The following is a 576,716-nucleotide window of genomic DNA, read 5'->3' on the forward strand; positions in this document are numbered from 1 at the left end:
GTGGTCATAATAAAAAAAACTAGAGTCTGAAAACACACTTGTCTGCCAAGTGTTCAGCATAGTTCGTGTAGATGTGAAACATCTCCTTGAGAGTAAGCTGGCTGACACTCTTAGTGACTTTGGCACTGCAACATGTTCCATGTTAGAGTGCTTGCTACTTGGTAAGCAAAGAAATATTGGGGAGCAATTTAGGAACTTTTATTTTACAATGTATAAGAAATAGCCCTTCACCAACCATGGCATTTGAAATCAATGAAGCCTCACTGTGGTACTCTGCACAAGTTAGATTTCTCCCGTAAAGGAAAATTTTCTCCAGAGTTTCAAAAATGCTGCCTCATTTTTGACCGCTTTAATAACTCAGAGGATATATGTGCCCAGTTCAAACCATATGCTGCAGAACCTGTCGCAGAGAATCACAATCTTCAGGTGCACCAGTACTGGCATGGAAAGCTATGCCAGTGGTCAGAGTTAGCAAATTGTGTACTGGCTATTTTGGTGTTGCCTGTCTCAAGTGCCAATGTTGAGAGGGCCTTTTCACTGATAAAAGTGTACATGAGAAGGAAAGAGCGACGTGCATGATCAAATACTCACTGAAGAAGTATTGTATGGTGTACTACGATAGGTTTGGTTTGTGAAAATGCATTTGGACCTCATATAAACTATACTTACATTGTCTATATACCATGCACTATCAGTGCAGAAAGCAAGCAATAATAAAAGCAAAAAGTTCCATAAACACCGGAAAAACACTGTTTCTGTTGTTTTTAAAGGCGCAAAAATACGTAACCACTGATAACCACAGTTTTTTTAAGGTACTGAAATCACTGGAAAACACTGAAAAAACCCCACCAGAATTTACCCAAAATAGAAACTGAAAACAGGAAAGCCTAGATAAGTGCAATGTAACATCATGTAGAAATTGCACTAGACAAGCTGTAACCGTCACCTCGTAGATTAACTGACAAATCAATAGCAGTCTCAAATTTGAAGCAATCTACATATTCATCCATGTAAAGGTTCCCATTGTCTAGTGCAAGTCCTGTATTGTATACCAGTTCAATTTGCACAGTATATTACAAGGTGCCATGCATATGTGTAAATACCAGTAATCAAGGTGAGACAAACTCATCTGTAGTAAAATATCCTTAAATAATATGTCAACATCTATTTGTTGGTGCAGGTGTCCACTACTATGTTGAATGGCTGCACCTTAATTCAAATGACCATCCTCTACCATGTGAACCAGTGTATGCACTTAACATAGTGAATATTTATAAAGTATGTAGTAGTTCCTGCCATCATGCTAAAGAAAAATATGTACTACACTTTTTACATTGAAATATTGCTAGGAATTAGACAACGCAAGGCAGTTTGTCATACCGTTGTCCTGTAGCTAATGCCACAGTAAGAGTTTGTGCTTTTAACATAGCTTGTGTTTTTTATTATTGCCTGATTTTAATTTTGAATGCATGTAAAGCCCTTTTTATCCTGCTTAGTTGCACAGTCACACTTTGTCCAAACTGTTCTTACCTCTTAGTCTTCCCTGGTCTGCCGCGGCTTCACGCCGATTGTTTGGGGGAGGGAAGTCTTTTTTGCCAACACTTCCGGTGACACACTTCCGGCAGGGTTAGCGGTCCAGTTTCCAGCAGTACCTATTTAGACGGATGCTGGAATGGACAAGCAGCGGGCGTGCAACTGGCAGGCCAAAGGCACGCCTGAGGCAAGCCTGTCTGTGCCCGTCTGTGCCTGGACTGGGCTCAGGGCCAGAGATCGTGGTCCTTTTGCAAGAGAAACAACCCGATGCCAATATACCAGTGAACCTCTGCATGCTCTACGTCCCCCTGTACATCGTACCTGCAATAAACTAAGTATCTATGATAGAGCACACCGTAAAGTAATAATGCCACTGGTCCCATTCAAGATAAAAGATGATATCACAATTTCCTTCTGAATCCTCTATGACTCGCAGTGAGCTTCAAGTTGCCCTCATTAATGCAAGATCACTAGTGAAACACTAATACGAAATAGCAGACTTTATTCAAGATAATAAATTAGACTTACTCTTTGTAACTGAAACCTGGGGCGGAGATGCAACCGATCCCGATTTCAATATAGCAATTCCTCAAGGATTTGAAATCTTTAGACTTGATAGACCATTAAAAAGAGGTGGAGGTCTGGCTTTAATCTACCAGAGTGAGTTAAATACACATTGCTCAGACATCCCCTCCACAGATTGCGAGGCCTTTCTTTTTAAACTTTCACCTCCGAAGCAAAAGACGTTTAGAGGAATATTGATCTATGGTCCACCTGGTTCTAAAAACAAATTTCTGACCAGCTTCCATTCAATGTTAGAACTAGGTCTCAAATCCAACTATTTCACCATTTAGGAGATGTGAACTTTCATCTAGAATCAACAACAGATAAAGACACATCCGACCTTCTTGAAATGACAGCTGAACTAGGACTCAAACAACTGATAAAAGACCCTACACATCAAGCGGGTCATACGCTGGATGGCCTTATTACCAACAATCCTGCCATCTCCAATCTTTCTATACTTCCTCTAGTGTGGTCTGATCATCGCGCAGTATTTTTTAACTATAAGCTGTCCCCTTACAAAACCTCGATTATACCACATACTAAGGTACTCAGTAGACCCTTGCATAAAATTGATCCCACAGTATTAGCAACTCAGCTGACACAAAGCCAAGCTGACTTAAAAATAGACGTTGATTCCTCAGCCATAAACTACACTACATGGCTTGAATCTAATTTCGCAAAGCTAGCCTCCACGATTTTGGTGAATAAATACAGGGGGACACCATCGGCTCCTTGGTTTTCTGAGGGCTTAAGATTGGAAAAGCAATCATGCAGGAGGCAAGAGAGGATCTGGCGCAAAAACTATGATGAATCCGAAAAACATCGCTATATATGTATTCTTGCAAATTATAAAAAGAAGCTCATCAATGAAAAAAGTCAGTATCACACGCAACAAATTGAAAACGCTGGCAACTCCAGTAAAGAACTGTTTCGGGTCATAAAGAAACTCACCACAGTTACAAAAGACAGTTCTTCTAGTCACAACCAAGATTTTTGTAACTTGCTTGCCCAGACATTTAAAATCGGGAAACAATCAATGAGATGTTGCTCTTAGAATGCACTCCAACATCCATAAATCAAGTAGCTATGCTTCTTTCTGCTGCTAAATCTGGGTCCCCAGGTGACCCTTGCCCTGCTAAGATTTTAGAACTGGCAAATCAGTACATAACCCCCTACTTGTCATCAGTATTTAATCAAATGCTTATGCAGGGATCATTTCCTAGCATTTGGAAACAGGCCTGTATCCTCCCCCTTATTAAAAATCCAAACCTTGACATTAGCGATCCTGCTAACTACCGTCCCATTTCAAGACTCCCGCTTCCGGAAAAATTCATAGAGAAAATAATCAATGTAGAACTCTCTGCTGTTATTTTTGAAAATCAGCTATTAGACCACAGTCAGTTTGGGTTCAGAGCAAATCATAGCACTGAGACTGCATTGATAACAACTACGGAAGAAATACGAATTACATTAGACAGTGGAGGATCAGCGGCTCTTATTTTGCTGGATCTGTCTGCAGCGTTCGATACAGTGGACCATGGCCTATTGATCCACCGTCTGAACGCTATAGGGATTTGAGGAAAGGCTCTCACTCTAACATCCTTTCTGTGATGGAGATCCCAAACAGTACATTTAGGTCAGTTTAAATCCTTACTGTTTACTCTACCTTGTGGGATCCCTCCGGGCTCCTCGTTGAGCCCGACGCTTTTTAATATCTATGTTTCTGAACTCGCCCCGCTGATTAGAAGTTTTAACTTGAATCCAACATCCTACGCTGATGACACCCAGCTGGTGATTTCTACAGTAGATCAGGAAGTTAACCATTCTCTAAAACTACATGACTGCATGACTGCCCTGAGTAGCTGGATGAGCAAGCACTGCTTGAAACTGAATTCAAGCAAAACAGAGGTGTTACTGTTTGGTAACCTCTCTCCAGCTTGGTCTCCTGCCTGGTGGCCAGGTAACCTGGGCCCACCTCCTATTCCAGTAACGAAAGCCAAGAACCTTAGCTTTATCATGGATGAGAAACTCAACTTCGAGTCCGAAGTGTCTAAGGTTGTGTCCTCCTCCCTTTTCACCATCAAATCTTTGAGAAAGACCCTCCCCTTTATTCCTAGAAAAACCAGGAAAATTGTTGTATATTCGCTAGTCTTGTCCAAGCTGGACTATTGTAATGGCCTATATATGAATCTGCAGGCCAGATTACTTAGGAAGCTGCAGGCGGTACAGAATGCTGCTGCCAGATTGATCCTGGATGTTCCCAAATATCAGCCGATAGCAACAGGCATTCAGGATCTTCACTGGTTCCCGGTATGCTAACGAGTCAAATTTAAAGCACCCTGCATTGCTCAGAAGGCTCTACACAGAGAAGGTCCAAAATTTCTTTGGAATACATTTAGTTGGTACTTTCCAAGTAGATCTTTTTAATCAGCCGATGCCAGCTTGGTTACCACCGTTAGAATCAGAAAAACAAGCTGGGGTGGTAGGAGTTTCAGTCACAGTACAACCAGGCTGTGGAACTCTCTTCCACTATATCTTGGGCATACCCTCCCTTCTTGCATTCAGAAAACAACTCAAGACATGGCTTTTCAGAAATAAGCTATACCTCAGTCAGTATATTTATGATTCTGAAAGAGCCAAGAGACCTACAGGTATACGCACGCTATATAAGTTTCAATAACATAATATAACAATTAAACAATTGCAAATGAAAGTTAATGCCCACCTTGGCATTGCAAACTATGCTTCGTTTTGTGGAAGCGAGAGCAGAAAACCTCCTCTTGTGTCCATGAAGGGTAGCATGTTAGCAGCTCCCCTTGTCCAAAAGCAATGCCGGCTCCCGCAGGAGGCGGAGAACCTGCAGGGACCGCGGGGGCATTTGGGCTCCCCGCAGACCCAACGTGTGGTCAGGCCCCAGGGGCTGGGGTCCCCAGGGCCAATAGTGGATTGGGAAGGGGGGCCACGCAGCCCCCCCCCCCCGTACAATTCTTTTTTTTTTTATATAAAAAGGAGGCAATTCCCTGGGGATGGGATTTCCGGGGCCATTATTGGCCTCAGGAGGGGGGCCACACAGGTGGCCCCCCTCCAAAATCAGAAACAAATGCTGGCTAGGCCTGGGACATGGGGTCCCCGGGGCCAATAGTGGCCCAGGGAAGGGGGGCTATGTGGCCCCTCTCCCATATTTAAAAAAAAAAATATTGATTAGTACTAATTGAAAAAATAGAGTTAATGCCCCGGGGATGGGGTCCCTGGGGTGAATACTGAATAATGGAAGAGGGGCGTTTTTTCTTTCTTTCTACTTTGGAGCCGCGATCCCAACACGGCTCTCAGCGTGCCCCCCCCCCCGTGTAACGTCACGTTGGATTTGCAGATTGTCCTCAAATAAATAATTTAGTAGTATATAATTTAGAAGTTAGTGTTGCATTTGTGAAGTTGTTTTAAAGAGGTAGTGTGATTGAAGTTAATGATAAGATTAAAATTGATAGAGTTAGTAAAAATATATAAAATTAAAAATGTATTGTTAAAGTTGAAAAGTGTATTGTGTTGTTGTACATTGAATTCATGCTTTTGCAGATTCACGACTAGTGCGCAAATCCACAACAAAGAGTATGTATGTGTCAAAAAAAATAGATTCCCTATAATGTTATAGGGTGGCTCTAAAAAGAGCCCTGTTTTTATTTTGAGGGGTTTGTAGCTACATGTAAGTGCGGTTGCACAGCTTTAGGTTGTTGAGAAAGACTCTGTTTCCTTGATCTGTGAAGTGTACTCCATCACCTCTATAGATGTCATCCATATCAAAACGTAGATTGTTGTCATATATGGAGCCCATCCTATGGTCTCTGGGGTAAGCAGAAACAGCTTTATTGACTTCCTTGCTTTCTCAATCTGTGGACAGAATTGATTTGACCACTTCCATTTCTGTCTTTGGCATATATTAAAGTATACAAATACAATTTGAGGCAAAGGCTACATCAGTTGTGAGAAGGTGTCCTTTATTAGCATTTCCAAATCCACCCCAGTCAATGTGCCTAGGTCATTGTCACCAGAGTGCACACTCATGAGGTCAGGGGGTTGGAGATGCAAAAAGGTTTTAACCAAAGGCATCAATTGGTGCCACTTTAATCCTGTGCAATCCATTTAATATCCACATTTTGCAAAGCTAGGTCTTTGTCAATACCTCTGCGTTCAGCATACCTTTTGCACCAGAAAACATAGCTATGCCCAACAATCGCAACTGTAAGCATCTTGAAGGGATGTCTTGAAGTAATGAAAAGATGTCTGTAGCAGAGGTAGTCAGTTGGTAGAATGAGAGGTATCTAAAATGGTGGACAATATGCTGTTTTTAAAAAAAAGTAGATAATTGATTGGCTGTTTATGAACATTGTACACTCAAAAATAGGGTGCATGTTGCTTTCTTTAAAAGCATGTTTCGTATTGATGATTAAAAAATGTTTGAAAAGTACAGTAGATAGGTTAAGGTAACATTTTGTAAAAGTCAACCACACCTGCTGTTTGCATGTGTAACCTTGTGTGCTGAACTTGAAAATATGATGAACTTGTGACCGGCCTGTTCAGTTGAATGTTGCAGAAACTGTTACTATGGAAACTGGGAATAAGCAGAATGGGGGAAGGGTTGAATCTTAACTGTTGTTTTAAAATATGGAATTGTAATTTATATATAAGTGATATGTCATTAAAGTAAGATTTCCCAAGACAATATTGTGTTTAGAAGTGGGGTGTTCTTAAAAAAGAGTGCTATTATTATTAATGATATATTTTAGAACTCCCTTATGGATTTGCGGCTCCATCGCGATGGTGCACGGTGGAGTCGCAACTCTAGGAAATTCCAGAACCAGTTTGGGCACTTTTAGAAGTCAGTTGGTAAGGGTTAATATATCTAACCAATAGAAATGTGTTTTACAATTTGAAATTATGTAGGGAGTAAAGTGGTTTGTTACTTACATTTATTTGTATGGTGAAAGAGAGGGAAAGTTTGCCATTGCTGGTTGTACCTTGTTGAGAGTGGTGCATAACATTGATTGTGTGCATAAGAAAATCTTTTATGAGTTTTTGATATTTTATATTCTTCAAATCTGTTTGGAAGGTGAGTTATAAATTTGTGAGGTGTGTTAGGTATTAGCTTTATTTTTTAACTTTAAAAATTATTGAAGAACTGTGATGTTTGAAATATATTATTAAATGTAGAGATGTGTTTTGTAGTTTGTTTTATTGTACTTAAATGTTGTTTGAAATAGATTGTGTATAGTAATATGTGTATATTGGAAGATGGATTCATGATTATGGTAGTTTGTTTTAGTCTGTGGAAATTTACAATTGTAGTATACTACATAATTTTAGGTGTTGTTTTCAAATTGGAAGTGCCGTTTGTCAAGTTTTAAGGTGTGAATGAACTTGTGTTTGAAGTATGTCTCTACTTGTATATGTTTTTTCATATGTCTTATACATTTGAAGGTGCATGATGTATAACAAAGAGGTGTTGTTGCTTGTTATGTGGTAGGCTCAAGACTGTGAGTAGTAGTAGAATGGTGAAGATGCAGCACACAAATGTGATTTAAAAGATGTTAAAATGAGGTATTAGTGATTAGGCTCTAGAGAGGTACAGTTGAAATATGCCACATAATGTTTGGTGTTTGCTTGCAATTGGAAGTGTGTTCTGTGCAATTCTCATGTGTGCATAGTGTTGTGATTGAAAAAAGCCTCTACTAGGAGATATATTCTGATATGTGTTATGTAGCTGAAGATGCTAAATGTATAAAACACATGTATGCATCTATTTGTGCATGTCTTTTATATATGATGCTGCTAGTAAAAGGTACAGACATATGCATGCATGCTTTCAGGAATATGGTGAGACTTACAACAGGTACATGTGAAAGGTTTTTGCTTTGTATTTGGAAAGGTGTAACATTCTAAGTAGTTGTAGAATGGTAAAGCTGCATCACAGAAGTGAGGTTTATGACATGTTTCAAGAGAGATTAGTTATTAGACTAATTTGTATGAGTGTTTAGAAAGCTACATTTCAAATATACCCCATAATTTTCAGCGTCTGTTTGATATTTGGCCTTTGGGGGATTGAGTGACAAGGAGTGTTAAACCTCGTTCACCACAATTTTAGCGCTTATACTTTTGATGTCTATACGGTTCTTATTTTAACATTTGGAAAATTTAGAAAATTGTCAGTTTAAATCTTTCCTTTTCTACCCAGAGCAAGAAGTTAGCTGGAAACTGCTTTGGGTTACTCAAAACTCTTAGGAGATGTCTCCCGCTTCTCCACAGAGCAGCTAAGGAAACAGTGATTTGTCCTTGATACTTTCTCGGCTCGACTATGTAAATGCTCTGTACACCGGCTTGCCGGGCTACCTTCTTTGGAAACTACAGGCTATCCAGAATGCTGCTGCGAGACTAGTTTTTAACATCCCGATGAGAAGCAGTGTTCGGCAGCATCGGCGACTACTCCATTGGCTGCCTGTGGCTAATCGAGTCAAGTTTAAAGCATTGACCCTGGTCCATCGCGCTTTGCATGCCCTTGGTCCTACCTACCTTCGGAAGAGGTTTTTGTTTTACACCCCCGCCAGACACCTTCATTCATCATCTCAGTTCTTGGCCCATATCCCTCGCTTCCGGCTCACAAGAGTGTGGGGCAGCTCACTTGCTATAAGAGCTGCTATGGCCTGGAACTCACTTCCTCTGGCTCTCCGCAGTATTCAGGACTTCTGTCTATTAAAAAAAAACTGAAGACCTACCTTTTTGATTAATTTAACCTCACTCTCTCTCTCCCTAGGCTCGCGCCGGGAAACTCCTCGGAGTATCTGCGCACGGTTTAAGTTTAAATAACATAACATAACATTTGTAGTATAGTCTGTGAAGTTCTAAGCTGTGGATGGTTTTGTGACTGAGATATGTCTCTACATGCATATGTGTTATGGTACGTGGTATGCGTCTGAAGATGATAGACGTATAAAACACATATATAAATCTATCTGTAAATTTCTTTTATATATGATGCTGGTAGCAAAAGGTACACATATATGCATGCATGGATGCTTTCAGGAATATGGTGAGACTTACAGCAAAAACATGTGAAGGGTTGCTAGTTTATATTTGTCTAGGTCCAATACCATAAATAGTTGGAGAATGGTGAAGCTACAGCTCAAAAGTGTGGTTTAAAACATGGTGGCAGAGGAATTACTGATTAGGCTATATTGCATGAGTCTGTTGAAAGGTATGGTTGAAATATATCACATGATGTTAGGTGTCTATTTGAAATGAGAAGTGCAGCTTCTTTAGTTTTAAGATCTGCATGGTTTTGTGACTGAGTTATGGCTGGCAGATGTATTTTCATATGTGTTATGCATCTGAAGATGCTAGATTTATAAAATACAGGTATACATCTAGTTGTATGTTTCTTTTATATATGATGATACTAGGAAAAGGTACAGATATATGCATACATGCTTTTAGAAATGTGGGAAGATTTTCAACAAAGACAAGTGAACGGTTGCTGCTTTGCTGCTAGCTATGCTAATTTTCTGATTAGTAGTAGAATAGTAGAGCAGCAGCAGTAGAAAAGTGATGTTTAAGATATGTTGGGAGAGGACTTAGACATATGGTACTTTATAAGAGTCTGTGTAAAACTTCACTTGAACTATGCTGCATAAATCTAGGTGTGTATTTGAAATGTGAAGTGTAGTCTGTGAAGTTTTTTAAGGCCTTTATGGTCTTGTGAGTGTGGTTATGTTTCTGGTTGCACATGTATTCTGATAGGTGTTATGCCTTTGAAAATAGGTACAGACACAAACATGCATGCTTTTAGGAATATGGTTAGAGTTATGGTAGAGACGTGTGATAGATTGCTGCTTTATATTTGGCTAGGCCAAATATTCTGAGTATTCGTAGAATGGTGCAGCTGCAGCACAAAAGTGAGTTTTAAGACATGTTGGCAGAGGGATTAGTGATTAGGCTACTTTCTATGAGTCTGGGGAAACGTACACTTCAAGTACAATGTACAAATGTAGGTGTGTTTTTCAAATGTAAAGTGCAGTCTGCCAAGTTTTAAGTTCACGGTCTGCATGATCTTGTAATTGATGTATGTCTTTACTTGCACATGTATTTTGATATGTACTATGCATCTGAAGATTTTAGACGTATAAAATAAAGGTATACAACTATTTGTTTATTTCTTTTACATATCATGTTGATTTCTAAAGGTAGACAGATATGCATGCATGCTTTCAGGAGTATGGTGAGACTTATAGCTGAGTCATGTAATAGACTGCTGCTTTATTTTTGGCTAGGGCCAACATCCTAAGTAGTTGTATAATGGTGAAGCTGCAGCACAAAAGTGAGTATTAAGACATGTTTGTTAAGAAACAGATTAGTGATTATGCTAGTTTGTATGAGTGTGTGAAAAGGTACATTTAAAGTATGACACATAAATGTAGGTGTCTGTTTGAAATGTGAAGCGCAGTTTCTCCAGTTTTAAGGTGTGCATGTTCTTGTGATTGGTGTATGTCTCTACTTGCATATGTATTCTCATATGTGTTATGCATGTGAAGATTCAAGATGTATAAAAGAGAGATATATCTCTATTTTTATGTTTCTATTATATATGGTATCACTAGTGAAAGGTACAGATACATGCATATATGATTTCAGGAATATGGTGAGATTTATAACAGACTCATGTGAAGGTTTTATGCTTTACATATGGGTAGACCCAACACCCTGAGTAGTTACAGAATGGTGAAGCTGTAGCACAAAAGTGTTCACCATGTCATAAACCTCTCCTTTGTGCTGCAATTTCACTGTTCTGCTGCTACTCAGGATGAAGGGTGTAGTCAAATATAAAGCAGCAACCCGTCACATGTCTCAGCTGTAAGTCTCCAATCACCCAGCCACAACCCATGTACTTATATAATCAACCAGATACTACCCTTGCACTCCTCCAATCACCCAGGCACTACCATTGTACTCATGCAATCACCCAGGCACTACACCTGCACTCACGCAATCACCCAGGCATTACCTTGGCACTCATGCAATCACCTAGACATTACTCATGCACTCCTACAAACACTCACACATTACCCCTGCACTCATGCAATCACCCAGGAATTACCCAAGCACTCCTTCAATCACCCAGGCACTATGTATGCACTCATGCAATAACCCAGGCACTACCCATGTACTCCTCCAATCACCCAGGTACTACCCGTGCACTCATGCAATCACTCAGGTACTATCCATGCACTCATCCATGCACTCAGTCACTACTCCCGCACTCATTCCATTTACCCATGCACTTATAAAATCGCCCAGGCACTACCTATGCAATCAGCCAGTCACTATCAATCATCTCTTCCAATTACTCAGCCACTACCCTTGTACTCATACAATCACCCAGGCACTAATGCACTCTGCCAATTACCCAGGTACTACCACTACACTCATGCACTCCTTCAATTACCCAGACATTACCCCTGCACTCATGCAATCACCTAGGCAGTACCCATGCACTTTTTCAATCACTCAGGCAGAACCCATGAACTTATAAAATCACCCAGGCACTAACTATGCACTCCTCCAATCACCCAGGCACTACCCCTGCACTCCTCCAATCACTCAGGCAGTACTGATGCACTGATGTAATCACTCAGGCACTACCCATGCACTCAAACATGCATTCAGCCACTATCCCTGTACTATGCAATCACTCAAGGACTACCCATGCACTTCTCCAATCATCCAGGCACTACCCTTGCTCTCATGCAATCACCCAGGTGCTACCCATGCACTCTTTGAATCATTCAGGCACTACCCATACACTCCTCCAAGCATCAAGGCACCACCCATGCACTCTTCCAATCACACAGGCATTATCCCTGCACTCATGCAATCACCCAGGCATTACCTATGCACTTTTTAAATCACTGAGGCAGGACACATGCAGTCCTCCAATTTCCCAGGCACTACCCCTTCACTCATGTAATTACTCAGGTACTATCCATGCAGTTATCCATGCACTCAATTGGTACTTCTGCACACATTCCATTTACTGATGCACTCATAAAATCACCCAGGAAGTACCTTTGCACTCATGAAATCAGCCAGTCACTATCAATCCTCTCCTCCAATTACTCTGCCAGTATCCTTGCACTCATACAATCACCCAGGCACTACTGTTGCACTCATCCATTCAGGTAGGCACTACTTATGTGCTCACCGATGCATTCAGGGACTATTCATGCACTTATCCATGCACACGAGCTGTACTTTTGCACCCATGTAACCAGATAATCAGTAACCAATCTCTTCTCCAGTTATACAGACACTAGCCTTGCACTCATACAATCACCCAGGCAATACCCATGGAGTCATGCAATCACTGAGACACACGCATCTTATATCTTAGCTGTAAGTTTTCCATATTCCGGAAACCATTTATACATATGTCTGTACCTTTTGCTAGCAATATCACATATAAAAGTAATATACAAATATATAATTGTGTTTTATATATCTAGCATTTTCAGATGCATAATATGTATCAGAATACATGTGCAAGTAGAGATATACCTTAGTCACAACAACATGCAGACCTTACAACTTGACAGATTGCTCTTCACATTTGAAGCAGATAATGAAAATGATGTGGTATACTTGAAGTGTAGCTTTCTACAGACTCATACAAAGTAGTGTTATAACTAATCGTTGTGCTAATATGCCTTAAAACTCACTGTTGTGCTGCTGCTTCATCATTCTATGACAACATAGGTTGTTGGACCTAGCCAAATATAAAGCAGCAATACTTCAAATGTCTGTGCTGAAAGTCTCACCATCTTCCTAAAAGAATGCATATATATGTCTGTACTTTTTGTTAGTAACATCATATGTCAATGAAATATACAAATAGATGTATACCTGTGTTTTATATGTGTAGCATGTTGATATGTATAAGACATGTCACAATACATGTACAAGTGCATAGATATCTCAATTAGAAGACCAAGAAGATATTAAAACTTGAGAGAGTACACTTCATATTTCAAAGAGACACTTAGATTTATTTAGTGCACTTCAATTGAACTTTTCCAGCGACTCCTACAAGATACCAGAATCAGTAATTCCTCACCCAACATATCTTAAACATTACTTTTCTGGTGCTGCTGCTTTACCATTTTACTATTAGTTAGGTATTGAACATCCAAAAAACAAAGCAACAAAGCATTAAGAAGCTATAGTAGTGCAGAAAGAGGCAAGAGGGTTGCAGAAAGAGGCGAGAGAAGTGCAGAAAGAAGCAAGAGAGGTACAGAAAGAGGCAAGAGAAGTACAGAAAGAGGGAAGAGAGATGCAGAAAGAGGCAAGAGGGGTGCAGAAAGAGGCGAGAGAAGTGCAGAAAGAAGCAAGAGAGGTACAGAAAGAGGCAAGAGGGGTGCAGAAAGAGGCGAGAGAAGTGCAGAAAGAAGCAAGAGATGTACAGAAAGAGGCAAGAGAAGTACAGAAAGAGGGAAGGGAGTGCAGAAAGAGGCAACAGGGGTGCATTAAGAAGCAAGAGTAGTGTACAAAGAACCAACAGAGGTGCAGAAGGAAGACAAAGATGTGCCGAAAAAAGCAAGAGGGGTGCCACAATTTTCAAGAGAGGTGCAAAAAGAGAAAAGAGTAGTGCAGAAAGTATCAACAGAGGTGCAGAAACAGACAATAGGTGTGCAGAAAGAGGCAAGAAAAGTTCAGAAAGAAGCAACAGAGGTGCAGAAGGAGGTAAGAGAACTAAACAAACAGGCAAATCAGTTGCAGAAAGAGGCAAGAGAGGTCCAGAAAGAGAGAAGAGGAGTGCACAAAGAGGGAAGAGAAGTGGAAAAAGAAGCAACAGAGGTGTAGAAATAGGCAAGTGGGGTGTAGAAAGAGGCAAGAGAGTTGCATAAACCTACAACAGATGTGCATTAATAAGCAAGAGCAGTGCAGAAAGAACCAATAGAGGTGTAGAAGTAGGCAAGAGGGTTGCAGAAATGTGCAAGAGATGGGCAGAAAGAAGCAACACAGGTGCAAAAGGAGGGATGAGAACTACAGAAAGAGGCCAAAGAGTTGCAGAATCAGGCAAGAGAGGTGCAGAAAAAGGGAACAGGGGTGCAAAAAGAGACAAGAAAGGTAGAGAAAAAGTGAAGAAGGGTGCAGAAAGAGGCAAAGGGGTTGCAAAAAGAAGCAAGAGAGGTGCAGAAAGAAGAAAGAGAAGTACAAAAAGAAGGAACAGAGGTGCAAACAGAGGCCAGAGGGGTGCAGAAAGATGCAAGAAGGGTGCAGAAAAAGGGAAGAGGAGTGTAGAAGCAGGCAAGGGTGTGTAGAAAGAAACAAAAGAAGTGCAGAAAGAAGGAACAGAGGTACAGAAAGAGGCAAGAGGGTTACAGAAAGAAGGAAGAGGGGTGCAGAAAAAGGGAAGAGGTGTGCAGAAAGAAGCAATAGAGGTGCATAAAGAAACAGAAGAAGTGCAGAAAGAAGAAACAGAGGTGCAGAAAGAGGGAAGAGGGGTACAGATATAGAGAAAAGGGATGTTGAAGTGGCACGAGAGGTGCAAAAAGTAGGAAGAGAGGTTCAGAAAGAAGCAACAGTGGTGCTGAAAGAGGGATCAGGGGTGGAGAAAGAAATAAGAGAAGTGCAGAAACAAGCAAGAGATGCAGAAAGGGGTAAGAGGGATGGAGAAAAAGACAAGAGAAGTGCAGAAAGAAGAAACAGAAATGCAGAAAGGGGGAAGAGGAGTGGATAAAGAGGCAAGAGAAGTACAGAAAGAAGCAATAGAGGTGCAGAAAGAGGCAATAGGGGTATAGAAAGAGGCAAGAGGGGTGCACAAAGAGGCACAAAAGTGCCAAAAGAAGCAACATAGGGATAAAAAGAGGCAAGAGGGGTGCAGAAATAGGCAAGCGAGTTGCAGAAGGAGGAAAAAAAACTGAAGAAAGGGGGAAGAAGGGTGCAGAAAGAGGCAACAGGGGTACATAAAGAAACAAGAGAAGTACGGAAAGAAGCAACAAAGGTGCAGAAAGAGGCAAGAGTTTGGTATTGAATATAGCCAAAAACAAAGGAGCAACTCTTCACATGTTTCTGCTGTAAGTCTCACCATCTTCCTGAAACCATGCATGCATGAATCTGTACCTTTTGCTAGTGCACTATATATAAAAGAAACATACAAATAGATGTATACTTCTGTTTTATATGTAAAGCAGCTTCGAATGTATGACACATATGAGAATACATGTGCATGTAGAGACATACCTCAATCATAAGACCATGCAGACCTTAAAACTTGACAGACTACACTTTACATTTGATTTGGGTAGTACTAGAGAACTCCTTTAGTTTTTCTCAGTAATTTTGTTGTGGAGGTTGTAATATCTTCTAATTGTAGGAATTGTGCAGTATGTGACATAGCTTTGCAGTTCATTTAAAAGTATTTTCTTATTTTTAGATGAGAATATTTGAATATAATTATTTTAATAATATAAAATTATTTTTAGAAACTATTTAAACTTTTCTTTTTTTCAGATATTCACCATTGATCTTTTCTTGTCCTACTCAAAGATTGAGTATGACAAGAAAAGATCAAAAGCAAAGAAAAGAATAAAAACAGTACTATTTAAAGGAAAGAGAAGAGCAGAAATTAAATAATGTTCACGATGTGACATTGAAGAAAAGACTTCTGGTAAGAGAACTAAAGAATTTGTTAAAAGACTTTTAAAGAATGTAATTCATTTTCAAAATGGGTAAAAGAGAAAGAAAAGTTGCACAACCAATCAGAAGGAAACAAAAAAAGGACAAATTAATAGAATATCAGGTTATGAGAAAGCAATCTATGTTGAAAGAAGGAAGAAAGAATAAAAAGATATTAGGAAGAGAACATATAAAAGTAAAGTACTTAAAAATGTATTGAAAAATTGTAAAAAAATGTAAAGAAGATCAGCTTCTTACAAGAAAAAACAACAGATTGAAAGTGTAGTGGAAAAGGTTTTTGAATTGAAAACGAAATTGTTTATATTAGCATTGAAGAGAATGAAAACATTGAATAAAAAAATGCAATTTATGAAGGAAAAAAGAAAAAGACTGGTTAATAGAAGCAACTTTTGCAAAAAGATTTTGGGTGAATGGAAGCACACTTCTAGTACTGAACCTTTTTTAAATGAAGAAAGCTATTTTCAACAAAGTACATTAGTTCATGCAGTTGATAGAAGTGGTCATTGTTATGAGGTAAAAAATGGTTGTCCAATTGAAAAAGAAAAGATGGTTCTTAGAAATGTGGAAGAAGCAATAGCTGAAGAAGGGAGACGTACACAAGCTCCAGTGTATAAGTGGGATTGTAGTATTTGTAGTATATGACAGGAATCTATTGATATATTATAAATTTTCTTACAAGATTATTGCACAAACAGTGTTTAACAGAAGATTAAGATGTTGTAAGGACTAGATCCTTGTAAAGTGAGAAAATATACTAACTTGCAGGGTCCTTATCTGGCTTGTCTTTCTGGAAAAGTGTGTCAAAGTACTTTTCATCATTTAACAATGTTAGCAGTACATCATTCAGCAATGTGGAAGTTAGTAAGAAGATTGTACTATGTAAAACGTCCTGCATTATCTTTAAGTGAAATAAACACAGCTCTTTTGCATGGTTCAGTATCGGATGTAAAAAAAGTTTCTGATGATATTCAGTTTTTTTTCTTTGGTTCACAAGAAGAGTGTTGAGAAAGTGAGAGTTTGATAAGTGTAGGTGTTGAAGAAGAGGTGGAATATATTACTACTGAAAAGTTTGCAGAAGAAATTACAAAGTTTAAGGTACTTTCATGTGAAAAACCAAACTATATTTGTATTTGTTGTCAACGTACTCACTATAGAAGTCAAACTAGGAATGTTGATCTATATTTAAAAAGTAAAAAGGAAAACAATGATACGTGGGAGCAATTTGGTGCTTATTTGTGGGAGCAATTTGGTGCTTATTTGTTGGTGGACACTCACAAAATCCTGCTTCGCTGTAATCAGGTGTTGAAGCACAGCGGAGAGGCACTCAGCCTCTCTGGTGGGGTCCTATGATGAAGCATGTCACCTACCAGGTTGGTGAGTGAGGACCCTTCTAAAAACATGAATGATTCTCTTCTCTAGCCTTTGACAACTTGGCTTCACTCTTTTGTTGTTTATTTGCTCACTATGCTACATCATATATAACCAAATCTGAAAAGACGGAGTTGAAAGAAATGTTAAAACTAATATGTTGGATACGTACTTTCCTAAAAGGAGTCCACATCTGGAAAACATATGTCTCTATGAAGTACTGCAACATTACAGCTTTAAGAGAAATGTTACAGAAAATAAAAATGAAGAAGAATATGCAGTAATTGTATGTGATTGGTGTTGGGTAAAACATGCCAAAGGAAATCTTATTAACCACAGGAAACTCATTTGGGTAACTCCAGGGAGAAGGGAATTTTTATATTTAGCACTTCTGCAACTCTTCAAGCCTTGGTGTAGTAAAATGAAATTACTTGGAGAGTTTGACTGCTATGAAGATTCTTTCAATGCATGTAAAGATAGCATTCAATGCACAATTTTCCCAACGTATCTGCAAATGTTAAATGAAGACGTTGAACAAGAAACTACTATTGCAGCAGAAATAGCTAGAAACAGTTCTCAAGATAGTCAAAGTTCTGGTCCTGTAAGTCAAGATCCACTAGGACAACCAATTATTGAAAATGAAGCAGCAATAGCCATGAATGAAGTAGAAATGGCAATGCAACATGCACAACAGGATATTATTGAGTTGGGAAACTTGGAAGAAAAACTAAATAATGAACAAAAAGAAATATATCATCAAGTGACACAACAGATACAGCATGGTTTACTGCATGAAAAAAAAAGAATGCCAATGCACATCATTTAAACTTATTTGAATGTGTATCAGTGGACAAGCTGGAACAGGAAAAGGTTTCTTAATTAAAGTTTTGACTAGTTATCTACACAAAACTACTGAATCACATTTATCTTGTGTTGTAACAGCTTCAACTGGATTAGCAGCACACAACATTAAAGGGATTATGTTACATTGATTACTCATGCTACCAGTTGAACATGAAAATAAATTGGAATTATCACAAGTTATCTGGAGAAGCTTGTTATGAAGTTTCAAGAGTACTCAAGAAAATGAAACTTCTAATCATTGATGAGGTGGGCATGGTCTCAAATGTAATGCTTGCCTTTGTACAGTTAAGAATGCAACAGATTTGTTTAAAACAGATTATGATGTTCTATTTGGAGGAAAACATGTAATTCTATTCGGCGACCTACTACAACTTACTTCTGTAAAAGGACAACCTGTTTTTAAAACACTTGTCCATGAAGACACTAGGAAATCTTTAGGAAGTATTGGAAATGTCAACATTTGCTCTCATTTTATATAAAAAGAACTTATTAAGAATATGCGAAAAGCAAGTGATGAACATTATGGAAACATTCTTCAAGTTATAAGAATTAGTGTTTTGACAAAACATGGAAAAGAAGCTGTACAAAATCAGCTTTCAATGAACTTGTTTGCAAATGAAAACTTAGTACCTGAAATAATATACAAAACAATGGAGAAAAGAAGTCTATAGTTTGCCTAATGCCTACACTGCAAGAGTGTTCTATATTCAATCAAGAACTTTTGAAATTGGAAAATCAACCAATACTGAAAATGGAAGCTATTGATAAAATGGAACACGAAGGAGTTACTATTCTTCTCTCAGAGAAATGACAGTCAAAATTGGATTCTTTGGAAAAGTCGGTGTCTAAGATTGCAGGTTTAGGAAAGACTTTATATATATGTGTAAACTGTCGGATAATTTTACGGCATAATTTGAATGTAGAGGAAGGTTTAGTAAATGGAGCAATGGGAAAAGTTATTGATTTTGTAAATTTTCAGAACAGAGATGGAATTGAATTTTTGTAAATAAAATTTGATCAGATTGAAGAGGTAAAACAGATTGTACGTTGTACTGTTCGTTGTTTGCTTGTAAAAGACTTGTATGTTCGTAGAAAAGTTTCCTCTTTCTTTAGCATATGCAGTAACCATTCATAAATCTCAAGGTTTAACCTCTTCTGTGCCCATGACGAGATAGTCTCGTCATGGAGCACGGTCGCGCTGTGCCCATGACGAGAATTTCTCGTCATGAACCCCACCCGCGTGTGAAACGCCCGGCACAGGAGGGGGAAAGGGCGTGGCACCGAAGGGGTTAAGTGTGGACAGTGCTTTGGTAAATATTGGAAGTACACTGCTTAAGGAAGGCATGGCATATGTTGCATTGTCTCGAGTAAGAACATTATCTGTTTTGTATTTGATTGATCTTGATGAGAAAAAGATTAGTGCTGATGTAAATTGCTTAAGAGAGTACAATCGGTTAAGAAGACTTTATGCTCCTAAGTTAGGTGAATATCCCGTATATGAGAAACGTGAAGTGTGTCCAAAATGGAAAGGTGCAGAAACAGGCAGCAGAGGTGCAGAAAGAGGGAACAGGGGTGCAGAAAGAGGCAAGAGAGGTGCAGAAAGAGGGGTGCAAAAAGATGCAAGAGGGGTGTAAAAAGAAGCAAGTGAGGTGTCGAAAGAGGCAACAGTGGTGCAGAAAGAGACAAGAGAGGTGCAGAAAGAAGCAACAGAGGTGCAGAAAGAGGCAACAGAAGTACAGAAAGAGACAAGACAGGTACAGAAAGAGACAAGAGAGGTGCACAAAGAGGGAAGAGAGGTGTACAAAGAAGGAAGACAAGTGCAGAAAGGGGCAACAGAGGTGCAGAAACAAGCAAAAGAGGTGCAGAAAGAAGCAAGAGAAATGCAGAAAGAAGCAACAATGGTGCAGAAAGAGTCAAGAGGGTTGCAGAAAGTGGCAAGAGAAGTAAAGAAAGAAGCAACAGAAATGTAGAAAGAGGCAAAAGGAGTACAGAAAGAAGCAACATAAATGCAGAAATCCATCTGTTTCTGAGTATATACAATTTGCTGTACTGTTGTATCAATTTTTGCCTAAAATGAAAGCAAGAATATATTTTTAAAAACATTTCCCAATGGTAAAACAAACTAAAAATAACTTAAGATATTTTGGAGTCAAATGTAACATTATTTCCTCAGTACTGAAGTGGATTAGAAATGTATCACGCCCTATGAATCTTATGTTGTAGAAGTAATTTTAACATACCAAGAAATTAATATTGAATTCTTCAACAGCATACGTAAATACATGGGGCATGATACATTAATAAGCAACTTAACAACTGAATCCATAAAATAAATTTGAGCATTTGAAAAATACTTAAGTTGATTGAAGTAAGTGTTACCATTGTGAACTGCCCAAACAAAAGAAGCAGTCTTTCAGTTTATGCGAATATTAGTATAACATTGCAGTAAATATTAACACACACTGATTCATATTTTTATTTTTTTAAATAAAAATAAATTAGCTTTTTTTGCTCTGTAAACACAATGTACAAAGGAAGATTTGTTTTATAATAATTTCTCTGATATAAGTTTACTATTGAAAACAAGCAATCAGAACCATTCAGAGGTGTTAAACAGTTCCTGGAGACAAAATGGTTTCTGAAGATGTTCCCTGCATGCATGAGATAATGATACAATTAATCCAAAATTTGAAAGGCTTGAAGCAGGTGAAATATAAGTATTTGGAAACGTTTTGAGAAAAAAGTTCATGATCAGTTCTATTTACACATATACAATAAAACTATTGCATATGTCTTTTCAGCATCTTCAAGAGCAGGTGAATGGGACATCGGCCATTAAGGCAGGGAAGCAGCTGGCCACTGTGTTTCGGGTGGATTGACAACGGACACCGATGAACACAGTGGCATGGAGGGTGAGGGAACAGAGGCCACCACCTCATCAATATTTTCGGAGACCTCCACAAGTAACCAGTCCCTAGTTGTGATGGACCCTACTGGACCCCTACCAAATGCATCTTTGCCTGCCACCCAGAAGCCTATCTCCACCCTCCCTCTTGCTCCCATCTCATTCGGCCATACCCAACCCCCAAAAAGGATTGCAGTCTCCTTTGCCACAGACACCTTATCCCCTGCCCCTGTCACACCGGCTGCGCTGAATGAGGAAGCTATTGACTTCTTATGCAGCATCTCTGCAGGCCAGACCACGATAGCGAATGGCATCCAGGGGCTTCATTGCCAAATGGAACAAATGGTTGCATTTCTGGATGCCATCCACAGTTCAATGTCTGGCATGCAGAGGTCACTTGAAAAAATAGCCTCCTCTCTCACTGCGGCCTCCCAACCAGCCCAACCTTCTGCCCCAACTCAGGTCCCTTCCACAACCCAAATCCCAACTCCCAAATCCCACTCCAATCCCAAGCACACTCACTTCTTTACATGCACCCACTCCAACGCACACAAGCATCAGAATCACATACATACATAAATGCAAACACACAAAGAAACCCACACAGAACATACACACACCATTGACACTACAATCACAAGTACCACAACCACCACCACACCCACAACCACCACAACACCCACAACCACCACAACCACTATCACACCCACAACCACCACAACCACCACCACCACACACACAACCACCACCATACCCACAATCACTACCACACCCACAACTACCACAACAACCAGCACATCTACAAGCACCAGCACACCCACAAACACTACCACACCCATATCCACCACCACACCCACAAGCACCACAACCACATCAACACCTCAATAGCACACTTATCCAAACCAACACATTCACATAAAAGCACACCTACATGCAAAATAGCGCCAACCAAACTCAAATGCTCAAACTCACCAGCATACAAATCACCAGCCAAACCACACACATCCAAACATACACAACATACACCAGACCCACATGCAACTGCTAAACATACAGACGCATGAACCAAAACCACACCACCCCCTCAACAGTGTTCATTTCCAAACCAACAGATTCACACAAAAGCACACCTACACCCAAAACAACACCAGCGAATACCTAATATACACACTCACCCGGAAACCAAACACCTGCCAAAAACACACACATCCAAACATACACAATATACACCCGACCCACATGCAACTGCAAAACATACAGGCACATCGTCCACTCTAGCTCCCTCTACCTCCAAACCCCAATCCTCCCCCACCCCTCCTACCCATACTCCTCTCAAACTCACATTATCTGTCCCTAACCCCTGTGAAACCTACACCCACCCTGCCCAAGAATTATCCTTGAGGTGTCTTCTCTGTGCCTAATAGATGCCCCTGCCTGAGGAGGTTATCTTTTGGCAGTATATATACGCAGCATATTTTGGACAGCACTACAAAAGCCCGTTGTGAAGGGAAAGGTTTTAGGTTACCCTTTTATGTATTACATTAAATAAAATATATATCAGAGAAGTTTCTCATTAGTTAATAAAAATATATTTTCATTTGACAAAGTTTATCCTAACATTATTTTTCATGTGCAATCCGTGGATTCCTTGAAATGTTAAAGGTGAACATGTGAATTAAATATTTTTACTGACAGTTATGAGAGGAAATACAACAGTTGTTTGAGATTCCTAATTTGCAAAGTCCATACACTAGTAAAAAAAGATTTGAATTGTGGTGCAAGCATGCATCATGATAATGGACACTTACACCAAAAAAAGATTTAAAAGTGTTAATACAGGTGTGTTTATTTGAACTTGATAAGTGATATAAACAAACACATATGTGTTACACCTTAAAAAAATAAAGAGACAAAATGTATTTAAAAGCAGAAAATGGACTAGACAAGGGGAAAATGTACATTCATAAATATATTAAATGATTTAAGTTTAGAACTAACATTGATTTTACAGTTATTGAGAAAAAATATTTCATCTTGTCTAGTACAATTTCTACACTTTATTCAATGTATTCCAATAATGTGTAATGTATATGTTTATAATTTGATAGTTGACAAACAATTATTAAACAGACGTGCATGGACATTTTTTGATTTTTGTATTCATGTCAATTTTTGTGTAAGTCTCTATTATCATGAAGGCAGCTTGCACCAAATTTGAAAATTAAATTAAATTATTTAGGTGTGCTCCTTTAAATTTCTTAAATGACAACTTTACACACATATGCATTACACATTAGTAAAATATTGCTTGTAAGAGAGATTTACAAATGCATGAGTCCAGAGCTAATGTAAACAGGCAATTCAAAAAGAATCAAGTAAAAGAGAAACTTACCTTTGATTCTGGTGATGACGGAGTTGATTTGCTTCATGGTCAGGTAAAAGCATTAAAGGAAGGACTTGGACGATAGGGTTCATGTTGAACAAGGAAGTTCAAATTGAAAAAAAGGTAAGTTTCTACCTTATATACCTTTAACACCGCCAACTCAGGTGTGGAGTTTTTCCCTCCACAGTTACGTTGGCGGGAAGGCACATTGTGAATGGCCTGGTGAAAATATTGGCTGGACTGTTAGAGAACAGCCACGTTTGCCTAAGACACCGTAGACACGGGAGGTAAATTCTGACAAAGAAGGCAGCACTTGGACGGACTATTATCCCTACACCCACCGGCATCTAAATTGAGTGGGTGGACTGCCTAGTAGGCAGACGGAGAACCCAACAGAAAAGCGACGGTGTGACCAGATCCTCCAAGATCTAATTCAGGCCATTTCTTCTGATATTCATCAACAATAAGAGAACTGAAGTGGCACAAATAATTGCAAGTATTATATTTTGGCAACAGTTGCTTAATATAGTTGATCATATACACATGATAGGTGAATGTGTGTTACGGTGAAACAATGGGACTCAAAGGCTATACAACTAATAAATCCCCTTTAGATTTGTTAATCTCTCCAGGGTATTCCTTTCTTCTATATTTTCTTATTGATTTACTGCCTCTAGCTTTTTATTTTTTCTGGTTCCTCTATGTTGTTTGTAAGAGGAGAGAAGTGGTGTAAATCAAGGCCTCACAAACACGGTTGGAACATTTGTACTCTGTGCTCTGGACACTTGATGTTACACAGTGGTGGTCGCCATTGTGTAAGTATAGTTAGGACCAGGTTTCAATACAAAATTGTCTTTTTGGCTTGCTAATAACTCTGGCCCGTATGATGAATACTCATGAAACTTTCCAAAGAAACTTTAATCCACCTCACCTCCCTCCTGGATTGTTTCAGGGAAATCTGTCAAGTGCGGGCTGAAAAAAAGGAGAATTCCCAAAGCACATTTTTCCCATGTAATTTCTCACAGGAAATTTAGACACAGAGACAGCCAAAATGTTAAACAGAATTACACCAAATTTGGCAGAAAGTTAGATCTTGATCCAGAAAGCATGATTTTTGCGATTTGATGTAAATCTGTTCAGTAGTTTTTGAGAAATAAAGATTCTATATTTATAAACATCTAACAACGTGGTACTACCACGGTACTAATGCAGAATACTGTGGCAGAGTGACCTCAAAACATCCACTCTGATTGGCTGGCTACAACATGAAGAGAAAGTTGCGGCTGCCATTTTATTAGTCAGTGACTCAGTCCCAGTAATGTTAAAAACTAATAAAAAATAACCAACAAGGAGGCAGGGTAGGGGTTCCATGGGCCTTGGGGAAGGGGCTGTTTCAGAGGGAAACCCCTTGGGGTTAAATTAAAAAGATGTTGTTTCTGTGTTGAGGCAGTACTAGTGTATTACTGCTGCACTGAGCATGTGTGGTGCTTGTGTAATTTCATGGTAGTACCGGTGCAGAACACAAAAGAGGAAGGAGCCTTGGGGTGCTGCAGGCCAGCAATGGGGCTTGCCCGACCATGGGGAGCTGACCTCCCACAGGGCTGGGTGCATGGCAGAGCCTGCAGCCAGGCCCTACCACTAACACCACACTGTGCTCTGCCAAAGGCAGCACCCTGCAGGGGCTGGCTGCCTGCAGGTTTTAGTGCAGGGCCAGGCTGCAGGGCATGCCCTGTACCCAACACCATGCCACATGCAGTACGGTGTAGACCTATTTAGGTATCATAATAAGGTATTACTTTTGTTAGAAAAACCTAGAAATTCACTGAATAATCCAATGTGAAAGTTACGTTACAGTTCGGTATGATTAGAACATTTTAATATACATTAAAAAAACTCATAGGTAAAAATGTCAGTTAAAATATTACATTTTAATCTCAAATAACACTGAAATTGACCAGTTCTAGTTAACTGAAGTAAGTATAGCGTGCACCCTCACAATGCACTTCTTATTATGAGCTGAACAAAAGCAACCCCAGACAGGTTCCAACCAACATAGGGTTCATCAGTGAGGAGTAGCTTGAGTCCTATGGCACAGTGAATGCAGGACCCATGTTTGGGCATACCCGTCACACTTAGGGTGTCTACTGCAAAAACAACAAAGTAATAAGGAACGCTTGAATTAATCTCCGTGACTAGTGATCACTCTGGGTCACATTTCAGACCATACTTTTTCACCCACTGCATCATTTCAGACAGAGACTGCCTTTTGCAAATCTGTCTTGGTCCTGCTCCAGTAGAAACAGACTATTCCAAACTGTCAGGCCAGGTCCCTGCTAGATTGGAACACAAACAAGCCAAAATCGGTTTCGACCTACGTAGGTCTCATTACCTCCTCGTTAGTCTTACTCGCCACATGACTAACACAGTGAGCTTCAGCTCCACACCAGAACCCTCCAAAGCAAAAAAGTCAGCCTCCCATGCCTCCCATCCCTTCCCAATATGGCCGACCCATTACACCCATGACCCCTATAAGAGGCGGGCCGGACCATCCCATCAGCCTGCTATTTTTGTTCTGCGCACGTCTCTCCAGATGTGTCAGGTAAGTGGTGCCTGCAGTAGCAGGTACGTGGGTCTCTGGTTGGAGGTCCTGCTCTAGCGGACCCTAGGATCTTGGGCTCTTTTTCCCCCGTTCCCCCGGTGTACTGGCCGGTTGGGCCCTGCTACAGCGGGCCATGGGTTTACAGGGGGGGTGACCGGGGTATGGGCCTACTGGTTACATGCTTAGGCTCTTACTCTGTGGGCCTGGTCTTACACTGTCACTGTTTGCTCAGTCTGATGTGTAGCCTATGGTGCTCGCCATCCGTGGCACTGCGGCAGCTGTTGTTAGGACAATCCCTGATCTTGGATCACGATGGTATTTCCTTCAGTGTACGGTGTCGTTCTGGTCTTAGGTTCTTACTCTGCCTAGTGGGTGTTCAATCCCTGGTCTTTTGCTGTCACTGTGTGCTCGCTCTGCCATTTTGCTGAGCGACGCTCTGGCCTACTGCTTTGTTCGCGCCGCCCGCTGGCCCCTCGAGGCGTTGCGGCGGGTGGGGCTATGCTCGCGCCAGAGCCTGGCTTTCTTGGTATCGCCCGTCCCGTCGGATTCCGCAGAGATTTGTGGTATAACTGGCGGGAAACATGTCACACTTATGTACGGATGTATCGGTACGTATTGCCGCCGTGTTGCGCAGACTCTGCTGTGTCTCTGGTTCCGCTGTTGCCTGGGTGGTACTTTCCCGCCCTGCCTGGAAGTTGGAGTTTTTAACTATTCGACCTGTGCTTCTCGTTCGCTTCTGTTGCCGGGGTGGGTGCGCTTCCTCCCTGTCCCGTGGTCACACACCCGTTGCTCAGTCCGGGGTCGTGCAGGTTGCTGGTGTCCCTGGAGTGGCGTCGGTCCTCTCGCTTTCCTGCGCGTAACTTTCGGGTTGGCGATGTCTAGCTCGCGCGCATGCGCGCTGCTCCTTTTCGCTCTACGGCTTTCCCTGGTCTTGCGTGGTCACTGCTTGCTCTTTCTGGGGTGTAGGCGCTGGCGTTTCCTTCAGTTGCTGTCTGCATGTTTCCGGCCTGGGGCCGGGTCCGGTGGCTCGATGGTCCCTTGCGTGCCTCGCGGGGGTCTGGTTCCGCACTCTTGGTCACCGGTTCGGTTCCCGGGGGGGGGGTCCGCTCGGCCCTTCGTCCTTCTGAGGGTGAGTTGTGTGCCTTTGAGTTGGCCTGCTCCTGGGGCTTCTCGGTTTCCGTAGGCTTTGCTTCGCTTTGCTGGTACGCGTGTTCTGTCCTGGTGGTTGGGGGTGCTGGCTGGGTGCTTGACTCTTACTCCTCCAGTTTTGTATTTCCCTCTCTTGGCTGCTGTGCTATGCGGGTCAGCCGCCCCGTTGGATGCCTGCCTTCTCTCCCCGCTCCTGCGGCTCTCACCTCCCGCCTGCCTCTGGTAGGTGGTCGACTTCCTGCCCCGGTTGGTCCGGGGATCCCGGGGGGAGGCCCTGCTCTGTCGGACTCGCTTGCTGGTTCCCCCTCCTTCTGGCCCTCGCGGTCCTGCCCTGCGCTCCCCCCTCCCCCGCCACCTTGTACCTTGATGCCCTGCTATAGCGGGCTCTGGGGTTTGGGTTTTGCCATTTGGCTGCCCGTCTCTGTGGGGGCGGCTGTGGGCTTGTCTGTTTTTCCGGCTGTTGTGCCTGTGAGGGTCCCTCGGCCCCCTCTGTTTGTGGGTGTCCTGTTAGGGGCGCGGGCTCGGTTGGCTTTCGGCTTACCGACGGTGTCGGCGCTGTGTTTTGAGCCTTTCGACTCTGCTGTGCTTTTGGGCACTGGTATTTCCTTCGGTGGGGTTGGGACCTGTTTCGAACTGGGTCTGGCTTCGGGGGGTCGTCGTACGCTCTTCCGTGCTCTGCTTGTCCCTGCAATGGGGCCTTCCGGGTGATTTCTCGCTCTGGTTTTCTTCTGTGTTGGCCTCGGCGGGCTCCCTTGGTTTGTTCTCTCCACTTTTCCGCAGGGTGTCTTTGGCGCGTCTGTTGGTGGGCGCCTGTGGCGTTGGGTTGCGGGGCCTCAGCTTCGTGGTTTGGTGTGTTGTCTCTTTCCCCTTTGTCCCTTCCGGGCTTTGGCTCCCCGGTACTTTCGTCCTGTGGACTCCTGTTCCCGCCATTGTTGTGCGGGGTCTGTCCCTGGCGGTTGCTGGTTGGCCGTCCTCCGGGGGTTTCCGGGGGCTGTGGGGCCTTCAGCCTTACCACCCTGATTGCGCCTGGTCTTATCTGCTCTCAGCGGTTAAGCAAGGTCTGGCCTGGTTCGTACCCGGGTGGGAGTCCACCTGGGAATGCCAGGTGCTGTAGGCTATGGGGTCCTTCTTGGGCTCGCCCTGTCTTGTCCGGGTCTGCGGCTTTGCCGCTCCCTCCTCTTCCTGCTCCCTGTCTCAGCGGGCAGCTCTTACGCCCTTTTCCGGACGGCTTCCTGCTGTCTCCGTACTTCTCCTTGCTGCCTGGGGGTTGGGGTCTTTGTTGTGGTCCTTCTGTTCAGACCTGCTTGGTCGGGCTGGGGGTTCAGCGCCCACCTCTGGTGGGGTGAGCGTTCTGTCCTTTTTTCTGCTGGGTCGCTTTTGGCGGTCTCGCTTGTCCTTCTCTGATCGGATCCTGTCATGGGGTTTGGTTTGATCCCCTGGTTTTTCCTGTTGGGGTTGTCTGCCTTGGTAGGGGCCTTCCTCGTATTGTGTTTTGGGTCTTGTTGCCTGGCAGTTTTTCTCCTTCCGGTTGGTCTCGGTGCCTCTGGCCCTAACTTGGTGCGGTTTGCCCTGGGCCCTTCCCGCTCTCTGGTCTGGTGCGGCTGGGTGCATCCTTCCCTTTGGCGGCTTTTTGTTTCCCTGCGGGGCATGCTTGGGTTCCTGTACTGTGCTGGGTCAGTGGTTTTCCCTGTGGGCGGTTTTCCCGTCTGGCTTCTGTTTCCCGTTCCTTGGATTCTCTGGGGTTTTCCCCTGCCTTGCTGGCCCTGCCTCCTTGGGGTCGCGGTCCCTTCCAGGGGGGCCTTTGTGTGTCTGGGGTGTTTTTCCCCTTCTGTTTCTCTTCTGCGCCCCTTACCTTTCTTGCGGCTCTTGCCAGTTGTTTGTTTACGTCTGGTTCCGCTGCCCCGTTCCTCTGGTGGATTCGGCTCTTGCGGGTGGTGGTCTCCCTTGCGGGGTTGCTGTGTTTGTCGGACTGCGTCTCTCTTTCTGCTGCGACTTTTTTGTTGGGTCGCTGTGGTGGGGTTACCCTCTGTTCATTCGGTTCCCCTTTCTGGGTTATTGATGCCCTCTCGCTGTTGGGATGTCCTTTGGATCTGGGCCCTTTTTTCTGTGGCCTTTGGCTCCGTGCGGTCTGGTCCAGAGCCTTTCTCTGTCCCCCTTTGGCTTTTGCTTGGGGCTGGTTTCCTGGCGGCGCTTCGTGTCTCTGGGGTCCGGGTTTTGTCCTTCCCGGTGTCTTTCGTTCCCGGGCTGGTTTCTCCTGCTCGTGGTTGCCTCTCCCCTGGGTGGTCCTTCCGCTCATTCTGGCCTGTTGGGTTTTGCCCTCGTTCGTGGGCGTCCCCTTCTGGTCTGTTGGTTTCTTGTGAGTTTCCATGAAGCCGCTTGGCTTTGGTATGTGCTCACTGTGTTAGTCATGTGGCGAGGAAGACTAACGAGGAGGTAATGCCTCGATTACTTACCGGTAATCTTCATTACTCCGAGTATAGTCTTCCTCGCCACATGAGTTCCCATCCCTCCCTCCCTGTCTGGCTATCGGCTTCTTGTTTGTGCTTGGTGGTTTCAGGCTGATGGGATGGGCCGGCCCGCCTCTTATAGGGGTCATGGGTGTAATGGGTCGGCCATATTGGGAAGGGATGGGAGGCATGGGAGGCTGACTTTTTTGCTTTGGAGGGTTCTGGTGTGGAGCTGAAGCTCACTGTGTTAGTCATGTGGCGAGGAAGACTATACTCGGAGTAATGAAGATTACCGGTAAGTAATCGGGGCAATAGTGAGGAATAGTTTGAGTCCTATGGTACAGTGAGAAGGGAACCCATGTCAGGACATACCCATCGCACTGAGGGCATCTACTGAAAGAAAAATATGTGATGGAATGAATGCTTGAATTATTCTCAGCCACTGGTGACTAATCTGGGCTGTACAATTCTAGACAGAAACCCATCTTCATGGAATGACATTTGATTAGTTTCCCTTCATGAACCTTTCTGTAGGGGTGGGCGGAATTTGCGAAATTCACTTTCGCAAATTATCGCGAAAATGATAAAAATCTCCGCAAACACGCGGAAATATCGCGAAGATGCAGAAGTTTTTTTCCCGCCCGTTCGCGGTATTTTCTGTGTGGTTGCGGCTCGCCAACTTACCCATGCGGTTGCTCGCGGGCACGGCCATCTTGTTTTCACTTGTCTCGTGGTGCATGATCGCGAGAAGAAAGACGTGATCGCGCGACGAATGACATTACTGCGGGCGAGACAGCGCAAATGGCTACCAACAATCCAACGTCTCGTGGAGAACGCGACCAGATCGGGAAAACTTGTCGGCGAACGCGGGGATTTATGGAAGGCGATCATGCGCACGCGAGAATGTATTATTTGACAGCAAGCAAAAAATTTCCGGTAAAATGCGGATTGCGGAAATTTTGACATTTTTGCGCTCTCCGCGGAACGCGAAAATGTCAAATTATTGCAATTTCTGCAAGCGGAACGGAATTTTAGCCCAGGCCTACCTTTCTGTAGCAGAAGTAAGGAACAAAAATGCAAGGCGCCTGTCCCAGACTCGGTACTTTGTTGTGAAAGCATGCAACAATACAGTGTTCTTGCTTCCTTTGAACAAGCCTGGAGCCCGCAATCGAAAACGCTGACCCAAGGGGAGGAGCAGGGCTCCACTTTTTAATGGGAATAGAGTGCATCTGAAATTTCTCCAACACGGCAATGAGGAAGGGAGAGAGTGAGGAACTATATAACCACATACCCCCATACCAGGAGGGAAAGGTGGACAGGAAGGGATGATACGCACCAGAGGCTGCTTACCAATATAAAACATATCATCTCAGATACTGGAAGTTAAGCTGTAAGCTAGGCTGGTCTAGTGAATCATCCTCATTTCTGCCTAACAGCTCACATTGGAAAAGGGGAAGCATTCAAAGGATATGTGGAGAAAGAGAGAGAGGGAAGTCAAGATGGCCTATTGAATGCTCATTTTTACCTTTGGGTCAGGAACTTGCGTTGTATTGTGATTGATGAGGGAACACAGGCATGGCAAGAATAGTTCATTTTTGAACTGTGACAAAGGGACCAAGGAGCTGTATACAGGATGATTCATTCTTCAGAAAAAAGAAAGACTTTGAATGGAACTGATTTATTACCAGTGGTATAGACCCCAGTGAAGGTGTAGGAGACTATAAGAGAATGTAATTATCTTAACCGCTGGACTGGATTTTTGTGGGTCTCTTCTCTAACCCAGACTGTTGGCTTAGTCATGCAATAAAGTTCCTCTGTTGGGACCCACTGAGTCTCTCATTTGGCTGCATTAGAGTATAATATAATTTTCTGGTGCATCCCTTTTTTCATATTAAATGTACTCATTGTGAAGATACTGGCAGATAACACATGTTTAATCCAGTTTATGGTCATTTATGACCTAGCTATAGTATACGCATAGTATCAATTAATCACTTACCACTGTAGATGACACTTTCTGGAGATTTTTTACTATAGCATCATAATCTACACAAGGTTTACAGGATTTAAGAAGGAGGGTATGATTCACAGGATCTTCCTGCCAATAGTGTATGCCACTCTTCTCCTTCAATGCGTTTGGCAACATCTTTGGAGATCAGTATAACCTGCTGATTATTTAAAACAATGATGCTTTTTGAGAGGAGTGAATTAAAGGGACCACCCTGTAAATAATGTCAGAATAAATCTCAAAAAGCAAGCAGATGCAATCAAACAAGGAAACGTTTTTGGAGAGGAGTTGGCCTATTGGCTAGGGTGGTTGACCTTAAATCTGGGGAACTGGGATCGAGTCTTGGCAATGACGCTGAACATCCTGTGATTCTGGGCAAATCACGTAATCTCCCTGTGCCTAACAAAAACAAATTAATGTTTTTCTCATGTAATGCAACTGGTGCTATGTAGAGCGCTCTGGCACCCGATTTTGGTCAAGTTCGCACTATTTAAAACTCTGTAAAATAAAAAATAAATCTAGAATGTCTATAGTTGGTTGGGTTAAGAGAATTATTTTAACCTCTATACTGGATGACCTTTTTTGTCAAAACATAAGCATTATAGTCTAATAGAGATACAGCTTCTCTTTTTGGGAAGTCCCAACTCCTCCCTCCCTGAACTCAAGTCATGTCCGCTTTATTAATCCAAGCATTAGGGCTTCTAGAACAAACAATTTTTATAAACATACCCCAACTATCCCTCTCCCCCTCCCTTCCCTGGTGGTGGTGGGTTCTTCTTATATGTACAGCTTGACAGTCAGAAATTTGTCAGGTAGTAAGACGGCGCTCCCCTGTAGCTCGACTTGTTCGCTGTATCGCCAGGAAAGACCTTGTGTGTGTAGTGGCATAATCAGGCCTAGACCTTGACTAAGTTAGAACTGGAATAGGTGCATGGCTCATAAGGAGTGTGGGCATACTGCCGAAGCCCCAGAGAGAGAATGGAAACCAGCGGGCCCCATTTATATTAAAAGTTTTTGTATTCATCTCTAAAAATATCTGCTAATCTTTCCATGGTGAGTATTCTCCACAAGCGTGAGTGCCACAACGACAGGGCTGGCGCTTCTCTCTTTATCCAGGCTGCCGCTATTGTTGTTTTGGCCACTCCTAGACAGGCCCACATTATTGCCTTATCTGCTCTCGTCTGGTGTTCTAGGTCTATGTCTCTAATCCCAAAAGCACTCCCTCGATAGCTGTTGGCATGGGGTATCCCAGCATGTCTTTGATGTGTGTTAGGATTTCCTCCCAGAAAGTTTGAATCATAGGGCAGTCCCACCAGATGTGGAGCAAGTCACCAAGAAGGCCGCAACCCCGCCAGCAGAGATTGGAGGTTACTGGAAATATCTTTTTGAGTTTAGTGGGATAAAGGTACCAATCAAAAAGGGTCTTGTAATGGGCCTCCCTCAAGGCCACTGAATGATTGCTCTTGGCTATATCCAACCATAAGTATTTCCAATCCTCTTCTATGATGTCCCTCCCGACCACTTGTTCCCAAAACGTCATGTAGCGCGCCTGTGATGCATGTACTGTCGAGAGTAACAAAGTATAGATAGAGGAGATCGCCCCCTTCCTGGTGCCCACCTGCTATACAAACTGTTCTATCAGGGTTCATTCTCTGGTGGCGGCTTCCCTAATCTGAGGCTCGGATACCCAATGTTTAAGTTGGAGATATTGAAAGTGGTCGCTGCTTGAGACATGAAACTCTCTCTGGCAGCTCTCAAATGTAAGCACGTCAAAATTGTGAAAAAGGCTCGAGACCATTAGGCAGCTCCCCTCCCACCATGCGTCTAATGGGCCCTCTCACAGTGCTGATGGAAGTCTGGATTGAAGTGGATAGGGGTATATGGCGAAGGGAAGGATGTCCATCTCCCATCTCTTGTAACATCATCCCATACCTTGAGGGTGATTCGTGTCAGGGTGATAATGTATGCGTTGGCCAGCCTATCGTTTTTCTGCTTCCAGAGCACATCCCAAATCGACCAACCCACTATTGCCCTGTCCATGTGGAGCCAATGTTTGTCAGACTCCCTCATGGACCACTCTACCACCACCCTTAGTTGAGCTGCTTTGAAGTACAGGGAGAAGTCTGGTAACGCCACACCCCCCTCTTTCTTCGTGCATCCTAATGTGTGGAACAGAAGGCGAGCCCTCCCATTCTGTCATACAAATTTTGTTATAAGAGAGTGGAGCTTGGGCAAGAGGTCACGATCCAGGTCAACCAGGAGTGCCTGAAACAGATAGAGTTGCTTTGGGAGCATTGTCATTTTTATGGCGTTTAACCGACCGAGCCAAGAGAGGTACAGAGGTTTCCAGCGCCTGAGATCTTGTTGGAGTTGAGACAACAAGGTGGGGTAGTTGGCCTTATAGAGGTCCTCTATCCGTGAGGTGAGCTGGATACCCAAGTATTGAAGGAAGCGTTTGACCCACTAAAAAGGGTTCTGTCCCCGGAGCTGCTGGACTTCTCCTTCTTGGGTTGTGAGATTTAGGATAAAGGATTTTGATAGGTTGACGTTGAAGCCCATTACCATTTCAAATTCTCGAAGTTCTGCCTGCAATGTCTGTAGTGATGTGCCTGGAGCTGTAAGTGTCATCAGGATATCATCCGCGAAGAGCAAAGTCTTGTGTTCTATACTCCCAAATTGTATCCCTTTAATCTCTGGGTTGGCCCTGAACTGAAGTGCCAGAGGTTCGATGATCAAGGCAAACAGAAGAGCTGAAAGTGGGCAGCCCTGTCTCGTGCCTCTCCTCAGTGCAAATGGAAGTGACATAGACCCGTTGACCTGGACTCTTGAGTGTGGTTGCTTATAATTAGCTCTGATCATACATTCCATGGTAAGAAAGAGGAACGACCAATCCACCCTGTCAAAGGCCTTCTCGGCATCTAGGCCCATCAACATTGCCAGAATTTTACATTTGGAGATTTTTTCGATCAAATGTATATAGTCCGCCAAATATTGTCATGCGTCTGTCTCCCTTTTATGAAGACAGATTGATCAGGGTGGATTAGTGCAGGCATTGGGTTTTCTATTCTTGTGGCCAGTATTGCTGAGAATAGTTTAGCATCTGGGTTTAATAGGGGGCGCAAACCTGGGTATTTTTCAATGCCTTGGGAATAACGGAGACTACTGCCTCAGGCAAAGAATTCGATACATTGGAATCCTCCACTATTGCATTGAACAAAGAGGTGAGGTGGGGTATAAGCTCCGACGCCTGTATTTTATAAAAGTGTGCCATGGGCTTTGTGTGGCTTGAGTTTCGAATTTCCCTTTCCCTTTCCTACTTCTTCGGATGTGATCGGGCCATTTAGCTGGTCGCTCTCCGAGGGCGGGACTTGGCGTAGGTCTAGTGAATCTAGATAGAGTGTGTTCTGCCCTGTTTGTATAGATTGCTTTGATTTTCCCCTTCAGTGCACTGAGCTGTATTTGCAACATCCAAGAGGGCGCCTTCTTGTGGTCTCTCTCCACTTTCTCCAGCTCTGCCTCCAGCTCCACCCTTTCCTTAGCCCTCCGTTTATTCAATGTGGAATTTAATGCAATACATTTGCCTCTGAGGACCGCTTTAAATGCGTCCTATTGTTTTGGGGTGATGTGGCCTGGGGTTGATTTAATTCAAAGTAATCAGTAATTGTTGCTCTCAGATCATCCCGGAGAACCCTGTCCCTTGTTACCGAAATTGAAAAATACCATCTGTGTGTGCCTGCCCCGTTACATCCCCAAGACAGTCTGATTGTCACTAAATTATGGTCCGATATAGTGATTGGGAGTATCTTCACTGCCTGGAGGGAACTCAGTAGGGATTGACTTATAAAGATGTGATCCAACCTAGAATAAGTCAAATGTATGTGGGAGAATAAGGTGTAGTCTTTGGTGGTAGGGTATAGCATCCATCACGCGTCCCTCAGACCTAAGGCATGTTTTCTCTGTTTGATCCCTTTGGGGAAATTGCTTGTGGCCACCCTGTGGTGGTGAGTACTGTCCATCTCAGCATGCCAGATCAGATTAAAATCACCCATAGGAACCGTTTGACTCTCTGCAAACCCTCCTATCAGGTCTAGTAGGGAGGTCAAAAATGCTGGTTGCATCTGTATTAGGAGCTTATGTGGAGATGAATGTGCATAGTCTGCCTCTCAATTTCCCCTTTACCATGATTACCCTGCCCTCTCTGTCTGACTTTATGTCCTCAGGTTGGAATTTTGCCGTGCTACGAAATAAGAGTGTGACTCTGTTTAGAGCTGGCTGATGATCTATAGACGAATGGGTAGCTTTTGTGGCAAAAACATAACTCATCGTTTTTTTAAGGTGTTTTTCCTGCAGCTATAACACCTCAAACTGGTGGTCTGTCAGATACTTCCATACTTTTTGCCTTTTCTGGGGTGTATTTAGACCTTCTACATTCCATGAGGCTATTGATACCATCGTGTAGTCACCCACCCACTCCTCCTCTTATGCATCTCCCTTGTGACCTGCGGCCTCGCGCCCAAACCCCCCCATCATGGTCCACGACCAACCCTGCTGGCAATGGAGAGAGTCCCTGCCCTCCCATCCTACATGATTTGTCCAACAGTCCCCTGTGACCACCATCAGTTCCTCCCTAAATTAGAAAGAACAGGTAACCCAAGAAAACTTTAGCTTAGTAACCAACGGGTTCCCAGCAGATTCGGTCTTAAAGAATGAGATCATGGTATCGGGCGACTCAGTCAGTGCCTGCAACCCCGACTATCGATTGCTTTGTGCAAAGAAGACCAAATAGAGATTTATGTTAAACTATGGTCCATTGCATGAAGTCGGTTGTGAGAATTGTGCAGATGAGGCTCCGTCGACATTTCGCCCTTCATTGTGCATGTCCAGGGGTAATGCTGTCTCTCACAGTAACTTTCTGCGTCCTTTTAACTTCACTTTTGACTGGGCTTGCCTTTGGAGATCATGCGCCATTGGCAGAAGTTCCTTTTGTCGCACCCGGCCCTCTCGAAGGATCTTGGCTACCCTCAAAGTCAAGGACAGGGAGACCCAGAATGTGGAGACCTTCCTCCAGGGCAGAGATGTGGTGAGATTTGTTATTGAGTTCAAAGGCTAGACCAAAGGGGAAAGTTCATCTGTACCGTATGTTGTCTTCTCGGAGTTTAGTCGTTATCGGTCTGAGTTGTTGTCTGCGAACCAATGTAGAGGGAGCCAGATCCTGGAACAGTAGGCACTTGTACTCTTGAAAAGAGGTCTCTTCTTTTTCCTAGCGGCTCTCAGAATCGCTTCTTTTGTTTTAAAAGAGTGAAGTTTGACAAGAATGTCATGTGTACGTCGTCGATCACCCGACTGCTGGTTCCCCACGCGGTGTGCCCTGTCAATCTTGATCTTCATCTGGCACGGCCTCTAAATCTCAGCAAAAAGCACCTCAATGAAAGCCTCCAGATCTGGTTCCTCTGCGCCTTAATCTCGGTCCCTTATTTTAATGTTCTCCCTCTGGGACCTGTTTTCTAAATCTTCTGCCTTCAGGAGCACCTGTTGGAGTTGCGTCTGGAGATCCTGTTGTTTCTCATGTAGCTTCAGAGTGCGAGTGTCCAGCTCTTGAGTTTGGTCCTCTATCTCCAGGACCCTGGAGCCCACAGCATCCACATCATGCTGGAGGGTAGACATGCGCTTGGTGCGATCGGCCTTTAGCTTGTCCATAGATGTCCGTAAGTCTTGCTTGATCTCTGCGCACAGTTCAGATTGGAAGTCCCTGAGTGAGGTCAATAGGTCCTCGCTGGCGAGTGCCATTGTGCTTGCTTGCCCCCCTTCATCGTGGGCTTGTCTCCTCTCTGTTGGCGCGGAAAAGTTAGAGACCTTGTTGGCATCCTTTTTTGGTCGCATAGGGGCAGCGTTGTAGGCCTTTTTCACTTGGGCGGGCAATGCCCCATCCAAACGACGGCCTCTTTGTGTAGGCTATTGCTATGTAGTGGCCTTCTATCAGTGAGGAGGCAGCTCAGTAGTAACTCTCTCGGAATTCAGCCTGAGGCGGCCATCTTAGGAACAGGCGCGTAATGTGACTCTGGGTGTAACAAAGCGTTGCACAGCTGTCTTTTAATTTATGAATCACGAGTTATATGCGCCAACATAATTACCTTTGTTTCCTAACCCCATTCAAATTGCTGATTCTAGCTTCATATTATATCTCTGGTGTGGCCCCGGTCCGGGCGCCATCTTTGAAGCCAGGCACATCACTCAGAATGCAGCCCAGCTTTGGGCCCACTCACTCCCTGCCATGATGTGGATGAACTCAGCGGGGGGCCCCCACCGGACCACACCGGAGCAGCCACACGGGCCCCGCTCACCTCCTCAGCGCGTCAAAACAGGTAGGACTCAGCTTTAACGCGTGGCCATGCTCCAGGGCTGCACACCCCCCAGCTTGGGTGGTGCTTCGCCGCTAAGGGTAGCCTGTCGCCGCCCCCCCGTCGCCTTTGCGCTTCACTTGCCAGTGGATTATTTTCCCCGTTGCTCGTCTTCCTGGCCGGGGTACAGACGCCCAACCTCATTCATCTCTCCAGCTCCACGCAGGCAAGGCCTTTGGCGCCATTTTGGACTCTCGCTTTGCGCCGCCTCAGAAGATCATTAAAGTCTGCGATGTTTACGAGTCGGGTTTGGTCTCCCATGCTCCCGATGCCCTCACTCTACCTTCCGGACCAATGCTGGAGAGATTTGGCACTCTTGCTGTCATGTAGCAATGTCCGACAGCTACGCGGCTCCAAAGCTGGTGTAGCTGGTATGGATCACGTCCACCCAGCCATCTTGCCTGGCCACGCCCCCCTGGATGACCTTTTTTTTTTTTTATATATTTTTATTCTTACATTTTTCCATATACATACATCCCCTCCTTATCCACCCCCCACCCTATCCCGAACATTATTATTCTTTGTACACGCATGAATCAGGTAAACTTATAATAACATAAGCATTACATTATACTTCAACCGTCAAACAATTATATTATAGTATTTCAAGGGTTCACCATACCGGAGACTTTTTGGCCGTGTATTATCAGGGCCTTTCCATTACATTTCATAGTTTGAATTGTTTAAAACCTACTCTCGTGGCTCAAGGTTTTGCATCCACTGCAACAAGGGATGCCAGATTCCCAGCCCTTGTTTCTTTTTATTCCGCCCCTTCCTTCTATAGATGGCTATCTTGAGGTAAGACGCCAATAATTGGGCCCGCCACTGTTAAAAAAACGGTGTGTTTGGGTCCAACCAAACCGAAGCCAGACATATTCTAAGGATCGCCATAGATATAAATATCAACCCTTGCATGTTATTTGGTCGAATATTGCCGTCTATACCTAGCATTATTTCTCCTGTTGTAATTTCGATTCTTACATTGATGATTTCGGATAAAAAGCCGGAGATATCCCTGATCAGGCCTTGTAATGTGTCACAGGTTGCAAATATATGTATAATGTCGTGGGCATTCTGTACCTTTACCCGACCCCCATTTGGCTATCTTATTTGGTGTATAGTATAATTGAAAAAACGTTTTATAATATTGGGATTGCAATCTTGCAGACATTAGTATGGATTGAGATAGTTCGTATGATCTCACGCATGACTCTGTCGTAGTCCCCAGTTTTTCCTGCCATTTTGCGACAAATTTATTCATGTCATCGGGGAGTACGGTAACCAAGCTATCATAAATTTCACCGATCTTTATTGCTTTGTTCCCCTTTATTATTTCAACGGTCTGAATTCTCTGAAATTTTGAACGTCCGCCCCCTTTCTTTATCAAAAAATCTCTAACCTGAAGAAATTTTAAAAAGTCTCTATGTTCTAGCATGTACTCATTTCTTAAGTCTTCAAATGATTTGATCCCCGATGATGAATAGAAGCAACCAATTTGGGTGATCCCAGCATTTAGCCAGTTATTCATATAGGTATCATTAAAGATCTCTGGGAGATTACTGTTTTCCAATAAAGAAGTGTAATAGGAAAACCTTCCGATTCCAAGCAGTTTACGTATATTATTCCAGGCGATATGTATGCCTGCTAAGGTTTTGAATCGTACTCTTTTAAAGTAGCAGTTGTTTATATGTCGCCATAGGTACCCGCTAGCCTCATTACCCAAGATTAGCTCTTGTGGTGTTGGTATATCCCTGTTTGGCCTGTTGTCCCTATTAGAGATTAATAGTACTTTACAGTATTTCAGGATTGTGGCCCACCAATATACTCTGAGGTTGGGCAGGGCGAGGCCGCCTCATTCTTTCGGAAGAGAGATGTATCTAAGCGCCCTGCGCGGTCTTCTATATCCTCATATGAAGCGTGAAAACATGTTGTCTATGATTTTAGATGTTTGTGGTCTAAACTCCAAGCATATTGTCCTGAGAAAATATAAAAATTTTGGGAAGAAGAGCATCTTTATCACATTGCATCTACCTCCAATCGTTAAGTGCAGGTTATTTAATCTATTTAGGTCTTTTTCGGTTTGTTTTATAAGCGGATCTAGATTAATCTTCACCAGATTTTTCAGATTGGCCGTTATATTTACCCCCAGATAGATGGCACTCTCTACCACCCGATCGTCGTTGCCCACTGATTTATCATTAAGAACTATCTGGGTTTTATCCTGATTCAACTTATACCCGGATACCTTCCCAAAGTTTTTTGCCTCCTCTTCCATCGCATTCATTGCTGTGTCTGAGTCACTTGTAACCAGCGCAATATCATCTGCATAGGCTAAGGTCTTTGTGTCGCCATTTGGGGACTTTATTGGTGGGATTGCCGGATTATTTTCAAGTCTACGGATAAAGGAATCGATAAAAATTGCGAACAATAGGGGGGAGCATGGGCATCCCTGCCTTGTCCCTCTGGTTATATCTATTTTTCCTGATACTGCCCCATTCACCATTACTACTGCTTCTGGATTTATATATAACATTTGAATAGCTTGGATAAATGATTCCCCTATACCGCACTTCGACATTGCTGACCAAAGATATCGCCAGGAGACCCTATCAAAGGCTTTCTCTGCGTCTAATAATATAAGTGCCATAGGGTCTCCTGCTATCTCGGTAATGTCAAACAGTGTGATGACTCTCTGTACATGGTCGGTGGTAGATCTTCCCGGGATAAATCCATGTTGTCGGTTCGATACGATTTTGTGAATGATTGGTGCTAATCTGCTGGCAAGTAATTTTGCATATATTTTAGAGTCGCAATTTATTAGAGTGATAGGGCGATAGGATCCAAGTTCTACCGCGTCTTTATTTTTCTTCAAAATAACTACAATTTTTGCTCGAGCCCAGGATCCCGGAGGATGTCCTCCCTGAAAAATATGTTTGAACAAGTCACTTAAAATCCCTTTTAGTGATTTATGGAATTTAACATAAAACTCTGCTGGTATACCATCCAACCCGGCTGCCTTCCCTATAGCTAAGCTGTTTATTGACAGTAATATTTCCTCCCATAGTGGTGTTACATCCAGACTGTCTCGATCCTCTTGTGACAACTTTGGTTTTGATGTCTGATCGAGATATTCCTCAATCTCTTTCTGTTGAATATAGCTTTCCTCATATAATTCTTGGTAATAGCTCTTATCTCTTTGGGGTCAATTCTAAGGCCATATGTTGGGTCTCTAATCTCCCTAATCATATTGGCTGTAATTTGTTGTCTTGTACGCACTGCAAGTTGATGCCCCACTTGTTCGCTCAGCTCATACATATTCTCCCTTTTCATTGCAGCCTTACACATCGCCTTTTCCATAAATATGTCGATAATGTTATTTTTAGCCAACGCTACCCTACTCAGTGCCCCCTCGACATTCTGGCCTTCTTGTACCACCCTTATCAGTCCCTCCTCTACTTCAGCCAGCTTTTTTGACCTTTTTGACTTAAAGTTTGTAGTTCATTATTAGATAAGTTTAAGCTCATTGATAGTTTCAAAATTGGCATGTCTCTTTCCTAGATACTTCACTGTGAAATCACAATACCTTATTCCAAAACCAGTCATAAGTTATAATTTTGCCATATTTTTCTTGTATATTTGAAACTCTATTTTCTCTATTGATATCACTAAGAATTTTGTTTTTTTTGTAATTTGTGGATATATAAATCTTAATACGAGGCATGGCCCTCATGGTTTCTGACATATACTCTGAGGTTGAGTTCTGTCCTAAGAGATAGCCTACATTTATCCCACTGAAATTCTAAAGAAGGTCACCTGAAAATGATCTGGCGGGTTCTAGGTCCCTTAACATTGACTAGTATTTAAAATTCTGTTTTGTTTACTGATCATATACCATATTTTCCCATAATCTTCTATTACTCTTGGAAAATATTTTAAGATGGCAAGGACAAAATAAATATATAGATGCACATCAAGAACCTCAGAAAACAGGTCATAGTTTTCCTATGTATCATGTATTGTTAGGAACATTTCAGCATTCTTCAAATATATCTGCACAGAATGTTGTGCTCATCCATTTTCAGTATAAGGCATTTATGCCCCTTTAGAGATATATTGTCAAGTCATAGGAGAGCAAGCTACATTAGTCCTGTCAACAGAGTGTTCATTCATTTCATTTTTTTTCATTTAAAATCTTTATTCGATCTATTAAAAAAAGATCATTAAAGCCCAAATGCATCACATCAAACCATTTAAAAAGACCATAAAACAATTTACAATCATAAAAGTTTGGGTAACCTTTACAGTAATTCAAGTTAGCGTGCCCATCGACTTTCTTTTTCTCATGCAAGCTCACAGAAAAGATGCTACCGAGAAACAGATGTGCGAATTAGGTAAAGACTTCAGAAAATACAGGGTCACCCTGCATTGTTTAAAGTTTTGAAGTCTTAGGGTGGGTAAGATAAAAGTTTCTCTTTCTTTGTGGTACAGTTTGCAGAACAATACCAGGTGTTAATCAGTTTGGGGTGAGACATTATCACACGGACACGGGGTGCGGTTAGCATGCTTGAACTTCCTCTCTGGGAACCCGAGCATCAGGGGGATAAAATTGAGATGAAAGCGCACCAAGATAAATCTGTGTTGAGCCATAGTAATGCGCGAGAGGTAGAAATAGAGGTGCTCTCCTGCAGGTCTAGGCAGGACGAGGGCATTGGCGCTAGGCGCCTGTTGTTGACAAATCCTTCCCCTGCGAATAAAATCAGTCCTCTGCATGTATAGATCGGTCAATTTCTGTTTAGAAACGGTCCTACAGGAAGCTGGGTCTTTAAACAGCTCCTCCTGCCCGATTGCTCTTAGCTCAGCTTCTACATAACTGAGCCAACCGATCCAACTGCGACCCTCCAACCTGAGGAAATCGCCAATAATACGTTGGGTTAAATTAACCGTCGACCTCCGCCAGATGGAGAGCCACAGTAGGATCGGTGCCAGCCTGATGCAGTCAGACAAGTAAGGGAGTCGTAATTCAAGATGTAAGATGAAATTAGATGCTGTAGGTGGTAGTGAGACCCTAGACTTAAAAAATATGTCTTCCATTCTCTGCAATTTCTCGATGTGAGCCATCCCCCAGACTCCGGCCCCGTAGGTTACCGCCGCCTTTGTTTTGGCTAGGTAGATAGTTTTAACCGTGTCCACGGGGCTGGCACCCAGCTTCTTAATAAAGCCCCTTATCACTAGTAGGCTTCTTTCCGTGCCCAGGACTCTAGCAGCCACCAATTTCGACCAAGTTTGTTTGCTGTCGAACAGAACACCCAGGTATGCAAAGGAGTCGACTACTTCGATTTTTTTTAGAGGCTAAATGAAAATGAGGCACTTTGGCACCTCGGGTAGCTCCAGCTATGATGATAAAAGATTTAATTTCATTTACACGGAGGTCCAACGAGGCTATAAAGGCAGCATATGCAGTTAAAAGACTCTGAAGGGCTACGCCTGTCCTCGCTAGTAACACTGCATCATCAGCGTAAGCCAATAGTGGTAAGGGGGAATCATCAAATCTAGGGACGTCGAGAGTTGAGCCAGGTAGGGCCGCCTCCATCCCGTTGGTGTAGATAGAGATAAGAAACGGGGTGAGGACACAGCCCTAACTAACCCCATTCTCGATTTGCACACACGAGTGCATTCTCCATTTCAGCCGTATCTCACACAGGCCGTGGCGTTGGTATATAGCTGATAAATGAAATGAATGATTGGAGGATCAATACCCATTTCCACCATCATGGGCCATAACTTCTGATGGGACACGCAATCAAACGCAGCTGACAAGTCCATAAAGGCCATGTATAGCTTTCCGCCCTTGGCCTTTGTGTACTTGTCTATGCATAGCGAGAGATTTAGACATTGGTCCACCGTCCCCGTTCCCTTCTGGAAGCCATATTGTGCCTGCATTAAGATGTTTTGTTCCAGTGCCCATGCCTCCAGTCTGGCTAATAATAGCCGCCCCATTCATTTAGCTGTTGTGTCCAGAAGGGAGATGGGTCTATAGTTCTTTGGACAGGCCCTATCTCCCTTCTTAAAGATGGGAACTAGAACACTGTGTTTCCAGGAAGGGGGGGGGGGGGTCCCTCTATGGCTATGCTATTAAATAAGTTTGTTAGAAGTGGAACCCACATGTCTCCATTTACCTGAAAGAGGTCGATGGGGACCCCGTCAGGGCCTGGTGCTTTTCCCGGGACACAGGCTGCCAACCCTGTTCTTACTTCATGGATCGAAAAGGTCAAGAAGCTACCAGGAAGGGATCTTGGGGCGGGTTGCGTGCAATCTATAGTGGATTTTAAACTAAAAATGCCCTCAAAATGCTTTATCCACGCCTCTTCCCCTACATGGGTATCTAGTGACGGATCTTTTACGTCTTTAAAGTAGGGGCTGTTTATGATTTTCCAAAACTCCTGACTGTTCCCAAACCTGGCAGCTTGTTCAAGATACTCCCATGCCTTCTCCCTAATGTCCTTTATTCGTTTGGATCTCGCCTGCTTATACTCGCTTCTCAGTCGTCTTACCAGTGCCGGGTCTCTGGGATTGGATTTTAAAGCAGCTACTAAGGATCTCTTTGCTTTAGAGCAAGCTGTATCGAACCAGTGGCTCAGATGGAAGTCGTTAGCTGGTTTGGGACGGGTAAGTGCACCTTTTAGTTTAGTTAATAAGTTTCTAAACTGAGTGACTATTTTGGAAGGAGGGGAGTCCTCTGCCAGGCAGTATAAGATGTTATCACTTACTTGAGCTATTATGGAGTCGATCAGATTTAATTTAACAACCTGGGTCCATTTTAACTGCTAGCCATTTTTCCTGGCTAATGTGATGTCATCCACAACCTGCTGGTCGCTTTTCATTTTATTTGTAAGGGACAAATGGGAGTATAAGATAGCGTGATCACTATGGGAAGTAAACAGAGTAGCTACATGGTCTACTCTGTCCTGCGTGGCCAGAGACACTAAGACAAAGTCAATTGTTGACTCAGTATTGTTTCTCCTAAAAGTACTCTCCAATTGACCGATCCATGAGCCATTAATTACGCTCAGGTGCCTCGAAAAAAGTAATTGATTTAAAGTGTCACCATATTCAGTGTGTGAGAAGTGACAGAGAGGGTTGCCCTGATGGTCGTCCAGCCCACACACCATAGCCCCGTTATGCTTGCACAGGTGTATGTTGAAATCTTCCATCCAGATTAAGCTGCAAGTGGGCTTAAGGCAATCCAGCTTGTTGCTCAAATCTACTACTGGTCTCTTCATGTTACCCCCAAAATCGTTATCGTAAACATTAATTAAAATCCAGTAATCTTCCTTTATGAACTCCAATCATAACATTTGGAAGTAATTGTTCGGAGAGCCTAACTGCTTTATTTGAATCAGTAAGGTGTTAGAAATATTCGTTAATAAACCCCCTTTTGCTCTACCTGATGCAGAGGACACAGCCGGTGTATGATAGGTGCAATACCCATCAAAATACACTGGATCCTTGGCCCATGTCTCTTGGAAGCAAATGATATCCTGATTTGACCAGTAGTTTTGCCACTCGGCATTACCCTACTTGGAAACGATCCCTGCCACGTTCCACGATGCCAGATTTATCTTATTTCCGTCCACCATCCTCTGTGTAAAAAGGATCATGGAAGTTACCTGCAGAGCAGGGATTTCTTGCTCTGGGATAGAAGCCAGGGAATCACTCACTGGTAGTGGTCAATCGCACGCTTACAATCTGAGAGGGGGGCATATCTATTTGATAGACCAACCCCTTAGATGAGGTGTGCGTGACATAGTCAAGGTCTCGTGGGATGTTTATCTCTGGCCTCATCTCACCCCGCTGGACAAAACCAGGAAGAGGACCCTGCTTGCAACCCTTCCTGTAAAAATACTCCAGTTCCAGGGGAATTATCTGTGTGCTCCTAAGAGATGTCTTGTGTACATTTTTAAGAAGCGCACTTGCAAAGTGCGCCTGATTAAAATGTATTACCACGCAATCCCCTGCAAGGGATTTATTTGAATTGCCAACCCACCCCACTCTTCTTGCCATAATAATCTTATTTTCTACCTGGTAGCGCTCCGTGCTCTGGTCCATAAGATGGCTAGATAGCCAGTGCAAACATTTGTCCATTAACTGTGTGGTTGATTCACGTTGCTGATCCCATAGAGGAGGAACGTTTGCCAGGACCAGCACAAGGGGTGAGGCTGCCGGTGGGAGATGAAAGGGTTGGAGTTGATACATGGGCCCCTCTTCCCGAGGAGGAGCTTGGTTTACCGATAGAATAGGTCTCTGAATTAGTTTGCCCGGTCCTGTTGCAGCCCGTTGGTCATTTCTGCCCATGAACAAAGAATTTGGGGCACAAACATCCTGTTGGCCAATGGATGGTACGCTGGCTGGGGGAACAAAGACACTCTGCGCAGATGGCCATGGTGTTGCGCCCAAGGGCAATGAAGAGGTTGAGCCCCGACTAGGAGGCAGAGTGACTTTGGGCTTGTTTATGACTGCGGAGGGATGGTCAGCATTGGGGGCTGCCATGTTTTTGATGGGCTCGCCGGATATTAGCCTCTAGACTGGCTATTCTCTCCTCGATTTGAATCAACTTCAGTATGATGGGATCAAGTAGGGTGGACATGATTTTGGTTGCTTCCTGCCAAAAAGATTTGTCCGAAGTTATGTCATAGGGCTGGGTGCTGGCTGGAGGGTGCGGGCGGTTGTCGGATTATTTGCTGTGGTCGTTTTGACACGAGCTGCCCTCGGTTTTGTAGCTCGGGTGACTTTAGGTGCCTTGGGTTTCTCTCCCCCTCGAGCCCTGGATTGCCTTGTTGGCAGATTATCTGCAAGGTTGACGGGGGAAGATGACACGTCAATCCTCCCGTTTAGGACCGGGGATGGGTCGCTAGAAGGTGAAGGCAACCGTTGACCAGGTGAGAGATCATCAGATGGAGCTGATAAAATTAGTGAGGACTGCAAGATGATTTCTGGGGTGCGCGATAGAGATGAGCTGTTCGGGTGTAATAATGGTTCTATCGATAGGCGCCTCTCTGTTATTTCGATCTCATGGGAGAGAACACTTGCAGCTCTCAACAGAAACGCATCGAGAGTTGTAACTACTTTCCCTCCCCCTTCCTTCTCCAGTGGTGCCTTCCTTCTCCCCATAATGTCCCAATGCGCTGTTAAAGTAGATTTCAGAGGTGGGTGATTACCTTATGTCCAGGAGGCAGATGTTAGAGAAGGGGCCCGGCCCAGCCTCTTCCGGGCGATGACGAGCAAGGATGGGCCCACCCTTGGCCCGGGTTTTACCTCCTGGCGCTTCAAGATGATGAGAATAGCGATGGTCCTCAAGGGGGAAGCTGGAATCTGTAGTCCCCGTGACCAGGCATGCACAGGAGTCCAGGAGCCCAGAACAAGCGTTGCGGTCCCCTTCGGACCGATCAGGCAGCAGGTAGGGATTTATTTGTCAGCAGCAGCAGAAACAATGGGACCATTCTTTTCTGCATGATATTGCAATCACTAATATGCTTCATATATTGAATTTGTTAAAGTTTCCATGTCAAACTGTTCTGCTGAGCTGTACTTGATCCATAGGTTTCATTTATCAGTTCTCCTTTTTTAAGTTAACTATTGAAATATATTTGGAATATCGTATTCATGTTTTCCAAGTCCTTGTGTTTGCTTCACCAAATATAGCCTTTTAAAGTTAAAAAAAATGTTTCTGTTCCTGATCCTAATGATGGGGCAAATCTATGAGTGTTCTGTGGACATTACCATCTCAGATTTATTCAAGATATACAGGGCTATTTACATTATCACCTAGAAACTTCCTTTACTGTGATGTTAAAACACATCAGGGTGCCTTCAAATTATGCAGTTCTCAGCTTATGAATACCATTGTAATGAAGGTGTTATGCGAGTCTTCACTGACATTTTGGCACTAAAAGCATACACTATCATCAAACCTACCCAGATGGTGTCCACATTTTTAATGAAAGGAGTAGGGGGTAAAGGAGCTTAACTTAATGGATCCAAATACCTAAACTGTAAAATAAAACACACAATGACAAATGAATTATTAATTGAACACCAAATGAATTACAATTGAACACCAAGGGCCTCATTACGTTGCCAGACGGAAAGCCTCTGACCAGCAGTCGGATGCTTTCCGCCCGAAATGATAGGTTTACAGTCTTACCGCAGTATTAGGATGGCGGTGGTCAGAAGTAAACCTGTGGGGGGATTCCGACGTGGTTCTGATGGGCGCAAGGAGCCCATCGGTCCATATGACAGACTTCATAATCCCTTATTGACGGCTGCTCCGCCATCCGGATTATTATGTAGGCTTCCGACAGCCATTCAATGTAAGCTTTACCAACATGGAAAAAGTGTCGGCAAGCGACATTTGGTGCCCCTAACAGGGCCCCCTGGCCCTCCGCAATGGGGCTTGAGGGTAGGTGCCCCCTAAACATCCCTGCACCATGTGCAGGCACTGCATGGTGCCTGCCATGAGATACAGGGATGTTTCAAAGCCTCCATTTCTCAATGGAAGGCTATGCTGCTGGGCTTTTCTGCCAGCCACACAAGCTCCCATTGAGAAATGGAGGTTTGTGACTACACCATGGGCAGTCGCATCAAAATACTGTGGTCAGAACCGCTGACCTTAGGATGAAAATCTGCCCGACATCGTAGTAAGGCCCCAAGTTTTTTTAAAACAAAATCATTAATTTTCAAGTAAATGCCTGACCTGCAGTAACCCTTAAAATCTCAAACTATTCTATTATTGTAGGGGGGAGATGGTGGTAAAAAAATACTGCAATTATTAAAAAGTACATTGCAATATAGGAGGTTAACAAAATGGCACCAATAAGATGTATAGGGAGAAGAACAAAACACTACAAACATGAAAGAGTACATTACAGTTATGATGGAATAAAATACAGCTATATTATATTATATTATGTGAAGTGATGCCATGTTATGTTCTGTTCTGCTTTGTTATGTTATGTTATGTTATGTTATGTTTTCTGTAATTCGTTGGGGGAGATACAGAAATAAATAATAATGACAATAATTGATTAGTGTTTTTGTGGCTATATTTTTATTATAACTATTACAATTAATAGTTGTTGCAGTACTAGTAATATTACTTGTTCTTATTGCAGTGGCTAATGGGAGATTTCTGTGGATTCATGGTGCTATAAATAACTGGTTTTACTATGACAGAAGTCAACTGAACTTGTTTTGTAATTTCCAGATGAATATAAGGTTGAAAGAGCCTGCTAGAAAATGAATGTTACCAAATCTGATCTCTAATAACGTAATTCTTCTCTGGAACACCCATGTGGTATGGAGGTATTACACAAATCACATGTTTTCTCATTTGTGAAATTGAGGATGGAAGCAGAAAGCTAAGGCTACATTGAGTATAGGCCTATCCTGCAGTCTGTAGAAATAAGGGAGCAGCATACCTGAAACGCAAAACGTACCAGTTCTAATCCCAAATTATTATTTTTTATTACATATTGCAAAATATTGTTTAACTTGTTTGACAGTGCCTTGCATATGGAACTGAAAGCAAATGATTATGACAGGTAAATAAACCATATCTTAAAAGATCTTGGCACATAACAGCTTCTCTGACCCTCTACGAATACCTATAAAGGTTCCAAAAGTTCACATCCATGTAAGAAGCTTACTTCCACATATACACTTCATTTTCTTTTGAGAAACCAACCTGATTTGTCAAAAGACACACTCTTTGAACATAAATTTGCAGACTCAATGTGGCTCTTACAATTTCATGATACTTGTGAGAAAATACCCCTTTTTGTGAAATTGCCCACATTTATTGCTGGATTCTATTGCTGGTTTTTAGACTGTGCACACTAACACACTGCAGTACAGCCCACAGTGTATGTGTTATCATCCCTAAATACATCTAGATTTATCTCATCCCTGATTTGCTTATTCAACTTTTTTATAACGCCATCCTACATGGTGTAGAAACTGCACCCATAGCATAGAAATGTAAATTTCACCTGTGGAGTGTAACACTTATAGTGCCATTCTGCATGGTGACCTGTTAAAATAACCCTATTGGACAGAGAAGAAAAACTCCCTTTTAAATATTAGTAAGTCACTCCTATGTAGGCCTAGTAGCGTACATGGTAGTGTCCATTTAAAAGCGAGAGGTAGAAATTTAACATCCAAATGTTCTTTCAGTGGCTAGTATCCTAAAGCTATTTTTACTGTAGCAGGCCTAGCTGTCCTGTGTACAAAACCAGAGTACAGATTAAAATACTAATGCTGTATCTCAGGAATGGGAGCAGCTAGCAAACTAATTAAACAATTATATTAAATACTTATTAAAAATTCAATTAAGTGGTGAACTCGAGTTTGTAATAAATATTAAGGAAAAGTAACTTTTAGAAAGTTTCCTTTTCACTGTATTAGATTGCTGTAGACTAACTTGCATTGGATCTGCAGCTTCGACATTCCAGTGATCATCCTTGAATAAAAATGAAAAGGGTGTGGAATGCCTCCCATGAGCAAACAATTGGCTGACCTGAATGGGCAGATATTACTTTTCCGAACTCTACAGAATTTTCTGGGTAGGGGCTGTAGGCATCCTTTTTGACATTACAGTGTCAAATACTGCTTGAATGTCATATCTTGCATGACAGGTCTACTGAATTCACATCTTAAACTAGGGGTACGCTTGAAAGGGAGAGAGCAGGATGCCAAGACAATTCTTGTTTATCCACTGTCTAGTTGCTGATAGACCCTCCTTTTGTTCTACCAGATTTCTGTCTCTGGGTATACATATAACACTTGGAACATACTTGAAAGCGAGAGAAAAGGATGATAATTCATGTGTATCTACTGTCTGGGTGCCGGAGGATCCTGCATTTGCTGTGGGTACAGTGCCTGCTCTAAACTGGATTTAATTGTTAGACACTAGGATTAACATAGTACACTCCCTGCAAACACCCATCCTTTAAAGCCCATGTTTAGTGTGGGCGAAGACTTTTACTGTCTTCAAAATGTCCTGATTTTTTTTTTGGGTCTGTCTGCATTCAGACAAACCGTAACTACTGGAAAAATGGGTAGGGTTGGCCCCGGGAATGTTTACTCTATTAGTCAAGGAGGAGCCAGAAGTCCCCCCACCCACTAGTTTATGTCGGACATAAGTGTGGCTATTAGACATGACAGTCCTTGGGGTGGTATTCCTAAACAATGCTTGCCATAACTCCTCCGGTTTTGCTGGAATTTGTTTTTCTTGGCCATGTGTACTTTACCACTGCTATCCAGTGATAAAGTGTTTGTGCTCACTCCTTTAAACATAGTAAAATTATCTCTCACCCAAATTGACGCATTTAATTTAGATTTAAGTCCCTATTAAAGTGGTAATACCTGTGGCCAGGGCCTGCATATTAAATGCTACTAGTGGGCCTGCAGCACTTATATGCCACCCACTTAAGTAGCCATTTTAAAACATGTCTCAATCCTGTCATTACAGCCTGTGTGCAGTTTTAAACAGACATTTCAACCTGGCAAAATAAACCTTTTGTCACGCCAAACATTCCTTTTTGATACATACATGCAACCCATATGCAGTGTATTTCAAAAGTTGGACATGTACTTTTAAGTTTTACATGTCATGGCAGTGAAAAAAAATCTTACATTTGCTTTTCACTACTGCATGGCCTACCTATTCAATATGATAACATTGGGTTACCTTCTTACATAACATAACATACCTTTTGTTTGGGAACAAGAAGAAATGTCTTGTTTACACTAAAATAAATTGTAATTTAAGACCCTCTTTAATGGTACAGTTGGATTTTAAGTCACAATTCTGAAAACGCCACTTTTAGAAAATTGTTGCATTTTGATCATGTCAACATATCGGGCAACACTTTCTTTTTACAATCATGAGTAACAAACATTGTGATAAAGTACATAAACAAATAATGAAATAAAACAGTGAACATGTATAGCTATAGCGTGTCAAAACATAGCAAAACATATGAGACCAGTCCCTTACTACATTGGAAACACTAGGTGGAAAATTGTGCTTCAACTGAAAATGTCTTTTGTGATACTGCCAGTGTATTTGGCTCTGGTAGTTTTTTTAGGGGTTGTTGTCAAGAGGAGAGAAGGGTTGGTGCAAAGATTGTCTCGTGCATCAATCACGTTCCTCGTAAAGTAAAAAAAGAAAAGTGAAATACATCACATGGGCTTCTGAATTGAGGACTCAGGCTCGTTTTGGGTAGCAATTGTTTAAATGAGCTATCTAGATACTTTGTATGTTTAAAAATTGAAGTGGTCCAATCTAGGTAGCATAGGGACCCAAGCCTCCTTTGGTTTACAAACTTTTACAAAATTGGCATTTTCTTGTCCTAACTAGTGGGTAACTGCAACCTGTATCCTGGGTGACATGACTAAGTGTATTTTCCCAATTCTGAAAATGCCACATTCAAACAATTGCCATTTTCTTGCCCTAACCATTTGGTGCCTGTAGTCTTTAGCTTGGGTGACATGACTAGATGTAGTTTGCAGTTGGCATTTGTGTATTTCTTCAAGAAAGGGACACAGAGGGGGACTAGGTGTCGGCAGGATGGGCCACCCTGCCAGGATGGAAATGGTGGAGCTGTACACTGCCCCACTTACATTTTAAAGGAGCTGCCAGAGCACATTCACGAAGAACTCTACACCAGCCTTTTGGCAGCCCAGACATCCTGGGACCATGGCAGGGAGGACAGAAATCTCAGAACCATCTGTGGAGGTAAAACTCCAGACTTTTCTTCCACTTCAGAACTGGCACCACATATAAAACTAGGACCCTCAGACCAACTCCTCAATACACTCCTGGATCTGCAAATACTACAGTAGTACATCTCAGCTGCCAGAGGAGTGCCCTGCTACTCGAGGCTTGTCCTGCTCTTTGAGAAGGAAGCCTGGATCTGCTCCCTTCATCCCATGTAGAGTGACTCCAAGGGTCTGGTGGTTGACCTCCTTTTCTGAGCTACAGGGACACAATAAGCTCCAGAGGTCACCATGCACCTGCCCAGCTGGCCTGCTGCACTAGACCTACCTGGATCTGCGACTGGAACTGCTTGAGCCCTGCTGGTCTCTGCTGGAGGGAGTTTCTGATCCTAGAAGAGGTGCCTAACAAGGTTCTGGACATTTGGCTGGCTTCGGTTGAGCTCCTGCTGTGTACAGGAGAAACTCCTGAAATGTTATGCTCTTTGCAACCTGCCACACCCATCAATGTGAGAATGCACTTTGTGCTAAAGCATGAACAGAATGAGGTGACCATCAACTCGAAGGATCAGCAGCAGCTGTCCACGCAATATTGTGATGGCCATCTGTGACACCTGGCCTGCTCTTCATTGTAAAATGATGACCATCTGCAAAATTCTCACTGCTCCTCGCAGCCTTCTCCACGGCCAACTGGACTCTTTGTACTGGACTTTGAGAAGGTAACTTTTTCAGTGGGACTAACCTAGTTCCTGTATCCAGCCCATGCTCCATCACGTTTGGTCTGAATTTCTGACTTTCTCCCGGTCTAGCATGACCAGATAACCGCGAGTGGAACTTTGTGCTTTTGGGTGCTATACATACCTAAATATTTGAAATTGCTTATTTCCAGTTCTTCTAATTGGATTTTTGTTGTTTTGGTCTCAATTTATTCATTACATTTTGCTCTATTTGTCTAAAGTGGTGTGGGATTTTTTATGTTGTTTTTTCACTTTATTGCTGTTTGTGTGCTGCATAAATACTGTTAGAAATTGGGTTTCTGTTTGGCAGAAGTCTGCACCCTGTCCAAGCAAGAACCACAAACCTAGTTAGGATAAGTCACAAACAAACCCTAAATTAACCTGTGCTCACCCCCGGTAGCTTGGCACAGAGCAGTCAGGCTTAACTTAAGGGGAAATGTGTAAAGTATTTGTGCAACACTTCAAACAGTAAAACTGTAAAATACCACACCTGGTTAAGAAAACAGAGCTTAATTTAATGAACAAAACTAGACCAAGAGTACACACATCCAATATGTAGAACAGAAGTTATGAGTTTTAAAAGAATAAACTGAATGTAGTGCTTAAAAGCATAAAGCACCTACTGGGGTCGCACTAAACTGGGTTAAATCCAAATGTTCAGACCAACCACAATGGTGTGGAGGTCGGATACAGAGTCCAGGTTTGCCCGGGGCAAAAGTACCTTATTTGCATTGCCGATGGAGCAGAGATGTGAGGAGCAAAGGGGATGTACATCATCGTTGAACTGCAGGAGGAAGTTGAAGTGTTGGCTCCAAGCTACACAAAGTCGAAGATGCATCGGGTATGGAGGTAATGCGCCATGCAGTTGGTGATGCAGTGTCCTTGATCCTCGTGCTGATGTGTTGTTGAGGGAGATGCTCCGGTTTCAAGCAGCACAACTGCGTTGATGTTTGGATTTCTGCTGGAGCAGTACTTTATACCTACTTCCAAGGGCCCAGGACTGGATTGGTACAACTTGGCAAGGCAAGACTCACAAACAGTAGCGGCCTGTGGAGGGAGTGCTGCGGGCGGTGGGGCGGAGCGGGGGAGGAGCTGGGAGGGGGTAGTAAACTATGGAATACGGCCCAACGGAGGTAAGTTACCAAATAAATAAATAAAACACATTTTGTTGCGTGTGCTGCATCGCATTTGGCAATGCAGTGCGCACAATGAAATTAGTTTTATTAATTTATTTGTTTACTTACCTCCGTTGGGCTGTATTCCGTAGTTTACTACCCCTAGCCCTGCTCCTCCCCCGCCCTGCCCCTCCGCCCCACAGCACTCCCTCCAAGGGCCGCTACTGCTCACAAATGGCAGAGTCCAGGTGCTGTAGCAGGGTGGTTGGAAGTTTTTGATATCCCTGAGTTTTCAGAACAGCAGGCAAGCTAGCAAAGCCCTTGGAGTCACTCTGGGATCAAGTGGTGCAGGTCCAGTCCTTGTCACCCAGTCAAGGAGGCAACAGGCAGGTCCGCAGTGCAGAAAAGCAGTTCTTCCAGAGCAGCAGTCTAGCAGAGTGGCAGTCTTTTGTTAGCACAGCAGTACTTCTTCCTGGCAGAGTATCCACAGGTCCAGAAGTATACTAAGTTGGCAAGGTCAGAAGTCCAGTATTTTTACCCAGTGGTACCTTTGAAGTGGGGAAGACTTCAAATGGGGTCTTTAAAGTGTCAAAGGCTGCTGACAGGTCTAATAAAAGCAATGCTGATGTTTGTCCCTCATCCCCATACCAGCGCAGCTAATCTAGTGCTGACATTATGACAGTTGGAGTGCTCAGTTTATTCTTAAAAGTAAAAGCTCTAGTTCCCCTTCCTGGATTTTTGTCATTTTAGTGTCATTTTTTAAATTAGATTTTACTTTATTTTCCTAATTGCTTTTGAGATTTGTATTGTTTTGCATTTTGACTTTATTACTGTTTTGGTACTGCATTTATCTTTACCCATTGCCCTGAGTTAACCATGTCTGTTCTGCGCCATAGCTACCCTGAGGTTGGGCTCAGGCTAATTTAACTTTAAGGCTTCATCCTGACAAGGACTGTGATTATTCCTTGAATTTATCAGTCTTCCACCCAAAATAATAATCCAGTTTCATACATAAGCCTTATAGCCTACAATGTAGAGTGCATGGTATTTAAAAGTGGGACATATAGAAATGTAATGTTACCATGTCCCAATGCTGAAAAGGCCATAAAGCAATTATTTACTAGCTTTGCTATGTAGAAAATGTAATTACAAATATTTTACCTGGGAAATGAGATCAGCTAGAAAATAATTAAACCACAATTCTTAATAGTTATTAAAAATACATGTAAATGATGAAGTATGATTTTTTATAAATATTAGGAAAAATTAACTTTTAGAAGCTACCCTTTAATTGCCTGAACTGTCTGAATGCTAATTGGATTTAGCCTCTGCTAACTACCAGTCTGTACTCAGCCCATGAAGAGGTGTGAAAGAGGTGCAAACGTCCTCCCACAACCACAAAATAGGCTGACCTGAATGAGCAGAGATGACTCCTGTTAGCACAGTGAAATATACAGTGTGGGGGCTGTGCCCCTCCTGTTGACACCACAGTGTATAATCCTTCATGACAGGTCTGAATAAAGCATATGTAAACATTTTGAGACCTTCACAGGGAGCCAAGAGGATTTCAAGACAAGTCTTATGTAGGCCCTGTCTAGTTGCTGAAGGACCCTACATTTGTCCTACCAGACTTCTATCTCTGGGTATCTTATGGGTACTGCGCCTGCTTCAAATTGGATATTAGTATTAGATGTGGGTGGACACTAGTATGGCCACTCCTCATTTACACCACCAGCCTCAGAGCCCGAGTATAGCATGGATAAGGACCTTTGCCATCTTGGATTTGCCTTGCAACATTACATTGTTGGCCTAATTGTGGTAAACCAAACAGGAACTACTGAAAGGTAAGGAGGCCAGGGCCCGGGAACCTTTACTCTTTTGGTCAGGGAGAAACTGGAAGGGTCTTAGGGTGTCCCCCAGCCATGGGCTGGTGAACCCTACAAAGCTGAAAACTCATTGACCCTTTCTCGGAACACTATTGGGCTTGAGAAAGGATACCAACAGACTGAACCTGAAGCAATTGACATTTGTGATCTTTCAGAAGGACCTGAGGAGGTTTGACCTAATGCAGCTTGAAATCCAAGGATAGAAAGATTACCATGCATTATAAGGCTGATCCCCTCGGTAGACACAGGGACATAAAAAGGCTGAAAAGGACACTCTTATTAAGAATCCCAGTTTACCAGTGGCACGGGACCTGGATTGGATGTTGCTGTTGCACTCTGCCTGACACCATGAGCGTCTCTAAATGCTCCCCCTGAGGTCCCCCCGAAGTGCTTGGGGGGTTGGAAATATACTCCTGTGGTTGTTTGAACTCTAAAAAAAGTTTGGGAACTTTTTCAAAACGTATACTCTTGAGCTGCAGAACTGCCACAAAAAGTATCTGACTAGCAGTTCCATGGCGTTGGATGGAATTCCAGATTTTCCCACATAAATCAGAGTTTCTCCTCAGAAAAACAAGACCCTTTTCAGATTAGAACTTACATTTTTTCAAATGTCTATACTACCAGCCCTAGCGGAGCCAATCTATTTGGTATATCTGACCCATGCTCCATTGTGGTCGACCTCAAATTGCACCTAGGTCCCAGTCTACCATGGCCATATACTACCATTGTCGGTCTGAGCTTTTTGATGCTATTTTTACTTAATTCTCTAAAGTTTCATATCTCCGGTTTCCCTTATTGGATTTGTCATTTTGTTGTCATTTTGCTTCTGACTATAAACTTATTTATAAATTGGAGTGTTATTTTTATTGAATTTTGACAGCTTTTTACCTGTTTGGATACTTATAAATGCTTTTCCCTAAATTAAAATCTGACTGCTATATACCATAACTGAGCTCAGGCTTAAATTACAGATACCTTTGACGGGCTTAAGAAGTCAGTGACTTTATTACTTGTGGTGGATTGCCCTCCACCCCAATTAATATTTCACTATTTTACAATACGAAGCTGCTTGATGTTGTTGGGTGGTGAAATATAATCACATCTCACAAATATTCTTCAGGAGGCAGAATACCTCACCTCCATCGTAAGCCCTGACTAGTCCAACGCTCTTAAGGGCCTGACGGAAGGGATTCATTCACCATGAAATGAACAACGTAGGGAGCAGTTACACCGGTGATTTTTACACTTCTTGAGATTCGCAGAAATCCCTTGCCCATACAGGTAATTGAATGAAAATCATGGCTGTAGATGCCGTCATTTAAATTGATAGCTGTTCTGCCAGTGGCCAATCTGCCATTTTCCTGTTATCACTAAGGTACAAGATCACCGAAACTTGTTTCCGTTTTTTTTGTCATACAGAATTTGCATCTCAAGCGGGGAGACTCCTTCCCTTATGTCCTCAAAAATGTTGACCATGTTTGGGTGTTTTCACTCTCAATTGGCACATGTACTGTATACTTTTTGTACTAATTGTATGAGTGCAAATTTGGTGTCAACAACCTTTGAGGAGGTTTGCGAAGACACACAAAGTTGCAACATTCTGCAAGTTCCCCGGGAACGCCCATGTTTCCACCACTAACTCTAAATGTATGACAGCATAAAATCTGCCATGCCATTGGGATTTTTCCCAGTTGTAATTTCCATCTACAAGCATAATTGACCACAGGTTCTGATTATGTGACTCAAGATTTGCCGCTAGCACCCGCATTTATATTTTCCCCTTAGTGGTGCAAAAAGTGTGGTGGATCCAGACCATGGACAACAATTCAGAATCCTATTTTTTTTAAGACTGGCGTCCCAAACAATGCATATCAGGACTTTGCTGACATTTAAAGACATGACTTGTTGGGGGTTGGGTGTGGAATGTTTCTCTTATGGCATTATTTTCCCGGGTAATGGTGTAAATCTTTGGGGTCTTCATTATACTTTGCAGGAGCCCATTTTGCTTTGTTTTACGTCATTCATAGTGCGGTGGACTTTCGGCAGGGTGGAATCACACCTAAGGCACCGGACCTTTTACACAGTTATGTTTTGAGTGAGCTGAGGATGAAGTAGAAAGGTTGCTCCAGGCAAACATGGTATTTATTTTAGAATCAAATTTCCACCTGCGTTCTGCTTTAACCACACATAGGTTATGTGTGAAACGTCCAAGCTTTTTGAAAATGAAAGGGAATTAATTGCACAGTTTGGGAATATGCCATTGATTTGAAGCTTGAGTGAAGGATGGAGAGAAACGATTATTCAGAACAATTTTTATCTTTAAGCTTAATATTATATGTTTTAATATTTTTTTTTCTGATTAGCGTACATCCCAGAGATGCTGCAGCTTGGAAGTTAGAACGTGAATTGGGAATGATACTGAGTCCTCATGTAATTATTGCCAAACTCCTTTTGAGAAAACGCGGGGCGCGCACATGATCAGCAGCCGAGCGTTACAATTGAGCGTCCAAATAACGTTTCTAAACACATATGAAATTCAGGGGGGTCCCTGCGGGATGTGGCGCGAGAGCTCTGCTTGAATCCCCGGGGGATAATAATACACAAAGCGATGACAGGCTGCTGAGAGTGCCAGGGACCCAATGAGATAACGCGGGGGCGCTTTTAGCCGAGGCCGTGGCGCGTGCGCGTCATACGGGGCCCAGCAGGAAGCAGCAGCCACCTCCCTCTCGCCCCTCCCCCGCCCTCGCTTCCCAACCCCACCCAGAAGTGTGGCCGCCTTTGTGATTGTAATTGGCCCGTGTTTGTGAAGTGGGGCCTGTGTTTACTTATGGCTTGGAGCTTATGTTTACCAAGTCTGCTGGAGGCCAAGTGACATATCACCGAGGCTTAGTTCCTGCGAGCTCTCTCCCCGTGTCTTCGGGCGAGCCTCCCCTTCTCAGTATCCCTGTCTGCCTAATTCACGAGCTTCTGTGAAGCAAGCACAGGAGGGTACAAGGCCCACAGGGAGGAATTACACCTAATTACTCAAATAATTGCTAGGCTGTTGCCTTCTTAGTCACTGAAAATAATTTCCAGGTCTCTGGCTTTTATAGATAGTCTTCCAGAGGCAGAAGGACACAGCCCCCTTTTTAACTCAGCCCATTCAGTCACAAAATCAGAACACTTGAGCCTGCAAAATTAATAAGCACCACTTCCATTACATATATTTTAGGCTGTTGTTGCCGTGGCGATAAAGTCAGGGACATTGAATCTCCTCTGTTGAGCCATTGTTATCATCCCTGGCCATCTGCTGCAGAGGAGTGATATTCCATCTCATTTGCATGATGACTGATATATGGGAGGCTTGGAAGGACATATGCCACAGCAATCATGTGATGAAAATTAAAGTGAAAGTTTTGGGCCCAGAGCCGAAAAAGGGGGGAGAGAAAAAAAAAATCTGTGTACGCGCGCGAGGCTGTTGATGTGCAAATGTGAATCATATTGAAGAGCTCTGAATAGGGAGGTGTGACGTAAAGAGGGGACCCACGGGCAGGTGCTTATCTCCAGGCAGCCAAAGGCGCTGGATGTCATATCATGGGAACCACCTTTCAAAGACACAGTCCTCGCGCGCAGAGCAGCTCACCAGGGAACGGCAATGCAGGACTCGTGCGCGCACCAAAGTAAGTTCACTAACTTCAGTCTCCCCGCTTCACGCACACGCGCTGTTAGCAACACGTCCTCCCCGCGTTTGTGTTGTTGTTGTTGTTATTGTGCTCCCTTCGGGGCAAACGCTTTGATTCGTGCTGCCTGTGAAGAAAGTGATGCGCATCGCTTTGCTTTTGTGTTTGTTTGTTTGAAGCGCGAGGCAGCTTGCAGAGTGCGCATGTTTTCAAACTGAAATGCAAAAAAACCCTAGTTACATTTTAGTGAAATAAACCTCTTCGTTGAACGCTTTTGGTGTTTTTGAGGGCTGGCGGGCGCTGGGTGAGTGAATGATGGTTTTGTTTCTGCATCTGCGCTAGAACGCTTTCAAACCGAAAGGTCAGAGAGTAATTGCTTTTCCAATGCATCAGCTAAGCTTTTGTGATTCTGAATTTAAGATGTGGTAATTTGCAAACCAGGATATTTGATTTGCGCGTTCATCGGAGACATGTTTGAATTTGTTGGCAAACTTACTAAACTTAAAGGGCGCTCTTGTACCGACTCGGTTGGATTGCATTTTTTAGACGTTTTGTGTTTAGGTAATGTTTATTTCTTGATTTTTAAGAACGCTAAATGCTTGTGTTTTTGTGAATGCCACGTGTGTGTGCATACACATGTTGCATACATATTTAGATCAGGTGTGTGGATTTGGCATATTCGAAAGGCTCTGCTGGGGCGGGTGTTATAAACAAAGGAGAGTGTAGGGCAATATTTTGGTGTTTTCTGCCCTCCGCTGCCAAATTTGTGGGAGGCTTGCGTGGCCTCTAACGCTGTCACCATGCTCACTCAACCATTACATTGAAGGGAAAATTACATGCCCCTTGGCTTCTGGAAGCAACTCCATGGCCCAGATGTGCTTGACAGAAAGTAGAACCCTGCATCGCGCAGAGCATTGTGTTGGATTTGAAAACGCGTGAGCATGTTCGGGGGCAATCTCGCCATTTTATAAAGTTCTGGCCAATTGCAGGATTATTTGAGGACACTTTTGGGATGGTGCAGAATGGACTCTTCTTCTGCACATCTGTTTGGGGCGTCATCTCCAATGAGGCTGTGTGCCCTGAAAGGTGCTGTTTTGTTTTTCAGTGTTCCCTCTTTCTGAACCGATCTGCTCTTCGTTTCCTTTCACCCTGCCTCTGGCAGGTGCCCCCTCTCTGCTTTGTTTTCACTCCCAGTCGAGAGGCCAGCCCCAGAATCGGCGGGCTGCTAGAATAGGTGTGCCCAGAACTTTTCTTGTCTTACTCCTTTGAAGGAGAGGTTGCTCTGCTGCTACACACTGTCCAGGGGAAGTCTCCACTTCCACCTGGCCAAATGCCACTTTGGGAATGAAAGGAAATGTATTTGCTTTTTGATAAACAAACAAGTAAACACATCACGAAAGTGTCGTGATAATTATCCCCTTGGCAATGTCCGACTCTGCCTGTATTTTCGGGTCCTTGATGGTTTTATAATTGTTGGTGGTAAAATCACTGAAGAAAAGACCCTCTCTCAGGAATCAGTGCATCCCATTTGCACCATGTCTCTCATCACTCTGCACACTAAGATGTACAGTCACAAGTTGCGAACATGTACCTTTGCGGCCTGCTGGTATTATTTGTAGCTGTTTTCCTGCATGAAAAGAAGATTAGCTAAAGACAAGCACTGTGCTGAATTGGTGTATTTTGTGACATATTCAATTGCTTGCTACTTCCTAATGTTTAGCTTCGCCTGGCCTACATCCTTTCTATAGGGCTGGAATGTGTGTGTGTGTGTGTGTGTGAGCATGTGTGTGTTGTCTACCTGTGCACGTGCACTCCAGTGCACGTGTTAACAACTACTTTCTTGCCATTCTTGAAATATGTCTCCGAATGCATGTACACAGGTAAATGCTGTCATCGACACAGTCTTATAGCGCATTTCATCAATTCTTTTTTACTATGTATAGCACTCTGGCCTGGTAGGCATGGGTACCAGTGGGCAAATAATATTATTATGTAGGACCTGTTTCACAAAAATCAGAGTCAAACGATGGCAATGCGCTCTTGTATGATAACTCCTATGCTTGGAACAAATGTACACATTTTTTAATTCTCCAAACAAATACAGCAGTAATCTTGGAAAACTCTAACATTCACACTTTCTAAAAAATGTTTGCATGCATGATATTTATGTATTCGGGATATCCACAGGTAGAAATTGTCAGATGCTGACATGTAACGCAAAGTTCAACAGTTCTTGTAAGTTTAATGTTTCTCCTTAAGAGCAGTAATTTTCTATTTGGAGGAACCCCGTTCCTGACCCTCTCATCACATAAGGGGTGTTCACTTCAGTTCACCCCTGGAAATGGATTTACTCGTGACCTTGACAGCAGTAAATGTGGGAGTGTTTCCAGGGTGTGGAAGTTACATTGAAACTATTGCTAAATACCCATTGTAAGCTTCCACCACCTTTCACAGATGAAGCCACCCAGCGCCACCCATCATGCGACCCCTGCAACTAAATGTGCTGAGGTGGAAGTTCCACCACACTGATTCAATTTCCACATTCACAAATGAACTTGTATGTTGAAAAATCCATCAATCCTGGTTCTTTGAATCAGAAATAGAAGTTTCAATTTGCAAACTGAACTTTTTGCAATATAAGTTCAAATTAGGAGTGCAAAATGATTTATGAATCTAACCAGGTATGGTCAAAGTGTCCAACTCATGCTTATACTGTTAAGTGGTGGCTGGGGAAACTAGGCGCAACTCATGTAAAAGTAGAAGAATGTTATTTATGTCTCCCCTACAAATGTGACACCGCTTGCTATAATGTCTCTAATACTTATATTAAACCGTCTTCTACAAACTCCCAATTGAGCAGATAAGCGCAGAAGGATGAAGTTATTGGCCAGATTCACACAATATGCATGAAAAAGGAAGTTGTGATTATAACTAGCTTTTCTAGTTCCAGAGAATCATCTGTAAGTGTCCCCCTTATAAAGCCAGTCCAAAAAACCAACATAGATGATAAATCTTTGACCTAGTATTGTTAGTAAGCTTGTTTTGAGCCCTTAAAGAAATAGTTCTGATGACAGGAGGATGCACCACCCAACCTTAACTTTATAGTTTGTAACTATGTTTAGTTATTTTCCCGGAAGCTGCTTTATTATCAAGTAATGTAACATTTCAGGCTACGCTGCTGTCATTGGAAAGCAGAGTGAACGTGTTTGGAGCTCGTGCAAGGGTGCTCCGCGTGGCTCCGGCTTTCCCTGGGTCTGTGAGAGGACTGCAGCCGCCTGGTCCATGGCCGGAGCTGTCCAAGGTCCTTCATGGGTTTCCCGGTCTTTAGCGCTGCACTGTTTTCACACAGGAGCTGGTGCAGGGATCACGCTGCAACCCTTCGTGCTTTCCAGTGCTGTTTATTTATGCATTTCTGTATTTCTATGTTTTGATATTGTCAGCTAGCGGTGCTGGCGATCTATGCAGCATAAAAACATACACATTATTGCACAAAAGAGTATAAAAGTGTTCACTCATTGCAGCATTGGCTGAATTTCAGCTCAATGCATTGTTATCCAACATCTGAAAGTCATCATAAAGTTAAACGAAGCACTCTCTCCAAAATATTCAAATCAAAAACAATCGTGTGATCTCATTGGTTTAAAAAAAACTAAACAAAAAAAACAAGCACAACAAACTCCTTACATTTCTAAACAGAGCACTTTTAAATTCACGGTATATTTTTATTAATTTACTTATTCATAGGCCACAGTTCAGATTTGACATATTTACCATTCTGGCCTCTAAAGAAAACTACACGAGGCCTCTATTTTTCTATTCAAATTGCTTCTGCGGTGGAATATAATTCAGTCAAAAAAATAAAATACAATGAGCTGGGCTCACTGCTTCAGCTGAAGTGTCCTTAGTCGACCTGCACGCTGTGGTTAGCAAGCCATAAAGCACCCTAAACAACATGGCTGTTGGATATTAATCTGTAAAAAAAAAAACGAATAGTTCACCTCAAAGTTTAACATCATGAAATTCAAAATCCCAAGCGGTATATAAACATTAGAAGAAACTTTGGACTGCTAATCCTAGGAAATGAGTTTTATGGATTGTATTCAACAAGGCTTCAGAAATGGTTCCATCTGCTGCAGAGCAGCTGGTGAAAGGATAAATTTAATTCATTAATTCATTTGGAAAAAAAAGGCTCCAAGTAGTAAAGACTTCATTGCTCATAATGCGCATAGGTTGAAATCAACACTAAAGCCGGGTCCAAGCGATCATCTCTGATAATGAGCGGCGTTTTCGGCGCAGGTTCTGTTTTTGTGAAGCCCTTGACGGCATAATGAGGGCCAAGCCAGGCTTCCCAGCCAGTAGCCAGCCTTGTTTGTACTTCAGTCATTCAGGCAAAGTTGAAAGGGGCTCTGTTTGGTGACTGGTTGCGCTTCCTTTCTAGGAGATGCAACTGGCTGCTTGATGTAAACGTTTAGTGGCTACACGTCCGAGGGGGTTCTGGGTGAAATTTAAGTTTGCATAAGGGATTATTCACACTGTGCTGTATGTGTATGTCTTTTATTGAGCAGCAGAAGTGTTTGGAAATGGAGGCGTTGGCATTTTGTGACCTTGTAACCTACATGGAAACAGAGTGGGCCAGAGTCGTCCACTGCCGGGGCTCGCGTTCGACCTCATGGTCACAGGTTCCAATCCCAGCGGGTCCAGTCAGCCTTTCATCCATCTGAGGTCGATAAAATGAGTACCGTTGGGTAACAATAAACATCTGTTATTTATCAACAAGATGCCCACTGGTCAATGTGCACTTTACAAATACACATGTTATGTTAGTGGGTCTGCCCTTTCTGCAGTATATATATAGGTGCACACTCGAAATCGGGAAACCCATCAACTCTAAATCACTCCCAGAGTGCCCTAGTTTTGTGTGCAGTCATGGATGTATTTAATTATGTTTCCTTTTATGACATTCGTTTTTGCATTTTTACATACAGCATCTGATATTAAGAAAGGGTACTGTCTGAGCACATTATTTCCGGTCCTGACCCTAAATTTCCTTAAGATACTCACATCCACTCTTTTCCACCAGCCTCTTGAGTAAGCAAGTGCACCTGACTCGAGGCCATGAAAAACTTTCGAAACAACAACGAAATCTCTGACTACGCCTCTAACTTACAGAACATGATGTATTGTAAACTTATGACGTGTAACTCTTTCTTAAATCCGTGTCGTCACCCATGTCCTGTGTTTGAAATACTTGCACACCACTTGTGTTATCAGTATATCAGTGCCACTCCTGTTCATCAGCCCCAAAGCACAGGAAAAGATGTTCTTGTGTCCCGAAATGGTCTTTACCGTGGCATGTGGCGTTGTACAGCTCACAAAATAAACACCCATTTTCGTCATACTGAAAGCTTCAAAATAATATAACTCCGTGATGGAATTAAATGTGTTCTGCTTTATTTGTGTATTTGAATATTGAGTTTTATGTAGAAAGTCTGTCTCCTTATTTACACTTCAGAGCACAATCACACAGTGTAACAAACAAAATCAAGGAAGTAGGAAGGGGTACTGGCAAAACCTAGGTTGCAATGGGGGGCACATGGTCGCATTCAGCGCTAGAGGCGGTGAAGTCACTTAATTCATGATGAGAGCAAATTGTTTGCAACTTACAAGGCAGTTTAAGTGCTTTGAGTAGGTATGCCAAGTCCCCGTCCCTAACACCCTGATTTGAAAGCAGACTGCAGACCATCCACCCCCGGGATCTCCCCACACCCATGGGGTCTCCACCACCAGCATCCCCCTCGTGGCACAGATCACACACCAATACCGTCAGCAGATTAAATCATCCAGCCCCCCCTGGGCAGCTGGCAGCGCGTTGTCGGAGTGGCGAGCGGTTAAATAGACCACTTCGCCGCCACTTTTAAAGGGACAGGGTCCGGCACAAACTGGTTCCCTCGACCCAGAATTGCTTAATGCACTTCCGGGTCACAGCACCGGGAGGACCAATGCCTGTGCGCATTATGGGCTGGTGCCAGTTGCATCACCCACCACTGTCACCAGCCCGGCTACTTCCGGTGGGGACCGGTAAACCGCCATAGGCGTGGTGCTCCCGAGGCAGGGGGTGCCATGGCATTCTCAACGTGAGACTTTTTGTATATATTTTTTCGTTATATTGCACTATATTTCTTATAGTGTTTCTTTGCTTTCAATGCCTTTGAGGACTTGGAGAAACAGTCTCATTGCAGCATGGAATAGAAAGAACTCAACCAAAACAAAAATGTCAGTATAGGCCTGTATAATCTTCCCTGTCGACCAAGACTCGATTTACATCTGCTGCTTAAAGTTTCTCTAAAGTCAGGCCTCACTGAAAAGGCTCCTAGTGTCCAGAATAACAGACTGTTCAAGGAGAAGCTAGGGATAGTAGGTCTCATCCTTCTATAGACTTGCCGATAATGACATGCTTATCTACTTAACCACAAACTAAGGTATTTCTTACATCCATATATGATCACCACTGCACATGGCCCACAGTTACCTCAAGGTAGCAAGAGCAAACAGTGAGAAAGTGGTTTATTAGTTTGGGAGGATTATTGGCCACCACAAGTAATAAAGTTACTATCTTGTTAAGGAAAGTCAAAGATTTCAATAATTTAACCCAGAGCTCAACCCCTGGTAGCTGTGGCACAGAGTCTGGCTCAACTTTAAGAAAGTGTGTAAAGAGTTTAGAAGTATCAAAACAGTTAAAAAGTCAAAAACACAACAGAAAAACAACCTCTCCTATTTTTACATTTTGAGAAAATTTCTTCAAAATGACAAAAATTCAATAAGTGTAAGCAGAGATATGAATTTTTAAAGATTTATGTGAAAATAGCACCAAAAAGTGCAAAGCACCAATGGCACGCAAGAGTTGCGGTACACAAGGACCTAAGAATGATTTGCGGTGGACCACCATTGACCATAGGTCCGATACACCAAATAGATTGGCTTTGCTAGGGTCTGGAATTAGGAAACTTTGAAAAAGTTTCTAAGTCCCAATCTGAAAAGGATCTGTGATGTGTTTCTGAGAAAAAACTCTTCTGCACACGAGACAAACATTTAATTCACTCTGATGCCATGGAACCATTGGTTGGAGACTTTTTACAGTCTGTCCCAATGAAGTTCTGGGTTTCTGGAACAAAGGGTTTAAAAAGTTCATTACATTTTTGGGTGCCCGAACAACCACAGGTGTATGCTTCCAAGGCCCTCAGGATCTCACGAAAGGAGTTAAAGACTCTCAGGCTGTCAGACAGAGCTTAACAACAAAGTCTAGTCCAGGTCCAGTGCCGCTGGCCAGCTGGAATTATTCACAGGAATGTTCTCTTCCGTTTTCATTGTTCCTGAAGTCACCCAGGTGATCAGACTTATGATCCTTGGAGATCTTTGTATCCTTGGATTGTAAGTGGAAAAGGGCCCAACCTCCTCAGGCCCTTCTCAAAGGTAACAGATATCAAGTGCAACAGGTTCAGTCCAGCTGATATTCTTTCACAAGTCCTGTAGTGTTCTGATGAAGGTACCTTTGGGTGTCAAATTTATATCTAGTGGGTAGGTGTGAATCCTGGGCTAAGTTCCTGAGGCAGCCCTATACACTTTTTCAGTATTTTCTGTTTCTCTTACTTTAACAGGCCCAAAATGCCTTGGGTCAGGGCATATTAAAGGTGACAAAAGTCTACAACCGCACTCAGCTTGGGTTCTGAGGGCTGGTGGGGGTGTGAAAGTGTCATAGAGAAATCACCAGTGACCTCCCACATCTAACAAAAAATCCAGTTTAAAGCAGGAACTGTACCTACAACAAACCCAGAGACAGAAGTCCAGTAGAAAAAAAGCAGGGCCCTTCAGACACCAGACAGAGGACACGCAAGAATTGTCTTGACATCCTGGTCTCTCACTTTCAAATGCACCCAGAGTGTTACATGTGGCTCAACAGACCTTGTCATGCAGGATTTGACAGTGTGGTATCATCAGGGTTCCCACAGCCACCACCCAGAATATTTGGTAGAGTTCAGAGGAGTTCTCTCTCCCCATTCAGGACATCCTTTGATTTGATTCTGAGAGGCATTGCACACCATTTTCACACTTATTATCAAGCTTGAAAATAGGCTGGGAGCTGGCAGAGGCTTATGGTAATTAGCCTTCTGACAGTTTAGGCAGGTAAAGGGTAGCTTTCCAAAACTACTTGTCCTTAATAAGCATTAAAGATCCAACTTCACCATTGAATTGGAGTTTTAATAACTATTAAAAATAGTGGTTTAATTAATTTTCCAACTTGCCCCATTCCTGAGACGTCAGTATTAGTATTTTATTCTGCACTCTGGATTTTTACATAGGAAAGGTAGGCCTGACATACTAAAATAGCTTTTAGGGCCTTGTCTTTATAGGGACATGATTACATTAACTTTCTACGTGTCCAACTTTTAAATACCATGCACCCTCCCTTGTGTATATATATATATATATATGAATATATATATATATATATATATATATATATATATATATATATATATATATATATATATATATATATATATATATATATATATTCACTGAAAAAACCATAAGTTTCAGGGACGTTATAGGTAGCTGGACATTTCACTCTTACAAAACCATAGAAATTCCACCGTTATAGTTAGTTCAGATAACTATAACTCACGCACCCGCAATGCCCTGTGGCACGTTTTAAGTTGGGTGATAAAGTCTCCTTGAATCCGGAGGGTCCCTGAGGGCCAACTAGTCCACCAGCTACCTCCAGTTAGCGCCACAGAGTGTCGTTGCAGAGTAGTATAAAGAGGGGGCGTGGCCTTGGACCACCACTCTGCAACGCAGCTCCCTGGCGCTTACTAGAGCTACCTGGTGGGCTAGTTGGCCCCCAAGGACCTTAGGATTGAAGGGGACTTAATCTTGCAACTTAAAATGCGCCACAGGGTGCATTTGCACACTTTTCAAATCAGCCCACGCCCCCTCCCTGCACCACTGTGCAAATGCGTCCCCTAGTGCATTGTAAATTGGGGAATTAAATCCCCTTGAGTCCTGAGGGTCCCTGGGGTCCAACTAGCCCACCAGGTACCTCCAGTAAGCGCCACAGAGCTGGGTTGCAGAGAGGTGTAAAAAGGGGCATGGCCTCGGACCACCTCTCTGCAAGACAGGCCTGTGGTGCATACTGGAGGTACCTGGTGGGCTAGTTGGCCCCTAGGGACCCCCAGTATTGAAGGGGAATTAATTCCCCATCTTAAAATACACCACAGGGTGCGTTTGCAGAGTATTGCTGGGAGGGGGCGGGGCCTCCGGCACGATGCCGGTCTTTTTTTTATTTAATTTTTTTAGAAGGGGGTTGTGTGCCCCCCCTTCTTTTGTCGTTTTTTGGGCCCTGGGGACTCCATCCCCCAGGGCCTGACCCCTTTTAAAAAAAAAAAAAAAGTAAACAGGAAGGGGGCCGCGTAGATCCCTCTCCCATGGCCACATCCGGCCCCGGGGACCCCATCCCCCGGGGCATGGCCACATATATGTATTTATTTAAGGAGGGGGGCTGCGAGACCCCCATCCTGAGGCCTCTATTTGCCCTGGGAACCCCATCCCCCGGGGCCGGCCTTTATTTAAAAAAAACATTTTTGGAGGGGAGGGGGCCAAGTGGCCCCATCCCAGGCCACTTCTTGCCCCGGGGACCCCATACCCCGGGACTGGCCTTATCCGTTGGGGACCTTGGGGGAGCCCCAATACCCCCACTGTGCTGCCGGCTCCCCGCCTCCGGCATTGCTTTTCCACACGGGGAGCTGCTGACATTCATCTCCCTGTGTGGAAAAGCAATCTGCTTTGGATTTTGGAAAAAAGAGCAGGCTTCCCTTCTCTCGCTTCCAAAATACAAAGCAAGTTTGCTCTGCCATAGCAAACAGCAGTGTCCCGGGGGTGGGCACCCCGGGACACTGCAGGAGCAGGCCTTGGGGGATGGCGGTCCCCAGGGCCATGGAGGGCTCCAGGAGGGGGGCCACGTGGCCTTCCTCCCAATGTGATTGAAGCCCCGGGGAGGTGGTGGTCCCCGGGGCTCGGGGGTCCCTAACGGATCCCCGCATTTGCAGTATTAGTGCCTTGGGGAGGTGGCAGTCCAGGGGGCTGCGGGAGGGCTGAGTGCCCTCCCGCACAATATTTAAAGCAAGGCCCGAGGGATGGCAGTCCCCGGGGCTGCGGGAGGGCCACGCGCCTTCCCGCATATTATGAACATAGCCCCGGGGAGGTGGCAGTCCCCGGGGCTGTGGAGCCCCCGCATATATTTTTTGGCAATGCCCCCAAGACCTGGCCCACCCGGGGTCCTCAATTAAATTAAGCGCGGGAGCCCGCGCTTCATTTTTAAAAAGAATTTCAGTGGGATTCGTGTCCCCAGCACGAATTTTGCTGTTTTCTTTTTTAAAAAAATGTTTTTTTTGGCCCTGGGGGTCCTTTTTTTTTTTTGTCCACATGTTTGATCAGTATAAGAATGGAGAAGGAAGAGATAGCCTGTTTGGTTACTCACTGTCCACCAGAGAAGATACCCGCTCGCTCCACTTGGGAGGAGATGATAAACATCGCGGGATCGATCTCTTCAAAATTGGCTTACTCTTTTCTCCTTTTTATACAGGTTCTTTTTCAATTATCATGCCGGTATCACCAATCCTTCTTGGTTCATTTCCTAGCTGAATGAGAATATCCTTGTGGGACCCCCTGAGCAGGCCTGGGAGGTCAGGGTGTTTCTACCCTGCCTCCTTTTCTTGTTTTTCACCTTTGTTTTACTGTTTTCTTGTGACTCGGTTCTACCGAGTCACAAGATGGCTGCCAAAGCTTCCTTAGTTGTAGTGTTGGCAGCCAATCACAGTGAAGCTCGTGGTCAGGAGAGTTTACAAATCCACTGTGTCCCTATATATCAAAACGTTTATTTTTCAAAATTCTCAGCAACTACTGAACGGATTTACACCATTTAAAAAAAAGGACGCTTTCTGAACCTAGCACTACCTTTTTGCCTAATTTGGTGTAATTCCGTTTAGCAGTTCAGGCTGTAGCCTTGGCTAAAGTTTCCTATGGGAAATTGATCTACCGACCTCTATTTTTTGAATTTCTCAGGAACTGCTGAACGGATTTACACCATTTAACAAAAATGACTCTTTCTGAACCAAGGGCTACCTTTTAAAAAAATTTGTTGTAATTCCGTTCAGCAGTTCTGGCTGTAGCCGTGTCTAAAGTTTCCTATGGAAAATAACATGGAGAAAACACGTTTTGGCCCCCCCTTTTTCTCGGCCCCCGCTTGACGAATCACCCTGAAACTTTTAAGACTGGAGCTGACCGTAGCGCCCCACTAGTTTTGAAAATTTTGCGATGATTCGTCAAATGACGCTTAAGTTATTGAGAAAACAAAAAATGCTTTTCCTTTGGAAAATAGGTCCTAACTATAACTACCTACTGGCGAACACCAGTAGGTAATATATATATATATATATATCCGAGAGGGGAGAAGTTTGGAAAAGTGCAACGGCTTGGTTCTGCTGCAAAGTACCGCACCACCAGCAAGAGCACCATAACCACCCTACCTTGAACCAGCTTCGTGTGCCTCATGGAAACGATTTTGGGTGACGGACGCCGCCACATACTGAATGCAGCATGGTTCCTTTGCAGCCTCGAAAATAGGACTTTTTTGGGAGCAACACTGAAAGTAAAATGGGACCTTCCCTTGACACAGCAACAGACCTGGACACAACCCACTAGAGGGTCACTATTTTGATTAATCACGAACCACGAGTCCCAGCATTCAATAACAACACATCCATCTGGGTGTCCACCAGGGGCTCAGAAATCACATAAAATGCAATCATTTCCCTGTGGTCAGTGATTGATTTTTGTTGTCAAGGCTTACCTTTGAAAAAGTTCATGGTTGAACGAAACGCGTCAGGACTGCCTTGTTGCTGGCTGTCATTAAATATTAAATTAGCAGTGTTGCGAGTTCGACTTCGTCTGTCCGAGAGGGGAGAAGTTTGGAAATATATATATATATATATATGACACTTGTCGCCAGTAAGAAGGTTGTTCCTATGCCTTTTCTCTTAGACTGAGATGTTACACGATATTCACGTGTGCACCAGCATGCATGATTTTTATATTATGTTGATATTCATTGCAATAATTGTACAAATATCCTTTGAGGGATCGCGTTAGATCTGTGGTATTATCCAGTTGATATGCGCGGCGCGCTGTCATTTATTTAATGTACACGGGACTACTGACGACAACAGGATAGAACTTTATTGAGAGGTGGCAGTGAACAATGTCTTCATTAACAGACCCCACCATCATTGCTGTTCAGTCCCACGTTGCTGTTTATTATTCAATAACATTGCATGACACGCTTATATAATTTTCTGTTAGAGTGACATGTCATTTTGATTTTATAAGGAAATTATGTAATACACTATGTATCCAACAGCAATCTTGATTCTGATTACGAACTCGTGAGTGGTATGATTTTACTTACGATGTCCTCTTTTTATGTTCATTGATGTGTGTCGATATATACGCTGTCAGTTTCAGTGATGTCACTTACACGTGATCAAGCCAGACGGTGAAACACATTGTGTTAAATAAACAGCAGTTTTCCTGAAACCATTTCTGGTTCTTTTGATTCCTGAGAGCGTACCCATTGGAACAGGTATAATTACAATATATATATATATATAGCCAAGGTTGATGGAGTGGAGTTATATATAGTAAAACTTTTCTTACCTGCAGACTATTTTTGTCCTTGTTATTCTTGACATTACATTTTGTCTCCGAAGATGTTTGGTTCAGATATTCTTTCTAAACACTAAATACTATGGCCTTATAGAAATGTACATAAACCATTCAGGCATTAAGCAATTGCTACATGTTTTAGAGGCAGATCACATAAGCTGCCCACCGGACAGCAGTACCCCAGTGTGGAGAATCTAAAACCCAGCAACAAAATGTAACAAAAAATGGGAATGACCATGTAAATAGGGAAATGTTCTCAGTTGATCCATTTCTCGAGTTATCTACTCTAAAAATGTACAGGGGCAGAATGACTATTTTTTTTCATTTAACACAGTGCAGAAGCCAAGCTTGCTGTTCCACATTGAACAATCAGGGTGGGGGTAGGGGGGGGGGAGCTGTGCATTTGAGCACACTTTCAATCGATTTTTTGTTTTGAGAAATGAAAACATTTCCCCTTATTAATTCCTGCTTTAAGGAGGTGATAGTTTTTAACAGAAAGCCAGCCAGGCTGTCATGCTAGATCAGGCTTTGCTTTAAACCCTACAGGTATTAGTGCCGAGTCACTCAGGAAATGCATGAAAAATGCCTCTTGTTATAAAGTGATACAAAGCAGTGCAAAGCACTTTTTGCACGAAGAAAATGGCACTTTTACAGTACAAAATACATTTTGAGTTGGAGAGTAAAAACCAATAGTAAATAAAGGCCAGATCTATAAAGACACATATGTCAAGCAATGAACAAAGAGTCAGAACACATCACCCTAGTTTGAAATCCAACAAGTGTTGGCAAAACCAATAGGTCACTCCTTTGGGACCTATTGGGTTTTCCATTGGTTCTAGCCAATCTGTACAGCATCACCAATGGACAGTAGCATGGCTTTTAAACCAGAAAAAAAGCCATACACAGCCAGCCATGTCATTTTGTAGGTGCGCACACCAAGCATACAGGTGCCTACAAAATGTCATAAGTGCTTTTTTGCTGTTTGCCTATCTGAGTTGCATTGGAAAAATAGGTGCGTGGTGTTGGGGGGGTGTAAAGCAACCAAGGGATGCAGGTTTTGGGGAGCAATGTGGAGAGCATTGGTAGGTACATGAATGGGGAGCAAATGGAGAGAAAGAAGAAGATGGGGAGCAAATAGATGAGAAAGAGAGCGCAACGTAGAATTGTGAGGAGAAACATACAAGCAAAAAAGCAACGTGAAGGGTTCAATAAACATGTGGGCAGGGGAAGCAAACAGGCAGCAAAAGCACAGCAGGAGCAAGTGCAGCAGAGAGGGAAACTTAACAAGGGAAACAGCTGGAAAACACACGCACTCTCATATAGTGCTCAATTCAAACTATAAAAGTACGACTTGAAAACTGAGAGGTGGAAGGGCATAAATAATGGGTCTATGCTCCATGGGAGGGACAAACACAAGAACAGGCACTAAAGACTGCACACACTAACAAATTAGAAACAAAAAAATGAGAGTAAGAATGAAGCCAACCACTGGTAAGTAATGGGCTGGCTGTTTGCCCACTATTAGCTAACAATATGTATTGTAACAGATAGTGCATGAGCTTTCTTAGGCAAGACCAAAAATTAGCACCTTTTAAAGCATGATAACTAAACTGGATTTGCTCTTCAATGAAACCTCACTGGGTCAAATATGTAATGTTTCTGAATACACAAACACGGATCTTGAGTTGGGAATGTATAGATATCCCAAAAAGAACACAGAAAAATAATAACTTCACAATTCTTACCAAGAACCTAACGCTGCAAACCAAGATAAGGCTTTTTAACACCAACATAAAATCAGTCCTTCTGTATGGAGCAGAAACTTGGAGGACATCAGTGACCACCACTAACAAAGTCCAGAACTTCCTCAACATCTGTCAGAGGAAAATCTTCCAAATCTTCTGGCCAAACACCATTAGCAACAACAGCAGACTTTCCATCTCCATGCTCATGAAGAAATGATGAAAAGACGCTGGTACTGGATAGGTCACACCCTCCACAAGCCTGAATCAAATACCACAAAGAGAGCCCTGACCTGGAACCCTTGAGAGAAAGGGAACAGAGGAAAGCCACGAAACACCTGGCACTGAGGCCTAGAGGCTGACAGCAAGGAGATGGGTTACACCTGGAGTCAGATTGAAAGAAAAGCCCAGGTCGGAGATGGCTGGAGAGTCCTGATTTATGGACATAAGTAGACATTAGGCATAAGTATGTAAGTAAATAATTATTGCCTTGATCTTTGGCAAAGATCCTAGAGAGGTATGGAATGAGACAGTAGGTGGCTCTGATACAGTTAAAATCTGTGGATGTCAAGGAATGATTTAACTTTCACATTAGGTCTCTGAGCAGACTATCATTTACTAATTTTCCATGGCATACTATTGTGTTTGCAATACCTTCATCCCAGTACATGGGATGAGAAACAATGTGATTGTTTAAGAAATTGCAAATGCAATATGACAATAATGATAGGGCTGAAAATACATCTGACCAACTATATAAGTTGTAAGGTAAAAACCTTTAAATATAAATGAGGAGATCCACACCTCTTCCTAGAAAAAGAGATAAAAACCAACAGCCACAGCTCTTGCCAAGAATTTTGTGTCTAACCTAACCGCCACCAAAGAAGAATATAAACATATGAGACACCCAGCAACACCTCAGGGTGTGTACAGAAGAAACACTATTACTTCTTAATAGTGTTTCTTCTGTATACACCCTGAGGTGTTGCTGCCTTTCACTTCTTTAGCTGTAAGTACTCTGACTCTATGTTTTAGGTTGTTTGTGGAGCACTGGGTGTCTCATATTTTTATATTCTTCTTTGGTGGTGGTTAGGTTACACACATAATTATATGTGCGTCCTACAGGATAACGTAGCCGTACATTTGTTTGTTCTAGCCCTAGTGAAGTCTTTGGCTATCACCATTAGACAAAACACATGGTGGCAAGAACTGTTGCTGTTGGTTGTATCATTGAAGAACTGAAGTGTGTTGTGAGATCCAAAAAGTCTTAGCAAGATACAAGTTACAGAATAAAGATCAAGAACGAACACTTGAAAAAAACTATTGCATGGACTTATGCTTTGGATTTTATAGAATTTGCTCAGGAAATTGAATTTGTGTTCAGATTATAAGTGTGTGTAGGCTTGCACACACCAAATTGACAATGTGGGGTGGTCGTTGTTTTAATTTCCTTTGATGCAGTTTCAAATGAATTTATATTTCTGATTACGTAGTCACATAACCATGTGCACTTTACACCCCACTGCCCTTCAGTAACGTTCAATACCATAACATATCAAGGCACTTAGTTGAAGATAGAAGGATTTACCTAACATATTCGTAATTGCTCGAGGTGGATGAAATATAGATTAAAGTCTGGAGAATCCGAACAGTGAGGCCCTCAATAGTTGTTTTCGATAATCCCTAATTCCATGTGTTATAAACAGATTGAAATATCGATTGGCACACCTGATACAAGAGGTAATAAAGTTACCTTCCCTGTTTTTTTGTAGTGCAGGTGCATGCATTGGATGTTCATTGTGTGTTCTCATAAATATCTACAACTGACTCATTGAAAATATTAAATGCAGTTATTCTTAAGCAAGACAAGTCAAATTTCAATAATGCGGTGTTTTATTAAATACAACAACTGGCTGATTTTCAAAGCCCACAGTGCACATCTGAACTGTGCAAAATCCAAACAGGTGATGGGCACCCAGGCATAGCAAGAGCACATTCACAATAGGGACCTGCAAAGTGTGTACCAAGTGGTGGAATAGGTTAGGAAGTGCATGGCTCTAAATGCCAAATCACCCAGCCTTTCAGACGATGGGCCTCAAAGGATTTTCCTCTGACATGCTGACACTAGCAGCATCATTTAATTCTACATCTGATATAGGGAGATTGTATTATAGCATTGTATTTCAGCATTTCTGGGGAGAAGGTTACTAGGTGCAGCAAATCTTGTGTTTAGCATGAGCATTGCCACCTCAGGCACAGTCTAAGGAAGCAGATGTCACAATTTTCCCCTTGTCTGCTTTGCACATTTTCTTGCAAGGGGCCATGCAAGGAAAAGGTGGAACTAGCTCTGAGGCTGCACATGTGGTAACCTATCTCTATGTGACTAAGAAAAGTATGGATATATGGGATGACCAGCTCTTCTCACACCCACTTGCACTCTTGCACATTCCCTCCATCGGCAGTTCTTGATATGTTCATTGACAGACGTGTACAGACACTGATTTTGTCCAACTCAAATAAAAACTCTGAGGATTCAAGTCAAAACAGGTTTTTCACACCTTCATACATCCAAGGGACACAAAATATTATTTTCTGGGGCAAATTAACAGAATCAGAAATAGTGGTACTCAGCCTTGGTCATACTGGGTGGGTTTAGGCCATTATGTTGGAGTTTCTATGCAAGTACATCTAGTAGGACAGCTTTGTGAGCATACCTGGGTTGGGTCACCAGAAAGACTTCTGGGTATTCACCAACAAGCTGTAGGTAGATTACCAGCCCAAAGATGTTTGCTAACTGACTCCTCTTATGGACATGAGTGAATGTGTTTTTCAAAGTGAGAATGGAAAACTGTCACCCCCAAAATGATGGGTTTCCTGAGAAACGGAATTTTTTCCCATGGATAAATAATAAAAGACATAATAATTTTTCTGTTGCAATCACCCTGCTTGAAATTTATTCATGGCCAAATTTAAACCTGTTACATTTCCACGTCCAGAAATACCTGCGGATGTAGGTTCTTTCGGTAGTCTAGGAGCATTCTGGATTTCATGGAGTAGTCCTAAAATTCTTTGTGAAATCCTAAAAAGTCTGAAATCTTCGTCCAAAAACAAGAGTGACCCTATGGAAGCAAATTTGAAAATACGTTTGTTTATGCACAACAATATAACCAGAAGTTGCATGTGATTGTACAGTTATATTGCTGAATGCTGAAAGATTTGATCATTTGTACCACTATGAAGAAAAACAAGATTAAATAATGGTTGTGGTTAGTGCTGATCCCTGTGGCACCGTAACCTTGGTCCATGAACATTGAGAGACAAATGAAAATGAAATAATAAAATGTAATCTGATTTCTTTTTTGTTTTTTATCTTATCCATATAACTTGTTGTAGATACTTAAATTCTGAGTCGAAGTCACAGGAAATCTGCGACTCCTTTACCTTCAAGTAATTCTCTTTTCTCTGTAAATCGCATTTGAGAAAGATTTTATTGTAATGTTAGAATAATTGTTTCTCAATTCAGTGAGAAAAAAGGTGCACTGTCTGGTCTGGTGCAGGTATTTGGTATTGAATATAACCAAAGGTTATACAAACCCAAAATAACTATAATATTTGCTGTGTTTACATAAAGTGTTCGCTGAGAAATATTTTTAATATAAACAAATGTATGAAGGAAAAGGTAATAATTTACTGAACCTGTTTTGTCATTGTAAAAGTGCGGAAATTGGAAGGTGTTTCTTCGTTGCCCTTCTTTCTAAAATGATGAAACACCACCCACCGCACTCCTTTAACAAGTCCACTACTCTGCCTTTTTTCTTTTTTTCAAATTTTTGTGTATTTTTAGTTTCTGATATTTTAGCAATTTATTTATTTCAAGGAGTGCATTATATTTAAGAAAATTTAGAGCCTAAACAGAAAAAGAAGTATTTGCTAGCTCAGGGCAGTTTAGCACACATCATTGTGTAAAATGAAGGCCTGGGCAGAGTTCATGCGAAACTCAGTGAAGAGATCAAAAAACGTCACCACGCTACATGGCGTTCCTGAAGCGGCAGAGTGTGTTACATCGTGCCGTTTGCGCAGATTGTTAGCGTTGGGTGTTTGTCCTGTGATGTAAAATCAGTGCAAGCTGCACCACACTAGAGGGTGCTGCTTCTTTCATCCACTCAAGTATATATTCTGCTTGAGCGGCAGCTTCCTCAATGCGAACAGACGGTTCCTCAAGCCGAGCAGTAGTGACCATCCGCGACTGCACACGCTGAGAAATCTCGCCGGGAGGTGGTATGGAGTAAGATTTTCCTCACTCGGGCTTGCCAACTTAACGTTGGTGAGCGAAAGCGAGAGCGAGGAAAAAACTCAGCTCAACTCCACAGAGTTTTTTAGAACTGCACGCTACGGGGAGTGGGAAAATCTCTGCAAACTCCATGAGTGGAGCATAATTTCACGCCCAGGCCTAATAAAATGTACATTATTAAATAATATAGGTGGCTGGTGACACAGTGTGCTTGCTAGACTTAAGAATGATAGAAGGAAAGGAAAGTAATCGGTTTATGGCATGAGTGTGACTGGGGGCAGCTGATGGGTAATCGGATAACTAGAGGTCAGAGTAGGTAGATATTTAGATGTCTGAAATGCAGGAGTGATTGTGTTAGCCTAAAATGAATCGGGGTCTGGTTTCTTGGCTATGACTTCTATTTAGGTGATGCATAATATGTTAAATAGTAATGCTGATTAAGCACACAAACGTGTAAGTGTGGTTATAAGAATTTTTAATCTCAATGATTATCTAAGAAAAAAATGGTTTGCCGCTTTTAGACAGCTGGAAAGATGCCAACCTGGCCCATAGTGCCTCCATCATTGTGCATTAAAACAAGAGACGCTAGAGTTGCTTAAAAGTTAGATAGTGGGAATACAGGTTTCACATTTTTACTTTGCTTGGTTGCAACAAGGGTTTTTTGGGCTGTATTCATGATGTAGGCTTTAAAAAAACCTGTAAATTAACATGGACTACTAGTGACTAAGCACAGTTTGTAAGTAGGTGAAGTCAGTATTTATAGGTTTGACGCAAGCCTGGCCTGGCTACTTTAGATGAGGCAGCTAACACTGCTATACCACTAGATGATACCAGATGTTAGGGCTGCTGTGTTTTCCCTTTCCTTGGAAGATATTTTTTTTCAACTTAGAAATAGAAACTCATGCTATGTGGCAAATGGACCTTAAAGGAAACGTTTAACCAAGGCCCTGCAAAAGCCTGTGACATGCTGGTGACTGGATAAGGATCAATTTTGAGGTTTCTATGTTTCTGGTGGATGAAATGTTGCGTGAGAACTGTGTGTCATTGGTATTTTGACGGGTGATGAATCACCGGATATCTAGTAGGACACCCCAAGGCATCAAGAAGTGATTAAAGTTTAGCTCCATAGGGCATCAGAAGTGATATATGGGTGGTGGTTACACTATGTAATATCATGTTGTATCATATTATGTTGTGTTATGTTATGCTAGCCTATGTTATGTTTTGTTATTTGGTTTTTATAAGTGATTTTTCACCAGATGTAGCTTTTTCACATTGCCCCTTCACTCTAACAGAATAACCTAAAAACACTTGACCACTTTACACAAACCAGAATTTTCAGTGCGTAATACTTCCATAGTGCATCAATATGTTGCAAATCAGAACATACTTAATTTTCACTGAAAATCAACATTAACTGTCAGATGTCTAAGCTCAGTTGGCTCCAACATTTGTAAGGGTGGGATGCACACCGAGTCTTCTTTCTTTATCTAAACTTATCCTTGCTTTTCAAAGAGTGCGTGCAGATTGGTAAAGTGCCCTGCCCACGTGGCACCTTGGTAGTCAAACTGTAAAGGATGGGTGGTCATCTCGCCCCAACCAATCGCACAGCTAATGGCGCCGACATGGCGATCATAGATGTTTTCATATTAAACCATACTTTCTTCATTATTCATCATTTTTTACCATCATTTTAACCATCTTTTTTGTTTCAACTTCATACTTGAATCCACACTCGGAATTGTATGCCATTTTCCAAGTTTCTAATGTTTGCGCTGTGTCCATCCGGACCTCTTGCAAGAACAAGACTGATGCAGAATTCGTCCAAGGCGGTATATTTATTAAAAGAACACCCAATGCATTTCAGGCTACAAATGCCCTTCGTCAGGGGTCACTCTAAAAAACAACAATAAAAACAGTAACTATTACTTTCTAGACCAGCATCATGTTTTTCACTCAAACACTCACTGCGGGTTAATACCCATTTTTCCAAATATCGGAATACAGTATAACCCTCTCATATGCCACCACAATAAATCCTTCCATCATTATATCCACCATACTCAAAATAAACCAGTTTTTCAATGCTCTTTATCTGTTAATCACTCTGGTTCTACAAAACAATCTATTTTCCCTTCCTTCTCCCGACCTACGTGCCCAAGGTTGTATCGACAGGTCACTCGAACCTTTACCCCCTCCCCTAAACTCTTTCTTTCTTACTATTCCATCCTGCAACCATCTCCCTCTACCTCACTGATCATTGCTACTGACCCTGTACCTGCCGTGAGTGTTAAAAACCATTGAGCCTGCTCATTCTTCCCAGAAAGTGATTATTCACCCTTGATCCCTCCTCTATATAACCGTCATTAACCACCCGCCTACTTCCTGATTGGCCCTCTTTTCCCGCCATCAATGCTGCTTACGATATTATGTACAAATCAAAACACTGCATCTCCCATAAGGCAATACATTTATCAGAGTTAAAACTCAACCATCATTGTCACGTTACTCTCTGGCCCGCAGTAGATAATTAATAATCATTTTCAATACACTACATTGCTAAAACTGATCGTCATATAGTAGGTAAATCATAAAGTTTTTAAAGTTTGTTTCCATTTAATGCCTACATCGTCCTTTTTTTCAAATTAGAAGTAGAAACTCGTGCTATGTGGCAAATGGACCTTAAAGGAAACGTTTAACCAAGGCCCTGCAAAAGCCTGTGACATGCTGGTGACTGGATAAGGATCAATTTTGAGGTTTCTATGTTTCTGGTGGATGAATGTTGCGTGAGAACTGTGTGTCATTGGTATTTTGACGGGTGATGAATCACCGGATATTTAGTAGGACACCCCAAGGCATCAAGAAGTGATTAAAGTTTAGCTTCATAGGGCATTAGAAGTGATATATGGGTGTGGTTACACTATGTAATATCATGTTGTATCATATTATGTTGTGTTATGTTATGCTAGGCTATGTTATGTTTTGTTATTTGATTTTTATAAGTGATTTTTCACCAGATGTAGCTTTTTCACATTGCCCCTTCACTCTAACAGAATAACCTAAAAACACTTGACCACTTTACACAAACCAGAATTTTCAGTGCGTAATACTTCCATTGTGCATCAATATGTTGCAAATCAATGCATACTTAATTTTCACTGAAAATCAACATTAACTGTCAGATGTCTAAGCTCAGTTGGAACAACATATCAGACAGTGGCTTCTTTCCTAGATAATGGTCTGCCTATGTCTTTACTTTCCCTCCTAGGGACTACCACCAATACAACATGAGACAAGTCAAGATTACATAAGTGACAAGACATCTGAAACTTGTGAGCACAAATAGTGTTCCTTGATTAGTCACTACATTATGTTGTTATGTTATGTCATGTCATGTAATGCCATGTTATGTTATGTTACATTATATGAAGAACTGTACAGTGCATTATCACCCAGGAGGGTGATAGCCACACCAACGGCCTAGTGGGACTACTCGAAAAGCCAGGCCTTTAGCTTCTTGCAGAATTCAAGAAGTGAGGAATAGACTCATATAGTAGTAAGTAGTGGCAAGTCGTACCACAATTTTGTGTGGAACAAAGGTTTTTGAACACTATACATGGCTGGAGACACACCCAGCTTGGGCTAACTCTATCCAGGCATTCCATTCTGCAAGTGTTGCAGGAGTTGCTAGAATAAGTTAAGAGGTCAAGTTAAAAGCTTCTAGTTCAGCCTATACCTGCCAGTGGTTGCATTGGTTAAATTACAAATTATCGTGCTAAACAATATTTGTGACAAAAATATTGTTTACCACACTAATGTGTTCCTGTACTTATAGTGTAAAAGACAAAAAGTTCGAAGAAAAATATTGTGGGCAGTAATATCATCCAAAAACATGCAAAACGAATGTTTTTCCAATATATATACACCGTTTAAAGTAGTAAATGTTAAATATTATTATATATAACATTAATGTAATGTAAAATAAGTAGATTCCACTAATTATGTAATGATATATATAAATAAATATCTATGTAACACTCATTTATAAGTGTGTGTATTTATATAGCTATATACATATATATGTTAACACCTGATTAATGAAAATAATGATTTTACATTATATTCACTTTCATGTTTTCACCAATACATAAAATAGTGAATTATTAATATATAATATATATTAACATCAAAAACACATTTACTAAAAATAATATAAACATGAAAACAATGACAAAATAAAAACTAACAATATACATATAAATAAACAAATAATATTATAATTACTATTTCACCAATATTAGGAAAAGTGTTGGTCTCTGCAAGATTAGAAGTACTATTCCCAATCCAATTTAAGCAACAGTAATGAAAGTGTTGGACTTTGGAGAGGTTACATTTATTATTCCCACTCCAGCCTCAGAAATAGTTGGGAAAGTATTGGATTTCAGAGGGTTTACATTCCGAGCATGGAAGTGTTGGACTTCAGAGGGCTTAGATTTCCTATTCCTACTCCAGTTTAATCAACAGTAGGGAAAGTGCTGGACTTTTGAGTGATTACATTTACTATTTCCACTACAGTTTAAGCAACAGCAGGGAAAGAGTTGAATTTCAGAGTGTTTAGATTTATTATTCCCACCTTCTTCAGAGCAACAGTAGGCAAAGCGTTGGATTTTAGAGGGTTTATATTTAGTATTCTCACTGCAGTCAGAACAACAGTAGGGAGAGCAGTGCACCTTGGAGCAGTTAGATTTACTATTTGCATGCCAGTCTAAACAACAGTAGGGAAAATGTTGGATTTTGGATAGGCTAGACTTACTATTTATACTCTGGCAGGGAAAGTGTTGGACTTCACTTCGGGGGAGAGGGCTATATTTACTATTCCCACTCCAGTCTAAGCAACAGTAGGGAAAGCATTGGACCTTGAAGGGTTATATTTTCTAGTCACACTCCTGTCTAACCACCATTAGGAAAATTGTTGGACCATGGAGGGGTTCGATTTACTATTGCCACTCCAGTTTAAGCAGCCGTAGGGAAAGTGTTGGACTTTGGAAGGGTTAGATTTACTATTCCCACTGTAGTCTAAGCAACAGTAGGGAAGGTGTCTGACTTCAAAAGGATTGCATATATGAATACAAGTCCTATTAGTTTAGTAAAAATATTTGAACACTTAATATAAAACATTGTTAAATTACAGTATGTTTGTATATATATGTTTGTGTGTATATATTATATATATATATATGTGTGTGTGTGTAACAAAAATAGAAATCATATAAGTTAAAAAAGGAAGGAAAAAAAAAATTACATGCGATAATATCAACTTCCCTAACAATCAAATAAACAAATACATAAAAAACCAAATACTACTTAAGTAACAAATATCATTGCACAAGCAACATTTCACAAACACTGAGCATTAAATAAATTAAACATTTTGAGCACAATAATAAAGACAAAAAATTATCCATAGTTAATTACCAATAAATACATTGTGCATACATATCAAATGTTATAAAAACTAAAATACATATTAAAATAAATAAAACAGTAAAACCATTCCACAAAAATTTATCAATTAAGGCTCTTATTATGATGTCAGGTGGAAAGCCATCCGACAGCTCGCAGGGGCTTTCCACCCGACATCATAGGTTTCCATCCGACCAGCGTATTATGATACTGGCAGTTGGAGGGAAACCCACAGGGGAATTCTGTTCCGCTTCCGATGGGCTCACAGAGCCTGTGAGGGCAGGGGGTGGAATTGTAATCCCAAAATTGCAGCGGAGTCTGCCTAGGTTCCTCTGTTGGGATTACAATGTCACTTTCCGCCCGCCCTTCCATGGCGGTCCGCACGCCATGTAAAGGCAGGTTGAAAGTGACTTTGGGGGCCCCTAGCAGGTGGTCTGGGGGAACCTATAGCACCAGCCGAAACATCCCTGCACCATGTGGCAAGCACCACACGGTGCCTGCCACACATGAAGGGATGTTTGAAAACATCCTTTTTTCTATTGAAGCTTGTGTTGTGGCCCTTTTCCGGCCGCTGCACAAGCTACAATAGAAACATTTATGTTTCTGACTGCCCATAGGGTGGTCACATCTTAATCTTGCGGGTGGAACCACCCACTGATAGTCGGGTGGTTCCAATCCTGCTACGGTGTCGATACTGTACGATATTGTAATAGAGCCCTAAGTAATTAACATTATTAAAATTAGATAATATTTAAATAAAAATTATCAATAAATTAAGATGCATTTAATTTTATTTAACTCCCCACCTATTCCCCTAAAAATCCAGCAGCCCCAAACTAAAATATAACTTAAACAAATTTGTATTTATCAATTTACGAAATTCAACGTATTTAAAAATCAATTACAGAATTAATTAACAATTAAAAATTAATTAACAATATTTTTTAATTATGTACAACTCAACTTCCCACTCTTCCCACTATACCCCTGCAAGCCCAACAACCCACTTCTAAAATATAACTTAACTATTACTAATAATAAAAATAAAATTTCAATATAAGTTTACTTTCAAAATGTAATACAACTCTTAAAAAGTTACTTAATTGTAATCAATTAAAAAAATAATTAACAATAAAAACAAATTAACATTAAGTTTTAAAAATTTTATTTTAAATACCAGCCCTTCCTACCATCGTACAAACCCAAAAACCAGCTATTACACTAAAAACTACTAATAACAATTTTTTTAAATATAAAATCACTTAAAATTGCAAACTATATTTTATAAAACTCATAACAATTATACCACCATTAATAACACCTAAAATTGATATATTAACTAAAACACATTAAAATCATTAAAAAGCATATATTTTGTACAACTAAATTGCTGACAACAATATTAAAAACAATATTCCTGAAAATTATATTATTTACCAAAAATAATTGATATTCTTGACAACAATATTCTATACTATGATGTGTTTGAATCATAATATTTTTGTTCTGTTATTTATGTTTTGCAATATTTTAAACTTAATATTTTGTCCAAACAACCTTGTGTTACATTTATGTTATAAGAAAAATGAATACCAGAAAAAGGAGGCAATTTAGAGTATGGCACATGTAGAGCATTGGCCAAAATCAGTGGTCGCTCTCTCCACCCCACTTGTGGTTTGTTGCCCCATTTAGAGGTTGCGAACACATCTGGTTTCTGCCAGAGGAGCTTCACTTTTGTCTGCTAGTCATAACCTTTGGCTGACAGCCAATAAGCCACAGGGCCAATGGAATGGGAAAGGACGCCTCCTTTTGGTTGGGGCTGTGAGCATCCATTTGGACATTACAGTGTCAAATCCTGCTTGGCAGGTCTGTGAGTTTACATATAACACTAGGGCACATTGAAAAAGCACAGAGCAGGATACCAAGACAATTCGTAACAGGATTCTGTCTTTGGGTTTTACATATAACACTGGGACACAGGTGAAAGGTAGAAAACAAGATGTCAAGACAATTCTTGTGTATCTAATGTCTGGTTGCTAGAGCACCTAGCTTTTGTCCGACCATACTTTTGTCTCTGAGTTTACTGGGTAAACAGTGGCTGCTTCAAATCAGATTTTGATGTTAGATATGGGAGGACACTAGAATTGTTATAGTGCACTCACCACACACACCCTCTAGCTCTCAGAGCAGAGTATAGCCTGTCAGAAGTTTCTTAATATTGAAAATGCCCAAAGTGGGTATGGTTGACCCCAGGACCTTTACCGCATTGCTTAGGTTGTGCCCAGGAGTCTTTATCCCAGACTAGCTCTTGCCATTTGTAAATGTAGCCTCTCCAGGCAATCTCTTCAGAACACTATATGGGTCTGAGGATGAACATAAGAAGACTAGACCTTCTGTCTGTGACTTGAGAGGAGCCCTTTAGGACTGGGCCTGCTCCCTCTTGTACCCAGGACCAAGAAGTGGACTCCAATGGTCATAAGGCTGACATCCCTTTTCAAGCTCCAGGGGTACAACAAGCTACAAGTGCCCAGTTGACCATTGACAACTATCCCTGGACTGGGCCTCGCTGTTGGCTTCTGTCTGACACCCTGTAAGTCTCTAAGTACCTCCCCTGAAGTCCAGCGGGGCTTTAGAAGAGTATTCCTGTGGTGGAATGGAAGTTAAAGGACTAAATCAGAAAGTAAAATCTTTGACCAAAAATAACCTGACTGGTTTATCTGACCCACACTCTATTGCAGTCAGTCTCAAATCACACCTAGGTTCCGCTGTACTGCAACCATTGACTATCACTGGCACTATGGGGCTCATTATGAAGGCGGGCGGACATCAGTCCGACTGCCATCATAACGGTGATGGGACCGCCCGCCAGATGTGCGGCAGTCCCACCAGCCCAATTAGGATGCGCCCGCCACACTGGTGTGCGCATCCTGGCCTTTTCACATTGCGGACGGTGCTGCTGGCTGCAGCACTGTCCACAATGTGAAAAGGCCATGATGTGCATTTCCATGCACAACGTGGCTGCCACCACGCGGTGCCTGCCAGCTTGTGTATGGAAATGTAGGGGTACCATGGGTACCCCCCATAGCACCCCCCACCACAGAGGGGGCCCGCAACAGACCCCCAAAGCCAATCACCGGCTGTCTTTTTGCGGCGGGATATCCGCTGCAAAAAGACAGGTGGAAGGGCTCATCCTAATCACTACGGCGGTGCCACTGCAATGATGCCCTGGTTCAGCAAGGTGGGTGGAAAAGCACCGCCTTGCGGGACCATGGTGGACAGACTTTCCGTCCACCATAGAACCGATGTGATTCCCACCGCCATCCTAATTTTGCAGTGGATGAATCACATTGTGATGGCAGAAGGATCGCCACCGCCGGCCCGGCGATGGCGATCATCCCCCCATCATAATGAGCCCCTATGTCCTTCATGACGCTATTCCTACATAAAACCTTTAAAATTCTTGTCACTGTTTTCACTTATTGGATTTTTGGCATTTGGTGTAAGAAGTTGGGCTATGGGTTGGGGGGGGAGGTAAAACCCTACTCAAGCAGCAACCACAATTTCTCTCAGGGAGAAACACAAGCAAACCCCAAATTAACCTGTGCTTACCCCTGGGTAGCTTGGCACCAAAAGCAGTCAAGGCTTAGCTTAAAAAAGTATTTATGCAGTACTTCAAACAGTAATAAAGTGAAAAGATAACTCAAGAACAATTCCACACCAATTTAGAAAAAAATAGCAAATTTAAAACAATTATTTGACACCAAAATGACAAAAATCCAATCAGTAAAATGAGAGTTATTCATTTTTAAATCCTTAGTAAAAAATAGCACCTAAAAATTCAAAGTGTCAACCGAAGGCATCAAGTCATGCAAGATTTGGTCAAAGTTGAAAATATGTCTGACCGTGATGACACACGGTTCAGATATAAAAAGCACTTACCTTTCGAAGAATTTTCAAGAAAAATGTTTTGAGAAGGTAAGGTTCAGCGGGGCAAGGCTGCAGGTGGTATCCAAGAGGGAGAGTCATCATCAGAGAGCCTTAGGTCGAAGCACCAGTGAAGAGTTCTACGTTTTGACTTAGTCATTTTTATGGGAGTTTAAAACCCAAAATAACCTGTGCTCAACCCTCTGGCAGATTGGCACAGAGCAGTCAGGCTTAACTTAGAGGCATTGTGTAAAGTATTTATACAGCTCTTAAAACAGTAATAAAGTGAAAACACAACCCAAGAAAACTCCTACACCAATTTAGAAAATGAAATAAATTATATGACTCCAAAATTACAGAAACTCCAATCAGTAGAACCAGCAATTTTAAAGTGCAAATAGCACCTAACAGCACAAAACACCAACTTTTGTTATCTGGTTGCAATGGAAAGGAACCAAGTTAGTGTTGGTTTCAATGAAGCTTTGCGGGGATTTGTATCAGTTCCAGTGAACTGTGCTAGTCTTTGTGTCACTTTGCATTGGTTTAGATGGAGCTGGCAGCTGTGCGGCAAAGCTTTGCGGGGCTTTACAATGCTAGGCGTCAATTCTGATGAGGCTGGTAGCTGTGTGATGAGGCTTTGCTAGGCCTTGCATCGCTTCACATTGTTTCACGTTGATTCCAATGAGGACCACAGCTAGCTGCCAGAGCACCTTCAGGTCCACTTCCAGGGGTCCAAGACTGGAGCCTCCTTATCAGACACCTCAGGGACAAGACAGGCCTCCATCATCTTCAACCCAGCACCTGGACTTTGTCTGCTGTGAGTCTTGCCCCCTCCCCCCCCCAAATGGTGGGGAGGCACTGCTTGGGATGACGTCACAAGCAGCGGCCATATTGGATTGGTCATTTTTGTAAGCAAATGCCTACAAACAAGCGATAAAGTTAGAGTTTGAGCTGAAGCCTTCTTCTTAAGCCCATCACCTCGATTATACAGATCTGACATCTTGTTCCAGCAATTTACGGTACTGTTGAAAAAGGAGGTTGAGAGGGGATTTCTAGATTAACTGTTTTTGCAACAGCTGCAAATGCTATACTTACTTCAGTTTATTTATCTATTTATATCTTTTGTTTGAATTTCCTTGTCATTTCTCTATTTTTCACCTGTGTTCTTATGCCCCCCCCCCCCCGCAACACATCACACAACCACCTCCTTTCTTGGCTCATCCTGGTAAACCCACCATCCAATGGGATCAATAGTTTCACCTTTTTGAGAACCATCTTATTTCCATAGATTCTGGGGGTTACAGCCCTCAAAGGGAATTGGCACTCTTATTTGGCAGTTTGGGGCCTAATGCACAGCAAATATTTGATAATTTATCACCTATTGCTGCCCCTCAAGCTCCTGCTGGTGATAATTGGTATGTATATGTGGAGGCAATTGAAAGGTTAAAAAAATTATTTACAGAGGAACCCAATGTCATGCTTGAAAGGCACAACTTTGTAAGACGTAAACATCAACTTGATGAAGGGGTGGAAGAATATAAAGCCAACCTTAGGATTCTCACTGTCACTTGAGAATTTGGTGCAAATTTGTTATGTTATGTTAAAATAATTTATAAAGCATGCGTATACCCTTAGATGTCTTGGCGCTGGCCGAACTTAAGCATGCTGAATTATGACCATCTTAGTTATTGAAGAGCCAAATTCAACTGGTGACAAAGCTCCTTCCTCCCCGGTCACTTTTCTGACTCTGGGGATGGTAAGCACTCTGGACACAGAAGACCGCAGGGGTCTGTTGGTGATGTACCACTGGAAGTGGTGCCATAGGAATTCAGGTCTAACATAGTGCAGGGCTTTGTGAGCCAAGCAGAGGGCCTTGAATTTAGCCGCTTGTGGACCTGGAGCCAATGCAGCTTTCATATTCCAGGAACAATTGTGTGAAATTTTAGGAGGTCAAGGATCATTCTGGCTGCTGCGTTCTGGACTAGCTGGAGCCTTCTAACCAGTTTTTCTTGCAGGTTCATGTACAGGCCATTGCAATAGTCCAATTATGAGAGGACTAAAGCTTTCCTGGTCTTATCAGGAATGATGGGGAGATTTTCCCTGATCATCCTTAGGGTATGAAAGGAGGACGAAACCAGTGTGGAGACTTGTAGACCTTATTTGAGTTTATCATTAACAATGAAGCCCAGGTTTTTGGCTTTGGTCATAGGTATGGGTGGTGGGCCGAGTGTGTCAGGGCACCAGGCTGGGGACGAGGCAGGGAAGAAGTTTCCGAACAAAACTACTTCAGTTTTACCTGAGTTGAGTTTTAGATGGTGTTTACTCATCCATAGACTGATTGCTCCCATACAGTCCCGGAAACGTAGGGGACCTGAGGAGTCTTTGTCAATGGCTGTGACTACCAGTTGGGTATCATCAGCATATGATGTAAGATTCAGGTTAAAACTTTTGATTTGGGGAACCAGTTCTGATACATAAATATTAAAAAGGGTGGTGCTCAGCGAGGATCCCTTGGGATGCTGCATGGTCGTGTGAAAGGTGAGGATTCACACTGGCCCAAGGTCAGCGTTTGGTTCCTGTCTGAAAAGAAGGGCACTAGCAGGAAGCGGGCCTTGTCTTTTACCCCTATGGTGGTCAAACGGTGGATCAGGGTCTTATGGTGCACCGTATCAAAGGCAGGAGATAGGTCAAGAAGAATGGGGGTGGCCGGTACCCCTCTGTCTAAGGCAGCTCTTATTTCTTCTGTGGTGTTGATGAGGGCCGTTTCTGTGCTGTGTCCTGCTCTAAAGTTGAACTGGGTGGGGCCCAGCAGATGGTTATCTTGGATAAACTTTGACAGTTCTCAGTTCATGAACTTTTCAGCAATTTTACGAGGGGAATACAGGAGATGGGACGCTAATTATTAGGATCTGTAGGGCCAAGATTCAGCTATTTTATTAGTGGGAGAATGGGGGCTTGTTCACATCTGGTTGGGAACACCCCCGACGTGAACATTGTGTTTAAGGCGGCTGATAGGTTGGTGGAGATAAGTTCTGGTACTAGTTTCAGTAGCTTGTCGGGGGCATGGGTCATCAGGGGACCCTAACTTTGCTCCAAGCAGGAGAAAGGCTACTTGATTAGGAGAAGTGGGAGAAAATTCAGAGAGGGGGGTGGCCCTGATCTTTCTGAGGTCTCAGCTCTTTGGTGGCCTCAGAATGCAAAATATCAATTTATTGAAGATTTGGTCAACCTTGTCTTTGAAGGTGAAGGCCAGGGTATCACAAAATTGTTGGCTATGTGTGGTTGTGTTGTTTTTTGGGTCAGAGGTGAGCTTATTGACTACCTGAAACAATTTTTAATCATCTATGTGTAAAAAAGACTTTTTTTCTTTGATGATAAGGTTTTTGTATATGAGTGTTTTGCTTGGGCTACGTAATGCTTTCACCAGCACCTTTCATGCCTTCTGCAGGCTTCTGTCTCCTGTCTCAGGGCTTCGGAGAACCAGGGAGCAGATGTTCCTTTCTGTTGGAGTGCGAGGACATGGGTGGAGCTCATTTAAGGAAGGTGGTATTAAGCCAATTAGTGTAGTAGTTAGATCTAGTTCTGCGTCAGGAGGGAGGACAGGTTGATTCTGTGCCAAGAGTTGCGGTAGAAAGACAGTGCCTAGCTTGTGCCAGGCTCTGTGAGTAGTGGACTCAACTGACTCAGAAAAGTTGTATGTGTCAAAAGGCATAATGAGTTCAACAATTATGGTTTGGAGGGGAGGAGCCTAGCGCGCATCCAAGATGGTCGCGTGAGCACAGGGCTCCCCGGACCCTTTCTGCTCCTCGGAATATATCCTGAGACTATCCTGATTTGGTTTATGGAATCTGGGAGATGAAGACCAGCTGATCATATATCTCTTTTTAAAACTCTAATCGGACCTGGGAATCCTGAGTTGTCGTCGTCGGAACTTTTGGGACCCACCCGACGGAGGTGGCCGGGGTGAAGGTGACCCGTGGGGCCGGGCTGCAATTGAACAACAGCGGCCTCAGCGCGGTGCCAGTTGCCGATTCAGCACTTTCGGTTTCGGTTTTGGCCTTCAGGAGATCGGCTGGCGTGCGTGCATAAGGTGGCGAGGTGCCTCCTGGGCCTCTGCCCGAGGCTTGCTTCCATCTGCTACTGGCGGGCTTGACGCCTCCGACCCCTACATCGACAGTTTGTGGTCCTTTTGCTGGCGCCCGCACACCTCTTGATCGGAGGTCCCATTGAGAGACTGCGCTCGCATGGCGGGCAAAGGGGGTCCGGAGGGGCGCAGGACCAGGGCTTCCCTGCGCGGGGGAGCGGTCCAGAGCAACAACATGGACCGCTACACCCAGGGCAGGGGGTCCCCTGGCGCTGCTGGCCTCTCCCCGGATGCTGCAGGGGGAGGCACGACCGTCTCTGCGGAACTTTCCCTGCAGGACATTATGGGCGCCATCGAGGGCATCAGGGAAACCATCGCGACGCAATATGAGGCCCTGGCCCGTAAGATCGACACTGTCGCGATCGATGTCACCCTGATTCGGGCAGACCTCTCCAAAACCAACGAGAAGGTCCAGGCCCTTGATACACGGACCTCCACCCTGGGTGCGGAGGTGTCGGATCTGCGGGCCGCGCTTGGGGACATTAGAGTGGTCAACGATCATATGGCCCGGCGGCTTGAGGACTTCGAGGGACGGGCCCGACGCAACAACATCCGCATCATTGGTGTACCGGAGTCCTCCGACGGCCGCCCGGTGGACCTCGTGGTCGAGGAACTTATCCTGCAACAGCTGTCCCCGGTTGGCCTAAGCAAATTCTTCGCCGTGGAGCGGGCCCATCGAGTTCCGGGCGGCCGGCCGCGGCCGGGGGCCCCCCCGAGGCCTATCGTGGCTAAACTGTTCCACTACAGGGACCGCGACGCTATTCTGCAGGCTTCACGGACCCGTGGCCCGGTCCGCTACGAGAACTCGACCATCAATTTTTATCCGGACTTCACGCAACTGGTCCAGAAACAGCGGATGGCATTCCAAGGGGTGAAGCGCCGTCTCCGCGAGCTCGGCCTTAAGTATTCGATGATCTACCCGGCGAAACTCCGAGTGGAGCATGGAGAGCGGACAGCCTTTTTTGACTCTCCTGTGGCCGCAAGTGACTGGCTGGACTCGCTGCCGGACGGGGGTGGCCGGCCCGGGCCCTCTGGGGGCACCGCAGGTGACGGGTCCCCTTAGACTGACATTTGGTCCTTGCTTCTGCGGTTTTGCACTGTACAGTTGGGTCTTACTTCTTTTGCATACTGTGTCTTACCAGGACCCGTGAGGGGTGCGGGCGGGTTCGGGTCCCTTTCCTCCTCCGGGGTCTTTTTGTAGAATGGGGTTAGGGGGGCGACAGGCACACTGCAAGTTGGGGGGGGTCATTGGCCCGCAGGGGTGCAGGGTGGGGGGAGTTGGACTTGGGGTGGGGTTGGGGGGGAAGAGGGGTTGTTTTGTTGTGTGTTTTTTGTTTACAGGGCGAGGTATTGATTTTTGTCCATATTTGGGAACCGTGCTGCGGGCTGGGGGCCTCTTGATCTATTGGAGGGGATGGGGGGAGACGGGTTGAGGCTTATGTCATGGAACGTCAATGGGTTGGGGGACCGTATTAAGCGGGGTGTTGTACTGCAATATTTGCGTCGTGTGACTCCTGATGTGGTGTTTCTCCAGGAGACGCACTTGGTCGGCAATGTCTGCCATGCGATGAACAGGGGGGGATACCGCCTCGTAGCCCATTCTGGTTTCACAACTGGCTCCAGGGGGGTGGGCATTCTCCTGCGAACCTCCCTTCCGGTGGAGATCACGAGGATAGTCTCGGATGACAGAGGGCGCTATGTGTGTTTGATTGGGAGGTGGGAGGGGCAGCCCCTTACCCTGGTTTCAGTCTACGTCCCCCCGGGCCTCCAGAACTCCACCTTTACTGACTTGGGTCGAATGCTGCTTGACCTTCCGGATGGCCTCCTGCTCATGGGCGGGGACTTTAATTCTGTGGTTTCGGGTGAACTGGATCGTCACCCGCCAAGGACCCTCCCCGCTGCCCAGTCATGGCTGGGTGGGATGTTGGAGACCTTCGGCTTGGTGGATAGTTGGAGACTAATGCATCCGACCCAGTGTCAGTTCACCTTTCATTCGGGGGCGCATGGGAGTCTCTCCAGGTTAGACTACTTCCTTATGCCCGCGGCGCAGACTGGTCGGATTCGAGAGGTCAGACACCTGGCGCGTGGTATCTCCGACCATTCTCCGCTGTGGCTTCTCTTTGACACCGGGTCGCGGTCCGCAGGGCGGATAGCTCCTATTAACCCCTGGTACCTGCGGGACCCTGCGACTCGTGACAGCCTGGTTAAGGCCATGGACCAATACTTCAGTGAAAACGAGGGGTCGGTGTCGTCTGCGTTGTCCCTTTGGGAAGCCTTTAAAACTGTGATACGCGGACACGCCCTCGCCCAGATAGTGGTGGCCAAGAAGGTTAGGAGCGAGGCGGTGGTGAAGCTGGAGACTGACATCTCGGGGTTGGAGTCGGCCTTGGAGGCGAATGTTACTCCGGACGGGCTACATGCCCTTAGCCTGAAACAGTTCGAATATAGGTCCCTGGTCACTGACGCGGCCAAAACTATGTATAGGGAGCAGCAGGGCCGATTGTATGACGCGGGGGACAAGGCGGGAAAGTTGATTGCGTGGCTGGACAAAAAGGAGAGAGTGAATCGTGTGGTCCCCGAGTTGCGTGCTGCGGATGGTGTGTGTGTGACTGAGCCGGATGAGATTGTGGAATGTTTCGCGGACCACCTCCGGGCGGTGTACTCCCCGGTGACTGACAGGGATGAGGATGACTCTCGCCTCCTACTGAGAGATATAGCTCTGCCCGGCCTGTCCGTTGAGGACCGGGAGCGGCTGGACGCCCCCTTGTCGTCGAATGAAATAGCGACCGCGATCCGTTCCCTTCGCTCGGGCAAGGCTATGGGTCCTAACGGTCTGCCCATTGAACTATACAAATTGCGTCCTGATAAGCTTGCGCCCTTCCTCAGCCGCATGTTTCGCGACTCTCTAGCGGCGGGTTCCCTTCCGGCCGACCAGCGCTTGGCCACTATAGTCGTTATCCCCAAGGAGGGCAAGCCGCGAGACCGCTGTACTTCTTACCGGCCTATTTCACTGCTCAATGCGGAGCCTAAAATCCTGGCGAAAGTCCTGGCCAATCGATTGTTGAGTGTCGTGTGCGACCTTATTCATCCGGACCAATGCGGCTTTATCCCGCACCGTAACACCGCTCTTAACTTGCGGCGTCTTCACGGTGCCCTTGCCAGGGCGGAGTTCCTCTCCGAACCGGCCGTGCTGGTTTCTTTGGATGCCACGATGGCCTTTGACACTATTGAGTGGCCATTCCTCTGGGCCGTCTTGGATAAATTCGGCTTTGGAGAGGGATTTATTGGCTGGGTGAGGCTCCTTTACACGGGACCCATGGCTCAAGTGGTGGTAAATGGGCGGGTCTCTCGGCCCTTTGCCCTCGGCAGGGGCACGAGGCAGGGGTGCCCGTTGTCCCCGTTGCTTTTTGCTCTCGCCCTGGAGCCACTCGCTGCCTGGCTCCGTTGGGAGCCCTCGCTTAGAGGGATCCGGTGGGGCCCGGGCTTCGAAGATCGGGTCTCGCTGTATGCGGACGACATTCTCCTGTATCTCACCTCACCGCGGCAGTCACTCAACGTCCTCTTTGACGTTCTGACCTCCTTTGGGAACAATTCGGGTCTCACGATCAATTGGTCTAAATCCTGCGTTTATCCCATCTCTGGTGGTCCTCCTCTCCTGCCGCCTCGGCTCCCGATTCAAATATCTCTGAGCGGCTTTAAGTACCTGGGGATATACGTTTCGCTGGACCCGGTGGCTCGCTATGAGCAGAATCTCCTGCGTCCACTTCGGCGACTGCGGGAGGACACGGCCCGGTGGTGCAGGCTCCCCCTGTCCCCGCTGGGTCGGGCCGCGCTGTTTAAAATGATGTCCCTTCCCAGGTTCCTCTATGCACTCCAGAACTCCTTCGACGTTATCCCAGTGGCCTACTTTCGGGAGGTGGAGAGCCTGCAGGGGAGACTGGTGTGGGACGGGCGGGCGCGTATTGCTCTTGCCAAGCTCACTCTCCCCTGGTATGACGGGGGCATCGCGCTTCCTGACATCCGCAGGTACTATTGGGCCTCGCAGCTATCTGCCATTAACCACGCCACGTATGCGCCCGGCTTGAATCCGGCGTACGAGATGGAGAAGTTCCTGCTTCCCGGCGGGAACTACAACAGGGCACTTTATTCCCGCCTGGCTGGCCGGACCCTTACGGGTCCTACTAAGATTGCGGTGCGGACCTGGAGGGCTGCCACTGCGGCCATGGGCTGGAGTGAGCGATTAACATGTGCTACTCCCTTGTTTGCCTCCGACCGCCTGGGCAGCTTGTGGACCACGAAGGGGTTTGACCAGTGGGACACGATTGGTATCAGCAAAGTGGGAGACCTGTGGCATAAGGGCGCGGTAAAGACTTTCGCGGTGCTCCAGGCCGAATACGAGCTGACCGACAGGGAGTTCTTCCGCTACGCCCAGGTTCGACACGCCCTGCTCTCGGTCTTCGGGGAGGGGACCAAGATCCCTGTTTCCTCGCCCCTCGAGGACCGCATACTTGACGGCCATGTCCCTGATAGTACTATTTCTTTAATTTATAAAAAACTAATTAATCACCGGGCGGACCTTTTTGTGCGCCTTCGGGAGGCTTGGACTGGGGATGGGGTGGAATTGGACGACGAAGATTGGCAGTCTGCACTGTCGTCCCCCAAGGAGGTTGCCATTCCGGCTCGTCTCCGGTTGGTACAGCTCAAGATTCTCCACCGGGTGTATGTGACGGGTCCGCGCCTGGTCTCGATGGGATTTTCCGGCGACGGGCTCTGTAAGCGAGGGTGTGGGCTCAGCGCCACCTTTCTTCATATCCTTTGGGAGTGCCGCGAGGTGGCGGACTACTGGCGCCGGGTCCACACGGTTATGGGACAGGTCACTGGGGTTGTGCTGCTGCCGGAGGTGCGTCGCTGTGTCCTGAATGTGTGGGAGCCCAATGACTACAGCGCGGCTCAGACTCGGTGGGCGGCCCTAGGGAACATGATTGCCAAGAGGGACATAGCGCAACTTTGGGGCGCTCAACGGCCGCCCACCGTGTCAGTATGGAAGGAGAATATGGACTGGTGTATGTTTAGGGAGAAGACTGTGTATGTGGCCCGTGGCAAGCCGGGGGCATGGGGTAGAATTTGGGGGCAATGGAACGCGTATCGCGGAGGCATCTGTACGCCCCCCCTGGTAGACACTGATATCGCCATGTCCCCCTGACCCTTGATGGCTCCTGGCGCCTTTTGGGACAACTACATATTGACGTTCATCTCCCTTGACCCCCTCCCCCCCCCTCCGTCCCCGGCCTCCCGGTACTCCTCTCTTTAGCGGTTTGCTCAATTGTCCTGACTGGAGTTTCCCGGGGGGAGCCTGACCCGCACTGGTTTCCCTCATAACTCGCCTTTTGTTTTTATTGTTTGTCTTTTTGTTTTTGTGATTGTTGACTTACGCTTCCTGTTCCTCGAGAACTATCTGGAGCCACTGCGGGGCAGTGCCCTGGGAACTGATTGTAGCCTTGATATGTGTAGATTTCCTTCTGTACCTAGCGGCCGGCCCGGGTGGTTGTAGGCCCGTACTTGTAACCGAATTATTGCTCAATAAAAACTTTTATAAAAAAAAAAAAAAAAAAAAAAAAAAAACAATTATGGTTTGATGGTCAGACCAACTAAGTGGAAGCATTGTTTTGAGTCTGATAAAAGGATTGCTGGTAAAAAGGCCATCAAGGGTGTGACCAGTCAAGTGTGTAGAGTCCTTAATGTGTTGACTAAGTCCTAATGCTGGAGAAATTTCCATGAGGGATTTGTGTCTTTGTCATCATTGGCTTCCAATTGAAAATTTAAGTCACCAAGAATGATGAAGTTGTCGGATTGGAGACCAAAATCCAGTAGTGACTGAAAGTTATGCAGAAATTTTGTTTTTGCACCCAGGGAGTGAGATAAAAGTATGCCTTTAAAAGTTATCTGCTTATGGCAGCCTGATTTGATAACAAATGCCTCACAGTCGGTAGAGGGAACAGTAGTACAGTTAGCAGTATTCCAACTGCGGTATATCAGAGTGAGGCCTCCGCCTCTTTTTACCGGTATATCAAGTCTAAACAGCGAGTAGCCAAAATCTACAGCAGAAATTATTTTGTTTTTAATTGTGCATCTAAGAAAATCCAGGAGCGGTTGTTAAGCCGTCGCAACCCCACTCTTAGTGATGTTTTGGATTTAGCTAAGAGCATTGAAAGCTCCTTAATCTCATCTAAAGCATTGAACCCTGATGCCACAGTCAGCTTCCTTACTGAATCTACCCCTGGATAAGAGATTGACTCATTATGCACAGTGCAGGCCAAAGGGAAACCCCAAACACCTTAAGGAAACATAAGGAGAAATCGTACAGTATGCTACAGAGGTGGATGAAAGAACCATTTGAGCAATTTTCCAGGGTGTCCAGCTATAAACAAGCGTTGCCCTGGGTGCAAGAAACTAGAACATTTCCAAAGTAGTAGGACCCCTGTTCACATAATGTGAATGTGGAACTTAACTCTTGTATAGATTCTGTAAACAATGTAGTGTTAACTATTGAGTGAAATAGTATTGGTACATCTGGTAAAAGCTCCAAATGTGATGCTATTACTGACAATGTTTTATTGCAGGTCATGGCGGACTCTGGCTCGCCAATTACTGTCTTGAGAGATACCACTTTTCATGACAGGTGGAGTAATGATAAGTTACTCTTGCCCCCAGATATCTGCCCCAAAGCTTTTGGTGAAAAGCTCCTTGATTCATTTGGTTTCTTCATGGGAAAGGTTCAGTGCATGGGTAGAGAAACTGATACCAAGATTTATGTCGCCATCAAAGGTAAGGATATCATTGGTTGGCAAGATCTCACTAAAGATGGGTTTGTATCTTGTTCCCAGATCCAGCACTATGGTAGTTGTGGGTGAGTTTCCAGTGAGTTCAGTGTGTAGACTAGAGGAACTGATTGGCACGATTCTAACTAGACATACCAAACTATTTTGTGATCAGGTTGGCATGGTAAAGGGTTTTGTTCATCACATCAGACTTAAGCCTCTCACTCAGACATTCATACACAAGGTGAGGCAAGTTCCTTTGTCAGTTAGAGAGGAACTCAAGCTCACGGTAAAAGACTTGTGTGAACAAGGTATCATTGAACAGTGGAATCATCTCAATGGGTCACACCTATTGCCATTGCATGCAAAAAGTCAAGTGATATTAGGTTATGTGCTGACTTGTGCACATTAAATGCCAATATTTTGATTAACTGTCATCCGCTAACCAGGATACGTGAAATGCTGGCCAACCTGGGTAGTGCTAAATGGTATTACAATATTGATTTGAGATCGGCATACCACCAAATTCCCTTGGACAAGAATCACAAGTATTGATGGCTCTTGTGACCCCATTCTGTGCTTATATGTATTTGAGGCTACCATCTGGGTTGGCATCAGCTGTCAGCATCTTTCAGAAGCTAATGGATGTCCTTTTTGCCAATCTCAAAGCGGTACAAGCATACCATGATGGTATTCTTGTCTTAGGAGAAACTCTGGAACAACATAATTGTATTCTGGACAAGAATTTATCCATTCTCACTCAAAGGGGTATGACTGTCAGGAAGTGCACGTGCAAGTTTGCTACCAAGGAGGTAGATTACTTGGGTCATACCATCACTGGTTCAGGAATCAAATCCAAGTTCTCGCTGGGTAAGGCAATCAAAGATGCCACTGTGCCAACTGATGTTGGTGCTCTGCGTTCCTTTTTAGGTCTTGCAGAGTACTACACTTGGTTTGTATTGGGTTATGCAATAGCAGTAGAACCTCTCAGATCTCTGTTGCTTAAGGGGCAGAAGTTCATTTGGATGGTGGAAATGCAGACTGTGTTTGATAAAGTAAAGAGCTTGATTGTGAAGGCGCTAGCTCTGTCTGCTATCAGGCATGTCTGTGATCCCTGTGGATGCTAATCGCCGATGGTTACAAGCGATCTTAAGCAATTTGCTTCCAGGTCATTAAAAAAATATGAGCAACAGTATACCGAAATTGAACTGGAGGCACTGGCCTGCATTTGAGCTGTTCAAGAGTTTCAAATGTATGTCTGGGGCATCACTTTGAATTACATACTGATCACAAAGCCTTGGTTTACATTTTCACAGGTGGGGTTCATAAAAACGTATCTGCAAGACTAACTTGTTTGGTATCAAAGTTACATGAAAACACATTTGACACAAGTCATGTGGCAGGAGGGAAAAATGTTCAGGCAGATTGCCTTTCTCGCATGCCTTTGCTAGAACTGAATAAGAAAATGTAAATGGATGGTGGTGTGTGTTACTAACATTGATGCAGTTCAAGCCTGTGTAGATGGTGAGTCCACTTTTATGAATGAGGATTTGATGAATGTGTTCCAAGAGGATGAAGTTCTAAAGCAGGTCACTCTGTAAATAACTTAAGGTTGGCCAGAAATTAGATGTCTGCAGGTGATTTGAAGAATTATGCCCGGGTGGCTGGGGAACTGTCATTAGTTAACGGTGTGGTCTTAAGATGGGATTTATACATCCCTCCTCTCAGGTTATGTGAGTCTATCATTGCAAAAGCACATTAAGTTCACTTGGACACCACCAAGACTTCTATGCATATCAAGCAACATTACTGGTGGCCTGCTTTAGATTCCCAGGTCAGACAAATGATTGACAGGTGCCCAGAGTTTCTTCTCTCTGACAAACATTGGAAGACAAGCAAGGCGCTTTTGCACCCCGTTCCATACCCTTAAGCACCATGGGACAAATTGGGCATGGATTTTTCAGGACTATTTGTCTCACATCCTGGTGACATGACGTATGTTATTTTGTTAGTCGACTACTTTTCTTAGAGATTGTACTTTTCATTTGTCAATTCCCCTTCGTCAGGGCTTCAGTCAAATTTCTTGAACAAGTGTTTACCATTGAGGGGTCACCCAGATCTCTTCTCATGTATAATGGCTCACATTTTGTTTCAGATCAAATGTTCACATTTTTGAGTAAACATGATATTAAACAATTAAGAGATTTGTTGTCCTCACCATCATCTAATGCCTTGGTGGAAAGAGGAAATTAAATAATTAAGTAAGGGATGCAGACAGCTCTTGCAGCAAGAGTGGATGTGAAACCATTTTTAAAGCAATACGTCTGGGAGAACAACACAGCACCTCATTGTATCATGGGTGTCACTCCATTTCTTTTGTTAAGATGGCACAAAGATCATTCAGCTCTGCTCCCTACGTGGCTGAGAGACTGTGTTCCAGAGGATGTGGGAGAGAGTTCCTCTTTGCAAGAGAAGGTCCTGGCAAGTCAACAGTTAACAGTCAAGGATGAAACAATTTTTTGATAGGAACACAAATATTGAATTTGGTTTTGCTGTGAAAATCAGGTACTGATCAAAAACCAGGAATAGTCAAGAAAGGGGAGTCTACCTTTTCTTCTCCTGCAAGAATTGTGAGAGTTGGTAAGGTTTCAGTCCTTTTAGAAAGTAGAGGTTGGTTGAATAAACATAAAACTCACACTGCAACAAGCTAGTATCTTTAACTGCAGGAAAGCTTCTAGGTCTGTGTCAGATTGGACGCATTGGGTGCAGTTTGGTAAGGACACCAGGGAAGATATGCCTGGTGTTCAGGTTCAGGTTGAAAGCAGAAACTGGGTTCTCCAGGGTCCAGATGTTCAACACAATGCAGATTGCACAAGGTCACATGTCAGGAGACCCACTAAGTTCAAGGATTGTATAATGGAATGTGTAACATGCGTTGTTCCTGCTTGCAGGATTTTATTTCTTTTAAAGGTTTTTTTTCATTTTTTCATTTTGGGGGGAAGGTTTGCAGTGTATTGCAATGTTTGTGTATGTTGGTGCAGCTCGTGCGTTATGTACCACGCTCAAGCTGCACCTCTTCTTCAACCTTGTAGTTATTTGAATATTGTTATGGTTTGTAATGGGTCTGTGCTGCCAAGCTGAGTGACAGGCGAAGAGTCCAGTGAACGTGTTAGTTCATCCTGGGATTGAGTCGGCCTGTCATTGCCAGAGGTGGGCGAGTGATTGTGAATGAAGCTTCATCTTACCAGCAGTTTTCGTCCTCTTCATTCACCACAGAATTTTCCCCATATACCTAACAATAACATTTTAGGGCCTGTTTCTGGGCCTGTTCTATACCACTGCCTGTTGCTCCAGTACTTCCCTCTAGAACCTCTTTAGTGGGTGATAATGCCTCAGTATGCGTAAAAAGTACCCTCTAATCCACAATCCCCAAAGGCACTGTGTGTCCTGTCCCTTACCAAATTTGGCCATTTGTGCACTTGCATAGGTGACTTGATGTAATTTTTTATGTTGATCCAATTAAAACTCTGACCTTGCCATCATGTAGGAAAACCCACAAGCTTCCTCCCATTTCATACTTTCCTGCAGTCCCAGATCTGTCTCCCATTTCTTTTACAGTTTAGCTAGGTCATCTGGGATAATATTGAATTTTGATATCTTTGTGATATTTCTTTGCTCTGGAGTTTGGTCAACATAGTCTGCATTTAAGGGGAGAGCTACAATGGATTCAACTCAGGTCCTCAGTTTTACAACAGCATGTTGTAATTGTATACGCAGAAGCATCCGAGAGTTCACCAACTCATACACTGCGTGAAACACTTCAAACCTTTTCATGCTCCTCCTTTTCCATCAAACTTTGATCTCCCTATTAAATCCCACTTGCCAAATCCCTTCTGTCCAATAACTTCTGACATCGCTATCCTATCGAGGAGTATTGTACATCAATTTCCCTTTCAGCCCTATGGATTATGAGGCCATCTTCTACGCTTTCTATACTATCCACTTGGTTTCTAGCATATCTCCTTTCTCCCCGTTCCCATATAACATACTCTGGAACCTCCTAACTCCTATCATGTCTACCTATGTGGACAGAAGGCTCCCCCGCCTGTGCTGCAAAGCCCAGTCATTTATTACTAAGGCCTGTGACACCCAATAATACATCAAAATATTCTGTAGCTTAATATCCCATCATGTATCCCTATGGGTAATTTCAAGAGGGAAATCCTATTAGGTCCTCCATCCCACAGTAAGGAGCAGATCTGCCCTGCCAGACTATTGAAGAAATCAACTGAAACCTAAAATGGTATTTTTTGTAATATGTAGGGGAATCTATGTAGGTTAATCATTTTAAACAATGCTGCCTGGCCCTACAATGACAGCGGTAGTTTCATCCAGTGACCTACCTCATACTTAAACGTAGGGAGAGTAGCCATTAAATTATTTTCTGTAAATGTATCCCTCTTGTTAATTACATATATCTCCAAGTATTTAAGCCCTTGTTATCAAATATTACGAGGAATGTGATAGCTCACCTTTGGTCTCCAATTGATAAGATATTAAATCACAGACTTTGACCTATTCACCTTGAACCCAGAGCTTCTCCTGTACTACCAACCAATAGCTAACGGCCTACCCAGTGAGACCTCCAGATCTGTCAAATACAGAAGTAGGTTATCGGCATATAAAGAGATAAAATCTTTTCATCCTTTTGTGCCATCTAAGTCGTTTCCTATGGAACATGCCAGTGGTTTGATGGCCAGGGCAAATCAAATTGGGAACAGGGGACTGCCCTGTCTTGTGCCCCAACCAAATCGGAATGGCTAGGGATCTGGTCCCATCCACCCTTGCTCCCACTAATGGTTCATTGTATAGGAGTCTAATCCATTTGCAAAAGACAGTACAAAACCACATTTGTTCCAATATTGTGAATAGGAGCTGCCATTCAATAGAGACAAACAGATTTGAAGCATGCAGTGAGTCCCCTCTGGCCAGTTCCACATCCTTCCCAGCCATGCCCATGAAGCTATGCTGGGATCGCAGATCTAGCCTCATTGATCTATTGGGCATAAAGCCAGACTGGCAAGGCTCCATAAGTATGGACACCACTCCGCACAATGTATTTGCTAACATTTTTAACAATATTTTCACCTCTGAATTCAGTTGCATGATTGGTCTATATGACCAAGCAGTTCCTCCCCTTGTGTAGCACAAAAATAGTATCCATGCTAAGGTTGGGGGGGTCGAGTGTCTTGCTTTTTGGATGTCTAAAGAATATGAAGGATAGTCAAGCCAGTCACTCCAGCAGCCTTTTAAAAAGTTTCATGTGGAACCTGTTGTGGCCCAGGGTTTTAACACTGCTTAGCTGTGAGATCGCCATCTCCACTTTCTCCAAGGAGATGTCCTCTTCCAAACCAGCCCTATCTTCCATTTGCAACCTTGGGCCGGCAACTCTCTCACAAATCTTTCCCACTTCTCGCTGCGTCTGTTACTGTGGGTGGTATATTGCAACTCCAAATGTGTGGCAAACATCTTGACAATTCCTATATTATCTGTCCCTCTAAATTCCTGTTCATTCCTTATTTCTGTCACCTATCACGTTCCTGTGACATTAATTTTACATTTATTATCTATTGGATCGCTTTCTTTTATATGCTTTTTAAGGCTTCCTAAATTTCCAGTGTGTGAAAGGCCCTTCCTCCAAACTTCTAGTGGTGGAATGAACAGGCAAAAGAAAGTTGTGGTTCATAGACCTTAAAATTTTGGATGGAATAGCTTGGAAAGGTAGTCAGGTGATCTGCTCTGTAGAGCTATATGCTCTATTGTTTATAAGAAGCCAGTGGAGGGATTTTAAAATAAGTGTGATATGGTTATAGCACTCAAGCCAAATAGAACATAAGCAGCATGATTATGAATTCTTTGAAGTTTGAAAATGTATTGGGCAGTCCGATGTACAACCTGGTTAAAAGTCATAGCGAGAGATAACAACAGCAGGAATCATAGCAAGTATTTGGCATCATGCTTTTATGAGAGGAAGGATGCCTCTCAGTAAGGTGATGGCAAGCAGATTTTGGAGTGCGTTAATTTGGGGTAGCAGAGAAAGCTCACTGATAAACATAGTTTCCAGGTTTTGGGGTTTAAATCAAGGATTTTCAAACAGTTGGGCCCGCCCACTGTGGGGGGCTGTGGATGTATCTGTAGGAGGGCGCAAGTACATGCCCCAAATGGCATTTGAATCTCACAGCGTGGGTTTCACTGATGCATTTTTTATTTTGATGTTGTCATTGTAGGTTTTTGGGTTATTTTTAAAAGGAAGTGAGGCTTGTTCTCTATTTGGCTCGCTCTCAAGAGCTTGTAGAAAAATCTAAGGAAAATTGGCAAGCAAGTGACGGTGGGCAGTGAGGCTCAAGCATTGTGCTTTGAAATCACTTTCCAATATTTTTTTAGCTGTCTGCAGACTTTTCAGTCTGATTTTCACTACTTACACATACACTGTGGCATTTTGGGGATTTTGCATTTGTGTTAATGTACTGACCGCTGCAGTCTGCATGGATTGAGTGAAAGGGTGGCCGCTATGGATGGTGTTTAAAGGGGAATTATTCTTTGAAGTGGAATACATGTGAGTTTTTACTGGAGGGTGCTTTGCAAGGCTGTGGAGTTTACCAAATCTAAGTATGTTAACTGGTCAGTCGCATAGTAAGGGTGCCAGGGACCCTTAGGCAAGCAAGGAAAATAATCCCCTCACCACCCTGACTGCTGTGTTTGTAACAAAATAAAAGAAATTGTGATATTCACAGTTTAATGGGCCACTGAGCCCTCTGGATCCAGGTGTCGCAGCACCTGCTGCACCATTGATAGCTATACCCCTGTAACTGGTCCGAAGAATTTTCTTTGCATTCTGGGATTGTAGCCTTGTTTGGTTCACTATAAAACTGGGACAATACGTCTGAGAATGCAGATGAAAAACCTGGACTGGAGGTACTGTATAAGAATGTGTATCAGTAGGTGGTTGGAAATTTCAAGAGGACATATAGTCTAATCTTTCAAGACTGGATGTGTATTTTTAAAGGGGTACAGGCATGTAAAGCAGGGAACTGAACTTGTCTTTCAACAATAGGAGATACACCCGTTTTTCTATACGGGGTGGATGGAGATTTCCAGATGGAGGAGTGAATGGAGATTTCAGCAAGGAGCTACGAATGTGAGCTTTCAAGGAAGAGACTGATTATCAGGGTCAACCTGTGGCATTGATAAGCTGGGCCCACACCCAGGATGCCAACGTTCACAAGGGCACAAGAAGCAGTCTGTGATAAGACCTGCAAACAGTAGCACCCCTCTCGCTTCACTCCTGTTTAAACTGACTCTTTTGTTGGATGCTGAAGGCACCATTTTTAACACCACTTAAACCTCATTCCCAGATGTGGGCTTGTTGTAAAGGAAGATACAGAGTCCATCTGTTCATGTAGGTTACTTCTTTATTGGTAGCTTGGTTCCAGTACAGAAGATCAGGATGGTAGGAGAAGTGAGATGGTAGAAAGATAGCCCCACCAGGAGCAAGCTCCTTACAGCTCAGCCTGAGTACACCAACTGACAATCTCCCCTAGAGAGGCACCCAGGCATTCCATGATGTCATGCAACATTCCAACAGAGCAGTACAGTAGAGAAAAGCTAACAAGTAATCTACTACACATCCTCTTTCCTTAGGGAACAACAGAAGTAAAAGTAAAGACACATAAGATACCCCAATAAATGTTAGCAGGAAAGTGCAACAATGAGATACACATATCCACAGGTGTATTGCATGAGGTATCATGAATTTCACTGGCATGAACAGAAATGTTAAGATGTTAAACATTAAAATCGCAAACCACATTACTACACGCCCCATCCCCCTCCCTTAGGGAAGACACAGCAGCTTAGATAAAAAAACACTGCAACAAAGAAGGGCGGTCACCCACACAACCTCCCCATACTCAGGTACACCACAGGGTAGACACCCTGTTAAACAAAAGTGGGTGTAAAACACAGACCCTTGGGAGAAAACAACATCCCCAACAAAGGGATACAATAGTGGCTAGATACACTCTAGATAGCAAGAAAAGTACCACCACCACAACAAATATACTCAAGAGAGGACACACCCAGTAAAGAAACACGAGGTCCCTTGGTAGAAGACATGCTGACACATAAAGAGGCCTAAACACAGACGTAAAAAACTTACCACTCAAAGTTGTACAAGCGTGAAACCCTTGGCCACGAATTCCACGCAGGTAGACTTTGACCGGAGCATGGTGTCGACATGAAAGAAGACTCAAGATAACATTAGGAATCAACCAAAAAAAACTTCCCCAAGAAACACAACAGGGTACTAACCCCTGAAAACAAGACACCCTCCCCTAGATAGGGTACACCAAAGGGTACACACACCCAAGAAAACCGAAAACTAAAATAGAGGCATTAATAACCCCCACAACCACCCCCAAAGAGATGAGTACAGAAAGAGTCAAACACTTTACAAAACACCACAACTTCCCCTAGGTAGGGTACACCACAGGACAATCACCCTGGGAAACTGACGTGAGGCCTTGACTACCCAGATACACAACCTCCCCAAACTAGTTTAAGCCTAGAAGGGTACACCACAGAGTACTAACCCTGGAAAACTGAAAACTCAATTAGAGGCATTAATTACCCCCAAAGCGACAGGCACACCACACAATAAACGCACCAGAAGACAACACAACTTCCCCTTTGTAGGGTACACCGCAGGACAATCACCCTGGGAACTGACATGAGGCCTAGACTACCCACAAACAAAACCTCCCCTAACTAGTTTAAATATAGAAGGGTACACCACAGAGTAAGCCCCCTGGGAACTGACAGTGACAACCAACAAGCATAACCTCCCTTAACTAGTTTAAATCTAGAAGGTCCCCTAAATAGGGTACACAGTAGATAAACTGGTGAACTAACTGTCCGCTAGAGCCACTGTTATACACTGAGCACCCCTCACAAAAATGAAAATAAAAACAATGCAGGACATGCATAATGGGAACAGATGTTAAAATCACACAGCCCTAGTTGATCACCGGTGAGCGGTTTCTCACCCGAGAAACCTACAAGACCTCCCACAGCCACCAGCATACAATGAAGAACACTTGAGTCCCTTTGTTTCTTTTTGCTGAATTCGGCCGTTGAAATTAAGTGTCACAACATTCAAAGCTCCATTTAAGATCACACACTTGATCGTAAGTTCCTTTACCTCTTCGTAAATTGCACAGTGTCCTCCCCTTTCTGTGCCACTCTGCCGTTTGACCACGTGTGAGTCACAACGTAATGCCAACCAGGTAATTTTGTCCTCGAAACTTTATTGGCAACACGGTTGGCAAAAACGATTGCCAAGAGGAAGGAAAATTCACCAAACAGAAAAAGGCGGCACGCAACCCTGACGCTGTGCAGGGTGGCTCACGGCAGCAGCGTGCACCAAAGCGTCCACCGCAGACAGTCACTGGAAGGAGAGAGACATCACAGAAGCAAGCTTGCAGGCATGACTAGAACGGTAAGGTTGCACGCGTCGAGTGTATGCGCGTGATGAGGCTCGTGGGGTATTTGAAAGGCAGTGGTTAAACTGCCATGAAGCAAAAATGATGTCCAAACATCCCAAAACAACAACGTAAAGTGCCCACACTACGATAAAACGCAGCACCGATCCTTACTTCACCACACATGCGCGTCAGCACCGGTCCTTGCCTCTCCACACATGCACGTCAGCTCAATAAAGATACCACTTGTAGCACAACAACACACTACAAAACGCTGGGACCGCTAGTAGAGTACCCCGAGACACAGGATAGCTTGTCCCAGAATGCGCATGAGCTTACCAACGGAGTCGCTTTCTGGACGCTTTCCGATCTCCTGCAACACTGACATTTACTCTCGAGCAAGCTTGACAGGAGATCACGTCTATCTATCTGTTTTGGAGAGTGTCAAAACAGAGAAACTCTTAGCGCCCGTGAGAAGTGTAAGACACTGGAGAAGCCTCAGATGACAGCAGACTCAGTGATGAGAAAAGAAACGCCCAGGGTGCAGGCTTCTCATGTAGACTTATACAGAGCGTCAGCAAAACAATTCAACAAACTTGAGGATGAAGCTATACACCGTTGAAAACACTGTCGAAAACTCCCAGGTGACAGCTGACTAAACGCCCAGGCTGCAGGCTGTCCAGATGGAACAGGACACTGGTGGGGCTGGCCAGGGCGTTTCTTCCAACTTCCAATTGACGTTTTGAAAGTCCTTAAAGTCCTTTAAAAGCTTGTTCTTTAGTTCCTTTAGACCCTTTCTCCTGACTGCACGCTTAGGTTCAAAATCATCGCCAAAATGTTGTAAAGGATGATACAGAGTCCATCTGTTCATGTAGGTTACTTCTTTATTGGTAGCTTGGTTCCAGTACAGAAGATCAGGATGGTAGGAGAAGTGAGATGGTAGAAAGATAGCCCCACCAGGAGCAAGCTCCTTACAGCTCAGCCTGAGTACACCAACTGACAATCTCCCCTAGAGAGGCACCCAGGCATTCCATGATGTCATGCAACATTCCAACAGAGCAGTACAGTAGAGAAAAGCTAACAAGTAATCTACTACAGGGCTTTTAAGGAAGAGACTGACTATCAGGGCCCTACTGTGGCATGGATAAGCTAGGCGCACACCCAGGATGCCAACCTTCACAACAGCACAAGAAGCAGTCTGTGAGAAGACCTGCACCCCTCTCGCTTCACTCCTGTTTAAACTACTTTATCTCATTTGTTAGATGCTGAAGGCACCATTTTTAATACCACTTAAACCCCATTCCCTCCCCTCCCATCTCCTTCTCACCCTCTGCCTTTATGCAGCAACATGAATATAAACCTACTCTCGTAGAGAACTTCTAGATGTCAGGAAACTGGTCAGCTCATGCAATCACCCTCCATGTAATTTGCTTGAGGGCACGTTCTGCTGTAGAAGATGCGGCTTAAATTTCTGGGTCCTCACAGGCCCTCCTACTTCCCCCTCCCCACCCCGGCACACCATTAAACTCCTCAGCCTTAATTGTCGCTCCTTAACAAAGCATTTTGCTGAGGTTTACGATCTGCTGCATGACCCGATGTTCTCTTTCTTACAGAGACTTGGCTCTCAGCTGATATGGTGGATGAGCCAAGTTTGGTGTTTACCTGGGGCTTCAGCATTGCGACTCTCAACAGAGAGACGAGAGGCGGCGGTATCGCAGTTATTTTTAAATCCTGCTATAGATGCACCTTCGCAAAAGAGGTCTTGGTTGGCTGTGAGAGCGCACGTTTTGGGATCTCCTTCAACACCAGCTATACAATGTCCGGGTTACTGGTCTACCACCTGCCGGGGCCTTCTAAAGAGTTCAGGGCAGCACTCACTGATGCAGTAAGCTCTTTGGCTATCAGATCTGCCAACTTTAGCATTATTGGTGACTTGAACTTGCATTTGGATAATATACATGACCCTGAAATGGGTAATTTTTAGCAGACCTTGCTGCCCTCCAGCTAACTCAACTGGTTCTAGGCCGCACTCGTTGTGCAGGCCACTTGCTTGACCCAGTTTTTTCTAATCTTCTTGCCCTCACAGTTAATGCGCCTATCTCAATGAGTTGGTCCGATCACTATTTGGTACCCATGACACTCTCGGGGGTAGTGCCCTCTCAGAGGGTGGTCCAGAAGTTAATCCTTAAACGTCCCTAGCCTAAACTGGACATTGATCACTTTCATGCCCTCAGCCGGTCGGATGACCTTGATGCAGCCGATAAAGCTTTATCTGACTGGATTCTGCAGCCTCTTGACACACACATCCCTGCTAAGTGGTCTAAGAGTCACAATAGTAAATCCATCCCATGGTATAACAGTAAGCTCGCTACTATTCGGAAAGCATGCAAGAGGTTGGAACGGGCATGGAGACGGGACTACGACCTGGTCCTGAAGGGGCATTATCAGGCAGCCATCAAGAACTATCACAGGGCCATCCAGAAGGAAAGGGCTGCCTACTTCGCTGACAAAATCAGAAGCAGCAGCAATCCAGCTAAAATAATTTTTTCAATACTTAAAGTACTTAAAGCTGCAGGGTCATCTACAGCGTCTTTGATTTCGTCTGATCAGCAATGTGAGGATCTTGCCGTCTTCTTCATCAAGAAGGTGGAGAACATCTATAGGACCTTTCCCCCTACCTTGATTATATCAGGTCCCGTTCATAGACCCTCTCCTCCCCACACTCGCTGCCTTCCCTTCGACCTCCCAAGATGAGATGCGTATGTTATGTAGTAGGGTCAAATCAGGTTCTCCTGCAGACCCTCTGAAGCCTGAGCCATTTCTGACATCTCTGCCTTTGCTCCTGACACCTCTGTGTCAGCTGATTAATATGGCCGTGTCCATGGCGGCAGTCCCTAGGGCTTGGAAACAAGCCATGGTGGTCACTTTGTTAAAGAAGCCTACATAGGACACCGCCAAACCAGAGAACTTTCGCCCCATCTCTCTCCTGCCGTGGGTGTCCAAGATCACCGAGGCTTACATCAACTCCATTCTGACAGGATTCCTGGAACATAACAACACGCTCGACTCCTCTCAGAATGGGTTCAGCCCGGGTCACAGCATGGAGACTGCTCTCCTAGCTGTGACCGAGCACCTGAGGGAGGCTTCAGATGCTGGACGTACCTTGGCGCTGATAGATATCAGTGCCGCGTTCGACACGGTATCCCATCAGATCCTGCTGCAATGGTTGGAGGAGGCTGGGATTGAGGGCCCGGCCCTGGGATGGTTCGCCTCTTTTCTATCAGCGAGAACCTTCCAGGTGGCAGCCCCCCATTTCGCCTCTCTAATACTCACTATCAAACAAGGGGTTCCACAGGGCTCAGCGTTGAGCCCTATGCTATTCAACCTGTATGTCCAACCGTTAGCAGCAGTGGCCAGGAACTGAGGATGCACAGTAGTATCTTATGCATATGATACACAGTTGGTAGTAGCACTCTCTGATGACTCCATGCAGGATGCTCTTAAGTTCAGGAGCGATCTTGCAGCTGTTGCAGAGTGGATTACTGGGGGTTAACAAGGCTGAAATTCTAAATTTGCAGAGGGTTAAAAATGCGGCTGCTAGAACTCTTCTTGGCCTTCCTAGAACTTGTTCTATGACCAACGCCATCCACCGGCTACATAGGTTGCCGGTGGCGAAGCGCATTGAGTTCAAGTCCCTCTGCAACGCCTATAAAATTATAAATCTTTCCTCCCCAGGTATCCTGGCAAACCTGCTCTCACCCTGTACACCCACTCACTAACTACGATCTATGGGCCAGCATCTGGCAGCTGTGCCTCGGGGTGAGAAGGGTGCGTGCAGGAGGGTGCTCCTTCCACACCCTGGCTGCAAAACTTTGAAACTCTCTCCCTGTGTACATCAGTAGCATTGACAACTACCTGGCATTCAGCAAGGCGATTAAAACACACCTTTTCCCTTTACTATAGGTTCTGCCTTCTGTTAGCAGCCTCCCAACTTCTGCTTGCTAGCGCTGGGACGCCCCTTTGCTGGGGCAGCTGTGTGCTATACAAGACCCGTAATATAACATAACATAACATTCCTCCCACCAACAACTTGGCACCAGCGTGACAGAGCTGGGCTGTGCCTGAGTTGGGGATTGAGCTGAAATGTTTTTGTTTAGAGGCCAGTCACTACTATGAAGTAATCAGCATGGGACTAACCTGCAAACACAAAAGCTTAACCAGCATCTGAGGGCTTTTTATACAGGGCTATTAACAAGAAATCTAGATGGGATTTTGAACGAGCACTGGCAAAGCCAATAGATCTCTCCTATTCAAGTGCTATTGGCTTTGGCAATGTGGTTTTGCCATGTTTTACGCCAGGGTGCCTACTGTTCAGCATGGCTAAATGTTAGTGGCGTGGAGTGTCCTTGAGTAGAGTGGGGAGAGCAGAGTGTCGTAGACTGTGTTTGTTGGAGTAGAGTGGAGTAGGGGGAGTACAGTGTCGTAGAGTTGTGTAGGGGAAGTAGAGTGTCATAGAATTGAGTAGAGGAGAGTAGAGCTCAGTGGTTTAGTGGCCAAGAGTGTCGTAGAGTGCAGTGTCATAGAGTGCAGTGTTGTAGCATGGAGTGGCATAGAGTGGATTAGGATGGAGTGGATTGATGTAGTGGGGTAAATTGGACTAAAGTAGATTGGGGTGGATTGGATTGGAGGTAAAGTGGGTTGGATTGAGTGGAGTGAGGTGGATTTGATTAAAGTGAGGTGGGGCTGATTGAAATGGGGTGAGGTGAATTGATTGAGGTGGATTTGAGAGGGTTGGTTAGATTGGGTTCAGGTGAGGTGGATTTGGGGTGGGGTGGATTGGATTACAGTAGGGTGATTTGGAGTGGGGTGGATTAGAGTGGAGTGTAGAGAGTTTATTGGACTCGACTGGAGGTGGTGGATTGGTTTGAAGGGGATTGGATTGGAGTGGGGTGGATTGGTTTGGAGTAGGGTTGAGTGGGGTGGATTGGACTATAGAGTGGGGTGGGTTGAGTGGGATGGACTAGCATGGGTGGATTGGAGTGTGGTGTACTGGATGTATTGGATTGAGTTGGATGGACTGAACTGGGGTGGGAGGATTGAATTGGGATAGAGAGTGGTGGATTGGAGTAGAGTTGAGTGGATTGGGCTGCTGTGGAGTAGGGTGGATTGGAGTGGCAGGACTGGATGAGGTGGATTAGATTGGAATGAGGTGGATTGGAGTGTGGTGGAGTGCAGTGGGGTGGATTGGAGTGGAGTGGATTGAGTTGGAGTGGGGCAGACTAGAGAGGGGTGGACTGAAGTGGGGTTGAATGGAGTGAGGTGGAATGTACTAGGTGAATTGGATTAGCATGGGTTAGGGTAGGGTGGCATGGAGTGGAGTTGAGTAGATTGCATTTGAGTGGGGTTGATTGGATTGGACAGAGGTGGATTGGGTGGTGTGAACGAGAATGGGGTGGGTAGGATGGATTGGATTGAGGTGGATTGTACTGGGGTGGGGTGGACTGAGATGGGATGGATTGGAGTCGGGTAGATTGGGTTTGGCTGAATTGGGGTGGATTAGATTGGTGTGGGGTGGATTGGATTGAATTATGGTGGATTGGGTTTGAGAGGGCAGATTGGAGTTGGTGGCTTGTTTTGGATTGGAGTGGAAAAGATTAGTGTGGCAGATTGGAGTGGGGCATATTCATATGCATTGGAGTGGGGTGTATTGTGGTGGATTGGATTGGGGTGGATTGGGGAGGGAGTGGGGTGGATTGGATTGGTATGGTGTGGATTGGATTGGGAGGGGTGGATTATGGTGGATTGGAGTAGGCACCTTGTTTTGGAATAGGAGTGGGGTAGATTGGAGTGGGGCAGATTAGAGTTGGCCAGACTGTTTTGGATTGGAGTGGATGGATTGGAGTAGAGTAGACGAGAGTGGGGCAGATTAGAGTGGGGCAGACTGGAATGGGGCAGACTGGAGTGGGTCTGACTGGAGGGGGTCAGAATGGAGTTGGATAGATTGTTTTGGATTAGAGTGGGGTGAACTGGAGTGGGCAGATTGTTTGGATTGAAGTGGAGTGGATTAGAGCGAGGTGGATTGGAATGGGGCAGATTGTTTAGGATTGGAGTGAGGCACACTGTTTTGGATTGATGTGGAGCAGATTGGAGTGAGGTAGATTGATTTAGATTGGAGTGGGGCAGATTGTTTTGGATTGGAGTAAGGCACACTGTTTTGGATTGATGTGGAGCAGATTGGAGTGAGGCAGATTGTTTTAGATTTGAGTGGGGCAGATTGGAGTGGGGCAGATTGTTTTGGATTGGAGTAAGGCACACTGTTTTGGATTGATGTGGAGCAGATTGGAGCGTGGCAGATTGTTTTAGATTGGAGTTGGATAGATTGGAATGTGGAAAATTGTTGTGAATTAGAGTGGGGCAGATTGGAGTGAGACAGATGCTTTGGATTGGAGTGGGGCAGATTGGAGTGGGGCAGATTGTTTTGGATTGAAGTGAGGCACACTGTTTTGGATTGATGTGGAGCAGATTGGAGTGAGGCAGATTGTTTTAGATTGGAGTGGGGCAGATTGGAGTGGGGCAGATTGTTTTGGATTGGAGTGAGACACACTGTTTTGGATTGATGTGGAGCAGATTGGAGTGAGACAGATTGTTTTAGATTGATGTGCAGCAGATTGGAGTGAGGCAGATTGCTTTAGATTGGAGTTGGATAGATTGGAGTGTGGAAGATTGGAGTGGGGCAGATTGCTTTGGATTGGAATGGAGCAAATTGGAGTGGGGCAGACTGGACTGAGGCGAGTTGAAGTGGGGTGGGTTGGGAGGATTGGAGTGTAGTGGGTCGGAGTGGATTGGACAGAGATGAGTGGTTTGGATTGCAGTGGAGAGGATTGGATTGGTCTGGGTGGATTAGATTGAGTGGGACAGATTGGAGTGGAGCAGATTGGAGTGAGGTGGATTGGGGTGTTCTGCACACTTATGTGTTAAAGCATCATTTCAGAAATTACACATAAGAAACAGTGAAGCTTTGCAATAACATATACTTCATCTTTTCAGAACAGCGCCCAGGATCAAAAACAAAAGAAAACATGAGTGCAAAGTGAGAAAAGAAGACTTACCAAAATAAAAGAAAATTAACTATAGAAAATAAATTTCTGCAATTTTTTGTATCCTGCTGGGCACATTTTTGCCAGTCACACACCTTCTGTTTGCAGGGCACTACAAGTTAAAAAGAACAAAATAGTACCTCCATCGCATCAGGAGCAGCAGACAGGCACTGATTAAGTTGAATCAATGAGTGCTTGGTCCCTGTTCCAAAGAGAGAAACAAAAGGTTAAGCCTGCCTTGACGGAATACGAGGCTGTAAAGAAAAGTGCCACACAAGCTAGAAAATGGTAAGCACAGGGCAGGCTCCAAGCTCTTTTCTGTGGACAAGAGTGTCTCACAATCAAGCAGCATTTGCTAGCACATGCTCTCGCAGGCTCTATCCTAAAAAGGGTTAGGGATGAAGTATTAAAAAGGTGGCCTAAAGTGTGTATTGTAGAGAGGTTCCTGGATGGCCTTTGTAAAGTATGTCTGAATTGTGTTTTGGATAAGTGGATCTGGCTAGGTCTTTGCAATTGGGGTCTGGGAGGCAGATAGCAAAAGAAGCAGGAGTGTCTGGTGCAGGAAAGCATGGTGAGGCGGGAGGGCAGATTGGGGGGGAGTTGACAGACGAAGACGAGGGAAAATAGCATAAAAAAGAAAAACACTTACCTTGTGCTCACTGCATCACTGACGCGGCGATGCAGAGAGTGCAAGGTAAGTGTTTTTCTTTTCTTAAATGTTATTTTCCCTTGCCATCGCCTGCCGACTCCTCCCCACTCTGCCTCCCCCCTCCCCACCACACTTACCTGCACCGGCCACTCCTGGGAAGAAGTGAGGTAGATTGCAGAGGGTCTGGAGCAAACTTTGTTGAGGTTTCTAGTTAAGAGCTTTGCAATTTGAATTTGGGTGGAAATGTAAACTTTAAGTACAAGACTCTGTACAAAAGAGTCATGTCACCACTTTGCAGAGATATTCTTGATGCCATTTTGAGGGGGGTCCTGCATGTGGCTTGTCCCCCAGTGCATTTCCAAATGCTAATGATTTAGCAAACCTCCGAACCATTGGATGATCCACCCCCTTGGAAAGTATGGGGAGGGCCGCCTCCTGAATATGTTACTCGGGGGGCTTGACATAACAAAGTTTGAAGATCACTGGCTGAGAGACAGGTCGCATAGGGAAGCCAAGTTACTCCAGCCAAGAGAATGGTAGGTGCATTCTGTTGGCCCTCATAAGGAGAACATGTGATTACAATAGATACAGTGCTGTATGCTGAAAAATAAGATTTGAATACTGTTGACAGATTCATCCAAAGATCATTCAGTAACGAATATCAGAGAGATAGCTATGCATGACTGGAGAAGGGAGGAGAATGTCAGAATAGAGGTTGAGGTTATGGGGTTGTGTAAGAGGATGGTGGTGCAGTAGTAAATTGTAGTTGTTATGATTTTCTAGAAGAAAGTAGATTATTAGTTGGGGTGGATAGAAGCCCACCACTAGTAATGCCACTATTCTTGTTAAGTCCAGTAAAGATTTCAGTCATTTAAACCTGAGATCTAACCCTGATAGTTGTAACATAGAGCAGACATGTTTAATCTAAGAAAATATTTGAAGCGTTTAGAAGTACTAAATCATTTAAAAAGTCAAAAACACACTTCAAACCCCACTCTAATTTATCAAATTAGAGAGTATTTAAATGAACAAAATTACACCAAAAAGACAAAAACCCAATAAGGGTGATTGGATATATGATTTTTTTTAAGTTTTAAATAAAAAAGCGACAAAATATTCAAAGTGCCAAACATGGGCATCTAGTCAAGCTAGAACGGGTCAAAGTCAAAAGTTAACGCCAACCATTATGGGTCACTGGTCATATATAGGGGCCAGGGTCATACCGGTGGAAAGTTTATCTTCTGACTTAGAAACATTTAGAGAGAAAAAGTGGCTGTCGACCAGCCATCAGTGGGACAAGCTGCAAGCTAGATCTGAAGCAGGGCGCTACAAGAGCAGGTTGCTGAACATTGGGGTTCCAGTGCAATCATCAATGAAGGTGGGAAAGGTCTCAGTGGGTGGAGTCAGACGTACTTGCCCAGGAAGACTTCAAAATTGATCTGTTGATGCTCGGCTTCAGTCCTGGTGAAGCCCTGTATGTTTGGACTTTGAAACTTTTCTGGAAGTTGGATCTCCTTCCATGGGGCAAGCTGGTAAGTTGAGGCTGACCGGTGATTCAACGTCGATGGTTCTCTAGGCAAGTGGTTGGGAAAAAGTTTCAAATTCTCACTTCTTGCAGTTTGGGCATGGGGAAATAGTCCCTCTAACACCATCCCAGGGTCCAGGACCTGGGGGCACCACTTAGGGGTTCAGAGTCACTTCCACAGAAGCCATCATCAAGGTCTAGGTGTGGTCCAGTAAAAACCGGTCAGCTGCACTCCTTCAGGAAAGAGGGCTTCTTTCAGAATTTGTGTCCCTGTAGCTTAGCAGAAAGACCAACCACCCACTTGAGTCCACTTATTTGTCTTGGGTACAAGTGGGAGCACACCCAGACATTAGAGCTCTCCTCACAGGTCTCAACAGCATGCACAGTCTTACTTCTGCCTTCCACAGGCCCAACATAGTTCTGAAGAAGGTATCCATGGGTGCCACATTTATGCCTGGCACCAGCCTGTGCGTGGGGTGACCCATGGCTCCTCCCTAACCGATAGGGAAGAAATTCCCTGGGACAACCCTACCCACATTTTCAGCAGTTCCTGTGTGCTCTACTGCAAACAATCTGAGAGTGCCTCGCTCTCCCTAAATCCAACATGGCCGAACCTTTCTTCTCCTCTTCAGAGCTTCTGTGCCCATCCTAGAGTAGCCAGGGAAATAACCAACCCCTTCTCTGTGGTGACCCAAAACTGGTTCTGGGGTCAGCTCCTATCTCACTGGGACTGGAGCCTGGCTAGATAGGAAGACAAAAGTGAGTCAGGAACAGGTGTGACCTACATCTATCAATTACAGTGTGGGCCTCCTCTGAAGATATGTAAGGGGTTTGGCACAGCCCTAAGGCTATCCTGTTTAAAACCTCTCCCCTCAACCAAGGCCTTCATTTATCTCAGCTCTGGGAGCCAATTCACTCCTCATCAAGAAGCAATTCAGCTCATGGGTGACAGTTTGAAGCTCAGGCAATTGTGCTTCTATAGGCTTTAGGACGATTAAATGTGCCTTTTTTTAAATTGCATTTTTGAAAATATTTAGAGCAGATCTGACTTTATCAGTGGAATGGATATGTAATCAATATTTTTTAAAGTCCAAGAATGAACTTTTTTTTCTAGTTCTATGCGAAGGTAACATTGCTCACTATTATTAATTGTATACCATTGCTTTCCAATAGCACAGCTAATCCTATTACAGGGAAAATAGCTTTTTAGACACTGTCACTGTAAGGGCATGTTTAACATTATGTATTTACATGTCCTGCTTTTAAATATCATGCACCCTGTCTTATGGGCATTTAAAGCCTACTTAGGGGTGGTATATTAATATTTATATGGAGGGTAGGAGGGCCTGTCAAAAGGTGTAATTTTGACTGGTCGAATCTGTAGTTTAAACGTCTACAACCAGGTTACTGGTGGCAGGCCTGTTGTCACGTTTTGCATTGCCACTTTAGTGGTGGCACAAAATGCTGCAGTTCACTAGTGACATTTAACTTATGGGCACTAGTTACAGTTGGTGACATGTTAAGGACTTGTAGGTAAGCTAAATATGCCAATTAGGAGTATAGCCAATTTTGATATTTTTTAGGGGTCAGAGCACATGCACCGGGTGCTTTGTTAACAGAGCCCCAGTGCACAGTCTAAAACACGAACAGCAGCATTCCAAGAAAATGGGGGTGACCATATAAAACAGGCATTTTCTTACAGGTGTGATGCAAAATCTTTTGCTGATAGTTTTAAATGTGGTATCTGTGTGCATGGTGACAAAGTAAGTTATTGAATGTGCGTTTAGGTTTTTCGAGGTGAGGGTGTAGTCATGATATTTTGAAACCAAGTTGCTTTTGTCTGTTTATGGTAGAGGATAGTGCACCAGAACTTGCTTATAAAAAAATTAAAGATTAGCAGTAGTTGTATTCCTACACCTTTGTAAAGTGATGCTCGCTTATTCGTCTCCATTTGCGTATAGTAAGTGAAACTCAGGGTTGTGGACATGAGGTGGTTTGGGTGAAAGTAAGTAAATATTTACTGTCAAACAGTCCTCATACACAAAACTCAACAAGACTTGACAATATTGTCCCTAAAAACAATTATTTTTTTCAAGAAAATTGTCAAAACATCGTGGCAGAGAAATAAAACCATAAATGATATCAGCTTTCTGGAAATGTGCTTAGTGTGTTAAACTTTTGCCACACTGTGTTCAAATGAGATTATAGACACTCTTTGGAAAAATAAAATTTGGGTGAAATCAGAATGAACAAATATAGTACACTGTTTTATCAAAATCAAAGCAAATAACTGTTCCAGGTAGAAAATCAAAGTGCTCAGATGAAACATCCAAGTATGCAAATGTAATTGCACCAAACCTCTTTAAACAGGCATCCCAGTTCACCTATACAGATAATAACCTGCTGGAGCATGATAATCCCCTGTAATCGATGCACACAAAACAAGACTTGGAACATTTGAAAAGGTATCTGCGAAGCTCGGTTTCCTGAAAGAGTGAGTTCGGGAGAGCAGCTTGCGCTCTGTTCCCCTTTCCTGGTTGTGGCCTGCGGCCGAGTCTGTGGCGCTTCCAGTGCCCTCAGCCGCTCTCTGCGGTGGGTTTCTTGGATTTGCTACTGAAGGTCTCCTCATATCCTGTGGGCAGGGCCGGGAACTAGGATTTATGTTTTCCCCTTGTACGGCTGCATTGTTTACCCAGCTTTGGTTCGGTCCTGATCCTATTTTGTCCGTGCCTTTGAGGCGCTTCCCACAGTGTCAGCTGCTGACTGATAGTCGGAGAGGACGGCCTGGTGGCGGGAATGAAAGCGGCCTAGCGGTTGGTAAACAGAGATAAGGAGTAAATAGAGCGCAGGCAAAGGCAGATAGTTCTGCGGGAGCCCAGATTGCCGGCAGTCTGTTCGAGTGAGATGCAGAGCCCGTCCTTCTCCCAGATTAAATTAGTGTGCGAAATCTCCAGCGACCTCCTCTCCCCCTCCCCGTCCTCTTGCGCCAACTGAACAGCCCCTGCCGCGAAGTGCGCGTGTTACCCAGGGACGAGTTGGACAATGGAGCTCTCGCCGGTACTTATGGACAGCTGTCACGCTTCGGAGTGCTTTTCAGCCTGTCATTTTTCATAGGAGGGAAAGGGGCCTTTACCTTGTAACTGAAGAGCGGCAGAAAGGGTGGCGCCCACAAACAGACTTCCCAAACTGCCAATGTTCTTTGTTCCCGGAGAATGCTTCATTTATTAGTATATCACCGCTTTCAGGCGCAGTTTTCAGAGGGAGAAGCATGCTATCCCCTAGAAAGAAACACCATTGTTTATATCAGCTGCACGAAAAGTCGTCTGTGCGGAGCTGGGTGAGGAAAGCTTTACCTCCCGCGTTCAAGGCTCCCTGAAAACCAAGACATCTCTTACCTCTTCACATCATGCAAATATTTTGGCGTAAACAGCGAACCAGTATTTTTGTGAGACTTTCTGCAAATATATTCAGTATTTGACTGACTAAAGAGACCTCTGGGCACCTTAGGGGTCACTGTGCATCAGCACACAGTACCCAGAAAGCTCACGAGATTTGGCCTTTAGCAAATGACGCAGAGCCGACGAATTCGCGCAGAGTCGCTCGCCGGTGAAACAGTGTCCCTTCTCACCACACAGCTGACACAACTGCGGCCAAGCAGGCCACTCGTTTCATTCCCAACATGGCGCTCCGCGTGGCTGCACTCGAGGGCTAAGGCTAAAAGTCAAGCCTGGCAGTTAGGCCCGAGGGGTGAAATCTCCGCCTATTCAAGCGGTGAGCTCTGTTTTTGTTGACAACTAGGTCATGGTGAAGAGTCCGTTTCCTCAGCTCAGCTTAACGCTTCACACGGCACTCGAGGAAAGCCCCTGTTTCTAACAGCTATTGCATGAGTATGCTTCTGCAAGCGTTGTTGCCTTGCAAAAGTAAAGGCAAACAAGCTACTTTTATGAACATCTTTAAACAAGGGGCAGATTTACAAGCCTCTTGCAACACTGCCGCCATTGCGTCTCTTTTGTGACGCCACGGCAGCATAAAAATGCGGCCAATTTACGTGACGCATCTAGGAAGATGCGTCACGTTGTAAAGTCCTGCGTCACATTATACTTACGTCAGGTATAATGTATGCAGGGTGGGCGTTCCCACGCAGGAAAGCCTCGTAAAAGTGACGCAGTGAAATTTACAAGATTTCATTGCGTCACTTCTAGGATGCCACTGCATCTAAACGTAGTGTAGTGAGAATAGGCCTCAAAATGCATTGCTGGAGTTGCGTCGTGCTTGCGAGACGACTCCAGAAATGCGTGACTTTTGGGCTAACAGATGCGTGAGAATTTCTGACGCATCTGTCAATCCTTGCGCCATGGTGCGCTGTATTGTAAATATTATGCACCCTGGTGGCGCAGGGTATCGCAGGCTGGCGCAGGGAAACTGATGCTTCTCTACAGATTCGTCAGTTTCTTGTAAATCTGCCCCACAGTTTGCTACAATTATTTTCACTAGTGCAAATGCCTAAATGACCCATGAGTATTTTACAAAGTTTTCTTCTTTTTGTGCGCTTCTAGTATCTGCTCCTGGATAATGCTATGTCCTATTTTATCATTTCTCACAGAAGAGAACAATTTCTTTCATGCACTTGGAGGTGTTCATATATATCTCAAAGTTCATTTCCCATGAATGCTGTAATTGCACGTTTTTTTGTTGTTGTTGCAAAAACAACAGTTGATGGACAGAATGCAGAACAATGTCATACATTCACCCCAGTACAGAGATCTGGGCCTAAATCCATTGTTATTTTGCTCACCACGCCACCCCAGTTCAGACATGGTCATATGCAAATCAGTCTTGACCCTGTGCCTCATGGGAACAGTCCAGCCCGAACTGCCAAGCCATGTCTTCCCTGGACCGGAATCAAGCATCCTAGGACCGGTTTCGGGGTTTCACACCTCTTCAGCCAGGATAGCTTGACTCCAGTGGCATGGAGAGCACGGGACTCACGTCTGAACATACCCGTCCCACTCGGGGTGACAAATGCAAAAACAACAGTTGATGGACAGAATGCAGAACAATGTCATACATTCACCCCAGTACAGAGATCTGGGCCTAAATCCATCGTTATTTTGCTCACCACGCCACCCCAGTTCAGACATGGCCATATGCAAATCAGTCTTGACCCTGTGCCTCATGGGAACAGTCGAGCCCGAACTGCCAAGCCATGTCTTCCCTGGACCGGAATCAAGCATCCTAGGACCGGTTTCACCCCTCTTCAGCCTGGGGTGGCATGGTGAGCAAAAGAATGATGGATTTAACCCAGATCTCCTGACTGGGGGTGAATGTTTTGATTTGTTCTGCATTCCGTCCATCAATTTTGTGTCTTTTGCTTTCTCGCCCTAAGTGCACCGGGTATGCTCAGACGTGAGTCCTGGGCTCACTGTGCCACTGGAATCAAGCTATCCTGGCTGAAGAAGGGTGAAACCCCGAAACCGGTCCTAGGATGCTTGTTTCCGGTCCAGGGAGGACCTGGCTTGGCAGTTTGGGCTGGACTGTTCCCATGAGGCACAGGGTCAAGACTGATTTGCATATAGCCAGGTCTAAACTGGGGTGGCATGGTGAGCAAAAGAATGATGGATTTAACCCAGATCTCCTGACTGGGGTTGAATGTTTAGATTTGTTCTGCATTCCGTCTATCAATTTTGTGTCTTTTGCTTTTTGTTGTTGTTGACAGTAAATGCGATATAGGACAAAGTTCTAGAAATTGAAATTCCATTAACACGTATTCCCTGTTAATATCCTACTGTTGCATTTCTTAAATCGAAGGAGTGAAAACACAGTTCATGTGTGGCACATAATACTGGTCGTAGCCTGTCCTAAAGCACTACCAGCGATGATAAATACCGGAAATGAGACAGAGAGGTTATCTTTTTTTACTTAGGATCACACAGCTTATTTGTGAATGGAGAAGTAAGCACTATAGCTCTAGTCTTTTAAAATGAGTCCAAACCCTTCATCTCAGGTTTTCACTATGTCATTTGTGTAGCAAGCTTTGGCTTGCAGTGCATGCCTAGCCCTTTTACTGTGAGTGTGTTCTTGCGCGGAAAGGTCACTTCAGTTCCTTGAAGCTGGATGTATCCAGAATTGTGTGGACTGCACCAATAATAAACAAAACCACTAAAAATGGAATTGCCAGAAGGATACAGGACAAAGTTAATGAAACTACTTCAAGCCAAATTTCGTTTTATAGGTGCAAATATTTAATAGTTCCTGAGGCGTTATACAACCATCTATTTTGCAAATCGAAAAGGATAGGCTGGCTGTTTTACTGTACTCATCAAGCCCTCTTTATGGCTCTTGTGCAAGAGATATTGCGTGAGCCTGTTTATTTAATTAAAATTCTCTGCGATACTTCCAGAGGTCAGACTTCTTCAATGCAGCCCAAAGACACCGCCATCCTTCAGACAGCAAAGGCAACAATGTCCCTGTCATAAACACCGTAATTAGTAATGCGCATGATTCCATGCTCTTTTTGTAGATGTTACGCATGCTTCATGGTTGACAGCAACGTGCCTAACACTGACTTGTAATACAAGATGCAAATATGCAAACGCACACATGTAATGGACGATGTGATGCAAATACATAATAAGGCGTTTGAAGGACTACCCAATGAATAAAACATCTAAACAAGTCTTAGCTTTCGAGAATGTGAATGTAGGGTATAATTTAAAAATTAAACTGGTCACATTGTAAAATACTACTTTGGTGGGCTGTGTTACTTCCACCACCCAGTCCACGGAGATAACAAGATTTCCTTTATGTTTGTTTAGCTCACCTTTGGTAGATAGTCCACAATGGCTTTGAAATCCTTAGAGAAAATGTGGACAGTGAAACATTTGACAACTATACAGTTAAGAAAGATGGAAAAGGGCCAATCAAGAATAGGAAAAATTAAATATTTCAAAACCAAATAATTAAAAAAGAATAGGATGAAGGATTAAAACGTTATACCTAAACAACATTACTAAATGAAAAAAAATGCAACATCGAAAATAGAGGCCCACAAACAAAGACATAAAATTCACATTTCATTTAGCTAAAGCATCCACAGTTATGAATCAGCAGTTGAGATTGTATTGAGGTCTCACCTAGAAACAACTTTAGCTGTCTCACCAGCCATATGATTCCCAAAAAATCATAATAAATATACATGCCTATATATACACACTGTGAGACTTTTAGTCAGCCTTCTTCAACCATTGGTCTTTTCAAGTGTCATTCACATTTAGCTACCACTCACCAACGCCCTTAGGATGGGACAGAGGGTCAGCCCACTTCACCGATTGGTTTTCTTCACTGTGAATGACAGCATTTCTATCTTGCATATGTGCACATGAACCTAGGAAGTAACCCACTTTAATGCAAGGGCTGATAGGACAATCGCTGCTTTTATTTTATGTTCTTTTTATATTTAATTTTGGGTTATTTGTTTTACTTAAGGCCTGATTACAACATCGGTGGCCCATCCACTGGACCACCAATGCCGCGATCGGAAGACCACAGCAAAGCCCACGGTGTTCAGACCGCAGTATTCCTAGTAGAGTAGTCGGCGGTCCCATCCATGGCAGCATGGGTCCATCATCGAAATGGCCGCAGAAGATACTGCCGCAGTGCAGCGCCTTCTGCACATCTGTGCACTATATGCCATGCACCATGTCATGTATGGCACACAGTGCACACACGACAGTGCATGGAGAGGGGTGCACAACATGTGCCCCCATACACTACTTCCCAGGGAGAAATTGCCCCGGGGTCCTGTTTGGGGCCGCTTCCTTCCCTTTCAGCCATTCTTTTCATGGTGGGATTCCTAACATGATAAAGGTGTTTGGATAGGGAAGTCGTAATCCCAATGGCGGTGCCTGCCCTGGCACCACTTTCATTCACAGCAGCCTTTGCCTCTGTGTCACCGTCGGGATACGAGATCCTGGTAGTGCCAGCGGTGTTGCTGCGGGCAGGTGGTGATCCGACCGCCAAAGTTGTAATCAGGCAGTCAGACCACCACCATGGGTTTGACAGTCCTGGGACCGCCATATCCATAATAAGTAAGCCTGGGCAGAGTTCGCAGCGTTCTGCTACATGGAACTCCTTGAAGTGCAAAAATAACTCTGCCGCGCTACGCGGAGCTCCGCAAGCGGCGGAGTGCGTTGGATAAATGCTGTTCGCGATGATTTTTACTGCCAGGTGCTTGTCTGCACTGTGCAATCATCACGAGCAGCACCATGCACAGCACAAGCAGGCGCTGCTTCCTTTCTACCGCTCGAGTAGATTTTTACTCGACCGGTAGCTTTCTCAATGCGAACGGACAGTTTCTCAACGCGAGCGGTCGGGAGCATACATGACCACTGAGAAATCTGACCGCCTGCGTTGAGAAATCTCGCCGGGAGGTTGATTTTCCTGGCTCGCGTTTGCCAATTTGATGTTGTCGATCGCAAACAAGGAAAAATCTCACCAGGAGGTGGATTTTCCTCACTTGCACTCACCAACTTGACGTTGACGAACGCGAGTGAGGGAAAAACCTGAGATTTTCGGAACTCAGCGAGCTCCACGTAACGCAGAGTGCGGAAATCTCTGCAAAGTCCGCGAGCGGAGCAGAGTTCACTGTCCAGACTTAATAATAAGGCCTTTACTTTTTTGCAAACATATGCACACCACCTTTAGTGGCATTTCTACTTTCTAATGCACAATAGCCAAATACATTTTGAAGGGCACTGCAGCCCCTTCATCATGTAGTCTGGAGCTTGAGAGAAAAAAGCCACTGGTGTAATCTAATGTGAACAGCACCCAAGAGATTACTGCTTTAATCCCTTATGGTTGATTCAGTTCAGATCAACTACAGAGTCGCATATGGTTCAATATTGTCACCTCCTTATTTGATGAAAGAGATGATCACGCTGAACCTTATGCCACTCGGCCGAAATAAAAACTCTTCATCCATCTGGATGAACTGGAGCCAAGGTAAATTTAAGGAGGCCCAAATTAATTCCAAAACGGAGCATTTGGATTCCGCTTGAAATCATCTTAGAAAGCAGGATCTTATGACTGTTAGTGTCAAATGCTACTCAAAGCGCTGAGAAAATCAGTACTGAGCACTACCCCTTTTCAGCACTTTTCTCAGGAAACCACAACATTGTCTAAAAGAGGTTTGCTGCTTCGTAACTGTCTCAAACATGACTTAAGATGCCTATAATTGAATTGTTCTATATAAAGTATTAAATCTAACAGACTGCAACTACTCCAGTTGCTTGAAAGGAAATAGTAGGAATACAATTGGTCTGTAACTTGTGGACTTGCTTGAATCCCGTCAGTGTTTCACAATAGTGCAATCACTGCTTTATTTATAGCTCTTTAAACTATTTGTTCATCACAGAGGCAGGTATGATCGTACACAGACATACTTGAATTCTACAGTTTCTACAGATTTTAAATAGATCCTGTGCTTGATTTGGCAACACTACTAAAAAGCATTAGGCTACATAAAGTCTACATGCTGGTTTTGTTTTGGGAAATGAGACGCTGCCTCTATTCTCCACAAATTTAGTGACAATTTCACAACACATTGGATCAATTTTAGTTTTTAGGAAAGTGCTAGGTTTATCAAGTTTCCTGTAAATGAATAAAATAAATATAAGGGGGCAGAATGAGCACACCCAGCCCCGAAAGGGCATGTGGGGGGTCCCAATAGGACCCCCCGTTTACTGGCTGGCTATAACATGGACATGCTGTGGCAGCCATTACCATACTCTTAGACATGGTTCCCTTTGAAATGCATTGTGGTGAATGGCAGGTTTTGAGAGTCACAAAAAAGGAGCATGTTTAAAGGGTAATAACAGATTTTAGTTACAATATAAATCATTTGTTTGTATTATCATGCTAATTTTAGAAATTGTGGTGTGTTCTGAAGTAATTATACTGTTACAAATGCTGACCTTCTGCTGGGATTTCATGAATCATCTTTGAGAGAAAACTGTTTTCTAATGGTTTTCTCACAGAAGTTAAGGAAAATGCTCCAGAAGCTAAAATTAGGACATATTTTGCGGCGTAAAAAAGCACTTTCTTTCTCAGCCATGCAAGACTAAAGTCTGACATTCTCAGTAAAACATGTACTTCCATCAGGAGCAACCAGTTGGTTTTATGGTAAGACAGGAGTCTAGCATTAAACATTAACTAGTATTTACTACCACCAAGCAGCAAACAATTCCAAGATCCAAAGTAGAACAATACTTGAGTCATAATAAAGTACAGCAACATTCCACCTTCTCCCACTTATGTTTGCTGCTTCTGAGCAGATAAGTATATTCATTTGTGCATGTGTTAATGAAGGAATGGTATTAGTTGAAGTTTGTGAAGGGTGTAAATCCAATTAATGGATAAAGTATTTAGGTGTGATTTTATAGATTAGGTGGTGATTTGAGGTAAGTAAAGATATATTTCTTGTTTTAGATTAAAAGCAGTAAATATTTACATCTACACAAGTTTTTTTTTTTTAAATAATGAGATTATTATTTTTATTAATATTTAATATTTATAATTTTTACATTGGATTTGGGAGAAAAAAGGGTCAGAATCATGTGGTGGCGATCGGAAGATAAAACTGATTCAGTTTGAGGTGATATCTGAAAGGTGTTTCTCGTGCTGCCTCGAATCGTGTGGAGTGAGGGCACATACACAGGAAAAAACTTTCTACAGGATTTAAAGTGGGTGGCCATCTTTGATGTGAGCACGCACCCGCTTAGTCCCTATTTCTAAAGAAATTCGGCCTTGTAAGGCTTACCCGTTATAGGAAAGAATATTAAGCTTTGGAAACGTGATCAAGTGTTCATTAACCTGTGGATTTGAAGTATTGAGGAGCCTGTTTTTGTGGTGAAAACAGTGAGAGCTGCAAGGTGTGCCATTTATGAACTAGCAGTAGCCGAATATTTTATCTGAGCCCTAAAAATATTAAAAAAGCTATTTGGGTATAAGGAGAATATGTTTAGATACAGTGGTCAGGATGGTTGATGAGCAGGGAATAAGTGAGGAAGGTAGGTTAAGGGAGATTGTAAGGAAAGAGAATAAGGATTCGGTGGAAGAAACAATGAAATCCATATGTAAGAATAGAAAAAGAAGAAATACAGGAAATGATGAGGAAGAATTTTGATCATATTCCTAGGAGGGGGAATTAATGAATAAAGGTCCAGGAGGTAAGTGTCTAAAGAGAAAACAACACTTGGCAGTGAAGGGGGAGGCTGAGAGTTCAGGGAATGGAGTTCAGTGCAACTCACAAAGAAAGAGTGTCCTTAGCGACACATCAAGAAGGCAGGGTATCCCTGCAAATGATGGGGTATTGAAACATACCAACGCGAATGGGAGTACCAGAGAGTAGGATGAGTATATTTTGATTTGGAAACTTATAATTTATCGGGTTAGGAATTTGGAAAGTTGGATGGTTTAGAATTAGATTCTTAAAATATATATAGTATAGAATCAGGATGCTACTGGAGAATGAAGAGATAAATGGGATGCCGGTGGAACGCTCAAGGCCTGTAATTGGAAAAAGGAAACCATGACTCCTAATCTAGACCCAGAATTAATAACATATATTTTTAAGCTTGGAAGAGCATGCATTGAAACAATGCGAAGATAAGTAATTGCACGTTTTTGGTCCATTGGTGTGTATATTTGATTTGGTAGCGGAGGCGTATGTCAACGAAAGTGACATAAATATAGAACTCCTAAGGGGTTGAAGTTACAGGGCGATCTGTTTACTTGGGAATGCCAATGCAAGCTTAATTGCGGAAAGGCAAATGTGATGCACATCAGCCCAAAGCTTGGAGAGTTAGCGCAAAAAGTGTCCTGTCAAGAGGCTGAAAGTTTGCTATTTGGAGAAGGGATGGTAAAATTCCAGGGCAAATATGTATCCACTTTTACAGCCTTGGACAAAGCGAAAACATAATTGAGAAAAGTTTTTTAGTGGAGGACTTTTCTATGGTGGGGCCAGAAGGAGAGGGCAAACTTTTGGCCGGACAAATTACAGAACTCATTTTAATTAAGAAGGGGGACTGTACAGAGGAAGTGAGTCAGGAGGAGCTTTCTACCCTCAAAGGGGTAGAGGCGGAAGAAGGAAAATCTTGAGTGAGAGAGGTCAACAAACTACAAGTACGCAAGGTGAGTATGAATATTATTTACTGGTTTTATCCAGGGAAAGGTGGGAGAAGGTTACAACACCTCTCAAAGTAGTGAAACTTACTCACACAAGATCCATAGGTGGTTGCTGCAATACGAGGATATGTGATAAAGTTCGACAAGGACACTTTTCAGGAGAGAGAACCAATGGAGTTGGTGTTCAATCAAACTTAAAAACAAGTTATAGCAATAGAAAAAGGTCTTTTATTAGACAAATAGGATATTATGAAAATAATCGAAAAAGAAAAATGGTTTGTAAGTTCCCTTTGCTTGGTAGAGCAGAAAGACAAGGGTTGGAGACCGGTGGTAAATTTAAGAGATCTAATTCGCTATGTAACGTACAGACATTTCAAAATGGAGGGAGACCAATATTGAGAGGCGTTTTACAGGAATTGGATTGGATGGTGAAGCTAGATCTAAAAGATGCTTATTTTATGGTCCCAGTAGACAAGGAGTGTCAACGTTTTCTGCAGTTCAGGCGGGAAGGTAAATTGTGCCAGTTCAAATGGCTTCTGTTTTGGGCTTTTGTCAGCACTTTGGTGCTTCAAAAAAATTCTGAAACCTGTGGTGGATTTTTAATAAAAAGAGGGCATGAGGACGATTATCTACTTGGACGGCATTTGTATCATGAATCAGTGTGTGGAGATGTTGCAAAATCATTTGCCACTGGTGAAAGGTTTACTGGAGAGATTAGGTTTTTGGTCAACCAGGAGAAATCAATTGTACTACCAGCTCAAACTATGGAGTTTTGAGGGTTTGTAATAAACACAGTGAACGTTCTATTTCAGTTGCCAGAGACGAAGATAGTTATGATCAAGAAGGAGGTATGTCTGTTAATAAGAATGGAGGAGGGGGCTTTGAGAAACCTTTCTAGTGTAATTGGGCTTCTATCTTCTTCAATTCAGGCAGATTTTCCAGGTCCATTACACTACAGGACTTTGCAGCACTTAAAAGCGAATGGGTTAGCACAAGGTCTGTGGTATGCAGACAAGATATGGATGATGAGGAAGTGAAATTGGAACTGTCCTGGTTGTTGCGAAACCTGGACCCTTGGAATGGTCAAATCGTTTTTGGGACAGCTCACGATTTTGTTGTCGAATCAGATGCAAGCAATCTTGGATGGGGAGAAATTTGTCTAGATCAGGAAACTCAGGGAAAGTAGAGTGGGAAGGAAAAGATGGAACATATAATTATTTGGAGTTGACTGCAGGTCTGTTTGCTCTGCACAGTTTCAAGTACAAAATTCAGGGAAGTTCCATTTTATTGAAGATGGACAATGTAACAGCGGTAACTTCTATAAACAAGTTGGGAGGAAGCAGGTTAAAAAAATTGTCAGAGATTCTGAATGAGTTATGGGACTTTTGTCAGGAGAACATTATACATGTGTTATCCTTGTACTTGCCAGGGAAGGAGAATGCAGTTATGGATTGTAATTTTCACATTTTGAGAGATTCCAGCAATTGGATGTTACAGAGAGATTTCTTCCAAAGGATAGTCATGTCTATGTCCAATGGAAGTGGATTTATTTTAATCCCATTTGACATTTCAAAAGGAGAAGGATTCCAGCTGGTGCCCAGATAAATGGGCAATGGCAGTGGATGAGTTCACTTAGAATTAGAAGGATGTGGGAGGATATGCTTTCTCGCCATTTATCATGATACGGAGGGTGTTAGTCCAAGTTAGGAGACAGAAGTGTCAGATTGTGTTGGGGACTCCTTTTTAGGTAATGCAAGTTTGGTTTCTATCAGGGTTGGAGTTGGTTGTAGAACAACCTCTGTTGATTCAGTCACATAAAGGAATGCTGATAGATTTCGACGAAGAGGAACATCATATGGTAGAGTCAGGGTTGCTCAACCTTCTAGTCTCAGAGATATCAGGGGATCAGGAAGATTCCAAGGTCTTTCTGGGGAAGCCTCAGAATTGCTCAATAAATCATGTGCCCCATGAATAAAAAAGAGGTATAAACAGACAGGCAGACCAGGTATAGATTGATTGCCTTAACACCCAGAACAAGGCAAGGCTCATAGTGAGCGCGCGATAACTTACGACACATTTATTTTGAATCAACTGCAACTCAAGGGTGAGAGGGGGGAGGGAGAGTGTTTCATTTTAATAGTTAGATTAAGTATACCAGAGAGTACATGCTCAACTATACATGTATAATGCTGCTGAGATTCATGTACACTGAGACTGATTGAAAACCCAATAAAATCTGGTTAAAAAAAATGAAAAATAAAAATACATGGATTGTATGAATACATTGGTACGTGGAAAGGGATTTAGATCCTGTGCAGGCTGATGAGGTTGAGGTAGTTAATTTTTTGGCAGGATTATTTTCTAAAGGATTTTCATACAGGACTGTAAATTGTTACATCTGAGCAGTTGCAGCAGGTCATTGGCTGGTGCATGGTTCCGCTATTGGGGAAAGCCCTTTGATTTGCAGAGTATTAAAAGGAATTCGTCTGAAGAGACCTCCAAGTTTTGTTATGAAAGTGTTTGGGAAGTTAATGTGGTTCTAAGGATGTTTGAATCTTGGCTATTGAATCGCTATTTAGCAATAAAGGAATTGACATGGAAGTTAGCAACTATACTTTGTTTAATTCTCTTTAGGAGAGTGTCTGATGTTCATGCTTTGGATGTCACAAGTAGATTTTACCAACCAGAAGGAGTTGTTTTTAAAGTTTGTAAAAGAGCAAAGACTATGTCAGATTCAATTTTGTATCTCAAATTATAAAGTTATCTGAAATTTTGTGTGGTGGAATGCTTAGAAGAGTACGAGTCTGATGGTGTAAATCAATTGTTAATATTATATGTAAATCTTTTATGGCCGTGTGAACGAGTCTGTGGTGAACATTGAAAGGTTTAAGCCATAATCGGTGAGAGGCACTATGGCTTCTAAAGTCTTTACAGCAGGTGCGCGATTGGAGGTAAAAGTAGCTCATTGGTCAAATTCTGAGGTTTTTATGAAATGTTATTTTAAGCCTGTGGAACATGTTTCAAGCTACTCACATAGTGACTTTGAATATGCCTAATGCTAGCCTCCTGTCTTGCGCTAAAATGTTGATCCTCATAGCTTTAGTGAATAGAGAATCGTGATTTTATTAAAGACAAGGGGGCTAGCGTTATCCCACCCTTCCTACTCAGAAGAAATAGAAAAAGGGAGAAAGTGGATGGGTTTGGTAAACAGAGTATACATTTGTGCATTAATAAGGAATGATCAAATATTATAAGATATGCAAAACTTACTAATAATAGGGTTGTATTAAGGAGAAATATTTTTTTGTACTAAAGAAGCAAAATACGTTACTGGTTTAGTTTTGTTTCAGAAGCATGAGGAGCAATTTTTTTATTAATGGATACAGAGGAATATTGGTTAGATTACATCGGCACCAAAAGAGGGAGAAGATTAAATATTGCTGTGCTTTATGGACTATGTGTTCTAGAGTTTTATTATGACTCACATATTGTTTTACTTTAGATCTTTGAAGTGTTTGCTGGTAGGAGGTAACAAATAAAAGTTAATGCATAATGCTAGCCTCCTTGACTTTAATAAAATCACGATTCTCTGTTCCCTTATGCTAAGAGAATCTACATTCCCCTGTGTTCTACTGCAGCCTACCAGAGTGTTCTAAAGAACAACTAGAGAGCTCACAGTCTTACCTATGACAAAAGTGGAGCACACTTGAAGCCATCTTGCTTGAATCAAACTGGTAAAACTTAAAATATTTCATTTAGAAAGGAACACAATGAGGGGGTTCATTTTGTCATAGAAATTGTAGTTAATGCTGTGGAAATCAAAATTAGGGCATGTTTTAAGTGAATTCTCAAATGTCTTCCTCTTCTATTTCATTAAAACATTCTTACATGCAGATTGAAACATGCACTTTTAACACCAGCAGTAGGCAGACAGCTAAATCCCTGGTGATCAGTATCTTCACCAGAGTGCTCTAATGAGCAACTAGAATGCTAACATTTTGCACTTATGCCAAAAGTGCATTACATCTGAAGCAATCTTCATACAATTGAAGAGGAAAACGGAAAGCATTTTCACTGAGAATATTTCAGTAAATGATGAAATTAGGGATCTTAATTGCAAAAAAGTTTCCCAAAATGGCAACCAGAGACAAAAGAGCCCAAATGTAGCACAAATATTGCCCAAGTACAGTCCAATGACAGAAGTGTACAAAACAATTTAATTGTTTTGTAGTTCTATGTAGCACGGACTTGATCCGAAAGCAGTGGAGTGCTTTACGTGAGCATCAGTTACATTACACACGGACGCATTCCTTTTGTTTTCAGGCATGGGGAGATTAAGTGATTTGCCAAAAATCACAGAGTGTTGAACAAAAATCAAAACTTGAACCGGGTTCCCCAGTTGCAAAGTTGGCAGCTCTGGCCATAACGCCACATCTTCTCCCCTAAGTGCAACAAATAATCAAGTGATCAACTGGATAAAAAGACATAACTATAGCACTTTGTCAGTATTAGAGACCTTTTTGGGCTACTAACCATACCTTCTATGGGAAAAAGACCCCCTCATGTTAATAATTTCTAAAGGAAATGTTCAGGTATTACAGTTTTAATTACATCAAGATGACTTCAAGCGTGCCACACTTTTATAATAAATATAGCACATTAGCAATCTAGTTCTTCATTAGAACGCTGTGGGGAAACAGAGGTCAGGGGCATGGACTCGGACAATTGAGGACAGGGAGGAGGGGCAGAGGCAGCAAGTTGACCATGCTGGGCAGGTGAAAGGGGCAGCACCATGGACTATGGAGAACAGGTTAAAGGGGAGCAGGGACAACACACCCACCATGCAGGACAGACAAGAGTAGCTGTGGCAATACAACAGACCTCTGAGGGCAGAAGGGAGAGGCAGGGGCAGTACAACCATGCACACTAACCGACCCGATTCAGGCAGGAGACTCCTCATGTTTTTAAGGCCAAAAGGATTTTATTTTAGCCCTCTGCAGCCTAAAATCTTCTCTTTTTCAATGCAATCAATAGGGAAAATCAATTCCCCAGATTTTGTTCTCAAAATCTCCCTCTTACTACCTTCAAAATGTTGACATGTATGGTACATTGGACCTTGGGGGGCAGGGGGAATTGGGTAGGAACATGGACTTGGACAATAGAGGGCAGGAGGGAGGTGAGCAGGGGCACCAAACTGAACTTACAGGGCAGGAGCCAGGTGTTTCAGTAGTACAGTACACCACACAGGGCAAGTGGGAGGGTAGTGCAGCACAATGGACCATGAAGGCAAGGGGGGGCTAAGGGCCCACACATGGAAAACTGGGGACAGGGGTCAAGGGAGCAGGGCAGGAACGACACGCTGACCATGCAGGGCAGGCAGGATAGGCACTGGAAGTACAACACACCATGGAGAAAGCTGAAGAAACAGTCATCCTACCGGAAAGACCAGAAGAATTTCAGACCTATCTCCCTGCTCCCCTTCCCCGTCAAGGTCATCAAGAAGGCCATGAACACCCAACTCTCTGAGTACATCGAAATCAAACTCATCCAGGACTCCTCCCAATCCGGCCTCCAAAGCAACCACAGCACGGAGACCGCCCTCCTCTCTACCACCGATTACATCCGCTCCCTCCTCGACTGGGGAGAATCAGCAGCCCTAATTCCTCCTCGACATCATGGCCGCCTTCGATACCGTCTGTCACCGCACCCTAATCACAAGACTCCACAACGGCGGGATCCAGAATAAGGCCCTGGACTGCATCTGTTCCTTCCTCACCAGTAGAACACAGTGAGCCAGACTTCCCCCGCTCCTCTCAGAACCCACAGGGTTCAGCTGCAGAGTGCCTCAGAGCCCTCCCTGAGCACCGTGCTTTTCAACATCTACATGGTCCCGCTCGCAGCCATCATCAAGAACCATGGACTCAACATCGTTTTCTATGCTGCCGTCACCCAGCTGATTCTGTACCTCACCAACGAGCCCAACACCACCAGAAACAACTTTAACTACAGGATGAAGGCTGTCGCCACCTGGATGAGAGACAGCTGCCTCAAGCTCATCTCAGACAAGGCCAAAGTCCTCATCCTAGGGCCCAACACCTCTGCTTGGGATGACTTCTGGTGACCCGCCAAGCTAGAAACCCTCCCACAGCCACTGACCACGCAAAAAAACATGGCATCATACTGGCCTCTTCGCTCACCATGACCCACCAGATCAACACCATCACATCATCTTGCTTCCACACTCTTCACCTGCTTCAGAAAACCTTCAGATGGATCCCCACCGAGGCCAGGAAGACAGTCACCCACACACTCATCAGCAGCAGACTCAACTACGGCAACACACTCTACACAGGCACCACCCAGAAACTTCTCAGAAAACTTCAGATCGTGCAGAATGCCACAGCCAGACTGGTCCTCAACCTTCCCCACTGCAGCCACATCTCTGAACACCTACGAGAACTCCACTGGCTCCCAGTCAACAAAATAGTCACATTCAAACTCGTCACACATGTCTACAAAGCCCTCCATGATGCCAGACCAGCATACCTGAACCACCGCCTCCCATTCCACTCACCAGCCAGACAACTTTGCTCTGCCCAACCGGCCCTCGCCACCGTCCCTCAGATGCACAAAACCAGGATCGGAGGAAGATCCTTCTCCTACCTCTCTATCAAATCCTGAAACACCATGCCTCTCCACCTCAAGCTCTCCCTGTCTCTGACACAATTCAGGAAGGATCTCAAGACCTGGCTCCTTGAATGAACTAGAGTGCCCAGTTCGGTCGTGCAATATATTCCCAGTGCCTTGAGACCCTCACAGGTGAGTAGCCATGCTTAACAAGCACTGATTGATTGATTGATTGATTGGAGGGCAACGGGGAGACAATATTGGCATACACACAGACAACAGAGGGAAGGTGGGAGGGGGTCAAGGGAAGAAAGCTGACCGCACAGGGCATGTGGGAGGGTCGGTGGCAGCACAAATGTCCATGCACAGCAAGCAGGATGGTTAGTGGCAGCACAATGGCCATGGTGGGCAATAGGGAGGGGCAGGGCCATGCACAACAGGACATGAAGGGAAGAAGGGAGAGGTAGGGACTGGACACAGACAAGATTGAGTTGGGGAAGGAGGCACGTGCTTCACAACAGACCACAGAGGGTGGGAGGGAGGAGCAGTTGCAGCACAACAGAGCATGGAGGGCAGAAGGGAGTGGCAGCACAATGGACCGTGTAGGAGAAGAGGGAGGGGATAGGGTCATGGTACTCAGACACAGGAAGGCAGTGTGGAGGGAGCAAGGACAGATGGCAGTCGTCTGACCATGCTGAGCAGACAGGAGGGACAGTGGCAGCTCTACAGAACACTCAGAGTAGATAAAAGGGGCAGTGGCAGGTCCATGGAACACGGTGGGCAAAATGGAGGGAACAGGGGCATGCACACAGACATAGGAGGACAGGGGGAGGAGGGTAGGGGCAGCAAGATAGGCACAGAGGCTAAGCAAAAAGGCAATGATAGGGCATAGCCTCAGGAAATGGAAGGCAGGAGGAGTAGACATGGTCATCAAGCTAACTGGTGGGCAGTGGCAGCACATCTGACCATGCAGGGCAGGAGGGAGGGGGCAGGTGCATGGAGTTGGACAACAGAGGGAAGGGAGGAGGAGGGTCGGGGCAGAAAGCTAACTGTGCAAGACAGGAGGGAAGGACAATGGCAGAACAACTGCCACACAGGGTGGATGAGGGGAAGGGGTATGGGCTTAGACAATAGAGGGCAAGGAGTAGGGGATAGGGTCAACAAGCTTGGACGAGGGCAGCATGACAGACAGTGCCAGGCCAGGCACTGCACAGCCCCCCACCATGCATTTCAATTGTCATCTTACTTTACATTAAAAAAAGAGTAATTCACTGAAAATAACAAAGGTTAACATGACGTTATAGTTATGAATTGTAAGAATGTCTAACTTTATTGTAAAAACCCTTAGAAATTTACTGAAAAAACAAAGCTTAAACGGATGTTATAGGTAGGTGGAAATGTCAAGTAAAACTTTTTTTTAACCATCTTATTTAAATTTTGTGGCATCAGAGCACAGTTTATGCGTACAATTTGTACATATCAAGCCAGCATGATCCCACAATAATCACTGTACGTATGTAGTACAACAACAGCATTATCAGGAGTCATTGATTCATTAAATGAATAAACAGAACATAAAAACAATAAGCCATGACTACAGCCATACAGAAAAGGGCCCATAAACAAGGAAATGGCCCTCCTGTTCCCAGATCCACCTGACCCACATGCCCACCCCTTCACTCAGAAATCTCAGCACCTTAGGGGCATGATCCCACTCCATGCCACTCCCCTACACCGTGGCTCATACACAGGGGAGGAGAGATGTGGCTTTCCATAGTGCAATACCCTTTAATTAGCTATTCTAGCACCTCACTTCTGCACAGGGGGCTCCTTCCGGGGTGCATGTAAATCACCCAACAAGCCTTCCCAATCCTACTCAATGGGTGTCTTACTTAATCCTCAAGCCTCCTCCTACTGCAGCACCGCCGTCTCAGTGAGTGGATTGATGTGTCAGTGGTCTATGGGTGAGTAACTGGATATGTGAAAGGCAGTAGGTGAGTGTTGGAGTATATGAGTGACTATGACTGTATGTGTGAGTGATGGATTGTGATAGTAGCTGTATGGGTATGTGTGTGCTTGTGCCAGTGACTGTATAGGTGAGTAAGTGTGTGTTAGTATCTGTATGAATAAGTGAGGGGGTGTGTGTATAACTGTATAGGTTACTAAACGGCTGTGTGATTGACTCTGTAGGAGAGTGATTAGGTGTGTGAGTAGCTCTATGAGTGACTGACAGTGTGTTAGTGGGTATATGGGTATATGAGTGGATATATCAGTGGCTGTATGAGTGAGTTGGTGTATGAGTGGCTGTATGGATGACTGAGTGGATGTGTGTGTAGACTTATGAATCAGTGAGTGGGTGTGTAAGTACTGGTATGGGTGTGTTAATGGTTTTGAGAATGGTAGTGTGAAAGTTGAAGTTGGTGTACTAAAGATGATATGGGGTGTGAGTGGGTGCGGCAGAGATTCTGTGGATGATGTCATCAGTGATGTTATTTGAGATGTCTTCAGCGATGTCATCAGTGATGTCACTGACCATGTGATGAGGGATGTAATGTGTGAGGTCATAAGCAGTGCATTGAGAGAGGGTGAGCTAACTATATACTGCTGAATTTCACTAGTTTTGTACGAGTGAAACGTCAGCCTAACTATAATGTCCCTGTAACCTTTGTTTTTTCAGTGAATTTCTAAGGCTGTTTTCATTCTATTTCCTAACTATAACATCCCTGTAACCTTTGGTGTTTTTCAGTGAATTTCTAAGGTTTTTTTAAAGGCTAATTCCTAACTATAATGTCCCTATAACCTTTGTTTTTTTCAATGAATTTCTATGGTTAGTTAACTAGTAGTTACGTTTGCAGGGTGGTGGAGAAAGGGGCGGGGCCTCCGACCAACTCTCAGGAATTCCGCTGTGTAGGATTTACAGGAGGAACCAGGAGAGCTTCTTGGCCCCCAAGGTCCCTTAGGAGTAAAGTCGACTTCATCCCCCAACCAGTAGTGCACCAGGAGCTGTATTTGTATTGTGGTGGAGAAAGGGGTCGTGGCCTCCAAAGACCTCCTAGCAATCCCACTGTGTGGGACTTACTGGAGGTAACAGGATGTGTCAAGAATTCTGCTCTGGGTACTTGGACACTCTTCTTATAGATTTCAAGTGTTAATTGTGTCTACTATGACTAAAGATTCAAAGGAGAAGGAGTGGGTGGGAAAGACGACCACTGGGCATCAGGCCTTTAGGTGAAGATTTGCAAAGTTGGGCAGGCATTTATTGGTCAGTAGTCTGAAAATTAATTTGGAGGTGAGTCTATTGGTGTCATTGAACAGTGGCATAGACATTTGAACCAGCGATGCAGTAGGTTTATTCTAGGACATGTGCTTAGAAATGTCTGAGGCAGCAGAAATGTTAGACCCTCAGATTTCGTTGAAGTTAGGAGTGTGTAAAAAGGGTCACATGAAAAACATCCAGGATTTAAGTCATCTGAAGGAGCATTTACATAGAGGAACTTGGTCATTGAACTTGTATAGTGGCAGGTGATTGCTGTACGTGGTGTTTGTTAAGCCAATGAAAGTGAGCAATTTGGCTTCTAACCCTCTCAAAGGGGATATGTGCAATCAGCTGGTCTGGGACATGAATAATACAATAGATGAGTGCATAGGTAAGTGAACGTATATTACGAACAGCCTGTCAGGGGTGGAGGAAAAACAAATGAATCTGAAAAAATAGCTAAAAATGTAGACCTTTGTTAAGATCAATCAGATGCATTTCTATCCCGGAGAGACTGAGGAAATATGTACCAGCTTTTGGCTGCAGCAACTTAGAAGGTATTGTCTGTGTTCAATCTTCAAATGTAATGCTTTTAACTTTGGAGACACAGAGGATGGACTGATGGAAAGAACAGAAAAGTCCTTCTAGGCACATGCCACTTGAACTTGTAATCCAAAAAGTCATGGGTGTTAAAGTAGACAGTATTATGGAAGATGACCATTGCCTTAAAGATAATTCCTGCGCTGCATTGGGATTCCATACAGATATTTGGGAGCAGACATGATGTGCTCCTAACTTGACAGAACCATCAGGATATTACAGAGACAGTGGCAGAACCATTAGCTTGTAATCTGCATTGCACCGTCACAACAAATCGATGAAGAAATACACTTGCTTTATGATGCTGGAGCTAATGCTTCTCTTCCTGGCTCCATAATATCCTGATATTTAGGATTGTCTGGACATATCCTTAGGGTTGCTAGCATTGTTCCTGTCCTGATGAAGTACCCCAGGACAATTATTTTCAGGGATCAAAACGTTGACACACTCCATTGTTGCCTGTTACTAAATTGCTCTATTGTACAGTGAAATATATGTACATGAGTTATATGCTATTAGAAACAAATCATTAGTCAAGGGTGGATTATCTCTTGTAAATTTTGCCTGCGCACTGATATTCACTTTTATCACAAGCCACTTTCAATGTGCCATTTTCTTTGGAGCACCTATTTGGACATTTACTTATGCACTTTTCTTAAGTAATCAATGAATTAAACAACCAACATATATTGTATAGGCACTATTGTTTCAAAAAATTGCCAAGGGAGCATTGGTGTGTAACTCTCCAGGAGGGAACCTTTTTTGTATGTTGTATAGTAATTGTCCAAGTTCCCAGGTATACCGGGCAACCCCTTATTTGTTTGCAGTTTATTCAGAACTATCATGGATTTCATTAAGTGTTACCAAAAATGCACAATTCCTAGTATGACTAGTGTACCAAGGCATGCGATCATGCAGTAGCGTCGGAGTTCTGTTGTACAGGCACACAATGCTGTTCTTTACAAGGTTTTTATGTTCAGAAACATGATTACAAATTGCCATAAGGGGTGTTACTGATTAAAAATGTGAGTGAACTCTATGATTTTGCAAAGTTCCTCTAACCTGAAAGAACCTTCACTTTTTTCTCCTTACATGATCTGTTAGATATTAATTTGAAGAAAACAATGAACCAGTTGAAGGGGATGTTTGATCATCTATGCATCAGTGTCACTGCCACCATTAAAAGGAGGCTAGAATATTGTCAAAAAGCTTGCACAAGCTAACAAATTCCTTTTATGTGGATAAATATCCTTTGGTGGCTACAAAAAGGGTTAAATAGATTGCATCCAGTTGCATCTGCTTTCTAAATCCCTTACTTTAGTAGAAATTCAAATTTTGTGAAGATTATTCGTTTTATTGATGCATATAATTATAATCACAAGCCATCTGCTGATTTGGCAGGCATGGTTAAAATTCTCTAACTCTCATAACCTTTCAAGTACAGTGCCCGTGGGACTGTATTTCACTTTTATATTTTGGTAAACATGTAGGGACAAACAAGAGAGGTCAGCTGCCAAATGCTAGCGCTGTAATACAGCAAAAGCCGGGAGGAGTGGTCGGTTAGGGATGGGATAAGGGAAGAGATGTTAAAGGCAGAGCTCAGGTTTTCCATTTTGTCTTTGATTTCATGAGAGATTATCCTGGCTTCCATGATGCAGTCTCAGTTCGGATGCCTTCTTTCTCTGCGGGTTAAAGCTCTGCGTTTACGCTCCAGGGAATAGTTTGAGCACGTTTTAAAAAAAATATATTTGTCACAGCTAAATGAAACAGAGTGATTTTTCCTGTTACATATGAGTTGCAATTCCACAATTCTCAATTGATGAACTTCATAATTATTCTGCTACACAATGTGGTCAGTTACGATATTTTGATGTTCACCCTCATGTTCAAAGTGTGGCTGGAATTTACATTTTGATATGTTATATTGATTTGCTTAGTGCACCAATCACCCTAGAGGTTATCCAGGTTGGGCAGGGGTGCAGGTTTGTGGTCCCCAAGGTGCTTATACGAAGATCTAGGTCTTCAGCTTCTTGCGGAATTCAAGAAGTGAGGAGGAGGCTCCGATGTGTGGAGGATGGCCGTTCTATGTCTTGGGGACAATGTAGGAGAATGAGCGAACTCTAGTTTTGCTTTTGCAGATGCGGGGAATGTGTGCGAGTGAGAGTGAGGCAGAGCGTATGTGTCTAGTAGGTTGGTGAAAATCTATATAGCTGTTCTGGTATTCTAGTCTGTATTGTGTAGGGCTATATATGTATGCGTGAGAAGTATGAATTGGCTGTGTGAATAGGGAACTAGTGAAGGTAGCTGGGGTGCGGTGTGATGTGTGTGTGGTGTTGGACGTCAAGTATGAGGGCCCGATTCACAGAACAAACTTAAGACAAAATCCTAAACTTAGTACCATTTTAGTATTCACAGAATGCACTTACTACTTCTGGTATTCACAGAATGAACTTACTACTTTTGCGATTCACAGAATAAACTTACTACTTTTGCTATTCACAGAATGGATTTAAGACTACTAACTTTACGTCCGCACTCGGGCCGGAAATTCCGGCCCGGAGGCGGAGCTTCCAGCCCAGAGGCGGAGCTTCCGACCCAGAGGCGGGGCTTCTGGGCCGGAGGCGGGGCTTCTGGGCCGGAGGCGGAGCTTCCGGCCCAGAGGTGGAGATCTCCGCCACTGGCCGGAATCCCCACCTCGGGCCCGGAAGCTCCGCCTCTGGCCCAGAAGCCCCGCCTCCGGCCCGGAAGCTCCGCCTCTGGGCCGGAAGCTCCGCCTCCGGGCCGGAATTTCCGGCCCGAGTGCGGACGTAAAGTTAGTAGTCTTAAATCCATTCTGTGAATAGCAAAAGTAGTAAGTTTATTCTGTGAATCGCAAAAGTAGTAAGTTCATTCTGTGAATACCAGAAGTAGTAAGTGCATTCTGTGAATACCAAAATGGTACTAAGTTTAGGATTTTGTCTTAAGTTTGTTCTGTGAATCGGGCCCTGAGTCTTTCAGTTGTATTCTGGATTATCTTGAGTCTGTGTAGGAGTTGTGTGGAGATTCTGACAAATGGAATGTTGTAGTCTAGCCTGCTGGTGGTGAGTGCTTGAGTCCATCTAGTGTTCAGAGGCAAGGATTTGGAGATTTTTTGCAGCCTGCGTAGGATGTGGAAAAAGGAGGTGCACGCTGCTTGACTTGAGCTGTCTTGTTGAGCTTGTCATCTAGATGATCCCTAGATTGCTTGTGTGGGCTATGGGTGTGGCGGTTGATCCTAGGTCCGACAGCCACCAGATGGAGTCCCATGTGACGGTCTTGTTGCTAAAGACCAGTAATTTTGTCTTGTTGGAGTTCAGCTGCAGGCACTTGGTTTGATTCCATTCTGCTACCATGATCATGCAGTTAGTGAAGTTGGTTCTGGCGGTGGCTATTTAGTGCATCAAGGAGAGGATGAGTTGGGTGTCATCAGCATAGGATATGATGGTGATGTCTTGTGATCTGATGATGTTGGCAAGCTGTGTTATGTATATGTTGGAAAGGGTGGGGCTGAGGGACAATCCATGTGGGACTCTGCTTATCAGTTTTTTGGTCTCTGATGTGAAGGGTGGCAGCGGATCTATTTGAGAACAGATCCTTGTAGGACAATCTCGTAGTGTCTTCTGATGAGAGTATTTTTGGGAGACAGTGTTGAAGGTCACAGAGAGGTAGAGGAGGATGAGGGCTCACTGTTTCTCCTAAGCCTGGGATGATTTGAATTCATCGGAGACCGCGATGAGTACTGTTTGGGTGATTTGGTTCTTTCAGAATCTTGATTGAGTGTTGTCTAAAGATGGCATGATGCTCTAGTGACTGGAAGACATGCAGTATTTTTCTGGTGGCTAGTGCAGTAGGCTATATATTTCCTGCTTCCCTTACTATTCTAAGCTAGATAGCATGGTCACCTGCGTTATCCTATTCCTGCCTCAGCTGTTCAACATGACCATGCATCCCAACTACCCACTGTGGCAGCAGTATGGCATTGCCATGAGGCAGGAGTACATTGTTGATCATTCCAGAGCGTATCATGAGTGTGACAACCACAGATTGAGGATCCCCCTTGTGGTGCCTCGAAACCAAGAATCCTCTGTTGTTCCTCTGTCCCATTTTTGTCTAGTTTTTAAAAATGGTTTAGAGTGGTCCAACAGCTGCAGTTTGCTTCCAGATGACTCCTTCCTTGTTGCACACTTTTTTTTAACTTACCATCCAAGATTGGTGTCCACCATATTGGAATGATAAATCAAAAAATAGCCTAAACAGAGGGCCTAAGTACCTTCAAGGGATTTATTAAAGTACTTAGTTATGTAATTTTCAATTTAAATTGAGTGTAGGTTTTATCATTTACTTACTCATTATTTCTTTTGGTAGTTTATATTTTCACAGTGCAGATTTGTATAGTTATATATTAATCACATAAAGATACATCTTGAAAGAGTATATATCACACAACAAGAGATTGAAACAAATCAAAGCAAGAAAGAAGCAAAAAAAGCAGCAAAAACACAGCAAAAACACAGGTGTATATAAAAAATGAATGAGATGTATATTCTGATTTCATAAAGGGTACTCATATAGAAAGATTACAAACAAAGTGGAAGGAAACATTCAATTACTTGGAACTTCGCTGTAATAATTAGGTACTTTAATAAATCCCTTGAAGGCACATTTTACCTGTTCATTTAACTTTGCCCGAGCCCTCAAGGGTAGATTGGGTTGTCCATTATACCTACCACTAATTACAAGTACAGCAGTCCACAGGACTGCCGTACTCATGGTAGCGGTCCGACCACCGCCACACTACGGGTCTACCTGCAGTATTCTGAGTATGGCAGTCGGAATGCCACAAGACTACTGGCTCTGCCAAGAACAAGGATACCGCTGGGCCGGCGGCCTGCAACCAGCATGAATACGCTGGTGGTGCCGCTGCTGGCACTGCCGAGCATATCATGAGTTGCTTTTTCACTGCCCTTTTCATGGTGGTGAGCTTGCCATGAAAAAGGTGGTAGAGAAGCAACTAAGGGGGCCCTAAGAAGGTCCCCTGCTGGATCTAGGCCTGGGGCTACATGCAGGTGGCACAACATGGCACCCCCCCTTCCTGCATGGTGTGGCATGCATGACACACCATGCAGGAACATGCTGCAGGCGCTGTCACAGTGGCCAGTTGCATGTTAGGTTGAACTTACCCCAGCCCACCACCGTGAGGGCGGAGAGCGGTAGTGCGGCAGGAGAACAAGCAAAGTTGTAAAAAGGCCCTAATTCATGTACTACGCAGGGTATGCATCTTCATTCTGGGGCAAAACTGACTGCCACATCATTACATTTTCACACATGCATCATCATGCTGGGGCCACTGGTGATTCAACACGCATAGGTGAGCATGCAGGGTGACACATGCACGTGTATACGTCATCACACTGGGGAATTTTTTACTTTTGCAAATGATGTTAAGCAACAATAAAACCTTTCTTTTCATTTTTACAGATGCTGAAGAGCAATGCAAAAAATATTTGATAAAGCCAACAGACGAGACCTATTGGATTTGCCAATGATTGTTTTATGCTTGTCACATTGCAGTTACACATGCAAAGGAGGCCTGTGCAACATTAAATTGCAAAAATACTCATAGAATGTGCAATGATGTCATTTGAGATGTCATCTTTGGTATCATAAATGATGTCATTGAACATGTCATGAGTGATGTCATATGTGAGATCATTAGCACTACATGGCAGGGACGCAAGTTATAGTAAGTGCTGCTGATTATAACTGGTGAATTTCTGCATTTTGTTTAGTTCAAAACATTAATGTTGTCATTGACAAATTCACCTAACTATAACGGTACTTTAACCTTTAGTTATTTCAGTGAATATATATATATATTAGAACACAAAAGATGAGATGCAATTTTAAGTTACAGAGTTGTATCCACAACAATTGTTTGATGAAATATGCAGTAAGTCTATTTATTCTTGCAATTTCTTTCAACAATAGAAAAGCACACAGCCAACACGTTTCGCCCAACACATGGGCTTCGTCAGGGCTATGTGATTCTAGTAACTATAGTTGTACATTTGAAGATTGGTCATATCACACAGCGGACAGGAAATTGTGTACCACGCTATTCACACACCCCTAGGGTCACAAGACACCAACAACAAATAGGAGTCCAACTATCACAATGTCTTCACAAAGTCCTTTGTCCCATAATGTAGAGTGAATTTAAAATCGATAAGCTGGTCCCAATACAAAAGTTGCTGAGAGAGTATCCTACTTTGAGAACAAACTTGTTCATATAACTAATCTTATTCACATGAGTGACTAGTATTTACCCACCGGTCTTGAAGCTGGGCAATGGTTTGTTTGCTCATACGAGTAGCCTGTTCCCACAAGTGCAGGCTCTCTCGCAGCACAGGCTCTCTCGCAGCACAGATTATACACTCATCTGCATCCTCATTGCTTGTTTATTCTTTTTTTTAAATGGGAAAAAAAGCGCTCCACCCTGACTGTGATCCCCAGCATGGTGTGTTAGCGGCCCTATGATGAAGCATGAAACTATAAAGTGGGTCAGGGCAATCTTTAAAAAAAGCTTTGGCATTTCCAAAAGGTTTTAGTGTTTATTTGTTTATTTCCTTCTTTTGTTTCCTCCCTTTTATACATATATTGAACTATTTTATATAGAACAATCCCCAGCTTTCTTTCATTAGTAGCTGGTTTCTGTCCTTCTCTTCCAGTGAGGTCTACAGTCTGGGCAGAGAGAGTTAGGGAAGGCTCACTCTCTTGTCCCTTCTTGTTCAGTGTGGGTGTAGTAATTCTGACACCTGGAATGTGAAAGGGGCCATTTTCATGGTAGTGATAATGCTTAGTTTGAGCCGGTGGTTGCAGGTGGGGCCCACTGGTACTGTTAGTTGGGACCGGCATTTATTTTTCCTCAACAGCCAATGATCTATAGCTAAAGAGAGAAAAATAGAAGAGAGGCAAATGAGGAGAAAGAAAAAAGAGAGAAAAAAAAGAATGGAAAAGAGCATGTAACAGTGAGACAAAGAAGCATGAAGTATAAGGTGGTGGATTAAAGAGGCAGGAGGTGTAATCAGGACTATGCAGCCTTGGTATCCCACACTCCTACCTTTGATAGCACCTGGCACGGTCTTCTGAGCAAAACGTTTGGGCCCAGCACTTATTCTTTTACACATTAAGCACTGGGTGGTGACATTTGAAAAGTAAAGCTAAAAGTCAGAAACCCATAGGATTGTGGGTTTTCACAAAGTTCTTGCAGGTTGTTTCCTACCCTGGAAAGTAATTACTTTAAATAGCAGAAACAATTGTCACACAGTTGAGGAAGAAAAAGGTATAGCCTATTTTTGTTGTGGGTACATGGGAAGGGTTTTTTTGAATGGGAAAAAATGTTTCCCCCTTCTAGAAATGTGCTTTTGCTTATTTCCTCCATGTGAACCTGAGCAAGTATCTTCCAGGTGTAGGTTTTGCTGTTGTATGCAAAGTGAACATGAGCATGGCTGCATGTCTGTGATTTGTGTAGATTTGGAGGTGTACTCTTCTTTGAAACTGTGAATCCTCAAAAATACATAAGTGTACAAATCATGAACAAGGAACGCCGGAAGCCAAGTCGGGATCACTGTCCGCGACTGCGGGTATGGTACATATCCAAACATCAGTAAATGTTGGGATTTCCCTGTGGGACTATCAAATCAATAACGGTTATCATTCCTGTATGGATACAAGACTATTGTTTAAACATTGCGACGAAATAGGAACAGCAATATTATCTTGATACTCATCGGCAGATAGAATATAGACTTCAAAAGTGATTTAAGATATACGAGTACCATCTCTGAGGAATTTTTTGACGTGCAACTATCACCTGATACAATCTTGCCAGTGCCTACAATTGCCCTGAAGAAGTTCTGTCTTAGAATGAAACGCGTTGGCTGTGGCTTGTCAAAAAGACTCAATAAAGAAGCAACTCTATTTCTTCAATACGGACTGAATATTTTGAATTGTATAAAAAATAATGGGATAAGTGGTGCAGCTTTGAATTTGTTCTATTGTGATTTGTACCCTGTTGTTAAGGGTGGTGCCCTTGGACAGAGGGCACTTTTGGAGCATGCACACAGACTGACCTAATAGTGTATGAAGTACTGGTATTACTTTCATGGTTGGTGCCTTTTCAGGTGAATTGGTCCACTGTACAGTTGCATGTGTTTAAAAAATCATGAGCATAGGTTTACTATATAAAGAAATACACAATTTGAGTGAATGGGGCCGCTAGTGTTGTATGGTTCAACTTTATCCTAGCCCACTAATGTGCTTCTCCGTTCATTCCTCTAGTGTGCCCCATCTTGTTTTTGAGGGCATATTTGGAAGGGTGATTATTCTGGGACACCGCTTATCAATAGGTGAAAATGAAGGGACAGATAACTTACTTCTCATAGAGCGAATGACTCTTCGCACTAGAGTCCCCTTTTCCATGACAATTGTAGCTGCATTTCGAAAGGGAATCTTTTTATCATTGGATCTAACTACTCATAACTGCCAACTATAGAATTAACCCCATTTTCTGACCAAAAATCACTCTTTTGGAACACCACTGTGGGAAAATGTCCCCTGGAGGTTAATGCATTACCTCCAGTGCTTGTGGAAAATACAATATCTCGCTAAATTACCACATGTGCTGGTATTTTCGGTAGAATGCTGATTGTCACTGTCCATATTTCTACAGGAATAGAACATACAGTAACAGCTCCCAAAAAGCATGCGTTTGGAAAGGTGAAAAATATTTGAGAGTGACGCGGTGAAAATATTTCAGATTGGAAGACTGTTCAAAACATGACCAGACATTACGCTGAGTGTGGTCCCTTGGTCTAGAGAATGAGGAAAAGCCCTAATCTCATACCCAAAGAGAGGCTATCGAAATGACTGTCACTGACCTTCTCTGAGGTGGCAAAGCTTCACCTCAGCTGCGCAAACACCATAACGTCTGCGAGAATTAATAGTCGACGAGGAAACAATGTTCTAAAATGGCGGCTAGTTTTAGCATCCCAATTTTTTTTTAATCCTGTTATTTTGGAATTGGTTGACAAACCATGCTTACCACAGCGCTTTTGGCATCAGGATCACCCACCTGTCTCATGGAGGATGATTTGTGAGGAGATAAATATACTTTTCACAATAATTAACGCCACAAACCCCTGAACCTGTGGCAGCTGGGGACCTACGCATTTTTGTGCCAAAACCCCAACTGCTCGGTCTGTGCGGCGTCAGCTCTGAAGCCCGCTTTGCCGCGCTCTCCCAGAGTGCTGGAAGGAGGATTATATGGGGGCTATAAAATGCTTGAAATTTAAGGCAGTCTTAAACTTTCCCCCCCAGCCCTAAAGTGGGTGCGCTTCACACTCATAATAAAACAAGCTGAAACTGACAGAGCATTTTACTTTTTTTACATCGCTGTAAGGACAGTGATCCTTGGAAATAAGGGTACAGCTTCGTTAGTTTTCAAATTAAAAGCAAAAAAAATATGCTACTCTGGCTAGAAAGTGTTTGGGTGCCAGTTTTATGCTTTAGGTAGAGTTGACTAAATTGAATATTCAGTCACTCTTGGATGGCCTTGTGGCCTTCTGCAAGCAGCGGAGGCTGGAGATCAACCTTGACGAGACCAAGTATATGGTCTTAAATCTCTGCACAACAACCTGTCTGAATCCCACACTTAATGGTGAAAGTTTGGAGCATGTTCGAGTGTTTGAAACTTTTGGGAGAATCTTTCTGATCATTTTGACTGGTCATTCCATGTCCAGAAGTGTACAAGTAAGCTTGAGCAATATTGTGGGGATATCTTGAGGGTCCAGCATACATCTACATAACTTTCAATCATCCCCTGCAATGGAGATCTACAAATACCAAGCACTGGGGGCCTAATTGTATGGTGCTGAATTGTGGGACATCTCTGATGTTAGGCCCCCTGAAGTAGTAGAAAAATGGCTCATGAGGGATTTAAATACCCTCCCAGGTAGTACTCCCCTGTGCCCATTATGGCTAGACTATGGGATAAGGGGAGTCAATGACATAGTTGACTTGGAACCACTACTGTATTGGCTGAGATTGTGGTCAGCTCCTCAACGCAAATTGCTTCGAAGAGCTTTAGAAGAGGTAATGGGGCGGTTGGAGTCCAGTAAGATTTCTTGGTTTAGGGTGGTCAGGGATCGTCTGAGGCAGATTGTTTTGGTAACCTTTGGTTCACACCAGAAGATACTCTATTGGTATCTAAACAGGCATTGAAAAGAGCCTATTGGCACTATGTAGATCAAAACACTTTAAGTTACTCTAGGTTGGGCACCCTCAGTGCTTCCTTTTTCGAGTTTAACATTGTCTATTGCTTGGAACCATTCTTGGATGAGGTGGAGTCCCCCATGCTAGGAACCTGTACATTAAATTCCATCTGGGGACTTTACCAATTCATGCCTTTACTGCCAAATGGAGGTGTGGGATCACTGACTCTGATAGAACTTGTCAATTTTGTCCTGAAGTGATTGAAGTGGCTGAATATGTAGTTTTATTTTGCCCAGCCTGCCATGGACATAGGAAGAAGTGGATATTGCCAGTTTGTCGCAATTTAGGTCTGAGGAATTAATATACTGCATTTAGAATACTTAGAAGCAACACAAGGCAGTGTATTGTTTTCGCCGTTTCAAGGTACCGGATGTCTATGTGGAGGCAAAGACAGAAAAAGGTGTCCCCTTGATGCTTGTTATGCCTTTTAATGTTTTTTTAATAGCCTTCATTATGGTCATCGTATAACAAAGCATTTTTGCCAGATCTTTTACATGCTTTATATATTTTATCTTGATCTTTTTTACATATTGTTTTTATGTATTTCTGCATGTTCTTTTATGACCTTTTGGCCGAAATAAAGTTTGTTTGACTTTAAATATTCATTCAGATCCAACAAAAAATGAAAGAAACAGAAAGCGTTTTTCAAAGATTGTTTGGTAAACTGTTTTGCAAATTCTTCGTACAACAAATATCTCCAGTGTGTAAACAGAGTGTTAGCGCCTGTGTTTGTCCACAGTGAGAGCTGCAGATGCACAGAGCGCGGTTGTGTAATGACGGGAACAGCTGACTCATTAGGATGGAGCAGTGAAAGGTAATTAACCCTGGGAAAAGTACAGCTGCCATGCGAGCTGTTCCTTTCTGTAGGATCTGATTAGAAATTAGTGTTAAACCACTGATTCTTAAAAATAACTGTCATTGATAATTCACTTTCCCTCTCCGCTGTGGCTCACAAAAGGACCCCTAGAAGGTGCCTGTTAACAAAGATGGGTCACACCACTAGACAGGCTATTTTGTGATGAACACCTCTGAGTCGATAAAGATGGAAGACAGGTGGAAAGTCCTACAGGGCTTGCTTTTAAACACCTGAAGGACTATTTGTAGTTAATTAAACTAATACAAATGGATTTAAATGTAGAAAAAATGTGGTGTTGCAGAGGTTTTCACACACCTTTAGCACCACAGAGACCCAGCTACTGTTTGTGAATGTGCACAAAGTGGACGCTTTTTGGGTGTTCATACCATTTGCATGGGCCCTTTCTTACCTTCACAACTCACTTAGAAATACAGAAGTGTCCACAAATCTTGCACATTTTTCCACATTTGTGACCTCTATGAATAAAACTCCCCAGATGCAGACTTTGTGAATCAGGATCTTAGGGGTGTAATTGTCACTTTTTGGCACATATATTATACTCTCACAAGGATATGGTTTTGTGATCCTGACCATGTGTAATCGACATTTGATCACAGATACCTTTATTTTAATCTCAGCTTCAGCACTTGACCAGAAAAATCAAAAATATAATTCTGAACAAATCAATTTAGCTGCTTTAAAAATAAAAAATGTGTTTCATGTAATATATATCTAATTTTAACATCCCGCTGTTTGGTGATCCTGGCGCACATTACATTATCCTACCTGGCTTTCCGTTTCTGGTTTCTGTAATTCAGTCTCCACATACGCCATGTTGGTCCATGCCCAGTGAATAACATTCAAGAGGCTGATTCAATTAAAACTCTAAAAATTATTTTTGTTAATGTCGTTGTTAATAGGCATGTGTACAGAGCTGAACCTGCTATTAGTAGGGCATTGTGCCTCCTTTTGTTAGATCAGGGTGTGGCTTTTCGGACGTTTCCCTAGCAAACTGATGTTTGGGTAAATTATGTGGAGAAGTGAGGTCAGTAGTGTGGGTATGAGTCTTTAAAGAAGTTGGGAGATCTTTCGATTTCTGAAGGCAGAAAGCTGTTTCAAAATGCTTACAAACTGATTTGGACTAGTTCTTTTTTTTTATGTTTGAAAAGCTTTATTCAAGAAGGAATAAATACATAGGCATCAGCCACAAAATAAGAGAAAGATAAATGGAATAAATTACATTGAACAAGCTGATGTCATTAAAAGATAGACCAAAGCATTTTATAGAGTTTTAAGGAAAAATGGGAAGGGAAGAAGGGGAAGGAGGATCAGGAAAATCAAAAGGGGAAAAAGGGAAACTGCAAAAACATATTATATAATAAAAGATCCTAAAACCTTGCTATAAGGAAGGAATGAAAGCTGTAGGCAATACAACAATCAAAATGCTACATAGCAAACCCAATAGTGTCATAAACCAGTCAGATATTATTAAAGTAGGAGAAGGAGGAGTAACTCCCTCAAGGTGGTTTGAAGTTTTCCGAAGTGATGGCGGGAACATTCCTCGGGACCATCCGATCTAAGTATGTGGTAAGAGGTAGCCAAAAAAGATCCCTATTATGTGTAGGATTACAGAGGGAAGCAAAGGCAGTATCTAGTCTGTGAAAGTGACACAAGGAATTCCACCAGTGACGGATGGAAAGGTTAGACATGGTTTTCCAGTTAGAGGAAATGTGTTGAAAGGCGAGAGCAAGCATGAGGTCAAAAAGACCATGAGAACATAGAGGGAGATTTAAAGAATCAGATAAGCTGCCTAAAAAGAGAGTAGAAATTGAGTATGGAGAAGGGAGAGTGAAAATACGAGAGATATAGAGCCAGACAGAGTTCCAGAATTGAGAGACAGAGGGACATAAAAACAAGAGGTGAAAAAGATTAGCATTGGGGGCAGAACAAGTCCAACAACTAGAATCAGAAGAGGAAGAAAAACGGGCTAGAGAGAGTGGAGAGAGATATAGTCTGTGGTATAAGTAGAATAAAGATTGAGTAAGAGAGGCCGAACGAGAAATTTTTAAAGACCTAGACCAGAGTTTGTCCCACAAGGCGACGGACCAAGCACAACCCAGGTCTTCCTCCCAAGCAAGTTCTACCTTAGTTTTAAGGCGCTCTGGATTAGGGGATGAAAAGAATTTGTAAATGAGAGACGCCTTGGGTAAGGTTAAGAGAATTTTAAGAAGAGGTGCTTGGGAGAGTGAAGAAGGGGAGGGGGGAAGAGAGTAAAAAACCTCCAGGATAAGCGTCATCAAGGCAACAAACTTCTGCAAGAAGGAGCGCGGACAACGAAAGGTCATCTGAAACTGGGGAAAAGAACAAGGGGATGCTCCGTCAAAAAACTGGTTCACCCAAATGATGCCCAGCGATCTCCAAGACCTCCAGAAGATGGGTCTATTCCTTATAAGAATAAGGGAGTTATGCCAGACAGTGGAGTTCAAGAAGGACTCACGAGTAATAGGTGTAGGGTTGAAGAGTGGCTTTAGAAGAGAAGAAGTATGCTTGAATAAAGGAAGAGCCAAGTGCGGAACCCTAGCAGAGAAGCGAATAACCTCCCCAAAAGAAAAGGGAAGTAATAATATATGCTCGATGGAAAGCCAAAGAGGGGCAAAAGTAGAAGGGGCAGAAGCAAGCCATCTAGATGCCTGGCGAAGGGAAAAAGATTTATGATACAGGCGGAAATCTGGAAAGTTGACCCCACCATTGGCCTTTGATTTACGGAGTGAAGCCAAAGAGATTCTAGATCTTTTCTTGTTCCAAAGGAAGCGAGACAAACAAGAATCTATACGTTTAAAGAAAATTGCAGGGATGTGAACAGGTAGCATAGAGAGAACGTAAATTAAAATGGGGGCGATCATCATTTTGATGGAGTCTAATCTCCCCCACCAAGAAAGGAAAAGAGGATTCCAAGAAGAAAATAAACGTTCAATGCGGGACAAAACCGCTGACATATTAAGAGCAATTGAAGAAGAAATAGAGTTAGAAAACCATACTCCTAAATATTTAATTTTAGAGCCATTCCAAGCAAAGCCCGTGGGGGCAAAGGCATGAGGAGTGCAAAATTTCGTAAGGGGAAGAATTTCAGTTTTATCCGAATTGATTTTATAACCAGAAACCTGTGAGAAAGAGTCGAATTCGGAAAGCAATGGGGGAATAGATGTTTCTGGAGCGGAGATGAAAAGAAGAATATCATCTGCGTATGCAGATAGTTTCAGTTGCTTGTCACCGTAAGGAAAACCAGTGATGGCATTATTGTTACGGATAGACGACAAAAAGGGCTCAAGGGCAAGAACAAAAAGCAAGGGAGATAAAGGGCAACCTTGACGAACCCCTCGCTGAAGAGGGAAATACGAAGAAACTTGACCATTGACAAGAACTGAAGCCTTAGGGGCAGAGTATAACAAAGAAATAAGAGAGATGAAGCGAGGACCAAAGCCATGCCAGCGCAATGAAGCAAATAGGAAAGACCAGTCAACTCTATCAAAGGCTTTCTCTGCGTCAACCGAGATTGCCGCTAAGGGAATAGAAAGAGATGGAACTTTATTTAGTACATTAAGGAAGAGACGAGAGTTATCAGATGTCAACCGACCCTTCACAAATCCACACTGCTCCTTACCGATGAGATGGGGCATTAAGGGATCTAGGCGTAGAGCCAATACTTTGGCAAACAGCTTATAATCAACATTCACTAAAGAAATCGGACGGTAATTCTTACAGTATTTAGGGTCGCGACCATCTTTAGGGATAAGGCAGATGGTAGCTTCTTGAAAGGTACCTTCCGCTCTCCCCGATGAATGAAACGATTGAAAAAGAGACAGGAGTTTAGGAAGTAACAGATCAGAAAAATGTAAATAAAATTCAACTGAAAAACCATCAGGACCTGGAGTTTTGCCCTTGGTAAGAATAGCCAACGCCGTGGAGAGCTCATGTAAAGAAAGGTCAACTTCCAGATCCGGGAGATGAAGATGAGACGTCAAGGGTTTAGGAAGTTTATCTAGGTAGGCTTGGACAAGAGAGGGAGAGGGAGAAGACTCAGGTGTATAAAGGGTACGATAAAATAATTGAAATTGTTCAAGAATATCCTGAGCTTTATGCAATAAAGTATTATCAGAGGAGTAGATGGAGTCAATGAATGAACGTTCTTTGCGTGATTTGAGATAATTGGCTAAAAGCTTCCCAGCTTTGTTGCGACCACCATAAAACCGGGCAGAACTCCGAAGAAGCATTGACGAGGCATTATCGGTAGTTGATTTGTTAAAATCTAGTTTGGCACGAATAAGTTCCGGAGGAACGGAATTCTTAGAGGAAGAATAGAACTGGCGTTCCAGAGACTTAATATGAGCTAATGTGTCTCTCCGCTTCTGAAGAAAGCGTTTCTTTTTCTTGGAAACAAAATCAATGACAAATCCGCGTGCAGTGGCTTTAAAGGAGTCCCAGAGAAGATGGGGGGAAATATTAGAAACATCATTTAATAGAAAGAAATCAGTAGCAAAAGAGCGGAAGGAAGAGGAGAAAAGGGGATCAGTAAGTAAAGAGTTGTTAAAGCGCCAACGAGAGGATCTGGGAGGAGGGGAGAGAAGGTCAAGATCTGTTACAATAGGAGCATGATCAGAAATAAGTATAGGTTCAATAGAGGAAGACAGCAAATTTTGCGACAAGGAAAGAGAAAGAAAAATATAATCGAGACGAGAGAAAGAGGAGTGAGGGGGAGAGAAAAAGGAATAATCAAGAGTGTCAGGGTGCGAAAGCCTCCAAGAGTCAATGAGAGATGTTTGAGAAATGGTGTCGAGAAATTGTTTGTGGGGTTTGTGGGGTATGAAACGAACACTTGACTTACGATCAATAAAGGGGTCCACGATCTGGTTGCAATCGCCACCTAGAATGAAGAGGTCATCTTTATATTGAAAACATTTGCTAGTAATTAAAGGCCAAAAAAGTAAATCAGGTTGCGTAGGGCCATAAACATTAAACACAGTTAAAGGGATGGAATTAATTGACAATTTAGCTAGAATCCATCTACCATCAGAATCCGACTCTTGCGTTAAGACTTTACATACTAATTTTTTATGACATAGAATAACCACACCATTCTTCTTGTTGGTAGAAGGGGAAAATAGAACCGTACCCACCCACCCACGTTTTAATTTGAGGGACTCAGTCTCCGAAAGGTGCGTCTCTTGTAAGAGAACTATGTCAGGATTGTAAGTAGCAAGGTGGGAAAGAATTCTCTGGCGTTTGATAGGGTTAATAAAACCTTTCACATTCCAGGAAATTACTCTGAACTTAAACAGTGAATAACATTATCAGGAACAATATCTACAGCAATGGGCAAGAAGTGAAACATTTGGAAAAGATAGATATAGAAAAGAATAGAAACAAGAAAAGAAAGCTCAAGCAAGGTAAGGGAAATGAAGAGTAAAAAAAAGTAAGAATAAAGAAGGGAAGAGAGGGGAAAGGTGAGGAGAAGAAAATACAAGAAGAGACAGTACAAATCCATAAAGGACGACTGAAAATAACATACCTGAGGGGAACACGAAGAGGATATCGGGGCAGTGGATGACGCAACAATACAAGGATGACCTCCCGAAACCAGGAGGACAATCCGACCGCACCAGGACGGAATGGAAAACACGACTCACATGAGGGAAGAGGGAAATACCTTAGTCGATCTGGGCAGGGAAAACAAACACAAGCATAAATGAATAAAAAGCACTGATGAGAACAAGGGCACGTAAATAGAAGTATAAACAATAAACAATGGAATGTAGACAGCCCAAAAATGTGGGCAATAATAAGAATGGAAAAAACAAAGGTTACGCAAAAGAGAGCAACCAGTAGGGTTAATCAAGGACAATGAAAGAACATAACAAAAAGCTCTTAAGAGTAAAACAGAATGAGAAAAACCAACATCATAACAAGCCATGGCAATGCAGAAACATTATCAGGAACACCCTGTAAGAAAAAAGGAGAGGAGCGTTCAGCCACTAGTAGAGGTGGAAGTATCCATGCCAACGTTGGACTGTATGTGAATAAAGTTTTTAAGCTCCGCAGGATCTTGAAAAGTCCAAGTCTTATTCTGATGAGTGACCTTGAAGGTACAAGGATGGAAAAGACCAAATCTGGCACCAAGAGCACGCAAGGGTGCACGCAGGCTCAAAAATTCCTTCCTTCTTGCTGCGGTAGCATTGGAAACATCCTGAGCAAGGAAAACTCTCTGGCCCAACCAGGAAACTTGGCGCTTGGCTCTAGCTGCGGAGAGGACAAGGAGCAGGTCAGTGAACTTCAGAAAGAGAATGATAACACCTCGAGGTTTAGTTGCAGTTGATAGGCGAGGACCAAGCCTGTGAGCCCTCTGAATGGTGAGAGAGGTGGTAGGAGGCATGTCCAGAAGTTTCGGAAGGAAAGTAGAGAAGAACGAGACGGGGTCATCGCTCTCCAAGGATTCTGGCAAACCATAAATGCGCAGGTTGTTCCTTCTATTCCGGTTTTCTAAATCCTCGGTATGCTGCTGCAAAGCAAGAACAGATTTCTCCAATGAGGTGATACGTTGAGAGTGAGATTGAATCAACGAAGTCTGAAGTTCCACCACCGACACTCTGCTCTCGATAGTTGACCATCTCTCTTCAAAAAGTTGCATCTTGCTATTGGTTTCCTCAATGAACGGACGTAAAGCCCGTATTTCTTCAAGAATTAACTCCATGGAGATAGGGGGTGACGGTGGATCCGGAGGAGGAGAGTCCTGTTTTAGACGCTTGGATGACGCAGTAGAAGAAGAGGATTTACTGGAGGTTGATTGTGTCAAGGGAGGACGACTGGACGACGTTGCCGCCATTGGATCTATAGAACTGGAAGAAGGATCAACTGATGAGGAGGAGGAAGGATGAGCCGCCGAAGAACCCTTTGAAGGTACGAAAACAAACTTCGGATTGCGAAGTTTGCCCATAGGTGCGCTCCAAACAAATCTCCACAAGTATCGCACTTCAGGGGAGCGTGCAACGCCGTCAACAGAGTATTAAAAGGCACATTAACGGGTTGCAACGATCCACTCAAAGACCCCACAGCCACCTCCACCTGCCACGCAGAAGAACCAAGGCATCCGAAGGAGTTGACGCAGAAAAAATAAAGTCACTGAGAACAGCGTCTGACCATAATCCTCAAACCGCAGTCAGGCCAAGGAAAGGATAAGAACTATACATCCTTGAAGGTTGACCATGAAGGATTACACATAAAAAGAAAAAGAAGAGAAAAAAAAAATAAGGTGTTATACAGTGTCTACCATGGTCGCAATCCAAGAATCCATGTTCGTGAGGAGAAATGTAGCTGCGTAGGAGTCATCGCGCCGAAATACAAAATGGCGGCCGCTATGAGGCGCTAACAAAACGGCATGAAAACGCAGCATTGAGGAGTCCCTGCGCGCTCATTTTAAGCTCACCATGTGCAGGACATGTTCCGATTACAGGAACCAGCAAGTAGCATGTAGCAACATCGCGTAAATCAACGCGAGGCGGAAGAAGGCATCCCGATGCGGCGGAGCCCCGGACTCAGGCGGCCATCTTGAACGGCGTCCAAGCCACGCCCCTCGATTTGGACTAGTTCTAATTGCATATTTATTTATGTGGTTAGTAGCTAAGTATGGGCAACCGTACTGTGTGCCTTGACAGCCAGTCAACTGCATGCTTGGTCTGGCTTAATGTGTGCTGTGTAAGGTGAGAAATAGTTTGTCTTGTTAGACTGTAAAGATTGTGTTTTTCCAAGGGAAGTTGAGTGCATAACAACATCTATATATTGGCCCCATCTGTCCTATCACACACTTATATGCACAACCCCATCCAATGTTCTCTGCTATGTGATTTTTATTTTGTATTACTGTGCATACTACTGTGAGCTTGTTGATACTAAAGGAAATGTATCTTTTCTGCATCATTATCCTAGATTTTTTGCCTTTTACTGAACCCTATATTTTTGCTGGTTATAAAAAGCTGTGCAATATTTCCCTGCTAACCAGTAGTAAAGTGCCTGTGCTCCCGCCATTAAACAGGGGTCAGGAAGTAAAATGCCACTAGTGGACTGCAGTACCTATTATGCCACTCCAGTGGAAAAATGGCTTTAGGCTTACCATATCAGTGTAAAATTGCAATTGGACCTGTCAAAATAAACTCCTTTACAGATCAAAACCTCCCTTTTAAATATTAATAAGTCATCCACATGTAGAACATGTAACCCTCAAGGCTGAGTGCATGGTAGTTAAAAGTAGGGCATGTAGAAATGTATTGTTAACATGTCTTTAATTTGACCAGCACTATTTATCGCGGTGTCAGGCCTAGCTGCCCTATGAAAAAACTCAGAGACCAGATTAAAATCCTAATACTGTATGCCGGGCATGAGACTAGCTTGAAAAATAGTTAAACAATAATTTGAATAGTTACAATTCAATGGTGAAGTCAGATTTTTAATAAATATAAAGGGAAAGTAACTTTTAGAAAGCTACATTTTCCTTGCCCGAAGTTACTGGAGGCTAATTTGCATTTCCTCTCCAGCTTCCCCCCAAGCATTTGAATTGGTATGAATGAGGTGTGAAATGAGGTTTGAAATTCCTCTCAGGGGCTACACAAAAAGGCTACTGTGATTGACAGGTTGACTTGAATTCACAAGAATGACTCCTTTGAGCTCAACAGAAGGGTGTCAAATCGGGCTTGAGTGTCAAATCCTGTTTAACAGATCTGCTGGGTTCACACCTAACACTTAGGGCACACTTGAAGGAAGGGAACAGGGCACCAAGACACTTCTTCTGTATCCATTGTCTGATTGCTGAAGAACCCTGCTTTTTCCTAACAGACTTCTGTCTTTGGGCTTATTATGTGTGCAATGGCTGCTTTAAACTGTATTTCAGTGTTAGATGTGGGAGGACACTAGGATTATGATAGATAGCACACTCCCCACATATCCAACCGAGCCCTCACAACCCATGTTTAGTGTGGCCGAAGACCTTCGCCATCTTATGAATGTACACAGTGGGTAGGGTTGACACAAGAAATTTAATGCCATTGATTAGCACATGCCAAGGAGTCACTCCTACCCAGTAGTTGGTTCTAGGCATAAATGTGGCATCTTCAGGCACCCACTTTAGAACACTGCTGGACATGAGGTAGGACAGAAGAGGCCTGGTTCTGCTGTCTATGACCTGAGAGGAGCCCTGAAGGCTGGTCCTGCTCCTTCTTATACAGAGGTCAAAGAAGTGGGCTCCAAGAGTCATAAGGCTGACCTCGTGTTCAAGCTCTTCAGATACAACAAGTTACATGAGGCCTTTCTTACAAATGCCAAGCTGACCAGTGGGAACTGTACCAGAGCTAGACTCTGCTGTTGGTCCCTGCCTGACCCACTGCGACTCTCTAAGTGCCTCCCCTGAGGGCCTTGAGGACTTTAGAATCATACTTCTACTGTGTATTGGGACTTAAAGAGCCCATCAAGGTGACAGTGGTCCGCCCACCGTATTTAGATGTTGCAGCAATAGACAGGAGACCGCTGTGGCAGTGGTCTTCTCTGCTGACTAACAGTACTCCACTGCCCTCATGCTGACAGGTTTGCACCAACCTAATTTAGATGGTTTCATTGTCCTGGCAATGGTGTCCTAATGGAGTGAGGCCACGATGATATGGAGACAGTTAAGTACTACTTATCATCAGCTCAATACACATATATGTGTGAATCTATCAATATGTATATGTAGGTAATGTGTAATGGATATGTTTTTACATATAGAATTGCACACCAACCACATATGCACATGTACACCCACAACCACCACAAAAGCCTACCTCTGAGCCTGGTGACAACGGGGTGGCTGAGCGTCATGATCGAATAGCAGCAGGACAGGATGGACCTGGACTTTAGCATTCAAGATGGAATCCTTGGTGGGACCCCAAAAAAAGGTGGACTTTCACCTCTTTTTCTTCCATTCCACCAACTCATGCTTGGAGTTTCCCCCGCCACAGTTGCCTCAGCAGAAAGGCACATAATAATCTTGATGGCCGGAATTTAGGTGGGACTCCCTCTGACATGAGCTTCTGCCTCTGATGCCGTCACATGGGAGAAAGATTCTGGCGAAAGCTGTGGGACTGCAACAGTCTTCCCTCCAGTTAGCAGCCAACATCTAAATCGAGTGGGCGGACCACCAAGGTAGTAGGAGGGAAGACTGCTGAAAAAGCAATGGTGGGACCAATCGTACCAAGATCTAAATCAGGCCCTAAGTCAGAATATAAAATCTTTGACCAGAATGAATCTAGTTGGTGTATCTGATCAACTCTCCATAGCGGCTAGCCTCAGATTGTGCATAGGTTCCAGTCTAACTTAACCATTGAGTATCACTGCACTTTGTGCTTTTCAGTGCTACTCTTACTTTAAAAGTTAAGTTCATATCTCTCTTTCCATTGTTGGATTTTTGTGACTTTGGAGTCATTTTGTTCATCGAATTTTACTCTATTTATTTCTAATTCAGATTGGGATTTTTATTGTTGTGCTTTTTAGATTTATTGCTGTTTTGGTACAACTTAAATACTTCACATATTACCCTAAGTTAAGCCTGTCTGTTTTTCTGTCTGTGCCTGAGCTAACATGGAGGTGAGCTCAGGTTAATTTATTGACTTTGATGGTTCTCCCTGATTCACCCTGACAAGGACTGCTAGATGTGTAGTCGCCCAGCACAAATAATAGTCCAAATTCATAAAATACCAAAGTACAGAAAATGCCTGATCTGCATTCAATAGGCATCCAGAATACTTTGTAATGCTTTGTGTTGTTTGTGTGTTTTTGCTTGGATAGTTGTTATGAGAGCAATGATACCCAACTATGTCCCTTATTAAAAGTAATGCAGGATTCCCATTTTGTAATCATGCATCTGGATGAACTGATGTTGCAGGCATCAGTACTTTCAGGATGTGTGAATATTCTACCATTTTGAGTTGCACTCCTGTAAAATGGAGAATAAAAGCAGTGTTGCTTGAATATGATTTTACCTTAAATGAATAAAAAGACAATAGAGGTGTGGCTAATCAGGAACAAGTTGGTTTAATTAAACACAGCAGAGAGTATCAACAGAGGCGTGTCTGAAGACAGTCTCAAAGTACAGAGGGTTTGGCCACACATATATACATTTTGTGAGTACGATAAAACACTTTGACGTTCTTTGAAAAGCATCTTAGTCATAAATAATAAGAAAACCATATGATAAGAAGGACACAGATGGCTCTCGACCTCGGGGAAAGCTAGTGTGGGCCAGTGTGTGCATGTCCAGATGTCAAGTGTGGAGAGCTCGTGATCACCTTGCGGGTGTGCATGTCATGTCTTGATTGGCTGAGTGTTCCTAACTACATGTGGCATCTAACTTTGTGGTATTTTGCGAACATGCACCTTTAGCCAAACATGTTTTATTGGGCCTAATCTCCTGGGGCCTGTTTGTGGTGTGACTATTTATCTGTGGGATTGATGCGGGTTTTTCCTGGGTGTGAGCTTGTCTGTGGGCTAATTGTAACCGCACCTGCTACCTACCAATCGGTAGGCTTGGGTTTGGGTTTCAGGGCCTGTCTGACCACGTATCTCTGACTTGAGATTGATGTAGAGGTCATCCCGGATAAATCCAACAGCAATGATAAAAGCTTGTGGGTGTGAGCACATGTAATATGGTCGGCATTGATATCATATTTACAGATATTCTCATTATTACACGTACAGTTACATCGTACATCAACATTGCATTCACCAAGATTGACGTCATTATGCAGGCATAAGTTATGGTATACATTGACATTGGATTTACTGGCATTGTCATCACTGTGCGTGCATAGTTTACAGCATACATTAACATTCCATTTACTGATATTGACATCATTGGGAATGCATAGATTACAGCGTACATCGATATTGCATTTATTGGTACTGCTGCTGCTATGCGCGCATATATCGGGGTGTACATTGCTGTCATATTTATCAATCTCAACAGCAGGAATTAGTTTTGTCAACCAACACCAGCGTTTTATAACTCAATTTTGGGATGTTTTTGTCCATATGCATTTCACTTACTTTTAGCAGGTGAGATGTCCATACGAAAAACCACAAGAGTGAGGTACACTTTCAGTTATTGTAATCTTCATTTGACAGGTGACTTCTGTGGCTAGCAAAATTAACATTACCCTCAAGCTATAGGGTGCATCAGTACTATGTTAGATACATGAGAGAAATTGTGCCTAATATTTCCTGTTGCATGAGTGAAAAAGGTGCCGTTTTATTCTGATCACAAAATTCTGCTGGGAGTATTTTTTTTCTATGGGTGAAGGGACAGGAAGACATCTATATAGCGCTAAGTTAGCCAGGGGGTGTCAGAGCAGTGTGTATGTGTATACCACAAGAGCATAATCACAGAAGTCCTAGTAACTCGGAACCTAACATAGGTAGTGCAAGTACATTACCAGATGGAATAGAAAATTATGCCAATGGTAAGATCCTGAGTGATCCCTTAGATTCGTGTTCAAGCTATATCAAATATAATATAGGATAAATTCTACAAGAGGAAGCACTCAATTTTTTTTAATCCAACATCCTGGGGTTCATGAATTATGCCACAGCCAATCTTCTGTATTGAGAATAGACAGAATACTTTAATGAATTGGCACAACAGTCATAACGGCAACAACAGCTCACCGTTATGGTTCAATCTGAACCAGAACTTCATCATGGCTGTAAAAGATATATATATATATATATTCACTGAAAAAACCATAGGTTTCACACATGTTATAGTTAGCTGGACATTTTACTGATAAAAAACCAATGAAATTCCCCCGTTATAGTTACTGTAGGCAACTATAACTCACGCGACCGTAATCCTCTGCTGATGCTAATACTGTATTTAGACACTTATTTGCCCATGTCTTCTTCCATTAAATTTTAGCTATACATATATTACAAATATTTTTTTTCCATAAAGACACATATGTCATCAGCAGAGGATTATGGTCGCGTGAGTTATAGTTGCCTACAGTAACTATAACGGGGGAATTTCATTGGTTTTTTATCAGTAAAATGTCCAGCTAACTATAACATGTGTGAAACCTATGGTTTTTTCAGTGAATTTGCAAGGTTTTTTAAATGCCAATTCCTAACTATAACGTGTGTGAAACCTATGGTTTTTTCAGTGAATTTGTACGGTTTTTTAAATGCTAAGTTACTTTACGCCATTTGTGGCGTGCGCGCCCACTTAACGCAGTTCGTTCCGTGAGCGCACGGTGCGCTTCGCGCACCGGGTGCCCACGTTACGCTAGATGGGCCATGAACGCACGATGCGCTTCGCGCACCGTGCGCACATGGAGGACATATGATGAGCATCGTTGTGACAGGTAAAATATATGTTTTGTTTTGATGTAATAAGCCATGCACTAATGGCGCCCTTCGGGCACCATTTGCACACGGGGTGGGGAGAATGTGGATTTTTTTTGTTATTATTTATTACCGTACGCGTATGGTAAGCGTAATCGGCGAAATTTTCGAAAAAATTAAAATTGCCTTTTTTCACTTGGGGGATCGTTGGGGACTCCCTCGACATGGCTAGGTGCTTGGGAGCTGTCTAAACAGCCCCTTTACATGTTTTTGCACTTTGTTTTTCAACCCCCTGTCAGAGTGCGAGAGAGAAAATGGCGGCCGCCGCTTCCTGGTTTCGACCGATTCGAATGTTTACTAAGATCTAACGGCCAATCAGAATCGCGCTCGCGCACGTCACCGTACGCGTACGGTAAGCGCACCGTAAGCGCACCGTAAGCTGGCTCAGATATATATATTGATTTAAAGGCTATTTTCTCAGAATCTACTGAACAGATTTACACCAAACCTACAAAAGGCACTTCCTTGACCTGAGGACTACCTCTCTGCCAAATTTCATTAAATTCTGTTCAGCCGTTCGGGCTGTAGCTCTGTCTAAAGGTCCTATGGAAAAATGCATGGGAAAAACGTGTTTTGGGACCCCCCTTTTATCTCAGCCCCCGCTTGACGAATATCCCCGAGACTTTCAGGGTAGGAGCGGAGCTCAACGCCCCACCTATTTTGAAAATTTTGCGAGGATTCGTTGACCGGCGCCAAAGTTATTCAAAATAGAATGTTGCGGATTTCCTATGGTAAGAGGGTCCTAACTATAACTATCTACTGGCGACCGTCAGTAGATAATATATATATATATATATATATATATATATATATATATATATATATATATATATATATATTCTGCTCCAAAGTTGTCCACCTGTAAGTAGCACTCGACCAGCAGCTTGAGTTATGTGTAGGTAGGGACGGGGATCCATTTGTAGGAGCCGCTCCGTAGTGGATTTGCAAGACGCGTTTCGAAGCTTCATATGCTTCTCTTCAGAGGCTTTAACGGAAACGGTGTGCACAACCGCTAACCCACTTCGCCATTTAACATATGACACACCCACCAATGGGAGGCTCAAATGAGACTGTGCATTATGGGAAGTGTAGTGCGGAAAGCACATAATCAAGTCCTATATGGACCCTGCAAGTGGGCCCGTCCTCGATCCTATGTACGGCTGCTGTTCCACTTTCGTGGCCCCCAAGACTTCCGGGGTGGTGCATACTCCGCGGCTGGACTGCCGCGTGTTATATTCTGCTCCAAAGTTGTCCACCTGTAAGTGGCACTCGACCAGCAGCTTGATTTATGTGTAGGTAGGGACGGGGATCCGCTTGTAGGAGCCGCTCCGTAGTGGATTTGCCTGACGCGTTTCGAAGCTCCATATGCTTCTCTTCAGAGGCTTTAATGGAAACGGTGTGCACAACCGCTAACCCACTTCGTCATTTAACATATGACACACCCACCAATGGGAGGCTCAAATGAGACTGTGCATTATGGGAAGTGTAATGCGGAAAGCAGATAATCAAGTCCTATATGGACCCTGCAAGTGGGCCCGTCCTCGATCCTATGTATGGCTGCTGTTCCACTTTCGTGGCCCCCAAGACTTCCGGGGTGGTGCATACTCCGCGGCTGGACGGCCGCGTGTTATATTCTGCTCCAAAGTTGTCCACCTGTAAGTAGTACTCGACCAGCAGCTTGATATATGTGTAGGTAGGGACGGGAATCCGCTTGTAGGAGCCCCTCTGTAGTGGATTTGCCTGACGCGATTCAAAGCTCCATATGCTTCTCTTCAGTGGACAACTTTGGAGCAGAATATATATATATATATATATATATATAAATTCACTTAAAAAACCATAGGTTTCACACAAGTTATAGTTAGCTGTACATTTCACTCGTAAAAGACCAATGAAATTCCACGTTATAGTTAGATCAGGTAACTATAACTTGCACGCCCACAATAAACTGCTGATGACGTCACATATTACATCACTCATGACATGGTCAGTGACATCACTCATGACATCAATGATGACATCTGAAATGACACATTGTGGATTGCGGTCGCGCAAGTTATAGTTACCTGATCTAACTATAACGTGGAATTTCATTGGTTTTTTACGAGTGAAATGTACAGCTAACTATAACTTGTGTGAAACCTATGGTTTTTTAAGTGAATTTGCAAGGTTTTTTAAATGCTAATTCCTAACTATAACGTGTGTGAAACCTATGGTTTTTTCAGTGAATTTGTACGGTTTTTTAAATGCTAAGTTATGTATTTATTTAAAAAAAAAATTCTGGTTTTTCACCGTGCACACACCTTAAGTCTGTCTTAAGTCTGTCTTAAGTTTGTCTTAAGACAAACTTAAAACAAAATCCTAACTTCTGTGAATACCAAAAGTAGTAAGTTTAGGATTTTGTCTTAAGTTATTTCTGTGAATCGGCCCCGTTGCCTCCAACCTACAAGTATTTCATACAAAACCAAGAGCAATGTGCAGTTTAAATGATTTTAAATTGTTAACCATAATTTATAAAAGTGTTATACCAAAACATCAAATGTAGGTCTAATTTGCAAATTTTGTTTTCTCTCCAATAAGAACCAAATTTTTTCCACTTTTTTGTAATTAGTTTTTTGAGGTATCCTTGAAAGGTACTAAATTGGTCAAGATTTCAAATTGGCCATAATTGTATCTATACAAATAGAGAATTATAATATCCTGTTACATGTATTACCGCATTTAGGACATTATAAAAATTTTAATGTATATGCACAAACAGAACCAAAAGGAAACCACTAAATGTTGGAATCATTTCACATATCTAAACACCCACTATATTTTACCAGTATAAATGGATCACTCATCCACATACAGTTTAAGCAAACGTCTAATCCCCAGGTGACCTAATTCCACAGCATAACAGCACTAATAAGTAACAGATTCTGAGTGCCACTATCGTACTATGAGGCACATGTTTTGACACAACTTCTCATTACGGCTTTCCTCTTTAAAACTGAAGTGCACCATGATGCTCATTCTACAAATACTACACCTACATCATTACTTGCACGAGATATTTAAATAGGTCTACAATAGCAAGCCAATATAGATAGTAAAGTAGGTGACCTCCCTAAATTTAAAATACCAGGTAAAAATGCGCCATTGTCCTTATTAAATATTTTTTCCGTGAGCATCTCACTCAATCTGTCTCAGACCACAACTTCATCACATAGGAATTCAATGCAGAGCATCTCATGTGGATACACTCATTCTTCACATATGACCTAAAATAAGAAGTGCATGATTTACTTGAACTGGTAGCTACACTTACTAATGTAATCACTTCCAAAATCCTACACCTTGATTATTATCTGAGAACACTATCATCATTGGATGTTTATTTCCCATTATAGCGTCCCAAGTTGGAGCGTCCTTCGAACACAAAAATCCAGTGGCTCACATAGCACATCCCATCCATTCCTCATATGTAACTTAATAAAAATCTTAACACTGTGTTCCATTCATATTGTAACTGGTCAAAATTAAACCTACATCTCCTTTTCCTATACCAACCTCAAGTCAAATTGGTAACATTTATCGGAGTCTCAGCAAGAGTCTATTTCTATTATTAATAGCGTCTTTGTATACTGTCATACATAATTCCCCTTCTGCAGCATATGTTAACATTCAACCATTCAAATCTCACAGGTACCACAATTCAACACGAATTTCAATCTAATCCAGGCGTGGACATCAGACAGTGTAGATGCTATAACTATGATAACTTTCCAAAATACTTGAAACTAAAAAATGAGTCATTGGCCCCAAAGATTAACCTAATTTGCCACTAATATTCATCCCTATCCATTCCATTCATGTGGGTATGTGCCACACTAAAATTGTCATTGGACAGGGAAATCCCTGAATAGCATTACATTTAATCCCATTCGTCGCTATGCGTTGCAGTCATATGGATATACGCCATCCTAAAATTGTCCTCAGTCCGGAAATTAACCGCTTACCACTATCATTCAAATCAACTGCATTCATAATCGTGTTGTCCTGAACCTGCAGATGCTGGATCTAACCGAGCAATCAATCAGATTCACAAATTACATTAAAGTTCAGCTATTAAATTCGTAGACATGTGTGCCATCTTATAGTGGTACCAATTATGAGTTTCCCCTGTGCATTTTGATTAGAATGTCAAATGTCTTACACCCTTTAACCCTCCGTAGTGGTTTTTTCGCAAGTTGGTGAACTCAAGTCACTTCGCAATTTACTCCTCATTCAGTCAATATAGTGACTGGAATAACTCAATATCGCATGGGCTCCGATTCTGACCTCTAAAACAATGTACTTCTTTCTTTTGAAATAGTTGTGTCCTACATCAAACTAATTACCCTCTTGCAACCACGATCAAAACTGATGGATCTTAGCTTGATTAATCATTAACAAAAAAATGGGTGCAGTAAAAGCGCTCATTGTTCTTTTCAGAAAGCTTGCAAGGCTGTTAGTTTTCATATTAATACAGTGAGCTGAATTGCGGTTTTGGAGCAATAATAGAAGGCTTGTCTGCTTGCAGTAGAAAGATGTTTATCAAATGCGCTTCTGGAGAAAGAGGAGTTTGCACAACTTGAATGAGATAGCTTCCATATGTAAATAGTGTGCAAAGTTCCTTTTCTGGAAGTAAATGCTTACAAAACAACCAAATAAACTATTAGGAGGAAAGAGCTTCGGGGCATATTATCAAGCACCGCGTTAAAGTTATCGCCGCTTTAGCGGCAGAAAACCGCCGCTAAAGCGGCGTTAATGGGCTTGAGAATATGCCGCAGAGAATTCCAATAGAAGCCCATGTTGACACCAGAACATGGGCTTCTATGGGAATTCTCAAGGGCATATTTTCAAGCCCATTATCGCCGCTTTAGCGGCAGTTTTCTGCCGCTAAAGCGGCAATAATTGTAACGCCGTTTCTTGATAATATGCCCCCATATAAGTACTGGCTCCAAAAGAGTGATATTTTTGCACCAATGACCAGGGCATCAGGGTATGACATCACAGACTGTCACACATATCTGCTTCAGGTAGTTGGGACCCAAAAGGCACGTTCCTCTCACAGCGTACCAAAGCAAATACAAGAACATTGCTTTAATATTTCTTCCAATTGAGTTGAAAAGCAAACATAAAGAGAAAAATATACTAACATGTTGTGTTGGATTTGGGTCATAAAAGTGACACAAACCAGCCAAAATATTTACAATTTTCTTTTCAGTGCAAAAACTGTTCTGCACTGGAAAGTTGCCTGAATGTAACGCAACGCAGCACTTTGAGTGGCTTTGCATTACCTTGCATCAGGGTGGCTGATGCAATCGATGGTACGTGGCAGTTCCCATGTAACTACCCTTAGTTCTTGATGCAAAGCCCTATCTACTAACTATAGTAGGCATGGTTTTACACCAAAAAATAACGCCTCTTTAACATTGGCATTAACTTGGAGAAATGCTTTTATTTCTGCAAACGTTTCCGAGTGTGCATGTGTGCGCCAATGTACAGCATACATCCACAGTAGGGAAAGTTTAAAAGACATCTAGGCATAGTGTTTTGTAGTGGAAGGGTAGCCATCCAGTACAAAACCTATGCTAGACATGACGCTGACACCTTTTTACTATGGTGCAAGGGTGTGTGTATGGTGCTCGGCAGCCTGATTGTGCGCCAGCACAAGGGAGAGACTTAGATAGTGCATATCTTAGAAGACAGGGCACTTTCCTGCTCTCTCCCTCTCAAGCATTGCAGCACCTCACAACAACTTTGGTTGCTGTCCTGTGTTGTGTGACACCATTGCTAATCTGCCCCCAAATGTCTCTAGAGTGGCTTAGTCACCTAAATTTACGAACATGCAAAAAGGCTCATATGACCTTTATTTTCTAAGGTCTATTTGTCTGTATTTCATAAATTGTTGGAAATATCTATTTTCTATATTATAAATAGGGTCCGTAGTTAGGAAATTTCAATTATCTCATCTGTAATTGTCTATGTAGTATAGTAGGTTTATGCCTATGATTGCATAAATATATACCTGAATGCTCAGGGATTCTAAAATATTTCATTGAGTATTTATGAAAATTACCTAAAGTCATAGGGACTGACTCACAAAGGTAAATTGAGACGAAAGTCTAACTTTATGAATTTTTGTATTCACAAAGAGCATTTAATACTCGTAAATGCCCTTTGTGAATACCGACAGTTGTAAAGTAAAGGGCATTCACAAAGGTGCACATGGAAATTATTTCGTTTTTAAGTGTTTTCTCTAGAAGGAAAGCTTAATTGGCTGCATTTCCCAGAAGTAGAAAGTACTAATGACAAATCTCATAGACACCTGGAAGGTCACAATGCCTGCTATGTCTTCATCGAAAAGCTAAACATCTGCTAATAATTGGGGGATGCATTGTACCCCAAACTATCATTTCCCCACCTATTTTAGAAGTGGGGATACTGAATGGGTTCTGATGATGAAGCTTCAGCTGCCTTTGTCTTTGGAAACAGTTGGCTGGAGGCCCTATAATATATATCACACCCTATTTGGTGCAGGCCATCCAATCCAAAGTTTCCTTGCTCATATCCTGCATTTGGGACATGGAGCAATCAGTCAGGAAAAAAAACTGCAGTGGCCCCCACATGCAAGGAAAAGCTTCCTGCATGTTATTGAAATGCATAACTAAACACAAACTGGATTCCATGATATGGTGTTCAGCCAGTATTGACATTTTGCCAAAAGTGTTCCTGTCACACAGAAAATAGCACTTTTCAGCAAAAACGAACCCAGCTGAACAAGTAGAGAAATTTAAATATTGCACCTACATGAGGACCTCCCTCAAACCGAACAATAAGCTGGTATATATCTCAGTTTTATGACCTTCACTGTCTGTTTAGGAATTTGTTCTCTCTGTAGCATTCTTCAGAAATGTACTTCTTCTGACACATCTGCTGAATTTCAAACTTAGCCAAAAACAATATTTCAGACACGGCAGGGACAATTGTATCAGGCATCTTTCCGTTTAGGTCACCTCGCGGTGGTTACATCGCTGTGTTTTCAATCTTTCTACTTTGGCTCTACATTGATTGGTGGTTTGTCGTTAACATGTCTTTCTGGCTTGTAAACATATTTAGCTTAAAAACCTAACATTTTCTTGGTGAATAAGCTTTCACTCCCTAGAGGTTGTTGGCCTTCATAAAAAGTGAGAACTTTATCTGATTATACACCAATTTTTAAGGACAAACTAATTCCGGTTATGCAAAATGCATGTGGGCCTATGATTCATGAATCCTTTCTCTTATTCTTCTTGCCTCTCATGTAGCATTTGATTTGTCCTCGTATTCCTCAGTGGCTAAGGCCATTATTTACCTCGGCTCTCTTCTTCCTGGACAATGTGGTACACAAAGGTATGACTGCCCCAAGGCAAACGTCTGCCTATCTGACTGATTTTTTGTCCAACTTAAATATTTGTGTAGCCCACATGCCCTTTAGGTGGTTTTGCTTCTGAATGTCTCTGACCTGTGAATCTATGGCATTCCTCTTGTGCCTTCCTTGCCAGGCTCTATGCCTTAATGGGGGTTGCTTGCAGACAGCCTGTGATACCTCATCCACCACATTATTTGGTTTTCATTCTGTGTTTTCCAGGGCCTAACTTGAGCTGATAGTTAGAGGGTGGGCCCACCGGCACTCATATCTGGGGACCAGCACTACATTTTTCTCACCAGAATTCGACCTAGAGGAAGAAAGGGAAAATCACACGAGGAGGAAAGAAGTAGGATAAAGACGGAAAATATGTGACATATGTAGAAAGCAGGAGCATGCAAGAGTGAGATTAAAGAGCAGGCAGTGTCTGGGGGTTGATTAAAGAGGCATGAGATGAAATCAAAACTACTAATTCTTGGTATTTGTTACGCCGATTCAGAGTTGCCAACTTCAGGCATATGAGCAAAACTTTGGACCTGTCACTTATTCTTTTATAGATTAAGCACAGATTTTTCTGCACATATATTCTCTTGATGTGAAACTGATCCCACTTAATGTAAGGCAGGCACACATGTTGACACGAAACGTCACAACCTTGTGAACGTATTAGGTCTGGCTTTAGAGTGTTTTTTTGTGTAATTGTCATATTATTAATTATTTTAGCCTGTCTGTATGGTTCCCAATTATAACTTACTTCCGAGTTATATTGAGTCACCTCAGAGAAGGAATTTAGAGGGCCATTTATATAGGTATGAGGCACAAATACTGTATTCTTGTATCAATATTAATACATGGTATTGTTTGTCACTTTTCATTATAATTGTTTAGTATGCCATAATAGTTTTTGCTCTTATTTCGTCTTATTCGTTTTTCAACCTTTGTGTACACTGTACAACACATTAGTGCAATGTTCTTTTACCCATGTCGGCTTTGCTCACGTTCAACAAAAATATATAATTAATAAATGACAATCTCTTGACTCTCTCCATATTATTTCAGGGTACTTTTGGGGCATTTGAATGTACAACCACAAAGACAATTTGGCGCCAAGTCTCAAAAGCAGTTATGAGTATGGGAAGTAGTAATACAGGCATATTCTTTTATTTATTGTCACATACTTCTGAATCGAACCCCACATTTACAACTCCTAATTAGTAAGTGCAGAGAGGGCATACCCCTTTCCAAGTGTACTATTTATATATGAATATTTTCTTTTTATTTCCTTTTTATTCACATTTTATACATTTAGTAGTCAGTTCACAAAAGCACGTAACAGTACGCATGGGGACATATTCTCAAGAACGTGTGATAATTCTCGCAAAATTTGCTTAACGCAACTTTGCACATCGCAGTCTATCGCAACAAAATAACACCGTGTTAACGTTGTATTCTCAACCCGGCGGCACCATGCGATATTCTTACGATAACATGTCAAATGCCCGCGTTAAAATTAACGCAACGCCGGAAAAAACGCGAAACACAAACGCGAAAAAAGTTGCAATGTGGTCAATTGCGATACAAAAATCGACGATAACAGGCTACAGGCCTGCAATTCCCACGTGTCATGCGGGAAAATGCACTATAAAAGCAGAACAACAAAAAAGGCACAAAAAAAATAAACTGCGTAGCACCATGGATGCACCCGGACGGAGTGCAGAGGACGACGCAAACCCCAAAAGCCCCACAGACCACCAGCAAGGAACCTCAGGGTCAGGGAAGGCCAAGGAGAAGAGAACAGGAAGCCGCGGTTCAGTAACAGGAAAACAGGATCATCGTTACGGAGGTGATAGAACACTACCAACAACTGTCCATCACCTCCAACGTGTCATTGGCAACAAAGACACAAATATGGCAGACCATCTTGGACCATGTGAATGCAGTTGCTGCATTGAGGAAGACAATGGAAGAGGTCAAAAGGCGCTGGAATGATGTGAAGGGATAAACCAAGAAGAAACTCGATACCAAAATGAAAGCAGCAATGCTCACTGGAGGTGGGGGTCCAGCTGTCCACCTGCAGCTGGATGACATGGAGAAAATGGTGGCCACAGTCTTCAGCCGGGATACGGTGCCAGGAGTTGGGGATCCGGACTCTGCTCAATATAGCCTGACACAACATCAAAAGGGTGAATCCCGACCAGGGACTGGGGGGACGGGGGGAGATTAGCACAATGGCACACATGCACAATTAAGTAGAGCACACTGCACACCCACAATGACTCAGGATCATGTCCCTGATCCCCGTGGCACACTGCAGCACACATTCAAACACCAAGTAGGCCCCCATACCCCATGTCCCCAAAGGGGTCCCACACCACAAATCACCAATCTCACCGCCTTCAACTGCACACGTGCGAAACCCAGGAAAGATGCATATTTTTGAGCCACACTGACACTGCAAGTGACACCGCATGACGTTTAGCATGGCTGCAGTCCAATCATCATGACATTGTGTACGTCACGACACTGAGGTGGCTGAGTGTGGACCACATCCAGAAAGGAGCAGGCCACACTTTGACACATCCACGTGCACAAACAACCACTGATATCAACAACACATCTGCGGACAAACCATGCCAAAGAGTCACAACTCGACCAAGAGCCCAATTCACCCAAGTCCGCTACATCTCAGCACTGTAGAATCACAGAACTCAAAGGCACACCGCCTGAAAGGGATGAGGGGCAGCTAAATCATAGCTGTAGGGTCGACTCACCCACAATACAGCACACACGCATAAGAATAAGAGCACCTCAACATTGACAACAATGTGGTACAAACTGTGACACTTTCACAACAGAACACAGGACACAACTGGTCCCGCATGTGTGTCCAAAATGGCCAATCACATCTGGCATAGCAGGATAATGTACAAGTACAACCTTACATCCGTGATGCAGTACAAATATCCACTGTCCCGCATCCAATAGGCATCTCCTCACAAACAGTAACAATGTACATTGTCATGCAGTCTGTATGTAAACTTCGCCAATGTGTCAACATACATGGAACACACTGTGAAACTGCATCTCCCCTTTACATTGCAGAGGGAGAATCAATACCTCCTGCAGGGCAGACCCTACATCACTTCAGTGATGATGGAGACGACCCCAGGACATCGACCTAGACGAACTCCAACGGTTCATGGACACCCTCTGCACCCCACCTCCAGTAGCAGGCCAGTCCAGCACCATCGAGGTGAGCCAACTCCCTGCACAGACCACACAGCATGAAGCACCCACAACCACGTCTGGCTCCCAGCACCTCACCGAAGAACACAAGGCATTCCAACGACGTGTCTTAGACTGTCAGAAGGAGCTGGCTGAACAGGTGCGGGTGGGTTTCAAACTCATGGCAGCCAAACTGGATGCCATACGTGGGTGTCTAAGTCCCATCAGGGACCACTTGCACTCCCTAACGGACACCCACAGTCCACCCCATGCCCTCCAACAATCCATGGCTGGTGTCAATGGAGTCATGACTCAGAGACAACAACTACTGTCTAGTCAGAGTGGCTACAGCAATGTCATCCGTAATTTGGGAAAAATAAGGAGGGTCATGGAGAACATGGAGCGGATGCTGGCGCAAAGAATGGCTACCACGGCTGCACACGAGAAAGCTTTAGATGGGATCTTCCATGCCCTGCAGATCCTCATCATGGGAGTGATGCCACAAGACATTGCGCAGAAGAATCCTGCTGCTACTTCTACATCCACATCTCCGGCCCTGATCTGTCAGTGTCACACAGTGCTGCAGACCAAACAACACCACCCACATGTGAGGCACATGAAACGTCAGAGGCCAAAGATGAGGATGAATCTGCCTTAGTGGTAAGTAGGAAGCAGTAGCATTCATCTCTCTGCATTCATGCCCTGGAATAACACTTTCCACTGTCCCCAGATACGTCCTGCAACACTAACCTTGCACATCGACATGGACCGCCATATATCGTTTGCAAAACAATGACACAGCAATCAGCCTGTAGACTGGACTCTTCCCCTTCCAAGTAACTTGACAATCCCTCAAGGACTCTGGCTGGCCCTCCACGTTGCAACATTGTAAAGTGTTGTCTGCATGGCCCAGTACTAAGACAGCTTCAACACTCCACAGAACATGAATAATACATTCTAATACACGCAGACGTTTCATGTCTATGATTAATCAACTATGAAAGCATGGACGAATGTAGGGGCAGTGATTCCCCATTGCGTCCATGTTGCTCATGTTGTGGGACTTGAGTCACAGGGTGCATCCCTGCACCATGGTGGTACATATCTGACCCCAAAAGAAGCCCTGTTGTCAATTGTAGGTAACAAATGACAGCCTATATGTAATGATTTGGGACACATGTGAAAACGCTGATGAGTGGGATTCCATACTATCTTTGACACACAGAAATGGCATTTCACATATGTGACTGTACAGAGGTGACACACCCAACATCTATTCTCAATTTTCGAGATTGTTAGCACTACATGTTGCACTTACACTTGTCAGAGTGATGTGCTTGTACAGAGGAGTGACATGCACTGAGGGAATATGTATTGGAATGAATTTATTTGAACATGCTGTGCCTGTGGTCATTTTGTGCTGTCCCATGATTGCTAAGGACTGTGACAATGTGACGTGCTCTTGTGAAGAAATTGTCAATGATGATGTTCCTACGGGCTATTCCTGCTGCAGCTGCAGTGGGCTGTGGTCCACCTGCCTCATCTTCCTCATCATCGTCCAGTGCATCTGGCACTTGTAGCCATGGGGCATTGGTGCATGCACATATGTTGTGCAACACACAACATGCAACAAATATCTTGCACACAATGTCTGGGCTGTACAGTAGCCTTCCACCTGTGATGTCCAGGCACCTGTAACGTGACTTCAACACGCCAATGTGCATTCCACGATGCCCCTGGTGCATTTGTGGGCCGCATTGTACTACCTCTGGGCTGTGTCTTTGGGGCTCGGAGGGGTGTCATCATCCAAGGGCAGAGTGCATATCCTTGGTCACCTGTGACAGTGCAAAGAGACATGAGTCAATAGTTGGTTCTGCATGATGTGTTGGCAGGCTCACTGGTTCATTGGTGTGTGATATGTGTGACTTAGTGATTCCTGTTTGAAATGTACAGCTTGTAGCAAATAAGCGGCATCAATGTGTATTACGCAGCCTCACTACTGCTCCTTGCTCCCCCCGAACCTATTTACTACTGTGCGCAGCGCGGTTGCATCACTTGCACTCCTACGGCACACCATTGTCATGTCTGTCTGCGTATGTCCACAAGCCTGAGAACGACACTGTGATGTAGTGCGTGGAGGGTGGGCGGCCACGTGTGTGCAGGCCTATGGTAAGGATGGGGCTGACACAGATGTAGAGTTCATGGCTGGCTGAACTCGCGATGCGGTGGAGGGTAGACCTTTGGCTTATGCTGCGGTAATAACGGCACACACAACAGTTGGCATGTATGATCCCTGACCCCGAGCGGGCTTGCGCTCCCTCATTTGCCCCTTCGGCCAAGCCTGCACCCAGGGGCATGCTACATTGCAACATTGTCCATTGTGGGACGGGTGGCGCCGACACTATGACAGAGACACACGCATGAGTTACTGCCTTGGCAAGGCCAAAATTTAACCATGCCCAGAGCCCCGGGTTGATGAACCACACCCCTACGCTGGACTGTCGTACGCTAGTTCACTCCGCTTACGCTCACAGGGGGGTACGACACAGCTACGTGTCCCAGGTCTACCCCACTGCCTGAGGTAACATGGTTGCGTCCGCTGTACACAGCACAATGTTATGTGGTAGGGCCTGTGGCCCTCATGCATACATAATGACCATACACACACACTCAGATAGTTTGTGGAACTGGCTATGGGCACGTGCTCCCGGACCCTTTTATTGCCAGGGTCACATGTCCAGTGACGCCTGTGCTGGATGGGTGTGGGGTGAGAGTAAGCCAGCCCTCAGGGAGTGGTTGGTGCTGGCAACAACTACAACAGTGATCAGACAATCAGAAGTTCAAAGTTCAAACAGCAAGGGTCTATGACTTGAGCTGCACGGAGTTAGTGGCCCCGGATGCACTGCGGCCAGCACAGGCACACCGCCACGGGACGGTGACTTGCGGTGCACTGAGGTAGGGCCATGAGAGCTGAGCGGGTCCTCGTCGAGGTCCAAGGTGGATGTAGACGAATTCTTTTTTGGGGACAGTCAAAGGTGTTCTTCCAGGGCATGATGCAGAGGGCAGAACCAAGCAGAAACAGGCATTAGAGAGGAGATGAATGCTACAGACTCATTCTTAACACCAAGTCAGTATCAGCTACATGATAATGAAGATAACCCCCAGGCCATATACTCAGATGCCACCAAAGTTGAACCAGAGAGTGTCCATGAATTTTGGGGCACAGAGTTAGTGGCAGGGGATGCAGTCTGCAATGAGGCCTGTACAATGATATAAACTCTGCCATAAATAAATCAAGGCTCAGTTCCAAATGTGTGACCTACTCGACGCAGTGTAGGCTGGAGGCAACGGTCAGCAGGGAACCACAGCCACGTGTCGTTGGCTTGCGATGCACAGAGTTAGTGGCACCAGAGCAGTTGTTGTTAGTGTTCGATCACCTCCGTAATGATGATCCTTTTTTCCTCTGGACTGAACCACATCTTCCACTTACTCATCTCTTTGCGTACAATGATATGAACTCTGCCATGAAGAAATCAAGACTCAGTTCCAAATGTGTGACCTACTCGAGCGCAGTGTAGGCCTGAGGCAGTAGTCAGCAAGGGACCACAGATAGGTTTTGTTCGAATGCTATGCACAGAGTCGATGGAACCACATCGAAGGGAGTACAGTGATATCAAACGTCCCATTAACATATGAACTCGGCCATCATGATATCAAGACTCAGTTCCAAATGTGTGACCTACTAGACCCTAGTGTAGGCCAGAGGCAGCAGTGGAGTACGTCAACGAGAAAGTAATGTGGAGGCCTGTGTCGCGGAGGCCAGCGATGGTCTGAGGAGGCTGCCAAAGTCGCGGGCCTCTGGCTTGGAGCTTGCACTGGCATGTGGTGGGCTGTCTTTGACACTCGGCAGGTGAGCAGTGAGGCCTGGGGTGGGCAAGATGAGTCTGGGGACCAGCGGCCTGGGGTGCAGCAGGCGCACATGATCGCAGGCAACATCGCTCACGGTGTTGGCCTTGTGGCGGGGTGAGAGGCGCCAACCTGACAGACACGTTGGTCATTCCGGAAGAGAACCACTCCCAGAGCAACATGCTTTTTAATCACACCCCTACGCTAGCCTGGCTTATGCCGGGCCAGCCCACTCACGCTTACAGGGGGGGACGTGGCAAGCTACATTTCCGTGATCTTCCCCACTGGCTGAGGTTATATGGTTGCGTCCACTGTCCACTGCACTCCAAACACCAGCAGTGTATGTCGACATGGATATGTCTGTGGTCTGCATACTGCAGTCTGTCCAGCACATCCACGCCACACTTGGCGTTGTGTACATTCTCATTCATGGGTCACTTGCCTCCTTCGCACATGTCTGGTTTCCACCTCTCCCCACAATATGCTATTGTGTGGCTGAGGTGCCATGCCATTGATGGCTTATGTACATGGCTAGCCCAGGTTACCACAGTAAGTTGTGCTGTCGTGTCTGGTAGGTGGGCATGTTGTTTGGCATGTTGTATGTGAGTTTGTAATGTGTGCATTCCCAGAGTTGTGAGTTGCATGATTTTGGAGTTGATTTGTGTGGTGTGTTCATTTGGTACTTACCAACAAGCAATGCATTTGCGTAGGTGCCAGCCTCAAAACGCTGGTTGATGATGGACTGTCGGAAGATGAAGGAATCATGCACACAGCCTGGGTAGTTGGCGACAACATTGGTGAAGAGTCCCCGGTGGTCCACTATTGCCTGCACATTGATGGAATGCGTGTGCTTTCTGTTGCGGTAATTGTGTGCAGTGTCGGCAGGGGGCACAAGTAGGATATGTGTGCAGTCGATTGCCCCCAACATGTGCGGGAGGCCAGCTATGGCGTAGAAGCCTTGCTTGGTCTCCAGTTGTTCCTGCACAGTGTGTGGGAAGAAAAAGTGCTGGGGTACCAAGCTGATGATGGCATCCAAGACAGGTGTGAGGGACTTTGAGAGGGCTAGCTGTGAGACTCCTCCGACTCTGGCAGTTGTAGGTTGGAAGGTACCAGAGGCCAGCAGGTGCAGCACAGCCAGCAGCTTTGTCTGCGGAGGGATGTTGGTTGTCCGCTGTGTTGGTACCGTCAGCCTGTGGGCAATGAGGGTCAGGATGTGGAGGATGGTCGTCCTTTTGAGCCTGTAGTGGGCAATGACATCCTCTGGTGTTAAGTCTGTGAGGCTGGTGTGTTTTCTGAAGGTCCGCTGTCTTTGTCTGCACTGCCTCTGTGGTAGTCCGGGGGGGGCAGGGGGTCCGGGGGGTGGCAGGCCTGGGGGTGGTGGCGGTGGGTGTTGTGGCCCTCTTGGGTGTCTGAGCAGCATGATCAGTAGCTCCATGGTATCTGTTGCTCTTCAGGTGTGGCTCTGGGATGGGCTCTCTTTCATACTGCAGGTAGTCATCCGACTTAACACCAGGTAGGAGCAGGTGTTAAATCCCTGCTGCTAATGCGCCTTATCGCATGTTTTGTGATCTTATCGCCGATCTGGCTGGTCGTTGAGAATGTTGCGAAGTGGTGTTGTTGCGGCTTTTTGCACGGAAACGCCTACTCTGCATATCATTAGCATTAGTTGCCGGGGTCATTTGTGGCGATGTTTTTTGCTGCTGCTATTGCAGGAAAACTGGTAATATCGGCTGTTAGCACCAGCTTGTGAATGGGGCGATAAATTTATTATCGCCACTTTGGCTGCGATAAAGTGCCGCTAACTCCTTGAGAATATGCCTCATAGTGTACTATAGCAGTACCACTTATCATACTCATAAATGTCTTTGTGAATCAGCCCCATAATATTTTGTCATTATTCAAAAAAAAAAGTCCAACACTCTTCCCTGTGCTAGCTACGAAGAGCAAAAGAGTTTTCATGTTTTCTTTTATCAATGTAATGTCGCTCAGATCGAACAGATGCCTGGGCCATAATGTATTGCTGGAAGATGGTATTTAAATCACTTGTTATCTGGCAACTAATCAAAATGTTATCATAATTACAATACTTTTTGCTATGCAGAAGAAGAGCTCATAGAATCTTATATTATGATCGCTATTAACAAACCACTACTTTTGTTCTAAATACAGCACAGCAGGCACATCATTTAAAAACAAAAATATACATTAATATATAAACGTTGGTACTTGCCCTCTTGATCGGTGTTCCTTGACAAAAAGTCGACAGGAGCTGAATAAGTTACACAATGGTTAAACAACACGTCATTTAACTTGGTATGTGGCATGTATTTCTTGCCATCACTCTCATGTATCAACAGATCTTCTGAACACTGCTACACTCATGGCAATGACTGGATTCTCTACCTTTCCCAGTCTTAATGCAGATGCAAGGTCTGATCTTTCTGAGTCTCTTCAAATTCTTAATGACTACTGGACAGACCATCTCTTGAACCCTCTACTGTCTCCCCTACCCGCCATTTTGAGGCATATCAAAGATTCCACAGCATTTCATAGGTATTTGAGACCATTCTTACAAAAATGTTTAGACGTTTTCTTAAATCTGTCTCCCAAATGATCAGTGTTACACCTGCCATCCTTAGTATTTTTCGCCCCTAACATTTGGCCTTCAAACCTCCTGTTTTGCTGACTTCCTTTTTTCTGGCCTTAGGACTCTGTACACTTTACCTCTGCTAACCAGTACTAAAGTGCTTGTGCTGTCTCCTTACAACATGGTAGAATTGGCTTATATCCAATTGGAATATTTAATCTACTTGTATGTCTAGTAAAGAGCCACTACTGGTGCCCAAGGCCTGTAAATAATTAAATGCTATTAGTGGGCCTGATACACTGATTCTTTGCAGTTTTAAATTGTCATTTCGACCTGGGAAGATAAACCATTTGCGAGGCCCAAACATTCTTTTTTAAAACATATAAGACATTCCTAGGGTTGGCCCTTGACAGCCCAGAGGGCAGGGTGCAGTATATTTAAAAAGTCGGGCGTGTACTCTTAAGTTTCACGAGTCCTAGTAGTGAAAAACTCTTGAATCCAGTTTTCACTGCTGCAAGGCCCACCTCTCCCATTAGACAACATTGGACTTAACTTATTACTTTTATTAAGCTGTAACTTCCAAATGAGAACAGCTAATAGGTTCATGTTTAATGTCTTTGGGACTGTAATGAAAAATCCCATCTTATTGTTAAGTCAGATTTTAAATTACATTTTTGACAATGGCACTTTTAGAAAGTTGCCATTTTCCTACCTTAGCCATTTATTGCCTGCAGCCTGTCTCTGAGTCACATGACGGGGTGTAGTTGGTCTTTGTGTATTTTTCCTACACAGCCACACAGAATAGAGAGCTTAGGTGTACCTGGGTGGGCCATCACTGGCAGGGTTGGGGGCGGAGCTCGACACAGCCTTACATACACTTGAATAGACTGTGTCCTGCCTGCACACAAAGGATTGTATACCCCTTGTAGATAGTTTGGAGCCAGGTGAGTCAGGAAATCTGTGCACTTCAAAGGGAAACCTCTTGAAGCTTCTCCAACTTCAAAGGCAGCCCCAGATATAAATATTGGACCTTAGACACCAACTCGTCAGTGCACTTCTGAACCTGTGCCGACTCTACTAGGAAAAAGGACTGCAATGCTGCTAAAAGTACTGCCACTCGGTTGGACTGCTGCCCTCATGGACTACTGCCTTGCTGGACTGCTGCCTTTTTGGATTACTGCTCTGCTGTCCTCCTGCCTTAATCAGAGGGAATGGTAACTGCACCTTCCCCCAGGACTCTCAGAGTGACTACATGGCCTAGTCTGCTGTTCTCCTATTCAGAGTCACAGGGGCATAACAGGCTCCCAACCACCTGAACCAGCACCCAGATATGGGGGAGTACACCCTTGACCCCCAAGCGGTGCCCCTCAGGTCCTGGGCCTTGGTGTGGCCTCAGTGGAGGTGAATTGAAGGACTGAAAAGGTAACTTTTCAGCAGGACTAACCTGGTCCCTGTATCTGACCCATGCTTCATCACGATCAACCTGAACTTTTGACTTTCACCCACTCTTGCATGACCATATAGCTGCGAGTGGTGCTATGGGATTTTGGCCATATTGTCACTTAAATCTTTAAAATTGTATATCTCCAGCTCTACTGATTTGATTTTTGTTGTTTTTGTCATGTTTATTACGTTCTGCTTTATTTTTCTAAATTGGTGTGGAAATTTTCTTGTGTTATATTTTCACTTTATTACTGTTTGAAGTGCTGCAGAAATATTTTACACATTGCCTCTAAGTTAAGACTAACTGCTCTGTTCCAATCTACCAGAGGACTGACCCCTAGTTAATTTGGTGTATGCTTGTGCCGCACCTTGGCAATGATCGTGGTTGCTGCTTGAGTAGAGTTTCACCACCCTACCCCCAACTAGTAACCCAATTCCTCACAATGGGAAATTCCAAAAACCTCATTCATCGCTACCATCACTTAGGTGTGATGATGGAAGGGGAGTGTTGCTATCACATCAATCCAAAAAGTCTATTTTCCCCAGCATTTCTGCCTGTTCTATTTAGAGTTACTACAAACAAAGCATGGTCAGGATTAAGGAGAAGTTCAGGCAATGGAATTTCCTGTGCTGGCATTTCATTTTGTTAAAAAAGTCACTGTTTCTGCAAAGTGTAAAGATGTGAGAACTGTAGGTCAACAGAGGATTATTGTGGGGCCTGGAGATCTGTATGCTAAGGGCAGAGGGCCTGCCACAGGTCATTCTCTCTATCCTCATGTTTACTGATTGTTGGACAATCTGGGCATTGCCAAGGAGAGTTTGTATGAAAAGAAGCCTTCTGCATTCATTAGTGTTCCTGGTCTTGAAGGAGACCAGAACAATGGAGACAATAAAGCACAAATGTAAAACCAGTTAATATGCTGTATGTAAATTTACTTACAAGAAAATAAACACAATTTCAAAAAGCCATCAACTCATAAAGAATAGGGACACATGTTGACGTAAAACTGTAGAATACGTCATGTATCCAAATGCAGCAATAGTTTCGAAATTTGAAATCAAAGATATAACATGTAAAAGCTCTATTTGAAAATCCAATGCCATAAATAGTAATTCAAGTTTAGAAGATATTCATTTTATTTCATTCTGGTAATCAAAGTTAATGCACTATCTATTGAAATGCCAGCAGAATGTCTCACATTACCCGTCACCAACACAGGGACTGTGAATAAGTGAATCATTGAATTGATTAAAATGTCTGCCAGTAACAACTGTTTTTAAATATCAGATCATATGTCTTATTTTGGGACTTGGATGTAACATAATTCTCTTGTGTAGACCTCCTACTTCTCTGGACAAATCTTCAAAATTTTGCTTCGGAAGAGAATATGCTTTGTAAGTTGTGTTTCAGTACAGTGTTCCCAGGGGATATTTTCCTATTAAATTACTATTTTGTGATATACCGTTTAAAGATGTCGACCTATGTCACCTTTTCCACCAGCAATCCTAATTACTGCTGAGGTAATAAAATAGAGCTGACAACACGGATGAGTAGGAATTTGCACTGCTTTGCTGATGACCGTTAAACTGTAATTTTAATTGTGATTTTTGTATGCCATGCATTAAATACTATTTCAATATTTCCCATTTCATTTGGTGGGTTTTAAGCCAGTAGGTATCCAGCCACTGAGTTCATAGATCTACAGCATTTCATTGTTGGTGTTTCCAGGAGAGGTAAGATGTTACCAGAGGCCTCAGTCTCAAACTGTCTACCTCTGCTCTGACGTTGCCCACTGGGGATTCCATACCTCTGGGCAGACCACAGACAACATGCATTCTCCTAAAGGAATTCACCCTAGTTTTACTTTGATTATAAATTGTAGGTCGTACTGGTCATCTTGATGTCTAAAACTGTATCCTACCCCTGCTATGTTTTTCCTTCTGAAATGTCATGCATGTTGATTGCAACCTTAAATTGAACTCCAGCTCAAGCAAAGTAGCCCTGATAGTGTTATGGTATTCAGTAAAAATATGGACAAACATGTCATCTGTGATCACTGCCTTTGTATGCTAGTATTGGATTCATTTTGTTAGATTTTTTTTGTTTTACTGCTCCTAATGCCAATGGAATTACATGGTTAAAACTTACCACAGCAATTGGAATGTAGTTTTGTTGGTGGGAGATGTGGACCTTCACACTGATTGGCAGTCTTTGCAACGTCGGGACGTGATACATGTATGGCCAGTAAATTGTAAACAGTGGGACAGAATATATAGATTACGTTTGCCTCAAACAGTTCTCTTCTGCCCTGTAAGGTTCTATGCACAATGCAGGCAGAATTGAACTGCTCACTCTTCACCTCATTGAGTTATTTGGGTTGTCTCAAATCGTCCAAGATGGAATCATCCATTTTTTCAATATCACATACCGCATAGACCAAGTAGTTCTGTACACTCAGTGGGCGCATCAGTGAAGAATGGTTTGTTATTGTACCGAGTTTGCAAAGTAATAGCTGTTTTGTCGGATGAGGGAATGACTATAATTTCAAATTAAACATGCCTATCTTCAACATGCCTATAATGTACGGCATCAAGGTTTCTTTTTGGTCTGCCAGAAAACCCTGGCAATTCACTGCTGGGACTGGAAAATATTAGGTGCCAATGGAAGGGTCCCAAAAGTTTGAAGATCAGAGGTTACTCTTATCCTCAAAACTAAAATGCCCACATCCTCCGCATTAAGCATAAATACCTAAATAAAATGCATTGACTGATTTATTTAACCCAGCAGTGATTAATTAGAATTCCAAAAGGTTATGTTAAATATTTAATAAGTGTTTTTGCAGTATACATTTATAGATTAATATGTCCAAATTAAGAGAACAATTTCTGGATATATCAATTTATTTTTCACATTTCTATTGGTATTTTTGGGGTGGCACCTTTTGGAAGCACACCTCTGTGGGAAAATAGAATGTCAATGAGCAACATTTCCAGTTCCTATGGGTAGTTTTTTATTTTCGTTAAACTTTCTGTTCAGTTGGTTTTATAGATTTGGGCTGGTTGATCCAATGATCGTTCCACCATAAGCAGTTGGTGTGTTGTTGCCACTGATAAGTGAACAAACTCATTAAAAATTATTGAAAACCAAATTTTTATATTTCAAAAATCCTCATGCACCACATGCAAAGTGATCTGTAACACAATGGGCAGAGATTTTGAACTGATTTTTGTTTGATAAGATGGGATCATAATTAGATGGACACATACTGGAAACAAGATTATTTATGGGAATCTTTCCACTCTTCATATGGAAAACTGCATGATGATGCAATCTTAATTAACAGGGGTATCATCTCTCTTTAATTTCACTGCTTCCTCTTTGATTGTTTCAATGTTTTTCAATATGTGAACGTGGTTCCATTTCATGTTAAAGCACATTTAAAATACAGCATGATTCGGAAAAAAATATATTAAAAACTAAAATATTTAATGACACTATCGGAAATAGCAAGTGAAAACGCATCACAAAAAGCATTCATGATTCAAGCTGGTCTACTCTATACCACTTTTACAGTCTTACGACATACTGTGTGAAATGCCTAATTAGACTGAACGCTTAGGGGAGGATTATGATACAGCTCAGAAGGCTCTGACTGAAGGTCAGAGCCTTCCGAGCTGCATCGTAATTGGCGCTTGGTTTCCTTTCCGACCGCCTCATTATGATGGAGGCGGTCAGAGAGGAAATTGGCCAGTCATTCCGGCTGGCTTCCGATGGGCTCAGAGAGCACTTCCGCCAGTCGGAATGCGGCAAGTAATCTCGAGGGTGGGTCTTTCCACTCTTGAGGTTACGATGACGGTTTCTGACATGGTTTGCATACTGGCCTGTCAGACATGGAAACTATGCCAGGAAGCGTCTTTGGGGGGCCCCCAGCTGGGCCCCCTTGGGTGCATGGCCTCCGGTTGGAGACCAAGGGGGCACCAGTTGATCCCTAAACCTTCTGACAGGCACCTTGGGGTGCCTGCCACGGGGTGCAGAGATGAACCGCACCTCCCAATTTAATATGGAAAGCATGCATTACAGCTGGTTTGTGGCCAGAATGAATGCTCCAATAGTAAAATATAGGAATGCGACCGATCAGTGTTTGGTCGCATCCTAATGGGGTGGTCGGGACCCCCGGCCGGTTGTTGGTCGGTTCTATGACCGATGCGGTGTCTGGTGGAAGAGATTCGGAATGGCCACCTCAGAAACTTTCTAGTAAATTTTGGACTGATCTAAGTGGGATGAGTGGGCTAAAAAAAAGACTTGGTGAAACCTACACATGCCACATCTTCATAGGTCTCAAACCATGGGTCACATTCATTAGAAGAACAGATATCTTTCAAAACCATGAAGAACGCAATGTGGAATCAGTGACCAGGCAATAACTATTATATGTTGTTTATAGAGAAATGTGAGGTCCATGCTGTCTACTTAAACTTCCAATGTGGAGAATCGGGCGCCTTTGTCTCAGCCAAATTGACAACATTGATAAAACTCTTTGAAGGCATAATAATTTCCATCAAAGTTTTTGTCATTATTTATGTTTGATAGTTAAATAGTGAATTTACCTTTTCATGCTAACATTTTTTTGCAATGAATATTTGACAATTCAGCTTGAAATAGTTTTGAATAATAATAATAATAATAAGTAAACAACAAAACAATACTACTAATACTAATAGTAATAATAACAAACGACAGTAAAATACTAAAAGTGATAATCAACATTGTTAATTAATAGCTTTCAAATATAGTATTATATGATTCAGAAATGGTGGATGTTTTCAAAAAATCAGCCTTTAACAAAATCTGCATTTTTCATAAATTAACCATTTGTGAGAAATGTGATCCCCAGTAGCATTTTGAAAGAATGATGTTGCCAATGGGGTAACAAAGTGAAAATATTGAACATGTTCCAATTTCTCATGTTCGCGAATTTATAGGGTTGGTAATTACACCGATTTTGTTTGCGAAAGACAATCATGCAATCTGAGCATAATGCTAGTATTTGACACAAGATCAGAGTTCACTATTTTTTTTTATAATCATTTTTTTTTAAATCATTTTGAAAAGCAAACAAACGAATTGACAGCACATCTGTTACAAGGTAAGGCAAAAAACAGATTTCAATTTTTAGAGTTATAGGAACTGTGGTATACAGACATCAAGACATTTGCATGAGATCTAATATTGTCATAAATTCGTAGGGCCCGATTCACAGAACTAACTTAAGACAAAATCCTAAACTTACTACCATTTTGGTATTCACAGAAGGCACTTACTCATTTTGGTATTCACAGAAGGCACTTACTCATTTCGGTATTCACAGAAGTTAGGAGTCCTAACTTTAGGACTCTTAAATGCCTTCTGTGAAAACCGAAAGCCTTAAAATTAGGATTTTTCTCAGTTTAGTAGTAGTATAGTTAGGACTCCTAACTTTAGGACTCCTAAATGCCTTCTGTGAATACTGAAAGTCTTAAAATTAGGATTTTTCTCAATTTAGTAGTCCTAAGTCTAAATTTAGGACTACTAAATTGAGAAAAATCCTAATTTTAAGACTTTCGGTATTCACAGAAGGCATTTAGGAGTCCTAAAGTTAGGAGTCCTAACTATACTACTACTAAACTGAGAAAAATCCTAATTTTAAGGCTTTCGGTATTCACAGAAGGCATTTAGGAGTCCTAAAGTTAGGAGTCCTAAATTTAGGACTACTAAATTGAGAAAAATCCTAATTTTAAGACTTTCGGTATTCACAGAAGGCATTTAGGAGTCCTAAAGTTAGGAGTCCTAACTATACTACTACTAAACTGAGAGAAATCCTAATTTTAAGACTTTCGGTATTCACAGAAGGCATTTAGGAGTCCTAAAGTTAGGACTCCTAACTTCTGTGAATACCGAAATGAGTAAGTGCCTTCTGTGAATACCAAAATGAGTAAGTGCCTTCTGTGAATACCAAAATGGTAGTAAGTTTAGGATTTTGTCTTAAGTTAGTTCTGTGAATCGGGCCCGTAGTCTTGGACTAAAATCCAAACCTTGCAGTTCCAACTACATGATTGTAACCAATGAGATTGCCAGTAATCACCATCTTCAAAGACCGAAGAAAAACAGGAGATACACTGAATGAAAAACAGTTTAGCTATGCAATGCCCTTTACTGCAGAATTTGCGCTTACTGACTACTAGTGTTTCAGGACACACACAAGGACAATAAAAAGATGCATATAATAAACAAAACTGTGACATCATTGTTTCTAAATACATAAGCAGGGGAATTCTTTAGAGGTTATTGCAAGTTCTGTGTCACTGTTTGCAACCACTATTGACTAATGTGCAACACAGTTTTAAAGAATATTGATATTTCAAAAGTAAGTCGATTTCTAGTGCAGTAGCATGTGTTCCCCAGAATGAAAGTGAGGGTTTTTAGCACCTGTGGAAAACCCAAAGTTACAGTGTATTTAAGGTTTGCTACGATTCGCAAATGCATGTTTGAATTACAATGTCTTCAATGTGACTCATTGAAACTTGCAAGAGAAAGTGTTAGAAAAGGTCCCCCCCATTATGATTTGCAAGAATAATCATCAATTATTTTTGACTACTATTGTGCTTGCAAACAATTGAAAGAATACCAACATCAGAATGCACACCATCCACAATGTAGTACAGCCAGAGGCTCAGGGACAGCATTCACTTTAGATCTTTAAATGACAAAGTAAAAATGTTTCAGAGAGCACAGACACAACAAAGCCTGGCAACTCTAACAAATTCTGCAAATTCTACAGACAAGAGATCACCTTGTCCAAGGCCACTTAAAAGAAGACATCCTTAATCAATCATCTAAATAGAAGTAGGGTACACTTGAAGGCAATCAAACACTTTGTAAACACCAAGCACAATATAGCATTAACAACACACCCGCACCCAACATCACCACAATAATTTTATTTCACCATCAAAAGGAATTGGACTACCCTTCATCTGTATTAAAGGTCTATGGGTAAGGCCTATTATCTATATCTGTAATAACTGTCAGATCCTGCTCCTTCTGAATGGAATTATTGAACCTCAAAAACCACTGTCCAATCACTCCCCTGTCTTTCTTGAGAAATATCATACAAATGGCTTCAGCGAGCCATCCTCACAAAAAGATGCAAAACAATGCAGTCTTTAAAAATCATCAGTCCAGATTCAAATCATAGTGGAGCATGGGAGCCACCATGATCCTATTGGCTGATGAGGCTCTTCAGATCTGTTGACAACCACAATCTATACAAAACCTTTAGTCTTGGAATGGTGTGCAATGGGATTGTCCTGCAACGTCTGCATTATATCTGTAGAACACGACTTAAATCTTCACTATGAGTTACTCAAGGTTTACAACGACTCCTGTCAGTCAACTTGTTATTCTTCAAGGCTTTATCCTAAAGCCATCTTCAACCTGCTGGAGTCCTAGAGGTTAGGAAGGACCAAAGGATTCAACAGTACGCAGATGACATCAAGCTCTAACTGAAGATCTCCTTTGACTACAACATCATTCATCTGATAGGCTGCCTCAACACCATTGAAAGATAGATATCCTTGACATAACTCAAGCTAAATCTCCATGGATGGATTCAGTACCATTGACCATATACAATATTAGATATTTTTCACTGCTAAAGAGTTTTCTCCATGCAGCAGTCCATCAAAGGTCTTAAAAAGATGGAGCTATAATACCGGTACTTCCAGAACTCCACCAGCTCTCACTACCAATTTGGATCGCATGCAAAGCCCATTGCATCATTTACATTTTAGCTGTATGAAATTGGGTTACTGGTTGAGGAGAGTGAACCCTACTCAAGAAGCAACCATAATTCTTGCCAGGGTGAAACACAAGCAAACCCCAAATTAACCTGTGTCCAACCCTGTGGTAGCTTGGTACAAGCAGTCAGGCTTTACTTGCAAGCAATGTGTAGAGTATTTATGCAGCACGCAACCAGCAATAAAGTGAAAACACAACACAAGTGAAATCCCATACCAATTTTTGAAATATTAAGTAACATTTAATAAATTAGTTGACAACAAAATGACAAAAATCCAACCAGTAGAACCATATATATGCAATTTTAAAGGGTTATGTAAGAATAGTGATTAAAAGCATAAAGCACAAACTATGCTTTTCTGGTTGCACCAGATTTGGACAAAGTCACAAGTTCAAGCTGAACGTGATGAAGCATGGGCCGTATACAGGAATCAAATGAGGCTTGCTGAACAAAGTACCTTAAATCCTGGTTGCGTTTGGAAAGCCCGTGTTGAGGATGCTTCACACAGCGGCAGTTCTGAAGACCTGACATGCAAGATCCTCCATCGAGGATGTGTCATGCAGCCGCAGTTTCACTGAACTTTGGGGCTGCAATGCGAGGGCCTGCATTGAGGAGGCGTTGAAGAGGCATTGCATAGCAGGGGTTCCAAACAGCTGTGAGGTTCTACATTGGGGATGCGTTGTGCAGCGGTGGTTCCAATGCTGAGCTAAGAGGAAATGTATCGCACTGTGTCGGTTCTGCTCAAAGACCATCGCTGGGATGGTAGAATATCACCTGGCCGACTTTCCAGGGTCCAGGATAGGGTGGTACCACATGGGGGCAGGACTCACAGCAAACAGAGTCCAGGTGCAGGATTCAAGGAAGTTGGAGACTTTTCTGTTACTGAGGCTCTGATCAGGAGGCCAGTCAAATAGCCCTTGGAGTCACTCTGGAGGTCCTGGGTTCAGGGTGCAAGTCCAGTTTTCTCTACTCAGGCAGCAGGACAGAAGAGTAGCAGGACAGCAGAGTAGAAGTCCCTCTTGAAGCAGAGCATCAGAGCAGTGCTTCTGAATCTTCTACAGGTCCAGAGGTGTACTGAAGATTTGGGTCTGACGGTCCACTATGTATATCTGGTGCCCACTTTGAAGTGGGAGAAGCTCCTAGAGCCTTCCTCCTACTGAGATCTCTGGAGTTTCTTGTCTCCCTGCCCTGGCCACTGGATGTCTGGGGGCATAAATTACTAGTGTGAATCCCTTTGTGAGTGTGCTGAGGCAGAGCCTTTGTGATGTGCAAATATGACAGGTGACAGCTCCTCCCCCTATCAAGTCAGAGATGGCCCATCCTAACAACACCTATTCTCCCCTTATTTCACTACTTGGGAATAATACACAAGGATCAACCGCCAGCTACACCCAGTCATGTGACCCAGGATACAGGTTGCAAGCGCCAAATAGTTGGGAAAAGAAAATGCCAACTTTCTAAAAGTGGCATTTTCAGAATTGTGACTTAATATTAGGGGTGAGCGTAAGTCACGTAGGGGGTCTACGCGGAGAGGCACGGAGATGGAATCAATCTCCGCACGCTCCGCATAGCTCCGCTATGCGCCGCTCGCCTCCAGCCTGCAGTATTAAAACTTACAAAACATTATAAATAACAATTTAAATCATCTTACCTCATCTGCAGCGCCACCGGGCTTCCCTTCGTCTCCATCGCGCATCTTCTGGGAAACTGCGCGGGCGCCCGCTCATGCTCAGTTTCCCAGAAGATGACGCGATGGAGACGGGGGGAGGCCCGGGGGCAGATAAGGTAAGGTGATTTAAATTATTATTTATAATGTTTGGTAAAGTTTTAATACTGCGTGCGGGAGGCGGGCGGGAGGCCAACTCCGTTCCGCCCTAGTGTACGGAGATTTGCCTGTTTCTCCGCCTACATCGCGGAAGGCAGAAGGGGCAAATCTCCGCACATTCCGTGGGCAGAACGGAGTTGTCCGCCCACCCTTACTTAATATCCAGCTTTACCATTAAAGAGGGTTTTGAATGGCAATTCTTTAGAGATCAAACTCAACATTCGTTCCTGCTCCCAATTAAAAGTTATCACTTATTAAATGTAATAAGGTAGCCACACTGCTATACAATGGAAGAGGCAGGCTTTGCAGTAGTGAAGAACGAATTTAAGAGTTGTTTTAGTACCAGGACATGTAAAAGTTAAAAGTATATGTCCAACATTTTAAATACACCACACCATACCCTGTGGGCTGTTTAGAGTCTACCCTAGGGGTCACTTATACGTATTAAAAGGGTAGGTATAGACCTGATAAAATGTTTAAGTGCTGCAGGCCCACTAGTAGCATTTGATTTACAGGCCCTAGGTACATGTAGTACCACTCCACTAGAGACTTACAGGCAAATTAAATATACTAATTAGGTGTAAGCCAATTTTACTCTGTTTAAGGGAGAGAGCACACGCACTTTAGCATGGGTTAGCAGTGGTAAAGTGTGCAGAGTCCTAAGGCCAGCAACAAAGAAGTCTGCAAAAATAGGAGGGTTAAAGGCAAAAAGGAAGTCAAGTTCTACAGTAGTCAACTTCAACACCCTACCATATTTGTTGGCCAAGCTGAAGATCTCAGATTGAACACACAAGATATGCAGTAGCAACATATCCAATGTGAGGTATAGACTGAAAAGAAAATACACCACTAATTCTCCTGCTACTCTCCAAAGTTGATATACTCCATCCCAGTTCAGATCTGATAGATTTCATCCTTTCTCTTAGAGGTCATAGGTTCGCAAAGTTGAAATGATTCAATGCTATATTGAAACTCAGCTCCACAAATTGAGCTTCACAGCATGGAAATTATCCTGACTTGTGGTAGCCAGTTGTAAAACTCAACACAGACCCTATCAAGTACCGCTGATCCAAAGAAGTTGGTCTTGATTCACTATGTAATCAACCACACAGTAATATTGATGGCACTTTGAAGTGCATCACTTGGTGGAAAACTGAATGTTTTAACAGGAAAATGCATTCTGTTAAGGGGAGCCATTGCTGTTATGAATGTGTCATGGGGCAGTTACTGGTGAAACCAAATTAATGTCCTACCTGATTTCTCAGAATCCCTTCAGAGCAGACAATAACAAAAATGTAAAAAATTAAATTGAGCTCCAAGAAGGGACCTGGTGCAGTTTCATCTAGAATTCAAATAGAACACAGCAGCTTATGTAGAGTCTTGGCTGAAGGGTGTCGGACTCATGACCAGATCTAATAATAAGGCAACAATGGGATCACATTGGGAAACAAGCATTGGCAAAGCCAATAGGTCTAGCTGTGGCTGTCAGGCTTTTTGGACTTTATCAATGCTTGTTTTTATGGCTTTTACAAAATTCTATTATTGGGGAAGCTACCAGATCCTCGTCATTTTAAACAACAAATTAGTTAAAAGGAAAAATATTTTCGGTCCATGAAAGCATACTTTGCCGTATTAGTCCCTGGAACTGAAGGGAATTACTTTGTGTGTAGATGTGCTCCTTGTGAAAAGCAGAATGCCATCACATACAGCGAATGTAGCCAAAGGCTAAAGTGAGCAGATCCATAGCCCCATGCTCTTTGCTTTAGTGGGCAGAAGAAACATGTTAATGCCATAATCACATACCAATGGATGTAGAAGGCTGACTGAAATCATCTATAAGTATATGTTACATACAATTTCAGGTGAAGCAGCCTTTACAATGTGGTTTTTACCACATTGTATCTTTACCATACATTTTTTACCACGCATGTTTTTAAAACGCATATGCTTTTATAACGTATGCCTTTACCATGCATTTAAGGTTACGCTCAGAGGTGTGGGGGGTCTACCCCCACAAATACATTGTTTATATATAAATATATATAAACATTGCGTGGTAAAGGCATAAGTAGTAAAAGCATATGCGATCTAAAAACATGCAGGGTAATAAATGTGTGGTAAAGGCATGCTGAGTATTTCCCAGCGTTGTTCCATCATACAACTCAATTTCAGTAAATTCAAAAGATCTTGGCTAACACCAGACCTTAACATGACAGCAACAACACCTGTCTGTCACTTAAATGATAATATAAATTAGAACATCAGATATAAGCCAGAACAAATAATGGAATACAAGATGCTATGAGAGATGCATTGCACTAGATGAGCATCATTGAAGAAAAGTGTTAAACATGAATATCTAATGTAAGTCATCAGATCATGGGATATATCCACCGAATAACAAGAACCGCATCATCTAATCTAAACTCCACAGCTACACAGGTTTACAAAAGTTAAAAAATTAGATCGGCTTTTCAGAAAGAGGAAGTATTAAGCCCTTCGCCGCGGCACGAATTTTGCCGCGGCGCTGGGGGGGTTCGGGGTGAGCGCGGCGCCGCCATGCTCTTGACGGAACCACTCCGTCATGAGCCACGGGCGTGCTGTGCTCATTACGGAGTGGTTCCATCACGACTCCGCCCACTTGCATTGTTCGCCCGCACAGGCGGGGAATCAGTGCCGCGTGGGCGGAGCTGTCACAACGGCCGCAGCATGACGGAACCACTCCGTCATGAGCACATGGTGCCCGTGGCTCATGACGGAGTGGTTCCGTCATGAGCAGGCAAGGGGTTAAAGAGCAGTTCTCTGATATCCTATAGACAAATAGTAACTTGAATTAGTAACTCCACTGCAGTTTGAGTTGCTATCAAGTCAGGAGTTTCAGGTTTATGTATTATCTATAAGGTTCATAAATTAGCATACACTAACTGCTTTTAAGCGTACATGTTGTTCAGCAGTAATGTTGAAACAAAAGCAAAACAATTGATAGAACAGTTGAATGTCATCAAGAGGTTGCTTTATCTGTTCATCCTATTGGCTCTCTTTGTTTTTTTTGTAGTAATGACAAAGCGATGAAAAGGAAAATGTGTATTGTTTTGGTATGTTATTTTATGTGTGTTTGTGAAGCACAATATCACCTTTGGGGGTATGCTGGTGCTGAGCAGGTGTATGAACCTAGCCCTGCCTATGGTAGGTTGGTTTATTGAATAGCCAGGTCTACAGTTTCTTGCAGAATTCAAGAAGCGAGGCGGAGGCCCTGATGTGGAGTGGGAGTTTGTGATTGTTTTAGTTTAGAATATTACTGGAAGAAATGGGATAGCAATGCTCTTCTGTTCATACATCATCATCATCAATGGGACTGGAACATACAATGAAATGATTTAAATTTACAGTGTGTGAAAGGCCTGCTCAAGTAGGAATGGACCATCATGAGCAGAAGATCCTAAGAAAGCAGGGGCATTCTTAAAGTGAGGATGCGAGTTCCAGAGCCAATCCAGAATTTAAATGATATCCATATTTGTTAAATTTGCAGACTGTAATTTAAAATGGCTCATTTTTATAGTCAATTGGTAGCCTGCAAATATGGCATCGCCGTACATGTTCTGATGCAAAGTTGATTTGCCACCGTTTAGTATTATTGGTGGCAATAGCTATTTGACCCGCATACTGATATGTTTCCAAAGTAAGCTCACCTTTAGCTTGTCACTATTTTTAGAAGCTGGTTATTTGTGATTGTTATCAATCAATTATACAATGCTAAACCCTCACGATTTTAAGGAAACTGTTTATTACAAAAATGTAAAGGCCCATCATTGGATCAGAGGTTATTCAATTCAACTTTCTATAGTCATAAGATACTGTGATTTTGGCCAAATGGCCCAACTGACTGCCCAACAATTCTGAAGTTACAAGACATAATTTCAAGGCTTTATATGGGCTGGGTCCCTCTGGTTCTCAGACTTGGTCGTGTTTGGAAATAGATATTGAAACGGGTCCCTTTCGGGTCCTGTATTCATGACTCTAACTTAACAGGCAAAATCCCTAATCTATTTCTGAGCACACTCTTAAATATACAGGTTATGCCCCTTTTAGGGTCCCCAATACATTTTTCATTCCACTTAAAACCTTGCAATATTTAATACTAAGGGGTCAATTATGAGTTTGGAGGTCCATGGACCACCACACTTATGGAGGCGCAGTGGTAGCGGACTCCTGACTGCTCAATTACAAGTCAGGAGGTCAGACCGCCACAGGACCACCAATGCTGCCAGGGAACCACCGTTCCCTGGAGGTGGCGCGATGGTCCAGAGGCAGAAATATGCTTGTCGGACCGCCTTGGTCCAGCCAAGCATATTATGAGTTCCCTCTCAGCCAGGATTTACATGGAGGTTCTTTCTCCATGTAAACCGTAGTGGAGAGGATACACATGGGGGCCCGACAGGGCCCCCTGGTGCCTCATGGCCTGGGTATGCACACATGAGGGCTCCTGTGTGCATACACACGAGTTTCTACATTGCATGGACTTTTCAGTCCATACAGTGCAGGAACTGTTTTTGGCATTCCCATTGTAGTGCCTGTTGTGAAAGGCACTGTCATGGGAACACCCAATAAAAGCCAGTCAGACATGAGTTTAACTCATAATTTGGCAGGAGGCCTCACCATGGGTTTGGCGGTGCGACGGCAGGGCAGACCTGGCGCCTCAACGCCAAGCACATAATCGGGCCCTAAGTGCAGCGGGACAAACTGACCATTGGATTCATCTGAAGGAAACCCAGGCTGGCTGGGCGGGTAAGAGGCGTTCATCCTGGCGAAGCCGCCTTGCAGTGCCAACAGCCCACTCCTCTAGTGCCGCATTGAAATATGTTTGCATCACTGACGCGGTAATGGCGCCGGCTGCGTTGCCTTCGCACCTCACTGGACGAGCCTGCCCCAATCGACAGCTTCCAAATGATATACCTTTCAGCTCCTCACCTTCAGCTTGTGCACATTCAAGGCAGCTGTGATTAACAGGACTTTTTTTGCAAAGTTTCTGTGTAGTTACAAGGGCAGCCTCAATCTTCCGTCAATTTTTCGCATTAACTATGATTATGCTTTTACGGTGAAAATGCATTTATTTTAAAGGTAACAATACCAACCAGGGGACGAGCTTATGTTTCATCTATATTTATCAGCACTCGCTGCGCATTTGTGTCTTCATTACCAGGAAATATTAAGGGACATTGTGCCATCTATTCCTGTTTACAGTTTATTATGCAGAGATAGGAAACACTTAGCATGTAAAATGAATGTAGAAATTATTCCTGGATAGAAACACGGACATTTCCCTCTCGTTGGCTCTTTCTCCTCCATCACCGGATCAGAGTGTAATTGTCAGTAATCAGGCCTGCTTGCTGCTGATAAAACCACTCTGAATGCTAGCAGCCTTCTTTGTGTGATGACTCAATTATTCCAGAAGTGCCTCATCAAATCTGCCCCATCAGCTGGGCTAATAAATAAGGAGAAGAAACTGGCCCCCCAAAGCAAATTATAAATCCATTTGCATTAACCATTTCTCTGGTCCATGGTCAGCCAAAAAGAAGCATGGCAGATTGTGTTAAGCTTATTTGAATATGTTTATAAGGTTTATAGCAGGATTCATGTTTATATTTTCTTTCTTTTCCTTTTTGGAAGAGTTGTTGGACACGTCGGTTGTCGCTGGCCTCTAAATGGAGCTCTGTTAATCTCAGCAGAGCCCCGAGCTCCCTTTGAAGCTTGCTTTAGAGCAGAGATAAGATGGGAGCCAGAATCTCTCGTTGTCTGCAAGGTGCAATGACATAGTGTGTGTAGAAGCAGGATGGGTTTAAGGAACTTTAAGTGCTTTTATGTCGACTTGTTACACTTCTTTATGCATTTAAAGTCATTCACTGCAGCTTCTATGGAGTCGAATCTCCAAAAAAGAAAGGTGTCGCGGACGTGGCATTACATACTCTTTGACCCCTTCCCCCAGTGACGTCACTGTGTTGACCTCTTTGACCATCCTTAGTCCAGCAACAGACTTCTACTCGCTGCTAAAGAGCTGGTGTGAGGATAACTGGTGAAAATAAGAGAGAGTAAACAGGGCTCTGAGAAGGCTATTTACATCCTGTTCCTGCTGCTGCCTTCATGGAACTAGAGCAGCGACAGGGGTTCCAAAGGTTGTCAGAGATGGCTCCAGCTACCCCTTTCTACCCCTTATTGATGTCCATAGCTGCTTCCAAGTATCTGTTGTTTTAGGAGACATTTAAGTCCACCACTTCCTTCTGTGGTAATGCACGGCTTTTCTGTGCTCCACAGGCATGAATTTGCATTTACGTTCCTCCAAGGCTTCATAAAAGGTGAGTGAGTGGGATTCCTTTTTTTCTTTTAAACAATCTTTTTTTGTGCTTTTTTGTTCATGGTAGGTACATCATTACACATGCAATAGCACATGACATGCTTTGCAGTGTAACTTTTTCCTCAGGGCCAGATTGGCCATAGCGGGCATCTGGCGTTTACCAGGGAGGCTGGAAGGGTTGAGCTGATATTGCGCTGGTGGGGGCCAGTTTTGTTACTGGGAGATGGTTTTGCAGCAGTGCTGCAATATCTGCCCCCAGCACTGCTTCACACTTGCCCCCCTGTTACCCCAGGGGAGGGTAGGAGCTGCTCTGGCAAAATTGCCAGGGCTGGTTTGGGTTCCCAGTCCGGCCCTGATTTTCGGCACCGAACAACATCCAGGGGTCACTAAAATTTGATGACTCATCAATTAAATCAGAAGACAGAAAGTCAAACAAAGGAACAATATGGAAGCTGTCCTAACTGTGAGTGGGATTTCTTTTGATGGAACATGCTTCAGAGTTGGTCTTACAGTGTATACCTGAAAGTCGGATAATTACATCCTAGATACAGAGAGCATGCACAAGTGCATAAATAAACTACTGAGACAATATTATAAGTCATATCTTTAGGGCTTTCTCGAATTTAATATGAACTTATTCTATACTGAGATTTCTGGAAGAGAGGTCCAAAACAATAGAGTCTACGTATGAAAAGATTTCACAATTTATACCGTTAAAAGAGGATCACCGGTAATCTGACATTATAATACCTCAGGATATAGTCAGGGAATCTAGATGTTGAGTATGTGCCGTGGAATATACACCATGAATCTTTGGGTAGAGAAAACGATTTTAAAGAGAACTATTTTGCCATCATGGAACACTGATAAGCAGCATGCTCATGGTTAATATGCTGTCTACCACCTGTCTGCATCAATGGCCATGCAGTTTTATTTTTTGCTAGCTGCAGTTACCAGGAATTCAATCCCCATGAAATATTATTAAAAATGATTACCAAGATGCAATTTTCGAGAGGGGATGGAGGTGATCATGACAACTGCTAGGAACAGCCAAGGATTATACGACACAGAGAAAGCAGCTGCGTGCTACATTGATATTAAGAGTAATGTAGCGCAAGAGTCACATAGTGCACTGAGCCCAAATGTGTGCCAAAATCCATGACTTTTACACAGAAATGAAATGCAAAGGCTACTTCGAAAACAGTAACTTCAGTGGTCATGGGTTTGGGTTCACCAAGATATTTTGCTTCTGGAGATCAGTTGTCTTGACAGAGAAGAGTTTCCAGTTTTTAGGCTGGGTTTCTGTTCTCTAACTCTCACCCCCGCATCCGACGTAGCAGTGCTGAGGTTGCTCCTTCTCCTACCTAGCAGCGAAGACATGGAACGAGCTACCCTTTCATCTTTCGAGCTTCCCATCTCTTCCAGAGTTCCCAAAGTCTGTGAACACCTGGCTATTTGACTAATCAACTGGACCCTGCCAGCGCCCAGATACTCTCGTGGGTGACGAGTAGTGCTCTACAAATCTACTGATTGATTGATTTATTGATAGACAGCTCTTCTATCTCTTCTGTAGTCAGTTCTTATTGTTTTTTTACTTCCTGTAGGATCTGAGAGCCACGGCATATGGGTGTGCAGCCTATGTGGAGTATACGTGGCCTTCCAACTGCTCATCAACGCTACTTATAACTGCATTAATGGGCTTTCAACTAAAATGTAATCTTTCCAGTACCAAAGACAGCATGATACCAGCTCTCCCACCAGGCAAATGTGACACTATTCCATCCAGAAACTGACTTCAGAACACAGTGCAAATCCTGTTATGGTCAAACTTGGATGAAGGTGGTGCTCTTCTCAACAGCCTCCCTGGACCCACGTTGGCACCTGTGAAAGGCATACTATATGCTGAGCCATTTCTCTTGCAATGTTTGAACAGGTTTCACCACATTCTGTTTCAAGTGTATTTAATATTTAAGCTAAAAAGCCATAAAAGTAACAAACTTATAGCTACACAATTAAACACAGATATGCATATTTAAAATAATGAACTGAGCAAATTTTTAGTCCAAAAATTATCAAGTATAAATATGAAAATATATCACCAATATCTCATTAATCTCTAAGACAACACAATGTTGACTGGGAAGATGGTAAGATAATAGTAGCTAAGTCAGGCCAGTGACAAAGAATCATGGCCTGGTTACAAAACCTTACATTATGATTCCATAATGGAGAATAGATCAATAACTACGAGGTTTGTGTACATAACAGCATGAAGTGATTCAATGTCTCTACTTCGCCCAAATCACAGGTACAAAGCTCTGTGCAATCATTGTTTGAGTGCCATTTTTATGTAGGTTAAGACTCGTAAGGTTCCCAGCCTGAATTTTAAGTAAAGACTTATTTTGCTCTCTAAGTGTATGATGTCCATGCACAGTTTATAATCTTTGTTTCCAGGTGAAGCGATAATAAGCTGCCTTTCCCTCCATTTTTTGGGCATAGCAGCCATGTATTTTCCAAGTAATGTGTTTTGATGATTGCAGCGCTATATTTGCTTATGAATCTCGGGGCATCCCAGTAGACTGCACAACCTATTGTTGTAAAAGTTTGCACAACATGGACCATCCATCTTATTTTTGGTGCACCTTCACTCCAGGACCGAGAAAACATCGCTGCTTTCCTCATATCATCAAGACTAGGTGCACCACCTACAGAGCCCATTATTAAGGTACCCTGAGATGTTTGGCTAAGAAACTAACCACCTAAGCAGCACAAGAGGAGCCAGGACATTACCAAACTGAAAACAGAGAAGTGCAAGAAGGAAAAATACACAGAGCAAACCGTCTCTAAAATAAACACATCTCGGATCTATGTAACATGCCAAGTGATAAAAGAACTGCTCAACCTCTCATAAAATAAAATAAAAATCTTAAAACAAATTTGTTTAAGAGGAATTACCTGATATCTGCCTTACTGTGAATGATCTTGAATTACACCTCGAGCTTCGATTTGCCTGGCACGGATTCCTTCAAGATGAAGCCAGTCTTCTGAAATTCCTTCCTACTGCATTGTCAAGCTGGAAAATAGCAACTTGAATCGATATCACAAAAGATTAGAGGACAATGCATTCCTTTATCACGCATGCCCTTACTACGCAATTTCGTGGTAAAGGCATGACTGGTAAAGGGATGTGTGGCAATGATCACACCCCATGTCCCCACCCTGATCCCTAAAAACTACCCTGAGCCCTAAACACTACCCTGACACCCCCCTGAGCCCTAAACACTACCCGAGCCCCTGAGCCCTAAACACTACCCTGACTCCCCCAAGCCCTAAACACTACTCAAGCCCTAAACACTACCCTGACACCCCTGAAACCTAAATAGGCTCCTACCCTGAATCCTAAACCCTACCCCAAACTTCCCTGAGCCCTAAACACTGCCCAACCCCCAAGCCCTAAAAACTACCTGTCCCCAAGCTCTAAAAATGACCCCGATCCCCTGACCCGAAACACTACCCCAACCCCTGAACCCAAACACTACCCCGATCCCCCCTGAGCCCTAAACAATGCCCCCCCCAGCCCCCAAAACTACCCGGACCCCCTGAGCCCTAAAAACCAGCCTGACCTCCCAGCCCTAAAACCTACCCCCAAACTTAAAAACTACCCCCACTCTGCAAAACCCGGCCCCAGCCCCACTTCCTCTCCCGATCCATCCTGTTCCTGGGCCCGCCCGTCCCATCATATAGACCGTGCACTGCCTTAACCACCCATATGCATGATTGAGGCATGAATGGTTGAGCTTGCTGGGAAATGGCACGCGTGGCTCTGCCCGCATTGTACAGATTGTTACCCCTGTCTAACACCTTCATGAAATTAAGGAATTGGAGCATAGTAACTCTGTTGTGATTGACGTATTACAAGTTAGTGTTATAAGAACAAATTCCTGTGACTTCATTTCCTGTTATCAGCTTCAAGATTAAGGATTTCTAAGGTCTTGGGTTTGGAGCTGGCATTCAGCTCCCCATGCCTACACATACATTTCACTCATAGTCATGTGGTATAGAGGTAAACTGGTGTCTTAACTGCACTAGAGTGGATAAACCAATGCTGGCTTTATCTGTATGGAGGCAAAACCTATGTGATACTCGTGGGAAACAAGGCCAGAATACAAAAACCATGCCTGTCAGCCACTCCTTTATGTATCTTCAATCAAGAATTGCCTCAGGGAAGCATTTGTATGTCTGACTGGAACACTGGCAGAATGGGCTGGGACAAAGGCTTGGTGGAAGGAGGCCATACCCTACTGTCACTAAGGTCTAAATTTGATCCATAGAGATCAGAATTTCAGGTCGAATACTCAGTCAATTTCCATTTATTTAATTGCAATATAGAATTCCAAGTACATAAGCGCCATCTTTAGCTAGGATTGTTCTCCTTCGGTTAGTTTGGCCCTTTTAAAAGACTGTGCTTTTGTCTATTTAGACAACACTGTCCAAAATAATATATGTAATAATTCTTGCATTCATGTGTTAATGTGTATTTATTCCATATTTAAATAACAGCATCTTTAGAAATGTTGAATTTCACATTTTCATATGTAATTTCATGTGCCTCTGAAAACAGTAATTATTTAGATATGTTGCATTTCACATTTTCATATGTCATTTCATGTGCTTCATGAAAACAGTAATTAACCATGTCAAATTCTGGTCAATCAAAGAAGCACCTCACTTGTAGTGCAGGGAGTATTATTTTTGTAAATGGAGGCAATACCGTAAAATAGATCCTGTTAAATCTTTCGGGTTATTTTTGGTTTCAGTAATGGGTTTACTTCCTCTAGCAGACATGCCTTTGTTACTTTAACAGTGTCACCAATATTTTTACTCATTTCGTGAAAAGCAGCTTTGTACTTTGTCTCATTATTCATCGTTCTCTCTTCAAATCAGTTACTCGTAACCGTGTGTGAGGTTGCATGTCACCCAATCAGGACAGTACTGGGCTCATAAAAACATTGAGTTCACTCCACTAAGAGATGCTCATTACTATTTAAACAAAACACACATTTTATTTCGGTCTCTTTCAAAACACACCATTGACTTTATATTAGAAATGTTAGGTAGCTTTCCCCTTGCATAATATTGGCCCTCCAATGGACTTTTGCTGTGAAAACCGTTGTTGCTTGTGTAGTATATATGCTGGTACTGGTGCTTAATTTGAGCCAGTGGAGCCCACCGGCACTCAGTTTTGGGGACTGGCACTTCCTTATTCCTTATCAAACACTGACCCGAAAACAAGAAAGCAAAAATATAAAAAAGGAGAACGAAGGAGAAAGATGACAGGAAACGCCACAAAGGGTGAAGGCAAGAACCTGCAACTATGTGGCATAGGGGCACGGTGTGTCCGGTAGTAGGTTAAAGAGGAATGAGGGGGATTAAAGACTACACATTTAGTGCACAAATATTTAACGTCACCATCCGAAGCTTCTGAGAAGAGTTTTGGCCACCATAATTTATTTATAAAGCACACGTTCACCCAGAAGGGTATCTTGAGGCTGAATAACAGATGTTTATTGTTACCAAACTGCATGGTACTCCTTTTATTGAGCTCAGAAGGATGAAAGGCCGAGTAGACCAATATTTCAACCTGTGACCATGAGGTCAAACACAGGCCCCTACAGTGGATGCATCAGTCCTAGGGGACCACCAGTTCTGGCATAACCCATCACTTACACTTTTACAAAGTAAGCACTAGCTAGTACAGGTTCTGAACTCGTCTTTGCTGACTTATAGTAGTTAAGACTGCATGTACAGGATCAACACAAGCACATCTGCTAAACATCTTTGGTTGTGTTGTTTTAGATGAATACAGATCTTCCACATATGGTTCAGCATTAATTGCAAGCCTTGCATTTTGTGCTGTGTGCACTTAATTTATAAAGCAGAAAGGGGTACAATGGTTCTTTTGGGGTCTTTAATGTACAATCTTAATCTTCAGGCACAGAAGAATTATGTCCAATAGGCATGTATTCATTAACAGGTCCTAGTAAATATCAATCACTTTCAACCTCTAATGACACACAGGCAAAACACAATCAAGTCATCAATGTATATTATTTCAATAGTCATACTTTCTAATAGGAAATGAAAAGAACCGGGCAATAGGGTGCTGCAAGTATAAACAAGGTGATGATGCAATGCTCAGGTGACTTAAATGTGTGGAAGGCGAACACCAGATTTGACACATTAGAAGCAATATACAGTGGCTAACAGAAATTGGAAATCCAGCAAGTGGGCATAAATCAAGTTAATTCCCACTCAATCCCCCTTTTACTGACAGTACAAAATAGTTAATAGTATAAATTTAGACCCCAGCAGCACAAGTTCATAGATAGTCATCAGGACAATGTCAATTGGGAGGTAGCATCCTTGTGACAATTGTAAGCAGCTGGTACAAACACTTGAGAAGAAGACATACATAAGGGGTAACTCAGAAGTAATTCCTGGTTGTGCCAGGAGCAATTCTAGTTTGTGAGAAATGTGAACACATAGGAGAAAAGCAGAAAGGCACTGTTTTGTATTGGTGGTGAAGTTTTGGCTTTATAGTAGGAGCAATTTTAATTTGCTGGCAATCAGAATGCAATTGTGAAGACCAAGAGAGCACTGGGTTGAATACAAATAAGTGGTGGAAAATAACATGAACTTGAGGCAGCCAAACTGTCACCTCTCAGACACCTTGTGCTGCTATGTGCTATGTCTCTCCTTGTGCAGAGCCAAAGGTTGGACGACAGTAATGAGCAGTCCCCTCCTTGGTCGTGCCAAACCAGTTCTGGGGGCAGCTTTCACCTACTGGGTTTGGTGCCTGCCGGACTGGTGGAACAAAAGATGGGGCCTGTGCAGGTGTTATCTGACATCTGCGTGTGACAGGAGAGGCCCCATTTAAAGTAAATTAATTACAGGGCACCTCCCATCTGGTCTTCCTGCCAGAAGAATGAAACACCTCACCACACCCAGGACATTCTCTCTTTCTAGGAGAGGGTTTAACACCTCATCAGGGCCATTCACCAGGTGGGTAATAGAGACTAATGTAAATTAGGCACATAAAAGGTAACTTTTTAAAGTCCCTTTTCCTTTATGCTTTAATAAAAGTCTGACTTCCCTATTAAGTTGCACTTTTAACAAATATTCAAAACAGTCCTGGAATTATTTTTCCAGCTGGCACCTGGCCTGAGAAAGCAGCATACATATTTAATATTGCTTCCAAGTGGTTCTTTATCGGTCAACATGCCTTCCTACAGTGAAAATCGCGTCTGGGGTCTATTCACTGTAAGGACATGTAAACTTTACATTTTTACATGTCCTACTTTTAAATACCATGCACCCTACCTTGTGAACTACAAGAACTGCATGGGATGACTTGTTATTTTTTAGTGGGGTGTTTTCTACTTTCAGAAAGGTTTATTTTGAGGGGTTGTGTTACGTATTAAAGCTGCAGCAGCCAACCCACAGTGGTAGTCTTGGAGTCATGGCTGTCTTGTCACACAGGTGGATGTCACACTAGTGCTGTAATTCATAGGTGACAGTTTACTTTCATGCCATGGGCGCTCCTCAGGCACTGATAGCCTGGAAATTTGCAGCAAATGGTTTTACCCTTAACTTATGAAAGAGAACTCCAACTCCACACCAACTCCATCTCTCGGTCAGCAGATCTTTGCCACCGTGTTAGCAGGGAGGCGAAATTTAAACTCAGCAACTTACAACAGTTTAAAGTTCAGTAACTGATGAGAGGGATGGTCAGTTTAAAAGTTTTATTTTTGCAACCATCCTTAATGAGCACCAAAAGAGCAGGTCATCCTGTACTTTAGAATGCGTCTTGTTACTCTGGCCTGGCTAATGCCATCTTGAAATTAATTTATTGGAGCATAATAACTCTGCTGTGATTGACGTTTACAAATTAGCTCTTCAAGAACAAATTCCTGTGACTTAATTCTTTGTTTTCAGCTTCAACATTAAGCATGTCTTAGGTCTTGCCTTTGGAGCTGGCATGTTGCTGCCCTTGGCTACACATACACTTTACTATTAGTCATTTGGTATAGAGGTAAACTGGTGTTTTAACTGCTTTAGAGTGGATAAACCAAGGCAAAACAATGTGATCCTCATGGGAAACAAGGCCAGACTAAAAAAAAAACATGTCTGTCCACCACTCCTTTATGGATCTCCAAGGAAGAATTGTCTCAGGGAACAAACATTTTTAAAAATCTAGGATCATATTTTGAATATATTCTAATTATTGCATGTTCAGTGTAGGCAGTACAAAGAAAATACCTGGTTTCAACTTACAAGCCCAAAAAACTGATTTACATGTTTCTTTCAGTCTTTCGGGGTGCCCTTGTAGGACCCCTGGGTAATTCCTATCTAGATTATAATGACCCTCAATACCTAAGGATAACTCAAGATAAAATTACACAATTTCCTAATACTTAAAAAGGTGTTTACCTTGTATTTGGCATTCAAAAGTCAACCTATGCATCAGAGGCCAAGCAGTATTTGTATTGGTTCAAGCTGCAGCCTGCATCACCTTTAAGTGCATCAGCATTTGTTTTTTTTAAATTCAAATTAGTCAAATATATCCAGTTACAGAAATGTGAAGAAAAATTGGTTAGAAGCAATAACAAAATGACCGCATACACAATAAAGGAAATAATCCCTATATTGATCTAAAAGGACCTAACATAACATGAAACCCATAAAGAGTTCTTTTAGGAAAAAAGCTAAGATTTGGAGCATCAGCAAATAGTCGCAAAAGAGAGAACTCCTCATTAAGAGAAGTTCCAGAAAACTCTGTTGAGTTCCCTTAAATTGCAGTAGCAACCATAAGTCCAAGAAAAAGGAAATTTAATCACACAGTAGCTTTTATTTGACATTGGGAAGTAAGTCTCCTCACAAAGTGCAAGAAAACTGTAGGAAACTGGCTCTGTATATGATATTGCTACTGGGTAGTAACTCCGTGTACAGAGTCCAGGGGATCCACAAAAGTGTACAGGGCTCAATGTAAAACCCAAAGTGCTCTGTGGTATTGTGGTCGAGCAGCCTTAAGCCCAACACAGAGGAGTATAGGATATTTATTGCACCCACAGGATCAATAATAGACACACGACTCAAGCAGGAAATCCAGATCAATTTTACAAAATTATACTTTGTTGGTATTTTTATTTTTAAGACCATGCCTTCATAAGAAGGTAAGTACGTTTTAAGTAAAGCTATGGTTCAGCCAACACGTGTTTGGTCGTGGGAAATATCCCAATTGACTTCTTCAGGGCTGACAATCAAATGGATGATATCAATCCCATTCTCTCCGCCGGTTCTACTTCCGTCCCGGCTGTGTGTAGATTTCTCTTTATATTATACCGTTACGATTGTCCTCCACGCTGTGGTGCTTCTAAATTTTGCCAGTATAACAAATCCGTGTTCGATTCTTTAGTTTCTAGTGGTACTCCCTCTGTGTTTAAGTAATGCCACTAGTTGCTTTCTGTAGCACTCCCTTCGTTATTATTTGCTGCCATAGGTGGATTTTCTATGCGAGTATGCGTCAAGTATCCATGCCGCTCCGTTCGTGTCTGCGGTGACCTGGAAGTGGGTACTGGCTTTTGGGCCTGGAGTTGTAGGCAACTCGGGTCGTGGGCTAAATAGGATCCCTAGAGGTCATGGGGGTCATCCAGCTGGAGGGCATTCTGTGGGCAGGGCAGAGTCGCCGCGCCACAAGTGCCAGTCCTCTACCTCTGCGTTTTTTGGGAGAACTTTGGTCACAGGAAGTCATGTCAACAGCAGCTTCAGTTCTCAGCTGTGGCAGTTCTTAGATTTCTTGTGCAGCAGGGAGTTGTGTCGACCGGGTCAGTTCTCCCTGTGGCAGTTCTCGGGGTTTGGTGCTTCTTGAACAGGTCCACCATCCTCAGAAGATTGGAGTCTTTATTGAAGGTAACAGTCCTCCCAGGAGTTTTGGAGGTGGAAGGGGGCATAAACCCATCCCTGATTGGAGGGGTCCAAAGTCCTCAAGATGGCGGGGACTGAAAAGTGTGCTTCGCCTCGCTTCCCCCACCTGAGGGGTGGAGTTGGCAGAGGTGGGCACATCTTCTATCTTTTTTAATTTTTTCCCCTGGTTTTCCCACCCAAGGTGCGAGTGTAAACCAGGATCTGCCATCTGCTGCTAGCAGCAGAGGCTGGGGGTCGCATTACTAAGGTGGCAGGCCTTTGAAGCTTTCCTTCTTCTAGCACTGGCCCATCCTGGGGGAAGAGGCATGACACCTCTGCCCAGGATGCGCATTCTGCTGCCAAAACAAAGTAAGCATTCTGTCCATAAATGTAGTAAACACCCAGAATTTTGTATCCTTGCAAAATTTGGCAAGATCCCCCTGTTAATTCAAATGTGTGGTCACAGCTACTAATTTCTACATGTCTAGTCCTTTTCAGTGTCTGTCTTCTGTTTAAGCAAATTTTCCCCGTTGGCTATCTAGTCTTAATGTTGCGTAAACCATTTTATTCCTGAATTTGTTTTCTTCCTTTCTCCAAGCATTCTTCAAAATGTCACTCTTTCTGTCACTAGTCTGGGTCATGTTGAAGTATCTTTCTTCCAAAGCCATTATGTAAGCTTTCTTTATTGGCTGCATTAAACAAGTTACATTATCTATGGGTCTATGGGGAAAGAAATTATACCAGACTGTATCCTTTTCCCTTGCTTGTGAGTGTAAGTTTATGCTTTCAACAAAAGGAACTTGAAAAAGTACTAGATCGTAATTAATATAGAAATACTCAAAATGTCCCAGTCTAAAAACTAACAACAGTAAGATGCTTCAAGAAATAGCATAAGATAAAGTCATGTGGTAGTAAGTTACTTTTTTGAAACCTGAATTGGGTAAACGTACAGAAACATCAATTCTTTGCATCCATTGCACTAGAGTATTTTTTGGACTAATCTAGAGTAAACATTAGTGGAATAATCATATTTCTTATAACTCACAAAGGAAAAACTAAATGTGTCCTCCCTACTATTGTAAGTTTGTAACTTAGTAATGTACTATTAGTACTATTGTGGTCATTATTGTTATTATGAAAATTGAACCCATAATATATTTACACTTATTTCTAATGCAACACATTCTCTTTGAGTCAGACCCAAACATGTATGTTTAGTAGCTTGTAGTAGGGTTTCAAGATGCAACTTCTTATAGTGTAGTTAATTTCTTCTTCACAGCAGTTTGATTTCTAAAAGACAATCCTTATTGCTACTCCGTGTTCTTCAAAAATGCTGACCCTATTTCTTCTGTAACGTTTTCTCGGGCCTAGGCTAATTTTCTGTAAAACAAAGAACTAAAAAAATAAATGTCTAGCAGGCACAGTTCAAAAATATTTCTTCAAATTTTACTGGCTTGAAGTCTTTTCTGTATTTTTTTCCCAAGAATCCTGCTACTTTATTTTTCAGGGAAGTTAAAATATTTCAGGATTCACATTGCACAGATCTTCCAATGTGACATTCAAGACAGTGTTCATGTAGTATGACCATTCAGGTGCTGAGTATCTGTGACAGGGCGCCCGTGCTCTCCTTGATCTTCTCTGAAAATGTTGATTCTGATCTATGTCAATTTCATCACTAGACTCAGTTGCTTCCGTATGGTCTCTGGGATTTGGGCTATTGAAGAATGTTTGTGCTCATAGCTCTGTGGCTACTCAGCTTGTCAATTTGCTCTTCATGTTCCAGTGCTTGTACCCTCGCCTGGGTTCTCTTCTCCTTCTTGCACCTCTTCAGTGGCATTTTCACTCTTTGATTCAATCTCTGATTATTGGTCATTAGAGATCTCAATACCACTCTGAGTCACTTTAGGTACTTGAACTTGTCTCCATCTTTTCTCATCTTCACCTCCGTCTTCCTCCTGTTGCTGAACTGGCAACTGTGCTGCTGGTCTCTCAACTGGTGGTGCAATCACCAAGGCTCTTCATTCAGAATCATTAAACAAATGGTGCTTCTTCTGGATTGCTTACTCTTTTGGTGTGAGAAGTGTGAATCCAGTTTGGAACTCCAGCACATTTAACAGCAGTGTGCACAGTCAGGATCACCTGGAAGAGGCCTTTCCATCTGGGTTTGAGACAAGCCTTCTGAACTTGCTTCTTAATCATGACCCTATCACCAGAATTGAGCTTGTGGAACTGTTCTTGATGCAGGTGTGATATGGCATCTGAGACCTGATGAGAGACAGAACGTACCACATCAGCCAATAGTTTTCAGTATTCTAATATCATATCATCTGTAATATTCAGGAGGGCATTTACAGGGGCAGCAGGTAAACTCATTGCCCTACCCATGAGTAGTTTATGGGGTGATAACCCCATCTTTCTGCCTGGGGTACTTCAAATCCTCAATACCAAAGTTAAATCATCTGGCCATTTTAGAAAACATAGAAGCACAAACTTTTGCCAATCTGGATTTGATATTATAATTTATCTGCTCAACTAGAAAGGATGCTTCTGGTTTGTAACTTCAAAGTAATCTTTGTTCAATCTGCAAGGCTGTGCAAATCATCTTCATCACTTCATTGTTGAATTGTGTTCCTCCATCTGACTTAAGAGAAATCTGCATGCCGAACCTTGGTATCAATTCTCATAGCAACAATTTAGCTATGGTTAGACCGTCATTTCAAATAGTTGGGTAGGCTTCCATCCATCTTAAGTAGATGCACACAATCAGCAGGATACATCTAAGCGTGTTATGTACAGGCATCTTGAGAAAATCTATCTGCAGCCTGTTAAAGGGACCACCTGGTCGCCTGATGTATTTTAAAGTAACATGAGTTCTCTTGCCTGCATTCAATTGTTGACATGTTACACACCGATGGCAACACAATTTCCTTCAGTCAGGCTTGCACGGCACATCATGAAAATAATAGAATATGTCATGAGCACCCTTTGCCTATGTATTCTTAACACAATTATGTGAAAATGTGGTTTTAAAAGAGAAAGTCTCTTTTCCCAAATCTGTTGGGATCAGACCCCTCTCCTCCAGCGGTTTTCCTTGACGGAGTTGGGCTTCCCTAATTCACTTGCTTGCAGCAATTCAGGCCAGGTATTTACAGCCCTGTCATTTTCAAAGATCAATGGCTGCCAATGGCAGTCCTGTCTTCAATCGATTTTTCAAATGCTGAAGAATAAAAGATGAATGCTCTCCTGTGGAAATCTGAGGTTCATACATGAGCATTAGCTGACACAAAACATGTGTTCTACAGGAAGCCAACCAACACATTTTTGTTTACCTTTTGGCAGCAACACATATTATATGAAAGCATAAACATATGTTGCAAAAACCGGTGCTTAAGTCATCTTGAAGCAACGAAGAAGGATCTTGCGATGGGCCGTTGTCTCTCCTCTTCGTTCCCATAGAAAGCATGCGATTTGATGTAAGGTTATCTGAAGACTGCTATACACAGTAGATACATTTGGTGAAGGTTCTACCGAGAAGCCTCAATAAGCATATTCTATTAGTTGTTCATAGGGCCACCATACAATAGACTAGTCAAATAAATGTAACATTTTCTATTCACAATGACCTGGTTAGATCATGGGAGACGTTTTCTACAACAAGCTTTAATTCTACTAAACATTTGATTTATTATTAACACCAAGCAGGTGACTTGCTTTAATACGATAAAATCATATGGTGTGAGACAAAAAAGAAATACATTTTCTTGGAACAGCACATTTTCCGACAATGACAAGTATTACAGTTAAATCCTGGAATAAATCAGTAGCTCTAAAAGGCATTTTTTATTAAAGAGAATTAGAAGGAGAGAAAAGAAGAAAAGAAATATGAGGCCTAGTCATGTAAGCGCGATGAAAATAGGAGCTTTCTGTCAACTAATATGCTGCACGTTTAAGAAATGCACATTTCTATGGTTTGTTCTTGTTAAGCATTCGCTACATTATTGTCATGGTGCATTTTAATGTTGGTGTTGGGTTAATGTCGTCTAGAATTTTCAGATTTTATTAGCACCATATACTATGGCCATAAAGAAACGTTAAATATGTCAATAAGAGTATAGCCAATTTTTACATGTTTTAGGGGTCAGTAGACATTCACTGAGGCCAGGCTACGAGTGTCCCAGTGCACAGAGTAAAAAAAACAGCAGCATAAGTACAAAACAAATGAGGGCAATCACACAAAAAGAGGTACTTTATCACAGCTGGGTAGCTACATACTCTGCAAGGTTGAACAGTAAATATTATTCTACACATGTTGGTGCATTCTCAATCCCAACATAGCCAATTGCAAAACATTTGCTTGATTTGAAATGTGGAACAAACATGGGAGACATGTTAGTCCAGAGCAAACTCAATAGGAATTTGACAAACCTAAGTCAGAAGACAATCTAGGGTTTACCTCCTGTGGTCGGCAATTGTCCGTATGGCAGATGCAGTCCGCCAATTTACAAGTTTAACAAACGAAATTGACTTAGGGTTTAGGTTTCCGTGGCAGCTCCACAAGCACACGAATGGTAATACAGAGAATGCCATTCATGTGATCACCAGTTAGTTAATACAGGAGAAAAATTTGCTTTCAAAGCTGGATTATGGCAATGCCATCTTCACAGGAACTCCAAGAAATCACCTTGCCCCCCTAAGAACAGTTGTCAACACAGCTGCCTGGCTCCTAACAGGTTTTAAATGGTTTGAGCACATCTCATTGGCCCCCAAGTACCTCAATTGGCTTCCCTTCGAAGGAAGAAGTATCTACAAGACTGCTTGCATCACCCACAAAGCCCTTCACGCACATAACCCAAACTATCCAGAGACAAAACTTTCAAGAGCAGGAGGAGCCAGGACTTTGAGAAGATTCAACTCACTTCTTCTCATGTCTCCCAAACTGAAAAATAAATCCTCCCAGACCTTCTCATTCTCTGAAAATGCACCTAAGATCTGGAACTCACTCCATAGAAACAGGGACATGTTAAGGATTATTGGGGCCTTGGGCCAAATTTATTTTGGGGGCCCCATTCGGAACAGCTTAGATTTTATGATCCAGTTTCAGCTCTTTCATACCCTCTTTGGACAATTTCAAAATGTGTGTACATCTGATATCCAGGGATAGTAATTAGTGCTTCCTGTATTGTAGCACAGCATAGCTCACTAATATACTGCAAATAATCTCTGTCACGCCCTTTCATTTCTCATATGTGAGGTCCTGTATTGATCTAAAAGAAGCTATTTATATGGATGTTGCATGAAACATTAACACATTTTGTCTGCAAAATGTCTGTAATGGATTCAAATATTAAAAATAAATGATAGAAAAACGCTATTTATATTACTCTGTTTAAAAATTGTTCATGGTCATCAGGGCAAGATTCTCTGCTGAAGAGAGCTGGGTGTATCAGGGGGCCCCTGAAAGGCTGGGGCCCTGGGCTAGAGCCCACTTTGCCCATGCCTTAAAGCATCTCTGCCTAGAGACATCCGGTGCAACCCCTCCTTTGCCTGCTTCAAACGGGACCTTAAGCACCTACTCCTCAACAAATACTTGAACAAGCACATAAACCGAGCTATGATCCCAAAGCTCACACCCAAACCAACTAGACCCATTGCAGCGGTCGATTGATTGTTGCAGCTGTCTACTATGTCATTACTTCATTTACTATGCTGTTTTGATGTCTGCTTATTGCACCTACCTTGACTGCCTAAATATTTTCTTTGACTGTGTATGTACTTCAATAAATCGATCTCACATTCTATGTAAAGCGCTCTGACACCTTCGGGTCTAACTAGTGCTATATAAAACCTATACATAAACCGCCACTCGAAAGACGTGGCATTTTCTAGAAAAAAGACACCATAAAAATGATATAAAATGGATGAGACCAGAGAATCTGACTGACCATATGGATCAGGGTATCATTAATAAACAACTTCTATTACAATGCAGCACACATAGAAAGTGGAAGCAAGGAGGAGAAATAGATATTTCTCCTCATTATGCCTTCCCTAAGGAGGCATTGCATTTTCGCGCATTTCCAGGTTAACTAGTGTTGCCATTTTTGGAAATACTCCAAAATCCATGGCTGGACGTTTGGGAACACCCACGCTACACCAATGGAACTCCTTCCTGGGGCAGAGGAGCACAAAGCAGCGATTTGCGATGTGTTGCGTTACTTTAGATTCCTCATGCCATGCAGGGCCACACAAGGTGGCCTTGCATGGCTTGATAAATCAAACTTAAAAGTTGTGTCGTCCTTCTGCCTCGTTGCATTGCTCAAGAGTGATGCATTTCTTTCATAAACATGCTACTGTGTTTCTATCTTTACAGTAAATTTCAATCTAAAAGAAACAAGGAGTTGGTTTGGTATAACTTTTATTATTTTCTGTATTTGTCGTGGCTTGCATTCATACCTACTTCCACACAGTGGCGTAACACAAAATGATGGTGCTCCCCTGCAGTAGGTAATGAGGGACTCCGATATCTCCTTTTTCGCACAGACATTCCTTGGTCTTGGACTCAATGGGGGCCCACTGAGCAATTGCCGCCCACCCCTACACTGCAGGAGCCTGCTTGAGAAACCAGAGTGATTTTCCTGAGTGTTTAACTAGTTCTAACTCCACGCCATTGCACGTATTCTGCAAGGTATTCAATGGTATGGCTTAGAGGGTGAGTGGGCCCCCTCCAAACACAAGAAAGTTTAGGGGCCTCCTTGCACTCTCGGGGCTGAGGGGGCCTCCATTACGCCCATGCTTCCATACACTCACTAAGGAAAGAGCAAAATAGTGTAGGAGTGGGTGATGTCAGGGATCCTTGTCCCCGATGAAAGCCAAATGACCTGTATCGGGCTTTAATTTGGTGGATGAAACATGTTGGCCCAAGGGTGAAAGGGACAACTGACATCCTCAGCATCCCAACATCTAACTGAATCATGTTTTAATCTTACGGTCAGAAACACCAATGCGAGTCCTTAGTTTACCTACAAGTCATTTTAGCAGCGCTCAAGTATGGAACTAATTATCAGAATCATCCATTTTTTGTTAATATGTGATAATCTCTCCGATAAAAGTTCCCTTATTGGAGCCCACCCAGACTTACCCGGAAATATTGCCTAGCTGAGAAGCCGACCCAATGATGCAGCCTGCTGTGGTGTTTCGGGCCCTAGGCCCACATGATGTATAAATAACTACACAGACACCCAGCAGTGTGGTACTGGAACTGGCCTCGAGCACGTGTACCCGGGCCCTTTTATTGACAGGCTCACGTCACTCGTGATGCCTGTGAGGAATGCGTGTGGGGTGCAAGTGTGCCCACTCCCATAGGGGAGTGGATATAAACTCTATGCCTGTCGAGACACTAGAACGTGTCTCGCAGGACATAACACCTGCCACCTACGTGAGTGAAAGTTTTTCTTCCCTGTAACAGAAAGTCACTAATGCACAATTCAATTGGGTCTCAAATTTAACAATAAGTCGTTCCAGTACTCTTCTTCATCATAGCACGTGCTATATAATAGTATATTGGTATAACATTGGTAACCCATAAAAACACGCAGGGACTCTGTGAAATGAGGCGGTAGGAAACGGTTAAAGCTGGAAAACTTGAAAAGTTTCGGTGTCATGAGAAGAAAGTGAGTAAAAGGAAAACATGTTTGGTCCCTCTGCACAAGGAAGAACACAGTGGGCAAAGCCGGGAAGCTTGGAGGGTGATTTGTGTCGCAAGGAGCTAGAAAATGGATAAACTTTGGAAAGACACCGAGGCTCTCTGCCATGAGGAAGTTGCATATGGGCATAATGAATGGCACAGTGGCTCTTTGTCTTGCATCAAATTCTCTGTCATTCACAAAGATATCCGCCCAGAAGTCGGTAGCACAAAATATGCACACTGCAGAAAATGTGCAACCCGAATGCTGTTAATGTATTAAATCTTCCACTATTGCCGCTACATTACTTACATACCGTACCTATCTTGCATATATTCTAAAATATTTTGGTGTAGTTGTTGCTGCGTGACCTGCAGACATAATAACAGCTCCGAGCCTCTGCTCCATTGCATTTATTCGCTCCTTCAAACGTGCACGCCCTCAAACCGCCTCTAAATAGGACAAAAAATGGAAGCACACACGTCACATCAAAGTGACTCTTTGTCGCACTGCTTTCACTTCGCTTAGAGACAGATTGGCTTTTGAGATGAATGTGCAGAGGTAAATAAAAAGTAATAGTATTCTCTTTATGCCTCGTGAGCACTTTCGTAAGTGGATCTCAGCTGTTCTGCCTCAACTCTGAGCCCCTTGGGAGCGGTGAGGCAGCAGATGGGGTTAGGGCAAAGGGTTGACGCGTTTGACAGCAAACGGCCTGGTTGCTGAGTGGGGGCTCGGAGCGTCAGGAAGCGATGGCGCTTCTCCCCCCGAGGACCATCTAACCACCGAAGAAGTTGAAAACAAGCCCTTTGAGAAATATTAAAAATAGCCAAAAATTGCAATTGTGCAGACATGCGCTGCTCTGTGGTTTTTCGGATGCTAATGAGTTTCACTTAAGGGAACATTGCTGACTCCCTCGTGGAGCAGCTCTCATTTGACAATTTTAGAGAAAGGGGTGAAAAGTAAAAACATTGCCAATAATTACGTATAATGGCAGAACAATGGATAGAAAACTACAAAGTGGCAGGAGGCACAGACGAAATTTGTTTACAAGTAGATACAATATAGGTGCCTTCAGTACCCCGCAGGAAACTGACAAACACATTTATTTCATATACATGGACATACTCAACTGGTCGATGTCACCAGCACATCTAGCTTGTTTACATAGTTAAAAAAATAGGTGTTCTCCGATTCACTGAATTTGCTACAGAGAAGCTTTGAAGATGTTCTCCTAAACATAAAAATAAACAACTGGAGATTTCGATAGAAATATATGCAGTCTCAAAAAAAGAGCAAACCGCCATGGCCCTCAGTATGAGTCTGCCAGGGTAACTATTCTCAAGGGGCGACCTCTGCGGCCAGTTCCATGTGGTCCAGCTTTCCCACACCTACAATTATCAGATTCAGAAATACCAAGCCTGAATTTACCCGAAGTCCCCAGAAGAAAGAACCAGCATCTTCTGGCCCTCCAAATTTCCGCATGTCATTTTAATTAGTGAGGTCTTTAACTTGATGCCTGCATTCTGGCGTGGGGATACGGTTCGAAATTGTTAATTCCAGGCCCAGTATCTCCTCCTCAAATTCCAGCCTACTCATTCTGGGGCCTATGTCTTTGAGTGAATTATCTTGGGGCATTATATTGTTGGAAATGCTTCTGTCCGCGGCCCCTGCAGGGGGCCAATCCAGCAGGGCAGCCCTTTAGTGCCATTTTGGGCACCGCCCACCTGCTCTAATCGTTGGGGGCTCCTGTAGGAGTCCTCTCGGTAGGTCGCCACTGTGGCATCAGATCCGGTGCGCCAGGTAGGGGGAGGGCATATAAGCCTCCCTCGCCTCTCCTTGCGGTCTCTGTTCACCAGCCACGCCGTCTCCCACCCTACCTCTTACCCGGCATCCTGACTGGTGGACAGGGTACTCTGAATGTTTTAATGTTTTCTTTTGTGTTGCAGGCGGAGTTACAGGGCGATCTGGAGGCAGACGGGTGCAGTAAGGGTACCTCTGCGCAGCACAGTAAGGGTGCCAGAGCCAAAGACCAGGAGCCTCAGGGCAGGTTCCTGGAAAACCGTGACGGCGCCCCGTTAGTCCTTCGGGCAGTTGGGGGCCTGACCAACCGGGGGGTTGCCCTGTTATGCTCAGCCCTAAAAAGGGCGTGAGTAGAAGAGACCAACCTGTCACGTAATCCGGAAGAGGATCATCAAAGGTACCAATGCCGGGGTGTCCCACAGTCAATGCTGGCTCATCAGGCGGGCGGGGGCAGCATAGGTTGGCACAGCTGCCCGCCCTTGGATCGCCAGTAAGATAACCCACATATTGCATACTCTTGTATGGAATAAACCTGCAGCAATATTTTGCCAGAAAAAAAGTTGTCTTGTGTATTTATTCATTCTTGCGTGCTCAGACCGGGGGTGGGAGGATGCCCCTTGCGCCACTTTTGCCTCACATTTAACATGGGAAAAGTGACGCAAAAGTGGTGCAAGGGGCTTGAAAATCAGCCCCATTGTAAACGCTTTTAAAATTGCTTCATTGAACATGACACAGCATTGTTCTGTACTGCATCTGTGTTTCTACACACTTTCAAAAGCAGTACTGGTGTTGTTTCGGTTTGTGATCAGAGTCAATGCATCCAGTGGTGCACGCTGGGTTACACGTTCTAGACCTTGATACCTTATATCTGACTGACACAATACATTCTAATCTTTTGAGACCACACAGCAGCGCTTGGGATGGGGCAGGTCCTATAGAAACAGACATGGAACTGGGTCCCTTCCGGACCCTATGACCCCATAACTTTACAAGACAAATGCGTTATCTCTTTAGCAAAAATGTGGGAAAGAACCATTAACGTAATAATAGTCATAGATGCAATCTGTTACATTTCACGTTTTGCTTCACTGTGCATAGTATATGTGACCTTATCTCCTAGTAGTATTTATTTTATCTACATTTTACTGTAGTTTTGATTTTTGAGGTGTCTTATGTGTTTTGTTTAACGGAGTTGTCTCTGGATGAATTCAGGGTGTGGATTGGTGTTCTTGATGAGTGTTGATTGAGAGCTCTGAAACTGAGGCTGATATCAGTACCAGTCACTGTGTCATAAAGGTATTCTGACTGCTCGTTTGTCCAATCCTTGACGTCTCAGCAGCATACACTAAGCAATGCTCTCATCAGTGGTGGCTGGCTTGTACTGAGGATGGTGGGGTATGGGGGCACACAAAAAATAAAATATTAAATAAATGTACTTACCTTCACAGCACGACCTCCTCCTCCCTCTGGTGTCTTCCAGGAAGCTACTGATGCAGGAAACTGCACTACTCAATCCTGGCTCAGCTCTCACAGGTTGAAAGCAGTGCCAGGATTGGATAGAGCAGAGTCTCCCAGCACTCCTAAGAGCATGGAGCCCTGCGCTTTCTAACTCAGCTGTCTAAGACAGCTGGGTTAGAGAACTTGAAAATGCATGTCTCGCCAGCCGTCCCAAGATGGCTGGCCAAAGAGATATTTGCATTTTAAAGCGCACAGTTCCCTGCTGCTGCCACTCGTCAGTGCTGGCCCTGCCCCGTTTTGCACTTAGATCGAGACGGGTTGCTGAAAAATAAAACAGTAATAAGTAAACTTAATTACCATTTTATTTTTCACCTCTGGGGCTTGTGGGATGATGCTCCTCTGCTCAAATGGAGGAGCCGCCCCTGGATAAGTTTGAATTATAATTACAATTCTCTCGGAAAATGTGTGAAAGGGGTAAACAGCAGTAGAAATATCGATATTGCTAAAGGAGAAGAAAATGTAGGATTTGTGTGTGGATGATGAAGTAGAGGAGATGATAAGGACATGCAGTCTGAGAGAAAGAAAAGGAGCGATGTGAGGATAGACAAAGTGGCAAACACGCTAATGGAGTGATGTGAGGAGAAAAGGGGTGTTACCGATTAATTTAGAGGAAAGTGGTGTGAAGAATGAGGTGTGTTACTCATTTATCTGATATTGAACAAAAATATGTGCTAACAATCATTTGTAAAGTCCAAATGTCTGGCCTGATTTAGGTGTATGTGTTTGGTGTGATACATTTGGATGCACTAACAGAAAGCCTGAAGCTCCACGTTACAGTACAAGTGGAATGCTCTGTCAACCACAGGATTCTAGTTCACATGATATACTCCACACCCATAATTAGATAGTCTGCACCTCTTGTAATGATCCCTAGATATGCTGACTAGGAAGACCTGCCAAACCAATGGTGACACTGTATGTCACACAATATCAGTTTCCTTCACATGGTCACCTAGTGAGGAGCTGATATCACCTGGTGGCAGAGAAGTTGAGCTAAAAACCGCTACACTGGGTAGATTTCTAGCTCATCTTTGGTGACTGCAAGCGGCCGATTTGCATTGAGGGATGTGAAAACACCCCAGGACATTTGAGATATGTGGGTTGGGAAAGCACAAAAATACCTCTCAGTGAATTCTCAGTGCGAAGCCCAACCTCCTCCAAGGCCCCGCCTTCATCTCAAAAGGTGAACAAAAATTACGTTTGCAGGCCTGAGTTGACCATGCCCTTTTCAGATATTCCCACCGTTTTGATCCCACTTAATGGCCTCCCACCCAGTCCCCTTCTTCAGAAGTGACAGCTTGTTCATAAACGTGCTCTTGAAAGTTACTGTAGCTTTAACCAATCTTTGTGCCAATTTTGGCAGTGAAATAAACGCCATCACTACCTTCAACATCCAGAATACTTATTTGGACTGACACGATGACAACCACCATTTTGACAAAACATGGCTGAGAAACTTAGCACTAATCGAAACAAGAAGAAGCCAAGATTTCATTACTGCCTTCATTTATGCAAAATGCAATTTCAAGCTAAAAATATGCTCTCATGTGAAGACTTGAGAATGCAACATGTGCTCAGCTGTATGACAACCTTTGCAGCTGGCGATGTGTCTGGCAGCACTGATGTGAAATCTCGATACATGTCACAGTTCATGATTTGTTTTGATTTCCTGACTTGCAAGATCTGAAAGCCAGACACTGGATAGGATGGAGGGTGGACCATATATGAGGCATGTGCCTTCTGCAGATTTACGTAAAATCCGATCAAACATCTAGACCAAAATCGAGTAACAAACCCTGAACATGCTCTTGTTTGTATCTGCTCCTACTGTGGTGCACATGTGCAGTAATTCCATGTTGGTGTATTATGACCATCAAACAACGCTGCCAAGGTCTAGTGGCAGCAAGCAACTGTAGCACTCGAACCCACTACTGATTCCCTTGTGGCTCAATAAACATATTTTTTACTTTTCAGAGTATAAGCTGCAGGACTATGTGTTGATGCAGAAAAAGAAGCTTGGAAACAGCGACCATTCGGGTTGTATTGACTCAACAAATCGTTATACCTGCCTAACCGAAAAGGTGAGGTTATTCATGTGTATCATGGTACATGCAGAAAAGTATATGTATGCTTCATTGTGTACAGCATTTTTACACATCTTGCCCTCTTTTGAAATCTTAGGGTCTGTTGTGTATCAGCTCTGTTTCTACTTTGCTTGTTTCGTAAACTCTGTATCTTGGGCTGGCCTGCTGTTTCCTCTTCATCCTCTTCAGTGTGTTGCCCTTCTGGGCTCTATTCCTGGCCCTGTACTTTTTGTTTGTAGTTCTACTGCCTCTCTCAGTGTATCATTTCTTCTTTTGGCCTTTCCAGTCATGTTTCTTGCTGATGTCTTCCAAGTACTTTCGCTTTCCTCGTTCATTTGTCATCAGAACTCTGCTCACGCTCACTAACTTCCTGTAATGTCATTCTACCCCCTAGTTTCTAGGAAAATGCTTCCTTTTCTGTTGCCTGTCCCTCAGTCTGTCTATACTTTGTCACCCCTCCCCCCACCATTCTGCATTCATCCTCGGACTTCTCTTTGATTTCTGTCCTCTTTTCTCTTCTCACGTCTCTTTAGTTCCATGCGCACAGACTCTACCGCAATCATAATCATTTTCACTGCAAACATTCCCAGGCACAGAAATTTCCACTTTCGCTTTCTGTATCAACCGACTCGAATGTTGTTACTCTGTTCTTCTGTGTCTTCATCTCACCTCCATTGATCCTTCACAAACCATGTTCTCCTCTTCTGTTTTCTCTTTCAACCTTCTTACAGTGTTTGTGCCTTTGTTTTAATTTCTTATGACTTGCTAACCTTCCACTGTAGGCTAAAATTCTTCTTCATCGGTGTAGTTTTCTAATGTATTCATGCTCTGCCTCCGTCTATTCTTCCTTGTCTTATAGTTCTTCAGTCCCCTTCCCTTGCTCTTCTTTCAAATCTGCCTTTGTCCATTTTCCTCGCACTGTACCCTTTTTCACTTCTGGTCTTGTTCTCTCTCTGACTCCCACATACTAAATTGCTCTGTCTCTACGTTCGACACGGCTACATAGTTTCTATCTCTTTCTTCACTACCATTTTCTACTTTCTTGCCCACAGCTTGGAACTGTGGTGTGTTCATTCAAGGTGTATATTCACGTTTCAGTGATTTTATTGTATTTGTTGTTGGCTAAGCGCTGTATAAATGAAATACAATGTGGCAAATATATTTATGTATGTCTTAGCTTACAATCTTGTACATCGCTAGATGTATATAGAATCATTTTTGGAATCTGAAATCATGTTTATAATAAACAAACTTTATTTTACAACACACATTCTGTTGCTTGAATAACAATAACACTGAATTATAGTTGAGTTCCATAGCAGCTGCACCTCTCCTGGGAAAGTGACAATATATGCTCTATCTTGCTCTTTATGTATAGATGCCGATATTTTGAAATCGGGTTATTAATGTGTATTCCTATGCTTAAACATATATTACACTAACTCTTAACCCCTTCGCTGCCAGGCCTTTTCCCCCTCCTGTGCCACGCCCTTTTTTGGGGTAGTGCGCGCTGAGGCCCCTGTAACTTTTTGACCACGTAAGGTATCCACGCCAAATTTGCGTCCTTTTCTTCCACCATCATGGGGATTCTGAAGGTACTCAGGGTTAGTGGATTCCCCTGGAGGGGTCACAGAAATGAGCCAAAATACAGCAAAATGTAGGTTTTTTGGGGGGGAAATGGGAAAAACTGGCTGCAAATGAAAGCATCTGGGTTTTTCCCTGCAAATGTTATCAAAAAAGGGTTTGTGGGGCTAAAATCACCATTTTCCCAGCTTTTAGGGGATACCAGACTTTTGTCAGAAACCCAAACTGTTTTACACAGTTTTGGCATTTTTCTGGGACATAGCCTATTTTTGCTATTTTTTGTGCTTTCAACCTCCTTCCAGTTAATGGTAGAAATGGGTACAAAAGCAATAATGGATCCTGGAAAGCTATACATTTTACAGAAGTAGATAAAATTATGAATTCAGCAAGGGGTCATTTGTGTAGATCCATCAAGGTTTCTTTATAGAAACTAACAGTTAAATATATAGGATAAATTGAAAATTTGTTGAAAAAAAGCGCCTTTTGTGTCAACGTTTTCACCTGTAACTACTTCTAATTTTAACAGCTCTTTGAAAGCAATCCGTTGCATCCGCTGGACATTACTGGTTGTGGGGATATATAGGACTTGTAGGTTCACCAAGAACCCGACGAACTCAGAGCCAAAAACTGAGCAGCAACTTGCAATGGTTTTTTATTATGTACCGGGTATATAGTAATTATTCTGTAAAAATGTGTACATGGAAAAATCGGTATGAAAGACACCTATGTATTTCTGAAATGGGAACGAAATATAGAGTTTAGAAACAGTAGATATTTGCACATTTCCGAAACTGGTATACTCATACTAGCATGAGATCTATCAGTCATTTTTTAGAATGACTTCTTTTTTACACAATGTCTTTCATTTGGAAGGCAGAAATGCATCGAAAGTCAATAGGTGATAACAGTTCCTTTACAAATCTGAATTACCCTAAGTCTCCCGATAAAAATGGTACCTCACCTGTAGGGGTAGGCATAGTGCCCACGACAGGAAATGGCTCAAAACCCAACGTGAACACACCACATTTTCACAATGCAAAATTACCCTTTTTTAGCAAAGTGCCTAGCTGTAGTTTTTTAACCCTAGCTCTGCCGGCACCTAGGGAAACCTAGCAAACCTATACATTTTCGAAAACTAGACACCCAGGGGAATCCAGGATGGGGTGACTTGACTGCCTTCCACCAGGTTCTGTTACCCAGAATCCCTTGCAAACCTAAAAAATTGCCAAATAAAACACCTTTTCCCCACATTTCTCTGGTGGAAAGTTCTGGAATTTGCGTGGATTCACAAATTTCCACCCACCCCGCGTTCCCCAAAGTCTTCCGAGAAAAATGGTACCTCACTTGTGTGGGTCAGCCTAGTGCCCGCGACAGGAAATGGTGCAAAACGTAAGGTGGACACACCTCAATTTCGCTGTGAAAAATGACCCTTTTTTGGCAAAGTGCCTAGCTGTGGTTTTTGAACCCTAGCCCTGCCGGCACCTAGGGAAACCTACCAAACCCACACATTTCTGAAAACTAGACACCAGGGGGATTCCAGGGAGGTATGGCTTGCGTGGATCCCCCAGCGTTTCCTTACCCAGAATGCCCTGCAAACCTCAAATTTAGCTGAACAAAATCACCTTTTTCACACATTTTTGTGTGGGAAAGTTGTGTCATCACCAGGCTCACACAAATTTCCTACCACCCAGCGTTCCCCCGGCTCTCCCGATAAAAACGGGGCCTCACTCGTGTAGGAGGCCCAAGTACCCGCGACAGGCAAGGGCCCAAAACATATTAAGGCGACATGAAAATTGCCTACCTCAAAACGACCTGGTTTTGCAAGAGGGGTCACCTGGGTTTTTGGCCCGGTGCTCGGCGGCCACCTAGGGGACCCTACCAAACCCACACATTTCTGAAAACTAGACACCAGGGGGATTCCAGAGAGGTATGGCTTGCGTGGATCCCCCAACGTTTCCTTACCCAGAATGCCCTGCAAACCTCAAATTTAGCTGAAAAAATCACCTTTTTCACACATTTATGTGTGGGAAAGTTGTGGCATCACCGGGCTGACACAAATTTCCTACCACCCAGCGTTCCCCCGGGTCTCCCGATAAAAACGGTGCCTCACTCGTGTGGGAGGCCCAAGTACCCGCGACAGGCAAGGGCCCAAAACGTATTTAGGCGACATTAAAATTGCCTACCTCAAAACGACCTGGTTTTGCAAGGGGGGTCACCTGGGTTTTTGGCCCGGTGCTCGGCGGCTACCTAGGGGAACCTACCAAACCCACACATTTCTGAAAACTAGATACCCAGGGGATTCCAGGGAGGTATGGCTTGCGTGGATCCCCCAACGTTTCCTTACCAAGAAGAATGCCCTGCAAACCTCAAATATAGCTGAAAAATTGTGTTGTAAGTTGTTATTTTAATAATGGTGAATATGTTTTATTACTTTTTTTAGGATGGATTTTTTTGGATTTGCAATATATTTTATTTTTTGTAGTATATATTATTTATTTCGGTGGGTTGTGGTGAAATAGGGTAGGGACATTTTAAAATATTTATTTTTTAATTGTTTACACTTTTTAAAAATATTAACTTGTTAATTAGATAATTTAATCATGGAAATAATATTTTGTACTTATTTAATTGATCATTTAAAAACATAGAGTATAGTATTTATTTGTTAATTGATTGGCTAAATACTTGAGGTAATTATTTAATTGGTTTTTATAATTTTTGGATATTATTAATTGTAATATTTTTATGTGTATTCCTATTTTTTTGTTTGTAGTTGTTGGAATTTTAGGGTAGTACAGAGTGAAGTATTTCAAATATCTTTTTACATCTTTTCATTGATATACATTTTTAATATACTTTCATGGAAAATGTGTATGTTGATTTTGTGTTATAGTTTTAAAAATATATATACAATTTATAATGTTAAAATATTTCTCATATGTTTATAGACATCTTTTATGTTTATTTATTTTATATATATGTAAGTTATGATGTATTACTTTAGTGTAGGAAAAATTAAATCTGAGCTTTCTAAATTTAAAATGTTTCCTACTGTTACTTGATTTGAGTGGGAACAGTAGTTCTGAACCATCCATAATCTGTTTCCTTACTGTTGATCAGTATGGATTGGGAATAGAAAATCTGACCAATACAAAGTCCAATACTTTCCCTACAGTTGAGTGCATTGGAGTTTGAATACTAAATCTAACCCCTCCAAAGTCTTACATTGTAGTAGGAATAGTAATTCTGAATTTTGCAAAGTCCAACACGTTACCTAATGTTGCTCAATTTTGGAGTGGGAATAGTACATCTGAACCCTCCAAAGTCTGACACTTTCCCTACGGTTGTGTGCTTTGAAATGGGAATAGTAATTCTGACCCCTCTAAAGTCAAACACTTTCCCTACTGCTGCTCAACTTGGAGTGGCAATAGTAAAACTGACCCCTCCAGAGTCTAACACTTTGCCTACTGTTGCTTATGTTTGAGAGGGCATAGTAAAACAAACCCTTCCAAAGACCAACACTTTTTCCAAATGTTGCTTATGTTGGAGTGGCAATAGCAAATCTGACCACTCCAATGTCCAGCACATTCCCTGCTGTTGCTCAGGTTGAAGTGGGAATAGTAAATCTAACCCCTTTAGTGTCCAACACTTCCCTTACAGTTCCTTATGTTGGAACAGGAATAGTAAATCGGAACCCTTCAAAATCCAAAACTTTCCATCATGTTGCTCATATTGGAGTAGGAATTGCGAATCTGACCTCTACAGAGCCCAGCACTTTCTTTCTGTTGCTTATTTGGGAGTTGGAATAGTTAAGCTGACCCCTCCAAAGTCCAACAGTTTTCCTTCTGTTGGCAAGGTTGGATTAGGAATGAAGAATTTGACACCTCTAAGTCTAATTTCTTATCTCATTTTTAAAATGTTTTCATATAAATGTTTTTATTTAAATTCAAAAAGTTAATTTAATGTATTTTTTTATTATTTATTTTTTGTAGTTTTTTATTTGAATACTATGGTATATGTTTAATTTTTTTAATCTAGTGTTTGTAATTAGAAGGTTAGATAATGTTATTAGTAGTTTTCTATTACTTAAGTTTAAATTACAGTTTTGTTTTACAAAATAGTATATTGTAATTGTTTTAAGGAGTAGATGTTTATTTTATTTTTATAATGTAGACTTTTTAATATGTTTTTATATTCTAAGTTTTTATTAAATGTAATAATTGTTCAAAGTTAATATTTGTTTTAACATTATTATAGTGTACAATGACTAAAATTTGATAAGCATGCCTATTTTTTGATGATATTGTAGTCTATAGTTTTGTTATCAACATTATTGACATGTAAAGTATGTAAAGTCGATATGTGTGTCCTCGATAATTTTGAGCAATATTTTTGTTGCTGGTATTTTTGTCAATTATATTTCATCTTGCAGTCCCATATCCAACATGTTTACTGGCTAAAAGGCAACCTGGGCGGAGTTTGCGGAGTTTGCGGAGTTTTGCGGAACTCTGTGAAGTGACAAAAAAACTCTGCGGAGTTCTGCAAGTGGCAGAGTGCAGCACGAACTGCCGTTTGTGCTGATCTTCCTGCCACTTCTACCAGAGTGTCAGCTCGCGCTCTCCTACTTACCATTGGCTAGTGCAGGCAAGGAAAAAACTCAGCTGCGTGGACGGAGCAGAGTTCACTGCCCAGGTCTAGCTAATGGACCCCTCCCACAGAGCACAGTGCCATTGCACCTGCAAAGCCTGTATTTTGTAATAGGTCTCCTCAGAAAATACATTATGAGTTGCTATTTCATTTGGAGCAGAAAATTCTAGTGATTCAGTGGTTATGTGGGAAAACACTCAAGTACCTATGGTTTCCTTTCATTCTACACATTACCAAAAATGTAAAGACGGATAGGTATTCTTTCTTGAAGTACCCTACAATATATTTTTAAAGAGTGTAAGTGAGGGAATCACTTGAATGTTTGTACATGATAGGAAGTTTATCTTACAAAGACATGCTTTATTATCTAAAACCCCAAAAATATTGTTTTAACCTTGACGGTCTTGGTATGCATTAAAACATGTATTGCAAAGTAACATTATCTTCTGTGTAGCTTGAGAAATATATTTTATCCACACTTGTAAATATTGTTTTTTTATGATGAAATTTACATTAAGCCATGAAATGATGCACCTGGGATAATCAATTTTCATGTGAAGTAGACGCTGGTAGTCAGAAATGTCTGATGACTATAACCAATGCTCTACTTTTTACACAGAGAAAATCTGGGTTATTAGTTGGTGTGTGTGAAATTTGCTTAGTTTGCAAAAATACGCACGATTACTTGAAATGCAAATTCATAATTTCTCGCTACATATTGGAGCAAAATGCATTCTAGCATGAATTGTTGGCACGGGGATGCATTTAAACAAGAGCACCAAAAATTACGGCTGCAGTTCTGTCCCTGTGCCTTCACAGTAAATGTTTTAAAATGCATTACAGCAAATTGCACTATTCCCTGTAAATGTTTACCACAATTGGTGCATAAGTACCCAATTCAGGAATTTCACGTAACAAGGGTAACACGAAATTTCTGAAATTGTGCAAATTATGTCAGTGTAATTTTAATTTCGCACAGACCTATGATTAGATGACCAGTGTCCAGCTAAATGTTTAAATCTACTTATGTACTAAAGGAAGTCACACGGTCTAGAATTTTAAGCATCTATGGTACTAAATTACAAACAAATCAGCTGACTGCTAAGTCCCTATAAAAAAGGAATTACACCCATGAAACTGGACATAGAAATTTGTACCGTTTATTTACTGTAGGGAACAGGTTCAGTGAAAATTGTCTTGTGTGCGACTGGTTCGAGTAGATAAAGTCCTGCAGGAGATATTCTCTTCTTGGACTTTGCTGGCCTCTTGCATAATTTTTTAGCACTCGGGCCTAATTTATGGCATTTTGATGTAGGGCAGCACAGCAAGGCACCTTACTGAGCTGCCCTCCACCAAAGTGAAAGGGCAGGAATGCACCGTATTTAGGCAATATGTTGCAGCCCTGTCCTTTCTGCCTGCGCTGGTCTAGCGCCAACGTAGGCACACTTGTGCCATGGTGCAAGAGTGTCTCCGTTGCAGACAGGATTGTTTTTGTGCAGGAAGGGGCAAATTCCTGCACAAAAACAATCCTAAGAGGTGTGTTCCTCTGTCTGTGTGTGCAGCAGAATGCGGCACACATGGAAAGAGGAAAAATTAGGAGAAATTAAGTTATTTATCTTGTTAAGCCTCACCTCGGGAGGCTTATGGATTTTGCATTTCCCCAGGTCCACATGTTTTTATAAATCTGGGGCAGCGTCAAATTCCATGGGTGTTTTGTGGGAAAACCAAATGTAAAGCCCATGTAATGCCTCTCGGGCACTGAGTAACGCGATGCAATGATTTGCTCTGCGTCACCTTATCATGATTTATGAGGCCACTCAAAGCCACACAGGGTGGCTTTGCATGGCTTCATGAATCTTTATGAGATCACTGCGTCACGCATGTCTCACTCTATGTGGTGCGAAAGTGATGCAGGGCTCTCTTCAATAAGCCCCTTGGTGTGCCCTCTCAGTCAGTGTTCACATGAAATACTCATAAGAAAATTATGTGGAGTTTAACACAGGTCTTCTACTGCATAACATAAGAATAAAAACATAGCTTGTTCCCAGCACATTGGCTTCGGTTTTGGGGTGTCTAAGAGGCAGCGGGTAGGGGTCGAGCAAGCCACATATGTGGTTTCCTCTCACAGACTTGCAGGACCAGTGCAGGGGTGTAACACACGCCACCACATCTCCCGCAATGCGGGGGTCCCCCAAGCTCCAGGGGGCCCCTTCAGCACTGCACTTCGGCTGGAGAGCTCCTGATACAGTCAGGCGGGGGCCCCTCCATGTACCTTGCAGGGGGGCCCCCTCAATTATCGTTAGGCCACTGGGCCAGTGCCAGGCCTGAGTAGGCCAGATCAACCATCTTGACTCTTTCTCAGTTCACTATAAGCTGAACGCTGGCAAGGTGGCAGAATTAAAGAGCGCGGAGCCTACTCATGCGCAACATGACAAAGAAACCGATAAGTGTGAGATCGGCTCTCCCAAAGGAAAGCCAGGAAATGTGTGACATATGAATGAATCACAAGCCAGCTCAGTGCATTTATAGCCTCTCTTCCTATGTGATCCAACAACGTCGCTAGCCTTCTGGGCGCCATGTTGTTTTCTGAGCAAGGACACAACGTGCGCGTTTGTTCTAAAAATATAATGCTGGCAGTTGCCGCTTAATTTCATAAAGCTGCGCCTCTGCCCTGCGATGCCTTGGTGAGGCAGACTAATAGAAATCCCTGGCACGCCTCACGCTCCTCTGGGAATAAGGGAATTATTAGTTGTACTCATTTGGCAACAGGGCACAGGCATATGGCTTTGGTTTATGTTCAGAGCTGCCAGTTGTGCAAAGTTGCGTGCATAACGTATATGACAGCAGTGACAACTCTGAAATCAGAGCCTAGAGTCCAAACCTGGCTATTGAAGCTGGGTGCAGGTTTAAGTCCTCTTTCTCTTCAGTGCATTCATTCATGGGTGATGATTTCACTAAACGGCTTTCTTGGAAGCATGTCATGCTGTGGACCCCATGAGCTATTGCATCCCAGATCTGAAAACACCGAATAACAAACTGCGCCTTTCTAACTGACTAACTTTGAACTTTGCATTTGGAAACTGGGGAAGTTAAAACACAACTCACTGCCTTATTAACTGTTTTGAATTAATAGATAAATTGTTTTAAGATATAGTATTTTATGATTTTGCTGAAGTTCACAAAAAGTGAAGAGAAGACTGTAATGAAACATGTTTGTGTACAATTTCATATGTATTAATGCTTACAACATATGCAAAAGCAACTGCTAACAGTTTTCCATCCAGGCCAGTCATGTTCCTATATAGAAAATGCTTCTCCTTACCCCACCAATTTTGAAGGTGCTCCATCCCCATTCCCTTTCTAGATACGGATATACTATTTTTTACATTTATTTTTATTATTTTCCAAAAAAGAACAGGGAGTGAAGCATACAATACATGTGGTACATTTAAAGGTCAAATAGACAATAATGTCCAGAAAGGAGAGCAAACAACATATTATACTGAGTCTGCATAGAAGTATACTTTTGCCCTAGACAGTAGTAAATGTCCAATCATATCCACAGTGAAAATGTGCCTTGGATATGTTGGTGAAAACCCAGGGCAAGATTTACAATTTTTTATCACAATGTAGTGGAGCAGCCAAACTTGCTGTGCTACGTGAGATAAGGGGCAAAACACAGCACACTGCCAAAACCACTACGATGGGTCAGCTGCTGGCGTCATCCTTGGAGTTCAAACAAGGTCACCTTGCATGAACCACAGCCCCGCAACATGCAGCAGAGGTGAGTGTGCACTGCCTAGCATATGTTTTGCACTGGAAGCATGCACTTTCAGTACCAATGGCTATTCTCACACAAACTCAGAAGGATCCCACACATTGAGTGTGTGTTGTGTACTGCGGCACATGAGCAATCCAGTGTCGATTTGAGAAATGAAGCAAAACCCAATCAGGCTATCTTAGTTGATTCGGCTTTGCATCAAAAACCTATGAGTATTTGCGTTGATCCTCCCCAGTAAAGCCCCAATAATATTTCCGCCATGTAAAGTATCGCAAAGCAGTACAAAGGGGTTTTGTGGTGACACAAATGCATCTTTCTAGTGAACAACTCTTTTTCTCTGGATAGTAAATACCCCTGTGAGTCTTTGTGATACTTTGCATCGATTTGAATTATTTTGCAGGGGCAAAGATTTAGTGAATCTGGACCCCAGAGTGTATCATATTTCAATGGCTTTCCTTGGATGGTATGACCACTCTCTGCCCCTGTAAGCAGATTTACTCCTATTTGAAATTACACCCCATGAGTGGCATATAATGTGTCAGTATTTGGAATTTTGACGTACGTTCAATTTTATTGATGCAAAAGTGAAAGGATACCTGTAAATCATGCCATTTCTGCACCTAAGGAGGAAATTAGCTGCCTACATGTCTGGTGAATCTGGCCTCCTGAGTCTGTGACTCTGCTCACCTCTACTGGCAGTTTGTTTATCACTGAAAATGGCACTGACCCCCTCATATGAATTGTTAGATGCCCCTATCCTGTCTCCACACCTCAAGAATATTAGGTACCATCCCTGAGGAGATTAAACCAGTGATTTCTCAATTCTCTGTGCGCTAGTGTTAACCATGCTATGTAAAACCTAGATGATTGGTAGAACTCTTTTCAGTATCTCTTCCAAAATATCTCATTTAATGATGCCAAGTTTACTAAGCCTCAGAGGGTTGGAATGTTGTTAGGCTAAGTATGTCCGATGCACTTTTGAAGGATGGGTAGTAAGTACTCCTTACATTTTGAACCATGTGAGAGAGCTCTTTGGGATAAATTTAGAATATTATTCGCAAGCACATTCTGATAATTCTGTGCTGAATATTTTGGAAATACTTTAGACCTTTTTTCATATAAGATTGGCATTAATCAGTCCTTTTCTCCATTAAGAGACCAGTCTTCAACAATTGAAGCACGCTTTGCCATTCAACCAGAACCCCTACCTATTCATCATCTTCTTAGCAGGTTCACCATCCGAGGTGGAGTCAAAGGCAATATTTACGTTTGATGCAAAACCCCCAAAATGAAAAATAAATGAAGATATGCAGAGGGCTTGACCTCATCCCATGCCATTATTAATCTCTATATACCCATGACCACATAGGCTTCTGAGACACATCCATTGCAAGTAACAACAGCAATGTTGTAAGGGGACATTGTTGCTGGTACATCTGTGTAAAAAGCACGGATAGGACTATGACATTAAAAAGATTGTCACCGGGTCAACGTCATATAGGGCAGCAACCATACTCACATATTATTTAAACTAAAAAGCTTTATAAATGTTGAAGAAAGGAACCATGATAGTTGATACAATGTATGTTCTCCATTCCATTTGTATTCATAATGAAATGGGAAGTGAACCTTGTGATAAACAAGAAGAGCCAGCTGTTGAAGAACCTCAATTGAGTGTGTGTGAAGGATTGTTTGAGTTATGTCACCACCAGGTTGTCTATGTCAATTGTGAAGTATATTGTTACACTTAGGAAAGACAAAATACATTACCCTATCTTTATGAATTGTTGTGTCAACCTAAGGTTATCTGGAGAGTTCCTGAAACTGCGGAGGAGCTGTTACCGCCTACCCAACAAATTCACCATGAACCAAATGAATATAGGACACCTACATTGTGTTACTTTTTATCTGGGACTACTGCATTTTACATTTTGTCCTTCATTTAAATTGCAAGTAGCCTATCTCACTTACATCCTGAATTAAGTTCATCAGCAGAAGTGTAAACTGCTCTGGTAACCTGGTAGTACTCAATATCAAATTCCACTTGTAGGGTACCTTCTGAGCATGTGCCAGAGAGTTGTTTTAATTGTAATGTGTACTGCTCTACTCTTGTTTTGTTTTTTCAAGACAAAATGTATGTTTTGATTTAACTGGGAGATTGCTTATGTGTGCATTATGGAAGTGGAAGAATGTATTATGAGTGGTTTGGTGCATTAAATTCATCTCCCAATTGCCCATTTTAACTTCACACACCGGATTTGCCATTATATTAAATATTCTTTTCATTCTCTTAGCTGGTCTGAATGTTCACTAGATTTGAATTATCACATATGTTAGGGCTGATATTCATAAGGAATTGATCTCAGGGCATGCCTTATGTGAGAGGAAATTTCTAGAAGCCAGTATATAGTCTAGACTTGAATATGAAGTAAACGGTGCTAGGAACTGCAGTTGCCAGGGTTTTCAATGATATGAATTTGACTGTGAACCTTTTCAAATAAACTTCAGTTAAATGTGTCCTCTAACAACTTGAAAGGAAGCTTTAGATAGATGATCCTATAAGGGATCATTGGTAAAGCAGAAATCTCATACTATAACAAACCATGCAGGACTCAAGGAGATAATACATATATTAAGACTTTCCATAAACTCTGGGGAGTCAGCTTTTAGGATAAATATTAATAATGTTGAACTTGGCGTCCTGATTCTTGATTGTTGCATTTATTTAAAGAAATTGACATTCTAGTTTTCCTCCCCACTGAATTTGAGACAATCATTGTGCTGAGTCAATTGTTTTTACTCTATCTCATTTATGTTTTCTTACCATATTAGTAATTAGCTTTCTAGTCACAGTATGAAGATTAACACCAACTATATCCAGCAACAAACATAGTTGAGGAAAATCTCTTTTATATGTATTCTTTTTAAACATTCATCATGAGAGTGCACAAACAGAGATGAGCTCACTCAGAACTGCAAAATCAGGACACACTTGTTAAAACAGTCTATTGAAAACAGGAATACAGATCCCACCCAAAGGTCCACGTTGAATACATATTCCCAACTTACAATTTACTTGGTTAATAACCAAGGTGGTCTCAAGGGATAAAAACCATGATGGATGGATCAAAGATACAATGTAGCGTGTTGAGAGCTTTATGCTTAAACAGAAAACCATTGAACAATTATTATTTCAGAGAGGCTACTATTCAACATTGTGATGTTTTTAAAGAAATGAACACTATTTTCATTCCAAAGTCAATTATTATGTCTCAGTGTCCACACAAGTACAAACAAAGAGGCCAGGCACTGTGATAACTCACAAATAAATTAGAGCCATATTCACAAGAACGTGTGATAACTACCGCAAGGGTAGCATAACACAACTTTCAATTTCGCAGCCTATTGCGGGAAAATAACCCTGTGTCAGCGTGGAATTCACAACAAGGTGGTACCATGCGATATGCACCAGATAACGTGGACAATGTCCGCAATATGACCACCCCGATGGAGAAAAAAAAAAAACACCAGAAAACCTGCGATGAGCCCTTCCGCAATGAGGAAAGCAGGGATAAGCAGCGGTAGGGCAGCAATACTCACGCGCAATGCATGAACAAGCACAAGAACATCATACTGAAAATGCCACTGAACAAAATACAGCAACAGTGGAGTACCACGGATGCATCCTGGCCTACTGCAGAGGACAATATACACACCACAACATCCAAGCACCGTGGAAGGACAGAACCGACAGGCACACCGCATGAAAGAGACCAGTGGCAGGCAAATCTGACCCGCTGGAGCAACACACCCACCGTGCAGCATACGCACATAAGCAGAAGTGCACCTCGACATTAACAACATCTTCTGCATTCTTAAACTGTTGTCATTCAAGATGGATGTCATCACCAGTTACCTCATATTGAATTTCTGGTTATCTAGACTTAACAGGTAGCACTGTATTTTTATCAACCAAATCATTATTCACCATATTTATTTCCAATTTTTTTATATAATTAAGGTAAACATGGTATGATTCTTGCAAAATGCATGTTGACATAGATTACAAATTTACACATTTGAGCCTGTTAGCTCCTGTAACAGCTTTGAAGGATTGTGAAAGAGTGATTGTTACAGTTCTCTGTTCTTTCAACACAACCATTCTATGTGCATTTAGATGTCATACAATTCTGTAAAATGGCTTAGCATTTGTTATGAGCATCTCTCCACGTTGAAAAAAAAGGGAGACCTTCAACATTTCAGGCATATTGGTGCATTATGAATTACATTGTTTTATAAAATGCATATACTTACAGAAACTGTTGCACGTAAAGTGTCTACTCCAAGCGTTGCTTTTAACATGAACTCAAGAGAGCTGGTCATCACTCTTCAGCTTGCATGGTTTCTGCCACTGTACCAATTCTTGGAAAAGTTATACATCTACATCATGCCTAAGGGCCTATGTAACAAGAAATAGCCTTTGTTATTATATGACCTATACATTTACAATCTGCTTTGGGTAGTAAATGTTATATGTGTATGGAAATTATAAGATATGTGTAGATTGTGACCCGTTCTAAGTTCATATCATAACCTGGGCTATCTTGTCCTTTCATGAATGTGATGAAAAGACATAGCCATTCTGAAAAGTTTACTTTAAGTCTTTTAACATGGTCCACACTGACAATGTGAGTTAGTAATATTTTGATGTCATTGAAATATGTTGTGGGTCTCTGTCTCCAAGCAATTCATGGGGCCTCTCCCTTGGCTGTTTAACCTTATTATGTGGGAGCTCATTAAAGTACAGTGATAATGGAACCAGAAAAACAGATGGGATCTTATCTGAAAGTTCACCCTTTCCTTATCTTGAAATTATAGCAAACTGAAGGAGAGTTTGGTGACCCAAAGAGCATTTTCATTTGATTTGGTGTCATCACTTTGAATTAATAATAGGCTGAAAACCTTGAAGACAGTAGAATAGAAGCATTGTGTTAGTTCTGATATGTGCCATTTGCCAATTTCTACAGCTGTATCGAGTTTTTCTTAATGCAATAAAATTAGCCATTTTAGATAAATGGTCTGTGGTTACCATGATGATACTATATCTTTGTTATTTATTTATTATTAGTTTTATAGAGCGTGTGATTACCTGAGGGAGTCCTGCTGCTTAGCATACTAATTCATTATATATACATAATGAAGAGGGCAAAAGCTAGAGACGCCTAAAAAAGGCACTTAGATAAATAGACTGTTTTTAAAGCCCTACAGAATTTTTAAATATTAGTTTACAACTTTAACCCAATTTCCAACGTGTTCGAGGCCAGCAGTGTGACCACAGAAAAGTCACGTCCTCCAAAACTGATATTTACGTTAAGCAGACAAGCGGTGGGCGAGCTAAGGAATCTAGCTGGAGTATGCTTTTCGAACATATCAGAGATGTAAGAGGTACAGGTTACTGGATGGATGGCCTTGTGACACATGCCATAAACCTACATCTCTTGTGTACTGGAAGCCAGTGAAGCTAGCTGAGATGGGACACCACACTATCAAACTTCATTATCCAAAATATCAATCTGGCAGCCGCATGCTGGGTCAACTGTAACCTCTAAGATAGGCTGAGAGTCCAGTATAAAGAGAATTGCAACAATGCAGCCTTCTAAGACTCTAGCAGCTGTCAGGAAAATTGGGGAATCAAAGGGAGGATTTTTTAAATTGCTTCATTATCAAGAAACATGTGGTTATTAACTTATTATTGTGGTGCTCACATGAGAGTTTACTATTGAATAGGACACTTAGATTACTGGCAGTAGGTACTGTGTTGGGGCACTCTCCTACCATGTGGGGCCACCACAACCTTGCCAGTTAGCCCCTGATACCATACTACCTCTGGTTAGACTTCTCATCTCCTCATTGCAGGAAGGTCTTATACCCCAAGCATGTAAACATGCTACGGCCCTTCCCTTTTGGAAGAAACCCAACCTGGATTCCACCAACTGGTCTAACTATACTCCTATCTCTCTTCTTCCCATCTTGTCTAAAATTCTTGAAAAGCATGTCTGTACCCTACTTTCTGCCTAGGTAGAGTCTCAGAATTATTTACATGACTCCCAATCAGGGTGTAGAATGGGGCACAGTACTGAGTCTGCACTCCTGGGAGTTATAGAACATATTAGAAAGCTCCTAGATAAGGGCGAAACAGCAGCGCTGAATTTACTTCATCTCAGCGTTGCCTTGGATACTGTGTCCAACAACAGTCACATGGAGAGGTTGGCTCATCTAGGGATCCAGGGATTAGCACTATATTGATTCCCTTCTTTTCTACATGACCATACCTTTCAGGTTTCTTCAGGCAGTTTCTCATCTGTGAGTCATGCTTTAACTTCTGGAGTTCTTCAGGGGTCGGCCTTGATCCCAGCACTTTTTAATATCGATGTGCTCCCTTTGCCCGATCTAGTGGAAAGCTGTGGTCTTACTTTATTCTCTTATGGAGATGGTACCGAAATCATCTTTTCCTTATCATTTGCTCAGGACCAAAGCTTCACGTCTTTGAACTCCTGTCTGGTGTGAGTAGCTTCATGGATGGATAACAACTCTCTCAAGCTGAATGGTGTAAAAATGGAGGTGTTGATCTTAGGGAAGACTCCAGTGCTATGGGACCCACAGCATTGGCTGTCTGCTCTGGGGGACACTCCCACTCCAGCTCTTAAAGTTAAGTACTTAGGCTTCTAGGTAGACTCCAAGCTCTCCATGAAGCTGCAGGTGGCTAAGGTCTCCGGGACCTGCTTCTCAACTTTGAACTGGCTGCAGAATTGTGTTTGGATGTTTCCTGCACCTACTCAAAGACCTTTTGTCCAGGCTCTTGTTGTGTTCCGCCTGGATTACGGTAACATGCTTTACATGGGGATCAACAAAGATTACATTAAACACTTGCAGGTGGTGCAAAATGCAGCTGTTAGGCGTATATATAGACTGCCAAAATATACCTTGGCTACTTCTCTTTGATGCTAGCTCCATTAGCTAAATGTGGAAAACGTGTCCATTTTAAGGCCTTGTGCTATGTCTTTAGAGCCAGGGCTGAGACTTTCCCCCACCACCTCAATGGCTTGATGAAATCGTATCTGCCCACTCGACATCTTCCTTCTAGAAATTCCCTCTCTTCACTATACCTAAAATCAAATTCACCCGCATGGGAGGTTGCTCCTTCACGTTCCTGGGCCCTAAGCTCTGGAATGCTCTGCCGGAGCATCTGAGATTCTGCACCTCACTGCTCTCCTCCCTCAGTCAACTTAAAATTTGGCTGTTCTGACTCCTTCTGAGTTGAGAGACTCTCTACTGTTGCTAAAAGCGCCGGGAAACCCTAAGCTTGAAGCTGTTTGCGCTTTATAAGTATTTAAACAATAATATTAAAGGTATTATTGATTATCTCTGAGTTGGCCACAGCATCATCACACACCACACACACAGACAACATCTGAGGCAAGTTTATGAAGCTGAACAAAGAACAAACAGATGTAAATACTACTGTTGCTCAGGCGGTCCGCTGCTCACATCACATATTTGTGGCCATCGTTTGAAATAAAATCTGCGCGTGTGGCAGATGGAACTGCATCTGAAAATAGGGGATAGCTTTTGTTCTATCATTAATAGATGCAGTGGGATATGGTGTGGGTTTTTATTTTAAAAGCATAACAAAGAATCACAAGTGCTATTACTTGCTTTTTTTTGTCTTGCAAGAGCTGCTATTAATTTTCTCATCACAGTTGCAGGTGAAAGAACGCACAATGGATAAATTGTATATATTGGTTTAACTGAACATAATATATAGTGTGTTCTGGAGTTGTTTGTCTCAATAGAGTATAGTAATCAAAAGTGATGAAGCTATTATGTGCAGGACCTTGGAGAGCGCAGAATGGCAGTAAAAGTGTGGCACATAAAAGGTTTATTAAAGGAAATTAAAGTCCATCATTGCCACACCTGCTCCCCTATTATAAGTCTATGGCAGGTCAGTGCCTTCAATCACAACTCGGCCTGGAAGAACGACGCCAGCTTCTTCATCACAATCGCAGTCACTCTGCATGCAGCCCACTCTCGGCCTTTCAGAGCGCTCGCCACCGCCGAGAATCATTTCCCCTTTATTTGACAAAAGCGCAGTTATTCTCATCCCCTTTCACGCCTAATTTCCATTTGCAGATCATGCAAACAAAGCCAGCTTCGCTCCTCGTAGAGCAGCCTCCGCCAGCTGTGGGCGGGATTCAGTGTCTGGGAGGCTGAGGTGAAAACTTAGCAGTATTATTGTCGTCTGCGCAGGCTGCCACACTTTTCGACGTGCGGTGGCCGTGGCCGGCATTTTGGGGCAGATTTACAATCCCCTTGCGCCACTTTTGCGTTAATTTTAAAATGGAAAAGTGACGCAAAAGTGGCGCAAGGGGCTTGTAAATATGCCCCTTTGTTTTTATTTACAGCGCATGCGCTGTGGGAATAAAAGCCTGATATGACTACGTCACGTGGAGATGATGAAACCAAATAGGTTTGAAGTTAACGCTGGCAAACATTGCCTTAATTCTAATGGACGCTTATAATGACCTACCCAGACAAATTACCCTGTGGTTAAGAAAATGTAGAGCTCACAGCAGCATGTGTAAACCATAACTACCACACATACTATGACCGAAATCATTGCGGTAGTGTTTAGATGCCGGCTGTGATCTCGTATAACACTAGTAAAGCGCTTATTATAATAATAGCGATATTATATTTACAAAAACATGCCGGTGTTGTAAGAGAGGGCCTACGTTTCGTCAAGGGGGCTATCTCTGTCTCAGGCAACCTACGGTTGCCAGGACGGCATTCAGGTCTCGAGGTAGCAGCTGATAGTTGCTGTGGAAAAAGATAAAAGTGTTTCCAGAGCGTAATAAAAGTGTGAGAAAAAAAGGGCGGCCGCGCAGCCGCGATTCAGAGTCCGAACCAGCAACAAAAGGCTTCATGAATAATTGAAGCGCTTAATGTGTGCAGCCTCTTACCCTGGTCTGTGGTGGTCCGTAACCAGCGCGCGGGCCTCCTAAACTTCAGACTGTGGTAATCGATTATAACCTCTGTAGTCACTGTGGTGCACGTATGCCTCAGCTTAACTAGAGTAAATAGAACATGCTTCTTTTTTTATGAATGTAAGATAAGCTGTGCACCCTAACCAAAATGCATTGCTTTTCATCTACAATATGAGGGCCTCATTTATGAAAAGTGTTGCATTGCTGCGGTAAAACAGGAATCCTGACGTATCTGTTGGCGCAAAAATGGTACATTGCTAGAGTGGTGTGTCTGGAAACAGGCGCAACTCCAGCAATGTGCCATTTCATATGGGGCAAGCCCCGTGTGAAAAGGCCTGCGTCACCTCTTACGCCTGCTTCAAGCAATAGATTTCACTGCAACACTTCTACGAGCCTTTTCTGCACCCGAACGCCAATCCTGCATACATTATACTTATCATAGGTATAATGTAGCACAGGGGTTTACAAAGTGACACATCTGCTTAGGTGCGTCTCTTTGTAAATATGGCGCAGTGTGGCACATTTTTTACTCCGCAGCACCATCACAAAAAGTGACGCAACGGCGGTGTAATGGCCTCATAAATAAGGCCTACACTTTCCAGTGTGAAATATTGCAGTGCCCGGTTCTCCAGCACTAAGGAAAAACCGAGACATTGTGGACATTTGTGAATGTTGTAGGTGCCCAAATGCGCATTCATTGAAATGAACTACCACCAGAAATCAGATCATTGCAAAATCACAGTTGCTTTATCTAACTTTTTTAAGTCCATCAATTTCGCCATTATCTCTTCTACAGTCTTTGCATTAGTGTTGCTGTTCACATCCTTAGCGCTAACACCTCTCCTATGTTCTCCATACTTTGAAGTGTTTGGTGACCCGAACCCAGCAATGCATACTACTGGCAAAACAGCCCTACAAAATCTCTGCTAACATAACATAATCATTAGCGTGGAAGGCCAGTGGCATAACAAAACTTGAGGGACCCCCCTGAAAAAGTACATTGCGCTCTCCGGCCAGGAGCCCGCTGCCCTTGCACAGTGTCGGAGGGGGCCCCCTCGAGCTATGGGGCTGCAGGTGTTATTGTTACGCCACTGTGGAAGACATCAGGGTAGCATAGATCACAGCCATAGATCAACACATAGGGCCCGATTCACAGATATACCGAAAGTCTTAAAATTAGGATTTTTCTCAATTTAGTAGTAGCAAAGTTAGGACTCCTAACTTTAGGACTCCTAAATGCCTTCTGTGAATACCGAAAGCCTTAAAATTAGGATTTTTCTCAGTTTAGTAGTAGTATAGTTAGGACTCCTAACTATAGGAACTCCTAAATGCCTTCTGTGAATACCGAAAGTCTTAAAATTAAGATTTTTCTCAATTTAGTAGTAGTAAAGTTAGGACTCCTAACTTTAGGACTCCTAAATGCCTTCTGTGAATACCGAAAGCCTTAAAATTAGGATTTTTCTCAGTTTAGTAGTAGTAAAGTTAGGAGTCCTAACTTTAGGACTCCTAAACTGAGAAAAATCCTAATTTTAAGACTTTCGGTATTCACAGAAGGCATTTAGGAGTCCTAAAGTTAGGACTCCTAACTTCTGTGAATACCGAAGTGAGTAAGTGTCTTCTGTGAATACCAAAATGAGTAAGTGCCTTCTGTGAATACGAAAATGGTAGTAAGTTTAGGATTTTGTATTAAGTTAGTTCTGTGAATCGGGCCCATACTGATTGGCGCCAGCTCATAAAGGCTGCCAATATGTGTGCAATGGCCAATCTTGTAAATTGGTTTTTCATAAACTAACAGATATTCTCTGCATGACAAATTAAGCTCTTACGCTGCATCCTGAGGCCCTGAAGTGATAGATATAAAAGAGAAACCAAGCAGCAGTTGCACCTAGAATTACACATATTTGGCTTATGTCATTAAATAAAAGTTCTAGTCCAAATGTAAGGCTCATGAAATAAGAACCTGTTACCATGTTGTGTCAGGACTGTTATTCCACTGGTCATGAATACTGTATTTTTAATTGCAGAGTTACCATGTACGGCATGTACCTCTTCAAGGGATACTTTCCCATTTGATATAGGTGCAGTTTATAACAAGTTACACTTTATCTCATATTTATGCCCGATCTTAATGCTGATTAAACATAAGATCTCCGAAATAGACTCTTCATATTCAGTTCTGTAGGGGAACCTAAAAACCCATTTGTTGGGACATCATAATTTAAAAAAATATCCTTCTTTTTCAAATGTGAGACACAATTCTCTCACCAGCAACATATTTACGCATATAATTTCAAATGTGTATTTCATTCAATGTGAATTTTCACATTGAGGTTTCTCATTTCATTTTTATGTTGGTACATTGAAGGATATGATAGTGACAACTCGGTCTTTGCAGTTAAAAGTGACTTCAGTACTTCTCAACAGAGGGTTGGAAACCGCAGAGAGTTAGGCGCACTCTCCTCTGATGTTCACATCTCTCTGGGACTGCTGTCCTTGTGTCCAGGATGACTGTCTGGTAGGTCAACACATTTCGACCCTTAATGGAACAAGGCTGCTCATGGGGTCCTTTTCTGGAAAGGTTTGTCCTCATGTGCCTCAGTCATATCATGATTGGATTATGTTAACTGAAGCATCTCCAGAGGTACAGTTTGATACACATTTGCTTCAGGAGGAGTGATTGGCTCACTGGCATAAAACACTGTATGAATTCAAAGGGCCCCAAAGTAATATATGTGTGGGTTTGAGATAGAACATGAAGATTTCATATGGGCCAATGAACTGCACTGTGCCATCTAAGGTGGCCCTCAGGTCCCCCTGAAGGACTGAGTGTGCCACTTGCATAGAACCATGGATCACTAGATGAGGGAATGCTCCCTGTCTGTTCTGTGAGTTGGCACATGACCTAACGACAACACTTTCTTTGTAATGTGGAGCATGCTCCCATGCTACAGTTGCCATATGCACTTTACTTATAACAATGTGGGTGGTAGCATGGGATTGCCCATGTACCACTCATGGGATGCTGCATCAGCTCAAAGTAACAAAAAGCACCCCAAAGCACAATTGTGTTGCTTTTTGGGCAACTTTCTGTTGCAAAAATATTTTGCACTGGAAAGTAAATAGTTTTGAAGGATTTGTAAAAAATTTTGTGACTTCATATCGGTGCAAAGTCTTGATAAACCTGCCCCAGACTTTCCTGAATATGGTGGAAGTTGACAACACTGTTACCAAGATACTTGTTTGCAAGATTACTGAGAGAAAACAACACAACTTCAATCTCTAGTCTAGGCTGTCAATGTAGTCTGCTCGTGTGGGAAGGCAGCATCCGCCACGTGCTCTGGCTAGTACATGTGCTACAGTACCTCTAACATGGATGTAGACTGATATTCTAACATGGATGTAGACAGATATTCTAACATGGATGTAGTCTGATATTGTGGCTCAGCTGAGTTTTTACACAAATTGCACTGGTAGCACATTTATCGTGTTACACTATAGTTCTGGTGTTGGCCGACAGCAGCCACTGGACACTCATGGGCGAATCAGAACACAAAGCTCTGTCTCTGTGAAAAAAGAAAAGATATTCGTGAAATAATCAGCTGTGCACATTTTGCTTTCAATCTCAACTGTCCCCAAACCTAGTTCTATAATTATGTGGCTGCACTAGTAATGAACGTATCTATTGCTTACATCACTGGGGCATTATTCAATGGCAGGGTAGGAGCTGGTTCACGTGATCAGACTGAAAGCGGGAAACACAGAGACAGCCACAATCGATCACTTATTACCTTTTTTAAAGCAAATGAGCTGAGTATGCAATTCCTATCCTGTCTCTGCACACTTTTGCCTGGGCACTTACATTCTGACCATGTCCTTGTTACACACACATATAGTATGAAGTTACAACAAGTAGCGTGGGTTACACACTCAATGTAAACCACACATGTACACCTCACGTTTATTGTGTCTGTGAATAGTGCATACTGCACGTGTACAAGACCATTTACAACCAGAAAAAAAGGTTTGTGAAAAGACCTGTGGGATATGTGGAAGTTCCAGTTGATGACGTTGCAATTCATGAGTTTTTTTGGGGGGGACCCAATTGGAACGCCCAAAAGGAGAGGAAGCCTTTGAGTTTCTTGCACAAATGCAGATAGGTGGAGGCATTTAGGACTTCTCAGATGCTGCACTTCAGTAGTGTGGATGGTGAAAAACTTAGACAGTGCGCATGCCAAATATTGTGTAATTAATATTGTTGATGAGGCATTTATCTCATTTGATAAGCATTGTGCATTCTGAAAGAGCTACCTAAGCAGCACCCTTCTAAGGGGGCTGAATACAGTTCAGTAATCCTCCAGCAAGAATGTTCTGTGGAACAAAAAGTTGACCTAATGTTGTTCTGCTTATGTTTCAGATGGATGCAACCTTTCAGGTAAAACTGCTCAGCACACGCTCAAAGGGAGCAAAGGGTAAGTTGGAAACAGGATGACAGACACTTCACACCATGCCACAACATGGTATTTTTATTTTGGAAATAGATTATTTTCGATAACAGACATGTACACTATGAATTACCGCTATTTACACAATTACTTCCGCATCGGTAACATTCCCCAAAGGTGTCCAAGTACATATTCAATTGAGACTTTGTGGTACCACTTGAAAACATTCCAAGTATGACTTACTTTGAGGTTGTCATCACTACCAGGACATTCAGATAATAGACACTTGATGTTACTTTAGTTCTCTACTTACTCCTAAACTTTTTCTACGAAATCATGAGACAATCTACGTGATCTAGTATCACAGGGCACAACATACAAACCTTCTGTGACAGCTAGGAGTGGTACTAGGCCTTTTCGAGTCCTCATAAACGTACCAATCTTAGTCTGGCAATGGGACAGTTCATAACTTCTGCTGAAGGGTGTTCTAGTGTATAGATGACAGTTTCGGGTATACTCTGTTTTATATGACAGTTTGCTTACGTCCACACATACAGAAAGGTTATACGTTGATAGCAAAGTCAGACAACTCTGTCCTCAGACCAAGATGTTATAACCAGTTTAAACTAAAATACAAATAAATCGATCAACACCTCTCAATACCAGATCGCAAGACAGAACAGGACAAGGAGGCCCATAAGTGGAATTGTCATCATTCTCAATGAATCCAAACAGTGCTCCTCCATCTTGAAAAGCACCACCAACAACATAGAACACTGGAGCTTCAAACTCTTCATCACCCTGAGCACCCTCGTCTACCACCCTCCTGGACCAGGCACCAACTTCGGCAGCACCATTGTGTACCATTGAGTTGGGTAACAATAAACATCTCTTATTCAGTGCCTTTCGACCCTTGGGTGATAAGTACCCTTTACAAATACACATGTTATGTTATGTTATATTATTGTGGGCTTTGTCCCCCCCGATCCTAGACTCTAGCACCTTGATCCTCCTCAGCAACCTCAACTACCACATGGAGGACCTCACCAATCCCAACATGGCCAACCACTTTGAGTACTAGTCCAACCTCAGACTTCCTAAGCGAGTGGAAAGCCCCACACACACCGTCAGATACCTACTGGACCCCAACTTCACCAGCTTCTGCAACATCACAGTAGACAAGCCCACATCAGCCTCCTAATCCAACCACTCCCTCGTCAACTCGAGCACACTCATCCCACACCACCGCAGAAACACCATCACCAAATCTTCAAGATGTTACTGGAACAAGATATCAGAAACATCCTGGTCTTTGGAGATCCTACACCACTGGCCTTGACACAACAGTAACCTTGCTGATTCGATCTCCACTGCCTGGATCACCACTTGTGCAGCCTCCTTCAAAGTCAACAAAGCCATGACTGCAAGCAAGCTTGTACACAGAATGGCTCAGGCTCACCAAAAGCCACTGCAAGCAACTTGAACGCAGATGGAGACAAAATCCGGACCACACTGACAAGAACACCTACAAAGCCCTCAGACTTTACCTGTCACAAACAAGAGCCACTAAATTCCTAGTGCCCACTGATAGCATCAACTTTAACACCAACAGCGACAAGGAAGTCTTTGCCATGGTGAAAGACTTGACCTCTCCAGCAGCAAGCTCCACCCATATACCACCCTCTGAGGACCTCTGCATTCAGCTGTCCCTGTTCTTCAGCAACAAGATCACCAGCATCTATGACAACTTCAAGCCCCAAATCAGATCCTCTACCCTTGCAGCCCTCCTGCCTATTTCAACCAACACTCAGAGGACCTCCATGACCACCTGACCCACCATCACCATTCAAGAAACCGCAATGATAATGTGGTCCAGACACTGAAGAGCACCCTCAAACCCCTGCTCTCACCACCTCTTCATGAATGGACTCAACCCCATCAGCGCAGCCCTAACTCAGATCCCGAATGACTCAATCATCACAGCCACCAACCAAGAGGCTTGAAAACTCAGCACAGTACTCCCCCTCCTCAGGAAACTCTCAGCAGACCCAAAGACACTAGCCAACTACTGGCATATCTTCCTGCTACCCTACTCGGCAAAAGTCATGAAAAGATGGTAAGGAAATGCCTAGTTATCCACCTTAATGACTATCACCTCCTCAATACCACTCACACTTCATTCAGGTCCAACCACTGTACAGAGACCACCCTTGTTGCCCGCATGGATGACACCAGGATGATCATGATGACACTGTGGCCCTCATCCTACTGCACCTTTCTGTAGCCTTCAACACCATCTCTCCCACCCCATCTGTTTCCAATGACTGCATGAAGCAGGCATCCAAGGACCTGCACGTAGCTGGATTTGCTCCTTCCTGACAGGCTGCACCCAGTTGGTCAACCTATCCTCCTTCACCTTGGACTCTGTCAACCTCATCTATGGAGTTCCACAAGGATCCTCATTCAGCCCACCGTGTTCAATGCCTACTTGACCCCACTCAACAGCCTCGTCTGCTCCCATGGGATCAACATCATATCTCACACATGATGCCAAACACCGAGTCCAAAGTCCCCACCTGCATATCCGATATTGCCAGATTGATGAAAACCTCCCTACAAGTCATGCAAAAATCCTCAGAATAATAATCAACAACCAACTTACCATGACTGGCCAATTGAATACAATCTCTATCTTCTGCTTCCACTCACTTAAATGGCTCCCCACCAACACTCTCAAGACCATCACCCAAGCCTTCATCATCAGCAAGCTGGATCACAACAACCGACTCTATGCTGTAATCTATGCTCACATGATCAGAAGACGCCAGACCATACAAACGTCAGTGGCCAGGCTCACCCTCAACCTCCCAGCCTGTACTCACATCACCCCACTCCTCTGGTTCCCAGTCGACAAATGAGCATTCTCCAAACTCCTCAGGCACACATACTGGCCCCATGTACCTCAACAACTGTATAACTTACCAGGTGGACTTCTACATGCACACACCCCTCCATATGCAGAGCCACATTTGGCTGTCATGCCTTCTACCTCAACATTACATCAGAGCTACCACCTCAGTTCTTCAATTCTGCAAGAAGCTGAAGACCTGGCTCCTCAGCTAGCCCCGGTCCTGGCTCAAGCAATACAGCTCCAGCTTCAGTGCCAGGATACCCTTCCTGGTGGGTTGTGTGCTGTACAAATATACATACATAACATAACACACCAGAGTCAGTATTAGAGCTGTCGCTAAAATTCTAAGTAAAATCTTCATCTCTAGTCAGTGAGCATATTTAATACCCTTCATAAAATTAAAATTAAAGTTTTTCAGGTTATATAATAGACAAAATGTGTGACTAAGGATAAGGGAATGCCATGTCATTATCAAGGCTATTTCAAAGAATACAAGTATCATAGAGAATATTATACATTATTTGCTCACTCTTTCCCACGTGCAGTATTGTCAGTCAGAAAAAGGTAATCATTTTTATTGTCCAAACTCATTTAGTGGAGGAAGAATACAGAAGCTGTGAAATTGCCTTTTGCTTTGTTGTGGTCACAATAATGTAACAATAAACAATATTAAATAGCTCTTTAGATGTTTTCTCTTGCCATACCTCATACTCACAGTTACATGTCTAAGCTTATTCTACTTTATTTTTATTTCATTGATTAAACAAATCTTGCAGTGTATGTGAGCAAGCAACTAGGTGGCCTGCTTCTCAGTTGAAGCACATTGCAAATAATTACAGGCACCGAGTTACAAATCCAAATACCTCGTAGAAAAGCTTCAAGAGATGGGGCATCATTATCACACGTTTTATCGATGAAATATAGCTTTGGTCGCCAATGTTGAAATCAGACTCTGTTAGTAACAAGGAAAGCATCCATATAGGGCCCAGCCCTTCTTGTATATATCTTGTATCAAGATCAATTCATTTCCCCCATCTTCTTCACACAGGGGATTCAGTTACGAACAATGAAGAGAGAAGATGTAAATACAGTACAAGTATATGTTATAAGAAGAAAGCAAAAGGATATCTCATAATGTTAGAATTATAGGGGTCCAATGTAAAAAAGTTGAGGTCTCAAAGAAGTCAGTGGTTTTTGTACAGAAACTGCTTTGCGACCCTACAATGGATGTGGTACAATGAAGGCGTGCCAAATGTACAATAACCATTTGGGAAGATTCACAGATACTTCGCAACTAATTATTATGAAGCAGGATTCTCATTGCAAATTCTACTCAACAGTCTAGAAATGTAGGTTTGAATGCTTGCAAGGGGTAGCAGACCTCCACCCCTGCATTTGTATTCACAAAATACATACTGTGTTTTGTTATGCAGCCCCTGTCCCTTACAAGGCCTAGGCTACAATAAAAAATAAAATAGCCATTCTGTGAATGGCACTGTGGGAACATGCAGAAGTTGCCGGAACCAACGTATACTCTCCGAAACTGACAACGCACATTCTCAAAGTGGAAGCTGTCCCTTATTGACAGCTTTCACTTCGTGGATGGCACCCACGTTTGGGTGTTGGTATTCAAATCAGTGAACTGTGAATGTGATTTGGAACGCCCCTTAAATGCTCCTTCTCCTTCTGAATCACAGTGAGTTGCAAAGTTCACATTGTGAGTCACAAAGCAATTTCTGATTTAAAATGCACCTTTTATAATCACAAGCCGACAAAAACTTATGTACACTGGGCCCGGGGCTATAATTTCCACATCACAATTGTGATTTGAAGTAGCGGTCACACAACATTGATAATTTCCTAGGATTTTGTAGATGGGGTGGCCCAAAAAAGGTGCAAGATTTTTTTGGGCCATCCCAGATTATCAGGAGGACCACTGATTATGAGATATTGTAAATAAACTTATCTTACATGGACATCTACAAATCAAGCAGAGGTCCAGCTCTCCAGGAGCCATATCATGAAAGGATGCACTGAAAAGAGAAGCAGGCTTTGTGCATCTGCAGTGTGTACAGTGAATTAATTCAACCCGATATTTCTGAGTTATTGCGTTCATGTAGACTACAAAGCTCAGAAACAGAGAGAGGCAAACCTAGCTCACTGCTTCTGAGCTGTACTGCCTGGGAATCAAACTCCAATTCTATAAATATCAGGTCAGATCAATTCACTTTACACACTGCAGGCACATAAAAATAGGCGTTGGTCTCTGCACTGAGCAAGAGCAGCCCATCTTTAGATGAGGCCCCTGGTTCTTCGTTTTCCCCTCAACTATAAATGATGTATGTGTATATTTCAATGTATTTCAAGCAGGTTAATTGCAAACATTTGTGATGGAAGTTTCATTTTGCCGCATGATGGAAATTATAACCAACTTCAATTTAGGTGAGAGAGTGAGCATTTTCAGGCGGGAAAGACTTTTGAAAAGTAAGAGGAAGGGATAAGAAAGCGGCTGAGGTCAGCAGGGTGATGGGAGTTTAACCAAAAGCATGAAGGGGCAAGACTAAGGGGCTGATTACGATGGCGAGCGGACTTGGTCCGCCCGCCATCCTAGCGGGGTTTGGGACCGCCCACCAGACATGCAGCGCTCCCACCACTGTGATTAGGATGCGCCCACCATCCTAGGCTTTTAACATTGCGGGCGGTGCTGCTGGCTGCAGCACTGCCCGCAATGTTAAAAGTGCTTGCACTGCATTTCCCTGCACTACGTGGCAGGCACCACGCGGTGCCTGCCACTTGGTGCATGGAAATGCAGGGGGATACCATGGGTACCCCCCAGTGCAGTGACACCTCCCAAACAAGGGGGACCGCAATGGGCCCCCAAACACAACCCCCGCCAGCCTTTCCATGGCGGCATCGCCGCCATGGAAATGCCTCTTTAAACCCACCTCCTAATTTGGTGGAGGGTGCCTGATAGGCACTGCCATAATATTAGTGGCCCTGCTCCGTCCGCCAGGCAATCTGTGTGATTGCCTTTGGCGGTAAAGCATCGAACGGACTTTGCGTCCACCGCTGTACCCACCGCCATCCCAATTTGGCGGTGGATAAATCACTATGTGATGCGGAAGGACCGCCACTGCCAGCGCGACGGTGGCGGTCCTTCCGCCATCATAATAACCACCGAAGTGAGGTCAGAAGGGGGGTGCCTGCATATTGTCTGCTTTCATTCCGAGCAGCAACATGCAGGCAAGGGGGCTTTGTTATTTTGAATTCTAGCTGAGCCCAAAAGAAAGGCCGAAATTAAGGTGCCATCAGGCCTCCTTTTGATTGGGTATACTGGCTGGGAGTTATCTGGAACCTCACACCTAGCTGCAAATACAATGGAGGGAAAACAAAGGATGCTCACATGTGGCTTGTTATTTCTAAGGAGAGGCATGGTTTGGACTTTGTTCAGTGCCTGTAAGAATTTCAAATGTATTGGTCTGTCCTACTATTTACACAAATATTTTAAATTAAACTATTTTGTTGAATTTCTTTTATAGTGCTACTCCCCCTAATCTAGGGTGTCGGAGCACTTTACTTCACACATTCACATTATACGTTGACAATTCTAATTGTAATCACATTTATATAGCACTCACCACCCCTGACAAGCCATAAACATGCTTTTCAGTGAGTAGCACACTACTCTGGAACCCAAAAAGGATTAGTGATTAATTATTATAGGGAAATGCTAATTAATTTGGTGGACATGTGACTCGGTGAGCTGGATGGAAAAGGATAATAGAGGGATAGAAGAGGAAAGGGTCTAGAAATTGTTTGTTTAGAGAATGTAGCAGGAGGAGGAGGTTTGGAATGAGTAAAGGAGAGATGGATGGGGAAGAGTCTCTAGAAGTGGATTAGGGAGAAAGATGATGACGTATTGAATGAGTCTAAGAGGAATACATTAGGGAAAAGTTTAGAAAGGCTTGTTTGGGAGATCTGGATAGTAAATATATGTTTGAGATGATGCAAGGAGGGTGGAAAGGGTTATTTTGGGGATCATAGTAGTAAAATGAGGTTTGGGATGAGTCAGAGAGTGGAAGTAAAGGATATATTGATAGAGGTATAGGGTGAGATATAGAGTAGTGCATTAGAGAGGCTAAATTAAATATGTTTTTGTAACAGTAGGAGTAAAGTAATAAATATATAGATACATAAGTACGTGAAAAGTATATTTGTATAAGGAAGGTAATACAACCATATTTAAGTTTTATTTAAGAAACTCTGACTTTCAAGTGTTGCTGTACTTTAAGCTAATTTATTTGTGTTTATATATTTATTTATTTTTCTTTTTTTCTGTGAATAATTGAATAGTGAAGCAATTGTAAATAAATAGATATGATAAAATTGACATATTGTGATAGATAAATAAACGGGGAACCATAAGTACCTAATTAAATGACATACAAAAACTATGCAGTGACCCATATACATGTTAAGCATAGAATAATATAAACATAAGTAATATGTACATTGGTTAAGCAGACCTAACAAATATTTATATATTTACAAACATAGTTATTATACACCTCTATACAAAGGAATACACACATCTAGATACATACACATAATCATATTAAATGCTTACATACACAGGTACATGCTGTGATTTATGTTTGAGTATGGTGATTATGTAGGAAAGAGGCAACAATTCAGTAGTCTTCTGAAGCTAAGATAGTTATCCGTGGATCTTATGTTTGGGGGTAAGGAGTCCTATAGTTTGGGTGCTTGAACTGAGAAGAATGTGCCACCTATGGTTTCTTGTATGGTGGGATTTTGAGGCGAGGTGCTAATCTTGAGCTGAGGTTCCTTTGTTGAAAGTATTTTATGATTTTATTCCTGATGAAGAGCATCCTTGTTCCAAGGCAATAAATCATTTGTGTGGAAATCAATGTGCAGGATGTGTTACATAGCTGTATGAGCGTTACAAAGTGTAGGAGTCAAATGTCCCTCATAGCTCACTGTGCTATATTAGAAGAATTACAATTTATGAACTGCGAGTGACAACAGGATTTCTGTGTTAAAAACAGTAACCCACTTACCCATCTCCATAAAATAAAATGTGTCATCTATGTGTCACATGATGTGTTTTGAAGGAGACCTTTTAACCCTCTATGCTACTTTGATTCATCACAGGGACTAGACAAAACACAGATTTCTCCAGAAAGTGCATTCAGTTTCCACTGTTCAGAAGTGCAGAAGGTCCATATTTTGCATCAGGTTTGTGTCACTTTTTTGGCACAACTCTGGCACAAAATCTAATTTTTTAAATATAGTAATGCACTCAAATGTACTCATGATAGACCTGCTAAACATATGTGTGAGGTCCTAAGATCTGATGTCTCTCTTCTTGTGATGTCACTCCTGGGAGTTCATAGGTTGTGATGCCACTTCCTGTGATGCCATATGCAATGTCACGCTCCGTGATGTCATGTGCTGTGATGTCATGGACTATACAGTCACTTGCATACTACCTAACTTGGTTAGTCCTCCCACTTCTTTTTTAGGACTTGTGCCCTGGGGATGACTACTCATAGCCTGCACTGAGATGGAGTGTGCATGGTGTTAGCAGATGGACATGTAAGCAGGACCAGGGTGTACTATGATACGATATGATAAGAGGTATTTATAATGTGCACTGTCACTAATGACTGATCATCCATGAGCTAGCTCAGTAACAAGTGTAAGGATCTGTCATGGAATGGACCAGGCAGTTGACACATAAGAAGTGTTGGAAAAGGGTGGGAGTGATTCTCTAAGCTGCAGTGTGGAACAACTAGAGTTTGCAAAAAACAAAGCAATGGGATTGGAAGAACATGTCTTGTGTCAGTTGGAAGTCACAAGGCTCTCTACATTCATACATGAATATGTCTGACCAAAATGTCAGTACTGATGCTGCTGTAATGACATTTGAACACATTGAATATTATGCTATGTAACAGCATCACATTTTTTGGGCATAAAAATACAGCAAAGAAGTGGCACATCATTTGTCTATCAACATGGATACTTATACCCTACAATATAATGTGATTGGGAAATTACTCTTAATTTCTATTTACATGACATAAATCCAATATCAAGATGTGATATTGAAGAAGAAGTATAAGAATGTGATGCACCATAGTTTCTCATCTTCGATGTGAGTGCATAATTTAATTACTCAAGGATCACTTCTCTGTAGGAATGGCAGTACACACCAATGGGGCAACCTTTTGCAAAATGGTCCTTCAGGATCAGGAAGAGCATGTGTAAAACATTATTTGTAGCCCTTCTTTACACTGGACCACACACATATTCTGACATACTTGATGAGAAGAAAATGGTTAACAACAGCACGTCTCCTCAAGCAAGATCAAAAAGACAGTTGTGAGAGAAGGTCACTTCAACTATAGTTGTCGGTATAATGGATGGTCCAAGCTAAGGGTCAAAATAGCAAGACTGGTATAGTGGTGGCCCAGAAGGGGCAAGTTCTAAAATTGTGAATGTGAAGTCTAGGTTGTTCACCCAACACAAATTGTTTTAACATTATTACATCAACCCCTAGTCGACCAACACATCTCTGTGTTTCAATAAGAAAATACGATTGGGCTATTAGTGACTGAATTCATTTTGGGGGAGGAGCTTCCTACTAAGAAATGGAGATATTAGGGCCCCCTCTATCGGATGACCTGTACTGTCTCCGAGGTCCCACATGCCCTTGCATTAAAGACACGCTATGCAGAAAGGGCATATGAAAAGTGTTAACAACCTTAATCTAAAAATCACAATTTTAGAGGGGCCAAGACTTCTTGGTACATAATATGTAATTGGTGAAGGTTTGTAGTAATTTGGTAGCAAAAGTAAAAGATGGCCTGTTGTTGGTTTTACAGTAAATATGGGGCCCTTTGACTCTAAGTTGCGTTTGTGTTTGCAGACTCATAGGCAAAAGCTGATGATCTATGAACACACGTTACTATAAAATGGTTATTAATATGTGTTACGTGTTCTTGTGGGGGAGGCTCGTATCCAAGTGTATGTGAACATCGAGTTAAGACCTGTGTGACCCATTGAGTAAAAATGTAGCCCAAATCTGGGTTCCACAGAAGTGGGACTCTAGGTAACTGGGATGCTTGAGGAGTGGAGGTTGACGTATGCCAAGAGAAAAGAGTCGAATGATTCCATATGTATCACTAATCCAGGTAAGTGGCATTACTCAGGATTTATTGCCTTACTAGATGGTCACATTGCCTGACGTAAGAACGATATTATTTCTACTGAGAACGACATTGCTTTCACTGTGCCCTGTAGTGGTAGAGGCAGAACGTCAAATGTGTTATGGTGGTGCCTTAAGATACCAAAGACCACAATGGCAATGCATATCCCCTAAATGTCTGAGTGGGGTGTACTATAATATCATCTATAACATTCCTTAAGTTGCATAATGATGCTACGTAGCCAAAAGACATGCTGATGGGAGCAACTACCTGCTCTCATCTCACCCAGCACTGACTCAGTGCTTTATCCCAGGTAACATGCTGTAACTGTGCACTATATTTTTGTCCAGGCAATTTCTACATCATCTGCTGCTAATACTTGTTTTTAATTGTTCCTTTCCATAGATCACTTAGTACTATTCTCTTTCTGTCACTCAGCAATTGGTTATTTTGCTCCTTTTCCCGCAGCTTATGTAATGTCTTGTCTCTACATGTGCTATTCTGATTAATTATTGACTTCCTCAAACTCTAGGAGATTATTCTGCATCTTGTCATCTCTATTAATTGTCTTTTTTCCCCGTATCACAATGTCCATCCTCACTCTTCCTGTATAGGCCCCTTGCTCTTCACCTACCTCGTGCACACATTACGACAGATTTCAAACATCCATTAATGCTGCCTCTTCCTTACCTAGATCATCTCATCTGTTTCAGGGCAGGGAAGTCAGGGACCCTTAGAAATGAAAGAAATCCAGGTGAGCAGTCAGGGCTAGAATTACATTGGATGTCACCTAGCAAGAATTGTGATACAAGTTTGTGAGGAGAAGAATCTTTGGATGTTAAATTCACTAAAGGCGCGAAACACATAATAAATCCTCCTATCGCATTTTTAATATTTGTGTTCAAGAGCACTGGGATATGGTCCATCTCCAGTCTGCAGCTCCAATAAAGACAAAGGGCTCAATTGTTTAGAAATTATTTTATCGTTTTTCATGTATCATCTGCCTACAATTTAACAAATAAGTATTTTAAGTCCTATACAACGCTTATTAAACTAAGCATTCCTCTTAATTTGCTTCAGACAGACATGTGCCATATACAAATTAAATAGCCTGTACGGTGAAGGCTCTATCTACACGCTGGGCCTAATTCACAAAGGTAAATGTATACTTTTGTGTAAGTTTATGGTTATTTGCAATTCACAAAGGATTTTTACGAGTAGTATTGTGGTGGAGACAATGCACATAAAAAGATTGGCAGTCGTATAGCCTTTGTGAATCAGGTGCACTGTTTGCGCACTGTTTAATACATTCATAAAATAAGGGTGCTTTAGCTAATTTATGAAACACACAACCATACACGAGCACACACACAAGGACCCAAACAGGCAGATGTACACACACGCGCCGCACACAATCTAGATCCTATTAACAAGGCCGCACTTTACAAGTGGAACATTTGAGGTTGTTTTCATAAGATGGGTCATGTTCCGGGCCACCTGTCAGCTCTGTAAACATGCTTTGCATCCCGGTGTGGGCAGGTATTGAAAAACACCAAGTTTTACTCAGCTGGGAATCAAATCAGCCATTTGCAAAGCAATGATGTCCAGCCCTTCTCAGCAAATAATAAATACATCCTAAGGTGTGCCGGTCCTCACAATAACACACAGAGCTAATACTATGCACTGAGTTAACACAATTCTAGTCTGGTAAAACTGCCAGTAAAAGAGGCGGTTCGAATGTGTTTGCAAGAAAGTCACCTGTGTTTTGAATGTACTGCTGTTGTGATTACAGATAGGCAGGTGCAGGCTGTGAAAGGCGCTGCCCTCGACATGTAAATTGATTCATTCTGCCCTCTGTTTTTGTTGACAGTGCAAGTGGACTCCATTGCAGAGAGGCTCAGGTAAGAACTGACGTCCTGTGTGCGCAGCTCTCCGAATCTCGCTTTGATAAATGCAAGCGTTGTAATGGCCGCGCGGACGTGCGCGGCGCAGAATGCTCTTAACGGACACATGCTCCTCAGGGTTTTTTTAAACTAGTGGGAGCAACGGGGGACTGTTTAATGTATTTATTTTTCAAGCCTGTGCCTGATGTGCGCACAGTACAGTAGTTTTCCGTTTTTTTCTGGTATTGCTACAGCCTCTGTCAGCTCTTACAGTCCAGTCGGACCCCTGTTAGCTCCGACTGCCCACGGATAGTATTAAACTAGCTCACGTTACAATGTGCACTGTGGAAATGGCTATGACGTATGCCGTCGAAGAAAAAAACTGGCAGACAACTGTGCTAAATATGGGGGAGTGTGGGTGGTAGATGATTTTAACTAGACCTTTACTGTCGTTTTTCGACTGTGATTACAGAATATTTATTAGAACTTTTTAAACCGGCTCCCAAGTTGTGGCTCTGTCAGAAGAATAGAAGCGACACTACTTGTCGGGCGTATATTGCCTCTCTTTAGGTTACAGCCCATGTTTTCAAGCCTCACAATGGTAGCTATGAACTCGTGTGTCGGACTAAAGTGTGTGTGTGTGTGGAGGGGGGGGTGCATGCGTGTGCGTGAGACAGTAGTGTTTATAGACATGTTTTCCAAAGATGATAATGTCAAATGTTTACATTGCGAGTGACTTTCCTGAACATTTGCTTTACATTGATTGTACTGTCTACTTTCTAAACCTTTGCAATTTGAATTCTTTTGTGTTTTCTACAATGCTTGTGGTGCGACGCAGCCATTTGTGAATTGGTATAGTCAGTGGAAGTATACATTATACCAGAGAGGTGCGCGGCAGTCTGAAGTCGATGTGGTGTGGCACAATCTTTGAGCAAGTCGGTGGGCTCAGGACTGTAGTTTGTGTTGCATAGGTAGGCTTTCAGCCCTCAGCAAAACTGTAGGAAGTTGTCTTCAAGCCTGAGGTTAAGGGGAATCAGATTCCACCCGGAAGAGCTCTGTCTGTGCAGAGAGCTCTCTCTCTCTCTACATCACTTAACTTGTTTGGGCAGATGGCAAGCCGATTGAGGGAAGCCCAAACTTGGTGTCTGGTCATCTGCCATGAAACACAATAGTTTGGCCTGTCGGGAAATCCACAGGGACCTTAATGTTATTGATTAGCAACCTTCAGTGTTGCCGTCAGTCCCTATTCACAGGGCTGCATTGAGTGAGATGATGAATATGGAGCAGGTAACCATGCAGCTCTTTGTCATGCAATGGCAGCATTCACAATCTTCCCCAAAGCGCTCAGCACCATTTTGACCACAATGATCCAATGGAAAGGCTGGTGTCAGCAGATGAATTGAAAATAGTAACACCAGGAAGTTAGGGGCTGATTTAGAGTTCGGTGGATAGGTCACTCCATCACAAACGTGATGAATATCACATCCGCCGTAATATAAGTCCATTATATCCAATGATACTTCTAATACAGCGATTTGTTCAGGACTAACCTGTTCACGGAAATCTAAATCAGGCTATTTGTGTTCTATCGGCAGGGTGTGAGACTCCAAACCTTCTACTATCCTGTCACAGGTTTAACATAAATTTATATATCACATGTTGTTGCACCCATGGACTCCATTGTACTATATCTTTCTGAGAGATCTGAGGTTTGGCAGTGGACGACAAGTTGATGTTGTTCCCTCACGGTTATTAAGAATGGCCTGGTTTCCTACGAGTGGCTATTTGGTATCTTGTTGTTTTTTATTAATTGGAAGTTAGGTTGCTTTCCTTCTTGACTCCATCTGCTGGTACTAAGCCTAAGTGGAAGGAACTGGGCTGCTTGGTCAGCCATGATCCATATGTAAAGTATCACATGAAAACTTTTCCTGCTTTTCAAAGTAAGAAGTTATACATCTTAGTAAATATCTTACACAACATTTTTCCTCTGTTCAAGTTGTAATGTGAATTTTCTCTACCGAATTTGGCATGTTTGTGTCTTTAGCCTATTCCCTTTGTGAGTTAAGCAAAGTTCAGATTTCAGAGCAAAGCTTTCTTCATTGAAAATTGTATTAACCACTTGTTTAGAGCAAACTACAAATGTATGGAAACCATGCATCTGATTCTCAGTGTCACCCTTGAAAACCTCAGCGGGGTCATATCATGAAAAAGGTGCTCTGACACACCTGTTCTTGATACATTGCACTAAAGTGCATACACTTGAACTCAAAAGTGTCCAAGTTAGTGCATGAGCTGCAGACAGCAGAGCTTGAAAACAAGGGTAGGCAGCCGCTGTGCTTTGCTGTCTGGAGGTCGTACACAGCCATCCCACCCTACTCCCTGCTGAGTGACATGCTGCTGTTACTCAGCAATGGCCCTGCCCCCATCCTCACGCTTTGTTCAGGGCTGAGCATGAAAAACAAAATGGTAATAAATTACCATTGTATGTTTAATCTCTGGGGCTTTGGGGGACTTTTAAGTGGCGTGACGCTGCTCCGCTCCAACAGAGGAGACTCCACTGCTATTGCTAAAGCTTTGCTTGAATGTATGTTTGACGGTGTCTATTCAGTTGTGTTATGTGAGTGTGAAAATACAAGTACAACTGAAAATTAAAGAAGGAAAATACATTCTTATTTTATCACTATGAATGTTTTATAATATAACTTATATTATAAAACATTCATAGTGATAAAATAAGAATGTATTAACTGTTCTGAGATACTTATATTATATAAGTATCTCAGAACAGTTAATATTGTTACTAATAGTAGTGATATGATTAATATTTTGGTTATTGTTGTTAATGCTGTTACAGCTTCTAAATTGTAATGGACCTTTTGCCTATCTAGGATTTAAAAAATATTTCGAACACACTTTTACTTTTTTTCCTCAAGCTTAGCAGCCCACCCTCCTCCCTGCTGAGTGACATGCTGCTGTCACTCAGCGCCTCCTCCCCACCCCCGTCTGATGCTCTGCTTAGGACGGGGCATGAAAAATAAAATGGTAATAAAATACAATTTTATTTTTTATCTCTGGGCTTTGGGGTGCTTTTAAGTGGGGCGACGCTCCTCCGCTCCAACGGAGAAGCCCCTGCTTTTATTAAAGTTAAAATGTTGGCTGTTTGCTTCTGGCGGTGCTTGATTGAATAGCATCAGTCTTCAGTTTTGTTCTGTCCCTAATGGATAGGCAAGTGTGTTTCTTTTGTACAGCAAATCTTTACATTAGCAGTTGGTATCATCTGGCCTGGGTATTTGCATATTGTTTTAAACGATAAGATTAAATTGACCATATGTTATCTCCCATGGCATTTAACGCATAAGGCCTCTAGGTCCAGCAAAATTATATTTTGTTTTTCCAGCTAACAAGCACTTATTATAAGAGTTGAGTTCAGAGGCCCACTGAATAGTAAAATCCAGCTGTTTATAGCCCTGATGGTGTCCTTGGCATTCGCTGGTATAAAAGCTGTGTCAGTAGGAAGGACTGTGAAGACAGGCCTTCAAACACTAACTTTTATGTACTCTTCCTTTGGTAATCTCTCAGCAAAGATATACATTCTGAGCTGTTTGCTATATAACTACATTGCATCACTAAAAGGTATCTAGCATACAAATGTGACTTATGCAAACAGCAAGAAATATTTTCAGAAGTGTCAATGCTAATTTTAATACTGCAAATTTCTACGTTTGCATTATATAGCCTTGTCTCCTGTATATAGTGCCAACATCTTCTACAGTTCCAAGTGTGGTGTAGTTTAATGTCACATGCCCTCTGCAGATCAGGTATATATTATAAAGTTTCACTTTTTAGGGAAATTGATAACTTTAGCAGCAACAGGGACTCCGTGAAAAACACATTACACTTGATAGGTTACTTTTCAATTCTTAACTCTTCTTTCATTTAGAACAAGCTACCTATCGTGTTATGCATGGGGTTATACAGTAAAAATAAAAAAGCTGCACAAGATCACCATTACAGGCAAGGCTCACACAAAAGAAAAAGGCTTAAATCTCCACATTGTAGACCAACAAGTATTATTTGCATAGATTTGCCCATTTTCAGGGATGCAAAGAGCCCAAAAAAGTACACTATGGAAATCTAGGCAAATCCTTGAGTCAAGGCGTTCTCGTGTGTACATGCAGGGAACTTGGTTGGGATCCACATTCTAAAAACTTGAACAAGTAGTTTATTTTTACTTTATTTCTAGATGGGAAGCGTTTTTTCATTGTAGAGAAACCCTTTGTTTACACTGTATAACAATACAAGATTTTCCCTATTCATTAAACCTAGTAAACTACTTGCCTTTCCCAGGGGTAATTTTTAACGATGAAAGGGCTTGCAAAATCTTTCTAAATACTACAAATCTTACATGTTTGTGGGTGCCCACATCTTTTTTTGCTGGGTAGCTCACCACAATGTCCCCTTTGCCAGTGATGGTTGGAAATGTACACTAACGGAAAGAAAATATCTCATCTGTAGGCAGAAATGTTTGCTATTCTTAGGGCTCAGGATCAGGACTTTCATAAATTTCAGAAGCTTTTTTGTGCTCATGATTTCCACCTTTGCCTGAATAAAACTCTTTCTGAACCAAGCCTTTCGCAAGGAAAATCAATCTAAACAGGTTCAGGTTCAGAAACAAGTTTATTTAGACATTTGTCCATAAACCATTCTAAAAAAACACACTTGACAATTAAAACATTTAAAAGGACCCCCCTCCTGGCTACCATAGCCCCAACCCACTACATTCCATCATTAAAATTCTGTTTAACAGATTGTAAAAATCAAGCAATTCCAACTGCCACATCTAAATAACGCATTTCAGACAATAACTCCGCAGCTTTATTCCTATGGATATCATCATATTTAAAAAACAGAGGTCTTAAAAACTTGATTCGATTTGCGAAATAAAAGATGCAGTCCATAAGAATATGCGTAAGGGTACATTTAACTTTCAAAGGGCAGGGGCAGAGATCACCCTAACCCTTAATATTTCATTTTTCAATCCTGGGTCTGGTAACTGTGATAAATAAGAGAAAACACTATCCTAGCCCAATGTAGCAAACGAGAAGCTAATGGATTATCTCGCCCTTAAATACAATAGGTCAATCGATTCAGACACTGTAGCAACAGATTCTCTCAGTGCTCGTTTGCCTGGAAAGGGGAGCCAAGATGTAACTGTACCACTATTTAAATGGAGGTTCCTAAGTGCGATCATTGTGGTTCTTACGGCCTTTGCCCACATCCTTTTACTGCATTCTAAACAGAACAATGTTACATTCAACAGAAACATAGAAGAAATGAGCAAAAGGCAGAAGAAAAAAATAAAGGTAATGGCTTGTTGGGCTAAACAAATATGGACTGGGAAGTGGCCCTGAATAACTGCCAATAGTGATGTCAGGTTAAGAGGAAGAGTCAAACATAAGTGTGATTCTTTCACCATATAAGTAAACATTTTGCTGAGCTTGGTAAAGCTGCTTGTCCCAAAGTCCACCGCCATTCCATAATATAGCCTTTCCATTAATTATTAAGTATAGAAACTCATATGAAAATTATATTATGTATGCTGCTATGCACAGAGATAAAAAAAGTTGTTTAATTTTCAGGCTGCAAATGCAAACGTATGATGGAGCTAGGAGAATCTGATATGATCCAAATTTACATTGGTTTTGCATACCACTATGAATTGTTGTTTCCTTTTAATAAAGGTTGTTGTAATCACAGAAAACACAAACAAGAGTATATATTCCACACTATTCTTAAATGTCCACAGCCGCGGCCCGTGGAGGGAGTTCCGTGGGGCGGTAAGGCGAGGCGGGGGAGGGGCAGGGTGGGGGGTTCTAAATTCCGGAATATGGATAATTACAGGTAAGTAAACAATTAAATAAATAAAACGAATTTCATAGCGCGCGCTGCATCGCATTTTGCGATGCAGCGTGCGCTATGAAATTCGTTTTATTTATTTAATTGTTTACTTACCTGCAATTATCCATATTCTGGTTTTTAGAACCCCCCACCCTGCCCCTCCCCCGCCCCGCCTTACTGCCCCACGGAACTCCCTCCAAGGGCCACGGCTGAATGTCCACCATATCATTACAATAAAGTATGTTTTGTTTTGGCAATTGAACTTTTAAGAGACAAATCTGTCATCAAAAGCACCTAATATAAGCCATTCATTTCAAAGTTACACAATACAATGCCTTATATCCGCTGTGATGTCACTGGAAAAAACACTGAAATATTAAGTTACCAGAAGCAATCCTAGACTTTAATGATCCCTCGATTCATTTGTAGTGCCTTTTACTGGACTTGGTCATTGCCAATATTGTTTTTAGAGATAAGTATTCTGAACACTTCATTACAATTTAAAGTTCTCCTGATGTTCATTTTGATGACCTGGGAGTAGTAATAAGAGGTTGGCGTTCATCTGGGTTAATGGACAAGGTTCTGTGAAGATGGACATCAATTAGTTGGTTTGTTCTAGTAATAAAAGGGGGTGGGTGGGGTGGGGAAGCAAGGAGGAGTTTGTACCCAGAATGCTGAAATCAAGCAATAAGTATATCCGAGCAGATTTGACCATATTCTTACTGCCCTCAAGTCTCTCTGCTGGTTACCTATTGCACTTCAGTGTCTCCTGCATTGCTAACCAAACAATGCATTGGACAAGGCCGGCCTTCATAAAATCTAAACTCAAACTGTAGTCAAAGTAGAAAACTCACATCCAGAATGTCTTTATTCACGACCATTTTCCCTTTTTTTTAAAGCTGCATTGATAGTACTCTCCTTCTCTGTCAAAAAATACAAGCTCTGGATCACTCTTGAAAACAGAAGATCAATAGTGATCTAGAATTCACAAACAATAATGACCTGGTTGGTCCCAAAATCATGATTCAATTGACTTTCAACAAGTGTACACAATGATTGATTCTCAGACTAAACATCCTACTCTTTTCTATAAGGAGCCTGTGAAGTCATTGCTATAAGTTTTCCTGCCGCTCCATGAGTAGGAAACAGTGACATTCCTCGGTGGCAAGTCTGGAGTACTACTCATAGTTGACATCTAAACCAACACTCTTTGTTGAATAAGCACAACAAATGGAGTGGCTATTTACTTATCCAAAAGAAATCGCTTATGAGACTAATTTAGGGGTCAGTATGTGCTATAGCAATGGTACAACTGGATTATTGTAACGGGCTATATCTTGGTATACCCGAGAGCAGTTACACAAGCTTCAGATGATCCAGAATGCTGCAGCAAGGCTCCTCCCGAGGATCCCAAAATTTCAATCAGTGAAAGAGCACCTTCAGAGTTTGGAATGGCTGCGAGTCTAGAGTTGTATTAAGTTCAAGGCTTTGTGTATCACATATAAGTCACTACACGGTACTGGTCCTCAGTTCTTGAGGCAGTCGCTGCACTGGTGCTCTCCAAACAGATGCCTTTGTTCAGAAGGGGCTAAACTGATACTCTCTCAGAGATTATTTTAAGTCTAATTGGGGTGGCAGAAGCTTTGCAGTGGGTGTCACAAAGCTCTGGAACACCCTCCCCATTACCAGCAGAAGTCTCCCCTCTCTGACATCTATCAGGAAGGCCATTAAGACCTGGCTGTTCTAAGAACAGTGCTCCAGCTCGCTGCTAGTCTATAAGCACCAAGACACCTTTGGTATTCGTGCGCTGTATAAATGTATAACATAACATAACATATGATATAATATAATAAGTTCAACCACGACTGAACACAAGTTAAGTTTTGGATAGTTGCAGAAAAGAACTGAGCCATCTTAGAAGTCACTTGCCCTGTGTGTGATATAGTCTCTATATAATTCTATATGGAGCTGAAAAATTTAGCAGGAAAGTATATACTTATTATGTTGATCCCATCAGAAGTATCGTAAGCACAAAACATCATAAGGTATAGTGGGAAAATATATTTAATATCCAAAGTGTCTATGCAAAAGAGATTCCTCTTATTAGAAAATACCCTCAAACACATTGTGGCATGCTTCATCATGCCGCAATATGTGACATGCTTCCAAAGAATACCTTCTAGTTGGAATGGGCTCAACCACTAACTGGGAGCTCTTGATATTATACTTAGGAATTAGAATTCTTGGTAAGTTGCTCTGGCAAGGTTAGAAAATATATGGTCAGAAGGTAATGGAGTTGAATTGATCATCCATCCTGAAAAGGCAATTAGTCAACCTGTCTTGGCCAATCTTATGTGTCGCAAAAGGTTGATGGCTTTCGCCAGGACCGTAAGATCTCTATATACTGTTCTACCTCTAGAATACGTCAGTATTTTATTTTATTGAATTATTTTATCAGAAAAATATTTTTCTTTCTCTTGAAAGGGGCAATAACTTTTATGAATGGGCACGATCATGAACTTTCCCCAGTACGAGATCTTCATGTTGCCATAATAACAAATCGGATGCTCATCTTAATGTATAAAGTGTCGCCTCATATATATGTATAAGCAATATTACAGCATCAATGGAATTACACTAATATATCCGTCTATAATGATTGCTGATATCTAGCCTCATAGGACATCCCAGTGCAGTTGGCTACAATGAAGGATGTCTAGCTGTTGTACCGTAGGGTTTCAGACTATTATTTAGGGGGCTTGCATAAGGTTGCGATCGATAGCAGATAAGAGGTTTGGAATAGTCATATCATGCTTGTTCCTTTCTTCTTTTGTGTAAATATAATATTTGCCTTCATGCTAAATAACCAGCACCAAGTATGGAACAAGGTGGCCTCATACTAGGAAAATTGATTAAATTAACCTTTCTAGGAGTACAGTTGGATCCAAGGAATATCATTGTGTAGACCTTAGGCATAGGTGCACAATCTATCGGTCCATCTTTATTTAAAATGAGTTTCTTAGGAATTTTCTGTGTAAGGCATCCCTGGTTTATCTATCGCTACTCAATGTAGATCGTTATCCGCATGTCCGAACTCCGGATAGTGACTAGTGAGTTGTGCCATTTTTGTTACATCTGCTCATTTATCCTGATTCCAGGCTTCATAAACAAGTTCGACTCAAACTGGCCTCAGACAAACAAACCAACAACCTTCTTGAAGTCACTAGTATGCTTAATTTTTGTGTGTGGTAAACAGAGAGAGAAGGAGGATTCCCGGCAGAGGAGCAGATTGGGATCCATGCCTATATTTTTCAATGCTGTTAGAAAATGCAATAATGGAAAAGCAGGTCACTGAAAAATGGAAGTATCTTATTCGTACCATATTCCTGTAAAAAAACAATATTGGCTGTTTCTAGTGGCAGCTTGGAATGAGAGAAATGAGGAATGTGACTGAAGACAAATTGCAAAAAGTAAAAACTTGCTCTAATGTCTTCTTTGCGGCTGCCTGTGAATTCCCGATTTGGTCAGTAAATCCTTGCAAAACACAACATACCTACAGTAGAAATGTATTCAGTTGTAATTATGCTGGATGGCACACCCAAAAACTCCTTTTTCTATAGAATAGGGTGCCACTCATCAGACTGTGGCAAACAGATGGCCCAAATGATATTCTGCTACACCACCAACAAAAGGCATGACTGCAAGGTCGTAATTTAGCTGCTCTTTGAAGCAACACATATTTTAACAGTTTAACTCACAGTGTGTGGAAGAAAGCATGTTAACCTCACTCAGGGTTACTTACAGGAGCCTTATCTGTCACCCTGATTGAAAAAGCATTGGGAAAGCTAATAGTTCTAGAATTGGTTTTGGCAAAGCTTCCTTTGTTTGTGAAGCATTGCCAAAAAGCCAAAATGTGTACCTCTATATGTAAAAGTACACTTTGCACCAGTAGTCTCTGGCAATGAAGGGGACCGCGGTGCAGCGGTGTACATTGAGCAAGAGCTGAATGACATCACTCACTGTCAGGTAAGTCAGTGGCGGAAGTGGACTGACCCTGTGCTCCATGCGGTATGCAGTGGTGGAGGGAATCAAAATGTGAACACCACCACAGCAGACCAATGGATAGAAAGGGCCTGCAGAAAGTCACTGTAGTAAGTATGTATAGTATATATATTTATTAAAAACAAAGGGCCTTGACCAATGCTGGATCTAAAAGGGAACACCATTTTCAATATGTACCTGTCTTCCCTGCATGGATACAAATGCTCCATACCTCTTCTTGCTGCTTGGCAGGTGGTACATCAGGAACCTATAGGAATTAGTCACTTCAGGTTACCAATCATACTGATCAGTGCTAAGTTTCTGCACCTTTTGTTCTGTACCACAGATGCTTGTGCAGTTATTTCAACACTAAAACTAGGGTTTGGATTTCTCAGCACCCAGTTACCTCTAAGAAAGCCTACTCTTGATCCAGGGTGTGTGGTTGAGACGCACGTCCTTTCTCGTGCTCCACATCAAGGTGCAACCTTAGCACTCAGTACCAAAGCCCTACCAGAGCCTAAAAGGTTTATCACGAATATTAGGAACTGGGCTAGTTCCAAGCAAGTAATGTTCAGATATTTGCGTCCAAAATACTACTAGCAAAAAGCATAAACGTGAAAAGATCTCCAACCCTGTAAAGGATACAGTGTCTCTGCATATTGTAACGTATCAGTAATGATTGAGGCTCCAATGTACAGCTTCCTCTGTTACTTTGTTGTGCTTGGCTGCTGCTGATGCGGCGTTTCCTATATTTTCTCCGGACTCGAGTTCATTGTCATGAAGGGTATCTGCTGTATTACGAAACACCTGCTGCATCCCTTCTTTCTGCATGACTGGGGCGCACAGTGAGTTAAAAAGCCATTTTGTACCAGCTCCACAAACACACGCCCAGCTTATTTCCTGCACTTAATAAACTCCTGGCTGTGCCTGGCTACTTGTATTCTTGCACCACTCTAGCTATGATCTTTTACAAGCTTTTTATTTACTCTGTCATTCTACACTTAGGGTGATCTGTTTTCTAACTCGAGGTGTCCAAAGCCACGAAACATTTGTCGGCGGTAATGACTGATTATATCAGGCTTCAGTAAACTCTTCAAAAAAGGAGGAAAGTCGTAGAGGTTCAGGTTCACAGAGTAAGTCTGAGGGCCTCTTCTAACCTTAACCAGGGTGGTAAACAAATATAAGAACAGAACAGCAAAGGACGCTATACGGAGTGGCAAATATAATGTTTTCAGTACCATGAAGAATAAAGAAGCCAATGTCACTAACCCATCACTCAGGATTATTGACAGGAAGGAGCTCCGGCTCGACTCACTCTTCTGATCTATACAGACACCCCCAAGCAGCACTGCCACCCCCTCCTTCGGAATCAGATCTGCAGCTGTTAATTCATTCGTAGTGGCTGCTCCAGCTACAATCACAACGACCCAGTGGCGTGGCTAGACCTACTGTCCACCGGGGCCGACCCTAAATTTGCCGCCCAGTGCAGGTAAGAGCGAAGAGGGGGATGGTGGCCGACGGACGACTTGTTCTCATGGGTTAGGGGGATGGTGGTAGCCGACAGACATGACATGCTCACATCTGCCACCCCCAAAAACAGTGCTCTCCAGGGCGATACCACCCCGTACCCGTGTAGCTACGACACTTTAACCACCTATCCATTCAAGACCTCTCTACTTCTCTCAAGCTCCGCAAGCTGGCTTCCCTGCAATCTGCAGCTTGTAAAGGGGGGGCTTAGAAACTAGAGGTAGGATTAATGGTGGTGTTTGCAGGAGCACTCAGGCAGTGCAAACAGCATAGGGAACAAGCTGCCAATGCATGGACAGACATATGCACACTCAAAAAAGCACGAGCAAAGCAGTCGCGTCCATGGAGCATGAAACATCACAAAAGGCATGAGGAATCTACAACAAACCACCAATCCATCTATACTTTATCTGCAGTACAATCATAACGGCCTGAGGTATCCAATGGAAACCGCCCAGTGTCCTTGCTGAAAGGCCCAAAGACCCTCTACACACACCTACTGCACACTTATTTACACTTTTGCAACATTGTTGGTATTTGAAAGCAGTCCTGTTTAAAAGTCATTCTCACACCAGTCGATCTTATTTTTCCTTTTATTAAATAAATAAATAATGGTATGTATCTAGATTTATCCCTAGAGTGTTTACCATCGGATTGTAAGCAAATAGGCATACCATTGCCCCAATATGGCTACCATGGGGGAGACTATATTTTTAAAATGCGTATTTTTACTGACTACATTTATCTGCATCATTATTTATTGAGGTAGCTCTTATTTTGACTTTTTGAAAATACATTTCTCTCTTATGTTTTATGTGGTTTGTTGTACCTCACATACACTTTATTTAGTGGTGCTATTTGTCTTCTACTCAGCATGTTCTTTTTATGTCTACAGTGCATTTAACTGTTCTATGGCCAAGAAGAGGAAACCTCATGAGCAGGGCGCTGGAGCTCCAGTGAACAAAAGGAAGTCCCTTCTAATGAAGCCTCGTCACTACAGCCCAAGCTCAGAATGTGAGGAGGACAGCGAGGATAAGGCGGGGCGAGAGTGCGGCAGCAGGACTGAAAAAGAGAGCTCCTCTGACACAGGTGCAGAGAAAATCTTGTGATGTGAAGATGGTTGTGTTAGGTATCATTACAGCTAGGAGTCATACCTGTCAACAAAAAACAGTTAGCCTAGACTGGCAATTTGCTTGTTGGTGCTTCACACAAAATTCCAAAATTGCATTGCACCAAGTTTATCACCTGTAGATGCCCTGAACCCATAGAGAACCCATTCATGCCTGGAACCACCATGCTCTGGGGGCAAAAAGAAACAAAGCTGGTGGTCTAGCCTTCACAGGGATAAGTTCCTGCATGAGAGAGACTGGAGAGAATTACAACATTTTTTGAACAAATGCTAAAATCTGACAAATACCATGTTCAGCTCGATATCCCAGCCAGCCAATCAGGAGCAGAGAGGTATGCCAAACACTGATAGAAACCTTAGGATGAGTACATGTCAAAAATGTCTAGTTTGATAGGTTTGCACACAGCCCAGTTGTGATACCTGCAACAAAATTACAGGTAGCTTTAATCAGCATTTCGCTTCCAGTTGCACTCCAAATTTCCAAAATACACTGCAGCCAGATTATTGTCTCTGGGCACCCAGAAGCCATAGAAAAGCCATGTCTGGTACCCCCACACCCAGGATTCCCAGGGGAGGGAAGTTAAGGGTCAAGCATAGGTGGGGATTTGTCCGTGTGCAAGGGAACCTCGAGAGAAACACCATGTTGGGGAAAATTGCAAGAAATCTGACAAATGTAATTTTCAGTTTGATTTCCTGCCAGCCAATCAGAGTGAAAGAGGTCCGACAACTGGCGATGGAGACTTTAGACTATGTTGATGTTAAAATGAAATGTTTGTGGTATATTTCTATGTTGGTCAGGGGTGACACTTGCAACCAAAAGATAGGTAGTCTAAACTGGCATTTCGCTTGAAATTGCTTTCCAAATCTCCAAAATGTACTGCACGCAGTTTATCACCTGTGAGTGCCCTAAACCCAAAGAAAACGGATACATGTCTGATATCTCAAACCAGGGGCGGCTCCTCCACTAGGGGGGAGGAGCATCCTCCGACTACTTTCTCGCAGTGTGAGAAGAAAAAACATAAAATGGTAATAAATGAAAGTTATTACCATTTTATGTTTGGTTGCGGGCGGGCTCTGCTCTGCAAGCACAGAGGGGAGGAGCTGTGTGCCCGCCCCCTCCCGTGTGCACAAGGACTGTTTGGTCGGCCCCCTGGGGCCGTCCAAAACAGTCATGCGCACTCTACCCTTCTCCATGCTGCATGGAGAAAATGGCCTCCCCATAAACCCCTGGCTGGGTGGCGTCCCGGCGTTGTGATTGGCTTAGGGGAGGGGCAGGCTGCCTGCTTCTGCATCCTGTTCCTGCTGGAGGCAGAAGAGCAGGAGCAGAGAAGACACAGGACCCAGCTAGCAGAAAGGTAAGTTCAATTTTTTTTAAATTATTTTCAAATTACCCCCCTCGCACAACCTCCCCGCACATTTCCCCCCCCGCCCTCCCACCCACAAGCCAATGCCGACCGTGATTGTCTCAAACTCTGAATACCCACTGGAACAAAGTTTGGGGTCAAGCCTTGGCATGGATATGTTTCTATATGATGTATACTGGAGATAATTACAATGTTGTTAGAAAAAGGTGCTCCAAATCTGAAAAACTTCAAGTACAGTGTGTTCTACTGACTAGCCAGCGATAGCAAGAGATGTCTGACTTGATTCAGTAGATTCCTTGTGTCCTACAGCATTTGAAAAGATACTGTTTTTATACTTTCCATGTAGTCCAGAGTTTGATATTTGTCATCAAATGGTCAATAGTTATAGGCAGTGATTCTGGCAAAATGTGCTTTGCGCTAACCCTACATTATGGATTGAGAAGACTTCACACTTTAGTTCAAAACACAAACATTTCCCTTATTAGCATTTCAGGATTTATGTTTTTTTATTTGTTAAAAGCAGCAAAATATTGAGCAAATACATTGAAAAAATGAAATTAACTCCTTATACGTCATTGTCCCTTCAGACTATAATGATATATGGATGTAGAGTCTGCACCAATACATAGCCCTAAATGTGTATAAAATATAGTTTGCATCAGTGTACAAAGAGACCGAACAGAAACATATATTTAAATACCATAAAGCTAACTTAAAAAAAAAATACCAGCACAGTGATGTGCAAACACCGTGTCAGTGAAAGGGTTAAATGTAGTTGTTTAAGAGAAACTAAGCACAATAAAAATGTCTGTTTTGCAGACAGTCATATATATTGTAACACATTTTTGAAAATACCAAAAAGACTATAGTCCTGATTATGTCTATAGGTGCTATTCATTGCACCTGATAAATAACAATACCACAAGGTATGTTCATAATGGGTGCAGTAAAAAGCACCTGTTATGAGTTTGTGGGGAATAACATGCGGTTTTGTTTTTAATGCACAAACATCTGAATGATACGGAAAATACTGTATGGTTTTACCCCGTTAAATCTTGGGAGGCTTGACATACTGAAATTTAACAAATGTTGAGGTATTTAATGTATCCAATAATCAGCAGATATGTTAAATACACTGCAACTCGAAATTCTGATCCGTGCACAAAAAGGGGTTTACGCATGAGTCCGAATAAATCGACAAGCTCGTAACCAGGCCCTGTCTATAGTTAAACAACAGGGAATGAAAAGGTTGTGCTACAGCAAAGTCAGCAATCTCACTAAAAAGCATTTTTATACATGTAAACAGAGGTTGGTTTAGATTACTTTAGGAGCAGCAAATATTATCTTGTCAATTTAAGGATACTTGGACAGCATAGGGCATGACCCTGGAAGGAAATGCACAGCCTTGCAAATACTGAAGATTTTGAGCTCCATAGGTATCTAAAATGTTAAGAATAATTTTTATAAGCTGCTTTCAAAATAACCAATTAATTATATAGAGAGCTGGTATTGATGTGCCAGTATTTCTTTTTGATAAAAAATATTGCTGGGCCAACTTAAGAATGCTGTATTGCGGCATGGGTTCAATAACTGCGTTCTTAGAGTATATTGTCCAGCAACAGGGTCAAGCTGTTTAGGTTGATGCAAAAGCAGTGTGATCTGCCAAACAAGGAAATATGGTGCTACTTTGTGTTAAGGGGCCCAGTGAATGGGTCTGTACATTGATCCTTAAAGCCTATTCTCAAACAAAAGAACTAAACATATAGTTTAATTTCCATTCTACAGCATACCAGAATATGGAAGAGTGCTGTAAGAGTGAACATTATTTTGTAGTACAAGCTACTACAAAAACAATCTTTGGACATCAGTTAGAATGTGAAAAACCAATAAGCTTGCTGAACGATGCTGGAGACACCATAAGTTGGGTCTATCGTATAAGATAAAGTGTTGTCTTGCTCAAGCGTGATGGAGTTTTGACATGATTTTCTGCTAGGGGTAGACGGGTAGCAAAATTTAAAAAAACTTCACCACACACTTCACCATGATAGTACAATCATGTCTGTGGGTGAAAAAGTACTATTGTTGAGTAAAAAAAAGTAACTTAAGCACTGACATCTAACAAAAAAAATAACAATGTGGGTTGACATGGGCCAAAGTACAGCTCTTAAGTGAGTGACTTTTCAACTGTAACACTTTAAGTAATACATGAAAAACATTAAGAGAATAATAAATTTAATTCCCTTTCAATCTTGTGTGAGAACTAAAACTGCCAAGAGTTGACACACGTTTGATTTTTTTATGTATTAATTTGTTGTTGTTATAAGCGAAGGGAAAATTCACTGGTTTGTGGAATGGGAAAGTCTCTGATTTGTTAAGCTAATTGACCACAGTTTTTTGTGACTGATGCATATCTATCAGATTTGTTGCCTGATATACTTTAAAAGCCTACAAGTATTAAACTATTAATGAAATTGTAAACAAATTAGTGCTTAGAATTCCAAACCATGTAGCAGTAGATAGATAGCTAGATATATCGATAGATATATCGATAGATAGATAGAGCGATAGATAGATAGAGCGATAGATAGATAGAGCGATAGAGCGATAGATAGATAGATAGATAGATAGATAGATAGATAGATAGATAGATAGATAGATAGATAGATAGATAGATAGATAGATAGATAGATAGATAGATAGATAGATAGATAGATAGATAGATAGATAGATAGATAGATAGATAGATAGATAGATAGATAGATAGATAGATAGATCATGTTGAATGTACTGTTTTCTTGCCTGTGCATTTGTCAAACTGTCAATGCTCAATATATTTTAGTAATCTCTCTTAACTGTAGGCAGTGTGCATGTCAACATTTGTTTGCTTGCTGTGGCGATCTATGTGATAGTAATGCCCTCATTACTAACCAGTAAACTTCATTACTCAAAGTACTAGTCTTCCTCATCTTAGTCCTTTTGTTTGCAAAGTGAGGACTCGATCACACCAGAAAATATTAGAACAAGAAAGACGGATGAAGAGTAGGTGTGGGTGATAAATTCCGCTTGGCAGCGGAGTTCGCAGAGTTTTTCCCACTTCGTGCTAAAGTTGTAATGCAGATTTCCAGCAAAACTCCGCCAACTGCCGCGTGGTGGAGTTTTTCCTCACGCACTACTAGCCAATGATAAGTTGGTGAGCTCAAGCGAGAATTGGTGTCCCCTAGTACAATTTTCGACTGCCAGGACTGCACTTTGCAAGATTTTCATAACATGAGCGGTACCGTTCGCAGTGAGAAAGCTGCTATTTGAGTAGAACATCTACCTGAGTTGCAGCAAAGATGCCGTGCTCTCTGGTGCCCGTGTGGTGCCGTTTTCCCTGATTTCGCAGTGCAGAACAAGCTCCTGGCACTAAAAATCAGTGCAAGCAGCAGCTCGAAGTGCTGATTTCTGCCCACTCACAGAACTTTGCGGAATCTCACAGAGTTTTCATGTAACTCCCTGGAAGTGAAACTCAATGAGTTCTTCCCACCCCTAATGAAGAGGTAGAAATGGTGTGAACAGCTCTTTGTCTCACTGAAAAGGGTTGCCTTAGCTCCGGATTAACTGGTGTAGTGGTATAGGCTAGATAGGGTTCTCCAAAGTTGGTCCAGGAAGGCTGGATCCCCATCAGATTATTAGCATATCCCATTTGGAAAAATGTAGTTATTTTAAAAAATCCGGCATGGTTCCGATCCGCCAGGACTGACATTGGGGAACCCGGTAGACAAAATCAAAATGGTGCATTTGCAACTCTAGGACTATCATGAAAAGCCACAAAGAAGTAAATATGACCAACAAGACAGTTCAATTTCCAAAAGATTAGTACCTCCACCTAACGCCAAAGACATAACACATCAAAGAAGCTACTCGGAGCTTTTCCTGATTCCTTGCAGGAGTAGTACAGCTAGTGCAGAGTTTTCATTTGCATTCTGGTATTTGTAGTGCTCACAACAGAACACATTTTAGTAATGGAATCCAAATGCAATGGAAAACCTGGAATGGGTGAGCCACTAATGCTTGGAATCGCCAAATGCAATGGAAAACCTGGAATGGGTGAGCCACTAATGCTTGGAATCGCCAAATGCAATGGGAAACCTGGAATGGGTGAGCCACTAATGCTTGGAATCGCCAAATGCAATGGAAAACCTGGAATGGGTGAGCCACTAATGCTTGGAATCACCAAATGCAATGGAAAACCTGGAATGGGTGAGCCACTAATGCTTTGAATCGTCAAATGCAATGGAAAACCTGGAATGGGTGAGCCACTAATGCTTGGAATCGCCAAATGCAATGGAAAACCTGGAATAGGTGAGCCACTAATGCTTGGAATCGCCAAATGCAATGGAAGACCTGGAATGGGTGAGCCAGTAATGCTTGGAATCGCCAAATGCAATGGGAAACCTGGAATGGGTGAGCCACTAATGCTTGGAATCGCCAAATGCAATGGAAAACCTGGAATGGGTGAGCCACTAATGCTTGGAATCGCCAAATGCAATGGAAGACCTGGAATGGGTGAGCCTCTAATGCTTGGAATCGCCAAATGCAATGGAAGACCTGGAATGGGTGAGCCACTAATGCTTGGAATCGCCAAATGCAATGGAAGACCTGGAATGGGTGAGCCACTAATGCTTGGAATCGCCAAATGCAATGGAAGACCTGGAATGGGTGAGCCACTAATGCTTGGAATCGCCAAATGCAATGGAAGACCTGGAATGGGTGAGCCACTAATGCTTGGAATCGCCAAATGCAATGGAAAACCTGGAATGGGTGAGCCTCTAATGCTTGGAATCACCAAATGCAATGGAAAACCTGGAATGGGTGAGCCTCTAATGCTTGGAATCACCAAATGCAATGGAAAACCTGGAATGGGTGAGCCACTAATGCTTGGAATCAGGAAATTTGCAAGCACATGATATTTATTTAAGAAATATAAGGAATCATCTTGATGTCACCCAATGTTGTTAAAATTGCTTTAAAGAAGGTGGGAGTTTAAATGTGTGATTTGTTCTAAACACATCCAATATGTCAGTCCATGGTTCAGACATTAGCCTGAGCTGTGCTAAAAATGTATAATGATGCAGGGCTTTTTTTGTGAGAAGCTACTTTTGAAGTTACTGATATTATGCGTCGTCCACTAACATGCTGCAAACGCTACAAACGCCTGCTTTGAAGGCAGAATGCAAAACGAAGGGCTGTTAAAAAACACAAATAAACAAAAAAAAAACAGTACAAAGCCTGGGGATGATGGCGGGTTAACACCGCACTTTTCACTCCGCCTTACATGTTATACTAGTCATCTTTTCGCTGTGTGAATCCCACTTTCCGAAGAATAATTAATAAATATTTTCTCCTAGAATATAACAAACAGATGATATAAACAATTATTGAAACTGGAATCCAAGCCCAAAAGGCCAGCACTTTGGCAGCGCTAAGGGGGGAATGTATTGTGGTGCACATGTGCATTTCTACCCCCCTGTTATCTGCACTTAATAGGAATATTTTAAACTATGTAGCTAAGCAACAGAGGTAATTGTTGCTGTCTAGGGCCTTTGTTGGGAACTCTCACATAGTCCAAATATGCATAATTAGGCATAATGTCTATAAATCATTATTGTACACATGTGGGCAGTTAAGTGGATTGAGAGAATAGTTGAGTGAATTGAGCGCATTCACGGAGAAATGCTTTTTATTTGTTTTGTGTTGTCCACGATACTTTAAAATTACCAAAGCCCTCCTCTTTCTCTTAATGGCACGCAGTGTTAGGGATGAAAACTACTTCGTCTGCTTTGCCAACTGGGAACTGGAGTTTCTCGGTGAGGGCGTCGCGAGCAGACATAGCGCCTCGTGAAAAAAAAACCACTCTCCTGTTTATCCAGTGTAGCTAGTTAAATGTTACATGTTTCTGTTCACACTGAAGGCAGCCCGGCATGATAATGCCTATAATATGTGTTATTAAAGGGGCTAGTGTTGTGACTGAATTCACCTCTTCATCCAAAAATGCTTTTAGTTACTATGACAATATTTACTAGCTCCTGGCACTCCTGAAATAATTTTGGGGAGATAATTAGTATAAAGAGCGACGAGGCCGGCTTTTTTTTGTCAGTGAGGGTAGGTTAGGGGCGGGGGCAGTTTTGAAAAATTGAGAGGAAGCACAAAAGATTAATTCACCTACCATGAAGCTGCACTGTGAAGTTTTTAGGTCTCGCCTGACCCAGCGCATGCGCTGGTCTGGCGACACTTATTGAGAGGCAGGGCCGGACTGGCCGTAGCGGGCACCGGGCAATCCCCCGTTGCGCCGCACGGGTGGGGGCCGGTTTTGGGCCCCTGGGGGCCGTGTTTGCAGCATAGCTGCAAAATCGGCCGTGTAACAAAATCGGCCGAAAACCGGCCCTGGCAAAGAGCTCGGCGGCACCCCCGCCCGGGGGGGGGGGGGCGCGAGGGGGCCGGCCGAGCACTTTGTCCGGCCCTGTTCAGAAGGCTCCAAAACGTGCTACCAGGCCAGCCTAGAGCTACAGTGCATGTGCGCGGGCTCGCGCGTCACGCTTTACCGCGATTACTTTCACTTTCGCGGCCTCTTTGATGTTTGATCGCAATCACTTTCGCGGCCGCATGGCCGCTTGGCATTGCCAATAGGTTATGCAACGGTTGCATGGCTAAACACTTATAAGGTCCCAAAGGCGAGACCTATTGGCTATGCCAATGCTTGTTATTTCCTGCTGCTCCCCCACACCCTCGGTAAGGAGGGTTATTAGCACACTATGCGCTGCTTGCATGTTTACACTGTTCTCTGAAAACCTATTCCTGCAGTTTACCTGGGAATGCCTCTAGGTGGCCAGTAATGTTTTAGAAACTTGCCATTTTTTACTGCATCAGTGAGAACGCTTCTCCGATGGATTTAAAGCGTTATTGTTGCCAGTTCTGAAAATTAGCCAACAAAAATCACAGTGATTGCTTCTTCAATGAAAACACCAAGAAGGCCACTCACAGAAATAGTAGTAATCCCGCCACCGTAGAAGTGCTCTTACTAATGGGTGCAGGTTCCTACTTGTTGGAATTCACAAACATTTCCAAAACTACACATGGAAAGCTGTGCCAAAAACAGGTTTCCAGATGTGTGAGGCAATGGCATTTGACACCATCGCTGCAATGTCAATCCCCCAATGCATAGAGTGTAGAATCAAGCATGGGCTAAAGGTGTTCACAATGCGTATTTCTTCTTTTTTTTTGTTTTACTATGGAGAAAATATATATGATCTGCGTTCCTCCAACCCTTTTCTGGAATAACACTCAGGCTGTTCCCAGTGTTGGCAAGGGTCGGAGCTGAGTTTGCGAATGTCCACAAACCTAAAGTTTGTGGGCACCACAGACTTACATGGTGCACGCTGCTTTGTTCCGACCACTTCTCCCCACCTGCATGGGAGATACTACTGCACTTTCTTCGCACTTGTGGCAAAAATATATAAAATATGCTACAGTAAACCTATTTGGCCCTGCCAGGATTTCTTGAGTGAATTCCCAGCACGTGTAAATGAAGGCAATTTCGGCCATAAACACACATTTATGGTCGAAAATGCTTTTGTCACATGCCCTCGATAGCTTTCATAGAACTATTACAGTATATAAAAGGAAATTCTAGGGTAGCTGTTACCTACATCTTTGACATCATACCTTTGTGAAACCTAATTAATAGCATGATGTGTGATGTCAAGCGGCCTGTAACTACTTTCCATTGACTCCAACTGGGTCTTCCCAGACTTAAATAGGTGGGGAAAATATATTATCATGGTGGAGGTGGCGTCAAACATCAAATACATTTAGTTTGCTCTAGGTCCACTTAAGCACCACTAGTGTCAAATTATGCATTCTATTACAAGAGGGAGGCATGGGCAGGAACTTAAAGTGTGCATTGTATTTTCTACCTTAGTAAAATGTGTTCATTGGAGTGCATCATCCCACAGGCCTAGTGGTTCAAGCAACACACTTATCCTCTTACGTGTAAATTGTATGTGTGTAGGTATGTATGTGGTATTTGTTGAGAAGAAGCCTGTAAATAAGACAGAAAAGTGATGTACACTGGCAAAGTCAAAGATACAGTCAATGAGTGATTAGAGGAGAAACTGTTCTCAAAGTGGAAGTGGGCTGTTATTTTTTCTTGATGGAGTATTCCTGATCCTGTGTGTACAGATGGAGATGACCTTTTCTCTTTTTTGTTTTTTTCACACTTCTCTGTCTTGAGTCTGATGGTGTCTTGGATGTATGTGTGTGCTGTGAGCCATTTGAGGCAATGAGTTTGAAAGCCGTATAGGCAGCGGTGCAGTTCGTATTAGCTTTATAGATAATGCAGTTAGTTTTGAAGATGGTGGGACCAACAAGGGTTGCCAATGGAGTTCCATTAGTGTTGAGGTGATGTGTTCTTATATCTGTAGGCCCTTAATGAGGCATCCTACAGTGTGTAGGATTCCCTGAAGAGGGGACAGTGTGGAATCTGGGAGGCTGTGGAGCAAGGTGGGGGCCAAAGCAGCATTACTGAAGTCAATATCTTGGAGGAACAGTTTTACTTTCTTTAGTACAGAGAAGGGTGCAAGGTCATTTAGATTTTCTTGATAATGTGTTCTTTGTGACTGATGCTCTTGGTTGGATGAATCACTTAGCCTATCCATATTTGTTGACAATTTTATTATTTATTTAAAAATGGTGTGAATCCATCAAGATGGTATAGGATTATTAATATAGCGAGGCTGCTATATTAGAGGTGATATTTCTGCGAATCAGATCATTACATTTGTATATGAGAAGCATTTCGTGGGCTGTACCTACCAGTTTAAAAACATACAAGTTGTATTTGGTCGTCCAAATCTCACTCTTGCTCTCTTCTTCCATTTCCGTCCCTTTCTCTTCTTTTCTTTCCTTATCACTCTCTGTCTTTCTCTCTATCTTATATGAGCAGGTTCTGTCTTTTTCACTCTGTCACTCCCACTTTCCCATTCTTTCTTCCCAGCTCTCTGTCTTTCATTCTCTCAATATCTCTTTCTTTATCTATGTCTTCCTTTCACCCCCTCTTTCTCTAAATTTGGCCATTCATTATTTGGAACTGCAATATCAAATGTAAGCGTTAAGGGGCTGATTACGATGGCGGTCAACACGCCACCAACAGGCTGTTGGTGGTGGGTTCACCACCATCATGATGCCATTTTCCACCCGCCATTTTATAATGGCGGGCGGTACCGTAGCAGTCAGAAACTCCGACCGCCACACATCCGTCAGGCTCTTTGAGCCTGCCGGTGCTGCAGAGGCCCTCTAATTCCCATAAATGGCGGCATGGCGGGTTCACCAGCCATGGAAAGGCTAGTGGGGATGGACTACGGGGGGCCAGTAGCGGGCCCCCCTTTCACCCGGGCACTTTGGTTTTGGTGCCTACCACGTAGTGCAGGAAAATGTAAAAATTGCATTGATAACATTGAGGTGGATGATGCAGGTGAACATTGAGGTGGACCTTCTGCAATGTTAAGTATGGCACTTGCCGCCGCCGTGGTGGCTGCCACATTAAGGCGGTGGCCTTGTTCGCGGGCGGTCCCCCTCCCCAAGACAATGGCGACAGACTAAAGTCATCGTAATCAGCCCCTAAATGATTTCCACATTCTAAAACTTAATTCATTTATTCATTCAGACTACTATGAAAAGTCTCTTTAGTGACGATTTAATGTAATAAATGTAAATAACGTGTACATATTTTGTATAACATACCTTATCCGTGAAGGACTGTTCTTCAGTTTAAAAAAATCACATACTAGTGCAGAAAGGGGGATTGTGAGTTTTCTCTCTGTCTCTTCTGTAATTTATGATCTGTTACCGCGTATTCACCAACTGCGCACTTTGAATAGCATCACACAGTGACAGCATTGCAGTGTCATAAAGCAGAACAGATGACTATTTTGACCTCTATGCAAATTTGATCGGCCCCAAATTAGATTAGATGTGTCAGAGTCTCTCTTTTATGTTATTCATTTATTATAATCTGTGCCTATAGCTTCAAGCATTCAGAATATTTTCCTATTAGCAGGCACTATGGAAGCTTGTATATTAACACTATTTGCATTTTTTAGAAAATGATGGGGCCGCACATTATAACAGGCACAACATTAGGCCACCAAGTAATGAGATATAATGGAATAAATGGAAAGGACCTGTTTTGTAATATATTGTCTCTCCTCTGGCTCAGCCGCCATGACATATCTATCAGAATGCAAACACAAAATGGATAGGTGCTGCTTAGGTACAGAGATGCCTTTGATGCTTAAGAAATGTTCATTGCCATTTTGATTGGGTTAAAAGTGTATAGAAAGAAATTGAAGCCTTCTTCAACAGAAGTTACACTAGGGCTTTTTTTTCTCTATTCCATATAGGAGGTACGCCCAGGTCGACGGAGGAGATACCAGGCTCAGAATCTGAGGAGATCAATGAGCTGAAATACACAGACAAGTATGCCTGCTACAAAGAGCTGGTGGCCAGTTCTTTAATGAATCTTGGCGGCTTACCGAAGGACACTCACCACTGCATGGTGTCTGACAATAACCCAAATGACAGTGGCATCCAGTCCTCCAAAACAGACAGTGAAGATGGAGATGAAAACTACAATGTTAAGACTTCCACAGGCCCAGACTGTGCTCATTCTTCCAATGGCTTGCCGTTCTCTTCCTCGGAGGACAACGAGAGCAACTCTGAGTACCTGGAGAACGGGTGGGACAGTTGCTCAAACATCTCAGATGAGAACAGCTTGAAGGAGCACAGGACTCATAAATACATTGTTGAGTGTAGGAAGGGGAGTGAAACGGATGCCCCTGAAATAAAAACTGAAGGAAGAGAAAATGGCCACCAAGAGACCACGTGTGCATCCCACGCGCCGGAAAGGAAAACAGAAGCTTTCCAAATTGAACCTTTTGACATGAGAGACCATAATCAGTTCCCTGACAGTGAGGACGATGATGACTGTCTGTCCGTAATGACTGAAGAATCAATTGAGCTGGAAAAAAAAAGAGGGAACTTAAGTTTGCTGGAACAAGCGATCGCTCTGCGGGGAGAGCAGGGCAATTTTTTCCACAGTACCTACAAACAGTTGGATAGGTTTCTTTTGGAGCATCTGGCTGGGGAAAGAAGAAACACCAAAGTGATTGACATTGGCAACCGACAACTTTATAACAACAAAAGTAAGTTGAAATTCATCTGTTAATGTTTATTGCAAAAAGCTTTGACATTTTCTGAAGTCTTCCAGGTTTTAAAAGTCAAAGAATATCACTCCACTGTACAAGGGATCATTCATATGCAATGTACTGACTATGTCCTTATACAAGCAAGTGAATCAATCTCATCACACACTTCTTCGTTGTGCCTTATAGCCCATCCTTTGGCTAACTTGCTCTTTCTCTTTCAATCCTGCTGCTCTTCCAATATTCTTTGTTGTATTCAGAAATATAAGCTTCTTCACAACACCGTATCTACTAATGAACAAGGACAGGGTGTGCCAGGAACATGTATTTATGTATTTCAACCTCTGTTTGAAAACAGAAACGGAGATGTGGCTCATACCAATTTGAAGCACTGTATATATACTGGACAATGCACAATAAACAGTATATGCCTCCTTTTCACGCATGCCTTCACTCCACATGCAATTACAACGCGGTCTTTACCATGACTGCGTTGTAACAACGCATACCATTACCCCGCAAGTTGGAACAACGACTTGTGGCGGGGGGCGCTGGAAGCTGGAATAGTATAATTTACTATCCCAACTCCAGGCTGTGCGGACAGTAGGGAAGGTGTTGGATTTTAAATCCAACACCTTCTCTCCCCTCCGCAAGTCATTGTTTCGACATGGCGGGCTAATGGTATGCGTTGTTAAAACACAGTAGTTGTAACAACCACTTTGTAATTGCATGCAGGGTGACGGCTTAGTTGTGAGGGCTGTTTACCCAATAAACAGGATTCACCCATGATCCATAAGCATGAGAGCATACTTAAAGATATTAACACTAGACCTTCTGGCACAATATCTGTGGAATCTCAGATACTGGCCATATTTTTTCAGATTTGCTCCAGACTAATTCAAGAAGGGCCCGTTACATGTTCAAGGCTTCCTATGAACCACGAAGCATGATCAAAAGCCTTAAGGTTGCACAACTCCTTATTTGCACCGTATATTGTATGCATGAGTTGTACTTGTTTGTAATGATCTGGATGTGAAAATGTGGACTGATGACGTTAAATACTAATATGTTTAGAAACAAATTGTGATTAGATTCACTTTTGTATTGCAGCAGCTGCAAAGTGCCTCTGATGCTCGACCTATGGCACAAAGAACACATTCCTTAAGCTGCTCATGCCTTGCATTGACTCACACATCTCACTTAGCTGCCATTTGCCCAAAGGGTTGAGGTTCTTTGCCTGTTCCATATTGCTTTTTATGTGTGATGTGCCATTTTTCTTAAAACAAAATAATTAAAATAATTATTCTAACTCCTCTAACCCATAAATACTCTGCTGCACTACCTCTATGAGGCCCAAGAACGTTTGAGCAGAGGGGAGTATGTCTCTACCATGGCACCTTGACATTAGAACACATTATAATTGACCATTAGTGGTGCAGAGAGCAAAGCTAATCTTTGGAAAAGACTAACAGCAACCTTGATTCTAAGATAACCTTACATAGAAGGAAGTATTGTTCAGACACTTCCTAATAATGCTATGAATGTCTAGTGGTGTACGTATACATAAGAAATTTAATACATGTTACGTATAATTTTGGTATTGCCTGCACACTTACGTTTTAACCCGCAGACTTCATAACATGTGATTATGCTAAGGGACGTTGTCACGTGATTCTACCAGAAGGTCCGAGGGACCGAACAAATATGTTGTTTTTGACTTTAATATGAAAAGAAAAAAAAGCCCTGGTTTATAAAGATCTCCTATCATTGCATAGTGTTTTTCTTAATATTATGTTTCACAGGAAGCCAGTGAGATTCTGCATGTGAAGGAACAAGTTGGTCCCATTTTTTGAGCCTGTCCCAAGATGTTCTGAAATGTTTAAAATGAATTGGTAAACGATAAAACTCTCTGGGCTGCGATCAAGAATGGAAATTGTTTCACTAAGACTTTCAGATTGCTACGGTTGCGTAGACGCTATATTTAGTGATGTCACTTGAGTAAGAAGCCTACCTTTTGAAAAACACAAATCTTTCATCTTGTGCACAGGATACTAAGGGGTGTAACCATTTTGGGTCTGGAAGAACTTGGATCAAGGCTGTTCTTTACCAATGAAACCGCTCTTTTCTCTCTTCTTTGATTGAAGTTCTGCTAGATTTCTCACATAGAAGTGCTTTTAACGTGCCATGAATCTGAAAGCAGATTAGGGGTGAACAAACCTAGCCTTATAGTGTTATTCAGGGGCACCAATCAAGCACCCAGCCATTGGCAAGAATGCTCCAATATGGAAGACGAAAATACTACTTCCATGTGTAGTCTAATCATGGCATTAATAGTGGCTGCTGCTCGGGGTACGAAGTGGTAAGGCAGCGGGGGGAGAGGTGAATACATATATAAGCATAGACACATAGACAAAAAAAGAAATAAAAAATATAAACTTTACTTACCTGCCTCAGCAGTCGCCGTATTGCTCCTCTCCAGATCCTCGACTCCAGGGCTGGTGCACCTTGCACAGGCTCCCAGATACCATTGCTGATGCTGAGAAGTGCTGGGATTGGTCTGAGCAGTCTGGTTTGCCGCTCAGACAGTGTCTGGGGGCCTGTGGCTTTTATCCAACCGGTTGTGCAACACAGTCGGTGAAGAAATGCTAAATGCACATTTCAGTATGGCCGGTCTGAGACAGCCGGCCACACCATCATGCGCACTTAGTAATGCCCATCACCCTTCCTCCCCACTGTTGTCATACATTGCCTGGTCCCGCCCCACCCTATGACCAGCACGGGTCTGGGCACCCTAAAAACTCAGACCTGTCCGCAGTGATAAACTGCAGTGGCACCACCACTTCATCTTTCACATCTCTGCTGTCTAAGTGCAGGAATGAGTGCATTTCTGCCCCGGGACAGCACTTTTTTTAGAAACAGGGTGAACTGTACTGGTCTTGCCAGCTGCCAAGTAGTGCATCTAAGTGCATGATGTGAGTCAGTTTGCATTGTATGAAGTATGCATTTCACCTCAGTCTGGGTGGACTTGTGAACAGCCACATGGTGATTTGGGCTGGGTTGTCCGGTGCTATGTAGATTACCTGATAGTGTCAATCCAGCTGCTACTGGCAGAGTAAGGTTTGAGGTGACCACCGTTACTCCCCCTATCTCTACAACAAAGTTGTTGTACTTCTGGTGGTTGTGCCTCCCATGGGTTTTGCACATCAGACTACTATCACCAGCAGTGCGAAATCAATATATTTTTTAAGTTGCATTGAGAATTGAAGTCTAATTGGCGTCCTGCATAACAAGCATCTCCAAACGTAAACATGCCGCCAGCCTCGAGAAGTGACACGCCTTTAAAGAAGTATCGAGACTTGAGGGATGTAAATGCGTCATATGCATTTCCAAATATAAAAACAGTAGAAGGGTATATAAAAAAAGCACATAGAATGGTTGTCGTCATCACGATCATCTCATACAAGCCGGTGTAACTTATTAGTATGGATCAAATTACAATCAGCCAATGATTTTGAAAATCATTATCAATACTTCACGAAAGGTTACAAGCAAACTCAATCGGGGTTTCAGCTAGACATTAATTTGATATAGACTGGGGGAGTATTTTGCACATTGATAGTTCGAAGATCCAGCAGAAAGTTGTAGAAATTTTCATAAATAGGCATAAAATAAACTGTACTTATTATAAGCGCAGTGTAGGCAGGTTTGAATTCTTAATATGGCAGCCCAGACCTCATCAGTTAATTTTCCAATGAGTTTATTATGAAACCAAAAGGCCAAATTACAGGAGTTTCAAGTTAATTTTCCAATCTCTGCATGATAATTTGGCACATACTAAAACAGGGTCATTAAATAAAGGCAGAACAGGTCTAGCCCATAACAACCACCAAAGTGTGCATTCAATGTCTACAGGCGATGGCTTATTCACACTGAACTCTGACTTGCAAGATTTACTACGCATGTTCAAATTGGAAGGCTTAAAGAAACAAACCTGCAGCCTGGCGCTTCCTGTCACACCATCACACCTCCTGCTGAGGATAACATGTAACTACAACTTGGTATTTATTCTGAAACACCGAGCAGGCCAAGAAACATGGCACTGCGGCGGCTGGACCCAAACATGTCAGCAGGAAGAAGGAAGTGATTGGCTCGACTAATCCCCCAAATCCAGCGACAGAAGAGGCGAGCAGCCTGGCTTCTGTTCTGGCCACCAACCTCTGGAGCAGCTGGGAAGGTTGTCATCAGCTGCTGCTCAGAATCACATGAAGCTGCGGCCTCAGTGGGCAAATCAGAAGGCCAGCCTCGAAGGCAAAATGAGTCTGTTTGGCATAAATACACAATGTCGGTTTACAGCGCGAGCTTTTAGCGTAGCACGTTTGTTTTGTGCTCTACTGAGAGGGGTTTAGGGCATAATATGGCTTAAGTTTCAAAGTAAAGATCTATAATTGTATAATCACAGCGCAATCATGTAATTACAGGTTCCCCAGCTGTGTAAAACACCTGAGCGAACAAATAGCGCCAAATCCCAAAAGCCTTGGAACACCAAGACATCCCCTCTCCTCCCTCTGCCCACAGCATCCACTCTTAATGCCAGTAAGAACCTTTCTCGAAGGAGTGCAATATATATGCGCTATAATTTGGACAACCTTGCAATATCACATAGGGCATGCAGTTGTACGTGAAAGGGGTTTAGCATTAAAAACCTAGCAGACAGAAAAAATAACGATAAACTTGTTTTCTTCTTACAAAGGCCTCCGAGTTCTTGCTGTACACATTTTCTTATCCCCAGACGCTACCCCAGGTGCCTTCAAATCTCTATTTCTTGAAAATCAACCATGTATCCACCTAACACACCCTTTGTCTGCTCTCCATGCACCAATTAGTGCTAAACTAGGGAAAGAGAGAAATAAAGAGAAGTGTTCGTAATTAAAAGATTTTTGCAGCAAATATATGGTTTTGCTTAAATGCACTTCTTAAACAAGGAATATTTTGAAGACAGGTTATAATCCTTGTTCTTAAATTTTAAATTATACTAGGTAGCTGAATAAAGTGAATAAAAAAACCTTCCCAGTTTTTGAACATTTTACACATAGAAAAAGAAATTAGGAACCTGTGTACCTAGGTATTTTGAGGTCCCAAAGCATGTGAATCACAAAAATATTGAGCTGTAAAAAACAACCTCTTTTGTGAGTTGAAAAAGCAATTCTGACACACAAAAGACCTTTCCCAGTCATGAACAGGAGGGTGCATTAGAGCGGCTTCCCCCTCCCATTTGTAAATCACATTGAAATGTATCAATGATTTGTGACCGCAAACCAGTGGTCAGTTACCAGCAGCTTCGTTGGCGTGACAATTAAAAAATTATTCACAAATGGGAAGGCGTCCTGTGGGAATCATATTAGGCACAGACCATGGCTGGGGAGACCACTTCATGTTCTCCCGGAATCCCCAACCCCTATGTCCTCCCAGCTAGTCGAAATACTTTTTTAAAAACAGTGTCTGTCCCTTTAAGAGAGAGTGTTGACACATTAGGAATTTGAAAACAAGAGTGGAGGTATGGTGCCCCTTGCAGGCGTTCTCCCCTGAATTTGGATCCGCTTGTATAAGGGGGTAAACTGAGACCAGCTTCATTAATATTAATGTTTTGTAACCTTCTACAAATACACATTTTGTAATGTGACTGATTTCAGCCGCGGTCGGTAGTGGGAGTAACTGCAGGGCGGTGACATGGGGAGGGGGAGGGGTAGGGTGGGGGGTAGTAAACTATGGATTACGGAGGTTTACAGGTAAGTTAACATATAAACTAATAAAATGAATTTCGTTGCGTGCACTGCATCGCATTTGGGGATGCAGTGCGTCATAAAGTCACACTCATGGTTGCCAAAATTGAAAGGAAGGCTACACTTTACTATGAGATACTTGAAATGTGCACATGTATTCCTTCAAATAAAATGTCTTTTATGCCTATTTGAGCCGTAAAAATTAACAAGCCTATTGAGGCTAAATTGCACTTCAGCATTTAATAATAGGAAAACGACACTCGTATTTAATTACAAAATAATATATCAGTGCACATTGTGATATACAGGTACAAAGAGACGTTGATGTTAAAGCAGCAGGAATACAAGATTATGTTTCCACACAAGAAAGATTAAAAGAGAAGATAACAGAAGATAAGAACTTGCACAATATCTCCAGAAGGAAGCAATAAGACATAATAAGTAGCATAGTGAGAGCTAAATACATTTGTCGTTCACATTAGCACAACTATAGCATTTAAATTTTATGTACATTTGTAGATGGCGGGCACTGACCATAGAGCAGTAGCACAATAGTAAGGCACATAGGATAGATAAACATTTGTAATAGGCAATCATTGTGTCAATCACCCTTACCTAGGGTACCTGGGCGCTTAGGGTGCTGTGTCTCCGTTGAAAAACCAGGCCTTGTGCTTCTTTCGGAAGTCCACCAGGGAGGGTGCTGTCTGGAGGTGGAGGGGCAGAACGTTCCAGGTCTTGGCCACAATGTAGGAGAAGGATGGGCCCCACTGTGTCTGTGAAGGATTCAGGGGGTGCAAGGTCAAGAGAGGAGGATCGCAGGTGTCTTGCGGATAGGTGGAAGTTCAGTTCGTGTAGTAGGAGGTCCTTGTTTCAGTGGTGTTTTGTATGGTCCAAAGTCTTTTGAGGAGCTGGGTGGAGATTCTGATGTAGAGAGCATTGCTGTAGTTGAGGCGGCTGGTAACGAGTGCCTGCATGACTGTCTTTCTGGTGTTGATTGGGATCCATCTGAGATTTTGCGAAGCATGCGAAGGGTGTGCAAGCAAGAGGAGGTGACTGCGTTGACTGGTCGTTTTGTGGTTGGTTGGTTGTCAAGGATGTTGCTAATGTTACGTGCATGGTCTGTCAGTGTGGGTGTTGTTCTGAGGTCCGCAGACCACCAACTATTGTCCCAAGTGGAGGTGTTCTTCCTGAAGATTAGTACTTCTGTTTTGTCAGAGCTGAGTTTGAGGCAGCTGGCCCTCATCCTTCTGGCTATGTTGGCCATGGCATTGCATATGATGGTTTTGGTGTTGCAGGGGTCCTTAGTGAGCGAGAGGATGAGTTGTGTATCATCAGCACAGGAGATTACGTTGAGTCCATGGGATTTGACAATGTCTGAGAGGGGGGTCATGTAGATATGGAACAGGGTGGGGCTGAGGGATGATCTTTGGGTTACACCGTAGATTATGTTGTTGAGTACGAGGTGAAGAGAGGCAGTTGGATGCTCTGTGTGGGTACTGAGAAGGAGGTGATTCACTTGAGGGAATTCTGCTGTTTGCCGATTTTCTTTTTTTTTTGTCCTCAATTTGCCAAATGTCTTGCCAGGTTAAACTCTAAACCCTCTAGGTCTTACAAAAGGGAACCAGATCATTGACCATTGGAGGAATAGGAAGAGTATTGGCCTGCAAGCATACTGCTGTTTCCATTTCCATTTCCTTAACAATCTGAGACTGCCCTAGGATAGAAGATAACATGGCCAACAGTATAGGTGGCATAATGATAGGACTCACGTTCCCTTCTCTCTCCACCTTACCAATGGAGCCCAGATTTTTTCTCTACTTCTTGGATCACATGCTATTTCCGATTCAGTTATATAAATAACATTTCTAAGACACTCAGAAATGAGTGGGGGATTTTCAGATTTCCACAACTTGCAAATCTCACACCTTGCCAATGGAACTACATAAAACAAGAACTTTGATTCAACCGTTGTAATCTGCACATCTTGATCCAAGGTAAGTCCAAAGAAAATTAAGCAAGGGTTTACTTTAATTTGTGTCCCGATAGTTTCTCCGAAAAAGTCACATATTGAGTTCCAAAATGGCGTTATTACTGGACATGACATAAATAAATGTATATCGTCGGCTGCTGTTAACGTGCACCTAGGGCAAGTGTAGGTATTACCAGGGATTTTGGAGAGCTTTGCTGGAGACCAATAAACTCTATGCGTAGTAGATAAGTGATTTCGTTTGAGTGATGCCGGCTTTACTACTTGTCTTAATATACTAAAGGAGTCACTCCACATTTGTATCAAATCCTCATCATCGAACTCTTCACCCCACAGTTTTAGAATTTCAGACTCGATCTCCACACTCATCTCTAAAAAAGCCCAATACCAGAAGGACGTTTCCTTTTTCTACTGACCAGTTCTCATTACTTGATCAAATTTGGATTCCTCCTCCTCTGCCCAGTCATGTGTTGCCCACCAGGAACTCAGTTGGTAGTATTTAAACCTCGTCAACATACCGTTAGTACAATTGAATAATGCTTCCCAACTCATCAAGTTTATGCCTACCTTAAGTTCTGCCCAATAACTAATCCCCCCCAGCTTCAGAGGCTGACTTAGCTGGTCCCTCAAGCATTCCGGGGTGCCTGGCGAATCCCAGATGGGTGCCCATGATGAAAAATATGGAACTCTCAGAGTTTTGCATACATACATCCATGTATATAATGCAGACTTCAAAATCTTGAGCCTCACCTGGTTAAAAAAACTTTGGGTTTCCGTATTTAAAGAGAAAGTGAGTCTGAGCTTGTGGGACATCAACTAACATCGCCTCGAAGAGTAAGTCTATCATTGATTTATCCGTTCTGTTGGCAAGCATGCGAACATTCCTAAACTGGATAGTGTAGCAGTAAACCAATATATCCGGTAGTGCCAACCCTCCAATTTCAAGCCTCCTACACAACTTTTTCCATGAAATCCTAGGGCCCTTTGTTGCCCAGATAAAACTTCTTATTTTCCCCTGAAGTTTTTTTATATCCTTCTTCTGGAAGACCAGCGGGATGGTGTTAAAAAGAAATGTCACCTTTCATTTCATTCATAGATATTCAAAGGAATGTTTGCCCATTTTAAAAGTATTCTGGTTACTTCCTGACTAACCTTCCACCAATTTACTTTTGTGATACCATCCATACTCTGAGTTATTAAAACTTCCAGGTACCGTATTTGAGTTTTCACCCCATGGCTTACCATACCCTGATTCCAGGCCATAACCTCGGTTTTGCCTGCATTTATTTTGTTCCGAGAAATTAGACCAAACCTTTCTGCCTTCCTCATCAAGTTGAGGATTGCGTTGTGTGGGATTCTCATAGACAGCAACAGGTCATCTACATATAATGCTAATTTAACTACTAAATCCTGTGATTTAAAAAGGAGAATATTCGTGTCTACCCTTATCAGATTGGCTAGTTGCTCGATATATATATTAAAAAGAAGTGGGGACAGGGGACATCCCTGCCTTGTCCGTCTAGTAATTTCGAAGCAGTCTGACAGCCCCCATTTACCAACACCCTAGCTTTAGGACCGCTGTATAGATTTTGCACCGCCCTAGCCATATTCTGCGGAAAACCGAAACTTAATAAAGCCTCCCACAGATAGGGCCAGTGTACCTGATCAAATGCTTTGGCTGCATCCACTGCCACTATAGTCAAGGGCAGTTTCTGAGCCACCGCAATATCCATAACTCCCAGCAACTGAAAAGTTAATTCATTCAACTGCCTCCCTGGTATAAAGCTCTTTGGTTAGGATTGATAACCTCATGTATTGCCTTAGCTACCCGAGATGCTATGATTCCGGAGAAGATCTTATAATCGGCATTTATTAGGGATATCGGTCAATACGAGTCCACTTTCTGTGGGTCTTTATTTGGTTTCAAAATCAAGGTAACTATAGCCTCTAACCAAGAATTAGGAGCCTTCTTCCAATTTATATATATCTCATTAAATAAAGATTGTAAAATGGGAGTTACTGTATCAATGATGCAGAGGAAGACCTCAACTGGTAGAACATCTGGTCCTGCAGCCTTCCCCTTTATCATTTTCTTCCACTGATCTCTTATCGTCCCCTCCTTAATCTCTCCTACTAAGACTTTCTGTTGCTCTGTAGTTAACTGTGGAAGTGTTGTCAACCCCAACCACTCCTTTATCTCTTCTTGGCCAGGTTGAATATCATCTCTGTATAAATCCCTCCTAAAGCTACAGGCCTCTCTTCGTATATCTGAGTTGATATTCAATAGCTCACCCGCCTCTCCACTGATTAACTCCCGAATGGTGTTTCTGGCTCTATCTGCCTTCGCCTTCCAAGCTAACAATGGTCCACATTTTTCTCCATCGGCAAAATGCTGGAGATTACTCGCCTTCCACCTATCAAATGATTTTGTATCCAGCTGTGCCCGGAACGCCACTTGCATCCCCTCCAGCTCCTTACTCAGAATTTGGACTCTATCTGACTCTTCCATGGACTCCTTCTGTAGCTCCCCTTCTTTTTTCTTAATCTCTTTAATTCTATTCTCCCTTTGTTGTTTCTCCGCTCTGCTTTTCCCTATCATTATGGATTTTAGGGCCCCCCTTAAATTTGCATTAAAAGCATCCCATACCATATGTCCTTCTGCCAAGCCCTTATTGACGCAAAATAAATTCTCAGATTTTTCCCTCAGGTCTCCAACCACATTCTTATCCAGAAGTATTGCCCTGTCTAAGGTCCACCTTCTGTTCTGTTTGATGATAACTCAACGATAACCTTACAGCAGAATGATCCGACACTATCGATGGATTATGGGTCACCTCTACCACCTCCACACATAGCTCCTGATCTAATAGGAAGTAATCTATACGGGAGTGGTGCCTATATTTTTTACTACAGAATGTAAACTCCCTCGCCTCCCTTTTTTTGAAACGCCATATATTGACTAAATTAAATTCTTTCATAATACTTGTCAGTCTAGAAAATGTTTTTGGTGGGTTGGTATATTTAGCTTTTGAGGTCCTATCTAGCCCTTTATTCAAGACTAAATTAAAGTCACCACCTAATATAATGGGTGCTGTTGTCTCCAATAAGCAGGACCCAAGTTTTTCCAAGGCCTCTGGATTATCATTATTCGGACCGTAATATACCAGACACACCTTGGACTGAAAGAGTTGCCACTAGCCACCTACCCGAAAGATCTGATTCAAACTTGACTACTCTTATTTCATTATTACTTTTAATAATTATAGCGACCCCCCTGGTACTCCCTCTCTGATCTGAACATAAAACTTCCTGCACCCATCTAAGTTTTTCAAAACATTGCTTACACTCAGTTCGTTACAGGTGAGTCTCTTGTAATGATATTATTTGAACGTCACTATCTTTTAGGGTTTCAATTACCCGCAACGCTTTCTTTCTGGATCTTAACCCATTAACATGCCAACGTAATAAATTATTCACTTTTATGTTATCCATACTCTATTTTTATAAACTTAAATCTTCTTATCTGGACCTGAAATCCATCCCTTTGCCTTTGTCTTATTGAACCCAACTGGTTCCCAAAACAATCCAAAACTAGCTTAATGAGGACTACTTCTTTTTTTATTTTTCTCCCGCTGCAACCCACACCCAGTGCCCCTCTTCCCCCCTTCCCCCTCCCCCCAGGAAACCCCCTTTCTACCTCTTGGGCGACACAGTCCGCTCTTCGTGAACCCCCGTTCCGAAAAGAAAAAGAAGAGAGAGAAAGACCAGATAAAAGAGATAAACCAATAAAAGAAAAACAGCCTATCTATACCACACAAACATCTATTCGTAGCTTTTATGAAACTCCTACAAACATTAGCTCATCCATTCATTTGCGACATGAAAGTGGCCACTTCCTCTGGATCTCTATTGTTATGCATTTTGTTCCACCACATTATTTTCAACATGTCTGGAAATTTTAATTGGATCGGGCTTCCCTTATTACGTAACTGGTTCATTCTGGTACCTAGTTCCCACTGTCTCTGGGCCGTCCTCCTACTTAAGTCTGATCTAATTTGATACAAAAAGCCCTCATGTTTTAAAGAACCCTCATTCAGCGCCCGTCCCAGTACCAGCTCTTTCACAGTGCAAGTCAGGAAGTTTACCAACATTTTTCTCTGAGATTTTCTACCCGGATTCCGCCTAAAAGGATCTCTAGGCACTCTCCGGACCTCCTTCTCCCAATCAATATTCGATCTATCTGTCGCCATTTCGCTCAGGAGGCCACATATAAGAGCCTTAACATCTCCCTTCTCGGCCCCCTCCGGGATCTTAAGAAACCTCAAGTTATTCCGACGAGAATGTGTTTCCAATCTTTCCAGATCCTCTTGCAGCATTCTATTATGTTTCTTTAGTGATTCGATGTCCCTAGAGTTTTCCGACACTGCCACTGATAGTGTTTTAACTTCCTCTGCCAAAGTACTAGTACGTTGCGCAATATCATCAAGCTTCTCCTCAAGTATTTCGCACTTGTTTCGCATCCCCTTCTGATTGGACTAAGATATTTGGAACTTGTCAAAAATACCTTGTCTCAAGTTCAAAAGCATCTTCTCCATAGGGTTTTCACCTCCACCACCTCCAACACCTCCAACATCCCCCGACACCATATACGCTCTCATCAGCTTTATCCACATGGTTAGAAGTCTCAGTACCTCCTGTTTTATCTCTATTGCTTTGAATAATTTCTGTACTTACAGGTGGAAAAAGGGACGGGCTAGCACCAGGACCTGAACCAGGGCCAGGGTTGATACTACTGCTGAGGCCAGGGTGTGAGCTGATGCCAGGGCTAAGACATAAACTAGAGCTAGAGCTAGTTACCGCCCCTCTATTTTCAACCTGCTGCTCATCATTATTCAGGGGTGATCCAGCTAACAAGGTAAATCTGTTCTCCAAGGGGAGTGGGACAGTTTGCACCTGCTTCATAGCCTTTTTCCCCTTCGTTTGTGAACTTTCAACTTGTTCCATAATTTTAAAGTATGATCTTAAAGATGAGGAAGGTTTTACAGGAACCCGTGCTTCCTTCAAACCACAATGCCAAGGCTTACCTCCACCCTTCAATACTTTCTTCTTTGGGGAGACAGCTACTACTTCCCTTGTCACTTGCTCATTACCCTCTCTACCCTCTCCTCCTTTCCGACCTTTACCTCTGCTTCTGACTTCTGGGAGTGATCTCAGCTATTACCGGCTCCTCACTCTTGTTTCAGAGTCCGCTAAACCTTTTCCTGTGGTATTTTCAACCCTCTTTTCAACTCTCTTATCAACCTTCTCCACTGAGAACAACTCACCTAAAGATTTGACTAGGGTGGGGTTAACTTCATCACCTTCACCGCCTTCACTGCCTTCACCACCACCCACGCCTCCAGTAATGCTGATTTCACTCTCACCCTCACCCCTTGCGTGGAAAATAGCATCAGCATCAGCATCAGCCCCGGCACCTCCTCTGTACCTGTACCCGTAGACCTTTCATCTTCCCGCTCTTTCTTGCGACTATCTGCCACTCTTGCGAGTCAACTTGCGTGTTTGAGGACATGTGCTGAGCTTCCTTACTGCCGAAAGTCTCCCCTGTATTCCCGGCATCTCTCACTTTCGCCGATTCCCGTCCTGTCCTTCCACCTCCGCTGTTGACCCGGAAGCCGACTGCCACGATCACCGCTCTAGTCTTCTGCTGGAAACCTGCCGTCCGCTGCCATACCCGGTGTCGCGTCTCCAACTCCAGACCCATATGCACCAGAGCCCAGGTACGCTAGTAATTGAAAGAAATTAGTATCTAAAAAAATTGTAATTTTTTTTATCCACAGCTCAATACTCAATACCCATCTGTGAATCAAAAGCGCTGCGCTGCTCATTGTTACAGACTCTCGCCTTTCTCGCCTCCTCTCCTCCCTCCGTTCAGGAGCTCCCGCGACCGGTGTCAGCCCGCCGCCATGTTTCCTGTATGCAGTCCATGGTGTTGTGACTTTTGCCGATGTTGTGGAGCCTGTCAATGAGCATGTGGTGGGATACGGTGTCAAACTCTGCAGAGAGGTCAAGGAGGAATAAGGCCACAGTTTATCCATGGTCAACGAGGGTTCTGATGTCTCCTGTGGCAGCCATCAGAGCTATCTCTGTGCTATGGTTGGCATGGAATCCTGATTGTGAGGCATTGGGTGGGTGTTTGAATTCCAGGTATGCAGTGAGCTATTGGTTGATGGCTTTCTTAAGAACTTTGGCTGGTTAGGGAAGCAGGGAATAGGTTAGCAGATTTTTAGGTCCATGGTGACGGTGGAGGACGTCTTGAGGAGTGGATTGACCTCTGCATGTTTCCATCTGTCTGGGTAGGTTGCTGTGGAGATGGAGGTGTTGACGATGCTGGTGAGTTCTGTGATGATTGAGTTGGCTCTGAGGTTGACGAGATGGTGGGGGCAGGGGTCGGTGGGTGCCCGGAGTGAATGAACGACTTGATGGTCATGGTGGTCTGAGTGGTGAGGGAGACCAGGTGCTTATCGCTCAGCTGGTGTTCATTGGTTGAGTGCGGTTGTTGAGGTCAAGGGTGGTCGGTTGAGAGGTCTCAGTTGTTGTAGATGGTGGCAATCTTGCTGTGGAAGTAGTCAGAGAGGGTGTCGCAGAGTTATTGGGAGGGTTCACTGAGGAAAGGGTGAGGATGTGGTCATTATATGAAGGAGATTTGGCGCTTGCTCAGACCTTTGTATAGTGGTAAGAATTTGAGATATTTAGTACTTTCACAAAGGTAAGCTACACTGGTGGGTAACTTACCCATGTCGCTTCAGCAAAACGAACATTTGATGGATGGAATATTGAACAAATCAATATTCACTCCAGTCACAGATCTGGGTTTAATGTACCGTTTTTGTGCTCACAACGCCATCCCAGTTTGGATTCATCCACATTCAAATCAGTCTAGAACCTGCTCCCCATGGAAACAGTCCAGCCCAAATTGCTAGACCCGGTCCTCTCCGGACCGGAAACAAGGATCCTGGGACCGGTTTCAGGTTTTCAACCCTCATCAGTCAGGCTAGCTTAAAGCCAGTTGCACAGTGAGCACGAGAACCGCATCTGGGTATGCCATTGTGACTTTACTTTTACACTTTTGAGTAACTTTATTAATTTTGGCTATTCACAAAATCCAAATGTAAAGTTACTCATAAGTATAGACTTGCATGTCTCCTCCCCTAAAAAAGGGGAATGGGCCTAACTTACAAGTATAAGTTACTACTACAAAACAAAAGAAAATTAACAACTCTAGCATCACACACGGCCAACACCTCTTTTGGCAACCCCTCACAGAAAACAATGAAGGTAAGGACTTAAATATAAAGCTCATAATATACCATGTTAATATAAACATACAATTTTAAAATAGGGAAACATATAAATAATTACATTTTTTTCTTTAAATATAGCATATTTAATAAGCTTTTATGCATTTAAAAGTTAATATAAGGATATATGTCATTAAAAATAATTACATTACTTTTAATTAATTCTATACATCACTTTTGGTATTTATTAATTCGTAATAAAAACTTTTATGAGTTAGGAATACATTTTTTAATTAAACTTGAGAAAAATATGTTTTTAAGTAATTAAATACATGTTCAGTAAATAAAGATTTATTATAAAATTGAGTTATGAGTGCTGCAGTATTTATATTTATTTCTTTATCTAAAATAGATATATAACAATAATTGATATTAATATTTAACAAGTCATATTCCTACAAACTTTTTACAACTTTAGGAACTTTTTACAATTTTTCCCTATACTGTACCATGTAGAGATTTGCATCTTGAATGGAAGCTGCAGTTAGGTCTAACAGCACAAGCATGCGATGTTTAAGAGAATATCCATTTATGGTCTTGAAAATGGAGATATCTGTTCTGTGAAAGTCTAAAATCAGACTGCTGATGTCCCAGTAATTCTTTTTTCATTGTGTATTTTTCCAATTGAAGCTACTCACGTTCCCATCATGAAGTAATAGGTCTGTAGTTTCCAAGGTTGTCAAGCTCAACATTGGGTTTTTGTAAGAGAAAGTGAACATATATGCTGCATCTGGAGAAGTAGCATATGCTAGAATGGAACTTACGCTTTTGAGACCTCGAGCCAGGCATTGGCTATACTACAGCAGAGTTACACAAAGTCAAAGGGTTCTTTCAAATCAATTTTGCAAATGGGAATAAAGGAGGACAATGAACCCAAAGCTGCATATCAGGTGAGAGGAAGGTGCTTGGGTTCTGCTTAAAGTGTGATGTGCTCAATATCATGTCTAATTTTCTGAATGCATTGGGTAAAGTGTTTAGTAAAGAGTTTAGTGAGGACATTGCAATTAGAATATTTTATAGGGAGTATTGTGGCTTCATGCATCTGGTCATTCATAATTTAAAAAAAGCTTTATGGGTCTGCTATTAGCATTCTGAATTGTGAAGCTGACTAATGAGGACTTTGACTGGAAACAGAGATTTTTTTGAGTTTTCCTTTCATAAAGTAGGAATGTGAGCTTGAATGGAGAGGAGTATTTTCTCCATGTCTCCCTCTAAGGACATAAGACCTCTCAATGAACTCTGGCTTCATTTTCAAACTAGTAAGGTGTCTTTTGTAATTTTGACTTCAGCAAGATTATGAACCATGTTAGATAGTTGTCACAGTATTGATAATACTTTGTTCAGAGGTTTCAGTATAGAGGGGTCTATCCCATTTGAGACAGTGGAGAAAGAAGTCTAATTTGTTATGATTGATGCCCTTTATACCTCTGACTTGGTTAGTACTTTCTCATTTTAGCTTGCTAAGAAGGTACAGGTTAGGAATATTGTATGCAATGAGGAAGTGATCTGGCCAGTCAACCATTGCTAAATTTGAGCCGGTGGTTGCCGGTTGGGGCCACCAGCACTTATTTTTGTCAGACTGGCACTTATTTTTCCACATCAGATATTCCCCAAGAACAAAAGAGGTAAGAAACACACGTATTGGGAAGAAGAAGGAAGACAAATATGGAAAAACCATCTCAAAGGAAAAAAACAGAAACATGCAAGAGTCAGATAAAGGCACAAGGAATGTCTGGCAGTAAATTGAAGAGGCCAACATTTAATTGCACCAGCCACTTACGTTTGAGTAGCAGCTTTGGGCTCAAGCATTCTTTTGTTTGCAAACTTGGCACTGCATTTAACATGGTTCAGGGATATGTATACTGATTGTGTCAGGTTTAGCTATCACTAAGTTGATGGTGGACCAGTTGGTGTGGGTGGGAACGTTACAATGTTGTGTTGAGTTATTTTCTTCAATAAAATATTTGAGTTGCTAAGTGTGAGTGCCAATTTGTTTCAAGGGAAGGTAATGGTCTGGAAATGGTGCACTTACAGTGTTAGATAGCTGCATTGTCAAGAAGTCCTTAAATTCTTATAGAAACTTGTTATTCCCCACACGGAATGATTCAGAATATATATTCTAGTTTTATAAGGTTTGGAGTTACCAATGTCATTGGTAATATATTGTAAACTCATGTCAGTGATGTTGGTAGACCTGGAGGGTGTACAAAAAGGGTTGGTGCGAAAGTTATTGGCATTTAATTTAGCATCTTTATGACGGTTGAAGATCATGTTGAAAATTTGGAAATTTGTGTGGCTTTTATGTTATACCCCATGTAAACACAAGCATGAGCAAATGTGCACAAAATATTTATTCCACAATTCTGTGCAACCTGCAGCATTGAAGTCTGGGGAATTTAAACCAGTGCACAAAACAAAAAAAGAAACAAGTTCCACAACGACCGAGCACGTAACCACTGCATATTGGTGCATGTCAGTGTTCCTCCATTAAAGCCATACTTGTATGCAAATAAAGGATTAATGTGGGTACAGGTTGTTGAGAATACCTTATTTGGACATGATAAAGGGGCTAAATGCTATATGGATCCTGACATCCCAATCAAGACATTAGCAGAGAGGGAGTTAACAACAGAAAACAAGCACGTCTCAAAAATGTATTGTTGTAAATGATCGAGGGTGTCCAGTAGAATTCACCTAGAAGCAAAAATTCAGCAGCCCACAGCATGCACTAACTATAGTCCATCAGAGGGACACGTGAGTGACCCCAGGAACACACCATACACAGCCATCCATGGTAAATAATCTCAAAAGTCTATCTTGGAATGATAAGGTAGCATTTGTGCAGAGCTAAGTAGTTACTGAAATGAGAGGCGGCCCAGGTAAGGATCTCCATTTCTTTCATGAGATAAGGTATAGAGGGCAGGAGTGCAGAGAAAGGGGACTAGTTGAGTACAGGGAAGGGCAAAAGCTTATGTTGCTTTTTCGCTAAAGGAGTTGGGGTGTGGGCTCTTGGTTCAGGAGTCGGATGAAGGTGGGGTGGGGTGGACAGTAGTGGAAATTTAAGAAGAGAAGGTTTTGGAAGGGGATTGTTCCTCTTGGATGTGATGGTGAGAGGGTATGAGTTACTGGACTGGGGAGTCGTTGGTGAGTGAATAGAGGGAGGTTTGGAGAAAGAGTTGGAGGAAGAGGGTGTTTTTTTCCCAGTAGGCGGGAGGGCGTTCAGGTTTTAGTTGAAGGTCCTGGGTGTTGGGTAGGTGTCTGGGTCCTGCTGGAGTGTTTGGCGGGTGGATGAGTGAAGATGGGAAGTAGGAGAGTATATGAGGGCAAGAGTAATTGTGGGAGGTGTTGGAGTTGGAAGAAGGTGTGTTAAATGGAAGAGAAGTCAGTGGTGCAAAACATTTAAAATTTAGGGGAGTTCAGAAAGGGGGAGTTGGATAAGAGGATGAGAGACCAGATGATCCAGAGGGTTTTGAAACCTGCACTGTTTTTAATTCTGTTTGTCAGACACTGCTGTCAGGATTGTTTCCCAGGAAGATGTAGGTTTTAGGGGTTCATTAGTTGAAGGTTTGTGTTTTTCTTCTGGTAATTCACTGTGTTTGATTTAGGGGGAGAAGAAGTTTTGGTAGAGGATTAAGCTGGTATTTGTTTGGGCTTGTTTTAGTAGGAAGTTGGTTTCGTTTAGATTACTTATGACATGCTCTTGTTAATAAAGTTGAGAACAGGAATTCTTAGCAATTGGGCTTGTTTTGAGAGAGGTCTTGGGGCTGGAGAGATTGCTTTTTGCCAGGAGCAGGCTGCAGTTGGTAAGAAAGAGACGGCAATCTGGGAGCAGCCAATAAGCAGACAGCCCGAATAGCAAACATCTTGTGGGTGAATTGTTCAATGTGCAGTAATCTACAGGAATACATTGCAATTTGAAAGCAATTATACTTTTTTTTAGATTCAGGTTCAAGAAACGTTGAAACTTGTATGTTCATAAAATAAAAATAATATTTTTCATTGTCCTCTAACATCAATCAAATAACTGTAAACAATAAAAGCAACAAAGCTAAACCATCCATTGCAATGTTTGTACTAAAATCTCAATGTTAAAAACTCATATGTAAATCCGGCCCTTGTTACAAACGTTAAAAAATAAGGCTACCACAATGGCAATCCTATCTGAGTTCAGCTCAAAAAGAAATCTAAATGCTGCTGTAACAGTGCAAAAAGTATTCTAATTAAATAAAGGCTTCAATCATTTACCGCACGGTTTTAAAAACATGGAAAAGAAGTATTATGTGCTCAAGCATGTTGGGTCTATGCAGAGAGCAATAACACTCTATTAACATGTTTGCCCCAACCCCAATGTGTTGACGTAGTAGACCATCCAGTCTAAGTAGCAGGAGATCATGGAGCAGATTAGGGCTATGCATGGTCATCAAATAACTGATATTCTAATGACAGTCTTCGCATTTTGCAAGTGTTTGAATACTTTTCTAAAAACATTTTTAATATGTAACATATCTGAGTTGTATGATATTTCAGGTGTTCTCTTTTTTAAGCAACCTTTTTGTTATCGCTAATGGATGCTGATTTATGAGATGCTCAAATGTAAGGGCTACGGGCTAGTAACTTTAGTATTGTCTTACATGCAGATGCTTACTCACATTTATATAAGTCTAATAGGCAGTCTGATGCAACAGGGTTGTTTTCTAAATTCGATATAGCTGGTATAAATTTCATTACGGCCACTTCATTTAATAGAGATAAAGAGTACACGCCTTATTCAAGGTGTCATACGTCAACTCCATGCATACTGGGCATATTTTAAACTTTACATAGTGCATGGCCTACAAAAGCTTTTAAATTAGCTGGTGCCTCTAATCAATGCCAGATATGTGTGGCAAACAGGCACTACCTTTGCTAAATATACCTTAGATGAAGGTCTAACTGTGTAACATTCCTATTTTAAGAAAAAACTTACACTGATCAGCCAGAGCCATTTGTGCCCCTAAGAATGCTTGTTTAGTATACATGGTGAAATTCATGGCTGCACTATAGCCCACACCCAAGTCATTATTTGACAGTAACCACTAGAAACTTGAATCAGAAATATGCCATTCAAATGGAGCCTTATTCATGCCCAAATGCATGGCCTTGGTTTTGCTTCTATTAATAGTAGGTCTATCAGATTTACAAAATATTCCAAAGGTATTCACCTGCCTTTGCAACCGAATAGGCATATGCTACAGTTTATCCATACCATTGTGATAGAGTAATAAATCAACTGGCTTATTATAGAGGATTTGGCGTACACCCAGGAGTGAGAGAAGACTAATTCGCAGTTATGCACTGGATACAGAAAGCAAGGATATGTGCTCAATGGGTTCAGCTCAGTGGCCAAACTAGTAGAAACATTGTAAAGGTTATTTGGTACTTTAGGGAGCCGTAGAGTTCATAATGGGTGGCTGCTATAAAAGGAATATAATTAGTAGGTACAATTAATTAGAGATAAAGGTCAAAGAGGAGGATGAAGTCCAGATGAAGGTCAAGGAACAGGAGCTATGTCCCAAGACCCTTCAACTCCCCACTAACACAAAAAGTAGGAAGATGCCACATGAAGATATCCTTAACCTCTCAGTCTTTGACTTGACTGCCCAGAATAGATGTCCTGGAAGTAGGGATTAAATTGGAGGAAAGTGGGGAAGAGAAAAAGGGATTAAAGGGTGAATCACATGAGCAGGCTCACAGCCTAAAGCCTCAAACAACAGCTGAGGTGGGCAAATGGGGCGGGACTAGTGCCTGATGTGAACGGGCTTGCTGCTGGAGGGAATGTGAAAAGCTGAACCACCACAGTATTCTAGTTTACTATCCATACCATTCCTGTGTCCTCAAGGGACACACTGAGACCTGAGCACCCCCCACCCATACACATATGAGAAAGGCAAGTAGGTCCAGCACAAAATGCAGTCCAGCCACAGAAAACACATTCCCTCATGGATATATATTTGGTGACATTAAGCAGGCTGCGCTATTCAAAGCATGAAAATCAAACTCAAACATTTAAACGTAAGCATATTTGCTTGATATTCTGAACTACATAGCACTCAAGTGACTATCATTATAAGGACCCAGCAAATGTTTTATTATAATTTTTAGACTGAAACGTGTCTAGTTTCCTGTAGTGATATGGCAAAATATTCACCAAAGACAATGCATATCAATTCAATATTTACATCATACCACTATGTTACTGTCAGACTCAACTTATTACAACATATGAGGTTGAGAATTTTCAAATGCTATTTTTTTATTTGCCATTCTATAGAATGGTAGGAGGAGAGTCACACAAAATATTATAAGCTCTTAATCCAAGGGGTCCAAGTCTCTTGAAAGAAGCCTTGTTACCTAGAGTAGAGATTTCCCAGAGCTATACAAGAAGTGGTGCTCTCACAAGTAGGGATTGGTGTTCAGCTGTTGATGTGCAGTTGCTGACCACACGCCCTTTGCAACTGGTAAAACATCATCCTCATCTCTATGCTCTTCTGCAGGCAGGGCCATAGGATTATACTCGAGTCTTGGCTCACTGCTAGAGGGAAATCAGGCGCTCAGAACTTCAGCCTCAGTTACAAAGAGGACAACGTGATGCCATCAAACCCTTCTGAAGCCATCTTTCATCAGCGTGGTGTGAATATCCATAGTAGTCTAGTAGCAACAGGAATATCATCTCAGTGTAGTACTTGATAGGAGATCAAAAGGTTGAATGCCCTCTACATTGTGTCATAATTTGGAGTATCCTGCATTTCTGCTGTGTTGGTAATGAAAGGTGAAGTATAATCTGCTTTCTGCACTGTTTTGACTTGAAAATGTATGAAAATGTTTGTGTTGGGAAGGCAAGGAGATGTGTGATGTCTATTGTGTTGTAAGAAAAGGGGATATGTATTACCTTGTTTTTGCGAGAATGTTTGGGGCATATCATCAAGAACGGAGTTAAAATTATCGCCGCTTTAGTGGCAGAAAACTGCCGCTAAAGCGGTGATAATGGGCTTGATAATATGCCCGTAAGAATTCCAATAGAAGTCCATGTTGACACCAGAACATGGGCTTCTATTGGAATTCTCAAGGGCATATTATCAAGCCCATTATCGCCGCTTTAGCGGCAGTTTTCTACCGCTAAGGCGGCGATAATTTTAACGCCGTTTCTTGATAATATGCCTCGTGCGGTGTATTAGTTGTTTCTGATATCCTGTCTTTCATGCCGGTAAGAAAAGGGCATTTGTGGGATCCAGTCGTCAGGCCATATATCTGTAAAGTGTATATATTCTGTATGCTGGTAACCATTATAGAATGTGTGATCACATGCTTTCCTTTGGTATTTCACTGTTATGTCTGCCATGGTAGACTGTTTTATGGAGTGTGGTAGAAAGTGTTGAGGAATGAAGAAGTGGATCGAAGCCAGGGAACCGCTTGGTAGCCCTCATGGGACCCATGCTCGGGCAGGCGCTAATCGTGAAGCATTCAGACTTGGCAAGTCCTCTTATTTATGTTGCATTTCCTAACATGCCAACTAATAAAAAATGTGTTCATGTATATCAGAGCATGTCTTATGATCTATGTGTTCAATAGCTACCATTACATTGATATATTTCTTCATCATTTCTTCAGATTCCTTTTACCTATAAAAACATACATTTGTGCTATGCTTCTTACTTCGATTATACTCTAAATACAGTGCCATTCAATCATTCTATTTCTCTTTCAGTGATATCTACTATCCATTTTCTGTTCCTTGGATTTTGCAGCCAGATTGTATAGAAGAATCTTGAATAAATGTGTTGATTTTCAGACTTCGTAGTGGCCTTCCACTCTTTTTCTGTCACAGATGTGGTTATCGGTGACCAGTGCCCTCAGTTTTACAGTTTTACTGGTGTTCCCATTGTCTCTTCCAGCATATATCACCTTCTACTCCACTCTTTGTTATTTCTTCAAAGTCAGTGGCCTCCCTTCTGCTTCCCTTTTGCTTCATGTATGTCCTCACATCAGCGTATATCTTTCGCCACTCCCTGATGGGTATTCATGAGCACAGGTAGAGCTCCAGATTTCTCTTCTTCCCTGCAGAATCTTTGATTCCTGCACTCACACACATTCACCTATTGTGAGTCAAAATGTTTAACTATTGCTGTGCTGTCATGCATATTCTTCTTGTACAAAGTAATGTTTCTCATCTAAAATAAAATTGTCCCAAATGTGTTTTGCATATGGACTTTAAATGTAGCACAAGCAACTACCACAGCTGAAAGTTCTGTGTGCAATGTTAAATAATTCCCTGCCCTTAATTGTCTGTGTCGAAGAAATCGACTCTCTGGCTCCACAGTTGCATTCCGTAGTAGTGTTTGCATCCATCAGCTCTGATACACTTGTGGGGAGCAGCTGATTCACCCAACTCTCTTTGAGTTGTGCCTGAGAGGACCACTGATATTTAAGGGCACTTTCAGTATCCACAGGTAGCGGAAGTATTTATTATTTGAGGGTAGGATAGTAAACTTTGAAGGAGGTGAGGAGTTCTAAATGCTGAGAGGCTTAGAAGTGTGCCCTTAGTTGATTTTATGTAATAATACCTGACCTGAACTGTACAGCTGTTCTGACAGAAAATCCTGGGTATTCATGTATGGGCACTACACAAACATGGCATGTGGGTGCAGAGGGGTAAGGCAGGTCAGGAACCTGGGAGCTGCTGCCGAGACATGGTTCCCAGAGGGTCCTTCAACTTTAGTCTGGCCTGTGAATAAAGTTGTCCCAGTGTTTCTTGAACTTACATTGGGGTTGTTATCGAGGACTCTCCTGCTCAGCCCTTACTGTCCGTCAATCTGACTAACTCTCTAAGCACCCAATGGAATGGTAATACAACATGTACATGACATGGGGTATGATTTGTGGGTTCATGAACATGTCACGCATCAATACACTTGCATCTGTGATGCTACTTATCAAGCAGCTACATGTTGATGTATCACTCACTGACTGCCAAAACATACATTTCATGATTTACACCAATCACCTTGCCATTACAGATGACCTGTAGATTGATTAAGTGCCAGTCTTGGTGATTGTTGAACTGGTATTGTATGAGTCTTGCAGTCTATAGTTAAGCATGTTTGCAGTCCAGAGCACGAACCACACATGAGAAATGTTCCAAAGCATGGAAGTTGTTAGAAATTGGGCTACTCATTGACTGGGGTGTGAACCCTGGTCAAGCAACAACCACAGTCCTAGTCAGGGTAAGGCACAAGCAAACTCCATATTAACCTGTGCATAATCCCTTGGTAGTTCTGCACAGAGCTGCCAGGCTTAACTTAGAGGGTATGTGTAGAGTATTTGTGCAGCACTTCAAACAGTAACAAAGTGAAAACATCACACAAAAATATCCCACCCCAGGTTAGAAAAATAGAGCTTAATTTAGTAAATAGATCAAGATCAAAACGACAAAAATCCAATTGTTAGAACCAGAGATATTGAATTATAAAGTTCTAAGAAAAAATAGCACTAAAGGCAGATAGCACCAACTATGCCTATCAGGTCGCCACGCTGAGCCGGGGCAAAGTCATAAGTTCAGGCCGACCACAATGGAGTGTGAGGTGGCTACAGAGACCCAGTTAGGCCCGCTGAACAAACTACCTTAAGTCCTTGGTTGCACAGGGTTGCATGGATCTGCGTCGAATACACGTTGTACAGCCAAGGCGATGTGTTGGTTCTGAGATGCGGCAAAGCTGTAGTGTGGAATCCTGTTGCATCGATGATCTTGGTGACATGCCTTGCAATGCACAGTCCAGCCTCAGGGGATGCAGAGCGCAGTCAGGGAGATACGTTGGTTCCAAAGAGCTGTGAGGCTGCGATGTGGAGTCCGGAGTCATCATCGAGGCTGCCCTTGATGTGAGATGTGAGAGCCTGCAGAAAAGATGTGTTGCACAGTGCGATGCAGACCGCAGCAGCAATGCAAGTCTTTCACGATGGGTCCAATCCACACAGCAGTGAAGATGTGTCAGTTCTGTTCTAGGGTTGCGCTGCACACATTATGCACATTATGCATTTGTGTAGTGTATGGTTTCTGAATAAAAAGTCTAATTTGTACATGTATGTTTTCTTATTTTCATGTGTGTATACGTTCACAAGTGAGTGCTCCCCCATATATTCCATTATACTTCCCTTTATTTATCAGCTTCTTGTCCATTTGAACAAGCTTAGAGAACTAGGCTTCACAACTTGAACTGTGTAAAAACAGGCAACTGACCAAAAAAGTGACCAATCACCTACATTATTCATGCGGGAAAATAAAATAAAGTTAATGCACACAAAATCTTTAGGGCCATGTTTATGACCTGGTTTGCGTCACTCTTGCACCATGCAATGTGGTGCAAATGCGATCCAAACCTTCAGTCATATTTTTGAAGTCAGGCAAAGCCACTTTGCTTGACTTTGAATGACTTCAAAAATCTGGAGTAATGCAATGTAAAGCAAATCGCGGCATTGCAGTACTATTGCAAGGGAGGCATTCCATGGGTTTTGTGTGGGTGTTCCCACGCTACTCCAATGATTTTTGATGCATTTCCAGAATCATCAAACCTGGTAAACCTGGGGATGCACCAAAATGATATGCCTCCCCAGGAGAGGCATAACAATGAGAATTATGTTTAGTTCTCTTCTTTTTTTACTCTTTCTGCAGCAAAATTAGAATTGTTTTTGTGTTGGAAGGTGCACCTTCCTGCACAAAAACAATCCTACCTACAACACTGGCACCCTTGCACCATGGTACAAGAGTACCTGAGTTGGCACTAGGCTGTCAAAACAACACTAGTGCAAGGGAAAAGGACAGAAATATGCCATAATGGATAAATACAGCGCATTCCTGCCCTTTCCCTGTGACGCAGGGCAGTGCAGCAAGGTGGCTTGCTGCCCTGCCCTGCATCACAAAAACCTTAAATTTGGCCCTTAATGTCTGATGGTCTGTGACATTAGAATGACCCACAATGTTGCCTTGAATATTTAGTATGGATTATCCATTCATTCATATTAACTTTATTTTGGTTGAAAGAACCATAAAAGTGCACAGTGCAAAAGACATCGGGCCTGATTCACAGAACTAACTTAAGACAAAATCCTAAACTTACTACCATTTTGGTATTCACAGAAGGCACTTACTCATTTTGGTATTCACAGAAGGCACTTACTCATTTCGGTATTCACAGAAGTTAGGAGTCCTAAGTTTAGGACTCCTAAATGCCTTCTGTGAATACCGAAAGCCTTAAAATTAGGATTTTTCTCAGTTTAGTAGTAGTATAGTTAGGACTCCTAACTTTAGGACTCCTATATGCCTTCTGTGAATACCGAAAGTCTTAAAATTAGGATTTTTCTCAATTTAGTAGTCCTAAGTTTAGATTTAGGACTACTAAATTGAGAAAAATCCTAATTTTAAGACTTTCGGTATTCACAGAAGGCATTTAGGAGTCCTAAAGTTAGGAGTCCTAACTATACTACTACTAAACTGAGAAAAATCCTAATTTTAAGGCTTTCGGTATTTACAGAAGGCATTTAGGAGTCCTAAAGTTAGGAGTCCTAAATTTAGGACTACTAAATTGAGAAAAATCCTAATTTTAAGACTTTCGGTATTCACAGAAGGCATTTAGGAGTCCTAAAGTTAGGAGTCCTAACTATACTACTACTAAACTGAGAAAAATCCTAATTTTAAGACTTTCGGTATTCACAGAAGTCATTTAGGAGTCCTAAAGTTAGGACTCCTAACTTCTGTGAATACCGAAATGAGTAAGTGCCTTCTGTGAATACCAAAATGAGTAAGTGCCTTCTGTGAATACCAAAATGGTAGTAAGTTTAGGATTTTGTCTTAAGTTAGTTCTGTGAATCGGGCCCAATATACATAAATAAAAAAAGATCATAAAAACAGATTGCATACAATTACCAGTGTACATATATTTTTAAAAAAACAGTCATAAGACAACAATTGGTAAATGCTGCCCCCCAACTGAAATCAACTAAGAGACAAAAACTTTAAAAAGAGAGACCTTGAAAAGTACTCCTAAAGGGTCGGCTATGTCACCCAGATTGTATGTGTTATTTACATTTATTCATACATTTAGGGCATCATTAGGATGGCGGGCGGACTTTGTCCGCCTGCCATCCTGACGTAAAAAGGGACCGCCCGCCATAAGTGCAGCAGTCCCGTGGGGGTGATTAGGATGCGTCCGCCACACTGGCGGGCGCATCCTGCATTTTTAACATTGCAGCAGGCGGTGCTTTTAGCATTTCCCGCTGCAATGCCAAAAATGCATGTTGTGCATATGCATGCACAACGTGGCAGGCACTGCGTGGTGCCTGCCATGTTGTTCATGCATATGCAGGGGGGTACCATAGGTACCACCCATGTGCCCCCCCACCCCCCAACATCCTGGGGGCCTGCAACAGGCCCCCAACTTCCAAATCCACATGCCTTTCCGTGGTGGCATTGGCTGCCTCCCGCCTGCATACTAATATGGATGGCAGTGTCTAGCAGACACCGCCACCATATTAAACCCTTTTCCACCCGGTCGACTTGTCGACCGGGCGGAAAAGCGGCTGACGGTCTTCCCGTCCGCCACGGTACCCCGCCATACTAATATGGCATGGGGAAATGGGTGGCGGGCAGGGAAGGATGTAGGGCGGATCGCCACCGCCATGCGGACGGTGGCAATCCGCCCTATATCCTAATGGACCCCTAAGTCTTTAATTCGGCTTTTATAAACCATAAAAGTTTATCAAAACATTAAAAGCACATAAATCGAATGTGCACACATTAAGAACCATATTGAATTAAGACACTATGAGATTAAAAATAAAGCTTAAAATAACATTAATAACTTTCTTGGCCCCCTGCACATAGTATCAAAATCAAATGCCATGCCAGCATAAGGCCTAGTTTTTATCATCTGAGAAACCCTCTTTTCTAATCAATGTGAATTACCCATCCCTTATCCTAGGAATCTTTTCCTGACATACCCTATGCAAAAAAGAAATCTAGAAACTGCAAATACTATTGCGGGGGGGAGATCATATTTCAGTATACTGAGGGACTCAAGTTGGTTAGGAGTACCTAGGTTCCTACAGACCTGTACTATCCACATTTATCTTTCTCTTTTATATGCCGGACAAAAGAAAAGTATGTGTGCTTCGGTGTCTTCTGATGTTACACAGTAGGGACAATTCCGATCTAATTCCATTAACCAATCACTGGAAAAGTGAACAGGGTGGGTGAACCATGCCAGAACTGAAAATACAACTTCCTGGCTAATACTGGCTGGATCTTGTCTAGGAAAATATCAAAACTATAAACGTCTTTCATCTGTATAAAATTCCTAGTTACGTTACTAACAGCTGGACCCTCCATGAAAGAGGGGAGTCTAGAGGTCCTGTAGCAATCCACAAGTTTCTTCTCGGAAATTACCCGGGAAGTTGTTAGAGGGTCTTCCCATTGTGAAGCCAGTCCTATACTAGTCAGAGTGCCCCGGAGATGAGAAAACCAGCTGCCAAAACGACACCAGTGCAAGGGAAAAGGACAGGAATACACCGTATTGGATAAATAGGACGCATTCCGGCCCTTTCCCTGTGACGCAGGACAGCTAGGTGGCGCTGCCTTGCACCACAAAAATCATAAAGATAGCCTTAGTGTTTGTGAATTAGAAAGAACCTTGGTGTTACCTTGAATCTTCATATTTAGTATGGATTACTTGATTTACATTTTTCTGTAAAAAACAATATAAACAATGAAAATGCAGAGCAAACCGTCAATGCTAATATGTACAGTAAGCCCAGAAAGCACATCTTTGTCAATGGAGGTTTGTACCTTGGTGCTACAGATAAATTTGGATGGAGTAGAGTGTTGAGATCAGGACCAGTCTTACATTGTTTCACATTTGAGCCAGCTAAAAATGTTAGGACAATCTGATATTTTGTTTCCTTGCTCTTGTACCTGAAGGCATTACCTGATAACAGGGCAACACAATAACCATTTTAAGAGGAACCTGTTTGGTACAGTGCTTCATACCGCACCTCCTGTTATTTCTAAGCACTGCAATACCAGATGTTACTATGAAAGTTAAATCAACATACACTTCTGTTGTCAAAACCTCTGAGCACTCTTTGGATCACCTCACTTTGCGCACGGATTTCTAAATCTTACTGTTGATCTTTTTGTCTATATTAAAACCATTAAAAATAGGGTTCTCTCTTCCAGTTAATGGTTCACAGCTATGGGCTGCATTTTAATGAGACGTTCTAAAGAAGTTAAATGCTGTGCAATACATTGTACTAGAAACATTTTGAAAAAAGCCAAGTAATGTTTTAACAGGTTCCCACAGGAACGAGAGGCGAGAAACCAAGTGCCCAATTCCAGGATGTGATGGCTCAGGACACGTGACCGGACTGTACCCACACCACAGGAGCCTGTCTGGCTGTCCGCATAAAGTCAGAGTCCCGCTGGAAAGTAAGTATTACCTTATATTGTAATTGCGTTTATTTAGCGCTTTCTACCTGTAACGAGACGTTGAAGCGCTTTATGCTAATAAGTATGATCATTTGCACTCAATCCCGATAAGTACAGCAATGTTATAACTACATCAAGAAGTGTATTTTGGAAAATATAATTACACCGGTTGCAAAGGGGTGAAGGATTTTCTATACTGAAGGCACTTATACATTATATAATACGCTCTGTGAGACTACGAATATTTTAAGTGGCCCTTAATATAAAATGGCTGCGATAGAAGTTGGGCCTAGCATAGGAGGAGTGGGACTTACACACTTGGCTTTGTTTAGTCCAGAGTATTTTTCTGTTGTGAGCCGGAGCAGGACTGGTGATACTTTGGTGACAGTATTCCAGGATTTCTTATCTTAGATTTCACAAAAGAGCCTGTTTTGTTTCACGTTTGGAAATAAAAGAAGCCCAGTGTGTACAATATCGAATCTATATTAATTGACATTCAAACACTAAGCAAATATGTGCTCAGCAGAGGCCTTTGTACCGGAGCACACAAGGAAGTTTCCATCTGAGCATAATACAGTTGCATAACGCATATTTCACTGAAACGCTCTCTAGCGGTATCCCTAGGAGAGAGCTATTTCCCTGTGAATTAAACCCCTCCTGAAGGGCAGAAATGAACTTATGACCGACACCCAATAGCAAAGAACCTCTACTTATCCACCTGTTAACAAGACCCATCTGCCTGACCGCGCTTTATCTCCATTGTGTTTGTCCAAATACATTTGTTTTATAATCCCTCTGTGCAAACACCACCTGTCCATAAAATAACAAACCGGTCCGGATCCGCGGAGCAAAGGGTCTCAACCGGTGGTAGATCTTTTCCCTCTCCTTGGAGTACATGCACGTTCTAAACCATGAAGTATTATTTCTTTTTTTTGTTTGTTTTTGAAACAAGATTACTTTCATCAACCAAGTGCCCTTGGCCACCTCAAAAGTCACCTACCCACTTTATTTGTTGCCCTCAACACCAAAGGGCAGCATGAAACTGGCCACTGTCTCCTCCTCTCATTCCTCTGGCTGGACAGCACATCAAAAACCTGATAGGATGAAATTTGCAAGGAATACTTTCACTGACGATAATGTTGTCAGAAACTGCTACTCATGAGAGTGCTGTTCACTATTGATTGTGTACATCCAGACTGCACGTCCTGTCCACAGCATAATGCTGATAGGGAAACACATATGTGATGACACGACAGAAACTGTAGCCTGGAAATTGCGCTTGTAATCAAAGTGGGAAAAGCGCTGATTCGATTATAGAGCCATTTGTCCGGTCTAATGACACCAAGGAAATGAGAATTGTACCCTCTTCATTGACAGTGAAACCCATATCATATGTGGGCCTAGAGGGCCTGTCTCCATCTCTACTGCTATTTAATATAAATATGGTGTCCCTTGCTCGGTTGATAATGCAGGAACAACTACAGTTCCAGATGTATACTAGAATTTCGTATCCCTGGAGGCAAATCAGTGATTACTGCAAGAATCTCACCTCATACATGAAGCACACTCAGTATTGCAGGGGAAACAACTCTCTCTAGTTGAACGGGTAAAAAACCGAAATACTCTGAAAAGGATCTGTCTCATATCATAGCATTGTTTCTTCTGGTCTGAGAAACAAGACACCACCCCACGCCAGCCAAAATGGGAAAAGACTATGGGGCATATTTATGACTTTTTGTGGTGCTGGGCAGCGCAGCAAGTAACCTTTCTACGCTGCCTTGCGTCACAGGTAGAGGGCAGGAATGCACCGCAATTATACAATACTGCTCATTCCTGTCCCTTTCTCTTGAGCTGGCACCATTTTGTCAGACTAGCGCCAACACAGGGGGCATAGGTTGTAGGCAGGATTGTGTTTGTGCATGAAGGTAAACCATGAAGTATAGTTTCTTGTTTTGTTTGTTTTTTAAACGAGTTTACTTTCATTAACCAAGTGCCCTTGGTGCCCTACCAAGTGCCCTATACCTTCCTGCACAAAAACAATCCTGAGAGGTTTTTCCTTTTTCTATGTGTGCTGCATAATGCAAGTGTACTTGTTCTTGCAAATCTGGGGATGCGTTAAAATCCATGGATATTGTGTTGGAACACTCACACTACACCCATGGAAACACCTCCCTGGCGCAGGGTGATGCTTGGCTAGGCTGTTTCCTTTGGTCATCACTCTGCAGTGAGATTCAAAAAGATCAACTTTCACTCCTGTTTCTGAGATGGATCCTCCCGCTGCTTCAGCTACATCACCATATTATATGTGTATGTATTGACTGAATACTCTTAGATAGCACTGCTCTCCCTGATTTTGTGTGTTAGTGTGCTTTACATGACACATGCAAGAGAGAAGCTATTGTTTGTACGCTTAAATACACAGACTAAGCTGGAACATCAGAGAAGGAACAGCTAAGGAGATGGTGATTACAGAAAGGATTTAGGAGTTAGGCAACATTGCATAAATTAGTGATCAAAGACTGGAGTTTTTGTGTTTTTTCCGCAACGTAAGAATTTTTTAACATGAGGCAGGCCAATTCAAAACAACTGCGATCCTCTAAGGGAAGCAAAGGGAAACAACCTTAACAACGCGGTTATTACATCGCGTTACATTTTCAACGCGGTGGTTACAACGACTGCATTGTTACATCGCAGTACATTACAATGCAAGTCGTTACAACGACTTGCTCTAGATGGCGCACTGAACTAAGGAATAGTGTTATTTACTATTCCAACACCTTCCCTACTGTTGCACACACTGGAGTTGGAATAGTAAATTATACTATTCCCTTGTCCAGCGCGCCATCTAGAGCAAGTCGTTGTAATGTACTGCTATGTAACAACGCGGTCGTTGTAACAACCGCGCTGTAATCGCATACGTTGTAAACGCATGCGATGTTATGGTATATATTCGGAAGCATGTGGATTTTTTAACAAGTCTTCCATTGGTGCTAGAGCTGATTCAGGCACACTAATTTGTGCCACATTCCTACAGTTTGGTGGGAATTCGCTACTTGTGGTCACAACAGACATCATCACCGTCAGTCACATATTGCATTATTTCAGACATCCTCTGTATCAGGCATCAACCATTTTATTTGTTATCATCATTCCATGCTGTATTTGCATCTAGGAAACTTACAGAAATTGGTCATGAGGGTCATAAATTTGTCTTTATGGCCTGAAAGATACTGATATGAATTAAACGTGCATGACAAACTGATATATAAATTTGAACAAATACATCATTTGGTTGTATTGCAAAAATATGGTCTGTAGTTCAGATCTAAAGGAGTAGCACGTCTTTGGTAAATTACCTTCAAACCTTTCTTGTATCATTTAGAATTATTTTGATCCTGTGATTTTCTCTTTGGTTTAAATATATGCCTTTTCCCTGCTTCTTAGTTCTTGCAATGCATGAAAATGTTCTTAAGTGCCCAACCCCAGGATGCAGTGGAAGAGGCCATGTCAACAGCAATCGCAATACACACCGGAGGTAAGTCAGTCTCATGTTTATTAAGGGTTCATTTTACATAAATACATCAGATGTCAGCCTCAAGATAAATATTTTAATATAGTACCACAAGTAATAAGTACATATGCTACCAATTGATGTAATGCAAGCACAAACAAGTAACTTAGTATACATGTATGTGTATTTCAAATAACAGCCACACATGTTTGCTGAGCAGCATTCAAATCTGTGTACTGCTTTACAGTGCAATACAGCATTGAGGAGGAGGATAAGTGGGTACCGCAGGACCCTCCACACTAAGACAATGAGCAACAGCAGATCATAGCCAATGGCAGATATGAGGCTTTCTTGTCTTGATTTAAAGGTTTTAGAAGAAGATCCCCTAGATACCTTTTCAGAGCATAGATAGAAATTGTTTATGTTATTGGAATTTATGGTTCCACACAATTCAACTGATCTTTTACAATTTGGCACCTACTACGTCTTTCTTTGCAATTGAATTAATTGACTTAGGCTATGATTTCATTAACCACTTTTCTGGGTCTTTGTATGATGTTAAATGAAAGATACAAGTTTGCTCCAGTTCATAATAGACAAAAGTATTTTTTCATCAGGAAAAAATGGAGATAATCAACTATACAACCATTGCAAAACCTATGTGACACATTTCTTTGCTCATAACATTTTCAGCACGCTTAACTGAAATTTTAACAAGATAAACCCTAGTTCAGGTTTTACATTTTCTGTCACTTAAAAACTCCCAAATTCATTTTTCACTACTGTGTGGTCCACCTCTCCCTTAGGTTAACATTGGGTTACCTTATTAATTTTAATACGTGATATCTTTTGATTGGGAGTGAGTAGGAGATTCATGTTTGATGTCTGAGTAATTCTAATTTAAAATCTTCTTTAATGGTAAAGTCAGATTTGAAGCCACAATTCTGAAAATGTCACTTTTAGTAAGTGTAAAACAACAATATATTTTCTAGCTGCCTCTTTTAAAAATGAATGATTCCAAAAGCAAGGTACAAAAATGTGAGTATCTTGGCACCTGTATTTATTCACTTAAATTCCTTAATTCATTTTGAGAGATACTACAGTTTGTAACATGTATTAGATGGACCACCTTCTTCTTTTTTTATACTTAAACCTGTTATATACATATCAAATAGCCTGTTGTATTCAAAGAAAAAGAAAAGAATTCAAAGAAATACAAATACTTATGACATTTCAAGGGCCAAGATAATCAAGTTAGTGGACCCTGCTTTTGGAATTGTTCATTTTTTAAAAGAGCCAGCTAGAAAATGTATTGTTGTTTTACATTATAGGGAGGCTTATTCTAGCTGCCTTTAAGGGCCCAACCCCTTTCCAATACGTCAAACTTTTAGTAAGTGGGAATTTTCTTGCCTTAACCATTTGGTGCCTGCAGCTTGTTCCTGGATCACATGACTGGTTATAGATGTCAGTTGGCCTTTGTGTATTCCTCCCACAGAGCCTCACAATAGAGAGACTAGTTGTGCCTGGATTGACCATGTCAGACAGGATGGGGTGGCAGAGTTGAGCACAGCCGCACTTGCACTTCAAAAGACTGCGATCTGCTCTTCCAAAAAGAACTTCACACTAACCTATTGTGCCTGTAGATACACTGGGACCAGGGCAGGGAGACATGAAAATTCCAGACATTTCCATGAGGGGAAGCCTCCGGAAGTTTCTCCCACTTCAAAAGGGGCACCAGGTTAAAAAATAGGACCCTCAGACCCGTCTTTCGAGTCACTTGTGAACCTGTGGAAGGACTCTCAGAGAACTGCCTGCTGCTGTCATCAGCTGTGTACTTCAAAGGACTGCCTTGCTGCACCAAGAAAGATTGTTCTGCTGCCTGAAGCCTGATCTGTGGCCTCAGAAGCCTGCCCTGTTGTTTGAACCCTGCTTTTTTACTTGAACCCAGGACTTCAAGAGTGACTCTAAGGGCTATTTGGCTGGTTGATTGGAGCCTCAGGAACCTAAAAGGCTTCAAACATTTTGATCCCACACCTGGACTCAGCCTGAGTGAGTCCTGACACCCAAAGTGCCCCAACAGTCCTGGACCTTCGGACGTGGTGCTAAAGGTGCCTAAATAGCCATATCCAAAACTTGTGACTTAGAATATTTTCAACGAAAAAGTGCTCTGAGAACTGAGAGGAGACCACGACCTACCTGCTTGCCGATCCGGCCAAGGTGCATCACTGGTCGGCCTGACTTTGCAGCGGTTCCATCTACATTCATCTCTGCTGCAGCAAATCCTGTTCAGCGGTTCATTGCACAAAGGGTATCGGGCCTTGTGGAGCCCTCATTAGCTACAGCTTGCAGCTTCGTCCTGCTGGAGATATTTGACTTCCAAATAGAGATTAAGTTTGAACGAAGGAATCTTCACCTGAACTTCATTCAGTGGCTCCCCAATGATGAAATCTCCTCCATGGACACCCAAGGCTGCCTTGCCCCTGTGAACGTTATCTTCTTATACATTTCTCTTTGAAATTACCTCAAAGTCAGAAGGTAAGTGGATACCAGGCCCACTCCACTTTGTGTATTCAATCCACACTCTATTGTGTCAGCCATAACTTGTGGATTTGCCCTGGTCTCGCGTGACTATATGTCTGCAGTTGACGCTTTGATTTCTTTGGCACTAGTTTTCATTCGAAACTTTACAAATTCATAACTTCGTTTCTTCTGATGGGACTTTTGTTGTTTTGGTATCATATCATTTATTAAAATTTACTCTATTATTCTAAATTGGTGTGGGAGCTTTCTTGTACTGTGTTTTTACTTTATTACTGTTTAAGGGCATAACTACTTTACACATTGCCTACTTGACTGCTTTTATGTCACGCTACCAGAGGGTTAACATAGATTGATTTTGTGACTTTTGTGGTTCACCCTGACAAGGATTTCGGGTGTTGCTTGAGTAGGGTTTCATATCCCTCCACAAACAACCCAGTTTCTCACATGATCATATGTGACTGCTCACATTTTCAAAATATCATGTTGACTGGAACCATGCACTAATTCAGTATTATTAAGAGTTTGTACATGGCCTGCAGAAATAATATCTTGAAAATAAATAATAACATCCATTATTGCATGTTTACAAGTTGTGCTGTATGCAGCTCATGCTTTAAGTCATAAAGTTGCTGAGTAAGGACCTAGGGCCATATGTATCATTCATAATTGCGATCGCAAACGCCGAAATTCACAGAATTTAGCTAAGTGGGATGTATTAAGGTAAAACTGCCTCGCAAAAGAAGGAATCACGAATTGCGATTCGTTATTTTGCGATTGCATTTAAGGAATCGCACATTTTGTGATTCTTTACATTCAATGTAAGAGGCACAGAAAAAGCGATTTCTCAGAAAAATGCACTTTTTGGCATTTTTCAAAGTGCCATGTGACACACATACATCCCCTCGGGGCATGTATGTGTGCCACATGTGCACACATGCATATTTCAGGGATGTAACAGGGTGTCCTTTTAACACCCTGGCACCCTTGAAATTGCATTCTCAATTTGCGATTCTCTAATTGAGAATCGCAAATTGAGAATGTCTTCCCATTCATTCCTATGGGCCTCTAGTCCCATAGGAATGAATGGGGAGGTATTCCTTAATTGCGAATCGCAATTTGCAATTCACAATTAAGTAATATGTAGGATTCGCAAAATTATTTACAAATCCTACATACATAGCGTTTTGCGATTCTCAAATAGCGATTCACAAAAACTCGCTATTTGAGAATCGCAAAACCAAACTTTCATACATATATGTATGTCATCAGCTGGTCAATACATTCTGATATGTGCAATAACTATCATTAATGCAAGGATCAAAATTAGTTTTGTGTTCAATACACAGATTTTTGTGCAATAAGCACCAAAATCTGCAGGTTACTCATGAAAACTCACCATCGGTAATATTTATCTCAACTGATAAATACCAAGCACATTGGTGTCAGGTTTTAGTGGGAGTGCAATTTATTAGGACTGGGGGAAATTTTAATTACGCCAGAGTAATTGGGGTAATACTGGTAATTTAGAGTAACAAATTGTACAAAGGTTATACAAAGGTTATACAATTACTTTCCATTGCATATTTTAGGGGCTACATTTTAAAGCAAATTGCACTGTTCAGGTAAGTTTCTGATGCAAGTGGTATTTCAGGTAGATTTTTTACTTGAGTGGAATAGTAGGGTATTTTTTAGCACAAAAATACAAATCTGAATGAAAACGACAGTGTTTTGAAGTCAACAAAGAGTTTAGGTAGATATTTTACCCAAACAGAGTATTCAGGTAATTTTTAAGGGCAAAAACTACGAATCCAAACACGAGCAGCAGTATTTTGAATACAAGCAACCAGAAATCAACTGGAAATTAAATTTTGAGCAGAATTTGCACCTGAACAGATCATTTGGGTACATTTTTTCAGTGCAAGAAGCATCTTTTGTGGTTGCACATAATTGTGCAGCATATTTTGGTAATTTTGCGTAGCCCCGCTACCCGACATTTGACAAGTTATGCCTTTCCCCAATAATTATCAGAAGCAAATGGCCAACTGGTAATGAGAGCCTGTGTAGAATCTGTAAGCTGTGTGATTTAGTTGAAAACATGCACATATGCCCCTTCTGTGCCTCTGTAGACAAGAATCAGGAAGGGCCCTGGTGTCTAGACTCTACGATAAGCACTGATTATCACTCTTTTAATGAGGCCTACGCTTTGTGTTAGCAGTCTAACAGCTTATCGCCTGTTTTGTAATTCAGACTATTTCTAAACCTTTAATAAGTTGTTTTCAGTACGACCTCATGGCTAAAAGCTTTGTCCAAGCTCCTGGGTTTGCCTAACTCATGCCTTGTGTGTATTTCTAGCTCCCAGATGAGTAGATGATTTCTTTACCTGGAGAAGCTGAAAGTTTATCTTTCTGCCATCTCCCAGTTTCCTCCCTCCCATGACAGGGACTTTGCACTTTAGCTCAAATCAGCGAGATTAATTAATATGTGTACCATCTGGACACATCTTAAACATTAACCTTTAAAATGAAAGGGGTTAATCAATATCTTAACTGCGTTTGAAAAAGGGTGGGCAAGGGGTGAAGTCCTGCTGGAGGAGGCTAGGCAGAGGGCTAGGAGCTGAAGAACATGATCCCACTGCCACCTGCTCGCGCCAGCCCTGGTAGAACCAAGAGCCTCCCCCTCTGCAGTCAGATTACACTGCAAGATGGAGTATGCCAGCAATTGCAACATTTTCCATCTAAAATTTAAAAACAAGGGTTGAAATGTGCAAGAGTTAAAAACCCAGCTCGCAAAGAATGAAATGTGACAGATTGTCGAAGGCACTGAATGTTCCAACATGACTAAAACTACAGCAGGTGAAACTTAATAATCCAATGTGAACTTCATATAAACATTCCTCATACATTATGTAAGTAAATATTAGCACGTTTCTGTTATTTCCTCATTATTTAACCAAGTCTTCCTCACATCTCCATATGTGACAGACTGAAAACATCTTGAGAATGCGTGCCAGGATTGAAGCGAATACAGCCGTAAGGAAAAGGCTGCAATGCCTGGAACTTCTTGTAGGAGACTCAGTTGTTTATGAAAGGAGTTTTACATTCTCGCTGGGGTCCATAATAATGGATAACTGAGAAATGATCACAGTTTTTCATGGAGCTGGCTGTACCCCTCGAAATGTCATAGCCTGCCTTAAAACATGGTTTTGCATAACTCCTTGCTTCAAGATCGAAACCATGCAAACCCCCAAAAAGCATGGCACAGGACAGTATACAAAATAAATGAGAGATGCATTGTAGTAGCAGCCCATGCCCATTCCATTAAGCAACAATAATAATAGAATTAATATGAACATGGTATTTCGAATTTTACCCCATACACTTTACCCCGTAGGTTGAAATGAAGCAGCGGGTAGAAAAGCGTTTATTAAGAATCAAACCCATACATAATGTCAATCTGTCACACAACCTCAATCCCTTCAATCAGCATTGGATACATTTCTACTTAGTTTCACTCAAACGTTTCAGAGTCCAAACCTCTATTATATTGGTAGAAGGAGGCAGTAAATTAGAGTTCATTGCTTTGCAAGCTGGAAGGAGATAGGTTGCGGCTCATTTTGACAGTTTCCATGTGGTTGAATCTCAAAATATAAATTTAAATAACAATGCTCAGCACATATATCGGGTTCGGATTATTGTCAAGGTATGAGTATGTAAGGAAGTATCAATTTCGTGTTACTAATTCCAAATCTCCTTTTCTGAAGAACATGTTGTTATTCGATATTGTGGAGCTGATATAAGAGAACGTGAATATTAAAAACTCAGGGGCAGATTCACAAACCCCTTGCGTCATTTTTAACATGGGAAAAGTGACGCAAAAGGCTTGTAAATCTGCCCCTCAATATTTTGGCAGACCATATTCCAGGATGTTCAGTTTGGTGCAGTCATGCCTCCCTGGATAGGTATGAACAGAGGTGGGAGTACTGGTCTCCAGATAGCTAAAGCATGTAAATATGAGCAAAAACAGAGAAGCAATTGTTTCAGTCCCCATTAGAGGGTCTTCTAGGTAAAACTCTCATCCACAAATGGATTTTTGAATATGTGAAGTAGTCCTCCTTTAGTATTACCTCATGTATTACTAAATGCATTTCACTAAGGTGCTCATGGAGATTTCGACCTATACCTTCAGGCCAATTTACAGAGAGCCTGATTCACAAAGATGTAGTTGCTGTTCACTAAATTGATATCCACAACTACTCAAGTAGTACTACAGCTGAAACGGGATTACACATATTGCAACCAATTAGTGGAGTAAGTCATTCACCACACATAGCCACTCACAGGTACTGCAAGGGAACCACATTCAATCGACCTTAGAAAATAAGTAAAATAAAAAATATTTTTATTACTCCAGACATTGCTGACACAAATGTACTCTAAAATTTACAAATGTAAAAAAAATGCAAAATAAATGTAATACAAGTTAAAAATAAAAATAAAAAATGTCATACAGATTTCGACATTGCATACATCTATATACATCAGAGTGCACAATGTCATACAGATTTCGACATTGCATACATCTATATACATCAGAGTGCACAAATAATAAAAACTATTTGCATATATAGATAATTAAAAATAAGTAAATTGCTAATACATATAATAAATGACTCATCACACATCTAACACCACTCTTTACATATTCAAAGGCTCATCATAACACAGTGCATGTCCCAAACACAAACACACACAGAGACTCTTTCTCTCTTACTCACACACACCAATACACAATACACACATGTAGGTGACAGCTGGCTCTGAAACATCTCACATCACAAGCAGAAGAGGTCAGAGCCCTTAAATATGAATTGTATTTATGTGCTTATAATATTGTTTGTCACTTGTGTTTTATTTTCTTAAGATGATGCCTGTTCTTTTTAATTTGTAGCTCAATAAAGCATAGATCGAGATCTCCACCTATGCTATGTAGAACAAAGTTTAGATGCAGTGCATATGGAAGGTTTATGTACATTTAATGTACTTAATGTTTTTATGCTATTTATATATTTGTCTCCCTGCACTTTCATTGAACATGTGAAAGATTATTCACGTGTTGAGCAATGTAAAAAGACAAAGTAAAAACAATACCAAGGAAAGCCATATTAAGTGCAAAATGCATCAAACTATTAGAAATTTAAAAGACAGCAATCTCACGTTCATTCTGGGAATGTGACTTTGTATTAAAGCTATATAAACACATAAATGTTATAAATGTTCACCCTTTCAATGGTTATGAATGTAAGAAAAACCTACTTCTCTTATTGAAGGTTCATCTCTTTCTTCAACAGTCTTTCAGGTTGTCCAATAGCTGCAGCTGAAAAAGTGACAAAAACTCCAGAAAAATATGATTGTTCTCCAGGTGGGCAGAATCTTGAGCAGATTCACAGGTAAGAAGCATTAAGGCTCAGTATGAAACATAAAGTTATAGGGTCCTGTTTTTGCATTTACTGTTAAGCATGTTGTTACACATTACAACAACATTTGCTTGAAAAGCAAAGAAAATACATTAAAACATCACAAAAGAGTACAGTCACCTACCACAGGCTTAATTAACAAAAAAGAAAGGATCTTATTTAGAGTTTAGCAGACAAAGTACTCCACCACAAACACAGTCTCACAAACCAGAAGTCCTCCCACTCAAATTTGATCAGGTGAACCAACATGTTCCTGCCGGCAGTGCCTCTGGTAGCCCCATCAGTGGTATCCTTTGACAGATGACCAAACCATCCTTGGGCCATGGGTCCAGTCATTTTAGTCTGCTGTTCAATTTTCCTGTTCAGGACTGCAGTGAAAACCTATTGGTTCACAACCAGAAAGTAAAAAAATGACATTAGAAATTATGGTGTGACTACATTGAGTTTTTACTGCTTTTGACTATAGCCAATAATAAGCTTTTCCATAACATCATATCTAACAATAGAATGGTGTGTGTCATGCAAGGACAGACCATGTATTTTTATTTCAACCATGTCTGGCTGTAAAATATGGAATTCCAGAGAAGATTATTACTTGTTCCTAAAACAAGAGGCAGATAATATATCGGGCTGCTTAACTTGTCCAGAGCATACTTTTAAAGGTCCATCCTCACTGGAACCTGTTACCCCTAAATTGTTCCCCAGGTATGTTTCATTTATTGCACTTAGCTTATACTTTCCTCTTTCCTTGAGACTCCTCAGTACCATTCTCAATGTCTTACCATGCCATGCCTTGCTGGTAGCCATCAGAAAATGATGCCCGAAAGTAAATAATACCTTCCAAGTTTTTGGACAATATATTCTTTAGCCTTTGACAAAAAGCATATGCAACAGGCATTCCAAATGGCAGTCTTTAAGCTGATAATTAGTAATAGTAATGGAGCCTCATTTGATTATATGAAGCACTAAAATTGATGGTGTCAAATATGTTCAGTATCAGATTACAATATTTATTTCAGATATTTCTATCCACATACCTTCCCATCAAAAATATGAAAAAATACAATTTAATAACTAATATCGTACAATTGAAAGTACTCAGAATTATATAAAATCTTAAGAATATTAAAATATATAGCACTACCACTTCCACCTTCTAGATTTCACCTTTTTAAAACCTTTCCCTACAAATTCATTCGAACTCTTTACTGATTCCGAGCCCCCATCTATTTTAGAAGCACAATATTGTTTCAAAAGCAGTTTGAGTGTTTTAACTTTGAAGATGGCATTCGTCTTCAAGGCTCCTTTAGCTAGTGGAAATTAATCTATAAAGAAATTCTTACTTAAATCTCTAATGTCCTCACAAAAACAGACCTTGATATTAATTCTTTTTGACATCATAATGTGAGGCAATAATAAAAAAAGACTCCACTGGTTCTGTTAGGTTTCAATATCTTCAAATTGTTTACCTTCAACCTAATTGTTTTGTTCAATATTTCCTACCTTTCATGTGTATTTATGGTTCACTCTTAACCGTAATCTGGTGCACCACTGCCTTAACTTTCCCAGTTCCACTCTTGAATACTTTATGGATCTCCTTCTCAAGCGTCACTACTTCTCTGATACTCAAATATATTACTCTTACTTCAAAATTCTTTTTCTTGGTCTTGGATTCCAATTTAAATTCTAGGTTGCTTTAATCACTTCATCCTACAAAGATGGCACATTTTAGCCATGTTTAACTTCCTATTAAGCTCTCTTTCCTTGAAATCAAATTTCAAAATGTAGAACGTCATCATGTTACTTAAGAACCTACCAATCATGATGCATGTCTGTTAGGAAGAACCTCTCCTCCCAATGAGCTGCAATGTTATTTTCCATTGTTTCTTAGCCATTTTAGTATATGGACATCCTTAGTCTGCTACCACCCTAAGCAGTACTCCATTTATCTCCACTAGGCACTCTAAGTATCTTGTAATGCTTGGATACAGTCTCTTGTATGATTTCCAGTCTCTTGTATGATTTCCTCCTTTTTTGCACTCACATTAATAATGGCCATAGTGACTTCCAAACATTACACTTCGCTCACGGCATTTTTTGTTGTTTGCCATAGCACGGCACAAGCCAAAATTAGAAACATATTACTGAATTTTCCTTTAACCAATCATCCTGGGGACCCAGGTTATTGTTCTTCAATTCTGTAACTTCTCTCCTCTCAGTTTGCATGCAACATCTTCAAACTTTCATTATCCCCTTCCTTTACAGCTTCATTACTCCTGACAGTCAGTTCAGCCTGGCACACTATGGTAGCTGCTTCTGATATTGTACTTTCTCCTTTAATCCTTAACTCTCGTTTTACTTCACTTTTAGCATGCATAACTACTTGACGTCAAATAACTTGCTCCTCTATGGTTACAACTCTACAATTCACTGTCATTGCATTTAACATCCTTCTTGCTATGTGCTCGTTCTCCATGCTTTATCTAGCTCCCTCTCTCCTCCTCCATTTCTCTCTATCATCCCTTCCATTTTCACCTCTTTCATACTTCCTCCAATGCTCCATTCCATTATATATTTCTGTCTTGATTACATTTTCCTCAGCCCACATCTGCATTGCTTTTTTCTTTCTGCAGGCCACACTTACTGAACCATCTTGAGCTATCTCACCACGGGCATAAAACAGCCTTCCCCGTCTCTTCTCCCAGAACCACGCTGACAAAGGAACTGAAGGACAAGTTTGGAAAAGTGCCCTTTGATTATGCCAGTTTTGATGCACAAGTGTTTGGCAAACATGCAATATCACCACTAGAGCAAGGACGAGACACTTCACAATCCACTGAAGGTAAACTCGGCATTCTCCTACTCTCACCAAGCACGCTGTATAGTTGTTTCCTTTTTCAGTTTGGGACAGCATTGAAAGCAAACACGAAAACAACATATCAGACTTATTAGGGTCCCAATCTCAAGGGCATTTAATTGCATCAAAAGATTACGTTAACTGACGTATGAAACAGGTTCTCATTTTCCATCAATCTTATATGCATCATTTTCTAGTTTTTATATGTAGCCTCCATGACAGGTATAAGAGTATTATTATATAGCATATCACTGTGCAAGGAATTGAGGAAATAATAAAGTAGTCATAATAGTTACTTAGGCAAGGCAATCCAACATTAGACCTTTTAAATCCCACTCAGACGAGTAACAAATGTCTACTACTGTCATAGTATATACGGTGCTCAATTCAGCCCCATGCCCAGAAAATAAATACTTTTCATCAGTTTGATGACTAAAGCTCCTAAAAGATGAGCTAAAGATTAAATGAAAATTGTACAAGAGCATAGCATGTCAGGAACTCCCAAAGGGATTCCTGGCAGGTGGAAGCCCATTTAAATATACGCAGATCTACGCCATGAATGTAAAATTCTCTGCTCTCAAGGGTGGGAAGTGGGCGTTCCAAGGCTCGGTCAGCCCTGGAAGTTTATGAACACCAACACACATGGCAATTTATCAGCCTCCACTAACTTCTCTCCTTCACTTTTCTACTCAGAAAAGGATTGAAGATTTCACCAGCTGAGGATTGGTGTAGCCCCTCTTCCAGGTTGGGAAAGATAGTAGAGAACCCCCAGAGTTTCCCGGGGTTCTCCACAGGAAAAAGTATTTTTCCAATGGAAAAAAAAGTGCTTTTGCAGTGGGAAGGCTATTCCCCCTATGCGGAGTCCCCCATTGGCAATGCTACACGACTTTCCAGGCCTGGCGTAGATTCCTATGTGTTTTCCTCGGAGTGTTTGTGTATAACAGAAAGTCCTAACTTTTGGGGGGAAATCGTGCCCTCCCAGTCTGGCAGACATCAGCACTTTTTGTGGCAGCCATTGCATTTATCTCACACAGACCATAGAGTGATATGGGCTGAGGGAGTGGGTGCATTTGCTGACAACAAATCAGCGGAAGAAGTATTTGATTTTGACTCCTCTTCCCGGCTCTCACCACAAGTGCTACTTAACTCAGATTCAGGCCTCAAAGTGGAAACAGCTGACAGTAGGCAGAGCAGCGCTTGCACTAATCGCAAGGAGGGAATGATGGCAAACTCCTTCCTTGTGGTATATGTATCTGGCAACAATCATTGCTCCCATGATCCCAAGAGGTTATCTTAAGCATTCCACTTTCATGCTTCTACCTAGATCGTATTCTAATACATTGCATAGGCATATTCTAATGCATTGCACAGGCATATTCTAATGCATTGCACAGGCATATTCTAATGCATTGCACAGGCATATTCTAATGCATTGCATAGGCATATTCTAATGCATTATATAGGCATATTCAAATGCATTGCATAGGCGTTCTTCTAATGCATTGCACTGACATATTCTAATGCATTGCATAGGCATATTCTAATGCATTGCATAGGCATATTCTAATGCTTTGCATAGGCATTATTCTAATGCATTGCATTGACATATTCTAATGCATTGCATAGGCATTATTCTAATGCATTGCATAGGCATTATTCTAATGCATTGCATAGGCATTCTAATGCATTGTCGAGCCAGCATCTCTTTAGGAAGTTAATATTTGGAGGGACTCTAACAGGAAATCAGAAATTCTCTGGTGCCACCAAGAAATGTTTAAGCATGCTTGCGAAGAAAGTATAATCACTCCTAAAAATAAGTTTAAATTCATTTATTACAGCTTTCCACTGCCCAAGACTGACTACCTCTTCAAGTAGGGTGTGTCTTAAAGTTCAGACTTCACAAATATCGACTTTGAGCTACTATCTGTTTTCAGCTATTTGTGGTGTTTTTAAAATGTACGTATATTATGAACAATATATATTAAGAGATAAACATTATTTTGCAAAGCACCATGTAAGTGACTCTAGTAAAAAGGAAATCGGAGAGAGTAGGTCCCTTTAATGTAGTTCGATGGCATTTTTTTAATAACAAATGGGTGCAAGTTGACCTTGAACTGTATATTTCCTGTACATTGATATAATGAATACCTATATTCAGACCTGTTTTACATAATAAAAATAAAAATTAAAATCTAAGAGAGCACAAATCAATAGTAATCAAATGTCTCTTCAGCAGCCAAGTCTTTCTCACCTCCAGTGAAGCCGCCTCATCGCCTTCCTGGCGCCCATTCAGAGAGTCCTTGTCATGCCAGCAGCTACAGCTATGGTCACTGCAGTGAAGACACCCACACAACAGCATCTACTGCTGTGATGAACCTGCCGCCTACCCGCTGCAGGGAAGCAGCAGTGGACATCCTGCCTAAGAACCCGCAGAACCTCTCTGCCAAGGTAAGCGTCCGCAACCTGGATGTGTTCTCCGTCCTTGTCGTTGAGGGTGAATGGACTTTTGGGTTTGTTACTGTGCGGTCTTCAATAGAAGAATTCGCAAAGTAAAATTTGCAAATATGATCCATCAATGGAACTGCTAAGTGTAAGACATGCAGAGAAGGAGCGATACCTTAATGTGTTAATGTGTCCTATGCACGACTAGAATTCTCCTGCCCACAATCTGAGAGGCCCTTTACTCTTAACGGCAGTAACACACAGTGTAAATACTTATACTGGCAAGTGCTGTATTTACCGCGTGTGATATTACCTCCAAATCCCTAGACTTGTACCTCGTTGGGGGCTATTCCAGTATACCACTCTAGTTGGAGTAGCAACATTGAAACACTCTCATTATAACTGACCAAGGCCGTGGGCATGATTATCTCCACCCTTGGAGGTACCGATACCAGGAGTGCCAGTTACTCCTGAAGTTGGACCCTGAGGGACCAAATGAGTAATTACCAGGGGAATTGGCAATTCCATATCTTACTTCACAGTAATTCTCAATTTCCTCCATACTTTCACTTGGAGATGTTGACTGTTTTCAGCATCTGAAATCTCCAGGTGGATGTAAAGAGATGCGTGTCGGTCAAGCGGACTTCATATGTGCAAAGGGGTCAGCAACTGCTGTTACCGCACCCATTTTAAATCAGAGGCCACTCATGATAAGGGCCAGAATGTAGAGTATTTGTCTCACATGGAATCCACCAGGGTTTTCCCGGTAAATTCCTGTGGGAAAACTGTGAGGGGTTGGAATGCTGATTCGGGTGCAAACAAGAGTGTGCAGATCGGTCAAGTTTACCAACCTGCTTAAAACGAGGGCTAACTCTTCATAGAAAATACCACACAGAAACCTTTCCTTTACGTTTCCATATGGAAAAAATATTGTGTGAGCTGAACTTCAAAACAAAGTTTATCGTTCCCTATCCAAATGAGGCGATACTTTCCAATCGCAAGTCAAGCATCTCCCTACGATAATATTATGAACTGCTTCCAACAAATGATGTCAACACTGAAAGACCTCTGATGTTTCATGTCAAATAGTGCCTGAAAATATTCTATAAAATGGCCAATATATTTTTCTGACGTTCTCATTGTTGAATTTGAAGTGGTAGAGCTGTCCTGAGAAAGTGCAGCTGTGTGCTTTGTCATTGCTGCAAGCGCTTCAGTATTTCACCAGGCACTTATGAGCTCCACAAAGAGCCCCTCATGCATGTGCACCGCATTTGCATGGACATCATTTGGAGGTCACCAGGGGTCACTTAATGAATAGCAGTTGTGTGGGCTTTTGCTGACGTTTGTTTGAATCCCACTTATATCTGAAGTACACATAATATTAAAAAGTGCATTATCTGCACGCACAAAGTGAAATGCTTACCTTTTAGAAGCAACGACTCTGAAACTTGGGGCCTCATTTGCAACAAAAAAATAACACAGCGTGGTGCCGCAAGCCATTTTGCTGCGCCGAGCTGTGTCATTTTAAAAGCACAGGGATGCGTCGTATTAACAAAAATACAATACATTTGTGTGCTTCCCCTGCGCTGCTGCACAATTTGCTGCCATGCACCAGTGCAGGCACCCTTGTGTCCTGTTGCAAGGGTGACTGCGTTGCGGATACGATTATTTTTGTGCAGGAAGAGTTACCTTCCTGCACAAAAACAATAATTGATGGCAGTTTCCTCTTTCTACGCATGCTGCAAAATGAAGCACGCATAGAAAGAGGAAAAAATTAGGAGAAATACAAGTTTTTCTCCTCATTGCTCCACTCCTACGCCTCCTCTGGGGAAGAGTAGGATTCTGGGCATTCCCAGCTTTACAAAACTTTACAAAACTTTGTCAATCTGGCAATGTGCTAGGTTCCATGGATGTTGCCCCTTTCACGCAGAGTAATGAGTGAAAGGGACCCATATTTACAAGGCCATGAAAAGTCACGCAGGGTGACTTTATGTGGTCTTATAAATATGGGCAGGCAGACTGCGATGCCGGTGCGTCAAAAACAGTGAGTGGCGCCATGGCCTTGTAAATGAGGCCCTTGATATTTTTTTAAATGCTAGTTAAAACTAAGTGTTGGTTGCCATGTTCTCCATTTTCCCATTGTTAGGTTAACTTGGGACCTAATATGTTTTGCAAAGGAAGTTGTGTTTGTGTGCTTATTGAATTACATGTCATTCCATAGCAGGCATTCATTGTGGCATTCAGGGCTATTTTAAAGCCCACTATGCTTCCCGTTTTTTTTCAGTCCTCAATACAATGTCTCAAGTTGAGATTAAATGGTGTGTCTATGACTATCATCTGCTTAGGGCATCTTTTTCATCTGGACAATATGTCAAGTACTTGGGATGTCGCATTGTGCATTCCATAATGGGACACTGCTCGGCTCTCAGAGGGCACCTCTAATTTTGAATTGTTTGCATGATTTGAATTTGCAATTGAAAATTTCTGGAATGGGTGGTGATTGAGGACCACAGGGAGTAACACATACTTGTCTACTACAATTATGGTGAAGAATTTGCAAAATAAGCCAGTAAGGGTATTTTGAAAGCATGCATATCATGGACATGAGACATTGTACCATTCATGCCTACTCCACAATTGGCCAAATTTGCATTAGAATGCACCAGTCAAGAATGTAGTTACACCACACACTGCCAGCATGCCAGAGGTTATGTGATGTCATTTCCTATGATGTAATTTGTTGAATGATCCTGTGATGTCAGTTCCTGAGATGTCATCAATAGGTCAAAGGCCACGTGATGTCACTTCTTCTAGTATTTTGGTGAATTGATGTCCATGATTACAGAACATTCCCAGACTGGTCCTACATTTTGTTATGATAATTTATAGCTAGATATTTGCAAAATTATCTATGAAAAGCACATTTAATAATGCAATAAATGTTCATGTTTAATTTAGCAGTCTTTGGGGTAGACCTCTTGTCAAGACTGGTTCTCCAACCCAGTCGAGGATATGCAGACAAAGTCCATACATGTAAAGAAAAGATTGTTATCACAGAAAAGGGATTATATGTGCTGTGCTCGATATATAGCTTAGATTTACATTATATATTTAGTTGAGATATCTGTTATGGAACCCACTTAGTGCCAAGTACCAACCTGTTGAACACTTCACATAAAACATTTTTATCAGTAGAAACATCTCAAACATTTGGTGCATAACATAAAACAGGCATTTGCAATACAAAAGGTCTGGCCTTTGGGACCTTATAAGGATTTAGTAATGCGGCGTATTGTACGTCCCCACAGCTTTCAGGGTGCCGAGTCAGTGATGAGCAAGCAGTGTCCTGTGATTTTGGGCAAATCCCTTAAAATACAAGTAGCGATCTTGGATGGATGGTGGGTGCGGGGTGAAGAGGTAGGGAGAGACGGCACAGGGCGACAGGAAACAAGATGCAATGGTAAAAATTAAAGGAGGGAGGAGGTGGTGTGAGACAGCATGCTTTGTGACTGGAACAGCATTTGAGCTTATAAATAACTCCATCTGGCAACATTTAAGAAATAGCAATGAAACGGTATCAAACATGCTGTGAAGGGCGTGCGGCAAATGCTGCCTACTCAGGAGTTCGAGTCTCGGAGTCGGCTCAACATCCTGTAATTTTGGGGAAATCACTTTAAATACGAGCAGCGATCTCAGAAGGGTGATGGGGCAAGCTGAAAGGAGAGACGGCACTGGGCGAGCAGGCTGCCACGAGCAAGAAACAAGACACGATGGTGAAAATTAAAGGGGACACATCGTTAAAAGGCACACAGCCTCCAAAGCAAAACAATAATTAAACCTGCGATGCAAATGCCAACCGAAACATAAAGCACAGCGTCCGTAAAGCGGGCGCTGTGATGATACACAAACTGAGGCAAACAATAAAAAATTAGTGCGCACAATGAAACCTATATAAAAAAAAGTACGCCCATGTGTAACAGGGGCAGTCTCCTTGGGGAGTTTGAAACACTAAGAAGCGGGACTATTGAAGCATGTTGACCAACCAAAAGCATGCATTTATGAAGGGCACGAACAGGAAAGAATTGAAAAGATGGGGGTGCTTCAAGATACAGTCTATATTACAGCTTGCCTCACAGAGCAGCGCATGCGCTGCCCAGGCTCCACCTAAAAATATACTGTATGTGGTGATCTCTCTAATCCAAGTTATCAAAATCAGGAGGTGCAGAAGAGGCATCTGTGCAGGACCATACCAAACTGCATAATTATATTTTATGTCAAGCATATATACTGAATTACACATATTTATAGTTTTAGGAAGGGGGATTACGTATTTTGCCCAGAATCAAATGATGAAGCCATGATTACAACAGAAGTTTACATTTCAGAATATGAAAATAAAGCCATTAGATCAAATCCCATCATCTTCTACATCATTTTTCACAGTCCATCACAGCTTTCATATGTGTGCCACTGCTGAGGAATCCAACTGAAGAGTTTGAAGAGCCTGATTGCTGGCTTCACTGACAATGACAAGTTTATTGTGTGAGTCACTGTATCTTCAATTTAATCTGCACTGCATGCTGAGGCCTATTGTTTTCGAGTCAAGCCATCATGTTGCAGTGTGTCACACACCTTCATTCCAATCAGAACCTCATAGGAAACATGAGGATGACCTGCCAGTGTGCAACTGTTGTTATTTATTATTAAAAGTGCACACATAATATATGGGGATTTTAATTATGTAAAGAACTCTGCCACCGGTAGAGCAAGAAGCCCATTGTGTTCGGCAACTAGCTCCATAAATGTGGCCAGGTTTGCAAAGGTTTTAATCAGTTCCTTCAGGGCAGGGAATGGAGGTACAACATTTTAGATCATTGTCAGTTTGCTTTTTACAGTAAAGCTGGTATGAAGGTCACTATCTACTGTGCACAAGGACTTTGTCATTAGACACAGTATTTTCATTCACAAGTGAATCTTTTTCACAAAAAGCTAAATAGAAAATCAGAGCTGCTGACGATGATAGATATTCTATGATTAAAGCTAAGTGACTGTGGTATAAGAACCTTGCCACTGTTAGAATTACTAGACAACTTTGAATGCCATTGATCATACAATTCTAATTGTTAGACCAGACAGCCTTAGGGTGGACTTGTTTTGTCTATCTTCTCCATTGTCCTGACCTCATGTTTCCTGGTATTAGGACTGCTAACCAGTGCTAAAGTGATTGTGCTCTCTCCCCTAAACATGGTAATATTCTTTCCTCCCAAAATGGCATATTAAATTTACTTATAAGTGCCTAGGATATTGGTACTACATGTACCCAGGGCCTGTAAATTAAATGCTACTAGTGGGTTTGCAGCACTGATTGTGCCAACCACTTAAGTAGCCCTCTACTGCCTTTGCTGAGCCTGTGTGTGCAGTTTACACTACCAGGTAAAATAAACCTTTTGCCAGGCCAAAGACTTCCCTTTTTCTACATACAAGTCACCCCTAGGGTGGTCCCTGGACAACTCAGATGTCAGGGTACAAAGTATCTAAAAGGCAGGCCATGTACTTTTAAAACTTAAAAATCCTGGTAGAGAAAAACGTTTACATTCGTCTTTCACTACATCAAGGTCTATATCTACTGTACCTATAGGATAACATTGAGATTACAGAATTACATTTTATAAGCATAATTTCCAAATGGGAAGAGATAACTATTTCAAGTGTCACTGAAATCACCATTTAAAATCCAAATTTATGATGAAGTTGAATATTAAATTACAATTCTAAAAATGCCACTTTTAGAAAGTTGGAATTTTCCTACTTTAGCCGTTTAGTGCTTGCTGCCTGACTCTGATCACGTCTGGGGTGGGTTACAGCTGGGCTTTGTGTATTCCCCCTAGACAGTCACACACAATGGGAGCTTAGGTGTGACTTGATAGGCCATCCTGGTAGGATGGGAGGGAGCATCTGGACCCAGCCTCACTTACAATTGAATAGGATGTGTCCTGTCCCCACACAAAGGGCTGCATACCCCTCTGTAGTGAGCCTGGAGCCATGGCAGTTGAGTGCTTCAAAGGCCTGTCCTTGACCTCTTCCCTACTCCAAAGGAACCATTGGGTATAAATACTGGAACTCAGACTCCACCATTTCAGTACACTTCTGGACATGCAGATAATCTGCCAGGAAGAAGGACTGCTGTACTCCTGAAGGACTGCCACTCTGCTGGACTGCTGATTACCTGACTCCTGCTGCTGCCAGTGTTTATCAGGAGCTAGAGGAACACAAAGACCAGGGGGCAGATGTATTTATTTTTAACACAGCACAACACAGCAAGGCAACGTCCTGTGCTGCACTGTGTTAAATACAGATGGCAGGAATGCTCCATATATATTAAGATGTGGCACATTCCTCTCTTCTCCTTGTGGTGGCGCACAATGTGTTTCCTTGCATCTTGTAGAATGTATCACTTAGAAATAGGAAACAGCAAGGTGAAATAAAGATAGTTCTCCTTGTTGCGCCTCTTGCGGGAAGTCATACAATTCTGATACATTCCCAGGTCTGCCACTGTTGGTAAATCTGGAAATGCATGGGTGGATTTGTGAGAACACCCATGCTCCACCTATGTAACTCCCCCACCACATAGTGTAACGCAAGGCAACCTTGCACTACACCACATTTACCAAGCCACACAGAGCCATGCAGGTTGGCCTTATGTTGCTTAGTAAATCTGAATCTAGGTTTTGCATCACTCTGTGTCACCTTGCGTGGTTCAAGGGCTATGCAAAACTATAATAAATCTGCCACTAAGTTTATCAGAACCAACAGCTAAACAAGGGGTGAGATTCTCAGGTATTTCATTTTTGTAACAGAAAAGAGGTATAAGAATTAAGCAGAGATTCAAAATAAGCCATTCTGAAAAATTGCCTCAGAATTATAGAGAAAAAGTTAAAATAGGAATATAAAAATAATTTGTTTGCCAAACTATGTATGATACTCGGGTAAAGTACTTTATCATATTATACTTTCTAGATCAAAATAATGTTTGTACTTGAAAGTTCAATTGAAAACAATAAGTAAGACAATGTAACAGAAAATAAAAAAAGTCATTAAATAAGAAGAAAGGTGAAGAAGGAAAGTCTGTATAATGGTCCTAATAAATGACTTATACATAGAGCAAATATAGCAATTCAGATAAGGTATGAGTAAATTATTTTACAGCGCTAGTTGTAAAGAAAGTCCATGTCAGCATCATTCCTCAGTTCAAACGTATTTCACACAAAATAAAACATTGTGAGAAAATATTCAGTACTAACATGTTCAAGGAGCTTTAAAAATCTCAACATTTTCTGTTAATGATACAAATAGGCTTAGACAGAAACTTGCTGAAGGGTGACCACAGCAAATCATGTTTAATAGTAAGATGAGCTGATGAAAAGTTGGTTCTAAATAATCTATAATTATGACAGACCACACTCCAGCATGCCTTAAAGTATAACGTTCCTGCATTTATACATCTAAACAAAATAACCTGCAGGGCAATAGCTATAAGTTAATCAAAAAATGACCTTTCTTATAACATTCTTATCAATTACCTTGAAAGATGCACAAGACAGAGAAAGATATACAAAGTCCATGAATGTCACTATTCTTTGACCAAATGTGCAGCTACAGAACCAGCAGTTTTGATTACTGACAATTTTCATTGTAAACTTTAGCAATGGGATGTAAAGCAATCTGTTACAGAAGAGGAGTAAAGTTTGTGAGCTAGAATAAAGATTAGACAATACTTTATCCCTGACTATAAAGTAATTTATATATTGAGGAAGCTTTCATTTCAACTGACAAATGTAAGGCAGATGTAGAAGCTGTCAGAAATCCCTCATAAGAAAGTCATTTTGTCAACCAAGTGAATGTGAAGCTCTAGGTTTGTTAATATGATAAAGGAAATTGTCAGGAATATGTTGCAATGGCAAAATATGACTCAACAAATTATTTTATTTTTTCAATTCTTCTATACAGTGGCATAGCAAAGGGGGGTGGTGCACCCCGGATGGCATGAGTTTTGGGGGCAGTGTGCCCCCCACCTTTACCTGTGGCTGTCGGTTACGGGGGAGTAAGCACGGAAATCACCACCACCCCTTCATTACATTTCGAGGCCATGGGCGGCCTAAAGCAGAGACCGCCTTGTGTATAGAGAACACTTCTATAGTTTATTTTATTCTCAACATTTTACCATATGAGAGACATCAAGAACTTAATGTATAATAATAGCCGCCATCAGCAAGCAAGAGTGAAGTATTAAAGGTGAAAGCAAAAACCTGGATCTTTTCATCATATTTACAATTTCTTTAAAAGAAAAGTGATATAAAGTAGAAATCTCAAGATCTTGCTAAATCCCACCTCCAAGCTCCTTACTGTCTAATTTAGAATTTCTAGTTCTTCTTTCCTTTCCGAATAATGTGGATAGTAAACCATCAGTCGTTTTTTATAACATCTTTAGGTATCCTAATAAGCAACATCTATAATGTAAAATAGATAAAATCTTCATTTTAGGATTGTAACTTTTTATTGATTTCAGAAAGTGGAATATGGAACAATAGCTGTCGCCTACATCCATGGGCAGGTGAGGGATAAGCAGTAAAGTATCGATTCAGTTTACATCACTCAGCACCTACATCCATAGGCCGGTGCGGTATTCATGTGATTCAGATAGAAGGGAGGGATGGGGGGGAGAAAATAGGAGGGAACATAATCTAGACTCACATTAAACTGTAAACAATAGCAACAAAAAACAACGCCTGCTCAGATTGTTTAGATGTAGACTCACTCTATCATTTCCCCTGGGTCGGCTGGGGGTGTGGGAGGTGTAATCTGTGGTATTTGTAGGTATATTGGGCAGGTTAATTGTTGGAATTCTCCCGAGAGGTGTGAAATAGAGGGGCCCCTATCGTTTCTCAAATTTGGGCAGGGTGTGGTTACCCGTAGCTGTCAATTTCTCCATCCCTAATAGGTCCCACAGTTTATGGAGCCAATCCGCGTGGGTCAGAATCACATCCATGTCCCATTTGGACAACAGGACCTGTTTAGCAGTGCACAATGCCAGTGTGATAGCCTTACCCAGTTCGGAGTGTAAGGGATAGGTTAAAGCGTTGGGCAACTCCAATATGATGTAAGCCGGAAAGGGGGGTATTTCGGTATTGAACATTGCGTCATTGTCGGTCAAGACTTTCGGCCAGTATCTATGGTGTTTGGGGCAGTGACACAGTAGGTGGGGGAGCGTGCCTGAGTGAGCGCCGTGCCACCAGCATTCATCCAACCTCCCCCTCTGTCACTGAGCCAAGCGCGCCGGGGTATAATACCAGTAATGTGCTAATTTTAATAGAGTTCCCTTGCCCGCGGCACTTGTGGCAAATGTGCGTGCTCGGTGCAGAACGTCTAGCCACTCCTTGTCCGTGAAACTGCGTTTGCATTCCCGCTCCCATCTCTTTCAGGCCGGAGAGCGTAGCGGTGTATAGTAATTAAAAAGGAGTAAATATCAGATAGAATACGACAGTCAACTGCTCAAGTGAAAAGCTAGCCTTCAAACAACGTGAACCTTCTGGGAGCATGTGGCTTAACCCTAGGTAAGGACACCCAGTGCCGGACCACTAAGTAATGCCAATGTTCCTAGTCCAGGAGCCCAAAGTCTCGTTGGAGGGCCTTAAAACCCAACAGGCCTTGCACATCAAACAGGTCACCAACCCGCTTACATTGTGCTTCCTGTTCAGGCGCAAACGCTTTCTCTGACATCGCAGGAGGGAAGTCCGGATTCCCTATGATCGGTGTAAGTGGCGAAATACGCGTGGAAAGTTGGTAGGAGGAGCACACTTTGTCCCAGACCTCGACAGTTGCCCTAACCACTGGCGAGATATATAACACAGGCAGGAGATATTTACGCAGTAGCCACAGGTTCTTCCAGATATGGACGCCGGCTACTGCCTGGTCCAGGAAGCACCAGTGTTTTTCGGTCATTAGACGCTGCCATTTGACTACATATCGTAGCTGAGCGGTCTGATAATATTTCTTCAAGTTTGGTATTCCCAATCCCCCCTTGGCCAGCGGCAGGTATGTGCGTTCCTTCGCCATCCGAGCCCGCTTACCCGCCCATATGAAGGTCTCCAGTGCATCCTGCAATTTTCGCAAGATAGCGGGGGGAGGCAGCAGCGGCATAACTTGCATCAGATAGAGAATTTTCGGTAACGGTCATTTTCACAATGCCGCCCACCCAAGAGAGGGCCCCCCCGGAGTCTTAATTTTAATTGTACTTAGTTTACCCCACCATGACAGAAACAGAGTGGACATTTTCTCCATCAGTGAAACAACTTTATATTCTCAATAAAGTTACAGTACCAAATTCTAAAACATATAATTTTGTTATTATTTTATATTATTTTATCATTTCACACTAGCCTATATCTTTTAAATATCTATTTAAAACAAAATTCATTGAGTGGCAAAACCTATGATTTGTCAACATGTAATTTATATGGAGAATCCGTGTAACTAATCTGCAAGTCCTTAAAGAAATTGTGTTAGGGTGACATCTAGGTTTGATACATACAATAAAATATTAAAATGGCATATGCATTTCCAGAAAACATAACCTCAGTATTCACCAGCATATAATCTGGCATAGATAAAGCGCTATTATGAACAAAAAAAAAGAAAGGGTAAATCACTGTCTGGTCCATCACTTAAGTGTAAAAAATGGAGGTTGAAACCCAGTAACAAAATCTGATGTTCTGGAAGAACTATACAACAAATCAATTATATTCATAGTTCTTTTGATATTTGCAATTTATTCATAAGAGTTAGACTAATGGCTGCCTATTAGCTTTTTCGAGCTTAATTTAAATACATTACAGAGGTTGAAACATGGAGCAGAGCAAAAGAGATGGATTTACTAACAGTGACTAACTTCCATGGACATATGATGCACATTAGTGACTGAAGTGAAAAGGCTTGAAAGACTTGGAATTACTTTGGTTTCAAATGCTCATCTCCTCAAAAGGGGCATGTTACACAGAAATCGTTGACTTCCTGCCGCAAAGCCATAATGTTCAAATGTCCATTCTTTGTTCATCTAAAAGTTTTCAAGAACCAGCCTTCCATTCTGATTTTCAGACCGTGTCAGAACTATCCCTCAGCATTTTGAATTCCTATTATCTTTCAATGCAGATGGGAAAGCAAGCCTGATTTGGACATAAAAATGTTCATATACAAGGACAATCCACCATAACAGCCTGCTAAATACATTAAAAGCAATCACCAGCAATCTTCTTTACGTTCCCAATTAAACTGAACTGTTCTTGTTCCTATTGTTATGTTTAGATTTAAAGCGACTATTATAGCCCACAAAACCCACCCACGACACACAAGTCTCTAAACTTCTCCAAAGCAGAAGTCACCCAAAGCATTTATCCCCACCCAAGGTAAGTTTTGTAGAAAATGCTGCATGGGTTCCTCAGAATGGAAAACACATAGAAACCTTTTGTCAAGGTGTGACTCCAGGTTATGCTCACATTACCTAAAACTCATCCTCGACATCTCCCGCCGCAGCCACATCACACTCCACCTGAGAGGCCTGCACTGGCTCCCCGTCAACAAAAGGATCACCTTCAAGCTCCTGATCCACGCACACAAAGCACTGCACAACACCGGACCCACCTACCTCAACAACCGACTCAGCTTCAACACCCCCACCCGAAGCCTCCGCTCAGCCAGCCTCACCCTCGCCACAGTCTCTCACATCCGAAAAACCACCGCCGGCGGCAGATCCTTCTCCTACCTCGCCGCCAAGACCTGGAAATCTCTCCCCACCATCCTACGACAGACCCAGGACATGGTGGCCTTCAGAAGACTCCTCAAGACCTGGCTCTTCGACCAGTAGCACCCCCCCCCCTCCCCAGCGCCTTTAAACCCTCTCAGGTATGTTGCGCGCTTTACAAATGCAGTGATTGATTGATTGAATAGTGTATGTTGCATTAGGAACAACCCCCAGATGAACAATATCACCTCCTTTTACATGCAGACTGTCTTTACAGTCTTTACATTCATTCTCTGATTTTTAATAAAAGGAAGAGCCGAAAGGGTCTATTAATGCATTCTCTTGTAAAGACATACTTGCACCTTCCCTAAGAACACAATCAACGTGTCTATTTTTGGATATTTACCCTTTCTGTTTGGTGACCACAGATTTTTAGCCTTTTTACCATACCCTATTTTTGCTGATCTTAGAACTCTGTACTCTTTTATCCCTTTTAAACAGGAGTAAACTATCTGTGCTGCTGCAATTTAACATAGTTAAACTACCTTATCCCAGATTGACAAATGTAGCTTGCCTATAGGGCCCAGGTATATGTTTTAGAAAATGTACCTATGACCTGGACGTTAAATGCCACCTTGGAACTGCAGCACCTAGTGTGCCTTTGCAAGAAATTGGATTACAGGTTAAGAGGAGTGAAATCCTACTCAAACAGCAACCACAGTCACAAGCAAACCCCAAACTAACTTGTGCTTGACCCTATGATAGCTTGATACAAAGACTTACTTTAGAGTGGCAATGCACAAAGTATTTATGCAGCACTTCAAACCAAAATAATGTGAAGACATCACACAAGAAATCGTCCAGTCGAATAGAGCAAGTTTAACGATTTGACACTAAAATGACAGAATTCCAATCAGTAGACCTAGAGATATGCATTTTTAAACATTTACGCAAATATAGCGGCAAGAATTGCAAAGTGCAACTTGCTGCTATCTGGCTATGCGAGGCCCATAGAAAGTCACAAGTTCATGCCGACCACGATGGTGCATGGGCCATGTGCAGGGACCAGAAAAGTCCCTCTAAAATAATTACCTTCACAGTCCAGCACAGAATTAAGTTTTCAGTAGAAGGGGCTGCAGGGAGCAGGGAGAGTGTTGCAGATGACCATTGTGGGTGAATATCACTGTAGAAGGAAGATTCTTTAGGGCTTCACTGATGGTCATTCCTGGAGCTTAACGTTAGTGGGCACCGTGAGCTGTTGATGCTGTAGTGTGAGAAACAATATCCTGCTGCCGGGTGCCATTGGTGGTCGCTGTCACGTAAAGAGTCTGGTTCGCCAGAACTTCTCATTGGTGGGCAGCATGGACAGCAAGATCTTCACATTAGCGAAGAGCCCAAAAACTTCAGGAGAGCACACCTGAGGCCACACAAAGGGTCCAGGACCAGAGGGGCACAACTTGGGGGTCCACAACTCACTCCAACAGAGGCCAGCAGGGTTCAGGCATGTCCAGGAAGCCGCTCAGTTGGGCAATTGCAGCCTCTGGAGCTTATAATTTCTCTGTAGATCAGAACAGCAGGTCAACTGACTCACCCTTTAAGGCAGTTCAGCCTCTGTTTAAGGTCTTTCTCCAGCCATTCTTCTGAGCAAGCAGTGCAGCAGGGCATGAGACTGGCAGTCCTCCTGGCAGCAAAGGAGCACAGCAGTGCTTTGTCTGTAGCATCCACAGGCCCAGGAGGGTACTGAAGAGTTGGGGGTCTGGAATTCAATATTTATACCTGATGCTCACTTTGAAGTAGGAGATGTTTCTCGAGTCTTCCACAACCCTAAGGTGTAAGGCATCCCCTTCACCAAGCCCTAGCCCCAATTTGCCTGGGCCCAGAAAAGACTAGTTTCAAACCTTCTGTGAGAGGGTTCAGTCAGAGCCTTTGTGAATTCAAGTGTAATAGGTAATAGCTTTTCCCTATCGCTAAGTCAGAGTAGCCCATTCTGCCACACCTAGGTTCCCTTTGTCTCTCTGTCTGGGAGGAATACACAAAGACAAACTGACAGCTACACCCAGTCATGTGACCCAGGAACAGGCTGCAGACACCAAATGGTTAGGACAAGAAAATGACAACTTTCTAAAAGTGGCCTTTTCAGAATTGGGACTACAAATCAGACTTTCCCATTAAAGACGGCTTTAAATTACAATGCTTTAGACACCAAAATCAAGCTGTCTACCTGCTCCAAATTGAAAGTTATCATTTATTAAATGCAATAATGTAACCCAGTGTTATCCTAATGGAGGGGTAGGCCTTGCAGTAGTGAAAAACAATTTAGTCGTTTTTTCACTACCAGGACATGTAAAACTTAAAAGTGCATCTCAAACTTTTAAGGACACTGCACTGTGCCTTTTGGGCTGTTCAAGGCCTACCCTAGGGGTAAGTTATATATATTAAAAAAGAAGGTTTTGGCCTGGCAAAAGGTTTGTTTTTCCAGTTTGAATTGGCAGTTTCAACACTACACACTGCAATAGCAGGCCTGAGACATGTTTAAAAGGGCAACTTAATTGGATGGCACAATCAGTGCTGCAGGCCTACTGTTAGCATTTAATTTACAGGCTCTGGGTACATGGGGTACCACTTTACTAGGGACTTAAAAGTAAATTAAATGTGTAATGTGCATACAAGCTAATTCTGCCATGTTTCAAGGAGACAGGAGAAGCACTTTAGCACTGGTTAGCAATGGTAGAGTGCCTAGAGGGTGAAGGTAAAAAGGTTGGGATGACCCTGCAACAGCCTTTCAGAGAGTGTGCCTAAAATGCATGGTGTCAGACCTGCCATTGTATTGTTGCAGTTCATAACTTGCAGTGCGAACTGTCAATATAATCCTTTATGACAGGCAGAAGACCTCCCTTTTAAATATTATTAAGTCGCTCTTATGTAGGTCTTGTAGTCCACAAGGCAGAGTGCAGGGTATTTAAATGTTGGACATTCGAAAAATAATGTCACCATCTCCCTACAGTGACAAGGCCCGGTAAGCTTATATCACTGGCCTGTCTATCTTATACAGAAAACCAGAGTATGGATTAAAGTATGAATTTTGTATCTTTGGTTTAGAACCAGCTAGAAGTGAAATTCAACCACTCTTTTTTTAATATTTATTAAAAGTTCAATTTAATGGTGACTTTGCATTTTTAATAAATATTTGGGAAAAGTAACTTTTGGAAAGACATCTTTTCCCTGCCTGAAGCTCTTAACGGCTAATTTACACACCTTTTTCTTGTGACACCCGGAGACACTTGTGACACCTGGAGAGCGGTGCCCTCATAACTGTCCACATCATCTGCTGGATCCTAGTAGTTCGACATGAGAATGGAACTGAGTATTGTGCCTGGAGCCCAGATTGCCTTTTGTGTAGCCCCAAAGTATTGCCCACATCTATGGACCTCAACACGCATAAGTGTCTTGTTGGTGGTGAGCTGATTCAACGGTTGTGGTACCCCACATGGCCCAGTTTGTCGATCGTGCCGCATGTCTCTCATGCGACACGCCGACTGCGTGCTGTGTCCTATTCACAGGTTGCAACCCTCATAGGTGAGGGCACACCCATAGTAGTGCCTCATTCTACCTTGTGCAGCAGCGCTGAACCTGTGCCTGTGTGTGTGAACACAATTGTGTGGTGTGACTCATATCAATGCACACCAGACGTTGTGCCTCATTTCCAGGGAGGTACAGAATTTTCAACTCTTCATTGTGTGTGACCAGAATTGTCTGGTGCAACTCAGATCAACGCACACCTGACGCTATGCCTCATTTCCAGGAAGGTGCAGAATTTGCAACTCTTCATTGTGTTTGACCAGAATTGTCTGGTGTGACCTGTATCAACACGCGCCAGTTGTACTTCATTGCCAGGGAGGTACGAAATTTGCAACTCTTTATTGTGTGTGACTGAAACTGTCGGGTGTTACTTGTATCAATGCTCACCAGCTTTTGTGCCTCATTTCCAGGGAGCTGCAGAAGAGCAGATTTGTGTTCCGTTGTGCCTGGATTGCCTGAGTGCTACTTTGTTCAACGTGTGCCAGGCCGGGTGCCTCCTTCTACCAGGAGGCTCCCAGACAAAATTGTATTGCCAGGTAGTAGTGCCCGGATTTGGAACGCTTCCAAGAGCAATCTGGAGCGGGTCTAGAGACTGCCTGACCCCCACCTTGTGCTTCGTAGAACTGGGCTGGTGCCAAAGGCACAATTTAGGACCGTTGATTGAATGACCATCACCCGCAGCCTGCTTCTGCTCTGCATACTGTGGGTGAACTTCAAGAGTAGTGGCCAAACCCCTATTTGTCGACTGCTGCCTCATTAGCCTTGCTACCTCCTACCATCTTCTTCCCTCTGACTCTTATTAAGTGTAACTCCAGCAGCGAGTGGCCTGGGATCAGGAGGAAAGTTCTCTTTATCTCCTGCCCATGGGTGTAGGGTAGTGGGGGTTAGCTTGCTATTGCTCACCCCTGAGGCGGAAGCCGGGGGCTCTCTCTCTGTGCATTTTCGGAGCTCTTTGGCTTCGTTATCTTTACAAAAAAATAGCGTTTTTAAAAACCTGTATTATATTTTAATCTGCTCATTTTTACCTGATTGCTGCTGTTGTATATGCTCGCGCTGCTCTGAGACCCCTCGCTGCTGTTTCCTGACCGGCGCAGCTGAGTTGGCTGCTGGCGCCGGCAGGCTAGGACGGTAGACATCTTGGGGGAACGATTCGAGAGCGGTCCAGTAGTTGGACGCTTTCGTCACGGCAGGCTAGGTATATTAACCTCGCTCAAGCTAGGCTCAGTCTTGCTATTGCTCACCCCTGAGGCGGAAGCCGGGGGCTCTCTCTCTGTGCATTTTCGGAGCTCTTTGGCTTCGTTATCTTTACAAAAAAATAGCGTTTTTAAAAACCTGTATTATATTTTAATCTGCTCATTTTTACCTGATTGCTGCTGTTGTATATGCTCGCGCTGCTCTGAGACCCCTCGCTGCTGTTTCCTGACCGGCGCAGCTGAGTTGGCTGCTGGCGCCGGCAGGCTAGGACGGTAGACATCTTGGGGGAACGATTCGAGAGCGGTCCAGTAGTTGGACGCTTTCGTCACGGCAGGCTAGGTATATTAACCTCGCTCAAGCTAGGCTCAGTCTTGCTATTGCTCACCCCTGAGGCGGAAGCCGGGGGCTCTCTCTCTGTGCATTTTCGGAGCTCTTTGGCTTCGTTATCTTTACAAAAAAATAGCGTTTTTAAAAACCTGTATTATATTTTAATCTGCTCATTTTTACCTGATTGCTGCTGTTGTATATGCTCGCGCTGCTCTGAGACCCCTCGCTGCTGTTTCCTGACCGGCGCAGCTGAGTTGGCTGCTGGCGCCGGCAGGCTAGGACGGTAGACATCTTGGGGGAACGATTCGAGAGCGGTCCAGTAGTTGGACGCTTTCGTCACGGCAGGCTAGGTATATTAACCTCGCTCAAGCTAGGCTCAGTCTTGCTATTGCTCACCCCTGAGGCGGAAGCCGGGGGCTCTCTCTCTGTGCATTTTCGGAGCTCTTTGGCTTCGTTATCTTTACAAAAAAATAGCGTTTTTAAAAACCTGTATTATATTTTAATCTGCTCATTTTTACCTGATTGCTGCTGTTGTATATGCTCGCGCTGCTCTGAGACCCCTCGCTGCTGTTTCCTGACCGGCGCAGCTGAGTTGGCTGCTGGCGCCGGCAGGCTAGGACGGTAGACATCTTGGGGGAACGATTCGAGAGCGGTCCAGTAGTTGGACGCTTTCGTCACGCACTTCACAGTACTTAAGGATGTCACTTCCCCGTCCGCGCAGCGGGCGGGCGCAGCGGGCGCGCCGACGGCGCGCCGAAGGCGCGCCAAAGGCAAGCCCGTCTGCGCCCGTCCGCGACCGACCGGGGCGCGGGGCCAGTACCCCTGCTTCTTCTGTTTATAATGACAGGAATAACTCTACTTACATCAGGTACACTACTGATGATTTACTTGCCCTTCGCCCCAGAATACAGGACAGCTGCAGCCACACTTTTTCTATGGCTTCTCCTATGCTTCAATGCGCTACTTGCGGCTTCTCCGTGACGAATGTTCGAAAAGAGGAGTTGGGAATATTAAACATGAAGCTGACTCTATTAAATTGTAGATCCCTTAAAAAACACCAATTAGAAATACATGATCTGGTGCTGGAAGGTAATCTTGACGTTCTCTTCTTAACAGAGACATGGCTAGATGAAGCCTCAGCACCTGATACCCTGGAAGCTGTCCCCGTAGGATACAACCTGCTTAGAATTGACAGGGAAAGGCAGAAGGGTGGAGGATTGGCAATGATTTATAAAAGCGATCTACACTGTACTTTGGAGAAAGCCACTCTACCTAACAGCGAGGTAGGCTTCTTCTCGATCACAGCCAACCCTAAAAATGTCATCAATGGATTTCTCATATACCGGCCCCCCGGTAAGACCTCCGAGTACTGTAACAATCTAGCAGATCTAATATCTCAACATGCCCTTCGCTATAAAAAATTTCTTATTTTGGGTGACATTAATTTTCACTTTGAGGACCCCAATTGTAGGGAAGCTCATGCTGTGATAGAGGCCTTGAAATCACAGTCGCTCATACTGCAATCTACCCTCCCATCTCATCAACTAGGACATCTTCTTGACCCCATCTTTTCGAACTGGGAAGGGGTTAAGGTTGCCATGCCATTACAAATTACATGGTCAGACCATTTTGTTATTCCTTTTGAGATTGAAATTGGCCCACAGGAGGATAGTAAGATCAAACCTAAACCTCAAAAGCGCAGAGACTGGAAGAAATTCACGAAGGAAGGCTATAAAACCGCTTTACTTAAAGAACCCCCGTCTCTAAGCAATACTCTGCTCAAAGCCTGGGCCGACTATGAAATATGGATGTCTGAGGCTCTGGATGAGGTAGCACCATGGACACTAAAACCCCCCGCCAGGAATACTAAGACTGCCCCCTGGTTCTCTAAAGAACTTAAAGAAGCCAAAGCCAAATGTAAAACCACGGAGCGTAACTGGAGGAAAAACTACAAATCCGAGGATAAACTGGCTTATAAAAAAGAACTTAAAGCCTATCACAAACTTATAAGAGCAGCCAAAGGCGTTCATTTCAAAGAACGTATAGAATCGGCAAAAAATCCTACTAAAGAACTTTTTTCAATTTATAAAGAGCTGACGGTTCCTACTAGGTTAGAGGCCCAAGACATCTTCTCCAATGAATTATGCGAAGAGATTGCCGACTTCTTTATAAGCAAAGTGGACTTAATACATGCTTCTTTTACTGACAATTTGCCAACTAAACCCCCGGTAATGACTAATGTCACCTCCACTATACCTTGTTTGACACATTTTAGAGTCCCAGAGAGGTCAGATTTACTCACTATTGTTAATAGTATTCAGTCCGGCTCTCCGTTGGATGTGATATCTCCCATTCGTTGCAAGGGAATATTTGACTGCATGATTGAACAGATCTCACATCTGATCTCCCTATCCTTCCAGGAGTGCCAAGTGCCTGATACTTGGAAAACTGCACAGGTCATACCCCTGAAAAAGAAACCTAACATTCACATCTCCCAGCTAAAAAATCTGCGCCCCATCTCTCTCCTCCCATTCTGTGGGAAAGTTGTGGAGAAGGTAGTCAATATTCAACTTATGAAATTCATTGAAGAAAATTCGCTGCTACACCCCACTCAATCAGGTTTTAGAGCGGGCCACTCCACTGAATCAGCGTTGCTCTTCTCCACCGAATGTCTGAGACTAGCTGCAGACGAGGGGCAGACGGCAGCGCTGGTGCTACTGGACCTCAGTGCAGCATTTGACACCGTGCTGCACTCGACGCTGCTGTCTCGCCTCTCAGACTTGGGAGTTGAAGGTCCTGCTCTGAAGTGGGTAGAATCCTTTCTAGATAATAGGAGCTTTCAGATCTTCTATCCTCCCTATAAATCTACCCCTCGCAAACTGAGACATGGGGTTCCTCAGGGCTCCAGTCTTAGTCCCACGCTATTCAATCTATACATGGAGCCCTTGGCACATATTGTGGATACTTTTGGTGTGGATATCGTCTCATATGCGGACGATACCCAACTGATAATTAAACTCACCAACAATCAGATAGAGGATGCTAAAAAAATTTCCAACTGCATGAGAGCTGTGGCAGGCTGGATGAATAATAATTGCCTTCGCCTCAATGGCGATAAAACAGAAGTGCTAGTGGTTGGCAAATCCCCCTCGGCTTGGTCCCAAGCATGGTGGCCACCAGAATTAGGTGCTCTTCCCATTCCGGCAGATTCCGTCCGAAATCTGGGAGTTTTGCTGGATGAGGAGCTCTCTTTTAAACAACAGATTAACAAAACTACAGGAAAATGCTTTGGAATACTAAAAACTCTTCGGAAGGTTCTCACCTTACTCCCCATTAGTGCCAGGAAAACATTGATTTATGCCCTGGTCACTCCTCATCTGGACTACGGCAATGCCCTCCTCCTTGGTCTTAGCAGAAAGGGCATACATCAATTGCAGTGTGTCCAAAATGCTGCCGCCCGCCTGGTGCTCAATCTTCCCCGCAGGGCCTCAGGTAAAACTGCATTGCAGAAACTTCACTGGCTCCCCATTGAGGAGCGCATCAAGTTCAAGGCACTCTGCTTTGCTCATCGCATTGCCCAGGGGAAAGGACCTGGTTACCTACGCAATCTCCTTACCATCCATCGACCTACTCGTAATCTGAGATCGGCTGGCGCGATGTTATTCCAGCTCCCCCGCGTACGTAGGACCAGGATGGGAGGCAGATCTTTTCGCCTTCTTGCTAGTAGGAACTGGAACCATCTCCCTCTCGACATGCGAATGGAACCCTCCGAAGCCAGATTCAGACTTAAGCTGAAAACGCACCTTTTCCCTAGTGAATAATTGGTCCTCTCCTCCCTGGATTGAGTCGGCCTCGGACCTCGGCCTCTCGGGGTGGACATTAGCATTTCCTTAGCGCGGGGACACACCGTTTTGAGTGTAACCAGGCGCTCTATAAGTGGTTTTATTATTATTATTATTATTAGCTGAATGGTGGAGGAGGACTTTGGCCATGGGATCTGCATGTGCATTAACAACTGACCGGTTGGATATCATTTGCTCCGCATTACAGTGCTGTGTGCATGTGTGTGCGAGTGCGCTCCCTACAGACCTGCCTGATAACCATGGCACCGTGTATCGGTGCTGAGTGAGTGTGTGGGAGTGACTGCCTGTTATTAATTGCACCGCATGGCAGTGTTGATTTACATGTTGATTTCTTTCCAAAAGAATACTTCATTTGACATTGAATTTTACTTGTGCAACCTTGGCCCAAGGTGCTGCTTAAAAGTGTTGTAATTATCAGTGTGTACACCTTTCTGATATCGTTGTGATCTGGGGTGTACTCTATAACTGTGTGGTATTGAATTATAATAATTGCTAGGGTGAGCTTCATTCTAAGAACTTTTTGCACTGCATAGGGTGCAGGGCGGTAAAGTAGGATCTTTCCCAAATGTGCATATGACTCATGTCATTTTAACACGGTTGGGCCTGCTACTGCTAGTAATATTTCCAAAAATAATTTATGCCCAGAAATACATAATCATGATGTGTTAATTAATGTGTGTGTTGAATACAAACTTTATTTACATACACCGCATGTGAAATCTCTATTGTGACACTCTGTGTATTTATTGTGTGAGAGTGCTGTGCCAATACTTTACACATTGCCTCTGTGATAAGCCTGACTGCTTAGTGCCAAGGTATCCAAGGGTGAGCGCAGATTATACAGTGAGTGTAATCACCCACCCCTGATGGGAGTGTTAGGTTCTGCCTGGCTGTGGCCTCGCATCAGCCAATGAGAATGTGCCATTTCTAACACCAATCTAACATGTTTCAAGGAGTAAGCACAGACACTGTAGCACTGGTTAGCAGTGGTAGAGTGTGCAGAGTCCTAGCCCCAAAACAATGTATTCAGCAAAAATAGGAGGAGTGAAGGCAAAAAGAGTGATCCAGCAAAAATGGCCAAGTCCAACATCATTGTAGGAAATGGGGTTGCTGGTTGAGGAGGGGTGAAACCCTACTCACGCAGAAACCATAATCCTTGTCTGGGTGAAGTCACGAGCAACCCATAAATTAACCCACGCTCAACTCTCTGGTTGCTTGGCACAGAGCAGTCAGACTTAATTTAGAGGCAATGTATAAAGTATTTGTGCAACACTTCAAATAGTAACACAGTGAAAACACACCGCAAAAAGGACCCCCCAACAGATTTTAAAAATAGAGCAATTTTTTATAAATAAAACAAGACCAAAATTGCAAAAAATCCATTCAGTTTAATTCCAGATATATATTTTAGAATTGAGACTAAAAAGTTTACTTTACCATTAAAGAGGTCTTTACCTGAGGCTTTAGTCAGGGGGCCGGTCAACTAGCCTCTGGGTGCAGATGCAGGTCCAGTCCTCACCCAAGCAAGAGAGCAGGAGGCAGCAGGTCAGCACAACAGGGCAGCAGTTCTTCAGGGCAGCAGTCCAGCAGAGTGACAGTCCTTCCAGCAGCATGGCAGTCCTTCCAGCAGCACAGCAGTCCTTCTTCCTGGCAGAGTATTCCAGGGATACAAAAGTGTACTGAAGAGTTGGTGTCTTGCCTCTTCCCTGCCTCCAGACTAACTACAGAGGTTGTGTAATCCCTTGTGTGAAAGCAAGACAAAGCATATTTAGGTGTAGTTGGGGCATTGCCCAACTCTGCCCTCCCATCCTGGCAGTGATGGGCAATCCAACCACACCTAAGCTCTCTATTGTGATTGGCTGTCTAGGAGGAATACACAAGGACTAACTGCCAACTGCGCCCAGTCATGTGACCTAGAGACAGGCTGCAGGCACTAAGGGCCCGATTCACAGAACTAATTTGAGACAAAATCCTAAACTTACTACTTTTGGTATTCACATTGTCTTAAGTTTGTCTTAAGACAAGCTTAAGACAGACTTAAGACAGTCTTAAGACAGACTTAAGACAGTCTTAAGACAGACTGAAGACAAACTTAAGACAGACTTAAGACAGACTTAAGACAGACTTAAGTTAGGATTTTGTCATTAAGTTTGTCTTAAGTTTGTCTTAAGTCTGCCTTAAGTCTGTCTTAAGTTTGTCTTAAGTCTGTCTTAAGACCGTCTTAAGTCTGTCTTAAGACTGTCTTAAGTCTGTCTTAAGTTTGTCTTAAGACAAACTTAAGACAAAATCCTAACTTCTGTGAATACCAAAAGTAGTAAGTTTAGGATTTTGTCTTAAGTTAGTTCTGTGAATCGGCCCCTAAATGGCTAAGGCAGAAACTTTCTAAACGTGGCACTTTCAAAACTGTAACCAAAAATCCGACTTCACCATTAAAGAGGATTTTGCATTACAATTCCAAAGACACCAAACATGACTTGTTTACCTGTTCCCATTTGAAAGTTACAGTTTAATAAATGTAATAAGGTAACTTCAGCGTTATCAATGGGAAACGCCGGCCCTGCAGTAGTGAAAAATGAATTTTTCACTACCAGGACACATAAAACGTAAAGCTACATATCCTACATTTTAAATACAATGCACCCTGCCCTATGGGCTGTTTAGGGTCTACCCTAGGGTGACATATGTACTAAAAAGGCAGGTTCGAGCCAGGTTGGAAAGGCAGTTTAAAACTGCACACAGAGACTGCTATAGCAAGCCTGAGATATGTATATAGAGCTAATTAAGTGAGTGGTACAAACCGTTCTGCAGGCCCACTAGTAGGATTACATTTACAGGCTCTGGGTACATGTAGTACCACTTTACTGGGGACTTATAAGTAAATTAAAAATGCCAATTGAGGACAAGCCAATGTTACCATGTTTTAAGGAGTGAGCACATGCACTGTAGCACCGGTTAGCAGTGGTAAATTGCACAGAGTCCTAAGTCTAAGAAAAACAAGATCAGAAAAACATGGAGGAGTAAGGCAAATACCACGGCCATACTGAGATGCTGGTGGCTTGAACTCAGATGCAGATGCTGCGGAATATAGCGCGTCGCGGGCTGACTGAATTTACAGCCCCTCTCCCTGCACGAAGTGTATTGTACATCGTGCATTGTCGATACTTGCTCAAACAACCTCCATATTGGAACATATGCAACTTGTCCAGCCATACTTAGGCTGGAACGGAATCATAACCAGTCAGAAGGCACACAAGACCTTTTCGTTGACCTAAAGCCCTGAGGAAGTCGCGGGTGTCTTGTCCCGAATGACGAAACACGTGTTGGCTGGAATCTCAACAAGAACAATTATTAAACTGTGCATTCTTTCTTACATACTTATTTTGAAACTGATGTTATTGACATTATTCAATGATCACAAATGTATGCCAGGGCTTGTTTCCAAATTTGTACGGATCTGTTGATCTGAATGGTGAGGTGTTGGATGATTACCTCTTCCCTGGGCACCTACAGCATAAATAATTTAGCCACGAAATACTTACTGTATTCAGCGAGCGCCTTGTCCATCCAGTTTATAATCATCCCAACTAGTAATCGAGTAAGGCAAAAGGTTAGTATATTAGTGGTTGGCACATTTAGGCAGCAGAATGTTTTATTTTTTCCATTTTTGTGTGGCATATGGCTGCAATAAAAAAAATATATTAACCATCATTTGAGCTTTTTAAGCCCAGGTCTACTGGCTTTGCCATTGCTTGTTCTGTAATAGGTTTGTGCCTTTAAATAATAACCGCTATGCATAACAGCAATAAACAGGAGATACCAAACTAGGAAAACAGACACCGATGAATATTTGAATAAGTGAACAGATATAGCTCCAAAAGGGGAACGGGAAGCATTATACCTTCACATGAGCTGGGAACCAGTAACAGGTAAAAGGTGAAGAGAAAAAGCCTGGACGAATTTAAGGATGATGGCCAGAGAAGAAAAGGTAATATACGCTGAGCTAAAGCACCTGCTACACATTAAGAGCTTCTCTGCAGTGCCACGGCAATGCTGCACTGTAGACAACATTTACTTCTCAGCCAACTGTTCTACAGGGTGCATCATCGCAGTTTTAGCTCTCTATTTATTTTGCCTGCCATTGGCTGTCCTTTGATTCAAGTGCTCATGACAGCACAGCTCTTACCTGGGCCACAGTGCCATGGGAACCGGGGTCTTTTGTCGCTAATCTCCGCAACAGGACCAAAGGCAGCAGGCCTTTATTCGACACACTTCCAGCCTCGCCGGCTGTGCTCACAGCTCCCTCTCGCCTGTTCAGCTCCTCTGCCAAAACCTGTCAAAGATATTCGCTGCTTTACAGTCACCCCTGCAGAGGTGGCAACACGCAGTACCGTCTATCGTTATCCTCCCGGCTGCTGCCTGCCAAGCAGACTGCTGAATGTTTTGGTGTCTGTCCCACCTGTTTAGACAAAAAGGCATATGTGGTGTATGCTAAAAAGCAAACAACAAATCTAGCACCTTTTCGAAATGGAAAGTTCACCCATGTTTTTCATATTTCTGGTGACTGAAACCAACGTGTGTACACTTCACGCACAGACCTGTAGGTTCATTGCTTGCACAATTGTCATCTGGAAAAAAAGTTTATATATTTCAGTACGAATTTTTTTATTATGTACTAGGGTGTTTGGTAGTGAAGAGATAAATAGGGTATTTTGGTGTGAAATGAATGTGTGTGTGTTTGCTTACATGTCTGTATGTTATTGTATTATCAGTTGTGTGTAGCCCTGCCTTGTGACATGAAGCCACTTCCAAGCGCTGTCATTGAGTTGGCTGCCATTGGTTCAGCCTTAAAAGTCCCCTCCCAGCATGTTGGTAACTGCCCATAGACCTGGAAGAAAGACTCACCGGTGGATCTTGGGCAACAAGATTCTGGGGGGATAGACTACACTTGTGCCTTTGTATAGCATACATGCCAATGTACAATGTGCTATTTGTTTCGGTTGTTGAGTATTGAGAGGGAGCATGACTTGTGAAAAGTGACTCCTTGAGTGTGACAGTATGCCCCATGCCTCGCTGAACAAAAGTAGTAAATAGCATATTCCTCTGACTTGGTGTGCATATTTTGAGGCGTGTTCACAACAGTTTTTAAAAGGATGGGAAGTAGTGGTACAGGGGTGCACTTTAACATACTCTTATGCGCCTTTGTGAACGGTCCCAAAAACATCAAACTCCCTATTTGAAAATGTGAAAAGAAGTCATGGCTCTTTCTATTTGTACTAACTGTATCTGAATATTCCCTGGATATTCCAATTATATTCCCGTTTAAATATGTTTTAGGCCTAAAGGAGGGTTTTACTTACTCTTATGTGCCTTTAAGAATCGGCCTCATGATTTTTGATGTGCTGTTTTTTTTATGTGTACAGGTTAAAAACGAGGGGGCATAATTATCGCTGGCCGTGCTTAGCGATAATTTTGTTATCGCAGGCTATCTCTGGAATTTATCGCCCTGGTAGCGCGTTATTAACAACGCGTTTCACCAGGGCAATAAAAATTCCAGAGATAGTGAGGTTATCGCCGTTTTGCAGGGAACATCACTGGTTTTCCACAGGGTCGTATCAGCATAATCCACCCCATTGTTAGGGATAGGTAAGTCTGCATTTTAGCAGACGTTAGTTTTTGGAGAAAACAGCGGTTTTCTCCAAAAACTAACGTGTGCTAAAATGCTGGGGCAGCCTTGTAAATATTGCGAAGTGAACATCAGCGATATTTACAAGGTTGTCCTGCCCAGTGACGCCCACTTTGCATCTCATTAGAGATGCAAAGGGAGGCGTTGGGTAAAAGGGTGCTAACATGCACTAATGCATGTTAGGACCCTCTTGTTAATAGGGCGATAGTTTTATCTCCGCTTTTTTTGGCTTTAAAAGCCAAAAAAGCGGAGATAAAGCCCTTGTAAATATGCCCCAAAGGTTTTAATCAGAGTACAGGGGTTAAATCCAAGCATTGAGAAAACATCTGATTTAAAAGTCTTTCCAATAAGGGCCAACTTTTTTAATCTGCCTATTATTTTGCACACATTGGTCAAGGAGGAGCAAAAGTAATAAGGTTTACTACTCAAAATCGCAGTGGTTCAGAAAAGGAAACTTTTGGCCATCTGTAAGATTCATTAGTTAAACCCTGAGTCCAGGCAGGATTGAGGTGTTTCCAAAATGGATGGAAGATGCCTTTAACATGGAAAAAGTCTACATACTCCATAAATTTGTGTAAGTGCAATCTTTGAGGTTTTATGTTGTGTGCACTGTTTGTCTACTGTTTAACCTAACCATGCCTTAGCTTAAGTTTTTGTCAATGAATGTCTTTGATTTTTGGCTACATACCAATCCCCGTTTATCGTTTCCATTTCTTTTGAATCTGGCTGTAATCCCCCCCCATTAATCTTTGTAGATATCTTCCTCCTCTTTAATTTTCTCGTCCTTTTCATCTAGCTTCCATCAATCTTCTTCTCAGGTCCTGGATGTTGGGAGGGAGGGTTTCCAATTACACAGATATTCTAGATAGGTAGTTTTAGCTATCCAAGAATTTCAAAAGGACTAGATTTTTTTGCCTTGATTGTTTAATATGTAACTATCTACCATTTAAAAAAATATTGGGATTTGTTAGCTGAAATTCTGCCTATGGTTGCTAGGGGGGAAAAGTATCAAGCAAAGGAATTGCCATTCCTTAATAGCGATTATAAAGGAATATCTATTAAGGAATTGCAATTGCTTATGCATGTAGGTTTCGCAAAAAGAATTGCAATTCCTACACATTCCCTATTAGCAAATCGCAAATTGAGGACTATAGGAATGAATGGGAAAGCATTCGCAATTTGCGATAACCAAATATGTCATCGCAAATTGCGAATGTAATTCAAAGGTGCAAGGGGGCCAAAAGGCCACCCTGATGCACCCCCAAAAATGGTATTAGGGCATGTGTGTGCGCCACATGGCACTTATAAAAATGCAATTTTGCGCATTTTTCTAAGGAATTGCAAATTACCATCAACTTCAAGTTGATGGTAAGTTGCGACTCCTTAATGTGAAGTCACATTCTGAGAATGCTTCTTGCATTGCATTTAGGGAATCACAAATTGCAATTCACTAACTGCATTCGCAAAATAGGTAATTGCAAGAATTGCAATTACCTATTTTGCGAATGCCTTTGGGGTTAATGCATCCCAAAAGGCTATTTACCAGTCGCAAAGGGGCTCATTCTGCAAATTGGCCCCTTTGCGACCGGTAATTAGGTTGATGCATGTGCCCCTAGGATTCTAAACGTTCTTGAACATAATCCTATGATACATTGTTCTATCCCTTCTTGTAAGAGACTCCCCTTCAACGTTTTACTTTCCAGAATGTAGACTGTGTATCTGAAAAGGTTGAATGTTTAATTGGGATGTCTTCAGCTTGTAGATTATTTGAGATAGGGATTTAGTAATTTCAGATCTATTATTAATTTTTTTCCGGATAGAGGGATACTAGTGTGGAAATATGGATTTTTCTGGTCAGTTATGTCCCCTATCTTGGACCCCAACGGTTCTATGTGCATGTTACAAGTACATGTATGTTCTCTCCAGTTCCAGTTATGAAGACGCAAATACATGTGCGTCCACCGTCAACATGTCCTCTGTCAGATCCGCCATGAATAGGCCGGATATCCCATTCCTAAGTACAAAAGGCCACCGGCTCTATATGGTTCACTTATGCCATTTTACAGTCCAGGCAAGTAGGCCCTGATTCTGTCATCAAAACTCTTCTTGCCTTCTGCCTCTGAAAAGCTCCAGTATGAGCCTGCATCTGTGACCATGAACTTTGTCTCATTCTCTGCGCGGCTCACGAAGCCTGACATCAGCCTATTCTCTGCCAAGAACTGTATTTCACCTTCGAATTATCTGCTTCCCCCTCAGCCAATGCATTCCTGCCTAGTAGTTTAAGTAAACATTCTTCCAGCTACCGAGCAAAAGGCCCGGCTTCTCTGTCTTAATACAAGTAATTCATAGCCCTGTTACTATGGAAGATTCCTGCCCTCGCATTTAGTGTAGACACTTAGACGCTTGTGCATGCACACACAGTCAGTATAGAATAGATTTTGTCCGAGAGTCCTTCCTTTGTGGATAACATAGTTCTTTAAACATAGGATGTTAGATATGATTTGGGATTAGGTTGACTTGACCCCCAGACTTTTCGTCTCCACATGTAAAGCTAAATGTCAAGTCCCCTTCACCCCCTAGTTACACGTCAATCACACGTCATGCTGCTGCGCGCGCATCTATGCCAAGTATTATCTTATAGATCCACCTATATATGACATCATAACCAATTATGTTCCTTTTTACTCCTTATTACACCCATCTTTGGTTACGCAGACAAATCGTCATTTTCCTTATCAATTGCTACGCCTACTGTATTCGCTTCATTGTAATGTATGTACTATAAAAGCCATTTCATGTCAATAATGTATGTACTTCACTTCCTGAACCTCCGTGGTGATGGAACTTGGAGCAACCGATTATAATCGTTCACTGGAATAAAGCCCATTCCGAACCTCTAATACCACGGATTCTGCCTCTCATTTTACTGAGCTGTTTTATTATGTTTCTGTATCAAATTAAGTCCAGGTAAAGGAAAATTATTTACCACATGAATAGCGCCCGAACAGGGACACTTTCTCATCTCACGCGCCGGCGGTGAGTTGCAGGCCCGGTCTCCTGCCACAGCTGGACGGACAATAACGCGTACCAGCAGGATTTCCTGTAGTTCCCTCCGGTCAAGCGGGGGCGACTGAGACTGCGATCAACACCCAGACGAGGCGGTGAGAAGTGCGAAGTATCCCGACCAGAGCCTAGCTGAGAGAGCAAGATCCGAGGTATACAGAGGCCCACCAGTTTCTGAAGTCCCAAGTCGAGTCTAGTGTCCGACGAGTCGAGTCGAGTCCAGTCCGGTTCAAGTTCAAGTTACCGAGGCCTTCCGTTTCCGAAGCTACCCGGTGAGTACCATTACTGGGGAGGCATTTCTGACGTGCACATAGGTTGTGCCGGTCAAGACGGGTTTGGGTACACAAATCCGGTCTGCACTGTTTTAGCAGTGTATCTGTACTGTTTAGCAGTATATCAAGTATTCCGAAGTATCTAGTTATTGTCGAGAATTAAGCTTGGTGATTAGTTATGCAGACGATCATCATTGTTGTTTCAGTTAAAGGTTTAATGTTTAATGTTTAATATGTTTAAATACGTTCTGTATATTGTGGTATGAATGACTGTTCATTATCGTGTTTATTGTATTAAGTCTGTTCACAATCAAGTATCAGGTCAGTTGGTCAAAATCAAGTATAAGGTCAGTTCTCAATATGCCATTCTTTTCGAAACTAAGACAGATCACTACAAGAAAAGGGGTACTCGAAGAAGCCGTTCCTATTCCTCCTAGGGACACCCCAGGGTACTTCATGTATCATAAACATGGCTTAGATGCTATATTATTTCTTGATTTATGGGTAGACTACACCAAGGAATTACCAGAAAGTCAGAGGTGGCCCACAGCGGGAACCTGGGATTCAGAGTGCATCATGAAAGTAGAAGAAGAGTTATGGAAAAGGAAAGTCAGACAGTCACAGAAAGATGCCATTGAATTATGGCGTAAAGAATCACATAGACGAACAGAAAAAGCACGTAGACAGGAAGAGAAGAGTAAAGAGAATTCCAATAAAGTTCAAGAAAATCTATTAATTGAGGAAGGTATCCGAGTGAAATCAGAACAAGTAGACAGACAAAGAAATGCCCTTATGAATGGTATGTATCCCCTTCTGGCCGAAGGATTACCTAAGGCTACTCCAGAAATACCGAAAGACTTGCCATCCCCATTGTTCCCAATAAAGGTACATCCTAAGGGGCGTCCTAGAACCGCAGAAGATGTTTTTCTTTCCTCATATTTAGATGACGCAGCTCCCGAGTATGCAAATTCCGCCCCACACAGACCGCCTGTCAGGGAGGTTCAACGCCAAGATCCGGCACCCGTATCTCTACAGTCACAAGGCAAGCACATCTGTTTCTGCATCCGCTCCTACAGCTACTTCTATAGCTGTGTCCACACCTATAGTTGCTGTATCACGTTCAACGAATCCTTTCACACCCGACACCCCAGATGGGGCTACGGGAGGTGCTACCAATATTTTTTCTACGCCACCCAGAATAAATAAACTTACTTTTCAAGAGTCAGGACATTCACGTACACCCAAACTCATTAATGCCCGTACGCTTAAGGAACTTCTGATAGATTGTAGATATGACCCTGTGCCCGGAAAAGAGGACGAAATGATCCTAGCATCATTACGTATCAGACGAGCCGCAGTGTATTTAGGGAAGTTACCAGGAATGACTGCACATCTAGATAAAATATACCATTTTGTCCAAACAGGGCGAGATCCAGAATGTATTAACAGAGCTATGGAATACCAGAAAGTGGAGATACAGGGGGAACTGTTACGTTTCCTCATAAATTGTGTGATCAGAAATGAAGACCGACCGGGGGTAGACCCGGAAGCAATGCAAATTCTTACCCGATGGAGCCAGAATATATCAGAAGGGAGACATGATAAGCAAAATTGTATAATAGCCATGTGCCGAAAGATCCGTAAAGAAATAGAACGCCTACACGAAGAGAGATTAGAGGTAGACCAGTTCGAACAAAGCGAGGAAGAAGGGTCAGGACTGCCCACAGGACAGTCAGAAACTATAGCCTATGTAGGTAAGAGAAGATCTTGTAATAGTACGAGATGTCTTATTGACCCGATACGCCCGATATGTCCAGACAATAACAGGGGTTTCCCAACACCCATAGTCCATATAAGGTCTAACGAGCATTCGTTCCAAACAGCTGACAAATTACTCCGAGAACGAAGGGGTTATCATTTCCTCGATTCTATGGATGAACAAGATTTAGCCAGGGCAGCTGTCCATTGGGTGGACAGTCCCGGAAAATATAGTGATGATACAGTAGTACGCACATTTTTGAATCTCACCCCAGATGAACAGAGGTTAGCTGGGATTTATATGATTCAACAACTCATTATACTATATCGGAGTCAACATTCAGATCCTGGTCCCTTACCCGACATATTGACCAAATTACTCACGAATAGATGGAGAGGTTCAGGTACTAAATTAATTAAAGAAATTCTAGAATCAAGAAAGCAATATATTCTTTTTGTATGTTCAGAACATGTTTCATTGCCCGTCAAGGAAAGAACAACGTATTACATGGATAGACAGAATCCCTTACGAGAAGTGCACCCAATAAAGGGCGAGGACAATCAGTTTAAACGCGTATTTGTATATACGCCCATATCGAAAATAGAATTGTTACAAATGAAGAAAGTGGTACCCAGTCATGACAAAGATCCAGCGGGTTTTCACCGAGAAATTAAAGACATGTTACTCATGGGAGAGTATACCTACCCCGACATTATGACAATATTAAAGGTATTAATGCCTGCTGGCATTTATGAGAAACTCAAGGAAAAAGAGTGGGAGGTAGGAGACCAAAAGATAGATTGGACAGCATTAGAAAATGAAGAAAGGGCCCGAACTGCAGGAGCCGGACTCGGGGATAAAACTAAAGCATTACCAGGTTTACTAGTACAGGTACTGCCACGTTTATTAACTACGAAAAAGGAAGACTGGGGTACAATTTCAGCCTGTAAACAGAAGCAAGATGAGGACACTAGTGATTACTATGCCCGATTTGAAAAATGTTTTGGTATAAATAGTGGCATAAAAGCAAGTAGCGAGTCATACCCACATCTGTTCGTAACCAAATTAGTCGAGAATGCTCTACCCCAAGTAAAGAATAGAGTATTAAAATTCGAGAGTACCTGGCAAGGTAACACTCCATCACAAATGTTACAAATGTTACAATACCATCACAATAGAATTAGAGAGGAACAAGAACATGAACACAGACGCATGAAAGACACGAAAATGAAAATGCTAGTTTCCCAGACAGTTCCAGCTGAAGGACATAAGAAGGGTATGACACATTCCGGCGATTCAGCAGGACCTGTAAAAGGGACATGCAACTATTGTAAAAAGCCAGGTCATTACGTACACGATTGTCCAGTTTTGAAACATAATATCAGCATAGGTAAAACACAAGAAAGATCACGGCCACTCAGACAAGATCAGAATGAACAAGGAGCTCTGCAGCATGCCCAGTCCATGCCAGCCGCACAACAGCCAATACAGTTTGTGCCAGCTGCACCACCGTTGCCTGTTGCTGCCACACAGACAACAACACGACAAATGTATCAGACCGCACAGTATGAATATCCTGAGTACCAGCGTTACGCATGAAAAAGCCTAGAGAGGGAAATTGACTTACCCCTTATCGAGATCCCTGTAGATCAAGAAGGACCTTATGTACATAGTGAATTATTAGGCCAAGACAGAAAATTTTTACTCGATACAGGGGCAAGTCGAACAACCATAAAACGTAGTGAAGTTCCAGGGGCACCCCTCTCAGGCTCACAGAATATTTCCCTTGGTTTTTCAGGAAAGCCTATTGTTAATGAAGTGTCACAGCCTCTTCCTCTTACGATAGGACCTTTGACCCGAACTACCGATTTATTGCTTACTAAATCATGTCCAGAAAATCTATTAGGAATAAAAACGTTGAAAGCTCTAGGAGCCATAATATGTTGTTCTCCGGAAGGAGTAAGATTGTTTTTACGTGATTTTAAAGGTCATTATGTGTCTAGAGACATGGATCCCCGATTACAGACTTTACCCACACATCTATGGGCACAAGGCCCTACTGATGTTGGATGCATGAATATTACACCATATCGAGTCACATTAAAGGCAGGAGTGGTACTACCACGAATGCGACAATACAAGTTACCACCAGATGCTGTAGTGGCTTTACTGCAAATCATTGACGAGCTCATTGCCCAAGGAGTGGTTGTAGAGACAGACTCCAATGTATGTAATTCACCGATAATTCCAATTCTTAAACGAACAGATCCAAAGGCCCCGCCAGTCTATAGATTGGTTATTGATCTGCGCGAATTAAACAAATGCATTGTGCCACAATTTCCTGTGGTCCCAGATATCTCGTCATTACTGACAGCCATTGATTCCGAAGCAACATTCTTTACTGTAATCGATCTCAAGAATGCCTTTTTCAGCGTCCCAATAGATCCGGAAAGCCAATATTTGTTCGGATTTAGTTTAAATGGACGTAGCTTTAAATTCTCACGCGCACCTCAAGGATTTACAGAAAGCCCCAGCATCTATAGCCAAGCACTGAAACGAGAACTTGACAGTATCCACATGCCAGTTAACACTGCTCTGCTTCAATACGTCGATGATCTGCTGATCACCGCCCGAAGCGAACCCGAATGTGAAAAAGCATCACTGACAGTTTTACAATTTCTAGCCGAAAAGGGGCACAAGGTGTCCCCTTCTAAGCTGCAATTCTGTGTCCAGCGAGTTATTTATCTTGGACACTCGCTGTCCAAGGAGGGAAGGCAGCTTACACCAGACCGCATTCAGTTAATAGCTAACATGCCAATACCCAAGACACAAAAGGAGGTGCGGGCTTTCATAGGCCTCACTTCATATTGTAGACAGTGGATCCCTCAGTATGCATTTCTAGCAAAACCACTCATTCAGTTGACAACACAGGAGGCAGCCACATCGACTGTTCTCCCTTGGACCCAGGAACATACACAAGCTTTTGAAAGCCTAAAGAAAGCTTTATGTCAAGCACCCGTTTTAGCAACACCATGTTACAGAAAACAGTTTACACTCTTTGTTACAGAACGCGAAGGTACTGCTTTGTCAGTACTCACACAGGAACAAGCAGGAGCACACAAACCATGTGCTTATTTTTCTAGTACATTAGATCCCGTAGCTCAGGCTTTGCCTGCATGCCTAAAATCAGTGGCAGCGACAGCTTTAGCAATCAGACAAAGCGATGCCATAGTGTTAGGACATCCATTGACAGTTCAAGTACCACATGCAGTAGAGGTTCTTGTAAATAGAACGCAAACACAACACTTGACTATAGCACGACTTACAGGGTACGAACTTACATTGTTTCAGCCACACATAGAAATCAGACGCTGTAACACATTGAATCCTGCCACACTTTTGCCAGTAATCGGAACAGACCCACTAGCCCATGACTGTATTGAAGTTATTACTATAACGACGAAACCTAGACAAGACTTAACCGATGTCCCATTGTCAGACCCAGACCTGACATTGTATGTAGATGGTTCATGTATGAGAACGTGTACAGGAGAGTTAGTGGCTGCTTACGCAGTCACAACAGATACTGAAGTCATTGAAACTAATCGTATAAATACTTTGTCAGCCCAAGCCGCAGAGCTCATCGCTCTGACACAAGCCTGTATTCAAGCCACAAGTAAAAAAGTCAACATATACACTGATTCACGTTATGCATTCGGAGTTGTACATGACTTCGGCGTGCTGTGGCGAGAGAGAGGTTATTTAACTTCCCACGGTGCCCACATTCAGCACGGACCCCTCATTCATGCCTTATTAGATGCAATACATCTACCTACTGCAATATCAATTATGAAATGTAAAGCTCATACGAAAGTTATTGATATCATTTCTCAAGGCAATGATCTAGCCGACAGAACAGCTAAACAGACTGCTCAAACCCAAACATCCGACATGACAAAGACAATAGTCCCGATGCCGACACATTGTATGACAGTTAAAGATCCTACCCTTGACGTAATTGACATACAGACACATGCTACACCAGATGAAATAAAGAGATGGACTGAATTAGGAGGGATCCAAACGGACCAAGGATGGATGACGAAGGAAAAATCTGTGTGGTTCCTCCCTGATTCAATGGTCCAAGTCATTATTAACACTATCCATAGTCCAGCCCATCTAGGAGAGAAAGCTATGCTAGACAGCATTCAACATATTTGGTTCAACAAGCATTTACGAGCAGCAGCCAAACAAAAAGTCCGTACCTGTATGATCTGTTGTCAGTTCAACCCAGGAAAAAGTGTTCCCGTAGAACAAGGTGGATTTCATCCTCCTAATCACCCTTTTGAAGTCCTCCAGATGGATTATATCCAGATGGAACGATGTCGAGGATTCAAATATGTTCTCGTAGTTGTCTGCGCTCTGTCCCGTTGGACGGAGGCATACCCGGTTTCAGATTACACTGCCCCGACTACTGCCAAACAGTTGGTTCGAGAATTCTTCCCACGTTACGGTTTACCACGTGTTGTCTACTCAGATAACGGCCAGCCGTTCTCATCCGAATTAATGAAACATGTTTCACTTCTGTTAGGATATCAGTGGAAATTCCACTGTGTCCGACACCCCGAGGCAGCAGGTCTCGTAGAAAGACATAACCAGATCCTGAAAATTAGATTGTCCAAAATATGCCGAGAAAAAGGTGTCGACTGGATAGTAGCGTTACCAGTTGCACTCTTTTACATGAGAATGGTAGCACACTCTCGAACAGGGCTATCCCCGTATGAGGTGATCTTCGGCAGACCACCAAATATGTGGGGGACGCCTGTACCACGCAAAATAACTGATATTGACTGTAATATGCTGACAGATTACTTGGCCTCCTTGATGTCTGCACTACAATCTTGTCGTTCACAGGTAGCTGCAGCCTTTCCCGACAACACTGAGGTGAAACCCCACGACGTAGTTCCGGGTGATATCGTATTTGTGAGAAATTTCGACCGAAAGACTCAGCTGGAGCCCAGGTGGAAGACACCCAAGTTGGTTCTGCTCACCACAAGGACAGCCGTGAAGATCGAGGGCCGCAAGGGCTGGATTCATTCAAGTCATATCAAGAAATTTCATGGACTATCCTCGGATATAGACATTGTGCCCTGCACTCCCTCACAGACTGATTCAAAACTTCCTTTGGTTGAAAAGACTGAAACCGAACTCTATAAAGTAAAATTGAGGCCTAGAACGTCAGACAATTTGATTGTTTAAGTCCTCTCCAAGGTGAAGCGGTTGAATTTGTCTCTGACATGTATCCTCTAGACCTGAATCATGGACAGTCGCGGAAAATGTTGAAACGACAGGCGTATTGTAAATCACTGCGTAGCCATTGCATAGTGACATTATTAATTTTGTTTTCCTTAAGTCTTTTAATAATTACTACTAGTATATTGTTGCACATATATTACCCTATTGCCAGAAATGTTCACAATGTTATTACAGAACATTCTTTTAGTGACTTACCCCCGCATGAATTGTCTTATAGACTTGCGCTGCGCAATAACACTTTCATTAGTATGTTACATCATTCCCATCAGACTAGTAATGCAACTAATTGTTGGGTGTGTGGCCGGCTCCCTCCCTATCAGAATTATGAAGGAGTCCTGCCATTCTTTCCACATCCATTTACACATAATGGCTCCTGTGGAGCATGGTTTAGTTTAATCAATTCCATAGACTCAGACACAGCAGTTTACCAAGATCAGTGGGTATGGGGAAACCTAAACCTAGTTTTACTCAAGGTCTGCTACCCCGACAAGGAGGGTCGCCCCAAAAGAACAGGAACTGATCTAGAAAATGAAGTATATGGATTAGGTAATTTTACACCTAATCTCATGATTCTAAATGTCGTATCCGAAGTTGAACTAGTCTTACCCACCATGTCAGTATTCCCAGCAAAAGGTGAATTGTGTGTAAGAAAGGTTGGTTCCATACATATGGGCCATAGTAAATGCACTACTACAGTAGAATTCAGTGATCAAGGCAAATCTTCATTTAGAGCTTATCGCCACTCCTACTTTATATGTGGTCAGACCGCATATATGCGTCTACCTCTAGATTGGGATGGTACCTGCTACATTGCATTCCTTTTGCCACCTGTTTTCCTAGCTCCTCCTGATTATTACAGAAATATTCATTTAGTACACAATAGAGAGCGGAGAGATCTCCCAATTGTCGATTATACTGAGACGGCATGGGACAAGTATGTAGATTTCAATAAAGGCATCTTTCCCTATATAGGTACTGTTACTAATAGCAAGCTGATACGTAGATTAACTAGAACCCTTGAAGCAGTAGTGAATGAAACTATTTCCGCCTTAGGCAATTTAACAGAAGAGCAGTCTGCTATGCGGATTGTTGTGCTTCAAAATCGTCTTGTCCTTGACGTCATCCTGGCTGATAGAGGCGGAGCTTGTAGGGTCATCGGATCAAGCTGCTGCGTATTCATACCAGAAAATTCGCCATCTGTATATAAAGCTATAACTCGCCTTCACAGGATTGTAAGCCAGATACACCAGAATCCAGGCATCTGGACTTGGTCCAGTTGGTTTTGGAGTATGATATCAGCCTGGGGATGGAGAGTTCTATCCTTCCTAGGTATTGGCCTTCTCATACTATTCAGTTGCTGTCTATGTCTACAATGTGGACCAGCGATTTGTGGTCTGTGTGCCACATCGTGTATTCCACCACCAAGATTTCATTCAAGATCCCGGAAGAAGAAAGAAGAACAAATGATGCTATATGAACAGATCAATGGATTAATGAAGATTGATATCTCTTAACGGGCAAGTAGGGGACAAGGAGGGAATGTGGAAATATGGATTTTTCTGGTCAGTTATGTCCCCTATCTTGGACCCCAACGGTTCTATGTGCATGTTACAAGTACATGTATGTTCTCTCCAGTTCCAGTTATGAAGACGCAAATACATGTGCGTCCACCGTCAACATGTCCTCTGTCAGATCCGCCATGAATAGGCCGGATATCCCATTCCTAAGTACAAAAGGCCACCGGCTCTATATGGTTCACTTATGCCATTTTACAGTCCAGGCATGTAGGCCCTGATTCTGTCATCAAAACTCTTCTTGCCTTCTGCCTCTGAAAAGCTCCAGTATGAGCCTGCATCTGTGACCATGAACTTTGTCTCATTCTCTGCGCGGCTCACGAAGCCTGACATCAGCCTATTCTCTGCCAAGAACTGTATTTCACCTTCGAATTATCTGCTTCCCCCTCAGCCAATGCATTCCTGCCTAGTAGTTTAAGTAAACATTCTTCCAGCTACCGAGCAAAAGGCCCGGCTTCTCTGTCTTAATACAAGTAATTCATAGCCCTGTTACTATGGAAGATTCCTGCCCTCGCATTTAGTGTAGACACTTAGACGCTTGTGCATGCACACACAGTCAGTATAGAATAGATTTTGTCCGAGAGTCCTTCCTTTGTGGATAACATAGTTCTTCAAACATAGGATGTTAGATATGATTTGGGATTAGGTTGACTTGACCCCCAGACTTTTCGTCTCCACATGTAAAGCTAAATGTCAAGTCCCCTTCACCCTCTAGTTACACGTCAATCACACGTCATGCTGCTGCGCGCGCATCTATGCCAAGTATTATCTTATAGATCCACCTATATATGACATCATAACAAATTATGTTCCTTTTTACTCCTTATTACACCCATCTTTGGTTACGCAGACAAATCGTCATTTTCCTTATCAATTGCTACGCCTACTGTATTCGCTTCATTGTAATGTATGTACTATAAAAGCCATTTCATGTCAATAATGTATGTACTTCACTTCCTGAACCTCCGTGGTGATGGAACTTGGAGCAACCGATTATAATCGTTCACTGGAATAAAGCCCATTCCGAACCTCTAATACCACGGATTCTGCCTCTCATTTTACTGAGCTGTTTTATTATGTTTCTGTATCAAATTAAGTCCAGGTAAAGGAAAATTATTTACCACACTAGGACCAAGAAAAGGGTTCATCCAAAATGTTTCCTGTCAATTCCCTCTTCACAGGGGATAAATAGTTTTCTTCAGTATTTCAGTCCAAAGGAATAGAAGGTCCTCCTCATTCACTAAATGTACACAGTGCTTCATCTATTTATTCCCTGCTAAATGTTTTCCCATTCTTCTGACACACTATTTATGAGCTTTAGGGTGTCCCATGAAAAGGTAACTCTCAACAACTACATTAACTGTTTGGCTATATTATATAATTTGACAGCTTTACATTCAAGTAGGTAAGAAACCTCCATGGGGGAATACCAGGTCAATAAACAAGTGGCTTAGGTCCTTCCTGAGTAGAAGTAAGTAGAGTTCCACTGCAAAAGATCTGTAAAGTAGCAACATGGGCCCATTTGCTTACTTTTGTTAAACATTATCACTTAGTTGTTTTAAAGTCAGTACAAGAAACGTTTTGTGATGATGACTAAATATCAGAAACCATTGATTCATGCATAGATAAGTAAAGATTTTTATTTTTTTGTAGATGCATCTCAGCTTTGGCTTTGGTGTTCTTCATTATTGACTTGTTTACATACCCCCAAAGAAAGGACAGGAATGAGTAAGCTGGACGAGGATGTAATTCACAAATTACCTACTATTAGTCTTCAGTACACTGAGTCATAATCTTTCTCTTCCTAGTCCTCTTATCAGCTCCCTGCCTTACGACCATCTCAGAACACATTGAAGCCCTGATTTTTTTCTCATAGGTGTTTACCTCATTACATTCTGTAGAGAGGAAGTTATAGTGAGGAGGGGCAAGGCAAACCCATAGCATTGAATAGATGTACATGTGCCAGAAGTTGATTTCCATATTGTCAAAGCCTCAGAGGTACAGCAATCAACTAGAGTTCCAAGTATCAACAAAATATCCAGAAGGCAAACAAAGAACTTAAAAAGGAAAACAGTATGTGGTATGTGATACTCTGCGCTATGAAGTAGTGTACACCAATCACTGTATGTCTTATCCCACCACTGCCACCAATGTTAGAAAGTTATTTTCCTCCCTGTTGGACCTGGCCCTCCCTGCAGGGTCCTGCTGAAACTGTTTGCCTTCAGTCCTTATGTTTTTGCCGACTATAGGACACTGCACACTTTACTAGTGCTAAAGTGCTCTCTCCCTAAAACATGTTGAAACTGACTTCCACCCAATTGGCATATTTAACTTGAAGGCAAGTCCCTTGTAAAGTAGTACTATCCATAGCCTTGGCCTATATAATAAATGCTACGAGTGGGTCTGCAAAATTAATTGTGCCACCCGCTTAAATAGCCCTTTCCACATGCCTCTGGCCTGCTATTGCAGCTAGTGCGTGCAGTTTTAAACTGCCATTTGGACCTGCAAAAATAAACATTTTGCAAAGCCCAAAGCTTCTGTTTGTATACACATGGGTCACCCCAGTGTAGGCCCCCTTGGTAGACCCTAAAAAAGCTCATAGGGCAGGATGCAGTGTATTTAAAAAAGTGGACATGCACTTTTAACTTTTACATGTCCTGGTAGTGAAGAACTCTCACATTCATTTTTCACTATTGCAAGGCCTACCTCTTGGATAACATTGCGTTACCTTATTACATTTAATAAGTGATAATTCATTTCATTTGGGAGCAGGTAGGAATGTTGAGTTTAGTCTCTAAAGAACTGTAATTTAAAACCCTCTTTAATGGTAAAGTTGGATATTAAGTCACAAATCTGAAATTCCAAAATTAGCATTTTCTCATCCCTACCATTTGGTGCCTGCAGCCTGTAACCTGGATCACATGACTAGGTGTAGCTGACAGTTGGTCTTTGTGTATTACTTCCAGACATTGAGACAAAGACGGGATAGAAATTGGCAGGATTGGCCATCTTGGACTTGATGGGAGGGCAGAGCTGTCATCTACCACACTTGCACATAACAAGGACACAAAGACTCTGCTTCAGCACACTTACAAAGGGTTTCACCCTAGTCTTTAGTGACCCCAGACAAGCTGGGTCCAGGGTAGGGAGACAGGAAATTCCAGACACCTCTGTAGAGGGGGAGGGCTCTAGAAGCTTCTCCCATTTCAAAGTGGGTACGAGGTATAAATATTGAACCCTCAGATCTAACTATTCAGTATGTTTCTAGACCTGTACAAAATTCAGAAGGAGCTTCTCTGCTGCAAGAACGACTATCCTACTGCCCTGCTGCTCTGCTGCCTGAGTGAGAAGGACTGGATGTGCAGCTGGAACACAGGACCACCAGAGTGACCACAAGGGCTAGTTGAATGCCCTCCTGATCGCAGCCTCAGGGACAGAAAAAGCTTCAACCATCTTGAGCCATGCACGTGGACTCTGCCTGCTGTGAGTCCTTCCCTCTTCCCCCCAAGTGGTGCCCCTCAAGACCTGAACCCGTGTGAGGCTGCACCAGCTCAGATGTGTTCTCTACCAGAACTGATGCAGTGTGATGCAAACCCGGCACAAATCCGACACAGCTCTTTGCAGTGCTTCATCTGAATTGATGCTGTGTGATGCAACCCTTATGCTAGCCAGCATCGCAGCCCACACAGCTCATTGGAACCACCTGTGATTGACGCATCCTCTTCACGGACCTGGCAGCTCATCAGAACTGATGCAGTGGTCTCTGTGCAAGCCTGCATCACAGTCTCACAGCTCACCGGAACCGCTGCTGCATGACTATCCTCGGCACGGACCTCGCATTGCTCCTTAGTAACACCACTGCATGCCGCAACGCTCTGCAACCAGGATTTAAGGTACAACTTGGTCCCTGCATCCGGCCTGTGCTCCATCGCCGATGGCCTGAACTTGAGACTTTATCCCGGTCCGCATGATCAGATAACCACAGTTGGTGCTTTTGTGCTTTGTAGCACTATTTTTACCTAATCATTTAAAAACACAAGTCTCCAGTTCTACTGATTGTATTTTTGTCAATTTGGTATCATAATATTTCTTTAAAATGTACTCTATTTTTCTAAATTGGCATAGGAGTTTTCCTGTGTTGTGTTTCACTTAATTACTGATTTCAAGTGCTGCATGAATAATTTACACATTGCCTCTGAGTTAAGCCTAACTGCTTTTGTGCCAAGCTATCAGAAGGATGTGCACAGGTTAATTTGGTGTTTGCTTGTGTTTCACCCTTACAAGAATTGTGGTTGCTGCTTGAGTAGAACCAGGAATTTAATTCCCTACACTGCCCATTGTAGTACATAGTGTATATTTAATTTGTATACCTATACTGTGCCATCCATTATGAGATATTGAATAGTTAGTGAGAGTATGTAAAAATAACAACCTCTATGCAACACAGTGTAACAAACTACAGAAGTCTTTCGAGCCCAAAATTGTTTCTTCATCATCAAAAGCCCAGACTCAATCCACTACCCATACATCGCCACACCTTTGTTACAATGTGCTTTGCTACACTCAAGAGGAAGTCCTAAATCTGTTTCGACAAACCAAATCGTCCAACATGGCCATGTAGTTTTGCTGGGCTTTGGGCATAAAATAATGTCTAAGTCACAATAGTTATCAGAACCATTAATTCAAACTGGAATTCTTTGAAGCTAGAAGAAGCTCCCAAGAATCATCGTCCCTTCCCTGATCAATTCGTATCTAGATCTGAATATCCTCGCTACTTATCAACTTCACAAAGGTGCAAAAGAACTCAAATATCATCTTTGTTTTCATCAATCAGGCTTCAGGCCACAAAGGCCACTTAAACTGATCCTGTCACCACACATGGAACTACTGTCAAGTCTCCGAAAAATCTAGACTAATCGTACCAAGTGGCTAATAGGAGTCATCCTCAAACGCTACATGAAAGTGGATCCATTTTGCTGACAATGTGCATAATGTTCGACATATGCCAGAACACTCAGGCACAGCTATGAAGACCAGTACCAAGTGACCTTTTACGTTTTAGCTTATAGGACCCACATTCCTATCCGGCTTGATAAACCAATAAATGAAGCTTACATCCATGTTGCCTACACCCAGGGCCGGACTAGCCGTAGCGGGCACCGGGCAATCCCCCGGTGCGCCGCATGGGTGGGGGCTAGCTTTGGGCCCCTGGGGGCCGTTTTTGTTACAGGGCCGTTTTTGCAGCATAGTTGCAAAAACGGCCCTGTAACAAAATCGGCCAAAAACCGGCCCTGGCAAAGAGCTCGGCGGCACCCCCAACCCCCCCGCGAGGGAGGGAAGGGGGCGGCCCAGCACTTTGTCAGGGCCGGTTTTGGTACCCAGTCCGGCCCTGCCTACACCATGTGTTCCTTTTCGATGAAAAAAGATACCCTCTTTCATAATGTACAAAGAAGACCGACATTCTGATGCTGGAGTGTTAAAGTCAGACTTACTGCCACTGGACTGGCATCTAAAACTACAAAAGCCCATAGTGGCCTTACTGAAAGTATGGAACCTGGGAGTTCTTCATGATTCCAAATCACTGATCATTTTTTAAACAAATGCATTCGTCAATAGCATCAACATGCAGGTCTTCATTCTTCATAACGTCCTCCTGCTACTCTGTCCCAGCACGTTGGCCGCTCAACCGGTGATTTTGTTTTGTTGTTAAATTGTATACATCAGTGTACCACATTGAGTATTAAAAATGCCTACAAGAAATTGCTTTGGATTTTAAAAATATTAAATTAAGTTATGCAGTAAACAAGTTGTATGCTGGCCCTGCTGAGCTATATGTCATCAGCTATATGCCTAAGAGCATACAGCACACTGACTGAGACACTGGACTCCCTCTGTTTCATGTTCCAGCTCTCCTGTCTGAAATGCTCTGCTTGTTGGTAGTGTGATAGCAACAAAGAACATACTGCTTCTTCCAAATAGCTTTGCCGTGCTGCTTTTTGCCCAATTATGCAAACAAGTTAAATCCCTGAAAACACATTGGGCCTCATTAGGATGCGGTTCGGACCACAACCAACAGCTTGTCGGTTGCAGCCCAAAACTCATATACTGCTGTGGGCTGACCGACACATTTGGATACGTGTAGTCGGAGGCAGCAGTCAGAAGGACTCGCCGACACAATCTGATGGGCTCATGGAGCACCTCAGTCGGTTAGAAAGGCCTCATAATCCCATAAAGCCTCGTAATCCCATAAGGATGTCGTTTCTGCCGTCTGGATTATGGTGTCGGTTTTCGGCAGCCTTTCCATGTGGGCCTTTCCGACATGGAAAGGCTGTTGGAAAGGAACATTGGGGGCCCTTAGCAGGGCTGCTCAGCTAGCGTGAATGGGATGTGGAATGTTGGTGTGTGGTGATGCTGAGGAATGTGGAGATTGGAGAGAATCAGTTGGAGAATGGGCTGAGCAGCAGTAAGGCTGCTCCTGGTGGGGCTTAACCATCATCATAATTAGTTGGAACTATGATCCAATACATCTACCTATAATTTACTCTTCGGCCTCCAGAACTTTCATTTACAACAGCACCCTTACCCCCTGGCCCTCTGCATGTGGGCCTGGGGGCACCCTTAACATCCCTGCACCATGTGACAGGCACTGTGAGGTGCCTGCCACATGGTGCAGGGATCTTTAAAAACTCCAGTGTTTCAATGGGAGCTTGTGCTGGCAGCGCTTTCGGCCTGCCACACAAGCTTCCATTGAAAAATGTACGTTTGCGACTGCACCATGTGCAGTTGCATCCTAATTGTGGGGTCAGAACCACCGACCTAAGGTCGGTCGGTTCCCAATCTGCAGCGATGTCGGTTGGAGGCAACTCCAGCCGACTTCGTAATCAGGGCCATAATCTCATTGTTCAACACCTGCTTCATGCAGGGAACCCCACATAGTAACTATCTGGCTCATGCACTGTTTAAGTGTAACTCTGGGAATGTACGTGGAAGATTATTACTTTCTGTTCACAACTTTGAATTGGGATAGAGAAAGAAGAGGGGCACGGGACAGTATTTCTAACAAGCATCGAAAGTGCCAATAGGTCTGGCTTTAAAATAATTTTGTGTGGTAATGTGAAGCATTACAATAAGATAGCATGGGAATGGATATGTATTTGTGTGGAAGCAAAGAAATGAACAATTATATAGATCTTGGTTATAAGGTCAGGTGACAGATGCACCATCAAACCATACCTAAAAATCCATGTAGGTTAATGACTGCCCTCCTTCCATCTGTGCCGAGGCCAAAGAAAAACACCATAAATGATATTACAATGTATTCTGTGGGCCCCTCAAAGTTCAAGTTGGCCAGCTAAATGAATAAATAAATCAATAAAATGACCACAGCTGTGTGGAGGGCAAGCACTTTTTTTGCGGAAGTATACTCTTCTGCCCAATCTAAACATGTACTCCTGACTCTCAACATGTGGGCAGAGATCAAGCCCTCTCTAGTGATGCTCACATAATTGTCTGGTAACAGCTGCGCTGTCATGCCAGATCATAAAAACTGCTTATCCCTTTGAATGGGGTTTTATTTAATATTGTGTTTCTTTTTCCTCCAAAATGTAGTTTCAATTTTGTGGGTAAAAAAAAAATTCGTTTGGTAACTTCACTGCTTCTTTCCATGTGGGTGTAAAATGCATGCAAATATTGGTAGCAAAAAGCGTTTGTATTGATTATTATAAAAATGAGAGTCGCTACAATACCAGATTTGCATTTTCCATAGTTCTATAAACCTCATCTCTGTCATGCAAAGCACTATATTTTTTCAGATATCTGTGATCACGCCAAAGGACACCGATTCACTAGCAACTGTTGGCTCTGATAGGGTTAATATCTTGTATTTTTGTAACTAGCATGGATTAACGCGGCTGAATAATGCACATGATATTGTACAGATGCCATAAGATATGGTGGTTACTAAGATATTATCCTGGATAAGCTGTGCTGTCAGCTTGGAGGTTTAAAACTATCACATCAGATTAAACTATTTATAAAAAAAGGGACGGAAAGATCTAAGCAAAGCGTCTTACTGGGTGCATATTACAAGTGTATTTACTTTCCTTAAATATAATAAAACATATCTCTGTTTAAGCTGAGTGATTTAAAATCTGAACTTATCGGCCATCCAAGGAGACGCAAGAGCTGCCTTTGAATGTCTAAACTACATCATCACTTGGCAGATGGTCTGTTGGCCAGGAAAAAAACACACTGAACTTGTGTCTCACAAACCCCTGGCAAGCAGGGATCACTGGCAGCTAGGGAGAGGTGCAAAGCAAGAGATGCTCCTGTGAGTGCATAAGAGACTGTCTTGTATCATTAGACTAATTAGATAATTTCCTAAAAGAGCCGTGCTCTGGGAATGAGCGAGTTCCTTTTGCTGAATGATAGTAGCTATTGCCTCCCAAAAATCGTTTTTCTGAAGGAAACATTTTCCAACATGTACTTCTGTCCCTCCTCTTCGGATATGAAGTTGGTTAACAGCAGTCTCACAACGTTCCTTTTCCTAAAACGTTTTGAGTTTTCATAAACATGTCATGTATATCTAAAAACCCATCGTCCAAAAAGCTTTGGTGCACAGTTCAAATCAGTTGCTCAAAACATGCAGGAATCTGGATTTGAGGAATTTTGCCCTCCTAAATGCAATTTGCTCCTAAGCCAAATTGCAAATGTGGGGTGGAAAATCTGCAATCAAAGGATCCGGGAATAGGGTCGGGCAGCATTGTAAAAGATAAATCATTAGGGCCCTCTCTGTCATTGACCCAGTGAATTGCGATTTTAACACAATTGATAATTATGGGTGTTATAAAGGCATTTTGGCGTTTTGCTATTTTGACAGCTCACTCCTGCTGGAATTTAAAGGGGGGAAATGCCTAATAAATAATGGAGCTTGTGGGTTTTGATGCAGTAAGCTCTTAAACCTGCATCTAGAGCCTCATCTGAAGGGCAAAACCTCTACGGACGAAAGTTACTGCACCCAATACAATTCGAAGACTTCAGAGTTGGACTCCGTCCGCCATTATAACTGCATCCCATGCTGGGCCGCATGGAATGAGGGACAAGGTGCTGAAGAATTGTTGTGAGTCAGGGCAGTGTAGGTGGTGGGGCAACGACTAGGGTATGGATATGGCCACCCTCTAACTCAGGAGGCCTAGTGGCACATTTGGGGCAAAGTTTACTGGCCACAGAATGCTGAACTGTTGCTTTTATGGAAAAAAAGATAGTATTGCATTTGGAAACTAAATAGACTTGATTTAGTCTATAGTCTGCGACAGAATCATGGGTGAGGACCAGCCGCGGACCATGGAGGAAGTTCCGTGGGGCGGTAAGGCGGGACGGGGGAGGGGCAGGGTGGGGGGTTCTAAAAACCGGAATATGGATAATTGCAGGTAAGTAAACAATTAAATAAATAAAACGAATTTCGGAGCACGCGCTGCATCGTATTTTGCCCCACGGAACTCCCTCCACCGGCCGCGGCTGGTGAGGACACATGGCTCTGTGTGACAGATGGGCCATGGGTAGCACAGAGTCCACTGCTCACCTAGGGGCATTTGTATCAAGCCCTTTTTCCGTTCGCAAATGGGCCGATTCTCACAATCGGCCCGTTCGCGAACTGGAAAAGGCCTTTTGGGATGTATCATCCCAAAAGGGCATCGCAAATTACAGAATCGCAAAATTTGCGATTCTTTATTTTGCGATTGCATTTAAGGAATCGCAAATTACCATTCCTTAAATGTAATGTATGAAGCGCAGAAAAAGTGCAATTTGGCCATAAGGAATCGCAAATTACCACCAACTTCAAGTTGGTGGTAATTTGCGATTTCTATGAAAAATGCCCTTTTTTGCATTTTTCAAAGTGCCATGTGACACACATACATGCCCTTAGGGCATGTATGTGCGCCACATGTGCACACATACATATTTCAGGAGTGCAACAGGGTGTCCTTTTGACATATCCCGCACCCTTGAAATTGCATTCTCATTTTGCTATCCTCAAATTGTGAATCGCAAATTGAGAATGTCTTCCCATTCATTCGTGTGGGCCTCCTAGCCCATAGGAATGAATGGGAAGGTATTCCTTAATTGCGGTTAGCAATTTGCTAATCACAATTAAGGAATGCCAGGGAATCACAAAACATTTGCGATTTTTTTTATTACATTCCGTTTTGCATTTCTCAAATAGCGATTCCCTCAAAATCTCTATTTGAGAATCGCAATAACGGTGTTTGATACATATGCCCCTTAGACATTGCCATCAAGTCGAAACGATACCCGCAGGGAAACATTATAATTGCTGCAGTCCAGAATCCATACACGCACCTTTACGGTGGAATGTAAGAGGGAGTGGCCTGACAAGTTCTGCCATCAGCTGATGCTATCAGGTCTGATGGCTGCTTTGCCAAAAAATGTAATGAAAAAGGAAAACACTGGGAAAAATGGTGTTCAAAGTTACTGATATGTACCCACCAGATCCTGAAGAAAACACCACACACACAGGAAATGGTGCAGACAGATGTCGATCTCACACAATTAAAGTGTGTGCCACAGATACTTTTAATCTGGTTAAGAGCAATAAATAAAAATAGTGTTTTTTTAACTTTGCACGCTAGACTGTTAATATATGGGTTTATAAAAATGTGCCTCACAGTTACAGAAGTACAGAGGCCTTATATGTACACCCAGTTGCGGCAAGGGAGGCCTTGTTATAGGAACCCTAGAAGGGAGCTACAGTTGATGCTGTCCATCGGTTTCAGGAGGCAGTGAAATGCATGAAAGTGACATTTTGTGGGTGAAACATACACACCTTACAGGTGTATCGTATTTTGCCCAGTACTAGATACAGGAGTGGGACTTTAGATACTGCTGGTAAGACTTCCCAGGAAGTGTACATTGTTTTATACCTTGCTGCAGCCATTTATTTGCTTTTTGCATATCCAGGCTGTGGTGGGTGCACACTAGTGACCCCCCCCCCCCTCATAAATTTGAATAGTGCAACTCAACAGCACTGACAAATTCATTCGGGCAGGTATCACTAAGCATGGTCCAAGGATCAGCTACCGTGCATCGTTTCCAACCTCCCTACCCCAAATGAATCTTGACCCAGGGATTTTACCTGTCGAGCTATATCATTTTAGCTTGGAAATTAATTTTAAGACTAAAACAATTCTTTCATCCAACAGTATAGCTATCAAGATATGACAGATTATTTTAGTGTGTGTTATTTATTTTCTTTTGCCGCTTTCAATGCTAGCTGCCAGCATGGAGCCTCATGGGTACAAGTTTTATTTACACCGAAAAACCACCAAATATTCAGGATTAGAACACAGGTCTGGCCTTACTCACCCAACCCCAACTGTTTCGATGAAATGAGGTCTCTTACTCAATGCTCGTACAACTCACACCTTTTGAGCAGATCCTGAGAAAGGACTGACAGTTCTGTGACTTGTACTGGGTTTGATCAGATAAAAGACACTGAATAAGGTGGTGCGTTTGTTTTTCCAAAAGATAGTGAAACAGGAAAACGTGTTTCTGCTCTTGGGTTTGTGGGCATAACATGAGTCAGAGAAAGCAAGGCGGGAAGGAAGGCAGCTCTTACCACTTGTTTCTGCAGCGTGTCATTCGTCAGCTGTGCACCCTTCACGTGGGAGTGGAAACAGAGATACATACTGATGCCAAATTTCAAAAGCATCATTGTGGGTCAAGCGATTGTCCTCCGAGCTTTCTTTCTACTTAACTATTCTAAAACAACACACATTCTGATTTTCAGATTGAACCCTCTTAGGGCCTGTGCTTTTTGAACGAAATCTTGCGCAGGGTAGGCCTCTAAAGCTGCCTTCCAAAACAGAATTTATCAATCTCTCAAAATAATTATTTAAAAACTTGTGCAAAACCGAACTCGCCGTTAACTTTGTTCATGCAAATATTAAACGTGTGTTCTTAGTTATTGATGGGGTAATGCATGCAAATATTCGATGTGTCCCAGCAAAAGCACCGCCAACTGCTATTTGATGGTCCTTTCGGTGAACAGAGAACACCCCCCCCCCCAGCTTTGTCTTATGATTTCGCTCTCTATGTACCCAATCGTGCCTGAGCAGAAAGTAGGCTGCTGAGCTGGAAAGTGCTGTAATGCTCTTTGGTGAATTGGGGTCATATTTCTCCATAAGAGTATCAGAATGCAGAAGACGATTTAAAGCTAAACTTTTTTTAAATAAACTCAGATTTATTGTCTACGGTTTATACTCTACAAGCACCTTATTTAAATTCTACTTACAGCGTTTAAGCACGGCAGCATGCAAAGCTTTATGCAGTCGCACCAAATTCTTCGGAAGAATTAAATATGAAACGATGTCCATAATTCTAAAAGCTGGCTTTAGTGTATGATACATATAAATAAAAGCTTGCACTTTCATTTATCCTTTAAAAGCACCACATGGTCGCATCATGTCGGGCACACTCCCTCGTTGTCTTTTTAATGCCTCTATAATCTTTTATTTCAGATTGAAGTCGACGCGAACGGCACTCTAGATCTGAGCATGAAAAAGAACCGCCATCAAGAGAAGGGCGCACCCGTTACCGCCCCCAGTGCCGCCGAGCTACCCCCGCCGACGTCTCCCTTCAAGGCGAGCAGTGTTCTGGTCAACGCAGCGTTCTACCAGGCCTTCTGCAAGCAGGAGGGCTGGGACGCGCCCATCAACTACAGCAAGGCCTACGGTGGGAAGGAGGAGGAGAAGGAGGTAGTCTTCCCACTTATTGTTGCACAGAGGTCACGTGCTGACGGCCTGTGGTGGTGGAACCCTGATGTTAGTGGGAGTGCTGAAGTTGTTGAATCAAACACTAATGTTTTTCCAGCAAACAATGATATATTACACAGCCACCTTCAGAAGGTGTCTCCTTATAAACTGTACCGGGTCCACAGTACATGGCGGAAAACAGCCAATACGTATATAAAGTTTATAAACAAATACAATTACTTCATATTGCTTTGACTGACACAGGAGTCCTGTTTGTAAGTACAATTGGTTCATTGGGCACCCCATATAAAAGTAATTCATTTATTTATTTAAATATGTATTAGTTATCGTAGCATGCTCAAACCCCACATTGGCGTCTCTGAGCACTGATGGAGAAGGGAATGATAAAGAAAACACGACAATGGAAAAAGATGCAGGATTGACAGAAAAAACAGAGTAAATATTAAATCCTGTAAAGTAAGAAAAATACATTCTTAAAAGGTGAGAAAGCTTAATGTTAGACCTGATCATTTGGCAGGGTCACCCCCAAACTATTTGCCTTCTTCCTCCCCCTTTTTGCTGAATTCCTTTTTGTTGACTTTACTACTCTGGACACTTTACCACTGCTAACCAGTGCTAATGTTCATGTGCTGTCTACTTAGAACATGGTAACAATGGCTCGTCCACAACTGGCATATTTCATTTATTTACTAGTCCCTAGTAAAGTGCACCACATGGGCCCCAGGGCCTGTAAATTAAATGCTACTAGTGGGCCTGTAGCACTGATTGTGCCACCCACATATGTAGCCCTTTAACCATGTCTCAGGCCTATCATTGCAGAGCCTGTGTGTGTCCAGGTAGTGAAAAACCCTTAAATTAATATTCCAGTACTTGAAGGCCTTTCTCTTTCATAGCTTAACATAGGGATTGCCTTATTACATTTTATAAGTGTAAATTCCAACAGGGAAAAGATAGAAATGTTAAGTTTGATGTCAGTGGACTCGCAATTTAAAATCACAAATTGTGGTAAAGTTACATTTTAAGTTGCAAGTCTTAAAAAGCTACTTTTAGAAAGTTGGCATTTTTGTACTTTAACCATTCTGTGCCTTATACCTGTCTCTGAATACACATCTGGCCAGGGTGACAGCTGGGCCTTAAGCATTCCCTCTAGACATCCACACATAATAGCTTAGGTGTGACTTGATATGCCTTAATTGGCCATTAATTGACTTGATGGGGGGGCGGGGCTAAGCACATACCCACTTGTACCTTAACAGGCTGTGCCCTGTCTCCACTCAATAGGCCTAACATCCATGTATTGTCATTCCAGCCAGCTTGGAGCCAGGGCAGGGGAGTAAGGGGGATTCCCTTCACTTAAAAGTCACTGTCTAGAAGCTTCTCAGACCTTGCAAAACCAAAGCACCAAAGTAAAAATACTGGACCTCAGACACCACCACTTCAGTACTCTTCTGGACCTGTGAATACCATGCTTTTGTTAGAAATGGTGTCTGTAGTTGGCAGAGGTATGTACCCTGTCCAAGTAGGAACCCCCACTCTATTTGGGGTAAGTGTAGTACACACTGAGGGCCTCATTTGCTATATTTTGAGGCACTTCAGCCCAGCAAACCTTCCTGCTGTGCTGCCGTGTGTCAAAATAAAAGCACAGGATTGTGCCGTATCTACAAGATATGGCACAATCCTGTCCTTCTCCCTTCCACCGATGCACAAACAGCAGCCGTGTGCCAAAGGAGACACTCTTGCATCATGTTGCAAAGGGGCCTGCATTGCAGGGAGGATTGTTTTTGTGCAGGAAGGAACAACAATCATTGATGGCATTTTCCTCTTTCTAAGCATGCTGCAGAATGCAGCACACACTGAAGGAGGAAAATCTACTGTCACATTCTGATGCATTCCTAGTTTACAAAACGTTGTAAATCTGAGAATGTGTCAGGTTCCATGGATGTTGCGTGGGAACACCCATAACAACACCCATGGAACGCCCCTTTCACACAGAGTAATGTGTGAAAGGGACCTATATTTACAAGGTCATGAAAAGTCATGCAGGGTGACTTTACGTGGCCTTGTAAATATGGGCAAGCCCATTGCCCTGCGGGTGCATCAAAAAAGCTGATGAACCGGTGGTGCAATGGGCTTGAAAATAAGGCCTTAAAAGATTACCTGTGCTCACCATCTGGGAGCTTGGCACAGAGCAGTCAGGCTAAACTAAAGAGGCAATATATAAAGTATTTGTGCACAAACAAACACAATAACATAGTGAAAACACCGCAAAGGTACTCCACACCAGTTTAGAAAAAATAGCCAATATTTATCTGAGTAAAACAAGACGAAAATTACAAAAGACAAAAACCCAGCACCCACATGTCAAGATATGAATTTTTAAAGATTAAATCAAAATGCAGTGCTTCGAAGTATATTGCTCCAACTGTGGCTATATGGTCAAGCTTGACCTGGACAAATCCAAACATTCAATCTGACCACGATGGAGCACGGGCTGGACACAGGAATCATGCAGACCCCATTACAGTACCTTGGATGCATTGGAAATCAAAGACAATGAGGGACTCAGAGGAAATGAGGCATTGCGGATGCATGTATTGCGCCGGTTCTATAAGGCGGTGCAGAGTCGTTAAAGCTTTGTGGCTCCAAGACAATGCACTGCACAGAGGAGGTGATGTGTTGGGTTCGGGTGTGAGGCCCCTGTTCCTAAAGGCATTGCGGCGTCGATGATGTGTTGATGTCAACAGCACGATGCGTCAATTCTGGGCTGAAGGCAATGCATGAGTTGAAAGCCATGCAGGGCCATGGGTGTGTCGAAGCGGTGCTTGAGACTCACGCAGTGGCAGTTCTTCGGAAGCACTGCGGTAGGGAACCATGGACATTTTAAAAGATGTTTTATATGCCCTGGTGAAGGTAAAACTGCCAATTTTGTTTTACTCCATTGTACCACATTGGCTCCATAGGCTAACATGGGAATACATTAATAAAGTAAAATTATTGAGATGAGTGAGCTAGTATAATAATTCAAAGACTTAAAAAAATAATTATGATATATCCAACCACTTGCCAATGTTATATTGATTATAACTATGACAGAAAATACATTATAGAACTTGCTTTTCTGTTGTGCCAAAATCCAGCCTTTTAGCATCCTCTCCTGATTGGCCAGCTTTTGAAAGGCTGAGCTAAACTTCTCTGATGAGATGGAACATGGCCTGCATAGAGACAAAGGACGTTTGGTGGGAGAAGATCTGCAGCTGCAGAGCCAAAGGCGGAGGTGGAGTAGCCAACATGGTCTTCAAAGAGGGAATGACAGTTAGAACAGGACACAGGCTCAGCCCCATTTCCTGCACCCCTAGCCAGACAGGAGCCCCAGTAATTGAATTAGCAGAGGGGCTGGAAGGGGAGTGTTAGGAAAAGTTATCTATGTCAGTGGGATGGTTTAGCCAGATCTTAACCTCCAGGACAGAGGTTCTCCATTTTGAATTTGAAAGAATAATGCTTTCCGTGTCAAGAATATGCACCACTTTGGAGGAAGTTATCATAATTCTGGGTTGTACTCTGTACCTCATTGGTTAGTGGTGTCCCCCCCCCCCCCCCATCGTGTCACCCAAGTAATACTGGATAAATATGGGAGAGCTGCCCAGCAACTCCAATCCCTTCCTTGAAACTACAATAAGAAGAAAGACTGCCCTGCTGGACCATTGAACTGCACAAGAGAGGGCTGCACTCATAAGGACTGCACCTGCTGCACACTCTGGTCTTCAGCCAAAAAAGTACTTTGCTTTGCTATGAAAGTTGAAGGAGTGGACTTCCTGAAAGCAACAGGTTAAAAGAGATCACAGAAATAATGCACTCCAGCATACACAGTCCAGTTTATGACCTTAAGTCCATTCTTGATAAAGTTATGTAGAAACGATTGGATCCAATCCACAGGATTCATATTCTACCACAAAGTTTTTACTTCGAAGATAGATTTTCAAACAGTATTTGTCCAAAGCAACACAGCCGACACGTGTTACGTTCTCTTTGACTTTTTCAAGGCTAGGAACAAACGGGGTTCAAAGTATTTCTAGAGTCCCTTCCGGAATGAAGTAGATGTTGAGGTTGTCCCAGTAATGGACTAACCCATGAATAAAATCCCCAGTGCGAGTGGTCTTCTGAGTATCCAGGGGAAGTGTGAGGTGTGACCCTGATAAGCCCACTGTTCTGCTGTGTCGGGGTAACGTAGAACATCACATACACCATTAAAGGAGCTCAACCTGCATCATAAACCTAACCAAGAAGAACCCAACTGGACAGCGTTCAGTGGACTTTTAAGAATTTTGCAAGGTGCATTGTGGATATTGTAGTTCCAACTTCCCAAAGAGCAATTCAGAGATTCTGAAACCTTGGATTGGTGTTATGGACCCTCAAAGACCCAAATTAAACATCTGGAAAAGAAGAACGGCCCTGCTGGACCCTTAGACTGCAAAAGAGAGGACTTCACTCATAAGTACTGCACCTGATGCACTCACAAGGCTTCCCAACAAAATGACTTTGCCTGGCTGAAAGGATACGGAGTGGACTGCCTGATCAGCAACAGGTAAAAAAGAGCTGTAAGGGGTAGCTGAAACATCAACAATAAGGACAACTCCAGCTGACAAGTTTTATCTAGAATTTACTTGAATTGACCAGGTGCATTGTGGAAGTTGTAGTCCCAGACCCAAAGAGGCAACCCAGAGTTTCTGAATCCTTGGCTGGATCTGTGGTCTACTTTCCTGCATCAAGAAACACTTCTGGAAGTAATTGTAAAAGTGTTACATCGCGGGCGGCCTGGACTCTTGACTATGTCCTGGTCCAGCATGACCTTTTTAAACCCCTTGAATGCTATTTGCTTCAAAGTGCTAGTTTTACTTTTAATCTTTAAAAACTCATATCTCTGGTTCCTTCCATTGGATTTTGTTAGTTTTGGTGCATTTTACTCCATAAAAATATAATCTATGTTTATGAATTGGTGTGGGATTTTTTGTGTGTATTGTTTCTTACTTATTTACTGTATTTGGTGTTTTTAAATACTATATACACCTATCTCCTAAGTTAAGCATGCCTGCTGGCAGTCAAGCTACCAAGGATGCATTTATTGAGAACTTGACTAGACCTTATTTGTGATTGTGGTGTTATTACTAACTGTAGGTACCTAACGGCACCTACTAATAAACCCCTTTCCAAAATGTTTGGTACCTAAAACGGAAGATATCAACAGGATCCCAAAATTGAGCATACCTAGTTTACTGTAGCATACACCTGCCCGGGTTCTGTCTTGCCCCACTGGATGATTTTGGCTTTCAACTGAGAGACAAATTCAGAAAATAAGATTGTTGGCCAGGTTTAACAACTGGACTGCACATTGTCATTGCTCCATATACTGATGCCCTGTCAGCAGTGAGTGATATTGTGCAATGTTACTCAGTTTTGTGATTGGCCCATTCATCCATTACTCAGATCATTTGTGTCCTGCCAAATTTATAAATCGAGTGACCTGAAACTAAGCCCAGTTCATTGGTAACTAAGAGGAAAACTATATTCCAAAAAGGAGATATTATGACGTTGAAAGGACGTATCACATAAAGTGATCACTGCAAATGTTAATTTAATAAGCAGTCTTTGCAGTTTTAGGCTGGTTGGCATCTAAAATAGTTAAAAGCAGGAGCTGTGCTAGTTTACCACCTGCGACAGACGTAAATGATTGCCTATCACAGGAACATTAAGCACATGTGCTGCCTTTTGCTGGAAATGTGGCAGCATTTGTTGACGTATATAAAGTTAACAACAGAATATAGCACCATAATATACACAGTTCAATGCAACAAAAGAAAACATTAATCAATCTCAGGAGCTACCTCCAGATTCTAGCCCTCCACACTAACGGAAATCAGACCTACAACGAGTCTTCTATCCTTCCATCATCTATTAAAATCTATTTAGTTCGCACCTAACCCACAGTCCCCAATAAAGCACAGGATTGGCCCTTTGAGATCTGATTTTACTTATCAGTAATGTTCGAAATTCATATATTTCATATCTTCTCCCGTTCTTCCCATACCATCCCCACCCTCCCTCCATCACCCTTTTTCACTCTACCCTGATTTCCATTTCTGTCCTCCTGTCCAATGCTGCTTCCTCTACTCCCCATCTCACCTCTCACATCCTCACTTGCCCCTCCTCATGACCTTCTATTCTGATACCCCCTGTGGGTCTCTCCCCTTTTTGTTCTATTGTCACCCTACTCTCCCCCTATTTATTCACCTACTCCACATCCTCCCCACTCCCACCTACTTCACTATTGCTCTTTTGTGTAAGACTTTTAGTCACATTATTACTACTTGTGATGCTCTTCTATATGTTTGGTGACTATACACTATAAAAAAAAATATAATAAATAACAAGACACGATACAATAAAACAGTCCAAACAGAATGGAATTCAACATTCACAGTACAGCACAAGAACACATTCCAATAAAACAGCACACAAACAGAGCAGCACAAAAAAACTGAAAACCAACACAACAAAATGTCAAACAATGAATATGCACAAAAGTCCTTGTCACACATTAGCACCTCAGAAGCCTGCTTTCATTATAAGATGGTTGAAGGTGTTTGTACCATGCACTGCCTTAATGTACCACCAATGAAATGAAATGCCCGCAGTGAAAAACGTTTTGTGATCCGGACCCACTTCTGCAGTCAACAGAGTGGTCTTGTTTGTGCACATCCCTGCCCTTATCTCTTTCTAAAATGCTCAGCGTTCCTTATAAAGATCCAAATGTACATTTCAGGTCTGTATCTGGCAACGATTTCCACAAGCAAAAACACTGAATGCTTTTATGTATTTCTGGCGTTTTTATCTACTTCTCATGCATAGCAGTTGCTTAATTTCGGGTGGTAATTTCCAGAAAATATTGTCTATCCCTATCTGTGAAATAGCCTGTCCAGATGCCCTCTAACAAACAACAACAAAAAAGCATGAATCTGGACACAGCTCAAAATCCCTCCTAAATGGAAATCACTGACAAATAGCTAAGGCTGTTAGTTCAGTTCACACTGTCAGCTCTCCAAATATTCCAGGGCTTAAAAATGTTAAAAGTGCCAGATGCCATTATCTGTTATTCATGTTACCATTATGTTCTGGTCTTTGCTCAAATCAGTATAAACTTCCATCTGTACATTAATGGAATTCAGCCTCTTTTTCCTTTACAGTCTTTTGCTTTTGCATTTAACGACCATCCATTCTAACGTTATTTTCTTTTTTCCCTCTCATTTTCTCTTAGTTTCCTATTATTTCATTTTTGCACCACTATTCATTTTGGTTTTTTTTTGTAACCTTTATCAAACACACACTTTAGTAAAATTATTTTTTTTGCAAAACGCATTCTTCAATTTATTGCCTTTGAAGGTTCAAGTGAAATGTTATGGATTGAGTTGTAGGTGTAATGAAGGAGCGGTTCTCTTCAGTTTATTTAATGTATGATATAATATGTACATCACAGGAAAAGTGCTAGTCTCTGAGAAGATCCATGACCATATTGTGGTTGCGTGCCAAAAGCCTGTTAAAGGGCACATAACTCTGAGTTGACTTTAATTATCAATTTAAGCCTAGACTTGGGGAATGCCATCTAATATAATACAATATAATATAATAACTGTATCCCAGTATCAACAAATGCTAGGTCTTCTCTACGAATTGGGGCCAACCGAGACCAACAAAATAACTCTGGGGCATATTAACAAGCCAGGCGATAAAATTATCGCCGCTTTAGCAGCAGAAAACTGCCGCTAAAATGGCGATAATGGGCTTGATAATATGCCCTTGAGAATTCCAATTGAAGCCCATGTTAAATGTGAAGGACGTCTAACATGGGCTTCAATTGGAATTCCATAGAGCATATTATCAAGCCCATTATCGCCGTTTAGCGGCGATAATTTTATCGCCTGGCTTGTTAATATGCCCCTCTGTGTTTTCCCTGCCAGGTTTGCTCCGGTATCTGAGGAGTGCGAACGTTCCATAGTCCCTCCTCTCCCACCAATGGTCTATGTTTAGCATTAGAGGTTATTGTCGGGGTGTTTGAATCAGTGTTTGATTTGTACAAATAAAATAGGTGCCTGGGCCCTCATCAAGAGGCCCCTGCAGCTAGCATCACCCATTGCCCCCACCAGTGTGGAGAGTGGTAGTACCATGACAACTAACCATCTCGCTCCTGCAAATTTGACAATTCAGACTTTTGATATACATTAAAAATTATTAATACCTGCTGCCTGAGTTACTCATAGCATTGGGTGGCAGATATTAGTCATTTTAATCTATATTGAATGTCTAAGTAACTGTTGTTGTGCTCATCAAAAACATTAAACAAAGAGCGCCACCATTTGTCAGACTGTCATCAGTGCCGGTGTTGACAATAAAGTGGCAGTGTCGAGCACCGGAAACCACCGGCTGAAATTAGGCACGGGATTGTGAGCAGCCTGTTAACGCTTCAGTCCCTTTGTTGTTTTATGCAGCACTCCCTTGACTTTGGAGGCTGTTCAGGCTCTGTAACGCCTGATGGTTTGGTAGCAAGTTGACTCTGATCCAACCATTGGCAGACGTGAGTGCATGTGTGGATGGTAAACCCATTATCACACTGTCTGGAAAAATAATTGTACATCAAGCAACTGTGGGATTCTGGTAGTGTTCCCACCAGTGCTTAATTTGTGAAAGAAAGATGGTCAGTACCCAAAGCTCTGCTCAGAAGCCTGTGACCGGTACAAGTAAATGTCAGTGCATGGAATGCAAAGGCTGCCTAGCCTTAAAACCACCTGATCCTTCTTTAATCCACACCCAGACACTCCCTGCTCCTTAATCTCACTCTTGCAGGGTGCTGCTTTCCCCTCTGCTTCCTCTTTGTGTTGGTTTTTCTGTCTTTCTCTGTCATTCCACATTGTGGGTTTTTTCCCATCTCTCGCCCTTGGCTAAAGTCCGATGCAGAAAAATTATTTCCAATCCCTAAAAATAAGTGGGCGTGGAACTGACAGCAACCACCAGCTCAAATTAAACACTGGTTTCCCACATCCTCCATTTGAAGTCAGAGAGGTCAGTTGAGGGAGCAACAATGAAGACTATGACGTGCAGTGATGTCACCCCTCACTTGCAAAAAATATAGTACAAATAATTAGTGAAGTCATTATCTTCTCCCAAATGTTTTCGATATCATGCCTGTGTTAGGAATATGAAGTGCAGGCCACAACTGGAATATTACTGTTTCTATCTTTAGATAAGACATACAAGTGGAGTGTCACCTGTTCTCAAGTGCCCACAATTCTCAAAGACAAACAACCTAAAGCAACGGAAATTGAAGTGATTTGCCCAGATCCATGCAAAATAGTCAGAGTTGGAAGTTAGAAATCAAAGTTTAGGATTCATATCTTCTTTTTCCATATGCTAAAACATGTTCAATATATAAAAGCTTTTCCCCCAGTATTGCCTTCTCACAGGCAACACGTGCCCTGGCTGTTGGGAAGGACATTCCTGAAAGATCCACTAAAGGTGGGAATTGTGCAAGTGATAATGTGCAACTTATGTGGCTAGAGCACAAGCAATGGATCAGAATCACAAACTCCTTTTTATAACCATGTACCATATAGTTAATTTCTTTCTATACAAACACAGGTCACTTTGCAACCAGTGACACTGGGGTCAAATACTGTACATCTGTTCCAAGCTATTCAGACCTTTCAGCTATTTAGACCACAAGCAATAGATCCTTATTGTTGTGGGCAGGAGTGAGTTTGTTTACAGTGTGGGAGTGGGCACTACCCCTTGGAGGATGGAGCTCCCATTCGCTGCAAGGGCTGCAGAGGCCTGCCTTGTGCCCCTGGCACCACTCACACATGCTAACTGGCACATTTATTAAGATCTGTGCATAATTATAAGCAGTGATTTAAATGGGCCGGTACTCACCGGTACGGAGTACCGGCACTTCCCATTTTTTTTGCCGTCAGTACCGGCACTTCTCTGTAGCCAGGGGGAGTACCAGTACCCTGATCCACGGCAGGCGAATGTTAAGTTTCTCCTCCAGTGGAGGGCGGATGAACCGAGTTGTGAAGTAGCCTTTTGCAGAGTTGCAGCGCCCATTTGAATGTCCTCAAACTGCAGGGGTTTGAAAGGGCTTGTGTAACACTGTGATTAACAGGCCAGGATCTCTAGACAGACTCTGCACTGTCAATCAGGTGCGCAGCGACCAGTCCAGTGAAAGCGCCATCATGGCTTTCATTATGTGTAATGAGTTAATCTGTTTTATTGACACAAACACATTTCTTGTGTGCTTTAATATGTGCTGCAACTAGTACAAAAGTCATAATGTATGATCATATCTTGCCCTTATCCCCCTCCCCAAGCCCCGCCCACTTGCCACACCTCTGTTTTATTGAGTACCTGCACTTATTTTTCCCCATTTAAAGCACTGACTATAAGGGCACAGGTCTGATACTAGGTGGGTCAATTCGCTTTTCTGAGGTTGTCTATATAGTGCCATAGGGTCTGGCAACAATAACATCTGGTATTAGTACCCACAGAAAAAACAGTTTGTAGAACACGGTATAGAATCAACCAGAGCATGGTTATTTGAAAGTAATTGAGTCCTGCCATGCTTCTTGGTCCTAAAATCCATCAAAGCGTTGTTGGCACAGTATCAGTCATCACCAACTTTTCTCTCTAGCTGACCCCCTTCTAAGCTGTCGTGCAGTGTCACAGGAACTGCATGTGGAGAATTTCTACCTACGAGAATTACACGTGTGTCCTGCACTGAGAAGCGACATGACTGTGGCATGGAAATGGCAACTATAAGTGCATTAATACGCGGAACACAAACATTAACGTTTATCACAATTATTGTTGGGTAAAATGCCAACAGCGCTTTTCGCTCAATGGTTTCCAACTCCAGGGCAATCGCTTTGTTCTTCCCAAACTTTATTTGCAGTTCAAATTCCCCCGTAGGCACGAAAAGAGCCGTAAAATCTGCATACAAAACAACAGATGGCGGCCTTTACATTTTTATAGATGAATAATCGGAAAGGTTCAATGAGAGATAATGACTTGTTGCTAAAGTTCAGGCTCCAAGACACCAGTAGGCTGGCGCTGTGCTTCAAATGAAGGATGCTGATTTGTGACAGAGAAAAAAAGCGTGCCCTGGAGCAGGAAAAGTTGACTCCGTTTCAAAAGCTCTGACGGCCATTAGCCTTTTCATATTTATTGATCTATATGTGCCCGTCCATTTCTCTGAGAATTCGGGGTTTTAATTCTGTATTTTTTTCTCAATACGATTGCCTCATGTCCCACAAAACACAGTAAATATACGACTCTGAATTACCACTTCAGACCATTGTCGTTGCATTTCTTTCAGAAAAAAACATAAAGCTGTGACCGCCTGGTCGTGGTGAGCCATTGCAAAGCCGAAGGCCGCACCAGGCAGCTCGTTGAGACAGCGCAAGCTGACTGGATGGTACTGATGGTGGATAGGTGGCGTGCCCTGGCAAGGTGATGTCTGCCCTGGGATCATGCACAGTTGTACTCCTGTCGAGTCCATTTACAGTGTTCGATTGGGCAACACTCCCATAACTAAAATGGGTGTAAGCGCAAAGGGGTGTTCCTCTTGCAAAAAAATTAAGGGGCAGATTTACCAAAAACTGACGCATCTGTAGAGATGCGTCAGTTTTCCTGCGCCAGCCTGCGAAACCCTTGCGCCACCGTGGATGTGCCATATTTATAATACAGCGCATCATGGCGCAAGGATTGAACAGATGCGTCAGAAATTCTGACGCATCTGTTGGTGCAAATGTCAAGCATTGCTGGAGTCGTGTCGCAAGCACAACGCAACTCCAGCAATGCATCTGTGAGGCCTATTCTCACTACACAGCGTCCCTCCTTGCGATTGCTTCAAAAAGGCGTAGAGTTTTGACGCAGTGGCGTCCTAGAAGTGGCGCAGTGAAATCTTGTAGATTTCACTGCGTCCCTTCTACAAGGCTTTCCTGCATGGGAACGCCCAGCGTGCATATATTATACCTGACTCTGGTATAATGTGACGCAGGGCTTTACAACGTGACACATCTCCCTAGACGCATTACGTTGTAAATTGGCCCCATTTTTTACTTCGCTGCTGCATCACAAAAGTGACGCAACTGTGGCGCAAAAGTGTTGTAAGGGGCTTGGAAATCTGCCCCTAAATGTGGCAGGAAATTCCACCAGCATACACTGAATGTATCAGTGAACTCCTGGAAATCTCTAACTGCTGTAGAGGACACAAGTTCTCCAGGGGTACTACATGAATTCTATGAACGTCAGAAAACTGCCTCAAACGTGGCAGCCTTTTTATGGAGGCCTCCAAATATGATGTGGCTATCCACTCTTTGCAATGACTTCCAGCTAATTTTCTCTTCCACCGTGTGATACTGGCTCCTCACTGGGTGACTGTGAAAAGGGAGCGAAGGGAGCCAATATCATGGTGGCACCGTCTGAGGTGGCAGGTCTGGTCTTGTGTAGCATTATTGTGGCAGGAGGTTGCTTTGGAGGGCTCATGGAGGAAAGGGTGGGGAAGATAAGGGTTTCAACTGGCACAGAACTGTTTTATTTATGTATGTCATTTTCATTCTCTTTTTTTCCACACCACTCATTAATTTGGTGTACATCTCAGTTTCGTCCCAAGTGTCTCCCCTCTGACTTCTTTATGTTTTTCTCCACTCTCAGGTGTATTTATCCGTGTACCCCCTTTGATCCATTCACTATGTCTGTGCCTGTCTCAGAGGGAAGCATAAACTTGCTTAGATAGGATAAACATGTACGAGGTCACAATTTATCTGCCACCGTTAAAAAGTCACTGTAAGTGCGGAATCCCTCAGAGGATACAACTCAACATATGGTGATATTTTATTTCAGAAAGAGACAGGAAGCTGCTCGGAGAGCATAGAGGAGAAAAGGTACCCTGGAGACGTGCAAATGCCAAGCCCTAAACCCAAGCTTCATTGCAGAGACGTGAAAAAAGAGCTCATTACGTAAGTTGCAGATGTGTTTGTTCTTGGGCAAGAAATAGTCAACGTTTTACCCACCTCATCGTATGGACAGAAGTCCATGACGAGCATGTGACCTACGAAATAACTGTAAAAGCGACAAGTAGGAGGAACGTTAAATGCAGAAAGATCCATGCAATGCAATATTTTTTAAAATATACATTTACAAATATTCAAATGTGATGAGCCAAGTAATATGAAAACATTCCATGCAGGTGTGTATTCGCCTTTCATATACATATTCACGAAGCTCCAGGTCAGCTCTTCATCAAGGGCTGTTGACCTATGGTCAGGTGACAGTCAAAACTCTTTTTGCTTCAGAGATGTTTTGCAATAGCTTGTGAAAGGAATCCTTAGTACATCTAAAAGGGAAGGAGTAATAGCACCTTTACCTGAAAAGAAGTGGGCAGTAGATAGCTGTGAAGAGGCGTTCTTGAATCTTTAGGAAACCTGGCATGCATGCCCTCACATAGACGTCAGGCTCCATCACCTCTGAAGGCCCATCTGCCCACCATGTCTACTGTCGCTATTCGCTGCCGCGTCACCAGGGCTGCTGGGATTACTAGTCCAATGTTCGAGTGCTGGCCGTTTCCCTCACGGCGTTCGCGGGAGCAATGGAGCACAGGTGAGCCGTTCTCCTCACGGCGTTCGCGGGACCCGGGACTGTCGCTATTAATCCTTGACTAAAGGGATGGCTGTGATATGGCTGATGGATGGTGCGACGGGGCAGATATCATCACCATGGTGCAAACATTGCTATTCAGATGTCTCTGTGACTCCTGGTGGGCTGAAGTGCAACAGGCCCTGAGGAACGGCAGTAGAGTTCTTTGCAGGAACAGTACATGCGTGCTGTTCAGGCAAGTAAATCCCCAGGGATCATACCATACCATATGCATCAATATGGACGCTCGCACCGCGGCCATATTGGGTGAGGCAGGCTTGCCAGTCCGTGGACTAGGCTTGCTGCCTCACGGGCGGGAGCTATAAAGTGATACGGGGATGCCTCCGCGCAGCGGACGCGTTCAGCGGAAGCGCCTTTCCCGCGCCGAAGGAGCGCCTAAGGAAAGCCCGTCTGCGCCCGTCAGCGTCCCGGAGGCGGATGGAGGCGGGCGGGGCCGGGTATTAGAGAGTCGACAACATGAGCATACCTTAGTATACTCCGCCCATCAGCTCTTAGCTCTTGGACAGCACAGTGACAGCGGGTGCAGTACCTTTGACCCTGCTACTCGGACTAGTCATCATTGCTCTAGCTGTGGTTGGTCACTGAGGGGTAGTTCGACGGACACTGAGAGTGCAAATTCTAGCCAACCTAGAATCGCATCAACAGAGCTGGCCTCTGCAGCCCGTTCCTTCAGCTGTGCCCTTTTGAACACGCGGTCTATGAGCAAACATGCTCTGGACATATTTAACTTCCTTGCGGATGCTAAGCCCGCCTGCCTGTTCCTCACAGAAACATGGCTTGGCGAAGCATCTAGCCCAGATATAGCCAATGCGCTGCCTGCAAACTATTTCATATTAAGGAAGGACCGGAGCACAGGCAAAGGGGGAGGAGTGGCTTTGGTAATAGACAGACGCTTTGAGTGTTCTATTATACCTACTGACGACATTCGAGGGGCGGAAACACTAGGCTTCTGTCTTACACTCTCCCCAGGCCAATCTTGCGCTGGTCTCTTGGTCTATAGACCCCCTGGCCCGGTCGGATCTTTTAATGAGGAGCTGGACGCTGTGATCTCTGGCATGTCCGTTCATTTTAAGCACTTTATGCTCCTGGGTGATTTTAATATTCACTTTGATAAGACGGAGGCGTCTGATACTATCAAAATTCTTGATATTACTAGCCCATTAGGCCTTTTTCCCTATGTCATGCTGCCCACCCACAATAAAGGACACACCCTGGATCAGATTTTTTCCACCACCTTGGTGACAGTTGTGCCCCCTCTCCCAGTGTTATGGTCCGACCATTTTTTGGTGGTTTTTAATATCCAGGCACAAGCCAGTAAGACCAGCAGAAGGGCGGGGTGTCCAGCTCTGTGGTCGCGTCCTTTCCACTTAGTAACCGTGGAAATGATTAACCAGTATCAACTAACCCACCCTTGCCCTCTCACGGGCAATCTAGAATCGGACCTTGTGTGCTTCCAAGAGTGGCTTGTACGCTGCCTTGAGGCGTTAGCCCCGCCTAGGCAGTTGGCTAAAAAATCCCAACGTACATCTGCCCCATGGTTTACACCTGCGCTTAACTCGAGCAGAAGGCTCTGTAAAAAAGCAGAAAGAGCTTGGCGAGCAAAGTATCTGGATACGCTGAAGGAGACATACAGAAGGTGCGCCAGGGCCTATCATAAGGATATTCTTCTAGCCAAAAAAACTTATTTCGCTCATCGGATTGAGGAGGCGGCTAACACCAGCAAAGAAATCTTCACAATTGTGAAAGAATTTACCTCCCCAATGGCTATTACACCCAGACGCTCTTTCTCTGAACCTTGGGTTCGGCAATTAGCAAGTTTTTTTGCGGATAAAATTAAAAGCATTCAGGCTACCTTCTCTGCGCTCGCACGGGGAGGAGCTCTTGGGCCTGAAACTAATGCCGCTACCTCGGACCTGGTAAATCCTAGTCTAGAGAGCTTCCCACCGATTTCATTCCAATCTTCATTGGAACTCCTTGCTAAAATAAGATCTGGTTCTCCTCTGGACCCATGTCCCGCAAAGTTTTTAGCTAAAATAGCCTGTGCTATCAACCCCCTGGTGAACCCCATTCTAAATTGTTCATTGCTTACGGGGACTGTGCCGCCTGCCTGGAAACAGGCAATGATCATTCCGCTCCTGAAAAAACCATCATTGGATCAGGATGTCCTTGCCAACTATCGACCTATTTCTTTACTCCCCGCTTTGGCCAAAGTGACAGAAAAGCACGTTCAGTCTGTCCTTTCTCACTTCGTGGAGGCCCACGGCCTCTTACACCACACCCAATCCGGCTTCCGTACGAACATGAGCACTGAGACTGCTCTGTTAGAGGTGGTGGAGGCCATCAAAGAAGTTCAGGATTCTGGGGGAAAAGCACTGTTGGTGTTACTCGATCTCTCGGCGGCGTTTGACACCGTCCCTCATGACCGCCTTTTGACCCGTCTTGGGGAGATCGGGGTTGGAGGTACGGTGTTTAAATGGTTTAAGTCTTTTCTGACCAACCGCCAACAGACAGTCTGGGCACCTCCGCACTCGGCGACAGTGCCGCCTCTGGAAGTAGGAGTTCCTCAAGGATCCATACTTAGTCCGATCCTCTTCAATATTTATATGTCCCCTCTGGCCGCACTGGTCGAGTCCTTTGGAGCCCAGATTGTCTCTTACGCCGATGACACTCAGCTTCTTTTCACATGCAGCAAAAATTTGGATTTCAATGGAGACCGCATTAAGAGTTGCTTGGCCGCGGTCTTTACATGGTTCCATTGCAATCAACTAAAATGCAACTCTGATAAATCGGAGGTTCTTTTCTTTGGGTGCCCCCCCGATCCGTGTTGGAGATCTTGGTGGCCTGCTGACATGTTTCCCCCTGCGGATGTGGCCTCGGTGGCCAAAAATCTCGGCGTTAAGCTGGACAATTGTCTCACATTAAAACCGCAGATCCAGAGTCTAGTTGGCCAATGCTTTGGCATTTTAAAAATGCTAAGAAAATTTCTTCCTGTTCTATCTCTTGCTCACAGGAAGATCACGGTGCAGGCCTTGATAGGCTCCAGGCTGGACTACGCCAATGTCCTGTACCTGGGTCTCCCTAAGTGCCTTCTCTCGCGCCTACAAGTCGTGCAGAATTCGGCTGCACGAGCTATTTTCGGCCTCAGCCATCGCTCCCATGCCACGGGACTACTGCAATCCCTGCACTGGCTCCCTATCGCGAAGCGTATTGAATTTAAGACACTTACCATGACATTTAAAACACTTCATGGCATTGGCCCCCTCTATTTGAGAAAGAGGATCAGTTTTTATCAACCCACCAGATCACTGCGCTCTGCGGCATTGTCCCTCACTGTGGTCCCGGCAACCAGGCGTGCCCGGATCGGAGGGCGTTCCTTTAAACACCTTGCGCCACTTGCATGGAATTCCCTCCCTCTGGCGTTAAGAAAGTGTGCTAACTTGACGACCTTTAGAAAGAAGCTCAAAACTTGGCTTTTCGGCATGTAAGTCCTCCCCCCTGTAGATGCTTTGTGGTCAAGGGTCTGTTAGCGCCGGGACACTCTGCCTGAGTAGCTGAGCGCTCTACAAAACTCTGATAACATAACATATGCATCATAGATGGGTAATCCCAAGGATTACCTTTCAAGAGGTGCTTGTGCACCCTTGTCAATAGGGTAATCCTGAGGTTTCACCTGCCGAAACCAGGTGCAAAGAATAAATAAGGAGTTGCCTTTGGCAGCACTTAATGCATGCATTGATGGCAGCAGAAACCCCAATATTCCACCATTTGCACCACAAACGTGCATGTCAACAAGGGAATTCCCCTTCTGTCAAGGGGTAATGTGCACCCCTGAGGCCCTTTTATGTACAGGGCGCACTTTCCCTGTTTGTGCCTGGTGCATCTTAAAACAGGTGCACTGGGCGCAAACAGGGATAGTGCGTCCTATTACATGGAATGCGCTACCCCCAGGGCAGCGCATTCAGGTGAAAAATGGAGTGGCTGCTTTGAAGCCGCTCCGTGCTTCACTGTGCAGGCGGCAACCCGCCTGGCCTTTTATGGGGAGATTAAAGCTCTCCTTGCAGGCGGGTGCAGTGAGTGACTGCACCCTCCTTGAAGGAGATATGTGGGGGGTCCATGGGACCCCTTCCTCCCCCAGAGGGCTGCCAACAGGGGGCACACTGACAGTAGGCGCACTGTAAGTGCACCTCCTGACAGCTTCTTTGCCTCTGCGCCCATGTCTATAATACGGCGCAGAGGCAAAGGGATTCCCGCATTTGTATGGGACCATGTTCCCTTGTAAATGAGGAAACGCCCTAGCGCTGGATCTTTTTGTGTGTCAGCACTATCGGTATTACAGAAAGGGTCGCACAAGCATCTGCAGCTCCTTCTGTAATACCAAAGTACCCCAGGGTTGGGTAAAGCAGGTTAACACCCATTGCCCCCCTGGGGCACATCCATAATATGGTCTCTTGTAATGTAATCCTTCTGATTAGCAGTGCACCTCATTTTACAGGATCATTCAGATTCCTCTCCCACTGGGGAACGCTCCACCAGGACTTCCTCATACTGAAAGAATTGGGGAACAGTGCTACTGGGAACTGTGAGTTTGAGGACCTCACCACCACTCCAGCACACGCCTTCTGCACCATCAGGCAGTGTCACAAGTGGGTGGTCAATGCAGCCAGCCAGTCATGACAAAGCAGGGGTCTGGTGGTCTGCTCGTAATAGTGGAGGCGCGAATATCATCATTTGCTTGGCTCTAGCCTTACGTCCTTCAATACTTAAAACATTTCTGTTGGGAGGTGGGTAATGGGTCCTTGGTGGAAGGAAACTACTGCCTCTCTGTGACATAACTTAAATGAGGCACTCAGAGACCATCTTCAGCGTCTCTATTGCATGATGATATTTGTATATTGTTGTACGAGTGGTTGGAAGCTTTAAGCTCCAGTTAAATAGATGGTCTCATGTGGGTGCATCTGTTCAGTCTAGTGTGTTTCTTCGTGCTATATTGTGTTGTTTTTAAGAAGATAACAAAGGGACAATCTTACTGTGCATTCGAAATAATGAAATCAACCCTTCCTGAGTAGTTACAACACCCATGCTTCATAGAATCCCACACCTGATCATGTGCTTGCCTCATGCGTCTGGCTGCCTTTGGAAAAGAGAATCACATTCAAATTTCTTGCTGTTCTTCATTACTTAACCTCTTCAGTGCCCATGACGAGATAGTCTCGTCATGGAGCACGGTCGCGCTGTGCCCATGACGAGACTATCTCGTCATGAACCCCACCCACTAATGTAACGCCCGGCACAGGAGGGGGAAAGGGCGTGGCACAGAAGGGGTTAACCTAATTGGAGCACAAGCCCAGGCTGACAGAAAGACTCGCCACAAACTATGCACTGAACCATAATATCCAGTTAGTTAAACCATGTATAATTTGCCAACCATAGTTCAAACAAAAAAGAGTAAAAGTCCCAAGGCAATGTAGTGCTCACAAATCAACCTTGAGTGACGTACCACATGCTCTTCGGAAAATGTTCAGGGCCAGTATTTAACCAAAGGAACTGACATTTGAACAAATCTCAAATATTGTTCTGAGATGGTGTCTGTTGGAAAGGCGTTCGCCGGAGGGGGGGTTCGGTACACGTCTGGCCCACCCCTTTGACCCACCTCTCCCAAGTAAGCCGAACCAGGCGCGCACACCCTGAACGGCACTGCGAACAGAGGGACACCACACGTATGCTTTGTAGGACGATAGGTTCTTTATCGATGATTTCAAGGGATCTTTATGACCCAAAAGGCAAATGATACAGCAGTGGCACAACGTACCACAAGTTAGTCGTGGGGGATGGGGGTAGCGGGACAGTCTTTCAAGATAGTGTCTCTGCGAAATACCCTGCGGAAGCTCACAATCCTCGAGCTGGAGGGTGTCGTGTCTCTGGGCGATCTCTTACCGAGTCGTCCTCAAGGGGAGCGCCGCGAGTCTCTCAGCAGGCACAGGTGGTCGGAGTTCAGGAGCCGCGATTCCGTCAGCAGGGCTCAGATGGTTCAGTAGCTGGGGGCCGCGAGTCACTCAGCAGGCCTAGGTGGTTCCATGCTCGGGAGCCGCGACCTCGTCCGCAGGGCTCAGATGGTTCAAATAGCAAGAGGCCGCGAGTCACTCAGCAGGCCCAGGTGATTTCAGCGTTCGGGAGCCGCGACAGCGTCTGCAGGCTCAGATGGTTCCAGGTCCTCTCCCTTCGTTCCTCCGGCACCCCTTGTTATACTCCGCTGGCTCTTTGAAGTCCGGAGTCCTCGCAGAGGGGGGACTGGGGTGACGGAGGGGGGTCGGCGGGATTTTCTGCCGCTCAGTCTTTTAGTCTTTTCAGGTGGGTCTGGGAGGGACCCCAGACGCTCGGCAGGGGAGGCGCCTGCTCCCCAGGGGCCTGGTGGCCGATCGAGTCCTCCCGGGGAAGGCGACCCGAGGTGTGACTGGGCTGGCGCCTCGGGGTCTGGCTCGAGGGTTCCCGCTCCCTCGGGTGGACATGCGTGGTAGGGTGTTTGAGTCTGTCAGGCCTCTGGCCGGCCCGCGGAGCGGGGGTGGCTGGGGCGTCCGGAGCCGGAGATGTCGTGTCTTGAGGGTGGTTGCAGGTTGGCTGGATGATGGAGAGGGCAACGCCGTGAGGCCGGTCTCACACGCGTCCCCCCCAGCTGAAAGGCGTGGAGAACTACCCATCCACTGGGGGGTTCTCCTCGCCGAAGCGGAAGAATCGGGACAGGCCGTCGGCGTTGGCATGATCCGCCCCGGGGCGATGCTCGACCGTGAAATCCATTCCTTGGAGGGAGATGGACCATCGTAGTAGTTTGGGGTTCTCCCCCCTCATCCGCATTAACCATTGCAAGGGCCGGTGGTCCGTCTGTACTCGAAAATGGGTTCCGAACAAGTAGGGCCGCAGTTTCTTGAGGGCCCAGACTACGGCAAAGGCCTCTCGCTCTATAGTACTCCAACGCTGCTCCCTCGGCAGCAGCCTTCGGCTGATGAAGGCTATGGGCCGATCAATGCCCTTGTCGTCGAACTGTGAGAGTACGGCCCCGATGCCGTGTTCGGATGCGTCGGTCTGGACCACGAACTCTTGGGAGTAGTCGGGGGCCTTGAGTACGGGAGCGGTGCCCATGGCGGTTTTCAAGGCGTCGAACGCCTGCTGGCACTGGGTGGTCCACTGCACCTTCTGCGGAAGCTTCTTGGAGGTCAACTCTGTGAGGGGCCCTGCGATACTACCATAGTTTTTAATGAACCTCCGGTAGTATCCCGTAAGGCCCAGGAAGGCTCGAACCTCTGTCTGCGTGGTGGGGGGCTCCCAGAACTTGATGGCCTCGATCTTCGGCTGGAGAGGAGCGACTTGGCCGCTGCCCACCTGATGCCCCAGGTAGACCACGGAGCCTTGCCCGAGCTGGCATTTGCTGGCTTTCACTGTTAGGCCTGCTTTGCGCAGGGCCATTAGTACTTGTCGGAGGTGCTGGAGATGCTCGTGCCATTGAGAGCTGAACACGGCGATGTCGTCAAGGTACGCTGCGCTGAACTCCTCGAGTCCGGCCAGGACCTTGTTCACCAACCGCTGGAACGTGGCGGGGGCGTTTTTCATTCCGAACGGCATGACCCTGAAGCGGTAGTGGCCATCTGGCGTGGAGAAGGCAGAGCGCTCTTTCGCTCCTTCCGTGAGAGCGATCTGCCAGTATCCGCAGGTCAGGTCGAAAGTGCTGAGGAACTGGGCGGCCCCCAGGCGGTCGATGAGCTCGTCGGCTCGGGGAATAGGGTGAGCGTCTGCGCGGGTGACCGCGTTGAGCCCCCGATAGTCTACACAGAATCTTAGTTCGGGGGCGGCCCCTGGGGAGGCCGCCTTCGGGACCAGAACCACCGGGCTGGCCCAGGGGCTGTCGGAGGGCTCGATGACTCCTAGGGTGAGCATTTTCTGTACTTCGGTCTTGATGCAGGTGCGGACTCGGTCAGGCACCCGGTAGGCTCGGTGTCTCACAGGCGGGCAGTCGCCAGTGTCCACGTCGTGGACACACCAGTCGGTCACCCTTGGAATGAGGGAGAAGAGGTCTGCGAATTGTCCGAGCAGCTGGCGGCAGTCGTCGGCCTGTCGGGGAGTGAGGGTGGCCGACAGTTTCACTCCCTCCACGGACCCGTCCAGTTCTTTCGTGCACAGGAGGTCGGGCAGGGGTTCGGTGTCTTCTTCTGCCCCCTCATCGGTGGCCAGTAGCAAACTCAATTCTGTCCGTACAAAGTGGGGCTTGAGACGGTTTACGTGGAGGACCCGGAGGGGGTTCCGTGGGGACTGTACGTCGACCAGATACGTGACCTGGCTCTTCCGTTCGACCACCTTGAAGGGACCAGTCCATTTGTCTTGTAGGGCGCAGGGTTTCACCGGAGCCATGACCCAAACCTGCTGGCCCGGCTGGAACTCGACCAGGGTTGCGTTTTGGTCATACCAGCGCTTCATTTCTTCTTGGCTGGCCTCGAGGTTAGCCTCTGCAAGTTCTCTAAACTTCCTCGTCTGGTTGCGGAGTGCCAGGATGTAGCGGAACACATCAGGGGGTGTCCCCCGGGGGCTTGTCTCCCAGCCCTCCTTGACCAGGCTCAGGGGCCCTCGGACGGGATGTCCGTACAGCAGTTCGAAGGGGCTGAACCCCAGAGACTTTTGGGGAACCTCCCGGTATGCGAACAGGAGGCAAGGGAGGAGGATGTCCCACTTCCGGCGTAGGGGCTCTTCGAGGCCCAGGATCATTCCCTTTAGAGTTCTGTTGAAGCGTTCCACCAGGCCGTTGCCCTGGGGGTGGTAGGGGGTCGTGAACTTATACGTGACTCCGCACTGCTGCCACAGGGACTTCATGTAGCGGGATATAAAGTTCGTGCCGCGATCACTCACCACCTCGCGGGGAAATCCGACACGGGAGAAGATCCCCATGAGAGCCCGGCCCACCACGGGGGCCGTCACGGTGCGGAGGGGGATGGCTTCGGGGTAGCGGGTGGCATGGTCCACCAGGACAAGGATGAATCTGTGGCCCTGGGCGGTCTTCGGGTCCAGGGGTCCCACTATGTCGATGCCGACCCGCTCGAACGGGGTACTCACAACGGGGAATGGTTGTAAGGGGGCTTTGCGTTTTCCGCCACTCTTCCCACTGCCCTGGCACGTGAGGCAGGACTTGCAGTGTGTTTCTACATTCGCCCGCATCTTGGGCCAATAGAAGTGGGTCACCAATCGCTGGTATGTCTTGTCTTGGCCTAAGTGTCCGGCCAAGGGTACATCGTGGGCCAGGCCCAGGAGGAGGCTCCGGAACCGCAGGGGTACCACCAGTACTCGTGCTGCGCCTAGCTCTGCGGACTTCTGCTCGCTGTAGAGGAGGCCATTGTCCCAATAGACCCAATGGGTTCCGGTTTGGTCACCGGCGACCTGGGCTGCGGCTTGTTGTCTAAGTCCCTCGAGGGAGGGGCAAGTGGTCTGTTCCTGGCAGAACTCTTCGCGGGAGGGCCCCCCTTCGCAGCGCCACTGGGCCAACTCGGGTAGTTCTTCGAGTTCCAGCGGGGCCTCTGGGGCGGAAGGTTCCGGTACTTCCCCTGAGTTAGTGTCTCCTTCCCCCTCGGAAGGAGGGTGGTCTGCTTCTGGTAGGGGGTCCCTGCTCTCGGGGACAGTGTTCGGTAAGAGGGCTTCCCCGCCCTTGGAGAGAGGCAATCGTGCGGTCATGGAGCGTGTGGTGGCGCAGACCCACTCTGGTAGGCCCACCATCTCCAGGTGGGCTCTTCGTTCTACCTGCCCCCACGGGGAACTCTCCAGGTCGTTGCCCAGGAGGCAGTCTACGGGCTGCGAGGTCCGGACCGCTACCTTCAGTTCTCCGGAGACCCCTCCCCACTCGAAGGGCACCAGGGCCATCTGGCAGAGGCTCTCAGAATTGTCGGAGGATATGACCGGACAGAGGGCCCCGGCCAGGATCTGGTCTTCCGAAATTAGGCTGCGGTGGACCGCGGTGACACTCGCCCCGGTGTCGCGGAGGCCCTCGACTCGGTGGCCGTTGATGGTCACCCGCTGTCGGTACTTTTCTGTGTTGGCGGGCAAGGGTGTCCCGGGGACCATTTCACGATCACCAAGGGAGACCAGGGCCATGGCCGCCGGTTCCCATTCCTCGGAGTCTTCCATTTCTTCCCCCAGAGCCACGGAGGCCATCTGCCGGGCCGTGGGGTTGGTCGTCGTGGTTCGCTGATACTGGGGACACTGGGGGTCATTGGCGTAGTGCCCGGGCTGCTGGCAGCGGAAGCAGGTGAGCCTAGCTCGTGGACCTGGTCGTCCTGGGGCTCCGGTGCTGGCGGGAGACTGGGCCAAACCCGCCGCTGGTGGGCTGCTGGGGGGGCTGGTGGAGGACCCCCCGGCAAAGTCTCTTGGTCGGCCGTGGTTCCCTCCGCCCCTCTGGCGGGGGGGACCCTGACTGTTGCGGCCGTAGTCCCCCACGGGGCCCCGGGTGGCCCGGGTGTTCACCCAACGATCAGCCTCAGCGGCCAGCTTCCGAGGGTCGGTAAGCTTACTGTCCAGGAGGTGCTGGCGCAGTTCTATAAAGCAATTGGCCGCTAAATGCTCCCAGGCGATCAGATCGAACAGTTCTTCGAAGGTGGAGACCTTGCTGCCCTTGATCCAGCCGTCCAAGGCGCGGCTGTAAAAGTTCACGTATTCGACCCACGTGGTGCCCGGTATCTTTTTGCAATCCCGGAACCGTTGTCGGTACATTTCGGGGGTGAGTCCATACCGGCCCACGAGGGCTTCCTTCATGTGGCTGTAGGAGTTCATGACCGCGGAGGGCAGATCGAGCAGAGTGTCCCTTCCTTCGCTTAAGAACCGGCCCCATAGGCCAGCCCCCCAATCCTTCTGCGGGATTCGATGTGAGGTCATGGCGACTTCATAGGCCTTAAACCACTGCTGGATATCATCGTTCTTATAATACTCCTTTACCACATCCTTGGGGATGTGAACTTTGGTTTCCCCGGTGGGAGCGGGCGGTGGATTCCCGGGTGGCTGTGACTTTTCATTCCTGGCCCGCCACTCAATCTCCTTCAGGCCGCGCTCATGTTCTAGCTGGAGTTTCTTTTCGTCGTGCTCCCTTTGGAGTCTCTTCTCTTCGAGTTCCCCTTGTAGCCGCAACTGCTCGACGGCTAACTTCTTCTCTGCCAGTTTTATCTCTCCCTCGATTTTTAGTTTTGCCAGTTCCAGTTCGTGGTTGCGGCTTCTTTCCCGGTCCGCTAGTTCCTCGGGGGACAGGTTCCCCTCTGGCCCGTTGTTTCTCGCCGGGGTGCTTGGTGGTTCATGGGTAGAGTCTCTTTCCGTTTGGGTCGGGGGCGCCCCCGTCTCGACCCAGGCTTTCAGTACTTTCTGGAAGTCTTCCTTTGTGCTTAGTCCGGTGGTAGCGATGCCAAGGTCTTTGCAAAACTGTTTTAGTTCCCTATGCGTGTAGTAGTCCAATTGATCCTCTCGGAACGGTGAGCTTATTTCGGTACCTGCGGCACCCATGGAGGTTTCTCCTTCCATCTCTGTTTGGTAGTGCGTCAGTCGTTCACTGCACGCTCTCTTTCGGTGTCGGCTCGGATCCCGTCGTCTGCCACCAAATGTTGGAAAGGCGTTCGCCGGAGGGGGGGTTCGGTACACGTCTGGCCCACCCCTTTGACCCACCTCTCCCAAGTAAGCCGAACCAGGCGCGCACACCCTGAACGGCACTGCGAACAGAGGGACACCACACGTATGCTTTGTAGGACGATAGGTTCTTTATCGATGATTTCAAGGGATCTTTATGACCCAAAAGGCAAATGATACAGCAGTGGCACAACGTACCACAAGTTAGTCGTGGGGGATGGGGGTAGCGGGACAGTCTTTCAAGATAGTGTCTCTGCGAAATACCCTGCGGAAGCTCACAATCCTCGAGCTGGAGGGTGTCGTGTCTCTGGGCGATCTCTTACCGAGTCGTCCTCAAGGGGAGCGCCGCGAGTCTCTCAGCAGGCACAGGTGGTCGGAGTTCAGGAGCCGCGATTCCGTCAGCAGGGCTCAGATGGTTCAGTAGCTGGGGGCCGCGAGTCACTCAGCAGGCCTAGGTGGTTCCATGCTCGGGAGCCGCGACCTCGTCCGCAGGGCTCAGATGGTTCAAATAGCAAGAGGCCGCGAGTCACTCAGCAGGCCCAGGTGATTTCAGCGTTCGGGAGCCGCGACAGCGTCTGCAGGCTCAGATGGTTCCAGGTCCTCTCCCTTCGTTCCTCCGGCACCCCTTGTTATACTCCGCTGGCTCTTTGAAGTCCGGAGTCCTCGCAGAGGGGGGACTGGGGTGACGGAGGGGGGTCGGCGGGATTTTCTGCCGCTCAGTCTTTTAGTCTTTTCAGGTGGGTCTGGGAGGGACCCCAGACGCTCGGCAGGGGAGGCGCCTGCTCCCCAGGGGCCTGGTGGCCGATCGAGTCCTCCCGGGGAAGGCGACCCGAGGTGTGACTGGGCTGGCGCCTCGGGGTCTGGCTCGAGGGTTCCCGCTCCCTCGGGTGGACATGCGTGGTAGGGTGTTTGAGTCTGTCAGGCCTCTGGCCGGCCCGCGGAGCGGGGGTGGCTGGGGCGTCCGGAGCCGGAGATGTCGTGTCTTGAGGGTGGTTGCAGGTTGGCTGGATGATGGAGAGGGCAACGCCGTGAGGCCGGTCTCACAGTGTCCACACCTCTGACCGACGGAACAGAAAGCCCTCCCTTCAGAACACACGCACCTCAACACCAAACCTAACCTAAAACCACAGTCCACCACTCATATTCTCCTGCTAACAGTCACCTAAAACCAGGTCTGGACTGGTAACTCAAACCAGCCCTGGCAATTACGTAGGACCGGCCCTGGGATGGGGTCGGGTGGGGTGCGGGGGTGCTGGTTGGGAAACACTGCTGGTGCGCTTTTGTTACAGGGGGGCGATTTTGCAGTAAATCTACAAAACCAGCCCCCAGTAATAAGAACGGCCCCCACCAGTCCGAACCAGCCATCACCCTTTCGGCCCACAGGGAAAACGCTTGGTGCCCACTAAGGCCAGTTCGGCCCTGCCCAAATCGGAACCCCACCGTTTGAGACCAGTACTTTGAACACTTGATGGAGCATAACAACATATCTACTGATCATACAGACGGGACTTAACTGCCTCGTACCCCTACACATGTCGTAAAGTGGCCTCCCCTACACTCATACATCTTTTCACACCCAGATGCCCTTCTCATGGAAGCTTTAAACTTATCAGATCTTACTTACTCATAGAGTTATGAAACAACTCATTGCCTAATTATTCTTCACTTATCCGTTACACAATAATTATGTGTTCTTGTCTCTGAAATTGCTTCAAGGGGACAGTTTAGCCTTTTACAAAATACTGAAATGAATTGATATATAACGAAATACAAATATTTCATTCTTCACTTTGACTTGCCTTCCTACACTAATTCCAGTTTTTTTTAAGATTCACACCTAGTGACCCATGCAAAAGTTAACCTTTAGTTTTGTTTGAAGATCAGAATAATGTTGAACTGCACAGACTGGATAAACATAATATAATCAAAAAATGCCTTGTGAGTCAGACAACTGAGTCACAAAGCTTTTTTATGGATGAGTAAGTATGTACTCCTGGAAATTCATGAGTAGGCTGCACCTAAAATTGGGAGTCCAATACAACTACTCATTGAAAATGCTGTGTGAATCTGGCCTGGAAATTGAGAAGTAATTATCACTAATCACACTAAGAAAACACAAATGCTCCGAAAAATAATACTGCGTGAAATAGTCCCAAAACATTTTAAATGGTGTACAATATACTTGTTGGGAAACCCCAAGCTTATTGTCTTATAAAATAGGGGCTTTGGGAAAATCAAATTAAAATGCATGCTAATTGTTCCCACTGCAACACTCATCTATAATTAGGCTTTCAGAACTGTGTCTGAGCCTGGACTAATCTAATTGTACATATGTGAATACATAATGGTTTAGTTATGGGCTTTTTACTGCCCCAAAACAGTTTTTCAAATAAACTATTTCTTGCTGTATAAATTGGAAGTGATGAGTTTACTAAAAAGAACGTAATTTAGAAGGAAGGAACTGCCCTCCAAAGTGTTTATTTTTTCCTAATGATATAGAGTTTACTCTTTTAGGGTAAGGCATATTCGCTGTGTACAGGGTACTCCACCAAGCATCACAGTGGTGCCTCGAAGCTAATTTCAAACATCACTGGAGCTTTTGAAAAAACTCACATTTAGTAGGTAGGTCCTTGGGCTCCCAACAGCTGCATCCTTCCCAAAGGAAGCTACCACAGCTCCAATTATATCAGTAAAGGACACACTGGGAATAATTTGCAGCATTTCATAGACAAATATCCTGCATCACATTAAAAAAATCTATATTGTTTTTCACAAAGCAAATCTGGCCATATATAAACAAGCATTTCGGCTGTCCACATTCATGACCACTATGGAACTTCTGTAAGTATATGTCGCCAATAAAGTAATATCAATAATAAATGATTTATTTTTAGAAAACTAAGCAAATAATTTCCTTGTATTGCTACAGCCGACATCGATCATGCTACAAAGTGCACCCCTTTCTTTAATGATGCTGAGAATGAACCAATCCGTAAGGTGCCTCATGACCAGGGTTTTTGTGCTTCTTCTGCATCATGTGTGAGGAAAGCTCATATTTTTACATAAAATTCTCTCTCAAATCAATTTACAACATGTATAGATACCCAAACTTTGAATACCTTTACAAAGTTTAATAATCTTTAACCTCATATATGTTACATAGTGGTGGTGGCCGTTTGTTTGACAAATCTTCACAAAACTTTCCAAAAAAGTTCATTTATTTCAGTTCCTTGCTAGAGCATTTAGGGGTGATCTGTCAAGCAGGGACAGAGATAAAATTGGGAATGGGCTCAAAACACTTTTTTGTGCAATTTCTAATTGAACAGTGAAACAGAGAAAGTGGCAAGAAGTTGGGCTGCGAAGGGTTTGCCACCCGTGAGGGGTTGTCTGCAGATGTACCATAACAAGATATTACTTTACATTAAAAAATATACAAAGTCACTGAAAAACAGAGTGAAGTCATATGTAAGTAAGGTAGTAGGATTTTAACTGACATTGAAAAATCCTAGCAAGTCACTAGAAAAAACAAAGGTTAAAGTTCAGTTATGACTAGGTCTTGTAATAATTTTAAAAAAATGAAACCAAAAAACACTGAAATTCACCAGTTATATGTAATTAACATTGGTATATCTTGTAACACTGTGATGCTCTGCTTATGACCTCACATATTACATCACTGATGACATCCGAAATCCATGGCAGTGTCTATCATGAATAATTCATGCATCTGTTTCAGAGTGGTAGTTGTCAGTGAATGTTTAAGTTTTTTTTTTAGTGTAAGTTAATATTCCATTACTTTACTTGCATATAGCTCCAATTTAACCTTTGTTTTTCAGTAAAAAATAAATAAATAAATATCTACTGGCAGTCTCCAGCTGGAAGTTATAGTTAGTTTTTGACTAGCCTACATCTTTGGCTCATTTTGACGAATCGTCATGAAAATTTCCAAAATCAGTCGACTGGTGAGCTTTATTGTTCATGGAAAGTTTTGGGGTGATCCGTCAAGTGGGGGTTGAGAAAAAAGCGGGGTCGAAAAAAGGGAGTTTCCCATGTTAATTCCAATAGAGATTTTAGACATGACTACACCTTGACCCGCTGGATGGAATTACACCAAATTTAGCAGAAAGGTAGCTGTTGGTCCAGAAAGCGCCCTTTTTGTTATTTGGTGTAAATCCATTCTGTAGTTTTGAAAATATTACAGAAAATCCAAATTTGTATATCTAGGGTCACGATTAATTTGTGAATACTGAGTATCTTGTGTAGAAATCTGATTGGCTGTCAACACTTCAACCAGGAAGTGTTGGCAGTTATTTTGGGACTCAGCCTCAGCCAAGTACCCCTAAAAAATGATAATAAAGAAAAGGGGGCAGGGTAGGAATACCCTGATCCCCTAGCCCTGGTGCTGGGGTATCCCAGGGACACCGGCAGGCCAAAAAAGCAAATCCTTCTTAACTTTTTGTTGAAAAATCATGAGGATTTGTGAATTCACAGCAAAAAGTTTAAAAAAACAAGCGTAGTCTCCCGTGTCTGTTTCTTTTTCATGACATTAATTTTATTAACAAATGGGGAGGTATTACAATTGGTTGTAGTGGGTATGGGCCAGCTTAAGGAAAGGCTGTGACAAAAAAAAATGCAGCAATAGAATTAAAGCTTTTCAATCTAAAAATGTTGGTCTGTTTCCACAGGCCCTGTAATAGCAGCCAATTCTTGAGAAGATGATTCGTTACGCCCTGAATCAAGAAATAGAAACAAGTACTACTTGCAAAATTCTCCCTCTACTAACCCTGCCTACAAAAGATGTTTTATTGCAAAGGGATTAATAAACACGACTGTATTCAAACTATTTTATTTCTTTGTTTTATTCATGCAGTTGTCCAACACCAGGTTGTGATGGCAGTGGTCATGTAACAGGAAACTATGCGTCGCATCGCAGGTAAGGAAATACAGGAAGTGTAAGTTGGTTGGTGTTTTGCCCCAATTCTGTTTCTCCATAGTAATGTACAGTTCTTTGTTTGCAACTTGTGTTCGTGTTTCTTTGTGCTGGTAGCATATGTGACTCTCTGCAAGCATTCAGCTTCAGTGAAAAGAGTTGTAAATATCAGCAGTGCAATGTACGTTTATTATGGATTCAGATTTTGAACCTGCAGAATTTGAAAGTTACAATATTTCAATTGTTTTATTTGATAAGACATTGGCTTTTAATTTTGAAATAACGTGGGGAGGGAATTGAGTGATTATGAGAAGGTCAGGTTCATCAGGTCGTTTCTCTTTGAATATATTGAAAGCAATATTTTAAAAGAACATTAAAGCTTGCAGGACTTTATTAAGTTAGAACGTCCCTAGTATGTTCCACTTCGAACTCATAGCATCAATGTGACTGCTGATGACGGTTACATCTCTTCCCTTCTAAATCTCAATTTATTCACACGCTAGGTACTTCTTTGCAAAAACGACAGCTAGACTCTGCATTTGCTATGCACGGTGACAGGCCAATAACCTGAAAAGCAAAATAAAACTCTATATGACCTATATAAAAAGTCAACAATGTCAAGAATGAAATTGACCAGTGGTCTTCAAGCTTCTAAAAGCCACCCCCCCTTGTGTAAAAAAATCATCTGCCCCCCCCCAGCATGACAAAAATCTTTCCACAATTATTCCATAAAATTGGTAGATCTAAACATATATAACAATTCAAACATAGCCGTTATGTTCAATATCCATTTAAATAATGCAATGAAATATATGATTTGTAACATGCTACGGGTTCTCCCTGAAGGGTAAAAGTAACTACAGTGTGATCCTTTGTCCAAAATGGGCTATGGGGCTTTGAGAGTTACATGGTGACCACTGTCCCCCTTGACACCTATCCCTAGCCAATACATGAGTGACAAATTAATTTAGAGCTGAGCCAATACATTGTGGCTCATTGCCACTCTTTTCTCACAAAAAGCACAGGTTTGTTTTCAGCATGATGCTCTTTGTGTCTAGTTCCTTGGTCAGTGCCTCGCATCCCCCAAGTCCCTGAGATCAGTTCAGGGACCTACTGGTCCACACCCACCCCCTAAGTTCGAAGACCTCTGGAACAGACAGAGTGGCGATAAAGGCCCTATATTATTTATGTAGGTTGAAATTGCTGTTAGAAAGAGTTCATTTTTAACTGCAACCAGTCATGGCATACGTTTTATGTTTTCGAACAGTGTTTCTGGATGTCCACTGGCTGATAAAACCCTGAAATCTTTAATGGCTGCTAATTCTCAAGAGCTTAAGTAAGTAGAACTTCCAAAAATATGTTATCTATTCTTTAGTACCTACAAAACAGCGATGGTTACAATGCAGTTTGTCTGATTATACAGTAAATGACAAAGACCAAAAAAAGATCAAAGTTTGACAAGTGAGAATCTTTTCAGCTAAAAGTTATAAAATGCTTCTGTGAGTAAACAGAATCTCAAAGTGGGGAAGGGAGTAACCAGAACTTCATTCATACAGGAGCATTTATCCGTTTTGGGTGTGAAAGGAAAATGATGTGGGAATAAGTGCATACAGGACTCACCCATTTTGTGGACATGCACATATTCTGACTCTTGGATACATTTCTGGTGTAAGGGGCAAATAGTTGTATCTATTTATCTATCTGAAAGTATTAGTGAGCAGTAGTTCTTTCAGGTCATAAATAAACTAACTAAATTCCCAGAGACGAAAGGTAATAACATTAGTCAATCTTTTTGTGAGGAAATTGCTTCTTATTTTGATAATAAAGTAGAACAAAATTACAATCAATTCTCTGCCTCCTGTGACATCAACATTAGTGCTAGTCCCATGACTGTCCAACTGCAGCCAGTTGAAGTCCTCCATCCAACTTCAACCAATTTACATCTATTACCCCTGCAGATGTCCTTCACTTACTCAATTCCACAATGTCAGGATCATCTTATGAACCTCCTCCATATTAAAACAGATTTTGGCTCCGATTGCTACACTTCTAGCTAGCATCTTCAACAGGGTACCTTTCCTGATCTTTGGAAAAAGGCCTCTATCTTGCCACTCCTAAAGAAACCCAACCTAGACCCTGACAACCCAGCCAACTACCATCTTATCTCTAGTCTACCACTCCCAGCCAAACTATTGGAAAAACTGATCAACATACAATTGACACAGTTCATTCAGGAAAATCATCTGTTGGATCCTTCTCAGTTCGGCGTTAGGGCCGAACATAGTACTGAGACGGCATTAATAAAAACCACAGATGAATTAAGAACTATCCTGGACAAAGGAGGCTCTGCAGCACTGATTCTTCTGGACCTGTCGGCGGCTTTCGATACGGTTGATCATGACATTCTTGTCAACCGTCTCAAAACAAAATGGGCATTGCTGAGAAAGCCCTGGCCCTTCTTCAATCATTTCTAACCGACAGAAGTCACTCAGTTATGTTGGAGAACTTTTCATCCAACTCCTTCTCACATCCTTGCGGGTCCCCCAGGGATCCTCTCTTAGCCCTCTGCTCTTGAATGTCTATGTCTCTGAATTGACCCCTTTGATCAGATCTTTTGGATTTTCCCCTACATCTTATGCAGACAATACTCAAATTGTGGTGTCGGCCTCTAACAATACAGTAGTCACCATTTCTCAGTTTCACAACTGTATGAGAGCTGTTAGTGACTGGATGGAAAGACATTGTCTCAAATTGAACTCAGAGAAAACTGAGGTGATACTCGTTGGTAACAAACCTCAATTTTTGAGCCCAGCATGCTGGCCAGCAGAGTTGGGACCTCCCCACCCACTCAACCCCAGTCCAAAAAGCAAAAAACCTAGGCATAACTATAGATGAAAAACTGAACTTTAATAAGCCCATTAGCTCAATTGTCTCTACCAGCTTCAACACTTTGAAAATCATCAGGAAGATCTTTCCTTTTATCCCTCTCACCTCCAGAAAAACAGTTGTTCCCTTACTAATTCTAGCAAAGCTAGACTACTGTAACAGACTCTTTATTAAGCTCCAAAAACAACTTGTGAAGAAACTCCAAAGCGTACAGAATACGGCAGCCAGGCTTATTTTTGATCTTCCCAAGTTCCACCCAGTTTCAGCCACCATTAAGGAACTTCACAGGCTTACTGTAAATAACCGCATTAAATTCAAGGCATTATGCCTCACCTATAAAGCCGTGCATGATCTAGGTCCTATTTACCTCAAACAATCGCTCTCCTGGTACATACCTAACAGAGACCTACATTCTAAAAATTCCCTGATGGTGTCGCGTCCCAGCTTTAAGAGACTTAAATGGGGAGACAGTTGTTTCTCCTATGAAGCCCCGGTTCTATGGAACAGCCTATCTATGAACATTAAAGCAGCACCCACACTATTGATTTTTTAAGAAACTAACAAAAACCTGGCTTTTTAACCTCTAGTCTCCCACAGCTCTCACCTTACTGCTATCCAACCAGCGCCAAGACACCCATGGGTATTCGAGTGCATTAGAAACATTTTAACATAACATAACAAAACAACACCTCTGTCTGGACATTCCACCTTTATTGCAACTGTGATACACTGGTCATTGTTATTGTTAATAAGCACCTTGTATAGCACACAATCAGCCATTAGTATGGCATCACTACAATCTTTGGGATTCCAAGGTATGTCTTCCTGCATGTATCCATATTGTATCTTGCCTCACCTTCCTACAAGCTCATTCGCTTAAACAATTCTCTGGCAAACAAAGTACTTGGCACACCAACAATCTCATCTTTGTTATTGTTAGGTTGTCCCTGCAAAGACAAGGTGGAAGAAAGAGCTGGACTACTTGTGTTAAAGAGATACATATGTTTAAGTTTACACTCACATTTGTAATGCCTTTCAAACACTTCCCCACATTCCTGAACTTACTCCGAGATGAACTAGATGGTAGGGATGTTATTTGTAGAAAACTGAAACAGAGACCTACAAATACAAATGGTGTATAACTGGCTAAACGTCCTCAGATGGGCCAATATATTTCATGTGAAACAAATGTAGATCTGTCACTTGTACAAATTAGGTAAACATATTAAATCACTGATACGCATAGGTGTTTGCTTCTAAGTGCTGAGACTAACACTTTTTTAAATCAAGGCTGACGAGTGTGCCTAGCAAGAAACATCAGCTACTATGTTACTGTGTACGCTGCAAAGTATGTTCCAGCAATGTCTGTTTCTTACAAACAAAACAGATGAAAATGATCCACTACACCCAAAGATGAAATCATCTGTCACAATATTCGTTCACTTCCGGCATCTTCTTCCTCTGAAAATTGTCCAGAATCTCACCTTTTCAGAAGCATATCAGTGAAGATCAAAGAACAGCTTTTGATACCAGTCTTCGCTAAAGAGAAAAGGTATTCGAGGGCCACTGGAATTATGTGATTCTGCAGCTGCTTCTTTTTTCGCATAGTTATAGATTTGCCGCAATTTCCACATATTCCACCATCTTCGGCATAATCTGCATATTTTAACGAGTAAAATAGTTCCTAGCTCAAGCGGATTCAAATTTACTAAAATCATGGCATGCACGCAGTGGATGGCTAATGGCAAAAGGTAACTGGTAATCTTTCAGTTGCACGTTTCTGTATATGGTTGTTAAACTGATACTAATGAGGTGAAACCTTTTCCCAGACAGTTTTACCATGAATAAAAATTACAAAATAAAGTAATTCTATCAAAAGATGTGCCACATTATGCTGCATAATTTTTCTTTTCTTGCCACATTATTTAGTCAACCCTGACAGATAATTTGGTGTTCCTCTGCCGCATAATTCCAGTAGCCCTGCATATACCAATAGAATGAGAGTCTGCATGTGGATTCCATCTTTTCACCAGGCCTGTCGCTAGAACACCCTACTACTGATGTGAAAATGATCCATTGAGCCTAAATTCACTGTTGGCAGCTTCGAGATGTCGAAATAAAGCGAAAGACCAGTTGCATATTCTCCTTATCAATATTCCAGCCACCCTTTGTCTGTGTACATACTTGCACAAAGCTGTTAAGCATAACATTGGTGGCTCTCTATGTGGGGCATATTATCAACACTGTGCGATAATTATCGCAAATCGCTTATAGCACGTATTTTTGTATCGTCGTCTATCGCTGGATTACATCGCCTTGTTAGCAGCGTATTAGCAACGCTTTGCTCAGAGGCGATGTAAAATCCAGCGATAGCAGTGAGAACCAGCAATAGCGTGAGAAATCCAGCGATAATTTGACTGTGCTAATGAAAAACTTGCTAATAGGCAAGTGTGGACTTAACCTAACAATCCACCTCCCATTGACAAGATGGTTAAGTCAAGTTTTTATCAGGTGTCAAATTCCAGCGCTAACCGCGGTTAGCGCGACTGTTTTTTAGGGTCCGGGGCTGCATTGATAATAGAGGGTAGTTATGTTTGCGAACTGTTTCCATGTAGTTTCAGTGAGGAACGGCCACTGTGCATGTCATTAGCGATAAATATCGCTGACATGCAAAGTGGCAAAAAAAACGGCTGCTAACTCAAGGTAACAAGCGCTAATGCTTGTTAGCGAGTCCTTGTTAATAGTGCGATAGAAAAATCGACGCTTTTTCGGCGATATGTGCCGAAAAAGCGGCGATACTTCTCTTGATAATATGCCCCTGTATCTTTATTATTTTACCTCATATTAACCTATCCTACTGCACTTTAGGATTTGTTCCTTCTACAGCCGTTCACCAGTAAACGAGATGGCATTCTTCCCATCCATGAGGGCGCCTGTTGCTCATATGTAGAAAGTCAAGATCCGTTTCTTTAGCAAATAAATAATAAAATACTGAATTCATTTATTAGCTTTTTATCACCTCCAATTTTTTATGCCAGAGGAGCCTCGTAGTACCAAATCTAGACATTGTCTTTTTTTAATAGGAAAAAGGAAAAAGCTCTGAAACTTGTACTTGAAAACGTTAAATAGTAAAAGTGTTTTTACATAGCATTTCTCCAGTTTCGAGTTGCTGCACCCAAGTGTTACTATTACTCAGTGTAATGATACTTAATATAATCGCCAAGGAAAACTAGAAGGCAGAGGCGTCCTTGCCAGGATTCAGACTTTTATATTTCTTAACCAGGTTGTGACTCTCGCGAGTTTCTGACAATTTGCTCTATTGCAATAAACTGCTTTGCCCATCAAGCAGAATAGAATCAGAAATAATAAGGCCACGCTTATGTTCAGCAGGGAACACATTTCGTCATGGGCGAAAAGCTTAAGGCGGGGGGAGTTAAAGGACTTTGCATCCCTAATCGCTCCTGATGACTTCATGAGCTCTGCATCTTATTGTTAGCAACATTACTTAGAATTTCGTGCAATAAAATCTTTCCTTCCCCATTTCATAAAACAGCATTTGGATTGGAGAACGCTTACTGTTCAAAATTTGATGAAATAGTACTGTATTTTCGAAACCAGCCCGTGCGGCGCTGTATAAAAGAAACAACTTTTAAGGCCCCATTTCACGTTCTAGGGTGCATCTAAGTTTTGTAAAAGGCCCCGGGCCGTCTCCAAATCCTATTCTTTTAAGCCTGAGGAATAGGCTTCAAATTATTTGCATATCTATGTATTCTTTTTTGTGACACGTTAAAGTATTTTCGCTTAGCACAGGAGTGGTTTTGCTTTTCTGCCAGTTCTATTTCCCACCGAGTCATTCCTCGTGCACTTTTTCCACCCTGGCTCAGAAGGCTTTGTTTGCTTGAGGAAAAACAACAGAACGACTTGTTTATTCAGTGTTTAAAAAAAAAAATAAGTAATATCTTTATTTATTTTTTGTATGTTTTAGGTGCCCAACACCTGGCTGTGACGGCTCTGGTCACGTGACTGGAAACTATGCTTCACACAGAAGGTAGGATTACCACACTCTCGTATGTCATAGAAACGCTCTGCGTGTCAGCCTCATGTAAAATGGAGGGAGGCCTGGGGTGTGGCAGTCTGGCGTTGCTTCAGGAACCAACTTAATGTCGAGAGAGGAAACACATGAATAAAGGGAGGGAGGGGATAAAAGGACATGAAATGCCCAGGTTTTCAGGAAACATGAGCTACATATGGGAACCAGATTGAACGTGTGGCTTTTAACGGCACTGAAAGAGCCAGTTTGAATGTATACGTGTTTTGTGTACCCCTTCCAGCTTGTCAGGCTGCCCTCTTGCCCGGAAAGGTGGTGCCAAAATGACCCCAACCAAGGAAGAAAAAGAAGACCCTGATCTTAAGTAAGTCCAAGGAACCCTGATTCAGCTGCTATTTACAATTATATTTGTACCCCATTAAATTGGGAACGAAAGTCTACACCACCTCTTTTACTCACCCTCCACTCCTTGTTCTCGGTTTCATACTGAGGTCGTAGGCTTCCTAATAAAGCTGCGGCTCTCAGCCTGCATTGGAGGTTTTTGTGGACTAAAGTGGAGAGATATAGCGGGGGAGCACACGCTTTTGGACAGAACGGATGAATGGCCATCGAGCATGGCGGGCATGAACGAGAGCGGAAGCAGGAAGAGGGCGGATGAATGAGCCGTGATGACGTGCTTTTCATTTGATTCTGTTCTGGTAAAAAGAAAGATGAAAGAAAGTCTTTAGTTCAGTGCGAGCACATGTTGAATGATTAGCTTTAAAGAGACTACGGTATACAATTGTGAAATAAAAGTGAACTATAGCATCAAAATAGTGCCAGCACTGTAAAATGGCTATAAAAAGTATTTAACCTACGTATCAGTAAAAACGAAAATGTTTGACTTAATTCCCATCAGTTTTTTCTCACTGTGAAAGCGGGTATCATAGTGACATGAAAATGCAATGTCCATCGAGTTCATTATGTGTCTAATTATGCTTCAGGGAGCCCTACCGTTGCCAATGAGCTGCTGGTCATCTCACAGTGGCAACACAGTCCATGCATAACTTACAGAAGACCACATCCTAGACCTGTTCTTAAATTCGAGACTTAGCAATGATGCAAGCCACACTGAGGTCACAGTTACCCATATTACCAGCAGTGAGTTACACTATCAACTCACCCCTCGCTGGATTACCAAAAATGAAGCTAGTATCTTCACAAGTCATACTGAACTTCCTACCAACCATGACCACCCCACTGGCAACAACCTCAATAGTACCAACAACCCTTGTTAACGCTATCCCCAGACCCTCCTGCAGAAAATGTTGCCCCACAGAGCTACCTTCTGTGAATTCACCTGCAATCCTGCCTTTTGGTCTCACAAGAGCACAGCATAATAAGAGCGCATAAACTGACCCCCATCGGATGGCCTCTAAGACACTGAGAATTGACCCTCATGCGAGGATACTTCACTACACTGCCTCCTTCTAATCAAAACACCATTCTCTCCCTGGCCACTTCCCAAAATTAACTACACACTATCAAAAAATAAAAGTGGATCACCTTCCAGCTCTCTCTGTGTCAGGTACTATCATCGTAGAAGGTAATTTCCATAGACCAGACTCCGCTAAACTAACTTTAAATACTCACTCCGACTCTCCACTTCTAACAGCGTCATACTCTTGTGCAATGCTGTGACACTCTTTTGCTCAGGTTCTTTCTCCAGAAAAGTGTAAAAATAATAAAAAACAATAACAATATTTATGTTTTGCTCTTATTGTTCTTCAATTTAACATATTGCAAAGATATAGGTGTAAACACATATTACTGTCCAAACTTAGTGTGGAGTCTTTCCATATTTTTCAGAGGGACGAAAGGCTTGGGCAGCTTTGTAAATATTTGGACTTCTTTTGCACAACAATAGCTCTGTGTATTCTACAGTAGCGCAAAGACTTGGTAGAGGGATGTCTTACATGGTCCTTCACTCCATTCACTACACCTGAAGTAGAAATGCTCCACTTTGACTTCCCCAATTGCTTCTGGTAGGGTTGGTACATTTAGAATATCATTTTTGAAAATGTTAGTCTTTTATGTACAGTAGCCTTAAAATATGTTTAGAAGTAAATCCTTCCCAAAACTATAGAGGGATAATTGGAATTACTATTGACACAACATTATTCAGAAGCATACTTCTAAAAACATGTTACTGATTCCAAGGTTTCTCATCGCTATCTCTGATTACACATATATTTAAGGTCAGTAGTCACCAAATTGTGCTCATATCATGGTACATTCTCCACCTGAAAGTCGTGGAGTATGTGTTATTTGCCCAATCTGTCACCTTACACAATAAAGTGTTGTCGCAAAGAATTTTGCATGGTACTGAGAAATGTGACACAATGGTACCACCATTACTTCATCACACGGGACCAGGCCCACAAAAGGGAGAAATGGCTAACCATTGCAAATCCGCTACAGAGATAGTAAAAATGGCACCAATAGGTAATTTGAAGCATTAAAAGCAAAGAGAATCCCAGCTTTAATCTTCTCTTTAACAAAGCCTGGCTCTACTCAAACAGCACTGAATGAAGGTAAACCTTTTTAACTTGATATCAGTGCTGATCACCGTAGCTGCATTTTCGATACTGAAACCACAACTAGCTGTTTAGGGAGATGAATTAGCAGTCAACTTGTGATATATAAGTTTGTCCCAGCAATATCCCCCACTTGATACTTCCCTCTCTTGTTCCTCTAAAGGACTGGAGCTTTTTCATTCCAACTTTATCCAGCAAATGTATGCTACTGCATCCCTTCAATGGAATAAGCAACAAGATGAATCTTTGATCACTAGTGTAGGATCCTTAGGGGGTCTGATTACCACGTCGTTCCTTTTTTAGTGCAACAAACATAATAATTTGCTCAGTTTAATGATCTTTGAAAAAAGATGCTCTGTATTTAGAGATACAAGTGTTGTCACCTCTGACTGATCTGGTTATAATGAAGTACTTCTTCATTAAAAGACAAGATCAAAGGTGGGATTCTCATTGTTCGCAATGCTCTGTGTTACCATGTGTTATTGTTTGCAATATTGAATTTGGCAAATATGCGAAGGGTATCCCTTTTCTATTATTGTGATATTTCTTCAGAATAATGCATGCGATGACCCAGAAATGTATAATCAGAAGCAGGGCCCAGATGTACTATTCTACCTGTGGCAAAAAGTGGGTGCAAATTAGCATACCAGCTTTTTCAACCTGTAATTTAGTTTGTCAACTGACCTAAGAGTCAGTTTGCTAAAAAAGGAATTGAAGGTGATAGCAAAACAACCTGTCTAATTAATATTGAGATCATAAATTGTTACCCTCTCTGGCTACCTTCATAGGGATGGTGGCCTGCATGGGACAACAGACCACAATCCCTGTGAAACTATTTCTAAATTGTTTTTAAAAACACCCCAAGTTTCTTGAAGGAAACGAGGCTGCTTTAAAAAGTAAAGTGTTTCCATTGTGAAAAACTTCAGTGAAAGCAGGCAGTGGTCCAGGGATCATCCCGAAGCTGCCACCTTGATTCCTATAGTGGAAGAGGTTCAAAGCCAAACATTTCTGCTTTAAAATCAATAACACCCTAATTTGTGAGTCAAGAACTGGCCAATAGCTTGCAACAAGAATTACTTTTTCATGCATGCTGTTAGGTATGCATATAACAGGGTATTAACTTAAGCATGTGTGCACCCAGTACCATCCTTTGGAGGACCATAATCATGAAGGACCATTCCAATGAATCAAATGCCTTTTCGGACTCTAAAAAAAAAAATCACTGGAAATTCTGGTTTTATTTGACACATTATAGCCAATAACATGCAAATTGTTAGGGTGGTAGATCTAGTGGGTATGAATGCTATCTGATTTGATAGAACACGACCTTTACTGACCAGCAACAATCTATTGCCAATTACTCTAGCAAGAATTTTACTATTCGGTCTGACTTAGGGCCTGATAGAGTTTGGCAGACAGGTTACTGTGTCACAAATGTGATGGATATCCTGTCCACTATATTACAAGTGCATTATATCCAATCGTACTTGTAATATGGCGGTCAGGATATCCATCCCGTTTGTGACAAAGTAACCTATCCACCTACTCTAAATCGGTCCCTTAAGGGGTCCTTACCTGGTTTCAATAGCCTGATCATGATGGCTTCACTGGTGGATAATGGGAGTCTACCCATTAGAAAGACTTCACTGTGTACTTGCAGCCGGTCTTTGTATGCCTTAAAGGACTCTGGGGTGACTTAATCTGATCCAGGCGTTTTACCGTTTGCCATACCCTTGATGGCATTGTCCATTTCCTCGTTTGATATCTGTTCTTTAAAGGCTGTCTGTTAATTTGCTCTAACCAGGCTATGGCTGCATCGTTCTGATATTCTGGAATTTGAACATGTTTGAAGTATGTTTGCGATTTGTATAAGTGTGTATAATATCCAGTGAATGCGTTTAATTTTTCAATGAGGTTAGTCTGTGCTCTTCGTCCTCGGCTATTAAAGGCAATATGATGTTTTCTTGAAATGATGTGTTAAGGGCCTGGGTAGTGTGTTGCTCTGACATTCACCCTCTCCATAACACCTAGCCCTGGTTTATCACATAGCTTCCCAATCAGCAGCATCTCAGTATGACAACAATATTAGATTTAGCTCATTTCGCATAACGTTGTTATTTGCCATAGTCATTTTATGCTCCAAATCTTTGGGCTTGTTTTCTAGCATGTTCACATCACATCTCTGGGTTTGACTATGCCGGCCTGTTTCGCTGTGCACACTCCCCCTGGTAACAGATTTAAAGGCTCCCCACATAGTGGGGTGGGGTATCCACTATTGTACAATATACCTTTTACATCTTGCTCCAGAGATTGCTCCTCAGTGTCTGTTTCAGTTTTCCCTCTGTCAACCATTTCTCTTTACGAGCCCCATGCCTGCCTTTAGATTCCAAAGTAAATGTGATTTGTCTATCAGTCTCACCCACGCTGATCAGGCAGTTTGAGTGTAATTTCTGCATGTGATCCAATCTGTAGTGAGTTCCTCGATCCAATATGTGATGTAAAGTGTCAATACAGCAGTCAAAGGAGTTATGGACAATATGGTATATGTCACACGTGCAGTAGTCTATGGTGCCATGTGCATATATTGTCATCTGCTCTAGGCTTTACAGTTTGCAGCTGTGTTGCAGGTGCCAAGCAGCAGGCACAGCTGCATACAAATCCACCTCTGAGGTCAGTAATCATGGTTATTTAGATTTATTATTGATGTCGGATGCCACAAGCCGGCTGCACATCCCAGCTCCAAAGCCACCTGGCCTCGGTGAGCCATGCGCAACAGCCCTCACCAATGCACAATCCTTCCTGATGGGCTCTGCCAGCCAAGCTGCCACCACCAGAGCACTGCTGCCAAACGCCACCCTTTACAACTTCAATTAGGAGCCCCCTCTGTCCAAGATTACTGTTGTACCTTTGCAGGTCTCCCTGGTGACCATCGCAAGGATCAGCAGGGTGCACGGCACCACATGCCTGCACCAAGCATTCAGAGCAGCTCACTCCCAGCAGGTCCATGGAGCATAGCAGACACTAGCATCCACCTAAGTGTAGCTGCAAGCCAACCCAGTTAAAGCCATGACCTGGACACCTGGGTTCTACAAAGCTAGGTGTACAGGGACTATTTCTCAGGTTCACTCTCCTGGATGGCAAGCATCATTGAAGGAGTTTGATGGAGACCACAGGAGCTTGCTTAAGGCATTGCCATTTTGTTTCATAAGCTAGCTCTGCCTCCCATCTTTCCATTTATGAGAGCCTTGAGTAACTTTTGCAGCATGTAAAGTGGTACCTGTGTGATGCAGAGCTCTGAATTTGATTCTTGAAACCACACTTTGTGGCTTTGAGTGACCTAATAAATCTTGAGTACGGGGAAAATCGCTGCATCGCCTTACTCTGTGCTTGGGAGGCATTCAATGGTCGTTGTGGTGGGTGTTTCCATGCAACACCCATGGATTTTGACGCTGCCCCAGATTCACAAAATCATGTTAACCTGGGGAAGCACCAAATCCTTACGCCTCATGAGGTGAGGCGTAATAAGGAGAAATATCTTTATTTCTTCTCATTTTTCTTCTTTCTCTGTGTGGAAAACACCTGTTAGGATTGTTTCTGTGCAAGAAGGTGCCCCATCCTGCATAACAACAATCCTGCAGGCAACGGAGGCACCATTAGCGAAACAGCACCCGCGCAGGAAGAAAGAATAGGAATCCACAGTATTGCATATATACAGTGCATTCCAGCCCTTTCACTTTGGCATAGGGCAGCAAAGCAAGGTGACATGCTGCGCTGCCCTGCACCAAAATCCCATAAATGTGTGCCCCGGTGTGAAAGGATTTATATCCTTTTGGACTCGTATTGACTACTAGATCACATTACCTTCATTGTCATTAGTAACCTGTGCTCTGTGCATGTAGTATTGTGAGCACTGTCATTAAGAACCCTTTCATTCTGGATTCAACAACAGAGTATGGTTTGAAAAATAGGACTGATTGAACCTTTTCTCTTAACTCTTTAAAACGTTTGTACATACTAAATTCCTAAGTAGTAAAATGCCAAGTCAATATTTTGTTGGCAAATATTATAGTACTGCACTTCCCCAAAAATCCCTATTTAATTAAACTATGTTGATTAAGTAGGCCCAAGTTTGTTTCTCTCCTTCCTGGTTTTAAACTTGCTTTATATTTAATTTTAACGTTGATAAGCCATATAGACAAACTGAGTGCTATACAAGCTCTTCATTAGTGGTTTAAATGTTAATTGGAGCAATTATGGGCCAATGTATCAGAGACCGTTGGTGTCTGGGAAGTTTCCAAATCGCGCTCTCCGATTTAGCCATCAGGGTCTGGCAATGGTTCCTAGGATTAGGAAGTCTCGCCAGGGTGGCGGTCATTTGTGCTTCTTGGTCCTAAGCTCTGGATTGATCTGCCACATTTACTGAGAGACTGAAAATCGCTCACAGTTTTTCGGAAGCAGCTTAAAACCTGGCTGTTTCCTCCTCTGTGATTGGTAATGGGACTGTTTGACCGTCCTTGGTTTGGTGAGGAGGCTCGCGCTGGGAAACCTTCCCTGGTAGCCATGCACTTTACAAATCACCTATAATAATAATAATAATTATGGACAGCATTTGGAAAAAATACATTTTTCTTATCCCACATTTCAATTAACATCAGTATTTTCTTGGTTTGCTCTTCTCACAGATGCCCTGTTACTGGGTGTGACGGCCAGGGTCACATTTCAGGTAAATACACAACCCACCGCAGTGCTTCTGGTTGTCCTCTGGCTGCCAAGAGACAGAAGGAGAGCTCCTTGAATGCGTCTCCCCTCACCTGGAAACTGAACAAGCAAGAACTACCGCATTGCCCTCTACCTGGCTGTGATGGGCTTGGGCATGTCAACAATGTTTTTGTCACACACAGAAGGTATCATTTTGGATTTGTTGTCTCTAAAATTTTTCATAGACGTTGCTTAGTCACTGTACCACATGGTTTCAGTCGATCTGGAAGTAGAAATCTTGACTATTATGACGTTATTGTGACAAAGTAAAATTAGGTGAGTGAGGTTTGGAAACTCAAACAATAACCTGCCACTATGTATGCCAGCTCAGGCAGTCTCGCTTTCAGTTAGTGTCTCTGTCCAATAATTTACAAAGCAATAAAAATCGTGGTCTCTTTTAACATCTTTCTCAAACTAAGGCCTGATTAGGAGCTCGGCAGAAGGGGGTTAACTCGGTCAGGGAGAAATTTAGAGATGTCTGCCTGCCCCGCAGACATCTCTAGCATTGGCAGGAACTGCGGTCACGGCGGTTTCTGCCACTGCATTGAACTTTTGACAGACCGCTCTGTCAAAATGATAGATCCATACAGCAAGCTTTCCATGTTTTTTTAATTTTCAAAAACAAATCCCAAAGCAGAATTCTGTTTTTGAAAATAAAAAATGCAATAACCCTCTCACCATGGGAGTTTTCTCCCTTGGCGAGGTGGTTATTTTGCAGTTTTCAATGGCCCTTACCTCCAGATTTTATTTGGCAGTGACAGACAGGAAAACTTGTAATTTGATCACCTACCCTAAATAGGGCTGGGGCCCAATGCCAAAACCTCTGACAGCTTTTACTCTGTAGCGCCATTGGAGGTGTATGTCGGCAGCGGAGACTGAGCAATCTCCACCGTCGATATACTGAAGGTCCACCCGACTGTAAATGAGGCAGGCACACCTTCAGTTTGGCGTGAGGGTACTCAGTCGCCTTTATGATGGAGTGCTCGCACCACCAAACATTAAATCGGGCTTTAATGGTGCTATATGCTACATCTAAAAATGTATTTTCTGAAACATTGTATGATTAAGTAACCCCTTTATATATCAGCTTTGATATTACAAAATCTGATAATTTTCCAACCATTGGATTTTTTAATAAATGAGCCATAAAACTGTCAAAGGTCGCACATTAAAGTGAGCCTTTGTGAATGCAAGATGATAGCAGGAGTATCTGAGGAAGACTGCTGTAATACAAGAAAAAGAGGGTCCTACATTTCATTGCAGGCCTACTTGCAAACAAGTTTTCCACTGCACTTGCCGCTTTTTGGAGGATTCCACATTTTTATTATGTACTTGGGGTGATCTTCTATGGGAAGTTACTAAAGTAGAAGTGAGCAGCATTTGAAAGGGTATAGGGTGCTTGTTATTCCACCTCAATCTTTATGTCATGGAATTAGCTATTAGCTAGTTTATGAAAATGTTGCCACCCAGTTAACACCCTACCTGGTCAGAATATCATTGTCAGAAATATCATTGACATAAATATTGTGTCTAAAACATTTTTTATAACAATATTCCCGTTAGGTACATATATTTTCTATTAATAACTGCAATGGAATGAGATTTTAAACAATATTTAGGTCACAATATTTATGTCAGTCAATATTCTGACAATGATATTCTTGTGCAATACCCCCCTACAATGAGTTCAAGAATAAAGCATAGAGGGTGAGGAAAATGTAGGAAAACAGAGGATCCAAAGTGACATGTTTAAGACAATTGAAGAAATGAGCTTTGCCCTGCTTGCTTACTAAAATGAAGACAGCTACAACAGATACGGGTTGTTAGCATTTTTCATTCTAGTTACATAGTTTTAATCTATCAGTGGTTTAGGCCTGCCACTGAATAACCAGACTGGACATTTCCAAGTGTGTACTGCAAGGGCATCTCCTTACAACAATTCCTGGACAATATATAAATCTACCTCTAGATTGAAAGTTTAAATAGCCTCAATACTTTAACCTCCTCCCTCCAGGAAATCTGAAACTGGATGATTAATTTGAAGCTAAAACTAAACCCACAAAAAGAACAATTCCACCTGCTGTCTCCTGAAAGTAAGACCTTTCCTAGAATTAGCCAAACCAGCTTAAGGTCATGGGGCTTGCACCCAAAATTATCACCTCAGTGTAGGACAGCCAGCAATCTGGCCCAGAGAGTCTCAATACCATCATATGGAACTTAATACTAAGCATTTGAAAAGTATGTCTACTTATTTTACGTTTACTGGTTGTCACATCATAATTGATGTAATCATTACATACCTTGTAATAATAATTTAAATATCAGCATGCAATGTGCAGAGTTTTGTAGGACTGCAAAAACAATGGTTTGCACCTAATGGGAATAAAACACTTAGGGGTCAATTCTAAAAAGCATTTTTATGTATGTAAAAAGGTATCCCTACAGTGCTATCTCACATACTAATATATGCTTTTCTGATTTGACCCCAAAACACCTAAATTGGGAATATTGAAGCACTAATATTATACAAATAATACAAATGGAGAGGAAAGTATATCCTCTTTCAGTAGCGGCTGCTACCGGACAGGAGTGGTGGGGTGAGGAGGGGAAAATAAAAATATATATTTTTTAAACCGCACACTTACCTGGCTACGGCCGGCCAGCCGTCTGCTGCCTCTCATCTGTCCTCTTCATCTTGAGTCCAGCAACAGGAAGCATCCCGGCTCCCAGGCTCCCAACAGCCAATCGCAACACTGCAATGTAGTGTTGTGATTGGCCTGAGGGCCGTGGTTCGGTGCTCAGGCAGGCAGCGGGAGCCTGGGCATGTTCTCCACCCAGGCTGTAATGCAGCTTGAGTGGAGAACATGTGAAGTGAGCATGGAGTTTTGCCCGGCTTGAGATGGTTGGCCAAAGCGTCATGCCACTTACAGAGTGTACTCACCACTTCTCCCCCTGCAGTGCTCTGGTGTCATGCAGCCCAGCTCTGCCCGCACATAACCAACTGAGCCACTGTAGTGGGAAAATGACAATAACGCTGCCTTATTATCATTTTATTTTTCTTTCTTGGACTGCTCTGAGAGCAGTGGGGCAACGCTCCTCCACCTTAGTGGAGGAGCTGCCGCTGTCCTCTTTGCACTTCTACTAGGACGGAAATTGACATTTCAGGGCCCATTCACATAGACATTTATGAGTATGTGTGTTGAAATGCATCCATGAAAATATCATTCAAGCCCAGTGTCTCAGGATGAAATATTGTTATGTAATGGTGGGTTGAAATCTAGTAAGGACGAATGGTGGCTACATTCCAAGAGATTCAGTAATGAATGCACTGGTATATGCTGACAAAAAGAGAGGTTGAATTAGAAGCAAGAAAGACAGACATTGTGGGAGATTCTAGTATTCCACTTTGTCTTTTAGAAATAAAACCACATTTTGAAAACTTCCAAGGTTCCCATTAAAATGTAATATTTGTATATATATTTGAATACTAAACATTTCATAATTTGACTGTTATTGGGTGTATACATACTTATAATGTATTTTTGTGCATTGTTTTCAGCTAAACATAGAAATTATTTAGACTTGGGTTCCTTGCCTTCCAGTAGACATTCAGTGTGTGTCCACAAATTTAAGAACCGCTGACCTAAAAGATTATTAGATTAAAGTAGTGCATCACAATGCTGTTAAATTCTGTGTTCTCATAAATTGTGTTGGATATTAATATCTATTTATCGTTTTAGTTTATCAGGTTGTCCACTGAATGCTCAAGTCATAAAAAAGAGCAAACTCACAGAGGAAATGGCGACTATCAAAATTAAAGCCCCTGCCGGTAAGTTTTTCAACACATATATTAGTCGAACATAATTGCCTCAGGCCACATTTTAACTCTATGCATGTGGATACATTTCGTTGTGGTAATGTACAGCTTGCCCTAGATCCAGTTACAGAGTCCTGGGTCAGGATTATATTGGCAGAGTTGAACAGCATGTAACTATTCTTCAAGTTTGATATATCAGTGGGCCTGAGTAGATCATATTACCTTTTGCTGTCTTGGCTTAAATCCAGAAGAGAAAACAATGAACGAAATGTAGTTTTAATTAATTAATTCAGTAATAGAATGTATGAAATTAAAACCTGAATAGCAGTTTCACGGACGAGCACAAGCACATTTGATATAAACAAATATCTCACCACGCACAGGATCACAGTTAACGTGCAAGCAGATTTTGAGTCACTGTTATACAACCTTTTACCCAGAGTGGACAGAGAATCTTTTTAACTAGACATGACTTAACATGCTAGCCCAGGGAAAGGTGAAACATTTAATTCCTAACATTAAATTAGTGGTAAGAATGACAACCTGCACACCACTCCTGCATCTCTGTACTGGAGTACGTGCCAAAATCCAGAGACAAAGGATTCCCAACTCTACATGGAGTCTATCACCAGTAGCGGCTGGCATTAATCGCGGGCACGGTCGTGGGAGGTCGTGCGGGGATGGTCGCGCAGGGAGAGGGTAAATGTGATAATAAAGAAAACATAAATAGGAAGCAGACAGCCTCCCTCCCCAAAGCCAATCACATGGCTGCAATAGCAGTGTTGTGATTGGTGGGGACGCCGCCCAGCCAGGGGTTTATGGGGAAGCCACTTGCTGCATTGCAGCCTGCATGGAGAAAGGGCAGAGTGCACATGGCTGGCTTGGGCGGCCCCAGAGGGACGACCAAACCAGTCATGCTAACTCAGGAGTGGGCACACCTCTCCTTCCCTGCTCAGCCCTGCTCGCAGAGCAGCACCAGCAAACCATACCCTTCTGCTTTCTCACAGTGCGAGAAGCAGAAACATAAAATGGTAGTTATTACCATTTTATGTTCTGCTTATCGCACTGCCAGAAAGCAGTGGGGCGACTGTCTATCACTCAGGAAATCCCACGAGAACTCAGATATCTGTGCATTCCTTGTTACTGTGGTCTAGTTCTGTCTCAGTGTCAACCACACCACTGGCACCACCCCCATGTGCTACATTTGGCACATGGCCAACATTTGCATCAATTAAGTTGAGCACATGTAGATATATTTGTAATAGTACCAATTCAGTCTTCACTATAATAATACAGCAGTTTACAAATTGTACTTTTTCCTCTCTGTGCAAACACAGACCACAAACTGATTTACACAAAATAAAAGACACATTTTCTAAGGGCTAGGTGTGCTGCTTAGTCACATCATCCTGATTATAATGGTGACACCCGTGCACTCTGAGGCAAAGTGTGTGCTAGCTACAAATATGCTCATTTTCCCACCATCACAATAATAAAGCACTCTGCAAACTCCAGAATCCTTGAGGATTGCTGATGCCCAGATGCCATTGCAGTCACTTAAGCAACAGTGAGTTTTGTATTCGTGCTATTCCCTTGCAGATCCCAGTTTTACACCATGGCACATCCCAAGTATCCCAATGGCAACCAGGGAGAAGATGATTGTCTTCATTTGTTTAAACCAATGGGGGCCCTGACTGATGCAGCCTTGTGCCTGCCAAATAGTATGACCTTTTAAAATTCAGATTAGAGTTAGCAATGTGACTATGAATAATACACCAAGTGACATGTTATTCCCTTCACTCTGAAAATGCTGTCAATCAAAAAAACAATGAAACTAAGACAACAAAGAATATAAAGTATTGCATTGTGACAACGCACATGGGTTCTATTGAGGCCCAAAGATTGTTTGGAACTTACATAGCTACACATTTCTGTTACCCAAGCGCTCACTTTAAAAGTTTCTGTCTCAATAAAAAAAAAACATGTATTTATGCATCTCTAGTATTTACCTCCTTTGCTACAAGATCAAGAATTTGGGATCTGAAGATGCTTATATTTCATATTACCACACCACATTGAGACATTTTATGATACTTTAGAATTCAAATTTAAACAACTGCCAATTATTATGCTTTAGGAGCTGTTTCTTTTCTTAGTGACTTTGTTCTGAGATAACGATGGCCATGTAGCAGCCGCCGCCGCTGCAGGTAAGAGCGGAGGGGCGGAGCGGCCAGGTGAGGGGGATTTCGAGAGACCACCACGAGGGAAAATTAATTATTTATTTAATTTCCCCTTGTGGTCATCTCTCGAAATCCCCCTCACCTGGCCCCACCGCACCACCACGCTTACCTGCAGTGGCCGCAGCTGCCATATAGTAGTGGGAACCCAAGGACCATTGGCCTTTTCATATATTAAACGCTGAGCAACATATTTCAGCACATTTTCTGGTATTGTTCATGATCCGTTTGTTCTTCCTGAAAAGTATTTGAGAAGATATTTACAGAGATTAATCATTTGCTGGGTGTCAAAAAGTGCACCATTTTACTCTATTTTGTTTTGCTCTAAAGTTCCTTTATTTTGATTGTTCAGTGGCTGCAGCCTGCTGACTTGGGCCTAACACATGTGTACGGTTTAAATGGTGGACTGCAACAGTCCATGATAGTCACAGTGTTGAGGCATCTCTCCGCGAGAAGGCCCCAGCTCTGTTGCACTGAGTACAATTATGGAAAGTAGTAGCAAAGGATGTGTTTTCTCAGCTATCTTGGAAACATAACATGTTACTCCATATTGCATGTCTTCCTTTTGGTCTCCTAAGATATACAATGTAAGTGGCACATAAATAGTAACATTTAATTGGAAAATGCTGCCAAAACCACAGCCACAGAGTGTGAAGGCCCTCACTGTAATTGTATTCTAGACACCATTTACCCATGCATCACTTATAGTATATGGACTATATTATGCCTGAGATCAGCTGCAGTGCATTCAGATGATAAACACATTTCTTCCTCCAGCTAATGACCACGCTCTACAAGTCCCATAGCACCAATTTACAGAGCGACTCATGGTTGTCTGGGAAACTCAATAGAACCAGGCCCTACAGAAGGAGAAGGTCCAGAGCTGGCTACGTGAAGGAGGTTTACATTTTAGATTCTAGGACCTGAAAAGGGAGGGGCAAGTGGTGAAGTTGGAAGGCAGGGAAAAGTTCTACAGAGCTGAGATGATGATGCACCATCTGGATTTTTAATGTATGAAACTCTGAATTAGTACTTTTTTATTTATCATTTTTAATCCAAATATATGTTTATACTTGTTTCATATTTTAATCTTACATTGTGCCATCTTATGTCTTTAGTTTTTGGTATATATCTATTTTCATATCAATGTTTGTATCTGCTAAATTTCTATTATTTTTATCGACCTTTATTTACATCCTGCCAAAATATTGGTTCAAAAATATGAACGGCTACAATATTGTGAAGATAACTATGTATAAGAAAGTTCAGATTTATTGTTTTGAACTCTGCATATATGAAGCTTAATAATATATATTCATGGTACATGAATGAGGAGTTAAGATTGGTGATCTATACTTATCTATAATCACTCACCTTGATGATATTGTCGGAGTCAATATATTAACCATGAGATACTGACAGGGCAATATATTTCTCTTTGATATTCTGACATAGAACCCTGGCAAGCCATGTGCATGCATAGCATTCTAAATATTCAGGCTAATGATTTTCATTGCTATATATAGTCAGATTATAACCACAAAAGTACATTTTATCATTTTATTTGTATTCAGGCAAAATTGTCCACTACGTTTACAGTCTCACCTAGGCTAAAATTTGGTTAAGATTGGTCTTTTCTAAGTGGAAATACACCTTCCCAAAGTCCTAAATCTATTCCTTTTCTGGCACCATAGTTTGACACAAGATCTTTAATTAGTAGAATGGACTGATACTGCTACACTTGATACAACTTATTACAAATAGGGAAAAATAATGAAGAAAAAGACTTGTTTGCATTAAAATAGTAAAATTATGTATTAAAGATAAGTGCATCAGAAAAATTGTAAATAAGAACTCATGCAAGAATCTTTTGTATTTCATGTCGTATGCAATGTATGTGTTAGGAGAAAGATGTTCTAAATCAGGGTGATGTTTCTTATTGAGTGCTTTCTCTATTCTACAAATATGAGTAATGAACATGAAATGGGTTACTTTTAATTCTTGATCAAACCTGCTCGAGAGGGATTGGTTAACTGTCATTAGATTGTGAAACCAAGGAAAAAATGCGATGCTTTTTTTCAAAACCGCCAACTAGCAAGATGTAATTATTGCTTTTGTTCAATAAATACAATTAGGCATTAGGGGGATTGTTACATTCAATGTAAAATTCTTTGGAATGTAGCCAATGATGAGGAATGTATACATCCGCTAATATTGTACTAAAAATGTTCCCTGGAAGTGCCCCACCTGCTTCTGAAAGGACAGGTTAAATGTCCTATCCAATTATTCTTTATTTCTACAGCTTTCTAAAACTTGCTTCTATGCAATTGTCTGGCTGTAATCTGAGGGTCTGATTCACAAAGGTAAACATACACTTTTGTGTAAGTTTACACTTGCTGTAGTAACCTTAATACTTTTTGGTATTCACAAACAGCGAGTGAAATTTTACTACTTGTAAAACTACTAGTAGTAAAATAAGTCTCATTATTTGTGAATACCAAAACAGCCGTAAAGTTAATACTGCAGTGTAAACTTACACTTTGTACTAAGTTTACTACTGTTTTGGTAATCACAAGCTACAAATGTAATTTTAATACAAGCAATTTTACTTGTAGTAACATTACACTCATAGGGGCTGATTCCGATGTCGACCGGAAACTCTTCCGACCGTCTCCTCCTCGGAATTAGTTTCTACTGGCTCGCAATAGGCGAGTCCGACCGACCGATTACGGTGTTTACGAATATAGTTCGGTCGGACTCCCATTGACTTCAATGGGAGCCTATGTTCCGACCGACAACACAGGCTCCCACTGAATAAAGGGGTGGTTGTGGGAAACCTTGCACACTGCCTGCCACACTGTTCATGGTTGGAAAGAGGGGTCCCATTGATACCCAAAGTCAGTTTCCTACAGCCTTTTCATGTCGGACAGACCGAGTGGGAAAGGCAGTCCGAATCCGACATCATAATCCATCAGTCGAATACGTGGTCCATAGAGATGTACGATTCGGCTACGACCGACTTGGAGGCTCCGAATGGCGATCGGAACCGATTCGGACTGACTGACGGTTACTTTTCCATCGTAATTGGTTGGTCAGAAATGTTTCCAAGTCTGTCAGAAACATACGTTCCAACATGAATGCCGTTTGGAGCCTTTCCGACTGACATCGTAATATGCCCCATAGTTAGTAAATACCAAAAAGTAGTACATTTACCACAGCAATGCAAGCTTATACAAAAGTATAAATTACCTTTGAGAATAAAAACCTTTGTCTTTAGTTTTGTTTTGCCTTTGTATCTGATTTTAACTAGATTAGGTGACTTTGATAAATAATATCTTTTAATGAAAATTCAGTCTATTTGTTTGCTTTTGTCTTACATTCATACAGTGGTGCCTAGTGTTTATTGATATATATGACAGTTACCATGCTACACGATAAAGACTATGAGTTGGCAAGAGACCTACAATATACTGACTGCAAGTTTACTTTTCAATTCCATCAATTTTTCTACAGGTGTTGAAGGTGATGATGATGACATGAGACATCTGGATGAAGAGATCAAGGAACTAAATAAATCCAACCTGAAAATAGAATCTGATATGATAAAACTGCAAACTCAGGTTAGGGAAACACATTTTGTTTCTTTATTTCCTTTTTAATTGAAATCTCATACAGTAAGAAGTAAGGCTTATTGACAGCACCTTAATATTTGAGTGCATTAGAACAATTTGGAAAATTGGCTTCAATGTATATCTCATTACCACTGTGTAGCTTCACTAAAGAAGACACCGATGACGAAGAATGGTCTTTATTTTATTCATGAAAATACTTCCAGACTACAGGATTTAGCCAAGGGCAGAAGGGGGTGTCGAGGGGAAGGTATTGTGAACTATTTTAAGGCTGTTATTGGAAAACTGAAATAAGATAAATGTAGACCTCCAGAAACACGCTATTCCTTTCCTGATGTCTTAAATGCTTACTATTAAATACAAAGCAGTTCAGAATGAATGTTACTGTCCCTTTTTCAATTCTGAGCAGTCCATTTGAGCGGGCGCATGATATAAAATGAATATCTGTATGAGTTAATTTATCCTTGAATGGCACTTTATCAAAATGGTGGACACTCGTTAGATAATAAGTCACCCATAAATTCTTTTCAAGATAACATCTCTAAATAATACTCTCTTGAAGACCCTATTTTATAGTATTTTATGAACAAATGCACTATTTTAATACACTATACTATAGTTTATGTAAAGCTGGAATTTAAATAGATGAGTTCTTAATAAGCATCATTTAAAACAATATATGTACATGTATATTAGGATATGGATTCAATACTTTGATTGTATAGAAAAAAGCATCACTGTTGCCCAGTAATTTAACAAAGTATATATATATTTTTCATGACACAAGAGAATTTCAGATTTTGAATCGAATCAGTTGCATTACCAACTTAGGTTTCCTCTTTTGAAAGATTATGGATTTAAATATCTACACATGGTAGGGATTTGTGGATTCCTGACGTTCTTATGTTTTTATGGAAAACTCCCATAAACTTTACACTTGATTGACCTCCCTTTTCAAGCATGCATTTGGCATATACTCTGCCTGCACAGGACCAACCCCTATTGTAAAAAGCATGTCCCATTAACCAGTAAGATCTGTTTAAGACCTGACACCTGCAATATAATTCCTGGAAGACATGGTTGCCTTCCGTTTGAGGGTATACCTGGAGAGGATTGTGAGGATTGATGGTAAATCTGAATCATCATAAATACCAAGCAGTTTTTGGAATGTTCTGAAGCTAAGGTATTACCTACCACCAGCTGGCAATCTCTGGTTGCTAAGTGATATGTCTAGTGCTATACAAACCTCTTAAAATAAATGAATAAATGAATGTGACAGGCCTCAGCTATGAAGACTGAACTATCTGCCATTCAAAGAAACAACGAATCTTCCAAGATCATAGAAGTAGATTGATCTGGGGAATATCCCTCTTACACTCCCAGTGTGCATGGACTATTTGTCTTCACTCAACCCTTGTCACTCGTTTGCCAACCCTATAATTAGCACAATAGACCTCTGTATTGTGTGCATGCAATTATTAAATACCTATGTAACATAACAAAAGATAACTTCTTAAACGTCATGACAAGGCATTTCCTGATAATTGCTTACATGTATTCTCGGTTTCTTTCAGTGTTTCAGCTCTCAGGTGGGTAAATCCAAGCTGAATATAGAGGACACTAAAGTTTTTAATTTGGCTACTATTTACACTAAACAGTACTGCTAAAAACAAACGCTACTATTATGTGACTTAAAAGTATTAATTGCATTAATCTCAGAAGAAAACAAGCTTGGTCATCCAAAATTATTTGAGCTCTTAACCATCAGGTCACACTAGTCTCTTTAAAAAGAGCAACAACTTCTATCCACTCCAGCACACTCTCACAAGCAATCTACAGTGTGATAACCTTTGAAAACATAAAAAGTAACAATCTGGAAAAACTTTGCTAATACGGATTCACCATAAGCAAGAGAAGGACAAACCGAGGTTCTGTGACTATCCACACAATAGAGCACTGTGTCTGACCTTCAACTTACTTTGGAGCCCAATTTGCAGATATGTACCATATTCAGAAGCTGAAGCACTTTCCTTTTAAGAAATCTGTAGAGACTGCTGCATTTGTTGATGAAAACATATTGTTATACAGAGTAATCTTTGTACACATACAGTACAAAAGCCTGTCACTACCTTTAAAACTCTCACAACGGGAAACAACCTTTACAACACAGTAATTACAATGCACTGCCTTTACAACTCAGTCATTACAACGCAACATTCTTTACATCGCATGCCATTACAACGCAGCCATTACATCGCATGTCACTACAACGCATGTCACTACAACGCATGCCATTACAACGCATTATAAGTTAAGTAATGGGGAATAGTAATTTTACCCCTACACTATCCAACACTTACCGTACTGTTGCACTCACTGGAGTGGGAATAGTAAATTATACCCCTACAATATCCAACACTTTCCCTACTGTTGCACTCACTGGAGTGGGAATAGTATTTTTTACCCCTACACTATCTAACACTTACCCTACTGTTGCGTTCACTGGAGTGCGAATAGTAATTTTTACTCCTACACTATCCAACACTTACCCTACTGTGGCCCTAAAAGTAATATGCGTTGTAATGGTATGCGTTGTAATGGTATGCGTTGTAATGGAATGTGTTGTAAATGTAGTTTCTAAAAATGCGTTGTGATGGCATGCGTTGTAAAAACATGCGCTGTAAAGGATGTTGCAATGTAAAAATTGTGTTGTAAAGGGATGCATTATAAATGTTTGTGTTGTAACGTCATACATTCCTCACAACAGCACCCAAATTATGTGGACCAATCTGGCATAAAAATGATATGAACTACTTTTAAACTGCAGTGTGATGGTAAAGACTGTTATCTAGAGTGGCAATCTTATTTAACCTTTTGGTTGAAGGAACCTTTAAAAAGGGCAGCAAAAAACAACAAAATCAAGAGCAGCGGAAGAAACAAAGTTGTGCAAAGATGCTGATATCAACAACTGAGAGGAAGTAGGATCTCAAACAAAAAAATCAGCAATATATTTCCAGGGTGAAAATTGAATCTGGATGGAATTCAATATGTAGGAAGGTGTTTGGCCTATGGAGTTAAGTTCCCCTTTAGGCTATAAGACTGGAGCTCTATCTCAGTTTAGCCTGAAACTGTGTCTTAGCCCATGATTCCTGATTTCAGTTGTTACTAATTAAAGCAGAAGAATTACCTCAGCAAACAAACTACTTGCATTGACTCTAACAGGATCCAAGAGCTTCACTACATTTCAGAAATTACTGTGGGAGATATTGTGTGAACAGGCACTATCTAGGTCACAATATAGCAAATGCAGAATATTTACATCTTAAGAAATATACCAGCCATTCAGTTACAACCTTATTATAGTGCTAACTTTTTTCGTTATGATTGCTCACTGAATTGACACGCCAGTATTATATCCAGGCAAACTTTACTTAACTTACATGACAAGGCCTATATAGATTAGCATTTTGACACTTTTGGAGACCACCGGCACCTACTTTGGCACTGATAGCACTAGAAAAATGTGCAACCTTTGAATGAGAAGTGGGGTGTAATCTTATCATATTAAAATGGACTTTCCTCTCCTGAGACAGCTAGAAAGAAGCCCATTCTTCTGCTTCTGGAAAAGAGTGTCTTGAAATGTGATCAGAAGAGGAACACAAGCTGTGATATACTCTTTCATCTTAGATTATTAGGGGAACAGCCTCATTGTAGATAAATATATATTGATTGTCCTGTAGGCATGCAGTAGTCCTTCTGATCAATATGACATATGACATTCTTGTGAAATAAAAATAAGTAAGAGAGCCACTATTCAAGGGTTAGGGTTGCCAGTGTAGTTTTTACATCATTTAATTTAATCAGGAATGGTGAAGATTGATGATGTTGGTTAAAAGGGATACCCTGACCCTCTGGGATCTTGTGGGATGGATCCAGGTGGGGCCCCTCACAACCCCTGTGGTGCTGCCATCCACCATGTGTCCAACAATGGTCTGCGTACCCTCTGGACTTCCGTTGCTGCTAATGGGGGCATGATTGCCTGCAGGAGAGTTGGCCGCTTGTGTAGGACCCAGTGTCAGCGGATGGTTGACTGCAGACATTTTGAAATAAGATATTAGTTTGCCTTAAAAGAAATCGAAATTCACTGAAAAAAACAAAGGTTAAAGTGGAGTTATAGGTAGGTCTTCTAATTAGGGGTGGGAGGATTTTTTTTATTTCACAAGCAAAATTGCAGGAGTAGAGTAATTCCGCATTTCTCTTGTAATGCGCAATTACTAATACATTCTGCCACTCTGCCAGCAGAATTAATGAGCACTGTTTTACTTTTTAACAGGGGTGGGACAGAGAGCAGTCCCTCTTTATTTTAAATCCACTGCAGAATAAACTTCAATCTGCAGTGATTTTAAAACATGGAAAGACAGCTACATCTTCTGGCCCTATTTAAAAAAACACTGACTGCACTGCTGTTCGTACCCCTCGATGCCCTTACATACAAAGAGTATATACGGCTTTTATACTCAGAGCATGTAAGGGCACAGAGGGGTGTGCACAGCAGCACCAAATACCAAATGCACTGACAGTGCATATCCTTTGGCGCCCTCACATACTCTGCAGTGATCACTGCAGAGTATGTGAGGGCGCCGAAGGGTATGCACTGTCAGTGCATTTGGTATTTGGCAGGGCTATTTCTTAATGAAGCATGCATTCTCACATCCATCTTTGGACATTAGGGTGCTAGGAAAATGGCACCAAGTACCCACCAGAGCAATGTGCCCACTCCGCCCATCATGGAATTCCACAAAATCTCATGGAATTTTAGTGCAATTCCATGGAATCAAATTTAATTAATTCCGCTCCCCTGTACCGTTTTATAACCAAAACAACAATGAGATTCATCAGTTATACGTAACTGAGATACATTTTTTATTATTATAAAGCCTACGTAAAACTCCTTTCTAACCTTTATATATATATGTAATTTATTTCATATTGTCTATATATAATTGTTTCTATGGTTTATATAAACTATTCTTAAGTGTCACTTTTATTATTATTGACACCAGGTAAGGGTTATAAACACTGGCCAGTAAATACACACTGGCCTTTATATACACACTGGCCAGTAGTTGCACATTTGCTCTGATGTGCTTTTTGCACCATCAGTTGTGAGTGTGTGCTCGTTGTCTCCATGTCCTTTAACAGTTATGTTTTTTTGACATAGCAAAAACTTAAAATCAATGTATTGTTCTGTTCAAGTAGCCGTATGTATTTATTAATCTTCATTGTTGCCATAGAACACTGCCACCGGCAAATGAAACGGAACAAAATACCATAGCCTTGAAATACATACTATGGTGATAAAATAATGTCTTGGTCCAAATTAGCACGACCCATGCTGTTTGGGTATTGTGGGCTTTGGTGGGTATTGTTTACTGAATAAATGTACTACATTGTCTTGCACAAAGGCATCCAACTTCGGGCCATATTATCAAGGAACCACAATAACATTATTGCCGCTCTGGTTTGAACCTGGGCTTCTATGGGAATTCACAAGGGCATATTATCAAGCCCATTATCTCCGCGGCGATAATGTTATCGCCGTTCCTTGATAATATGGCCCTTCATGCTTTGTATAGGTGCTTACCAAGACCTACATTATTGTGTAACTACTGCTAGGCACAGCCCTTAAGTATGCACATATATAATACGCACAATTTCTGGCCCAATCACTAATAACTCTGTTAAAACTCAATGTTAAAACTAATCATTTCCATTATAGATAACATCAATGGAGAGCAATCTTAAAACAATAGAAGAGGAGAATAAACTAATAGAACAGAACAACGAAAGTCTGCTAAAAGAGTTGGCCAGTCTTAGTCAAGCCCTCATCTCGAGTCTTGCTGAGATCCAGCTTCCACAAATGGTAAGCTAGCAACACAATATGTAGTCAGTCTATCTATCTATCTATCTATCTATCTATCTATCTATCTATCTATCTATCTATCTATCTATCTATCTATCTATCTATCTATCTATCTATCTATCTATCTATCTATCTATCTATCTATCTATCTATCTATCTATCTATCATCTATCTATCTATCTATCTATCTATCTATCTATCTATCTATCTATCTATCTGTCTATCTGTCTGTCTGTCTGTCTGTCTGTCTGTCTGTCTGTCTGTCTGTCTGTCTGTCTGTCTGTCTGTCTGTCTGTCTGTCTGTCTGTCTGTCTATCTATCTATCTATCTATCTATCTATCTATCTATCTATCTATGTAATGTATTGTAGTGTTTTATGTGCAATTCAATTACTTTGTTATATGGCTGTACTATTTTTGTGGTCCTATGAATGTTCTAAATGTCCATGATAATAATAACATGAACTGCTTTTTCATAAAAAATGCTCTAAAAAGTAGAAAATAACGGCAGTAAGGCTATTCTTGACCTATGTTGTCTCCTTTGGTATCAAAGTCTGAGTAGTAAATATGGTCCCACCCCATGGATTGTGTGATTTCCAATTCAAAAGGCTTTAAACAGATACTCTTTTTACAACTGGTAACTAGTGTAGTCCTTTGAGCAAAATTGCAATATGGGCCCATCTATCTAGGATGATGGCTTTCTGCTGTGTCCTGTATTCTTGGCAACTAATTTTCAAGTGAGTCCAATGTAGAGTATGCTTGCATAATCCAATCTTGATATCACTAGAGTCAGTGATACCTGTATCCTATATGACAGCACTAAACATCACAGAATTATCCTTATGAAGTGACTTTGTTGACTTCGGATTGAATTGAGAAACTTGACTTCATAATCGCTCCGTTTTTACTTCTGACTATTGTATTAGTGGCTGGTCCAGTTTCTGGGGCTAAGAGGATATTGGGTTATAATTTTGCCATAAAGCACGTGTTAGTATTTCTCTCTTTGGGGGGTTGAGTTTGACATGATTATCTATCATCCATTGTTCCACAGTACATAGGTATTCACTGTGTTTTGAAGTGCTGACCAGAGACAATTGTTCGAGTTATAAGGTGATCAGAGTGTCATCAGCCTAGTTGTATCAGTTAAGGTTAAATGAAGTAGCAAGTTCATGACGTGGGGTTGGGTTGGGTAAGTGTTGAAGAGTAATAGTGTGATAGTAGATCACCGGGGAAACCAACTCCACTGTTATAAGGTGAAGGTTTGAAAGGTGGTATCAATAGAGTCCCGGGACTATCATTGACAAAGAATTGTATCTAGTTATAGACAGTACTCTATACCAGAATCATAAGGCCCTTGAGCTTATAGTACATTGTGTACAGTGTTGAAGGCTGATGACATGTCAAGTAGCAGTAGAGCAGCAACCCCATTGTTGTCAACAGTTTCTTTAAGGTTTTCCCAACTAGAAATTAGTCTGATTCCCAGTGTGAATTCATTCTATCTCTCTGGTAATACATTGATGAAAATTGATAACTTTCCGAAACTTCCTTTTCAATGAGTTTGCCTAGGAAAGACCCATGAGCTACTGGTTTGTAATTAGCTGGTGTGTTTTTTCAGAAGCAGGGTATTTAGTGTATGTTTCAGTGAGCAAAGAACAACGGTACTAGAAAATTCAAAAGAAAAACCTTTATCATGTTTGTGATATGGCAACATGCAAGGAAAAAAACTGTTTTATGAATTAGGCTGGGTACAGTTACACCATTAAGGTAGATGGCCAGTTTCAGTAGCACATGGTAAAGGTGGCAGAACGAATAGGTATGCTATATTGTTGCAGGTGGAATCACCAAAGTTGCTTATTTAGAACTCAGAAAAATGAATATGGCTATCACAGTGATTCTGTTAAGTACAGAAAGTGGTTTCTAAAGCATCTGAATAAGCAGGTTCTTGAAAATTGTGAAAATCTCCATCATTTTGTTTGGGTCTCCCTAATGCCCTTCGCATAGTAAGGTTTTTTACTTTTCTTGATAAGGATATTATCTTCTTTCTCTTGGTACTGATCTATGCTATTTGCAGGCAAGGACCTCTATTATTGAAGGTGTTTGGGGGCGTAACAGGAGTGTGTGTGTCCACCTTTTGTGTGCCTCAGGGGCTATTTGAGTTTACAGAAGGGGCCGCACACACTTCTTTGTTCCAATCTGTGATTTTTTGGGGCTCTAAATATTAGTACAAATAGGAGTTTGTGCTGCTTTTTCTTCCAGCTCACATTATGTACAAGGTACATTCAAGCATACATCCTTACATGGTGTTCATAAGCTACAAAGATGCAGTATAGAACTGAAAGCAATGACATTTGATATCGTTATTTCTTCTATTCAGGAAAGATCAGACATTACTGTTTGTGAGGTTATACTTATATGCTTAAATAAACCCTACTTACCTTTGTTAGATGACTTCTGAATTATCAAATTTTATTGAAATTGACACATACATGTGTACATTGCAAATTGTTATACCTTTCAAAAAGCCAGGTGTCCTATCACTGAGTAAATACACATGTTGTGTGACCGTAGCACATCATTTTCACTGCTGTTGAGTAATTTTGACAACTCTTGCAGGCCTTTTAAGCACTCATCCTGGCCATAGATTCTAATTGTTCGTACTTAAGCAGACATCTGGTGACCTGCTTAGCACTACGTTGGGTTCCTATTGAATATTAGAACATCGGAATGTTAAGCACTCCATTGAAAACAATGGAGTGTGTCGCACTTCTAATGGCCGGTAGAAGTCCGGCGCTCCAACATTACAATGTTTGTTCACAACTGTAGCTCTGAACAAAAGGCCACATGGAGCCCAAGGGGATTTCAATCCCCTGGGGTTTCTGTGAGGCCTTTGTTTTAAAAATTAGAGCAATCTACCCTCTAGGGGCGGAATGTTCTAATAGCCTTAGATCCCTCCGTAGCGGGCTCTACCAGCCATTTAAGGCCCGCTCCCTTGTTAAAGGCCCTAACCTTTGGTTAGGCCTTTAACAATGGAGCGAGCCTTTAAAAGCCGGTGGAGCCCGCTTCGGCGGGTTCTAAGGCTATATTACAGAATAGTATACATGCTATATACCATATCACTTCATTGCTGCTTTCTGTAATTTTTCCACTATGCCTTACTTGTGACTAGCATAAAATATATATGACGCATATGTTTTGTCTTTGTTCAGGGTCCAATCTGTGAACAGAATTTTGAAGCATATGTAAACACCCTGACAGACATGTACAGCAATCTTGAAAGAGACTATTCCCCCGAATGCAAAGCCCTGCTGGAAAGCATCAAGCAAGCAGTGAAGGGGATCCATCTGTAGTCTAAGAGAATCCTAAAGGTACTTGACAGGACCCAGCAACGGTGATCTCTGGGAGGATATCTTCGGCATTTACGGACTGAGTGCACTGCAGACGTCCTTGCTGCATACATAGTTGCACCATTGCACTAACATTGTCCTCCACTGGGCACATCTATTAAGAAATTAAGAGATCCGCATTATCAAACGGTTTCCAACTGGACAGACAATGGAGGGACCATCATCAGTAAATCGGCCAACTGACTGTTCTAACAGCACTGCACTTGATTTTTTTGGGGTGTTCTCTTTTTTCTCTTCATGTTTTCTTGTGTTGTTCTTTTGTACTTCGTTTTTGTGTGTTACAGTAATGTAAAAAAAAAGCGCGTGCAGCTATTTTTTATATTTTTTATTTATTTGGGATCAAAAAATGTATGTTTTTATGTTTTCAACAGAATTTTGACACCTACCATATTTATAATTTGTGTAATATTTTCCAGGCGCTTTTTAAGTCAATGCTATAAAAATATGTGATTCTGTAAATGAAATATATTGCTAGACTTGTATGAAACATTTCTGAAAGCAAATGGTAGAGCTTTATTTTTGGTACAGCATTGTGTTTTCTTTCGACTCCTTACCAGGTAGATGTTTCTTCAGTTTGACGAAATGTCATCTGAAAGAGGAGCGTGCTATAAAAAATACCAACCACTTGCCTGTTGAAAGGGGTTTTCACGGCAGTGTCTTTGTAAAAGCACAGATCGAATTCTGCCTAATAGTATGATGACATCATGTGGGATATTTTCGTACGCCATACTCATTCTACTAGCCCTACATTGTGCCTTGTCCTAGGTCCTCCGGATGATTGGCAGAGCTTCTTGAGCTGAACATCTCGGTGCTTCCCACTAAGGCTATTCCAGTTGCTCCTTGTAGACCACAATGATCGCAGAACTCTTTGATGTATGCCACTCACTGCTTTCTGCACAAATATTTGAATTCCTTCACCTTCTGGTGTGTGGCCACTCTTTGTAATACCTTGTCTTTACATGGGCAGCCTCGTTTCAGCACCAAGCTACAGCAAAGCTGCCAAGACATAGGGCTTGAAGTTGGATGGAAACACAAAGTCGTGTGGTGTGTGGTTGAAGTCATAACTCTATAGTGGAATCTGCAGGTTAAATTTATTTCACCATTTTATGCCTATGGTGGGAGAAAGGCCACTGGTGGATTGAAATCAGGAGTTAGCAGTACACAAATTAGAGGTTTTTACACTAGCACCTAACTCTAAAACAGGACCATTTTTTGAATAATACAGTTTTTGTGTCTGTTGCATCCTCACTCTTTCAAGCACTTTATGTGATTGGACTTGGTATATTTCTAGCATTTCGCCATTGAATGCAAAATTTCGAAGTGCTAGAAATCTTGTGCCCAAGGTTGATCGATAGAATGTCACACTCTTTGGAAGAATTTGGGTCATTTTATTCAATACTAGCAATAATTAAACATAACAATGCGAATTTAAATGAATATGTGCTTGCATGTTAACATGTTAGTTAAAACTTAACACATTCGTTTTGCATTTACCAGGGTTGAACAGGTTATCGGACATAGTGTGGATACGTACCACATCCCTAAGGATGGAAGGTCACAACAAAGATTCGATGGCCTGAACATTTTGCAACTGTTGACTAAACATGCAACCTCTTCAATGTATATACTTCAGGAAGAACTTGCATAGTTTTTATTTATTAAATATGGAGTTGGTCAGTCTTAGGATGGACTTAAAGAATGTACTAGACTTTTCAAATAAGGTCACAACTTTTCCTTTTACATGTTTGTATAAAGGTAGGAAGTTGGCACAACAACAGATGCTTCCCATACAGCCCATACAGATCTGCTTCCTGTATGGGCTATGTGTGCCTTCTGTTGCATCAAGGCAGACATCCAGTAGGTATCCTATACGAAAGGACCAGCAGCTCTTTCTAATGAACCTTGAGAAACATACTTATCTCTATGGTTATAAAAAAACAACGGCATTAACTAGAATATCTTAAATTGCCATTAGAAGGTGGGTTTTACACTGTTCACATTCATAACTGTACATCACATAATTGCAACTGGTTTATAAGTCACACAAAACCACAGCTTACAGAATTGGCACCACTCAAAGCAGGTACTCTGAAAGCAGCTAAACCTTACTAAATTCATATTACTTGATAGTGGGGTAAAACTCCTCTTGGACCTTGTCTTTAAGTCTCCCTCCTCATTTGGGGATTAGATGATGATTTGAGACAAGTTAGTTTGTGGGAATCAATTCAACTTAGCCTAATCTGTGGTACAGCAATAGTAATATATGCATTATGGACATTACCAGTACAAACATGCATACTATAGCACATCATGGCAGGGAATCTTTTGAACACCAGCATCGTTTTATACAAACCTTCATTAGAGAAGCATGTAGTGCATCCATTTTAAAAGAGAGACTTTGAAAACAAGGTCTCAAACCTCCCTCTAGGTCAGGCGTGAGTTGTATTTCTGTTCTACTGTGACAGCAATTAATAGTAGCAGGTAACACTGCATTGAAGCAGTAAGAGTATTTTGTGTAATTATTAATACTCATTCTTTAGACGTCCACCTGCCTTGTGCTCCCGCCAACTACTGTGCAAGCGACAGGATCTGCGGAACTGATGTCGAGGATGATGTGGTAGCAACATGGCTTCCAAATCTCTCACCCCATTTGAAAATGAAGGGCTGCACAGGGTGGGAGTGGGCCTGATTACGAGTGGGTCCTTATAAATTGAGTGTTATGTAACACATCTGATGATTGGTCAAACCGGCCGAAATTTGCCGAAATTTAACAGAGAAAAAGCATAGGATGTGTACTGCATCATGCAGATTTTGGTACGTTAAACACAAAAATCTGCATGTCATTACCCAGAAACTCGTCATAGTTTTAATTTATCACACCCAATAAGTAACGAACCCTGTTATCCGGTGCAATGAATAGCACCTATATTCGTTATCAGGCCCAGTGTCTATGTTTCAGGGAGTTTGAACTTGTGAAATCTTTTTTTCTAATGTATTTATGTCACAGCAGACTGTGCTTTCGAGAAGAGACTAGAAGACCAGCAAAACTACTTTTCCGTACATGCACATACGTTTGCGCATAGGTGCCTCAGTATAGCCGTCCTCACAAGGCCTCGTGTGTGTTTAATTTTTCTGTGGCACAAAAAGTGTTTATTTTTTACAGACAAAGTTTATATTTCGACTGGGACACACTGTCTGAGATGCACTCTGAGGATAGCTTTAGGTGCTACGGGGTGAATGAAAGGGGAACCGTCGTCAGCAGGGCGCCACAAATTAACCACTGGTTCAGTTGCAGTTGGTGCAATAACTGGCTGGTTGTACTGGATACAGGCGCGCATTTTTTTTATTCATTTCCACTATCACTCACTCTCCTACCAGACATTAGACAGGAGAGAAAGGATATTCTCTAGGGAGCTTTTTTTTATTTTTTTCCATTGTGTTTGACAAAAACTGTCTCAAGTTCAGTCATAATATTTGAAGGAAGCCAGGCAATATTTGTTTTCCCGTACAAAATATTGTAATGGCTCACAAAAAAACAAAAACTTACAATTGTCGATTAATTCATGCATTGCACAGGCTACAATTTAATCTACTATTTTAATAAATTAGTTATATATTTTATTTAAATTTAATTTAAACCACTGTATTTATTAAAATTTCCTATGGCTTCGAGTTAATTTATCTGTGCGTGGACTGTTGCTCAGGACGTTTCGTAGCGTATGTTCCTATTTATTTGCCTCCTTTGTACTTGATGTGTTTTTGTAATGTGCACATTTTGTGTTACCGAATCACTGATCTATGCTGTAAAGGAACCCCTTTTGTAAAGAGCAATTATGTATGTGATCTTTTTTTTCTTTCAGAGTAGTTAGTATAGAGTTTCTTCTCACAATTAATATTTCTTACATCAAGACCGAGAAATAAATGATGTTCTGTGCTGTACAATTTGTGTATGGTAGGAAATAAACATTAAAATAACTTTCATTTTGCCTAAGACTTTTGGTGACGTCACAGGGTTTTATTATTTTGTATCCAATATTGCTTCCCATCACAAGAAGTGCAGTAGTACTTATATGTGTCTGACTTGTGAAAGCTCCAGAGAGTTGTAAGATGTTTAGTGCAAACTACACTTTTTTTAACCCTGTATTTAATAAAAATGAGAAGCAACAATTGTGCACTTCAGTCCTCACCCAATAAAATATTTAGCATATTCCACATATTTTTGGAAAATATAATGCCACGCTTGTTCAAAAATTATTGAAAAGTCAGTATTAAACAGCATCCCATTGGTTTATCAGTAGGAGAGTGAGTAACAGCAAAAAGTCAGGAGGAAAATCTCATTCACGAGGCTAGGCGTCCAAAGTTAGATTTGTTTTCTTTACACAATTCGACAACGAGATTTCATTTTGGCAAAATAAGTGTGTATATTATTTAGATGTGGTCTGTCTTCCTCACCAGTATGTCCTGCAGACAGCTGTTTGTTCACTGAAATTAAGAATGAACCCCTGATAACAGATTCTACAATGAAAGTTACAATATTTTGTTGTAAAGAGGCAATAAAAGGACCTTATATTGAACACTTGCATCATCAGTAGGGCCCAGATTTACAAAGTTGTGACACATGCCTGCGCAGCACCCACTGTCGCTGCACTGCATTGCGTGAGAAGGAGAGAGCAGGAAAAGGCCTTGTCTCCTCTCCATAGCGCTGGTAAACAATCAGACTGCCTAGTGCCACACACACACACCTTTGCACCATAGTGCAAAGATGCATGCATCCTGTCTAGTACAGGTCTTGTATTAAAAGGATAACCTTCCAGTACAACATTCTCTGACTATACAAACTTTAGAACTTTTCCCATTTTGGCTGTGTGCTGTACAGTGCAACGCACATGCAGAGTCAGAAAGGTTTGGAGAAATAAAAGCTTTTCTCCATTTCACACCTACTTCAAATAGACACTATGTTTTGGTGCAAACCCCTGTCAACTATTGTCAGCAGACATGGTTTTGTATGAAGAGCCATGGCTGGTTGCACAGATATACACAAAGTAATGTAAAGTAGTGCCTAGGGCGGCTTTGCGTTACTTTCAAGAAACTCGTGTTTTGGGATGGAAAGTAAAATTCAAAACAAACATTCTGCAGCGGTTTGCATCACTTTTGTCATGCAAACCTGCCCAAAAAATGTTACTACATCTGTCCCAAATTCTTTCAATTATTCAAGTTAACATGTTGGAAACCAACATAGGGAGAGTTTTTAGGAAATGTAAAAACTACAGGAGCGACAATTACACTTGTTCAATGAAAGCACAAATAATTTTGTTTAGAGAAATATGTTTCTCATGATACTATTTTCACTTCTCATGGCTTCTTTTCAGCGTCCATGCTCCTATGGAGGATAAAAGAATGTAAACTAAGGGCTGCAGAACGTTGCCAGGGCTGATTTGATTGACTCACTCGATTTCTACCCGAAGCAGAAGCTTCATGCTCCTAAGACAGCGTTTGATTTGTGCTTTGCTGTACTGTGCATGCTCATGAGGGCATTGCCATGCCCTGCGTGTCCTAGGTGGGGGAGAGGTGATGACTGCTCCTCAACTTCTGTCTGTCAGCGGTCTACAAAACAGCGGCTGGCCGACGCAATCTGCGGTACGTCGACAGTACACACATGGAGCCAGATTTACTTTTCTTTCTTTCAACACAGCAAGTCAACTTGCTGCGCTGTGTTGGTGAAAAGGAGAGAACATAGTTGCACCATATCTGCTAAGATATGGCGCACTTCTGGTTTCTGCCAGCGTTGGCGCACTCGGTGCAGTCTTGCGCCAGCACAGGTATCATGGTTCAAGAGTGCCTGCATTATGAGCAGGATTGTTTTTGTGCAAAAGTTATACCTTGGTGCACGAAAATAATCCTTATTGGCATATTCCTCTTGTCATGTGTGCTGCAGAATGCATGGAAAGAGAAATTAGCCATCTGTCAGGTAGGTGCACCATTTTAGCGCAAACCAAGGTTCACAAGTCTTTGTAAATTTGGGTTTGCTTCAAAATACATGGTTGAATGCATGAGAATACCTACCCGCCAACCTGATACTAAGAGTTGTGAGGCAGCACTATGTGATGCGTTAAATTACTTTATACTTTGCCAAACCATGCAAAGCCACTCTGATCGACTTTGTGTGGCTTACTAAATGCCAAAAAGGATTTTGAGTTGGAGCTGGGGCACAAAAGTGATGCAGCCCAACTAAAAATCTTAGTATGGCTGGGCCATGATGTGCAATGCATAATTAGCTTTGCCATTGCAACCAGATCAGGGACAAAACCCAGCAACTGGTGCCGTCCATGAACACCTGCTCACTAAGCCACAGTGCTCCACTTCAGTAATAACACTGCTCACTCTTTGACAACAACAACTTGTGTAATGGTGTAACATCAGTAGGTGGCTGTCATATAATATTTGCTAAAAGGTCTGGGTCTGATCCACAAAGGGCTTCTGCACTCGTGGCCGAGGCCCCGCAGTCGCGGGGAAACTTGGCACTCGGGAGGAAATCTCTACAATGTGAAGATTGCGCCCATGACTGCGGGCCTGTGCCAAAAGTGCAGAGGCTCTTTGGGAATCAGGCCCCCAGTATTTGAAGACACTTGCAGCTCAAGTCAACACTCTGATAAACCCTCATGAAAGCAAAAATACGCCCTCTGACTGGGCAGTGCACTTCGGTGATGGTCAGGACTGGTACCTCTATATCACCTAGTATCGCAATTAGCAAACATGCCTGTGAATATCCGGCTCAGTCCAATTCACCTTGAACCCTCCATTCTCCTTGGGCACTCATATCCATTCTCCAGCTATTTCCAATATATCTACTCCCTTCCATCAACTGGTCAATCTTACACATTTGGGACTGCATTCTATCAGGCTTTTTTTTTTTTAGCAATTACTGTATTTTGTTCTTTAATAAAGGTTTGGAATATACAGTTAGACCAAATTAAGATTAATTTTTGGCCTCCAAATTCTGACCTTTCTGTTCAATGCGATTTGCAGACGTCTGTGCACCAGATGTTGCTGCTGACAAAGAATGAACATGACAGTAATTATCTAGGTACTCCTTACCCCAAATTTATGCAGGGCGAACTTCAGCTGACAGAAGGGGCCAAAGACGCTTGTGCGTCCCCTTCTGTAATACCGATAGTGCTGGTGTACATAAAGCACCAGTGCTATCATCGGAGGGTGTTCTCTCATTTCCATGGGGGCGTGGCCCCATGCAAATGAGGGAATTACTTTACCTTTATACTCGTGCCAAGGTATGATAGACTATGTCAGTGCACCCCCTGATGGCAGCCCTTTGGAGGGGGGAAATCGGGACCTTAAGACCCCCCAGACATCGCCTTTTAGCCGGGTGCAGTCACTCACTGCACCTGCCTGCAAGGGGATCTCTAATCCCCCTTCAAAATGCAGGCAGGTTGCCGCCTGCACTGTGAAACACGGAGCGGCTTGAAAGACACTCCTCCTTTTTTCCCATGAATGCGCTGCTCCTGGGGGCAGCACATTCATCCTAATACAACACATTTTCCTTGTTTGTCCTAGGTGCACCTTTTTTTTTTATGTTTGAAAGCTTTATTAGAGAAAAATAAGTAATACAATAAGGTGACATCAGCCAATATGAGAACAAAGGTATGAGATGGGACGAAGAAAGTAGAATCAGCCAATATCACAGTGAAAGACAAAGCATTTTAAATGGTGGGGAGGGAAGGAGGGGGGGGAAGGGAGGAGAGAAGAAAACAAAAACATGGTATTGATCTTAGAGGATGGGTAAGCAATAATAGGAAATACAGTCAATGGCAATCAAAAAGTACAGTAAAAGGCATCATATGAATAATTGCATGAATGAAAAATAAATATGAAGAGGGTCAATATAAAGCTAAATAATAACAATATTGAAATGAAAAACTGCAGGCAAGAGTACATGAGTTCAGGGGGGCTTGAAATTATCTGAAGATAGTGGAGAGTAACACTTTTTGGCGGATTGATCAAGGTATAGAGTGAGAGGTAGCCAGTAAAATTCAACATTTCGGGAGGGTTTACAGGAGGAGGCAAAAGCAACATCAAGTCTGTGTGAGTGACATACAAGATTCCACCAACAATTGAGAGACAATTTGTTCAGAGATTTCCAATTAGAGACAATATGTTGTAATGCCAGAGCCAGCATAAGGTCAAAAAGACCGCGAGAATGTGGGGGGAGGACTAAATCCTCTGAAAGGCTACCAAGAAATACTAAAGGAGGAGAAAATTGAATAGAGAGGTTGAAAATGCGAGAAAGGCGAGAGAATATCTGAGACCAGAAAATACGAGTTGAAGGGCAGAAGAAGAAGAGGTGGAAAAGATCCGCAGAAGGGGCATTACAGGTCCAACAGTTAGATACAGCATCAGGTTGAAAGCGGGAGATAGAAAAAGGAGAAAGGTAAAGTCTGTGGTAAAAGAAAAATAAGGATTGAGTGAGAGAAGCAGTACGGGAAATCTTCAAGGACCGAGCCCATATTTTGTCCCAGAGAGAAGTCGGCCATGAAGAAAGTAAGTCTGTCTCCCAGGACAATTCTAATTTTGATTTGAGACGAACTGGATTGGGGGCTGAAAAGTACCGGTAAATGATGGAAGCTTTAGGAGTTGTAGAAAGGACAGTGAGTAGAGAGGAAGATGAGGCAGGTAGGTCTTCAGAGGGGAGAGAGTAATAACGATCTAGAATGGTTTCCATAAGGATGGGGAATTTCTTTGCAAAAGAAGGAGGGCAGTGGAATTGAGACCGAAATGCAGGAAATGAGCAAGGGGATGACCCATCAAAAAGATGACGTATCCAAATGATACCTTTCGCTCTCCATGAGGGCCATGCAATAGGTCGATTGTTAATTAATAAAAGTGAATTGTACCATATAGGCAATAGTAGAAAGGATTCCTGCGTTACTGAGGAAGGTGAAACTAAAGGGCGCAGAAGAGAAGAAGTATGCTTGAATAAAAGGGGATTAAGGCATGGGGCTTTAGAGGTAAAACGAATTACTTCTTGGAAAGAGTACGGAAGCAGTAGTTCCTGTTCAACAGAAAGCCAGAGGGGAGAAAAAGGGGAGGGTTCCTGAGATAACCAGCGGGAAGCCTGTCGAAGGGAAAAGGACTTGTGATAGAGGCGAAAGTCTGGAAAGTTGGTACCACCATTAAATTTAGATTTACGTAAGTTGGAAAGCGATATGCGGGCTTTTTTCTGCTTCCAAAGAAATTTGGACAACGTAGAGTCAATGCGGCGGAAATAGGAGTTTGGGATACGAAGTGGGAGCATGGATAATAAATAGATCAAAATGGGGGCAATCATCATTCTGATGGAGTCAAGACGGCCCCACCAGGAAAGAAATAGTGGATTCCAAGAGGTGAGTAATGAGTCTATCCTAGATATGACTGCATTCATGTTGAGTTGAATGGAGGAGGATATAGAGCTAGAAAAAAGAACGCCGAGATATTTAATTTTTGTAGAATTCCAAGCGAAGCCAGTAGCCGTGAAAAAGTGGGGGAGACAAAGTGTGGTTAAAGGAAGAATCTCTGTTTTGTCCGAGTTTATTTTGTAACCGGAGGCCAAGGAGAATTGCTGAAATTCGTTTAGTAATGCGGGGACTGAGGTAGGCGGGTCAGAAATAAATAAAAGAATATCGTCAGCATATGCAGACAATTTAAGATGACGTTTACCGTACGGGAAGCCAGAGATAAATGGATTACTGCGTATGGAGGTAAGGAAAGGTTCAAGCGCTAAAATAAATAAAAGAGGTGATAAGGGACAGCCCTGACGAACACCCCGTTGAAGTGTGAATGGGGAAGTGAGTTGACCATTAACGAGAACAGACGCTTTGGGCATAGAATATATCAAAGAAATATAGGATATGAATTTAGGGTTAAAGCCGTGCCATTTTAAGGAAGCCAGAAGAAAAGACCAATCAACCCGGTCGAAGGCTTTCTCAGCATCTACTGAAATGGCTGCAAGGGGAATCGATAGTGAAGGGGCTTTACTTAAAACATTAAGAAAGAGTCTAGAATTGTCCGAGGTCAAGCGGCCCCTGACAAAGCCGCATTGTTCTTTCCCTATAAGATGTGGTAGGAGCGGGTCAAGGCGAAGAGCTAATAGTTTCGCAAAAATTTTATAGTCAACATTAACTAGAGATATAGGTCGATAATTTTTACAGAACTTAGGATCTCTACCATCTTTAGGGATAAGGCATATGGTAGCGTCCTGAAAAGAGCCTTGGGCTGATCCAGTAGAACAAAAGGACTGAAATAGAGATAAAAGGTGGGGTAAAAGAAGGTCTGAGAAATGTAGGTAGAATTCAACTGGGAAGCCGTCCGGTCCTGGGGTTTTCCCCTTAGTGAGGGAGGATAGAGCAGAGGACAGTTCCGAAATCGTGAGGTCAGAGTCAACAGCCGAAATATTAAGGTGGGAAGTATCTGGTTGAGGTATGTTGTCAAAGTAGGATTGAATAAGGTCTGGGGTGGGAGGGTTTTCCGGAGTATATAGAGTTTTATAAAAAGAGTGGAATTGTTCCAAAATTTCTGCATTGGTATGAAGAAGTACATTAGAGGGGGAATAAATAGAATCAATATTAGTACGTTCTTTACGAGATTTTAAATAATTAGCTAACAGTTTACCTGATTTATTTCTACCTCCATAAAATCGCGCGCTGCTCCGGAGAAGAAAAGAGGAGGCAGAGTCTGTGGTAAGTTTGTTAAAGGCAATCTTAGCCTTAAGCAATTCAGGAGACATAATCTTATCAGAGGAAGTATAGAATTGATGTTCCAGAGATTTAATATGAGCAAGGGTGACTTTACGTTTTTGAAGGAATTTTTTCTTCTTTTTAGAGACAAAATCAATAATAAAACCTCGGGCTGTGGCCTTGAAGGAATCCCAAAGAATATGAGGTAGGGTATCAGGCGTAGAGTTAAGATGAAAAAATTCAGAAGCAAAAGCACGAAAAGAGGAGGAAAAAAGAGGATCAGTAAGAAGAGAAGGGTTGAAGCGCCAGCGAGAAGATTTAGGAGTAGGAGGAAGAAGGTCAAAAACAGTAGTAATAGGAGCATGGTCAGAGATAACAATTGGTTCAATAGAAGAAGAAATAAGGTGTTGAGAAAGAGATGAAGAGAGAAAGATATAGTCTAAGCGGGAGAAGGAAGCATGAGGAGGAGAGAAGAAGGAGAAATCCATAACGTCTGGGTGAGTGAGTCTCCATGAGTCTACAAGATGAGTTTGGGTAATAGTGTCAAGGAATTGTTTATGTGGTTTATGAGGGGAGAAACGAACAGAGGATCTTCGGTCTAAAAATGGGTCAATGATCTGGTTACAATCTCCACCCAATAGAAAAGCATCATCTTTATGTTGAATACATTTTGCTGTGATGGAGGGCCAAAAAGAGGAGTCAAAACATGTGGGACCGTAAACATTGAATATCGTAAGTGGGATATTGTTAATTAGTAGTTTAGCTAAGACCCAGCGTCCCTCGTCATCCTTTTCTTCTAGAACTACTTTACACTGGAGTCGCTTATGAATCAAAATGGCTACTCCATTCTTTTTTTGAGAAGCAGGAGAAAATAAAACAGTTCCAACCCATAGTCGCTTTAGCTTTAAAGATTCGATGTCAGATAGGTGAGTTTCTTGAATAAGGACGATGTCTGGATTGTAAGAGGAAAGGTGGGAGAGTACTCTATGCCTTTTGATAGGGTGATTAAATCCTTTCACATTCCATGAAACAACTTTGAAGGTGAAAGCTTACTAAACTGATCTAAATCAAGAATTGCAAAAGCATACTGTACATGTAATAATAATTCAAACTGTATAGAAGTATTAACCATAAAACTCTTCAAAAAGGAAGAAGGAAGAATAGGTAGAAAAGGAAGAAGAAAAAGGAAAAGGGAGGAGGAGAGGGATGGGAAAAGGGAAAGGAGATCAGTGGGGAAGGAAGAAGGAAGAAAAGAGAGAATGCATAGAAGACAGTACAAATCCAGAAGGATGACTGTATTAAACATACCTGAAAGAGAAAAAATACACATAGGGAAGGTGGGGAGGTGGTGATGCTTTACAAGACGTACGGACCAGGATCAGGAGGAGAACCACATCGAGACCGCACAAAAGGAACATGGAATGGGACAAGGTGTTGAGAGGAGTATCCGATACATATCCGTCTGGGGAGGAAAAAAGGGAAAAATGTTAACAAACATAACATGTAGACGTAAAAATTGAAGTCTAGAGAGTAGAAAAGAAAATAGAGGGATATATAGGAGATGCCAGAAACAGATAAAGAAGAGAAGTGATACGAAAAGAGAGTGTAAGAACTGAGATGAAAAGTAAGGAGAATATACGAAGTCAAAGACAAGCCATTAGGAAGACAAACAAGTTAAACAATAAAAGTCCAATTTCAGCCACTGGTCGAAGCAGAAGAGGAGGCGTCCATCCCTTCTCCACTGTGTAGAAGAAGAAAGTTCCTTAATTCTCCAGGTTCCTGAAATGACCAAGTCTTTTCTCGATAGGTGACTCTGAAAGTACAAGGATGAAACAAGCCATATCTTGCTCCCAAGGCGCGCAGAGAGGGACGCATAGCCAGAAATTCTTTACGTCTGGAGGCGGTGACATTAGAGACATCTTGAGAAAAATATACTCGTTGACCTTGCCAAGACACTTGTTTTTTACTCCTCGCGGCTGAGAGAATCAATAAAAGATCTGTGTATTTCAGAAATAAAATAATGACTCCACGAGGTTTTGAAGAGGAGCCCGTTCTGGCACCTAGTCTATGGGCTCTTTGTATACTAATGGAGGTGGAAGGTGGTAGGTCCAGAAGTTTCGACAAGAAAGTGGTGAAGAAAGTTACTGGATTATCCCCCTCAAGATTTTCCGGCAAATTGTAAATACGGAGGTTATTCCTCCTATTTCGATTTTCCAAATCCTCTGTATGCTTTTGGAGTGAGAGGACCGTTTTTTCTAAAGAGTCTATACGTTGTGTGTTGGACTGAACTTCAGGGAGGTGCTGTTCAACAGTAGAGAGACGGGCATCCATATTATCCCATTTATCTTTTAAAAGCTGCATATCTGTACTCGTCTTTTCAATAAATGGGCGCAGCGCACGCAATTCCTCTAGAATTTGGTCAATAGAAGAATGAGAAGGATTGTCTTCTGGTGTAGGAGAATTTTGCTTGAGGCGCTTGCCCGCCGGAGCGGGTGGGGAAGACTTACTGGTGTTAGTATGAGCCAATGATGATTTTGGAGTCGTCATTTTCGCAGATACAGTGGCTCTATTTGTACCAGATGAAGATGCACCTGAAGCACTCCTCGATGGTATGAAGACAAATTTAGGTTTGCGTAAGTTGACCATAGAAAGGAATGAACGTGCGACAATATAGGCTCAATTCCCTGTGAGAAGACTAAAGGTGCATGTGAAATGTTCCAGAAATATCTCCAAAGAAAGGGAGAAGCACCCAGACGTAACTCAGTGGGAAAGGCGACAGAGAATTAGAGTATGCTAAAATAACGAGTACAAAAAGGGGAGAATGGCTAAAATGGAAGCACAGGAAGGAGCATCCTGAAGTAGCTGAGGCGCAGGAGAAACAGGCAAAAAGTCTCAGAGAACGTTGTTATCATAGCGCCATGAGGAGGAAATTTAGGATAAAAAGTATTTCAGAGCAGCGAGCATGTTAGAGCGGGAAACATCCAGTTGTCAGGGGTGAAGCGCCGTAAAACTGCGTATTTGGACGTTTCCTCTAATGTGGAGGAGGAGAGAAAAAACGGAGTAAAGGTGTCTTGTACAATATGTATAAATCTCACCCCTGAGGTGAAGTCGGTGTCTGAAAGTTCATTGGTGTCCAGTGGCACATCGTGTGGTGACAGCTCGTATCAGCAGAGGCTCAGATGCTCGAAAGAACTTCAAAATGGCGGCTCCGTGAGGGGCAGGGAATTCATCACGGAGAGGGGCGAAAACGGCTCCACCAGCGATGAAAAGCTGCTCCGCCGATTCCGCTAGTGTTCCGCCAACCAAGTCCGGCAACGGTGCTCAGTAGCGGTCCCGTTTACATCGGGAAAAAACGCCGTGAGGTGTTCGATGTGGCGGAGCTCCGTACCTAGCCGGCCATCTTGCGCGGCATCCAAGCCACGCCCCCCTAGGTGCACCTTTTAACAGGTGCGCCTGACGCAAACAAGGAAAATGTTCTGTATCTGTGATACACCCCCAGATATTCACTCACTGGGACATGAAGAGCTCACCTGGTTTCCGGAATAGTAGCCCACATTGGCAACCATCATAACTATTGTAAGGAGGAGCACTGTGGTGAAGCATGAACACTCTGGGTGAGTGAGGACTTTCGTTTTATAATGAAAGGCTTTTATTGTTGTGACACTTTCTTGGAGCTTTAAGAGACTTTAGGTGTTTCTGTTGAAATCAGCAAGAGTATATTATGCGCCTCTATTGAACATTTAGGAGGAAGTACCCAGGTCTTTGTTCCACCCCAATCTACCCTCTCCTTAATAGTGCACCATAATATAACAGACATTCTAAAGCACAGACGAACTAAGGGTACAATTTTGGAGAGACTACTTTTTTTCAGATTCATGAAACCCAAAATATGTAATATTGATGATAAGCTTTGTGTCCCCTAGGGAGAATAAAGTGCAGAAAGGTAGTTCTGCTGAGGTTCATGGACGTCTTTAAAAAATGCAGTTTTCAGATTTTTTTTATGTTGTGGAAATGCAGCTTTAAAATATTCATAAATTGCAATGGTAATATGCAGTAGGTGAAGAGCTATGGCTGTCGATGAGTCAAGGAGACTATGGGAATCAGTCAGTCAGTCAGTTGGAAAAACTTAATTTCGGCTACGAGCCATAAAAGTGATAAAATATCATGGTATAATATTTACAAATTTAAAACATGATTGATAAGAACAATACAATAGAACAATTCACAGATTAAAACAGATTAATAACAAGGATTGGTGCCAATGTGATTGATTTAGTGGGGTAGTAGTTGTCTTCTGGTTAGCCACATAGAAAAGAGAAATTTAGCAATCACAGTGACGTAAAGGGGGGAAGGATCATATTTCAGCAGCCTGAAGAGATCTCTATGGTTCGTAACCCCTATGTTCTTAGCAAGTTGAATTATCCATTTCCTACGGGATATTTTATATGCCAAACAGAAGATTACAACATGAACCTCAGTTTCATCAGTAGCACCACACCCAGGACAGGATTGCCTTGGTAAGCCAGCCCATTTATTTGTTCTTGAAAACAGGGGGAGAGACCCATGCCTGAATTGTAAGTATAATTTTTTAGCCAATACAGGTTGGATCAAGTCGATTACAGACTCAAAGCTATAACTAATTTTGGCCTCAAGAAAAACCGAGGTCAGATTCGAAGTATTGACTGATCGAATGATCTGAGTTAGTTTAAATTCCTGCAGTGTTTTTGCCAATGTTTTTTTTGGCAATGAGGGACAGGTGTCCTCAGGTGAAAGCCAGAGGTCTTCTCTCCCTATATCTCTTAATGATTTCCTAACATGAGCTAGCCAAGGGATAGCACCTACGGGAATCATCATGTATACCTTTAAAATTAGTTGCCAGAGTTTGGTAAGCGTTTTTTCTGGCTCTTGCTTGCCGTATTTCTGCCTATGTCAATCTGGACCCTGAAAATTCATAGCAATCAAAGTCAATTTAATTGTTCAGTCCATGCTGAGTATGGTTGTTTTCCAGAAGGCAGAGGCTAGGGCAAATGAGCCCTTGGGGTACTTTGATCTTCACCACAAACTGAGGCTAAGAGGCAAAAAGTAAGATGTAAGGCATCACTTTCTAGACCCTTCAAGGGCAGTCTGATCCCTCCCACTTTATCATTATTTGCTCAAAGCAGCAAATATTAGATTCTATTTTAGGCACTTCTAGAGCGCATAACTGCCCAACGGAACTCCCAGCACTAACAGTCACACCAATCACATAATCCATATGCCTTAAGTAGAAAGAGAAGTCTTAATTAAACAGAAAAGTCAACTGTTTCCTGAAGCTAAATTCCTCCTTATTCTTTCATAGAGCTGGTGGAAGAGTGTGCCAAAGTTCAGGCGCTAAATAAGCGAACGAGCACCCGCTGCTCCTAACTTTCTTGATCTTAGGAACTGTGAACAGACCTTGATCAACAGATCATAGTGATCTTAGCAGCTGAGCAACAGTTGAGGGCACTTCTCATACAATGCCCGATGGGCTATGCAAAGTCCCTTGAATTGTATCCTCTTCGATACTGACAACCAGTGTAGAAAGGCCAAGGTGGATGAGGCAGGATGGTGCTTCAGAGACTTTTTATCATCTTTGGGGTAGGGTAGTCACCAAGGAAGTCAAGCCAGCGCAGTTCAGTCCAACAGGGGGTTATTAAAAACTACCAGCACTTCAGTTTTATCTCCGTTTAATTTCAGGCTGCTGTTGGACATCCATTCTGTTACTTGCTTTAAACAAGCATTTGGTTGATTGGAAACTGCTACTAAATCAGGAGTTAATAAGATCATGATCTGCAAATGACACCATTGAAATTCCATGACCCTGTATAGTCTCTGCTAGTGGGCGAACATAGAGATTGAACAACATGGGGCTCAGCGATGAACCGTGCAGGACCCCAAGCTGTGAAGAATGTGAATCTGATGATGAATCTGTGATGTCATTTGAGATGTCATCAGTGATGTCACTGACCATGTCATGAATGATGTAATTTGTGACATCATCAGCAGTGGACTGCGGGCGCGCGAGATGTAGTTAGTACAACTAACTATATCGGAGGAATTTCAATGGTTTTGTTCGAGTGAAATGTCCAGCTAGCTATAACACCCCTAAAACCTATGGTTTTTTCAGTGAATTTCAAAGGTTTTTTAAATGCTAATTCCTAACTATATCAGGCCTGAAACCTATGGTTTCTTCAGTGAATTTCAAAGGTTTTGTAAATGACAATTTTTAATGTATTAATTGTTATACTGATTATTTTGTTACTGATTTACTACATTTTGTAAACTGTTTATTTTTAGATATTTTTTTTTTATTACATTATATATTACAATACAAAATATACTTTCTCAGAATTAATTACTTTAGTTTAAATACTTTGCAAATAGGCAATAGAGTTTTAAGTACAGTAGTTACAGTTTTTGCAATGGGCAACACAATTTCAAACACAATGCAACATTGAGCTCAATGTGAATTTCTAGTCAAATGCAATTAGTTACTTTATGGATTACTTTTCTAACCACATGACTGGATCCTAGATTCAGTCCTTGGACATCTCCTGTAAACAGTTGAGTAAAAGCCTTTTGGTTACAGTAGTGATTTTTAAGGAATATTATTGTATTTAAAAAGTTGACGCAGACATTTTTTCACATAGAATCACCAATGTTATCCTATGGCAGAAAATTCACATAGCAGGTAAGTAGTGTTATCGTTACCTTTTCTTACTCAGTGGTGGATCCTGGATCAGCACTGGCCAATCTTCTGTAAACAGTTGAAAGAATGTGTTTAAGTCATACAGACGATTTTTTAGGAATATTTTTAGTTTGTGAAAATAGACACTTAGAATCTTTTCTGGTGAAAACCACACAATGGATTCCTATGGAAGGAAATACAAGTTACTGGTAAGTACGCTTAGAATTACTTTTCAGGGTCAGTGCTGGGCTAAAAGATGCAGCCCTGGGTTCTCTCCTGATAACAGGTGAGTAAATCAGAATTCGTAGTTCGGCTGATTTTAGAGGAATATTTGTGAGTTTCAAAATTGGAAACTTAGATCCTTTTCTGGTGAAAACCACACAATGGATTCCTATAGAAGGAAATACAAGTTACTGGTAAGTACGCTTAGAATTACTTTTCAGGGTCAGTGCTGGGCTAAAAGATGCAGCCCTGGGTTCTCTCCTGATAACAGGTGAGTAAATCGGAATTCGTAGTTCAACTGATTTTAGAGGAATATTTGTACGTTTCAAAATTAGACACTTAGAAACTTTTCTTGTGAAAACCACACAATGGATTCCTATGGAAGGAAATACAAGTTACTGGTAAGTACGCTTAGAATTACTTTCAAGGGTCAGTGCTCGGCTAAAAGATGCAGCCCTGGGTTCTCTCCTGATAAAAGGTGAGTAAATCAGAATTTGTAGATCAACTGATTTTAGAGGAATATTTGTAAGTTTCAAAAATGGACACTTAGAAACTTTTCTGGTGAAAACCACACAATGGATTCCTATGGAAGCAAATACAAGTTACTGGTAAGTACGCTTAGAATTACTTTTCAGGGTCAGTGCTGCCCTAAAAGATGCAGCACTGGGTTATCTCCTGATAACAGGTGAGTAAAACAGAATTTGTAGTTCGGCTGATTTTAGAGGAATATTTGTACAGTGGTGAAGAAAGGGGGCGGGGCCTGAGGTGACGTGTGCAAACACACCTTGTGGCGCATTTTAAGTTAGGGAATTAATTCCTCTTCAATCCTGCGGTCCCCTGTGGGCCAACTAGCCCACCAGGTACCTCCAGTATGCGCCAGGGAGCTGCGTTGCAGAGAGGTGTTCAGAGGCCACGCCCATTTTTACAACACTCTGCAACGCAGCTCCGTGGCGCTTACTAGAGGTACCTGGTGGGGTAGTTGGCCCCTAGGGGACCTCTGGATTGAAGAGGAATTAATTCCCCAGCTTAAAACGCGCCACAGGGCGTGTTTACACACATATCACCTCAGGCCCCGCCCCCTACCTTCACCACTGTGCAAACGCGCCCTGTGGCGTGTTTTAAGTTGGGGGATTAAGTCCCCAGGAATCCTGAGGTCCCCTGGCGGCCAACTAGCCCACCAGGTACCTCCAGTATGCGCCTGGGAGCTGCATTGCAGAGAGGTGTTCAGAGGCCACGCCGCTTTTTACAACACTCTGCAAAGCAGCTCTGTGGCACTTACTGGAGGTACCTGGTGGGCTAGTTGGCCCCTAGAGGACCTTTGGATTGAAGAGGGATGAATTCCCCAACTTAAAACGTGCCACAGGGCGTGTTTACACAGTATCACCTCAGGCCCCGCCTCCTACCTTCACCACTGTGCAAACGCACCCCGTGGTGCGTTTTAAGTTGGGGGATTAAGTCCCCTTGAATCCTGAGGTCCCTTGGCGGCCAACAAGGCCACCAGGTACCTCCAGTAAGCGCCACGGAGCTACGTTGCAGAGAGGTGTAAAAAGGGGCGTGGCCTCATTACATTATTTGCCCCGGAACCCCATCGCCTGGGGTTCCCCCCTCCTCTGGCCACTTTAAGGCCCCGGGGACCCCATTCCCCCGGGGCCGGCCATTGTTTTTTTTAAAAAAAAATAATTAGGGAGGGGGCCGCGTGGCCCCCCTCCCAGGCCACTTATGGCCCCAGGGACCCCATCCCCCGGGGACGGGCCTCCGTTGGGGGCCGTGAGTGGGTCCCCAATCCCACCACGGTCCCAGCCGGCTCCCCGCGTCCTGCGGGAGCTGGCATTGCTATTCCACATGGGGAGCAGCTAACATGCTGCTCGCCATGTGGAAAAGCAATCAACTTTACTTCATTGAAGCGAGAGCAGTTTTCCCTGCTCTCGCTTCAATGAAGCAAAGCAGTTTGCAATGACAGGGCGGGAGCCGCGAGGCTCCCGCCCAGTCATTGCAAACAGCAGTGTCCCGGGGGTGGGCACCCCGGGACACTGCAGGAGCCGGCCCTGGGGGTTGGCGGTCCCCAGGGCCTTATTCAAGGCTCCAGGAGGGGGGCTGCATGGCCCCCCTTCCACATTGAAAAGTTGCCCCGGGGGTGGCGGTCCCTGGGGCTGGGGGGGGCTGCGAGCCCCCCACCCATTTTCAAGAAGCGCCGGGGGGTGGCTGTCCCTGGAGCTGTGGGGGGGCCGTGAGCCCCCCCGCTGATACTATCTTCGGGGGTGGCTGTCCCCGGGGCAGTGTGTGGAGGATTGGGACCCCCCACACTTCTTTTTTTAATTCTTCCCCCGGGATTTGGCCCTCCTGGGGGCCAATTACCAAAGAAGCACGGAAGCCCCGCTCTTCTTTTTTTTAAATTTTCGGCCGAAATTCGCGCTGGGTGCCCGAATTTTGCCGATTAAAAAAAAAATGCTTTTTTGGGCCCTGGGAGTCCTTGTGGGACCCCCTGAGCAGGCCCAGGGGGTCAGAGTGTTTCTACCCTGCCCCCTTTTCGCGTTTTTCACATTTGTTTTTTTAGGTTTCTTGTGCCTCGGTTCTACCGAGGCACAAGATGGCTGCCAACACTTCCTGATTTGGAGTGTTGACAGCCAATTAGAATACAGCTCATGCTCGGGAGGGTGCGGGGAGGGTGCGCGGATCCTCCGAGGCCATAGATATATATGTACTTTTACCTCTAATTTTCTCAGGAACTACTGAATGGATTTACACCATTTAAGCAAAAGGCACAAGTCTGAACTGAGGACTACCGCTTTGCCTAATTTGGTGTAATTCCGTTCAGCAGTTCGGGCTGTAGCTGCGTCAAAAGGTCCTATGGGAAAATGCATGCGTTTTGGGACTCCCCTTTTTTCTCGGCCCCCGCTTGACGAATCACTGTGAAATTTTCAGGATAGGAGCGGATCGGAGCTGGCCAAAAGTTTGTAAAATTTTGCGAAGATTCGTCAATCGGCGCCAACGTTATTCCAAATAGAATGTTGCAGATTTCCTATGGAAAATAGGTCCTAACTATATCTACCTACTGGCGACCGGCAGTAGGTAATATATATATATATAAATGTATGTATATATATATATATATATATATATATATATATATATATATATATATATATATATATATATTCCAAACAAAACTGGCCAAAAGACGGAGAGCCACGCAGGTAGGGTTTTTTCCCTTCAATTTATTCCAAACAGCAACTTAGTTACGCTGGAACCTCACTTCCAACAGTATCGCCAACGCGTTTCGGGGAATGTCCCTTCCTCATGGTGAAAATAGCAATTGAGACAGTGAATATCAAAGCTCATTAAATACAGTTTCCGCCCAAATGGGCGTGGCCTATTCAGGCTTGCTGTTCCTTGTAGTTGTATCAAGCTATAGTAGGGTGGCTTCGAGCTGTATTGGCGTGTCTCATAAGTCACTTAAGTCAATTCATTACCTCAAGTAGGTTTGTATGCAGGGAACCATTTTGCTGACGTGCTCTTTACGTCTGAAATACGGCCTACCTCCCATTCACTGGAGACTTGTTTCCTTGCTCCATGGGTCTGCTCTTATGCATCGGGGCTTCTCCTGTGTCATGAGCGCGCCGCTAAATATTCCAAACAAAACTGTCCAAGAGACGGAGAGCCAAACAGGTAGTTTTTTTTCCCTTCAATTTATTCCAAACAGCATCTCAGTTATGCTGGGACCCCACTTCCAATAGTATCGCGAACACGTTTCGGGGTATGTCCCTTCCTCATGGCGAAAATAGCAATTGAGACAGTCAATATCAAAGCTCATTAAATTCAGTTCCTGACCCCAATGGTTCAGGCATGCTGGTCCTTGTAGTTGTATCAAGCTATAGTATCGTGGCTTCGAGCTGTAGTGGCGTGTCTCATTAGTCACTTAAGTCAATTCATTACCTCAAGTAGGTTTGGATGCAGGGATCTATTTCGCTGACTTGCTCCTTACATCTGAAATACGGTCTACCTCCCATTCACTGGATACTTGTTGACATAACTACCTTATTTGGTTAAAAAAGAGGAATAACTGCATGCTAATGTCTGGGTGATTGCTTGAGTACATGTGTAGAGCATGATTGATTGAAAGAGTGCATGGGTAGTGACATGGAGATGGCTGGACTGCATGGGTAATGCACAGGTGATTGTAAAAGTGTATGTGTTTGTGCCTGAGTCATTGCATGAGTACATGGGTGCTGACTGGATGATTAGAGTACGGCAAGAAGAGTGCATGACAAATTTATAAAATTGCTTGGGTATTGGCTGAGGGATTGGATAAGTACATGGTGCTGGCTGGATTATTTGAATAGTGCACGGGGAGTGACAGGGGGATTGGTGGACTGCATGGAAACTACATGGGTAATTGAACGTGTGAATGAGCAGTGTCTAGGCAGAAAGAGGATTGTATGGCAAGTGCACATGTGATTGCAGCAGTGCATGTGTTAGTGCCTGGGTCATTGCATGAGTATAAGGGTAGTGACTGGATGATTAGAGTAGTGCAAGGATAGTGCATGGAGAATTTATAAGTGCTTGGGTTTTGGCGGAGTGATTGGATAAGTACATAGTGTTGGCTGGGTAATTGGATACGTGCATGGGTGGTGGGAGGGTGATTGCTGAACTGCATGGGTACTATCTGAGTAAATGAATGTACACATCAGCAGTGTGTAGGTGGTCAGAGGACTGCATGAGTAGTGCACAGGTGATTGTAGCAGTGCATGGTTACTGCCTGGGTCATTGCATGAGTACATGGGTATTGACTGGATGATTAGAGTACTGCAAGGAGAGTGCATGGGGAATTTATAAGTGCTTGGGTATTGGCAGAGTGATTGGATAAGCACACAGTACTGGCTGGGTGATTGGAGGAGTGTTTGGATAGTGAGAGAGTGATTGCTGGACTGCATGGGTACTACCTGGGTAATTGACGGTGTGAATGAGCAGTGTCTAGGCAATTAGAGGACTGCATGGGTAATGCACAGGTGATTGTAGCAGTGCATGGTTGCTGCCTGGGTCATTGCATGAGTACAAGGGTACTGACTGGATGATTAGAGTACTGCAAGGAGAGTGCATGGTTAATGTATAAGTGCTTGGGTATTGGCAGAGTGATTGGATAAGTACTTGGCGCTGGCTGGGTCATTGGAAGAGTGCATGGGGAGTGACAGGGGTATTGCTGGACTGCATAGAAACTACCTGGGTAATTGAACATGTGAATGAGCAGTGTCTAGCTGGAAAGAGGTTGTAAGGCAAGTGCACATTTGATTGTAGCAGTGCATGTGTCAGTGCCTGGGTCATTGCATGAGCATATGGGTAGTGACTGGATGATAAGAGTACTGCAAGGAGAGTGCAGGGAGAATTTTTAAGTTCTTGGGTTTTGGCGGAGTAATTGGATAAAGACATGAGGCAGGCTGGATAATTGGAGGAGTGCATAGAAAGTGTCAGAGAGATTACTGGACTGCATAAGTAGTGCTCAGGGGATTGTAGCAATGTATGTGTTAGTGCCTGGGTCATTGCATGAGTACATGGGTAGTGACTGGATGATTAGACTACTGCAAGGAGAGTGCATTGTAAATTTATAAGTGCTTGGGTTTTGACGGAATGATTGGATAAGGACATAATGCTAGCTGGGTGATTGGAAGAGTGCATATGTAGTGACGGGGCGATGGCTGGACTGCATGGGTAGTGCTCAGGGGATTGTAGCAGTGCATGTGTTAGTGCCTGGGTCATTGTATGAGTGCATGGGTGTGAGAAGTTGACCTGGTATATGCTGTCCACTAGTTATAGAGGGCACCTTGCGCCAGTCCAAACAACCCCTTATTGATGATAGGTTAAAGACAACCTTTATTGAAAGCTATCCTAGTGGTAGCTATGGATAGCAGCCTTCAGGCTAAGTCTTGGAGGAATGTAAAGCAGCTTTTTTTACCAGTCTATTATCTCTTTAGTGGCTAAATGAAAGGAAACCACACCAGGTATATATATATATAATACATGTATTTCTTACTAAACACACCCCTCTAGCCTCTTTATGAGGCTAGAGGCAATAGCACATAAGTTACACTTCAAATAAACAGTAAAGTAGCACAAAATACAAGTTAGGCCCTATCGGCGAGCCAAACCATATACTAAAATAGTGGTATAAGAACCACGACTTAACTAGACACAAGTCCTAGAGCCTGTAGAATTGCTGGGACCCCAAGGAACCACCCAAGGTAGTGACACAGGGGACCCACGGGGGCCATGTGCAGTGTGAGAACACAGCCGCGAGTTCCCGTTAGCTTCTATGGGAAAAGTCGCGGTTAGATTTTTAAAGAGAAAGGACACTTAGATATGGACTAGGACCAAACCCTCTTGGACTTAGACAGTTCTAGGGTCAATATCCATGGGAGCACCAAGGTACTCAAGTTACCTCACCCAGGGAAGCCGGGTGCATATGTATCAAATGGTGTTGGGTCGCGTCGTCGTTTTCAATGGAAGCTGGCAAAGAAGTGCTGCTGCCGGGAAGATGTGAAGTGTCCAAAGAGATCCAAGCCTGGATCGAAGATGTGAAGAACCTGAAAGCAGAGGGGACAGAGTCTGGGTCACTTGCCAGTGACCAGGGGCACGATAGACGAATGCTCACCGATGTCGGGTGTTTCAGGTGAAGAAGGTGAAGCTTGACTCTTTAGCCATGAGGACCAGGAGGTGTTGAGGACAACCAGGAGCTGGGTGCGAGCTGTTCCACAAAGTATGTCGAGTGCTGCAGTGTTGGTGCCCAGATTGGACACAACAAGTTTTGGCAACAGCAACCCACGCAGAAAGGAGAAAGATGCTTTGGTGCGGACCAGCAAGGTCCGAGAGACTCCCCCAGCAAGGAGGAGTGAGGGCACATCTGGAGCAACCAGGGAAGCCCAAAGAAAGTCAAGGTTACCATCACAGGGTCCCACCAGTCGACGGACAAGGGATCGCGAAGGGACCTCGAGAGGAATCACAAAATGGTGGCACACGGGTCACTCCGGGAGACTGGGCTGACAATCTTCAGTGGGTTCTCTGCTCTGGGTCTGGGATACAAGTAACCCAATGCACAGCCTCAGAAGATGTCGAGAAGCTGATGCACTTGCAAATGTGCAGGGTGTCCAGGGATTCCGGTTCCACGGTACCCACGAGGGCTACGGGTCTCAGCTTTGCTGGGGACTTTTATCGGCCTCTGTGAAGTCTGGAAATCTACCTCTGGTGTTGCAAAGCCTTCGGCGTCCAGCGGGAGCTTCGGAGGTGCAGACCGGACAGAAGCGTCTTTGGTGCCTGGCAAGCAGGGAAGTAACTCCTTTACTCCAAGGGAGATCCTTCAGTCATCTGGCGTTGAACAGTTCGTTGAAGGTCCAGGATTCAGATGCAGAGTTTTGTCCAGGAATATCTAAAGTCCTGTTGCCAGGGGTTCCTACTTTATACCCAAGGAAAGGGTTGGACTAACTCAGGGAACCCACCTATGGGAGGGTTTGGAAAGAGGGTTGGCTACGGCCATTTCCTTTGTCCAGTTTTGCGCCAGAGCAGGGGCTGGTAGCCCCTGAACCGGTTTGAGTTGGACTATGCACCTGGACACCAAATGTGCCCCCAGTGCAGGACTTAAAGCCTCTCAGAGTGCACCCACCCAGCCCCAATACACTAAAGCCTGTCTGGGAGGTGGTGACACCTCCCTGTGGCAGGAAACCTATTGTCCAGGCATCCCCTGCCGGAGTTTCGGTCAGGACTCATATCTGTGGCTGCAGCATCCATTTTGTGATGCTAGGGCTCTTTTAAGCTGGTACCGTGTATACAGGTACTGTCATGTCTCTCCCTCACGAAGGGTGGGATCATACTCCCACACCAGTTACTGGTGTGCGGGTATGATTCCAAGGTGTTTGACACCAAACATGACAGATTTCCGTGCAGCCTGTCCAAAGTTAGCATTTACCGCTGGGTTATAATGCACTTAAGAGTATATGGTCAGGTTGCATCACAGACAACCCCGGAGAAGAGATTCCGAAGGCTGCAGAGGGGCTCTGCTCATGTATGGGCATCCTCTCACACAAAACCAAGCACCCTGCCTTCAGGATTGATAAGGCCTGCCATAGGGGTGACTGATAGGTTTCTATGAGCAGTGATAGGTATGATACAGTAAACCTATGTCTCTGTAAGGGGTGCATGCACCACCTTACCCAGGCTGCAGTAACAGACCTGTGGTGCCATTTTGGAGGGCTTCCAAGGGGTGGCATAATACATGCTTCAGCCCCTGGTAGGCCTTGGGGGTACTTATGCCCTTGGTACATAGTATACCATATAATAGGGACTTATAAGGGCACCTCAGAATCCAATCTGTGGGGTACCTAAAGTACATGGAATCAATTTAGAGAGGAAGCAGCTAGGCTGGGGTCCTGAATAGCAGTGCCCCAGCGAGACTAAAGTCTAAAAACAGTGTTACAGCAGCAAAGAGTGGGGGTAACCATAAGAAGCAGATGCTACTCTCCTACAACTGGATGATTAGAGTGCTGCATGGTGATTTTACAAGTGCTTGGGTTTTGGTGGAGAGATTGGATAAATACATGATGCTGAATGGGAGACTGGAGGAGTGCATAGGTAGTGACAGGGAGATTACTGGACTGCATAGGTCGTGTTCAGGGGATTGTAGCAGTGCATGAGTTAATGCCTGGGCCATTGCATGAGTACATAGGTAGTGACTGGATGATTAGAGTACTGCAAGGAGAGTGCATGGTGAATTTATAAGTGCTTGGGTTTTGGAGGCGTGATTGGATAAGTACATGGTGCTGGCTGGGTGATTGGAAGAGTGCACAGGGAGTGACATGGGATTGCTGGAGTGCATGGGTAGTGCTCTGGGGATTGTTGCACTGCATGAGTGAGTGCCTGGGCCATTGAATGAGTACATGGGTAGTGACTGGATTATTAGAGTACTGCAAAGGGAGTGCATGGTGAATTTATACGTGCTTGGGTTTTGGTGAGTGATTGGATAAGGACATGGGGCTGGATGGGTGATTGGAGGAGTGCATAGGCAGCGGCAGGGAGAATACTGGACTGCATAGGTAGTGCTCAGGGGATTTTAGCACTGCATCTGTTAGTGCCTGGGTCATTGCATGAGTACATGGGTAGTGACTGGATGATTAGAGTGCTGCAAGGAGAGGTATGGTGAATTTATAAGTGCTTGGATTTTGGAGGCGTGATTGGATAAGTACATGGTGCTGGCTGGGTGATTGGAAGAGTGCACAGGGAGTGACAGGGGATTGCTGGAGTGCATAGGTAGTGCTCTGGGGATTGCTGCACTGCATGAGTGGGTGCCTGGGTCATTGAATGAGTACATGGGTAGTGACTGGATTATTAGAGTACTGCAAAGGGAGTGCATGGTGAATTTATAAGTGATTGGGTTTTGGTGGAGTGATTAGATAAGGGCTGGCTGGGTGATTGGGGGAGCGCATAGGTAGTGACAGGAAGATTACTGGACTGCATAGGTAGTTCTCAGGGGATTGTAGCAGTGCTTGTGTTAGTTCCTGGGGCATTGCAAGAGTACATGGGTAGTGACTGGATGATTAGAGTGCTGAAAGGAGAGACATGGTGAATTTATAAGTGCTTGGGTTTTGGCGGAGTTATTGGATAAGGACATGGGGCTGGCTGGGTGATTGGAGGAGTGCATAGGTAGTGACAGGAAGATTACTGGATTGCATAGGCATTGCTCAGGGCATTGTAGCAGTGGATGAGTTAGTGCCTGGGTCATTGCATGAGTGCATGGGTAGTACTTGCATACTAACTGGGTGATTGCAGAATATGGAATCAGTCAATCATTACTCGTGTAGTTTTAAGATCACATATTCACTACCTTCGCACTCCTGTAATTGGTCAGGCACCTCTCAATAGTTCACTAAGAATACATACAACTGTATAAATGGAATCTGAACACATAGATGAATCATTACATACTATTGAGTTAAGTAAATAAGTACAACATGCCTGCAAGGGTAATATGTGGTGGTTTACTTTTGAGCTACATCTTGACCATTCAATCTACAAATATGCGACATCATTAAACTTTACCTCTCAACAGACTTAAGAAAGAAGGCTAATTAACAACACCTTTTATGAGCATTTTTAAAACCACACTTTTATTGTACATCTTCACCTTTGTATCTAAAATTATGTGTCATCATTCAACTATACCTTTGCTCAGACTACAAAATGAAGCCTAATTAATAGCACCTTATTTCACCATTCTATCTTAAAATATATGGCATCATTTAACTTTACCTTTTGTACAAACTAATAAAAGAAACCTATTTATTAACACCTTATATGATCATCTTTCAAACAGCACTGTTGTGCTGCATCTTTACCAAAGTATCTATAATTATGCACTATCATTCAACTATACATTTGTAGAGAGAACAAAAAAGAAAGGCTAATAAACTACACCTTATATGAACATCTTTCAAACTACACATTTGTACTGCATCTTCAACCAACTATCTAAAAATATGTGGCATCATTCAACTATACCTTTGTACAGACTTAAAAAAACAAGCTTAATTAATAACATCAGTAAGCATGGTAAAAAAATACCCATATTACTGTACAGACTCTTTTTTAAATAACATTCAAGTACAATGAAACTAATTCCAATATACATGTCTACATTTAATAATATATTTCAGTCGGTTTTCAAGGTCCTCTAGTTTCCACATAACTTCCTTGAGTTGAGCCTCATGATTCTTTGTCTGCTCTCTTACAACGTCTAGATCCTTTTCTACCAGAGAAGTTCTTTCTTCCATAGCATCCAACTGTTCTCCAATCTCTAGGCAGGTTCTCCCCACTTTCCTTACAGCACCCTCCAATTTTTTTGTGGCCTGTCTTGCTTTTTTTTCATCAGCCCTTGTTTCTGCTCGATGTTCCCTGATTGACTCCAAGATCAAACTCAAAGCCGGATTTACGTTCGCAGCTGCCTCATCCTGTTGCTCGACTGAAGAACTTCCATTTCGCAGAGACACCGAGTCCAGAGGGCCCATAATCCTTGAATGGGAGTGTTCCCATTTCAACCCTGCGCCGGAGCAATGTCTTTCTTTCTTTTTTCGGGCCTCGGATTGACTTTTAGATCCCCTAGAGCTCCTTCGAGATTTCTGGTGTTTAAAAGTAGTCTCGGGTGCCTCCAGTGTACTTGATCCAGAGGCTGAAGCGCTATCTTCAGTATCGCTGCACCCACACCTGTATTGTGTGAACCATCAGGCTGAAGAGGCTGCAATTTAGATTGCGAGTCTGCTGTACTACAGGGTTCAGGCATTGTATCGCCCTGCGTACCACCTCTCAGGGTGTCTTCTGAATTGTCTGCTGTTACATGATCGTCCATTCGAGTTTGAAGGGATATCCTAGAGGCGTTATTTAGAGATATTTCATTATCCGTCCCTCTATATGGGTTTTCGATACTTTCGAAAGCCTCCTCACCTCGTGCCCCAGAAATGTCACTCGCATTTTTGCTTGAGTTTAACTCTGGTGTCTTCGAATCGATTTTGTGTAGAAATTCATTGGGAGTCTGATCTAATCCAGGCATCTGATCCCTTAATCCCTCTTTAGTCCTAAAGAAATCTGTAATGGCTGGTTGGGGGGGACAGGGGTGATGGTTACATTGTCCACAACCAATATTGCACCAAGATCCTCTGTAGTTTTAGATGCGGCTGTTTTTTTGCCCCCAGTCTGCCTCCGCTCCGTTATAATATTCAGTTTACCGGCCCCAACATTATCCTGTTGTTTTTTAGATGTATGGGACTCGCTGGACTTGCCTGCGATAGCTTCAGAGCTTGCTGGTGGGGACTCATGTCTCGATCCCTGTTGCTGGGCTGGATTCCGATCCAGAGTTTCCTTTACTTGTCTTGATGCTTTAGGAGGCATTCCTGGTTTCCTGCTGTTGTCTGCTACAGCCGCCGGTGTCCTCTGTATCTCCCAGGCGAATATGCGGCTGACAGAAGCTGCAAGACCCACCCCCGACCTCAAGGTGTTGCACAGAGATCGGGTGAGCCTAGCAGCCAGGACGCTAAGCACGGCAAGTCTCCACCTCCACTCAGCAGAAGTCAGAGCGCGCACCCCCGAGACTTCTGGTACGCGTATCGCAGGTCTGCTGATAGGCTCCGCTCTCCGTCGGGAAGACTTACAAGCCTCCGGTAACCGTCAGCTGGTCTGCATCCATGACAGGCCCCTCTTCTGGCTCTCCTGCAGGTAAGCCGGCATGCCGTGGAACTACAGTAAGGGCTCTATCGTGGTGTTTTCGGGAGAGTGAGGTGAGTGCTCCGCTTCAGCGAAACCACGCCAGCTCCATCTTGCTTTCCTCGCGTCTCGAAACTAGAGGAGCTTGAAAACTGCCAGAGAAGAAATAACCTTTGTTTCCTAGGCATTCAAGAGGGACTGGAAGGGGATGATATCCGTTTGTTTATTCTGGGCCTCCTTAGAGCTGCCTTTCCTGAACTCTCAGGGTGGAATTGGGAGCGGGAAATACAGAGGGATCATAGATTTCCTTTTGTAATAAAAACTACAGTCAGGAGCCAAATCAGCCAAGGGTCATTTTGGTCTTTTTGGTTACTTTTTTCTGAGGCAGGAAATAGTTGAGAAATCTCGGCCTGATGCAAGAAGGCAGTACAAAGGATCATCTTTTGTCGTCCGACCAGACTTTTGTCACATTACCGTGGAACGCAGATGGCGTTTACGGCAGTTAATCAAACCTTATAAAGACGCTGGTTTTGAGGTATTTTTGTTGGCACCGGCCAGACTTAAAACTATTGTGAAAGGCTCGATAACGTTTTTTACATCTGAAATACAGGCAAGAGAGCATCTGGTGAAGGCTCAAGCAGAGAAAAGAAATGTATAATCAGTTGGTTAAATGTGTTTGGGCTGAAATGCTTTAGACAGGGGGGTTCAGTAGATAGTCATATGGGAGTGTTATGGCTATTTCTGCTTTTTTTGTTTTTTCTCACCGGGTGTATCTCTCTTCTTTATTTTTGTGGCAGCTCCTGTCTTCCTCTGCCTGCTATGGGCCTCTATATAAAAAGAGAGGGATCCGGGTTCCGGAGGTTTGCTTCCATAATCACGGCTTGGTGCATAGGGAGGTAAGGGGCTGAGGGGTTGCGGTGTCTCTCGCTATCTCCATCACACAGACCTGGTGGGTCTGATGCTTTCAAGGGTAGGGGAGGATTAAGGGAAGAGGGAGGGGTCAAGGGGGGGTTTGGGTAGGGGGGGTCACTTGGAGGAAAGTCAGTATGCAATCTGCAGCTAAATAATGTCTTGTGTTTATTAGAATTTTGGGAAACATTGACATTGCGGAACAGTGTATATTTGAAAGTCAATCTGAAAATGTGTTAGGTAGACAGCGTTATCAGGAAGGGTATATGTTCCGGCAAGATATCACACTGATATTATGGCTAAGATTCGTATAGCCTCTATAAATATCTGTGGTCTAAATGATGGGGGTAGAAGTAGGAGGATTAGCAAAGATCTTAAATTTCTACAAGCTGATTTGGTGTGTCTTCAGGAGACCCATATAGCCTGCAATGATAGTAATTTGTTTAATTCTTTAGTCTTAAACGTTCTCGCCCATACAACACAAGACGTTAGGACTAAAGGGGTCGCCATTCTAATGAAAGGTGGGGTCATTATGCATGGGAGAAAGGCAGTGGACAAGAATGGTAGATGGATAATTATGGAATGCAGTGGGGGGTCAAAAACGTTTGCGTTATGCTCCATCTATGCTCCATTATTGGACAAGCCAGAGATGCTGAATTTTCTAGCAATCAAGTTACCATCCTGGCCTGCTCCGTATATAGTGTGTGGGGATTTTAATATGAACAGGTCTAGGATAGATACAAAGAGGAATGGAGTATTCAGCAAAGGGCAGAAACCTAAATCATCCAGGGCAATGAACAACTTTTTAAGGGACATCGGCCTGGTGGATGTATGATCTAGTCTGAGGGCTCAGGAGCTAGGCTGTACTTATTATTCAGCACCTCATGGTAAGTTTGCAAGACTTGATTACTTTTTAATTTCACCATCCCTACTTCAAGAGGCTCGGGTGGAGCTCTTTCCTAGGGTGATGTCAGATCACAATCCCCTTGTTTTTGAATTCTCGCCGGTAGGGCTAAGAAAGGAGCATGAGAAGTGGTCTTTTGAGAGAGCACTCCTTTCAGATCAAGAGTACGTTGAGTATATGAAGGGGTGGATTGTAGAGTTTTTGTAGAAACAATAAAGATAGTGCCCCTACTGGAATGATTTGGGATGCTTTCAAAGCATCATTAAGAGGTGAGACGCTTCCATATAGCCTGATTAAACAGAAAAAAGGATCAGCTCAGATTAAAGAGTTCTAACAAAGACTTGCCCTTCTCGAAATAGAACTAATTAATATTGCGAATAGTGGAGGCGATACTACTTCAGTTTTGAATCTAATAGCTATCACTAAAGCCTCTTTAAATGACTTTAATACTGAGAAGACAGCAGGTAAATTTCTCGCGAAAAGGCAACAGTGGTACGAATATAGTGAGATTGTTGGACGATTGCTAGCAGTCAGGGCTAGGCAACAAATTGCTGCAGGACATATTAAGCAGGTTATGCATAAGGAAGGAGAAATAGTCTCTGACCCCGCAGATATTAGGGAGGCATTTAGGGGGTTCTATGAGGAGTTATATACTGCGCTAACTGGAGGGGAACGTCATAGGCAGGAGTACTGGGGTGAGTTTGCTCCAAAGATGAAGGCCCCCCAAGAGGAAAGTCTCCTGTTGGGGTCAGAATTTTCTCAGGAGGAACTTCACTTAGCTCTTCCATCGGGTAAGGCTATAGGGACTGACTGTATTCCATTCGATTTTACAAAACCTTTGCCAACGAAGTTACCCAGGAATTACTTGGATTATTTAAAGAGGTAAGGGAGGGGGCTGCACCACCTGGAACATGGGGCACTGCCAATATTGTTATTTCTTTAAAGAAAGGTAAAGATCCCACAAATCTAGGCTCCTACAGGCCTATAACACTCTTAAATAGCGACACTAAGCTTGAAGATCCTCGCTACTTGATTGAATAGGGTAATGCACCATCTAGTTTCAGTATGGCAGCATGGATTCATCCAAGGTAGGGGAACGGCTGACCATGTTAGGCGCGTCATCTCACTTTTTGATGCTACTGAGGCTCTCACGAAACCTATGGGGTGGCATTTTTGGATGCCGAGAAGGCCTTCGCCAGGGTTTTGTGGGGGTATCTATGGTGGGTCATGGATGCTAATGGTCTAAGGGGCTCCTTTATCAGATCAGTATAGATCCTGTGCTGTAATTCTACAGCACGACTAAAGATTATGGGCAAAGAGTCTGGGATTTTTTCAATTGGTAGGGGAACTAGACAAGGGTGCCCCTTATCTCCCTTGCTGTTCGCACTATACATAGATCCCTTTCTTAGAAAGCTGAAGGCATCTCCAGCTATAGCACCAATAACTCTACATGGTTGGGACTCAAAAGTATTGGCCTATGCGGATGATGTGGCAATAATTATGGCTGACCCTGATAGGGCATTGCCGGTGGTGGAAAACATTGCAGAAAAGTTTGGGACATAAAGGTAGCCCTTCGTTCAGAGTCGTGCATTTTGGTTAAATGGTGTAAATCTGTTCAGTAGTTCCTGAGAAAATCAAAAGTAAAATCACATATCTATCTGGGCAGAGCCTAACCACACATCTCATCGTGAGATCAGATTGTCTGTCAGCACTTCAGCCAAGAAGTGTTGGCAGCCATCTTGGGACCAATATACATGATAGCACCTCATTAAAAAGCATTGCAGTTAATAGAAGGTTTTAAGACTTTAGTTACATTTTAAATCATTTGTTGATAGTACCATACTCATTTTAGGAATTGTGGTGTGTTCTAATGTGAAAAAGCCTTCTGCTGGGATATCATGAATCATGTTTCAGAGAAAACTATTTTCTCATGCTTTTCCCACAGAGGTTTGGAAGGTGATCTATAAGCTAAACTGAGAGCATATTTTCTGTAAATTCACATTATCTTTCTCAGCCATGTGAGAATGAAGTCTGACATTCTCAGTAAAACATGTACATCCAACAAGGGCAGAGACTGTCAGTTGATTCCTTTGTGTTCTACTGTAGCTTCCCAGAGTGTTCTAAAGAACAACTAGAGCGCTAACAGTCCGACTTATGACAAACGTATTGCACACCTGAAGCCATCTTGATTGGAATAAAGTGGTAACTCTTAAAACATTTAATTTAAAAAGGAACAAAATGAGAGGGTTCATTTTGCCATAGAATGTATGATTAGTGCTGCAGAAATAACAATTAGGGCACATTTTGACTTCTCAAATCCTCTTCTATTTCATTAAAATTCTGATATGCAGACTGAAACATGCACTTTCAATACCGGCAGCAGACTTCCCTTGTGAGCAGTAGCTTTACTATAGTGATCTAATGAGCAACTAGAGTGCTAACATTCAGAATTTATGGCAAATGTGTGACACATCTGAATGCCTTCTTGATGGAACCAAAGTAAAAAACTGAAAGTATTTCCTACTGAGGAGACTGCAGTAAATGAGGAAATTAGGAAACTTCATAACAAATAAGTCTCCCAAGATGGCCACCAGAGACAAAAGAGCCCAAATGTAGCACAAATATCACCCAGATGTAGCCCAAGTATAGCCCAATGACAGAATGTCCCAGAGTGTTCTAACGAGCAACTAGAGCGCTAACAGTCTTACTTATGACAAAAGTATGGCACACCTGAAGCCATCTTGATTGGAATAAAGTGGAAACACTTAAAACATTTAATTTACAAAGGAACAAAACGAGGGGTTTCATTTTGCCATAGAAATTATGTTTAGTGCTGCAGAAAGAAAAATTAGGGCACATTTTGACTTCTCAAATCCTCTTTTATTTCATAAAAAGATTTTGACATGCAGACTGAAACATGCACTTTGAATACCAGCAGCAGACTTCCCTGGTGAGCAGTAGCTTTACTACAGTGATCTAATGAGCAACTAGAGTGCTAACATTCAGAATTTATGGCAAATGTGTGACATATCTGAATACCTTCTTGATGGAATCAAAGTAAAAAACTGAAAGCATTTCCTACTGAGAAGACTGCATTAAATGAGGAAATTAGGAAAATTCATAACAAATAAATCTCCCATGATGGCCACCAGAGACAAAAGAGCCCAAATGCAGCAAAATATCACCCAGATGTAGCCCACATGTAGCCCAATGACAGAAGTGTGCAAAACACTTTTTATTTTTTGTGTTTTTGCAGTTTTATATAGTGCAGACTTGTCAGGTATTGGAGTGCTTTATATGAGCATTGGTAACATCACACAAGAACAAAGTCATTTTGGTTGTAGACATGGGAAGATTAAGTGATTCGAACAGAATCACAGAATGTCGAGCTGAAGCAGAAACTCCAACCTGGTTCCCCAGTTACAAAGTCTGCAGCTCTGGAAGTAATCCCACATCCTCTCCCCTAAGTGCAACATTTAATCAAGTGGTCAACTCGATAAAAAAAACATAAAGATACCAAATAATTTAAAAGTGCTTTGTCGCTATTTGAAAACTCAGAAAATATGTTCTCATTTTAGTTTTTTAGAGCAGTAACCATAGTTTTGATGCAAATAAGACCCTCTCATATATGTAATTTCTTAAGGAAATGCTCTAGTTATTACAGTTTTGATTACACCAAGATGACGTTAGGCGTTCCACACTTTTGTAATAAATATAGAATGTTAGCAATCTAGTTGTTCATTAGCATACTGTTGAGAGGCAGAGGCCAGGGGCACGGACTTTGAAAATTGAAGGCAGGTAGGAGGGTGCAGAGGCAACAATTTGACCACACTGGGCAGGTAGGAAGGGCAGTGGCAGCACATCAGACTATGGAGGGCAGTGGAAAGGGGGCAGGGGCAACAAACCAACAATACAGGACTGGCAAGAGAGGATGTGGCAGTATAATAGACCATTGTGGGCAGAAGGAAGAGGCAGTGGTAGTACAACCATACATGTCAACAGACCCGATTCAGCCAGGAAACGTCCAATGTTTTTAATCTCAAATGGGCTTTATTTGATCTGTCTCCTGTCTACAATCTCCTCTTTTTCAATGTAACTCAAAGGGGAAAATCAATACCCCAGTTTTTTTTCAAAATATACCTCTTACCAAGTTCAAAATGTTCGCAAGTATGGCACATTGGATCATGGAAGGCAGGAGGAATTGGGGTAGGGATATGGACTTGGATAACAGAGGACAGGAGGGACATGGAGAGGTGCACCAAACTGACCCTACAGGGCAGGCATCAGGGTTTGCAGCAGCACAATACACCACACAGGGCATGCAGGATGGGAGTGCAGCACAACAATCCATAGAAAGCGATAGTGAGGGGACAGGACCATGCACAAGGACAACAGAGAACAGAGCGGAAAGAGGCAATGGTAGCTAGCTGACCATAATGGACAGACAGGAGAGAAAGCTGCAGCATAACATACCATAAAGGGCAGGAGGGACGGATCGGGGCATTACAATGGAATAGGGGTCTGCACATGGAAACAGAGGGCTGGGGGCAAGGGGGCAGGAGCAGCAAGATGACCATGGAGGTCAGGCAGGATGGGCACTAGAAGCAAGACACACCATGGAGAGCAACAGTGAGACTATGATAGAGCAACAGTGAGACTATGATGGCATACACACAGACCATGGAGGGAAGGTGGGAGGGGTGAGGAGCAGCTAGCTGACCACACAGGGAAGGTGGGAGATGCCGTGGCAGCACAGAAGACCATGCATGGCAAGCGGGAGGGTTAGTGGCAGCACAATGGCTATGATGGGCAAGAAGGAGGGTTCAGGGGCATGCACAAAGGACCATGGAGGATAGAAGGGAGGGTCAGGACCTGGGCACAGACAAGAGAGTTCAGGGGAAGGGGCCTCACAACAGACCCTGCGGGGCAGGCAGGAGGAGCAGTTACAGCACAACAGACCAGAGAGGGCAGAGGGGTGTGGCAGTAAAATGGACCATGGAGGGCAGGAGGAAGGGGATAGGAGCATCTAATGTGGACAGGCAGGGTGGAGGTGGCAGGGACAGGTTACAGTCATCTGAAAATGCTAAGCAGGTTGGAGGGGAGTGGCAGCTCAACAGAACACTCATAGTAGATAGGAGTGGCAGGTCCATGGAACATGGTGGGCAAAAGGGATGGAGCAGGGGCATGCACAAAGACATCAGAGGGCAGGTGGAAGGAGAATAGGGGCAGCAAGCTAAGCACAGAGGCTAAGCAGGAGGTCAATGATGGGGCATAGAATTGGGCAATGGAGGGCAGGAGGAGTGGACTGGTACATCATGCTAAATGGAGGGCAGTGGCCGCACATTAAACCATGCATGGCAGGAGGGAGGAGGCTAGTCCATGGATTCAGACAACAGAGGATAGGGAGGAGGTGGATGGGGCAGCAAGCTAACTGTTCAGAGAAAGCGGGAAGGCCAGTAGTAGAACAACGGCCACACAGGGCTGTAATAAGGGAGCAGTGACAAGGACTTGGACAATGGATGGATAGGAGGAGGGAAGGCAGGAGCAGCAAGCTTGGGTGGGGGCAGCACAATGCCAGGCCCTGCTTCCAACCCCCTCCATCCATTGTGATATGCATCTTACTTAACGTTAAAAAAACCTAGAAATTTGCTGAAAAAAACAAAGATTAAAGGGACGGTATAGTTAGACTCAGATTTCACTCATACACAACCAGTGAAATTCAGCAGTTATAGTTACCTGAGCTAACTATAACTTACGCCCCCGCAATGTACTGCTAATGACCTCAGACATTACTTCATTCATGACATGGTCAGTTATATTACTCATGACATCATTCATGACATCTCTAATGAGCTGTGAATGGAATGGAACTATAATTGCTAGAACATTATTTAGGGATAGTGTGTGTATATTAACACCCCTTTTTTCCTTTTCTTTCGGGTAAGAACCATTATAATACGCAACGTGCCCTGATTAATATGGCCGATAGCCTTTCACTTTAAAGTAATGTGTAGTCCATTGTTTATGTTGATGTTTGTAATTCTAAGTATGTATATTATGAATGAGTCACGTTGACGAACATACAGGTATGGCGGTCACGGGGCAAGATATGCTGAAATTACATTGTGTGCATATATTAACGCTTGTTTTCTTTTCTTTATTGTATCAATTCCTGAATTTTCACATCGTGACCAGGCCAATATGGCCACCAGCTTTTTGGATTAAAGTAATGCACTGCTGATGGCGTCACATATTACATCACTGATGACATGGTCAAATAACATCACTGATGACATCATCTACGTGATCATCTGATGCACCTCCTCACACCCTAAAATACAGACTACCATTATCGAAACCATAGACACACCAATACTAGTACAGCTACAATATTCTGTGCACTATGCATGCAGACTTCTAATCAGCTACATAGCTTTGATACAGTCTTTTAAATACTCAGGGGCAGATTTATGAGGCCCTTGCGTCTCATTTACGCCGCCGTTGCGTCACTTTTGTGACGCAGCGGCGGCGCAAATCCTGCGACATGGTGCGGGGTATTCATAACGTGACGCATCTGGGAGATGCGTCACGTTGTGAAGCTCTGCGCCACATATAGGTGTTCCGGCGCGGGGGGGGGCGTTCCAGCGCAGGAACGCCTCCTAAAAGTGGCTGAGTGAAATCTACAAGATTTCACTCAGTCACTTTTGAGCCCATGCTGCGTCAAAACCCTGCGCCTGCTTGAAGCAGGCGTAAGGATTGACGCAGCATTGTGCAGATAGGGCACCCCAGAGCCTTGCTGGAGCTGCGTCGCGCTTGCGACGCAACTCCAGCAATGCGCCACTCTGCGCCACTTTTACGGCAGAGATGCGTGACGCATCTGTGCCGTTTGTGCTCCATGATGGCGTTGCTGGGGCGCAAAATAACTGGCGCATCCCTGCTGATATGCAGGGATGCGTCAGTTATTATAAATCTGCCCCTCAGTTAGTACCTATGCAGTCTAGGAATCCTTCTGTCTGTCCCATGCACTTTTCCATTCAACCATCCAGCACTATCTACGTATCCTATCACTCTGCCAATACCTAAGCACTAATAAATTTAGCATGCGCTCTCTTTGCAGCACTGAAAATACTCCAGTTATTAGTCATATACTTAAGGAATGGCCTAGCCACTAACACAAGTTCAGGTACAATATTTTGTACACTATGCATGCCGACCTCTAACCAGCTACATACTATTGATACGCTCTTCTAAATACCCAGTTAGTACCTATGCAGTCTAGGAATCCATCTGTCTGCCCCATTCCTATCACTCTGCCAATACCTAAGCACTAATAAATTTAGCATGCACTCTCTTTGCAGCACTGAAATTACTCCAGTTATTAGTCATATACTTAAGGACTGGCCTAGCCACTAACACAAGTTCAGGTACAATATTTTGTACACTATGCATGCAGACCTCCAACTAGCTACATACTATTGATGCACTCTTCTAAATACCCAGTTAGTACTCATTCCAGTTGCTAGTTGTATTCTTATAAAATGACCAAGGCACCAACACAAATACACATAAAATATTCTGTGCATAATCCGTACAAATCTCTAAGCAGATACACACTATTGGTCCACTCCATTAAATACTGAAGTAGTACCCATGCAGCATAGGATACCTCCTGTCAGTCTCATGCAATTATTCAATCACCCTTCCAGCACTATGTTCTTATTGTATCAGTCTGCCAATACCTAAGTACTTATGGGGCAGATTTACAAGCACCCTGCGCCACCAGTACGTCACTTTTTGTAACGTAGTGATGGCGCCAGGCACTCCTTCATATTTACAAGGAGAGGAAAAGCCACCCTGCGTGGTTTATCCTCTCCTTGTAAATACGACCCCTTCATACACAGAACTTTGCGTTGAAGGGGCGTCCCATAGGTGTTGCTGTGGGTGTTCCCACGCAACATCCATAGAACAAGACACATCTCCAGATTTATGATAAATCGTAAATCTGGAGATGTGTGTGAATGCTGCGCCAACCCAGAGTTGGTGCAGCATGGCGCAACGAGGAGAATTGTTTTCATTTCTCCTCATTTTCTCCTCTTTCAATGTATGCTGCATTTCACAGCATACATTGGAAGAGGAAAATGCATTTACTGATTGTTTTTGTGCAGGAAGCTGTCCCTTCCTGCACAAACACATATACCACACGACACAGACATCCTTGCACCATGGTGCAAGGGTGCCTGTGTCACCGCATGGCTGCAGTTTGTGCAGCAGTGCAGAGGGAAGGACAGAGTTGCAACATATTCATGTACATATGTCAAATCTCTGTGCTTCAGAAGTGCCACAGTGCAGTGCAGCTAAAGAGCATGCAGTGTCACGCTGCAGTACTTCCTCATAAATCTTCACCTATAAATTCACCATACACTACTGATGCATTCTTTCAGTCAATCATGCTGTATATATATATTCAACCAAACTTTCACACATTACCTTGCAATTTAAGTTCTTTCTTTAACCAGATAAGGTAGTTCTGATAAGAACTTTCTTTTTCTTCTTTTGTATTTTTTGGGTTTTTTAAAAAAAAAATGACCAAAAAAAGAACGAATAAAACAGGAAACATTTGGAATTACTTATCATTCCAAAAACAAAAAAACAAAAAAAATTAACAACGGTGGTTGTGTTGCGCAGCACAAACTGCATCCACCGACTGCTCACCGAAGCATATAAGTTTTTTACACGTCACACAGTGTTGCTCGAGAAAGGCGAATTCTGGCCTAATGTCCATTGCAGGTGTTCCTGAGGAAGCTCCAGATCTACTTGCCACAGCAGGTGAGGGGTTCAAAGCAGCTTGCCTCATTTCCTCCCGAGCAAGATTGAGAGGATGTGTGGTCCAGGGATGCTTGTACATAGAAGCAGTGCCACAAGAGTATTTTTTTTCATTGCCCCTTGACAGGACTCGGTCACAAATTTTGCACGTCACCTTTCTCGCATTTACTTTTCTTCTCTCCAGGTGGAAAAGTGAAGAATTTCAACACTACAGATTCCTGCATCTGTGGACGTGGTGCCTCCTGCAAGAATTCTTCTTCAGAAGATACTTCCTCCTGCTGCTGCTGCTGTCCAGATGCCATTTTGTTTGATATTTTTTGAAAAACACCAAAAAAAAACAAGCAAAAAGGGTTCTTGTAGGAAAAGAGATGTCTCTCAAAAGATGCTCCAACAAGAATGATTAAAATGGGTTACAGTGGGAAATGTTATGAATCAATGAAATCTTTTTTTTTGAGGTCCCATGGGATCTGCGCACTCTGCGCTCACGAAGCACGCAACCGACGGGACTTTGCAAAAATATATTTAAAAATAATATACGTTTATTATAAGTACAAATATATTATTTTTATGAATATCTTAGATAGTCTCTTGCCCTAATATGTATATTAAACAGACATACATATCATTTTAGAACATAAAAAAAATTTGCGGGAGTCGCGCACCCAGCGCGCCCCAGCACGTATATGACGTCACGCGGGACCCGCCACCGTGCAAGCATCGCCTACTGTAATGCGCATGTGTCGCAAATGCGTGGGAGCAGGAGTCGCGGACTGGTCGCATACCAATCGCGCACATCACGTAATATTAAATGTATATGATGTAACTGAAAAACAAGCAGCCGTTGCACACCGTACGCAGATCCTTCACGATGTTTCTAAAATGGCGGCTAGAATCCGCACACCCACTGTGATGTGTACGCGTTGTGTGCGCTTTAGGAAAAAAAAAAAATTTTAAGAAAAAATTATAAATATATTAAAAGAAAAAAAGAAAACAAAAAAATGAAACAATATTTCAGTTTTAAATGAAACATTTTTTTGTGCAATTTTCAAAAACATATATAATGTTATTTAATAAAGACCATATTTATAAATAAACAGTTAAAAAACTGTAGAAAATCAGTACAAAAAATAGGTATAACTACTATTACACTTAAAAATTAGCATTTAAAAAATCTTGGAAATTCTCTGAAAAAACCATAGGTTTCAGAGACATCATAGTTAGAAATTAGCATTTAAAAAAGCTTTGAAATTCACTGAAAAAACCATAGGTTTCAGAGATGGTATAGTTAGAAATTAGCATTTAAAAAAGCTTTGAAATTCACTGAAAAAACCATAGGTTTCAGAGACGGTATAGTTAGAAATTAGCATTCAAAAAAATGTAGGAATTCACAGAAAAAAACATAGGTTTCAGGGGAGTTATAGTTAGCTGGACATTTCACTCGTACTAAACCATCGAAATTCCTCAGTTATAGTTAGTTCTGCTAACTATAACTCGTGCGCCCGCAATGTACTGCTGATGATGTCACATATTACATCATTCATGACATCACGTGTCATCAAGACACATTGTGGTGTCAAAACACGTAGCGGTTGACAAGATTAAAACTTATGGTGGAGCAACTTGACCTCTGAGAGTGCGTCAGATTACTTTGGTGAAATTTTGAATATCCATATCTGGCCTTGGGTTTCGCCGGCGGACGCATCACCTGACTCGGGACTGATCCCAGAAAAACCCAATCTGGCTTGATATATATATATATATTCACAGAAAAAAACCATAGGTTTCAGGCACGTTATAGTTAGGAATTAGCATTTAAAAAACCTCAGAAATTCACTGAAAAAACCATAGGTTTCAGGGGTGTTATAGTTAGCTGGACTTTACACTTGTACAAAACCATTGAAATTCCCCCGTTATAGTTAGTTCAGCTAACTATAACTCACGCGCCCGCAATGCACTGCTGATGACGTCACATATTACATCACTCATGACATGGTCAGTGACATCACTCATGACATCACTGATGACATCTCAAATGACATCACTGATGACATCATCCAGTGAATGTGTGTTTTTCTGAAAATTAAATATGTTTTATATATGTATATCTCAAGGTCGATGGAAGAATAAATGGGTATATAAGTTTCTAAATGGATGATTTGTTTTTGAAAAATTGATTGTGTAACTGACTGATTAAGTGTATCATAGTGAATACATGGCTTAGTCAGTAATGTTTAAATATGTAAATATCTGTATCAGTCTCTCACTTTGTGTATAAGTGGCTGCATGGGTTGGTGAGTAGCTACATGGGTGTCTATATAGGTTATTAGTTGGTTTTTTGAGTATCAGTCTGAGTGTCTGCATGGTTTGGTGGGGGGTATTACGTAGTGCATAGGTGCATGAATGAGTGACTCACTGTTTGTATGTGTTGAAGACAGCATGTGTGCAGGACTGTATGGGTGGATGAGTGTGTGTATGGGTGTGTTAGTGAGTGAATGACTGTCTCAATAGTATCTTTATGAGTAACTACATATGTTTTAAACTAGTATATGTGACTATTGGTGTATATAAGTGAGTATATGTGAGAGTGAGAGATTGAAAGAGTTCCTGTATGAATAAGTATGTGTTTCTATAAGTGATTGTTTAAAAGACTAAGTATGTGTAAGTTTCCGAAGAAGTAAGTGTGGTGGTGTGTGTATAACTGTATATGCAAACAAATGTATGTTTGATTCTTTATTAGCATGAGTGACTATGTGTGTGAGTAACTCTATGGATGAGTGGCATTGTGTAACAGGATGTATAGGTGTATGAGTACATATGATGAGTGAATACATGTATGAGTGACTGTATAGGACTGTTGGTGAATGAGTGGATGTGTATGTGGATCTTAGAATTACTGAAGAGGTTGTTGTAACTGGTATTGGTATGTCCATTGTTTTGAAAAGTTTAGTCTCTATTTTTGAATGTGTGTATCAAAGGTTATATTAGGGTGAGAGAAGGTTTGCCACTCTATCACAAGGATGATGTCATCAGTGATGTCATCAGTGATGTCATTTGAGATGTCATCAGTGCTGTCATGAGTGATGCCACTGACCATGTCATGAATGATGTAATATGTGACGTCATCAGCAGTGCATTGCGGGCGCGCGAGTTATAGTTAGCTGAACTAACTATAACGGGGGAATTTCAAAGGTTTTGTACAAGTGTAAAGTCCAGCTAACTATAATACCCCTGAAACCTATGGTTTTTTCAGAGAATTTCTGAGGTTTTTTAAATGCTAATTCCTAACTATAACGTGCCTGAAACCTATGGTTTTTTCTGTGAATTTCAAAGGTTTTTTAAATGCTAATTTCTAACTATGCCTACAGAGATAGGACATGTGAAGAAAGAAGAAAAAATTCACAGAAAGAAAAAAAAGAAGTGCAGAAAGAAGCAACAGAAGTCCTCAAAGACGAAGAAAAGTGCAGGAAGAAGGATAACGTGCAGAGAGAACAAAAAGAAGAGCAGAAAGAAGCCTTGTTGCTAAATCATCCTGTACCCTCAACTTTTTCAGACGGATACTGGTGGTAACTGAGTCTGACTAACCAGTCCTAGAGCCAGTGCTATGTTAAAAGACACTTAGAATACAGTGAAAACACCTACATACACTAGGGAACATTATGCGTTGGGGTCCCCCTGTGATTAGCATGACCTCCTCTGTAAGCCCCTAGTATATAATAGGGCAGGGGGATTAAAACTACCTCTTAAAACAGGCCACAGGGCGTTTTTGCACACGTTAACTCAGGCCCCGTCCCCTCCCTTCACCACTGTGTAAACACGCCCTGTGTCCATTTTTAGTTGGGAGATTAAGTTCATTTGAATCCTGAGGGTCCCTAGGGTCCAACTAGCCCACTAGGTACCTCCAGTAAGTGCCACAGAGCTGCGTTGCAGAGAGGTGTAAAAAGTGGCACGGCCTGGACCACCTCTCTGCAATGCAGCTCAGTGGCGCTTACTGGAAGCACTTGGTGGGCTAGTTAGCCCCCAGGGGCCCTCAGTATTGAAGGAAAATTATATCCTCAATTTAAAACGTGCCATAGTGCGTGTTTGCACACGTCACCTCAGGCCCCGTCCCCTCCCTTCACCACTGTGTAAACGCGCCCTGTGGCTGTTCTAAGTTGAGAGATTAAGTCCCCTTGAATCCTAAGGGTCCCTAGGGTCAAACTAGACCACTAGGTACCTCCAGTAAGCGCCACAGAGCTGCGTTGCAGAGAGGTGTAAAAAGGGGCTTGGCCGCAGAACACCTGTCTGCAGCGCAGCTCCCTGGTGCATACTGGAGATGCCTGTTGGGCTAGTTGGCCCTCAGGGACCCTCAGTATTGAAGAGGAATTAATTCCCCAACTTACAACTCACCAGGGGGCGCGTTTGCAGAGTGCTGCAAGGAGGGGGCGTGGCCTCCGGCACGATGCCAGTCTTTTATTTATTTTAATTTTTTAAGAAGGGGGGCTGTGTGGTTCCCCTTCTTATTCTAATTTATTGGCCCTGATGACCCCATCCCCCAGGGCCTGTCTCCTAATTATATTTTTTTGACCCCAATCCCCAGGGCCGGCCACTGTTTTTTATTATTTTTAAAACAATATATATATATATATTTATAGACACACCTAGGACATGCTGGACAAACCGTACGTACCTATCACTATGACGATTTGCGTGATATTCATTAAAAGGCGACTATGCATACAATGAATCCACGTGGAATGTATTTACACCACTAGTGAAGCTCTGACATGTCTGATGCCCTACCGTGCCTAATCCCGGTAGACACCCTTGTCGTTTATTTATACAAACATGGGTAGCTATTGACGGGCACATTTAATACACATGCACACCAAGCCATTCAAAGGGGATTCGACAAAAATTCGACAAAAACTATGCAAGAAGCCCCCCTCACGGTTAATAAAACACACATTCACTGCCGGATGTGTAATACTTTTTATTTTACTCTCTGGAAAGGGAACGAACATCACTTGAGAGTCACAGCGCGCTCCTGGCAGAGCCCAATGCTGTGTTACACCCACCATTGCCTGCTCAGTGCCACACACCTCTTTGTTGTATTCCACTAGCTAGTGCATATGCTATGACACTCTCTAGCCCATGTGCACTGTAACACCACCCCGTGAATATGTCATGCCACACTTGTCTTCGCACGGGTTATATTGCCCCATCTAACGTGCCTTCCTCGATGCCTATGTTATAACGCACAGTGCTATGCCATACATATTACAATCTGGGATCCATATCTTTGTCACAGTGCATATGCAACGTTACACTCCCCAGCACATATTTTATATTACAACTTTAGAGACTAGTTAGGTTACACAACACTGCCCTGTGCATATTACACTCCAAGGCGCATATCGCATAGCACGCGCTAGTGCCTGTGCTATCTCGCGCTCTCCAATAAATCTGTCATTGCGCACAATGTATTGCATATTATATTTCACGCCCGGTTCATCTTATATCACACTTTTTAGTGCATAGTTTATACCATACGCTATATCTAGTTTTCATTTTCAATCGTGCTCTCAGGACTATGTTCTATATAACACTGTGTTCACCTACCCTTTTCACGGGCATTACATTTTGCGATAGGGGGTGGAGGGTCAGGGGGTGTTTCTGCCAAGTGAGCCCGGAGTCACAGTCACAAACGTCCTCTTCTTCCTGAATAAAAGTGAGATTATGCTGCATACTTGTTCATATTTTAAGTAGTTCGCACAGACACACGTTTTAAAAACAATAAAGTTCCTAATACCCGCCTTCTCTGAACAGTTAGCTTGCTGCCCCATCCCCCTCCTCCCTATCCTCTGTTGTGTGAATCCATAGACTAGCCTCCTCCCTCCTGCCATGCATGGTCTGATGTGCTGCCACTGCCCTCAATTTAGTATGATGTACCAGTCCACTCCTCCTGCCCTCCATTGCCCAATTCTATGCCCCATCATTGACCTCCTGCTTAAACTCTGTGCTTAGCTTGCTGCCCCTATTCTCCTTCCCCCTGCCCTCCGATGTCTTTGTGTATGCCCCTGCTCCATCCTTTTTGCCCACCATGTTCCATGGACCTGCCACTCCTATCTACTCTGAGTGTTCTGTTGAGCTGCCACTCTCCTCCCACCTGCCTAGCATTGTCAGATGACTGTAACCGGTCCCTGCCACCTCCACCCTGCCTGTCCACATGCCATGCCCCTATCCTCTTCCTCCTGTCCTACATGGTCCATTGTACTGCCACACCCTTCTGCCCTCCCTGGTCTGTTGTGCTGCAACTGCTCCTCCTGCCTGCCCCGTGCGGTCTGTTGTGAGGCCCCTTCCCCTGAACTTTCTTGTCTGTGCACAGGTCCTGACCCTCCCTTCTATCCTCCATCGTCCTTTGTGCATGCCCCTGCACCCTCCTTCTTGCCCATCATAGCCATTGTGCTACCACTAACCCTCCCACTTGACATGCATGGTCTTCTGTGCTGCCATGGCCCCTCCCACCTTCCCTGTGTGGTCAGTTAGCTGCCCCTGAAGCCCTCCCACCTTCCCTCCATGGTCTGTGTGTATGCCATCACAGTCTCACTGTTGCTCTTCATGGTGTGTCTTGCTTCTAGTGCCCCTCCTGCCTGACCTCCATGGGTATCTTGCTGCTCCTGCCCTGCCCCCTTGCCCCAGCCCTCTGTTTACATGTGCAGACCCCTACTCCCTCCCTCCTGGCTTGTCTGTTCCATTGTAATGCCCCTGATCCATCCCTCCTGCCCTTTATGGTCTGTTATGCTGCAGCTTTCTCTCCTGTCTGTCCATTATGGTCCTGCCTCTTGCCCCTCTGTTCTCTGTTGTCCATGTGCATGGTCCTGTCCCCTCCCTCTTGCTTTCTATGGATTGTTGTGCTGCACTCCCGTCCCGCATGCCCTGTGTGGTGTATTGTGCTGCTGCAAACCCTGATGCCTGCCCTGCAGGGTCAGTTTGGTGCACCTCTCCATGTCCCTCCTGTCCTCTGTTATCCAAGTCCATGTCCCTACCCCATTTCCTTCCATGATCCAATGTACCATACTTGCGAACATTTTGCACTTGGTAAGAGGGAGATTTTGAGAAAAAACTGGGGTATTGATTTTCCCCTTTGAGTTACATTGAAAAAGAGGAGATTGTAGACAGGAGACAGATAAAATAAAGCCCATTTGAGCTTAAAAACATTGGACGTTTCCTTGCTGAATCGGGTCCTTTGGCATGTATGGTTGTACTACCATTGCCTCTTCCTTCTGCCCACAATGGTCTATTACATTGCCACAGCCTCTCTTGCAAGTCCTGTATTGTTGGTTTCTTGCCCCTGCCCCCCTTTCCACTGCCCTCCATAGTCTGTTGTGCTGCCACGGCCCTTCCTGCCTGCTCAGTATGGTTAAATTGTTGCCTTTGCACCCTCCTACCTGCCTTCAATTTTCAGAGTCCGTGCCCCTGGCCTCTGCCTCTCAACAGTATCCTAATGAACAACTAGATTGCTAACATTCTATATTTATTACAAAAGTGTGGAACGCCTGACGTCATCTTGATGTAATCAAAACTGTAATACCTAGAGCATTTCCTTTAGAAATTACATATATGAGAGGGTCTTATTTGCATCAAAATTATGGTTAGTGCTCTAAAAGACTAAAATAAGGACATATTTTCTGAGTTTTCAAATAGCGAGAAAGCACTTTTAAATTATTTGTTACCTTTATGTTTTTTTATCCAGTTGACCACTTGATTAAATGTTGCACTTAGGGGAGAGGATGTGGTGTTACTTGCAGAACTGCAGACTTTGCAACTGGGGAACCAGGTTGGAGTTTCTACTTCAGCTCGACATTCTGTGATTCTGGTCAAATCACTTAGTCTCCCCATGTCTACAACCAAAATTAATTTGTTCTTGTGTGATGTAACCAATGCTCGTGTAAAGCACTCCAATACCTGACAAGTCTGCACTATATAACACTGCAAAAACACAAAATAATAAGTATTTTGCACACTTCTGTCATTAGGCTATATTTGGGCTACATCCGGGTGATTTTGGGCTACATTTGGGCTCTTTTGTCTCCGGTGGCCATCTTGGGAGATTTATTTGTTATGAAGTTTCCTAATTTCCTCATGTACTGCAATCTCCTCAGTAGGAAATGCTTTCAGTTTTTTACTTTGATTCCATCATGAAGGTATTCAGATATGTCACACATTTGCCATAAATTCTGAATGTTAGCACTCAAGTTGCTCATTAGATCACTGTAGTAAAACTACTGTTCACCATGGAAGTCTGCTCCTGGTATTAAAAGTGCATGTTTCAGTCTGCATGTCAGAATTTTTTAATGAAATAGAAGAGGATTTGAGAAGTCACTCAAAATGTGCCCTCATTTTCTTTCTTCAGCATTAATCATAATTTCTATGGCAAAATGAACCCCCTCATTGTGTTCCTTTTTAAATTAAATGTTTTAAGTGTTACCAGTTTATTCCAATCAAGATGGCTTCAGGTGTGCCATACTTTTGTCATAATGAAGACAGTAAGCGCTCTAGTTGTTTTTAAGAACACTCTGGGACATTCTGTCATTGGGCTATACTTAGGCTACATCTGGGTGATATTTGGGCTACATTTGGGCTCTTTTGTCTCTGGTGGCCATCTTGGCAGACTTATTTGTTATGTAGTTTCCTAATTTCCTCATTTACTGCAGTCTCCTCAGTAGGAAATGCTTTCAGTTTTTTACTTTGATTCCAAAGGCATTCAGATGTGTCACACATTTGCCATAAATTCAGAATGTTAGCACTCTTTTTGCTCATTAGATCATTGTAGTAAAGCTACTGCTCACCAGGGAAAACTGCTGCTGGTATTGAAAGTACATGTTTCAGTCTGCATGTCAGAATTTTTTAATGAAATAGAAGAGGATTTGAGAAGTCACTCAAAATGTGCCCTAATTTTTCTTTCTGCAGCACTAATCATACTTTTTATGGAAAAATGAACCCCCTCATGTTGTTCCTTTTTAAATTAAATGTTTTAAGAGTTACCACTTTAATCCAAGCAAGATGGCTTCACGTGTGCCATACGTTTATCATAAGTAGGACTGTTAGCGCTCTAGCTGTTCTTTGGAACACTCTGGGAAGCTGCAGTAGAACACAAAGGAATCAACTGACAGTCTCTGCCCTTGTTGGATGTACGTTTTACTGAGAATGTCAGACTTCATTCTCACATGACTGAGAAAGATAATGTGAATTTACAGAAAATAAGCTCTCAGTTTAGCTTATAGATCACCTTCCAAACCTCTGTGGGAAAAGCATGAGAAAATATTTTTCTCTCAATCATGATATCCCAGCAGAAGGCTTTTTACATGGTGAAATCACCTTAGAACATACCACAATTCCTAAAATGAGTATGGTACCATCAACAAATGATTTATAATGTAACTAAAGTCTTAAAACCTTCTATTAACTGCAATGCTTTTTAATGAGGTGCTATCATGTATATTGGTCCCAAGATGGCTGCCAACACTTCTTGGATGAAGTGCTGACAGCCAATCAGATCTCAGGATGAGATGTGTGGTTAGGCTCCGCCCACATATATATATGATTTTACTTTTGATTTTCTCAGGAACTACTGAACATATTGACACCAGACCTGCAAAAGGCACATCCCTGACCTGGGGACTACCTCTCTGCCAAATTTCAAGTAATTCTGTTCAGCCGTTCGGGCTGTACCTTGGACTAAAGGTCCCTATGGAAAATTGCATGGGGAAAACGCGTTTTGGGACCCCCCTTTTTTCTCAGCCCCCGCTTGACGAATCCCCCTGAGACTTTCAGGGTATGAGCGGAGCGGAGCGCCCCACCTATTTTGAAAATTTCGCGAGGATTCGTCAACCGGCGGCAAAGTTATTCCAAATAGAATGTTGCGGATTTCCTATGGAAACACGGTCCTAACTATAACTATCTACTGGCGATATATATATATATATATATATATATATATATATATATATATATATTTTCTCAACAATGGTAGCTCACTGCAAAACGCACTCGAGCCTTCACGGGGTTACCAGCCTTTATTTACAACATTTACAATGTTAGAGTCTGCGGACATTTTGGCACTTCAACTCCCACAAGCCCCAGTCAAGCCTTATTGAGGGCGGGACTTTTGACATGAGGGGGTTGGCCCGCAGCATGCACATACTTCCTCCATAACCCATGAAGAAGAGGAAACTCGAAACGCGTCGGAACTGGGGGAAGCTGCATAACTCACCTGCTGGTGTCACACGTCCATACCTGGTTGTAAATAAAGGCAGGTAACCCCGTGAAGGCTCGAGTGCGTTTTGCAGTGAGCTACCATTGTTGAGAAAATATCGAGGCGGACGCTCATCCGCCAGAAACTGCACCATCCCAGAAACAGAAGGGAGCCACAGGCACGAATACATCGTTCCAATTGTGGGGCCGACACGCAGGATTGAGGACGTGGTAGCAAGCGGGGGTCCACCCAGGACTTAAAACTGCAGAAATAAGTGCGGGGAATATGTTAGAGTCTGCGGACATTTTGGCACTTCAACTCCCACAAGCCCCAGTCAAGCCTTATTGAGGGCGGGACTTTTGACATGAGGGGGTTGGCCCGCAGCATGCACATACTTCCTCCATAACCCATGAAGAAGAGGAAACTCGAAACGCGTCGGAACTGGGGGAAGCTGCATAACTCACCTGCTGGTGTCACACGTCCATACCTGGTTGTAAATAAAGGCTGGTAACCCCGTGAAGGCTCGAGTGCGTTTTGCAGTGAGCTACCATTGTTGAGAAAATATCGAGGCGGACGCTCATCCGCCAGAAACTGCACCATCCCAGAAACAGAAGGGAGCCACAGGCACGAATACATCGTTCCAATTGTGGGGCCGACACGCAGGATTGAGGACGTGGTAGCAAGCGGGGGTCCACCCAGGACTTAAAACTGCAGAAATAAGTGCGGGGAATATGTTAGAGTCTGCGGACATTTTGGCACTTCAACTCCCACAAGCCCCAGTCAAGCCTTATTGAGGGCGGGACTTTTGACATGAGGGGGTTGGCCCGCAGCATGCACATACTTCCTCCATAACCCATGAAGAAGAGGAAACTCGAAACGCGTCGGAACTGGGGGAAGCTGCATAACTCACCTGCTGGTGTCACACGTCCATACCTGGTTGTAAATAAAGGCTGGTAACCCCGTGAAGGCTCGAGTGCGTTTTGCAGTGAGCTACCATTGTTGAGAAAATATATATATATATATATATATATATATAAATTAGTCGCAAGTCCGTGCGCTCTCAGGTACAGCAACGAACACCATCCAGAGTGAAAACAACCAGGTTTATTTACACAACGCGTTTCAACCTGGTTGTTTTCTCTCTGGATGGTGTTCGTTGCTGTACCTGAGAGCGCACGGACTTGCGACTAATTTTTTTGATTATTGCCAGCATGCTCCGCTGGCGTGTGCGCCACCCTCCTCGGGCGTTAGCTGTAATATATATATATATATATATATGTATATATATATATATTTCTCTCCACCGTTCTCTGCCACTTCCCTTCACCTTGGGAACAAACGGCCGCAAACCCAGTCTTTTTGCATTGATTTTTAGGTTATTTGCTCGTTCACCACAACCGTCATGACGCATTTCGGCCTGACTCGGCCTTGACAGTTATAGTTAGGACCTAGTTTCCATAGCAAGTGTTGCTTGCCTATATCTTTGCCGTTGTTGGACGATCCTTCACAAAATTTTCCAAAGCGCCCTGGTGATTCTTTTCATGCATGGAAAGTTTTGGGGTGATCCAGGACCGAAAAAAAGGAGGGAGGGTAAAAAAAAATGCATTTCCCATTTTAATTCTCAATGGATCTTCAGACACGGCTACAGCTCCAACTGCAGACTGAAAAACACCAAATTTGACAGAAATGTAGATGTTGGTCTAGGGAACTGCATATTGAGCTTTGATGTAAATCCGTTCAGTAGTTGCGGAGTTATTAAAATATTTGTTTTATTGTATATATAGGGACGCAGAGGATCCACAATACCTCATGATCTCGTGCTGACATCTGATTGGCTGCCAGCACTTCAAACGAGGAAGTGGTGGCAGCCATCTTTGGACGCAGCTTGTTTGTACAGATTTTTTTTTAAAGAAACACATGCACCTGTGCTACTTCACTTATTGGCCCCCATGTGGGCCTGGTCCCAAGGGCATTTGCAAAGTAAAGGGGGGGGCGCAGGCTGCCCTCCTGGGGCTTATATATGCCCCAGGAACCACCACCTCCACGAGGCTTATGCACTGTTATTGGGGGCTCTCAGACCCCCTGGCCCCCGGGGACCACTACATCACTGGGGCCATATTAAAAAAATAATTGGGGCCCTTGTTGACCCCCTGTGCCCCATGGACCGCCACCTCTCTGGGGCCATACTCAAAAAATGAATTGGGGAGCCTCATGGACCCCATGCCCCTGGGACCACCACCTCCCTGGGGACATATTCAATTTGTAATGGGGGGCCTCAGGGTCCCCTGGGAACCTCCACCTCCCCGGGGCAAACTTCTTTTTTTTAAATAGGAAGGGGGCATGTGGCCATCCTCCCAGGCTGTTCTAGGCCTGGTGACTGCCACCTCCCTTGGGCAGACCCTACAAACAATAAATAATGGGGACCACGCAGCCCATCTTCTGGAGCCATGGATGGCTTCGGGGGCTGCCACCCTTCAGGGCAGGATCCTGCTATGTCCTGGGGTGCCCATCCCCGGGTCATAGCTGCATGCTGTGGCTTGGCAGGAGCTTTACCGCTCTCGCCAAGTCACAGCAAATGCTCTGCTTCCATCAAGCGAGAGCTGACAAAATGCTCTCACTAGCTGGAAGCGGTGCAGAATTGCTTTCAGACGCAGGGAGCTGCATGTTTAGCTGTTCTCTGTATCTGAAAGCAATGCCGGCTCTTGCAGGAGGAGAGCTGGCAAGGATCATGGGGGCCCTCCACATGATCTGCCTTCCTTCATTTAAAAAAGAGCAAGCCCTGGTTGATGGCGTTCCTGTGGCCCCCCATCACAAAAAATATTATAGAAAATAAAAGGGCAGACCCCAGGGGATGGGTGTGCCCAGGGATAAAATAGGCCTGGGGAGGGGGGCTGCACAGCCACCCTCCCTGTTTGAAAATAAAAAAATTAAAAGGCCAGACCCGTGGTATGGGTCCTGTGGCCAAAATAGGCCCAGGAGGGGGGTTGTGCGGCCCCTCCCCATTTTAAAATAAAAAGGCTGGGGATTGTGGTCCCTGGGGCCAAAATCAGCCCGGGGACGGGGGCCATGCAGCCTCCTCCCCATTGCAGAATGGCCTGGCCCCAGGCGATGGGGTCCCTGGGGCCAAGATTTGCCTGGGAAAGAGGGGTCGCATCCCCCTTTCCCTAATAACATTTTTAAAAGCCCAGCCCGGTGGAGGTCTCCAGAAGCCTCTGCAATTAGGTCTCCTGGTGCACAACTTGTCGGATGGATTAAGTACCCTTAGATGCTGAGGGTCCTTGGGGGCAAATAACCCCTCCTATTACCTCCAGTAAGTCCCATACTGTGGGATTTCTGAAAGCTGGCTCAACACCCTGGCCCTTTCTCCACCATTCTGCAAATGCATCTCCTAGCACACTACTGGTTGGGGGATGAAGTCCTCTTGGATGCTGAGGGTCCTTTGAGGCCAATAACACTTCCTGTTACCTCCTGTAAGTCCCAAACAGCAGGATTACTGAGAGCTGGTCAGAGACCCTGCCCCTTTCTCCACCACTCTGCAAATATGATTACCAGTTAAAAAAACATAGATATTAGTTTTTAAAAACAGTTACATGGAAGTTATAAATAGGAAATGGAATTTTAAAAAATCTTAGAACTTCACGTAAAAAACCAAGGTTATAGGGAAGTTTTAGTTAGGCCCACTCACACCCCCATGTAACCTCTTGAAAGCCCATTCAGATCCATTGTATCGTCAAAACAATATAACCACCCATTCAGTCACATACCCATTCATTGACCCATACAAGTACTCATACATCCACTTACTCATCCATAGAGCCCTTCACACACCCACTCACTCATACAGCCACTCACACAACCACTCACTCACCCATACAGATACTCATACAGCTAGTCACTCACCAATACAACCACTCACACAGCCACACACTCACTCATATAGCTAACACACATCCACTTATACACCCATACAGCCACTCACATACCCATATTGCCACTCAGACACCCACTCACACATGGACACACACACTACACACAGTCACTCACATATTATATGTTGAAAGAAATATCACTCATTAGTAGTACACCTAGTATACTAATTAAACGTTTGTGGTAGCTTAATATATCTGTTTAACACTCATAAATTCTTAGAAAACACTTACACTATCTGGATGATGTAATCAGTGATGTCATCAGTGATGCCATTTGAGGTGTCATCTGTATTGTCACTGACCATGTCATGAGTGATGTAATATGTGAGGTCAAAAGCAGTGCATTAAGGGTGTGTAAGTAATAGTTAGATCAGGTAACTATAATTGCTGAATGGTTTTGTACAAGTGCATCTGAGTCTAACTTTAACATGACAGTAACCTTTGGTTTTTTTCAGTGAACATATATATAGTGCGGCAAGCATCTCCAGTCGTTTCTCCTCATTAACATCTAAAGATCTCAGTTAAGGGGAACCAGGAACATCATCTGACAATGCTAAGTTATCTTTTGTAGGAGACATGCGCCTAGTATTACAGCAAAGGCAGTGGGAACAGAATCAAATAGCACAGCAACAACAAAGAGGAAGAGGGCGTCAATGGGCCCCAAAAAAACAAAGAGAAGGGGGAAAAAGGCACACACAGGACCTCAGAAAAGATAGGGACCGAAACGAGAAGTATGTGGTAGAGGAAGAACCGATAATAGATGAATTACAACTAGTAAATCTATCGAAAAGAACGATACCAGAAGTTGAAACATCGCAATTGAAACATGGCATACATTTTTGCCAAAATTATGTAAATATAAGAAAGGCACACTAATTTTGAATATGTTTGAATGATTATAAGAAGAAGTGCTTCCGAAAGGGGGCTGACTGTCGGGGCAGACCCTAAAGTGAAATACTAAATAGTGCAAGTGCAAGACCTTGCTTCGGAGCAATGTACCCAGCAGTGAAGGCTGACATTTTTTGACACTAGTTGAATCTTTGGCGATACAGTGACAATATCACAATAATACTGGTACACATATATTTTCTTCACTCTCAAAATTTTTCAAAATAACTCATTTAATCAATTGTTACATTTCACAATGATATTGACGAGAAATACAAGTATCGGATGTTCAACTGATTTATGTTCGCCCAATGCATTTCGGGCCTTTTAGTGGCCCTTCGTCAGGGGCATATCTGTAAGCAAATCAAAGAAATTACAGTAGGGTTTTTTTTCCTTCACTTTCAGCCGGGAGAGTACAAGACGATCAGGTACCTCAGTTTTTCGGATCTTTTTTGCACGCGATTAGTTCATCACACTGGGTGATTGGTTTCTAAGGTGTTCACTCCTTTAATTACATTTTCTTTGAAAGATGGACATTCATTATGACCTATGTAATAAGCCACGTTGAGTTATAAAATAAACATGTATATCATGTAAATGCTGTTTCCCGCGCACCGCAGTTTAAATTTTTGTATATTTCTTTGATTTACTTACAGATATGCCCCTGACGAAGGGCCACTAAAAGGCCCGAAATGCATTGGGCGAACATGAATCAGTTGAACATCCAATACTTGTATTTCTCGTCAATATCATTGTGAAATGTAACAATTGATTAAATGAGTTATTTTGAAAAAATTTGAGAGTGAAGAAAATATATGTGTACCAGTATTATTGTGATATTGTCACTGTATCGCCAAAAATTCAACTAGTGTCCAAAAATTTCAGCCTTCGCTGCTGGGTACATTTTTGCCCAACACAAAAAATTGACCTGGCACAAGTGAGGATCGATCTGTGTCTGTACATTAGAAAAATCAAACTTGCTAAGTTTTTTATGGAAACTCAAAACAGGCAGAAACAAACAAGAACAACAGAACAAACAGTATCCACCTTGTTAGCCAAAGACTCAGAAAATTTCTTAACCTTACTAAACCTGAATTCACAAGAGGGTGAAGACATTTCCTTACAATCGGCATGCTCACAATTAGGAGCAGGCTTAAGTGGAAAAAGCGGTACAAAAAGGGGTGGTGATGGACAGAGCATCAGAACCAATCAAACACTCACACCCAGTCAACAGATCTGGGTTTGTTCCATCACTGTTCTTTAACCCACTCTGCCACCCCAGTTCAGACATGGCCATATGCAAATCAGTCTGACCCTGTGCCTCATGGGAACAGTCCAGCCCGAACTGCCAAACCATGCCTTCCCTGGACTGGAAACAAGCTTCCTAGGACCGGTTTCTGGCATTTCAGCCGTCTTCAGCCAGGCTTGCTTGAATCCAGTGGCAAAGTGAGCAAGGGACTCACGTCTGAGCATACCGTGCCAACTTATGGCGAACAAAGCGGTACAAAAAGGGGTGGTGATGGACAGAGCATCAGAACCAATCAAACACTCACACCCAGTCAACAGATCTGGGTTTGTTCCATCACCGTTCTTTAGCCCACTCTGCCACCCCAGTTCAGACTGGAAACAACGTCCATCACCACCCTCTTTTGTACCACTTTGTTCGCCATAAGTTGGCAGGGTATGCTCTGACGTGAGTCTCTTACTCACTTTGCCACTGGATTCAAGCGAGCCTGGCTGAAGACAGCTGAATTGCCAGAAACCGGTCCTAGGAAGCTTGTTTCCGGTCCAGGGAAGGCATAGCTTGGCAGTTCGGGCTGGACTGTTCCCATGAGGCACAGGGTCAGACTGATTTGCATATGGCCATGTCTGAACTGGGGTGGCAGAGTGGGCTAAAGAACGGTGATGGAACAAACCCAGATCTGTTGACTGGGTGTGAGTGTTTGATTGGTTCTGATGCTCCGTCCATCACCACCCTCTTTTGTACCGCTTTGTTCGCCATAAGTTGGCAGGGTATGCTGAGACGTGAGTCCCTTGCTCACTTTGCCACTGGATTCAAGCAAGCCTGGCTGAAAATGGCTGAAATGCCAGAAACCGGTCCTAGGAAGCTTGTTTCCGGTCCAGGGAAGGCATGGCTTGGCAGTTCGAGCTGGACTGTTCCCATGAGGCACAGGGTCAGACTGATTTGCATATGGCCATGTCTGAACTGGGGTGGCAGAGTGGGCTAAAGAACGGTGATGGATCAAACCCAGATCTGTTGACTGGGTGTGAGTGTTTGATTGGTTCTGATGCTCCGTCCATCACCACCCTCTTTTGTACCGCTTTGTTCGCCATAAGTTGGCAGGGTATGCTCAGACGTGAGTCCCTTGCTCACTTTGCCACTGGATTCAAGCAAGCCTGGCTGAAGACGGCTGAAATGCCAGAAACTGGTCCTAGGAAGCTTGTTTCCGGTCCAGGGAAGGCATGGCTTGGCAGTTCGGGCTGGACTGTTTCCATGAGGCACAGGGTCAGACTGATTTGCATATGGCCATGTCTGAACTGGGGTGGCAGAGTGGGCTAAAGAACGGTGATGGATCAAACCCAGATCTGTTGACTGGGTGTGAGTGTTTGATTGGTTCTGATGCTCCGTCCATCACCACCCTCTTTTGTACCGCTTTATGCGCCATAAGTTGGCAGGGTATGCTCAGACGTGAGTCCCTTGCTCACTTTGCCACTGGATTCAAGCAAGCCTGGCTGAAGACGGCTGAAATGCCAGAAACCGGTCCTAGGAAGCTTGTTTCCGGTCCAGGGAAGGCATGGCTTGGCAGTTCGGGCTGGACTGTTCCCATGAGGCACAGGGTCAGACTGATTTGCATATGGCCATGTCTGAACTGGGGTGGCAGAGTGAGCTAAAGAACGGTGATGGATAAAACCCAGATCTGTTGACTGGGTGTGAGTGTTTAATTGGTTCTGATGCTCCGTCCATCACCACCCTCTTTTGTACCGCTTTGTTCGCCATAAGTTGGCAGGGTATGCTCAGACGTGAGTCCCTTGCTCACTTTGACACTGGATTCAAGCAAGCCTGGCTGAAGATGGCTGAAATGCCAGAAACCGGTCCTAGGAAGCTTGTTTCCGGTCCAGGGAAGGCATGCCTTGGCAGTTCGGGTTGGACTGTTCCCATGAGGCACAGGGTCAGACTGATTTGCATATGGCCATGTCTGAACTGGGGTGGCAGAGTGGGCTAAAGAACGGTGAGGGATCAAACCCAGATCTGTTGACTGGGTGTGAGTGTTTGATTGGTTCTGATGCTCCGTCCATCACCACCCTCTTTTGTACCGCATTGTTCGCCATAAGTTGGCAGGGTATGCTCAGACATGAGTCCCTTGCTCACTTTGCCACTGGATTCAAGCAAGCCTGGCTGAAGACGGCTGAAATGCCAGAAACCGGTCCTAGGAAGCTTGTTTCCGGTCCAGGGAAGGCATGGCTTGGCAGTTCGGGCTGGACTGTTCCCATGAGGCACAGGGTCAGACTGATTTGCATATGGCCATGTCTGAACTGGGGTGGCAGAGTGGGCTAAAGAACGGTGATGGATCAAACCCAGATCTGTTGACTGGGTGTGAGTGTTTGATTGGTTCTGATGCTCCGTCCATCACCACCCTCTTTTGTACCGCTTTGTTCGCCATAAGTTGGCAGTGTATGCTCAGACGTGAGTCCCTTGCTCACTTTGCCAATGGATTCAAGCAAGCCTGGCTGAAGACGGCTGAAATGCCAGAAACCGGTCCTAGGAAGCTTGTTTCCGGTCCAGGGAAGGCATGGCTTGGCAGTTCGGGCTGGACTGTTCCCATGAGGCACAGGGTCAGACTGATTTGCATATGGCCATGTCTGAACTGGGGTGGCAGAGTGGGCTAAAGAACGGTGATGGATCAAACACAGATCTGTTGACTGGGTGTGAGTGTTCGATTGGTTCTGATGCTCCGTCCATCACCACCCTCTTTTGTATCGCTTTGTTCGCCATAAGTTGGCAGGGTAGGCTCAGACGTGAGTCCCTTGCTCACTTTGCCACTGGATTCAAGCAAGCCTGGCTGAAGACGGCTGAAATGCCAGAAACCGGTCCTAGGAAGCTTGTTTCCGGTCCAGGGAAGGCATGGCTTGGCAGTTCGGGCTGGACTGTTCCCATGAGGCACAGGGTCAGACTGATTTGCATATGGCCATGTCTGAACTGGGGTGGCAGAGTGGGCTAAAGAACGGTGATGGATCAAACCCAGATCTGTTGACTGGGTGTGAGTGTTTGATTGGTTCTGATGCTCCGTCCATCACCACCCTCTTTTGTACCGCTTTGTTCACCATAAGTTGGCAGGGTATGCTCAGACGTGAGTCCCTTGCTCACTTTGCCACTGGATTCAAGCAAGCCTGGCTGAAGATGGCTGAAATGCCAGAAACCGGTCCTAGGAAGCTTGTTTCCGGTCCAGGGAAGGCATGGCTTGGCAGTTCGGGCGGGACTGTTCCCATGAGGCACAGGGTCAGACTGATTTGCATATGGCCATGTCTGAACTGGGGTGGCAGAGTGGGCTAAAGAACGGTGATGGATCAAACCCAGATCTGTTGACTGGGTGTGAGTGTTTGATTGGTTCTGATGCTCCGTCCATCACCACCCTCTTTTGTACCGCTTAAGTGGAAAAAGATCAAAATCGAAATTTTACCCCCAATTGACACCTGGAAACAAAGTAAACATGTTCCAAGAGGCAGTTATCCAAGATCTATACAAATTGAAAGGGTCCAAATACAAGGATAACTTGACTAAACTAGAAAGGGAAGCTTTGGAGTGCCTCACACAGGACAACCAAATCGAAATCAAAATTGCGGATAAGGGCAGGAACATAGTAATTTGTGATCGAACAGCCTATACTACAGAGGCACACCACCAGTTAAGAGATGTTAAATACTATGAAAAACTGAAAAACAATCAGACAGTGAAAATAAAAAATTATTTGGATGACATTTTTTTAGAAGGGTCATCACAAAACCTGATTGATGAAGAAGAAGGTAAATAACTGACTGTGGATCATCCAGTAGTAGCGACGATCTATTTTTTATCAAAATTGCATAAAGGCCAAAAGAAACCACCTGGTCGACCCATTTTATCTGCTAAGGGCTCATTGTTGGAGCCAATTGCAAACTATATTGACCATTTTCTAATGTCATTTGTAACTAGACTCAATTGATATAAAAAATACACTAACGACCTACTGAGGATCTTGCAAAATACACCATGGCAAGAGACATATCAGTTAATAACAATGGACGTCATTCCCCTTAATACCAACATAGGGAATGAGATGGGACTGAAAGCATGCAATTTATTCCTTCAAGAGAGAAACATTCTTTACAGTGACCATAAAAAAATGTGATTAGAAATTATGTCAATTTGTCCAACCAAAAATATCTTCTTATTTGGTGAGGAGACCTATTGGAAAAACAATAGAACCGCGATGGGATTTTCTTTTAGTCCCAGTTATGCCTGCCTGGCGATGGGATGGTGGGAAAAAGAAGTGGCATGGAACTCACAAAATGAAAGATTGATAAACAAAATCACCAACTGGATACGTTTTATTGATGATTTACTATTCATCTGGGATGGTACGAAGTGGGAATTCCAGGAATATATTGAATACAGTGAAACAAATCTAAACTTCACCTATGAAATCAGCAGTGAACGAGTGGTATTCCTGGACACAGAAATCTATATCAAAGAAAAGCAAATTCACAGGACCCTCCATTGAAAAGTACAGCAGCAAATGCCACTTTAGAAGCAACCAGTTTTTACCAACAGTCACTAATCTCAAGTATGCCATATGGCGAATTCCTCAGAATTCAGAGAATTTGTAGCGAGGAAGAGGAATGGCATAAACACAGTGCAGCAACCGCAGAAAGATTCAAACGTAGAAAATATAATAAAAATGGATTAAAAAGTTGTTGGGAAAAGTCAAATAAAAAGTCACATGAAGAATGTCTTATCTGACAAAATAAGGAAGTAAAATCTGACATAGAACTCATTAGGCTAATTATGGATTATTCACAGGAGACCAAAGAGATAACAAAAATCCTGAGAAAAAAATGGAAGATTCTGCAGCTGGATAACACTGTGGGCAAACTAGTGGGCAAACACCCAACCATCACCTACCGTAGACCAAAAAACCTAAGGGATCGATTGATTCACACCCACTTCAAAGGGAAGAAAAAGAATGATTCTTGGCTGAAAACAAAGGGGTTTATAAAGTGTCACACCTGCAAGGTCTGCCAAATTGCCAAACCAACAAAGGAAATCAAACTGCCAATAATAAAACTTGGGAAATTAGGGAACTAATTACATGAAAAACCCAATTCACAGTATATGTAATGGAATGTCCATGCCCACTGAAGAATGTGGGCAGTTCAATTTGTGAGTTAAAAAAGAGTATAATGGAACACGTCGGAGACACAATCAAAAAAGGACAGAACAAATGCGGTGGCGAAACATACGGAGCAGTATCACCTGATATAAGTGATTGGAAGGTGCTCAAATTCTATGGGATCGAAACAGTGCCAAGCAATGAACGTGTTGGAAACAGAGAGAAAACTCTGTGTCAAAAAGAATTGCGACATATACTTAATCTGCGAACAATGACGCCTCATGGCCTTAATCAATCGGAAGAATTGTACATTCATCTTTAATTCATGAATCAGCTTCCCTTATGAATTGAAAAACAGAAAGAAAGCAACAAAAGAGAATAAACTCTACTGAAAGAAAAAAATCAATATGAATCAGACAATAAGGTTTGAAATGGGTCCGAATAAGCTATGAAGAGACCATCCCACTGAAGGGATCAAAAACTGAGAACATTGAAACCCACTGGAGGGAATACCATAGGTCATTGCAAAGAAAGTATAAAATAAAATAGAGAGAATCTTGAATGAACTTATAAACCTTGAAGTAATCTGTTGTGTGAGAACTATATTCACTTTATGAAACTTTATAATAATTTTTTTAATATATTTGTAAAATTAAACCAAGTCACCTTATTCACCTTAAAGATAAAATTAAACAAATAGAAGGACACTACATCTCCCATAATCCTCAGGGGTGCTTGTGACATCAGACAGGAAATGATGTAAAGAACTTTGAATGCATTTTAATAGCGTTCACAAGTGTTATGTCATGATCGTGATCAAGGTATTGTGAAATACCGAAACGCGTTGGTCTGTCGCCTGTTTCCTTGCTGATGAGAATGAGGAATTAAAAAGTAAAAAGTGCAAAAATCTACGGGAGTGCGACCCATTGTCCTTCCGCCTGAGAAGGATTGTGTAGTATATATATATATATATATATATATATATATATATATATATATATATATATATATATATGCTCACGCAGACGCCAGTAATGCTACAGCCACTTGACAGACGGGGCCTCTTAAAGCGTCCCTGGCTGACGCTGAAAATGTCCACGAACCCTCCAGCAGAACTGTAGGAAGAGGCCACACGAGGAACTCAGGAAAGAAGCCTTTAATAGACATGCAGGTAAGGCATAATGCATTTCGACCTTGTAGTCTTCCTCAGATGCCACTGCTACACTGAGAACCAGCCCCACGCCTCCACTTTTGAATCCAACTGCAGACCTCCCACTTCAGAGAGGAAGCACCTCCCCTGCCATGTGATCGCTCACCTGCTGTAGTGCTGTCAGTCCTACAGCTCCCAGAAAGCATCATCTCTGGGTAGGTGCTGCGAGGGGAATGGATGATTGAAGTTCATGTGACATTGGTGCATTGCAGAGCGGGGCACACTGGTGCTAGTGCAAATTAAGTCCTCGGGCTTCCCTGGGTCCCCGCATACGTCATAGCCGCCTCAGCACTAGTTAGCCGAATCATAGGCCGGTGAGATATCCAAACCTTTCCGTGAAGTCACGAGCTGCCGGTTGGCAGCTACCCTGCTTGACTCGTGCTGACGAGGTGGGCTGGAGCAATCCGATACCTCGGGTGCAAAGAAGAACTGCTCACGCAGACGCCAGTAATGCTACAGCCACTTGACAGACGGGGCCTCTTAAAGCGTCCCTGGCTGACGCTGAAAATGTCCACGAACCCTCCAGCAGAACTGTAGGAAGAGGCCACACGAGGAACTCAGGAAAGAAGCCTTTAATAGACATGCAGGTAAGGCATAATGCATTTCGACCTTGTAGTCTTCCTCAGATGCCACTGCTACACTGAGAACCAGCCCCACGCCTCCACTTTTGAATCCAACTGCAGACCTCCCACTTCAGAGAGGAAGCACCTCCCCTGCCATGTGATCGCTCACCTGCTGTAGTGCTGTCAGTCCTACAGCTCCCAGAAAGCATCATCTCTGGGTAGGTGCTGCGAGGGGAATGGATGATTGAAGTTCATGTGACATTGGTGCATTGCAGAGCGGGGCACACTGGTGCTAGTGCAAATTAAGTCCTCGGGCTTCCCTGGGTCCCCGCATACGTCATAGCCGCCTCAGCACTAGTTAGCCGAATCATAGGCCGGTGAGATATCCAAACCTTTCCGTGAAGTCACGAGCTGCCGGTTGGCAGCTACCCTGCTTGACTCGTGCTGACGAGGTGGGCTGGAGCAATCCGATACCTCGGGTGCAAAGAAGAACTGCTCACGCAGACGCCAGTAATGCTACAGCCACTTGACAGACGGGGCCTCTTAAAGCGTCCCTGGCTGACGCTGAAAATGTCCACGAACCCTCCAGCAGAACTGTAGGAAGAGGCCACACGAGGAACTCAGGAAAGAAGCCTTTAATAGACATGCAGGTAAGGCATAATGCATTTCGACCTTGTAGTCTTCCTCAGATGCCACTGCTACACTGAGAACCAGCCCCACGCCTCCACTTTTGAATCCAACTGCAGACCTCCCACTTCAGAGAGGAAGCACCTCCCCTGCCATGTGATCGCTCACCTGCTGTAGTGCTGTCAATCCTACAGCTCCCAGAAAGCATCATCTCTGGGTAGGTGCTGCGAGGGGAATGGATGATTGAAGTTCATGTGACATTGGTGCATTGCAGAGCGGGGCACACTGGTGCTAGTGCAAATTAAGTCCTCGGGCTTCCCTGGGTCCCCGCATACGTCATAGCCGCCTCAGCACTAGTTAGCCGAATCATAGGCCGGTGAGATATCCAAACCTTTCCGTGAAGTCACGAGCTGCCGGTTGGCAGCTACCCTGCTTGACTCGTGCTGACGAGGTGGGCTGGAGCAATCCGATACCTCGGGTGCAAAGAAGAACTGCTCACGCAGACGCCAGTAATGCTACAGCCACTTGACAGACGGGGCCTCTTAAAGCGTCCCTGGCTGACGCTGAAAATGTCCACGAACCCTCCAGCAGAACTGTAGGAAGAGGCCACACGAGGAACTCAGGAAAGAAGCCTTTAATAGACATGCAGGTAAGGCATAATGCATTTCGACCTTGTAGTCTTCCTCAGATGCCACTGCTACACTGAGAACCAGCCCCACGCCTCCACTTTTGAATCCAACTGCAGACCTCCCACTTCAGAGAGGAAGCACCTCCCCTGCCATGTGATCGCTCACCTGCTGTAGTGCTGTCAGTCCTACAGCTCCCAGAAAGCATCATCTCTGGGTAGGTGCTGCGAGGGGAATGGATGATTGAAGTTCATGTGACATTGGTGCATTGCAGAGCGGGGCACACTGGTGCTAGTGCAAATTAAGTCCTCGGGCTTCCCTGGGTCCCCGCATACGTCATAGCCGCCTCAGCACTAGTTTGCCGAATCATAGGCCGGTGAGATATCCAAACCTTTCCGTGAAGTCACGAGCTGCCGGTTGGCAGCTACCCTGCTTGACTCGTGCTGACGAGGTGGGCTGGAGCAATCCGATACCTCGGGTGCAAAGAAGAACTGCTCACGCAGACGCCAGTAATGCTACAGCCACTTGACAGACGGGGCCTCTTAAAGCGTCCCTGGCTGACGCTGAAAATGTCCACGAACCCTCCAGCAGAACTGTAGGAAGAGGCCACACGAGGAACTCAGGAAAGAAGCCTTTAATAGACATGCAGGTAAGGCATAATGCATTTCGACCTTGTAGGTCGAAATGCATTATGCCTTACCTGCATGTCACCTGCAGGGACGCTTTAAGAGGCCCCGTCTGTCAAGTGGCTGTAGCATTACTGGCGTCTGCGTGAGCAGTTCTTCTTTGCACCCGAGGTATCGGATTGCTCCAGCCCACCTCGTCAGCACGAGTCAAGCAGGGTAGCTGCCAACCGGCAGCTCATGACTTCACGGAAAGGTTTGGATATCTCACCGGCCTATGATTCGGCTAACTAGTGCTGAGGCGGCTATGACGTATGCGGGGACCCAGGGAAGCCCGAGCACTTAATTTGCACTAGCACCAGTGTGCCCCGCTCTGCAATGCACCAATGTCACATGAACTTCAATCATCCATTCCCCTCGCAGCACCTACCCAGAGATGATGCTTTCTGGGAGCTGTAGGACTGACAGCACTACAGCAGGTGAGCGATCACATGGCAGGGGAGGTGCTTCCTCTCTGAAGTGGGAGGTCTGCAGTTGGATTCAAAAGTGGAGGCGTGGGGCTGGTTCTCAGTGTAGCAGTGGCATCTGAGGAAGACTACAAGGTCGAAATGCATTATGCCTTACCTGCATGTCTATTAAAGGCTTCTTTCCTGAGTTCCTCGTGTGGCCTCTTCCTACAGTTCTGCTGGAGGGTTCGTGGACATTTTCAGCGTCAGCCAGGGACACTTTAAGAGGCCCCGTCTGTCAAGTGGCTGTAGCATTACTGGCGTCTGCGTGAGCAGTTCTTCTTTGCACCCGAGGTATCGGATTGCTCCAGCCCACCTCGTCAGCACGAGTCAAGCAGGGTAGCTGCCAACCGGCAGCTCGTGACTTCACGGAAAGGTTTGGATATCTCACCGGCCTATGATTCGGCTAACTAGTGCTGAGGCGGCTATGACGTATGCGGGGACCCAGGGAAGCCCGAGGACTTAATTTGCACTAGCACCAGTGTGCCCCGCTCTGCAATGCACCAATGTCACATGAACTTCAATCATCCATTCCCCTCGCAGCACCTACCCAGAGATGATGCTTTCTGGGAGCTGTAGGACTGACAGCACTACAGCAGGTGAGCGATCACATGGCAGGGGAGGTGCTTCCTCTCTGAAGTGGGAGGTCTGCAGTTGGATTCAAAAGTGGAGGCGTGGGGCTGGTTCTCAGTGTAGCAGTGGCATCTGAGGAAGACTACAAGGTCGAAATGCATTATGCCTTACCTGCATGTCTATTAAAGGCTTCTTTCCTGAGTTCCTCGTGTGGCCTCTTCCTACAGTTCTGCTGGAGGGTTCGTGGACATTTTCAGCGTCAGCCAGGGACGCTTTAAGAGGCCCCGTCTGTCAAGTGGCTGTAGCATTACTGGCGTCTGCGTGAGCAGTTCTTCTTTGCACCCGAGGTATCGGATTGCTCCAGCCCACCTCGTCAGCACGAGTCAAGCAGGGTAGCTGCCAACCGGCAGCTCGTGACTTCACGGAAAGGTTTGGATATCTCACCGGCCTATGATTCGGCTAACTAGTGCTGAGGCGGCTATGACGTATGCGGGGACCCAGGGAAGCCCGAGGACTTAATTTGCACTAGCACCAGTGTGCCCCGCTCTGCAATGCACCAATGTCACATGAACTTCAATCATCCATTCCCCTCGCAGCACCTACCCAGAGATGATGCTTTCTGGGAGCTGTAGGACTGACAGCACTACAGCAGGTGAGCGATCACATGGCAGGGGAGGTGCTTCCTCTCTGAAGTGGGAGGTCTGCAGTTGGATTCAAAAGTGGAGGCGTGGGGCTGGTTCTCAGTGTAGCAGTGGCATCTGAGGAAGACTACAAGGTCGAAATGCATTATGCCTTACCTGCATGTCTATTAAAGGCTTCTTTCCTGAGTTCCTCGTGTGGCCTCTTCCTACAGTTCTGCTGGAGGGTTCGTGGACATATATATATATATATGTATATATATATTCACTGAAAAAACCATAGGTTTCACACATGTTATAGTTAGCTGGACATTTCACTCGTGAAAAACCATTGAAATTCCCCCGTTATAGTTAGTGCAGGCAACTATAACTCACGCGACCGCAATCCTCTGCTGATGCTAATACTGTATTTAGACACTTATTTGCCCATGTCTTCTTCCATTAAATTTTAGCTATACATATATTACAAATATTTTTTTTTCATAACAACACATATGTCATCAGCAGAGGATTGCGGTCGCGTGAGTTATAGTTGCCTGCACTAACTATAACGGGGGAATTTCAATGGTTTTTCACGAGTGAAATTTCCAGCTAACCATAACGTGTGTGAAACCTATGGTATTTTCAGTGAATTTGTACGGTTTTTTTAAATGCTAAGTTACTTTACGCCGTTCGTGGCGTGCACGCCCACTTCACGCAGTTCGTTCCGTGCGCTCACAGTGAGCACGCGGTGCGCTTCGCGCACCGCGCACCCACTTTACGCAGTTAGTGCCGTGCACGCACGGTGGGCACGCGGTGCGCTACGCGCACCGCTTGCCCACGTTACGCTGGATGGGCCATGTACGCACGATGCGCTTCGCGCACCGTCCGCACACGGAGGACATATTATGCGCTTCGTTGTGAAAGGTTATCTATTAAATGTTCTATTGCGTCATATGCCATGCACTAAAGGTGTCCTACGGGCACCTTTTGCACACGGGGGGGGGAAATGTGGATATTTTTTATTTTTTTTTTATTTTTGACCGTACGCGTACGGTAAGCGCATTCGGCGTTTTAAAAAAAAAAAACATTTGAATTTTGGGCCTTGGGGGTTCTTTTGGGACACCCTAACCAAGGCTAGGTGGTTAGGAGCTGTCTAGCCTGCCCCTTTTCATGTTATCCAACTTTGTTTTTCCTCCCCCCCTCAGAGTGCGAGAGAGAAAATGGCGGCCGACACTTCCTGGTTTCGACCGATTCGAATGTTTACTAAGATCTAACAGCCAATCAGAATCGCGCTGGCGCACGGCACCGTACGCGTACGGTAAGCTTACCGTAAGCGCACGGTAAGCGCACGGAGCGCTGCCACAGATATATATATTGATTTAAATGCTATTTTCTCAGGAACTACTGAACAGATTTACACCAGACCTACAAAAGGCACTTCCTTGACCTGTAGACTACCTCTCTGCCAAATTTCAAGTAACTCTGTTCAGCCGTTCGGGCTGTAGCTGTGTCTAAAGGTCCTATGGAAAAATGCATGGGGAAAACGCGTTTTGGGACCCCCCTTTTTTCTCAGCCCCCGCTTGACGAATCCCCCCGAGACTTTCAGGGTAGGAGCGGAGCGTAGCGCCCCATTAGTTTTGAACATTTCGCGAGGATTCGTCGACCGGCGCCTAAGTTATTCCAAATAGAATGTTGCGGATTTCCTATGGAAACATGGTCCTAACTATAACTATCTACTGGCGACCGCCAGTAGATAATATATATATATATATATATATGTATTTTCAAGGTACATAAAGGTGGTGTTAGGATTATTAAATCTAGTGAAGTATAGCAGCCTGTGTGGAACCCCGAACCTCTACAATTTACCTGCTTCATTACATCCAGCACATGAAAACGTACATTAAATGACCCACTTCCCATTAATTTATGTGTAAATCTCATGCAATTAAAATACCATGCAGAACATTAGTTTAGTTATTACGGTCACATATAGGACCCTGAAGAGAATGGCACTGGTGGCTTAGAGCATACCGCAGGAATTCTTGGAGCAAATTACTAATAAAAACAGTAGAAAGAAAGTGTAACCTACTTTTATCTGTCATTAAACTTAATCTACAGCCTATTTTCTTAACTATTCCCACGAACACAGCATGTTTATACATGTCGGTTAATAGAGTAGTATTGTGCTTCTATTTCATATACTGTGGACTAAACTTCATGGCCAGATTTATTAAATAGATGGATTGTCCTTACATCATGAAAGGTGTCGCGAGGCACTGCAAATCCATAATTCAGATTTACAAAGCCACACAAGGGTGCGTTATGCTGCTTTGGCTATGGCTTTGTATAGAAATAAAATGTAACACAGCTGCTTAAGCTGCATTACGCTACAGTTCAAGTTGGAAGGCGTTCCATGGGCGGAGTATGGTTGTTCCCCATGGACCTGATGCAATTCCAGAACTACAAAGGTTTGTAAACCTGGGATTGCATGAAATCTGTACACCTCCCAGAGAATGGCATAACAAGGACAAAAATCTTTTTTTCTCTTTGTCATTTCCGCATTGGATTGTTTTTGTGTAGGAAAGTATCCCTTCCTGCACTAAAACAATTGTGCCCGTAACGCAGGCACCATTCCCTTTTAGTGCAAGTCGCTTTAGCTGTCGCTAGGCGGCACACAGTGCGCCAGCGCGAGGAGAGAGCAGAAATCCTCCATTGCTTTAAAAACATGGGCTGTGCCCCATTGCGTGAAATAATGGCAAATGTGCCCCATGTTTTAACTCTTCTGGCCATGCAACAAGTTCTTCTCAGGTGATTTGAAGAAAGCAGAAGAGCTAGAGATGGCTGAGACACATGGCAAAAGAAACAATGGATGATTGATTTGTTTTCCTACAATCAGCTAGTTTTAGAACAAAATTATGTTTTGTTCAGGATAAAATCTGGTAGCCTATCATCATCTTGTTAGTCTGAAAAAATGTAAATATTTGAAGACATTTCATCTAAACACTTATTATGGAAAGCGTTCCCCTAATAATTAGAGTTTGGTACCCAACACATAACATTAAGAAATTAGCTGAAAGAAACAAAATAAATAAACAACAAAAAAACAGAATTTCATTATATTTTCCCTATGGCTGAGTTACCAGTTTTATGCATATCAGCCCGGGATCTGGAAAACAGCCGCGTTCCTTAGAAAATAAAAGGCATGTGCTGATTGCATGCTTTTGTCGCTGGCTGCTTTGTACCACGCTCTGTAATTATCATCGGGCAGAGGATTTTCTTTATGCCTGTGCCGCACAGCTGTTTATGAGTGAAACAGCAACTGTCAAGGACTGCGCAGATGTGCCCAGTTTAACCATTTCCTTGCAGCGTGTGAGGCTGGGGCAGGCGTGTTCTTGAATTACAGAAGCAGCTGGTGGCACCTGCGTTCGCCTCGAGCACTTCCTGTTCCGAAGCTGGCACGTCTACAACTTCTTCTCTGAGCACCCTTTCAACAAAGTGCAGGCCTTTGCAATGCAATTATTGCCACCTGATATTTCCTTCTGCTAGCTGGAACATGAACGCCATGACTCTGCGATTTCAACCGGCTTGCGACAGAGGAGCAACATTGGAGCGACATTTTAACTTAATCCATTGTGGAAAGAAAGAGGAACAGTGTGAGGCCCATGCGGAAACACAACTTACGGTTTGCTTTGTTGGATTTCTCCTGAAGTCATGTCTAAACGTTGGTGGATTTATCCAGGTTCTGAAGCGGGTGACCTGTGTACAGCCTAAACAAAGAGTGTACCAATCACCTTTCATCAGGGGAGAGGGGTGGGGGGAGGGGATAGGGGGGCTTATAGCAAAGTCATTCTTCTTGCCCTGTGCAAAAACAACAGTTGATGGACAGAATGCAGAACAATGTCATACATTCACCCCAGTACAGAGATCTGGGCCTAAATCCATCATTTTTTGCTCACCATGCCATTCCAGTTTGAACCCAGCCATATGCAAATCAGTCTTGAAACTTGCCTCATGGGAACAGTCCAGCCCGAACCGGCAAGCCAGGTCCTCCCTGGACTGGAAACAAGCATTCTAGGACCGGTTTCGGGGTTTCACCCCTCTTCAGCCAGGATAGCTTGATTCCAGTGGCATGGAGAGCACGGGACACACGTCTGGGCTTACCCGGCTTACCCCGAAACCGGTCCTAGGATGCTTGTTTCTGGTCCGGGGAGGACCTGGCTTAGCAGTTCGGGCTGGACTGTTCCCATGAGGCACAGGGTCAAGACTGATTTGCATATGGCCAGGTCTAAACTGGGGTGGCATGGTGAGCAAAAGAATGATGGATTTAACCCAGATCTCTTGACTGGAGGTGAATGTTTTGATTTGTTCTGCATTCTGTCCATCAATTGTGTGCCTTTTGCTTCCTCGCCCTAAGTGCACCGGGTATGCCCAGATGTGGATCCCGGGCTCACTGTGCCACTGGATTCAAGCTATCCTGGCTGAAGAGGGGTGAAACCCCGAAACCGGTCCTAGGATGCTTGTTTCCGGTCCAGGGAGGACCTGGCTTAGCAGTGCGGGCTGGACTGTTCCCATGAGGCACAGGGTCAAGACTGATTTGCATATGGCCAGGTCTAAACTGGGGTGGCATGGTGAGCAAAATAATGATGGATTTAACCCAGATCTCTTGACTGGGGGTGAATGTTTTGATTTGTTCTGCATTCCGTCCATCAATTGTGTGTCTTTTGCATCCTTCTTGCCCTGATCACCTTCATTATTTGACTGATGCTGGTGGTTACTGACCCTGAAAGTGCCTTGGGCTCTGCTAACCAGGCCCAGTACTATGTTCCTAAACAGTATATGGTAATTGGTTTAATTATAATTGGCCAGGACAACCATCCTATAAGTCCCTAGTATATGATAGAGCATGTAGGTTTAGAGACCCCAGTGGACCTAATTCACTTAAGTGTACACTGTTGAGGTGTGTGGTGTCATTTTAAAGTCAGGCCTACCTTGTAGGCTTGTTTTAAAATTAAACTGTGCTCAAATTCAACTTTGAATTAAAAGTTCTTTCAAAGTCCAAAACTGCCTTCTTATTACATATAAGGCACCCTAGCGTCTGTCCTATGTAACCCAATGGTAGGGTGCCTTGTTATATAAAGCAGGGACATTATAAAACGTATTTTAGATGCCCTGGTGAGCACAAAAAAGCCAAAGTCATTTTGCCCATAGTAGTGCTGCTAGCTCCATAAGCTAACATGGGGAGGCTTTATTAAACTTGAATAAAGTCTAACTTTAGCTACCTAGCAACACAATTCAACGTATCAAAATATTATTTACAATAAATCCAATAACTTTCCATGGTAAGATTCATTATAACTATTGCAGGAAATTAGTTTTAAAAATTATTATGCTGAAGTTACCTAAACCAGCGCATAGCAGCCTCTTCCCTTTAGTAAGCCTCTGACAGCCTGAGCTAAGCTTCTCCAATGAGCTGGTGAGAAAAGGCTGGTGGGAGGAGAGTTGCTTCCTGGAGAAACCAGGGACAGGAAGGGGGCTGGGGAGATAAACTGTACTTCAAAAGGTAGAAGAACAGATGTCACAGGACCCAGGCCAGCATCCACTTCCTTGATCCATAGTCCTAGCCTAATTAGATTGGAAGAGGTTCTGGAAGGGGAGTCTAGGGAAAGGTTAGCTACATTTGTTGGTTTGGTTAGCGAGACCCACACGCCAACAAGAGAATTTCTCCATTTTGATTTTTGGAGAACTGTGCATTCTGGGACAAAAATATTCCACACTTCCCAAGAAGTTGTCATGGCGGAGGGTGGCAACTTGAATCCCATTGGTTGGGATGTCCCCCCTCTTGCCAGCCAGAATGGGGAATACATATGGGAGATCTGCAGGGGCCTGTCTTTAAGGATAAGTAGTGGACTCCCTGACCAGCAACAAGTAGAATAGTGCTGGAAGAGGTCACCCGGAACATCCACTGAAAGGATAACTCCAGCTGACCAGCTTCTCCTGGATTTTCCTGGACTGACCACCTGAATTATGGGAGTTGGAGTCCTAGACCCTAAGATAAAAACCAGAATTTCTGAACCCTTCGCTGGACCCTTCCTGACCCTGAATGAACCTTTCAGAAGAAGATCTGAAAGTTTGGAATTTTTTGCCGTTTTTTGTGTAAAAGCTCCAGAAGAACACAGGCACTGATGACGAGAGTCAGGCCAGCAACGTCGAAATGCAACTCGGCCTGCCCACGCATCTTCACCCTGCTGAAAGCTCTGAAGTTCCTCACCAATCGACAAGGAAGACAAAGACCTCCAGAGCCCACCGAGGCATTGCACTGCAGCAGGCTGATCCGAGGACCTGATCGCTCAACTTTAAGGTAAAAAGCTCCATAAAAGTTGACTAACCCAGAAGGCAAAAAGTGGACCGGGCCTGACCGATCATCATATTCGACCCACGCTCCATTGCAGTCATCCTGAAACTTTGACTTTGCCCTGGTCCAGCACAACCAGATAGTCACGGTTGGCGCTTTACAATTTTTGGCGCTAGAAAGCACATTTTTAGTTTAACTTTAAAAATGTATTTCTCCAGTTCCTCATTGTGGATTTTTGTTATACATTTTTGATATAAATATTCTCTATGCTTATAAATTGATTTTTGTTGTGTTGTGCCTTTTACTTAGTTACTGTTTTGGTGATATTACATGCTTTACACACCTGTCTCCTAAATTAGGCTTGTCTGCCAAGCTACTAAGAGTTGAGGACGGATTAACTAATTGAGACTTGACTGGACCTTATTGGTGATTTTGATATTATTAATAGTTTTAGGTACCTACATTCACCTACTAATAACCCACCTTCCAACGTTTGGTGTGCAGTGGTCAGATTTAGAACTGGTGTTTGATAACACCATTCAGTATTTAAGCGAGGCAATTAAAAATGCTCTAATCTAGTGCAAACATTGGTTTTGATTTTTAATCTGGACTAATATTAATAAATTGTTTTATTTATTCTAAATTGTTCTAACTTCAATTTTTGCCACAGGTTTTTTGTGTGTGACACAAAACTAAGGGATACCATGGAGCTTGATCGGGCAGTAAACATCCTTTACAACAAATGCGTTAGTACGCATGCCATTACCCAACATTTTTTACTCTGCAAAATCTTTTACAATGCAGGGCTTTATACCACAAACCATTACAACGCATTCCCCAACGTTATGCCCTGGTGGAGTTAGAATAGTGGATTGAGTTGTAATGGGGAATGCGTTGTAATGGATTGCATTGTAAAGCCCTGCGTTATAAAAGATTTTGCGGAGTAAAAATGTGGGGTAATGACATGCGCTGTAAACATGTGTGGGGTAAAATGTCATTCTGATCTGGCTAGCCTACCCACTCTCACAGCAGCAGAGCTTAGGAACCTGTGTAAAGCGATGAGTTTACCAGCTCCATCCAATACTAGGAAGACAGAGTTGATAAAGTCCCTTACAGCCTGGGCAGAGGCCTAGCTAGCAGATCCATCCTATGACACAGAAGAAGCCCCAAGGATAGAGGAAGAGGGGGAGGAAGATGCCTCAGACCTCAGTGATATGGAAGCAGAATGTCTGTTCACCCATAGTGCATTCAGGGCCCTGCCCAGAGCTAGTGGAGGGGGAGGGCAGAGGATCCACCACAGGAGGAGCAGGACTGTCCCTCAGACCGAGCAAACTTGTGGCCCACTTATTATTTATGGCTCTAGAGGCATAGAAGTTGACCCTGGTCAAAACGAAGTGGGCACGGGAAGAAATGTAACGGGGCAGTGAAGAAGAGACAGCTTGTCCAGAGGTCATTGGCTTCAACCAAGACTGCCAAAGGGGATTGTCCCTGAATGTAAGGAAGGTGATGACATTGACAAGCAGCTGACAGCTTTTGAGAGGGCTTTTTTTTTCTTATCCAAGGAGGGGAATGATGGGGAGGGGAATGATGGGCTATTAAATATTAAGGTCCAGCATACATGCCCAAAAGACAGTAAAACTAGAAGTGGTATGCAGTTCCTGTAGTGTGATGCAGGTAATGGTGGTAACACTGTATGGATAATAAGGGTGGGCAGGAGAAAAGGATCCTCCTTTTGGAAAGGAGACCCTCACACACTCAACAAGCGGGTGTCTTGCTTCATCATCGGGTCTTGCTCCTTATCGGGTCGGCGGTGCAATACCCGATCAGGCGCCCGGGATGGGGTCTTCTTGGCGGAGATCTTTATTCCCAATGCAGTTAGGTGTAATGCGTGTGAGAGCCCTAATGGGTAGGTAACTAGTGTAGGTGACAGTGATGTGTGGGGGATGTGAAAGATAAAACAGGGGTTAGTGATCCACTCAGAACAATTTTAATGAGTTGTGGTCACTACCCTGATTAAAACCAGAACAAAACGCACATTCTCACTCTAAGGATTGTGAGGGTATGTGCTAAGACAGTCAACATGTTTGTTGCCTGTTATCTATTAGATGGCAATTCCTCAGGACCAGATTAAATACTACCTACACTTTTTTGGTGGTGGTCAAGACCTCATTGAGGTATAAATAATGACCAAACGTACAGCACCCTAAAAAATGTGTGGTACCGGTTGATCTACACCAAGACCTGCAAAATAAAACAATGTGACAATATTATAACATCATATCAAGGACAAAGTGATGTACAGGAATCACCATAAACAATCATGGTGTATTGCACGCGTGCTGAACACAGGTGAGCTGTGACATGCATCAACTGTGAACTACGTCAATAAAACACATTAAAAATCAGCAAATAAAACCACAAGAGAGCATACGTCAAAATTGCCGTGGAACTCACCCAGGTTGGGTCAGTGGTTAGTGGCATCGAGTACCGGTAGAGGTAAGCACTAAAGTGTAGTGTACTGATAAATAAGAGTAAGATTAAGTTGGAGAACCAGGTCCCACAGTTAGTACTCGATTGATAGCACAAAACCCAGGGGCAAGCGTGTCACGGGCCTCAGTGGTGTTATAAAAGGGTAAGGTGTGCGTGTCATGGGGAGGGTTTCCCAACCAGTCTAGTGACAGCAAGGATGTGTAGATTATGAGAGGTGCCCCCCCAGTCACACCTACCGGAAACATATGTAACACTAACTGGAGTCAGTATGAGTGATGTTGCCGGCCAGTAAAACGTACGGCAATCCCACATCCCCACAATCCGCCCTGCATGAACTAGACAGACATCTAAAGCCATCACGTGGAGCAGTACTCCGAGATATCAAGGGTAAATGTCAAAATGGTGAACGCCAGAACCAATACATAATGAATGAGGTGCCCATTGCTTTGGGGTGCACGCCATATGGAAATCAAGACAGACTCGGGAGCAGGGAGCCGTGGTGAGTGACTGACATCAGTGTCAAACATGCGCATCTCACACATATCCCAAATATGGACTGCCGTAGAGGAGCAAAGTGTTACCTCAAATACTCACAGTTACGATGTGTGGAACCTCCCGCAATTCCTACCCATTCACTCTACCGGACCGGGCTGCTTCTGTAAGCACTTGCGTCTGTGTGTTTATAGCCGGCCGGCAGAGTGCGGGAGGCGGGACTTCCGGAACAACCGGCAAGCAATGTCAGATGAGGCTGCACTGCTAACCTCGCTGAGAGAACACCATGTTGGGCTGGTCCCGGGGGGATAGCAACCACAACGATGAACACAACTCTGGGACCCGGGTAACATCATCTACTCAGTGCCAATGATTAGTCAAAGGATGTATTAAGAAAAATGGTATCATCCTGAAGTGGTGGCAACACTGTGTGTAATAGGACGAACCCTGAGACTATTGTGTAGTTCAATCAACTATCGAAAAGGTACTGATGTACTGCATAACTGGCAACCCTCTGTGTTGTTTATTGACTACCCCTAGATATATAATAGGGTGTGCTAATAATGATAGAGGGGCATCACACACTGGGTTTTGATCTAAAAAGTTGTGTAAGTTAACAGCACATATGATGGGTATTCACATCAAATGCGGAAAAAGGGAGTATTGTAGAGATCATGTGAGGAGACTCCAAGGTATATCCTCGTTGAGCCCATTCTAGTCAGTGGCCAACCGCAATACCCAACGTTGCTCAAGGCGAAAAAGTGATTTTTTTAGACATTCCAGCACAACCCATTGAGATGAATCAGGGGCATGTCGTTCTTCGTGGTAGTGTGCTGTCATTTTGGTGTTCGTTTTGTTACATCTGAAGTTGCTTTTATGCTCCAAAATGTGTGTCTTGACCTGCCTAGTGGTCATTCCTATATAAAGGAGTCCACAAGGGCAACTCATTATGTAGATGCAATTAGATGAGTTGCAATTGGTGTGTGTCAAGATTTTCCAGACTATTCCATAAGGGAATGTCAACTCTTTGTTGACCTTGGTTTGGGGGCACACAGAGCATGAGCCACAGGGGTAATGGCCCCTCACAGGTGGAAGGTCCCATAATATCCTCTGTGAGCTGTGGTGTTGTTTCTTGGGTCTCGTGTGTATAAGTAAATCCTTGAGGTTGCTCGTTCGTTTGAACGCAAACCTAGGTGTTGGTAAATTCAAATCCCCTGTGCTAAGAATATCCCAATTTTTTCGAATGATGTTTCTGATTCGATTGGAGTCAGGGGTGAATGTGGTAACACATGTGATCGAGTGGTCTGGCTCTTTTGTCACGTTCACCAACAAGCTGTCACCGTTATTGTGTCTTGCTCGTTTACGAGCAAGGGAGACCACTTGTCTAGGGTATTCACAATTGATCAGGTCATTTATAAGAGTTGAAGATTCTCTCTGATAGTCTACCAGTGAGCTGCAGTTTCTTCTGATGTGCAGGAATTGGCCAAAGGGCAGATTTTGTCTCAAAGCCCTGGGATGATGACTGCTGAATAGCAAGAGGCTATTCTTATCGGTTGGTTTCCGAAATAAGGTAGTTGTAATTCGGTCTCCATCTAAGCGAATAAGGAGATCAAGGAAAGGGACCTCTGTCTCCGAGATCATGTGGGTAAATTTCAAAAATGGATTCAGAGTGTTGATCCATGTGCAGAATTCAACACATCTCGTGCGTTCTCCTTTCCACAGGATCAGAATATCATCGATGAACCTCCTCCAGAGCAGCACGTTCGCCCGGTATGGATTGATCAGATTATTGATTTCTCTAGCCTTAAAAGCTGACATATACATGCATGCCAGACTTGGTGCGAACGTGCTGCCCATCGAAGTTCCCTGCGTTTGGTGGTAAAGTTGTGTGTCATACTCAAAGAAATTTTCAGTTAAAGCCAAACTCGCGCATTCAACTATAAAGGGTACCGGAGTGTGTGAGGTCCACTCGCTGTTTCTGAGTGCATCCTCGATCACTCCAAGAGTTGCTCTCTGTGGTATGTTGGTATACAGGGCCTCAACATCCAGGGTGACCAATAGGTCCACTTCTTCTGGATGTTGGGCCCCCTCCAACAGGCGGAGAATATCAGTAGTGTCCTTCACAAAGGAAGTTGTGGTTTTAACCAAAGGTTGGATAAAATGATCAACAAATTGCGACAGGGGTTCCAAGATGGACCCAATCCCTGACACTGTGGGGCGTCCAGACACCGGGTTGATCCCCTTGTGGATCTTGGGTAGGCAGTAGAAATAGGGAATTTTTGGTTCTTTTCCTACTATGAAGGTGGCTTCTTTTTTGGTAATCCAACCTTCTACTTCTGCAGAAAAGACCATAGAACAAATGGTCTGGTCGTTGGATCTTCCCTGATGGGTGTATAGTACCTCCTGTCACTCAACTGTCTGAGACATTCAGTATCGTAATCTGTAGAGGACATGATTACAGTTGCGCCGCCCTTATCAGCCTGTTTGATGGTGATGTTCACATGATTTGCCAAGTCTCTGAAGGCAGCAGACTCACTAGCTGATAAATTATGATAAGGAGCAGGAGTGGTCTTACTATTTAGTTCTTTGAGTACTGCCTGCTCAAATGTCAGTTCTTCATGGGGGACCATGCTGCTGTTTGGTGTGAAAGTGGATGGTCTATGTAAACCAGAGTCATCTGTGGGTGGTGGCGGACGATCCTGAAAACATGCTTGCAACCTGATCTTTCGGAAGAAGCTCTGGACTTCACAAATGTCACAAAATGTATCTGTCTTTGGTGTGGGAACATAACCCAAACCTTTTTGGAGTACTGTGGTAAATAATTTAATTACCGGTACTTAATTTGATGCGGAAAACTAATAAGAATAGCTCAATAAAATAAGAGGCAGAATCCGTGGTATTAGAGGTTCGGAACGGGCTTTATTCCTATACAAGGAACATAATTCGAATTATGGGCCTTCTATTCCATCACCACGAAAGTTCAGGAAGGAAGGAACAATACATTATTGACAGATAATCATATTTATAGAAGAGGCATTATAGTGAAACAGATGCAGGAGGCGTAACAGTTGATAACAGAGATAAAAACATACATGCGTAACTAAAATGGGTGTAACTAGGCGTAACTAAAGAACGTCATTAGATATGATGTCACAAATGGGTGGTTCCATGAAAGAATTTCGCAATGTCAGCAAAAATACTTGGCAGAGATGCGCGCGCAGCAGCATGACGTGTGATTTGACGTGCAACTAGGGGGTGAAGGGACTTGACATTTAGCTCTACATGTGGAGACAAAAGTCTGGGGTTATGTCAACCTAATCCCAAATCATATCTAATATCCTATGTCTAAAGAACTGTGTTATCCAAAAAGAGAGGTCTCTTAGGATAGAATCTTATTCTATACTGACTATACTGACTGTTAGTGCGTGTACAAGCGTCTAAGTGTCTACACTAGATGCGAGGGGGTAGGAATATTCCATGGTAACAGGGCTATGAATTACTTGCATGAGGGCAGCGAGGCCTGGCCCCTTTGCACGGTAGCTGGAGGAATGTTTACCTAAACTGCTAGACAGGAATGCATCGGATGAGGAGCGGAGCAGAGCAGATAATCTTGAAGGTGAAATACAGTTTTTGGCAGGCAGATAGGCCGACAGGCCGAGTCAGGCACCGTTAGCCGCGCAGGGAGTAGGACAAAGTTCATGGATACAGATGCAGGCTCAGACTGGAGCTTTCAGAGGCAGAAGGCAGAAAAGGCTTGGTGGCAGAATCAGGGCCTACTCGCCTGGACTGTAAAATGGGATAAATGAACCATATAAAACCGGTGGCCTTTCATACTTAGGAATAGAATATCCGGCCCATTCATGGCGGATCTGAAAGAGGACATGTTGACGGTGGACGCACATGTATTTGCGTCTTCATAACTGGAACTGGAGGGAACATACATGTACTTGTGACTTATACATGAAACCGTTGGGGTCCAAGATAGGGGACATAACCGACCATAAAAATCCATATTTCCACATTCCCTCCTTGTCCCCTACTTGCCCTTAGGAGATATCAATCTTCATCAATCCATCGATCTGTTCATATAACATCATTTGTTCTTCTTTCTTCTTCCGGGATCTTGAATGAAAACTTGGATGTGGGATACACGAGGTGGCACATAGACCACAAATCGCTGGCCCACATTGTAGACATAAGCAGCAACTGAATAGTATGAGAAAGCCAATACCTAGGAAGGAGAGCATTCTCCATCCCCAGGCTGACAACACGCCCCAGAATCAACCGGACCAAGTCCAGGTGCCTGGATTCTGGTGTATCTGGCTTACAATCTTATGAAGGCGGGTTATGGCTTTATATACAGACGGCGAATTTTCTGGTATGAAAATGCAACAACTTGATCCGATGACCCTACAAGCTCCGCCCCTATCGGCCAGGATGACGTCAAGGACAAGACGATTCTGAAGCACAACAATCCGCATAGCAGACTGCTCTTCTGTTAAATTGCCTAAGGCGGAAATAGTTTCGTTCACTACTGCTTCAAGGGTTCTGGTTAATCTACGTATCAGCTTACTATTAGTGACTGTACCTATATAAGGAAAGAAACCTTTATTGAAATCTGTGTATTTTTCCCATGCTGTTTCAGTGTAATCGACGATTGGGAGATCTCTCTGCTGTCTATTGTGTACTAAATGAGTATTTCTATGATAATCAGGAGGAGCTAGGAAAACAGGTGGTAGAAGGAATGCTATGTAACAGGTACCATCCCAATCTAGAGGTAGGCGTATATATGCGGTCTGGCCACATATAAAGTAGGAATGACGAGAAGCTCTAAATGTAGATTTGCCTTGATCACTGAATTTTATCACAGTGGTGCATTTACTATGGCCCATGTGTATGGAGCCATTCTTTCTTATGCATAGTTCCCCTTTAACTGGGAATACGGACATGGCGGGCAATATTGGTGTAGCTTCAGATTCAACGTTCAGGATCATGAGGTTAAGTGTAAAATTACCTAATCCATATACTTCATTTTCTAGATCAGTTCCTGTTCTTTTGGGAAGTCCCTCCTTGTTAGGGTAGCAGACTTTAAGCAAAACTAAGTTCAGGTTTCCCCATACCCAGTTGTCTTGATAAGCTACTGAGGTTGAATCTAAGGAATTAATTAAACTAAACCATGCTCCACAGGAGCCATTGTGTGTGAACGGATATGGAAAGAGGGGCAAAATTCCCTTATAGTTCTGATAGGGAGGGAGTCGGCCACATATCCAACAATTTGTAGCATTGCTAGCCTGATGGGAATGATGTAACATACTAATAAAAGTGTTATTGCGCAGCGCAAATCTATATGACAACTCATGCGGAGGTAATTCACTAAAAGAATGTTCAGCAGTAACATTGTAAACATGTTTAGAAATAGGATAATATATGTGCAACAATATACTTGCAGCGATTATTAAAAGACATAAGAAAAACAAAATTAATAACGTCACTGTGCAATGACTACGCAGTGATTTACAGTACGCATGTTTTTTCAACTGCATTTGATTATTTCTTTCTCTATTCCGGTCCAGAGGATACATGTCAGAGACAAATTCAACCGATTCACCTTGGAGAGGACTTAAACAATCAAATTGTCTGACTGACTGGACCTCAATTTTAGTCTATATAATTCTGAGTTCGATTGCTCAACCAAGGGGAGCTTTGAGTCTGTCTTTGAGGAAATACAGGGTTTAGTCTCTATATTGGATGGTAGTCCATAAAATTTCTTGATATGACTCGAGTGTATCCAACCTTTGCGACCTTCGATCTTCACGGCTGTCCTCGTGGTGAGCAGTACAAGTTGAGGCGATTTCCACCTAGGATCCAGCTGAGTCTTCCGGTCAAAATTCCGCACTAACACCAAGTCCCCGGGAACTACGTCATGGGGTTTCACCTCGGTGTTGTCGGGAAAGGCTGCAGCTACCTGTGAACGACAAGATCGTAGTGCAGACATCAAGGAAGCCAGGTAATCTGTCAGCATATTACAGTCAACGTCAGTTATTTTACGAGGTATAGGCGTCCCCCACATATTTGGTGGTCTACCGAAGATCACCTCATATGGGGATTGCCCTGTTCGAGAGTGCGCTACCATTCTCATGTAAAAGAGTGCAACTGGTAAGGCTACTACCCAATCGACACCTTTCTGTCTACATATTTTGGACAATCTAATTTTCAGAGTTTGATTATGACGTTCTACGAGACCTGCTGCCTCGGGGTGTCGGACACAGTGAAATCTCCATTGATAGCCTAACAAAAGTGAAACGTGTTTCATTAGTTCGGATGAGAACGGCTGGCCGTTATCTGAGTAGACAACACGTGGTAAACCGTACCGTGGGAAGAATTCTCGAACTAACTGTTTGGCAGTAGTCGGGGCAGTGTAATCTGAGACCGGGTATGCTTCTGTCCAACGGGAAAGAGCACAAACAACTACAAGAACATATTTGAATCCTCGACATCGTTCCATCTGGATATAATCCATCTGGAGGACTTCAAAAGGGTGATCAGGAGGCTGAAATCCACCCTGTTCTACGGGAATGCTTTTACCTGGGTTAAACTGACAACATATCATACAGGTACGAACTTTTTGTTTAGCTGCTGCTCGTAAATGTTTGTTGAACCAAATGTGTTGAATGCTGTCTAGCATAGCCTTTTCTCCCAGGTGCGCTGGACTATGTATTGTATTAATGATAACTTGGACCATTGAGTCGGGAAGAAACCATATAGATTTTTCCTTCGTCATCCATCCCTGATCGGTTTGGATCCCTCCTAATTCAGTCCATTTCTTTATTTCTTCTGGTGTAGCATGTGTCTGTATGTCAATTACGTCAAGAGCGGGATCCTTAACCGTCATGCAATGTGTTGGTGTCAGAACTATTGTCTTTGTCATGTCAGATGTGTGAGTTTTATTCTGAGCAGTCTGTTTAGCTGTTCTGTCAGCTAGGTCATTGCCTTGGGAAATGATATCAGTAACTTTCGTATGAGCTTTACATTTCATAATTGATATTGCAGTGGGTAGATGTATTGCATCTAATAAGGCATGAATGAGGGGTCCGTGCTGAATGTGGGCACCGTGAGAAGTTAAATAACCTCTCTCTCGCCACAGCACACCGAAGTCATGTACAACTCCGAATGCATAACGTGAATCAGTGTATATGTTGACTTTCTTATTTGTGGCTTGAATACAGGCTTGTGTCAGAGCGATGAGCTCTGCTGCTTGAGCTGACAAGGTATTAATACGATTTGTTTCAATGACTTCAGTGTCTGTTGTGACTGCATACGCGGCCACTAGCTCTCCTGTACTTGTTCTCATACATGAACCATCTACATACAACGTCAGGTCTGGATCTGACAATGGGACGTCTGTTAAGTCTTGTCTGGGTTTCGTCGTGATAGTAATAACTTCAATACAATCATGTGCTAGTGGGTCTGTTCCGTTTACTGGCAAAAGTGTGGCAGGATTCAATGTACTACAACGTCTGATTTCTATGTGTGGCTGGAACAATGTTAATTCGTAACCGGTGAGTCTTGCTATAGTCAAGTGTTGTGTTTGCGTGCGGTTCAAGAGAACCTCTACTGCGTGTGGTACTTGTACTGTCAATTGATGTCCTAACACTATGGCATCGCTTTGTCTGATTGCTAAAGCTGTCGCTGCCACTGATTTCAGGCACGCAGGCAGAGCCTGAGCTACGGGATCTAATGTACTAGAAAAATAAGCACATGGTTTGTGTGCTCCTGCTTGTTCCTGTGTGAGTACTGACAAGGCAGTACCTTCGCGTTCTGTAACAAAGAGTGTAAACTGTTTACTGTAACATGGTGTTGCTAGGACAGGTGCTTGACATAAAGCTTTCTTTAAACTTTCAAAGGCGTGTGTATGTTCTTGAGTCCAAGGGAGGACAGTCGATGTGGCTGCCTCCTGTGTTGTCAACTGAATAAGTGGTTTTGCTAGGAATGCATACTGAGGGATCCACTGCCTACAATATGAAGTGAGGCCTATAAAAGCCCGTACCTCCTTTTGTGTCTTGGGTATTGGCATGTTAGCAATTAACTGGATGCGATCGGGTGTAAGCTGCCTTCCCTCCTTGGACAGCGAGTGACCAAGGTAAACAACTCGCTGAACACAGAATTGCAGCTTAGAAGGGGACACCTTGTGCCCCTTTTCGGCCAAAAATTGTAAAACCGTCAGTGAAGCTTTTTCACATTCAGGTTCGCTTCTAGCGGTGATCAGCAGATCATCGACATATTGAAGCAAGGCAGTGTTGACTGGCATGTGGATACTGTCAAGTTCTCGTTTCAGTGCTTGGCTATAGATGCTGGGGCTTTCTGTGAATCCTTGAGGTGCGCGTGTGAATTTAAAGCTTCGTCCATTTAAACTAAATCCGAACAAGTATTGGCTTTCCGGATCTATTGGGACGCTGAAAAAGGCATTCTTGAGATCAATTACAGTAAAGAATGTTGCTTCGGAATCAATGGCTGTCAGTAATGAAGAAATGTCTGGAACTACGGGGTATTGTGGTACAATACATTTATTTAATTCGCGCAGATCAATAACCAATCGATATACTGGCGGGGCTTTTGGATCAGTTCGTTTAAGAATCGGAATTATCGGGGAATTACATACATTGGAGTCGGTTTCCACAACCACTCCTTGTGCAATGAGCTCGTCAATGATTTGCAGTAAAGCCACTACAGCATCTGGGGGTAACTTGTATTGTCGCATTCGTGGTAGTACCACTCCTGTCTTTAGTGTGACTCGATATGGTGTAATGTTCATGCAACCAACATCTGTAGGGCCTTGTGCCCATAAATGTGTGGGTAAAGTCAGCAGTCGGTGATCCATGTCTCGGGACACATAGTGCCCTTTGAAATCACGTAAAAACAATCTTACTCCTTCCGGAGAACAACATATTATAGCTCCTAGAGCTTTCAATGTTTTTATACCTAACAGGTTTTCTGGACATGATTTAGTAAGCAATAAATCTGTAGTTCGTGTCAAAGGACCAATCGTAAGTGGAAGAGGCTGTTATACTTCGTTAATGATAGGTTTTCCTGAAAAACCAAGGGAAATATTCTGTGAGCCTGAGAGGGGTGCCCCTGGAACTTCACTACGTTTTATGGTTGTTCGGCTTGCCCCTGTATCAAGTAAAAATTTTCTATCCTGGCCTAATAGTTCACTGTGTACATAAGGTCCTTCTTGATCTACAGGGACCTCGATAAGGGGTAAGCCAACTTCCCTCTCTAGGCTGTTTCATGAGTATCGTTGATAATCAGGATAGTCATACTGTGCGGTCTGGTACATCTGTCGTGTCGTTGTTGGTGTGGCAGCAATAGGCTGCGGTGGTGGAGCTGGCATAGACTGTTGCGGAGCTGGCATGGCCTGTGCATGCTGCGGGGCTCCTTGTTGGTTCTGATCCTGTCTAAGTGACCGTGGTCTTTCTTTTGTATTACCTATGGCGATATTATGTTTTAAAACTGGACAATCGTGTACATAATGACCTGGCTGTTTACAATAGTTGCATGTCCCTTTTACAGAACCTGCTGAAACACTGGACTGTGTCATTCCCTTTTTATGACTGTCCGCTGGAACTGTCTGGGAAACTAGCATTTTCATTTTCGTGTCTTTCATGCGTCTTTGTTCATGTTCTTGTTCCTCTCTAATTCTATTGTGATGGTACTGCAGCATTTGTAACATTTGTGACGGAGTGTTACCTTGCCAGGTACTCTCGAATTTCAATACTCTATTCTTAACTTGGGGCAGGGCATTTTCAACTAATTTTGTCACAAACAGATGTGGATAAGATTCGCTACTTGCTTTTATTCCACTATTTATACCAAAACATTTTTCGAATCGGGCATAAAAGTCACTAGTGTCTTCATCTTGCTTTTGTTTACAGGCTGAGATTGCACCCCAGTCTTCCTTTTTCGTAGTTAATAAACGTGGCAGTACCTGTACTAACAAACCTGGTAGTATTTTGGTCTTTTCCCCAAGCCCTAAACCTGGACCTCGAGCTGTTTCTTCGTTTTCTAATGCTGTCCAATCTATCTTTTGGTCTCCCACCTCCCAATCCTTTTCTTTGAGTTTTTCATAAATGCCCGCAGGCATTAATACCTTTAATATTTTCATAATGTCGGGATAGGTATACTCTCCCATGAGCAACATGTCTTTAATTTCACGGTGGAAACCCGCTGGGTCTTTGTCATGACTGGGTACCACTTTCTTCATTTCTAATAGTTCCATTTTAGATATGGGTGTGTATACAAACACACGTTTAAACTGATTGTCATCACCTTTTATCGGGTGGACTTCGCGTAAGGGATTCTGTCTATACATATAATACGTCGTTCTTTCCTTGATGGGCAGTGAGACATGTTCGGGGCATACAAAAAGAATGTACTGCTTTCTGGATTCTAGTATTTCTCTAATTAACTCAGTACCTGAACCTCTCCATTTATTCGTGAGTAATTCAGTTAATATATCAGGTAAGGGACCAGGATCGGAGTGTTGGCTTTTATATAATATAAGGAGTTGTTGAATCATGTAGATACCAGCTAAACGCTGTTCATCTGGGTTGAGGTTCAAAAACGTGTGTGCTAGTGTATCATCACTATATTTTCCGGGACTGTCAACCCAGTGAACGGCTGACCTGGCTAATTCTTGTTCGTCCATAGAATCGAGTATATGATAACCCCTTCGTTCTCGGAGTAATTTGTCAGCGGCTTGGAACGCATGTTCGGGGGACCTTATATTTATTATAGGTGTTTGGAAATTTCTGTTATTATCTGGACGTATCGGACGTATCGGATCAGTAAAGCATCTAGTATTATTGCAAGATCTTCCTCTACCTACATAGGCCATTGTTTCTAACTGTCCTGTGGGCAGTTCTAATTCTTCCTCCTCTTCGGTTTGTTCAGGCTGGTCTACTGCTAATCTTTCTTCGTGTATTCGTTCTACTTCTTTGCGGATTTTTCGGCACATAGCTATTATACTTAATCGTTTATCATGTCTCCCTTCTGATATATTCCGACTCCATGTGGTAAGAATTTGCATTTCTTCCGGATTTACTCCTGGTCGGTCTTGATTTCTGATCACACAATTTATGAGGAAACGTAACAGTTCCCCATGTATCTCCACTTTCTGGTACTCCATGGCTCTATTAATACTTTCAGAATCTCGCCCTGACTGGACAAAATGATATATATTTTCTAAATGTGTAGTCATTCCTGGTAGCCTCCCTAAATATATTGCAGCTCGTCGGATACGTAATGATGCCAGCAGCATTTCGTCCTCTTTGCCGGGCACAGGATCATATCTACAATCTATTAAAAGTTCCTTAAGCATGTCGGGAGTTACTAGTTTGGGCGTACGTTGGTGGGCTAATTCTTGAAAGGAAAGTTTATTTACTCTGGGTGGCGTGGAAAAAATGTTTGTTGTACCTCCTGTAGCACCGCCTGGGGTGCTGAATGTGAAAGGATTCGTTGAACGTGATATAGCAACCATAGGTGTGGGTACAGCTGTAGAAACAGATGTGCTTGCCGGAACTTGTGTCGGAGTTTGTTGTTGCGGAGGTACAGACGGAGGGTCTTGGCGTTGAACCCCCTCGGCAGGCGGTCTATGTGGTGCAGTATTAGCATACTCGGGAGCTGCATCGTCTAAATAAGAGGAAAGGAAAACATCTTCTGCGGTTCTGGGATGCCCTTTGGGATGTGCTTTTATCGGAAACAATGGGGGTGGCAAGTCTTTTGGTATCTCCGGAGTAGCCTTAGGTAACCCTTCGGCCAGAAGAGGATACATACCATTCATAAGGGCATTTCTTTGTCTGTCTACTTGTTCTGATTTTACTCGAGTACCTTCTTCAATTAATAGATTTTCTCGGATTTTATTTGAATTCTCCTTACTCTTCTCTTCCTGTCTACGTGCTTTTTCTGTACGTCTATACGATTCTTTACGCCATAATTCAATGGCATCTTTCTGTGATTGTCTAGCTTTCTTTTTCCATAATTCTTCCTCTACTTTCATGATGCAATCTGCATCCCAGGTCCCAGCTGCGGGCCACCTCTGACTTTCTGGTAATTCCTTGGTGTAGTCTGCCCATAAATCAAGAAATAATATGGCGTCTAGGCCATGTTTATGATACATGAAGTACCCTGGAGTGTCCCTAGGAGGAATGGGAACAGCTTCTTCGAGTACCCCTTTTCTAGTTTTGATCTGTCTTAATTTCGAAAAGAGCGGCATATTGAGAACTGATCTGATACCTAATTCTGAACACGTTTAATACAACAAAACACAATAATGAACAGTCATTCACACCACAATATGCAGAACGTATTTAAAACATTTTGACATTTAACATTTAATGAACAACAATGATGGCCATTTAGGGAACTAGTCACTAAGCATAATACTCGGCACTAACTAGGTAATTCTGAATTATATACTAGACATACTTGATATACTGCTGAACAGTACAGATACACTGCTGAAACAGTGCAAACCGGATTTGTGTACCCAAACCCGTCTTGACCGGCACAACCTATGTGCACGTCAGAACGCCTCCCCGACAATGGTACTCACCGGGTAGCTCGGAACGGAAGGCCTCAGAACTGAACTGAACTGGACTCGGACCGGACTGGACTCGACTCGAAACTTCGGAACTTCGGAACCTGGTGGGCCTCTGTATACCTCGGATCTTGCTCTCTCAGCTAGGCTCTGGTCGGGATACTTCGCACTTCTCACCGCCTCGTCTGGGTGTTGATCGCAGCCTCAGTTACCCCCGCTCGGCAGGAGGGAGATACAGGAAATCCTGTGGGTACGCGTTGTTGTCCGTCCAGCTGTGGCAGGAGACCGGGTCTGCAACGCACCTCCGGCGCGTGAGATGAGAAAGTGTCCCTGTTCGGGCGCCATTTATGTGGTAAATAATTTAATTACCGGTACTTAATTTGATGCGGAAAACTAATAAGAATAGCTCAATAAAATAAGAGGCAGAATCCGTGGTATTAGAGGTTCGGAACGGGCTTTATTCCTATACAAGGAACATAATTCGAATTATGGGCCTTCTATTCCATCACCACGAAAGTTCAGGAAGGAAGGAACAATACATTATTGACAGATAATCATATTTATAGAAGAGGCATTATAGTGAAACAGATGCAGGAGGCGTAACAGTTGATAACAGAGATAAAAACATACATGCGTAACTAAAATGGGTGTAACTAGGCGTAACTAAAGAACGTCATTAGATATGATGTCACAAATGGGTGGTTCCATGAAAGAATTTCGCAATGTCAGCAAAAATACTTGGCAGAGATGCGCGCGCAGCAGCATGACGTGTGATTTGACGTGCAACTAGGGGGTGAAGGGACTTGACATTTAGCTCTACATGTGGAGACAAAAGTCTGGGGTTATGTCAACCTAATCCCAAATCATATCTAATATCCTATGTCTAAAGAACTGTGTTATCCAAAAAGAGAGGTCTCTTAGGATAGAATCTTATTCTATACTGACTATACTGACTGTTAGTGCGTGTACAAGCGTCTAAGTGTCTACACTAGATGCGAGGGGGTAGGAATATTCCATGGTAACAGGGCTATGAATTACTTGCATGAGGGCAGCGAGGCCTGGCCCCTTTGCACGGTAGCTGGAGGAATGTTTACCTAAACTGCTAGACAGGAATGCATCGGATGAGGAGCGGAGCAGAGCAGATAATCTTGAAGGTGAAATACAGTTTTTGGCAGGCAGATAGGCCGACAGGCCGAGTCAGGCACCGTTAGCCGCGCAGGGAGTAGGACAAAGTTCATGGATACAGATGCAGGCTCAGACTGGAGCTTTCAGAGGCAGAAGGCAGAAAAGGCTTGGTGGCAGAATCAGGGCCTACTCGCCTGGACTGTAAAATGGGATAAATGAACCATATAAAACCGGTGGCCTTTCATACTTAGGAATAGAATATCCGGCCCATTCATGGCGGATCTGAAAGAGGACATGTTGACGGTGGACGCACATGTATTTGCGTCTTCATAACTGGAACTGGAGGGAACATACATGTACTTGTGACTTATACATGAAACCGTTGGGGTCCAAGATAGGGGACATAACCGACCATAAAAATCCATATTTCCACAGTACCCTCTCTTCGACCGGAGTGAGGACTCTGGGGGAGAGGTTGATAATTAATCTCTCTTCCCCCTGGTCTGACTCCTGGTTTCCACTGATCGTGCAGGCTGTTCCTTTCCAAAAGGAGGATCCTTTTCTCCTGCCCACCCTTATTATCCACACCCTGTTACCATGTGTGTTCTTACCATTACCTGCATCACACTATAGGAAATGCATACCACTTCTAGTTTTACAGCTTTTGAGAGGGCCCTTAAAATGAGGAGGGTGAGCTCTCAATATTGTCCTACTCCCACATGAAATAAAGCTCAGTCATGTGAATTGGTCTCACACCTGAGCAGTATAGGATGACATTTAATGACACCCAGAAAGTCAGTACCCAATCCTGGGCTGTCTTTGTAGAAATATCTATGAAGGCCAGAGAGGGCTGGATACAGAGTAACAAGGTAAGTACCTATGAGGGGCTCTACAATTTGTTCCTGAAGGAGTGCATATTGACTAATTGTCCCTCAGAAACGTTATGCCATTTTCTAGCTGTCTAGCTCCAGGAAACGGGTGAGACAGCAGATGAATGGGTTCGCACCAGGGTAACTTAAAAGAACCTAGGAGGAGATCAGAAGAAAGGAGGAAAGATCCCCTTCCAGGGGAAAGCCCTGCTAACTCATAAAAAACAAAAAGACTCCTCTAAAGGTCCCCAAACACCTGCACAAGGATGTGTTGTCCCTGACTCTGTCCTCTTTCAAGAGGATGGAGTTCCAAGAAAAGTTACTTGACCCTACAAAGGCAGGGAAGTATTTTGAATGCTTGCAGCCTGGACACAAAAGGGGAGATGAAGTCTGCTCAAAGAAGCCCCCACTGATGGGCAGTCCCAGGGGATTGCTAGTGTAGATGTGGGTGTGGAAGTTGGCCCACAGATAGGGAAGGGGTAGACAGAGGCGACCTTAGTTTCCATGGGAGGGGTGGAAGTTGCAGCCCTGGTAGCCTTGCCTCCAAGCATGGAGAAGTACACACAGAGGCCTAACATCAACGTGATTGAGGCAGAGGCTCTAGGGATGCAGGAGCCAGTGTTACCATGGTGGAGGACAAACAGGTTTTTCCAGAGCAGATCCTGACTGGAGTATTTCACCAGGTTACCTACTCAGACAGCAGAGCCAAGCTCCATCCCATTGCATGGGTGAATCTGGAATGGGGACGTGTGACTGATCCTAAGAAGGTAGCTGTGTCTCCTTCCCTCCCAGTAGAGTGTATACTGCGAAATGATCTTGAAGCTTCTGAATGGCTAAAGGTGGAAAATAATGTCCAAACACAAATGCTAGAACTACCTGAGTGGGTATTTGCTATGACTAGGTCACAGACTGGACATCAGGGGAGTGTTAGACACTTGGACACAGAAACAATGGGTCAAGCTTCCAGGAACAATAGACAGGGCACAGGGTCAGGTGAGCCAGCCCAAACAGTTAAGGAGGTCCAGGAGGAATCCAACCCTGAGGGGGAGGATCTGGCCTCTGAGGTACGGACTCCACCCCTGCAAGATCTGTCTGACTTGGCATAATTGCAAGGGGCCGATGGAACCCCCAGGGAAGAGTTTTGCCAGGAGCAAAAAGATTGTCCCACTCTTGAGGGCCTGAGACAGAATGCCTCCAGGCAAGAGAAGGGTGATGTCAGTGGATCCATAGTGTTGAAAAATGGGTTATTGGTAAAGATACGTATGCACCTACCACTAGTAACAATGCCACCAATATGGTATTGGGTCCAGTAAAGATCTTCATAAATTAGCCCCTTGCACAACCCTTGGTAGCTGACAATGAGCAGTCAGACCTAACTTAGGAGACAGGAATGTAAAGCATTTAAAAACATGAATACATCAAATAAGTAAGACACAATACAAAATAAAAATCTCACATCAATTTATAAAAATAGGAAATACTTTTTTGAACAAATAGACACCAAAATGACAAAAATCCGATGTAGGGAGCTGGAGATATGAATTTTAAAAGATTAACCACTTTATAGTGCTTAAAACATAGAGGGCCACTCTGGGACAGCTGGTCATGCTTGATCAGGACAAAGTCAAATTTGAAGCTGACTGCGATGGATCCCTGGCTGGATACACTTTGTGGGCAGCCCCGGTCAAAATTTTACCTTCACACTTAGAAACCTTTCTGGAGCTTTTTCTTCTGATGTCGCTTGACTCTCCACAGCAGGCCGGATTTGTTAAGGGTTCGCCGGTTTGACTTTCTGCAAGGAATCCTGGAAGTCTGGAGTTCTGGAGCTTCCAGTAAGATAAACCTGAAATCCTGGGCAGGTCGCATTTGGAGTTAGTTGACTCTAGATGTCGGGTCAGTCACCCCCTGGAGCTATTTCACAATAGTTCTCCAAACTTCAAGAGGTGCTTCTTTAAGGTATCGTTGTAGGTTCCAAGTGTCCTAAACACCAACCCAAAGGTCTGGGATATCCTAGATGGTCTCTGGGATGTCTGGGCTACAGTTCCCGCAAATCACCTGGCAAAATCCTTAAAAGTCTACTGGACGCACTCCAGGATGGGGACTCTTTGTGGAGATGATGCAGGTGGGCTCTTTTAACCTGTAGCTTGCAAGAAAGTCCACTCCTTAATACATCTTGGAGCAAGGCACAGTCCCCAGGGCTGTAGTACCAGATTGTGCAGCAGGTGCAGTCATTCGGAGTGCAGACCTTTCGGTGCTGATCCAGATTCTAGCAGGGCAGTCCTTCATCTCCCTGAAGTTTCAGGCAGCAGATCTTAGAGACTATGAAGCTCTCACATTTTCATTCAGTGTTGTGAATCAGCAAGCAGGGGTGGCACCTCTGTCCAATGAAATGGTGAGAGCCACGCAAAAGCATGACAACTTCCTCCAAAGTGTGGCATCTTCTTGTCCCACAAAGCACTGAACTTCCAAAATCCAACATGTATGATGCATCTCCAGAGGAGTAAGAGCTGACTAAACCAACCCACAGTGTGGCTCATTTCTATTAGCTCTCCTCCCCCTGACCTCTGCAAATTCTTGTCCTAAACCTGCCATCTGGCTGGGGCACAGCATGCAGGGGTAGGTACGCCTGGCATTCCGTTCTGATATGCTCTCTCTTTAAGCTCAGTTTGATTTACCCAGTCCCCTCTGCATGGCATATCCTCCTCAGGGTCAGAACTCTCATCAAATCTAATCAAAGTAGCCTGGCTAAGCCTATTACGGCTGACCAATAAGCAGAGACCACTAGAATGCTGGATTTTAGCTTAGAGAAGAGAAAGTTCCATAACTTCTCTTCTGTACTAGTTATGATAATTTCAACAATGACAAGTTGTTGATTTAATCAATACCAACCTGTTAAGTCTTTGAATGAAACTTTCCTAGCAATAGTTACATGGGAAACAACCATTACAACACGTCATTACAACGCACTGCATTTACAATGCAGTCATTACAACGCAACTCCCTTTACATCTCATGCCATTACAACGCAGCCATTACAACGCATGTCACTACATCACATGCCATAACAACGCATGTCACTACAATGCATGCCATTACAACGCATTATAAGGTAAGTAATGGGGAATAGTAATTTTTACCCCTGCACTAGCAAACACTTACCCTACTGTTGCACTCACTGGAGTGGGAATAGTAATTTTAACCCATACACTATCCAACACTTACCCTACTGTTGCACTCACTGGAGTGGGAATAGTAATTTTTACCCCTACACTCCAACACTTGTAGTTTCTAAAAATGGGTTGTGATGCCATGCGTTGTAAAATCATGCATTGTAATGGATGTTGCGATGTAAAAAACGTGTTGTAAAGGCATGCGTTTACAATTTTTGCATTGTAACATGTCCTATTCTAGTTACACATAAAAAAAAATGCAATGGTAGCCTATGGAGCTAAGTATTTACAATGTGGAGGAAATGAAATGGGAAGTTTTACCCACACCAGGGCATATAAAACATATTTTATACGGTCCCTGCTTTTAGTTACACATGCCCTCCCCACTTCTGGGACATCTACAGGAGACCTTGGGATTGCCAAAGATTTAGAAATAGGGTAGATGATCACTTTTAAAGTGGCCATACTACCAAAGTCGAATTTGCATACAATTTACTTTTAAAGACAGTCTGCAAAGCTAGGATGCCTTTAAGATGACAGCAGACACTAAGCAGTGCATAGAAATCTGTTTGGCCTCTAACCTTTCATGCCCTAATATATACTAGTAACATTTAGGTAGTTTGAGCCCCCTAGCCCTATTATATACTAGAGACCAGCAGCAGCGAGCAGTGGTAGATCCTCAGTCTCCCCAAATTAACCAGTTCGAAGCTTTTGATTGTAAAATAAGCACTTTAGCCTCCACATGTAAGTTGTCGCATTTACCAGCTAAACGGAGGGTCCCTTTTGATCCACTATTATGTTTAAATAGGGAAATAAATAAACTAGTGAGGACCTAGTTCCTGAAATTCTCCATCGAACATAGTAAATAAATAAATTTACTAAAGACAAAAAGACAAAGAAAAAAGTGTTCTTTGAAACAAAAAAAGGAAGACTATGAGTGTATACAGTTAACAGAGGCAGTTTCGAAAAATAATGCCAAAAGATATTGGTAAATAATGATAATGCAGACTGCTGTGGAACAAGAGTAAAATCTCTTCCAATTCCCATAAAAGAAGGAGAATGGAAATTATATCTGAACGAACTTTACTCTGCAAATCCTAATTCTTCTTGTCCTGCATCCATTGGAACATATTCCACTAAATCCCTAGAATTTAGCTATGCGCTTCAAAGGTCAAAATTGTAGGTTTTATTAAAAAAATTAGAGCCTTCGTAGCTATAGGACCTGACGAGATCCATATGAGTCATTAAAAAAGAGCCTCTAATGTGGGCTGCATATCTTGTACAACTGTTTGCTTATTTCTATCTGTAGGGGAAGACTCCCCCATCTGGGTCCGGAAGTATTTTAATTCCATTATATAAAAAGGGACATAGGCATCATCAAGACAATTATCGACAAATAACCCTGTTAGATGCAGCGGGGAAAATATTTGCTTGCAGCATTTTAGATCATCCTACAGATTGGGTGGTGGAGCAGAACATTTTACCCATAGAACAAGCAGGTTTTAGGAAACATCAGTCCACCTTAGATAATATCAGTATGTTGAAACGAATAGAGGAAAAGTACACGATTGTTCGTAGCTGAAATGTATACGTGGCTTTTATAGATTTCACAACAGCGTTCAATAAGGTTGACAGGCCCGTACTGTGGAAACAATTGCATAAAATGGGATTGCCTACCCCCCTGTTATCTTTAATTATTGCCCTGCACTCACAAACCTGGTGTTAGGTGCAAATAGGGGGAAATCAAGGCCTAGCAACAATAATTACCACAGAAAATGGACTGAAGCTAGGCTGTTTATTAGACCCACTACTTTTCTCTTTGTATGTAGCTGACTTACCCGAATGTTTCTCTCCCCTAGAAGGAGATGGGCAAAAGATAGGTGGCCGTTCTTTTGCATGTCTCATGTATGCAGAAGATATTGCAATATTAGACTTGACCCCTAATGGGTTGAATAAAAAGCTGATATCTTTGCTGAAATATACGATGGCACAGTACATAAAGATAAAGATAAAAGTAAAGTTCTGATTATGAAATGTAGTAGAAAATTTGGTAATTTCAACTGGCGAATTGATTCAGAACAATTGGAGATGGTAGATTCTTTTCTTTATTTGGGGAAAGTAATAACGGGCAACACAAACAATAAGCCACATATTGCACATAGTTCTTCTAAAGCTGTAACACACACAAATGGTTTACATATATTTTATAGCGCTACGGGCCGAAGACATTTTATACATTTGCTTACTGTTTTTAAATCAAAAATTCCTCATACTTTGCTATCTGTTATTGAAACGATCCCAGTTAAGGACTGGAGTTTTTTTTAGATAAAATTGAAAGTCAGATTCTAAGTAAATTATGTAATTTTAATACTTCGGTACCAATAGTTGCTATTAAACTGGAATTTGGTTTGATAGGTTCATTCACTCAAGGCTTAGCAGTATATTATGTTGGGGCTACCAGCTAAAGAATAGTGAGTTACACACATTAAGGGGTTTCATGTGTAAGGATATTTTTGAAGGACTCACTGAAAAATATTAATTTTCATGTGACTTCTCCTTGGCATTGAATTATTTTAGCATAAAGGAGGAGTCAGTGATCTCCCTCTCATTTTTAGAATTTAAATCCCTTTTAAAAAACATAACTTGTATGGTTAGCTTTCAGAGAGATGTTAAGCATTGCAAATCAAAAGAAAGGCTGAAGATAATAGCAATGTCAAATACATCGAGAATCTCTCAGAGATACTTATCCTGGAATTTAGAACATGGTGTTTGATGTTGGCTTATATTATGTCGTATGAACCTTTTGCCATTAAATGATTGACTAGCTAATTGGTACCCTGCCAAGAAAATTGGAAAAAATTGTGGCTTTTGAAATCTGGGCATTCAGAATTTTGATCATATCCTATTTGTCTGCCCAGCTCTAGGTGTATTTTGTTGCTGATGGCTTTGACCTATGTTCTTGCAAAATAGCATAAAGAATGCATCATCAGCTCGTGAATTCCTTCTTTTTCCCAAAAATTAAATAGCGTGTATACATTTTATTTTTTTAAAGGAGTTTATGAATATATTTTACTCTTCACTACCCTTATTTATGCTGGTCCCTATATTCGTATTGTTGTTTTTACTTGCTGTTGCTAGGGGAGAATTAATCCTTAATTATACAATTGCTAATTTGTTCCTCGGAACTCTGGTTTACAGTTTTCTGCTGCTACATGAGGCACACTAACCAAAACCTGGTCTTATTTTCAAGCTGATGTTTGTACACTATTCTAATGTGTACATATGTTTCTGCTGCTATATGAATGCACTTTGCACAGAATTAGATAATATCTAGCTGTTATTCGTCATTGCCAGGGAAAAACAGTTGTTAGTCTCAAATGTTTTAGTTCCTCCTTAGAACCTGCTTTGTTTATTATTTTTGGCTGCTGCATGTTGCACTTTACTTAATATAGATCTACAGTGAAGTCAATATTGAACTGTATTTTATTATCTACAAAATTGCATATGTTTTCAAATTTATATTCTTGTTGACAAATGAATACCCTTGTCTCTTTTTGTACATTCGGTGCCACTGATTCTTCCGATTTGCTCCTAGACCCTGAGAACTGGCTATGAAGAGGCATGTTTCTCTGATGATGGGCTATTTTGAATTTAATACTGCCGTTGTTATGTATTTATAAATACTGTGTCATCGTGATCATAGTACGCTAGAGTTTAATATGTTAATATCTTATTCTATTTACGATGGCAATGAACTGAGTTCGTATTTTACTGCGTATTTATATAATAATTGTGTGTAATTTTTAAGTGGACCTCATTGTAGATCCAAATTCTTAATAAAATCGAATTGAATTGAATACTAGGGACTTATAGGGTCTATCCATACCAATGTGAGAATTTGCTTTTAAAGACAGGCTGCAAGGCAGGACTACCTTTAAAAGATCAGTAGGCACACAGCGGCACACATATGCTAGCACAGGAAATCTGCCTGTCCTGTACACTTCCATGCCCTATTATATACTAGGGACTTATAGGTAGATTGCACCCCCTGGCCCTATTATCTACTAGGGACTTATAAGGTCAGTCAATGCCAATTGTTAGGGTACCCTCTAACATGTACCTTTTCAAAACTAGCTCTGGCCCGGGGCTTGGCTAGCAGAGCCCAGAGTATAGTCAGAGTCAGTTACCACCAGTATCATTAGGCACAAAATGGGGCTAAACTGGGCAAAATGATGACTTTCCAACACATATGTTTTGCTGGGAGGATGGAGTCCTCTATACTGAGGCCAGGGTCCCCAAACCTGGGGCAACCAGGAGAGTGGCGGTCCCCCAGAAGTATACAGAGTTCCTCCTCACCTTCGGTCATGACATCCCCTTGGCAGGATATTTGGGTCAGACCAAGACCTGGAATAGTCTGGACAACCATTTCTATTAGACCAACATGTCTGCCAAAGTGAAGGAGTGCTGCAGCTCCTGTGTCACCTGTCAAGCTAGTGGCAAGACAGGAGGCAAGCCAAAGTCTCCCTTAATACCACTGCCAGTGGATGGGACTGTGTATGTGGGGATTGACATTGTTGGTCCCCTACATCCACCCACTGCCTCATGAAACAGAAATATTTTTGTGGTAGTATACCATGCCACCAGCTGTCCAGAGGCAATACCCCTCAAAACGGTCACTACTCCCACAGCGGCCAGAGCCCTACTTGGTATCTTCTTCACCAGAGTAAGCATTCCAAAGGAGGTGGTCTCAGATCGGGGGAGTATCTGTATGTCCACCTATCTGAAGGCAATGTAGGATGAGTGTGGTGTTACCTATAAGTTCACCACCCCATATCATCCCCATACCATGGTCTGGTGGAAAGACTTCATAAGACACTGAAGGGCATGATTATGGGCTTACCTGATGAGCTCACTGGGAGATGGGATGTTCTCCTCTCATGCCTGCTATTTGCTTACAGAAAGGTGCCACAGAAAGGGGTAGGTTTTAGCCCCTTTGAGTTACTGTTTGGGCAACCTATAAGAGGGCCATTGTGTTTGATGAGAGAAACTTGGGAGAAGCCTCTCAAGGAACCCATACTGAAAATGCTGGACTATGTGCTAGGCCTGCAGTCCTGCATGACAGAGTACATGAGTAGGCAAGAAGCAATCTGGAGGTCAGCTAAGAGCTCGTGGAGCTCTGGTATTACCAGAAGGCGACAACGCCTGAGTACCATCCCGGACAGTTGGTATTGGTATTGGAGCCTGGGGCTAACAGGAACCTCCAGAACAAATGGACTGGGCTCTATCCAATTCTGGACAAAAAGAGTGAAGTCGCCTACATGGTGGACCTTGGCACCCCCATGACCCCCACAGTGTACTCTATGTTAAGAGACTGAAACCACCCCAAGACAGGACAGACATTCCCATGCTGATGTTTACAGATGAAGGATGGGTGGAGGAGAGTGAGCCTCTACCAGACCTCCTCTCCACCAATGTGCAAGATGGGTCAGTATAGGGAGTAGTACTCTCCCCCATGTTGATAGACCAGCAGCAAAAAGATTGCAGACAAATGGTGAAGCAGTATTTGGGGCTGCTGTCCCTGGCCCCTGGGATCACCTTTTAGTGTTTCCATGGTGTTGACACTGGTGACAGCCTACCTGTCGAAAATAAGTTGTACGAGTTGTCTGACCAGGTCAGAGCCTGCATTATGGCTGAAGTAGCCAAGATACTGGAGTTGGGGCTACTTGATCCCTCTAAAAGTCCATGGGCCAATCCAGTAGTATTGGTGCCTAATCATAATCCCCAAGGGGGGGACTAAGTATTGAGGTTTTGTGTGGACAACTGAGGTTTGAATGCAGTCACCAACACTGCTGCTCAACCCATACCTAGAGCTGATGAGCTTATAGACAGGTTGGGTGCTGCAAAGTGCCTGAGTACCTTTGATCTGATCTCAGGTTACTGGCAGATTGCCCTAAGTCTAGGATCAAACGAGAGGTCAGTTTTGCCCACTCCAAAGGGCCACTTTCAGTTCAAAATGATGCCCTTTGGCTTGAAGAATGCCCGTGCAACCTTCCAAAGGTTGGTGAACAGAGGCCTGTCAGGGATGGAAACTTTCAGTGCTGCTTATCTTGATAATATAGATGCATTCAAGTTCCACCTGTGAGGAGCACCTGGTCCAACTGAAGGAAGTGCTACAGGCACTGCAGCAGGCAGGCCTGACAATCAAGACAAGCAAATGCCAGATATGGCAGAGTTCAGTACTATACTTGGGTCACTTTGTTGGTGGTGGCCTTGTACAAGCCTTCCAGCCCAAGATCCAGACCATCCTGTATTGTGAGGCTCCTGAAACTAAGACACAGGTTAAAGCCTTTCTTGGCCTGACTGGGAATTACAGGAGGTTTGTCAGGAACTATGGAACAATTGTGTCTCCCCTGACAGAACCCACTTCTAAGAAAAAGCCCCAAAATTACATTTTGACCCCAGAGTGTCAGAAGGCCTTTGACACTTTGAAGGAGACTATGTGTTCAGCACCAGTCTTACTGTCCCCTCATTATTCTAATGAGCTTTGTGGTACAGCCAGATGCTTCAGAACCAGGAATTGAGGCAGTGTTGGCACAAGCAAATGAGGAGGGTCAGAATCAGACACTTTCCTTCATTAGAAGGTGACTACTCCACAGAGAGCAAAGATGGAGTGTCATTGAGACAGAAGCCTTTGCTGTGGTCTGGTCCCTGAAGAAGTTTCGACCATGCCTGTTTGGTATGCACGTCCATGTTCAAACAGACCTCAGATGGCTCATGCAGATGAGAGTGGAGCATCCAAAACTGTTGCGGTGGTCTATTTCCCTACAGGGGATGGACTTTACAGTGGAGCACCCATCACCTTTTATCTGGGCAGGGGGTGCAGTAAGGTCATCCTTCTTGCTCTGATCACCCTAATTTTTTGACTGATACTGGTGGTTACTGACTCTGAAAGTGCCCTAGGCTCTGATAACCAAGCCCAGGGCCAGTGTTCTATCCTCAAAAGGTATATTGTAGTTGGTTTACTTATACTTGGCCAAGACAACCTACCTGTAAATCCCTAGTATATGGTAGGGCATGTAGGGTTAGAGACGCCAGTGGACTTCATTCACTTAAGTGTGCACTGCTGTGGTGGCTGGTGTAAGTTTAAAGCTAGGTAATCCTTGCAGGCTGGTTTTAAAATACAACTGCATCCAAATTTGACTCTGGAATTAAAAGTACTTTCAAAGTCCAAAACTTCTTTTTTATTACGTGTAAGTCCCCTAAGGTCTGCCCAAGTTTCCCAAGGGCAGGGTGCCTTGTTATAAAAAGCAGGAACATTATAACATGTATTTAGATGCCCTGGTGGTCAGAAAATAGCCACAATTGTTTCCCCCCATTGGAGGGCTGCTGGCTCAGTAGGCTAACATGGGAAGGCTTTATTAAACTTTAATAAAGTCTAACTTTTGAATGGAAGTAGCTGGCAACATAATTCAACGTATCAAAATAATAGTTACAATAAATCCAATAACTTGCCATGGTCGGATAATTATAACTATTGCTGGAAAGCAGCTTTTGAACGTACTATCCTGAAGTTAAGGCCCTGTAGCAGCCTTTTCTATTTGGCCAGCCTCTGACAGCCTGAACTAAGCTTCTCCCTGAGCAGGTGTGAAGAGGCCTGGTCTGAAACAATACAGCCACTTATTTGGTGGGAGGAGATTTGTTTCGTGGGGAAGCCAGGGTACAAGAAAGGGGCAAGGGAGATAAACTGAACTTCAAAGGTAGAAGAACAGATGCCACAGGACCCAGGCCAGCCCCCACTTCCTTGACCCCCAGGCAGATGGGAGCCCCTCTAATTAGATTAGGAGAGGAGCTGGAAGGGGAGTGTCGGGAAAAGTTATACCGAACTGCACTCCAAGTCTCAATGTTTTTGAGAGGTGATTAAAAAAACAGAAGCCACCTCCCTGTGTCATTCAGCGATAACTCTATCAAGTGGGCAAGAAACAAGCATGTGGCAGATCTTGGCCAGGACTGCTTTCCTTCAGTACAAGTCCTCTCTCTTTTATCTTTCATTCCCCAATCTTGATGAAAGAACATATGGACTTTAATATATTTGCTTGTATTTTTGGATAGTTTTGAATGTTCCTTATATGGTCTTAAAAGTACAAAAAGCTGACTGCAAATAGTTCATAATAATCAAACTAAACACTAAACAAATAAATGAAACCAATACTAAGACAGATGAAATATCTTTCATGAGTTGATCAATTCAGAGACCCTAAAAATCACACCTTGCAGAATGTGATAACATTGTGCAAGCTTGCTAAATGTGCTTAGCAGAAAAATAGACAAACTATTAGAAGAGCTTAATGAACAACCACAAAGCATCTCAACCACCTCCAACCCAGGCAGCACCAGACACACCATCACCCAGACCCTCATCCCCAGCCACATAGACTATGGTAACCCTCTCTACGTGGGAATCACCTAACACCTGGTAAAGAGACTACAAACCAAACAGAACTCAGTCACCAGACTTGTCCTCAATCTTCTGGGATGAGCCCACATCAACCTGCTCCACAGGAATCTCCACTGGCTCCCTGTCCAAAAGAGGTGTCAATTAAAGATGCTCACACAGGCTTAATATTCCCTACACAATCAGGCATCGGCCTACATTAATCACCGCCTAAATTTCCACCAGCCCTCTAGACCTGCCTCACTCTTCCTCACCCACACCCCCACATCCACCAAAGCAAGAGCAGCAGACGCTCTATCTCCTATCTTCAGAAAGGATCTGAAGACCTGGCTGCTTGACTGATCCAATCCAGTTGCAGAAACCCCAAGCGCCTGGATACCCTGACAAGTGATAAGCAGCACTCTACAAATCCCATTTGATTGATTAAAATCCTACTTCTTCCTCTCATTGGCAACCTTCAAAGCCCTGTAGATTAACAGTATCAGAAAACTAGCTAACAAGCTTAAAGGCTATAATCTTCCAGCAGATTGCATGTGTAAAGTTGTATGTATTCTGACTGCAGGTCATTGCTGATTGCTCTATTTAAGAAACACCTGGAGGGTCTTGGCTCACAGCAGTGCCTAATTTGTACATTTGTTAAAGAATTAGTGCTAGGGCCCAAAGCTTTGCTCCACAGCCAACTCCATTGAAGGTCCGGCTGCTGAATACCAAGGCTGCGTAGTCTTGATTCCACCAGATGCCTCTTTAATCCACTACCACGCACTCCCTTCCTCTTTACCACACTCTTGCAGATTTGATCATCCCTGGTTTCTTCCTTTGTCACTGTTTTTCCATTTTCTCATTCTCATTCCTTCCCCCTTTTCTCTCTCTCTCTTGCTCTGGATCAAAGTCTATTGAGGACAAACAAGTGCCAGTTCCCAAAAATGAGTGCTAGTGGGCTACACCTACAATAATCGGCTAAATTGCGCTCTGACACATAGCATGGTTAACTTCAAGGCCTGTGCTGAGACAAGAGGCACTCGTAGCAGGACAGGCCCTGTGGTTCCGGTAAGCAGTTCCATTTGACTGTTTCTCATACATTAATTACTGTGACATTATTCAGATGTACTAAATTTAAGATCCTAGATTTTTGTTTTAATTAATGTTGCATTATGTTTTGTTTTAGATTATTCTTTACTGGAGTTTAAAAAAAGCAAACAACATGCAGCATAGTATCACTTTGAAAGCATATAGGTATATGCAGCAGAACCGGAAATACTGCTGTAAAATGTCCAACATATGGATCAGAGAACATGAACAATAAAAGAAAAAGTAGATGTGGAAAAATAGAATTATGTCAAACTCAAGTTTCAGTCCCCCACAAAAACATCAGCATTTCCCAAGAATCCCCTCCATACAGTTCACACATTGATCATAGGGTGATAGAGTTCCTTTTCCCACCTCCAGGACAGCCACATTGATAATGAGGAAAGAAATAACACCATCAGCAAGCAACAAGTAGGTGATTGCCTCACAGAGTTGTTAAATGCCATTCATTAGGTGAAATGGATGATTCTGCATGTGAACCCGAATATCTTGTATATCAGCCTTGTGAGAAGTTGGCCTGACATATGCTGTCCACTAATTATAGTGGGCATCCTGTACCAGTCCAAACAACCCCTTATTGATGATAGTTTAAAGACAACCTTTATTGAAAGCTATCCTAATGGTAGCTACGGAGAGCAGCCTTCAGGCTAAGTCTTGAAGGAATGTAAAACAGCTTGTTTTACCAGTCTATAATCTCTTGAATGGCTAAATGAAAGGCAACCACACCAGGTATATATATAAAATATATGTATTTATTTCTAAACACACCCTCCTAGTCTCTTTATGAGGCTAGTGGTCAAAACACATAAGGTACACTTCAAATAGTACAGTAAAATAGCACAAATACACATCAGGCCCTAGGGGCGAGCCAAACCATATACTAAAATAGTGGTATAAGAACCACGATTTAACTAGACACAAGGCCTAGAGCCTGTAGAATCGCTGGGACCTCAAGGAACCACCCAAGGTAGTGACACAGGGGACCCACGGGGGCCGTGTGCAGTGTAGGAACACAGCCGCGAGCTCCCGTTAGCTTCCATGGGGAAAGTCGCGGTTAGATTTTTAAAGATTAGGGACACTTAGAAATGAGTCAGGACCAAACCCTTTGGGACTTAGGAAGTTCTAGGGTCAACACCCACGGGAGCTCCAGAGTACTCGTGTTACCTCACCCAGGGAAGCCGGGTGCATAGGTGTCAAATGGTGTCGGGTCACGTGACGTCGTCGTTTTCAATGGGAGCTGGCAAGGAAGTGCTGCTGCCGGGAAGATGCGAATTGTCTGAAGAGATACAAGCCTGGATCGAAGTCGAGGAGAACCTGAAAGCAGAAGGGACAGAGTCTGGGTCACTTGCCAGTGACCAGGGGCATGATAGGCGAATGCCCACCGAAGTCGGGTGAATTTGGGTGAAGAAGGTGAAGCTAGACTCTTCAGCCACGAGGACCAGGTGGTGTCAAGGACAACCAGGAGCTGGATTCAAGCTGTCCCATAAAGCATGTCAAGTGCTGCAGAGTCGGTGCCTGGATTGGACACAACAAGCCTTGGCAACGGCAACCCCCTCAGAAAAGAGAAAGATGCTTCGGTGCAGACCAGCAAGGTCTGAGAGACTCACCACTTGGTAGGGAGTCAGGGCACATCTGGAGCAACCAGAGAAGCCAAGGAAAATCAAAGTTACCTTCTCAGGAACCCACCAGTTGACAGACCAGGGATTGTGAAGGGACCTCAAGAGGAAACACAAAATGGCAACCCATGGGTCATTCGGGGTGACTAGGCTGACAATCTTCAGTGGATTCTCTGCTCGAGGTAGGGGCTACAAGTAACCCCAAGCACAACTTCAGGAGACGTTGAGAAGTTAATGCACTTGTAAAAGTGACCGGTGACCAGAAGTTCTGGTTCCACACTACTCATGAGGGCTGCGGATCTCAGCTTTGCAAGGGACTCGGGCCGGCCTCTGAGATGTCTGGAAATCCTCTTCCTGGGCTGCAAATATTTCAGGGTCCGGCGGGAGCTTCCGAGATGCAGACTGGCAAAATGCTTTGTTGGTGCCTGCCAAGCAGGGGAGTCACTCCTTGACCCCAAGGGAGATTTCTTCAGCCCTCTAGTCTTTAGTAGAGCGTTGAAGTTCCAGAATTCAGCTTCAGAGTTTCGTCCAGGGATATCTAAATTCCTGTTGCCAGGGGTTCCTTACTTATACCTAAGGAAGGGGTTGGAGTAGCTCTAGGGACCCACCTATGGGAGAGTTTGGAAAGAGGGGTGGCTACACCCATTTCCTTTGTCAAGTTTCACGCCAGAGCAGGGGCTGGAAGCCCCTGGACCAGTTTGAGCTGGACTATGCACAGGGATACCAAATGTGCCCCCAATACAGGACTTCAAAGCACTCTGAGAGTGCTCCCACCCAGTCCCAATACACATCAGCCTGTCTGGGAGGTGGTTACACCTCCCTGTGACAGGAAACCAATTGTTCAGGCCTCCCCTGCCGGAATTTCGGTCAGCAGCAGGAGGCCAGACCTATGTCTGTGGCTGCAGCATCCAATTTGTGATTCCAGGGCACTGTTAAGTTTCTACCGGGTATACCAGTACTGCCATGTCTCTCCTTCTAGAAGGGTGGGATCATATTCTCACATCAGAAATTGGTGTGGGGGTATGATTCCAAGGTGTTTGACACCAAACACGACATGTTTCCGTGCAGCCTGTCCAAAGTTAGCATTAACCATTGCATAGGGGCTCAGCTCATGCCTTGGCACCCTCTCACATATAACCAAGCACCCTGCCTTCAGGATTGACAAGGCCTGCCATAGGGGTGACTGATAGGTTTCTATGTGCAGTAGTAGGTGAGGTATAGTGAACCTATACCTCAGTAAGGGGTGCATGGACCACCTTACCCAGGCTGCAGTAGCAGACCTGTGGTGTCATTTTGGAGGGCTTTCCAGGGGGGGCACAATACATGCTTCAGTCCCTGGTAGGCCTCTGGGGTACCTATGCCCTGGGTACATAGTATGCCATATACTAGGGACACAAAAGAGTACCCCAGAATCCAATCTGGAGTGTACCTAAAGTACATGCAATCAATTTAGAGAGAAAGCAGCTAGGCTGGGGTCCTGAATAGCAGGGCCCCAGCCAGACTAAAGTCGAAAAACAGTGAAACACCAGCAAAAAGTGGGGGTAACTATAAGAGGCAGATCCTACTCTCCTACAAGCCTCCCTATGTAAGTGGGAAAGCAAGGAGAGGAAAAGAAACAAGATGAAATAAAGAAGCAAGAGAGAAATGGGGGAGGTGGCAACAGCCCTCTTGACTGCCCTATATGATTCATGTAGGTGGGGAAAGGGGCCACATACATTGTCAATAGGTACATTTGATCTTGGAGTTTATATATGCATCTGTTGTAGGTGGCTAAGAAATAAAGATCAATTAGCAAATCCTTTTGTGTTGGCACCTGTGGAAACCACTAGTGTCGAAGTATACGGATCTCGGCAATCATCGCCATCCACCTTCGCCAGTGTGAGGTTGTGTCATCTATGTCCAAAGAATCGTGCAAGAGAGCAAGTTTGACCAAAGATCGAAAAAAGAATAGCAATAAGTGTTGTGAAGTGTCTGCCAGATGTCCTTCCAATATTGTGCTAAGTGAGGACATGACCACAGAATATGATGGAGGTCGCCGCCTTCCTCAGCACATCTCCAACACGTGTTGTGCAATAGTAGTTTGGCTCTGTGCAACTTGTAAGGAGACAAGTACCAGTCATGGAGAATTTTAAAGTGGGAGGACTTTACCCACACCTCCTGTAGGGGGCAGTCATGTGTGGTCAAGAATTAAGGCCAGCCTTCGTCAGAGTAATGACCCCAAGGCATGCCTGCCAGGATATATTGAGTGCCTGCTGCGTACAGGAGCACATATTGTCTATAAGGATCTGGTACAAATTAGAGACTGAACCCTGCAAGAGGCCGCAAGAGGCTGTATGTAACCCCAAAGATGAGATTCCTGAGAGAGACTGGGTCCTTACTCATAACTCAAAAACAATGCCATAATTGCCAATACTTCCAAAGTTGTTATTGGGGCATCCCAAAATCTGATCACGATGACAAAAAAGATCGAAATGTGTCTTCCACAAATAGTTCATTTATCATCAGAATCACCCTTCCTTCCCATTGTTTCCATGTAAGCATCGCCCAACTTACAGTAATCTTTCCACTGGAGAAGAGTGTTGTGTTTTTGTGATTGGAGTTGTTGATGTGCAAGAACCTGTGAGAGGCTTACCTGATGGATCTATATGGATCAGAGCATGTTGAATGTGGGTGGACATTGGTCCAATACAGAGGCACTAGAGTCGTACAGTATTCCCAAGTTGACGGGACATATATTGCATTACATTCCAAGGACACCCATGTCCATTGACCATCGGCAGGTATTGATAAATAATCCAATTGCGAGAGATGGTGTGCTAAGTAGTATAAGTACATATCCAGCAAGTGTAGACCCCCGGCTCAGGTATCGGCATGGAGCAGGGACGGTTTAAGACTGGGTTTCCTTCCTTACCATACAATGCCTTGATGTGCTTGGTCAATGTAGTAAGGATTGTGTTTGGGACCAGAAACAGCAACATACCAAAGATATAGTTAAACCATCCGCATCTTTACTATCTATACCCTTCCCCAGAGGAAAATATGCAGGCAGGGGGGGGGGCACAGGTAACAGCGTGTGGAGGGGCAAGACGACGGGATAGGGAAAGTAAAATAAAATGAATAAATAAAGCCACTTACTTTGCACTCGCCACGTCACTGAGTCGGTGAGCTCAAGGTAAGTGGTTTTATTTGTTTTACTTTTCCAATCCCATGTTCTGTCAACTCCCCCCCACCCCACCCTGCCGCCCCACCGCTGATACTTGTGCTGGCAGCTCATGGAAATATGCAAGGTAGCCAAGGCTAGCTAGCGGAGCAGTGTGCTTTGGGGGCCGAGACGAGAGGAGGGAGGTGAAGTAAAGCACCTCGTAAAGGCTGACAACAACCTGAACCATTACCAAATTTTTGGGCAATTTTTCTGCAAAGAACAAGAGACCCCAGCCGCCCCAACCTCCTTTGCTGCAGCAAACACCAGTGTTAAAGTAATCTGTGCTCTGTAGCATCATTCTTCGCAAGGTAGAGGTAAACTAACATTACCCCTAGAGACACTGGACCGGACTGCAGCTGGTCCTCTTGTCATTTACACCTTACCAATGAGTATGGTCTGTAATTCATTTATTTTGGTTATACGAGCAGAGTGATAATATTGAGAGGTCCTGATGAATGCCGCGAACAAATAGTCATCTGGCAGAAACATTTCGACCACCAATAACTAGGATATTTTGTCAATCCTAGATCACCTCATTTTAACTCTAGCTGATGGGAACTATTATTAAATTTGACTTTGTTACCCTGTAGCTAGTTTTATTTATCCACATTTTGTTTAAATTCACACTCTGCCCCTTACTCCCCCTGCCAACTTTGGTATCCCCATTAAAACACCTCACGCTCCTCTCTTGTCCCTTTTTGAGAGTTGTAGCCCACACTGTATACCTTGCGGTTACAGTGTGCAAGAGGGGACCCAATGATGAAGCATGTCACCCTCGGGTGAGTGAGGGTTCTCGTCTTTAAAAGAAAAGATTTCTTTTGCCTCCCTTCCTTACACACACTCATTTTGCTTTTTAGGACAGTAGCATTTCATCACTTTTAGTGAGATACAATATGCAAGGTAGACCAGTGCTAAAAATCATGTTCCATTTTCGTCATTAAGGGGTGTAAGTTATCAGTCACAATGTTGACGAGTAAATGAGAACACCTTACTACTTCAGCCCTGTCTTTTTCCACGTGAAGCTGAAGCGGTCATCTAGGGGCTGAGGCCCTCTGTCAGTCATAGGCAAAGCGTCACATTTAGACCAATCAATCTTGTAACCGGAGACAACGGAGAAGGCATCAATAAGGGCCATTAGGTGTGGGAACTAAGAGCCAGGGATGGCAAGGGTCAGAAGGGTATAGTTGGCATATAACAGTTTTATTACAACTTGCCGGTGTTTCCACACCTCTTATATACTCAGCTTTTCAATAGCAGCTGCCTGGGGTTCTGGTTCCGTAATCTCCCCATCCAGAAATGCTCATACAGAGTAGGTAGATGACCACCTCAAAGAAGGACTCTTCAAATGAGAGGTCTGTTTGTGCCGCCCAACAATAGAGTGAGCCAAGAAAGTGGGTGAAAGCATGCACCATTACTACGGAATTAGTCAACAGTCTTTCCTCTGCATCCCGATTGCTGGAATGGCCTGCTGAGCTTTTGATGGTTGCAGCGGCACTGCAAGAAGTCTAACAGCCTTTTCCCCTTGTTCATAGTTTTTCCATCTAAGGCATAATGGCACTTGCTTGGCTTGTGTCGTGAAGTATGCATTTAAGACATATTTAGCAGTCTCTAAGTGGTGGAGAAGTAGGGGTGTGGGTTTGCTCATGTACCATTTGGTAAGGGTGCTCACTTCCCGCTCTAAATAGTGCTAACTTCTCCCAAGCCTCCTAGTTCTGTAAGGCTGATTGCCTCTCAGAGTGGCCTTACTAACTGCCCCTAGGAGTTGGACCAAGTGGGGAGGTGGGTTTGTTGTCTGTCAAATATTGCTGGAGATAGGTCATGAGTTTCTGTTTATTGTTGGGTAGTAAGTAATGAGTGAGGTTTAGCCTCCAACTTTTGCAGGTGGGAGAAATGCTTCCCAGGTCCAGATTCAGCATTCCCAGGGCGTGATCCGTGATCTCACCTGCAGCTACGCTGAATCCCACAGAAAGGCTAATGAGGCGTGGTTCATAAGGAAGATAGTTATCCTGTAGCAAGTGCATGTGTGCTGGACAAAAAAGTATACTCTCGATCCCACAGGTGCGTAAAGAGCCAAGTGTCAGTCAGGCTATGATCCTGTAAGACATTGCCCAGAAAAGCCTGGTCTCGTGCATTAGGCTGGTGTCTGGGGGACATGAATGGTCTAAGTGGGGTTTAAGCACTAAATTCCAATCCCTCTATGATTACGTTGACATTGTCAAATTCTAGCAGGACTCTGGAGAGGTAGGAAGCAAGCATTTGCAATGCAATAGGTATCGCATTCATGCAAGTTTGAGCTATTGGCATTGTAAATGACAATGCCTTTTATTTATGTTTTCGGTTATAAAACATAAATAAAAAGCATTGTCATTTACAATACTAATATCTTAAATTCTCGCAAATGTTCGACCTATTGCATTGCAATAAAGGGCCTTCTTGACCGCTGGTTAGATTGTAAATATCAGAGGAAGAGACCGGCCTGCGACGTCTTCAAAGTAGTGATAAACAGCACAGTGAAGAAGATGTGTAAGTATTGTAAATTACACAGACACAAAGTGTGAAGTGAGACTTACATATGATCCGAGCTATGAATACTAGCAAAGTGCTCCAACGCCTTTTGTTCTGTGATTACACTGTCGTGGCTCAGGAGGAAGAGCGGAAGGGGGGCTAGTTCTTGCCCTCTCCGTGATTTGAGTGTGCAGTGTGGCATTGCTAATGTCATTGCTATCTTTGGCCTAATAAAAAACTCTCCAGCTGTAGTAGGGCCCTGGATTCACCAACTTGTGCAGGGTGGACTGTGCTTTATGGCAGGCAAGGAGTGAGGGAGGGATGGTCTCGGCTGCAGCTCCGGCCTCGTACAGTGCCCCTGCTATTACAAGTGAGCGAGAGGCACTGAGGTGGTGGTATTGGTGGTGGTGGTATTGGTGGTGTTGGTGGTATTGCTCGTAGTGATATTAGTGGTGGTGGTATTGGTGGTGCTGGTATTGGTGGTGGTGGTATTGGTGGTGCTGGTATTGGTGGAGGTGTTGGTATTGGTGGTGGCAGTATTGGTATTAGTGGTTAAGGTACTGATATTGGTGGTGGTGGTACTGCTATTGGTGGTGGTGATATTGGTGGTGGTGGTATTGGTATTGGTGGTGGTATTGACGGTGTTGGTATTGGTAATGGTACTGGTGGTTGTGTTATTGGTGGTGGTATTGGTGTTGGTATTGGTGGTGGTGGTATTGGTGATGGTGGCATTAATGGTTGTGGTACCGGTGGTGGTGGCATTGGTGGTGCTATTGGTGGTGGTATTGATGGTGGTGGTGATGGTATGGTGATATTGGTGGTGGTGGTATTGGTGGTGGAGGTGGTAGGGTTATTGGTGGTGGTATTGGTGGTGTTGATGGCGGTGGTGTTATTGGTGGTGGTATTGGCGGTGGTTGTGGTATTGGTGGTATTTGTGGTGGTGGTATTGGTGGTGGTTGTACTGGTGGAGTTGGTGGTGGGGGTATTGGTGGTGGTGGTGTTGTTAATAAAACAGGCTTATGAAGTGGCTTTAGTATAGATGACATATAACACAGATGTGCTGTTGTCAGCTTCAGCCCATTAGCACAGGATTATGTGCTACCTGGAATTCTCATGACTTTCGCTAATCATTTCTAAATCCATTTTACTTGAGGGGCGGTTTGAAACAGACATGAAATAATGCTGTGTTAAAGTGATTGAAAGCAGGCACCCGTGTTATGGTGGTGTCTGTGCTGCTTAAAAAAGCACAAGCGGTTTCAGCTGAAGCAGCACATGTCCGGCCTGCAGTAAGAGAAACTCAATAAAGTAAATAGTGCTTACAGACTAAATACCAGGTCCTGTGTAACAACCGAATTAAAAGGGCTAGTCGCCATCAGAGGGTACAAATGAAGACGAGGCCGTACTAAGGAGGGACTAAGAAGCCTATTACCAAATCCAAAAGAAGCATTTACGAAAGACAATGACACAAGCCAATGAAAAATATGGGAGGAGAGTGGGAGCAGCTTCTCTCCCACACTCTACTACAGCAGTCTTGCAGAGCGAGTAGCGCATGCGCGCTGCCCTAGGCTCGACCTAAAAAGTGTGCTCTGTTCCAACTGGATGAGTAAATGGATCCTACTACTAACGTCCTGCCCAGCATTTTCAGTTTTGCGAAAATATAGCAACCTTACACGTCTTTGAATTGTGTGAGGGAGGGTTTTACATATGAGAATGACTCTTCCCATGCACATCTTCGTAGATGAGGAGGGATTTGATAAGTCAATTATGAAGTGGAGATTCCTAACGAAGCTGCTACTAACAACCTTTCCTACCCAGTCTTTCTTCAACTTCTCAGATTCCTGGGCTGAAAGGTGTGTTTCCTGAAGTAGGGCTATGTCAGAAAACGTTGAGGCAAGATGTGATATGAGATAGTCGTGAGAGGAAAGCACCACTCCTGCTGACGCTTTTGTCACAGGCGGATGATATTGCTGCACTCCTGTAAAACTGACCTCCTGTAACAAAACCAGCCCCCAGGGGTCAAAAATCGTCTCCCACCCATCCGGCCCACCAGGAAAACACCCGGTGTCCGCTACAGCCAGACCGGCCCTTTGTGGGTATGTGTGTACATGAGCGCGGTCATTTAAGTCACTCTGTGCCCCTCGGGTAATGTTAAAGTGTAGTCCTCCTTTTTTGTGCGAAATGTCCCGGTTTTAGTTTTCCAAATTCTAGTCACCATACCTAAATGCTTCTTCTGATTTTCAAGCACATGTATGTATTAATCTGCATTAATGGTAGAGCAAAGGCTGCTCTTGGCCACATGCCCGCTGTACGAGAACACATATGTGGCTGTACGAGAACACACATGTGGCTCACGAGCCTTCTGCTCTTGATCCCTCTATCCCACACGCGTTTCCGGTTTCTGTCTGCGGATGCAACGCAAGATTGGGCTCCATTGTGGACGTTCGAAAGGTCACTCTAATCACTGACTAAAGGGTTGCCATGGCTGTGAGAAAACAAATCTCTACGCAGCAGCAGCTACCTCCCGTTTCCTCATACATAAACACTGCATTTGCATTGTTTAACCTGCTGCCCCAAACAGTTTAAACAGCAGCAGGCACCAACTGTCTGCTGCCAGACTAACAAACTACCCGCTGCTCAATACAGCTGAGGCCCAGAAGTTATAAATATTCAGGCAAAATCAGTAATAATAAGTTAACTAAAGTTCATGTAATATGAATCCACACACTCCAGCTGATTGATCCAACGAAATGTGATGGAGCCATAATCATAAGATATATTGTGCATCCCAGAAGCTGCCACATCCCAGCCAGCTGAGCCACGGCAAGAAAAACACAAGCAGTGCCAAAGCCAATTGGTTTTTCGATTGTAAAAGTCAACATGGGGGGAGGGGTGTGTGTGAGAGATAGAGAGCGAGAGAGAAGCAAGGTAAATGTGAAAATGAGTCTATGGTTAGAAGGATGAGTGAGTAGATGGATGGAATGTATGAATGAATATCCGGGTGCATGGCTAGCTAGGAGTATATAAGAATGTTTTATTAACGAGTGAAAATCAAGCTGGATGGATGAGAGTAAGTAAGTGTATGGTGAAGGCCGAGAAGTTCTAGCAGACTTACAGGCTGAAACTGCGCAGTGATGCTGCTATAAAATGACAACAGTAGAATGTTCTGCTAGTTCAAGCACTACACCGGTGCAGCGCGCACCAGCGCTTGGGTTTCCCTCAGTTGAAGCATTTACTAAAACAACACCAACAATTGGCAACTGAAGCAATGTAAGGGGGAAGTCGCCAACTGTAAACAGTCAACAACACACAGCTGAAAATTCAAAAGGCTCCTTCTTGTCTCGCACCAAAGTGGCCTGCACCCGTCTCCACATGGGAAAGGGAGCCTCGTATTAAACAATTTTCCATTCAAACAAAGAAGTCAAATCACTAGTCGATATTGGCAATTTCAACATATAACAATATTCCTAATGTCTGGACACTGAAACAGAGTTGCCCACCAGTGAACCTTTAAATGCACAGGGCATCAGGGACATTTTAAGGATTTTGGGGGCCTGGGACCGAACATATTTTGGGGGGCCCGTTAGGAACAGTTTTGGATTTCTTATCCAATTTCAGTTCTTTCATGCCATCATTGGCCAAGTCACTAAAAGTGAACAGGCACACTCGTCCATATTCTAAATGCGTTTACATCTAATATTTAGGGTCATCAGTAGTTTCACTATTTATACACAGGAGCATCTCATTAATATAATTGCAAATAATATCTGTGACACTCTCCCATTTCTCACATGTGAGGTCCTGATTTGATCCAAAAGAAAAGTTTTTAAATGGATTTTGTATGTAGCATAAACACAATATTTCTCTGTAGAAAATGTCTGAAATAGACACACATCACCCACATAAAAATAAAAAAAGGAAAAAGGTATTTAAAACAATCTGTTTCAGAATTATTCAAGGTCGTTAGGGCAAGACTCTCTGCTGAACGGAGCCAGAACTATCAGGGGACCCTCTGACAGAGCCCACTTTGCCCATGCCTTAAAACGTTTCTGCAGGGCATGAGGAGTGGTCTGAGGGACAACACAGGCCTAACCTCCTGCATCATCTTGATCTGTCCCTACTGTGTGTTTGTAACCCACAGACACTACTTGTGAACCACGGACTTCACTAAAGAGTGAGCAGAAGTATGGTAGAGCAATGTCTCTCTCTGACAATGAGCAAAAGTGTATTTTAACAATCATGATACTGGCCACTGGAACCTACACAAACCTAGCGATATCCCACAAGTTACGAGTTCACACAAGTCATTAATCAATTGCTAATTGGCTGACGTTTAAAATTAGTATGTTTAAATGATTAGGCTATGTTGTTATACTAGTGCTGTTTAAAGTTCTCATCTTTATTTACCAAACACTTTGCAATAGCAAGTCCGCCAGATGTTCTATGTTCTGGTAACGGCAGGCATTCTTGCAGCCCACTTCTCTATAAATATGAGATTGCTGCCTAATCATGTACAACATACCAGAGGCGGGTGGATGATAAAATAAGTCAAATGGGTAGAATAGAAATTTTTGCAATTCGGAAAGCACACCAACATTTGCTTTGATCCCAATTAATTGAACGCATACCTTTTTACAGCTAAGTAAAAGCACATAGCTATTAGCACAGTAGGGCCAAATGTATCAATATTTCACTTGCATAGAGTAATAGATCGATGGCACATGAATACAAGATCAGCTTATGCTGGCTAAAGGGAATGTTCAGGGAGCAATGTAGAGCATTACGGTTGCCCTCAGATCTAGATAATACCCTCATATCGACTACCTTGTGCCAAGTTGGAAGGGCTAACATTAATTAGTCTATCCTATCCTTGTGTTTGCTTTGCTCACCCTAAGTTGGCAGGGTATGCCCAGATGTGGGTCCCTTGCTCACTTTGCCACTGGATTCAAGCTAGCCTGGCTGATGAGGGGCATAACATTGAAACCGGTCCAAGGATGCTTCTTTCTGTTCCATGGAAGACCTAGCTTGGCAGTTCGGGCTGAGTTGTTCCTATGAGGAACAGGATTAGAACTGAATTGCATATGGCTAGTGTGAGAAGGTGGCCTGGTATATGCTGTCCACTAATTAAAGTGGGCACCGTGTACCAGTCCACACAACCCTTATGATGTATGAGGTCAAAGATAACCTTATTGAAAGCCATCCTAGTGGTAGTTATGGAGAGCAGCCTTCAGGCTTAATCTTGAAGGAATGTAAAGCAGCTTGTTTTACCAGAATATAACCTCCTAAATTACTAAATGAAAGGAGAACCACAAAGTGTTTGTATAAAAATATGTGTTTATTAATATAACACTCTCTACTAGGCTCTATATGAGACTAGGGCACAAAGTACACAATACTGAATCAATAGAACATTCGTAAATAGCAAAATACACAGCGGGCTCCAGGGGGAGACCGAACCATATACTAAAAAAATGGTATAACAACAAACACTTGACTAGACACAGTGCCTAGCACAGGTAGAATTGCTGGGACCCCAAGGAACCACCCAGAGGAGTGACACAGGGAGCCCACGGAGGACGGGAGCAGTGAGGAAACATGGACACGTGCTCCATGCAACTCTATGGGAAAGTCACGGTAGCAAATTTACAAGTTAAGGACACTTCTAAGAGGACTTTGAGCAAACCCTTTGGAACATAGGAGGTTCTAAGGCCAACCAACCAGTGATTACCAAAGTACCCGTGTTACCTACCCCAGAGGAGCCGGGTGCATAGGGGTCAAGTGGTGTCGGAAACCTTCATCGTTTTCAATGGGGAGTTGCAAAGAAGTACTGCTGCCAGGAGGCGAAGAATGTCCAGCGGAATCCAAGCCTGGATTCGAGGTGAGAAGAACCTGAAAGCAGAGGGGACAGAGTTTGGGTCAATTCAGGTGACCAGGAGCTCGGTAGTCGAATGCCCACCGATGTCGAGTGCTTCAGGAGTGAAGAAGGGTTGCTTGACTCTGCAGCCACGGGGACCAGGAGACATCGTGGATGACCAGGGTCTGGAGGTGAGCTGTCCCATGAAGGATGTTGAGTACTGAGGGGTCAATGTCCGGCCTGAGCACCAACAAGCCTTGGCAAATGCAACGGACGCGGTCAAAGGAAACAGGTTACGGTGTGGACCAGCAAGATCCAGGGGACTCTCCAAGCACTGGAGAGTCGGGGCACGTCGGGAGCAACCAGGTAAGCCCAAGAACAAACAAGGTGACCCTCGCCAGGACCCACAGGCCAACAGACCAGGGATCTCAAGGAGACCTCAAGCAAGTTTGCAAAGTACCAGCCCACAGGACACTCGAGGAGTGGAGGCCAGAAATCTTCAGTACAAATACTGCTCGGGGCCAGGACTACACGGAGTCTAATGCACAAGCTCTGGAATCGTCGCTAAGCATATGCTACTGCAAATGTAAGTGGTGCACAGGGGTTCTGGTTGCACAGTCCCCACGAGGGATACTGGTCTCAGAATCGCTAAGAGGGCAGACTGACCTCAGAGACCTTTGGGAACCTACCTCCTGTGTTGTTGAAATCTTCGGGGTCCTCAGGAGCTCGGGAGAAGCAAACCAGTCAGATGCGTTTAGGTGCCTGCTTCGGCAGGGGAGTAACTCCTTTAATCCAAGGGAGATTCTTCAGACGTCCAGCATTGCTCAGGCAGTCAAAGTACATGCTTTCTTCTTAGCAGAATCTTGACCAGGTAAAATCTAAAGTCCTGTAGTCAGGTAACCCACTTTATACCCATGGGCAGGGGTTGGAAAGATTCTGTGGACCCTCCTAGGGGAAGGGCAGGATAAAGGGGTGGCTACACCCATGTCCTTTGTCCAGTTTTGCGCCAGAGCAGGAGCAAATGGCTCCCAGAAATGGTTTGAGCTGGACTATGCACAGGGACACCAAATGTGCCCCTGTGCGGAATTTCTGGCTCTCTCAGAGTGCACCCACCCAGCCCCAATACACTCGACCCTGTCCGGGAGGTGGTCATACCTCCTGTGACAGGATGCCTATTGTCATGCCTTCCTCTGCTCGAGCTTGGCTAAACAGCAGGAGAGCAGAATCTTGTCTGTAGCTGGCAGCGTCCAACTTTTGCTGCCCAGGTCGAGAAAGCTGGTACTGGGTAGACCAGTGACCCACATATGTCCCTTTGTAAGTTACTGGTGTGGAGGTATGATTCCAAGGTGTTTTACACCAAACACAACATGTTTCTAAGCAGCCGTTTTAAAGTTAGCATCTACCGCAAGGTTATAATGCACTTAAACATATATGTCTGGCTGCATCACAGACAACCCCGGAGAATGGTCTCCGAAGGCTGCAGAGGTATTCTGCTCATGCAGGTGCACCCTCTCACGTAAAACTCAGCACCCTGCCTTCAGGATTGATAAGGCCTGCCACAGGGGTGACTGATAGGTTTTTAAAAGTAGTGATTTAGATAGATATAGTGAACCTATATCTTAAGTAAGTGGTGCAAGCACCAGCTTACACAGTCTGCTGTGCTGTAGTAGGCATGTTGTGTCAATTTGAATGGCCTCTCAGGGGTGGCATAATACATGCTTCAGCCCATGGGAGGTCTCTGTGGTACCTATGCCCTGGGTACATGGTGTACCATATACTAGAGACTGATAAGGGTACCCCAGAATCCAATCTAGAGTGTACCTAAAGTACATGCATATCAATTTAAGGGAGAAAGCAGATAGACTGGGATCCTGAATAGCAGGATCCCAGTCAGACTAGACCAAAAACAGTGTAACATCAGCAAAAAGTGGGGGTAACCATAAGAAGCAGATACTACTTTCCTACACAGCCCCCCAAATGCAAGGATATTAAACTAACCTTGACCAGTTGAGTCTTCATATTCTAAGTGGAAATATCGGGTGAGTCCATCTGCATTGACATGGTTACTCCCAGGTCTATGTTCCACTGTCTAGTCCATCCCTGTAGGGAAATGGATCACCTCAAGAGTTTGGGGTTTTCACCCGTCCTCCGTTTTAGCCATAAGAGGGGCTTACGGTCTGTCTGAACAATGAAGTGAGTGCCAAACAGATATAGCCTCAACTTCTTCAGAGCCCAAACCACAGCAAAAGCTTCCCTCTCAATAGCTGACCAACGTTTCTCTCTGGGGGTCAGCCTTCTGCTAATGAAAGCTACTGGCTGATCCTGGCCCTCTTCATTCAGTTGTGATAATACAACCCCTACCCCCAACTTAGATGCATCAGTTTGAAAAATGAATTGTTTGCGATAGTCAGGACTTTGCAGAATAGGAGCAGTCAACATGGCCTGCTTCAGGTCATCAAATGCATTTTGACAGCTAACTGTCCACTGAACTTTCTTAGGCATTCTTTTGGAAGTTAAGTCATTCAAAGGGGTCACTATGGAGCCATATCCTTTGACAAACCTCCTGTAGTACCCAGTCAGGCCCAAGAAAGCTCTGACCTGAGTCTGGGTAGTTGGAGCAACCCAATCCATAATCGTTTGAATTTTGCTCCGCAATTTGTTGAACCTGTCTTCCACCTACAAGGTGGCCTAGGAATACAACCTTACTCTGCCCTATCTGGCACTTGGTGGCCTTGATAGTGAGGCCTGCCTTCTGCAGGGCCTCCAAAACATTTCTCAGGTGGACCAGGTGATCCTCACAGGTGGAGCTAAAGACAGCAATATCATCTAGATAAGCTGCACTAAAGGCTTCCAGACCTGTGAGAACTTTATTCACCAGCCTTTGAAATGTGGCAGGTGCATTCTTCAAGCCAAAAGGCATCACCACAAATTAGTAGTGCCCACTAGGGGTTGAAAATGCTGTTTTTGGTTTTGCATCCTCGGCTAATCTGATTTGCCACTAACCAGCTGTCAGGTCAAATGTACTTAAGAACTTGGTTGAGGTCAAAGTATAAATTAGTTCATCTGCCCTTGGAATTGGATGAGCATCAGTACTAGTGACTGCATTGAGTTCCCTGTAGTCCACACAGAATCTCATCTCTCTCTTACCACCCTGGGTGTGAGGTTTTGGTACCAAGACTACTGGACTAGCCCAAGGGCTATCTGAGGGTACAATCACTCCCAGTTCCAACACCTTCTGGACTTCAGTCCTGATACAGTCCCTGACATGATTATGTTGCCTGTAAATCTTATTTTTAACAGGCAGACTCTCACCTGTGTCCACCTCATGTGTACACCAAGTAGTCTGACTTGGAGTCAGTGAAATCATATGTCTGTACTGATTGAGGACTTTTCTACAATCAGTCTGTTGCTGTTCAGTAAGGCTGCCTGCTAAGGGTACACCATCAACTGAACCATCATCAGGGTTCTGTGAGAGGAGATCAGGTAGTTGATCACTCTCTTCCTCCTATCCCTCATCAATAGCCATGAGCAAGCCCATGTCTGCCCTTTCCACATATGGCTTGAGCCTGTTCACATAGAGCACCCTGTGGTGGCTCCTGGGAGTTCCAAGGTCCACCAGATAGGTAACCTCTACCTTTTGCTCAAGAATGGTATGAAGCCCAATCCACTTGTCTTGGAGAGCTGCTGGGGCCACAGGCTCCAACACCCATGCCTTCTGTCCTGGCTGGTACACAGTCAAAACAGCCTTTTGGTCATGCCAGGCCTTTTGCAATTCCTGGCTAGCCTCAAGGTGTTTGGATGCCTTCTTCATGTACTCAGCCATCTGGGAGCGGAGACCAAGTACATAGTCCACTACGTCCTGTTTAGGTGGTTTGAGAGGTAACTCCCATCCCTCTTTAACTAAACATAAGGGACTTCTAACTGGATGTCCAAACAGAAGTTCAAAAGGGCTGTAACCAACCCCCTTCTGAGGAACCTCTCTGTAGGCAAAGAGAAGGCAGGGCAAAATGATATCTCATCTGTGCCTAAGCTTTTCAGGGAGACCTTTTATCATGCCCTTGAGGGTTTTGTTGAATCTCTCAACTAACCCATTGCATTGTGGGTGATAGGTTGCGGTCAATTTGTAATTCACTCCACACTCCTTCCACATAGCAGTCAGATAACCCGACATAAAGTTTGCATCTCTGTCGGATACTACCTCCTTAGGGAAACCCACTCTGGAAAAGACTCACAGGAGAGCTCTAGCAACAGCAGGAGCTGTGGTAGTCCTAAGGGGAATTGCCTCTGGATACCTAGTGGCATGGTCCACCACCACTAGTATGAATCTGTGCCCAGATGCAGTTGGAGGATCCATGGGACCAACAATGTCAATCCCAACCCTCTCAAAGAGAACCCCCACCACAGGTAGTGGTATCATGGGGGTCTTTGTAGTACCACCTGCCTTACCATTGGCTTGGCAAGTGATACAGGAGCGACAAAACTCCTTTGTGTCTTCTGACATGTGAGGCCAGTGAAAGTGAGGGACAACCCTGTCCCATGTCTTTCTTTGGCCTAAGTGTCCTGATAATGGGATATCATGTGCCAGTGTTAATAGGAAGCCTCTAAACTTCAGAGGTATAACCAACCTCCTGGTGGCACCAGGTTTGGCGTCTCTACCCTCTGAATACAGAAGTCCATCATCCCAGTAGATCCTGTGGGACCCACTGACACTCCCAGCAACCTCAGCTGCAGCTTGCTGTCTGAGGGGTTTAAGAGAGGGACAGCTCAGCTACTCCTGGTTCAGATCTACCCTAGAAGGGCCCCTGTCCCCAGGACTCAACCTGGTCAGGTTCAAGGTTCTCTGAGATAGTTCCTTCACAGGGACTGAGATCATCTCCCTGAAGAGACTGAACCTCACTCTGAGCTCATTCTCTTGGAAGGCACCTGGTCCATCTTTTCAGGATCCAGGGCCTATTCAGTGTAAGGCATGTTTGCCTGAGACCTTGTCATGGCAAACACATCTGCAGGTATGCCCAGCATTTCTGCATGTGTCCTGAGTTCCACTTCAGCCCAAGCTGATGTTTCCAAATCATTGCCCAATAAGCATTCTACAGGGAGGTCTGAGCTAACTGCAACTTTCTTAGGGCCAGTTACCCCTCCCCAGGTGAAATTCACAACTGCCAATGAATGGTCTGTTCTGACATTGCTTGCATTAGTCACTTGGTACATCTCACCAAGTATGCTCTGTTCAGGGTCCACAAGGTCTTTTGTCACCACTGTGACACTTGCACCTGTGTTTCTGTATGCCATGGCCTCCTTACCATTGATCAAAGGCTGTTGTCTGTACTTACCCAGATTACTGGGACTGACAAATAAGGAGGCAATATCCATGCCTCCATCACAGACCAAAACAGCCTGAGCTGGAATTCTGAGTAGGCCAGAATCCAACTCAGATCCCAAGGTTAACCCTACTATACCCTTGTTCTGTACATCACCACTTGGAACTGAGGTAGGGTGAACAGTTGTTTTAGGGGCAGTTGTGGCTGGAGTAGATTCCTTGGCCCTTGGACAACTGGCATCTTTTGTCCAATGTGACTTCTCTCTACGGATATGACACCAATGTTTCTTTTTTCCTTTTCCTTTGTTAGAAAATGACTCCAAGGCAGATGCAGGTTTTTAGGCCCTTGTGAAGACTTCTGGTCTATAACCTTCTCCCCACCCTTATCTGAGGTTTTAGCATCTTGCTTATTTTGGTCACCACCTTGATTCTGAGTTTTCTGCTTCACCTTGGTTCTGACCCATTTGTCTGCCTTCTTTCTCAATTCTTGGGGAGAGGTCAGATCAGAATCAACCACGTACTAAGGCAACAACTGATTTTGGCAATTATTAAGGTTCTGCCCCCTCATAATTAAATTGCACAATCCTTTAAAATCACACACCTTACTGCCAAGTAACCAGCCTTCCAGAGACTTAGTAGCACAATCTACAAAGTCAACTCAGTCCTGAGTCTGTGCCTTCTGGGTGTCTCTTAACTTAATCCTGTACTGCTCAGTGGTTAAGCCAAACCCATCAATGAGCGCACTCTTCAAGACTGAATAATTGTCAGCATCCTCTTCTCTAACAGTGAGGAGCTTATCTCTACCTTTGTCAGCAAAGGAGAGCCACAAGATAGCTGCCCACTGCTCTTGAGGGAGCCTCTGTACCTTACAGGCCCTTTCTAGTGCAGTTATCCATTTGTCATCCCCACTCTGATAGGGAGGGACTATCTTTTTCAGGTTCCTATGTTCATGAGTATATTCTCTAACCCTAGGGACACTGTTGCTGCTACCATAGGACTAGTCCCAATCTTTTTGTTGCTCTATGGAGCTCTAGGGATTTCCTGTCTATGGCCAATTGTTCTTTCTTGAGCCTGAGCTTGACTCTCTCAAGCTCCAGAAATTGGCACTGTCTATCATAAGAGGATTCCCTCTTGTTTGATATGGAAGTCCCTACAGAAGTTCCTGAGTGATTAGAATCCACAGAGGGAGTTCTGGATCTCCTAGGTAAACTCTGTACTCTTCCTGGTGGAGTAAAGAGAGGGCCACTGGGGCCTTCTCCCCCACCTGAAGGAAGATCTGTGCTGTCCAGGTTACAATCATCTTGATTCTCCTGGTCCGGGTTTGAGTCCAGGTCACAGAAGGTTTCATTTCCTGCCCTTTCCTCATTCCCTGCCCCACCCACTTTATCTACCTCATCAGTAGACCAGGGGTCTTTCCAAGGTCATCTAAGAGCAAAATCTCAATGAGACATTGGGTGTTTGCTGTTCTCCCTGTCCTCAACTTCCTAGATGCACACATGGCTCTCAATTCTGGGAATGAGATGCCATTGTATCTAGTTGGCAGAGAGCCACTGGCTTCTCCTCTAGAAGACATACTAGTGTTATGTGGTATAGGTACCTACCTAACCTAGTGGAGACTAAACTCGCTTGAGTTGGAGAAAGGGTATGCTAGACCCTTGGCTTACCCAACTCCAAGTTCAGTAGAACTTGCTTTTTTCTAATCTTGATGTATTATATGTACCTAATACTTAGTGGTTTTCAGTTATTCATTCAATTAGATTTATCTGGTAAAACACTAGCAAGCTTGAATCCCACTGCTGCCACAAATGTGAGAAGGTGGCCTGGTATATGCTGTCCACTAATTAAAGTGGGCACCCTGTACCAGTCCACACGACCCTTATGATGTATGAGGTCAAAGATTACCTTATTGAAAGCTATCCTAGTGGTAGCTATGGAGAGCAGCCTTCAGGCTTAATCTTGAAGGAATGTAAAGCAGCTTGTTTTACCAGAATATCACCTCCCAAATGACTAAATAAAAGGAGAACCACACAGTGTTTATATAATTTTTTTTATTTATTAATATAACACTCTCTACTAGGCTCTATATGAGACTAGGGCACAAAGTACACAATACTGAATCAATAGAACATTGGTAAATAGCAAACTACACGGCGGGCTCCAGGGGGAGACCACACCATATACAAAAAAAATGGAATAATAGCAACGACTTGACTAGACACAGTGCCTAGAGCACGTAGAATTGCTGGGGTCCCAAGAAACCACCCAGAGGATTGACACAGGGAGCCCACGGAGGACGGGTGCAGTGAGGAAACACGGACGCGTGCTCCGTACAACTATAAGGGAAAGTCGCGTTTGCAAAATTACAAGTTAAGAACACTTCTAAGAGGACTTTGAGCAAACCCTTTGGAACATAGGAGGTTCTAAGGCTAACCCACCAGAGAGTACCAAAGTACCTGTGTTAACTACCTCAGAGGAGACGGGTGCATAGGGGTCAAGTGGTGTCGGAAACTTACGTCATTTTCAATGGAGAGTTGCAAAGAAGTACTGCTGCCAGGAGGGCGAAGAATTTCCGGTGGAATCCAAGCCTGGATTTGAGGTGAGAAGATCCTGAAAGCAGAGGGGACAGAGTCTGGGTCACTTCAAGTGACCAGGGGCTTGGTAGTCGAATGCCCACCGATGTCGAGTGCTTCAGGAGTGAAGAAGGGTTGCTTGACTCTGCAGCCACGGGGACCAGGAGATGTCGAGGATGACCAGGGTCTGGAGGAGAGCTGTCCTACAAAGGTTGTTGAGTGCTGAGGGTCGATGTCCAGCTGGAGCACCAACAAGCCTTGGCAAATGCAACCCACGTGGTCAAAGGAAACAGGTTACGGTGTGGACCAGCAAGGTCCAGGGGACTCCCCATGCACTGGAGAGTCAGGGCACGTCGGGAGCAACCAGGTAAGCCCAAGAACAAACAAGGTGTCCCTCGCCAGGACCCACAGCCCAACAGACCAGAGATCGCAAGGAGACCTCAAGCAAGTTTGCAAAGTACCAGCCCACAGGACACTCGAGGAGTGGAGGCTGGAAATCTTCAGTGCAAATACTGCTCGGGGGTTCGGGTTGCACAGTCCCCATGAGGGATACTGGTCTCAGAATCACTGAGAGGGCAGATTGACCTCAGGGACCTTCGGGAACCCACCTCCTGTGTTGCTGAAATCTTTGGGGTCCTCAGGAGCTCGGGAAAAGCAAACCGGTCAGATGCCTTTAGGTGCCTGCTTTGGCAGGGGAGTAACTCCTTTACTCCAAGGGAGATTCTTCAGTCATCCAGTGTCTTGCAGGCAGTCAAAGTACTTGGTTTCTTCTTAGCAGAATCTTGTCCAGGTAAAATGTAAAGTCCTGTAGTCAGGTAACCCACTTTATAACCATGGGAAGGGGTTGGAAAGATTCAGTGGACCCTCCTAGGGGAGGGGCAGGAAGGAGGAGTGGCTACACCCATGTCCTTTGTCCAGTTTCGCACCAGAGCAGGAGCAAATGGCTCCCAGAACTGGTTTGAGCTGGACTATGCACAAGGACACCAAATGTGCCCCCAGTGCAGACTTTCTGGCACTCTCAGAGTGCACCCACCCAGCCCCAATACACTAAACCCTGTCTGGGAGGTGGTCACACCTCCCTGTAACAGGATACCTATTGTCATGCCTTCCTCTGCTCGAGCTTGGCTCAGCAGCAGGAGAGCAGAATCGTGTCTGTGGCTGGCAGCGTCCATCTTGTGCAGCCCAGGTCAAGAAAGCTGGTACCGGGTAGACTGGTGACCCACATATGTCCATTTGGAAGGGTGGATTCATACCTCCCACACCAGTTACTGATGTGGAGGTATGATTCCAAGGTGTTTGACACCAAACACAACATGTTTCTAAGCAGCCGTTTTAAAGTTAGCATTTACCGCGAGGTGATAATGCACATATATGTCTGGCTGCATCACAGACAACCCCGGAGAATGGTCTCCGAAGGCTGCAGAGGGGCTCTGCTCATGCAGGGGCACCCTCTCATGTAAAACCCATCACCCTGCCTTCAGGATTGATAAGGCTTTCCATAGGGGTGACTGATAGGTTTTTAAGTGCAGTGATTTAGATAGATATAGTGAACCTATATCTTAAGCAAGTGGTGCAAGCACCAGCTTACACAATCTGCTGTAGCAGGCTTGTCGTGTCAATTTGAATGGCCTCTCAGGGGTGGCATAATACATGCTTTAGCCCATGGGAGGCCTCTGGGGCACCTATGCCCTGGGTACATGGTGTACCATGTACTAGGGACTGATAAGGTTACCCCAGAAGCCAATCTGGAGTGTACCTAAAGTACATGCATATCAATTTAAGGGAGAAAGCAGATAGACTGGGGTGCTGAATTGCAGGATCCCAGTCAGACTAGTCCAAAAACAATGTGGCATCAGAAAAAAGTGGGGGTAACGATAAGAAGCAAATACAACTTTCCTGCAGCTGGGTCTGAACTGGGTTGGCGAAGTGAGCTAAAGAAGGATGATGGATTCAACCCAGATCTGTGACTGGGGGTGAGTGTCTGATAAGTTTCAGCGCTCTGTCCATCATCTCCTTATGTTTGCTTTATCCTACTAGTGGCACTGGGGCAATTAAATGTATGGGCTGCTGTGCAGTCTGACAGGGTGCCGCCTTTGCATGCCCTCAACCCAAACATGGCAGAGAATAATCGAAGCTGGTACACTACATCTGTAGAGTGCCTACCGGGGCAGCATCAATACATGGAAAACCACAAGTTTCATCCTCTGTATCAAATATGGTAGAGCTGCTATTGTCCAGGGGCTTGTGTGCTCTATTAGAACATTGGAATGTTGGGAGCTCGATTGAAGACAATGGAGTGCTTCCTGCTTCTACGGGCCGGTAAAGGCCCGCAGAGCAACATTCCAATGTTTTACAAAGGCCTCTCGGAGCTCCAGGGGATTTAAATCCCCCGAGCTTTGAGAGGCCTTTGTTTTATTTGTTAGAACATTCTGCCCTTTAGTGGCAGAATGTTCTAATAGCCTTATAGCCCTTCGTAGCAGGGCTATATCGGCTATTAAAGTCCCGTTCCCTTGTTAAAGTCCCTCGCCTTCGGCACGGGCCTTTAACGCGGGAGCGGGCCTTTAATAGCCAATATAGCCCGCTACGGCGGGCTAAAAGGCTGTATTAGAATGTTGGACTGTTGGAAGCTCCAATTAAAACAATGGAGTAGCTCCGGGCTTATAATGGCTGGTATAAGCCCGGAGCTGCAACATTCCAATGATTCTTTGTTCACAGCTGTGGCTGTGAACAAAGGCTTCAGGGAGCCTGAGGGGATTTCAATCCCCTCGTGCTCCCTAAAGCCTTTGTTTAATGTGTTAGACCATTCTTCCCTCTAGTGGCAGAATGTTCTAATAGCCTTAAAGCCGTTCGTAGCTGGGATATACCAGCTATTAAAGTCCCGCTCCCTGGTTAAAGTCCCTCGCCTTCAGCTTGGTCCTTTAATGTTGGAGCGGGCCTTTAATAGCCGGTATAGCCCGCTACTGCGGGCTATAAGGCTATATTAAAGTCCCTGGCAATGATAAGGCCATCATGTGACACATGAATTTCTATGAATAACAAGCTGGTGTATGGGCGGAGATTCGCCATCCCCGTATTCCCTTGGCTATAAATATTATAGGTTTAGTATGGGCAAGAATCAGCCCCTTAACCGTTATACTTAATATGTCCTGGGACTCAGTATCAAGGAGGAGAAGTTTCACATTCAATGTAATGCAAACCCAGATAAGAAGTCCGCCAACGGACGGCCCTTCCTACTATAACAAGCAGGTTTGAAAAAGGTGACAAACCCTGGCCTGTGGACAGATTCAGTACTCAAAGTCTCCCGAAGGAGGCATACAGCTGCAGTAGGTAGTTCACCTCACTATTTCCTTGTAGCACAAGTGTGCGTTTCGGGAGGTGGCTGGCTACCTAGTCGTCATCTTTGCACGGTGTATCATTTTAAGCGTTTTTTAAAATGTTTTCTAGCTTTCCCGTTTTTACTTTTGTTTAGTTTAACCTACCACTAGCTGGGCGTTCACTGTGGAACCGGTGAATGACAGTAGGGGTTTCTGGTCCCAGGTTAACATTTATTTGCCTGCACATTTTAAGTCTCTCCTGCGTCACAATGTGTAGCGCTTTCCTTCACTCCCCCTGACACGTCCCTGGATGCTGGGCTTTAAAACCAACTCAACAGCAAGTCCGCGCAGCGGGCATGCCAAAGGTAAGCCCGTCCACACACATTCATGCTCTAACCATGCTCAGTGCCAATCTCCCTGCCGGTTTTACCACCCAACTGCTAGGTTACACCAGCTACTCGCGAGAAGAACTGCTCAATACCACATGTAAGAATTAACCATGCCCCATTCTACACTCTCTAGGGGACTTGGCTGTGTCTGATATAGCCTGTTTGATCTGTCATATAGTACTCACTGAGGATAAAATTGATGCGCTGATCTCTCCTCCCCCACCAACATTAATTTGAGTATTATTCTGACTGACTATCGCTGCATACGAATTAACGCAAGATTTCTTATTAAAAACATGGTGGAGTTTTTCATCACTGGTACTTGGGCAGACCTGACCTCTGGCCCTGATCTGATCATTACAACGCCTTCTGGCCACTATTTTGAAACTTGACACATTAGAAAAATGGAAGGGGACTAGCGGTCATTTATCGTAATCACTTCAAAGCGTCCTTTTTGCCACCTCCAGTAATTCCTGACTGTGAAGCGCTCTCCTTCAAAATTGAAATCATGAATTATTACACTCCTAATGGGGTCCTTATTTACGGCCCCCCTGGTCTCAGATGACTTTTATTCACATTTTCGGTCAACTACTGGAGCTAAATGTCAACTCTTTGGATTTCTCCATTTTGGATAATATTAATTTCCATCCTAAAAACCCCCAAGATAATGATTCAGACCATCTTTGTGACTCCTTGGCTAATTTAGGTCTAACCAAATAGTGTGGATGACACATTCACTTAGCAGGACATCTATTCGATGGGATTTTCTCAGATAACCTCTATCTTTTCGTTTCAACTTCTAATTCCACTTGCTTGGTCCGATCACCGGGCAGCTATTTTTCATCTAAAGCTGGCTGAAAAAAACCTGAACAACTGCCATCAATCCTCTCATATGACATGTCGTCCTTGGCATAAAATTAACTCTGATACACTTAATACCTTTGTAGCTCAATCATTGATTGAGACAATCATGGATCTTGATACTGCTTCTAACAATCATCATTAATGGATCAATTCCACTCAATCTTCTTGCTCCAGTCAGAAAATATAAAAACCACAGAGCCTCCCTCTCAGAACTTTGGTATGATGACAAACTTGGGTTATAGACACAAGCCCGTTGTAGACTGGAAAGGAAATGGCACATCAACTACAACCCTCTAGATAAAAATACTTGCAAACTTTCCATTTCAGCATATAAGGAGATGAATGCAAAAGCAAAATACGGCTATTTTACAGCTAAAATCCAAGCCTTCCTAAACTAAAAGGAACTTTTTAACATGGTACAACAACAAACAAAGGTTCCCAAAGCTTAAAAACACCAGCACTGATCAGGCAGTTCTTAATTCCTTAGCCTCTTTTTTCATGAGCAAGGTTGAGACTGTCTACAACCTGCTCTCCTCTAATTCTCCCCTCGATCTCCCTTCCAAATGGCTGGATTCTTTGGCTGCTCAGGATTCAAATGCAACTATTCTAATCAACTTGGCCAGACTAGACAATATCACAATCTTTTTCTAACGTGCCTGAAGGTATTGCCCCATTAGACAATGCCATTCTGACCTATTTTTAGTCCCTATTTATTGCATCTGTTAAGTATCTACCCTGATAAAGTCAGGCACTCCTTTTGATTCCTGTCAACCCACCCCAAATACTTCAGCTTGCACCCGATTTTATATCCAAGCAACTCACAGATATCTTTAATCTGATGTTTGGGAGCAGTTACTATCCAAAAGAATTGAAAAGAGCGTCCATCCTCCCGCTTAAGAAAAATGCCAACTTGGACACAAGTGGTCGTAATAACTACCGCCCAATCTCTCGTCTTTCCTTTCCGGCAAAGATTGTACAGAAGGCCATTAATTGGGACTTCTGGAAGATACCCAATTTGGCTTCAGAAGCCAGCACAGGATTGAACTGGCCCTAATCACTGTCTCAGAGAAAATTAGACAAAACTTGGATGCAGGCGGTAATGCTGCTCTTACATGATTAGATCTCTCTGTAGCATTCGGCATGGTTAATCATGGCCTGCTTAACGACCGTCTTTTTACTCTAGGAATCAGGGGCAGGGCGCTTCAGCTCCTGAAATCTTTCCTCTCAGACCGAGAGGAATTTGTCGCCCTGGACGAGTTCAACTCCTCCTCTATCTCTCTACCATGTGAGGTCCTGCAGGACTCATTTCTGAGCCATACTCTCCTTAATCTGTAAGGGACCCCCTTGGCCAAACTGATCAAATCTTTTGGCTTTGCAGTGGTGTCCTACGCAGATGACTCCCAGAATGTCGTGTCAGTGACTAGCAATCCTGATGGCACCACATACAAATTACAAAATTGCGTGCTTCAGATAGGGACCTGGATGTCCAGCAATTTTCTCAAATTAAGCTCGGGTGAGACCAAGTGTTACTCTTTGCCGAAATATATCATTTTGGTCTCCTAGATGTTGGCTTGATGGTCCTATCAATGCCATCAGTTTGTCCTTTTTTCGAGCTAAATAATCTCAAGAAAATCTTTCCCTCCATCTCATCCAATGTACGGAAAAAAAGGTAGTCTCTACCCTTATTATTTATAAAATTGATTACCTTAATGCCTTATTTACCAGCATCCAGAAAATATGCTTACTAAAATTACAAATTCTTCAGAATGTGGCTGCCCACTCACTCCTGGGAATTCTCAAGTTTCAATTGGTTTTCCAAGGACATTCCCAACTTCACTGACTTCCATTAAAATGCATATAGACTTCAAGACTCTCTGCATCACATTTATGGCGCTGCATGATGTGGGACCCAAGTATTTTAGATTACGGTTCCAATGGTACACCCCCAGAAGATCACTCAGATCGTCATTAGCTAATAATCTTGTAGTACTCAGTTTTAACAAATCTAACTGAGGTAGGAGGAGCTTTATTGCCTGTACTGCTATGCTTTGGAACTCTATGCTCCCAGATC

General features: G+C 43.2%; 1 protein-coding gene across 3 annotated transcripts; it reads left to right on the plus strand.

The window, feature by feature from the left end:
* Positions 1–60,030: 60,030 nt before the first annotated feature.
* On the plus strand, positions 60,031–449,024 carry ST18 (ST18 C2H2C-type zinc finger transcription factor). Of its 3 annotated transcripts, none has more exons than XM_085605637.1 (22): positions 60,031–60,127; positions 222,990–223,096; positions 246,570–246,624; positions 258,614–258,644; positions 270,988–271,181; positions 283,025–283,825; positions 313,325–313,459; positions 316,904–316,994; positions 324,859–324,957; positions 327,618–327,826; positions 330,075–330,289; positions 381,244–381,480; positions 394,444–394,559; positions 411,761–411,823; positions 413,088–413,156; positions 418,692–418,754; positions 419,038–419,118; positions 426,013–426,234; positions 429,829–429,917; positions 435,656–435,762; positions 441,551–441,694; positions 444,900–449,024. In XM_085605637.1, exons 1-22 carry the CDS (start codon positions 60,103–60,105, stop codon positions 445,038–445,040), a joined length of 3,294 nt encoding a protein of 1,097 aa, XP_085461763.1. In that variant the 5' UTR covers positions 60,031–60,102; the 3' UTR covers positions 445,041–449,024. The 3 variants fall into 3 exon arrangements, with proteins under 3 accessions (XP_085461763.1, XP_085461764.1, XP_085461765.1); XM_085605638.1 differs by having other exon boundaries at positions 330,078–330,289; XM_085605639.1 differs by lacking the exon at positions 413,088–413,156.
* The last annotated feature ends 127,692 nt before the right edge of the window (positions 449,025–576,716 follow it).

Source organism: Triturus cristatus, chromosome 5_1, assembly GCF_964204655.1.
Source record: "Triturus cristatus chromosome 5_1, aTriCri1.1, whole genome shotgun sequence".
NCBI lineage: Eukaryota > Metazoa > Chordata > Amphibia > Caudata > Salamandridae > Triturus > Triturus cristatus.

Excerpts from the sequence above, each read along its gene's own strand:
- ST18 (XM_085605637.1), top strand. The coding sequence starts at position 60,103 with ATGCAGGACTCGTGCGCGCACCAAA. Across the intron at positions 258,645-270,987 it reads TCCATTGCAGAGAGGCTCAG|TGCATTTAACTGTTCTATGG; the intron begins GTAAGAACTGAC and ends TTATGTCTACAG. Across the intron at positions 441,695-444,899 it reads AGATCCAGCTTCCACAAATG|GGTCCAATCTGTGAACAGAA; the intron begins GTAAGCTAGCAA and ends GTCTTTGTTCAG.